At 53.1% G+C, this 557991-nt stretch overlaps 17 protein-coding genes across 29 annotated transcripts; 10 read left to right on the top strand and 7 right to left on the bottom strand.

Moving 5' to 3' along the window:
• Window positions 1-1336: 1336 nt before the first annotated feature.
• Window positions 1337-23251, bottom strand: SRL (sarcalumenin). 2 transcript variants are annotated; one of them, XM_058035688.1, is made up of 7 exons: window positions 23186-23251; window positions 13180-13278; window positions 12194-12289; window positions 8952-8987; window positions 3871-3987; window positions 2934-3167; window positions 1337-2351 (listed from the first exon to the last, which is right to left on the bottom strand). In XM_058035688.1, exons 1-7 carry the CDS (start codon window positions 23244-23246, stop codon window positions 1540-1542), a joined length of 1455 nt encoding a protein of 484 aa, XP_057891671.1. In that variant the 5' UTR covers window positions 23247-23251; the 3' UTR covers window positions 1337-1539. The 2 variants fall into 2 exon arrangements, with proteins under 2 accessions (XP_057891671.1, XP_057891672.1); XM_058035689.1 differs by lacking the exon at window positions 8952-8987.
• A 2388-nt stretch (window positions 23252-25639) lies between these two features.
• Window positions 25640-32505, bottom strand: TFAP4 (transcription factor AP-4). Its single transcript, XM_058035650.1, has 7 exons — window positions 32326-32505; window positions 28784-28949; window positions 28255-28353; window positions 27590-27760; window positions 27226-27363; window positions 26085-26243; window positions 25640-25991 (listed from the first exon to the last, which is right to left on the bottom strand). The coding sequence occupies exons 1-7, from the start codon at window positions 32412-32414 to the stop codon at window positions 25797-25799; spliced, it is 1017 nt and encodes a 338-aa protein (XP_057891633.1). The 5' UTR covers window positions 32415-32505; the 3' UTR covers window positions 25640-25796.
• Window positions 32506-36307: 3802 nt separating this feature from the next.
• On the top strand, window positions 36308-43588 carry GLIS2 (GLIS family zinc finger 2). Its single transcript, XM_058035544.1, has 6 exons — window positions 36308-36349; window positions 40015-40387; window positions 40791-40967; window positions 41428-41561; window positions 42105-42223; window positions 42335-43588. The coding sequence occupies exons 2-6, from the start codon at window positions 40031-40033 to the stop codon at window positions 43120-43122; spliced, it is 1575 nt and encodes a 524-aa protein (XP_057891527.1). The 5' UTR covers window positions 36308-36349; window positions 40015-40030; the 3' UTR covers window positions 43123-43588.
• Window positions 43589-44839: 1251 nt separating this feature from the next.
• Window positions 44840-83550, bottom strand: LOC131090354 (mitochondrial import inner membrane translocase subunit TIM16-like). 3 transcript variants are annotated; one of them, XM_058035664.1, is made up of 31 exons: window positions 83445-83550; window positions 80466-80562; window positions 80153-80227; window positions 78608-78678; window positions 78098-78281; window positions 77456-77532; window positions 76234-76284; window positions 68947-69033; window positions 68628-68710; window positions 53154-53208; window positions 52947-53004; window positions 52713-52858; window positions 52218-52313; window positions 51990-52142; window positions 51746-51878; window positions 51493-51668; window positions 50253-50361; window positions 50074-50160; window positions 49840-49982; window positions 49664-49768; window positions 49456-49541; window positions 49241-49382; window positions 49054-49143; window positions 48860-48976; window positions 48643-48778; window positions 48457-48548; window positions 48289-48375; window positions 46821-46905; window positions 46348-46487; window positions 45909-45974; window positions 44840-44998 (listed from the first exon to the last, which is right to left on the bottom strand). In XM_058035664.1, exons 1-31 carry the CDS (start codon window positions 83502-83504, stop codon window positions 44912-44914), a joined length of 3174 nt encoding a protein of 1057 aa, XP_057891647.1. In that variant the 5' UTR covers window positions 83505-83550; the 3' UTR covers window positions 44840-44911. The 3 variants fall into 3 exon arrangements, with proteins under 3 accessions (XP_057891647.1, XP_057891646.1, XP_057891645.1); XM_058035662.1 differs by lacking the exons at window positions 44840-44998; window positions 45909-45974; window positions 46348-46487; window positions 46821-46905 and adding an exon at window positions 48067-48210; XM_058035663.1 differs by lacking the exons at window positions 48289-48375; window positions 48457-48548; window positions 48643-48778; ... (22 more) ...; window positions 80466-80562; window positions 83445-83550 and adding an exon at window positions 47387-47538.
• Window positions 56122-63171, top strand: VASN (vasorin). The gene is made up of 2 exons (XM_058035665.1): window positions 56122-56234; window positions 60513-63171. Exons 1-2 carry the CDS (start codon window positions 56122-56124, stop codon window positions 62530-62532), a joined length of 2133 nt encoding a protein of 710 aa, XP_057891648.1. The 3' UTR covers window positions 62533-63171.
• A 1082-nt stretch (window positions 83551-84632) lies between the features above and the next one.
• DNAJA3 (DnaJ heat shock protein family (Hsp40) member A3) lies at window positions 84633-94465 on the top strand. Its single transcript, XM_058035837.1, has 12 exons — window positions 84633-84849; window positions 84979-85112; window positions 85488-85571; window positions 86111-86323; window positions 87061-87213; window positions 88023-88170; window positions 88745-88809; window positions 89628-89756; window positions 90165-90280; window positions 90564-90661; window positions 92591-92707; window positions 93399-94465. The coding sequence occupies exons 1-11, from the start codon at window positions 84633-84635 to the stop codon at window positions 92692-92694; spliced, it is 1461 nt and encodes a 486-aa protein (XP_057891820.1). The 3' UTR covers window positions 92695-92707; window positions 93399-94465.
• Window positions 94466-94553: 88 nt separating this feature from the next.
• NMRAL1 (NmrA like redox sensor 1) lies at window positions 94554-98726 on the bottom strand. 2 transcript variants are annotated; one of them, XM_058035569.1, is made up of 6 exons: window positions 98616-98726; window positions 98305-98370; window positions 97877-98115; window positions 96899-97148; window positions 96285-96475; window positions 94554-95475 (listed from the first exon to the last, which is right to left on the bottom strand). In XM_058035569.1, exons 2-6 carry the CDS (start codon window positions 98342-98344, stop codon window positions 95305-95307), a joined length of 891 nt encoding a protein of 296 aa, XP_057891552.1. In that variant the 5' UTR covers window positions 98345-98370; window positions 98616-98726; the 3' UTR covers window positions 94554-95304. The 2 variants fall into 2 exon arrangements, with proteins under 2 accessions (XP_057891552.1, XP_057891553.1); XM_058035570.1 differs by lacking the exon at window positions 96285-96475 and having other exon boundaries at window positions 95383-95475.
• An 8186-nt stretch (window positions 98727-106912) lies between these two features.
• On the top strand, window positions 106913-117849 carry NLRC3 (NLR family CARD domain containing 3). The gene is made up of 17 exons (XM_058035839.1): window positions 106913-106938; window positions 107817-109607; window positions 110161-110247; window positions 110927-111010; window positions 111216-111299; window positions 112131-112214; window positions 112319-112402; window positions 113218-113301; window positions 114025-114108; window positions 114515-114598; window positions 114702-114785; window positions 114996-115079; window positions 115695-115778; window positions 115885-115968; window positions 116367-116450; window positions 116608-116691; window positions 117434-117849. The coding sequence occupies exons 1-17, from the start codon at window positions 106913-106915 to the stop codon at window positions 117522-117524; spliced, it is 3087 nt and encodes a 1028-aa protein (XP_057891822.1). The 3' UTR covers window positions 117525-117849.
• Window positions 117850-119352: 1503 nt separating this feature from the next.
• Window positions 119353-182854, bottom strand: CLUAP1 (clusterin associated protein 1). 4 transcript variants are annotated; one of them, XM_058035597.1, is made up of 13 exons: window positions 182795-182854; window positions 182231-182342; window positions 180982-181066; window positions 175333-175512; window positions 173429-173524; window positions 161981-162064; window positions 160297-160430; window positions 158831-158972; window positions 140678-140750; window positions 130070-130174; window positions 121798-121853; window positions 120124-120165; window positions 119353-119857 (listed from the first exon to the last, which is right to left on the bottom strand). In XM_058035597.1, the coding sequence occupies exons 1-13, from the start codon at window positions 182814-182816 to the stop codon at window positions 119702-119704; spliced, it is 1287 nt and encodes a 428-aa protein (XP_057891580.1). In that variant the 5' UTR covers window positions 182817-182854; the 3' UTR covers window positions 119353-119701. The 4 variants fall into 4 exon arrangements, with proteins under 4 accessions (XP_057891580.1, XP_057891581.1, XP_057891577.1 ...); XM_058035598.1 differs by lacking the exon at window positions 120124-120165; XM_058035594.1 differs by lacking the exon at window positions 182795-182854 and having other exon boundaries at window positions 182231-182652.
• A 15823-nt stretch (window positions 182855-198677) lies between these two features.
• LOC131090239 (glucagon receptor-like) lies at window positions 198678-207538 on the top strand. The gene is made up of 14 exons (XM_058035489.1): window positions 198678-198838; window positions 199415-199561; window positions 200432-200528; window positions 200787-200894; window positions 201608-201729; window positions 201807-201913; window positions 201979-202135; window positions 203636-203795; window positions 203975-204035; window positions 205375-205444; window positions 205815-205903; window positions 206395-206533; window positions 206810-206851; window positions 206977-207538. Exons 2-14 carry the CDS (start codon window positions 199484-199486, stop codon window positions 207046-207048), a joined length of 1302 nt encoding a protein of 433 aa, XP_057891472.1. The 5' UTR covers window positions 198678-198838; window positions 199415-199483; the 3' UTR covers window positions 207049-207538.
• Window positions 207539-208955: 1417 nt separating this feature from the next.
• Window positions 208956-227758, bottom strand: ANKS3 (ankyrin repeat and sterile alpha motif domain containing 3). Its single transcript, XM_058035764.1, has 18 exons — window positions 227704-227758; window positions 223010-223110; window positions 222721-222896; window positions 221521-221719; window positions 221205-221326; window positions 220358-220439; window positions 219553-219688; window positions 219094-219252; window positions 217936-218061; window positions 217384-217502; window positions 216924-217091; window positions 216354-216478; window positions 215345-215486; window positions 214653-214825; window positions 213501-213583; window positions 212554-212637; window positions 212036-212131; window positions 208956-211368 (listed from the first exon to the last, which is right to left on the bottom strand). Exons 3-17 carry the CDS (start codon window positions 222888-222890, stop codon window positions 212049-212051), a joined length of 1971 nt encoding a protein of 656 aa, XP_057891747.1. The 5' UTR covers window positions 222891-222896; window positions 223010-223110; window positions 227704-227758; the 3' UTR covers window positions 208956-211368; window positions 212036-212048.
• Window positions 227759-227911: 153 nt separating this feature from the next.
• On the top strand, window positions 227912-338924 carry DNAAF8 (dynein axonemal assembly factor 8). Its single transcript, XM_058035841.1, has 33 exons — window positions 227912-228013; window positions 229748-229907; window positions 233795-233908; window positions 234568-235044; window positions 238078-238174; window positions 238514-238652; window positions 239529-239675; window positions 240046-240117; window positions 241624-242164; window positions 242373-242428; window positions 243796-243949; window positions 257336-257527; window positions 260736-260879; window positions 266738-266932; window positions 276785-276901; window positions 279243-279387; window positions 290430-290649; window positions 292502-292608; window positions 295508-295638; window positions 296907-297051; window positions 300131-300259; window positions 303427-303648; window positions 304820-305128; window positions 306763-306837; window positions 308752-308805; window positions 310683-310852; window positions 319446-319641; window positions 322890-322984; window positions 323846-323966; window positions 326960-327180; window positions 329162-329247; window positions 334775-334844; window positions 338796-338924. The coding sequence occupies exons 2-33, from the start codon at window positions 229761-229763 to the stop codon at window positions 338871-338873; spliced, it is 5166 nt and encodes a 1721-aa protein (XP_057891824.1). The 5' UTR covers window positions 227912-228013; window positions 229748-229760; the 3' UTR covers window positions 338874-338924.
• Window positions 338925-353227: 14303 nt separating this feature from the next.
• SBK1 (SH3 domain binding kinase 1) lies at window positions 353228-369886 on the bottom strand. 2 transcript variants are annotated; one of them, XM_058035281.1, is made up of 4 exons: window positions 369724-369886; window positions 355190-355392; window positions 354903-355105; window positions 353228-354093 (listed from the first exon to the last, which is right to left on the bottom strand). In XM_058035281.1, the coding sequence occupies exons 1-4, from the start codon at window positions 369783-369785 to the stop codon at window positions 353311-353313; spliced, it is 1251 nt and encodes a 416-aa protein (XP_057891264.1). In that variant the 5' UTR covers window positions 369786-369886; the 3' UTR covers window positions 353228-353310. The 2 variants fall into 2 exon arrangements, with proteins under 2 accessions (XP_057891264.1, XP_057891265.1); XM_058035282.1 differs by lacking the exon at window positions 369724-369886 and adding an exon at window positions 363432-363481.
• A 10565-nt stretch (window positions 369887-380451) lies between these two features.
• Window positions 380452-446236, top strand: XPO6 (exportin 6). 2 transcript variants are annotated; one of them, XM_058035264.1, is made up of 24 exons: window positions 380452-380550; window positions 396846-396936; window positions 398573-398685; window positions 401877-402074; window positions 404898-405057; window positions 406829-406906; window positions 413692-414145; window positions 417409-417535; window positions 418571-418680; window positions 421513-421621; window positions 423315-423407; window positions 425435-425504; window positions 427266-427425; window positions 429386-429478; window positions 430689-430833; window positions 431383-431529; window positions 434225-434414; window positions 435078-435233; window positions 436366-436480; window positions 436961-437132; window positions 438684-438845; window positions 441272-441370; window positions 443223-443453; window positions 445590-446236. In XM_058035264.1, exons 1-24 carry the CDS (start codon window positions 380548-380550, stop codon window positions 445689-445691), a joined length of 3378 nt encoding a protein of 1125 aa, XP_057891247.1. In that variant the 5' UTR covers window positions 380452-380547; the 3' UTR covers window positions 445692-446236. The 2 variants fall into 2 exon arrangements, with proteins under 2 accessions (XP_057891247.1, XP_057891248.1); XM_058035265.1 differs by having other exon boundaries at window positions 423318-423407.
• Window positions 446237-448656: 2420 nt separating this feature from the next.
• LOC131090147 (nucleoside diphosphate kinase, mitochondrial-like) lies at window positions 448657-450870 on the top strand. The gene is made up of 5 exons (XM_058035301.1): window positions 448657-448744; window positions 450193-450323; window positions 450400-450501; window positions 450581-450681; window positions 450744-450870. The coding sequence occupies exons 1-5, from the start codon at window positions 448657-448659 to the stop codon at window positions 450862-450864; spliced, it is 543 nt and encodes a 180-aa protein (XP_057891284.1). The 3' UTR covers window positions 450865-450870.
• A 2167-nt stretch (window positions 450871-453037) lies between these two features.
• Window positions 453038-461464, top strand: DECR2 (2,4-dienoyl-CoA reductase 2). 2 transcript variants are annotated; one of them, XM_058035295.1, is made up of 9 exons: window positions 453038-453144; window positions 453219-453287; window positions 453621-453672; window positions 454810-454945; window positions 456057-456181; window positions 456649-456742; window positions 457391-457495; window positions 458447-458664; window positions 460516-461464. In XM_058035295.1, exons 1-8 carry the CDS (start codon window positions 453047-453049, stop codon window positions 458662-458664), a joined length of 897 nt encoding a protein of 298 aa, XP_057891278.1. In that variant the 5' UTR covers window positions 453038-453046; the 3' UTR covers window positions 460516-461464. The 2 variants fall into 2 exon arrangements, with proteins under 2 accessions (XP_057891278.1, XP_057891277.1); XM_058035294.1 differs by having other exon boundaries at window positions 458447-458635.
• A 2542-nt stretch (window positions 461465-464006) lies between these two features.
• Window positions 464007-551905, top strand: RAB11FIP3 (RAB11 family interacting protein 3). 3 transcript variants are annotated; one of them, XM_058035272.1, is made up of 15 exons: window positions 464007-464656; window positions 488026-488119; window positions 509029-509120; window positions 521210-521397; window positions 527473-527646; window positions 533872-534006; window positions 537180-537215; window positions 540246-540339; window positions 541692-541795; window positions 543913-544053; window positions 544862-544943; window positions 547489-547626; window positions 548494-548649; window positions 549002-549142; window positions 549792-551905. In XM_058035272.1, exons 1-15 carry the CDS (start codon window positions 464036-464038, stop codon window positions 549903-549905), a joined length of 2310 nt encoding a protein of 769 aa, XP_057891255.1. In that variant the 5' UTR covers window positions 464007-464035; the 3' UTR covers window positions 549906-551905. The 3 variants fall into 3 exon arrangements, with proteins under 3 accessions (XP_057891255.1, XP_057891256.1, XP_057891257.1); XM_058035273.1 differs by lacking the exons at window positions 464007-464656; window positions 488026-488119 and adding an exon at window positions 495920-495993; XM_058035274.1 differs by lacking the exons at window positions 464007-464656; window positions 488026-488119 and adding an exon at window positions 508666-508911.
• The last annotated feature ends 6086 nt before the right edge of the window (window positions 551906-557991 follow it).

The following is a 557991-nucleotide window of genomic DNA, read 5'->3' on the forward strand; positions in this document are numbered from 1 at the left end:
GCCTTAGCTCACTTCCTGTTGCACATGTGGAGATGCCCTTCACACCCTCCCCATCACAACACAGCCTTCCATTCCCAGCTTTCTCTTTCCCTCTTTCATTCCTTTTGCCTTTTTCTTGCTTTAGCCAGCATCTCCATGTCCTCTTGCTTCTGTCCCTTTTCTCCAGAGGTTTCCTGGAGAGCAGTGCTTGCTGTGGGTGTTTGGCAGGAGGAAGGACTTTCAGCAGGTTCTTGGTGGGTTTGAAGGTGCCGGTTTTCCATCCAGGATGACATCTATCACCTGGTTGGTTTGGGCTCAGCTTGGCAGACAGCAATGCTGTCCATGAGGGCCAAGTTTCAAGGTCAGATGTCCATGGGGAACTTCACCCTGCTCGGGTGCTTCCAAAGCAATACTCCTTCAGGACTGAGCACCGATGCTCAGAGACGAGCCAACAAATGGCTAAAAAGGGAGGAGTTTGGAAAGCAATCCCCAGAAACCTGCCTGGACTGTCCTGGGGAGGACAGATCAGCAGGTAGGCAAAAGGGATGTGACCTTTTTAACTTCACAGCTAATGACCCCCCTTCCTGCCTCCCTCCACAGAGCACAAAACCACGGAGGGCTGACTGAGAAAAGAGCAACATGGACTTCAACAAGGCAAGCTGCCAAACCCTCACCCTTGGAGCCCTGCTGGTCTAAAGACAAGACTTGCTAGCATGGGTTTTGAGGTTAATGACACACATAAGCATGAAGTGCCTTCTTCTGTGCTGGTCCAGGGAAGGAAACCCTGCTCACATCTCCTTGTGGGACCGTCTGGTTTGGGGTGCTGGCCCTCCTCCTCCAGCACAGCTCAGCCAGTGATGGCTGCTTCTTTCCACTCCATTTCTTCCTTTGCCATGGACTTGCAAATCCCATCACAGCTGCCTGTCTGGAGCTACAAGTGTCCCTTCAAATGCTCCTTCTTAAGTCAAACACTCACATGAAGGCTGCAGAAAATCAACTGAGCTGTCAAGTGAAAACAGAACTCACCAGGTGACCTAGAGGTCTCGGAAATAAAAAAAAGATCAATATTTGCTGAGATTTGTAGCAGGTTTGTGCCTGAAAACAACAGCTGGGACATGGCTTCTCTTTCCTTGACCAGTGCTCCCGGTGATGCCTGGGTTAGTGTGTCACTGCTCTCCCCTGTGTTCTCAAGCTGTGTCCTTGTTCTCATTCCCTCATGGCTTCAGGGATGCAGAGGTTGAAATTCCTCTTCATGCACTCTTGGCACCAGTGGAAAAGCAGCTGCAGTCCTGCCCATGCATTGCTCATACTTACAGCTTAAACATTGCCTTCTACTCAAAAGAACAAAGATAAAATGTCAGGAATTCACAGTTTTTATTCTCTTCCTTATGCCCACCCATCTTCCCCTGCCATCGACGTCAATGACTCAAAAGTCCTCATCGTACGGTAGCCTTTGCCAGCGCGGCACTCAAAGGGTTAACAAACCACGGCTTCTTGGACAGATAAGACATAAGCTCATTCACCAGTAGGAACATGTGGACAGTTGGGTTATGGATCACCTTAGGGCTTCCTGTAGCGATTCTTTGGGGTTTCGCCACAGCCAGTGACGTCGCAGGAGAGGACATTGGGCTTCTTCCCCAAGCCGATGCTTCCCAAGAGATCAGGAAGCTCACGGGTGATGGCCTTCTCGATCTTCTCTAGGAAACACCCTCCCATGTAGGAACACTGCTGAGATAGCAGCTTAAAACTGGTGATGGGATTGATGCCAAAGAAGTCCTTGTAAGCCTCGCGGTTGGGGAGGTCAAATTTGCTGACATTGGTCTTTGCCAGAATGGATTTAAAGATATAGAACCTGTCAGGATCTTCCACAATGTCCCTGAATACCAGTTCTCCATCGCTAAAGAAGGTCATTTTGTCCTTGTAGGTCTGGAGATAGCGATCGACCAGCAGGGCGTGGATGCGCACCCGGATGGCGTGCTGGCGGATGAAGGCAATCTTGTTCTCCATCCTGTTCTCAATCACCTGGTTGAGATCTTCCAGGAGTGATATCTCTTCTTTGAGGAACAGGTCTCTGTGGGTTTCTGGATGGTAGTCATGGGGCCAGAAGGAGCTAACGTACACCCTGGGCGGCTCTGTGACATTGATGAGAGGAGCCAAGCTCCAGAACAAGGCACCATAGACTCTCATCAGCTCCTGGGTAGCGAGGCTGTCAGCTTTGTTCAGGATGATTCGGATCTGAGACTCGCGGCCCTTCAGCTGACGAAACAGCATCTCCAACTCCAAGCCCACATCCAGCTTCGTGGGGTCAAAGACAACAAAGATGAGATCAGCTCTGTCGATGAACCACTGGCACACGTCATTGAATGGGTAACCTTGAGGAGAGGAAACAGAGAAATCCAATGCAGGATGAGTCCCTTCATCAAGGGGATTGATAAACCTGCTGTGAGCCTGCTGTGCCTCACTCCCCATTTGGCTGCATGGGTTCTGAGGCACAGTGGTCTTCCCTTGTAGCCTAGAGCCTTTTTCTCACATGCTAAAAACACTTTGGAGCTTCTTGGCACAAAAAGCCATCCATGGGTGTCTGGGCCTGTGACTGCCTGTCTCTATCACCCTTATCTCCAGACCCTCCTCCTCCCTGCTCCTGACCACGGGTTCCTGATGTTCCTGTGAGCAGATACTGAATCACAGGATCAGAGAATCATTATGGTTGGGAAGGTGCTCTAAGATCATTGAGTCCAACCATTCCCTCAGCACTGCCATGGCCACCAGTAAACCGTGTCCCCAAGTGCCACATCCATACATCTTTTAAATCCCCCCAAGGGATGGTGACTCCACCACTGTCCTGAGCAGCCTGTGCTGTGTCAGGACTCCATTGTGCTTCAGCCACCTTTGTCACCTCAGATCATCATAGCATCTTTTCTGGGGTCCCTTAGATGAACCCAGTGAACCCCTACCTCTTTCTTGCTGCTTGCGGTTTTCAATGATGCCCGGCGTGTCCACGAAGGTGACTCGCTCCAGGAGTTTGTGGGGGACCTCAATGCCAATCAGCTTCTCCAAGAAGTTCTGCCCAAACTTCTCCAGGGGTGAGAAGGAGCGGGCGCTGTCAGCAGCCATCACAATGCCCTCGATGGTCTTCAGCTTGGGGCCGTGCATGATGACAGTGAACTCGGAGGTGGTGGGTTCTGCCCCTGTGCAGCAACGAGAGGAGCAGCAGACGCATGAAATCCATGCCAGGCTATGGACACAACAGGGCTGGCCTGAGACTGGGAGCATGGAGAGCATTGCATGCTTCTCAAGGTGCAGGGGCAAGGCAAATAGCATTAAATTCCTGCCCTGACTTCTTGGGAAGACATCACGGGGTCGTTTTCTGTGGGCACTGGTTTCTCTGGAAGTGGCCTGACTGCACAAGGTGTCGTGGAGAACCATCTCCTGGGAGCTCTCATTACCACAGCGCTGATCTGGCCATGGACATTTGCTCTTAGTTGTGAGATGACATCCGTGGGAGCAGGAAGGAACAAGGGGGAATGGCATTTCTCCTGGGAGGGCGAATTAGCTGGCTGCATGTGAGGAGGGATGGGGAGAAGAGAAAGCCCTTTTGAGCTGCCCTTTTGACATGACTGCTGCTCATGGGTTTGGTGTTGGGAGCTGTGAGCCCTGTGCTGCAGGATGAGGATGTTGTGGGAGACATGCTCTCCTCCACCCTTGCAAGGGTGGACAGGCTGTGATGGGGAATCTCGCCCTCCACATGGCACCACAGCCAGGTGTCATGGAGCAGATCCCAACCTCCCGGCTGTAAGGAGGGATTGAAGACACACGGCTGGGAATTGCTGACTGCAGGAATGTGGAAATGCAGGTGTCAGCACCCCCTTGGCAAAGCAGTGAGTGTGCTACCTGTGTAGAGCTGGTAGGGAGTGTTGTCCAGCCCCAGGAGGTAGTTTATCATGGAAGATTTGCCGACGCTCCACGGTCCCAGGAATAGCACCATAGGCTTGGAAGTGATCTCCCCATCTGCGGAGAGGGGAAATAACAAGAGGAAGTGAAGGAACAATAGCCGTCGCCGCCGTGCGATGAACTCGCGGCTGTAACGAGCATCCCATGTGAGCGGCGCGGTGCTGCTGCCGGGGGATCAGGGGGATCAGCCGCCCCGGGGCCGCCAGCAGCCATTCGCCAGCCAAGGCAGCGGGACGGGCCCGTGCTCTGCGGCAGAGCCCCCCTCGAGCTTTAGCCCTTCTTAGACTACGGAGGGTGTTTAAAGCCTTGTCTCGGTTTGTTTCAGGTTTAGCCTGGTGAGCGCGGGGCTGGGGGTGTTGTTTGAAGGCAGCCGCCGCAAAGCACGGGCCGTGCCGAGGAGGAGGGCCCCATGCCGGGCCCCGTGCGCAGGGAGCTGCCGTGGGCTCCGGAGCAGCGGCGCAGGGCTTGGGAAGCGCGGTGCGAGCCTCGAGCCAGCTGCCTGCAAGCCTTTCCACCATGCCCTCACTGGGATCTACCCCTGGGCTGTGCCTCCCGACCCTCCGGCCGAGCAGGGGGTCACTGCCTGGGTGTGAGCTGGGTGCGAGGCTCCAGCTGGGTGTGGGGAGGCCAAAACCCCGCTTTGGGCTTGGGGAAAGGCAAAAGGAGTGTGAGCTATAGCCCCCATCCTGTGTTTTTCAAGTCACACAGTTTTCTCCATGAGGATGGTGACCTGTCCCCGTGCCATGCCATCAGTCCAGGAGCACAGAGCTCCCTGGACACACGCAGCCAGCCCCCCCAGGAGCATTCCCTGCTCAAACAGGACTCATGCAATCAGCTTGTGACCACACTGCTCGACCCCCCCAGCCCCCAGGAGCCCAGGTAGGCAGCTGGTGGAGCCAGAGGAGCTCAGGGCCTGTGCCAGCCCTCAAGCTGTGCCCAGGACACACAGGAGCCTGTGAGTCTGAAGCAGGACAAGAATAAACAGGACAAGAATGGAAGTAAACTGGGTGAGTTCCCGTTGGTGAAAACCAACCCCATCCTATGCTCAGGGTCCATCCTGTTGTTGCTAGCAGGAGTTCAGCTAGGGGATGGATGACACCAGATGAACTGGGAGCTGCTGTCTCAGCTGAAGCAGGGCCTTTCCCCATGGCCCAAGGCAAGGAGATGCCCTGATCAAACTGTGCTGCCCTCAGCACCTTCTCTTCATCTCCATGCCTAAGGCAGAACTATTTTCCATGAGGCAGATGAGAGCCCTTGGTGCTCCATGGTTGCCACCATGCAGGAGCCAGCAGCATTCCAGCAAGCCAGGGATCCATTTCCAAGGTGGGGGAAACCACAAAGCCCCTCTGGTGCTGAGCTCCTGCCCCGAGGGTGCTGGAGGGCACTGTATGGCAGCTTCACACTGAACCCATCTGCCCATGGGAGCAGGATCTGGGGAGAACATTCCAACCTGCTCCTGCTGTACCTGCCCATCACAGGCTCGCTGTGTCACCTCTGGGGAAGGGAATGGGCTGGGACATCTCTCCACGGGGCACTGCTGCATCCATACAGCTCAGCCCTCCTTCACAAAGCAGCACCTCTGAAGCAGGGAATGCATGGCTCTTCCTGCACCCTACTCCCTGCCTGGCAGCTGCAGGAATCCAGCCTTGTCTTCTCACGTGGGACCAAAACAAGTGTTGAAACCTTGGCCTCTCATTATTAATCATTCCTCTGCCGCTCTGTCGCCGCTGCTCTGCTGTCTTGCCAGCTTTAATTAGGTTAGGATGGTTGTTATTATTACCATTATCCCTGTGATGTTGTGCCAGAGGTTTGGGGTGGGTCCCTGTGTGCTCTTTCATAACACAGCCCTGGCCAGGTGTGACTGTGTGAATGTGGGCACCTGTGAGCTCCAGCTTTGCTGCACGGAGCCGAGGTGGGCAGCGAGGTGGGCAGCCCCCCTGGCTGGTCACCCACAGCCCCTCGAGCAGCTCTGTGCCCGCCATGGGCTGTGTGGGCAGTGCCAGGCGCTGCAACTCTGCAGGCAGTGCAGGAGCTGTGAGGCCGGGCATGGATTCCCTGGGAGAGAGGGAGCATCTCCCAGCCGGGAGGGTGCTGGCCTGGCATCTGTCCCTGCTGTGTCCCCATGTCTGTCAGCAGCAGTTCGGGTCAGCCTGACGGCCCGGACAGCAGAAAGGAGCCGGGCTCGCTGCCGGCCGGGCGGGGATGGCGGCAGCTCCATCACAGCGGCTCTCTCCAGCCACCCTGTGGCTGCTCGCTCTCAGCTCAAGCACAGACGAGCCTCAAGCTCATCCCTCCGCAGAGCCTGGGTCTGCTTGGGCTCCTCAGCTCTGGGCATAGGAGCAGTTCGGCTGTCCAAGTAGATTTTTTTTCCTAGAGCAGTGACAGTGGCTTTCTGTGAGGTTTTGCCATGTGGCAGTGCCAGGCTGCCCTTGGTTGGAAGCACTGCTGCTCTGGGGTGGAGAAGAGACAGCTCTGAGGAGAACTTAGAGCCCCTTCCAGTGACTAAAGGAGATCCAAGAGAGCTGGAGAGAGACTTTGGATGAGGGTCTGGAGTGACAAGGCACAGGGAAATGGCCTCGCAGTGAGAAAGGGCAGGGTTCAATGGGATTTAGGAAGAAATTCTTCCCTGTGAGGGTGGGGAGGCCCTGGCTCAGGTTGCCCAGAGAAGCTGTGGAAATTCTTCCCTGGGAGGGTGGGGAGGCCCTGGCTCAGGTTGCCCAGAGAAGCTGTGGCTGCCCCTGGATCCATTGAAGTGTCCAAGGCCAGGTTGAATGGGTCTTGGTGCAGCCTGGGATTAGGGGAAGGTGTCCCTGTCCATGGCAGGGGGTGGAACTGGATGGGCTTTAAGGTCCTTTCCAACCCAAATCATTCCATAATTCTATGATTAATCCTGGGCAAGGCTTTGTCTCCTCTTGTCCTTAAGCCCAGCAGATGTGCCTGGTGTGGCCTCTCCCCCAAGCACAAGCCTGTCCTGAGGATGCCGAGCAAAGCAGAGGACCTAGCAAAACCTCCTTCCTATCCTGGTTCCTACTGAGCCACAGGCACCAAGCTCTTCTTTGTCCTCAAGCCTCCCAGGAAGGCTGGAACACGTGGGGACACTCCCAGCATCACCCACGCTTCTGTCCCACCCTGTGCCACAAACACCACCGGCCATGTGCCCATGGCACGGATCCAGCAACCCTTGGAGAGCACCCCTTGCTCCCAAAGCTTCCAAATCCACGAGTACCCTGGCAACACGTGTGCCCACAGCCAGAGGGCCCAGCCCACGTGGCTGAGGCAGCCTGTGCCTCCCCGTGTGCCCCCAGGCTGTGCCCACCCTGGCAGCACGTGTGCGAGCGCCTGAGCCCGAGATGAGATAAGGCAGCTATCGGAATATGCTATAAATAGCCCCAGCCCTCTGCACTGCTGCCACACTGGCACTGCAGGGAGCCAGGGGCTCTCCAGGCACTGGCAGGGCTCAGTGTGGCCGTGCCCAAAGGAGCCTGGCTTGGCTGAGTGTGGCAGCGTGGCCGTGGGCAGGACAGCAGGGACACGAGATGGGATTTCCCTGCGGGAACATTGTTCCCGTGGCTGAGCACCAGGCCCAGGGGAAGGGCTGGGTGTTGGCTGGCATTTCTTGGACTGTATCCCATCTCCTGATCCTCCTGGGGGACCTGGCAGCACACCCTGAGCAGGATAGGCAGGGAGAGGAGCCAGCTCGGGCTTCAGCTGGGCAGGGGCCAGCCCGTGTTACTGGGACAGCTGCTGTAGGATCTGGGGTGGACATTCAGGAAAGTTTCTCACGTAGGAGGGTGAAGGGTGGGAAGAGATCCCCTCTATAGGGGAGCTGTCATCTGGGCTCCTCCAGTTCATGCCGTGGGTGAGAGATCAACCTAAAGGTCCAACACATACAATCACGGAATACTTTAGGTTGGACAAACCTTCTAAGATGACCAATTCTAAATGTTCCTGCAGCACTGCCAAGGCCACCACTGTCTCATGTCCCCAAGTGTCATATCCAGAGGGCTTTTAAATCCCCCCAGGATTAGGGACCCCACCACTGCCCTGAGCAGCTGTGTCAGGGTCTGACAGCCCTTTCTCTGAAGAAATTTTCCCAATATTTCCAAGCTTCCTCAGGTGAAATTTGAGGCCATTTCTTCTTGTTATGTCCCTTGTTCCCTGGGAGTGGGCCCGGCCCCTACCTGGCTCCATCCTCCTGTCAGAGAGCTGAGAATGAGAAGGTCCCTCCTGAGCCTCCCTTTCTCCAGACTGAGAAAGGGAGACTCGTCTCCCTCTCACAGGGCTACCTGAAACACCTTTGAACCCTGGCCTGAGGAATATTCTCCCTCTCGGTTGTAAACCAAGAGGGAAAGGTGTCAGAGCCTGAGCGAGGTGAGGACTGGAGGGAAGGGCACTGTCAGGACACACTGTCAGGCTGGGACAAGTGCGGGCTCTGGAGGGGCTGGGGACACTGTCCCGGTGGGGATGGCGGGTACGGCCCTGCCCGATGCCTGGGCATTCATTCCCCAGGAGCCCAGGGAAGCTGGAGAGCAGAGGCAGAGCGGAGCAGTGCCCTGCTTGATGCCCGGGCATTCCCCAGGAGCCTGGGGAAGCCGGAGAATGGAGGCAGAGCAGAGCAGTGCCCTGCTCGATGCCCGGGCATTCATTCCCCAGGAGCCCAGGGAAGCCGGAGAGCGGAGACAGAGCGGAGCAGTGCCGTGCTTGGTGCCCGGGCATTCATTCCCCAGGAGCCCGGGGATGCTGCAGGGCAGCGCAGCGCAGAGCAGTGCCCTGCTCGATGCCCGGGCATTCCCCAGGAGCCTGGGGATGCCGCAGGGCAGAGCAGCACAGAGCGGAGCAGTGCCCTGCTTGGTGCCCGGGCATTCCCCAGGAGCCCGGGGAAGCTGGAGAGCGGAGGCAGAGCGGAGCAGTGCCCTGCTCGATGCCTGGGCATTCATTCCCCAGGAGCCCGGGGAAGCTGGAGAGCGGAGGCAGAGCGGAGCAGTGCCGGCAGCATGCAGGGAGCAGGCGGCGATACCAACCTGTGGCCGAGGAGCCCAGGGTGCGTCCGGGGTAAGCTGTTAGCGAGGGACACGGGGAGAGAGAAAAGGAACCGTGAGTCCGAGGAGGGATGCGACAGCCCGGGAATGCTCCAGGACAAGGAGGGAACCGATGGCCACATTCCCAGCAGGAGACGAGGAGTTACAGCCTGGGAGCAGCCTGCAGCTCCCAGGACAAGCACTGAACCCCTGTCTGCCCTGCAGGGTGGAGATGTGGCTTTGCATCCCCAGCTCCTGCTCTGCGGGGTTGTTGCCTTCCCTGGCATCACCCGCCGAGCACACGGAGCCCAACAAGCCAGGGTTAGACAGCCACCGACCCAGCAATGTCCTGACAACCCCAGTGAGAGGGTCACCCGGACCCAGCCCCTGTGGCTGGTGACGGCATCTGGGAGGTCGTTCTCTACACAGGGACACTTGCTAATTAGCATACATCAGTAATTAGGGTCACCAGCATGCACCAACACCCGGTGTGACCTCACAGCAAGCTTTCCATGGCTGGATTGGGAGAATCCCTCACCCTCAGCTAGGGATAGTCCCTCCAGGCACAGAGTTGGACCCAGGCAGAGCACGTCTGCATCCACGTGGGATGGCAGAGCAGGGAGGCGGGAGGGTGGCAGGCAGGGAGAAGGAAATGGCATCTGCCAGGCTGAAGCAGAGGGTGTGTGGGAGCTTTCTGAGATGCACCCTGACAAGTCAGAATTGATGGTGACAGCCACAGCTCCCACAGGACTCCATGGGAGTTCTCACATGTTGTGGGGAGCAGAGGAGCTCTTTGGATTACACTGCAGTGAGAGGAGCTGATGGGAAGGGAGACAAAATGGAAGGCTGCCACGTAATGGAGGGGCCAGGGTGCTTGCCACGGCACCCCTCTATATTGGTTTACACCTCCAAAGGTCACACATATTCCATGACAGGCCTGCCCCAAAGCTCCCCCAGCTGTCCTGCTCCTCCCAGCCAGCTGAGCCGGCAGCTCTGTGCCCTCCAGCCTCCCCCCACCACGGAGAGGGGGCACAGGGGGAGCTGGGAGCACCTCCAGCCTGCAGGGACAGCACTGATGGGATGAACCCGCTCAGGACACGGGCACTGTGCAGGGAAAGTGTTGAGAAGGCTCCCTGAGCTCCACCGTGTCCTCACCTGCCCTCCAAGGTCAAGAGAGTTCCCTGGGCCAACCCTGTAACTAATGTGCAGGTTTCTCTGATTACACTGCTAATGAGGGCTGGGGAAGGCTGGATCTGTGGGTATGAAAGGCAAACTGCTGAGCTGGAGGTTTCTAGAGAGGGCTGTGCGTGCCAGGGTATGGCTGGGCTGTCACAGATCATTCAAGAAGTTTGGTGTATGTACAAATTTTTTGGAGGGGAGCATGGCCAGGATGTCTCACAGCTGAGACAAGGACTGGAGGCAGTGCAGCATCCCTGTGCCCTTCCCTGGGGGCCAGGAGGGGACTGTGGGTCAACAGCTCCAGGGTCACAGGACACAGCTGTGTGCTGGGACCTGACCTGGGGACTGTCAGCCTGAGGGGTGGCTGCTCCTCACAGTGAGGTGGAACAGGCCATGGAGTGTTGAGGTGAGGCCAGGAGGAACACCAGGACCTGCTGTCCAAGGTGAGTCCTGCTCAGGAGCTGGATTTGAGAGAAGCTGGGAAAACAACAGGGTCAATGGTGAACCTCAGGAGCTGAGAATGCCAGCAGGAGCCTGGGGAACACTTAAACACTTGTTTCCTCACAAAAGGGGAGCAGGGAAGTGGCTGCTTGGGCATGGGAGGGATTAAGGGTAGGGTAGGACATCCTGAGGGCTGGAAATTGTGGCTGGGGGCTGCATCCTCTGGCTGTGAACAGCAAAGGGGGGTGAGAGCCCACCAGTTGCCCCTGTAACCCCAAACATCCTCCTGAACTGTGTCCCAGGCTGAACTGACAGCAAACATCAAACACCAGAGCAGCTTGGAGAAGAAGTTGGGGTGTTGGCAGGGGACAGGCCAGCAGACATGGGGTGACAATCAGGACATGTTGTGATGCTCAATCACCCCCTCAACAGGGTAACTTCCCTGTGCTCCACACTGGCTGTACACTGGAGATGGCCTGGCAGGGTAGGGAGATGTCCAAGCCTGCTTAGAGAATGTCTGACCCAGACTCAGGAGTTGCAGGAGGGATGCCTGGAAAGCCAGAGTTCTGCTCTACAGGGATGTGCCCCAGCTGAGTGTGGGCACCTGGTGTGACCTCACAGCACATGTGTGCTGGTTCAGCAAGGCCAGCTGTAGAGGAAAGATCTGTGGAGAGGGTGCATCCCAGGGTGTATCCCAGTTCTGCCTCAACAGAAGGGAAGGCATGGCTCCAGGAGGATGGGCCTGGACACTGGGGAGGCAGGCAGAGCTGCAGGATGAGGAGGACAACTTCAGGGCCTTGGCAGGAGGGTGACATGGGCATGAAGTCCTGGGACATTGACAGCAGGGATTCCAGCAGCCCCTGGATACTCAGGAGACATCTGGCCCTGGCTCCTGTGCTTGAATAGACACTCATAGGAGAATTATTGCAGTGAACAAGGAAGTCAGACTTGGGTTTGATCCATCTGTGCTTGGAAAATGAGGCTGCTGGTGTTTCTTGGGTCACAAGCACTTCCTGTATCTTGTAAGCATCTTGGGACAGGGCTGCACTTTCCTCTTGTGGAGGAACACGTGTGACCTGGCTCAGCCCACACCATGCCAGGGGCCACAGGGACCTGCTCACCCCATCCAACATGTCTGAGATTGCCAAGGGCTGGAAACTCCAACTCTCAGGATGAGTGAAGGCTGTGGAGCTTGAGGAACACCCTGCCCACATGTCTGTGTCCTGTACCCAGCAGGAAGGATGCCAGCTCCTGCCACCCCCAGGAAGCTCATCCCCAGCCTTGAGAGGTCCTGAGCTTCCTTGCCAAGCCTGTTTCATTGGGCCATGATCTCTGCTTGGCAGGGGTACAGGGCATTGATGCTGAGCAGGTGGGAGCCCCGAGGCAGGCAGGGCTCAGTGCTCAGCCCACACAGATGGCCCTGACAGCAGATGGGCTGAGGCAGAGGCAGGAATTCCTGCTGCTGGGTTCACTAGGGCATGGCCTCTAAGCCCAGCGTGTTCATGGACTCCCTGGGAAGCTGCAAAGGAGGACACACAATCCGAGGCTGCCATGATCTGCTATGTGCTGTTATCTGCATCCCAAGGACCTGCTGGTGCTGGAGACCCCCATGCCCGTGGCATTACCTGTGATCTCATGCTGCCTCAGCTCGTTGTATCTATAGGAGTGCTCCAGGGGCTTGATGGAGGAGTGGTAGATCTTCCTCAGGCGCTGCAATACTCCTGGGGGGCGAAGCAGGTGGGCAGGTGAGAGGCAAGCCCCACCAGGCTGGGCGAGACCCTCCTGGGGCCATGCAGGTCCCAAGGGTGGCCCAGTCATGGATCAAGGGACTTGGCTTACAGCTGAAATATTGGCCAAACTGATCCCAGCCACACATTTTGCCCAGAGCAGCTGTGGCTGCGCCTGAATCCCTGGAAGTGTCCAAGGCCAGGTTGGACAGGGCTTGGAGCAGCCTGGTCTGTGGAAAATGTCCTGCTCATGGCAGAGGAGTGGGATGAGATGTTCTTCACCATCTCTCCCAACCCAAACTGTTCTAGGATTTTGATGCCTCTCCCCTACTAATGTTTTCCACTGGGCACTGTCCCCATCTGCTCCCAGCAGCTGATGGAAGGAGCACCTTTCCTCAGTGCTGTTTAGCACACAACACCCACAGTCCCAAAAAGCCCTCCACTATGGTGCCAGGGGCCCCTGGCATGGCCCCAGAGCTGCTTGTTAGAAAAGAGGAGGAGCTTTCTCCACAGTATCTCTTATCACTGCCTTTCCAGCCCAAACTGCCAGTGGGGCCAGCAGGAGCAAACCTTAGAGCAGCAAAACCCAGTATATAGTTGGAACAAAAATCCCAACCCTTTGTCACAAGTTGCTCCAGGTTTCTTTGAGCAGGGATGTGCCTGATTCACTGTCTGCATCTTCCAGCCTCTATACCCTCCTAATTCTTGTATGCCCTCAGTGATGTCCTCAAAATACCTAAAATACATTAGCCCACGAGCAGCCAAAGGGCTGTTATTCAAAATCTGGCATTACTAGACCTGCAAGAAGCAAGGTTAAAATCAAAACACAAGAGAAGGAAAATCCTGTCCATGGCCTTAGTGCAGGACATGCACGGCCTCCTCACCTGAGACATCATCGGCAGGTTTCTCCTCATTGAGCTTCAGGGTGTTCTCCAAGTGGGACCGGTCGCGCTTGGTCGGCTCGCTGGCATCTTCAACCTCTTCTGGAGGAGAAAACAAGGAGACCTGTTACTGCTGGAGTGGGGAACCCACCCAGGAGCTCACACAAGCGACTGCCAGGGAGAGGGCACGGGGAGCACACACACCCCGAGCCTGCGGGCACGCCATGCCCACGGCAGCCACTGTCACCCTCGGCATGCCACGTGCTCTCCCTTCAGCACAGGCTCCTGGAGGCTGCCAGGGCTCTGCTTGCTGGGGGAAGCGTCACGGGCAACTGCTTGGCTCCGAGGAGGGGCTGGCTGCTCGTGGGGAATGCGAAGGATGTGCCTGGAAGGGGCTCCCGGGGCTGGGATGTAGCACGAGCACGCGGCAGCTGCTGCCCAGCGGGGCCCTGGTGCTTCCCCCGGCAGCTGCAGCTCCATGGGCTCGGCCTCGGCTGCAGGCTGGGTGCTGCCCACTCCCCCAGAAACCTGGAGACGTGGGGTCCCAGGCTGGGGCTGCCTCTGGCTCTTGGACAGGCCAGCCTGCCCTGCCTTTGCCAGTGGGGCTGTTCCCTCCCAGTTCTCCCACCCCACCTCTGTCCCCATGTTCCCCTGCCCTCTGCGCAGCGCCCTGTTCCTCATGGCTCCATGCCAGGCATGAGGAGCATGAGGCAGCTGCCTCCACTGGGGAAGGCACCCCACTGTCCCCAAAACAGGGAAACAATGGTGGCCTTGCCATGGAGGTGCTGGCACACCAGGAACTTCCAAGAGCTTTTTGGGGTTGGACTGTAGCAGGGGTTTGGGGACAGCAGGATCAAGCAGGGCGCCACTAAGCCCTGAGACTGTGTTGAGCATCTACTGAGTGTTGGGCTGAGGAAAACCTTTTGACCTGCCAAGTGAAGACACAGAGACCAAACTGGATTTGTCTTTTGGGTAAAATGGGAGGCTTTTTGAGCTGGGACATTACAGATGAAAACAACAAAAATACTAATCTGGGTCCAAAGGTCGCTGCCCAACCTGTGGGCCAAAGTCTACAAATAATTCTAGGAAATTGTGGTGGAGGGTGTCCCTTTCCCCTAGTTAGCCTTTCACTGACTGAGCAGGGCTGTGCCTCAGCAGCTCATTGGCCTGGATTAGTTCTTCACACCTTCCCTACGAGCCAAGAACTGGTGGAGATGAGCCCCACAATCCTGGGAGCCCCACCATCCATCCCAGGAGCATCCTGCCCCTGCCCAAGCCAAGAGCCCGGCTGGTGGATAAAGAGTCTATAAGAGATCTGCAAGTGCTGAAAGGGGCCTGGAGGTTAAACATTTTATCCATGTCCACATCCCTGAGGAGAAATCATGGACTTGGAGTGGCGAGAGGGGAGCATCAGTCAGAGCAGGCACCACTGCGATGAGTGCCCGTGTGTTGGGCATCCTGCTGCGGCCTCGCTGCCCACGCCGGGCGCTGTTAGGGCGGGCGGGGAAGCAGAAGCGTTAGGAGAGGGCCATGCACTAGGGCAGGTTTAATGTGCCAAGCTCAGCTCCGCCGGGTTGATGGGAGGTCACTCCTGCTGCCACAGCACACCCACAAGAAAAGACTCCAACCTATCTGGCTGTGCTGGGTCTCGGTGGTGCTGGGGACCTCTGTTCCTGCCAGCGGGGTCTTGTCTGCAGGGGGGTCTGCTGCTGCTGCTGGGGGGGTTTCTGCCACTGCAGGGGGGTCTGCTGCTGCTGGAGGGTCAGCCTCTGCTCTTGGTGGGTCTTCTGTTACTGGTGGGTCTTCTTTTGCTGGTGGATCTTCCACCATTGGTGGGTTTTCCACTGCTGCTGGCGGATCTTCTGCTGCTGGCGAGTCTTCCACTGCTGCTGGTGGGTCTTCTGCTGCATCCCCACAGGGTGGGTGATGGCAGCTGGCAGGGCCATCCCTGGCTTCTCCTGTGCCAGCAGCTGCTGGTTTGCTGTGGTTCTTTTTGTTGGAAGTGCCGGCTCCTTCCTTGTCATTCTCTCCAGATTCATTCTCTGGCCTGTCACCATCTTCATCAGACTCTTTCTCCTCCTCAGACTCTCCCTCTTCAGACTCTTCCTTGTCTCCATCTACCTCAGACTCCTCGTGTTCACCTTCCTCAGACTCTCCTTGCTTGTCATCTTCCTCTGAGCTCTGCTCATCCCTTTCCTCCTCTCCCTCAGGAGCAGATGCTGCTCTTGGCTCCTCTCTTTGCTCTTCCCCTGGCTGCCCTTCCTCCTCAGAGCCTCCTTTCTCTGCGCCAGGCTCCTCATCCTCCTGGGCATGGATGTCATCTTGTGTGCCAGGCCCATGGTTCCCTCCACGATGAGCTGCCAGAGATTCCTCCCCTGAGCTCTGTTCTTCCTGGCCCTGCTCCTTGCTGCTCTCCTCTGTCTGGCTGTCCCCTGGCCCCAGGCCCCTCCTCAGGCCGCCCGCCGGCTCTTCCTCCCCCTCTCCGTGTCCCTCCTCGGTGACACCAGGCACGGAGGCACTGGCAGTGCCGCTGTCTTGCTCCTCCTCAGGGCTGCCATCGTGTGCCTTGTCCTGCAGCGGGGGCTCCGTGCCGGGCGGGGGGCTCTGGGCAGCACCATCCCCATGGCCCGTGCCGGGGCTGCGTGGCTCTAAACGATGAGAACAGCTCAGTCAGTCCCACACCTGCCAGGGCCCTGAGCTGTGGCTGCTACCAAGAGGTTTCAACTCTTCCCTAAGCCTTCTCCAGCTCAATTTTCTGTCCCTGTCGCAAGAAGTTGGGTGCAAAGGTGTTTGTGGGGGCAAAGCGGAGCTGGCAGGGGCTCTATGGCTCCACCAGCCCTGGCTGCCTGGCACTGGGGCTGCCCACCCCAAAGCACTGCAGGAAGGTGGCAAAGCTGCCCTAAAGATGGGGAAAGGAGTAAAAATGGCAAATTTTGAGGGACTGTGGGCACTTGGCAGGTTAAAAGGGTCCTTCCCCAGCCCTGACTCCAGAGAACATCACACCAGCCAAGGTGGATGGTGAAGTGAGGGGGAGGAGGAGGAGGAAGGAGCTTCCTGGCATGAGGGGCTGCCCAGCATGGGAATCTGCCTAACCCTGGCCACGGGGCTGAGGAGCTATTTATTGTAAGTGTCCCTTCACTAGGAAAGCATGTGCCACGCCGTGCTGCTGCTGGGGACACAGTGAGTGTGCTGTGTGGCCCAGGAGAATCCATCCGTATTTTCCATAGGCTCCAACTGCAATTTAACATCAGTCAGCAGGTGCCAAAAATAAAAGATCACGGCTATACTGTCTCTGTTACAAACAGTTGCTGCTAGTCTAAATAATCCCCCCAAACGTCTCATGCCAGGGGAGCGTTTCAGAGGAAAATAATTCCTTTGTACTCCAGCTGGCAAGCAGGAGCCAAGCAGGGAAAAAGGCCACCTCTATCCAGGCTGCAGGAGGAGAGGGGCACGGCCAGTGCTGTGCTCTGGCTCCTGCTCCATGTCCATGCAGGAGCCACAGGACTGTGTCCAGCAGGATTTTGACAAAATTGGAGCTCACTGGGCTTGGCCACAGGGCCGAGCACAGGAGGAGCTGGGCTGGGGTCAGTGTGGGACCCCTCAGCCCAGTTTGCCCTGGGGATGCCAGGGGGTGGTTTTACCTCCGTGGCACTGGTGGGGCTGTGAGCTGGGATCAGGTCACACTGGGAGGCTCGTGCCATGCCAGCAGCGGGCACTGGCAAGGACAGGCTGCCCCAAGCCTGCCCTCGTTGCCGGTGGCTCTTGGTTCCCTGGCACAGCAGAGCTGCAGCCGCTGCCACAGCTCCTCACCCTGCCCAAACTGGATGCACAGGTCACCCTTGCTCTGGCCTCTGACCTCCCTGTCCTCTGCTGGCAGCAGCTCACAGGTGCCTCCAGGCACCCAGCCCAGCTCCCAGATGGAGGGAGATGGCTGTGGGCAACACCCACACCCCTCCCTTCCACCCTGCTCCTTCAGGTCATCTTCCTACAAGACCCCTGGGACCCTGCAGGAGCCTCTTGAAATGAAATATTTATATTTGACCTGCAAGCCCTGAGTGGCTGGGTCCAACATGGCCCTGCCTGGCTCTGGTGGTCTGGGAACCAGCCCGAGTCATTAGAGGGTCCCCTCAGCTGATGGGATATTCTCAGTTTGGCCCCAAAATAGCTGGTGACCTGGAGAGCTGGGAGAGGAGTGATGGTCAAAGCAGAGGAGGAGGGCAGGACTGGGCAGAGGAGACCCTGAGAGTCCTCAGGGCTTTATCTGGGCTCTGTGTGCCCCCTCTGACCCATCACTCACCATGGCCTGGCACAACAGCAACGCCAGTGCCCACCACGAGCCCTCCCTCGAGGAAAAAAGGGAAATATCCCCAGGGCTCCGATGGGGATGTCCCTGCCCCGTGCTGCTCACGGGCTTCATTTCCTGTGACCTTCAAGCTCTGACAGAAAGTCCCTGTCCCCTCTCCACCTCCTTCTCCCTGTTTCCCCTACATGGCCGCCCGATCCAGGGTGAATTGTGCTGACCTGCACATGGCGGCCCGATGAGTGCAAAATGGGCCGAAGGTTACGGGCTTAACACCCTGGGCAGGCTAAAAATACAGCACGGCAACTGTACGGGGCACCGGGGCACCGGGAGGAGCAGCCCCCGCCGCCAGCCCGGGGTGACGTCCCCACCTGGGGGCCCCCGTGGGTGTCGAGTGACACCGGGGCTCCCCGTGTTCGCACCTTGCATTGTGCCAAGCAGATGGGTGGCATCGCAGAGGAGACCTCGCCGTTTTCCCCTCGGGGACTTGGCCTCTCTGTGAGGCTTGAATTGCCGCTGCCGCCCCTTTCTCGTGCTGGGAGCGTTATGAGCTGCCAGGGGACACTTTTTTAGGGGGTGACAGCGGGGATGGAGCCCCAGGGCGCGGTGCTGGGTGGCACAGGGTGCCGTGGCGGGTTTGCACCCAGAACAGCCCGTGCGGGAAGGAGGGGATGGCTGGACATCGCGGGGTCCCCTCCATCCCTGCGCGGCATCGAACGGAACAGCAGCGATCTGACAGCAAAACGGGTCCTCCAGGAGGACGGGGAGAAGGGACAGATGGGCACAGGTGGCCCTGGAGGGACACTCTCCCCCTCCAGCAGAAACCGGAGCCGTGAGCGTGGGGCCGGCCATGGCAGGGCTGCGGGGATGGCTTTTCACACGCCCCCTTCCCCTGCCCGGCTCCCCATCCCTGCTTCCCTGCGGGTTTATCCACCGGCTCCTGCAAGTCCTGCGCTCCCCGTGTCCTCCCGGGGGGGTCTTGGCAGGACCTTGTATCCCAAATATCGAACACTGCCTTTATTCTGGCAAAACCCTTTAAAACCTCGGGGAAACTGATTGGACACAAAGAAGCCGTCAGGGAGTTCCTGGATTTTCCAGCAGGACCTGGTGCAGACCCCTCCTTTCCTGTGAGACCCCTTTTGGCAGTGATGTCCCTTCTCTCCAGGCTCTCCCCTCTTGCTCAGGGTCATCCCCCCAGAGCTCCTCCAGCCCAGGGGGAGCCCGGCCCCGGCTCCACTTGGAGCCAATACCTCCAAAGGGAAGTGTCCCACGAGGGTTCAAGCAGCCCAGAGGACACAAGCACAAGGATGAGGCTTGAGGATGGGGTTGGCTCTCCAGATCTTTGTGCACCCCAAAACCCAGGATGCCCAGGCACATCATCACGTGCCAGAAGCTTCATGATCCCAAAAAAACAGCATAAAGCAAATATATTCCGGGTTTCCAATGCAGAAGGAAGTGCAGGAAACCCTTTTGTCGAACTAACTTGACCTCATTTGTACAGAAAATTTTAAGTTTAGCTAAAAACGTTATGAAGTTATTTGATTTCTGTAAATGGTTGAATAGAACAAAATTATATTTTTATTAGTATATGGTAAAGAAACATCACCAGGAGCTACCAAATGGGTTAAAACCAGACTTGGAGCTTTCTGAATAGAGATTAAAATAGGGAATCACTGCTGCAGGGTGTTCTTTGCACTGTCTGCCCACCCTCAAGGTCTGTAAGGGACCCTGAACCCTGACTTGCAGAAGACACGAAGATGAGGAAGGTGGGAGATGAAGCACCTGCTGCTTCCTGCCTGAGGAGATCTGGGTCCATCAGTGAGCAGAGGGCCAGGACACGTCAGGTATTTTGGCACAGGCAGATGTCACTCTGTGCATCGAGGAACATCCACCTGCAGTGTCCCTTGCAGCTTGGAGCAGTGCTGGGGGACCCAAGGGACCTGCTGGGCATGGCTGGGGCTGGAAGGGCTCCTTCTTCCAGAGGAAGGGTGTCCAAGAGCTTTCACTGCTCCTGGCCTCCAGCCATGGGAGGCTTCACCAACCCACCCCAGGGCTGTCCCCTGAGGGACATCTGTCCATTCAAGGCCAGACCTCCTGGCTCCCCATCCCTCCTTGGGTCATCCCAAGCATTCCTTGGACTTGCCAGCCTGGATTCTAATGGCTGATGTCCCACAAGATCCCCAAACCCATGGGAATGTGGGGGCAGACCCTGCCTGGCCATGCTGAGTGAGGGGCTCAGCCCTGGGGGTGGCAGCACTGGGGACACCAGCCCATGGTGACACCAGCACATGGACAAGGCCACACAGCTCCGAGCCCTTTTCTGCAGTGTACCCAGAGCTGTGTGACCCAAGGGTGCCCAGCTGGCACCAGGGCCATGCTGCCACTGCCAGCACCCCATCCTAGCTCGGGGTGCCTGCCCAAGCCTCCCCTGCAGCCCCACCAGCACAGGAGCTCAGGGCTCTCTCCAGCAGGCACTGACAAGGGAAATGTCCCCATGAGCTGGAAATAGCTCTGTGGAGCCCTGCACAGCCCCAGGCTGCTGCTATTCCTGCAGAGCTCGGGGAACAGCAATTCCAGAAGCAAATTGGTCACCCTGACCCAGTGGCCAGGCTGGGATTTCACCAGCTTGGCAAGTGGGACACAGGAGAACATGGCAAGAGTGCTGTCCTTGGGCATGGCACGGCCCTCCCAGCCTGATGCCAGCCCACAGAGACCTGCTGCCATCTCTGTGCCACCAGGGCCATGCACAAGCGAGGCCTCCTGGCCTTCCTGCCCTGCTGGATGTCACCTACACACTGATAGGGAGGGTGCCACAGCAGAGCCAACCTGCCTGGCATCTGCCTTGCTTTGGTCAGCCAACAACTTGGGAGTAAGATGGGCACTCACAGGGCCCAGGGTCTCCTTGGGGCGAGGCACCAGGGGTGTGACAAGGATGAGGGTGGCACAAGCACCCAGCACACCCGAGGCACCACAAGCCCCTTGTCTCACACACACCCATTGCAGTGCTGCCCATGGCTGTGCTTGGGCTGGAGGGTGGAACAAGTCCAGAGAGGAGTCCCTGGGACACAGAGGTGCCCACCTCTGGGCAGGTTGGTTACTGTGGGGCCATTGGCCTGGGATGGTCAAGGTGAGGTGTCCCCATGGCTGCTGAGCCCACACAAGGTGTCACAGTCCTGCTCCCAAGATGTTCTGGCCTGGGAGGTGGAGCCCACCCTAAAGTGACACATTCCAAGGTGGTGGAGAACACCCCAGGATGCCACGAGAAGGTGGTGCTGGAGCTCACCCTGGGGTGACACCTTCCAGGATGAGGCAGGACAGGGACTCCCAGGAGCTGAGGCTGGCACAGACCCCTCTGCTGTCACCAGGAGGGGTCTGTGCCAGCCCTGCAGTGCCTTGCAGGAGGACACCACTGTGCCAGGGCTTTCCTCAAGTCCTCTCTCAGCTCAGAGGCGGTGATGGCACAGCCTGGAATTGCCCTCCCACTCAAACCCATGATGGCTGCAGAGCCAAGGGATGCCCGGGGCAAAGTGTCTGGGCACTGCCCTGTAGCCCATTGCTGGTGGCCACAGGGGCCACCAGCCTGGAAGGGATGGCTGGGCTCTGCCTGAGGGCAGGAGCAGATGGTGAATCGGGTGAGTGCCCTCACCATGAGCCCCTGCCCAGCCCCACAGTGGGTGCTGCTCCCTGCCAGGCTCCAGCAACCCGGGGAGCTCTGCCAGCCCCAGCCCTGTGTGCAATGAGCTGCCTCAGCTGGGGCTGTAAGGGCACAGGCACAGGGCAATTCCCACCCCCAGCCTCTGGGAATGGTGGCAGGGTCCTGGCAGCCCCAGGTGCCACTAAACCCAAGGAACCACACCTTGCCATGATGTTTCAATGAAACCCCTGGTTCTTCACTGGACTTTCACCCCTTCTCTTCCCACGAGCACCCTGTTGCAGCATGAGCAGCCAACAGGGCTGAATGGAAGACATGTCCCAAAAATGGAAAAAAACTCCCCTCCAAGCCACTTCCTGCACCCCAAAGGATCCGGGTCTGAGAGTTCAGCTTGGCACCAAAGGAAAAGCAGAACTTATCCTGCAAATCCCACTGCTCTCTGAGGAGCAGAAGCATGGGCAGGAGACATGCCAGTGCTTAGAGCTTTTTGGAAACCTACAGTATTGGGGTGAAATACGTGACCCTCAATGAACAGGTGACCCTCAATAAACAGGTGGCCCTCAATAAACCCCCAATAAACTTGGGGGACCCCTCAGAGCTGGTCCTGGGGCTGCCAGACCCTCATGTGCCTCCTGCCCCCAGAGCCTCCTCTGGGATAGGGGATCCCAGTGCTGTGCCATGCCAGCCTCAGCCAAACCAAGACTAGGCTGGTGGTCACCCACCATGGACACAAGCTCCTGATGTCCCACAAGGCCACCAACCCCGCTTGGAGTGGCATCAGCCACCATCCATGCCGGCAGAACACCTTCCCAACCCCCCTGCACACACTGCACCCACAGCCCCACGGAGGTCACCCCACCTCTGTCGGGGTGTGTCGCCGGCCCCCAAACCCATTCATTGCCGAGAAGGGCCCAAGATGCCCTTAAAAGGCCAAAACTCGGCGGGGCCGGGGGTGCCGGGCGCTGGCAGCGGCAGCTGCGGTGCCCGCGCGGGGCCGCGGCGGTGCCCGGGGGGGTGCCGGGCTCAGTGTCCCCTTACACGGCTGTTTCCATTCTTAGCAGCCCCGCTCCCGGCTGCGCGGCCGCCGGAGCGCGGCCAGGCACAGAACCAGCCCAAATTAACTCAAGGGCAAGCAAGGGTACCAGCGATGCCGCGCCGCCGCGGGGACACCCGGCCGGGCAGCGCCGTGAGGAGCGGGGATGGCACAGCCCGGGGAGGGGGATCCGGGGTCCTCAGAGACCCCCACCCCTCGTCACAGTCCTAAATCAACCACCACGGCAGCCGCAGGTGACACGGCCGCAAGGCATGGCAGCGGCAGCGCGGCCCCTGTGCTCAGCGTGGCTGTGTAACAGGGACCCCAATCTGCGCCTCCCGCCTTCCCCTCCTGCCCACAGCCCCCCAACATGTTTCCCTGCACATTTTGAGATGGTTCTGCAGCCATGGAAAAGCTGCTGGGGAGCCCGGCCCGCTGTGCCCCTGCCACCCTGCCCTGCTCCAGGTCGGGCTCGCTGGGTGCCCCAGAGCCTCTCTCAGTCCCACAGGCACCCACAATTCTGCCTGCAACCCTACAGGACCCCCACAGACTCCCACAGACCCACAGGTACTGCAGCCTACAGGCACCCAGAGTCCCAGAGGTGCTCACAGCCCCACGGGCAGCCCTGGCCCCACAGGCACCCCCTGTAGGTACCCACAGCCCCACAGGCATCCACGGCCCCATGGGCACCTGCAGCCCTACAGGGACCCCAGAGCCCCTTGGGGTTCCCACAGCCCTGCAGGACCCCACAGCCCCACAGGCACCCCCAGCCCCATGGGGACACCCAGCTCTATGGGGACCCCCAGCCCCATGGGGACCTGCCAGCCCTGAGGGGTTACCACAGCCCCAAGGGCACTCACAGCCCTGTGGGCACCCCATAAGCCCGGGCACGCAGAGGTGCCCACAGAGTCCCCACAGCCCCAAGGGTACCCCCAGCCCCACAGAGACCCCATAACCGTGCTAGCCCCGCAGCCCTGGGGCACCCCCAGCCCCCGGGGTGCCCCAGCCCGGCGTGTGGCCGTACCTGCGGTGCCGAGGAGCAGCAGCGAGGCCACGCAGCAGCAGAGCAGGTTGAGGCCCTTCATGGTGGCTGCCAGGAGCTCCCTGCCGCTCGCTGCCTCTATTTATACGGGCGGCGCGGGGCAGGGCCGGCAGCTGCCCGCACAGATGCTGCCGCTGCCGCCGCTCCTCCGCTGCCAGGGGCCCTGGCCGTGGGGACAGCGAGGGGACACAGCGCTGGGAATGGCTCCTGTCAGGGATGCCAGGGCACGGGGCACTTCCAGGCGTGGGGATGGCGCTGCTTGTTCGGGCCCCGTCCCAGTGAGAGGAGAAGCGGGTGCCGCTCCTCTTTATTTGAGTAAATTCCTGCAGGGCTCCTCTGGACTGTCCCCATGCAGAATCCTGCTCGTGTGGGGTAGCACGGCTCCTTGGGCTGCCTCAGCTCCTTCTGGGCTTTGTGGACAGGGAGAGATGAGCACCACCGCCCTGCAGTGTCCTCATCTGTCCCCAAAGGTGGCTGTCCCCAAGCACCGTGTCCTGGGCTGGTTTGGTGTCCCCTCCAGCCACCACAGGTCACCAACTCCAGGCAATGCCATAGACCCCAAAGGAAACAGGCTGTGTTCCTGCCACCCTGAGGGTGTCCCCACTATCACTGCACTGGCAGCGTGGCACAGGGCACAATGTCACCAGCACCTGGCACCCTTGCTCATACAGAGCAGCCTCCCAGTGCTGTCCCCAGAGCCTGGCCATGGCACAGGGACCCTTGGGCTCCCTCAGGGCAGGAGCCATTCTGGGGGGGCTGTGACCCAGCTTTTTTTCAGGGAAGGTGGCAAACAACAGTTCCCCAAGAGTGGGAGCAGGGGGAGCCCCTGAACCCGAGATGGGGGTGGTAAGGGGCAGTGGTGTGGAGCAGGGGGTGATAGCTCAGAGCAGGCAGGAGCCAGCCCTTGGCTGGACACCACGGATGGCCATGGAGTGGAGGGGCAGTGAGAGGGACCCACAGCCACGGGAGGATGCTGAGAGCTGGGTGCTCCATGGGAAAAGAGGGCTGCCTCCCCCCAAGAAAACATGGAGAGCAGTGAGTGCCCCTACCCCGAGTCATAGTCAGCTCCATGGAGAGATGGATACCCCATCCCTGGGCAAGGGGGACACAAAGCCTGACCCCAGCTCCCCTCAGCTGTGTGGCCTCATTAAAGGCAGCCCAGACGTCCCCACCTGCACCTCAGCACTGAACTGAGCCCCGATGTGCCCATCATGTGTGGGCAGCACTGGCAGGGCTGAGCCTTTAAACACAGCCTGAAAACCACAGCAGGGCCAGCACCAGGGCCAGCACCCTCTGCCTGTGCCTCCTGCCGTGATTCCCCGTGCAGGCAGCACCCCCTGCCCTCCCCACGAGCCCCAGAGGGACCAGTGTCCATCGGGCTGGGATCCATCCCTGTCCCCACAAACGTCAACGCCGGGACGGAGCTTCTAAAAAACCAAGTACAAACTTTATTTTGTTTCTTTACAAAGGCACGAGCCTCTTTTTTTTTTTTCAACTTTCTTAACAAAATAGAATAGCTTCTCAATCAACACAAAGACCTGAAAATTGTAAAAAAAATACAAAAAAAAAAACCAAAAGAAAAAAAAGAAACAAAAAAAAACCAACCAAAAAAAAAAAAAAACAAAAAACAAAAGGGGAAAGGAACCGAGAAACAGCTGCAGCTGGGGGGAACCTACTGAATACCACCGAGGCTCTACACACGACTGGCCTAAAACCCTACAGCCGGGTGGGGGGCAGTGGGGCGAGGGGGGATGCACAAAACAGGGACCCCCCACCCGCCACGACAGACCCAAGCGACACAATCACAAAATAGAAAAGCTCTTCGGAGCTGACAGACCCCAAAACCAGGTTAAGTGCTTAAAGGAGGGATGGGAACGGGCTGGGGGGGACAGGAATGGGCACAGGTGCAAGGACGGGGTGTAAAAATCAGCCCCCAACCTGCCATCCCTGTGCCAAGGAGGTGGGTGTTGGAAATGCCAGGGAGGGATGGCATATGCCAGCCCTCCCACCGTGCTCCAATGGCATCATCCCAGGATTATTTTACTCTCCAAGGGGGTTTTCCCTGCCCCATGTGGGGTGCAGGAGCCATGGTGGTACCCTGAAGTCAGGGATCCCTGTCCTGCCCTTGCTGCCATGTCACTTGGCATCTCCCCCCCTGCTTAAAAACAAACATTTAATTAAAAGAAAAAAAAAAACCACAAGAGAAGGAAAAAAGCAAATTAAGATCCCAACCAAAGGCCCTGTCCCAAGGGAACACCAACAGGAACAGTGGGGCTGCTGCCAGCTTGGCAGGATTCCCTGTGGGTTGGCAGGTGGGGGGTGACAAACCAGGGTGGGGGGCCGTGCCCCCCATCCCCAACGCCCCCCACCATGCCCCGAGCCCCCCATACCCCACTGTGGCCACCCCCAAGCCCCCGCCCCCCTGGGAGCTGAAGGGTGACCTTTGCCTGCCTCTAACGCTCTGCTTTACAGTATTGGAAAAAGGTCATAAAAGAGACCCAAATCACGTTGTATTTTTTAAAAATTTCAGCATATTCTCTGACGTTTCCCCCCCCTGCCCCGGCTCCCCTCCCCAGCTGCTGGCCGGGGGGTGTCAGGGCAGCTCCCCGTCCCCCGAGGGCTCCTCTTTGCTCTGGTCCATGGAGTCACTGTCGTTGCCCTCGGTGTCGGAGGCGGTGTCGGAGGCGGAGGGCTCGGGGCAGGCGCGCGCGGGCGTTACGATGACGGCGCGTCTCTGCTCCTCTTCCTGCAGCTGCTTCTCCTGCGTGCCCTCGATGTGCTGGATGGCCTGCCCGGGGCACACAGCGACTGTCAGGGCACCCCTGACCCACCCTGGGGTTAGGGACCCCCCGAGCCCCCCGCTGCCAAAGCCCCTGCTGACCTGAACGATGGTGTCCAGGTTTTGCCGGGACGTGGAGACCGTGTTGATGACCGAGGAGGGGCCCATGGTGACCACGGTGACATGATGGGAGGGAGGCGGCGCTGGAACGATCACGGTGGGGTGGTGGGTGGGCGCTGGGGGAGCGTGTGATGGCAGGAGCTGGGGACAGAAGGGAAACCCTCAGTGAGCAGGGCATGGCAGCGTGGGGAGAACATGGTGCTTCTCCACAGAGCCCAAGCTCCATAAAAGCTGAAGCAGCACTCTGCTGCTCCAGTTCTCCATCCCAGGGGATGCAGGAGGATGCCAGGCTGAAAGCTGCTGTCACCTCAGCTTTGCAGAGTGGAACATGAAGGATTCCCCATGCCCCAAAGGGCAATGATTTGGGCTTTGAAGCCGGGAGAGCCAAGTGCCAGCCCCTGCATGGCCAGGAATTCCCCACACCCCTCGGAGATCCTCGCTGGAGCAGCGGATGGGAAGATCCGCCCCAGCAGGAGGCTACGGAGAGTTCACCTAAAAATAGGCTGAACTTCCCCGGGAGGCGGCCACGGGGACCCTGCAGGGACACAGCTCTGCAGGAGCCCAAGGAGCAGGGAAGGAGCTGCTGCTCCTCCCTTTGAAGCTCCCAGAGTGGCATGGCCCCGGGCTGGGCTTGAGGGTGGCAGTGCACAGGGACCAGTGCTGGCACAGTGCTTGCCTCCTCTCTGCACCAGCAGGCCCGGGGGAAAGGCTGAAGGCTCCCATCCCCTCAGCCTGCCAGCTTGACACTCCCCTTTCCCAGCCTGCTGGGTGGCAGGGAGTGGTTTGGGCATCCCTGAAATTCAGTGGGAGCCATCCAGAGAAAGGTGAAGCCCCTGAGATGAAACTCTCTCTGGCAGAGAGTGACCTTCTCTGTACAAACCCCTCTGTGCCAGCGAACAGAGCCCTGGAAGCCACCACGGGTGCTCCAACCCACAGTCCCTCCCTGAATCTCAGGGTGCCCACAAGCACAGCCCCAAGCACTGTGGGCAGCTTTGGGCCACCCCTTTCCCAAATCACTACAGGCAAGAGCTTTGCTGGGACATCAGTGCCTGCAAGAAGTGCCAAGCCCATCACTGAACCCACCCCCTGTTCCAGTACCTGGGGGTGCCTGGGCTGCACTCACCTGGGTTCGGATCTGCTGCTCGCGCTCGAGCTTCTCCTGGTGCAGCAACCTCACCTGCTCCTGCTGCTGCTGGAGCTGCACCTGCTGAGCAATCACCTTCAGCTTCTCGGGGTACATGTGGGCCTCCAGGGAGCGAACCTGCGGGTCAGGGAACCCCAACATCAGTGGGGAGTCTGGCACGGCCCCACTGAACCCCGGCTGTCCCCTCAGGACGCCCTGGACAAGCATGGAGAAGCAGTGTCCAAAGCAGGTGTTTGGTGACCCCACAGCACTGCTGGTGTCCCTGGGGGTCCCTGGGGATGTGGCAGAGGCTGCAAGAGGGCACCTGGCCTCACCTGCTCCTCCAGCATCAACCTGGCCTCACCTGCTCCTCCAGCATCATGCGGACCGAGCGCTCCTTGTCCAGCTGCTGCCGGAGCTCGATCATCTCCCGGCGCAGATCCTCGGCCTTCTCATCCTCCCAGATGTCGGGAGAGCCGATCCCCTCGTCCTTGTCCTCTGCCCGTCGCCGTTTCGGGGAGGAGCCACTGAATTCCTGCCATGGGAATGTGGTGTCAGGGAAAGGGGGATGCTCTCTCTCTCTGCCATCCAGACTTGTGGGTGATGCCACTCCCCACCAGAGCTCCATGCTGGAAAGGGTCTCCCTGGGGCTGGGTTTGATGCTTGGGGACAGATGGGCTCCTGTGTGCCCCATCCTGGTCCTCATCCCCAAAGCCAACCTGATTCTCACACTGACACCCAGAGCAGTTCAACCAGGGCACTCCAGCACCAGAACTGCCACCAGGACCTCCCCAAGCCCCCAAATGGGTGGAAATAATGGAAAATGGGATGCCATCCCTTCTCCCCCTGACAGGTAAGAGATGCCGGGTTGAATGGGGCTCTCTGTCCTGCCAGGGGAATGGAAACACCTCCACTCTCTGGCTGAGCAGGGTAGAGGGCTCCACCCTGAGCCCAAGGAACTGCAATGACATCCCCCCCTGGCCAGCCAGGACTGTCCCACCCCCTGCTGTCTCATCCCCGGGGCAGTACCTGGATGAACCGCTTGAGCTGGGTGTTCTGCTGCAGTAGCCGAGTCTTCTCCTGCTCCAGGGAGAAGATGTACTCGGCTGTCTGCTGGAGGATGGCTGCCTGTGGAGGAGGAGGAGGGGCAGGCTGAGGCAGGGGACCCTGGTGTCCCCCAGGCCTCCTCCTGAAGAGCTCTGCAAGCAGCACTGCTCCTTGCCTGTCCCTGGTGCCTCCTCCTGGAGTCTGCTTCACCCCAGGTTCCCCTGGTGAAACCCTCCAATTCACCCACCTTGGGAATACAACAGCTCTCCCTCACCCCACTCCCCTCTGCATGGGTCCCCTCCTCACCCAGGAATGTGTCACCCTGCTCCTGGGGCACTGGGGGCTGTCACACACTCCCAGCCCACTGCAGGACACCGGGCTGGGCATGCACACCCACTCCTGCTGGGAAACCTCCCCAGGAGAGAGCTCCATCACCGAGTTAACACCCAAACGCCCCCAACTCCACTTTCAGCCCCTCCACGTGCAGGACCAACGTGTGCATGCTGCTCACCTTGCTGAGCTTCTCCCCATCCGTGTGTGGGATGAGGGTTTTCAGGGACTGGAAGCCAGCATTGATGCTCTGCATCCGCCGCCTCTCGTTGCTGTTGGCGATTTCCCTGCGTATCCGCCGCTCCTGGTCCCGCTGGGTCTCTGGAGTCAGTGGGATGTTGGCCAAGCTGTGAGAGAGACCCACGGTTAGGGAAGAGGGGCTGCACCCCTGCTGCCAGCTCACTGCATCTCCCCTTGCTTTGCAGTGATGTTCCAAGCCACCAAAGGGATGGGTGACACGGAGGGGACGATGGCTGCAGCGCTGGAATCACCAAAGCAGGTGGGTGGGTTTCTCCAGCCCTGTGTCCAAAGCTTTGGGGGATGCACTTGCCAAACAACAGCCCTGCTGCAGCCCCCTGGTTCCACTGGGCTCAGCCACACTGCCCAGTGCCCAGCCTGGGCCAGGGGACCCCCAGGTGGGCGAGGGAGGCTGCGGGCTGGCCGGCTGTGTCCCCGCGGGCCGGCCGGCGTGTGTGGCCCGGGGAAGGCGCTCCCTCCCTCCCTCCCTCCCGCCCCGCTGATGGCTTCCAGATGACAGCTCCCAGCAGAGAAGCCCCCGTCCCACCCCAAGCCGCAGCTCCTGCCTGCTTCCTGCCGCTGCCTCCTCGCCCCCCACGCCCTTGCCCTGCAGATGGGCCAGGAAATGCCAGCACAGAGGGCGAGGGCTCCGGGCAGCCAACACCCACGGGCGCAGAGCACCAGACCCGAGCGAGGCTCACTGCTGTGGGGTCCAGCTTCACCCACACCCCACCTCTTCCCCGAGGGAAGCAGGGCAGAGGGTTTGGATCGCACCATGCCAAGTCTCCCCAGCGTGCAGGCACCCGCTGGCGCCGGGGATGCTGCGAGGCACCAAAGACTAAACACAGCAGCCGGGCTGCCGGCACGGGCGAGATAAGCCGGGCTCCAGCCGCCCGTCCAGGTGCCCGACGGCTCCGGGATGGGGAGGTGGGAACATTCCACCCAGAGCCTTGCCAAAGCCACACTGGGAAGCAAAGCCTAGCATCCTGCCCTCACTGCTCCCCTGGTTTGGGAGCGCGGGGATCTAAGGGATATCAGCAGCACCACCGTGTGCCCAGGCAGTGACCAGAGACTCTCAGGCCACTCATCATTGCCTGCTGCAACTGGGGAATGCACCACAACTCATCCATGGTACACAGGGATGGGGAAAGAACCAGCTCATCCAGAGGGATGGCAAAGGATCCTCACTCAGCCTAAGAAAGGGACGGATTCCAGGTCTGTCCAAGAGCATGGGGAAGGATCCCAGCTGTGCCCAGCAAGACAGAGAAGAATCACAGCTCATCCCAAGCAGATAGGGAAGGATCCCAGATTACTCTAGAGGGATGGGGAAGGATCCCAGATTACTCTAGAGGGATGAAGAAGGATCCCAGTGCATCCAAGGGGATAAGGAAGGACCCCAGCGCAGCCCATGGGGGCCAGGAAGATATTTGTCCCCAACCTCTGGGGCAGTGTCCCAGCATAGGCTGATGCTGGGTGCCAAGCACACTGCACTGGCTCCCCCACATGGGGGTGTGGAACAGGGATGGGTGTTCAGGGGTCTGCCCCTCTCCCTGGGAGCTGCCTCTGCCACATGGACCAAGAGCTGCTTGCAGCAGGACTGTGGCACAGGGCTCCCATCTGGTGGTGGCTGTCACCCACCTCCCTGCTCCTGCTGAAACCAGCCCCAAACTTGTCCCCAGAACACACCAGACCCTGCAGGTCCTGGAGACATTGTCCCTCTTGGGGTAAGGAGGTGGCTGGAGCACTGCTCCAGGATGTGGGACCACCAGACACTCAGGGGGAATGGGATGGAGAGGCCCAGGACTGGGCAGCACGGAAGTGCTTTCTTAAATACTGGGAAAGGAGGAAGAGCCTGCTTCCTCACCGGGAGACCTCCCGCAACCTGCCCCAGCTGCTCTTCCTGGGAAGAGACCTGAGAAGTGACAGCGAAATACAGAAAGGGCAAAAACCCATGGATTCAGACACCCAGCATGGCCAGGGATGGGGCAGCACAGAGGCAGGGGGAGCAGGTGGCATCCACTGGACCCCTGGGGTGTCTCCAGCCTGGTGCTGGTGCTGTGGGGTTCATGCCAGGCAAGCAGAATTTGGTCCTTCCCACGCTAGGGAGGGCATTTCTCTGGCCTGGACCGCGAGGGAAACAAACCCATGTGGGTGCTGGAGCCAGGCACAAGGCAGATGCCCCCCTGTCCACTCATGTCCAACACTGATCACACCTTGTGCTGTGGGTTGTGCAGGAGGTCAAGGGAGGGATGGCCATGCGGGCAGGGTGTCCCCAGGCTCCTTGAGGTCACAGGCAGAGTGTTCCCCAACCTGCAGGCAGGGCATCCCCAAGTGCACAGGCAGGGTATCTCCATGCTTCCATGAAGGGCACTTCTAAGCTTACAGGGTCAGGGTACACCTGAGAGTACAAGCAGGATCCAGCCCCAGTTCACAGGCAGGCTGTCCCCCGGCACCCTGAGCTCACAGGCAGGGTGTCCCCGAGCTCCTGGAGGTCACAAGCAGGGCAGCCCCGGCACCCCGAGCTGCACGCAGCGTGTCACCGAGCGGCCTGAGCTCATGCAGGGTCTCCCGGAGCTGGGGGCAGTGGAATGGCTGCTCCCCGAGCTCTGCCCGTGCGGGGTCAGTGCGGGGCCGTGCAGCCCCCAGTGCCGGGCGGGACGGCCGCAGCCCCAGCCCATGCAGCCACCCCCGGCCCGCGGGCCCGCAGCGACCGCCGTGAGGGACCCCAGAGAAGCCGCCCCCCAGCCCCCCGCCCTGGATCGCGGCCCCTCCGGGGGGGCTCAGGTGCCGCCACTCCCCGGCATGGCCGGGACGAGCCCCGCAGGCCGTGGGGCAGCACCCGAGGGGCCGGGCCCCCAGCACGTGCCCCGGGGCCCGGGCCGCCCCTCAGTCCCTCAGCCCCGGCCGTGAGTGCGGCCCCGCGGCGGCCCCGGGCGCGGGGGGCTCAGCGCGCCCGGGGGCGGGAGCTGCAGGCCCGGGGAGCCCGGGGGGGCTCGGGGCCGCCCCGCGTGGCCCCGGGGCCCGCGCCCCCGCCCGTCCGCCGCCCCCCGCGGCCGCGGCCCCGGTCCCCGGGCGCCCCCCCGCCCGCCGGGGCTCCCCGCGTGTCCGCGGGCTTTGTGCCGCCGCTCCCGCACTACATGTCCCGGCAGCCCCGGCCGCGACCCGCCTCCTCCGGGCGGCTGCAGAGTCACGGCCAGGCCCGGCGGTAAACACACACCCCCGCGCCCCCCGGACCCCCGCGCCCCGCGCCCCCCGCCCCGAGCGCGCCCCGCCGCACCCGCAGGGCCCGGCCGGGACCGGGGGCGCGGCGCTCCCCGCCCGGGCCACGCGCGGCCGCCGGTCCCATGTGCGCGGCCGGGACCACGTGCGGGCGGTGGGGCCGCGGCCGCCGCGCCGCTCCCCCCGTTCTCCGCTCCCCCCTTCCCCGCCATCCCCCCCCGGTGCTCCCGAGACCCCCGAGCCCGGCATCTGCCGGCGCTCCCCCACCTGCAGAGCCCACCGATGACCTCCTTCTCGGATTTCCTGAAGTGCTGCAGGGCCGGCACCTTGGGGGCCGGCACCATGAAGTACTCCATAACGGGGGCGGGGGGCCCGGTTCAGCCCAGCCCGGCTCGTCCCGGCCCGGTTCAGCCCCTCCCGGCCCGGCTCCGGCCTCTGCCCGCGGCCCAAGGCGGGAAACAGCTGGAGCGAGCGCGGCTCCCGCCCGCCGCCGCCGCCGCTCCCCCGCCCGCCCCCGCCCGCCCGGCGCCGCCCCCGCCCCGCACCGGCCCCGCGTAAACAAAGGCGGCGGGAGGGGCCGCGGCGCGGCCGGAGCGGCACCGGGACACGGCGGCGGAACGCGGCGGGACACGGCGGGGCGGGGGGCGACTGGAGCGGCCGGGACGGTACCGAGCCGTGCTGGCACCGGCCCGTCACAGCGCCTCGCGTCCTGACCTGGCTCCATCCTATTCTGCTCTATGCTGTGCTACTCTACCCTGTCCCGCTCTGTCCCATCCTACCCTCATGCTGCCCTGTCCCCAACGCATCCCACCTCATACCATCCTGAGCTGTCCCCATGCCACTCCATACCCCTCCTATCATACCATACCAAACCCTACCCTATCCCACCCTGACCTGTCCCCCTCCCATGCCACCTCATTCTATCCTGCCCTAGCTCCATCCCATCCCACCCCATCTTATCCTGCCTTATCCTACCCCATCTTTACCTGTGTCCATTCCACCCCACATCATTCCATCCTGCCCTAGCTCCATCCCATCCTACCCTATCCTGTGGATCCCATCCCACCCTGGCCTGTTGTGTCCCTATCTCATCCTATCTCAAGGTGACCTGTCCCCATCCCCTCTTGCCATAGTTCTGTCCCATCCTGCTCTATCCTATCCCATCTTGACCTGTCTCCATCCCATCCATCCAGCCTTGTCCTTATCCTATCCTATCCTACCCTACCCTTTCCCATCCCATCCCATCCCATCCCATCCTGCCCTAGTCCTATGCCATCCTACCCTGACCTGACATGTCCCCATCCCATCCCCATCACACCCTGTCCTCACTCCATCCTAACTCATCCCATCCAATCCCATCCTAACCTATCCCATCCAATTCTATCTCAGCCCATTCTGACCTGCCTCATTTCCTTCCCATCCCATCCCATCCCATCCCATCCCATCCCATCCCATCCCATCCCATCCCATCCCATCCCATCCCATCCCATCCCATCCCATCCCATCCCATCCCATCCCATGGTATCCTGACCTGTCTTGTTCCAGTCCCATCTAATCCTTTTCCATCCTGTCCCGTTCCCATTCTATCCTGCCTTATCCCCATCCCACCTCATCTGCCCTATCCCATCCTACCCTATCCTACCTTATCCTGACTTGTCTTGTCCCTATTCCATTTTATCCTGTCCCCATCCAATCCTCTCCTACATCCAGCTTGTCCCACCCCCTTCTACCCCATCCCCATCCCAATCCCACCTAATCCCCTCCCCATCCTATCCTACCCAACCTGGCCTATCCTAGTCCTGTCCCGTCCTCTTTTATTCAATCTGATCCCATTCCTATCCCACCACATCCCATCCCATTCCTGTTTCCAGCAGGGTCTGCCTTTTGGGGGGCTCAGGGGGCTGCCAGTGCCTGGGGAGAGGGAAGGGGTCACAGCAGCCCTGGGGAGCTGGGGGTGACAGGGATCCCATGGCTGGCAAAGGGCTTTGGGGAGGAGGCTCTGGGGGCTGCCAGAGGCATCCTGAGAGCTCATGGGGGGTTCTGGGGGCTGGTGAGGAGCTTGGGGAATTGACTGGGGGGCTCTGGGAGCTGGCAGGGGGCTGTGGGGCCTAGCAGGGGCGTTGGGGGCTGGCAGGGGCATGGAGCTCACAGGAGGCATGGAGAGCTCCAGATGGGGTTTGGGGTTTGGGGATGATGGGTTCATGTGGGCAGGGGGCTTTTAGGGGGGCTGGCAGGGGGATGGGGAGACTTTGGGGGATGATAGAGGCTTTGGGGGGCTGTGGAGGTGGCAGGAAGGTGTAGAGGGTGGCAGGGGTCACAGGGCTGGCAGGAGCCATGGGGGGGCTGGCAGGGGCTGTGGGGGGGTCACAGAGCTGGGAGGGGAGTCTGGGGGACTGGTAGGGGAGCACAGGGCTGACAGGGGGCTGGCAGGAGCCGTGTGGTACCTGAGGGACCTACCTGTGGCAGGTGACCTCCCCCCAGAGCCCCCCCAGCAGCGCCTGCGTGCGTCCAGGGCCCCCGGAGCGGGAACGCTGGGGGTGCAGGGGTGGCTGTCAGCCCGGAGGAGCAGGAGCCGCTCGGCAGAGCAGGGTGGGCTCAGCCCTCCCCCAGCACGGCCCGGCCCCGCCGGGAGCTGCAGGACAGGTTCTGCCGGTGTCCCCTGGGCCCCCTGCCCGGCCCCCGCGGGGCCCCGCGGCTCGGGGAGCAGCGCGGCGCCCCTGGCTGGCACAGCGAGGGGGACACACCGCGGGGACACCGCAGGAACCCCTCGGGCACCCGCGTGGGAGGGACGGTGCTGCCCTCCCGTGTCTGCCCTGCTCGTGGCGGGAATGTTGGGGACGCGGCGGCTCCCACACAAAAACACCCAAACCGCGGGTGGGATGTGGCTCCGGCCGCCCGTGCGGGTCAGAACTGCCCCTCCCCTGTGTCCCCGCTCTGCTGCTGGGGACACAGCAGCTCTGTCCCCGCCAAAGAAAACCCCAAACCGCGGCTGGGATGTGGTTTCAGCTGCCCGCGGGAGAATTGTGCCCCTCACTCCGTCCCACCTTGCGTGGGGCTCTTGGGGACACGGCAGCTCCCTCTCCACCCAAAAGTCCGCATGGAACAGAGCGTTCTCCCCGTGTGTCCCTCCCTTTCGCAGGGAGGACACCGCATCTCCCCCTGCAAAAAAAAAAAAAAAAAAAGAAAAAAAAAGAAAAAAAGGAAAACAAAACAAAAAAAAAACCCAAACGGAAACAAAACAAGCACGGGTGTTTTGGTGGGGCGTGACTTCAGCCACCCGCCTGGGACAGTGCTGTCCCCCACGCGTGTGTCCTCCCTTTCACATGGCGCTCTTGGGGACACTGCAGCTTTCCCCGCAAAAAAAAAAAAAAAATAAATAAAACAACCCAACCAAACAAAAACCGCGTGGGGCAGGGTCGTGTCCCCCCTCCCTGTCCCCCGTGTCGGGGGGGCGTTGGGGACACCGCAGCTGCATTCCGCCCCCAATAAAATCACGGGTGGGGTGTGCCCAGCCACCCGCGTGGGCCCCGGGGGACGGAGGGAGGGAGGGATCCCCCCGGCGAGGCGCGGCTGCAGCATCCGGGCCGGCCCCGCCACATCCTGCCGCCGGAAGGAGCCGCGGCCCCGGGACAACCCCCCCGCCGGTGACGTCATGCGGGGGCCCCCGCCAGGCGTGACGCCAGCCCCGCTCTGTGACGTCACGCGGCGGGCGGGCGGCGCCGCTCCTGCGGGGAGGGGGATCCCCCCCAACCCCCATTTCCCCGGGGTGACCCCCTCGCCCCCCCCTCGCCGCCCCGGTACGGGGTGGGGGCTCCGGTGGGCGCCGCCCCCCGCCCCGCCACGTTCCCGGGGGGGGACAGGGACACGCGGAGGGGACACACGGACACGCGGGGGAGGGGGGGTCGGCTCTGCCGCAGCGCCGGGGTGACCTTGTGCGGGGGGGCGGCGGGTTCCCCCCCCGGGGCGGGGCTCGGTGCCCCCCGGTGCCCCCCGCGGGGGCGGGGAGGGGCCGCCCCCGCCCCCGCCCAGCGCCGCCCGCAGCCGGGGCCGGGCCGCTCGGTGCGGGGCGGCCATAAATCACGGCGGGCAGAGCCCCCGCCCCGCCGCCGCCCCCGGGACCGGGCAGGGGGGGCCCAGCCCCGCCGCCGCCACCCCCGCCCCCAGCCCCTGCGGATGTGGCGGAGCGGCCCGGCCGCCCCGCACCGGCCCCGGCACCGGCCCCGGGGGGCCCCGCTCCGCCGAGCCCCGCACCCCGCCCCGCTTCCCGCCCGGCGCTGAGCCCCCGCCGCAGGTACGGTCGCGCTCCGGGCACCGCGGAGGGGAGGAGGACGATGAGGAGGATGCTGCCACCGCCGGGGGGAGGGGGGACCCTCCGGGCAGCCCCTTCCCCGCTACCCTCGGGGTGCGGGGGGTCCCTTGGCACCTGCGGCCCCCCCGCCCAGGGAGCGGGTCGGGGGGGGACGTGGCCCCGCCGCACCCCCGGGGGAAATGAGGAGCGGGGGCTGCCCCGCTGCCCGGTGGGTGCCGGGGGGGGGGGTGGCCGTCACCCGCCGTCGCCCCGCACCCCGGGCGGGTGTCCTGACCTTGGCCGTGGGGCGGGGGCTGCGGCGGGGACGCGCTGGGTGGCTCTGCCCGGTTGCGGCCACCTCCGGGGACACAGCAGTGTCCCCATGGTGCGAGAGGGGAGAAAGGGTGGCAGTGGGTGGGGGTGCAGGGCGTCCCCATCCCGGTCTCGCTCCGGCGGTGCCACCGCCCGGCAGCCGCCCCGGTCCCCTTGGCGGGGGCCTCCCGCTCCCCATGGTGAGAGGTGACAGTCCCCACCACGGGGGTGACAATCCCACGGCCCCGTGGGGCTGAGGCGTGGGGCGGCCAAGCCCAGGCTGTGCCATTGTGGGGTGTTTTGGGGACTAGGACGGTGTGACCCCCTCCCTGAGGTGCCAGCAGCGGGGACCACAAATTGTCCCCGGTGTCCCCAGGCGCTGCTGCAGGCGCTCGCTCCCTGCCCAGCATGGAGAAACCCTGCAGCCGGTGGACACCTCCCCTTCCCCATGCCTTTGTCACCCTGCTGTCACCGCCTCCCCCAGCCCGGGTCCCCATGTGCCCCCATCCCCACGATGCTGCCGCACCCGGGGCGCTGCCCCGCTGGGTGCCGGGACCACCCCGCTGCTGTCCCCGCCTGCTCCAGCTGTGTCCCCGGGCAGGGCTGGCGGGGCCCTGGCGCTGTGGGGCTGCTGTCAGCCCTCTGCCAGGATCCCCACGGCTTCCACATGCCCGGGAAGGGGCAGCCACGGCACCGGCCTCAGCTCGGGGACTACAGCCGTGTACGCTCCCGGGGACACCTCTGGCAGCTGCCGCCAGCCCGGCTGGCGCGGGGTGCCGGGTGCTGGAGGGCCACAGTGACAAGATGGAGCTGCCAGCAGGATGTGACCCCCCCTCGCGTCCCCCAGACCCGTCAGGCACCGGTGGGCTCCCGTGAGGAGCGGCCGTGGCAGTGCCAGCACCATCTGCACCGGGACGAACAGCGATGGCCGGGTCCCACGGGCGCCCGCGTCCTGCCAGCAGCCGTGGGGACAATGACCCGCATCCTGCCAACCCACCCACGCCGCCCTGGCACGGGGGGCTCCGCGGAGTGCCCCCCGTGGCGGCGGTGCCAGCCTGCCGCTGCCAATTGCCACGGCGGCGGAGCTCGAGCCCTGCCTGCGGCGCTGGCACCGCTCCCGCTCCCCGAGCCCCGGGGTCACCGTCCCCCGGCCATGGCAGTGCCATCCCGCCATCCCCGAGCCCACCGCGCCGCGGAGCCGCTGCCCGCGCTCCCTCCGTGCTATTCCTGGCGGGTTTGGGGCTGGAGGGGGGACACACGACACCCCGCAATGCCGGCAGCCCGGAGAGCTGGCACCCCGCCGGCCGCTCCGGGGTCACCCCGGGTCCCCCGGACGTCCCAGGCAGTGCGGGGGGCCCCGGGGATGGGGGCGCTCCCCCCGCGCCCGGGCTCCATCCCAGCGGCCCCCACCCGCACCGGGAAGCCCCCGGGCCCAGCCCCGCGCCGGACTGGTCTGAACTGGTGTGGCGGGGGGGAAGCCGGGCTGGGGCCGGGCTGGCAGCGCCTGGCGCGGGCAGGAGAGGCCATGGGGGGAGAGCGGGCAGGGGCAGGCAGGAGCGGGCAGGGGCCTCGCGCGGGGGCCGCAGGTGCTGGGGCGTCCGGCCAAGCCACCGCAGGGCTTGTCCCCGTCCCCATCCCCGCGGGGCCCCCGCGGCGCCCCGTTTCCCGAGGCCGCGTGGTTTGGCAGCCTCCTGCTCGCCCGCCCGCGGCCGCGCTGGGAGCCCTGGCGTCAGCGGCTGGAGGCCCCTTTCCCACCCGGCCCGCCCGGGGATGGCTGCGGTCCCCACCCAGCGCCGCCCGCACCGGGACCCCCCAACCTCCCAGCCCCGAGGACGTGAGGACACGAGCGTCGTGGTGGGACCAGCAGTGACGCCTGGCCTGGCCCCGTGTGGGGGGATGCCAGCCCCTGTCCCGCTCCCTGGGCTGGGGTGCGGCTGTGCCACCCCAGCTGTGGGTCCTGCCCCTGTGTCTGTCTGTCCCCGAGCTGTGCCAGCAGGCTGTGGGGCACAGGGGGGTGCTGGAGCCCGACGAGCGTGGTGGGGCTCAGGGTGGGGACAGCCCACGGGCACAGCCCGCAGTGGGGCGCAGGGTGAGCCCCCCCAGAGGGGAAGGGCCCCAGTGCGGGCAGGCCGGGAGAGCTCAGCGAGAGTCGCTGTCCCGGGAGAGGGACGCTGAGCTGGGGCAGCCTCCGGAGCGGCGGGAGGAGGTGGATGCTCGGGCCAGGACCCCCCCGCTGAAGGGGAGGGCCCCGCCTATGGGGCTGACCCCCGGCCGCGGGAGGCGCAGGGGGATGCGATGCTGTGGGGCGGCTCCTCCCCCGCCGGGAGCCCGGGACAGGAGCCCCCCCTGGGGCCTCCCCTCGGCCAGCTCGGGGGTGCAGCGGGGGGTCCCCGCCCCGCCGCCCGGGCCCCATGCCCCCCGCGGCTCCTCCGCATTCCTCAGCGTCTGAGCCGGGCTGGACCCCCGCCAGCGCGGGGGCCCCTCCGGCGGGGCAGGGCGGGGGCCGGGCCCCCCGGGGCGGGGTGGGGATGATGGAGGGGCCCCCCCGCTGCCACGTGTGCTGGGTGCGCCGTGCCCCCCGACACGGCCCCTCGGCCGCCCCCAGCCCGCCCCGGCCGATGCGGGTGGCCGCGGGGGCACAGCCGGGGGGCGGCACCGGGCGCTCGCCGCTGCACCGAGCTGCCCGTTCTCAGCTGCCCGCCAGATGTGCGGCGGCCGAGCCGCGAGGGTGGCATTGTGCCGTGTGCCGTTCCGTGCCGTTCCGTGCCGCGCCGTGCGGCCGCAGCCCCTGCTCGGCCCCGGCAGCGGCGGCGTTGGCCGGCGGGGAAGGGGCCCCGGCGGGGGAGGAAGCTCCGCCGCCTCCGGGGCTGGGGCCAGCGGGCTCGGCCGCCCGGGTCACCGCCGGGCTGGTGGCCGTCACCGCCCTCCTCTGCCGCTGGGAAAGGCCTCGCTGGGGCAGGCCCGCGGGGACTGACGGACGGACGGACGGACGGACGGATGGATGAACGGATGGAGGGGGGGGGGGTGGAATGGGGACACCACGGCTGTAGCTCCGCGGGTGCCCGGGGGATTTGGCAATCCCCGGCAAGGTTTGGTCGCGGGCCAAGGGGCTGTGCCGGCGACACGGAGAGGACACACTGGGGACACCGCAGGGCCGGGGTGGGGGGGGGAGCGCGGTGCCATGCCCTGCCCTTTGCCCGCTGCGGGAGGGGGCCGCGGCAGGGCGGCTGGAAGGGACGGCGCGGTCTCCGTGCCAGCACCGCGTCCTGCGGCCCGGAGCAGGGCGGGCATCGCCATGGGGCCGCGCTGGGGCGATGCTCCGGGTGGCACCGGTGACCCCCGGGTGTCCCCCGCAGAGCCCACCCCGGCACCATGCATTCCCTGGAGGAGCCCCTGGACCTCAAGCTGAGCATCTCCAAGCTGCGAGCTGCCCGCGAGAAGCGGGGCCCGTCCGGCCCCCGAGCCCGCGCTGCCCAGCGCCCCGACACCCCGCCGGCCGGGGAGGGCCGAGGGGGCGCCCGGGGCGTCCGCAGGGCCGTGCCAGCCTCGCCGTCGCCCGCGCTCCTGGCACACTCCAGGCTGGTGGAGCCGCGGGACGGGCGCTTCCCGGTGCCCGTGGTGGATCTCAGCCTCTCGCCCCGCTCCGGGGGGGACTCTCCGGCGGGCAGCGCCTCGCTGTCCCCCGAGCGCCAGGGCAGCGGGGACCTGCCCGGCCCCCTCACCCCACACGTAAGTACGGCCGTGACCCCCCCCGAGGTGTCCCCAGCTGTGGGGACGGTGCCCGGACAGTGCTCCCGACCTCGGCAGCGTGCCCGGGGCTCCGCTGTACACACAGCCCGGGGCAATGTCCTGCCTGGCCCCCCGGCCCCAGAGGTATCCCCGGGGAGGCCCCTGGGAGGTCTCTTTGGGGCGTCTCTGGGGGTCTCTGTGGGGTTTTGGGGTCCCTGGGGGGGGGTGGCAGATCTAGGGGGTTTCTGGGGAGTGTGTGGGGATCTCTGGGGTGTCTGTGTGAGGTTTTGGGGTTCCTGAGGGGCTATAAGGAATCTCTTGAAGGGCTTGGGGGGCGTCTCTGAGGGTCTCCATCCAGCTTGGCCCTGTCCCCCACTGCTCCTCCATCCGGACTCTGCTCCAGGATTTCCAGTCCCTGCGCTACATCGATGGCCTCCCCAGCTCCTTCCAGTTCTTCCTGCCGCTGGGGGCCGGGGGGGCCCTGCACCTGCCCCCCGCCGCCTTCCTGCCCCCCAGCAAGGAGAAACGGCTCCCCCCCGAGCTGCCCCTGCCCAAGCAGCTCGTCTGCCGCTGGTCCAAGGTCAGCAGGGAGGGCTGGGGCTGTGGGGGCTGTGGTGGGGGTGTGTGGGAGCTCTCAGGGGGTGCAGGTGGTGATGAGGGGCTGGGAGACCACATGGGCATTGCAAGGATGGGGGGCACGCAGGGGAATTTTGGGGCTGGGGAGATGGCTTGGGGCTGGAAGGCCATGGCAGAGATCTTTGGGGCCATGGGTGAGTTTTGGGGCTGAGAGGCCAAGCAGGGACAGTAGGGCTGGGAAGGAGAAGTTTTAGGGCTGGGGAGGTGGGTGCTGTGCAGAGATGCTGGGGGGTGGTGCAGGGCTGGGGGTGATGCAAAAGGCCTTTTCCATCTTCCCAAATGCTGCTGCTGCACACAGGTGGGAGCTGGGATGGGGTGGGGGCAGGTGCTGGCTGTGATGGGGGGACTGGCCCCCCTGGTGCCCACCCTGCTGGGCACCCTCACCCCCAGCCTCCTGCCCACAGTGCAACCAGTTCTTCGACCTCCTGCAAGACCTGGTGGACCACGTCAACGACTTCCACGTGAAACCCGAGAAGGACGCGGGGTACTGCTGCCACTGGGAGGGCTGTGCCCGCCATGGCAGGGGCTTCAACGCCAGGTGGGCGTGGGGGGCTCTGGGGGGGCTCTGGGGGGCTGCTGCGGGGAGGAGGAGCCCAGCTCTGGGGATGTGCAGGGGAAGTTTCCCTCTGTCCCTCCCTCTCAGGCAGGGTGTGAGGTCCTGGGGGCGCTGGGTGACTGTGCTGGCCTGGATGTCCTGGTTCTCCCACCCCACAGTCAAGGCACGGGGACAGGGACTTGCCCTGTAAGGCCGGGCTGACTCCCTCCCTAGCATTCCCTCCCCAGTGCTTCCACAAGCAGATGGTGATAGGACAAGGATGAACAGCTTTAAACTAAAAGAGGAGAGACTTAGATGGAATTGGGAGGAAATTGTTCCCTGTGAGGGAGGGCAGGCCCTGGCACAGGGTGCCCAGAGCAGCTGTGGCTGCCCCTGGATCCCTGGCAGTGCCCAAGGCCAGGCTGGGCAGGGCTGGGACAGTGGAAAGTGTCCCTGCCCATGGCAGGGGGGGTTTGAATTATACAAGATTTAAGTCTTCCCAATCCAGCCCATTCCATGACTGTGTGATGGCCCCGACCCCGGCAGGTACAAGATGCTGATCCACATCCGGACGCACACCAACGAGAAGCCGCATCGCTGCCCCACCTGCAACAAGAGCTTCTCCCGCCTGGAGAACCTGAAAATCCACAACCGCTCGCACACAGGTCAGCAGAGCAGCCCCCTCATTGCACTGCTGGGGCTCGGGGGGCTCGGGGGGCTCGGGGGGACACGGCAGGGCTGGTGCCCCCGGCAGACCCGGTGCTGCTGTCCCGCAGGTGAGAAGCCCTACATCTGCCCCTACGAAGGCTGCAACAAGCGTTACTCCAACTCCAGCGACCGCTTCAAGCACACCCGCACGCACTACGTGGAGAAGCCCTACTCGTGCAAGATGCCGGGCTGCCACAAGCGCTACACCGACCCCAGCTCCCTCCGCAAGCACATCAAAGCCCACGGGCATTTTGTGTCCCCCGAGCACCCGGAGATGCTCAAGGTCCACCCGCCTCCCAAAACGCCCCTGGGCACGGCGGAGGTGCCCTACGTTAACGGGGCGCAGCTCGTCATCCCCAACCCCGCCGCCCTGTTCGCCCCGCCGGGGCTGCCGGCGCTGCCCATCCCGCTGGCACCGGCGCCGCTCGATCTCAGCGCCCTGGGCTGCGGGGCTGCGGCCGCGCTGCCCGCCCTGCCCGGCCCCGTCCTGCCCCTCAACGGCGGCCCCCTGAACTTGGCCAAGAGCCCGCTGCTGCCCTCGCCCTTCGCGGCGGGGCTGGGGCTGCCCGTCATGTCGCTGCTGGCCGGCGGGGCCAAGGCCGAGGGGGAGAAGGGCGGCGGGGCTGAGGGGCGGCCGCCCAAGGCGGGCAAGGGGCTGGAGAGCCGCAAGGAGAGGGGCGAAAGGACGGAGCCGGGGCGGCCGCGGGTGCCCCCCGAGAGCCTGGCGCTGCTGCCGGGGGCCGTGCTCGACCTCTCGGCCGGTGTCAGCTCGGGGGGCAGCCCCGAGGCGCTGCCCCCGGGCTGGGTGCTCATCCCCCCCGGCTCCCTGCTGCTCAAACCCGCCGCCGTCAACTGAGGGGCCCGACGATGCCCGGGGTCAGCCGCCGGCCCCGTGGGCAGATCCCGCTCCCGTGTGGGGACGGGGGGCACGGCCCGCTCCTCCCCCTGCGGCCCCGGCGGGGCCTCGCTCGTGCTTTTACCCGTCACGAAAGAAGAACGGACTCTTCTGAGAAAAGCAATAATCCCTCGGCGGCCGGAGCCGGCTGCGACCCCGCGCTGGGGGCAGGTGGGGCACAGGGGGGGTCCCCCTGCCCCCTCTCCTTTCCCCCCGGCCCTGGGCAGCCGGACACGCCGCTATTTATTTCTCGACCAGCCCCCCTGCTCCGACAGGGTCCCGCTGGGGCTCTCCTGCTTCCGCTGACTCGGCGTCGTCTCCCTGCCCGAGCCCTCGGTGCTGCTGTGGGGGGCCGCAGCCCCCGGGCTCTGCCGCACGGCCAGCGGGGTGACAGCTCCGCAGCCCCGAGCCGTGCCCGGCCGTGCCATCCCAGCCCCGGCAGCCCGTGCCGGGCCCAGCTGGCTGGGCACCCGCCGGCCCGGCGCCCGCCCGCCCCCTCCCCGCTCCGTCCCCGCCGCCTCCCCGGCCCTCCCGTGACAAGGCACACGGCCGGTGTGCCGCTCGTCGGGCACTGCCCCCTCTAGCTACGTTCATACCTAACCACGCACCGCGAGCGCATGCGGGCAGCGCGGGCACGGCCGGCAGCGGCTGCCGGGCACCGCTCCTGGGGCTGCGGCGGGCATGGAGGGATGGATGGATGGATGGATGCTCCCCGGCCGCGGGGCAGCGTGCCCAGCTCGGAGCCCCCCGGGAGCACACACACACCCGTCCCGCTCGCTCGGGAGCCGTGGGGGCTCCGCAGTCCCGCCCCGGGCCGGGGTGCCCGCAGGGAGCCGGTCTCCCTGCCCTCACCGCCCGGCGCTGCCCCAGCCCAGCATGGCTGCGGGCCCTCGACCAGGCCGCCCCGGCCGGTGAAACGTCTCCTCGCTCCTCATCGGTTTGTTGTTGCACATTCCAGGACATCAGTATTTTAACGGTCTCGAAGTGCCTTTCTATCGTAGTTTCTGGGTTGTTTTTATTTTCCTCCTGTTGGGCTCCATCGCTGTTAGCGTAGCGTGTAAGGACTGCACAAGTACGAGATAAGCTAACGACTGTAACACTATATTCGTCCAGGGGAGAGGAAGTTTATTAAGAAAACAATAAAGTGAAGTTGAAGTAAGTTCCTGTTTCAGTCCGTGGTGCCAACGGCAAGGACAGGGGGGTGCAGGGGGGGACGGGTGTGACCTTGGGGGCACGGCTGGCCCTGCCTGACCCCCAGCCGTGTCCCCACGCTCCTGCTCAGGCAGCCTTGGCACCAGTGACACCCTGCCAGCACCTGTGGGGTGAGCTGCAGGTGGGGACAGCCACAGGTGTCCCCTCACAGCCCCTCACCCCGAGCCAGCAGCCATCCATCCACGCTGGGAGGAGGCAACGGCACAGCACTGCCAGGGTATGGAGCCAGAGGTGCACTCCATCAAGAGCATCCAACCTCCCCACCAAAAATAGCTCCTGCAGCCTCCCCCAGTGCCATTTGAGCCCTGGCAGCCTCAATGCCCTGGGGACACCCCTTCTCCCCCAGCTGCCTCCTCCTCCTCCTCCCCCGGGCAAGCACAGCCCCTGCAGGGGCCGATCCCTGCAGGGCAGCGCTGGGCAGGCAGGGCGTGCTCCCTCCCCGGGCGTGCAGCAGCCAGGCCAGGTGCTGGAGGACACGGTGTTTATTGGCTAGCTATAAGTTAAGGGTGAGGGGCACGGGGGGCAGGGGTGGCAGCAGTCACGTCTCGGCTTTCCGCCCCTTCTCCGGGTCACCCTTGGCCTGGATGCGCAGCTCCTCGTCCAGCCGCTCCTTGGCTCGCACCACCTGTGGGACAGGGACACCCGGGTGGGGGACACCAGGGATATGGGGACAGCCAGGGACATGGGGACAGCCAGGGATGGGGAGATACTCAGGGACATGGGGACAGCCAGGGATGGGGGGGACAGCCAGGGATGCGGGACACTCAGGGATTGGGGACAGCCAGGGATGGGGGATACCCAGGGATAGGGGACATACCCAGGGATGAGGACACACCCAGGGACAGGGGACACCCAGGGACATGGGATACCCAGAGGTAGGGGACACTCAGGGATGGGGACACATCCAGGGATGGGGACACACCCAGGGATGAGGGGGACACTCAGGGATGGAGGACACTCAGGGATTGGGGACACCCAGGGATGGGGGGGGACGGGACACCCAGGGACATGGGGACACCCAGGGATGGGGAACACCCAGGGATGGGGGGGGGACAGCCAGGGATGGGGGACACTCAGGGACAGGGGACACCGAGGGACATGGGGACACCCAGGGATGGGAGGGACACCCAGGGACAAGGGGACACCCAGGGATGGGGGACACACCCAGGGATGGGGGGGACACTCAGGGATGGGGGGGACAGCCAGGGACATGGGGACACCCAGGGATGGGGGACACACCCAGGGATGGGGGACAGCCAGGGATGGGAGGGACACCCAGGGACAAGGGGACACTCAGGGATAGGGGACACCCAGGGATGAGGGGGACAGCCAGGGATGGAGGGACACCCAGGGATGGGGGACACCCAGGAATGGGGGGGACAGCCAGGGATGGGGGACACCCAGGAATGGGGGGGACAGCCAGGGATGGGGTGCCCCCTGCCCTCTCTGCCTCATCCATGGGTACACCCAGGATGTCCCAAGCCCAGGCAGGGTTAGCAAGGTGCAGCCCCTGCCCTGCTCCTCCCAGCACTCACCTTGGACTGCAGGTAGAAGGAGCCTCCCACTGATTTGTCGTTCACCTTGAACAGGTGGTCGTAGTTCTGCCGAGAGAAGCTCTGGGTCAGAGGCACCTCCAGCCCTGCCATTCCCACTCCCAAACCCTGGCACCTCCCACTCCCCAGAGCACTGAAGAGTGATCCTGGGCACACGGCTGGCTCTGCCTGACACCCCTTGGGAGCCCCCATGCTCCCAGCAGGGCACCTCCAGAGCTCCCACATCCCCTCCCTAGGCAGCCCTGCTGGGCAGATGCGGAGGCCAAGCCTGGAGGGCTGCTCCAGCTGGGGCAGGGAACCCTCAAAGTCCTCAAGCTGTGATTAACTGAGCCCAAGGCAGCACAGGGGAGCAGCTGCCACCCCCATGCACAGCAGCACCACTGGAGAGGCCAGGCCCTGCCAGCACCAAGGAAGCCTCTACCTTCTGGATCTCCTCAGGGTTCAGGCTGGAGACGTTGAGGATCTGCTGGGCTTCCTGGAGGCTGATGCCAATGATCCTGGAGGCAGCAGCAGACTGGGGCCTCTCGGCACGGCCCCGCGCATCGGCCGCGGCCTGGCTCGCTGGGGACACCGGCCTCAGTCCCCTGCCACCCCCTGCCACCCCCCGGCCCTCAGGCAGCACAGCCTGGGCACTTCCAGGTGCCCAGATCCCCCTCTGTCCCCACCCAGCCACCCCGGGGCCAGCTGGATGGTGTCCCAGTGCCAGGCAGGTGCAGGGAGCAGGCAGGGCAGGATCACACCCCAGGGACTGTCCCACTCTGCCCTTTGGGGGGCTGGGATCTCTGCGAGCCTGGCAGCAGTGCCAGGGCCAGGATGGCCCCTGTGACAGTGGCAGTGTCCCCTGCAGGGCAGCGTGGGCGCACGGAGCTCACGGGGCACCATCCCAGCTCGTACCTGCGAACTCCTGGCGCAGCGCCCGCATGAAGGCCCGTCCCACCACCTGGGCCCCCACCAGGATGATCTGTGCCAGGTACTTGGCCTGCGGGGACAGCCTGCTGTCACAGCCACCGCGGCTCCTTGGCCCTGTCACCTCTCCCCATGCCCCGGGGGTCTGCTCTGACCCCATCTGGTTCCTGACATGGCGTACGTGGCCCTGTTCCCCCTTCTGTGTCCCTGTCCCCCAGCCAGGCCCTGTGATTCCTTCCCCAGGCCCCCTCTCCTCTCCCCTGTCTCTGTCCCTTGTACCCATGCCTGGTCCCCTCTCCGTTGCTCCTGTCACCCCCTCCCTGTCCCTGCTCTCCTCTCCTCTGTCCCTGTCTCCCCTCCCCATGACTTCTTCCCCCCTCCCTGCCCCTGTGACCCCTTCCCCTGTCCCTGTCTCCTCTCCACTGGCCCAGGCTCTCCCGGAACCAGCTGCTTCCCACACTCCCGGTCCCGCTGCCCCAGCCCGGGCCCTGTCCGGCCCCAGCCCTGCCCCCCGGTCCCGCTGTGCCCCCGCCGCGTCCCCCGTCCCCTCTCACCATGTCCCCGCCGCCGCTTCCGCCCCGCCGGTCACGTGCCCGGGGCTGAGGGTCACGGCGGACACCGAGACGGCGGCGGCGCGGCCGGAGCGTCCTCTCTGCAGCCACAGCGCCCTCTGGCGGTAGCCCCGCGCCGGAGGCCCCGGGAGGGGCGCGACTTCCCCGGCCCTCCTCCCCGTGTGCCTCCGGTCCCCGTGTGCCTCCGGTCCCCGTGTGCCTCCGGTCCCCGTGTGCCCCCATCCCGGTCCCTGTGTCCCTCTGGTCCCCGTGTCCCCCCGGTCCCCGTGTGCCCCCATCCCCAGTCCCTGTGTTATCCCGGTGCCGGTCCCGGTGTCCCCCATAGTCCCCGTGTTCCCCCGCTCCCCGTGTTCCCTCCCGCCGCGGTCCCTGGCTCTCCCTCAGTCCCTGTGTTATCCCCGATTTCCGTGTCCCCCGGTGACGGTCCCTGTGTCCTTGTGTACTCCCCGCCCTGGTCCTCACGTCCCGCTCGGTTACCGTGTCCCCCCGCTGTCGGTCCCGGGGTCACTCCGATGCCCGTACCCCCCCAGAGCCGGTCCCTGTGTCACCCCGATCCCCCCGGAGTCGGTCCCTGTGTCGCCCCCGCTCCACATGCCCCTCGTTCCCTGTGTCTCCCCCATTCCCGGCCCCCCCCGGTCTTCCAGGATCACGGCAGGACACGGTGCTGGTGCAGCGGCTTTAATAGCGGGTCCTGCCCGCGGCGGGCCCTGCGCCTCCTCCATCTCTTCCTCCTCCTCCTCCTCCTCCTGGTGGTGGCCCCGCCGGGTGCGGGGTCCTGGCTGCTCTGTCCCGGGTCCGGCCTAGTCCTGTGGGAGGCCGGGGGTGAGGGCGCGGCGGGGCCGGGCGGACCCAGCCGGGTTCGGTGTGTCCCGTCCCGCACTCACCCACTCGTCCTCGTCCACGCCCTCGAAGGAGTCCTGCGGCAGCGGGTCGTCCCTGTTGCCCAGCCGGGCCACCATGGCGCTGAGGAGCTGTGGGGAGAGCCGGGCAGGGCCGTGGGGCGCGGGGCATCACCCCCGGGCCCGGCGCAGGGTGCTCAGCCCAGAACCCACCTCCTCCTTCTTCTGCTCATCAGTCTTCTCCTCCAGGTACACGGAGGCAGGGACGAACTTCCGAGCCGGAGCCTCTTTGGGGGCCTCACTCACTGCGAGAGCGGTGTCAGCGTGGGGCGGGAGGGCTCCACCCCATTGACCAAAGCCCCCTGAGGGCCGGGGGTCCATGCCCAGCCCCGTACCCACCTGGCACCATGTCTGCGGGGCGCAGGCTGGCACGGCGCTGCTGCCCGTCCTGCCCGCCCAGCCACGCACCCGCACCCAGCGCCGGCTCCCACCACACGCGGGTGGGCGGGTACAGATCGTCCTGGAAATACTCCTTCTGCGGGGACAAGGGACGCTCAGGGGGTGTTATCCCTCCTTTCCCCATCCCCGAACACGGCCAGCCCCCCCTGCCACCCACCTTGACGCGTGGCACATGGAAAGCCACGGGCTCCAGGCTGCTCTGCCCCAGGCGCAGCGCCCGCGCAAACTCCACGTCCCGCACCTCGCACGCCGTTTTGGGCAGGAAGACGAAGCCCTGGAGGGGTGCGGGTGTGAGTGGGGTCTGGCAGCACCGGTAGAGGGTCAGGGACAGGCAGCATATCCCCCCTTTACCTTGTGGGGTTCATTGGAGGTGAAGCTGTTGCACTCGAGGAAGTAGGGGGGCTCGGGGGTCACTTCATAGAGGAAGACTCTGGTGTCACCCTGGGGATGGAGCAAGACAGCAGCTGTCAGGGGACATGGACACTGTGGGGTGCTGTAGGCAGGGAGCCCCACAGTTTTTTAGAGGGCAAGCCCTCACCTTGCCGGTGAGGAAGACAATGCTGGTATCCTCATCATAAAAGGGCAGGAGGGTGGAAGGGGCCACGTCCAGACCAAGGACAGACAAGGGTCCTTCAGACAGGGCCTGTGCCCGGTACAGGAGGATCCTCCTCTCGCTGCGGCTGTGGGGAGGTGACAGTGAGAGCAAGCACTGTCCTCAGGGACCCCTGCCCTGCCCTGTGTCCCCCTCCTTACCTGTCAAAGCCGGACACCAGGATGTAGTCACCACCACACACCCAAACCAGGCGCGCTCCACGTCCCCCCTCGGGACCTGGGCCCTCCTGTGTGGGATGAAGGTCACCCTGCCTGCTCTGAGAGAGCTGGGGGCACAGTCATGTGCGCATGGGAGGGTTTCTTGCCCACACCCCAGCTCTCCAGCCCGTCCCCAGCACTGGGATTGCACCTGTTGAGGCTGAGAGCTGCGCCGTGGCTCGTAGAGCCGGATCCGTCCGTCTTTGCTCACCGTTGCCAGCTTCTTCCCATCCGGGCTCCAAGCCATGCTGAAAATCTGGAGAGACGGATGTTGTGCAAATGTCCCAAAGCTGCCTCTCGGGTGTCCCTGGATTTGTCATCCCTTACCTGATCCGTGTGTCCCTGCAGGCACAAGACTTCCTGCCCTGTGCTCAGCTCCCAGATCCGCACGGTCATGTCGTAGGAGGAGGAGACCAGGAGATCAGACGCCGTGGGGTGGAAGCGGATGGAGTAAATCTTCTCCGTGTGACCTGGTGAGGTTCAGCAGTGCGTGGCTGTCCCCAGCTGTGGGTGCCACTGGGCTGTTTGTCCCCAGTGTGGGGTGCTCAGTGGTCCCCTCACCTCGGAGAACAGCTTCAGGCTCCTGCAGGGTCTCCTGCAGCCCTCCCTCAGGGATGCGCCACAGCCGGATCTTGGCGTCCTCACCCGCTGTGCCAGGAGGGATGGGCAGCGTTTAATGGGGTGGGCTGGCATGCCTGGAGCCCTGGGGGACTCTCTGGGCAGGGCTGGCATGCACGTACCCACAGCGAGGCGCCGCGGGTCGAAGGGGTCCCAGGTGAGGTCGGCCACGGCCACGCCGTTCTGGATGGTGGGGACGGCCACGTCGGGGAGGCGTCCAGGCTTGGAGAGCTGCGGGCGAGAGCCGGGGTCAGTGGCATGGCACACAGGGCACACATGGCACACACAGGGCACACATGGCACACACAGGGCACACATGGCACACATGGTACACACAGGGCACACAGGGCACACATGGCACACACGGCACACATGGCACACACAGGGCACACATGGCACACACAGGGCACACACGGCACACAGAGCACACAGGGCACACAGGGCACACATGGCACACAGGGCACACAGGGCACACATGGCACACAGGGCACACAGGGCACACATGGTACACACAGGGCACACAGGGCACACACGGCACACACAGGGCACACAGGGCACACATGGCACACACAGGGCACACAGGGCACACATGGTACACACAGGGCACACAGGGCACACACGGCACACACAGCACACATGGCACACACAGGGCACACAGGGCACACACGGCACACATGGCACACACAGGGTACACAGGGCACACAGGGCACACACAACACACCGGGGACACAGGGCACACATGGCACACAGGGCACACACGGCACACATGGTACACACAGGGCACACACGGCACACATGGTACACACAGGGTACACAGGGCACACAGGGCACACACAACACACCGGGGACACAGGGCACACATGGCACACAGGGCACACACGGCACACATGGTACACACAGGGCACACATGGTACACACAGGGCACACACGGCACACATGGCACACACATGGCACACAGGGCACACAGGGCACACACGGCACACATGGCACACACAGGGCACACAGGGCACACACAGCACACATGGCACACACGGCACACATGGCACACACAGGGCACACAGGGCACACATGGCACACACAAGGCACACAGGGCACACAAGGCACACAGGGCACACACGGCACACATGGCACACACAGGGCACACAGGGCACACAGCACACACAGCACACAGGGCACACAGGGCACACAGGGCACACACAGCACACAGGGGACACAGGGCACACACAGCACACATGGCACACACAGCACACATGGCACATACGGCACCATGCCAGCCCCACACCTCCCCGGGTACCTTGAGCATGGCACACACAGCACACATGGCACACACGGCACCGTGCCGCCCCACACCTCCCTGTGTACCTCCAGCACGGCGATCTGGCCGCCGGCAGAGAGCAGGGGCAGTGCCACGCGCTGCAGGTTGGCACAGAATCCATCGCTCTCTCCCGGCGTGGTGAGGCTGAGCCCCCGCAGGTTGGTCAGGTGCAGGTCCCGGTGCAGCACCCGGCCCTGGGTGTGCCTGAAGCGGGAGCTGGGCCCTGCAGCGGGCACGGGCTGGGTGAGCGCCCCGAATCCCCCAAGAGGGGCACCCCGAGCCACCCCACTGCCCGCTCACCCAAAATGCTCTGCAGGGATTTCTGGCTGGGGCTGCTGGCAAAGCCGCTGGAGGGGCCGGTGCTGGCTGAGAGCGAGGTGGCTGCGCTGCCTGGGGAGGCCAGCGAGGATGGCGAGGAGTAGCCACTGGCTTCCTACGGGAGAGAGAGCCCAGGCAGGGAGTGCTGCTTTGTTTCGTGGGACGAGGGCAGCAGGGACCCCACCCCTTCAGCACTCAGTGCACTTTGGCAGCACCCCATACTCACACTGTGGTCAGCGTCGGTGTGGCCGGTGTCGGTGTCTGTGTGGCCGGTGTCGGTGTCCGTGTGTCCAGCGTTGGTGGGGACAGTGCCAGCAATGATGGGGGATGTGAAGGTCTCCGTGGGTCTCCGGGCTGGGTGCAGGCTCACTCTCCCCACCTGCACCGAGCACAATGGTGAGCATGGGGCAGTGGCAATGCTACCAGCAAGGACACCCCCCCAGATGACACTGACCTGCTGGCTGTCTCCTGCCCACCAGCCTTGGGCATCAGTGGCTGGCAGCATCCCTGTGCAGTCAGGGAACAGATCCTCATGGAACTCCTGAACAGACTGGGGGAGAGGGGATGGGGTGAGATGGATGTTCCTAAAATCCCACAGCCTCTGTCCTGCTGCAGCTGGGACACCCCTGGGCACCCCCAGACACTTCCAGCACCCAAACTTCAGCAGCTTGAAGTGCCCAGCACCCACTGCACGACAGCACCCAGCAGGTGGCACCCAGCTGTCAGCATCCACTCTCCAGCAGGCAGCACCCAGCTCCCCAAATCCAGCACCCAGACTCTGCAACCCACCACCAGCATCCAGGTTGGACCTCCTCTCCTGCTCTCCCCAGGCTGGAGACCGGGGTCTCACTGCAGCCGGGTCCTTTTTGTCACCCAGTGCTGGGCAGGTGTCACCCATGAGATGACACCAGGCACCTAGGAGACAGTGCCACCCCCAGGGCCCCCTCACCTTGCGTGGCACCACGTAGCTGACGGGGACGAGGGCGGTGTCGGTGAGCTGCAGGACACGGAGCACCTCGCAGGCCATGACATCCAGGGCCAGGCGTGGCACGGCCCCCAGGCCCCTTGTGCTGCCCTCTGTCCTGCACTGGGTCACTGTGGGACAGGAGGGTGGCACGGGCTGGGTGGCCGGGCAGCAGTGAGCCCCGTCTGGGGGAGATACGGGTGGAGGGGACCTGCTTACCCTGGGTGAGTGCTGGCTGTGCGGGGGCCGCCTCGAAGCAGTACAGGAGGTTTTCTCCCTGGAAGAGACATGGTGGGAACAGGGAATGAGCAGGGCTGTAGGAAGCACCCCACTGCACCCACATGCACCAAGCTGCACCTCACTACAGTCCCCCTGCATCCTCCTGTCCCCCAGTGCCTCCCTGCACCCCCAGCCATGGGAGCTCACCTTCCCTGCCAGCACCAGCAGCCCCGTGTCGGCGTCGTACAGAGGGATGGTCACCCTGCAAGGGAAGGGGGTGCTGAGCCAGGGCACACATGGGCACTGCACCCCATGGGCACAGCACCCCCGTGGCCACAGCACCCCCATGGGCACAGCCCCCCATGGGCACAGCAGCCCCGTGGGCACAGCACCCCCATGGCACAGCACCCCGTGGGCACAGCACCCCCGTGGGCACAGCCCCCCATGGGCACAGCGCCCTATGGGCACAGCACCCCGTGGGCACAGCACCCCCATGGGCACAGCCCCCCATGGGCACAGCAGCCCCGTGGCCACAGCACTCCCATGGCACAGCACCCCGTGGGCACAGCATCCCCATGGGCACAGCACCTCCATGGGCACAGCACCCCCGTGGGCACAGCACCCCCATGGCACAGCACCCCATGGGCACAGCACCCCCGTGGGCACAGCACCCCCGTGGGCACAGCACCCCCATGGCACAGCACCCCGTGGGCACAGCAACCCCATGGGCACAGCACCCCATGGCCACAGCACTCTATGGGCACAGCACCCCATGGGCACAGCATCCCCATGGGCACAGCACCCCCATGGGCACTGCACCCCAAGGCCACAGCACCTCCATGGGCACTGCATCCCCATGGCCACAGCACCCCATGGGCACAGCACCCCAAGGGTACACCATCCCCATGGCACAGCACCCCATGGGCACAGCATCCCCGTGGGCACAGCAGCCCATGGGCACAGCACCCCATGGATGTGGGGCTGGGTCCTGTTCCCCTACTGGTGCACACACACTCCAAACCCCATCCTGGGCAAGCGTGGGGCAGAATAAGGCTGTGCTGTGATGGGAGGGCAGCGCCGTGCCAGGGGGTACAACCCTCATTGCCCAGCTCGGCTGACAGCTTGGCAGCAGGATGTCACTGCCACCTGCTTGCAGCACAGCCGTGGGGCATCCTGCTGCCTGCCCTGCTCCCTGCCCTGCTCCCCGTGCCCAGCCGTGGCACCTGGGGAAGCCTCCGCTACCCGCGGGGTGGCCCCCAGGGCAGCCGGGCCGGCTGGGCCGGTTCGGGGCGGGCGTGTGGCACTCCCGGCTCACCCGCGGATCCAGCCAGCCCCGGGAGTGCCCTGCGGGCCGGCTGTGCCAGCTGGAGCGTGTCCCTGCTCCCTGTCCTGCCCCTGTCCCACACTGCAGCCGGGGGAATGCTCAGTGGCAGGGGGGAGCACAGGGAATGCCCGGTGGCAGGGGGGGCGCACAGGGAATGCCCGGTGGCAGGGGGGGAGCACAGGGAATGCCCGGTGGCAGGAGGGGACAGGGGTGACAGGAGCACAGAGGCACTCTGTGCCTTCCCTGGCAGGGGTGGAGGAGGGAGCGCCGCGGGCAGAGACCAAAGGGACAATCTATACAATCCATCACTTTCGGTTGAGGTTTCTGTGGCTGTGCCAAGGGGAGGGAGCTGCTCCATGCCATCCCGTGCCATGAAGGATATCTGGTATGGCATGGTCCTGTCCCAGGACTGTTGGCACAACAAACACTGCCAGGATGCCTGGCACAGGCACTGGGGTCCCCTGCCCTGCTGTCACCACCATCACCAGCACTGCCACCGCCACAGTGGTGCAGGTCTGGGACAAGGACACCCTGAGTGCCTGGTTGTCCCAGCCCAACCCATGCCAACCCTCACCATGCCAAACAGGGAGCATTGCTCTGCTGCCACAGGGGCATGGCACAGCCCTGCAAGGGCCACCCACTCTCCCCCTGTCCCTGGCACAGGGTGGCAGGAGCTCTCTGGGCACCAGGGGCATGGAGGGATTGGGACCCCAGGGCATTGGGGCTCACCGGTGCCAGAGTCCCTGGTTACCCTGGGACAATGGATGTGGGGGTCCCTGGGTGTGCCAAGGACACCCAACCCAGCCTTTGTTGTTACCAGGGTTGCCAGGGGTCCCATGGGTGCTGGGGATACGAGGGAGATCTCTGTCCCTGGATCTAGCCCTATACCTGTGTGTACACACACCAGGGGTGCTGGGGTCCCAGGGACCCCGGCCCCAGGGATGCTGAAGGTCCTGGGGGGCTCTGGAGGCTTTGGAAGGTCTGGGAGCTTCCAAAGGTCCTGGGGGTCCTTGTGAATCTGGGGAGCCCTGAGGTCACATGGAGCTCCCACGGGGTCCCAGAGGTCCTTGTGACTCTGGAGGCTCCTGAAATCTCAAGGTCCCTGTGGCTCTGGGAGGTCACGGGGTCTGGAGGTCCCTGTGGAGGCCTCTGGGATCCTTGTGACTCCCAGGTCCCAGAGGTCCTGGAGGTCCTGGGTGCCCCGATGGTCCCTGTGACTCTGAGGTCCCACATGTCCTGGGTATCCCAGGGGTCCCTGTGAATCAGAAATCCTGGATATCCCGAGGGTACTTGTGACTCTGGGGTCCCAACAATCTCTGTGACTCCAGGGTCCCGGAGGTGCTGGATGTCCCCACGATCCCCATGGCTGTAAAGTCCCAGAGGTGCTGGATGTCCCCGCGGCTCAGGGGGTCCCCGTGACTCCAGGGTCCCTGTGGTCCCGGATGTCCCGGGGGTCCCGGATGTCCCCGCGGTTCTGGGGGTCCCGGGGGTCCCTGTGACTCCAGGGTCCCTGTGATCCCGGATGTCCCCGCGGTTCTGGTTGTCCCGGGGGTCCTAGTGACTCCAGGGTCCCGGTGGTCCCGGATGTGCCGGGTGTCCCGGTGGTCCCGGATGTCCCCGCGGTTCTGGGGGTCCCGGGGGTCCCGGTGGTCCCGGATGTCCCGGGTGTCCCTGTGGTCCCGGATGTCCCCGCGGTTCTGGGGGTCCCGGGGGTCCCCGCGGTGCCGCCCCCGTCGGGCCCCAGGTGAGCGGGGGCGGAGCCTCCATGGAGGCCGTGCCCCGCCCCGCCCCCTCCGTGCTCTCAGCCAATGGGCGCCCTGCGGGAGGCCAGGCCCCGCCCCCTTGGTTTAAATGCCGCCCCCCGCGCCCGGCGCCGCCAGAGAGGGGAGCGCTCGCCCGGCCGCCGCTGCGCTGCCGCCATGGACTGACCGCCCGCCCCGCACGGCCCCGCACCGCCCGCCACGGTGAGTCCCGCGGCCGCCGCACCGCCCGACCCTCCACACGGCCACCGCGGCTCTGTGGGGCGGCAGCCCACGGGCGGGAGGGGGCTCTGCCGGGCATCCGCGGCTCAGGGGGCGGTGGGGCCCGGGGGGCCCTGGTGGGCCCGGGCCGGGCCGTGGGGCGTCCGGTGTGGCCTGGGCACCCAGAGTGACAGGGTGTCACTAGGGCTCGGCCGAGGGTCGGCATGCTCTGCTCCCTGCGAGGCCTCAGCTGAGCCAGGGGCATCCGGCTGGCCCCTGCCCCGGCTGATGGTAGGGCCTCGGCTGGGCTGGGGCGGTGGCACTGCAGAGGGCTGGGACAGGGGATCACGGAGGGATCTCGTTTCCCTGTCCCTGCCTGTGCCTGTTTTGCCATGGGATGTGCTGGGGTCTGGCTCTGGGATCCTGTTCTGGTGCTGCATCCATTGCAGGCAAGGGGAGGGATGTATTTGGGGCTGACATGGAGCACAGCTCCATCCGGCATGGCCGAGTGGCAGCGAAGCGCTCCAGACCCACACGGGACCAGCATGGTCTCGGGCCCATCCCATGCTTGCTCTGTCTCGGCAGATGTGACAGCTGGGCTCTCCTGCTGGGGTCAGGCAGAGGTGGGAGCTGCTGGCAGCAGTGTCCACCACCACCCTGCTCAGTGGAGGGCTTGGCTGCGGTGGGGTTTGGCTGCCCTCGTTCTGCTTGTCCTCAGGGGCCGCTGGCCTGGGTCACTGACCTGCTGCGGGTCCCCATGCAGTGCTGACAAGGGTTTTCCTCTGGCTGGCACAGAGGGATGGGTGCCAGCAGGGCCACGGCCAGCCTGGCACTGAGAGGCAGGGATACCCCAACGCTTCTCCTGCCTCCAGCTCCCCACACACTTCACTGTCACCCGGCATGAGTTTGGAGGGTGCTGGCGCCTGTCACCCTCTTTGGGTGTCACCTCTTTGTCTTCGGGTGTCACCTCTTTGGGCCACCGTGGTGTAAATGTCCCTTTCCACGCCTGGCTCCCTCCCAGCCTGACAACGGCCACAGGAGCCAACACATGCCAGCAGAGATGCTCCAGTTCTGAGGCTCAAACCCCCCACTACTGTCCCCCCATACACCTCCCCGTGCCAGCGTGCCCCACGCCCTCACCCCGCGGCGCTGGGGCGGCCGGACTGCGCTGACCCAGCTGTGCCGCTGCCCACACGGCCGGGGCAGTGCCGCCATCAGGGATGACACTAATTACTGTTTTCCCCCGCGCCACGCCGAGCCCGGCCGGGTGGCCCTGACGCAAGCGCCGCCGGCCCGGCTGGCTCTGCCGGCACGGGGAAGCGCTCGGGGACACCGCGGCCGCCCCAGTCACTGCGGAGGAATCTGCCCGTGCCGCCCGGGCCACGCGTGGCACCCTCGCCCGCCTCCTCCCACCCTCCGCCGGCGTTCCGGCTCCTCCCGAGGCGCTTTGGCTGCCGGCAAAGCGGCTCTGCTGGTTTTTCTCCTTGCCGGCACCTGAGATGGGGAGCGCGGCCGGGTCAAAGGGGCAGGAGCGGGATGGAGGGGCTGGCGAGCGCTCGGGGAATGCAATAACCAGGCTTGCATTCCTGCGGGGCTGCTGCGGAAACTTTAATTAAATAGGGAGGGGAGCGGGAGGAGGTGGGAGCTGCGGCGGCCGGCGCAGGGTGGGTTGAAGGGGAGGAGGATTAAGGGTTTAATCCTGCACATCCCCCCGGCTGGCTCGGGGAGGGGGCACATGCTGACATCGCCTTGTTTTGAGGGGTGTAAGGCAAGGGGAGCAGCGTCTGCATCCCGCCCGGCAGCGGCACCGTGTCAGCTCCCTGTCACCGCACACTGCAGGGCCCCCGTCCTTCCTGCCCTGGTGCCACCGGCCAAGGTGGCAGCCCACGGGCCGGCAACAACGCTGGCTTTGTTTGGCCGCGCTTGCCGGTGCGGGAAGGGACATCCCGGCTGTGATTGCTTCCCTGAGGTCCCCAAGCAGAGGAGAAAGCAGGGACTCTGCAGCTCCTCCAGCCTGTCCTGCACAGGTGTCACCCTGCAGCACAAGGACATGGCCTCGTCCTTAAAAACAGGAGGCGGGCGCAAAGCAGGGCATCCATCCCTGCCGAGTGCCAGGGGTGGCCCGGGCCCGGGGGGTGACACGGCACTCCCACCCCAGCAGGCTGGCAGGGAAAGGCTGAGCCGGGACTGGGGGAATCTGAGCCCAGATCCTCCCCGCAGCCGGAAAATATGAATAATTCGGCAAATATCTGCGGTGCAGGCGCGGGGGAGCCCAGCCAAGGCAGCAGCAGGCCGCTGGCAGGGCGGCCCCAACACCTCCGGCAGAAACGGGGCCCCCTCTCCGCCCTTGGGGACCCTGCCGGGACCTGGGGAAGCTGTCCCCCGTTCCTGGGGCTGTCCGGGGCTGCGGGAACCCCTCTGTGCCCCGCAGCAGCACCGTGCGGGAGGCGGGGCGCGGACGGGGTGTCGGCGTGTGCCGGCGGAGCGGGCGATGCCGGGGGCGGCGGCGGGGCCGTGCCCGGTGCTCGTGGCCAGGCGCGGATGCGCGGCCGTGGCCGGGCTGGCCGAACCTGCCCGGAGCGGGGAGCCTGGCAGACGGGGAGGAAATGCCAGCGTAATTAAAGGGACGAGAGAGACTTGGAGTCAGCAGCTGGTTGCAGCACGGGACACGTCAGCGAAACCCGACCCTGGCATTGCAAAACCAGCCCCGGCCTCGCCAGCATCCCGCGGGCCCGGCCCCGCTGCGGCGCTGCCCACCCGGGCGGGCTGGCACGGCCGTGGCACCGCTGGCATGCCAGCACCCTGAACCCAGGGCTATACCACCAGCCAGCACGCTCTGGTGCTGGAGCCACCTCGAGGGGTGCTGGGTCTGCCCCAAACAGCTCTTCACAGGGTCTCCATGTTGTGCTTTTAACTCTGCTGGCAGCTGACTGTGCTGTGGGGTGCAGGGGCATCCGACACTGCTGGGGGGGCCGAGCTGGCCTTGCTGGGGAGGGGCCGCAGTGATGGTGTGACCCCTGGGTGACAGTGACCTCTGGGATGTGGCACAGCTCCTCCCCAGTGTCAGGGCTGACGGCACAGGTCATGTCAGGGCAGGGCTGGCCAGGCCAAGTGACTCAGGCGCTTGTGGTGACCCTGCCCAGCCGTGGGCTCACCCCACCCTGGGGGGGGCGGCTCGGGAAGAGGCGAGCACAGAGCTGGCCGCGGTGTTAACCCTGTCCAACCCCCCGGCAGGGGACAAGGGGACCCAGCACGGCTCCAGGCCCTCCTGGCTCGGGATGTGTTGTCCCTGCACTGCTGCCGGGGCAGGCGGCACGTGCTGCTGAGTGACCTGCGGCCCCCCACACACAGCGGGGCCCCTGTGAGCCACGGGGGGGGCGTTTGCCTGGAGCTCCCACAGCTCTGAGCAGGGGAGAGGTGGCAACAGATGGGGCTGGGGAAGGGTTCGCCTCTTCCTTGCCCAGGGATCCCACTCTGCCACCTCCCCCCGACCCTGAGATGGAGCGGCAGGAGACTGTGAGTGTCTTGTCCGGCCTAGTGTCATTAAAGGGGCTGAAAGAAGAGCCCTGTGGGACACAGACAGTGTTTGTGACATTGGCCAAGGCATCCATGGGGAGCTGGGGTTGGGGTGTTACAGTCTTGGTCACCCCAGAGCCTCCTCCCTCCATCCCAGCCCTCAAGGGACAGGGACACAGCCCACGGTGCTGAGTCCCTGGAGTTCAACAGTGAGGGGAACAGCAAGGTGACCTGTGGGGACAGGGGCTGGGTGGGGGTGAATGAGCCCCTGGACTCTGTGGGGACACAAATGGCACCTCCAGCCCCACACTGTGTGCCCCTGTCCCCAAGAGGGGCTGCTCTTGCTGGTGATCCGGGCAGGAGCAGCCCCTGAGGGTGCAGCTGCTGCAATGGCAGCACAAGCAAAGGGTTAAGCTGAGCTCTATGCAGGGGAGGCCGGCCAGGCTCCCACCCCTTCCCGGTGCTCTGATTCTCCACATCCCCCGTGTTTGATTTGCACCCTGCTGAGCAGCTGGGGAGGTTGGGGCCCTTGTGAGTACTGGGAAAGGTCTCGGTGCTCCACAGAAGACAGCCCCAATACCAGTGGGAGGGCCTGGGGTGTGCAAAGGTACCGCATCCCCAAATCCTGGGGGTCTGGGAGGGGGGGAGCATGGAGCTGGGGTGGGCAGCCCTGGAGGCTGAGCGGGGTTCAGAGGTGCCCCCCAACCCTGGGTACCCCCCAGCAGGGCCCATCCCCTCACCCTGGCTGTGCTTGTGTCTCTGCAGAGCTGACACCATGAAGCAGCTGATCCTTTGCACCCTGCTCCTCTTGGCCCGTGGGGAGCTGGCCGGGGCATGTCCTGCAGGCTGCCAGTGCCATGACACCAAGACCATCCTGTGTGCAGCCAGGCGGGGCCAGACGGTACCCCAGGGGCTGCCCCCCAGCACCCTGTCCCTCTACGTCTTTGAGAACGGCATCACAACGCTCAGCGAGGACAGCTTTGCAGGGCTGCCTGCCCTCCAGCTCCTGGACCTCTCACAGAACAAGATCACCAGCATCCAGAGAAACATCTTCCAGCCCCTGACGGAGCTCGTCAACTTGGACCTGTCCTCCAACCAGCTGCAGGAGATCACCAATGAGACCTTCCATGGGCTGCGGCTGCTGGAACGGCTCTACCTGCAGACGAACAGGATCCAGCACATCCACGCTGCTGCCTTTGACACGCTGGAGAATCTGCTGGAGCTAAAGCTGCAGCACAACCAGCTCAGGGCTGTGCCCCCCCTCGACCTGCCCAACCTCCTGCTGCTGGACATCAGCTGGAACAAGATCCCTGCCATTGCACCAGGGGCTTTCCATGCCGTCAGCATTGAGTCCCTGAAGATCGCAGGGCTGGGCCTGACGAGCTTAAACGAGGAGCTCTTCCAGGTCCAAAACAACCTCCACGAGCTGGACATCTCTGACAACCTGCTGGAGCGCGTCCCGGCCGTGCTGCGGCGCCTGGGCAGCCTCACCAGGCTCAGCCTGGCCGGCAACGCCCGCATCTCCCAGCTGCCAGCTGAGGACTTCCAGAGCCTCCACAACCTCCAGGAGCTGGACATCAGCAACCTCAACATCAACACCATCCCTCGGGATTTCTCCGGCTTCTTCCCCAGGCTGCGGGCCGTGACGGCTGCCGGCAACCCCTTCAACTGTATCTGCCAGATGAGCTGGCTGGTGCAGTGGGTGAACACCAGCGGCGTGCTCCTGCGGCGCCCCGAGGAGACGCGCTGCCACTTCCCCCCAAAAAACTCGGGAAAGCTCCTCCACCACCTGCAGTACACCGACTTTGGCTGCCCCACCACCACCCCCACGCCCACCACGGCCCGCACCACCACGCTGCCGCCGCCCACGCCGCCGCCCAGCACCCACCGCCCGCCGCCGCCCCCCAGCACCGCCGCGCCCACCCCGAGGCCCGGAGAGCCCCAGGGCAGCTCCACGCTGGTGCCCTTCAGCGGCGCCCCGGCCCCCACCAGCCCCCCAGCGCCCATCTGTCCCCCCCGCACGTGTCTGAACGGCGGCACCTGCCACCTGGGCGCCCAGAACCTCCTGGAGTGCCTGTGCCCCACGGGCTTCGCTGGCGTGTACTGCGAGGTGGAGGCGAGGGGAACGACGGCGGCCCCGGGCACGCCGGCCCTGCCCCCTGCCCAGCGGGTCAGCATCGCCCAGGTGGGCAGCACCTCCCTCAAAGTGGACCTGCACAGCTACACCCAGTCCAAGGCGCAGCTGAAGGGAATCCGCCTGAGCTACCGGAACCTGTCGGGGCCGGACAAGCGGGCGGTGATGCTGCGCCTGCCGGCCTCGCTCTCCGAGTACACGGTGCGGGCGCTGAAACCCAACTGCACCTACCGCGTCTGCATCGGGGCGCTGGGCGAGGCGCCCAAGGAGGAGCACTGCGCCGAGGCACACACCCTGCCCCTCAGCCTGCAGCAGCACTCCCCTGTCACCCAGAGCCAGGACCCCAACCTCGCCCTGATCCTGGTCCCTGCGCTGGCTGCCATGCTGCTGCTGCTGGTGGTGGTGACGGCCGCCATGTACTACTGCCGGCACCGCCGCGCCAAGGCTCGTGCTGGTGCTGGGGCGGACACCGGCCCGCTGGAGCTGGAAGGGGTGAAAGCCTGCCTGGAAAACGGGGATTTGAGCAGCCACGGCTGCAAGGTGCCAGAGGCGGCCATGCTTTCTGGCGGCTCTGAGTGCGAGGTGCCGCTCATGCAGTCGCACTACCCCAGCAACAACAACACCCCGGGGCTCAAACCCTCCTACTTCTGAACCCACAGGGCTTCCAGAGCCCTGGACAGAGGAGGGCTGAGCTCCAGAGGCAGCACCTGGCCGTGTCCCTTTGGGATACGGATTGCCAAGGAGCTGACTGAACTGAGGCAGAACCCCCTCATCCCACAACGTGCAATTTCCCAGAGGCTGCCATGCTTCAGGAGGAGACACGAATTTTACTGCTCTGTGCCTTGATTTCTGTGACTCTACCTAGAAGGTGCGCAGCGGAAGAGAAGGGGGGGTTCATTTGGGGGTTGGGGGGCTTTTTATAGCTCCTGCTAAAGAGAAAGCTGCTGTGACCGGGCTGAGGGATGCCCACGTGCTGGTAACAAGGGTCCTTCAGTGGAGCACGGCCCGTGACTCGACTCCCTGGAAGCTGATGTGAGCAATACGGCCCGGCCGAGGTGCTGGGACCCTCGGGACCCCCCGGGCCAAAGGAAGTGCCCAGCAGGCAAACCGGGAATTGAAGCTTTAAGAACTCAGAGAGAATATTTATACATCGTTATTTCCCATTTCTTCTGGGAAAACTTTTTTTTAGTACAGGTTTGTGTACATCTCTTTTGTAAGCAGATCAGAAGAGGGTGTCTTTTTGTAAAAAAAAAAAAAAAAACCAAAATGATTAAAATAACAACAACAAAAAGTTCTGTGCAGCTCTGAGTACCTCGGCAGGCACTGCCCGTCACAGGCAGGGGTGTGGGCAGTGTGGCGTGTCCCCTGCAGAGGAGCGGGAAGGTCAGCCGTGTCCTCCCGTTGTTGTTGGCGAGCACCGGGATGAGTCAGGGCAAGGGAGGGGGGAAGTTTTCCCGACTCTGGGCGTTTTTACCCCTAGGGCGCTGCCCCCCACCTCGGGCGCTGAGGAGGTGTTCCCAAAACAGAGGCCACGGGGTTCAAATCAGCCCCTGCCCTGCGCATCATCCAGCCTGACTTCATCCCTCCCCGCCTGCCAGATGGCTGCGGGGCCAGCTGCGGGACAAACAGCCCAGCCCAGCCTCCTGCCGTCACCCGCGGCGGCACCGGGACCCCCAAATGGCCCGTGACAAGTGTCAGCCTGCGTGGCCCCCAGCCCGGGGGCGCCGCCAGAGCCCCCGCTGCCCGGCCCCACAACAGCCGGTTTTGTGCACGGGGTGGGCTGGGAGCCGACGCTCGGCAGGTTCCCGCTGCCAAGTGCTTTCTGCTCCAACCCTCTGGTTTTAATCGTTTTCCAATCCTTTATCTTTGGGCCTGGAATTTTCCAGGTTGGGGCCCTGCCCGCCGAGGTATGTTTGATTTGGAGAGAATGAGCGCAGCGCGGGGCTGCAGCCGGGGGTCAGCGCCGTGCGCTCCGGGCCCGCCGCTCCGCCGCAGGGCACGGCCCTGACCCGCGGCCCCTCGGTGCCGCTCGCCCGGGGCAGGGAGCGCCTCTGGATGCAATTAGGGGCGCGGGGCGTCGGCGGGGCCGTCTGGCGCAGCCCCCCGGCTCCCAGGTGGGCTTCCGGCAGGGCTGGCTCCCATTAGGGCCGGCGCAGCGGCAGCAGGGGCCCCTCGCCGGCGCGGGCGGCTCGCTGCGATGGCCACGCTCGCCCGCTCAAAGGGCCCATTGTGGTCCTCTCCCCACAGATTTTTCAAATTAACATCCCAAATTCCTCCCAAAATTGCTGCTGTGTAAATATTTTCACTGCGAGCTTTGTATATTTTCCAGCCTCGCGAGGAGGAGAGAAGAAAAGTCCCTGGCGGAGCCGCGGCCTCGCGCCGGGTGCCCCCGGCCGGCCGCCGCCACAGCCCCCCGGGCCCGGGCCAGCCCCCGGCGTGTCCCCGGCCCCAGGAGCCCTCCAGCCCCTCCTGGCCCCTCACTTCCCCCTTACTTTGCCTCCATGATGGGCCCTTCCCCTGTCGAAGCCGATTTCCCCACTTGCAAGTAGCCAAAAGTTTGCAGGGCACCCCCCGATGCCAAGCGTGTGCTGGGGACCCCTTGGCACCTCAGCTGATCCCATTGCTCTGGAGGAGCTTCCAGCAGCTCCAAAGTGAGGGAGCTTCAGTGGAGATGCCAGGAGGGCAGAAGCAAAGTTAGGGCTCAGCTTTGGCAGGTGCAGCACCTCTGAGTCACCCCGAGCCAAAGATTTTGGGGTGCCAGCTGCACAAGGGGGGCAGCAGGGCTCAGCCTTGGCACGGAGGTGATGGGGACGCTGCAGCCAGGACAGGGCTTGGCCCATACCCACATCTGCACCCGGGCAGCCCTGCGGGAGAGCAGCAGTGCCCAAAGTGGGGCTGTCCAGCTCCTGTGGCTTCCTGAATCCCAGCACAAAATTCTCCTGGCCACTGCCAGCCCCGTCGTGCGCCAAGAGCCGCTCCAAGAGCGGCACATCGTGCGGCGCTGCTAATTCCTGCGAGCTGAATCAGTGCCGACAAGGATTGCAAAACGCCCTGAAATGGACCCAAAAAACAATCTCCCTCTCTCTGTGCGATCCGGCGGGGCCGGTGAGCGACAGCCCCGGGCAGAGCCACCGGCAGGATGGGGGCTCGGCGGGGAGCCACAACGGGAGGAGCTTCACCGGGGCAGATCCTGCCTGCACCCTGACGTGGCAAGGCTGGAGGGCTCTGGTCTCCCAAAATCACCCCTGGTTGCAGGCATGGCCCCACAGAAACCAAAGACAGGTCCCCTGGGTCCCCCAGGTCTGCAGCAGAGCCCCGCGGGGTCATGGCTCAGTGCCGGGGATCTGAATGCCCAATCTCTGGGGGGAGGACAGGCGTGTGCCCATCACACAGAGCCCAGTGCTGCCAGGAAGAGCTTTGGAGCTCATCATCTTCCCGCAGAGCTGGGGAGGCCAGGAGCACCGTGTGGCCACTGAGGCTGTGGCTCATCTGGGAGTGATTTGGGCGCTGCCATCCCGCCCCAGCGCTGGGCTATTTTTACCCAGTGGAATTACGGGACAGGCCACACGGGCTGGGTGCCTGCCCCGCCTTAACCCCTTCATGTGGCTGCCCGTGGGGATGGGTCCCACTGGGGTGACACCTGATGGGGTGGGGTGGCCTCTCCCCTTCCTTGTGTCTGAGGGTGGCAGCTGAACTGGGGCAGGAAAAACCCCTTTCCTCTGATGGCAAGCACGTGTCAGCCCAGGCATCTCTGGGATCTGCAGGGGTATGGGGACAGCAGTGGCCCTGTCCTGCTCAGGGTTCTTCCTGCTGGGATGGGTTTTTTCAGAGAGCCCCAAATCACCTACCATGACCCAAAATGGCCCAAACAGCCCCAAATCCCTCCACAAACATCCTGCTGTGCCAACTCCCTGCTGCACACAGGTCCCGGCTGTGGCACCTCCCAGCTCTGTCAGACTTAGCACCGTGAAGGGTGGTGGGGATCCAGCTGTCCCCATCCCTCAGCCCCACCACCATCCTGCCCTGCAGGGACATGCCCACTGCTGGAACACCCCACGAGCACCTCTGCTGACCCCAGATCTCATCCCTGCTGATCCAGCCCTAGCCCTGAGCCGGCCGTGGCACCCCAGCCTCCCTGGGGACATTATCAGGACATTGATGCCAGGAAGGCGCTGTTCTCCTGTCACCACGGTGGTGACAGCACTGTCCCCAGGCAGTGCTGTGCTGCCTGCCAGGCGTGCAGCGGGGTCTGCTCGGTGACCCCAAGTCAGAGCCGGTAACCCAACCCCGCTGGTGCTGGTTACAATTTAGGGCAACAATAACCTATTGAGGCCCCTTCCTGGCTCCTGCCCTGCTGCTCCTTGATCTAATTAAAGGGGGCCAGGCGGGGACAAAACCCGAGCTGAAGGAACAGCAGGTACCCAGGGGTGGCACATTGAGGACCAGGATGCAGAGAGGGGCCATGGCCACCCACACCTCTCACCTCCTGTTTCCTCAGGGTCTGGGAATTGGTGGGGTCAGCTCTTAAGCATGGCCCTGACATGCTTTGAAAATGATATTTGTGTGGTCAGAAATATCTCACCTGCTCAGGATTTGGGAAAGAGAACCCCCAAAAGGCACAGGCTGATGTGGAGGTCCATGGGGCCGGTGCCTCCCACTCCCTGCCCTCTCTCAGGGATGCTGGATAGGCCACAACCAGCCTGATGGGTTTGGTGTTGCTGTGGGCACACTGGGGGTGTTGGGGGGAGCACACTAGGGTGTCCCCCACCTTGGGGCTCGCCGTGGCCCTGCTTTGGGGTGCCACGGGGACGCGCGGTGCCGGCTCGGCGGGCGCGGTGGGGATGCGGTGGGGATGCGGGCTCCCCTTCCTGCCGGCCTGGCGTCAGTAATGAATGGTATGAGTTTCCTGCCCGCCCACTGATTGCTTCCTCAAAGAGCTTCAACGAGCTGCTGCTGCTGCTGCTGCTGCTGCTGCGGCTCCCCACGCCCCGCTCCCGGCCCGGCACCGCTGCACTGCCCAGCAGCGTCCGTGCCCCGCACTGGGCACCACGGCCACAGATCCACAGTGTTATAAATGATCTAACATATATCACAACAGCCATCCCCGGGGCTCAGTGCCTGTCCCCCCGTTCCAACCCTGCCCCAAGCACATCTGGTGATCCGGTGACCCCAAGAGCATCCACCCCGTGCCCCTGCCGCGGCTCCGCAGTGTCGCGGCCGTGCTGGGGATGGCTCTGCCGGAGGGGGAGCTCGGCCCCCGCCCGGAGCCAGCCCAAATCCCCTCCGCCATTTGTCATCCCCGCCAGATTTACAGGCGGCAGCGCTCGGGGCTGGAAGCGCGGTGGCCTCAAAGCAGCACCTCCCCACACCGAGGGGGGCTCTCCGCTCGCCCCCGCCGCCCCCGGCCCCTCTCGGCGGGCCCCGCACGCAGCCGCGGGCCGGAGGGCCCCGGAGTGACGCGCAGGCAGCGCCCGCCAGCCGCATTCCTGAGCCGATAAACGCGGCAGCCAAAATAACTGCAGCCTGTGCTCAGGGGGCCGAGCACAGCAGCGCCTGCATCCCATTTACCCGGCTGGCTCGGGGTAATTCCCGCTGGATTCTCCGCCAAGGGCAATAATGGACCCCAAGGTGTCCCCCTGCAGCAGCCCCAGCCTCCCTGAGAGCGTTCACTGGACACTGGTGGTGGCTTTGCTCACTGAACTGAGCAGGAGAGCTGCAGGCTGCTCCCCAGCAGCTGGCAGGAGGCTCAGGGATGCTCAGGCAGCCTCTCCACACCAACCTCACCCCACCGTGCCCAGGCAGGTCCTCTCCTCTCCCCTCCTGTCTGTCCTGGCAGCCCCCAGCACTGTCCTGGAGCTGGCACTGGTGTGGGGCATGCAGGCAGGGGCTGTCACAGCACACTCAGCCCCTCACCCTGATCCCCCAGCCTGCCCCAGCATCCCAGACCATCACAGAGCCAGCTTGGCACACACAGAGGGTCCCAGGGCTTTGCCTGCAGCCCTGGCAAGAGCTGGTGGCCTCCAGTGCATCCCAACAACTGTGCCCCCAGCCCCATCACCCTGTGGGAGGAAGGCACAGCCTCCTCCTCCTCCTCCTCCCACTTTCTTGCCCACACGGTGACGCCAGGCCAGCTCTCTGGGCAGCGTGGGAGAGGCCAGGCCGGCTCTAGCTGGAGGGTTTCCAGCCCTGGCAGCGCCCCGCAGACGGACACGGCTCCATCGTGCCGTGACAGGGGGCGCTGACCCCTTACACAGCCAAGGCTCCTTCTCCGCTTCCCGGCGGTGCCCGGTGAGCGGGGCTGGCCACGGCTGGGCGGGCACGGCGGCACAGAGCACGGCGGGAGCGGCACAGAGCACGGCAGGAGCGGGAGGCCAGGGCTGAGCCGCTCCAGCAGCGCCAAAGGGATTCACTCGCCTGCAGCATCTTGTGATGCTGCCCCAGTGCACAAACCCCCACCCGGCCAGCAGCCACCTCAGACAGTGTCCCCAGCAGCGCCACCACCCACCACGGCATTACAGAGCACCTCCGTGCCCTCGCCAGCACTGCCTCTGCCTCTCACCTCCCCCAAATGGCGACGGGGATGCAGCTGCACGGTCTGCAGCTTTGTCCCCACCCTTGTGGCCGAGTGCTGCTGGTTCCAAGAGCTCTCCGCCAGCTCCTGCTCCACCACCACACCCCTGATGGATCCCTGACCACGACATTTCCACCGCTGTCCCTCCCAGCCCATGTTGAGTGCCCATCCCTACCCAGGTGAGGTGTCCAGAGCCATGGTGAGCGTTGCCCCGCTGAGCCTCCGCGTGTCCCACAGCTTCACCTCCCGCTCCCGCATCTGCGGGGACACAGACACAGCATCAGTGGGCACTGGGTGGCTCTACGGTGCCACCACCTTCACCAGTCACCTTCCAGCACCCCAGCAAGGGCCAGGGCACCTGGAGAGGGCACTTCCTGCTCTCATGGGGGACAGGCCACCCAAAAAGCACCTGGGGTGCTTTGGCACAGCGGCCACAGGGAGTAGGGCTGGAACATGCCAGAGGTGCCAGGGCCACCTCCTGGCAGGGACTGTACCTGGCTGAACCCCACGGAGATGAGGCAATCGCTGGAGCCCATCCAGAGCAGCCGGGAGTCCTTGTTGTTGTCGTGTCCCAGGACACTCTGCAAGGCACAGGAGACAGGGCTGTCAGAACTGCTGCCAGCCTTGCTGGACACGCTGAGGGGACGTGTGCTTCACCAGCCTGAGCACGTGGAGCGAGCGCTGGCCCTGCTGAGAGCTGCCCTGGGGACAGTGCAGTGGGGACAGCCCGCAAGCAGTGACAGCCCTGACTGCCCCCCTGCCAGCGTGGTTGCCTTGTGGAGCAGCTGGCCCAGCTCCCAGCAAGGAGTGGAGGGTGGGAGCAGGTAAGGTGAGTGTGACAATGGCTCCCGTGTCCCCAGGGCTCTCCCCACACCCGGGTGAGGGGGACAGAGTGCTGCAAGGAAGCTGCTCCGTGCCACACACACAAGAGGAGGCTCTGCCATGGCGATGATGACAGAGGCACTTACTTCCCTGGCTGCATGCCAGGCTCTTTATCCATGCTGAATCCTGGCTCCTGGAGCTGGGTGCCCCGTGTGTGCCCAGACGCTACTGAAACACGGCAAGATGAGCCTGGCCATGTTCACCAGAGTGCTCTAATCCCCTGCACCCTGCTTCACCTCTCCCCTGGCTCCCTGTGGGGTGGGACCCCCAGCCCACATCCTGTCCCCATCCTGGTCCTGCTGCAGACAGGAGGGGAAGAGCTTCCACGGGGCTGTCAGAGTGTGTTTCCCAGCTCCCATGTGGTGCCCAGATGGGCCCTGCGGTTCAGGCACCCCAGTGGGAGCTGCAGGCAGCCCTGGCCCGCGGCACAGGCAGCACTCACAGCCCCTCGCTCTCATTGAGCAGCGCCAAGAACTGGCTGCTAACGAGTTCGGAGCTGGCAGGGAAAGTGCAGGGCTCTGCCAGAGCCAAACCTGGCACGGCGCTTCCAGGACCTCTGTGCAGGGCAGGGGCACCAGGCCTGGGGGCATGAGCTGTGTCCCCCTTGGTGTGAGCACTGTGACCACCAGCGAGGCTCTGCCACCACAGCAGCCAGAGAGGGGCCATGGAGGGGTCACACCTCGCTGGAGAAGCTCTGCTGGAGCAGCCTCCACCCCACAGAGATGCCACTCTCTGGAGAGAGCCAGGGTGGGAGCAGGGGCGCGGTGCCAAGCCCGTCGTGCCCTGGCTCCGTCACGGCAGCTGCCCTGCCAGCACAAACACGGCTCCCTTGGAGAGGCAGCGCCGGCCCGGCCCAGCCCGGAGCTCCCAGCCGCAGGCCAGGATGTGGGGCAGGAGCTCCGGGCCCCCAGCGCCAGCACGCTGGCACGGACCCAGCAGGGAAAGGACCTGGAGAAGGGAACGTGTCCCAGGATCGCTGCCAAGAGGGATGGAAACTCCAGGAGCTGGGGCCAGCCCGCGTGTCAGCCAGGAGAGCACTTCTGCACCTGAGCCGCGTGGCCCAACATCTGCAGATCCCATAACCGAGTGACGGCCTCGGCTCCGCGGCCCTGGGTCCCGCGGGTGCCCCGGAGCCCCTGGCGGTGCTGGCAGTGCCCGGGGCAGCGGCAGTGCCCGGGAGCCCCTGGCGGCGGTGGCAGGGTTTGGGAGGGCAGGGTGATGCTGCCGTTCTCCCAGCCCCCGGCAGCCGGCTGCGGCTCAGGGCCATGTTTTCTGCATTAGTTCCATCCCGGCTGAGCTGTACGTATGGCAGCAAGTATGCGGGAGGCTGGGCTGCTCCGTGCTCAGCCTGTGCAGATGTTGCCAGAGGTGAGCGTGCGGACAGCAGCTCCCCTGGTGCAGAGGGTCCTGGCAGGGACGGGGCGGTGTGGGCTGGCACTGAGGGTGGACACTGGTGTGGCTCAGCCCTGGGGCACCCGTGGGGCTGCTGTGCACCCGCGGGGCTGGCAGAGCTGGGCAGAGACCCTGGCAGCTTTCCGGAGTGATGCTGGAACCCCTGGAGCAGGGAACCAGCCACAGCCCAAGGGACGGGTGTCCCTCCTGAGCCTTGTCCCCCTGGCAGCTGCAAGGAGCCCACCAGCCCTGGGCCAAGGGAGCTTCCCAGCTCCCTGACAGTGCCCAGCTCATTGCACGGATCCAGCCCTGCCGGTTTTGGGCAGCCCAGGCTGGGGGGAGCCTGAGCCCCCTCCTCAGAGCCAGATGGGCTGCATGGGGAGAGTTTCCAGCACCGCCCCTCTCCCAGTCCCAGCCGATCCCTCCTGGGCAGGCTGGGGTGAGGTGCTGGTTTCCGTGGGGGTCCCAGCCCCTCTCCCGGTGCAGCCCCGGGGCTGCGGGGGCCCAGGGCTCGGGCGCAGCTGTTGGCAGCGCTGCGCGGGCTCGGGAGCTGGGAACAGCTGCCCGCAGGGAGCGGCCGCTCCGGCTGCCTGCGAGAGCCCCACACAAAGCCAGGGCTGCTCCGGCTCCCAGGCGATCCCTGTTTCCCCGGAGCCGTCACCCTGAGCCGGATGCAGGGCAGGGAGAGCCGGAGGTGGGAGCCCGGGGCAGAGCCCTGGGGCTGGCAGGGCGGGAGGTGGCCGCGGGGGTCAAAGCTCTGCTCTTGGCAGAGCCCCCGTGGCTGGCAGGGCTGGCACAGCTCAGCCCTGCCCGTGGCTAACAGCCCACGGACATCTGATCCCCGTGGGAAGCAACCCCAGCAGCGGGATCTGGGATCTGCGTGGGCACAGGAGGCTCCAGTGCCAGGCTGAGCTGCCCCTTTGCCAGGCGGTGCCAGGGCAGGAGGGGTCTCTGGCCAGGGCACTGTGGGGGACTCTGGGGACAGACACCCACACCGGGTACGTGCACTTGGGGAAGCTGCTGCTCCTTGCACACCCACGAGGCCGTGGGCAGCAGAGGAACGGCTCCCCTGGAGCTGAAAGGGTTAACCACGCACCGAATCCTCCTCTCCGAACAGGAATGTGAGTGATGTCCTTCCCTTGCCAAATCCCAGCTACTCCAGAGGTAACCAGGAGAACAGAGCAGCCTCTCCCAGGCCAGCCCCACTCCTGGTCCCTGCCTGGAGCTCGAGGAGCCCAGGAGCTGCCACCTGCCCCAGGGGAGTGCAGGGACCCCACAGAGCTGGGGGGCTGCTCCAGCAGCCATCACACTGCCAGCACAGGCCCTGCCCTCTGCCAGGTGTGTGGTGTGTGTGTGTCACACGGGGCAGGGACCAGGACAGTCCCCTGCTGCCCACGCCACCTCCCCAGTCCCACTGGCCAGGGCAGCATTGCTGTGAGGCCCCTGTGCCCTGGGGAACTGGGCACCAGCAGGCTCTGCCTGTCCCCCCACCACCAGCACGGCCCCCCTGCTCCATCCAACCCCTCCTGCCCTTGGTGAGGCCAAGGCCATGCCCCAGAGGATGCTGTGGGCACAGTGAGGGCAGAAGATGGTGGGCTCCCAGTGGGCACAGACACCAGGAGGCTGGGGTGGGGCAGGAGAGGGGGATTTGCTGGCCAGGGGGGTGGGCAGGCTGCAGCAGCCAGCAGCCAGCCCTCCTCTGCTGCCTCTCTCCTCCTCCTGCAGCCACCAGCCCCACCAGCCCTGCTATGACGCCATCAAATCCCAAAACACCTTTGCCCACTGCAGAGCAGCCTGCCAGGAGTCCCAGGTCAGTCCCAGCTGGGGCTCCTGAAATACCACGAGGAGCCCCAGAAACGGAGATGCCAGCCTGCGTGGGCCTCAGCTGCTGAGGCCATTCCCAGTGGGAGGGACGGGCACCCAGGCAAGGACAATCCAGTGCCACCACACACACCCACACCCCTGAGATGCCTCTGGCTCGTTCCAGATCCTCCTCGACTTCCCCATGTCTGCCATTCCAAGCAGCATTCCTGGGAAGGACGGGCTGGGGGAAGCGGAGCAGAGGAAATGTAAACAGTCCCGTGCAGCTACGCTGGGGAACGGGAGCATGAGAGCGCCGAGCGTGCGCTGCTATAAATAGGCTGCCCAGAGTCAGGCCAACTTTTTCATAGCTTCCCACGGTCTCCTTGGGAATGTGGGATGCTGTGGGCCTTCCCCCAGCCCGGAGGAAGCTGCTGCCGAGGCTGGGAGTCAGGTACCCCCGGGGTGACCCCAGCGTGGGACGCCGTGGTGATGGGGCAGTGGGAGGAAGGCTGGAGTCTCTCTACGTCCTGATGATGACAAGGGGTCCCCAGCCAGCCCTGGGCTGACAGCTGGATCCTGGGCAGAGGTGACATGTCAGGGTTCTTGGAGTTCTGGTTGTGGGTCAGATCACCCCAAAACTGAATCTCCACCCTGCACAGCATCACCCTGCCACCACGGGACCCTCTCCATGGCGTGTCTCCCACTGGGGCACAGCTGATGGGATGGTGGCCGTGGTTTGGGGCAGGGGCTGGAGTTCCTCTTCCCCCCAGAACCTTGAGCAGGGCTGGGACAGCCCCGGCTGTGCTCAGACTGTGAGCCCCGGCTCTGCCCATCACTGAACTGCCCCGGCCCAGCCTGCGGGGACAAACCCCGGCGGGGACAGCCCCCAGGGACACTGTCACAGCTGTCCCCGGGCGCCCTCAGCCCCGGCCCCGCTCATTAGCGCGGCTCATCCCGAGGCGAGCGGGGCGGGCCTGGCCCGGTGCGGGGCCGTTCCCTCGCCCTCGGCCCTGCCCAAACGCCGGCGGAGGAAGTTTCTCGTGAGAACGGAGCCGGCTCCTCTCATCCCACTCAGCGGCTGCCCCCAGCTCCACACGGACGGCGCCTGTCCCAGGCCTGCCCCAGGTGCTGGCCAGATGCACACACAGAGGGCAGCAGGACGTGGCCCATGGGCTCTGTACCCAGGGCAGGGTGGCTGGAGCAGCGGGCAAGCAGAGATGCCACCCTGGTAGCCCAGGGCGTATCTGAATCAGTGCCCCACACTGCTGGTGACCCAGCTGAGGCATGAGCTGGGTAGGTATGGATATGGATATGGGTATGGAGCTTCCCTGCTCAGCCTTGTGTCCCCTGTCTCACCAAGGTGAGGGACCTTTGGTGGGGTTTGCACGGGGATTGCAGGAGGGTGAGGGCAGGACCAGCGACACAAGGGAGAGGCTGTGACTCGCGTCCAGGGGGAGGGTCAAGGCGAGGAGGGCGACCACAGCCCTGTGGGAGGGGAGGACAGGGCAGCATGGCCTTGGGAGGGGATAAGGCAGAGCACAGAACTCACAGAACTCTCTTCCCAGCCAGCAGCAGGAGCGTGGCCCCATGGGGTGGCAAGGCAGGACCCAGGGCAGCTCTGGCATCTCCGCTGCCAGTTTAGGGCACTGAGAGCAGCCCTAGGGTGTGAGCACAGCCCTGATGCTCACAAAGGGGCTGCAACAAAGGATGGGCATCCAGCAGGATGAGGCCACTGCTCTCCCAAGGGAAATGATGGCCCCGGGTACATACCAGGCACCCCACGGGGTCAGCCAGAGCCCGGCCACGCTGCGTCACACGCGTCTGCCCGCTGCTGGGATATGCTCAAAATAGCTGCTAAGGGCATAGCTGGGAATGGAGGGTCAGGACCTGGCGGGGATACGGCCCCAGGGTGTGGGCAGCCTGCCAGTCACCCTCCCTGTCACCCACCCTCGGTCCCCAACCCCATTGTGCCACATCCACGGTGCCTGAGAGAGCAGCAGGTATTAGGAGGAGCGACCATTCCTCCCTGAGCTTATTTTAGCTCCTTCTCAATTCTTTTCCCCTGCTCTAAACAAAGGAATGTTTAATGAGGCAGGCTTGGCAAATTAAGAAATCCAGCCGGAGGAGCAGCCTGGGGCTGGCTCTCAGCTCCACACAGGGCTCAGGGTGAGCCAGCAGCAGGACCCTGTGCTGGCTGTGAGGAAACCCAGCCCACGGCGCTGCAGGGGCCAGCACAGCTGGGAAACCCATCCTGCAGCTCACCTCTGCAAAAAAAACCCAGGCAACTTCAAAGCCAGGAGCCTGCGAGGTGCTGGCACGGCCCCGGCATCACCCGGGGGAGAAGGAGATTCTCCAACCAACCCAGCCCTCCAGCCATGGGGAAAAAAGAAAAGAACAAAACCCAGGAGCGTTATTCTTCTTGGCTAAGCAAGCCCTGCACAAAGTTCCAGAGGATTTATGGCATTTTAAAGTTTTCCCCTTCAGCAGAGCACTTCTCCAAGACTAAACATCTCCGTGCACTGCGAGGCGGCTGGGCAGGGCCGCGGCAGTGAAGGTGAATATTTCTCTTGGCAAACACAGAGTGCCGGCCCCGGGCTGGATCAGACAGCGGTGGAGGGAAGTGAACTGCCTGCTTTGAACAGCCACCATCATTCACACGTTATTTTTAATAGCTCAGTGAGACAGAGTCCACCCTCCCCAGGAGACTTGGCTCGAGCCCATCGCACTCACAGCTCCGCCATCAGACGAGCCGACAGGTCTGGCAGGGGGAGAAGGGGGGCCACGAGGGGAGGGGAGCACTGAGGCCAGCAGTGGATAAATTTTGGAGTAGAGAATGGGATCTTCCAGCCATGCTGAGGCAACTGGGGCGGGACAGGGTTGTGGCAGCGGCTGGAGCGCTGGCAGCACTTTGCCCCGGCTCGTCCGCACATGTCACCCCTGGGTCTGTGCTTATTTTTTGTGCTGGGGTGTTTATAAGGCTGCCTGAAGGGTCAGGGCATCATTTGTACTGCAGGAAGCACCCAGGGGCCTTTGGGGAGCTCGGCACCTGGGTTATGTGCAGGAGCAGGTGGAAAGTCCTGGTGCAGCCCTGGAGCTCTGGCTCCCTTCCATCACTGTGCCCGGGCACTGTCACCAGAGCCACTGGCTCCTGAGCCCACAGGCAGCAGGAGATCCACCATGAATGACAGAGCCCACTGCAGCCATCCCACCCTGCTCTCCACTGCATCCCTCCCTTCCCAAGGGCTTCCAGCCCCTTCTGCAGCCAGAGCCCCCAAGCCACAGGAAACCTCTAATAAGAGGCTGTTTGAACTTGACGTCAGGGCTTAAATTCTCTCCTTATTTCCTAATCACTGTTATTTGCTGAGTTGTGCAGATCCAGCTGCCCAGGCCTAGCCCTTGGTGGGTCCTCATGCCCAAGAGCCTTTGGTCCAGCTCCCACAGGGCAGGGCAGAGCCTGCAGAGCCCAGAGCCCTCACACACACAGGGCTTGCCTGCCATGTCCCACTGCACTGGGGGTGCTCCCTGGCCTGGTGGGAGGGCAGGGTCCCCCTGCTGAATGCCACCAGGGTTAAGGGGACAGCCCTATTCCCCCTGCCCTCAGCTCCTGGCATCTCCCAGCCAGGGCTGGCATGGTTTGGGGGACCAAAGCTCACCCCCCTGCAGCCTGGGCAGGGCTGCCTGCAGCACATCCAGAGGGGACATACCTGGGAGGCAGCTGGGCCTGCTCGGGGGTCAAAGATCCGCAGTTTCTTGTCCTGATGAGATAAAAGAAAACAGAGGAGGGTAAAGGACCTTGGGGCCAGTGGGATGTCATGATGCAAAAGGCAGAAGGCTGGAGTGAGCAGCCCTCCCCTTCCTGCCCATCACTCTCCTGCCTGCAGTGCCTATCCCTGTGGATGGCTTGCACTGTGTCCTCCCACATTGTGGGCAGGGGGCACCCCCAGAACCCCAACACACTCAAAACTGCTCCCAGAAAAGGAGGGAGCCTCCCAGGCAGGGCCAGGGCTGGAGCCTGACCCTCAGATGCCATCCTGACAGTGCTGTGGGAGAACGAGCCCCCTCCTGCCTGGCACCCCTCTGCCAAACGGGCAGGGCACAGAGGCAGGGCAGCGAGGGGGTGCACAGGTGCCAGGGCGCTGTTTGGGGAGCATGCATTGTGCCAGCCACAGCCACAGGGGCAGAACCACACCCCAGCCTGCACGGCTTGGGCTTGCACCCGCTGTGCCCAGCTCGCACACGGGCACGGGGCTCCATCCCTGCGCTGGCACTCCGGCTCATCCCTGCGGGCCGGGCCGGGCCGGGCTGCCCCCGGGGCTCCCCCCGCGAACGCTTTGCTGTCCCTCCCTCCCCAGCTCCGGGGCTGGGGCTGCGCGCTCAGAGCTGCCTGCCGAGCCTCTGCACGGCCTGGGGAGGCTTGCGGCTTGCACACTCCCCTCGCACACTCCCCTTGCACACTCCCCCTGCACACTCCCCTAGCACGCTCCCCCTGCACACTCTCCCTGCACACTCCCCCTGCACACTGCCCTCGCACACTCCTTGCACACTCCCCCTGCACACTGCCCTCGCACACTCCTTGCACGCCCGCCCCGCCGCCGTTCCCGGCCCGTCCCGCAGCGAGCGGCCGGCGCCATCTAGCGCTGCTCCCGTCCCTCCTCCCCGCGGGCTCGCTGACCCCGCTCCTGCCCCTCTCCACACCCAAACTTCCCGTCCCTCCACGCTCCCCGTGCCTGGGAGTGTTCCAGGCCAGACTGGGTGGAGCTCCGAGCACCCCGGGCTAAGGGAAGGTGTCCCTGAACGAGACGAGCTTTAAGGTCCCTTCCAACCCAAACCACCGTGGGATTCTGTGAAACGGGTGCCCCCCAGGTTCAGGGTACATCCAGCCCATCGCTGCCGTGCCACCCCGAGGCGCCCCCTGGCACTGCTCACCTTGCAGGAGGTGCCCAGGAGGTGCCCATCTCGCTTCCAGGTCAGGCTCTGCAGCTGGTCCCCGTGGGAATCCAGGACTGTGGGGATAAAGCACAGTCAGGGCCAGGATCAAGCAGGGTCCCTCCTGCAGGCGGGGCAGGAGCCATCACTCTCCCACCAGAATATTTCCCTGCTAAGTCTGTGCAGGGAGTGTTCGTTCCTGTGCTGCTGGCAGCTGTAAACAAAGAGCAGGAGCCCTGGGAAAGCCACAGAGCCATGCTGCCACCCATCTCCTCACCCCCTCAGGGTGGCTGAGGTCTGGGCAAGGCTGCTCAGCAAGCACCCACATCCACCCATGCCCTGGGCATGCAGAGAGAGGGGCCTGTCACCCAGGGGATCCCCAGCAGAGCTCCTGTGGACACCTTTGGCAGTACCGGAGTGTTTCACACCTCTGCATCATTGTGCAGGGGCACAAGGGGCTGTGGTGCCCTGCCTAAAAAGCCACCTGAGCTGCCTGTTTGGTGACACTGAGGTCAGGCCCTGAGCCCAGGCACTGGCACGGTGAGGACACATGGAACAGACACATGGGGAGGACACACGGGGAGAACACATGGAGGGACACACAGGAGGACACGTGTCATGGGCAGTCACAGCCCTGCCTACCTGTCAGGGGCTGCTGCTGGCCCAGGTCCCACACAGTGACTCTCTTCCCTGCACCACTGGCCAGGACAGCGTCTGCCGTGGGGTGGAACTGCAGAGTGTCCACTGGAGCCCCCCCGGGCCCCAGGGTCAGCCCTGCGCCACTGGGAATGTCCTGGCCACCCTCGGGCAGGCGCCACACCTTCACCTGCAGCCCCAGGAGAGAGGGGGTCAGTGCCAGGGCAGGTGAGCAGGACCCTGGCCCACCTGGGCTCGCTGCTTGCCCAGGGTTTGGTCCCTGAGGTCCCTGAGCATTCCCAGGTGATTGCAGTTTGGTGGGATGGGGTCCCAGATGGAAGAGGCTGATCCTTGACCATGTGCTCTGTCCCCCTCCCTGGGGATGTCCCACTCCTCTCTCCCAAAGCTGGCACCCTCCACCCCATGCTCCTCTTACATCACTCCAGCCCTGCTGTGACTCCCAGAGACACCCTGGGGGTCATGAGGCGTCTGTCCCCCCTGTCACTGAGCACTCACCGTCTCATCAGCAGAGCCTGTGGCCAGCAGGAGCTGATCAAAGGGGGAGAAGTCAAAGTCTGTGACCACATCTGGAAGGAGAAGGGCAGAGGTTTGTCCCCACCTTCCTCTGCAGACAGTGTGTCTGCCCCTCTGCTCTTTCCCAGCCTGATTCCTTCCCTACACACTCAGCAGTGGGGGGCAGCTTCAGCCCCTTCAAGGCGTTTTGGAGCAGCTCAGCTTTGCTGTGAGTGCCTGACCCCCTCCACTCTGTCCCTCAGGGCCTTGCACCCCTTTGGCAGGGGTAGGAACCCTGGAGGGGCATCCCCCTGTCTGATCCATGCACTGACACCCCCACAGGGCACAGGGCACAGCAGGGACAGCCCCAGGGTGTCTGTGCCATGACACCCCCACAGGGCACAGCAGGGACAGCCCCAGGGTGTCTGTGCCATGGCACCCCCACAGGGCACAGCAGGGACAGCCCCAGGGTGTCTGTGCCATGTCCTGCTGGAGCCACGCTGGTGACAAGGCTCCTTTGTCACCCCGGGCTGGCATGCCAGCGGCAGGGATGCTCCGGCCCGGCGGGAGGAGGGCTGGCACCAGCAGCAGCAGCAGCAGCAGCCCCTCGGATGCATTTGGCACGCTCAGAAAAGTAGGTCACTGTGTACTTTTCTGCTTCCAGGAGACAGGCCCCGGAGGCATGAAGAGCAGGCAGCTCGCTCGGCTGCATCCACCCGGGAGGAGAGAAAATCCATTCGTGCCCCGGGAGGAGGCGTTGCTCCGGCACAGCCGCTTCAAAGGGCTCCTGCTGATCCCATTAGGAAGCCGTGGGATGGCGCTGCCTCCCGTGCGCCCCTCTGGCCTCCCCAGGGAGCAGAAGAACTCACACTGCCTGCTCTTCCAGCCCGAGGGAGCTCCCGGTGCCAGGGGCTGAGGTGGCACGGGCTGGGCACCCTCCTGGTGGCAAGGCTCACACACAGGGAGGCAGTGCTGGAACCAGCCCCCATCTTGCTGCTCTGGTGTAATTCTGGGGAAATGGGTGCTCAGTGCCCCTCAGGCTGCCACTGCTGCTCCAGCACCTTGAGGTGGGCACCCTGAGGTGGCACCACCCGTCCCTGTGCCCACCAGAGTGTTTCACAGCCCTGCTCCTCTGCCACAGTGATGCTGCCACTGCCTCTTCTCTGCCACACTCACTGCCCACATCAGAGCTCTGGTCCAGCCTGTTCCTCCTGCCACTGGAGGCAGTGATGCCCCAGTGATGCCAGCTCCAGCCTGGCACTGGGTGTACTGGGAATTTCAGGGTGTGCTATGAGTAATGTGGAAAGGCTGTGCTGGATGGGTGAGAGGAAGAGCTACATGTTCAGGCCTCACTGCAGCCTGAGAGATGAATGAATATGGATTGATTCCAGCCTGGCAGAGCCCCTCCTGGTGTCACCCTGCCCTCAGGTGATGGTCCCTGGCAGGTCCCCATGTCCCTTGCCTGGCAGACAGCCCACCACAGCCTGCCAGGCTTGGACTCAGCCCCCGGGGCCAAGCACATCCTGTGGAGGTGGCACTGACACCCACCTGAGTGGCAGCAGAGCTGAGATATGGTCCTCTTGCCCCCATCCTGGCACTCCAGGGGCACAATGCCCAGCACACCTGCAGGAGAGGGCACAGGAGCAGGTCAGGAATCCCCCCAGCCTGGGACACACAAGGGGCACCCAGCTTTGCACTGCCAGCCACGAGGTGTGGGGCTGCCAGCACTTTGGGGGATCTCAGGGAAAGCCTCCTCCACTCACCCTGGTGTCCCTGGGGCTGGGGGGACTCACCCACCACCCAGACCCCTGGGACAAACCCATCCCACCCCCCAGGCAGTGCTGGGACCCCTGTGCCTCACCGGCAGCCTCGGCGCTGAAGGCGATCCAGCGGCAGCTGGCCTTGACATGGCTGCCACAGGAGGGGACAGAGCCCGCTCGGATACCACTGATCCACGCCTGGAATACAGAGGGAAAAACCTCATCAGGGGCTGTTTGTTATGGCAGGGCTGCAGGAGCATTGGCACAGCATGGGCAGAGTCCCCAGCCCCAGAGGAGCTGCCATGCTCATGGAGAGATGTGGGATTATCCTGACCCTCTGGGGTGTCCCAGGCCAATGTGGCTGCTCCTGCTCCTGCCACAGAGCCCAGCCCCTCACTGGGGCTGGAGAGTGGCACACAGGAGCACCCCAGCTCCCAGACTGTGCCATCTCTGGGCTGTCCCACTGTGGGAAGCAGTCAGAGGTCTTTGCAATAAATTGGTGCCAGAGAATCCAGATGGGATGAAAGCTCTTGTGCTGTGAAGCACCACAGGGTCAAGCTGTGGCTGACTGGGGCCAATAAACACCTCCAGCAGCACACTTCCCACACAGACACACAGCCAAGGAGCTGCATTACAGCCCCAAAACCAAACCCCCACTCTGCAGTGTGTCCCAGGGCTGAGCACTGCACTCGTGGGGCCCTGGGACAGCCAGCCCCACTCCAGGCGACACAGACACCCCACCTCAAGGGGCCATGAGCTCCCTGGCACTCCCAGGGCCAAGTCCAACCCTTGACAGTGGCAACGGCAGGTGGTTTATGGCTGGCACAGGCCTGTGTGCCCACAGCCACCCCTGGAGCTGCAGTGGGTGTCCAGAGCAGTGGATACCCCACAAACTGAGCAGATACCTGGGTAGGGAAGGGAAACCATGAGCCCCAGGTTTCCTCTGCTTGCACAACTTCCGTTTGAGGCCTGATGGGGAGCACTGGCTCCTGCAGCACTTCCTCCCTTGACAGCTGTGCAGACCTGTTAACCCTTCTCCTGCCAAAGGCCGCTTTCTGTCCCCACACCCAGCATGTGGGCAGGGGGTGCACTGGGAATGGGGAACAGGGCAGGAGCATGAGCAGGACCCTGGAATAAGGGCCTCACTATCTGCATCCCATCACCCTGCACTGGGTCCCCAGATGTGACACCAGCCACATGTGGCCTCCAGCAGCCAGGGGTGCCTGCAGGATCCCTGCAGTGAGGTTTCACAGAGCTGGTCCATGCTGGCCCCACAGTTTCCCCAGACACAGGCAGCAGCCCTCAAGGCAGTGATCCTCCCTGCAGCGTGGCAGCACGGCCAGGAGAGCACATGAAACCATCCTGGCTACATCCCTGGAACAAACTGTGAGCTCTCAAGGGCCATCTGGCAGCAGAGCCCTGCCGATGCTGCCTGAAGAGCAGCATCAGATGTGATCCCTGATGTTTACACTGCGCTTCCTGATCCAGCCAGGTCGGGTGTCTCTTGTGCCTCCATAAACAGCTGCTCAGCTGGGGACACAGCACAGCTTCCTGCTGTGACACCTGAGATGGGCTTGGTGACAAGAGTTCCTCCTCCACCTGCTGCCCTACGGGGAGTGCGTGGCCTCACTTCCAAGGATATGTTTCATGCCTGAATGGGAAAAGCTTTTGGAAAGGCCTTGCAGAGCAGATCCTGCACACAGTGAGGCCACGCTGCCCCTCAGAGCTCCTCCACCATGGAACCAGCACCAGGACAGCAATGATGGGATGTCCCTGCCTGCAGGATGCCATGTCCTGCACAGCCACACTCCCCACTGCCAGTGATGTATCTGAACTCTGGAATTCACAAACATTCATCCCACAGAGATTTCAGTGACCAGAGCCACACTGAGGCTGGCACGCCATGGGCATGGGGGCACCGTGTCCCCTCCCACATCTGAAGCTCAGAAGATGTTTTGGGTGCTTGCTGGATTTGCAGAGGCGTGTGAGCACAGGCCATGGGTGCGTGCAAGGACAGCTTGTCTGGGAAGTTACAGAGAGGGAGTGTGTGCACACCCAAGGGCTGGGAGCAGCAGCAGCCTCACTCACGGCCACGGTGCTGAGGGGGTGCTGGGTGCAGGGTACCCAGCTCGGGGAGCCCCCAAAAGGGCTGTGTGTGCTGGTAATGCCCCCCATGTGACTCACCCAGCCCTGCCCGTGCATCTCTGCCCCTGCCCTGCCAAATCTGTAGGGACAGGGACCTGAGAGATTGCCCTGGCCCAGCTCTGTGGTTTGGGGGACAGCAGGGCAGGACTACGCACTGCCAACACTGTGCCAGGATGGACTGTGACACTTGGCATGACTGGGGCTGGTTATTCATGGAGCAGAGGCCAGAGCTGGGCACCACACGGCTCTATGCTGCCCACAAGACTGCCAGAGCTGCCTGGCCCCAGCGGTGCCGAGCTCCACAGCTCATGGCCAGGGAGATGGGGCTCAGCAGCACCCGAGGGGCCCTGCCCTTCCTCCGTGCCTACGGAAGCGGGGTGGCACAGCAGCGGGGTGGCACAGCAGCGGGGTGGCACAGCAGGATGGCAGGAGCGAGGCCCAGCGTTTCACACTCGGTGTGTGGTTCCCCGGCTGGCACAGACCAGGAGGGCGAGATACCGAACGGCAGCGGGCAGCAAGAACCGGGGATGCACCGTGTGCCAGCCGTGCCCAGCGGCAGGAGGGCAGCAGGCACCGCAGGACGGGTAGCCCATGCCAGCCAGGGGGACTGCACCGGCCCAGGACAGGGCTGGGGTTCCCCTCCAGCCCCACCTGCGGAGCGCCCCGGGGCCGGGATCCTCCGCCGACACCGGCATGAGCAGCACCGGGTGCCAAGGAGGGGCCGCCCGGGCAGCGCACCCGCACCGCGGCCGGGAGCCCCGGGCACGGCCCCGCCGCACCGGGGATGCCGCGGGGCCCGGACCGCGCCCTGCCGGTGCCGCGGGGCGGGGCCGGCCCTGCCCCGTGCCCGTGGCAGTCCCTGTCCCTGCCCGCCCGTAGCCCCGGCCCCACCGCCCCCGCCATCCCCCGGTACCGGCGGGTCCCGCAGCGCTTACCTCCCTGCGGGGCAGCCGCGCCTCGGTGTGCCGGAACTTGGACGCCTTGAAGCGGTTCATGGTGCTCCGGCTGTACCGCTCCGAGCCGTGCCCAGCCCTGCCCGGCCCGGCCCGGCCCGGCCCCGCCACTCCGCCCGCCCCGAGCCCCGCCCCGGACCGAGCCCCGCCCCTGGCCCGGCCCCGCCGGACTCCCCACGTGTGTCCGTCTGTCCATGTGTCCTTCTGTCACCGTGAGCGGGGCACAGACCCCAGCCCCGGCTCCTCGGAACCCCGCCAGAGCCTCCAACCTCGGCGTCGCAGCCAGCCCTGGGGTGGCTGAGCCGCGGTCCGGGGATCCCGACCCCTTCCCCCGAGGCTCGGCTGGCACCCAGCTCTCCTCCCTCACAGGGGCAGCGGTTCCGTCGGGCTCTGGCCGGGGGGACGCGGCCAGCGGGCAGTCTGCAGTGCCGTGGGCCCGGCGTGATCGCCTTCTCCTCGGCCGGCAGCCGGCGGTGAACAGAGACCTTCGTGTGCTCACGGCTGCGGGCAGGGAGAAGGAGGAGGGAGCGCTGGATCTGAGCCCGCTGAGCCCTGTGGAGCCCGGGTGTGACCCACGCCGCTGGAGGCCAGGCCTCCTGCCCCGCTTTGACCCAGGCTGGGACAGCGGGGACAGGGCCCGTGTGGGCAGCGGGAGCGGCACGGCCCCGTCCCCGCTCAGCCCGGCGGGGCCTCCCCCGCGCCGCAGCCCCGAGCCTGTGCTGAGCAGCGCTCGGAGGCGCCAGCCCCGGTGCCGAGGGCGGGAGAGAGACGCGCCTGGCACGAATCGTGCTCCCCCTCTGCAGAGGAAAGCTGCTGTGCTGCCTGCCGTGGGTGCCGTGCCAGGCTGCTGTGCCGGGGGAGCGTGGGCGTGTGGCACTGCACCCGCTGCGCTTTCAAAGCCTTTATTCCATCCGGGGAGATATGTCACCCGCTAGGGGAGAGGAAGGGCGGCCCTGAAGGGCTGGGCAGAGGGCAGGGTTCGCACCCCCCGCACGAGGCTGTCACGGGGCAGTGCCCGCCTGTCCCGGCCGTGTCCCCGCGCGCTCCCTGCCCGGTGCTCCCGGGCCCCGCCACCGCTCCGCTCCCCCCCCGCCCGCCGCCATCCCCGCGGCCCCACCGAGGCCCGCGCATGCGTAACCATGGCGCAGCCACGGCCGCGGCCCCGTGCGCATGCGCGGCCCGTCCCCGCCGAAGGGTGCGCAGGCGCAGCGCCGCGCGCGGGCCAAGATGGCGGCCGGGAGCGCGTCGCGCTGGGTCGGGACGGCCGCGGGGCGCGGGGCGGGGAACGCGCGGCCGCCGCTGCTGCTGCTGCTCCGCGGGCTCCGCGCCCCGCCCGCCCGCGCCCCGCGCCGCCTCCTGCTGCTCCGTGCCGGGCTCTGCGCCGCCGGTGAGCGCGCCGGGGCCGGGAGGGCCGGGACGGGACGGTGGGGCGCGAGTCTTTTCCCCCGGCCGTGTCCCTTCCTCCAGCCGGCCCGGCCCTCCCCTCACGGCGGCTCCTCTCTCTCCTCTCCCGCAGGGACGAAACACGCTGCCGCCGTTGCCTCCGCCGCCTTCCACAGCAGCGCGGCCCGCTCCAAGGAGGATTATTACCAGGTGCTGGGGGTGCCCCGCACCGCCACGCAGAAGGAGATCAAGAAGGCCTATTACCAGGTGCGGCGGGGCCCCAGCGCTGCCCCTCCGCCGGGGCACGGAACAAATCCAGCCCCGTGCTCGGAACCGCTGCAGACAACGGGAGGAGGCACTGGGGAAGCTCAGCACATGGCCTTGGGGATCGCTTCCAAAGCATGGTCTGCCTGTGCTGTCATTGCTTGTCTCCTTCCAGAAGGATCTGGGATGGCTCAGGAGATCAGCAGCAGCTCCTGTAGTTCCTTATTTTGGGTTGATAAATGAAAATGAAGGGTTTTAGTTCCCGGGAATCCATCTAGTGAATGCCGGGCTCTGTCTGGTGTGTTTTATCCTGGCATGTGAGATATGCTTAAGTAAATAACTCCTGCCTGTCCCTAAGAGTTGGTTTTTGCTTTTTAGTTGGCAAAGAAATACCACCCTGACACAAACAAGGACGACCCCAAAGCGAAGGAGAAGTTCTCTCAGCTGGCAGAAGCCTACGAGGTAATAGCAGGATTTTATTGTGATGAGAAGGAGGAAAGACTAGAGCGTGGACGAGGGCAAACATTTCCTGTAAAACCATGGCTGGTTTTTGATGCACTTCAATCTGGGGCACCTCTGTCCCAAGAAATTCCTTGGTCCAAGTATGTGATTTAGCTGCTTTGTGCTTTTTCAGTTTTCCCCTTCCTTAGCAGTGACTGGCATGGATGTCACTTCCATGGAGTTATTGTCAGTTTAAATAATCAGAGAAAAAACCTGTCAGCAGGTTTTTGAGGGAGAGGGACTTTCACTGTGCTCCCTAAGCCCTGTTTTTTGAATCCAGCTGATATAACAATGATCAGCTGTTTCATAAAAATTACTTCTGCTTTTTATAAATTCGCAAGATCTTGTCATTTTTCGGCCGACGAGCCTGGAATCACCAGGGAAGCAGCAGCTTGTCCCTCACTCCCATGGTGCTGAGAGCGGGCTGAGACCTTGATGGAGGGTGTGAGCCCGGAGCCAGGGATTCTCCTGGCCCCTGCAGTGCCCGTTCTTGCCCGCAGGTGCTGAGTGACGAGGTGAAGAGGAAGCAGTACGATGCCTACGGCACCGCGAGCTTCGAGGCCGGCGCCGCCGGGGCCGGGGCCGGTGCGGGACGGCAGTACTGGAGCAGCGGCCCCTCCATCGACCCCGAGGAGCTCTTCAGGAAGATCTTTGGGGAATTCTCAGGATCCCCTTTCGGCGATTTTCAGAGTGTTTTTGACCAGCCACAGGAGGTAGGAGGTGCCTTTATTTAGGAATGAGAAACTCAAAGTAGTGTCTCTCTGCAGCTTCTGTCACAGAGCGCTCTGGGAGCTTCAGCAAGGAGTTACTTCTGGGGATGTCAGTGTGTGAGTGTCCCATGGCATGGGCAGAGTCTCATAGTTTTGCTCAGCTGTGCAGGAACACACCCCACAGCTCCAGACAGAATATTTTTTTCTGGGCTTTTTCAGAATATTTTTTTCAGACCTACTTCTCTGGTGTTTGCTGACACCACCCAGTACTGCCAAGCAGTTCCATTGCTGCAGAGGCACAGTGTCTGCTGCAGCTTATTTGCCTATGCCTGCTTTGATCTGTAATGCTAAAAACCCACAAAATACCTTGTAACTATAAACCAGGCCTTCCAGCAATATGTTTGGCTGCTTAATTGGCTTAATTTTGCAACTTAATTAGCTTCATGTTGCAGTGAGGCACACCATAAAATCTGTCTTGTTCTTGGTATTGCAGCTAAATGCTCCTTTAAGTGTTGATGGTTCATGTGTTGTCTTCAGAAATGTTTGGTGTTTGGTACTCCTGGTTTTACTAAAAATGACATTTTTCATATAAGGAGAATTTCTTCTTTTGATCAGTCATCTTTACTGAGAATTTATGTTTTAAGCATTTAATTGTTTGGTATTTAGCCTGAACTGTTCTCAGTCTCTTTAAGACTCTATCACACCTCAGTCACGGCGCTATATCCATGTTTCCTGTGCAGTACATCATGGATTTGACATTCACCCAAGCTGCAAAAGGTGTCAACAAGGAGATTGTGGTGAACATCCAGGACTCCTGTGTGCGCTGTGATGGCAAAGGACACGAACCTGGCACCAAAGCTCAGCGCTGTCACTACTGCAATGGCACGGGCATGGTAAGTGCTGAGCAGACACCAGCTCTGTGCTTTCCCTCCTTGGGGAGAGTCCCTTCATTCCATGGGGAAAAATTCTCACCACACTCATCAGCTTATCTCAGGCAAAGCTGAGTTCATGTCAGCTTGATGCTAATAGGCACTAGGAAGATTTTCTTTGTGTTAAAGTGCTGTGCCCAGCTGAAAGCATGAGCCTTCAGGCTGGAATTTCTGCTGCTGCACATCCCACAAACCATATGAATATAATGTAACTCTGAATGTAATGTATATGTATGAATATCATGTAGCTCTGAAATTCCTCAGGCAATAAATGGGTATCTTTTGATTTGAGGGGTGGAGGAAGGTGGTGAAAACCCAAGGGTAATCATAAAATAAGAAGATGCAGGTAATGATGGAGCTGCAGGCTTTGGTTACCACGCAGCTGATTCCTTGTGTGCTTCAGTGCTTCAGTCCAGGGCTTAGTCACCATGAGGTTTCCTTGGACACTGGCAGTAATCCATGTAAATGGATTGTCCTTGGATTCATCAGAACACAGACATTTGTAGCACTGTAAGGAGCTTTGTTCCTCCTTGTACATCAAAGCCTAGACTTTGAGGGTGTTTCTGTGTTTCCCTTGCTCTCACCACCTGACACTGGGAGTAGTGGTGCTGTTCAGTGGAAATCAGCATGTGATGGCGAGCGCATTTCAGAGCCAGTGCCTGAAGGGTATCTGTGTCCTGACAGGCTGTGTGTGTGATCAGAGCTCAGAGGTGCTGTGTGAGAAGCCCCATGTGAGCACTCCTCATTTCCCAAGGTGTGTTTGTGCTCCCCAGGAGACGATGAACACGGGCCCGTTCGTGATGCGCTCCACGTGCCGGCGCTGCGGCGGCCGCGGCTCCATCATCACCACGCCCTGCGTCGTGTGCCGGGGCACGGGGCAGACCAAGCAGAAGAAGACAGTGATGGTTCCTGTGCCAGCTGGTCAGTGGTGTACCTGTCTGCTGCTCTCTCTTAAAGAGCTCTAGTTATTTACTGCCACTGCTAGGTGCAAACTGGGGAGCAGTGTAAGACCTTTATTAAAGCAAAGCAAGTCGAGAGCTCAGCAATGAAATGGGCCAGTGATGAGATGGACCTTCTGGCCATGCTCTGCCCATCCTCAGCTTTGGTTCTTGCCTGGGTGATGCTAGGCAGGTTTTGAAGAATGAATCTCCAAAGGTTTTCTTGCCATGGATGTGCTGATTGCCTTCTTCACCAGAGGGGAGAATTCAGTGGTGGGACTAAGACTTGATTCTTTGAGACCACCCTTGGTGAGCAGCCTGTAATTTTCCTGCAGCTTGTGGAGGCTGCAGTGTTCCTTAATCCAATGCATTTCTATACAAAATTCTGTAGATACTGAAGTAACAAACGTGTTGGGGGCATGGGGATCACCTCAGAAGTATAAACATGTGCTGACCCCTCCTGCTTTGGGCTGTGGTGGCCAGCTCTTGGGATTGGCAAGAGTTGTAGGCATCCATGTCATAACCCAAGGTCACATTCCCTCCTGTTCTGATTGCAGGTGTTGAGGACGGGCAGACAGTTCGGATGCCTGTGGGGAAGAAAGAAATTTTCATTACGTTCAGGGTATGTATCCCAAGCTGGTTTATGATGTAAGTTGGTTGTTCCCTTCTCAACTGCCTGGGAAAGGCCTGCAGAATGGGCAGAGGAGGAAGAGCCAGTGATCCTTTGGAACAGCTGAGGTAACATGATCCCTGTGAACTTTGTGAGACAGCAGGAGATCTGCATTGTAGCAAGGAGGGTAACTTTGAATCTGTTCATGAAGAATCGCTGCTTGTTCCAGGATCAGGCCCTTAGGGTAGTGTGAATCAAAATGCAGAGTAGGCTTTTCATGCCTCCAATTTTTGACTTGGAAATGTGAGGAAGCTTCCTGCTGGCAGAGCTGAGGAGAGCTGTGGGAGGTGCTGCAGGAGGCTGCCTGGTGAAGTGTCCCTCTGCAGATCCACCTTCAGGGCTGCTGTGCACCTGTGCTGTTGCTGGGTGTCTTCTGCCACACACATCCCTGTTGAGGAGAAAATTTTTTTCATCACCTCTTTCATGGTGCAGGAGGGTTTAATTCTCTTCTAGATTGTGAGGCCACTGGAAAGGTGCCTAATTTCCTTCTCACTTTTGGCTTTCCCCTGTTCAGAGTGCTGACATAGTGACATAGATAAACTAACAGCAGGATTAGGGAGGGAGTTCCTGAGGCAGGAAGCAGGGATCCTTCCAATCCTTTGGCTAATTCAGTTATGTTGAGATCTGTGTTTTACTGGGACACCAACTATTAACTCACAGTTCTTAACCATGCAGTTTGGGATGGTGTCGTTTTTCCTGAGACCCTTGGGAGCAGTTTAGCAGGAGAACATGGTGTGCTCACTGCATTTTGGAACTGTGCTGCCCTGCAGGTTCAGAAGAGCTCTGTGTTCCGACGAAACGGAGCCGATATCCACTCGGATCTCCCCATCTCCATAGCCCAGGCTGTGCTGGGAGGCACTGCCCGGTGTCAGGGCTTGTATGAGACAATCAACATCACGGTGAGTGCCACTGCTCTGGGCATGGAGCACTGGGGCACAGCAAAGGTGGGCAAAATATCCCAAGTCTGCCAGTGTTCCCTTTCAGACTCCTTCAGGATTGAGCCTTGGGTAGTTTGTGACCTGCCTGGTCACCCTGGTCACAGCTTCTTTGCTGTGGAGGGACAGGGAAAGAAAGGGATTGCTGGACAAACCTCAAACTACAGGGCTACAAGCTGTGTGAGGTTCTTTACTGATTCCTACAAAAGCTTTTCCATCCTTACTGGCTTAGCTTTGGGATGTGTCCAATGCATATGAGAACTCTCCTATCCTACTTTAGAGCTTGTTGGAGAAGCAGATAATTTTTAGAGCTGTGTAATTATTATCTAATGTTTAATTAGAGTAATAAATGTGACACCTTTGTGTTTATAGATACCCCCTGGCATCCAGCCAGACCAGAGGATTCGAATGAGTGGGAAAGGCATTCCCAAGATCAACAGCTATGGCTATGGAGACCACTACATCCACATAAAGATAAAAGTTCCTCAGTAAGTAGAGCTAAAACAAGTTCTGTGAAACCTTAAGAACTTTTCACAAAAAAAATGTTGTGTAAAAGTTGTGTAAATTTCATGAGGTGAAATGCAGTGGGTCCTATGTCCCCTCTTCCACTGGAGATCATTCCTTACAGATGGCTTATTTAAAGAGCACATGGATTCCTGGTGTATTCATACACAATGTGCTCCAGTTCCTGCCCCCTGTGGGTGCTGCTGGGGGGGTTTGGGAGGCTGTGGGGGCCCAGGCCATCCCTGAGCCCGTGTCCTGGTGCCACAGGAGGCTGACGGATCGCCAGCGAGCCTTAATGATGAGCTACGCCGAGGACGAGGCCGACGTGGAGGGCACCGTGAACGGGGTCACCAACACAGCCTCAGGTGAGTGAGCAGGGACACTGCTGCTCCTTCCTGGGCAGCTGCTGTGGGAGTGCAGAGTGTTCCCTGGGCACCAGGGTGAACCAGGGGCACTTTCAGGTCTGTGGCAGCGCAGCCTGGTTAACAGAAGCAGTTCTGCTGTGATATTAACAGGCTGTAGCACTCAGCAGGGAGGCAGCCTCTTCCCAGGAAGCTCTGTTCCAGTACTTACTGGGCAAATGTGTGAACAGAGAGCAGGCACTGAGTACTCCAGGGTGCAGACAAGCTGTGCTGATGAATGCTTCCTGCTCCCTGCTTCCCCTGTGCCAGCACTTGCCTTGAGGCAGGAAAGCAAATGTGCTTCAGGCAAATTTCCTGTGTGATCCCAGTCCAGTGTGCTTGTGAGCACAGCAGGGCTGCTTCTGGAATGCTGACAGGGGTTTCTGTTGGGCTGAGCTCTGGGTGTGTGGGGAAACCTGGGCTGGGAGTGTCCACTGGTGGCAGTGGCTGCTCTGATCAGTGGACAGGGTCCAGCATGGTGGAGGGGTGAAAGCAGCTGGGAGCTTTGTGGAGCTGCTCTCCAGCTCCAGATGGAAAACTGGGATTCAGCAAGTGTGTTCTGAGTTTCAGGGATGAGGTACACATGGTAACATAGTAAAGAATGAGCTTTGGCTACTGGAAAGCAGTTTTTTCTTTGCTTAATTGAAACAATGAACTTCTTAAAGCCTGTTGGATTTTGGTTTTGGTTTGAAACCCAACAGGGCATTTATGACTAGGCAAAGGTGAGAGTCTTTTGGAGCTGCTGAATGATCCCAGGATCTGCTCTACTGTGAGGAGTATAGGCTTAAGTGCAGGATCTGCCAAATACTTCCCAGTGTTCTGTTTTATAGTAATTATACATACAGAAAATATGTCTTTCCTATATTACAGTCAGCCCTGGGGAAAGGGCAGAGAGCTCTGAGCACTAAATTTCCATTCCAGCTTTTTAAAGGCATTTGTGTGCCAAAGAGGAAAAATAAACCTCTTCAAACTAATTTTTTAAATAGCAAACCTGCCAGTTTTTACCATGATGAAGCAGCAAGGTGAGTTAAAACAACGCCAGTAGGTCGCAGTGTAGAGTCGGGCTGTGCTGAGGGAGGCGTGTCCTGCCTCGGGATTTCATCCCATTGCATCAGTCCGAGCCCGGGGAGGCTGGGGAGCACCAGGCTCCGAGTTCTCTGTGCACAAAGAAAGCTCAAGGGGGCGTTTGGGATCTTGTTGTTGATGGTTTTACTGTAGAAAAAAGCAGATTAGCAAACAGGTCTCCTTTGTTCTCATTTATAGCCACTTCAGAGGGACAAACAAATTCTCAGGACCTGTTCATACAGGACAATTTTAACATTCCTTATCTAGACAGTCTGAAATACTTGCAGTCTTTTTCGTTCCACATGAGTTAATTTTCTGCTTGATACTGTGTGAGCATTGCTTGCAGTGACTCAAATCAGGCTCCTGGGGTGGTTTTGCACTGCTTTGCAAGGACACAACCTTGAAACAGGCAGAACCTGTTTCAGGGACCACCAGCACAGATCTTTTAACCCTGGAAAGTCCTGGCTGGCTGTGATTGAGTTCACCATTTGTTTTTAGTGGCAGACTCTCAGTTCCAGTAATTGTTTCCAGAGCCTGTGGCGTGCCTGACTCAGTTGTGCAGCATGAGAATCCCCTTGCCAGTTGGAGGGCTGGGGAGAGGGGAAGGGAGCAGCTCAGCACCTGTTTCAAAGTTGTGTTGTTGGGATCCAGGCTCTGCAGTGCTTCCACTGCAAGGGCTCCAGTCCTGTGTCTCGCTGCCAGGTGCAGCCCTGGACAGGAGGGAGCAGCACAAGCAGCTGCTTTCTCCTGGCCATTCCCTGTCCAAAAGAGCCCCCTGGTCCTGCTGGGAGATGTGTCTGACTGCAGCCCTTTGCTGTTTGTGTCCAGGTGGCAGGGCCACGGCTAGCGCTGACGCAGGCGGGGATAGGCCTGAGGCTCAGGAGAACAAGGAGGGATTCCTTTCCAAACTTAAGAAAATGTTTACCTCCTGACACCCCATCCGAGGTACGAGGTCTCTTGTGTTTCACTGTTGTCTTTCCCCCACACTGAGCACTTCTTGGGAGGTGGAAGCACAATAGCACAGCGTTGCTTCTCACTTAGCCTCAGGCCTTCCAGCCCTAGCTGTCCCCTGGGACCTGGAGCAACAAGCCAGGGATTAAAGTGCATTGTTGCTGCAGCAAAGAGCAGCACAGATGCTGGGTGCATGCTTGGGGAGGTGGCTGGCCTCCCCTGCAGCTCTGCTGCTGCAGCTGTGCCCAGTGCCAAGCACTGAGCTTGTTCCCTTGAGCTGGTCCCACTGGGACCGGGTTCTGCCACACAGATCTGGGCTGCAGAGCTGGTGCTGGCACACTGGGGCTGGATTCACCCACCCCTGCCATGGGCTTACAGCACCAGGAGGAGCCAGCCTTTGTCACAGAGCACAGCAAAGCCCACCATGCATCACTGCAGTGCAGCTCAGGTGCTTCAGCTGGTGCTGACCTCTTATGAGGGAGCACCAAGGCTTGGAATCATCTATGGCAGAAACAGTCTGGGATTCCAGGGGCTCAGCTGTGCATCTTTGCAGGCTTCAAACTGGCTGTGCTGTAGGGGTGACAGTGTGACAGCAGGCCAGGAGGGGAGGTGCTCCCAGAGTGGGCTGTGTGCTGTGTGCTGATACAGCCAGGAAATTGTAACCTTCCTCTCACTTCCACTGCAGGAAAGCGTTCTACTGGGAACTAGGAGCCAGCAGCAGCAGGTCATCCGTGCAGTTGGGGGTGAATCTTTGTGGCAGCCAGGCTCTGGAGAACACAGGATGTCAGTCAGCAGCACAGCAAGAATCCCAGCTGGAGAGGCCATGGGCCACCGAGGCACCAACACAACAAACCCCACCCACTGTCCCAATAAATGGCAGTGAAGGAAAAAACCAGCTTAGCAGAAGTGTGGCTCTCTGGAGGCTGCTCCACAACCCTACTGCTGCTGGAAGCTTATTTGGTAAAAGTTAAAGTTGAAGTATTATTTAGAATCCAAACCAGAGGAAATGTGAAATAAATAGTCCAGCACAGAGCAGCAGTTTGCTGTATGGAGGCCAAGCCCACCAGCTGCTCACTCAGGTGCCCTTTGGAATGCCAGGTGTGCTTGGTGAACTCTCCAGGAGACTTGGTGGATCAGAAAGGTCTAACCTTGTCTTCATGACAGCCCTGCTGCCCTGCACAGCTCCAAGTGGAATCTCCCTGTGGCTGGGTGTTGTCTGAGCCCAGCTGGCCTGGCTCCCTCACAGCCCTGGGCTTTCTCTATCCTGCTGATTGCCTGCACAGAGCAGTGATGGAATCTGCACTTTGCCTCAAGTTTATCCCCCAAATAACAAAGTTACCACACAACTGCTGTTGCTTCTGGACTGGTACAAGTCGATCACTGAGCCCTTTGCCAGCTGGGGACAAAAATCTTTTATTACTTTAGTGCAACACCCGTAGCATAAAGGATTGGTCAAAGCATCGTTGTTTTACTTGTGTGAGAGTGCAAGTGAGGTGGATCACTCCTTCCACATGGAGCTGAGCTCTTGCAGTGAGTATTCCATGGTTACTGTAGCCTGCTGTGTTTGTGATACTGTGCAGGTACCATCAGCCACATACTAATCAGTTCAACACCAGTTCAGCAGGGACATGCTGTAGTCTTGCCCTTCTTAATTTGCTGAAATAAAGCACGCGTTGCCTCCTGATTAAACTTCTGTAAAGTGATTCTGTACCCATGTAAATAAGATGGACTTCATAAAGATATTTAACACGTGCTGTGCCTTGCTGCCTTGTCTGCTCTTCCACCTGCTCTGTCACCCCCTTTCCCTCCCCTCAACAGGAATGAAGGTCTCTGGGACAAGGAGGGGACAGGGTTGGATGGCTCAAGCAGTGCTAGGGGCTGGGATTGACTTTAAACACAAAGCTGCCCTATCTGAGCAGTACTTTAGGCACATGAGGGGGAAGGGGCTTTTCCACTGAACCTTGGACAGTCTAGAAGAAGCTGAGTTTTATCTCAGCTCCTTGGGACAATGACTGAAATCAGCTCCAGGAGCCCAAGGACCAGGGCCAGGGCTGTGTGATGAGGAATCAGGCTCAGCTTTTGTGTTACACTCACAGGAAGTCACTGCAGTCCCTCCTTCTGGGCTGACACTAAGCCTCCATCTCTCCAGTGGCTCACCTGCAGGGCCCAGACCAGATCCATGGAGAAATCCCTGTCTGCTGTTTGCTTAGGAGCCTGCAGCAAAGGCACTGCCTTTGGGTACACACCTTCAGCCTCCCACATGGTGCCAAATGCTCAGAGCTGCCTGGGAAAGGAGGTGACCCTGGAAAAACAAGCCCCCACCACCCTAAAACACCCACAACGACTAAAGCAACGCCTCCCTGAGCACAGACTGCAAAGGCAGCACTTCTGCCACCCCTCTGCCTGTGCTGTGCAGCCCTTCCTCTTGTTCTAGCTGCCTAAATAGCCCCAACCACACTGCAGGAGCACACAGTGGACAGCAATGGGCTGAGCTCTGCCAGCTGGGGCAGATCAGCCTCTCAGCACACCTCACCTCAGCCAGGTGCCCTAGCTGCTGCAGAAAGCAGGCAGGCAGAGGAGGGAGGGGAGGCTCAGAAGGCGTTCTTGTTGTCCCCCACCCACTGCTGGAAGGTTCGGGCCCTGGGGTTCAGCTTCATGGTCAGGGCCACGCTGCGGTCGGGCCTCAGGGCGTAGAAACGGAACATGGCAGCCAGCTCCTTGGCCCCAGGGAAGTCCCGCTTCTCGTACTCCTCAGGGGAGATCTGCCAACAGAATTGGGGGGAAAACCTGTCTCAGAGCCTGCTGGGCTTCCCCTCAGCCTGTGAGGGGATGTGATGAGGGTTCTGTTACAGCAGCCTGTCACAGCATTGCCCCTGGTGCGGAGGGCTCTGCAGGGCGCTTTGGGGTTGGGCAAAGGAACAGCCCAGCCAGCCTAGGGTCACCCCCAGCTCTGGCACAGCTGGCCAGGGGCTGGAGCAGCTATGAGGGAGCCCTTCCTCACACCAGAGCTGTGGCTGAGGGGTTCCAGAAACTGGGTGGTCCAGGAGGCAACTCAGGTTGGCACCTGGCACCCCAAAACATCCTGCCTGAATCAAAGGGTTTGGTTCACTGCACTTCTGAGAGGGCACAACCTGCAGAGAGCATCACAGGGGCTTTGTTTCTAATGAAATGCACTTTACCACACCCCTCATCCATTGTATTGGGTGCCCGAGGCACAACTGAACTGCAAACAAAGATTACAAATAAGTCACGAAGGGGCAGGGAGTGGTCAGGGTGTTGTTAACAGTGACACAGCAGAGGCCAGGTCTGTTGTAATGGTGACACAGCAAAGCCCTGGGGGAAGCCCTGCTGAAGGGAAGGGCACCCAGCAGAAACCTGTTGTGTAAGTGCCCATCCCTGGCTCCCCTGGAGACCTCCCAGCTCAGTTATCCCTCAGAGCCAGGCCCAGACGTGCCCAGGTACATCTGTGTGCTCAGTGACAATACCAACAGGGCAGTGGCACTGCTGGGCTGTACCAAAAGGAGCTGTGGGTCCCTCAGGAACATCACCTACACCAAGGGACACTTCCTACCTTGCTGGCTGTCACAGTCTTGCCCGTCTGCTGGGAGAGGATGGCAGCATACTCTGCCTCGGTGAGCTTGCCCGTGCTGAGTCCTATCACCTGGCCAATGTACTCCCCTGGGGACTTCAGCAGGGAAAGTACAATGGGCCCAAGGTCCTCCACAGCCATCCCATCCATGGGGGTGTCTCCCATGGGCAGCTCTGTGTGGAGAGATTGGTCCCAGCTGCAGTGCAGCCCAGCTCTGAGCAGGTACAGCAGTTTTCAGTCTCTGGATATGAGGTGAGGGAGGAATGAGAGCATGGCAAGGCAGGACAGCAGGGCTGAGCTAAGAGACCTCGACAGCAGAGCAGCACCATGAGTTGCACCACAACCTCCACCATCCCAAATGCAGGTACTTGGGGTGTGTGTTCAGAGCTGCTCTGGCATCTGCAGAACAACCCTCAGCACCACAAACAGGCCCAGCATCCTGGGGATTCCCTGCAGGCCGCCAAAGAGGTCTGAAGACCATCATGCAGCTTCCTGTGGCCAAGCTGGGAGAGGCCTCTTCACCCTAGCAGCCCAGAGCCCTGGCAGTCTGTCCCTGGCACAGTGGGACAGTCACAGCACAGTGACCCACAGCTTACCCAGCACAAGGGCGTCTCCCTGCGGGGCCTTCTGTGGCTTGAAGATGGAGAGGAAGTTCTCAAAGTAGAAGGGCAGGCGGATGATGGTGGTGGGAACCCCTATTTTCTGGAAGTGCTCCTCCACCACGCCTTTGCCATCGAAGTGCAGCACCTCCAGCTGGCCCCCTGTCAGCTGCTGCACGTTCTCCAGCCCGCTGAACACCACGTGCTGCAGGCCCTGGCGCTTGGACAGATCAGCCAGACGCCGTCCCTGGGCCAAGGGGAAACCAGCCATGAAGAGGGGAATGGGACACCCCCATCACCCCCCTTCCCTCTGGGGAGGATCCAACTCTCACCAGCCCTCAGCTGGGAGCACAGTGAGTTGTCCAGGTGGAGCTGAATTCTCTCCTTACCCCATCCTACTTCAGAAAGACCACACACTCTCCAGCTTTGGAGCTTGCTGCTCCACCAAACACGCAAGCACCAGCATAAAGAACCTGCCTGGCCAACATACCTGCCCTAAAATATCTTATCTTTTGTTTGTTGTTTGCTGCCATCCAGGCGTGGCCACTCTGCCACCTTGCAGTATCTGTACTGGCGTGAGCAACCCCCTTGGGATCTCTGATACTGCAGGGTTTTGGCCCCAAAGCTGCAAGCACAGAGAACTACAGGTCTGCAGGCAGTGACTGTCCCAGCTCTGCCCCTGAAGGCTCTGAGGAGCCAAGTGTTCTCACTCCTGCTAGTCCAGCTCCCGGGAAATGCTCTCCATAACAAATTTATCAGCTTCTGAAGGCACCAGACCCTGAAGCCATGCAACTGTGAGGGAACAGAGAACAAGTCCTGGCTTTGCAAGAACCTGTTGTTTGGGAGGCCTTGGGGTCTTCTGGACTGGCTACTCAAGTCATCAAAGCTGCCACGGATGCTCCAGGAGCTGTCCCCACTTTGTCCCCACTGCCAGATGATTCTGCACATGGTCCCAGTTAATGTCAGGACAGGTACCTGCTCGATTTCCTTCTCCTTGCTGCAGTGCTCCCAGAAGTTGGTGACAATAAAGGCTCCGTAGGCACCGGCCAAGGCCCGCTCCAGCGACGCCTCATCGTCCTGATCTGCCTTCACCAGCTCGGCTCCCCTGCGCCTCAGCTCCTCCGCCTCCTTCTTCCTGGGGCTCCGCGTCACGGCGCGCACCTTGAAGCTCCCATCGTCCAGCAGCGCCCGGGCCACGCCGCCGCCCTGGGCCCCTGCAGCCGGGAGCAGCCGCTCAGGGCGGGCCCCGGGGCTCCGGGATGCGCTGGGACGGAGCGGCCCGACCGCCGCAAGCGCCGAGCCCCGCTCGCTGCCCGCACCGCTCACCCTCCTCACCGCCCCCGGCACCTCCGGCCCTCCCCGACGGCCTCAGGGCACAGCCCGGGCCTCTCCCGCGCACTCACCGGTGGCCCCGAACACCACGATCAGCTTCTTCCCCGCCATGCAGCAGCGCGGGCGGTCCCGGGGCTCTGGCAGGGCGAGAAGCAGCGAGGTCGCACCGGTCCCGGGAGGGAGGGAGAGAGGGAGGAGGGCGGGAGCGGAGCGGCTGCGGGGCCATCGCCGGTCCCAAAGAGCAGGGAGCGGGGAGGGAGCGAGGCGGCTGAGGAGCCATCGCCGGTCCCAAAGAGCAGGGAGCGGGGAGGGAGCGAGGCGGCTGAGGAGCCATCGCCGGTCCCGGGGCACCAGACGCGTCTTCCCTCGCACGGCTCCTCACCTCGGCTCCAATCGGCAATGCCCGGCTCGGTTCGGGTCCAATCGGCTTCAATCGGCTATGCCCGGCTCGGTTCGGCTTCACTGGAGCGGCGTGCGTCCGTCTGTTCGGCGTGGCCCGATTGTGTTCGGCTTCACCCGACTGCGCTCGGCCACGCCCGTCCGGGCGGGGCACAGATGTCAATCACAGCTAGGCCACGCCCACCAGGGACAGACCACGCCCATCGTCGGCATGAGGCTCCGCCCCCATCCCCGATCCTTAATCACATCCCCATCCCCAATCCCACCCCATCCCTTGGCCCAGCCGCCTGCTCCTTGCTCAGGAAACCCGCTTAAAACCCAAAACCCACGGCGTCCCCCTCTGGGAGGTGACCGGGAGTTGTGTCCCTTCCTCCTCGGGTCCCCCCCGAGCATCCCAGACTAGTGAGGTTTCCTTGCTGTGGAGGCCGGGCTGTTCTCCAGGCTGGTCCTGCTGCTCCCTCTGGAGCTGGGACCGTTTATTGTCCCCAGGCAGGTGACTGTGGGCAGGTGTGAGCCGAGGAGCTGTCCCCGAGCACCGTGTGCCAAGCAACCGCTCGAATCAACAAACAGAGTCACCCCGGACCTTTCCTCTCCTCTCCTGCCAGCTCCGGAGGGGCTGCGGGCAAACCCACGCTGCCGGGAACTCTGTAGGTTGGGTTTAGTGAATAAATACATTGAGAAATTTGGGGTTGAGTCTGGTAAATGACCCAGAAAATCCGTGAAGCCTGTGTAACACAGAGTGGCAAAGAGATATTTCAGATGTGTAATTCAGATCAATGACGAATTGTGAAAGAAGGAGGAGGTCCAGCCCTGACCGGGGTTTCTGCGCAGTCATTTTGGATGTGAGGGATTTCAGCTACAGATTGGCTGTTGGGAATTACCAGGCGCCAGCTCCTCTTGAAACCCTCCTCCAGACGGGGAAATTACCAACAGACCAGAGAAAAGGTTTTAACCCTTTACAGGGCACAGCCCGGGCTGGGCACAGAGCGAGACTGGCCCGAAGTGGTGTGGAGGTCCCAATTCCTGCTTGCCCCCACCTCTCCTCCCGGTGAAAAACGCCAATCACTTGTTCTTAAAATTTAAAAAGTTTAATAGTAATAAAATGGTTATAAAAATAGCAATGCAATTAGAGTAATAATAATTTGGACAATTTGAATTAGGACAATATGAGAACAATTGAAACAAAGAGTTATGGATGTCTGGGTACCTTTCCTGGGCAGCATGAGCCTGAAAAAGGACCCACGTTAACAAAGGATTAACCCTTATAAACAACAGCCTGTTGCATATTCATACACCTCATACATGATGCATAAATTCCATTCAAACACAGGATTCTGTCTGGTCATCATCAGCTTCTTCCTCTGAATCCTGACAGCGCCTTTGAGGCAGGAAGAAGTTCATTTCTTCTGATAAGAGAGCAATAAATTCTTTTTCTCTGAAAGATTTTGAAGTCCCGTGGCTGCTATCTCGCTGCAAGTCCTTTCTTAAAAAAAAAAAAATCCTACATAGCACAGTTTCTATTTTAACATTTTTTATAACCGAAAACTATATTTAACACACTGCTTAAGAGAATTAACACAGCATTACTTTCTAAAACAACACATATAATATTCATTTTAATATTTGCGAAAAGCCAATCATAAAATATGCATTTTTCACACTCCCCAGACAAGCTCCGTGGCCACGAGGCCGCCATTGGTCTGAATGCCAAGGAAATTTTTTATAGGATTTAGAAATGGAGGGTTTTGTGGAATAATAACGGGAAATCATCACCGAGCCCACCTGGAGGGCAGGGAATGGAGAGTGGGGAAGGGAGATCCCGCTGGTGCTGCTGCTCTGGTAGCTCTGGCTCCTGGCTCGGATGGGATCCAGCTCTTCCCAGACAAACCCCACTCCAGGAAGCATATGGCAAGGGCAGGAGAACGGCTTTGGAGGAAAGGCAGGCTATTCCTACCCTTTTATCCCACTCTTTCAAAGCACAGCTTTCATTTCCTCCTGGGATTATTCCGAAGGGCAGAGCTGCTGCCATTCCAGCCTCTCCCCTGGGACATTCCCATCGCTCCTGGCCAGGGCTGGGGCTGTGCAGCAAAACCCTCGGCTCTCCGAGGCCGGGGCGAGCTCTCGGTTTCGCTCCAGGTGAATTCGCAGCGCTCTGGGTGTTATTTGGGGCGGGTTTGTGGCTTTTGGGACAAAGAGTGGGCAGCGGGGGAAGTGTCCCTGCACGGAGCATCCCATGGGGCAGCCCCAGCGTGGCTGCGGGGCTCGGGCGGGTTTCGGCCGATCCCTCAGCCCCATTTGCATAGCCGGCAGCCCCACACTGACAGGAAGGAAGATCTGCGAGACCCAGGGCAGGAAGGGGCGCGGAGAGAACGGAAAGAGACAGAAACCACCGGGCTGGAAGCGGCGGGGCAAGGCGGACCCACCTTGCCCAGGTGCTGCCCGAGCATCCCCCGGCCCCGGTGGCATCGGGGGACACCAGCGGGCAGGGTGGCTTCTGCCTCTTCTTCAGCATCGTCCAGGAGGAGAAAACGCTGGGGACCAGGAGCTGAGCGGGACACGGAGGGGCTGCATCCTCCCGGGCCGTGAGGATGCTCTCGCCACTGCCCTGCTGACACAGCGAGCCGGGCAAGGGGCCCGAGGCCAAGGTAGGGGCTTGGAGGGGTGTGGGGAGAGGGAGAATTGTCACTTGGCTCTCCCGAGTGGGGACAAGCTGCTGCAGAGCTCGTGCTGTGATGGCCATGTGAAAAAGAGTCACTGGGCCAAGGCAGCAGGGCAGGGAGTGATGGGCAGAAATCCCTGGCACGGCACCGCATGGCACAGCACGGTATGGCACGGCCACCAGGCTGGCAGGACGAGGTGGAGCCCAGAGTGATGGAGATGAGCGTGGCACCCCACAGGGAAGCTGGCACCTGTCACAGATGCTGTCCCCTTTGCCTGCTCTGCCTGCCAGGGCACAAAGGAGCCTCAGCCGGGCTCTCCTGCCTGCCCAGAGCCTTGGGGAGGCTTCCCCCCCTTAATGTCATCTGCTGAGCTAATTAACTTCAAAATAATCCAAAATAAACCCCAAGATGTACCACAAACAGAAAAGGAAGGTATTAGTGACACACTCACCTGTGGCACAACTGCACCAAAGAGGGGGGCAGGGCCCTGGGGGCGCCCCAGGAGCAATTTGGGGGGCTGGAGCTCAGCTCTGCACCCAGCTGGGCACCCTGGGCTGCCTCAGGGCATCAGACCCAACCCTGCTGTTATTTAGGCCCTTTTGGGCACTGTGTGGCCATAAAGGTGGGGACAGGCTGGCTGCTGTCACCCCTGGGGTGTCACCCTCACTCAGCGTTCGGCCACCACATGGAAGAGTTCCCCAAAGCCAGACAGGGGAGCCAAGGGGACACCTCCCACTCGGGTTGTTCATGTTGCACAGAAATTCCTTCCTGCAGAGCTTGCAGCTGCTCTGGGGCGCTCTGCAAGCCCAGGAAGGCTGGCTGGGTACCACATCTGTCAGCATCCCTGCATCCCTGGGCTGTGGGGGGCACAGGGACGGGCTGGCAGCAGTTTCCCTGCTGATATCCTGAGATCCCGTGGCTGGGAAGGGCAGGAGCTGTTTGCTGGGAGCATCTGCTGTTCAATCAGCTGCTTGCACTGCTGTGGTGAAGCATCCTCAGGGCACGGCCAGCTGAGGAAATGCATCAGCCTTCACTCTGCAGCTTGTGAGGTGCAGCACTGCCCTGCAAGGGACCTGCTCTCCAAAATTAGCTTCATTTTTAGGTGTTTGGAATCACTTATAGATTGATTTTTCCTTTTTTTCTGGTGAGATTTGGGATTGGCACTGCTGGCATTCATGTTCCCTCACCTTGTATTTAACCCTGCTGTGTCTGGGCCCTGTTATAGGGGTTGGGGCACAAGGAAACAAAAAGCCAAAACTCAGACCTGGAAGAGATTAAATTTGACATAAAATACATTTAATTTGCCAATCAATTTTCCTGGTATTAAACCCAGACCAAAAAATTTAAGTAGAAAATTTATTAAACTTTAAATCTAAGTTTAAAATTATTAAACATGTTAATTATTAAAATTATTTTAAAATTATTTTAAAATTTTAAAGTTTAAAATTATTAAACATATTAAACTTTAAATTTAAGTTTAAAATTTAATATGTAAATTAGATATCTGAGTTACTTGCCAGTCTGCAAGCCTCCTAATTGAGTAATAATGCAGAAGGTATTTTATTGCCTCCTTTAATTAGCAGAAATTAACGATGTGAAGTCTCTTCCATCCTGCCAAAAGGTGGCAGCCTGCATCCTGGCTTCGGGATTCGCTCAGCTCAGGGAACAGCTGGAGCTGCTGGCCTGGGAAATGTTTTCATTCCCATGGGGGCACAGGGATATGGAGATGGCCAGGCTGAGGTTTTGGTCTGTTTGGAGATGGAGTGAGCTGGGCTGGGCACTTCCCACCTGGGCATGACCATGCAAAGGTCATGTAAGGAGCTTTTAACCTGATCTAAATGCTGTAGCTCAGTCAATTTTCCATGTTTTCCATCTGTGGGTGCTGCGCCATGCCGGAGCTCTTGCCCAGCCCTTTGGTGCAACCCCAGCCCAGCCCCAGAGGCAGCAGGTCGGGTGCCCAGGGCTGTGCTGGGAGCTGGGAAATCCCCCTGGAGCTGCCAACCACCCCCTCTCCCCACACTGCTGAATCTGCAGGGGACAAACTCAGATTTCACTGCTGGCTGTCCCCTGGTGCAGCTCTGCTGCTGCTGGGACAGCTCCTGGCCTGGTCCCCAGCAGGTTCCTGAGGGTGGTGGGGCTGTCTGGGGCAGCAGGAAGGGCTGGAGGCAGTAAATGCTCCCTGCTGTGGCCACCTCAGGGCTGTCCCTCCATCCCAGATCCCTCTGGTGGTGTTGGACTGCCAGGGGTGACACTGCATGCACATAATTAGAGGCTGCACATAATTAGAGGCAGAGATGAGCAGGGGCTACATCTAGGCCTGTGTTCTCTGGGGTTGGTGTCAGGAATCTTGGGGCAGACACGATGAAAGCACAGCAGCTGTGTGGCAGAGGACTGGCTGTGACCATGGTGGGGACCTGCCAGCACAGCCCTTGTGGCTCCCAGCACTGCTGGGTTTTGGGCAGGGACAAAACCCAAAGGGCAGGGACAAAACCCATCCCTATGAACCAGGGATGGTGGTTCATAGGAATAGTGGGGTTGGAGCTGCTGGAAGAGCACATCAGTGTTGTCTGAACATCCTTACAGGAAAGGATTTTCTCCTAGGCTGGACCTTTGGATTGCACTAAGCAAAAACCAAAGCGTTAATGCCAAATTCTTGCCAAGAAAATCCCGAATTCTCTCCCTGGGGCTTGCAGGTGCCACTCATAGTTTGGCTGGGCAGCCTCCTGCCCTCCTGTCCCCTTATCCCATCTCCCTGGGGACACAGGCAGGGCAGGGCGGACACAAAGCTGCCTCCCTGCTCCTGTGGCTGCCCGGGGGACACTGTCCCTGCTGGGTCCTGGCTGGGCAAAGCTGGGATGTGCAGGATGGACCCCTCAGGCAGGGCTCTGGAATGAGCTGGTCCCACCCTGGACACACCTGGGAGCCTGCAGGGGTTATGGAGCTTGGCTTTGGCCAGCCCTTACCCTTCGGACAGCTCCTGTGGGAGCTGGGGGCTCCTCCAGCCCCAGGACAGCCTCCAGCAGCCCCTGTGCTCCCAGAGCTGCACCTGGAGCTCCTGGAACCAGAAAGAACTCACAGCCCTCCCTGCATTATCCCCACTGCTGCTTTATCCTCCTGGTGAGATGTCTCTGCTTTGTGAAGGAGCAGCAGAGGACACATCAAACCCTCTCTGGTGCTGGAGCAGGTTTCCCCCATCAAAAGGCCCCGTTTCAGAGGCAGGGCTGCAGGGAACACCTGCAGCAAAATCCCTTTATCCTTGCAGGGAACACCTGCAGCAAAATCCCTTTATCCTTGCAGGGAACACCTGCAGCAAAATCCCTTTATCCCTGCAGGGAACACCTGCAGCAAAACCCCTTCCACCCCTGCAGCAAGAGCCTCTTTCATCCATCCTGGCAGTGCAGCAAGGACCAGAGACAGACCCTGGGACTGCAAAGGCTTAATTGAGCCTTCCAGGCCTGTTAGAGACAAGAACACATCACAGGGTGAACATTTAGCTGTGAATTGCTCACTGAGCTCCTTTAATTGATGGTGTCTTCATTGACCAGGCCACTGCCTGGGGGGTGATGAGCTCTCAGTATGGAGAAAAAGGCTTTGCTGGGGATCACCATCACTGCCCAGGGCTCCTGGACCTCTGGCACCGCTGGCACCAGGGGCTCAGCCAGGTTCCATCCTGAAGGGAAGAGCAGTGAGCTCAGACCCTGCCCAGCAGCACCTCCCAGCCCTGCAAAGGCTCCTCAGGAACTGGGACATGCCCCTTGTCTCTATGGGAGACCCAGGTGTGTGAGGGACCCAGCCCTGTGACACAGCCAGGTCCCTCTTGTGCTTCTGGTGGGAGAAACAAACCCCACGTGGGCCCCTGGGAGGGAGCAGGAACAGAAGCTCCAAGCACCTTGGAGCTTTGCACCATGGACCAGAAGCTCTGCCAGGTTTGGCTGGTCCAGCTGCGTCTGTGCTTTGTCCCTAGAGGAGGTGTGACCAAGGAAAGGAGTGTTACCTTTGAGTGACCAAGGAAAGGAGTGTTACCTTTGTGTGACCAGGGAAAGGAGTGTTAATGTTGGTGTGACCAAGGAAAGGAGTGTTAATGTTGGTGTGACCAGGGAAAGGAGTGTTAATGTTGGTGTGACCAAGGAAAGGAGTGTTACCTTTGTGTGACCAAGGAAAGGAGTGTTACATTTGTGTGACCAAGGAAAGGAGTGTTAATGTTGGTGAGGCTGCACCAGAGCCCCCACAGTGCCCCTGTTCCCCTCAGGGGTGGGCTGGACAAAGGCAAGGCTGTCTGTGGGGAGAGACCCCATTGCAGAGCCTCTGACCAGCATGGAGGTGTTCACATGGATCCAGAACACCCTGCAGGGTGCGTGGAGGGGAGGAAAATGCCAGACACAGGCCTTGAGACACTGTGTGTGCATTGCTGCTGCGATCAGACATCCCCTGGGGCTCAGGAGTTCGTCTCCAGAGCCTGGAGAGGACTTTGGGGCTGGTGCAGAGGCCACAGCACAGTGTCTGTAGCACAGCTGGAGCTGGGAGCACCTTCAGCCACGGAGATTTCCCCTCTCTGCCTCTGCTTGAAGAGCAGCAGGGCTCTGAGCAGATACACCTCTCAAAAATAACCACCAAGCCCTGAGCGTGGTGTGGCAGCAGCGAGGGGGAGGGAGCAGGTGATGATTCAGAGCATCCTCAGAGCTCTGCACAGGATGTGGTGCTGGCCCCGCTCAGCAGGCCCTGACAGAGGCTCTGGATGGGGCCAAGGTGGGTTTGAAACCAAAGCAGGCCCTTCATCATCACTGCCTGCTGCCCCACAGCTTCCTTCACAGCACAGAGGACAAGGTGCAGCAGCTCCCAGCCCTGGTGGCAGTGGTGACACTCAGGTGACCCACAGAGGGCACTGGGGCACTGCCAGGGCAGGTCATGCCCCTCTGTGCATGAGGAAGGTGGTGCTGGTGGTGAAGGCACCACGTGTGACCGTGTTCACAGGGGTCTTTGGATGAGGGAAGAGATGAGGATCTGACTCCATGTTTCAGAAGGCTTGATTTATTATTTTATTATATATATTACATTGAAACTATACTAAAAGAATAGAAGAAAAGGTTTCATCTCAGAAGGCTGGCTAAGCTAAGAATAGAAAGGAAAAGAATGATAACAAAGGCAGCTGCCTCAGACTCTCTGTCTGAGCCAGCACTGCTGTGATTGGCCATTAATTAGAAACAACCACATAAGACCAATCACAGATGCACCTGTCGCATTCCACAGCAGCAGATAATCATTGTCCACAATTGTTTTTGAGGCCTCTCAGCTTCTCAAGAGAAAAAATCCTCAGGAAAGGATTTTCATAAAAAGATGTCTGTGATACCACATGTGTGCCACTGGAGGTCTGGGCCCAGCTGTGCCCCTGACACTGAAGGGGGCTCTGTGCCAGGCAAAGGCTGATGAGTGACCCCCTGGCTGACCCACAGCCAGCTCAGAGTGGGCTCCCTCCCACACCTCTCCTGATCTTCTCCTCTTCCTCCCCAGGGCCATGGACAGGGGCTGAGGAGCCCCGGGTGGGGCCGTGAGTGGCCAGGGTACACAGGGTAGCCCATGGGACACTGCTGCCACCACAGCACCCCTCACCCTGGCACCACCCATGCCACAGGAGGCCTCTGATGGAAGGTGAGTGGTGCTTGGGCAGATCTGCCACCCTGGGGGGGTGCTGGGGTCAGAAATGGGTGAGGGGGACACCAGGGTGTGAGCAGGTCCAAGGCCGCACTGGGGAATGGCTGCCTCTGGAGGGACACGATCCTGCTCAGGCTTTGTTCTCTGCATGGCTTTGGATCCCAGGAGGAAACAGCATTTCATGGTTGTGCTCTTCAGTCTCCTTGGCTCCAGTTTCAGTAGCTGCTGCCCTCAGCCAGCAGCTCCCAGGGCTTTGGGATGGCATCATCACAATGAGGGATTGGGCAGGGCATTCTGGGGGGCTCCAGCTGGGCCTGACCCTGACCTCTCGATCGATTCCCACCTTGGCTTCATCCCTGCCTCGCTGCCATGGACTCTCTGATGAACTGCACTCCTGGCTGAGCCTGGTGGCCACCGCTGGCCCTGTCCTGCTCCCCTGGCTCAGGTGTCACAGTGAAATTAAACCCCCAGTAAAGGCTGGACAACCAGGGGATGATGGTGTGAGAGATTCAGGGCTGAGGTTGGAGCCTTCCAGGCAGGAGGGAAAGCAGGGAAAGTCCAGGGGAGTCCATGGCAATGAGGCAGGGATGAAGCCAAGGTGGGAACTCAATTGAGAGGTCAGGATCAGGCCCAGCAAGGGCAACCAGGTTCAGACACATCCCAGAGGCCACCAGGCAAGGTCAGAACGATGAGGTCCAAGATCTAACTCCTACAACACAGCTTTAGCTGAGGCTGAAAGCCCAGGGCTGAGCTTAAATGGGCTCCTGGACTGACTGTGAGGCTGACCAGGGCCCTTTAGGCCTGTTGGTGCCCTCTGAGCCCTGCCACCCTTCCCACCACCATGTAAACATGGGCACAGCAGAAAAGTGAAGCAGGTTCTGTCATTTGCCTTTGTGCTTCCTCCTCTTCCTCCTCACCCCTGTCTCGTTCCTCTGTGCAGAACCCATGGTGCAGAAGCACGTGGAGAGCCTCCAGAGCTCCTGTGGGAATGGCCTGGAGACAGGAGCCCTGCAGCGCCTCACCAACCTGCTGCTGGTGGAAGGCCTGACCGACATCCAGCAGAAGGAGCACGACATCCTGCAGGTGGAGACCACCAAGGGCCTGCCCAGCACATCCAAGAGCATCCCCCTGGAGAAGCTGTTCCTGCCTCTCTCCAAGCTCAGCATCCCCCCTCGGATCTCCGTCACCGTCGGCGTGGCCGGCATCGGCAAGAGCACTCTGGTGAAGCTGTTTGTGTGCAGCTGGGCAAAGGGGGAGATCAGCAGGGACATCCTGTTCGTGCTGCCCCTCACCTTTAAGGAGCTCAACACGCACGAGAAGCTCTCTGCTGAGCGCCTCCTGAGCTCGGCCTGCCCCCACATCCCGGCCGGGGCCACCCACACCCTGCTCATCCTCGACGGCCTGGATGAGTTCAAGACGCCCTTGGATTTCTCCAACGCAGCGGTTTGCACCGATCCCAAGAAGGAGATCCAAGTGGACAACCTGATCACCAACATCATAAGGGGGAACCTGCTGCAGGAGGCCTCCGTGTGGGTGACGGCGCGGCCGGCGGCGGCCGGGCAGATCCCCAGCGGGCTGGTGGACCGCATGACGGAGATCCGGGGCTTTGGGGCTGCAGAGATGAAGGACTTCTTGGACCACATGTTCCTGGACAACAGAGATCTGTCCAGCCAAGTCCTGCAGCACATCAGGGCTAACAGGTCGCTCCATGTCCTGTGCACCATTCCTGGATTTTGCAGGATTGCTGGTTCCTCAATCGCTTATTTCCTCAAACACAGCAACGATCAATCCCAAGAAGCGCCCGTGGTCCCCAGGACCCTGTCAGAAATCTACTCCTATTACTTTAAAATGGCTCTGAGTGGTGACTGGCTGGAAAAGCCGAGAGAAGCCCTCAGGATCGAGCAGGCTGTGAACACCAGCAAGAAGCTGGTGGGCAGCCTGGGCAGGCTGGCCTTCTACGGGCTGCTGCGGAGGAAGCACGTGTTCTACGAGCAGGACATGAAGGCCCACGGCATCGACCTCTCCCTGCTGCACAGCTGCCTCTGCACCCGCCTCCTGCTCAAGGAGGACCTGCCGGCCTCCACAGCCTACTACTTCTCCCACTTGACCATCCAGGAGTTCCTGGCAGCTCTCTATTACTACACGGCGGCCAAGCGAGCCATCTTCGATCTCTTTGTGGAGAGCGGCGTGTCCTGGCCCAAGCTGGGCTTCCTCAGCCACTTCAGGAACGCGGCGCAGAGGGCGCTGCAGGCCCAGGACGGGCAGCTGGACGTCTTCATGCGCTTCCTCTCGGGGCTGCTGTCCCCGCCGGTGAACCGGCTGCTCTCGGGCTGGCTGCTGCTGCAGGACGAGCAGGAAGGGTGGCGCAGCCAGGCCGTGGATGCCCTGCAGGGCTGCCTGCAGGCCGAGCACGCCGTGTCCTGGCGCGCCGTCAACGCCATGCGCTGCCTGCAGGAGCTGCAGCACAGCGACACCGCCCAGGCCGTGGAGGAGGCCCTGAGGAGCGGCACCCTGGCCGGCATGCTCACCCCCATCAACTGCTCTGCCCTGGCTTACCTCCTGCAGGTGTCTGATGTGTGCCTGGAGGAGGTGAACCTGTCCAACTGCCTCACCTACAATGTGTGTAAGAGGCTGCTCTCCCAGCTCCTCTTCTGCCACAGCCTCAGGTGAGTCCTGCTGGAATTGCACCGGGAGGTGTGAGGAGAGGTGCCAGGCTGTGACTGTGGAATCCCAGACTGGTTTGAGGTGGAAGGGAACTTAAAACCCATCAGTTCCATGGGCAGGGACACCTTCCACTGTCCCAGGTGCTCCAAGCTCCATCCAACCTGGCCTTGGGCACTGCCAGGGATCCAGGGGCGGCCACAGCTGCTCTGGGCACCCTGTGCCAGGGCCTGCCCACCCTCACAGCGAACAATTTCATCCTAAATTCTAATCTAATTCTCTCCTCTTTTAGTTTAAACCTGTTCCCTGTTGTAAGTCCCCTCTAAGTACTGGAGGCTGCAATGAGTTCTCTCTCCCCTGTGACTCACAACCCCAGGTGTCAATGGAGACTTGGGTCCACCAAATGTTGTCCACCTGCAGAAGGGGTGGCACTGGTTCAGTTCTGCTTCTCTCCTTGAGTTTCTAAACCTGGGACAGGCAGATGTCATGGGAGGATGATCCTTTCCCCACTTTCTTCTCCAAACCCCTGCTCTTGCTCTTTCCTTGTGTGTCCTGCAGGCTGGACAATAACCAGTTTAAGGACGATGTGATGGAGCTGCTGGGCAGTGTGCTGAGTGGGAAGGACTGCCAGATCCAGAGGCTCAGGTAGGACCTGGCCCAAGGTGGGTGGGATGTCCTGGGGATGCAGTGTGGAGCTGGGGGCACTGCAAAATCAGGGTGAGGGTCCCCCAGGAATGTGTCTCCCCCTGGCTCCCCAGGGTGCCCAATGACAAGGACAGCCCCACACGATCCCCTGCACCCAGGCACAGTCACCTTACCCCAAAATTGTCTTGCCCAGTCTTCCTGGAACTGCTGCCTCCTCACTGTTCCTAAAAAATGTCAGTAAATCCATGGGTTATCCTAACAAACCACTTCCCAGGGTCACAGCAGATCCCTGGACACTCGAGGCCCTGCATGGAGCACCTGCTGCGGGGAGGGGACAGGCTCCTGACCCCCATGCAGGGAGGTGCCTCATCCCAGACAGATGGGCTCCCACTTTCCCCACCTCCTCCTCTTCCTCAAGGCTGCACAGAGTTCCCCATGCTGCCATCCGAGCTCCTTTATGGGACACAAACAAATTTTATGTCCAGAAATGGTGTCCTTGCAGTCCTTGCCTGGTGTGCCCCCCAGGAGAACATCCATCACTTTCCTTCTACCATGACCCAAATGCTCCCCATGGCTCTTCCCTGCTCACCCATCCCAGCTGCCTCCTGGGACGTGCCAGGCTCTGTGCCAGTCTCTTTCTCCTCTGGAAAAACACCCAATTTTCCTTTTTTTTGGGCAGCTTGGCAGAAAATCAGATCAGCAACAAGGGAGCCAAAGCTCTGGCCAGGTCTCTGCTGGTGAACAGGAGCCTGATGGTGCTGGAGTAAGTGTCCCCCTTGTCCAGCCCCATTCCCAGTGGGAACCATTCCCTGCCCGTGGCTGGGCTGGATCCCACCCCCTAAAGCCACCACCACGAGCTGCTGGCCTCATGTCCCACCCCAGCAGTGCCATGTGGAGACATCTGGCTTAAGCTGGGCCTGTGCCAGTCTGGCTTTGCTAACCTTGGCTTTTCTGCTGTCCCGCCCCAGCCTGCGCAGCAACTCCATCGGCCCCACCGGAGCCAAGGCCCTGGCTGATGCCCTGAAAAAAAACCAGATCCTGCAATCCCTGAAGTGAGTCTCAACCTCTGGAGCATCTCCTGAGCAGATCCCCAGGGCAGGCCCCCTTCCAGGCATCTTCTGTGCCCCTGGGGTTTTGCCAAGCTCCAAGGGCAGCACATGGGGACAGCCTGGGCACACACGAGTGCAGCTGGCACAGACCCAGAGAATGGGGCAGATCTGGGGCAGAAATTTGGGGTTCTCACTTCTTGGGGCAGTGAAGGGAGGGGCTGGGGCTGCAGTCCAGGTTGAGGTCCTCTCTGTGCATGGGAACTCCCAGGTGCTGTTTGGTGGAAGAAGGAAAATCCCATGGGAGAGGAGTGTGACAGTGTTCACAGAGGTCTCAGGTTGAGGGGAGAGACGAGGATCTGACTCCATGTTTCAGAAGGCTGATTTATTATTTTATGATATATATTACATTAAAACTATACTTAAAGAATAGAAGAAAGGATTCCATCAGAAGGCCAGCTAAGAATAGAAAAGGAATGATAACAAAGGTTTGTGGCTCAGTTCTGTGTCCAAGCCAGCTGACTGTGATTGGCCATTAATTACAAACATCCAACATGGGCCAATCCCAGATGCACCTGTTGCATTCCACAGCAGCAGATAATCAATGTTTACATTTTGTTCCTGAGGCCTCCCAGCTTCTCAGGAGGAAAAACCCTAAGGAAAGGATTTTTCATAAAAGATGCTTGCGACAGAGGAGGGAAGGAGACTCCTGGTCAGGGATGCTTGGGGGCCAGACCCCTTTGTCAAGCCAGGGCAAGCAAACCCCAGGGCAGGTGGCCACAGGCCCTGGCCCTGCTGTGGGAGCATCCCTGCCTGGCCTCACTCTGTGTCCCACAGCCTCCAGCACAACTCCATCAAGGAGGACGGCGCCGCCTTCCTGGCCGAGGCCCTGCTGACCAACCACCGGCTGCTGACCCTGCAGTGAGTGACCAGACGTGGTGTCCCCGCCATCCAGCCCCCAGCAGGGTGGGTGCCACCCGTGGGGACGTGGCTCTGCCATTCTCAGGTGCCTCCTGCCTTTGCAGCCTGCAGAAGAACGCCGTGGGAGCCCAGGGTGCCCGGAACATGGCCGAGGCGCTGAAGCAGAACCGCAGCCTGAGGGAGCTGATGTGAGCACGGTGTGAGGGCAGGGATGGCACTGCCAGGGCCACATCCCCTGCATCTGTGGGCAGAAAAGGGGCAGGGCTGTGTGCCAGGCAGCAGGGACAGTGCTGGCTCTGCCCAGCGGGGCTGGTGGGGATGGAGAGAGCAGAGCCTTGGGAGCAGCCCTGTGGGGATGCTGTCTGCACCTCCAGGCATGCAGGAGCCACGTGAAGGAAGGAGAAGCTGTTTCCCCTCTGGCAGAGGGAAGCAGCAGGGCTGCAGGCCCTGAGGAAACATTAAAAGCTATTCCAGCTCAAAGCAGCCCTGAGAAGAGAGGTGTGTGTAGGTGGGGAGTGAGGTGGCAGCGAGTTCATGCTCACTGCTGCAGCAGGAAGGGCCTGGGGGAGGTGAATCCATTGCTGGCAGCTCCAGGCTTCATTGTGACCGTGTTCACAGGGGTCTGAGGATGAGGGAAGAGACGAGGATCTGACTCCGTGTTTCAGAAGGCTGATTTATTATTTTATGATATATATTATATTAAAACTATACTAAATGAATAGAAGAAAGGATTTCATCAGAAGGCTGGCTAAGAATAGAAAAAGAAAGAATGATAACAAAGGCTTGTGGCTCGGACAGAGGGTCTGAGCCAGCTGACTGTGATTGGTCATTAATTAGAAACAACCACATGAGACCAATCACAGATGCACCTGTTGCATTCCACAGCAGCAGATAATCAGTGTTTACATTTTGTTCCTGAGGCCTCTCAGATTCTTAAGAGGAAAAATCCCAAAAAAAGGATTTGTCATAAAAGATGTCTGTGACCCTTCCTCTTCTGTTTCAGACTCTCAAGCAACTCAGTGGGAGACAGTGGCTCCATTGCCCTGGCTGAAGCTCTGAGGGTGAACCACAGCCTGCAATGCCTGGAGTAAGCTCCCCCTCCATGCCTGGACTCCTTGATAACAGAGCCCAGCCTCCTCCTGCCAGCAAAATCTGCCACCCCTCAGGCCCTCCCCATGTCTGTGTCACTGCACATTCCCTGGATGTGCAGGCTGGACACGATGTGGCAGCTCCAGCAGCAGCCAGGCTGGAGGGACTCTGGCAGAATCAATCCTAAAACCCAGCGGTGACTTTTTATTCTGGCTTGGAGGAAATCAGGAGCTTTGGGTGTTTTCTCTCTCAAAAGTGACGGGAATTGGCTGAGGAGGGAGGGAATGGCCGGGGCCTGGCAGAGTCAGCCTGGAATGGTGCCACCTTCACTCCCCATGGGAACAGCCCCTAGGCAGGAGGGCTGGTGGCTCCTGCTGGTGAGTGGCCGTGCCCTGGTGCTGTCCTGTGACCAGGATCCCAAACCCGTGGGAGCCACGTGCCCAGCTGAGCCAGCAGCCATGGTGACACAAGTGGGGACAAGGGTGCTGCAAGCCCTGTCCCCTGTGCTTGCTGGGGCTGGGGCTGCTGTGGCCAGCAGGAACGGCTAATCCCACCCTGGATGCTCCCAGGGCTGCTCCTTCTGCCTTGGTTTCCCTGCTCCCTGTGGCTGGGAGATGCCCTTTTCTTGGTGAAATGGGCACTGTCCACCCCAGCCATGGCCCTGCAGCCCAGCTGTGATGCCAGGACTGGCCCATCCTCACACCTCCCCTGTTTGTCTCAGTCTCCAGAGCAACTCCATCAGCAGTGCAGGGGTGACAGCGCTGACAGCAGCTCTCTGCTCCAACAGGGGACTCCTCAGCCTCAAGTGAGTGACAGCCCCTGCAGCCACCCTGGCCAAAGGCTGGGCTGGGACCTGGGAGCTTCTCAGAGCTTGTGCCTGGTTATTTCCATCTCTGAGATGCTTGAAAGCAGCTTTGGTTCCTCCTCCAGCTGTGAGGAACTTCTCTGTGTCTTTATCTTTCTTCCTTTGGGACAATATTCATTCAGCCCCATCTTGGAATGACAGGATGGCAGCAGGGATGGGAGGCTGGCAAAGAGCCCTGATGGGCCCACAGGGAATGGAGCTGCTGGAGCTGATGGGGGTGGTCTCAGACAAACTGCTCTGCTCAGTCCATGGCCTCAGCCCACAGCAGGAGGGGAAGGGGCTCAGGGGGAGCAGCTGACCCTGCCCTGCCCTGGCTGCCCCTCCCCAGCCCTGTGTCTGTCCCCAGCCTCAGGGAGAACTCCATCGGCGGGGAGGGGGGCCCGGCCATCGCCCGCGCCCTGCGCAGCAACAGCACCCTCAGGAAGCTGGAGTAAGTCCCATGGGGGCCCCAGGAGGGCACCCAGACCACCCCATGCTGTCCCTGGAGCTGTCCTCAGTTTCTCCTGTGTCACCTGAGCCCTGTGTCCCTGCAGCCTGGCGGCCAACCTGCTGTATGACGATGGGGGCCAGGCCATCGCCTCGGCCATCGGAGAGAACCGGGCTCTCACCTCCCTCCAGTGAGTGTCCCTGGGCCCTAAAACCCCGGCATGGACACGGGCAGGGACACTGCTCCTGGCCATGGCACCCTGGGAGCTGTGCTGTGACATCCTGGATGGGCCCACGGGGTCCTGCACATCCCTGGGTGGATGTGGATGGCTGTGGAGCCTGGCTGGATCAGGGCACGCTCACAGCCCAAGGCTTCACCTCTCATTTTCTCCTGCTTGCAGCTTGCAGTGGAACTTCATCCAGGCCAAAACAGCCATGGCCCTGGCACAAGCACTACAGTCCAACAGCAGCCTGGTCAGCCTCGAGTAAGTGGGGACACAGGTGGTCCTGGGTCCTACTGATAGCCCATCCAGTGCCACCTCTGCCATGGCAGGGACACCTCCCACTGTCCCAGGCTGCTCCCAGCCCTGCCCAGCCTGGCCTTGGGCACTGCCAGGGATCCAGGGGCAGCCACAGCTGCTCTGGGCACCCTGTGCCAGGGCCTCTCCACCTCATTCTTGCCAATATCCCATCTAACCCTGCCCTCTGGCAGTGGGAAGCCATTCTCACTTGTGCTACAAACCCTTGTCCTTGTGCCTGGTTTGTTTCCCCAAGTGCTCTGAGATGCTGAAAGCAGCTTTGGTCCCTCCTCCAGCTGTGAGGAACTTCTGTCTTTATCATTCTCCCTTTGGACCATATATTCATTCAGCCACATCTTGGAATGAATCTCTGCAGATCCTTGTCCCAAGTCCCTCTGCAGCTCTCCTGGAGTCCCTTTAGGCCCTGCAAATCTGCTGTGTCCCCTGGCTGGGGATGCTCTAAATGCTCCAGGAGCTGTCCCAAGCCATTTGGGGATGCTGGGAGAGCAGGGCCTGTGCTGGCCCTGTTCCTGTCCCTGCCCTGGTTCCAGACCATGGGCACACCCAGCCCTTCTGTCCCAGCCTGCAGGAGAACACCATCGGAGACGAGGGCATGGCTGCCCTCTCGGCTGCACTGAAGGTGAACACCACGCTGGCAGATCTGCAGTGAGTACCCAGGCTGCAGCTGTACCTGCTGTCACAGCCCAGTTACCCTCATTAACACACCATGGCCACTCAGGACAGTGCTGAAGGTCCCTGTGTTCCCTTGCAGCCTGCAGGCGGCTTCAGTTGGCACGGCCGGTGCCCAAGCCCTGGCAGAAGCCTTGATGGTCAACAAGAGCCTGCAGGTCCTGGAGTAAGTGGGGCCACCAAGCACCCAGGGCTGTGCCACGGGTCCCTGGGTGTCTGAGAGCCCTTGGCTCAGCTCTGCTCCTGCCCTCTGTGATCTCCCAGAGCTGTCCCTGGGTGTCACTTCTCCATCTCCTCTCATCTGTGCCCCCGGGGCTGTCAGGCTGTCCTTCCTCAGCGCTCCTGTTTGCATCCTGCGGGCTGTCCTCTGTCCTTCCTCACCTTTCCCTTGTTTGATCCTGCCGGCTGTCCTCTGTCCCTCCTCACCTTTCCCTTGTTTGATGCCTGCGGGCTGTCCCTCCTCACCGCTCCTGTGTTTGCAGCCTGCGGGCTGTCCCTCCTCACCTTTCCCTTGTTTGCAGCCTGCGGGCTGTCCTTCCTTCCTCACCCTTCCCCTGTTTGCAGCCTCCGGGGGAACTCCCTGGGCCCAGCCGGGGCCAAGGCCGTGGCCAACGCGCTCAAGGTGAACCGCAGCCTCTGCAGGCTCAAGTGAGTATCGCAGCCCCGGAACAGCCCGGGCAGGCCTTCCCTTGGGAACAGCGGGGATGGCCAAGCCAGGGCTCCCAGAAGGACAAACCCTGAGCAGGTGGCTCAGTGCATTCCCTCCACACGTGCTGGCGCTGTCTGACCCTCCTGCCTCCCGCAGCCTGCAGGAAAACGCCCTGGGCATGGACGGAGCCATCTGCATCGCCACGGCCCTCAGGGGCAACCACGGCCTCACCTATGTCAAGTAAGTGGCTGCTGCAGGAAAGGCAGGGATGGGGAGACCATGGAACCATGCAGGAACCTTCTCCCTGCCAGCCCTGCCCTCTCCTGGCTGCCCCACAGGGCAGGGGCATCCTGTGCTCCTCCCGGTGTGAAACCACCATCTCCACACAGCTCCGGAACCCTCAGCTCCCCTCCAGGGATGCCTCTGGGCCAAAGAACCACCTCAAAAGAGAAATCCTCTCCAAAGCCAGGGGAGAAGGGGCTCAGCCCCTCCAGCTGCCCCGGGCTGTGTCCAGCTCCTCCCTTGGCTGCCTCAGGGCTCTCAACCAGCAGGGTCCTCCTGCACAGGGTGGGGTGGGCACAGGTGATGCCAGACTGTCACCAGAGGACACGAAACAACACAACGTGCACGCACTGCTGTTCTCAAGATGAAAAAGGGAAGTTTCTTTTCTGACTCCAACATTTATAGATTCCCAAAAGTGCCAGTGGATTGGAGGATGACAGTCCCACCTCTCCAATGACACTGGACAAACCAACAATCCATCAAATTTCTCCTCCTCCATAAAAGAATGCAAACCAATAAGTTATTTACAGAAAATGTGTGAGAAACTTCATGACAAGAATGTCAACATCAGAAGGCTTAGAGAATCTTTACAAGACAAGGTGACGCCAGATGCTGGTGCAAAGCTGGGCACCATCTACTGTCCCCAAGGATCCTGCTGTGCCTCTTGCCCAGCCTGAGCTCTCTCTCTCTCTCCCCCCAGCCTGCAGGGGAACCTCATCGGGCACTCGGGAGCCAGGATGATCGCGGACACCATCCGGAGCAACGCGCCCGACTGCGTCGTGGACGTGTGAGGGACCCGGCTGCAGAGAGGGGACTGGGGTGCCCCTGCCCTGGGTGACTGCAGAGTGCCCATCTCAGGGATGAGAACTGGAGCAAGGACAGCTCCTGAGCTCCTGGAACAGCCCAGGAGGACCGAGGGTGTTGGATCAGGAGTGCAGGAGGGTCAAGACTCGCGTTGAAAGCTGAGGGATGTGTGTGCCCGTGTCTGTTCATCCAGGCCCTGGGGGAGCTTCAGGGAATGGGGGAAATGCAAATAGGAGTGAGGAGGGGCAGATGCCACAGCCAGACCTTGTTTTTGTGGGGGATTTATCTGCTGGTGGCAGCAACTCCTCCTGTGCCTTGTCACCCCTGGCTAAAACCAGCCCAGTCCAGCAGGGTACTCTGAAATCCCAGCTAGACACAAGAGATTTGCTGCTGCCTTGCTCAGATGGGAGTGATGCTGTGCACCTGGCACTCCAGCAGGTCCTGGCTGGTGCTGTGCCCTCACTAACAGGCTGGTGCTGGCCAGACACACCTGCAGTGTTTGGCAGAGCTGTTCTCTAACAAGAAGAGGTAACCCAAGGCATAGGAGTGGAACCATCTTGGAAAATAAAGAGTCCTCAGGAAAATGGAGGAGTAAGCAGGGGAATGTAAGAGGAACTGCACTGCCTGAGGGTGGGATGTCTCCAGTACACCTTGGTGCTACACCAGGACTGCCTCAGCTCAAACTGCTGCCTCTCAGCTTCAGGCTGGAGCTCTTGGAGCTCCTGCTGCTCTCACGGTGTTCTGTGACCTTGGGACACATCCTCCCGGTGTCCCAGCTGCAGGGTCTGTCCCTTGCAGGTCACCTTTTGACCAGGAGAGCAGAGGTGGTGCCTTTGTCTGTGTGGCAGGGACCCAGGGACTCCCAGAGGTGCCAGGTTTGCAGGTGACCCAGCAGCCAAACTGTGAACCCTCAGAGTCCCCTGAAGCCTCTGTCCCCTGTAAGGACACTGCCACACTCAGGGAAGCCAGTGGCTATGCAGGGACCTGGGGCTGATCCACAGACACTGGGCTGAGCTCTGGAGATGTAAATGCTTGGGAATAAATTCATTTCTGGATGAGAAGATGCCTTGTGCAGCCTTGCTCTTGCACTGCAGGACATTTGGGATGGGCTGTGCTCCTCTGCCCGGGCTGAGAGCTCAGTTCTCTGGCACAGGGGCTGCTGCCTGGCACCAGCAGGGCTCTGCCACCTGCCTGCTGGCTGTGCTGGAGGCTAGGTGGCACTGCTGCCTGGAGAGAGAGGCTCTGCCTCTGTGCACACCAGCTGTGGAGTCACTTTTTCATCTACACGAAATAGAAAACTGTGACTCAAACTGCAGCCCTGCTTTCAGGGGTCAGATGATCACAGAATGGTTGGGTTGGAAGAAATCTCAGAGCTCATTCATTCCCAGCCCTGCCATGGCAGGGACACCTCCCACTGTCCCAGGCTGCTCCCAGCCCTGCCCAGCCTGGCCTTGGGCACTGCCAGGGATCCAGGGGCAGCCACAGCTGCTCTGGGCACCCTGTGCCAGGGCCTGCCCACCCTCACAGGGAACAATTCTCAATTCCCAATATCCCATCCATCCCTGCCCTCTGGCAGTGGGAGCCATTCCCTGTGTCCTGTCCCTCCATCCCTTGTCCCCAGTCCCTCTCCAGCTCTCCTGGAGCCCCTTCAGGCCCTGCAAGGTCTCCCTGGAGATTTCTCCAGTTTTAACTCCACTCCTTCAGTCTCCCTGGTGCTGCTCTTTGTGCAGACAAGCCCTTGATTAAGTAAAGGATATGTTTAGGATAAATAGATTTAAGCCAGATTTAAAACTGATTGAGATGCATTCCCAGAGCAGCTTTTCATCCAGTTTTATTAAGCCAAAGAAATCTATTTGGACATAATAAAATGCAGGGAAATCAGGCACATGATGCTCACTGGAGTGAGGCTTCTGGCACTGGAGTGCACAAGAGCCAGTTTAGTGCAATTATGGAAATAAGTGCACATTACTGTGATTCTCATTATGGATAAACTGCTCATGCTTTGAGATTCACAAACCTGGCAATCCAAGTTTAATTTTCAGGTTTAATGAACATTATTTACCAACTCCTGAGTTCACACTGACACACACTTCTCAGACAGCAGGGTATTAGCTCCTGGCCTCTCCAAAATTGGTGCTTCAAGAGGCCTCCTGCTCCTGAAGGGTCAGAAGTCATTATCACTTTGCTCCAGTGGCTCTGGCTTCCTGGCTCGGAGACTGGATTTGCCTGGGGTGATTTCCATGCTGTCATCTTCCAGATCATCCTCCTCCTCCTCATCTTCATCTTCATCCAGGTCAATCTCACTATCCCCTGAGTCGTCCTGCAGGACAGGGAACAGGAATCCATGACCAGCTCAGCTCTGCCCTTTGCCAGCCCCACATGAGGGATGGCAGTGTTGTTGTTCCCCTGCACTCCCAATGGATTGCAAACCTCCTTCCCCACCCACGGGGCTCAGGAACACAAATTCCCTGACTTCTGCTGGCTCTGGGCTGTTTAACATTGAGGTGACAGCTGCTGTGAGCCCACAGAGTGGAGGGGAGTGGAAGAGAATGAATCCCAGGAGAGGAATCCAGGAGAGGAACCCACCTGAGCCTTGCGCCGGCCGGGCCGTGCCGGGGCTGGGGTCCCCTGGAGAGCCAGAGTGGAGGAACACCAGAGGCAGAGCAGGAAAAAAAAGTACAAGAACATAAAAGAGACCAGAAAGTACCCAGGCTGGAGCAGGGGAGAAGGCAGCAAAGGCAGGCACAGCTCAGGTATCACACCAGACAGGGGCTGGGCACACAGCACTGGCTCTTCCTCACTCCATGAGCTCCTGGAGGGGGCTCAAAGCAGCCTCAATCCCTGGGCTGGGACACACCAGCAGAGCCTGCAGAGATCCCTGAGCTCTGAGAAGCTGCAGGCAGAGGGCAGAGCAATGAGACAACTGCAGAGGCTGCAGCTGAGGGAAGTCACAGGCTGAAGGCCTTGGCTTTCCATCCCTGACGTGCTGGGGCTGTGCCAGCAGGGACAGAGCTGCCAGCAGGGAGTCTGAAGGGAACAGAAATCACAGAGGGTGACCATCCAAACCTGTCACTAACGTGGCCAAGGACAATCAGGCAGCACTGGGACTACAGTGACATCTTCACCCACAGCAGAGCACTCTGCCCTTCCCAGAAATGGGTCAGGATGTGCAGGAGGCAACAACCCATTCTGGCAGGAGCAGAGAGCAGAGCAAGGGCTGCAAGTTCTCTCCAAGACACAAGGTGAGGGTGCCCCAAAAGCTGTGGCTGCCCCACCCCTGAATTGTTTTAAGTCAGGCTGGATGGGGCTTGGAGCAACCTGGTCTAGTGGAATGGGTCTCTGGGTGGAACAAGATGGGTTTTAAGGTCCCTTCCACCTCAAACTGTTCTGGGATTCCCAGAAATGTCTGAACTCCTCTCCCTGAGGGGTGTCTGCTGGATTGAGACAGAAAGGTTCCACCCACACTGGGAATCAACAGCAGCACAGGCTCAAACACAATCCCATAGTGACCACAGCTGTACTAGTTCCTAGCCCTCTCCAAAACAATGTTCCATCATCACTGGAGAGAACAGCCCCACTGCCCCTGGCATGGCAGCAGCTTTTTGGGATGGTGGGGAGAGCTAACTGCAAATGCCAAGCACATCCCAGCAGCTGGCTCTGGTGCAGATGTGGCCACTCAGGTGTGCCCAGAGGCACAGACAGGCTGCCCATGGGTGCCAAAGGCTGGGCACAAACACAGAGCAAGTGCCTCCTGTGCCTTTTTAAAAGCTGTGTGAGCCCATTCACATGGAAACCAGAACCAAGGGCAAGGCCAGGAGCCCTGGGGCAGCAGGAATCCCAAGGGCACAGCTCACAGTCCTGCTCTCAGCCCTGCCCCATCCTCCAGGGCACTGATGCTGCCAGCACAGGGCTCCAAGGAGTGACTTTAGAGCAGTGAAAGGGAATTAGGTCCATATATTTAACTGCACTGGTCCCTCTTCCCAAAAATCTGCCCCACAGCTCACCAGAGCATTCCTGCAGCCTGTGTGCCACTAGTTCTGCACTGCAGGATGGGGTGAAAGCACATGGAGCACACAGACTCCAAGAACAAAGGAAAAATAAGGAAATATATGCCTATGCCAAGGAAAGGAGTCAGCCATTGGAAAGGAGGGGAAAAGCAGGCCTGGGGTGTGAGGATTCAGCAGGTAAAAAGGTGTCTCTCCAGCTGGCATGTAAAGCCCTGTCAGAGAAGCTCTGCAGACACATGAGCTGGTTACTCACATCCTCCTCTGTGTCTCCACCTTGCATTGATCCCACGATCCGTGTGCCAACTCTTCCTGCAGGAGCAGAGAGAATCCCATCAAACCTGGCTGGTGTCACAGGAGCAAAGACAATCCCATCAAACCTGGATCATGGTCACAGGAGCAATGAGAATCCCCCTCAAAACTGGCTGGTGGTACAGGAGCAAAGAGAATCCCCCTCAAACCTGGCTGGTGTCACAGGAGCAAAGAGAATCCCATCAAACCTGGCTGGTGGTACAGGAGCAATAAGAATCCCCATCACACCTGGCTGGTTGTTCCAGGAGCAAAGAGAATCCCCATCAAACCTGGATCATGGTCCCAGGAGCAATGAGAGCCCCCTCAAACCTGGCTGGTGTCACAGGAACAAAGAGAATCCCCATCAAACCTGGATCATGGTCCCAGGAGCAATGAGAGCCCCCTCAAACCTGGATCATGGCAACAGGAGCAAAGAGAATCCCATCAAACCTGGCTGGTGTCACAGGAACAAAGAGAATCCCCATCAAACCTGGCTGGTGGTACAGGAGCAATAAGAATCCCCATCACACCTGGCTGGTTGTTCCAGGAGCAAAGAGAATCCCCCTCAAACCTGGCTGGTTGTTCCAGGAGCAAAGAGAACCCCCCTCAAACCTGGCTGGTGTCACAAGAACAAAGAGAATCCCATCAAACCTGGCTGGTGTCCCAGGAGCAAAGAGAATCCCCCTCAAACCTGGCTGGTATCACAAGAACAAAGAGAATCCCATCAAACCTGGATCATGGTCCCAGGAGCAAGGAGAATCCCCCTCAAACCTGGCTGGTGTCACAAGAACAAAGAGAATCCCATCAAACCTGGCTGGTGTCACAAGAACAAAGAGAATCCCCATCAAACCAGCTCATGGTCACAGGGAGGGAGGAGGAAGGGCAAAGCTCAGGGTTCATCCCTCAGTGAGAAGATGAGATCCCAATCCATGCATCACCCTCCTTGTTAAGCCTCATTGCTCAGGAGAGGGTAGGAGGGGTAAGGCTGACAGTAATTAACATTGGACTCAATGATCTTGGAGTTTTTCTCCAGCATTACTGATTCTATCATTTTAGTTCCAGTCAGGGACTATTTCTGCTATTTCCAAAGCTACCTCATTCCAGCCTGATGGCTCTGGCAGAACAAGAGGCAATGGGCACATTAAGAAACAGGAAATTCTATCTAACCCACAAACCTTTTATTATGTGGGGGCAGCCAAACACTGGGACAAGGCTGCTAGGAGAAGTTTAGGAGTCTCCATCCATGGAGATACTCAAGCCCAAACTGGATGTGGTCCTGGACAAGCAGCTCAAACCTTCTGTTAGATCAGAGAGGCTGCTCTAGATCATCTTGAGAAGTCCTTCCAACCCAAAAAAATCCATGAACTGACACATTTCTTCCTCTGCTTTGGTACACAGAGAACAAAAGCTTGTTTTTTTCCATGTGGTGAATGAACCCTTTTTCCTTTAGAGAGCTCAGACCCTTTCTGATATTGCAGGATGGATTGAATCTCACAGGAAACCCAGGCAAACCTCAAGAATTTCCTGATGGGAGCACACAGCGTCCCTGCTTTTAGCTACCCTGAGGCCATGGGGAATGCTGGCAGGTGTCCCTTGCTGGGGAGGGAGTGCTGGGAATGGGGAGGGCAGAGCTGGGAGCAGGGAGAAGCTCCTGGGGGCTGCCTGGGTGACTCAGCCCTGCTGCTGCAGCCACAGAACCCACTCCACACTGGATCCTGTTTCCAGCCCTGCTGTGTCCATCCCATCACACCAATTGTTCATTTCCTGCCATCACCAGCTTCCTCCATGCCAAATATGGATTGTTCCAATCCAGAACAATCCAATCTGTGCTGTTTTTAGCATGGAAACAAGGCAGCTTTAAAATATACCCTGGCAAATCTCTGTTTTTTCTACTTCCCAAAGCACAAAAGATGACAGGTCCCCTTTGTCCCACGCAGTTTGAGCTGAGTTAGTGGTGGGAAAAAGCTCCTAACTCATCCACAGCTCACCAAAAAAAAACCCCCTGTTGTATCAAGGCAGATCACTAAAAGGATTTTATGTCTTTATATGAAAAGCAGAGGCCTCTATGCAGCAGTTGCTGGTAACACAGGAAGTGGAGATGGAATTAAAAGATTTCTGGATACATCTGTCTTCAGGCTTTGGAGACTTTTGCTCTAATTTGTGCAACACTAAATGATATAAATTTGGGGGTGATTACACCTGACATCCTTAGATGACAACAGAACCCCATTTTTGCCCAGCCTACAAATGACCCTTGAGTTTAACTGCAATTTTACTCTGTAGAAGGCTCAACATGAAGTGCAAAATTGGGAATTACTACCTCAAAAAAGAGAAAGCTGCAGGGAGCTGCTAAAAGAAGACAAAACTGAGAGAGACTCTGAATAGAAAAGAGAATCAAGATGTCAGATAAGGAAAGCTGATGGAATGGGACAGTTCAAAATGCCATGGAGAGAATGCTCCCAGGAGGAGTGCAGGGTGCTGCTCCCCCCTCAGTGGCAGCAGTGCACACATGCCATGGACACAAACCTGCTCACACCTGGGGGAACTCCAGCATCTGCTACTGCCTGCACTTGGATCCTGCATTGTCTCAGCCAGGAGCAGCTCTCTGAACCAGCAACTGGGTCAGGTCCTGCAGCAAACCCTGGGACTCTCCCAAGAGAGACCCCAGCATGGAGAAGGGCTGCAGCAAACCCTGGGACACTCCCAGGGCAGACCCCAGGATGGAGAGGAGCTGCAGCAAACCCTGAGGCTCTCCCAGTCATCAAGAGAGGCTGCAGCAAACCCTGAGACACTCCCAAGATGCAGAAGGGCTGGGACTTCACCTGAGCACTAAACTGTAAGGAGAAGATAAATCAGATTTTCCATGGAGCATTGTTGTCACCCCCAGCCCATAAATCCCACATTTGCCTGTGTGGGGATGGCCCTGGGGTGTTCCTGAGTGTGCTGGGGCAGGCAGCAAACAGAGGAGTGCCCTGCATGGCACAGGGACAGCTGGATGTTGTCATTTGGTTTCCTGGGCTCAGTTCAGCTGGGCTCACACAGCTGCCAGGAGGAGAGGGCCTGTGGTGCCTCCTTCCAACAAATGTGACTCCAGCTGGGACAGGCTGCACACAGCAGTGATCAGGAGGATGCTGGTAATGAACAGGCTGTGACTCACTGCACCTGTGGAGTCAAATCTCCCTCCCTGTGCATGGCCATGGTTTGTAGGCACCTCAGAGAGCAGAAGGCAACGTGCAGCCCTGATGTGGAGCTGTGAGCTGTTGCCATTTTCCCTCTGTGTGGTGCTCCCCATTTCCCCAAGCTGTGCAGCTGCCCAGGATGGAGGCACAGGGCAGGGATGATTCCCAGCTCCTCAGGCAGCAGTGGGTACAGGTTAACCCTCACAGCAAGGAGTGACACACAAGCTGAGAGCCTGGGAGGGGGGCAGGTGGGTTTGGGCACATTTTGCTCCCAGTCTGGAGATCTGCAGTCAGTCTCCAGTGCTTCATGTGAATTCAAAGCATGAACTTGCAGAGGACAACTCTCCTCCCTCTGCATCACATTCCCTTCCACACAGAAAAATGGGATGAATCTTCTGCCTGATCCTTCTGAACTGTGGCTCTGCGTGCACTGTGCTCTCAGTCACAGAGTGATGGAATTTCCTGAGTGGGGAGGGACCCCCAGGGATCACCCAGTCCCACCCCTGGTCCTGCACAGACCCCCCAACACCCCCACCCTGTGCCTGGGCACTGTCCAAGCTCTCCTGGAGCTGTGGCAGCCTCGGTGCTGTGCCCATTCCCTGGGGAGCCTGGGCAGTGCCAGCACCCTCTGGGGGAAGAACCTTTCCCAAAATCCAGCCTGGCCCTGCCCTGCCCAGCTCCAGCCATTCCCTGTCCCTGCCCCTGGGGAGGAGCTGCAGCCCCCCCTGAGCTCTGCCCTCAGTCTCCTCCTCCAGCTGAACAATCCAAGTGCCCTCAGCTGCTCCTCAGACCCTTCCCCATGCCCAGGTCCCTGCTCTGGACACTCCAACAGCATCAGATCCTTCTGATATTGTGGCACCCACACCTGTCCCAGAGCTGAGATGAGGGCAGAGCAGAGCAATCCCCTCCCTTAGAGCAGGACCCTGATCCCAGCAGCATCTTCCAGGCATTGCCAAAATCCTGGAAGCACAGGATGAAGCACAGCCCAGCTGCTGCATGGGGAGCACACTTTGGTTTATTTCTTACACCTCCATGAAAAGGAAATCTGCCAGGAGGTGAGGGAGCTGCTCCCACATTTCAGACCTACAGCCTCTCCTCCTTCTTCATTCTGATGTTGGGATGGGGCACACCTGGGGAGGCTGAGAGGGAAGGAAAACATTCTAGAAATCCCATAGCAGAAATCTGAACATGGCCACAAGCTGGAGAGAGAAATTCCACAAGCAGAGTGACAATTCCCAATGCCAACAGCACCTTCCTGGTAAGGAAGGATTGGAATCAGGACTGTGGAGGCTCACCTGAGAAGATTTGCACATCAAAACTCTCCTTTTCCCTACAGGACTGAAAAGAATGAGGGATAATCCAGGCTCTGCAGCCTTTCCCCAGCATGGAGGGTGCCACAGGCACTCAGCAGCAGTGCCCTCTGCCATCATCATTAACCCTGACCCTCTGGGCCAGCTCTGCCCAGGAAAGGGCTCCAGGAGAGCTGCTCTCACTGTGTGACTCTGGGCTGACTGTCTGCTAAAAAAACCAGGGTTTTATAAAGCTGTCTTCTCACAGTAAAGATCAAATGGGGCTGGAGTTGTTCCTGTCTCAGTACTGCAATGGTTTCTGAGGTCTGGCCAGGACAAAGCCAGCCCTTAACACCAATGTTATGAAAGGAAACGAGCTCCAGCACGGGGAGGAATGGTTCACAGGAACTGAAACACCCTGGCAGTGTGGAATAAAAGGTGATTTCCAGGCACAGCTCCAAAGGGAGGGACTGTTTCAGCTTCATTCAGCAGCACTGCCTTGTCACAGCACAATGTGTCCCAGGCTGCCACCTCTGGGAGGGGAAAGGTCCTCATGATGCCACAATGCATTTCAGAACTCTGATCCAACTGACTTGAAAAGATGGATCTGCACATGGAATCAGAACATCACCTCAAAATCTGTCACTTCTGATGGTGTGGGTGACTAAAGTCTATTTAGTTCAAGGAGAGACTGGACAGGTTCTTAGGAGAAAATCAGTGTCCTGAGGGTTAGCTTAAATCTGTGCCAGCCACAAGTGATGGGGCTGGAACAGCCTGAGAGCCCCAGGGAAGCTGAGAGAAGCTCCAGGTGCTTCCCCAGGCATTTTCTTCCAGCCAGGGCTGGGGACAGACCAGGCTGGATACTACAATGCATTTCAGGACCATTTTTGTTCATATCCACCCCAGCTGCACATGAAGCACCATCCTGCAAACAACTCATTCAGGCAAGAGGGTTCTCCACTCTGCAAATGGTTAAAGAATTTCTTTTCCTTTGGCACTCTGACAAAACAAGAATCTTACTGCAAGTGGCACCACAAATTCAGGGAAGTCCATTGTATTTGTCACAGCCTCACAGATCTATTGCCAGACAGAATAAAAATGGATGTGAAATTTTATTCATGTTGACAATGCTAAAACAAAAATGTAGAGATCAGAGTGCCTCCAGCTCTGGCATCCCCAGCAGAGGAAGGACCTGGAGCTGTTGGAGTGAGGCCAGAGGAGGCCACAGAGATGCCCCAAAGGTTGGAGCCAGGCTGGCAGAGCTGGGGGTGCTCACCTGGAGAGGAGAAGCTCCAGGGACACCTCAGAGCCCCTGCCAGGGCCTGAAGGGGCTCCAGGAGAGCTGCAGAGGGACTGGGGACAAGGGATGGAGGGACAGGACACAGGGAATGGCTCCCAGTGCCAGAGGGCAGGGCTGGGTGGGATATTGGGAATGAGGAATTGTTCCCTGTGAAGGTGGGCAGGCCCTGGCACAGGGTGCCCAGAGCAGCTGTGGCTGCCCCTGGATCCCTGGCAGTGCCCAAGGCCAGGCTGGGCAGGGCTGGGAGCAGCTGGGACAGTGGGAGGTGTCCCTGCCATGGCAGGGTGGGATGAGATGAACTTTAAGCTCCTTCCCACCCAAAGCAATGTGTGATCCTGTGATAAATCAGTGTAATCTCTAATCTACAAAATCAAATGATCAGTGACACATGGGTTTATTACAACACCCCCCTTAAGGAGGGGATTTTCCTGTCAGTGTGACACTGTGACAAATAAAGCAGCTGCAGCCTCCCCCAGCCAGGAGCTGTCCCCTCCCTGCTCCCTCCTGGACCAGAGCCCTTCCTGCTTCCCTAATCCAGGTTTTGCCAAGTTTGCTGTCCCAGCAGCACTGAGGTCACAGCTCCAGAGCCCATTTCCAGTTTCCCTCTTCAGCTGCTCCTGCCTGTTCCTCTCTGTGTGTGGGGAAGGGGTTGATTTTCTCTCTGCACCTGGGGAAGGGGTTGATTTTTCTCTCTGCACCCCACAAATCTCCCCCAGCTCCCTCTCTGCTGCTCCAGGGGAAACCAAATCCTATAATTCAAGTGTTTTAATTGGCTGAAAGAATAAATCCAGGAGCAATATTGTCAAACCTGCATTTAGTTTGAGTTTTGCTGCATGTAGACAGAGCTGATGAAAGGGCTCTTGATGGTGAGTGTGCTGATTTTTCTCAATTATCCCAAGTGGCCTAAAAAGAGGGATTATCTCTCCCTGAGAATCTTGCCTCTATAATGGCAACACACACTGGAGTATCTGCCCACCACAGAGAGAGGGAGGAAGCCTTATCTCCCAGCACTGATAACTTGGGAATTAGAGAGGTAAAAGATGGAAATTGGAATGTAAAACAGATATAAAAGTGCACCCCAGGAGGCACAGGGACTGAGCACAGTGGGCTCCTTCTCCTCAGCTTGAGAGCAAACGTGGCTCAGCAGCATCACCATGTAAGAAAACACAAAGCTTCAAAAGCAAGTGATTGAAATATCTTAAATTGAGTCAATTTAAAAAGCAATAATTAACAGAAATAATGTTCTTGTTATGCTGCCTTGATCATTAAGTGCATCTTAAATGCAAATTGCTGAATACCAGCAGATTTGTGGAGTGTTTAATAGCAAACATTCAACCCTGGTTTTCTAAAGAAGCTGCTACTGCTTCTGACATTTATCTCAGGTCTTAAAGTCTGATGAACTGAGTTTCCATTAAGGGTAATTAATGATAACAAAGGTCTTCCTAGAAAAAAAGAATCTACTGGCAGCAAAATCTATAACTTTTAGAGTAAAACTCCAAAACTGCTATTAAGAGCAGCAGGGACTCAGGTTATGGTGTTCTCTGAGATGAAGCATCACAGTCAGGTACAGGGTCACTTCCAAAGCTCTAAAACCTGTGTACAAACCTTTCCTTGAGAAATGCCAATGTAAAGTATTCCTTAGAGAATATCAGTGTTCCTAGAACTTAACAAGACTTCAATTTTCAAGAAAAAGAGAGGATAAAAATGCTTAAATTACATTGATTTGAGAATGTCAGCTTCTGTCCCTGGTGTCAGTCAGAGAGGGGAAAGCAGAATTGCACTCACAAGACCCCAGATGTCTGCAGTTTATCTAAGGAACAGCTTCCAGAGGAGTGGTGGCACAAGAAACCCCACACAGGCACCTCCTGCAGGGCCCAGAGAGGTTTGTGCTCACAGCTCACAATCCCTCACTGCTAACAAACAGAACTATTCTGATTTCCTGGCTGGGTTTTGCTCCACTCCAGACTGAGCAGAGCATTTCTTTTGCCACAGACCCTCACCCAGCAATTCCTGTGAGCAGAGGCTGCAGTTGCACTGCCCAGGAAGCAGGACAGAAGGACAGAATCCCTCCCTGGAGCAGCAGCTCAGGTATGCCACACCTGTGCCAAGGCAGTGCAGGTGGCTTTAGTGACTCACTGAAGGTCTCCCAGCTGAAACAGGTGCAAGAGCTACAGGGAAATAAATGTTTTACAAAGAGAAATGGGATTGCCTCCCTAAGGCTTTGCACAGAACTGCTTCAGGAATGTGGAGGGCAATACCAAGGCAGGATTTTCCCCACACAACCATTGTTTTTCCCAGTAAATAATCCTCAATTTGTTGTTCCCACAGGGCTTTAATCCTCCTGCAGCTCCTGAGAGCTGAGCAGTGCCAATACCCTGAAGGGTGACAGGGGCTTGTCACATTTGCAGCCACTCAGGTAAGTGCAGCCCATGCCTGTGGCTCAGGGCAGCTCAGGAGGGGTGAGGATACCTGGCAGCAGAGGTTCTGTGCTGACGTGGTGCCTCGTGATCTGCAAATCCCCCTCGCTGTCAGAGCCTTCATCCTCCTGGATTTCTATGTCAGAGTCATCATTACCTGGTGAAAAACAGAGGCAGCTGGTTAAAACCACCCACAGCAACCCCAGCCCAGGTGGATACAGGAGACAGCAGCAGTTCTACCTTTGCTCAAGCCCGAGAGGAATTGAGAATTCCTGCACAGGGAAATGGCCAATCTCCACATCCCCAGGAGAAATCCTTCAGCAAGGGGGAGCCAAGGCAGCACCCACAGGAAACAGGAGCCTTGGGACAATCCCAGGCTGTTTAAACATCCCCTCTGGGCATGAGGAGCTGCTGCTACTTCAGCAAATGATTCAAAGATAAAACTCTTTGAGAAGCAATTGGGAAATGTGTGTTTATTATCCAGGTTTTACCCTGACACCAGCAATGTCAAAACTCATCTCCTGGGAGCATCTGCCTTTCATTTAATTCTAGATAAGCACAGTTCCACATTTCCAGATACAGGAATGCAGCTCCAGCCAAACCCAAGATGCTGGAGAGACAGGGAAGCTTCCAAAGAACAGGAGCTTCTTCAGATATTTTCATCATCTGCCTTTGTTTCCTTCTCCCCATCCAAAGCATAGTTCCCAGTGCAGGGAACCCAACAGGACCCCATGGGAGGACCCAGCACAGCAACATTTGCTGCTGATTATTTAGAGAAAATAGGCAATTCTTTCCCAGGTACATTTAATTACACACATGTCCAAGCTGAAAATGGAAATAACTACTTTAATTAGGATTAGTAATGAGCTGACACATCTTTGCAGTATTTAATTATCAGACAATATACAAATATTTGACATTTCCCCATCTTCTTTTTCACTGCAATATTAAGTTAATGAGAAAATAATAATGGCAAGGGGAGTATCTGCCAGCCTGGTAAGATTACAAGGCTCCAGCAGAGTTAGCTACAATTTCTATTTGCACTTTCTTCTTTGGCAAGTGAGGGAATCACTCACTGCTGTGTGAGCTGGATGCTGCTTCTGTTTGCCTGGCATTTAGGAAACTCAGGTTTTGTTCAGCCCTGCATGGGCAAACTCCTTGGGAGGAGCCATGTGGAGATTCCAGAAAGAATTCAAGTTTGTGCTCAGTATATTAAAGAATGAATTTATCATATCTGTGATGGCTCTTACTGCTACTATAATGCCCTCATTCTTATTTTGTGGGGTTTTTTCCTTCCTTCTTGGTTATTTATTTTATTTTTAGCTGCAATTTCTCCCTTTCAGGCTGTGTCATTCCTGTTAGGCAGCAGCACTGGGACAAGCTGAGGATGCTGCAGGGATTTCTTGGCCAAAGCTTTCCCATTCCATATCCATTTGTGCTTCCTGCTCCTGTGTGGGATTTGCTGAGCATGAGGTTCCAGCTGAGCAGGGAGCTGCAGCTTCCCACTGCCAGAGAGCAGGGTGGGATGGACAGGAGGAACAAATCTTCCCTGGGCCTTTAAAAAGCCTGGATTGCCTTTCCAGCCAAATGAAAAGAGAAATTTATCACCTGAACCCCCAGCAAGTCATGGAATGGCCTGGCTTGGAAAAGACCTCAAAGCCCACCCAGTGCCACCCCTGCCATGGCAGGGACACCTCTCAGTGTCCCAGGCTGCTCCCAGCCCTGCCCAGCCTGGCCTTGGGCACTGCCAGGGATCCAGGGGCAGCCACAGCTGCTCTGGGCATCCTGTGCCAGGGCCTGCCCACCCTCACAGGGAACAATTCCCAACAACCACAGTACAGCACTTTTCCTGCTGAGTTGTGACTTTGAAATAAATCCTGTTATAGACCCATGGCAAGAGTTTGGCTTTTCCTTCACCAGCCTGGCTGCAATCCTGGAGCACAGAGCTCAGAGCATCACTGCCCTGAACTCCTGCCAGGGGCTCAGAGAAGTGACAGCTGCAAGTTCAGCAATATCCAAATTCCTGCCTCCAAACCTCCTGCTCCCTCTTGAAATGACATCAAGCACCTTTTCCACTCCCCAAAACCAAATCTACTGCTCCAGTCCAGCCCAAGGGCTGCTACCACCAAGCTCTGCCCATGTACAATCTGAATTATCAGCTGAGCTGAATTGTGCTGAGCCTAAATCCCAAGGACACAGAACCAGAGGACAGTGCTAAGAAATTATCCAAATATACAAGACAAAGAGAAGCTGAGTACAGGCTTTTTATCAGGATTAAATTAAACACTAAGAAAGTTTTCAAATATACAAGACAAAGAGAAGCTGAGTACAGGCTTTCTATCAGGATTAAATGAAACACCAGCCCAGTGTGACCTGTCCTAAGCAGTGCTCCATACCCACCCCTCACTCTACACCCAGTGTGCCCAGCTCTCACCAAAATATTCTTAAATTCTTAAAAAGTATTCATAAAAAGTGATAACTCAGAAAGTTTCATTTAACCCCGTGCAAAAAGACTTATTGCCCTAAAGAAGCCACAGTCTCATTTGTGTATCACTGCACAGACAACTACAATCAATTTTGAAGAGACAAGGAACATTCCTTATGAAAAAAAACAGATTTTTCTCAGGATCAGCATAAAGCAATGAAAATAATCAACCATAAATTGCCATGTGCTTGTACATGGAGTACAGAAGCTACTGAATGGAGCTGGCTTATGAGATTTATATGGGTTTACATGAGGATTATTAGAATTCTCACAACAGACTTATTTATTATTATTCAGCAATCCATGTGCCCCAATTGAGGCCAAGCTGGCAGCTTGCAGAAGCTCCAAACTGAGGTTTAAAGCAGCTCTTGTATTTTTATTATGAAAAGGTAATCAGCAGAACAAGTCTGTAAATTGTGCTGGGCCCATCTCCCCACTGCTGTGATTGCCTCTGCTGCACAGAAAACACTCCAAATATCAGCCTGAGAGAGGATATATTGGCATTTAAAACCCCACTTGCCTTTCATTTCAACATTTCTATTTCATAAACATGGGTTTCAGTCAACTAAATTAGTTTCCTTTAAAACTGTCCAGCCACAAAAAATACACCCTGGTTCCACTGATCTCCAAAGGTGGGATTTTTGTTCCTGCTCCCAGAAAAAAATCCAGAGCTGATACCTGGACAGATAATATTACACTAAAATGATTTAATTTCTGGTAATTTGCAATGCTTGAAGGAAAAGCAGCATGATTTAATAACTTAGCAGTGATTTCAGTGCAGATTTGGTAGTTTGCATCAATATTCAAGTAAAGGTATCCAGCTGTAAAATAAGAAGTTACTGTGGTGAGGATAATGAGCACAGTGGCCATTGTTTATTGATATGCTCTGGAATTAGCTGTAAGTGCTGTGCAGTGTGTCCAATTTCAGAAAATCACAGCCTTGCAAGCACAGGCACTGCTCCTCAGCAATTACTGCAGCCAGCAGGATGCTGCTTTGGGGGAGAAAACATCATGAGAACAATCAAATGGGCAACTGCCAGCCACTTGATCCCAAATGGAATAAATAGCATGAAACAAGGCAACAGCAAGAAGCAAAGGGGTGGGATTGGGGTTTTTTGGGTTTTTTTGATGTGCTTTGAAGGACAGTGATGCCCAGTGCCCACTGAAAGCCTCAGCTCTGCCAAACCCATCCTATTGTCACACCAAACCCACACTCCTAAACCCACAGCTCTCCAGGCTGAAGGGAAAGAAAGGCTTGGACAGAAAAGCTCAGATAGAAAATATATTTGGAGGGAAGGTCCTTTTGTCCTTAGCACAAAACTGAGATCTCTCACCCATCTCTGAGATGAATTCAGCCAGTGCTGAGATGTAACTCCTAGGAATTCCATGGAAAACTTGGATGTTCAGAGTTGTGCAGCCAAAAACTGGGCAGTAACAGCAACATAGAGAACAAGGTTGGAGAGGTAGCTCTAAGTGCATTTATTTACCTTGCATGGTCATTTTAAGGTCACAGAATTATGGAATAATTTGGATTGCAAGGGACTTTATTGACACCTCCCCTTAACCCAGGTTGCTCCAAGTCCATCCAGCCTGGTCCATCCACAGAATCCAAATTCCCAATTTATCAGTGAGGATGATTAACACTGCCTGAGAAACCAATAGGTGTCAGCCACTCAAAGTAATTAAAATGAACTCAGGATGACAAGCTCCACTCAAACTGGGATTTGGAGTTTTAGCAGCAGTGAGCAGTCAGGTTATTTTTGGGCCCATTTGATCAAGAGGTCATATTTGGTGACCAGAACTATTTCTAACAGGCTTACAAGCCAAAAATCCATCCAAGCATTATTAAATTAGCTCATGAATTTGCAATTACCCACCAAGCACCACACAAAGCTCCTGTGGAGCAGTTCCAAGTGTCTCTCACAAGAAGATGGATGGCCCAGGCACCAGCAATATCATCCAGGAATCATCCAGGAGTCACCCTCAGCTGCTCAATGGGGCTTTTTGTTGGTCTGCTGGCAGATTTTAAAGCATCAGATGTGGAGCAGAAGGGTGCAACCAGGAGCAGCAATTAAATCCTTATTGCTGAACAAGATTCCAGTAGTGCAGATTTACAAATGCTGGGGAAAATCAATGTTTATTCATCCCACAGACCAAGCAAGAGGATGCAGGGTGGGCTGATTGGAGGAGCACAACAGAAAGTGGCAGAGTCACTGAAAATTTCAGTTTTACAGCAAATACTTCCCCATATTTAAATTAATCCTGGGCACAGCAGTGGTCAAAAGAAATAAAGGAAATATCTTGAGAAATTCAAAGTGTTTCTGTTTTTATACTTTCAAAACAAAATATTTTACTTTAAAAAAAAATATAGTTCATTTATATTCCTACAAGAAAAGTGGAGAGAGACTTTGGACAAGGGATGGAGGGACAGGACACAGGGAATGGCTCCCAGTGCCAGAGGGCAGGGATGGATGGGATATTGGGAATTGGGAATTATTCCCTGTGAGGGTGGGCAGGCCCTGGCACAGGGTGCCCAGAGCAGCTGTGGCTGCCCCTGGATCCCTGGCAGTGCCCAAGGCCAGGCTGGGCAGGGCTGGGGGCAGCCTGGGATGGTGGGAGGTGTCCCTGCCATGGCAGGGGTGGCACTGGGTGAGTTTTAAGGTCCCTTCCAGCCCAAACCATTCTGGGATTCTGCATTGTCTTGTTTTAAATTGATAAAAAGCTCTTGAAGAATGTAAGAAAATGCATTAGAAAAAGTGTGAAAAAAGTAAAAAATATCTGTAAATGCAATAAGCTGAAGAGTCTGAAAAATTATTTCAGTCTAGAAACAATCAAGTTGCTCCTTTCTGTTCAACAAAGTTTTTGCAATTTTGGATAAACCTGAGGAAATAAAATGAATTTCTGCTGCAGTCAGTGACATTGCCTGGCCTCTCCTCTCACACAATCCAGCACCAGAGCATCCAATACCCACACCTGACAGCAGAGCCACCTCCAGCCTTCCCCAAGCAGGGTCTGATACACTGTTCCAGCTGTCACTTTGACATTAACAAGGAAACCAAGCCCTGAGTTTCAGGCAATTGGATTTGTGACATGGCAGCAGTCCTGATGTGGCACAGGGGCAGCAGATGGGTGAGACATCCCTGCCTGGATCAGCCTCTCCCAGAGCATCTCCTGCCAAGCAAAGATCAGAAAAATAACAACAACTTCCTCCCTGCTCAGCACAAAAGACATTTTTCATTTTTATACTGCTGCAAATACTTAATTATGTGTAATTTCATCAGGCAGATAATTCTCAGAGGCTGATCTGTAGCAAGAGTTCAAAATCTTTATGTTGTTTAAGAACAGTATTTCAGATAATTTAGTGGGTTTTTTTGTTTTTTGGGGTTTTTTTGGTGCAGTGGTTTTATGGAGCTGCTATGTAGGAGACAAAGGCTGATTTGACATGTGTGGAAGAAAAAAATCCAAACCAAAACAAGCAAACAAATCCCCCAAAACCCTGAAAAAACAAACAACAACAACAAAAACAAACAAACAAACCCCCAAACAACCCCCACAAAAAAACCCCCAAATCTTCCTCCCCCCAAGAAAAACCCACGAAAGAAAGAAAGAAACCAAAACAACCCACCAAAAAAAATCCCCATCAGACTTTTGATCAATAACCCTAAACAATTTTGCCAGTTTTATGTAGGTACCATATCCATGGATTTCTTTTACTCTTAACACAGACCTGCACAACTCAACCTCCATCCCACAGCTCCCCTTTACGAGAAACAGAATTTAGGCTTCTCAGCCAGAAACTCAACTGAGAGCTGTCCAAAATTCCTGCAGCTTCATTGCAGAGAGAATTGAGGTGTTAATTTGGAACCTTTCCCACCAAATTAGCAGGAGATAAGGTCAGGGGACCCAGACAATGCAGAGCTGATCGATGCTGTGGGTAGGTGAGAGTAACAGAGCTCACACGGCAGACAGGATTTATCACGGTTTTATCAATTAATGGCAACAAATTTACCACCACCCACAGCCCACACTGTTGGGAAAGGCTCATTAAGTGTTACCAGAGGGAGAGTGTTGGGAAGGATGAAAGTTTGACAAGGAAGTCTCACAGATATGTGTGTGCTTAACAGAAAGATTTTTAAATGTAGAGTCTGATGAAGGAATAGAGATGGAAGCAAGTTCTGATATAGAAGAAAAGAATTGCTGAGACAGTCCTACTAGATCACTAAGAAAGCAAAGGGTGTGTTATTTAGAAGGGGGTTTTATGACTTAGAGGATAAATCCACCTCAAACAAGATGTTTTTATCAAGCAGAAAGATAGCACAGGCAAACAAGGCAGCAAAGCTGCAAGTAGAAAAAAGTCTCAGAATTTTCCACTGTAAGAAAACTGAAAAACAACTCCTAGCTTAAACTGTAATGCACTAACTTTTAGTTATTAAAGAATAGTAACATAAATATGGTAATTATAGTAGTTATGATAGGCTACAGATAAAAGTTAAGGTATAGATTGGTTCTACTGTGTTAAGATGCTCAGCAAAGAAAAGGTGACCCTGCCATGGCAGGGGTGGGATGGGATGAGCTTTAAGCCCCCTTCCCACCAAACCACTCTGGGATTCTATGCAATATTTTTCCCTCCAAAAACTTGCTTCACAAAGATGTTTCTGCTGGTGAAGTCCCTCTCTACTCTTCCCTTCCTGGCTCCTCTCTCAGGAGCATGCAGCACCAAATCCTAGGAGCTGAAAGGCCGAAGTGCTCAGGTTGCAGCACCCCTCACCATTTCCTCGCTGATAAAATCAGTGCCAGATGCAGCTGCAGGTCCCTGGGAGTGCTCTTATCCCTCCGGTGATGCCTGTTGTGGTGTGAGCTGCAGGATGAATCCTGGGGAGGCTGGGCAAAGCTGCTGCCAGGAAATGCTGAGCCCATCCTGCTGCTCTGGCTTTGCTTCCTCTTGTGCCAAATGTGCATTTTCCCTGTGTGAGGATTAACACAGCTGCTCTGCAAACAAACTGTGCCACGGCAGACACCCACTCCTGCACTCCCACCACAGCAAATCTCGGGGGTTTGAATTGTTTAAAGGGCAGCTTTTAATTAATTACAGAGGAGGGGGTGTCTGCACTCAGGGGAGAGCCCAGGTTGTTAAGTGTGAGCAGACTGAGGTCCTGGGGAGCTTTAAACATTCATTAATTAACTGCTGTGCTCCTGACTGGAAAACAGCCCCAGAGAGGCAAATTTCCTGTCAGCTCCACCCCTGCAGAGTTTCACAGACACAACCAGGGTGGAGCTGACAGAGATGAGAGGATTTGCCAAGGTGATGGGACAGGCAATAAATGAGGCAGCTCTGGAAAGCAGGATCCTGGTGCTCCTCTCACTAAAATAAATGCTAATTATGACAATTTGGTACTTGAATTAAGATGTATTATGGTAATATTTGAGGTCATTAAAAGTAATAATCACATTCTTAGGTGGCAGCTAAATCAGTCCCTAAAAGGTAAAGTTCCTTTTATTTCAGAGATGGAAAGTGACAGTTTTCCAGCAGAAAACCCACAGACAAGGACAAAGCAGGGCAGCAGATTTTCATGTTATACCTCACTCTGCCAATTACTGGTGACTGATGTCCACCTCCTGTTGAACTTTTTTACCCCAAAAATTCTCAGACAGCAGGACTTGGACTTTTAATGCAAATAAATTCTTGAAATAATTCCATATTCTTGTAATTCACGTTACAAATCCTGTATTTCAGCTGAAACTTCTTCACTCTTTACCTCACTGATATGAGATCAAAGATGGGCAGAAATCAGTGAATTTCTTCTTTCACAACTTTGCTCTGAAAATCTCAGCCACCAAACAAAGTGTGAAGTGCAAGTTTTATGTCATTACTCAATTTCAGCTTTCATGAACTCTCCCTCCCTCTGATCCTGAGAATTAACTTTCCTCCTAGTTTCTCCAAGTATCAAATAAAAATGCTCAGCCTGCAATATTAAAATTCCCAGGGGTAGTTCATGATCAAGTTCTGGCTTGGTGCTTGGCTCAAAAAGAGCAGTATCTGGTTTGTGAGCTTTCTACAGTCTCAAGAGGTCATTAATGCCCTCCTGATGCTAATTAAGAAGTAGTTCAGAAAAAAAAAAAAAAAAGAAAAAAACCCCCAAATTTTAATTGCATTCCCCTTTTGCAGGTACATTAAATCAAAGAAATGCAGGGAGGAAAATGTGGATCCTGTTGATAAGATTGATCATAGTAGGGAGGATTTTAAGCTGGGAGTTTTCATCTGGGAAAGTTGTGATGTGTCAAAAAGAATCATTCTGGGCCAGAAAGGACCCTCTGGTTTGGCAGGACACCCCAGCAGGTGTGGGATGGGGCACAGCCAGCAGGACCCCTCACCTTCTGCAGCTGGCTGAGAAGGATCCTCTGCCCAAGCCTGCTCTCAGGGCAGCAGTGCCCTGTGCTGGGACAGGGTGTGTGCCCAGGGCAGGGAGCCCAGCAGGGCTGGGAGCAGGGAAATTAATCCCAAAGCTGCCCTGGGGTTGCTCAGCACTCAGTGGGTGACTGTGGCCATCCCTCAGCTCTGCAGGGGGAACCTTCCCCAGAGGAACTCTTCCCAGAAGAATATTCCCACAGGAAATTTCCCAGAGGAACACTCCAAAGAGGAACATTAGATAGAGGAACATTCCCCAGAGGAACATTCCACAGAACATTCTGATATGAACATTCCCAGAGGAATGTTCCATAGAGGAACATCTCACAGAAGAACATTGCCCAGAGGAACATTCCCCAGGGGAACATTTCCCCAAGAATAAAAGGAATTCTACAGAGGAGCATTCCACAGAGGAACATCCCACAGAACATTTCCCAGAGGAGCATTCCATAGAGGAACATCTCACAGAAGAACATTCCCCAGGGGAACATTCCGTAGGTCATTTCCCAGAGGAACTGGGAAATGATTCCCCACAGGAACATTCCACAGAGGAACATCCCACAGAGGAACATCTCCCAGAACACTTCCCAGAGGAACATTCCCAGAAGAATACTCACAATGTTCCCAGAGGAACATTCCATAGAGGAACATTCCCAGAAGAATACTCCCACAGGAACGTTCCCAGAGGAATATTCCATAGAGGAACATCCCACAGAGGAACATTCCCCAGAGAAGGACTTCACAAAGGAACATTCCCCACAACATTCCTATATGAACATTCCCAGAGGAACATTTCCCAGAAGAACATTCCACAGATCATTTCCCAGTGGAACATTCCCTACAGGAACATTTCACAGAGGAACATTTCCCCACAGGAACATTCCACAGAGGAACGTTCCCCAGAACATTTCCCACAGGAACATTCCCCAGAGGAACATCTCACAGAAGAACATTCCATGGAGGAACATCTCACAGAAGAACATTCCCCAGAGGAACATTCCATAGATCATTTCCCAGAGGAACTGGGAAATGATTCCTCACAGGAACATTCCACAGGGGAACATCCCACAGAGGAACATCCCACAGAGGAACATCCCACAGAGGAACATCTCCCAGAACACTTCCCAGAGGAACATTCCCATAAGAACATTCCACAGAGGAACATTCCCAGAAGAATACTCACAATGTTCCCAGAGGAACATTCCATAGAGGAACATTCCCAGAAGAATACTCCCACAGGAACGTTCCCAGAGGAATATTCCATAGAGGAACATCCCACAGAGGAACATTCCCCAGAGAAGGACTTCACAAAGGAACATTCCCCACAACATTCCTATATGAACATTCCCAGAGGAACATTTCCCAGTGGAACATTCCCTACAGGAACATTTCACAGAGGAACATTCCCCAGAGGAACATTCCACAGATCATTTCCCAGAGGAACATTCCCCACAGGAACATTCCCCACAGGAACGCTCCCCACAACATTTCCCACAGGAACATTCCCAGAAGAACATTTCCCCAAGAAACATGCCCCAGAGGAACATCTCACAGAGGAACATTCCATGGAGGAACATCTCACAGAGGAACATTCCCCAGAGGAATATTTCACTGCTGTCCTTAAAGTTGTCACAATTCCACTTGTTCTGCCCCTGCCTGCTGACTCTGTCATCCCCCCACATCCCCTTGGAAGAGGACACTTCCACCTGGAGCAGCCAGCACTCAGCAACTCCTCAGCCACCAGGAGAGCTGAAGGAAATGCCACTCACCTCCAGTCTTGAGCAGGTGCTGCTCCTCCTCCTTCAGCCTGTTCTGGATCAGACGTAGCATGTTGGCTGCTTCCTGCAAGAGGAGGAAAGAGCTGCCTTGGCAAAGCTGCCACAAGGACTAAAAAATGTCCTAAAATTTCATGTTTTATGGAAAACCAGGTCTGATTTGAAACACGGAGTTCCTGCTCACTTTGTGAGGGTCAGGAGATAAAGGCCAGGTCAAGCAGTGCACTGAAATTCAACCTTACACCCCCACTGGGTAAAACATCACTTATCCCATGGAAAATTGGTTGTGTGCATCCCTGCTGTTGCTTTGAAAAGCAGACTTGGGTGGTTGTTTTCAGCCAGCAGTCCATGAAACACCAGGATGATTTGTGAAATGACTGCACTTCCTGACACACATCCAAACCAGAAAGAATCCACACCTTGCCAAGCTCCACACCAAACTGGAGCAAACAACCCTACCAATGAGCTGGGAAAGTACAGCCATTATTTATTAAACCATTCTGGTGCAGAGTACCAACCAAATGAAGGTCAGTAACACTACAAAGTCACAGAATGGGACCTTCCTAGCACATTTTAATGACATTTAGCCTAAATTTGGAAAATGCTAATGGTGAAGAGCAAATTAAACATGATAGAGTAGGTAAGATATGAATGCACAGATTCAGGCACAGCCAGAACCCACAACAAGAACAGGTGGCAACAGCTGATAGAAGATTTAGCCACAAATTTTGCTAATTTTAGTCTCTTCAATTCCATCAGGCAGAGGAAAGTTAATTAATTGTAGACTGAAATAAGATTTTTCTGAGCCTTTGATTTTTCTATGCAAAATATGATTCTAATTAAAAGTTGCTCTGATGTGATCAGGCCTCCACAATTACAGGGAAGGAAACGTGGACTCAGCTGGAATATCCATGGGACAGAGGGAAGAAAACAAGAAGAGCATGAAATGGAGCACAAGTTCTTCACACTTTCATGTGGAAATATGTTTCCAAAAGTATGGAGGCTGAGAAAGGAACCTCCAAGGCCTGTCACTGTCATATTTTCTGAAAAATCCCTTGGCCAGGGTTTCTTCTCCTGGGAAGCTGGAAGCCTCAGGGAAAAATGAAAACAATAATTATCTGATTTGCTTCTCTTGTGTTTTGCTGCTTTGGAATGTGGTTTGGACATTGGTTACCAACTGGTCATTGCTTGATTGGTTTCATGTGAATTGTTTTAAATTAATGACCAATCACAGCCAGCTGTGTTGGGACTCTGAGAGGAGTCAGGTTTTTCATTAGTGTCTTGTTAAACCTTTTGTAAGTATCTTTTCTCTATTCTTTACTATAGTTTAGTACAGCATAATAATAAATATAATATAATATAATATAATATAATATAATATAATATAATATAATATAATATAATATAATATAATATAATATAATATAATATAATATAATATAATATAATATAATATAATATAATATAATACAATACAATACAATACAATACAATATAATATAATATAATATAATATAATATAATATAATATTCCTAAGAACATGGAGTAAGATTCCTCTTTCCTCCCTGTCAGAACCCAGGACATCCCTCTGGCTGCCCTGGAGGACTCGAGACAGACACCTTGGCACAGAGTCAAAACCACCAAAACCACCTGTGCCTTTGATTTTAGCCCATGGAAACAATTCCCAACTTTTCCTGAGGATTTACAAGCCACAAGAGTTTGAGTAGAATGATGGTTAATTTGTCACAGGGTGAAAAAGTAGAATTTTGGGGATTTAGAATGGGGTTCAAGAGGCAAGATGGAGGGATCTGGGTGTGTCCTGTCCTTCTTCTTCTTCTTCTTCTTGTCCTCCATCTTCTGCTGTGATGGTGACACTTCTGGATTGCTTTGGAGTAGAGACAGACTGTCTAACACAGGTGATAGGTATTGGAAAATGATTGTAAATAAAGTACAAGTAGTTTTTAGTATAAAAAGCCAACACCACCCCAAGGGCAGGGGCTGTGCCACAACCCAACCTGCAGGACAGATCTCAGCAGGTCAGAGAAAGAATGGAACAGATAAGAGAAAATAAACAAAATTCAAATGTGTGTGGGGCTGAGGCAAAATGTTCAGAGTTCCCTAGCCAACAGTGTTTCCTTTGGTCAGTGTTTGAGGGTCTCCCTCTGCATCAGAAAGTCCCAGTATTTCCTCACTGAGCCTCACAATTGCTGGTTTTGTTTTTTTTTTTTCTTTACCTCTTCCTCCCAGCCAGCCCTAAGGTTTAAATATGGTCAGAGATTTCAATAATCCCCTGCCCCCATTCCCAAGGCAGCCTCCCCCCTGCTCTGTCCCTGGGACAAATGGATACCTGAGGAATCATCCCCCTCCTGGATCCCAACCCCACTGGCTGCTGCAGCCCCCAGAAAGGAAAAAACAGCCTAAAAAGGACATTTCCCAAATGTCATGGGGACAAATTCATAAGCCAGGAAGCACATTTAGAATGTTCACAGAGCAGTGGAATAATCAGCACAGACATAATCACTGCCTGGCACTGCAATTCCAGGCACACACACGACAGCTGAAGCTGGCAATTCCAATTTAGACAAATGAAAGCTCCCCTGCCCTGCTCCTTCCCTTCTCCCACTCTCCAGCTCTGAGAAAAGCACTTGTGCAGTGACACAAAAGGAACCTGCTGCAAACCAACCCAGCAAAACAAAATTAAGGCAGGCAAATTCTCCAGTGCAGCTCAGAATGTGCCCACCCAAGGTCCTGACTGGAGGATGGGATGCTGCACCTGTGGGGGAAACAGCAGGGTGAAGAAAATGGGGTTTATGAACTTAAACTGTGAGAGAAATGAAGGCTAAAAGAATGTTTACCCATACAAATGAGCCACTTTCCCCTTCCTCCAGCCTTTCCTGCTGCCAGCAGCTCAGCTGATGTCATTGCAAGGCAGCCCAGACACTTAACTGGCAGGAAAAATGTTGTTTTTCTGCTGGTTTAGGTTTCTGAATAACTTAATGCACAGCTGGGCAAATGCCACTGTCAGCCCAAGGGACCTGCTGAGCCTGTGCATCCTCCCTTCCCCTGGCTCCATCCCTGCCCCATCCTGCAGGAGCTCATCAAAAACTGCAGCCACAGAAAATGTGTTCAAAGGGCAGCTCCAAAGCATCAGTGAGCTGCTGGTTACTGTCCTCAGCAAGTGACATCTTCAAAGAGGGGGCAGAAGGGATGGCAATTGAAAAATCTAGAGAGTAACCTGTCACCCTGGTTTTTTCAGATTTTCTAAGCCTTCTGATGTTGACATTCTTGTAGCGAACTTTCTCCCACACTTTCTGTAAATAACTCATTGTTTTGCATTCTTTTATGGAGGAGGAGAAAGTTAATGGATTGTTGGTTTGTCCAGTGTCATTGGAGAGGTGGCATTGTCACCCTCCAATCCACTGGCACTCTTGGAAAACTATAAATGTTAAAGTCAGGGAATAAACTTCCCTTTTTTCTTCACCTTGAGAAAAGCAGTGTGAACTTGTGTTCTTTCATGTCCTGCAGTGACATCAACCAGAATTCATCACTTGAGGTTTTAAAGGTTTTTGAGTGCCTGCCATCATCAAAGCTGCATTTTTGGGCCTGAGCAGCTCCCACCTCCCATGGTGACAGCACCTTAGCAGATGTGATTTTTGGCAGCTCAGCCATAAACCAGAGCTGTTTCTGTTTGAGCTGGGCACCTGTGAGTGACCCAGAGCTGTGGCAGGCACAGGAGCTGGGGTTGATGGTCTGGAACACTGCAGATGCTCCTGGAACACACAGGGTTGTGCCAGGGCTGCTCAAGTGTCACATCTCCCTGCAGGGACAGGGTGACAGCTCCATGAAAACTCAGATGTGTCCCTGTGCTCCTGCAGGGACAGCCTGAGTGCCCTGGCATGCTGGATGGGAAGTAGGCACTGTTTAACCCCCTGCTCAGTCTCTGCAGTAACCAAAGAGCAGCAGGCAAACCCTCTCTCTGGATCATCCTCTGCAGTGAATTTTATCAAATGAAGTGGCAGCTCCCACTGGGGAATCCCAGTGTCAGCTCAACACAATTTGAGTACCAATTAACACAAAATCCAAACAAACCTGCCCCTTCAGAGACTCCCAGGGCTTTCAGGGTACCAGGGATCACTGGGGCTGAAAATCCTGCTTTAGGGACAGACAGATGGAAATTCTCCTCCATACATTAAGCAGTTTCTCCTGGGTGTAAATCTGCCCAAAGGAGGAATTTTTGCCAATTTTTGCAGCAAGGCAAGGCTGACACTGAGACCTCCTGAATAACCCTGGCTCCAAGGGACCTTTTAAAGTCCCAGCCCAAGCAGGACCAGCAATGGGATCAGATCCCTCAGGGCTGGAGTTTATTGGCTCCTAAAGATCTCCAAGGGAGAGACTGATCAGCCTGCCTGGGCAACCTCTTCCACTGGCTGAGAGGCCAAAAGGTGCAGAAGTTTCCTCCCAGCAGCTCAGAATGGCTTTTCAGTGCTAATGACCTGTCCCTGCTGCCAGCACAAGGGTGTCCTTAGTCACCAGTGGTGTCCCCACCCTCCCTTGGTGACACAGAGCCCACACAGACAAGAGCAGCAGGAAATGCAGAGCTCTTCTGGTGACACACAAAGAATCTAAATCAAATAAGTTTCACTTGTGTTTACAATCAACTGGGCTTTTTTCATGCCCATTTTCTGCTGTTATGGAAATGTTACCTGCCCAGCACACAAAATAAATGTTTTTTGTAGATTGGAGCTGGAATGGGACAATTCAGACACTCTGCATCTTCTTCAACTGGCAAAGCAGATGATTTTCCACCTGACTGTGAAAGTCTTTGCAGTAAATTGTGTCAGAATGTTTAAATTTGCTCTGATCTATTGCCCTCTGCACAAGTAAAACAGTTTTGGGTTCCATTGTGCAGGCTCTGGGCTGGGAGGGGTGATTGGAGTAATTTTGCTTTTAAACAGAGGCCATGGAGAAAATCCCTCAGCAGGAGACCCACAGAAAACTTGCTTTGCCACTGCCTCAAGGGCAGTGAGGCAGGATTTAGAGAAGCCACATGACTGCCAGCCCCTCATCCCTGTCCTTTATGGTGCTCCTGATGTTCCTGAGTTTTGGGTTAAACCATAACATCAAGCTGGAATTCATGAGAAATCACGAGATTGAAGACAACTCTGCCCCTGCAGATGGCAAAGCAGCAAGTCTGACAGCTCAAAAGCAGGAAGAATAAAAATGATGCAGAATTTGACCATTTAAAACAGCTCAGCTTTCTCTTTTTCCTTTTTTTTTTTTTTTTTCTTTAGCTAACCTCAAAGTTTTGGTTGTTTTTTTAAAAAACATCAGCAGGATTTTTAATATAAAGAATTTGTGCCCTGCAGCCAGCTAGCAAACACAATTACCACTAAAGAGAGAGGAAAGGGAAAGGAGTGGGTGAAATAGGAAGGGAATAAGTACCAATGCACAGGACAACACCTGGAGCTCAGTGACTTTCTGCATTTGGATCAAGCATTTCAATTTCTGCCTTAGCTATTCCTTTTGTTCTCACTCTCCCAGTCCCAGAAATCTCTCAGTATCTAATGTTTTCATCTTAGCAAGGGAAAACAATGTTTCCTTCTGCTTTTTTCTGGAGTGATTTACATTGCTCTGGAGTACCCTTGGAGGAAGGAAACCAATTTGCTGCTGGATTGAAGGGCTCAGCTCACCCTAACTTCATCTGGGCAGCTGCTCCCTGCTTTGTGACTGAGCAAAGCACCTGAGATCAGCTCCTGCACACTGAGGCAGCTGCTTTTGGAAAGAGAGTGGCCCCTCTTCCAGCAGGAGGGAGATAAAGGATGAGGAGAAACCATGAGTGTCGCAGACATTTTTTCACAGAAATCCTTTCTTTCAGATTTCTGTGTCTTCTGGAAGGCAGAGGCCTCAGAAGAGAATATAAACAATTATTATCAGCTGCTGTGGAAAGCAACAGGGGCACCTTGATTGGCTCATGTTCCCATGTTTATAACTGGAGGCCAATCACAGGTGCAAGTTAGGGACTGAGTCCTTGGACACAACTTTGTTATAGATTCTTTCTTTCTATTCTTAGCCTAGCTAGCAGCAGCTCTGCAAATCTCTCTCTTTATTCTATTTAGTATAATTATAATGTATTATATATTATAGATCAATAAATCCAGCCTTCTAATGAAGAAACAAGATTCACTATCTCTCTCACCACCAGCAGCGACCCACTCAGGACGCTGTAATACATGAGGAGCCTGATGAGAATGTGGCAACACTCAGTGACAGGAAATCTGCCAAGACCAACAGGAAAGGGACTGAAGTTCCTGCAAACAGGAGGTACCAACCCACCTGAAGCTGAGATGATGTTTCCTGGATGTTGCACCACAATTAAATACCTCCCCCAAAATTCCTGCTCTGAATGGGATCATGGCTCTCCTCATGTTTGACCAGCTCTGGCTGCAGTGCTGCAGGGTTTGTTCCTTTTTATTCTGTTGAGGAATGGTGGGAGAGAGACAAGATCCACCTGAAACAGTGGGGCAGGAGAACCTTCACCATCAGGCTGGCTCAGCTGTGAGCAGGGCCTTGAACGAGGCAGGGAATGATGGTGGTGATGATGATGATGGTGATGCTGACAAGAAACAGGGCACTGTGAACAGGTTCTGGAATGTTCCTTGTGAAGGCAAAACAAATGGGATCCCACCTCATGTGCCTGAACACAGGTGCATCCATTGTAGGGAACACAAGGAGGAATCAGCTGTGATCCCACAGGGGTCTCCTAATAAATTGTGGCACACCAGCTCCAACACTCACATTTATCCAAATAATCAATTAGACCTGTTAGATCACTGCTGAAGGGCATTTTCATCAAGAGGAGTCATCAAAACACCTCAGAAGTTCCTTGAAAAGTTCCTTTTTTTTAAGGACAAATGTGTTAATTAATGGAGCATCTTTGATGCCATCAAGAAAATTAGGGGGAAAGCAGAAATGCTTTCTGATGTGAGGCCAATGTTTCATCAAGGAAAGCTAGCAGAGTGAAAAAAAAACCAGCATGGGTTTTCATAGAATCACAAAATCATTAAGGTTGGAAAATACTTCTGAAATCAAGGTGGATTTTTGTCAGCCATGAGCCAAGTGCCACATCCACTTGTTTTCTGAATGCTTCCAAGGATGGTGACCCCACCAGTGCATGTCCCCATGCCTTTTTGTGGTGAGATTTTCCCTGATATCCAACCTGAGCCTCCCCTGGCACAACCTGAGGCCATTTCCCTTTGTCCTATTACCAGCTATGATGACTTTGTTTTGGGGGAAAGTCTTTAGGAAGGAAAACTTCCATCAGGGATGTGTGGGAAAGGTGCCCAGCAGAGCCTTCACACGGGGTGACACTTGTAGCAGAAGGCAGGGCCAGGGAAAAATGGGATTTTTGACTGATTTACACCAATGCAGCTCTCAGAAACACCAGCTCAGGCTGCACAGAGCCAGGCAGTGAAACCAGCCCCCAGCAACTGTTCTAAAATCAATTAATCAGATTGGTTTAACATTTTTCACACACTTCTTCCTAAAGCTCCCAGAATTATTTGGCAAGTCCTGACTCCATCCAGCTCCAGCCCTGCAGTACCCATAGATGAAGTGGAGATGTCCAAAACCTGGACATCAACACCTTCCCACTGGGAACCCAACAGGAGATCACCCAGGGTGAGGAATGGCAGCTTCTCCTTGTTTGTTCTCACCTGTGGGATGTGTTTGTTGACCTGGATCAGCTCATGCTCTCACTCAAAGAGAGTGTGAACTCTCTTTGCCTCTCTCTAAGCTCTCCCCTTGTGTCCTCACACAGTAAATGAGTAATTTACTCATTCAATCCAGTCATTCTCCCCCTAGCACAATTCTGGAGTGACTTTTAATGCAAATATTAATAATATGAAACCTCTCTGCCCATTTTACTGTGCACAGTGCATGTTTTTTATTGGAATGATCAAACAGTGCACAGCTGGCCCCAGGAGACTGCACAGTCTGTCCCTGGAGGCTCTGGGGACTGGAGTGGATAAAATCTGATGCCACAGCTGACCTTGCTAGGGACAGAATGAATGTGTCACTCAGTGACTAAGAAAGCAGGTTTAAAAGTGATTTAGTTGACTGGTTTTCTATTGAAAAAGCCCCAAAAGACAACACACAAAGCCCAGCTCAAAACTTTCCACCTCAAATACTTCTCTGCACTGCTGTGCTGGTTTCAAGGCCAGGCTGGAGCACCCTGGGCTGGTGAAGGTGTCCTTGCCCAAGGCCCTGGGTGAGCTCTAAGGTCCCTCCTGTTGGGAAGGAAGAAAGTTTGACAAGGAAGTCTCACAGATATGTGTATGCTTAGCAGAAAGATTTTTCAGTGTAGGGTCTGATGGAATAGAGATGGAAGCAAGTTTTGATATAGAAGAAAAGAATTGTTGAGCTAGTCTCACTGGATAACCAAGGAGGCAAAGGGTGTGTTAGTTAGAAAGGGTTTTTATGACTTAGAGCAAAGGATAAACCCACCTCAAACAAGAAGATGTTTTTACCAAGCAGGAAGAGAGCACAGGCAAACAAGGCAGCAAAGCTGCAAGTAGAAAAAAGGTCTCAGAAAACTGAAAAACAACTTCTAGCTCAAACTGTAATGTACTAACTTTTAGTGATTGGAGAACAGTAACATGAATATGGTAATTATAGTAGTTATGATAGGCTATAGATAAAAGTTAAGGTATAGATTGGTTCTGCTGTATTAAGATGCTCAGCAAAGAAAAGTAAATAATGCAGTGTAACCAAAACCAAAGGGTCTCCAGGCCTGCCTGCAGCTGGAGCTGACAGCTGTGGGCACAGCTCTGTCACCCACCACCCTGGGCTGCTGTGACACCTTGGATACAATAAACTGCATTTTGGAGAGCTGCCTGGAGTCCCACATCCCTCATTTTGGCTCTTACACCCTCCCAACCCAAACCATTCTGTGGTGTCAGGAGTCCTCCTGGCCCATGCAGGAACCCCAGGTGAGAGCCAAGGGAGTCCAAGGGAACAGCACTGAGCTCCCTGCTGGGGATTTGTGTGAGTGCCCTTGGCAGGACAGACACAGGAGGCAGAAGGATTGGGAAGGCACTGGGAGAGGCTGCATGAGACCAGGGCAGGGCACAGGCCTTTCAATCATCTGCCAGCACTGAGAGAAATCTAAACAGAAGGAAAAAAGTTAAAAAATAAATCCAGACTAACATTTTCTGCCAAGAATTTTCTATTTAAAATCCTTTCACACAAGAAGTTTTAAGTCAGGAATAACACAGACAACTTCATTATTACCTGAAATAAAATGGCAGAAGCTGGACTTCATCTGTGTATCAGATGTGTTCTGTACCAGCATTACATGCAATGCAAATTTCCCCTAATGCCAACTCTCCATTTCTCCTATTTGCTTTTGTGGAAGGGATGAATTCTAATGGCTCAATAACAGCTCATTGAACATTCCCTTCATGGATTACATCTTCATTGTAGTGAGCTTACAAGTGATCTTGTTTGGATGTGTAATTTATTTGAATTAATGTACAATTCTGGGGTCACTTTGCAGTGCCTGAAGAAATCATCACCCAAATTAACACAGATTGGAAGTTGGGAGGCACAGCAGTGCCTTGTTCAGCAGCACAGAGCAGTCACTGCCTGCTCCCTGCCAGACTCCTGAATTATCCCTGCCTGTGGCACAAAGCTCAAGTGTTCAAGGGGGTCAGGATGGCTCTGGCTTTTCAAGGAGAGTGTTTACCACATTAAAGGGCAGCTGTTGGTGGTGGACTTGAGGGTTCCAGGAACTGATAATGGACTCTGCTGCCTTTTATCTAGAGATAATTATCTCAATGCAACCCCCATTTCCCACAGCAAGAGCATCTTCAAGAGGGGTACACTTCAGTTTATTCCTGATCTCCCACCCAAATGAAGTGGCAGCACCATCCAGCCTCTCTCAAACTCTTGTCAGAGAGGAATCACAGACCTGTTTTTTGTCATTTCTCCAGCTTGAAAACATTTGCACTCCCACTTCCTGCTCCCCAGGACAATGCTCTACCTACTCCTAAAATGACTGGAATAAAACTATTTCCAAACATGTCCTTGGGGTGGGCTGGAGAAGGAAGGGCAGGTGAGTAATGATGCAGACAAACCTTTTTAGCAAGGAGGTGACAAACACAGCTTCTAGGACTGCTCTTCCATCAGTTCTTTAACACAAAAGAGCAGGTAAATAATTTCTGAGCAATGGACAACACCAGCAGCTTTCACCTCCTGCTTCTCTGGTTTCCATGCTCTGCTCTCCTCCATGGAACAGCAGGGATACAGGAGAGCTCCACTCCAGGTTACTCCAGGGATTAGGAAAGTGGAGCTGTTGGTTTAAACACCCTGGTGCTGAGCAGGAACTGATGCAGGATGCACTCTCTGGAGTTTCCCAGCAGAAGGTGCCACCAGCAGGGATTGCCAGGAAATGTGGCACTGCCAGGGGCACTCAGACCCTGCTTTGAGGGCAGGTTCCTCCTCAGTCCTCTTACAGATGGAAAAAAAGCCTGAGGAGGAGACTCAGACTCACAGGTCAGCAAATTCAATAAAACCAGGGGAGTCTCACAATGGAGGTTTCCATTGATTTGGGAACTACATCCTGCTCAAGCAAAGTCCATTCCAAATGGGAATGGAAGTGGATTTCCAGCAGAATAAATGTGATCCCAGCCCCCCAGGCAGCAAGGGGTGCAGTTTGTCCTGGGATTTTTTACTTTCCTTGTCCTGATGTGTGACCCTGCTGCCATGCAGAGCTGGGCCCATGGGTTATCCCAACATCAGGATCCTCTCCAAAGAATCCCAGAGCTCTGGGAGGGGAGGCAGGGACTGCACAGGGCACTGCCAGCCCCTGCCAAGGCTGCTGCCAGCACATTTATCTCAGAGGGGCACCTTTCACAGCGTGCCACTTCCACAACTCACTGAACTCAGTGAGGAATTGCTCTCACACAGGCAGAAAACTGAGAATTATTTTCCTGTTCAAAGACTCAGACCTCACTGTTTTGCAGCTGATCAGATTATGCATGTTTATGCAAATCAAAATGCCACTCTCACAGCTCCTTTTCCCCACTAAATACCTGCAGCAGAGCATAAACCTCCTCAATTTCCTGTACATCATTTTAACACTACCCACTTATGTCATTTGGTGCAAAGCACCAAACATCAGTCCTAAATTGAGTTATTTCAGATTTTTTCTTTCAACCTGTTTAAATGTTTCTCAATTCTTTAAATGTTGATCTCTGGGGAAAAATATAAATTGATCTTCTTGATCAGTGTTGTTTCAAGTAATCTGATTGTCTCTATTCTGAGTGAATTTCAAGTGATTTTTGTTACATAATTCAGACATCTAAAGTCTTTGTGAATATTCAGCAGGATAATACAGGGAAGGCAGGAAGACCATAATATGAACCAGACACTTATTCATCTCCTTCCCAACTGAAGCTGGATAAAAAGAAGATTTAAAACCTACAAAGCAGCACTTTGGAATACACTGGAGACTGTTCTCATGCATTGCTGCTTCTCCTCAGGAGTCACTGCACAAGAAATTCAGTGAGACAAGGGAAGAACTGAATTTTTTAGAGATCAGAAAGTTCTGATTTCTCTTTGTGACAGTCATCCATGGATTTCCAAGCCATGCAGTCAGTGAGAGCTGTTACATCTCACCCTTCACACAAACAGCTGCTCTCATGACAAACTCACCCTGAAAACTCAGCCCATCCTCTCTGTTCCTTCCCCAAGTGCAGAGGATTTAATTTATAAAAGAATTAGCACAGATTTATAACAGCAGCAAGAAAGAACCAGACTGAGAAACCTTTACAGAGGGCTCATAGCCAACCACAGCACCAAGCCCTGAGGCACAAGGAACCTCTTTACCCTTCAAGGGCTCCTGGAGGCAAAATATGAATTTTTCCATTGCTCAGAAAAGCCTGTAAGTGATTTGGGATTCAATAATCTCTTGTTTCATCTCTAGCTCTGTGATAAAATAAGCTCTGGAGTGTGTCAGACATGAAGAGCTTGAAGCTGTGAGTCAAACAGCCCCAAATCTGGGATCCTAAGGCAAGTTTGTCACCCACTGGCACATCAGATATCCACATAATCCCTATGAAAACACAGATCTTTGAGCACTGAGTCGATCTGACTGAGATAATTGAACTGATCTCAATTGTTTGCACTTCCCAAAAAGTTCTCCCACAGCTTTAATGGGAGAGAGTAACAACAGAGCCCCAGGAGCAGGCAGGCATGACCTGCCTCAGGGCAGTTGCCATGGTATTGGCAGGGCACTGCAGAATTTTATTTCAGTGGAATAAATGCACACAGAACCTTTTCATCTTCCCTGATGCACTCTCCACACACCCTCCCACCTTCCATCTCCACTTCTCCTTTCTGTGATCATCATTTCTCAGGCAATAATTTCTTTTGTCCTTTTCTCCTACGCTCCACTGCCCCTTCTCCTTCTGTGCATTCCCTTCCCCCTGCTCTAATTTTTTCCACATTTCCTCAGTGGTTTCTGTGTCTCAGTGCACCAATACTGGCACCCTTGCACACTGAACTAAAGGCTAAAATAGAAGCAACCAGCAATTCAGCAGCCTGTGCTTATTTTACATCTGATGTTCCACACAGCCCAGCAGTGCTGCACCAGGAGTGCTCTCCTGGCACCTGTAAAATGTTTAAAGCAGTCATAATTCAAATGCACATTAGTTAGAAGATTAAAGACTGTAACCAGCTGCTTGTCATGTTAACCTTGTGCTGGCTATTGCAGCAAACAGCTGTCCCAGTGGGAATGGTGAATTTAGTTCAGTGCAAAAAGCAGAGAATCAGAGTGGAGCAGAACTGATGTCCCTATTTATTATGATGTGCATATTCAGAAGCTCTGCTAAAAAGAGTTTAATGAAAAGGGGATTTTATGTGGGGAGGGCAGGTTGCAAAGGGTAAGTCACAACACAGTTTGTTTATTTGGAATTGCATGATTAATCATGAAGGGCTGTTTACTGATAATTCATAGAATCAATCATGGAATGGGTTGGCTTGGAAGGGATCTCAAAGCTCATCCCATTCCATCCCCTGCCATGGCAGGGACAGCTCCCACTGTCCCAGGCTGCTCCCAGCCCTGCCCAGCCTGGCCTTGGGCACTGCCAGGGATCCAGGGGCAGCCACAGCTGCTCTGGGCACCCTGTGCCAGGGCCTGCCCACCCTCACAGGGAACAATTCCTGCCCAATTGTCACAGACATCTTCTATGAAAAATCCTTTCCTTAGGATTTTTCCTCCTGAGAAGCTGAGAGGCCTCAGGAACAAAATGCAAACATTGATTATCTGCTGCTGTGGAATGCAACAGGTGCATCTGGGATTGGTCTCATGTGGTTGTTTCTAATTAATGGCCAATCACAGTCAGCTGGCTTGGACTGTCTTGGTCAGTCACAAGCCTTTGTTATCATTCCTTTTCTATTCTTAGCCAGCCTTCTGATGAAATCCTTTCTTCTATTCTTTTAGTATAGTTTTAATGTGCTATGTATCACAAAATAATAAATCAGCCTTCTGAAACAGGGACTCAACATTCTCATCTCCTCCCTCATCCTGGGACCCCAGCAAACACCACCACACCCAATATCCCATCCAAACCTCTCCTTCTTCACTTTGAACCCATTCCCCTTTGTTCTATCTCTACATGCCCTTGGAAACTCCATAATGATGAAAAGAAAAGCAGTTTAAGCAATCCCAAAGCAAAGATAAAGGACTGAGTGGCTAAGAACATCCTCATCCCTGTGTCCAGCACTTCATGGCACTCCTCAGCTGAGATTACACACAAGCAGCACAAAAACAGTCTGAAAATACCTTAGGAGAAAGCAGCTGAAGAGGAAAGTACTTCTGGGGTGTCCTCTGAGAAGCACAAGAAAGAATAAGCACATTCTTTCCAGGGAAAAGGCAAATGCTGAGGGAAATTGCCAAGTTATTCTGGCATTACATAAGCTAATGCCAAAACCACCTTTTTGAACTGTATTAGCCTGTGTTGTCCTTTAAAAGAGAGGCATTCATTTATAATCCAGAGAGAATTCCAACCCCCAAATCTGAAAAACTCCTGAAAATTGGGTTTTTTAGAACAGCCAAAGTTCTAATAGCTTCTGTGTCTAAACAACTGAAACAATTCCATCTTAGAAACAAGGTAAAAGTGAATTAACTGTGCTGAATCTTTTTACAAAGCAGAAAAATATGACCCAATCTTTGAGAAGACACAGCTCATAAATCCACACCTTGGCACAGAACTGCAGGAAGATGGATTAATTCCATGAACAGCGCCAAGAAACAGAAGGAGAATCAAAGAGGTAAAGGAGGCAAAGGAAACTGCAAAGACAAAAGGCCCTTGTTTAAATTCCTTGGATCCAGGAGTAAGTTGTGCATGACAGCTGTCAATAAGTGTGAGAAACTCACTGGAAAGACAAATCATGTGTGGACTTCTGCCTTCTCCAGGTGATAATGACCAAATAATTGTGGTTTTTTATCCTATATTTCAGCAGGTGCCACATCAGACAGGCAGGTGCTCAGCAGGAGCTGCTTCATCACCAATGAACTGTTGGCTCAGCCTCCCCACCAGCCTGGCAGCTCTTTCAGCACAGATTTGTCAGTGCTGGCAGGAGCCTCCCACTGCTCACACCCCAACCACTGCTCCCTGGGCCAGGCAAAGCACCAGGAGGCTCAGGACAACACCAGGAGCCCCATGGGGATGGACAACTCAGCATGGACAAAACACCTTGAAAATGTACACAGCCAGCAGCTCTGGAGGGGCTGGCATGCCTCAACTGCTCAGTGGCACTTAATTAAAATCTTGAAATCACTTTGCTAATTAGGAGCTGCACTCTGGCCCAGGTTGGTGGCTGTGGATACCCAACCACTCTGAGTCCAACTGCAGCACAGAGCAGGCTCATTATTCAGCAACAGCATCAGGCTCTCAATCAGAACAAAAACTCCTGAAAATGTGGATTAAATCAAGGAGAGGGGCCCAAAACCAGAGCTCAGAACAGCACAGGGAGTGCTGGATTAATCTAATTACTCTGCTGATGCTTTTTGCTGGCAAGCTCTTTAGCAAATACACAGCAATGATAAAAGAATTGCCTCATGCTGCTACTGCAGAAGTTAATTAAGATTTGTTTGGTGGAACAAAAGACAAATCAGGGTTGGGGAAAAAAAAGCAACATAATTTGCAGTGTTTCTGACAGCTGGAGTGAGTGTGTTTTAAAATAGATTAAATGTAATTATCCTTGTTATTTTTTCCTCTGTTGATGCTGAAAATGACACAAGATTATAAACTGTAGGACAACAAGCAAAGCATTGCTTTGGAGCAAAATGTTCTATTTTTTTTAAGCATGTAATAACCCACAGTTCTTCACCATAAAGCAGCCAAATGCTGCTTTGACAAGCAGAATCTGAAAAGCAGATCCAGACTGAAAGAAGTGACAGACACATCCTTGTGCTCCAGGCTGGCCAGAGATTAACCCAAAATGGATTAAACAGTGCATCCCCTCACTGGTTTGGAAGTGCCCCAGCAAATCTCTTGGTTTAGCTGGGACCCAGATTAGAATCATGGAATGGTTTGGGTTGGAAGGGACCTTAAAGCCCATCCAGTGCCACCCCTGCCATGGCAGGGACACCTCCCACTGTCCCAGGCTGCTCCCAGCCCTGCCCAGCCTGGCCTTGGGCACTGCCAGGGATCCAGGGGCAGCCACAGCTGCTCTGGGCACCCTGTGCCAGGGCCTGCCCACCCTCACAGGGAACAATTCCCAATTCCCAATATCCCATCCAGCCCTGCCCTCTGGCAGTGGGAGCCATTCCCTGTGTCCTGTCCCTCCATCCCTTGTCCCCAGTCCCTCTCCAGCTCTCCTGGAGCCCCTTCAGGCACTGGAGGCTGTTCAAGTTTCCCCAGAGCTTTCTCTTCTCCAGATTAAATTCTTCAGCCTCTTTCAGTCCCCAAGTGCTGCAGTTTGATTTTGAGAACTGACATCTCATAATGACTTCAAATTCCAGTTTGGACTCCAGCACTTCTGAATATTTGGCTGGAAGAGAGAGAGACACACACACACAGACACACAGACATACACACCCCCCTCTTCTTCTGCAGCAAAGGCTGCCTGAGTCACTGCTCCTGCCCACAAAGAGATGGTCACAGTCTCATCCTTTATATGTTCCAAGTATTTTTAGGTACAACTGATAGAACTGTGCAAAGCAAATCAATGTTTTTTTGTCATCAGCTTTTATACTTTTTAATTCTGCACTAGACTGAAGCATTGTTCCCTGCTTATCCTAGGCAACCACAAGCTCAACCATATGGGTAGGGTCCCAGGAGTATCAGAGAAAGGAGAAAAAAGGGAAATAAAGTGTGCTCTCCATATTCTAATCACGGCACAGCCGTGAATGACAAAGGCTTTTTCTTTGTCTTATTATCTTTTAACAAAAATCCCCAAAGAGCTGAGCACCAACTCATTAACAAAGTTCTGCACTTGAATTCATAAACACTTTCAGGTAGCTCAGTTCAAAGCATTTCTCCTCTGGATGTGAAGTCTCAGTGGCATTTGAACAGAAGGGATAAATCAGATTTTAGGCTTCACTTCAAAATTATGATTTAATTGAAGGCTTTTTTTGAGTGGGGGGTAAGGATATGGTGAAGAACTGGAACAGAGAGCTAGAAGTGACTTCAGATAGGAGATGAAAAAACTTGTACAGAGCCAGTGCTTGTGAAGAGAGGCTTGATGGGAAACTGCTTCACAGGGATTAACAAGGTACCAAATGCCCACATCAGCTTTGAAAAGGTATTTTATCCCTCAAGCAAATAATGCAGCAAAATATTTGAGACTTCTCAACAGATGGTTTTCCCTGTGTCCAAAAGGTGGTGGTGGAATGAGGAAGCATTGATTAACAATGGGTTAATTGGCTGCACTGATGAGGCCACAGCCAAAGTGCCCCTGACAACAGAAAGGACATTGAGGGGCTGGAGTGGGACCAGGGCACTGGGGAAGGGTCTGCAGCACAAGGAGAAGGGTCTGGAGAATTCCTGAGGGAGCTGGGAAGGGGCTCAGCCTGGAGAAAAGGAGGCTCAGGGGGGACCTTGTGGCTCTGCACAGCTCCTGACAGGAGGGGACAGCCACGGGGGTGAGGCTCTGCCCCCAGGGAACAGGGACAGGACAAAATGGCCTCAAGCTGTGCTGGGGAGGTCCAGGTTGGACATCAGGAGGAATTTCCTCGTGGAAAAGGTTGTTAAACACTGGAAGGGGCTGCCCAGGGAGTGGCAGAGTCCCCATTCCTGGGGAAAGCCTGGATGTGGCACTCAGAGTTCTGGGCTGGTGACAAGGTGGGGATGGGTCCCAGGTAGGATTCAGTGGTCTCAGAGGTCTTTTCCAACCCCATGGATGCTGTGATTCTGTAATTTCAGGTTCAGCACACCCAGCAGCATTAGATCCCAGGGGAGAGGGTTCACTCAAATGTGTTTTCAATGAACAGAAGACAGAGTGGGTAATGACTGTGAGAAAGATGAAAATAAAACAAGAACCTGCTGGAAGCTGAAGGAAAGGCCAGCTGAAAGTATTACCCCAAAGAAAAGTCTGGAACAAAACAGGATACAGATGCAATTATCCACAAAGAGAATCACACTGACCTGACACAACTGAGCAAGTCAAGAGAAGGCAGAATTCTGCCAAACAAGAGTGAAGTCTGTGAGGGGGAAGATCCCAGCACATCTGATCTCCTCAGTGTTGCTCTTGGCTGTTTCTATTGATACTCTGAGGAGACTGAAGAGCCTTGTGCTGAGACACCCTTGTACATCAGCAGACAACAGGAGTAAACATCCATTGTATGCAGCAAAAGGAAGATCAGAAATTCTGAAAACATTCTTCATGAACAAAAGCCAGCAGCTGAAAATGAGTCAGGGGGCAGAGACTGGCAAGAGCCATCAGTGAACTGGTTTAACTGGTTTCACTTTAACTTTAGCAGCTGAGCTTGGCCAGGAGCAGCCACAGTCACTGGACTGTCCCTCACCTGCCAGTGACTCAATCAACTCCTGATGTGCTGCTTTGGAAAAGGAGATTAAAACATTTTCTGTTGCTCTGCAGGCTCTAAGTCCTGCTGAGCATTCCCAAAGTGTCCTTCCTACCTCAAACATCTCCTGCTCTGTCCGTCTGTGATCATCCAGGAGCTGCTCCATGTAGGTCAGATTCCTGAACTTCTCCAGGTAAGTGCTGTACTGCCTCTGCAGCTGCTCCTCAATCTTCTCATACTCATCCATGAAAGCAGGCCTGGGAGGGCAAGCACAGGGAACTCAGTGAAATCTGCCCAGAAAAGCTGAGCTGCCCCATCCCTGGGAGAGCTCTAGGCCAGGTTTTTTGGGGTTTGCAGCAACCTGGGACAGTTGGAGTTGTCCCATGGCAGGGACTTGGAATGAGATGAGCTTTAAGGTCTCCTCCAACCCCAGCCATTCTGTGATTCTAGAGCTCTATAAATATTGCTCTGAAATACAGAATTCTGAAATGCTATTTTAGCTTTGCAGCTGCCCTTCCATATCCACTAAACCAAAAAACCTCATTTTTTTAAGGTTTCACACTGCTTCAGAGGATAAAAGCTCAAGAAAAGCCCCTCACTAAACAATCCTGGGAATTACATGAAGCAAAGAGAAGGGTTTTGTGTACAACTCCCTTTTCCTTTCACACAGACACAAAGGCAGCATTTTGGCCTCCTCAGAAGGCAATGTTAGATTATTTATGCTGCTGTTCCATAACTGCACTAAGTGTGTAGACTTTGCTGGGGACTTCCTTGCTACAAAAGTGTCCTGGGTCACTACAGGTTTAATTAAACATTATGATGAAGTGATGGTGTCATTACACCTGAGAGCTGAGTGATGCACCCCAAAATCCACTGCTGCTGCTCAGAGCTTCACACCCACCCAATCCACATCCTGCAGAGTGGTGCTGATAAAACAGGGATGTGAATCCAGGTCATTCCTTCCACCACTCCCTTGCCTAATAGTTCCTCTTTTTATATTAGGGCAGATTGGAGATTGTATAAACCTGCAAGTTAATTAAGGGCCAGAAATCAACCCAAGCTGTGAACCTGAACACTCCAATGGGGATTGCAAGGAGGGAGAGGGACTCAGCATGAGGGGACTGCAGTTATAGGACAATGGGAATGGGCTCAGACTGAAGGAGGAGAGGTTTAGGGTGGATATTGGGAATGAGGAATTGTTCCCTGTGAGGGTGGGCAGGCCCTGGCACAGGGTGCCCAGAGCAGCTGTGGCTGCCCCTGGATCCCTGGCAGTGCCCAAGGCCAGGCTGGGCAGGGCTGGGAGTGACCTGGGACAGTGGGAGGTGTCCCTGCCATGGCAGGGGTGGCACTGGATGAGCTTTAAGGTCCCTTCCCACCCAAACCAGTCTGGGATTCTGTCATTCTATGAATCTTCTGGCAGACTGTAGCAGTGCCCAGAGGATCTGATCCTAACAAGGGCTGCAGAAGGAATTTTTCAAACTGGTGGTGAAGAGCAGAAGGCTGTGGGCACAGAGGGGCTGTTGGCACCAGTTCCACCCTTTCTGTTTCCTCCCTGCAGTAGGTAACAGTTCATGGTCTCACCGAACACTCTGCAGGGTCTGCAGCCTCTTCTGGCTCCTCTCCAGCTCCAGTTTTCGTTTTTCAATCTTGGCTTCCAAATTGGCTTCATCCAAAGCCACATTATTCAACATGTCTTTGGTCTTTTGGACTTCTTCCTGAAAGAGAAGGATGGTGAACCATGGCTGGCACTGGGATAATTACATTTATCTTTCAGATGCTGAACATTGTTCTGGATAATCTCATCTGTCTTTACTCAAGTAGGCAATGGAAATTCAAAAGTTCTTTGTGGCCAGGATAACGAACTAACTGGACATTTGCAAATGTAAAATACCTGATTTTCTTTTTGCCAACATTCTTAAAGAAGGAAAAGCCCCACAGCTGTAACTTTAGTTTTCCTTCTCACTGAGGAAGCAGTAGAAGGCAGGAAGAAGCCTCTCTTTTGGCATCATTAAGGTCTTTTTGGATTTTATCTTAATGGAATCATTCAGGTTGTTTCCAACCTTAATGATTCCATGATTCTCTCTGAATAAATAGATAATAAATGCATTTGTTTCTTGGTACTATTTTAGGGAATTTTAAGCTTCCATAGTTTGTTTCTTTTCTCTTCAAGATACAAATCAGTTTTATAAAGAACTTCCTATATCTGAATATCTTCATCCTTTCCAAAGTTTTGTTTTATCCATTTATTTTCAAAATCTGGGAAACATCTTGAACATTTCAACATGTGCTACAAGGACTAGGAGGGGAAGTGGGAATATTCCAATTGATTCAAATGTGCTGAGTACATCCAGTGTGCTCAGGCTCAAGAAAAAGAAACCATGAGCATCTTTTGAGGGGGAGGGAGGATTCCACTGCTGGAATTCCAGCTGTGAGTGCTGGTGCTGCTCAGCTCCAACAGGTCATTCCATGAAGTGGGCCAGGATTAATGAGCTGAGTGTGTGCCAGTGCTGTGTGCCAGGAATTCTCTCTCATGGAGAAGAGGAGTAAGAAATGTACATTAACAAATTTAGTATTCACACAGGTTGTGAGCAGGAGATTTCCTGGAATCTCTCTTGGTTATCCATTGGTTGTTTAAACCTGGAACTCCATTCTTGTAGTCAAACTCTTGGATTGGATACAGTTTGCAGTGAAATAATTGAGAGAGAGTTCATTAACTGGGAGTTAATGAACTCCCTCCTCACACAGAGCAGCTGAAGGCTCAGAAATTCAGGAAGGCAGGCACTGGAGCAAGGACAGAGCTGGAAAATTCAGGACAGACACAAAGCCCTTCCCAGCAAGCAGCTCAGGGTGCCCTGGCAGGATCTCAGTGGCACAGTGCAGCTCTCACCCACCCCTGGCCAGCTCAGCTGCTCCCACAGCCCAGGCACCTCTGAGGTCCCTCCCTGCAGCCCTGACTCTGCAGAGGTCACAGGACTCACACAAGGTACAGGGTGTAATTTCTGGGCTGATTTGGGCAATTTTTATCCCTCCTGTAGGGAAATAAAAACCCCTGCTTTGGAGTGAAGCCCATAACAGAGGCAGGGAATGTGACTACAGTGTGTTTTCCCTCACAAGAGGGGATAAAAGCAGCTCTTAGATGCATCAACTGCAGCTGCAGGTGATGGCTTTGGCACTCTTTACCCCAGGCTGTTGACAAAAAGAGCTAATTTCTTCTTGCAGCAGAAAAATGATAATTTTGCAATCAAATAAATGATATTTTGCTTACCAGAACGCTGTTAATGGCAATTTTCATCACCTTCTCAGCCTCATTTATCTCCAAAGGTCTGCCAAGAGATTCTGTCCTTGCTTCCTATGAAATAAAATGAACCAATATGTTTAAACACTACACAAAGGAATTAATTTATGCAGAACTGAGAGTGATCAAGCAACAATGATAGGATCATCTGCATAATAAATGGGGTAGGATTTAGTGTTTATTCACCAAGGCTGAGATGATTTAGAGACCAGGAGATGATGAAAAAGTGAGTTGAGATGAGCAGGAGGGAGCAATCAAGGCATCTTTCCCAAATGAGGTGAGTGCTGTGTCTGACTGCAGCTATTCTTGAAGGCAGATTTTTGGCAACTGCTGTGATTTTACATGTGGAGCACAGAAGATTCCATCACCTGTACAACCCATGAAAACACCAGTGCAGGTGGAGGAGCACATTGTCCCAAAAGTGTGGAGTTACAAGGACTACAAAGGCACCAAACTGTGCCAGGCAGGTGGATGTCACGACATCTTTTATGGAAAATCCTTTCCTTAGGATTTTTCCTCCTGAGAAGCTGAAGGCCTCAGGAACAAAATGTAAACAATGATTATCTGCTGCTGTGGAATGCAACAGGTGCATCTGTGATTGGTCTCATGTGGTTGTTTCTAATTAATGGCCAATCACAATGAGCTGGCTTGGACTCTGTCTGAGCCACAAACCTTTGTTATCATTCTTTCCTATTCTATTCTAAGCCAGCCTTCTGATGAAAACTTTTCTTCTATTCTTTTAGTATAGTTTTAATATAATATATATCATAAAATAATAAATCAGCCTTCTGAAACATGGAGGCAGATCCTCATCTCCTCCCCAGTCTGAAAACCCCTGTGAACACTGTCCCAGGTGGACTCTGAGCACTGACCCTGCCAGAGCTCCAGGAGCCTTTGGACAATTCTCCCAGGACACGATGGGATTATGGAGTGTCCTGTACTGAATAATCTCTGTGGGTCCTTCCCACCCAGGATATTCCATGATTCCATGTGCCTCCCATGCCCATGTGAAAATTGCACACTGCAGATGTTATGGGCATCTCTGCTTCTGACAACTGAGTGAGTCAGACTCCTCAAAAACCCCCCCAGTGATCCTTGTTTAGATCCCAAAGGATTTTAAAAATCCCTCTCAGCAGATTTGGGGACACATAAGCTTGGCTGTGCACTTGTCTAAATGATGCCTTAAACACTGACCTGGTCATTACATAAAAACTTCTGATTACTTGCTTGGCACTGGAAGGGAGGAGAGGGAATTTTGCAGATGTCCCTAAAACAATCTTACATTGGCAAAACACTTGGTAACAGGTGGATAAAGATGGAGAAAGCATCTCTCTAGAAAATACCTGATTAAGAACCTAAAAATGCTTTGTGCACTTTGCCACAAGCTGTACCCAGCCCACCACAGGAGGAATTTTGGAAGCAGATTGAATAACTTTGCTAAGATGCCGTGCCAGACTCTCCAGATTGCACAGCTCAGCTCCAGCAGAGCCTGATCCCTTCCCACCAACTCCAGGGAACTGCAGGGTGAACCCAACCTGGCAGCTCATCCAGCAAAACAATAAAAGCAGCTTTTTGTGCTGAGCTTATTCCTCTGCTGGATCAGGTGTCTGAGCAACCCCAGCACATGCTGCACAAAGGCTCATTTTCCTGGCATGGGAAAAGAAGGAGAACAAACATTCTGCTGGGGAGAGTGACAGCAGGTACATCTGTTGGTGGCAGTGACTGCTCACACTGCCTGAAGTGCTCGTGAAGAGCAGAGAAAAACCAACTCCAAAGCAGCAAGTTTATTTGGGCAGAAATAGGATACAAAACGTGCAATACAAATTCCCAAATAATTCCATATATAAATGTTTTTGGAGGAGGGTGGGGAAGAATAATGTAGCTCAGTTGTTTGGGAACATTTAGCATTTCAGAAGCTCAGTAAAATCCCTGTTTATTTGTAAGGCCCTTGCCAGGACCAGCAAAATCCCATTTATTTGTGAGGCCTTTGTCAGGACCAGCAAAATCCCTGTTTATTTGTGAGGCCTTTGTCAGGACCAGCAAAATCCCTGTTTATTTTTCAGGTCTTTGCCAGGACCAGCAAAATCCCTGTTTATTTGTGAGGCCTTTGCCAGGACCAGTAAAATCCCTGTTTATTTGTGAGGCCTTTGTCAAGACCAGTAAAATCCCTGTTTATTTGTGAGGCCTTTGCCAGGACCAGCAAAATCCCTGTTTATTTGTGAGGCCTTTGCCAGGACCAGCAAAATCCCTGTTTATTTGTGAGGCCTTTGTCAGGACCAGTGAAATCCCATTTATTTGTGAGGCCTTTGTCAGGACCAGCAAAATCCCTGTTTATTTGTGAGGCCTTTGCCAGGACCAGCAAAATCCCTGTTTATTTTTCAGGTCTTTGCCAGGACCAGAAAAATCCCTGTTTATTTGTGAGGCCTTTGTCAGGACCAGCAAAATCCCTGTTTATTTGTGAGGTCCTTGCCAGGACCAGCAAAATCCCATTTATTTGTGAGGCCTTTGTCAGGACCAGCAAAATCCCTGTTTATTTGTGAGGTCCTTGCCAGGCCCAGCCTGGTGCACACACATTGCCCTGCCAAGTGGGCTCAGAGGGTCTGGGCCACAGAGCCAACACATTTCAAACAAAACAGCAGAGAAATGGGAATTCTTGTCCTTTCCACTTGCAAAGAGGTCAAAGGAACAGCAAGGACTGCAGTGTGTAATCATAAACAACTCCCTGAGCAGCTCCTGGTGAAACACCCTAAAACATGAACAGGGCAGGGCAGGGAGCTGATGGGTTTGGAGAAATTTGAGGATCTGCCCTTTTAGCTGAAATAATTAATGCAAGTTTAATTTCTTTCCTTCTTCTGCCTTCCTTCTAAGAGCCCTGAAGTTCCATGCACACACCACAGCCTGGCACAGAAATCCACATAATTTTCTACAAGGTTCAGTCCCCCAGCCACACCTGCCTGCAAAAATGTGTCAGGGAAATGCAGAGCAGTGGAAAGCTGGAATTTGTATTTTCAGACTCCTGGAAAAGGAGAAGTTCAGGGCAATTAACCCCTCCCACCCCAAGAGATGGAGAGGAGAATCCTCTGTGCACACAGCTCATCCCTAAAACTCTGCCTTAGAATGGGCAGAATAACTTCAGTGTTACAACAGAGCCACTAACCTGACTTTGACTCTCTGGAGTAGCAAGTCTAAGTGGAAAAGATATTAAATATTATGGAAAAACAGTAATATCTAGTGGAAATATAATGGAAACATAAATATATGTTAAGTCTATCAAAACCACGGATATTTTTTGTGGATGTCTGTCACAGCTTCCCTGGGTAACAGTCACTGGGCCATTTCCTGTTACCCTGTGAACATTTTCAGAGAGCAAAGTTTTGTCTTTAATATCTCTTTGCAAATGCACCCACCACTTCCCTTACTGGGAATCCCTCCCCAGTTGTTAACTGAGCTTCATTCCCAGTTAACAATGAAGAGCCACTATTGCAAAGCCCATTCTGCAAATATGCCCAGGGAGGCATTTTCAACTGACAATGGATTTCCATTTTCATGGACCAGAAGCTGATAAAGCAGCTTCAGTGTGCCTGATGTATGGAAAAATGGATGCACTCTTCTTCTACACTGCAGGAAGCAACCAAGAGAAGTAATTAGGCATGACCAGCATGCAAGTCACTGATGATAAATGTGGTGCAATAACATGTTCTGATGTGCTCAAGGTCTAGCAGAGGTTTCTAAACACATTTTTTGTGGTAATGAACAGAAAATAAAGCTTTTTTTTCCTAGCAGACTGGTCTTGCTGTGCCTGCTCCATCCCTGGAAGTGCCAAGGCCAGGTTGGATGGGGCTTGGAGCCACCTGGGATAGTGGAAGATGACCCTGCCCATGGCAGGGGGTGGAACTGGGTGATCTTCAAGGTCCCTTCCAACCCAAACCATTCCATGATTCTTTTTCTGAGTTTTTCAGCTTAAATATTTCTTTGTTTTCCAGGAGTTCAGGTTAAATCTTTCTTTGCTTTCCAGGAGTTCTAAGTCTGATGCACACAGAAGTTTGTGCATTCCTCACTGCCACTTCAGCCTCAATCCAGGCAGCCCCACACCCCCTGCTCCCAGGGAATTCCAGGTGTCCCTGAAGGCCACAAAGCTCTCCTGTAGGAGTTTGTTACTCAGGGAGTTCACTCACCCATGCTGGGATCACATCTGGCCAATCCAGGGATGATTTGGCACTGTTATATCAGAACAGGGAGGCTCATGAGGGACATTCACCCCTCTGAAGGAATCTGACCCTTCCCAACAGCCCATCTGCCTCTTGAAGACATTAAAGTCATGGCAAATGAGAATTTTGCTGCTTCCAGACTATGCTGCTTGGTTTCATGCTCATCTCAGCAGCCAAAGGGTGTCCACAAAGATATTTCCCTGCTCAGCAATGCAGGGCCTCAATCAGTGCTTCAAACCCTCAGCCCTGCCAGCAGGTAAAACCCATGCCACAAGGAGAGAGGAGCAAGTGGAAAATGTAATTTTTCAATGGATAAGAAAGAATCAGAAGTAACTTGTATGTGGTTCTGCTGAGGCAGGAAAGGGAACTTAAAAGATTTCTGACAGGGATGAATTCACTGCTCCCTCCATCTTCTGGCTCTGGAGCTGATGCTCAGCTGACAAACCCCAGCATGTGCCTCCTGTGATCCTTCCACACCCTCAGAATCCTCACCTTTCATTTACTTTGTGCAAGGTTTGAGGGCAGACTGCACTGGCAGAGCTTGGATCAGCCCTCAGCACTACATGAGGTCACTTCATGGCCTGGGATGTCTCCTCCAGACTGTGGGAACGTGACAAGGAACTTCTTGTTCCAGAGCAGAAGCTAAGCCTGTGAGTGAAATTCCAAATACCAAATTCCAAAATTCCAAATTCCAAACAAATTCCAAATGCAATCAGCTAGACATGGCCTCATTTGGTTGGTTCACAAAGGAAAAAAGGGCAGGGTTGGAAGAGACTGAAAGTTCACCTGATTCCAACTCCCTGCCATGGGCAGGGACACCTTCCACTGGACATAACCATTCCCAAAATGCCCGGAGAAATGTGCCACCCCCTACTTTACAGCTGATGCCATTTCTTCAAGCTAAATACTCCTGGGAAGGCCAAACAAAATGATTTCTGACTTTAAATATACACACACAACTGCAGTTCTGGTTAAAGCTACATTGATTCAACACTGGATCACAGGTGCAAGGGTTAATTTTGGATTCCCAGTTTGCAATAAGCCCTCTTCCTCAGAGTGATGGGTTAGGCTTGGGTTAGAAGCAGGACTGTTCAAAAAAACTGAAGCAAACCAAGAAATTCTCCAGAGTTGTGGCAATTTCAAGTTACAAATTTCCACTCCAAGTTGTGTGTGTGGCAGCTCTGTAAGCAAAGCCCAGGAAATGAGAGAAATTCATTTATCAGCCTCCCTCAGGCAGTGTCTCATACCCAGAAGGAACATTTGGCAGGCAGGAAAATGCTTCCAACATTCCCAATAAAATGAATTTTTGCAATAAAGTTCCAAAGAGCTGGGAGTGATGCAGCCACCTCAGAAATCACAGCTCCCTCTGCCCCCAGCAGCTGGGCTGGGAGGGGGAAAGAAGGAGGGAAGGAAGGAGGGAAAAAAGGAAAGAAAAAGGGAAAGAAGAAGGGAAGGGGAAAGGGAGGAAAGGAGAGGAAAAAGGAAAGGAAAAAAAGGGAAAAGGAAAGGGAAAAAAAGGGGAAAGGGAAAAAAAGGGGAAAGGGGGAAAGGGGGAAAGGGGGAAAGGGGGAAAGGGGGAAAGGGGGAAAGGGGGAAAGGGGGAAAGGGAAAGGGAAAGGGAAAGGGAAAGGGAAAGGGAAAGGGAAAGGGAAAGGGAAAGGGAAAGGGAAAGGGAAAGGGAAAGGGAAAGGGAAAGGAAAGGAAAGGAAAGGAAAGGAAAGGAAAGGAAAGGAAAGGAAAGGAAAGGAAAGGAAAGGAAAGGAAAGGAAAGGAAAGGAAAGGAAAGGAAAGGAAAGGAAAGGAAAGGAAAGGAAAGGAAAGGAAAGGAAAGGAAAGGAAAGGAAAGGAAAGGAAAGGAAAGGAGGAAAGAGGGAAAAGGTAAGGAAAAAAGGGAAGAGAAAAGAAAAAGGAAAGGAAAAAGGGAAAAGGAAAGGAAAAAAAAAGGAAAAAGGAAAACAAAAAAAGGAAAAAGGAAAGGGAAAAAAAAGGAAAAGCTCTTTAATCCAAAAGGTGGGAATACAGAGATCCAAGTGAAATGTCCTCAGTGGCAAGGCTGGGGCTGAGCCAACAGTGCCTCAGTTCCCCAGCTGGCTCTAAATGCCTCAGGCTCTGTGAAGAGTTCAATTCCAGCCTTTCCCAGCTGAGCTGTAACAAGATTCTCAGGGCCTCCCATCAGTCTGGGAACAGGCTGGTGCTGTGGGCATCCATAACAATAACAGGGAGCAGTGCCCAGAATTTATCCCCCACAGAGTGGCAAATACTTCACGTGGCTGTTAAAAGCTTTAACCCACCAAATTCAGCAATTCCAGTATTTACAGGAGTGGATATAGGGAATAAACACTTTGTTCAAGGGCACAGATGGGAAAAGTGCCAAGAGGAGCATTAGAACACAAACCCACTGCCTTGTTCATCTTCAGCACAAGCTAAAAGCCTTAAAAGAAAATATTTTCATTTTTGTTCAGTTTTACAGGGCTTCCAGCTAATTAAGAGGTAAATAAAATGAAAACAAGCCAGAGAAGGTCAGAAATCTTTCTGCCTGCCAGCAGCACAGTGGCAGCTTTCTTTTGGAATATTTTTTGCTCCATTATCTTCCCATGTCCAATAATTCAGCAAGTGTGAGCAGGGCAGCTCCCTGACAGGCTCCTGCTAGTGTGGCCAGGACCTCTGGCAGAAGCAGAGTGGGAGGCACTCAGAGTTAAAAACAGCCAGGAATTTCCATTATAGGATAATTCAAGAGAACCCTTCCTCAGCTGGGGCCAACTGCCCTTGAAAGTCTCATTACTGCTTTATTTTGAGCTGAAGAATGATTTGCACCAGCTCATCACCCCTCCCTTCCCACAAAGGTTAATGTGGCCATTTCCCCCACCTTGCCATGTTTTTAGGGTACAGAGCACCACTGGCTTTTCCAGCATCTTTTTCCATGTGCAGAATGGCAGCTGTGTAAATCCTAGAGAAGGGAGTGCATAGGGAAGCAGTGCTGCATTTTGCCTGAGTGCTGACATTAATTCCCTTGCTACTTTTCTTGATTTGGGGTTTGACAGCCTTAATCACAGACTGGTATTTCCAACAGCTTCTTTTCTCCATTCATTTAGTACTGTGTAGGAAGATACTAAAAGAAATCCAAACAAAATCTCTCATCCCCATCTCAAATCCAAATCAACCCCATCTTCTCCATGCAAAATCTCACCATGCCTGGTTATTCTTGCAAAGGTAACTGTAAATATTCTGAAAATTAAAGTTAGACAGCAATGAAATGCAGAGAAAGTGCCCCTGGCAGGAAAGGAAACAATAAAGATGAAGATTTATTTTACCATGCATGGAATTTGCATGAATTGGCTTTTCATTTAGGGATCTCACTGTGTGGTACCAAACTCATTCATCAGCTCCACTAAACTCCACAAATCCCAGCTGCAATTCCTGTACTCCAGGATTGGACCAGCAAGACTGGAAGCTGCAAATTACCTTCCAAATGTAATGCTTAAATGTATTTTTAAATAAAAATTCTGTGTCTCTACACTGCCACAGGACACCAACAACCTGCACTGTGCTCCCCCACAGCTGGGCTAGAAACAACACAGCTCCCCCAGAACTCAAAATTATATTTGGGATTTTCATCTGACAATCCAGCTTTGGGGGCTGTTTGGGATTTTTTTCTCCCATGATCTGAATTCAGCACACCCTGTAGGTTTTGTTCCTCTGTTGTTAATGAAAGATTCTTTTTTAGCATTACAGATGAACTTGGGAAGCAGGTTGAATATATAGAACTGTATATTCAGTCAAGGAATAAGGTATTTGCAAAGGCACAGAACCACATTTCCAAGAAATCAGACCTCAACTCTTCCCCAAAAATATGTACATACATTTACAGCACTCTCTACCTCCAATAAATCTAACAGAACCATTCCCCTAAATTCTTCTCTAGCTGAAATTTGTTTTCATTCAGAAAGTAATTTATTTTAAAAAAGTGTTTCATGACTAGGAGCAATGTGAAATTTATCTAATGCATGAATTTCTTCTACACAGTTTCTATCCAAATTATGTACAAAAAGACTCCAACAAAGAAGGTAAAGGTTGTGGAGCAAATTAGAGTCAACATTTCCAAAGGAAATAATGAGTTTTACTTCACTTTTCCCCAATGATCTTTCCCCAAAAACTGCTCAGACTGTGAAAACAGATCAAGTCAACCCATTAGTGCCAAATGCTGGCATTTCCTTTATAGTTCCTGGAAAATGAAAATCTTCACTTAGGATAGAAATAAGATTTATCATCAGCCTGTTGAGGCTTAGGTAGGAAGAGCTTTTATTTAAATATTTGGAAATGAATGGATTGGAAAAAGAAAGAGAAAAGATGTTCAGGGAACATAAAACTCCCATGTTTTCAAATTCCTTTAAACACTATGACAGCTGTTGATAGATTCTGGCACATGCAACAGGTTTCAGTAGATAAAATGGAATAAAAAACTAAACCACTGCTCCCCTGCCCTCCAACAGCACAAACCCTCTGGAAGTGCTAATTAGTGTGAGCATTAATTAGCCAGGCACTGCCAGAAGAAAATAACCAATGGAAATTGGTTATTATTGGTTGTTATACATTCAAAAGCAATAAAAGTAATATTTATTTTAATGGCAACTAATTTGGTGTCTACCAGCAAAGCTCTACTCCCCACCCAAAGCCAGAAGGAGCTTCAATTCTTCCCCACCTGGAATGGGGTGGGAAGGGCAGGCAGAGGATGCCTTTGCTGAGCTCTCCTGATCCTCCTCATGAAGAATCCAGGGAGGATGAGGAAGATGAGGAAGGGCAATTCCTGACTGCCCTCAGCACTGACAAGAAGCCCAGACCCAACAGTGATGGAAAAACCCAGCAGTGTTTGGCTCCAAGCCTCTCCTGGCATGGGCAAATTTCATACTTCAGGTGAAAGGCAGAGCTGGGGGATGATAATTAAAAATTACAAATTCCACTGCCAAACTGCTTCCTGCAGCCTCCTGACTTTTAATCTGAAACCTGTTTGCTTTGCTACACACTCGAGTCTGTTGCATGTACTAAACTTGGCATTTAACACATCAGCCAAAAATGGGTCCTTTAGGTTTAACAAATCACTGAAAAACCTTGGAACCAGCCCCAAATCATAAGGAACAGAGCCCAAAAGCATCTTCTGCAGCTCTCTGGAGGCTCTCCCTGTGCTGTCACTGTCACCTGCTGCCTTTGGGCCATGCACTCAGAGCTAATGGCACAGAGGGTCATTTCCTAAAGATAACAAGTTCCATCTACCAAATCCTTTCTGCAAAACACAGCCTGTGCACCAGGGCAGGATCAGCTGGCCCCAGCTTGTGTGCTCAGCCACAAGGAACACGAGCTCCCTGCTCTCTCTAGGAAATCCAATCCTTTCAGAAATTAAGGCACCTCTGAGCAGGCTCCCACTCCAGAGCTCTTCATGGCCCCACTGACAAGTGCCTGCACTGAAGCACTTTCTCATCTCCTCATTTTTCAGCTCTTGCTCTCAGCACACTCCACTTGTGCCTGGCCCTTTTCCAGGGCCCAGTTCTAAACTCAGTGTCCTCAAAGCTTTGATTTCAAGTGACTAAACAACACCCAAAAATTCAAACCAATGCTTGAGAATTGAGGTCTCTAGCTGGTCAGAGTGACCCCAAAAAACATTAAAGTCTCTTTTCCAGGCCCAGTGCTCAAAGAAGGAGTCAGAGCTCTTCATTTCTTGGCCTCAAGGTTGTTTATTGTTTTTTATCTATAAAATTCTTTCTCCTGTCCAGCTGAGGTCCATCCAGCAAAACAGACAGAGGCACTCTGCCTGCCCCCTGTTATGTCTTTATACTAAAAACTATGTATATAATATTTATAATTACTTTCCAATACCTATCACCTATGTTAGACAGTGAGCTTCTACTCTAAACCAATCTGTGAGTGCCAACATCACAGCAGAAGATGGAGGCCAAGAAAGTAGAAGGAGAAAGGCTGGACATGCCCAGATCCCTCCATCTTGCCCCCTTGAATCCCCATTCTAAAAACCCCAAAATCTACTTTTTCACTTTGTGATAAATTCACTGTCATTGTACTTAATTTGTCATGGCTTGCAGATCTTCATCTAAGGTTGGTAACTTGCTCCACGGGTCATAATCAAACCCACAGGGGCACTTTGGGCTCTGTGCCAGGGTCTCTGAGACCCCTGGCAGGGGTCTGGGCTGCTCAGGACAGCCAGAGGGATGTCCTGGGTCCTGACACTTGAGTACTTTTAAAAATGCCTAAACTGATCTGTAATTGACTTTTAGCAGAGTTACAGGGATGCTGTACTCAGAGGACAAGGGTCCAATGCTCCACCAAAGCAAACATTAACACATCACACAGCAGCTGTGTGAAAATTCCTTCAAAGCCAAGAAATCAGGCAGAGTGCAAGAGGAGAAGTAACTGATTAACAGTTGTGTGACAGTGCTGCATGTTGAGTTGAACTGGATTATCACTTCTCCCTCTCTTTTGAAGTATGAGCACCCTGCACAGCACAGAGATGCATGGATCCAGCATGGATCCTCCATGGAGGAACTTCCCAGGCTTTGAAACACCTGTACTCCATCACACAAGGATCTGGGAGCATTAATTGTGGAGGCTCAGAGTTTACAGCTCTGAAGGGTGCACTCCCCCCAGCTCAGACATCTGAACACTTCCAACACCATGCAGGGTCTCCCTCCTTTCAAGTCCCTCTTCAGAAAATGAAGAACCTCCAGCACTGCAGATAAAGGCACTGAAGAAAATAATGGCAAGACTTCCTGGCAGTGTGCACTGACTTCACACACCAGCTTTTGATTTTGCTTCTTCTCCAGCTAAGCTGAAGAACATGAACCCTGCAGGCTGTGATGCCTCCAGCTCCTACCACAGAAATAATGAGCCTTGCAAAACTAACAGCACTCATAATTTATCTGTTAGAATATCCATCCCCAGCACCACAGCCTGTACATGTATTTCCAAACAGGGAATATTTCAGTTTTCTGCTGAAGAGGAAATGCCAGGCTGCTCTCTCAGGCTGCCTGCAGTGCAGCCATGAACAGGAGTAGGAAGGAAATGCAAACTGTCAGGCCCATTCCTTCAAACTCTTGGAATATTCATGTCAGATGCAGACATTAATAAGAACTGAGACTTTTCCCCCTTTTTCCTTTGAGGCACCCAGTGAACACAAGTTTTTCCACACTCTCCAGTGTGTACTTACCCTCAGCTCCACCTCTTTGCCAAGTAAGTCATACAGGACTGCTCCTTTGGAGGTGATTTCAGAAGCAAGCTGTCTGGCTGCCTTCAAATCAGCAATCTGGAAACACAGCAACAGCACTGAATGGCAGGAGAATCCCCAACATCACAAAGACTATCTATGGTATTTCTCATTCTGATATCAAAATTGCACTGGAGGTCTAAACTCTGCCAGAGGTTGTGCACCAGAATCAGAGTGGACAGAGTCTCCCTTGGCTTGAAACAGTCCAGGTGAGGCTCTGTCAGGTACAGGTTTCTGAGGGGAACCCCAAATACTTCAGGCCAAGGGAAAAAACCCCACAAATCTCCTCAGAACTGTGGCTCAGCCAGCTGTTGGTTCATGTGCTGCCCAGGACAAAGGGAAATATCTCCCTTTTCATGAGCAGAAGTAAAAACTTCATGTACCAAAAGGAATGGGACCAGCCTGCAGTGGATGTAATGAACTTTTGAGCATCTCCCAAGTGGCTTTTGTTATTTTTTCAGAGAGACACATCAAGACTTACAGAATCACTGCTGGGTCTGCCATTTCCTCAAGAATCACAGGAAAAGAGAATCATACAATGGTTTGTGTGGGAACAGACCCTAAAGCCCATCCAGTCCCACTCCTGCAATGGGCAGGGACATCTTCCACAGAAGTGGTAACAGAAAATCCTCTTATTTAGCAAAGTGTTGGGTTTGTTTTGGGTTTCGTTTTTTGGGGTTTTGTTTTGGTTTTTTGTTTTGTTTTGGGGTTTTCTGGAATTTTTGGGGTTTTTTTATATTTAGAGAAAGTGCTTTTAAAATATCAAGAGATGGCTTTTATTTTAAGAGCTTGAACAGCTTTGATGTCTGTTAGGGTCACAGGAAGATTTATCCTTCTTTCAATGCAAATGGGCTAAAAATCAACTTTCAGTCAGTGTTTTGCAAGCTCCTCCTGTTGCAAAAGTTTAGTAGGTAGAAAATAATCTTTATTCCAGCCTACTCCAATATTTCTATGGTGTCAACAGGATTTCAATACAAAGAGAACCAGTTTTGTGCCACTGTTCCCTTGTGTCCTTGTTTGCCAAGCAGTATGTATTCTGTTTACCATCTGTTAGAGATATGGCAGTTGTCTTCTGTTAATTGGGCAGTTTTCCTTATCTCCTCCACAACCACTCCTCCCTCAGAGGAGACACCTGCTGATAACAGCTATTGAATGTCACTGCATGGCTGATAAGAACTACAGCATCCCATTGGGAGATGTGAGCCCAGAGGGAGGAGCCAAGCATTGCTGCCTGGATATAATCTGGAGATCTTGGGACACTAGCACAGCATTTCCACTGCATTCCCAGAGGAACAGCAGCTGCCTCCTCTTCCACTGGATCTTCAGAGGAAGACTCCACCCTTCTACAGGATCCCTGCTCCAGCTGAACCACCCCAGACACTGCAGGAGGGCTGAGCCACAATTCCAATGGGACTGCTGCCAACACCCTGACCCACAGGGTGTCAGGTTGGGTTCTGACTCTGCCAGTTTTGTTTTGATTTACTGCACTGTTTATTTTATTTTTTTATTTTCCTCCCTAATAAAAAACCTGTTATTTCCTGCTCCCATATCTTTGCCTGAAAGCCCCTCTTAATTTCAAATTTATAGCAATTGGGAGGGAGGGGGGTTACAGTTTCCAGTGCAGGGGAGGCTCCTGCCTTGTTTAGTAGACACCTGTCTTTCCAAACCAAGACACTTTGTATTAGGCTTCTTGTTGAGAATTCAGAGATTAAAACAAATCACAGAGTGACATAACCCCATCTCCTGAAAGTCTGACTTAAAACCCTTGCTAGAGCACTCCACTTAAATCCCAGCTAGCAAAGAGATGAGTTTTCCCAAGTGAACACAAGAGTGGCACTTTTGCTTACTTTGGAGCCCAGATCAAACTTGAACTTGGTGCTGTCCTCCTCGGGGAGCTGAGCACACTCCCCTCCCTGTGTGTTCATGGCCCCGTAGAGCACCGAGGTGACTTTAAGCAGCTCCTTCACAGCGTGGCCATCAGCCTGGTACAGCTTCTTGGTGTTCAGCTTGATGTGAGCCTTGGTAGCCTGGGCAAGAAAGAAACAATTCAGCAGTCACAAAGAACAAAATCCTCAGTTATCTGCGCTCAAAGCTGTTTTTGGGGGCACCAATTATTCTGCTGTACAGAATAATTCCCATCGGCCCGGTAGAGCTTCTTGGAGTTCAGCTTGATGTGAGCCTTGGTAGCCTGGGCAAGAAAGAAACAATTTAGCAGTCACAAAGAACAAAATCTATGGGAATCCATAAAATCAGAGGGGTTTGGAGAAGCTGCAAAAGGCAGGCCTCAGAGACAGCAGAACTGTGATTGGAGCTAAGCAGCAGCCATGAGATTGGTCAGCAGAAAAATTATGTAAAAACTAGAAAAGTAAGGACAAATAGAACAATGGTCTGTGTATTAATGCTTGTCTAGAATAACTCCCCAAGCTACAGAAAAGTGTATCTAGTGAGATGTTAGGAAGTTTTAAGCTTAATAATGGAGTTCTGTGCATTGTGTTTTAAGGCTCATGAGCAGGTATTGTATCCAAAATAAGCAAGCAGTGTTTAACCAAAGGTTTGGGTGCTTATAGTGGTTGGATAGAACTGCTGTCAATGTGCTTTTGCTTTGTGTGATTGGTCAGAAAATTCTTAAAGTAAATTATAACATTGAGTTCTTGGTTTGCTGCCTGGGATGTGAGCTGCTGGCATCTTCCCACTGTCATAGCCATGGAATGAGAGTGATGGTGGAAAATCAAACAGCTCAAGGCACGTTCCCAGCAGTCCTGTCCTGTTTGTGATTTGTACAGAGCCCCCAGCCAGTGATAAAAATCCTCAGTTATCTGCACTCAAAGCTCTTTTTGGGGGCACCAATTATTCTGCTGTACAGAGTAACTCCTCCTGTTTGGACCCCTCATCATAATACTGGTATTTCTAGAAGAAATTTTTCTGAAAGCTGTGCTCCTTCTGCATGTCAGATCATTTGCAGAAAAACCCTCAAACAATCATCATTTCTTCCCTGAATAAAGATCAGCAAAACCCCTATGCATCATTTAAATTCAAATTAAGTTTAAGTGGAAAGTAAGTGTGCCCAGGTCTTGTGATGATGCTGCAGAGAGGTAAATTTCACCCTTAATGAGTTGCAAGAATGAGATCAGTTATCCTAATTTAACTGTCTTCTCTTCCAGCAGCACCTTCCAAATGTTTTATTGCTTCTCTCAGTTTTTTTCCCTGCTATGATATTAGTGATTTTATTCTCTTGCCTTCCATCTCTGAAAGCTACAGACAGAACAATAAGGAAAAAATACAAAAAATTCTAATATTATCTTTTTGTGCTTCAAAGTAATAAAGGGGGAAAATGACTATCTGTCAGAGAAAGGACACAAATGTTGTTCTTGAAATTCCTGGTAAGTTTATATTACAAATGAATAGCCTCAAGGAGCCAACCACAAATTTCAGATTAAACTTTGAGGGAGTCTTTGTGGTGGCATAACTAAACAAGAAAGCAAAACAAAAAAATTGATGACCATCTATGGTTCCAAAAATGAAGCTTAAAAATGACACACGAAGTACAAAAGTGACTTAACATCTGCTTTCAGTGTATTTTTAAGATGAAACTTCTGCTGAAATGCTTCTCCTTTGGGAATGCTGCAGCAGATAGAGCTTATCCATGAGTCATTGGTGGTATTACACAGCTTTGGTTTCTCAGTGCTCGTGGAAGGAATTCACATTTCCTCAGGCTCTGACAGAGCAGGATCTTCAAGCTGGGGGAAGAGACTCAGACAATATTTGGTACAATACCATTATAAGCTCTGCATTGAGCTTCACTGAATAATGGACTGAAGGAAAAAATCCTGTGAAACTAAAGAGAGGAAGCACCACACTTCAAACCATGGATTTGGCTCCAGCTTTGCCAAAGAAACAAAACAAATGGATGCTGGCCCATGCTTATTCAGGTGTATTCTGTCAAGACTTTGTGACTTTAAATCAGATTTTAATATCCAAGATATATTTTCCTCTTGCCTCAACCCAGCACAGGAAAATGACTCTTTGTGTCTGTGTGCAGAGACAGGGCCCAGGGAATGGCTGGAGCTGTGTTAGGAGAGGGTCAGGCTGGATCTCAGGAAAAGCTCCTTCCCCAGAGGGTGGTGGGGCACTGCCCAGGCTCCCCAGGGAATGGGCACAGCCCCAAGGCTGCCAGGGCTCAAGGTTCCAACTCAGGATCTTCTGTGGCTCCTGAAAATTGAAGCCCAGAGTTCCAGAACAGGCTCCTGGTGTTGTGCACCTGAGCCAGGAGAATAAGAGACCCACAGTACAAAAAATCCCAAAATGCTTTTGAAATGCTGCTCTCAGAATGACCTCAAATGAGCCAAGACAAAGTGAAAAGTCAGGTATGTTCATCTCCATTCCCTTGCAACTAAAAGCAATCTAAAAAAATAATTGCAGAAACAGCAAGTATTCCATTACAGGAGAAGTGGTCATTAAATTGACAGACTCTGTTAAACATCCCCTATCCAAAGGGGACTGATGCACTAAATTATAAAAGATGTTGTTAGAGACAGAAGTTCTAATTTCAGCTTCATTCACCCTCAAGAGAGTAAAATCAATGTCTAGTAAGAGGAAAAAAAATGTTTTTTATTCAAAGGCTACTTAAAAAGAGACAAGCATATATATTTTTCAGACTGGCACAATGGCACTGTGGAGTTAAGAAGACAATTTCATATTTGGCAAGTCACCTCCTTCACTTCATCTTTGAGTTGCCTATTTGATTTGCTGTTTTATTATATAACAGTTTTAGTTTTACAGAACTACTAAAAACCACAGCTGTTTATTCTGAAGATTAGATGGTTAAAATGCAACAAAAATATAAATATTCAGTAAGAATAGCAGCCACAGCCAGAAAATTTGCTTAACTTCACAATGTGCTTAATTAATATCATAAAGCCAAATTTTCTGTGATATCTGACTCTTGCAAAAGGTTTTATGCCCTTGGGTTGCTGAGTTTGTTTTCATGAATGAATTTCTATGAGATGAACTCATTGAAGGCTTTTTGTTGCACTCTACCTCAAATTTGGATCCAAGTGGGTTTAGGCAGATCCAGGTATTGAGCCCCACTTATCAGGGCAGCTCTAGGGGGGGAATTGATTAAAAACCCACCTAAAGCAACCTTGCAGGCACTTCAGAACTTTGGGGTCTGGGAACTTTTGGTAAGCTCTCAAACTGCCAGGAGCACAGAGCAGCAGTTAATTTGTGTGGAAAATTAACACCTCCTCACTCCTTGTTCAGTAAAGCAGAGCAGAGCTGCAGCTGCATTCCCTGTGATGGATCTGTCCTGCCATTCTCTTCTGAGACAATTCTGTCTCCACCACATCTCCCATCTGCCCACGGATGCATAAAGCCATTAACTCCTGGGGAAGATAATTGTGGATTGCATGGCCAGTGAATTATTAAGGAAATGTCTACAAGCTTCTCTCATCCTGAAAATGCTGAAAACCTACAATAATCCCCACACTAACCTGTAATATTAACTGAGACTAAGTACAGGATGACTAATTTCCATTCATTTCATTTTCTGAATCATATTATGTAATTCTCCAACACCCCTGGGATTTTTGACATGAAATCAGCTATTGAAAAGCATCACATTATTTCTGCTTCCAGACTTGTGCTTGCAGGGGGAAACCCTCCCAAACAAAACAGACCTGCTCACTCCATCTCAAGATGCTCCAAGGCTCAAAAGTACATTCTAATATGTACAGGAATGTACCCTGCTCTGAACATGGCAAAATTAAGAGAATTGAGGGTGCACACTATTCACAAATGACAAGGGAAATGTTGTTAAAATGACATTTTAATATGTTTAAGATTTTTTTTAAAGTACTGTAATTCATCTTTGGTATTAGCATAAAAACTTCCATTGCTTCCAGACCCAGCTGCAGCCCCAGAAAGTTCTTTTCATATAATGAAGAGTGTTAATCTAAGTGTGTGATAACACCAAAGGCTCCCACTGCTTCCAAATAACATTAATTTTCTGAAGGACGATGTTATTTTATTCCATAAGACTAAAAAATTTGATGGCCCAAGCCAAATATGCTCATGCATAAAAAAATTGATCTGAGAAAAAAACCACATGCCTTGATCTGTGGGAAATCTCATACAACCCATATATGATTCTGTATCATCATGAAAACACCACAAGTTTTGATAATTCAAGCACAGAAAAGGCATCCAAAGTTAGCAATAACCAAGGTGGGATCTCTTCTAAAACAATTTAAATGGTTTAAAAACAATTCCCATCTACAGCTGTATCTTCCACTGTTACCTTTTATAAATAAGGAGAGATAAGGATGAATATTGGTTTAGATCCCAATATCATATTTAGATTCCAGTGAATACTGGAATGAATACTGGTTTAGATCCCAATATTGTATTTAGATCTCAATATCATATTTAGATCCCAGTGAATATTGGAATGAATATTGGTTTCTATCCCAATTTAGATCCCAATATTGTATTTAGATCCCAATATTGTATTGAGATCCTAGTGAATATTGGAATGAATATTGGTTTAGATCCCAATTAGATCCCAATATTATATTTAGATCCCAATATTTTATTTAGATCCCAGTGAATATAGGAATGAACATTGGTTTAGATCCCAATATTGTATTTAGATCCCAATATTTTATTTAGATCCCAGTGAATACTGGAATGAATATTGGTTTAGATCCCAATTAGATCCTAATAGTGTATTTAGATCCCAGTGAATATGGGAATGAACATTGGTTTAGATCCCAATATTGTATTTAGATCTCAATATCATATTTAGATCTCAGTGAATATTGGAATGAATATTGGTTTAGATCCCAATATTGTATTTAGATCCCAATATTTTATTTAGATCTCAGTGAATATTGGAATGAACATTGGTTTAGATCCCAATTTAGATCCCAATATTGTATTTAGATCTCAATATCATATTTAGATCTCAGTGAATACTGGAATGAATATTGGTTTAGATCCCAATTTAGATCCCAATATTGTATTTAGATCCCAGTGAATACTGGAATGAATATTGGTTTAGATCCCAATATTGTATTTACATCCCAATACCATATTTAGATCCCAGCTCTGCAGAGAGAAGTACAGAATGTCACTAACAGCATGCCCTGGCCTCTTACAATTTCCAGCATCACAAGACACAGGATCACAGACTCACGGAATGGTTTGGGTTGGAAGGGACCTCAAAACTCATCCAGTGCCACCCCTGCCATGGGCAGGGACAGCTGTCACCACCCCAGGCTGCTCCCAGCCCTGCCCAGCCTGGCCTTGGACACTTGCAGGGATAAAGCAGCAGCAGAATGCAACACAAACTCAGCCACCCTTGCAGGGAAGCTCTGTGGGGTTAAGAGAAAGCTCTAAAGCTGCCATGGAAGCAGAATTTCAGATTTTCAGGGTTTCAGATTTTCAAGGTTTCAGATTTTCAGGGTTTCAGCCCAAGCACAGCTCCTGGGCAGACTCACCATGAACTGAGCCACGGCCTTAATGAAGAAAACTCTGTCCTGCTCTGTGTCCACGTCCCCAGGAATGTCACTCTGAGGTTCATACCTGTGCAAACAACAGCTGGAGATCAGAACAAGCTTCTGGCAACATCTGTGAGGCAAAAATCAAACTCCAAGCAAGCACAGGCTGGAGGATAAATGTGTAAATAAATTCCTGCTGCAGACCCAGGCATCCAGAGCTGGGTGCACACAGGGGGTTTGTACAAACTGCAGGAGCTGTAAAAGCTGACACACTGCACCAGTTCATAGCCAGACATCATTTCAAACATCCTCCTTTCACAAGTGAAGGAAATTTATGGAAAAGCAAACTGAAATCTGTAAAATGCTTTAAAAAAAAACCATCAGTGAGATGCAGAAACTTCTAGAAGTGGCCAGGCTGCAGGAACCAGGGAAGGATAAAAGGAAATTCAGTGATTTGGACCCTCAGAGTGACAGCAGCATTTGAAAGACTATTTAGGCAACTTAATCCAAGTAGTTCTGAATGGTTGTGAGTATATCCCTATTTCATTACAACTGCAAGAGCATTCAGCAAATTTCTAACAACTTAATGGATATTAATTATTAATCCAGGCCAAAAACCAGCAGTCAGGAAAACTGGTCAATGTTGGTTTCAATTATAATGTTCTACCTTATAATCTTAAAAAAAAAACCAAAAACCTTTAATTTTACATTTAATTAGGAGATAGAAGATAATGTATAATTCAAATAACTCTTCAGGATCCAGACATATTAAACCACAGTCTATCAATGGGTTAAGTGGGTGTAAAACTGCAACTGGACAGTAGTAGATTAGAACCAAACCATTTTATTTCTTTCAAATACGTTGTGGATGCAGGACAATATCAGGCTGAACAACAAGGCAAGAATTAGCTGGGTTTTGCTGAATTTCCCACAACAGATCACCCTGTTTGGATAGGATGGACAGGATGGCTGTGGAATTTGGAGAATATGTGAGATATAAGGCTACTTTTAAATGAGTGTGCCCACAGTCAGGGTGAAACCTCTGGCAATCACTAGGTTTGCTACTCCAGACTGTGTCATTAAGCTAAAATTCTGCAAACCACCACATTTCTGTCTGGCATTTAAAGAGCAGAACTCAAAGAATTAATAAATATCCCTGAGTTCCCTCATTTCTCAGCACACCATCAGTTCCCAAGCACACTCCCCACATCTCAGCATCAGCCCAACATTTGTTGGCCTCATCACCGACCTTTTCACCAGCCACAGCAGCACCTCTGACACGAGCATGAAGTTTGGGGTGTGGAAATTCTCCATGGATATCAGCCGAGGATACCCCAGCGCCCTCATCATCTCAGTAAAATCTGAAAAATGAGGAAGAGCAGGGATTTCTTCTTTTATAGCCAATAAGGGCTTTGCCAAGATTGCCATCTCCCACAGAGTGCTGCTTAGTTACCGTGCGATATAAGCACTGTTTAAAAAATTAAACCTCAATAATTAATATAAATCCTCTCATTTCAACAGACAACACTCCCAAGTGAAAACAGGCGTTTTTAAGGAGATTCCCTGAGCTGGAACAACGCAGACACAGCCTGTCCTGCACACACAGCATTTAACTTGTTCCCTACGGGCGGGGGAATCCCTCCCTGCAGGGCTGCGCCACCCCCGGCAGCGGGGACCCCTCCCCGGCAGGGACCGGCGGGCTCAGCCCCGCATCCCCGCAGCTCCGTGTGAGGCCCAGCAGGGTCCCCCGGGAGGCCCAGGCGGGGGTGCCGCGTCCCGCCCGGCCCTGCCCCGCCGCCCCGGCCGCGCTCACTGCGGAGATCGCGGAACGACATCGCCGGGAGCCGCGGCCGCCGCCGCTCTGAGGGAACGCGCTGCGGGCGCTACGGCGGCGCGGCGGGGACAAACCCCGCGGGAAGCGAAAGGCGCTGCCATCGGACACTGAATCACGGCATGGCGCGATAAACTGAGGGGAAGGGTGTGGAATACAAAGCTGTGTTTCGTGTCAGGTACATACAGGCAATGTGTGTGTGAAAAACGCCAGTCACTTGGTTTTAAAATTTTAAAAGTTTAATAGTAATAAAATGGTTATAAAAATAGTAATACAATTAGAGTAATAATAATTTTTACAATAATTTCACAGCGCCAGCCAGACCACAGCACTGAGTGCCATTTCCAGGCTTTCCTTAAACACCTCCCGCCACAGCGAATGCACCACACGCATAGGCAATGCATTCTAATATCACATCACCCTTTCAGGGAAGAAACTCTTCTTAATGTCCAATCTAAACCTCGCCTGGTGCACTTAAGACTGTGTCTTGTCCTGTCCCTTGTTCGCGGGTAGCAGAGCCAGCCCCCGCCGGCTGTGCCCTCCTGGCACGGAGGTGCTGAGAGGGAGAAGGTGTCTCTGTCCCCCCTCACGTCCTCCAGACTGAGCCCGCCAGGCTCCCTCAACCCCTCCGTGAAATAAATAGAGCAGAACATCTTTCTCCTTTTAATGCCTTTATTAGAAACCGACGGGTCGCGCTCACACCACCGCAGCTTCCAGAAGTGGCACAGAGGAGGAGAAAGTGCGGCTTTGTCCACTGGTCTGTGGGCAGAGCTGGGGGTTCCATCCTCACGAGAGCACCAGGAGATTCACAGTTTTTCGGTTTGACATTCGAGGTCCTCTGTCCAGCCGACATCTTTTTAGGTTAGGGTGAGGGGTAAAAAGGGTCTTAGCGGATACTGGATTTTGTTCCTCACGTCGAGACATCACTTCGATCCCTCAGTTCCGGAGGTTTTTGCTCGGTTTGGTGAGGGGCTTCTTCATTTACATGCCAACTCCGATGTCCCCTCCTCTCCACCGTCCGGGTGCCATCCTCCAGGAAGCAGCAGGGTGCTACTCGACAAAAAGGGGAATTCCCAACCATGAACAACAGGTAGTTAACGAAAAACTATTAACAACAGGTGATTACAACAACAAACAGTTAGAACTCTACCCTGGCACCAAGCGGCTCAACCTGTGAACTCTGCAAACTTTTAAAAAAATGGGCAGCTTTTCTACTCATAACAGTCGGCTCAGGACGTGCCGAGGCCGCCCGGGGCAGAGCCGCGGGGAGGGGGCGGCAGGAGCGGAGCGGGGCAGGGCGTGTGGGCTGTGGGAGGGCACAGCTCCTGTGCCGTGTCCCGCTGTGGGACCCTCAGTTGTGAGGGGACATTGAGGGGCTGGAGGGGAAGGGAAGGGAGCTGGGAAAGGGTGTGGAGCTCATGTCCTGTGCAGAGGGGCTGGGGGAGCTGGGGAAGGGACTCAGCCTGGAGAAAAGGAGGCTCAGAGGGGATGTCCTCACTCTCCTCAACTGCGTGACAGGACATGGAGCCGGAGGGGCCGGGCTCTGCTTCCAGGGAACGAGGGACAGCACAACAAAACAAAGTCTTAAATGTGCCAGGAGAGGTTTTAGTCATATTTAAGGAAGAATTTCTTCCCTGAAAGGGTGATATTAGAATGGGGTACTCATGCGTGTGGATGTGTGTGGTGGATTCGCTGTGGCAGGTGTTCAAGTGTCGCTCTGATTTTTTAAGATTTTCTAAGCCTTCTGATGTTGACATTCTTGTAGCGAACTTTCTCACACACTTTCTGTAAAAAACGGATTGTTTTGCATTCCTTTGTGGAGGAGGAGAAAGTTAATGGATTGTTGGTTTGTCCAGTGTCATTGGAGAGGTGGCACTGTCACCCTCCAAACCACTGTCACTCTTGGAAAACTATAAATGTTAGAGTCAGAAAATAAACTCCCCTTTTTTCTTCACCTTGAGAGCAGCAGTGTGAGCTTGTGTTCTTTCGTGTCCTATAGTGACATTCAAGCAAAGCCTGAGTGTGGCACTCAGGGCTCTGGTCTGGTTGCTGTGGTGGAGTTGGGTCCCACGTTGGACTCAGTGGTCTCAGAGGGTTCTTGTACCCCAATTAATTCCATGATCCTGTGACATTACAGCCTTTGGGGACAGCGTGGTGGCATCACCAAGCCCAGAGCCCAAGCAGAAGTGACACAGCCCACTGCAGTTTCCATGTTGATCCCCAAGGAGGAGCAGTGTGAGGGTTCCTGTGCTGACCCTGGTGATGTCCCATGGACCAAGGAACGGCAGCTGTGACCACAAATCTCTGCATTAACACTGGACGGAGCAGCCACAGCTCTCCCTCAGAGTCATCTGTGTCTCAGGATGGATTGAGCTGAAAATCACCTCCATGTCAGGTGTGACAGTGTTCACAGGGGTTCTTGGATGAGGTAAGAGACGAGGATCTGGCTCCATGTTTCAGAAGGCTTGATTTATTATTTTATGATATATATTACATTAAAAATATACTAAAAGAATAGAAGAAAAGGTTTCATCAGAAGGCTGGCTAAGAATAGAATAGCAAAGAATGATAACAAAGGTTTGTGGCTTGGCTCTCTGTGCTGACTGTGATTGGCCATTAATTAGAAACAACCACATGAGACCAATCCCAGATGCACCTGTTGCATTCCACAGCAGCAGATAATCAATGTTTGCATTTTGTTCCTGAGGTCTCTCAGCTTCTCAGGAGGAAAAATCCCAAGGAAAGGATTTTTCATAAAATATGTCTGCGACAGTCAGGCTCATCTGTGCATGTCTGAGGACATTTTGCAGAGCAATTCACAGTTTTTCACTTCAGACTGCCCAAGCTTAGAAGACACACAGATGTGGGCTCTCTAGTGAGCAACGCTCATGCACATGATTGAAAAAGCAATCAAAAGCAAGGGAAGAGCAATAAATCCTGAAAGAATAAGTAATGAAATTAAATAGTTACATTAGAAAATAGGAGATCTGTTTAGAGACTGGATTTCTTATGCCAGAAAGCCATGAGACAGCAAACCTTGAATAATTCACCAGTTCAAGAACGTGTCAGCAATCCCACTTCTGCAGGGGGATTAAAGAAGGAAGGAACCATTCCCCTGCTCTGCTCTGAGTTACATTCACTGATGATGAAATGTGTGAGGGAAAGCCAAAGCTGTAAAATCAGTAAAATAAATTCCACAGCTGAGGTAAACACCACACTGAAACTCTGAGTAAATATCATTAATATTTATATATTAATGTTAGGCAGCACAAAGGTGGGGTGGCTTTGAACTGAGCAGGGACCCAGAGAGGAGAGGAGCAGCCTCTCTGGTGGGAGCTCAGACATTTATCCACAAGGGATAAACTTTTCTCCCTGCCCACTCTCATTTCCAGCAACCCAAACCTGAAGGAAAATGCACCTGGAGTTATTCCCTGGGACATGAAACATCTCCCCATCCCACAGCCCACACTTGAGGAATTGGGTTTTTTCTCCTCTTCATCAGTACAAAAGTGGAAATTTTCTTGGAAAGGAAGGAAAAGTGGTGGCAATTTTGGTGCAGGTTTTGGTGGCAATGGGCAAGCCATCAGCTGGGGCTGCAGGCTTTGAGTACAGACCCTGTCAGGTTCCCAACATATAAATAATCAGCTCTACTCATCTTTCCCTCTCTTGGCCCTTTCAGCCATCAGCCATCTTGTTGCAGATGAAATCGTGGTTGGGGTTGTTGGTTTTTGGGGTATTTTTTAGTTGGTTGATTTTTTGGGAATTTTTTTTTCTGTTTTGTTTTGTTTTTTTAATTGTTTGGTTTGGGTTTTTGGTTGGTTGGTTTTATGCTGTTTATTTTTGGTTTTGGGGGTTTTTTGCAATACTTATATTTTCATTCTTCATGTTCTACTGTTCTTTCCCCTGAGGTTTCGTTAGCAGAGCTTGGCACTAAAGCTTCTATCACTTATTTTTAAGTCAAATCTTCACATCCTTGTATTATCCTACCTGGCAGATGGACCTGAATCACTTTTCCCCCCTCTGCTAAGAAGTAATTGGGCTTTGTGAGGAGTTTCTGCTTCATGAGATTCCCATGGGGATCAGGCTCACCTGGACCACACTCACCAAGGCTCAGGGTGTGATTTCACAGCTTTGGCTCACCCCAGAAAGTTTATATTTGTCATAAACACCAAATGGAGCCCCTCTGTCTGGGCTGGCCACAAATGGGCAGTTGAAAACATGATCAAGAGGAACACAAGTGGTTTTTAACTTCATTTCTCCAATGTTTTTTAAATTATGAATTAAAAAAAATTCAAATTAACATACATTCTTCAGAATATCTGACGTTCTTCAAGCACAAAAATCAGAAAATACTCATTTGTGCTTGCCCTGTTGGGGGGAAAGTGGGTAAAAAGTCCTCAGGCTTCTTTTGCATCCCAGGAAAATGCTCCTGTGTGCTGCTGTACACTTCAATATTCTCTAAGTCACCTTTCATGTACTGCAGGAAAAAAAATTAAATAAATGTGGTGATGGTGGTGAAAAACCAACCCATTTCTGCTGGGTTGTTTCCCAGCCCACCTGCCAGACAAGGTTTTAGGTTTACAAATTACTTGTAAGACTGGGAAGGGAATCTGCCAGGTTGTTTGCTCAGAGAAGGGCAAAAATAACCCCAAAATCAGGCAGGGTAGGAAGTGATGAGGTTTTCATTTGGCTGGCTCATGGAATTGTACAGACAATCCATGCTGAGCTTTTTTGCATCCACTTTTGCCTTTTATTTCCAAACTGGGCACTAATTTTTGCTCTTCCAACCAGAACCTCCCTTATTTCCCATCTGGGACATTAATTTTCACCTAAATTCTGTTTTCATGCCTGGGCTGCTGCCTTATCCACAGGATCTGAGGTTTCTGTCTGCTGCTGGGGGCTGGCTCAGACTTCTTGCAGACTTCTGGGCCTTTGAAGAGTTTCATGAGCAAACTCCTTCCTTCCCACTTCATTTAACATTAACTCATCCCTCCCTTTGCCAGGAGGAGGGAAAGTGGCCAGGGAATGGCTGGGGGAATGGAGCTGCTCTTTGTGATGAGGAGCCTGGGGAAATCTGCAGGTCTGGGGAAGGGAAATATGCAGGAATGTCACGTTTGCTGTAATTACAGTGCAGAGCTGCTCTCCCTGCTAATGGGCTGGCATTAGAGGAGAGCTGGGTGCCCAGGAGAAGCTGAAGTCCATGGATCAAACCCCAGGGCTAATAAATCAACAGCTGCCCTTTGGTGGCTCAGCTGATGAGCAGGAGAAGCTGTTTAGGATGGAGAAACACCCCTAAAAAAGGAGATTTCCAAATCCATCTCCATCTGTGTCTGACAGGTCAGGAGAGGAGATTGGCTTTTCGTTTCTATTCAGTGAAAAACAAAATTAAATGAAAACAAAATTACACACCCAGCCTCCATTAGCTGCCTCCAAAGCAAAGTGCCATTTGACCCACTCAAAGCCAGCATTAATTGCTAAAATTTCCCAAAGTGTTCCTGATTGCTGGGGTCCAGTTTCAGCTGGCTCAGCACAGCTTGGGTTAAACCAGCCCAGCCCTCCTGGGGAGCTGCAAGTGCAGCTCATCCCCACCACAAGGCACAGGGGACCCAAAAATCCTCATTTTCTCCTCAAATATCCCAACTTGGAAGAGCTCCACAATGATCACGAGATGCTTGGGTGTGTTTTTCACCAACATTTTGGCTTTTGGACTACCTGGAGGGAAAGGCACAGAGAGCAATCTGCCAAGGTGACAAGGACCAAGGTTTGGAAGGCCACTGTCACAGTCACCCAGTTTTACCCTTTTGGATAAGGATCACCTAGAAAAACACTGCCCATGGATGAGGAAACACAGCCCTGCTCAGCAAAAGGGGGAAATGAACCCTCCTGGGCCTCCTCTTCCTCAGGCTCCAAACTTGGCACAACCTCCTTATTTAACTCCGTGCAGCCACAGAATCATTAGGGCTGGAAAAACCCTCCAAGATCACTGAGTCCTGAGGTAATCACAAACCCTCTGAACAGAAACAGACATTGCTCTCTCCAGGATCTTCCTGGAAAGCTGTGAGAAAGCTCAGAGAAAGAATTAAAACAATTATTATCTCAATTTCTGCACCTGGCAGGCAATCTCTGTTTGTCAGAGATGTTTATGAGAAGGAGTTGTCCCTTCTTGACCAATAAGTGAGAGAAGATTCCTAAAGGCCAATCAGGTCTTAGGTCCCACCATTGTTTCTGTAAGAACTGTGAATTTCTAATAATAATGTGCCTTTTCATGCCTTCTGGTGATGGAATCTCTGTGTGTGTCACCTTTGGCTGTCCCCAGTACCCCTTTGGTGACAGTCCAACCATTCCTCAGTACTGCCAAGGCCACCACTAACCCATGTCCCCAAGGGCAACATCCATGACATTAAAATATCCAGGCTTAAGTACAAAATTCCAGAGGATTTTTCTCAAATGTTAAGTATTTTATATAATACTCATATGTAGAATAATAATAATAATAATAATAATAACAATAATAATAATAATTTAGTGTATAATATTATATCTTATATAATTTAGTGTAGCATTTGGGCACTGCCATCACAACTAGAGACACAAATGGGTGGAAATGAGAGCTCTTCCAGGATTATCCCAAATATTCCTTCCTTTTGGAGGTGCTGCCTTTGCCTGGTTTTCCCCCCTTTCTGAGGGGGCTCTCAGGGGCAATTGGAGTCTTGGATAAACAGACCTCAGGCTGGGCCAGTCTGGGAATTTTATGTTGCTGTGCTGGCAGAAACTTGTGATCTCAGCAGCAGAATTAAGTGTTGCTCAGTTCAAAGGTGAGGGGAGCTTGTGTTTGTGTTCAAAACTCCTGAAAATAGGATTGTGACAGGGAAAGGTTGGAAGTGGAAGTAATGGAGGGGGTTTGGGCAGGGGATGGTGAGTGAGAGAGAGAGTGGGAGATCACTGGGCTGCAGCTGGTGAAACCATGGCCTGGGCACTGACCCCAGGCAGGGGATGGCACTGCTGAGCCCTCCTGTGGAACCCCAGCTCCCAGCAGAGCCACAGGCATCCCTGAACCCACCTTTGGATCATCTCCTGTGGAACCCCAGCTCCCAGCAGAGGCACAGGCATCCCTGAACCCACCTTTGGATCATCTCCTGTGGAACCCCAGCTCCCAGCAGAGCCACAGGCATCCCTGAACCCACCTTCATCTCCTGTGGAACCCCAGCTCCCAGCAGAGCCACAGGCATCCCTGAACCCACCTTCATCTCCTGTGGAACCCCAGCTCCCAGCAGAGCCACAGGCATCCCTGAACCCACCTTCATCTCCTGTGGAACCCCAGCTCCCAGCAGAGCCACAGGCATCCCTGAACCCTCCTTCATCTCCTGTGGAACCCCAGCCAGAGCAGCCAGGCACAGTGACAGGAGAGGGAAGTGACACAGAGCCACTCCTGACCTGGAAATAACCCCCATCCCTAGAACCTCCTTTTCCTAGTGCCAAACTGCTCTCAGCTGTGGAATTGAGCCCTGGGGAAGCCATTCCTTCAGGATGAACCCAGCCCCACTCCTGCAGCTCCCTGTGCCTCAGCTTTGTCACCTGGGGGAGGGAGACCCTGCAGCCTCAATGCCAGCCCTGTGGTGTGACCATGTTCACAGGGGTCTGAGGATGAGGGGAGAGATGAGGATCTGACTCCATGTTTCAGAAGGCTTGATTCATTATTTTATTACATATATTATATTAAAACTATACTAAAAGAATAGAAGGAAGGATTTCATCAGAAGGCTGGCTAAGAATAGAAAAAGAAAGAATGATAACAAAGGCTTGTGTCTCAGACAGAGAGTTTGAGCCAGCTGACTGTGATTGGCCATTAATTAGAAACAACCACATGAGACCAATCACAGATGCACCTGTTGCATTCCACAGCAGCAGATAATCATTGTTCACATTTTGTTCCTGAGGCATCCCAGCTTCTCAGGAGGAAAAATCTTTAGAAAAGGATTTTTCATAAAATGTGTCTGTGACACTGTGACACTGCAGTTCTTATGGGATTGGAGGAATTATGACCCTCCCTCAGTTAGGAAATGAGGATCTCAGGCTCCCTGGGCAGGAGATGGATTTTCTCTGCAGGCTGGGTGCCTTCATCAGTTGTTAAACCATTGGAAAATGTGTGGTCACAGCAGAAAAACACCCCTGATGAGGATGTCTGGCATCTTTATGAGCAGGGCTGACATGTTCAGCCAGAAATCTCTCGTGACTTGACCTCCAGAGAATACATCACAGTGCTAGCAAACCCAGCCTGAGGTTTCATTCACTGAGAGAGAAGTGAATAATCCTCAAAAGCTCACCCAAAACCCCTTGGGGCTAGCCTCCAGGATGGGGAGGCTGCAGAGCAGGAGTTGGGGTGATGTCTGCTGCAGCTCATCACTAAATGTGTTTGATTACAGCCCATCCCTCATGGTCTGCAGCACCCTCTGAGCAAGTTGTGCCATGTTGTGGTCACCAATTGTTGAGGTGTTGTTGTCCCCAGGATGAGGTGAGAGATGAGAATCTGACTCCAAGTTCTTAGAAGGCTGATTTTTATTTACATTATATATATTATATTATATTATATTATATTATATTATATTATATTATATTATATTATATTATATTATATTATATTATATTATATTATATTATATTATATTATATTATATTATATTATATTATATTAATTTTACTAAAACTATACTAAAGAAAAGAGAAAGGATACATCAGAAGGCTAAATCAAGAATGATAATAAAAAGCTGTGACAGACTCAGAGAGTCCGACACAGCTGGCTGTGATTGGTCATTAATTAAAAACAATTCACATGCTGGGTAAACAATTCTGCGAATCGCATTCCAGAAGAGCAAAACATGGAGAAGTTTTCTTCTCCAGCTTCCCAGGAGAAGAAATCCTGGCAAATCCTGGATTTTTCATAAAATATCACAGTGACACCACATCCTGGAGCTGGTTATACCCAGCAGAAGGAGCCCAAAATGAGGCTAAACCCGTCTCAGTTCTGTGGGGAGGACAGAAGCTGCTGAGGCAGGAGGTGTGTGGTCCATCCTGCTGCTCCCAGAGCTTCCCTGCAGCAGCAGGAACAGGAGTGGGTGTGGAAGGAGCAATTACCAGAAACAACCCAGCTTTGAATTGATACTGATTAATGGGCCCTGAAAATCAGACACAACCAGCCCTGGCAGGCACGAAAATCCATCAGGTTTTTCAGCCCACCTCGTGGTGCTAATTGACACATTTAGATACAACCCAACCCACCACATTTTTGTGATGATTCTGTAAATATGCAGAAATTTGATGCCAAAAAGAGCCCAAGGTGGGCAGGCCCTGGCACAGGGTGCCCAGAGCAGCTGTGGCTGCCCCTGGATCCCTGGAAATGTCCAAGGACAGGGCTTGGAGCAGCCTGGGACAGTGGAAAGTGTCCCTCCCCAACCCCAGGGTGCTGCCCAGCCTCAGACCCCCCTGCTCCTGTAGGAACACACACAAGGGACTGCTAAGAATTGGGTGTGGAATTTGCAGGCAGCCCCAACAAGGGAAGAGATGAGAATCTGATTCCATGTTTCAGAAAGCCGATTTATTATTTTATGATGTACACTATATTAAAAGAAAATTAGAACTAAAATTATATTATTATATATAATTTAAAAATATTATAACTAAAATTATATACTAAAACTATACTAAAAGAATAGAAGACAGGATTTCATCAGAAGACTAGCAGAGAAAAATAATGGAATTATAATAAAATCTTGTGACTGACCAGAGAGTCTGAGCCAGCTGACTGTGATTGGCCATTAATTAGAAACAACCAACATGGGCCAATCACAGATGCACCTGTTGCATTCCACAGCAGCAGATAATCAATGTTTACATTTCGTTTCTGAGGCCTCTCAGCTTCTCAGGAGAAAAATCCCAGCAAAAGGGTTTTTCATAAAATATGTCTGAGACAATGGGGCAAGTTGCTTTTTTACTTCATTTTGCCCCAAGTGAGGGGAGGGAGCTTTCCCACCAGCACTGTGCCTGGGGGCTCTCAGTGATTCCCAAATCACTCAGAAAATGCTGAAGGAGACACATCCTGACATCTCCTGTGGTACCTGGGTTTCCATCTGTCCCCCCTGGAGCATCCCTCCTTGTGACAGCACAGAACCTCCATTCTCAGGGCTCCCCTTCCCATCTCTAAGGCAGGTTTTGTATCATGAGGCTCTGGCAAACCTGGGGGGAGTTTTTCTGGAGCCCTTTCAGACCTTTTGGCAAGAGGAACATGCAGAGCACAGCTCTCACCTGGCAGGTCTGAGTGACTTGAATGCTTTGCTGAGCACAACAGAGCAGCTCCAGCCCAGGCTGAAAATACATTTTCATCCATCACTGTCCCTGAAGGTGGCAAACATCCAACACTTGGGACAGCTGGAAGGCTGGGGAAGAACCAGAACTCAGAGCAACTTCTTAATCCCTTGGTTTTACAGAACAGGATATTAAAGGTGTGGAAAATATGTCTGTTCTGAGAGCAGCTGAGGGGCACCCCCATTTCTGGGGCATCTGTCTGGGTTTGGAAAGACAGGAGTCTGCTAGGGAAAGCAGGAGTTCCCCTGAAATGGAGAATGTAAACCCTCCCCACCCCTCTGAATTGCTATAAATTTTAAATTAAGGGGCTCTCAGGCAAAAAATATGGGAGCAGGAAAGAAAAGTTCTTTAATAGGGAAGAAAATAAAAGGATAAAATCAACAATGCAGAACACTAGAACAGCACTGACAGAGTCAGAACCCACCCTGACACCCTGTGGGTCAGGGTGTTGGCAGCAGTCCCATTGGAAATGTGGCTGCAGCCCTCCTGCAGTGTCAGGGGTGGTTCTGCTGGAGCAAGGGGGATCTGTAGAGAAGGATGTATTCTTCCTCTGAAGATCCAGTGGAAGGAGAGGCAGCTGCTGTTCCTCTGGGGAATCCAGTGGAGAAGCTGTGCTGGTGTCTCAAAAACCTCTGGATTTTATCTGGGCAGCAATGCTTGGCTCCTCCCCCTGGATTTTATCTGGGCAGCAATGCTTGGCTCCTCCCCCTGGATTATATCTGGGTAGCAATGCTTGGCTCCTCCCCCTGGATTTTATCTGGGTAGCAATGCTTGGCTCCTCCCCCTGGATTATATCTGGGTAGCAATGCTTGGCTCCTCCCCCTGGATTATATCTGGGTAGCAATGCTTGGCTTCTCCCTCTGGGCTCACATCTCCCAATGGGATGCTGTAGTTCTTATCAGCCATGCAGGGACATTCAATAGCTGTTATCAGCAATGTCCCCTCCTGAGGAAGGTGTGAATGTGATCACTCAGAGAGAGAGATAAGGCAAACTGCCCACTTGACAAAAGACAGCTGCCATACAGATGGCAATAGAAAACATCTTGCCTTGCAGTCTGAAACAGCGCCCCAGGCCCACAGGGGCTGCTCACCCTCTCTGCCCTGGGCTGGGAGGAGCGAGGGCTCAGCCCTCACACTGGGGACAGAGCCACTCATTCCTCAGGGTGACTGCAAATGTGCTCTGCAAACACCAAAGGAGATCCTCCAGCTTCCCCTGGGAATCTTGGGGACCATCCTGGGGACAAAGCAGCACTGCCACCCCCTGAGGAGCAGGGAAAAGCTGCTGGGAGGCTCTGATGTCCCTTAGTGACTGCACCTGGGGCTCACCCTGACCCTGCCCAGCTTAATGATGATTAAGCTAAATGACAATTAGCAGAGTTTTCACTTAGAGGGTCTTAGCAGGGACACCTCCCACTGTCCCAGGCTGCTCCCAGCCCTGCCCAGCCTGGCCTTGGGCACTGCCAGGGATCCAGGGGCAGCCACAGCTGCTCTGGGCACCCTGTGCTAGGGCCTGCCCACCCTCACAGGGAACAATTCCTCATTCCCAATATCCCATCCATCCCTGCCCTCTGGCACTGGGAGCCATTCCCTGTGTCCTGTCCCTCCATCCCTTGTCCCCAGTTCCTCTCCAGCTCTCCTGGAGCCCCTTCAGGCCCTGGCAGGGGCTCTGAGGTGTCCCTGGAGCTTCTCCTCTCCAGGTGAGCACCCCCAGCTCTGCCAGCCTGGCTCCAGAGGGGCTCCAGTCCCTGGGGTGTCTCCATGGGCTCCCCTGGACTCTCTCCAGCAGCTCCAGGTTTTCCTTGTGCTGCAGCCCCAGGGTTGGTAACAGCAAAAGCTGCACCAGGCTCCGAGCAGGCCGAGAGGAAATAAAAGATTCATTCCATTGTCTGCTCCGAATTCCCGGGGTCTGAACCCTTGGAATGTGGATGCTGCCCTACCTGCCAAGGCCCTGCGGCAGAGCAGGGCACAAAGAGCCCGGCCCCGGGACAGGATGTGAATAGCGATGAATTTCACAGAAGGTCTTGATCTCATGTTTAAACCTTCCGGCGTGAATGAACCGAGGAGAGCCGGTCAGCTTTGAATCCCGGTTTGCATCCCGGGGGCTACTGCAGCTGCAGAGGGCTCTGAGCGAGAGCCAAATCCAATGGAGCCTTTGTGAGCTGGGAACACTCATTTATCACTCATTTATCACTCATTTGTCACACATTTATCACACATTTATCACCGCTGGGAATGTGGTGAGTGCTGCAACACCGCTGGAGTGACCTTTGTGTGTGATGGAGTGGGGTCCCTGCCTGTCATCGCCATGGGGGATGGAAATGGGGTGGAAATAGTGTCGAAGTGGGATGGAAACAAGATGGAAATGGGGTTGGAATTGGGATTGGAAGTGGGATGAAAACAAGGTGGAAATGGGTTGGAAGTAGGATGGAAGTGGATGGAAATGGGGTGGAAGTGGGAGGAAATGGGATGGAAACAAGATGGAAATGAGATGGAAGTGGAGTGGAAATGGGGTTGAAATGAGATGGAAGTGGGGTGGTAGTGGGATGGAAATAGGATGGAAATGGGGTGGAAGTGGGATGAAAGTGGATGGAAATGGGGTTGGAAATGGGATTGGAAGTGGGATGAAAACAAGGTGGAAATGGGATGGAAGTGGGATGGAAATAGGGTGGAAATGGAGTGAAAATGGGATGAAAGTGGGATGGAAACAGATACTCCTGTTCTGCAAAGCTGACCAAAGCTCCAAGAGCTGCCCCAGGGGCAGCCCTGGAGATGGCTCAGCCTCAGGGTGCCATGTCCCTGCCCACTCTGCTCCCTGGGATTTCTCTCCCACAGCCTTTCCTGGGAAGTTTGCAGCATAACTGGGAGTCGGGATGTGTTGGTGAGTGCTTTGTTCTGTGGATTGCTTCTGGATGGGAGCAAAGCCCCTTGACTAGCAGATGCTGCAATAATGCACACGGATGGATTCCCCCATCAATAATGGATAGATAAAGTGAAATCTGCCTTCAGGAGGTGTTGCTGCTGGTAACAGTGATCAGGGGAAGGGATTTAGCCCTGGGGGTTCTCTGGCTGGGTGTTTATCCCTCACTGACCCTGGCTTTTATCACAGGAAACAGGGACAGGACCAGAGGAAACGGCCTCCAGCTGCACCAGAGGAGGTTTGGGTTGGATATTGGGAAAATTTCTTCAGCAACAGCTGTGGAGGCCCACCTGGATGCATCCATATGGAGAGGAACAGCTATGGAGGCCCACCTGGATGCATCCATATGGAGAGGAACAGCTATGGAGACCCACCTGGATGCATCCATATGGAGAGGAACAGCATGGAGACCCACCTGGGTGCATCCATATGGAGAGGAACAGCATGGAGACCCACCTGGATGCATCCATATGGAGAGGAACAGCTATGGAGACCCACGTGGATGCATCCATATGGAGAGGAACAGCATGGAGACCCACCTGGATGCATCCATATGGAGAGGAACAGCATGGAGACCCACCTGGATGCATCCATATGGAGAGGAACAGCTATGCAGACCCACCTGGATGCATCCATATGGAGAGGAACAGCCATGGAGACCCACCTGGATGCATCCATATGGAGAGGAACAGCATGGAGACCCACCTGGATGCATCCATATGGAGAGGAACAGCATGGAGACCCACCTGGATGCATCCATATGGAGAGGAACAGCATGGAGACGCACCTGGATGCATCCATATGGAGAGGAACAGCCATGGAGACCCACCTGGATGCATCCATATGGAGAGGAACAGCTCGTTCCTCACATCCCCATTCCAGGGACATGGCAGACAATCCCATCCAGATGGACCTCAGCAGGGCAATAACATCCAGAGTTTGGGATTCCTCTCTAGGGAATGGCATCCAGTGCTGCAGCTCTGAGCTCTCCCAAATCCAGCATCCTTGTGGGGTGAGCCCAGCCCTGCTCCTGCTGCCTTTGGATGGGTTCACACAGGGACACCTGTGGGGTGCAGGTGTGCAGTGTCAGTCTGGGAAGGGGGACCTGGCTGGAATCATCTCCCATGAGTGCCCCAGGGCTGTGGCATCATGGAATCCTGGAATGGTTCAGGCTGGAAGGGACCTCAAAGCCCATCCAGTGCCACCCCTGCCATGGCAGGGACACCTCCCACTGTCCCAGGCTGCTCCCAGCCCTGCCCAGCCTGGCCTTGGGCACTGCCAGGGATCCAGGGGCAGCCACAGCTGCTCTGGGCACCCTGTGCCAGGGCCTGCCCACCCTCACAGGGAACAATTCCCAATTCCCAATATCCCATCCATCCCTGCCCTCTGGCAGTGGGAGCCATGTGTCCTGTCCCTCCACCCCTTGCCAAAGTTCATCATCTGTCGATGAGCAGACACCCTGGTGTTGGCTCGTGCTGGGGGAGGCACCTGAGGGCTCATTTCCCCCCAAACATCAAATCCTTTCCCTGGGCTGCTCCCCAGGGCGTTGTTTGTCACTTGGAAAAGCAGGCACCTCTCGCATGGCTGCAGCCACAGCTGTGACTCCTCATCCCCCTGGCTCCTGTGGCTGCTCCACTGCAGCAGCTTTCAGACAAACATCTTATTTTGCAAAACAAATGTGATTTCTGGTGCATGCAGCCAGGCTGGGGGATGATGCCCCATGCTGCAGGGCAGGGTGGGCACCAGCATTGCAGCAGGAGGGAGCACAGCTGCACTGGAAGGGCTGCATTGGTGATTTGGGCACCTCAGGGGCATCTCCTGCTCCACTGGTGGCAAAGTCACCTTCCCCAGCACAGAGCCCTCCCTCCCACTGCCAGCACGGGCTGGGCAGGCAGCACGACCAGGGCACCAGGATTGTCCCACGGCTTGTCCTGCCCTTTGAGCTGCCCTGGATAGGTGACAGGGCGCATGGATGTCACAGGCTGTGCCCTCTGCCGGATCCACTCCTGTCCCCAGGATCTCCTGGTCCCAGGGGAGGGAGGCCCCCACACCGCCCCTGCCTGCACAGGGGACAGCCGCGGGGACACCGAGCCGGGCAGGGGACGGACTTTCCGCGGGGCTGTGTGATGGAGGGTCAGGGGCTCTGCAGACACTGAAGGGGGCTGGATCCTCGATCTGCTCCCTGTGCCCCCATCCCTGTCCCCGTGTGCTGCAGCTGGGGACCCTCAGTGGGGCTGCACCTGGACCTGTTCCCCCATGCCCGTGTGACTCATCAGGGACCCTGGACAGGGCTGTGCCCCCATCCGGGTGTGTTTCCCGGGGGGCTCCGTGCTGCAGCTCCGCGGCCGTGGGGGCGGCGGCACCGGGACCCCCCGATCCCCGCGGGGCCCCCGGAGCCCCGGGAGGCGGTGCCGCCCCCGAGCTCCCCCCGAGGCCCCCCCAGAGCCCCCTCCCGTCGGGGCACGGCGCTCGCAGGAGGCGGCTCCGCCGCAGACGCCGCTCGGTCACCGCCGCGTTCACCTCGCGGAGCCGGGGCTGCCCGTGACACCGGGAACAGCGGGAACAACGGGACACCGGGCATACCGGCAACAGCGAGAATACCGGGAACAACGGGAACAGCAGGACACCGAGAACACCGGGAACACGGGGGCTGCCAGAAACACCGGCGCTACCGAGGTTGCCGGGAACACCGGGAACCCCGGGACACCGGGAGCAGCGGGACACCGGGACTGCCGGTCCCGCGGAGCCGGGTAAGCGGGCGGAGGGAGCGGCGGAGCCCCGGGACCCCGCAGGCACCGAGGGCTGAGGACCCTCGTGGGGACGAACCGGGGGGGCCCGGCTGGGATCGGGCTGGGAGCGATGGAGCCTCGGAGGAGCGGGGGAGCCCCGGGGGTGGCGGAGCCGCTCCTGCCCCGAGCCCCGGCCGGGCTGCGAGGGGTCCGGGCCGGCGGGACCGGGCGGGCCGTGCTGGGGCACAGCGGAATGGGGGTCCCAGCCCGGCCGGGGTGCGGGCCCAGGGGACCCCAGAGAGGTCTCGCTGCCCCCCGTCCCTGCAGCCTCTTCCCGGCTCACCCAGGGGGGCACGGGGGTGCCACCGGGGCTGTCACGGTGCCGTCTGCTCCCCTCGGGGCTGGAAGCTGAGCAGGCTCATCCAGACGTGACATTCATTTACACCCTGGCTGCTCTGCCTGGTGCTGCCCGAGGTTTTGGCTCCCAGGACATGGCCAGGACCTTCTCCTCCGCCGGCTTGGGGAGCAAATCTGTGCCCCCACCGGGTGTGGGTGGCGGCAGAGCCGAGCCGCCCCCGCTCCTCCGCCTCTCCCCAGGATCGGGGTTCCCGGCCCGGTTTGAGACGCGCCCCGGCACTGGGAGCGCTGCTCAGGCTGGGAGCGGCCATGGGGGACACGCCTGGAGCCGGATCCCTGCGGAGCCTCGTCCAGCTCGCCTGGCTGTGCCTCTTCTCCTCCGTGCCGGTGAGCGCCGGGCTGGGGCCGGGGCAGCGGGGTTGGCACTGCCGGGCTCTGACCCCGGGGCGGCCCCATCGCGGCCCCATCCCTGCTCCATCCCTGCTCCATCCCGGCCCCATCCCGGCCTCATCCCGGCCCCATCCCTGCTCCATCCCGGCTCCATCCCGGCCCCTTCCCGGCTCCATCCCGGCTCCATCCCTGCTCCATCCCGGCCCCATCCCGGCTCCATCCCGGCCCCATCCCGGCTCCATCCCTGCTCCATCCCGGCCCCATCCCTGCTCCATCCCTGCTCCATCCCGACTCCATCCCGGCTCCATCCCGGCTCCATCCCTGCTCCATCCCGGCCCCATCCCGGCTCCTGCCCGGCCCCATCCCGGCCCCATCCCGGCCCCATCCCGGCTCCATCCCGGCCCCATCCCGGCTCCATCCCAGCTCCATCCCGGCTCCATCCCAGCTCCATCCCGGCTCCATCCCGGCTCCATCCCAGCTCCATCCCAGCTCCATCCCGGCTCCATCCCAGCTCCATCCCGGCTCCATCCCGGCTCCTGCCCGGCCCCATCCCGGCTCCATCCCTGCTCCATCCCGGCTCCATCCCGGCCCCATCCCGGCTCCTGCCAGCCCCATCCCGGCCCCATCCCAGCTCCATCCCGGCTCCATCCCGGCCCCATCCCGGCCCCATCCCGGCCCCATCCCGGCCCCATCCCGGCTCCATCCCGGCCCCATCCCGGCCCCATCCCGGCCCCATCCCGGCCCCATCCCGGACCCATCCCTGCTCCATCCCGGCTCCATCCCGGCTCCTGCCCAGCCCCGGCTGTGGCCGCGCTTCCCGGGGGCTCTCAGGGCTCTGCAGGCTCTGACCCAGCTCTGGGCTCGCAGCACGGCGGGGCCAAGGTGCTGGAGAAGACCTTCGAGGAGTGGCTGCGGTACCGTGACGAGTGCCTGAGGAGGATGGCGAGCGAGCCCTACCCGGCAGGTACACAGAGCCAGGGCTGGGGCTTGTCCCTCTCCAGTGTCCCCTGCCCCGGTCACCCACGGGACTGACAAGGATCTCCACGTGTCCGATGGGATACCCAGGGCTGGGTGTCCCGGGGGGCTGAGGCTGCTGTGGGGCACACGGGCCCATTTCAGGGTGGCATCAACCCCCTCAGAGGTGCTGGGACAGCAGGGCTCGGTGTGTCTGTGCCACCAATCCGAGCACTGGCTGTCCCTGTCCCTGTCCCGCCCTCGGAAGGGCTGTTCTGTAACAGGACATTTGACATGTACGCCTGCTGGCCCGACGGGAGCCCCGGCACCGCCGTCAACGTCTCCTGCCCCTTCTACCTGCCCTGGTTTGAGAAAGGTGAGGATGCTCTCCTGCCATCCCCGAACTGGAATCCAGGGCTGAGCCCTTCTGGGGCTGGAGAGGCTCTCTGGGCTCCTCTCCTTTCCCCTGACAGGGGCTCCGTGAGCAGACCCGGGGTGAGGGGACACCGGGGCTCAGAGCAGACCTGGGGTGAGGGGACACCGGGGCTCCCATGAGCAGACCCGGGGTGAGGGGACACCGGGGCTCCCATGAGCAGACCCGGGGTGAGGGGATACCGGGGCTTAGAGCAGAGCCAGCTCTGCCCGTGCCTGCCCTGGAGAGCTGAGCAGGGGCAGATCCCTCATCCCGGGACAGGGGCTTGGGGAGCCTGGGGCACTGTGCCTGTGCTTGGGGAGCCTGGGGCACTGTGCCGGTGCTTGGGGAGCCTGGGGCACTGTGCCGGTGCTTGGGGAGCCTGGGGCACTGTGCCTGTGCTTGGGGAGCCTGGGGCACTGTGCCGGTGCTTGGGGAGCCTGGGGGACTCTGCCTGTTCTTGGGGGAGCCTGGGGGACTGTGCCGGTACTTGGGGAGCCTGGGGCACGGTGCCTGTGCTTGGTGAGCCTGGGGGACTGTGCCGGTACTTGGGGAGCCTGGGGCACTGTGCCTGTGCTTGGGGAGCCTGGGGCACGGTGCCTGTGCTTGGGGAGCCTGGGGGACTGTGCCTGTACTTGGGGAGCCTGGGGCACGGTGCCTGTGCTTGGTGTCCGCAGTGAAACACGGGCTGGTGAGCCGCAGGTGCGGCACCGACGGCCAGTGGGTGACCGTGAACGGCAGCCAGCCCTGGAGGGACTATTCCCAGTGCGAGGATGAGCTGGAGGTCACCGCTGAGGAGGTGGGACACGGCTGGGATGGCCGGGGCAGCCTGGCCGCGGTGGACACGCACTCACCCGGGGCTCTGCTCCCCTGCAGGAAGGCGCCCGCCGGCTCATGGTGAGCTTCAAGGTGCTCTACACCGTGGGCTACTCGCTGTCGCTGCTCACCCTCATCTCCGCCCTGCTCATCCTCACCGCCTGCAGGTAGGAGCCGGCCCTGCCCCTGCTCCCTGCCCGCCTGGCGGCCCCGCCTGACGCCGCTCCCGCAGGAACCTGCGCTGCACCAGGAATTACATCCACGCCAACCTGTTCGCCTCCTTCGGCCTGCGCGCCACCTCGGTGATGGTGAAGGACGCGCTGCTGGAGCGGCGCTGGGGCGTGGAGCTGGTGCAGGTGGCGGACTGGGAGGCTCTGCTGAGCCACGAGGTGAGCGCTGGGCTGGGGACAGCGTGAGAGCCTCGCCCTGGGCAGGGCTGGGGGGGATTGGTGCTCATGCAGCCCCAGAGCCCCGCTGGGTGAGCTCTGGGGATGCCAGGGCTGCCCATGCACATGATGGTCTTGGGGTGCCTGTGTATGGTCCTGGGGTGCCCATGCACCTGATGGATGAGGTCTTGGAGTGCCTGTGGTGGTCCTGGGGTGCCCATGCACCTGATGGATGAGGTCTTGGGGTACCTGTGGTGGTCCTGGGGTGCCCATGCACCTGATGGATGAGGTCTTGGGGTGCCTGTGTATGGTCCTGGGGTGCCCATATCCCTGATGGATGAGGTCTTGGGGTGCCTGTGTATGGTCCTGGGGTGCCCATATCCCTGATGGATGAGGTCTTGGGGTGCCTGTGTATGGTCCTGGGGTGCCCATATCCCTGATGGATGAGGTCTTGGGGTACCTGTGTATGGTCCTGGGGTGCCCATATCCCTGATGGATGAGGTCTTGGAGTGCCTGTGGTGGTCCTGGGGTACCCATACACCTGATGGATGAGGTCTTGGGGTACTTATGTATGGTCCTGGGGTACCCATACACCTGATGGATGAGGTCTTGGGGTACCTGTGTATGGTCCTGGGGTACCCATACAGCTGATGGATGAGGTCTTGGGGTATCCATACACATGATGGATGAGGTCTTGGGGTGCTATTCATGGTCCTGGGATGCCCATCCACACATTGGACACACTTTTGGGGTGCCTGTGCTGCCCATGACCCAGCAGGTGAACTCTTGGGGTACCTGTGCACTCGCTGGGTGAGCTCTGGGGGTGCCAGTGCTGCCCATGTGTCACTACAGGACACGAAACAACACGAGCACACAGTGCTGCTCTCAAGGTGAAGAAAAGGGAAGTTTATTATCTGACTCTAACATTTATAGATTTCTAAAAGTGCCAGTGGATTGGAGGGTGACAGTGCCACCTCTCCAATGACACTGGACATACCAACAGTCCATCAAATTTCTCTTCTATGAAAGAATGCAAAACAATGAGTTATTTACAGAAAGTGTGTGAGAATGTAAACAGAAAGTTCGTTACAAGAATGTAACCATCAGAAGGCTTAGAAAATCTTAAAAAATCAGGGTGCACACCCATGCACCTGATGGATGAGGGCTTGGGGTGCCTGTGCATGGTGCTGGGGTGCCCATGGTGGGCACGCTTTTGGGGTGCCTGTGCTGCCCATGACCCAGTGGGTGAGCTCTTGGGGTACCTGTGCACCCACTGGGTGTGCTCTGGGCCTTTGTGGCACCTGAGGGATGAGCCCTTGGTGCCACCCGTGCCCCTGGTGGGTGAGCTCTGGGGGTGCCTGTGCAGCGTGGGGCAGCTCTCAGGGTACCTGTGGCTCCATGGGGTGGCTCTCAGGGTTCTTGGGGTGCCTGTGCAGCACCACCCCCCCGTGGATGAGCTCCTGGGGTGCCCACGGTGACCATGGGGTGGCTCTCCCGTGGCAGGCAGCGCTGGGGTGCCGTGCAGCACAGGTGCTGATGCAGTACTGCATCCTGGCCAACCACTACTGGTTCCTGGTGGAAGCTGTCTACCTCTACAAGCTGCTCATCGGGGCTGTGTTCTCCGAGAAGAATTACTACAGGCTCTACCTCTACCTGGGCTGGGGTAGGGGCCTCCTGGGCGTGCTGTGGGGAGGGGACAGTGCCCGGTGTCACCCGGGGGCACCACGGTCCCAGGAGGGTGCAGGGTGGGGGCTCTGCCACCCCGGGGTCCCCCCAGCACGGGGGTGGTTTCTCAGCTCAGGAGGGTGCTTGGTTTTACAGGGTTTGCTGTGTGACTTGCAGGGACCCCCGTGGTGTTCGTGGTGCCCTGGATGGCTGCCAAGTACCTGAAGGAGAACGCGGAGTGAGTGGGGATGGATGGACAGGGATGGATGGATGGATGGATGGATGGATGGATGGATGGATGGATGGATGGATGGATGGATGGGTGGACAGGGATGGATGATGGATGGATGGATGGATGGATGGATGGATGGATGGATGGATGGATGGATGGATGGATGGATGAGGGATGGATGGATGGATGGATGGATGGATGGATGGATGGATGGATGGATGGATGGATGGGTGGACAGGGATGGATGGATGGATGGATGGATGGATGGATGGATGGATGGATGGATGGATGGGGGATGGAGGGATGGACAGGGATGGATGGATGGATGGATGGATGGATGGATGGATGGATGGATGGATGGATGATGGATGGATGGATGGATGGATGGATGGATGGATGGATGGATGGGGGATGGATGGATGGATGGATGGATGGATGGATGGATGGATGGACGGATGGATGGATGGATGGATGGATGATGGATGGATGGGGGATGGATGGATGGATGGATGGATGATGATGGATGGATGGAAGGATGGATGGATGGATGGATGGATGATGGATGGATGGATGATGGATGGATGGGGGATGGATGGATGGATGGATGGATGGATGATGATGGATGGATGGAAGGATGGATGGATGGATGGATGGATGGATGGATGGATGGATGGATGGATGATGGATGGATGGATGATGGAGGGATGGATGGATGGAGGATGGATGGATGGGGGATGGATGGATGGATGGATGGATGGATGGATGGATGGGGGATGGATGGATGGAGGGATGGACAGGGATGGATGGATGGATGGATGATGGATGGATGGATGGATGGATGGATGGATGGATGGATGGGGGATGGAGGGAGGGATGGATGGATGATGGATGGATGGATGGATGGATGGATGGACAGGGATGGATGGAGGGATGGATGGATGGATGGATGGATGGATGGATGGATGGATGGGGGATGGATGGATGGATGGATGGATGGATGGATGGATGGATGCATGGATGGATGGATGGATGGATGGGGGATGGATGGATGGATGGATGGATGGATGGATGGATGCATGGATGGATGGATGGATGGATGGGGGATGGATGGATGGATGGATGGATGGATGGATGGATGGATGGATGGATGGGGGATGGATGGATGGATGGATGGATGGATGGATGAAAGAAGGGATGGATGAAAGAAGGGATGGATGGAAGGGGGTCTTACTGGGATGCTCAGAGGCTGCTGAGGGTCCCTGAGCCCCCTGGCTGGGTTGGAAAGCTCTTGGATGATGCTGCCCCAGCCCATGGTGATGGTGCTGTGTCTCCTCCCCTCTCTCAGGTGCTGGGCCCTGAATGAGAACATGGCTTACTGGTGGATCATCCGCATCCCCATCCTGCTCGCCTCCCTGGTAGGGAACAGCTGCCAGCCCTGGGTCTGTTTGGACAGCAGCAGCTCAGCCCCTGGCCCCTGGCCCTGGGAAGCTTCCAGCAGAGGCCAGGAGGCAGAGCTGGCCTGCAAGGACCAGCCAAATGCTCAAGGGGTTCAGCAGTTTGCTGACCCTGGTTCTGGGGGTTCATGAAGGAATCTGGGGTGCTGAACCCCAAGGAAAGGGGCTGGGGGTGGCTCTGCTGCTTTGTAGCAGGGGTTTTGGGATGGCAGGAGGGGAGGAAGGGCAGCAGCAGCCCCGGCAGCACAGGGGGTGCCATCTCCTGCTGGCTGTCACAGCCAGGGCGGGGGTGCTGGGCTCTGTGTGCCCCTGCCCTGTCTCCCCCTCCCAGATCAACCTGCTCATCTTCATGAGGATCCTCAAGGTGATCCTGGCCAAGCTCCGCGCCAACCAGAAGGGCTACGCCGACTACAAACTGAGGTGGGTCACACCCCTGCCCTGTGACAGTGCTCACAGGGTTCCAGGATGAGGGAGGAGATGAGGGTCTGACTCCCTGTTTCAGAAGGCTTGATTCATTATTTTATGATATAGATTACATTAAAACTATACTAAAAGAATAGAAGAAAGGATTTCATCAGAAGGCTGGCTAAGAATAGAATAGCAAAGAATGATAAGAAAGGCTTGTGGCTTGGCTCTCTGTGCAAGCCAGCTGGGCTGTGATTGGCTATTAATTACAAACATCCAACATGGGCCAATCACAGATGCACCTGTTGCATTCCACAGCAGCAGATAATCATTGTTTACATTCTGTTCCTGAGGCCTCCCTGCTTCTCAGGAGGAAAAATCCTAAGGAAAGGATTTTCCATAAAAGATGTCTGTGACACTGCCCCTCCCCGGGCCTCTCCTCCACCTCCTTCAACGACCACCCTGGGATTAACTGGGAGTTTTGCTGTCCCCTTGCTGTCCCCCAGGCTGGCCAAAGCCACCCTGACCCTCATTCCCCTCTTTGGGATCCACGAGGTCGTTTTCATCTTCGCCACAGACGAGCAAACCACGGGCATCCTGCGCTACATCAAGGTGTTCTTCACCCTCTTCCTCAACTCCTTCCAGGTGAGGGGGGAGTGAAACAAATCCTTGCTCTGGGCACACCATGGAGCAGAGATCAAGGGCTCCCTCTCTGGGCTTGTTCTGTGGTGCTTCCATGGGAAAGGCAGCACTGCCTCTGTCCTTGAGGGCGTGCTGCTGCCTCCTGTGCTCTCTGGGCAGCGCTGCCATGGGGACCCCGGCCCTAAAAACACCCAGGAGTGGCCTGGGGGGAGCCTAAGCCCATCCCAGCCCCAGGAGAGGGACAGCAGGGAGGGGACTCACTGCTGGCTCTCCCTGCAGGGCTTCCTGGTGGCTGTGCTGTACTGCTTTGCCAACAAGGAGGTAACATCCCTGGCCCTGTCCTTGTGTCTGTCCTGTCCTTGTTGGCACCTCCTGCCCACCCCACCCCGTGCCTGCAGGGAGGGCACAGCCATGGATAAGCCCCTTCTCCCTCCCCTCCATGGCAGGTGAAGTCTGAGATGAAGAAGAAGTGGCAGCTCTGGAAGCTCGACCACCCGGTGCTCTGCTGTGCCCAGTGAGGGGGTGACAGCCAGGGCAGAGGGGCTGCAGGGAGCTGTGCTGGGCAGTGCCCACCCGGGATGGCCAGGCTGGCACGGGTGTCTGGCTGTGCCACACGGGAGCTGCTGGAAGGGACATCCCTGCTGTGACCCGAGGGGAGGTGGCACCCCTGGCTCTTGCCTGGCATTGCTATGTGGGCAGCCCTGCTGCTTCTCCCCTGCCTGGCAGCCTCCCCAGGACACCTCCCACACACAGGGAGCCCCTGGACACCCACACCGCCCTGGGCACCTGTGGGACCACAGCGGGCAGGGGCAGCCTGGCCCTGCAGGGGCAATGGGAGATGCTGCCACACCCTGGGCCACAGCACAGCCTGTCCCTGTCCCCGTGTCCCAGCCCAGGACCATCTCAGCAGGCATCCCCAGCCACCCTGTGAAGCTCTGCACAGCGAGGGGCTGCTCCTGCTCCCACCCTCATCACTGACACAGAGCAGCAGCTCCCATCCCCTCCTCGCTGCCCTCCAGCTGCACAAACCCCTGGTGCCCCTGCCACGGGCAGAGCCAAGGATGGAGCCCCAGAACCACCTGGGAGTGAAGGATTTGAGAGCAGCAGCTCACTGGGGCAGAGCCCAACCTCCCCCGTGCCAGGTTCAGCACCCAGCCCAGCCTCCCCTGCTCTGTGGAGGGAAAGCTGGATTGCCAGCCTGGCAGGAGCTCAGGAACCAAAGGCTAAAATCCTGGCAGTTTGCTTTCCAGGGGGGGTGCCAAAGCATCCTCCCGCCCTGGCCTAGCAGGCTGTGGATCCCAGGAAGCCCAGGAGGAAGAGAAGCAGCCGAGGTGTTGTGGTTTGAGCAGGGCTGCTCCTGTCCTGGGGGAGCCCAGAGCAGCTGGAGACACCCCCAGCCCCAGCCCCTCACTCTGGCCCATGGGAGCAGCACAGACACTGCCAGAGCTCGTTCCCATCACGTCCCTTCCTTTGCCATGCACGAGTCCCCTCCAGGCAGGAGGAGGCACTGGGAGCTCCAGGAGGTGCCCATGGACACAGGATGTTCTCCTTGGACACAGGATGTTCTCCATGGACACAGGATGTTCTCCAGGCCCTGCTCCTTCCCCGAGGGGCTGGGGGAGCCGCTCCCAGTGCCTGAGGGAGGAGCTGCCCCGAGCACACAAAGCAAAGAGGCTGCACCAGCCTGGAGTCACGGTCCTGGATCGATGGAACCCCCACGAGACCAATTTACACATTAACTCTCTTTTCATATGTAAATAAATATTTATTTTTCAACAAGCAGAGCCTGCTGCTTCTGTCTGCTGCAGGGGAGGGAAGGGGCTGGTGGGCAGAGACAGCTGAATCTCAGAATGGAATTGGGGGGAAAGAATCTTAAACCCCATCCACTGCCCCAGGCTGCTCCCAGCCCTGCCCAGCCTGGCCTTGGGCACTGCCAGGGATGCAGGGGCAGCCACAGCTGCTCTGGGCACCCTGTGCCAGGGCCTGCCCACCCTCACAGGGAACAATTCCCAATTCCCAATATCCCATCCATCCCTGCCCTCTGGCACTGGGAGCCATTCCCTGTGTCCTGTCCCTCCATCCCTTGTCCCCAGTCCCTCTCCAGCTCTCCTGGAGCCCCTTCAGGCCCTGGCAGGGGCTCTGAGGTGTCCCTGGAGCTTCTCCTCTCCAGGTGAGCAGAGGGGGCAGCTCCCTGAGCTTGGAGTATCTCAGTGGCTTCTCTGGACACCCTTGAGCAGCTCCCACTGGATTCCCCCATGCAGGCAGTGCTGGGCTCTCAGGGCTCAGTCCCATCCCCTGAGCCTGCAGCCTCCTGGCAGAGACAGCTGCAAACCCCTGTGTGCATTCCTGATTGCCCTGCACTAACAAATCAGGGAACTTATTCAGGATTCCCCAGCTCCCTCCAGAGATACCCACACACCACACACAGGCTTCTCAGCTTTTATTCATTTATCCAAATCAGCAAATGCTGTTTTTTCCATGGACAGCTCACCTTAGGGTAGCACCAGACTGCTGCTGCCTGCACAGCCACCCTAGCTGCAAGGAATGCTGCTTGACATCCTGCAGTTAAGGAACTGCCTCCTCAGGGATACTGTGCTGTCAAAGATCCCCTCCCTGCTGGGCCCTGGGGTGCTCTCACAGCCCTTGTTGAAGCCTTTGCCCCTGTTTGGGGCCTTTTTCCTTCACACACACACTGCCACATCTCACCCCTTTTCCCATGCATTCTGATCAATTGGATCAATCCTGTTAATCCCCCAAACCTCAACTCCAGCCTCAGACTTGGCAAAGCAAGCCTCAAATTCCTGTAGTCACCTTCCAGCCACTGTTCTGCAGAGCCCCCCATTCTGAGGGCACTGCTGAGACAGGGCTTTCCCCTTAGGAGTATTTTGGGGGAGTTTGCTTTAAATTCAAGGGAAGCAGCACTAACTCCCCCATATTACTGCAGCCAGAGGCAGCACCAAGGCTAGGGAGAGACCTTGGAGCTCCCCAGTGACAGGGAATGAGAGACAAAGCCTGAACACTGCTCCCAGCACAGCCTCAGCCCTCTGAGGAGCTCCCAGGGGTGCTGCAGGAGGACAATTCCCTCCCCCTCATCCCAACTCTGCAGGGTGAAGCTCCTGCAGCCTCACCCTGCAGCTGGCACTGGGTGCCCGTGTGCTCCATGGTGTTTGCTCAAGATGAAAAACAGTGCCCAGTGCTGAGGGTGGGAGGTCAGCACGGGCAGGAAGCAGCACCCAGAGCAGGGGACACTGCCACTGTGACACACGGGGGCACAGCTGAGGGCCAGGAAGCACAGGCACTGCAGGCAGGCCAGTTGTCACCCCTGCCTGAAGGGATTCAGGCAGCTCATCAGAAGATGGAGTTGGATGGGTTTTTATATGGGGATCCATGTCCAAATAGCAGAAGGAACACACAGTTCCATCCTCTTCCCAAAGGGACTTAGCATGATTCACCAAGGTCATCACTCATAGACTTCAGTTTTTGATTGTTGTGTTTTTCCCCCTTAGAGGATTCAGGAATAAATGGGAACAGTCATTGGAAACCACTCTACACCAAGGTCCCTGGCACCCTCACCCACTCCCAGGGACAGCCCTGTCCTTGGCAATGCCCACCCACAAATGCTCTGGCAGAACTCTTTCCCAGCACTAAAGCCTGCACATCAAAGGCAGGCAGTGCTGAGGGGCAAAGCCTGGCACCACAGCTCTGTCTGGGCTGTGGTTCCTTTGCCCATTCCCATGGGCACAGAGCTATCCCCGTTCCTGCTCTGCTGCCTTGGCACTCCCCTGCTTGCCAGAGGCAGGGGAAGCTCAGCAGTCCCAGCTCCTCCTTCTCTCTCTCCTGTCTTTCCAGGGGATCCCTGCCTTGCTGGCATCCTGGCACAGCAGGCCAATGACCTCTGCCATACAGCACTGACTACAAAGCCAAGCTCTTGGGGATGAAGTAACAGTGATGTCCTGGGTCTGGCCAGGACAGGGTTCATTCCTGCTGGACCAGGACCTCTCCTGTACCCTTTTGTTATTACTGTTACTGTTCCTTATCTCATTGCTGTTTCCAGTAAAATGCTTTTATTTCTACCAGTGATCTTCACCTTTTGTGCCTCCAGTTCTCTTCTCCATCCCACCTCAGGGGAGAGGAGGTGAGGAGGGGGAGTGGGTGAGTTGGGAGTGTTTCAGTGAATGCCATTCCTAAACCACCAATGTGATCACACCCAGCCCTGAGGACAGCAAGAACCCAAAGTGAACCAGAGTGGGCTGGCTGGAGGAACAGGCTTTGAAACCCAGATCTGGGGTGGCAGCAGAGCAGACATTCCAACTAGGAACAGGGCTGCAGTTTGAGCTCCACTGCAGCTCAAAGAGCCAAACATCACAAAGTCCACTCCCTTCACCCCTCCACAACAAACTGCCTCTTTTATGGCCTCAGATCCATTCTCTGGGCCAATCCCCATGGCACAGGAGGAGCCAGGGACACATTTCAGAGGCCCTGGGGAGCTTGGGATACTGAAAAGGATAATAAATTGATTGCTGTGTGCAACTGTCACCTTTCTACCACCACCCAGACCTGAACAAGGGCTGCAGGAAGCTTAAGGCAGACAGAACTTCTAGGCTTGGAGCTTCTCCTCCAAATCTAAACCTTTCAAACAAAGATCCTGGGAGCCTTGAGTCAGGCCCCAAGAGCAGCTGGCTGTTGTCCTCTGCTGTCCCTCGTCCTCCCAGCTGCGTTCTCAGGTGGCCACGGCCTCCTGGGTGCCCTGCAGGCTGTGGTGGCCCTCGGCAGAGCCCCTGCTCCCTCTCCAGGCACACTCAGCTTCCGGGTGGAACGGTCACCCGACGTCAGAATCCCTGCAGCCACCAGAGAAAGGGACAGTCACCCTCTGCTGGACACAGGGACAAGGAGGGTACAGATTTTCTAAAGGGAGATCCTACCAGAGGGCACACCAGGATGAGAGCCCAGCCCTGAGTGGGCTCCGAGTGAGCTCTTGGTGTGTGGAAATGAGGGATGGTGTCCCCTCAGTGTCACAGCCTGGGACTGGCTGTGAGGGATGGTGTCCCCTCAGTGCCACAGCCTGGGACTGGCTGTGAGGGATGGTGTCCCCTCAGTGCCATGGCCTGGGACTGGCTGTGAGGGATGGTGTCCCCTCAGTGCCATGGCCTGGGACTGGCAGTGAGGGACGGTGTCCCCTCAGTGCCACAGCCTGGGACTGGCAGTGAGGGATGGTGTCCCCTCAGTGTCACAGCCTGGGATGGTGTCCCCTCAGTGCCATGGCCTGGGACTGGCTGTGAGGGATGGTGCCCCCTCAGTGCCACGGCCTGGGACTGGCAGGGAGGGACGGTGTCCCCCCAGCGACACAGCCTGGGACTGGCAGGGAGGGATGGATGGATGATGTCCCCTCAGTGCCATGGCCTGGGACTGGCTGTGAGGGATGGTGTCCCCGCAGTGCCACAGCCTGGGATGGTGTCCCCTCAGTGCCACAGCCTGGGACAGGGCAGGGCAGTTGTTCCCACTCACCCTCCTGGCTCGGTTATGCCTTGGGCCAGCTCTGCCCACTCTGCCCCAGGGCTTGGAGCCTTTGGAGGTTTTGAGTCACAGTCTGCAGAGCTTTTCCTGAGGAGAAACCAAAGGGAAAAAGGAGCATTAGGATGGGGGCAGGAAGCAGGAAAGAACAGGCTGCTCTCAGCCATTGCTCTGAGAACAGGGGTGTCTCTATTGCCTGCAAGCTGCTGGGATGATTTCCTGTCACCAGGAGAACAGGACACAGGATTAGGGAACCCTTTCCCCAGCAGCTCTCACCATTGAGCAGGACATGCAGGGACCACCCCTCACCTCCCAGCCTGGACCTGTCACCAGGGGATGATGCAGAACCCAAGATCTGCAGCAAGAACAGCACCAACTCCAGAGCCTGGAGACTTCCCTGAAGGAACAGGGATTCTCCCAACAACAACTCCAAACCACCAAACCCCACCCAGCCATGCCTCCCACAGCACAACAACAATCCCTCCACAAGCCCAGAGTCCTTCCCAGCTTACCCATCTCTCCCACACACTCCTCCAGCACAGCTGACAGCTCAGGCAAGCTCAGGGACTTCAGGGAGGGCGGCCACCCTTCCAGCACTGCAAGGACAGGGACACAGTTCATCCATCTGCAGCTCTCTGGGACAGCACACAATGGGTTGGTGTTGCTGGGAAGCTTCCCCAGCCAAAGGGATTCCAGTTAAGGCTTCTAAATCACACAGGAAGAGAGCTGGAGCTGCCTGTGCCAAACTGAGGGGTTTTCTGGCAATTCTACCACTTAGGAATTTATGTCTTTAGACTGGCTGGGTTGTTTAATTAAGAGAATCTCAAAGGGATTAAGTGTAATGGACAGAAATCAATGGACAGCATCTCTGCTTGTCTCACTTCTAAGACAGGAGCAAAGAACAGGTCACTAGGAACATGTCACAGGCAGCAAGATAAGAGAGTCTCAGAATCATGGAATGATTTAGGTTGGAAGGGACCATAAAGCCCATCCCATTCCACCCCCTGCCATGGATAGGGACATCTTTCACTAGACCAGATTGCTCCAAGTTCCCTTCAGCCTGGCCTCGAGCACTTCCAGGGATCCTTTACCAGCTCCTAGGGATAAGGAGCTGCTGGGTCAGGCCTGCCCAGCCACAGAGGTTGTCCCATGGATCCAACGGCAAAATCCCCAAACCGGGTTAGGGAACCAACCACCCCTTCTGGTTCAGACCCTGCTGCAGTGCACAGGGTGGTAACAAACCCGAGGTGCAGCCACAGGTCCCTGAAGCAGGGCTGTGCTACAGCTCTGCATTTTCAGCCACAAACGCTTGTCAGACCCCAAAACTTGCTGAGAAACTCTGCAAGTGCCACTCCAAATACCCTGAGAGCGAGAATTCAACTCACTCTAAGAGTCTGGCTGCTCATCCATTCCCACATTCCAGCAAGGAAAGGCAGGCAGGGCTTTGCCCTGGGCTCACCTGGGCGCTCCCTGGGCCGCTGCTCCCGCTGCTGCTCCCGCGTGTCCGGGGCCAGCCGGGCCGACAGCTCTGCCTGGCAGCTCCTGCAAAGCACAGCCCGGCCATCAGCGGGACAGGGACAGGCTGGCAGTGCCACTGCCCTTCCTACAGCCTGCAGTACCTGCGCGGGGTGCCCGGGCAGCGCCTCCAAGGCTGCTCCTTGCTGCTTCCCAGGAGGAGGAAGTGGTGCCCAGCCCAGCTCCCAGTCACTGCTCAGCTCCCAGCCACTGCTCCCCATCTGCAGCCACAGCCAGCTCTGCACAGAGGAGCTGTGTTGGTCTGTGGGAGAATCAGGCCCAATCCAAGGTTTCTAATGGGCAAAGGAAATGGCCTCAGGAGAGGCATGAGGGCACCCAGGTTCTCAGGCTGTCATCACCATGCCACCAATTTAAGTAGTTTATGTTCAGAGCATGGCAGGGCCCTTCTACAGCAGCCTCAGCTCCTCAGCCAGGGGGACAAGCCAGGCTCTGCCCCTTGCAGAGGGAATATTGCTCTGCTGAGCTTCTGGATCCAACTTCAGCTCACCCTGGCTTGGCAGCCAGCAGACCCCACTCCCTTGGGCTAGGATCCATAAGCAGCAGGATTTGTGCCACTTTCAGGGATGTCTCTGTTGTATCACTGGACAGGATAAGGCCCATGAGAGGAGTCCAACTGGGGCACAGAGAAAAGCACCACAAAGGCAGTAAAAGGAGTGTCAGGAGGTTATTTAGATTATTCTGCCAGCTGTCACAGAGCTGCAAGAAAAATATTCTTCACTTGCAAGTTACTGCACATCCTTTGGCAGGGTATGGGTTAAAAACTCCTTTTTGTATTCAAAAAGGTCCTGATCACCAAGTTTTACCCTGGGTGCCTTTGATTGCTTCTAGTTGAAACTGGACCACCCAGCACACCGAAAATCCCACTTCCAGCTCGAGCATCATTTTGAAGCACAAAACTTCACATGTGCTCCCATGGCTGTGGCTTTTCACTGGGGGAAGTCAGGCAGGATCCAAATGTGTTCAGGCGCCAGGTGAGCTCTCCTGCCTTACCCTGAGCATCACCTGTAAGGCTGCCAATACAACCCCAAATCCCATTTCCCAGCAGTCTCAGTGTTACTTCCTGGGAATGACTTACTTGATCTGATCCAGCAGGACTCCAGCATCTGTGGTGATGGCCTGAGCCTCTCTGAGCTGGCACTGGATGGCATTCCAGGTCTCATCCCGCTCCATCAAGCAGCTCTCAGCCACTGCCCGCAGCTTCTGCTCCTGGCACACCTGGCCCTTCATCACCTGCACCTCTTCACACCTCTGCAGCAGAGCACACTGGGGATCAGGCTGAGAGCACTGAGCATCTCTCAAGTCCCTGCTATGTTAATGCCTCAGGCAGCCAGATTGTTCCTTTCCAGGGGGAAAGGAAGCTGGATGAAGCTTGTACACTGAGTATAGGTTTGATCCACATTCAGCCTAGCCCCACAGGTACAATTCCCCCTTCCTCTCTGTTTACAAAGTTACTTATGAGTTCAAATTTCCCAAAACAGCACAAGTCTGTTCACTGATGACTCCACCATAAAAATGACCCTGCTGGCAAACAGTAGGAATTTGATTCCTGCCCTGGCTCCTATAGTTCTCAGCTGGATGGGAAACAGACACAAAGGAGCACCAAGGATGAAGAGTGGGTACGTTGTACTTGTGGTGTTTGTACATCAAGTGTGCCCACTATAAGCTGTGGCTTGAGGTGAAGGAAAAACCATCAGAGGCACAACAAAACCACAGCACTGATCGCTTCCTGCAGGGTGTAGGGTCCTGAGGAGTTGGCAGCAGCCTCACCTTGTGCAGCTGGATGGCCAATTCCTGCATCTCTGCCTCCAGTCGATCAGCGTAGGCCAACTCCAGCGCGTCGCTGGGCGGGCGGGCGCTGCTGTGCCAGCGCGCGATGGCCGACGTCATCTTCCTCTTGGGGCCAAACAGCCTGGGGATGGAACCAACACGGGTCAGGCCCTGCACCACCTGTCCCTGGGTGTTGTGGTGTGCTGTAATGTCCCATTTTGGCCTTCCAGGTCATCCCCCCAGGTGTGCCTATACCTCTCTCCCTTCTCCCTCGCCCCCATGCTGAGTGAGTCCTGTCAATCAGGCTGAACATTCCAGCAAGGCGTCGTGTGGTTGGTCAAGTTCAAAGGATGCCCCTGTGCCCAGGGGTCATTGGCCTGTCTGGGTGTCATCTTCCCCTGAGACCCTGCCCCTCTCACCTGGTTGGTGGCTCACCTGTACCTCCCCTCCCCCTGTCCCTGAGCTTAAAAAGGTGATCAGACCATGCGGCCGAGGTTCTGTTGGAGCAGCTCCTCACGTTCAGACCTCTGTAACCATGGAATAAACCTCTGGACATTAAACCCTCCAGCAGAATCCTCTCCTTTTTCTCTTCACCATCGCCTGAAGCTATTCCTCCTGAGCTAAACGGGGTTCCTAACAAGCCTGGACTTGTTCAGTGCCCAGCTGCAACCACCAGCAAGCCAAGGTATCTCTGGGGTGATACACTGCAGTTGCTGCCTTTGGCCCAGCAGCGAGGGTCAGACTGGCCCAGGCACAATCTAACTGGTAATATTGGGAGCCTTTTTCCAATACCTGGGCACAACAGGACACCTTGAGCACCTCTGCAGTGCCCCGGTCTCTCCAAGGTACCTCCAGAAGCATGAGTGTGTTACAGCCGAGGACACGGGGATGTCAAATTGTGTGGGAGGCAGCCAGAAGGGAGCAGCACTCCCCAGTTAAACATTCCTGACCAGGCTAGACAAGGTTTGTAGGGGGAAGCTGGGACAGACAGGACAGGACAGACACTCACGTGATGCCAATTTCCTTCAGGTCACTCTCTGTGAGGGTCAGGAAGATCCGGAGGTCCACGTCCTGCTCCTCAAACACCTGCAGGTACTTCAGGCACCCAATCTCCTCAAGGAATGTTGCCAGGTCCTGCAGCCCAGACAAAAGAAACTTAGTTACATTCTCTCAACAAAAGCATCACCATTCCTCCTAATCATAAATATTTGTTCATGCTCTTGTAGTAACACCTTTCTGGGTTCCAGCAGCAACCACAACTTCCTGTGGTTCCCTGCCCTTCTCCACAGTCACACACCAGGACTGGTCTCTGCTACAGCCACACCTCTTCTAACAAGTACAGAGCAGAATGACCCAGAATCAGCCACCCCAGCCCACCCCACTGCCAGGTTTGACAGCCCACCCACAGGCCTGAAGGGTCAAGGAAACCCCTTCCAGCAACATCTCAGCAAACAGCTCCTCTACAAGAAACTGCTGTTTCACAAGTGTTTAAGTTTGGCATATCAGGTGTTTTGGTAACCCTGGAAAAGCCTCCCACACCTGGCACAGTGACAGAGCCTGCAGGACAGTCTGTGCTTACCTGGGGCCCTGTGTAGGCTGGGGGCTCAGGAAGGACCAGGTGCTGGCAGCAGCCCCCAGCCTTCCCCAGGCAGTGGCTCCCCTGGCTGTCACTGTTGCTGTAGCGGGCCTTGCCCTTAAAGCTCTTGGCTTGTTTCCGACTCGGGGGGCTGTTGGTGTGGTCAGAGTCCTGGAAAACACAAAACCACCCACAGGATGGAAAGGATGATTGTGCAGAGATGGCAGGATCAGAGGGGCTGACTAGTGCAGGTTCCTCCAAGACCTAAAGGTCCTTTTGTACCCCAGAGCTGCCTTGACCCATGTGAGCTGTGAGTGACCTCCAACCTCTTCCCCTTCCTTGGTTTTCCTGTCCATGGAAGAGCCTTTCCTCACCCAGCCTGGTCCTACAGGCTCCCATGGCAGTAGAATCTCCCAAGGGTGAAAGCACTGCCCAAGCTGAAGGCAAAGAAAAGAAAATCCACCTCATTGCTTTCCAAAGAGCCTTCACTGCTGACTCCTGGGATTCTGATTAAGCATTCACTGCTGCTGCTGCTGCTGCTCCTGACGGTTCCCAAGCTGTTGCTGGACAAAGCACTATCCTCTGGAAAGGAACAGGAAAAAACCAGTGAAGTACAACTTTGTTACATTCTGGTTTTGTTTTATTACCAGCAAAACATCCCAGAGATGTAAAGGAAGGTGAGATACAGAGCAAGGCTTCATGTGCAGCACTCAGGACATAAGATGACACCCTGAGGCAGAGATTTCACTTCTGATCCCCAGCACTCTTCTTTCCCCAGGTCTGTTTGCCACCAGAGACACTTCTGGAAACAGCCATGCTCTGTCTTCTTCCCACCCTCCTTCAGACTATTTGTACAAACTGATGAAATTACCACACTGAGCTTCATCTTCTGTAGCTAAACCATCCCAGCTTTCCCTCAGGAGAGACATTCCAATCTCAGCACCTCAGTGGGACAGGAAGGCAAGGCCTGGACTCACCCCCAGGTGTGCACTGCATTTCTGAGACAGTGACTTACCCCTGCTGCTGCTGCTGTCCACGTCCAGCTCATTGATGGGGGAGGTGACGTCCCTGTGCCGGATGACACCTGGCACACAGCTGCCATCATTGCTGAAGGTGACATAGCCCTGAGGGGGCACCTGCTCTGTGTGCAACAGGAAGGGAGAACAGAGATTAGGATGCAAGTTAGTCAGGGAGGCTCCTGCAGAAAATGTAACTTCTTCTGGATCTGAAAATAACCAAAATGAGACTGCGCTCAAAACTGACAAGCTTCATTCTAAAAAGCACAGAGAGCACCTGAGGAATGCAGGGTCCCTGCAGTTCCCTCACATGACCCTACAGCACATGAACTTCATTTACACTGAAAGAAAGTCAGAGAAAACACCTTATAGTAGAGATGTACCTTAAACAGCAGCTTCCAGCACTCCCTCTCCTCATTATACTCAAATTAAGAAAGGGGAGAAAGAGCTGCTTAGGAGAACAGCCCTGCACAACCAACATCCCTGCAGCTGTGCTGAAACACCAGGAGAATCCCACTGGCATTTAAGCTGATAGTATCATTCCAATACAGCCTGAGGGATAACACAGACTTGTGTTTAAGAGAATGAACTGAGCTTTGAACATGCTTCCAAGTCCATAACCTTGGTTAGTCCAGGCAACTAGTCTGAGAAATACCTATGACAGACAGCAAAACAAACTCCTAGCACTGAATCCAGGATGTCTAACTGGCATCATCTTTCTCTTGGTCTACTGCAAAGGTTTTGCAATTTCATTTTTAGAAGCATTTCAAACATCAGGGAAGGCACAACTCACAAGTTCACTCTTATGATCAGTGATGTTTTTGGTCGCTGTGAGCACCTCCCTGTCATCAGCTTCAAAAGGGGTCTCAAACTTTTGAGCCTGCCTAAAAAGGGAAACTGAACTGTTCTCAAGAGTCAGGGGAACAGCAGTTGAGGTGAGAGCAGAAAAGCACTCATCAATATCCAGTCCTGACAACAGAGTTTAGGGGGTTTTCTTTCTAACCCAGACAGTGGACAGTGAACACCTCCATACAAAGCTATCTTTGTCCTGTATGAACCCCACACGAATCCCAACAAATCAAAAACAGACAGCAGGAACAGCTGCAGTGCATTTGAGGTCTCAGGGGACTGATCCTCAGGCTCCCAACTCTCCTCACCATAGCAAGACTGCTTCCTTCCCCCAAGGCCAATTGCTGTGATCTTGGCCAAGGCCTGGGGCCCTTCATGGATGCTGGGACCCTTGGTCCTACGAGCAGGTCTCTGTCTCTGGGGAGCAGGACATGATTCATCTGAAGAACTCAGCTCCTCATAGTTGCCTGTAGTTCAAACACAGGTTGTTAACAGCACAGGAAGTAATTTGCCTGTTTTACTTGCTACTGGTCCTGTAAGTGCAGTGGAAAGAAAAAGAGAAATGTTAAAGATGGAAGGTGGAACAGCTAACCTAGGTCAGAAAGGGGCCAGCAGACAAGAGTTGTTGGATTCATGCCTCTTTCATCCACAGAAATGCTGGAATTCCCAGGATAGACCAGGTAGCACCACCCCATCTACACAGTATAACATACTTTCAACCTCACTTCAGGTTCATCTTGAAATGAACAGGGTCAAACATCTGTTACCTGGACCTCTGCAGAAGACCTTGGGCACTGGGGCTGCATGCAGATCTATCAGCCCCACAATCTTTGTGTGGCCATACTTCATGGCCAAGGTCCGTGCTGTGGCTCCAGTGTTATCTCTGACATCTGCCTTCACTCCCTGCAGAAAAAGCACCTGGTTAAGTGCACATGGCAGAGGGCAGTGTAAAAAATATATATGCATTTCAAAAAAGCCACCAAAATTGTCTTAACTCCTCCATCAGCAATACAGGCTCACCTTTGACAGACAGTTCAAGTTGCACTAATACCCTGAATACCTTTCTAGTTATCTCCAATTCCTGAATGCCAAATAGCCCAGGGCTCCTGTGCATTGCCACTGGGAACAGGTTTGTTTGATTTGAAGTGTTTTGCATTGCTGCCTCCTTCTGGCAGTAAGCTGGACCAGTCAGAAGGGATTTAAACCAAACTGTAAGAGCCCTGCATGCTCATGAGCTTTTGGATGCAGACGTCCAGTAGCCTGAGCATGCAAGCCTGTGAACACAATAGAAAAATTACAGCTTCAGTTGTTTTCTAATTCAGTCATTATTCAGTTATATCTGGACAGTCAGATCTCACTCCTATTCCTGCAAGGCCAGTATAAAATCAGGGTACCAGCCTGCAGAAAGCAGATACTGTGAAAACAGTCCTGAAAGTCCAGGACTTCAGAGGTGACTGTCATCAAGAAGCAAACATAACACTGTCAAAAAAAGCACAGTGTGAAAATTGTGGTAGTTCCTCTGAGGGCTGGAACCAGACTTTCAGCTCCCCAGAGAACTGTCAGGACACTCACATGATTGAGAAGGTACTGAACAATGATCTCATGGCCAGAAGCAGCTGCTTCCATCAGAGGTGTGTACCCATACACTGGCTCCCTGGGGAGAGAACACACACATGGACAGGTAGAACCACAGCTGAAGTTTTGCCATTCCCTAACAGAGCATTTCCACCCCTCAACTTTTGCTGATCACAGACTCTATGATGTACTGGCTGTCCTGTTGTAGAATTGATTCCCTGTAGAGATTCAGTGTTCCTAAACTTGCTGCACAGCAACTGATTACTCTTCCAGCTGCAGATCTGCCTTGAAGAGCCCAAATCACTTCTGCAGGAGCTAATAAAGTAAGAACCTCTTGTTGCCCTCAGACAATTCCATGTGCATAAATGTGGGCTGGTCCCCAAGGCATGAGAATGCAGGGCACACTTCAAAAATCAACCTGAACTCTGAGTATATTAAAAATCAATAAAAAGACTTATGAAGTGCACTTGAGCTCAGAAGGTGACAGTGTTTAGCTGATAATTAATCAAGCAATAAATCTAATCTCCCTTGATCTTAGTTTAATAAACAGTGACAGCATGAGCAGACTTCAATTCAGTTTGCAGGTCACCTGTCCCTGTATTAGCTGTGCCACATCCTGAGGTACAGGGGGAAGACAAAAGCAGGTGTCTGCTGGAGTGTGTTCATCTGCCACCTGTTGCCTTCATACTGAACGATAAATGACAATGAAATTATTGCCAACCAGGGCTCTATGTACATGGAACTCTAATCATAGTCCTGTTATTTCTGAGGCCTGCTTTTTACAGCTTTCCCAAAACCTTCAGATTTTAAGGATTCCCACACGAAATGACAGATTCCTCCTTACTTGCAGTTGGCATTTGCTCCATTCTCCAGTAAGAACTTGACCATCTGCTGGTGCCCAGCACTGGTGCAGTGGAACAAGGCAGTCCAGCCATGGATGTCCTTCATCTCCAGCTCTGCCCCTTGCTGCATGAGAACAGACAATACTTACTGCATCTGTAAGCCACTGCCCTTTTATGCTGGGACACCAGGAGTTTAAATTAAATCCCACCACAAAGCAGACCTCACAACAGAACACAAAGTGGCAGCTTGTGGATAATCCCACCCTGAGCATTTACAGCACGTGCTGTGGCTTTACCTGTGTTTTATGGGAGACACACCTGGAGGAGGAAGTAAGCCACACTCTCATTGCCACAGCTGGAGGCCAGCATGAGGGGAGTCTGCCCTTCTGGGGTGGGGATGTTCACGTTCACTCCTGCTTCCAGCAGCAGGTGCACGATGTTGTCGTGGCCGATGTAGGAAGCGTACATGAGTGGGGTCCAGCCCCCACAGTTCCTCTGGTTCAAATCCAGGTCTCCACTAAGGAACAGAGGAAAGAAATCACATCAACTATTGTGCTGGAGCTGTGGAGCACAGCTGGCTTCTGCATACTGTTGTTATCATCTAGCACTGAAGCCTGCATGGGAATTTCCACCTGGCCCAGCACAACCTCCCCCAGATCGCAGAATCACAGAATGCTTTAGGGAACTTAAAGAGCACCTCATTCCAGCCCCTACTAAAACACCAAGGAGGTCAATTTTATCAGCAGATTGGCCCCTGGAAACTTTGTGCCAAGAACCCTTTGGGAGCCCCAGTGACATGTCCCTGTTGCCCCGATCAGTGTGGCACTGGTGACAAGCACACCTGCAGCAGGTGGCACCAGTGACAAGCACACCTGCAGCAGGTGGCACCAGCCATTGCTACTGTTGACAAGCACCCCTGCAGCAGGTGGCACCAGCTGTGCCACCAGTGACATGCACACCTGCAGCAAGTGGCACCAGTGACAAGCACACCTGCAGCAGGTGGCACCAGCCATGGCACTGGTGACAAGCACACCTGCAGCAGGTGGCACCAGCCATGGCACTGGTGACAAGCATACCTGCAGAATGTGGCACCAGTGACAAGTACACCTGCAGCAGGTGGCACCAGCCATTGCCACTGTTGACAAGCACCCCTGCAGCAGGTGGCACCAGTCATGCCACCGGTGACAAGCACACCTGCAGCAGGTGATGCCAGCCGTGGCACCAGTGACAAGCACACCTGCAGCAAGTGGCACCAGTGACAAGCACACCTGCAGCAAGTGGCACCAGCCATGGCACTGGTGACGAGCACACCTGCAGCAGGTGGCACCAGCCGTGCCATTGGTGACAAGTACACCTGCAGCAGGTGGCACCAGCCATGCCACTGGTGACAAGCACACCTGCAGCAGGTGACACCGGCCGTGACAAGCACCCCTGCAGCAGGTGGCACCAGCCATGGCACCGGTGACAAGCACCCCTGCAGCAGGTGGCACCCCCTGTGCCCTGCCCAGCCCCTCTCACCGCTGGATGCACTCCTGCACCACGTGGTACTGGCCGACAGACGAGGCCGTGTGCAGGTCCAGGGGCACGTCGAGCTCCTCGCGGCACAGCGCGGGCCCCAGCCCGTGCCACATGGACAGGCTGCGGCTCAGCAGCTCCGACTCGCTGGCCTCGTCGCTCAGCTCCGACATCCTGCCCTGAGGAGACAAAGCACAGCACAGCTCTCAGCTGCTCGTCCCTGTTTGCCACGCAGTTACAGCTCCACGCTGCCACAGGCCTGGAAGGTGAGGTGGGGGCTTCAAATTCTTACCTCAACTTTGATTGACTCCTCAACCCAAACCAATAACTGCTGCTGAGAAGATTTTGCTGGAAGTTTTCTCTTGCTGTAGAAAACTCTGGGATTCCAATACACTGCAAAAATAAAAGGCAATAATGCTAAAGCCCACGTTTTTCAAATCTCATTTTAAGACTGCAGGAGCGGTGGCTTTATTTCCTGCCTGCCTAATTCAAACAAGCCTAAGGCAGCTTTGAATAACCTCAGCAAGAGAAGACTAAACATCTATTTAAGACCTGAAGGTAGGCTTAGTGTTTTACAAAAGGATGTAATTCTTGCTCTGCATGTTTTATAATGCAGGGAGAGAATTAAGAATTCATGTCTCAGACATTCCTGGTCTTGTCCATCTGTCTTGCATTACAGGATGGTCCTGATTAAATTAAGACTCAATCATTAATAATGACAACTGCCCACTGCTCCCAAAACCACTCTGTCACGTGAAGAGGGTGCACCCTCCACTGTCACCAAGTTGTAAGCAGATTGTTTCTACCATTTATTGTTTCAGCCCTTCAGAGGCAGCCCAGCCCCATCTCAGTAAACCCTGGAAATGCTGAAACACTGGGAGCAGCAGCAGCACACCCACCCATTCATCATCCCAGCACACCCCCCTTCCTGCAGACACAACTTAATTACAGCTCCTCCAGCTCCAGGACTGCCTGGAAGGTTTATCCCAGGCCCAGCCTTAGGGAGCAAGTGCAGACAAATCATTTGAACCTCTCACAGGAGAGAGCTCTTGTCTGGCACTCCATGAAGAGCTGCTCAGCACAGCTGCAGCTCCAGGACACAGAACCCCAGAGTGGTTCTGGCTGCAAGGGGACCACTGGGTGTCATCTCACTCAACCTCCCTGCTCAAGCAGGGTCCCCTGACCACAGGGCTGTGTCCAGGTGGGCTCTGAATTTCTCCAGGGAAGGAGATCCACAGCCTCTCTGGGCAGTTTGTTCCAGGCAATCCCATGGGAATTTTCCCTCCCTGCCCACCATACAGCACTGCTGGGGCTTGCCTGGTCCCTTACATAAGCTAAGCCAACATAAAGTCCTTCTTCTTCCTGGTAAATCCTCACCAATTTAACTCCTTGGATTCATTCTGGGGTCAGGCAAATGCCAAAAGAGGAATAAAAGAGAGCAGGAACAGGTTTTTCAGCAGTAGCTGCCCCTCAGATTCCCTCAGCTGTAACATTTCAAGACCACACTCCTGTTTTCTGAGCAACTGGGAGTCTTTCCCTTGCAAGCACCAGTCCCTTTTCCTACAAGAAAACTCCTTTCATTCCTACCTCTTCAGTCCCCACCTGGATCCTTTCTCTCCCACCCTCCTTTTCTTCCCCTCCTTCATTCTCAGCTTGTTAAGACTACAAAAGCACCATCTATTCTATTCCATCAGCTGGGAAGAAATTATTTCCCTTTAAAAATATCTGCAAAAGGACCTACTTAGCCTGACAGCAGCAATTTGTAGTGCACTGGGCAACCCAGAGGCCTCAGACAGGAATAAGGAAAGGGCCTGGACAGCTCACAATCAAACCACAAGGAGAGCAAAGTGGATTGAAGTGGATCACATGGGGGAGAGTAAGAGTTTCTCACTAAAACAGGTTAAAGCTGCCCCAGGGAGGCCAAAAGGCAGTGAAAGGAGGTAGAATCCAGGGCAGTTTGTAGAAGCACATTTAGGTGCAAGTGAAGCTCATTGTTCTCCACCCTCCTTGTTAATTGGGTACATTAATTATAAACCACTCAGGTGTTTGGTCTTTGTCAGAATCAGCCACTCTCAGGTCCAAGTTACCAATGCAGCCTTGGTGAGGTGATCCACAGTCACAGGACACAACATCCAGCACCTTCAGCCTCCTCCACCTCCCCTGTGCTCTGCCTACACATTTGCTTTTTATTGTTTAAAGCTCGGAGGTTTCCCCTCACACTGAACTTCAGCAGGCTGTCAGCTCTGTGAGCACCTGAGGACAGCTGCTCACAATCTCCAGGACAGCAAGAGTGACCAGAACCCTCAGGACTGAAATGAAAAGAGGGGAATGAAACAAAAGTGGGGTTGTCTGGTGCAGAGAGGAGCCTGGAGGGGACATGTGACACGAGCATCCAATACACAATAATCCATCATATCATGGAAGACCAGGATGGTTTGGGTTGAAGGGACCTCAAGGCCCATCCTGTCCCACCCCCTGCCATGGCAGGGACACTTTCCACCATCCCAGGTTGCTCCAAGCCCTGCCCAACCTGGCCTTGGACACTGCCAAGGACCCAGGGGCAACCACAGCAGAACCTAAGAAGCTCAAGTCATTGCACAGAAGATTCAAGACAAAGCCCACAAAAATCCCTGTAAAAGTAAACATGGGAGTACTGAGGGACACTGGGTTACTAAGAACAAGTTTGCCAAAACCTCCTGAACATTGACAGTCTGTTCCCCTGCTTTGGGACAGAGTGACAAGCTCACATTTGCCAGAGGCCTCCGTCAGCTCTGCTGTCCTGCTCTCAGCTGGCATTGAGTTCATTCTCTTGCCAGCAGCTGGCACAGGCAGCTTTTGGGTTCAGGCTGAGAAGAATGCTGATAACACACTGAAGCTTTGGCTGCTGCTATCCATGCTTACCCTAAACCAAGGACTTTGAGCTTGCCATGCTCTGCTAGCAAGGAGGTGCCCAAGAAGCTTGGAGGGCTGACCCAAACTGGGCACTGGGATATTCCATTTCACAGGGCATGGAGTTCATGTAATCCCAGTATGAGAACTGGGGAGTGTGGCTGGGAGGGGCCAGTGATGGGAATCAGCAGGTACTGAGTTCCTTTTGAGCTTCTTTTGGGTTTATTTTCTCATTGTAATTATTATTATCATTACATTTTACTTTGCTTCAATAGTTAAATTGTTCTTACCTCAAGCCATGAGGTTTTTTACTTTCTTTTCTGATTCTCCTCCCCATCCCACTGGGATGGAGCAGGGAAAAGCAGCAGCCTGGTCCCTGGTAACCAGCTGGGCTCAAGCCATGACACCTGTGAGGCTGCTGTTGTTATTATTATTAAAGTTCATCCATCAGCACTCAGCTATTTATCAGGGTCAGAGCTCTACAGTGCTGGGGCAGCAAACCCCACACTGCCCTGGATTTGGAGTTTGCTGTTTGAGCAAATCAGAGAGCAGAGAAAAAATAAACTTAGTAGGAAAACAGACATAAAAAGCACCTTAGAGCCACACTAAATGGGAGGTGATTTGAGAAGCAACCAGCCCCCACCACAGACAAATGCAGCACTGCCTGTTAATCACCCTCAGCAGGCACTGCTCAATTCACTCTCTCACATCCCCTCCCACAAGCACAGGTGATATCCACACGTGTCCTTCTGGCCCAAAATAGAGACACCCAAGGCAGCACAAGTGTGGAGGCTGCTGGAGAAGACAAGAGAAAGTCACGGAATATCCTGAGTGGGAAGAGACCCCCAGGGACCAGTCCAAGCCCTGGCACAGACCCCCCCACAATCCCACATGGGCATCCCTGGACATCCCTGCCCAAGCTCTCCTGGAGCTGTGGCAGCCTCGGGGCTGTGCCCATTCCCTGGGGAGCCTGGGCTGTGCCAGCACCTCTGGGGATGAACCTTTCCCAAAATCCAGCCTGGCCCTGCCCAGCTCCAGCCATTCCCTGTCCCTGTCTCAGGGATCAGAGCTGCCCCTGGGGAGGAGCTGCAGCCCCCCCTGAGCTCTGCCCTCAGTCTCCTCCTCCAGCTGAACAATCCAAGTGCCCTCAGCTGCTCCTTAGAGCCTTCCCCATGCCCAGGTCCCTCCTCTGGCCACTCTGCGACAACTTTAGACCTTCTGATATTGTGTTTGCCCCCAGGACTTGAGGTGAGGCCACACCAGGGCAGAGCAGAGCAGAGCAGGAACACACTCCCCTTCTGCTTTATTTCCACTAAACCAGCAACAACTTATCAGAGGGAGTAAAAAAAGCCTCGTTGCATTTCTTTTTAAGTGCAATTGTTACCAGCTCAGGCACAACAGGAACCAGAACATCTCATTTTTGCAGTGTATCCCCTGACTGACCGGGTTAGCACAAATCAGCTGCAGGAGCCACACCAGGTTCCTGAGGTGGGCGAGAGAAAACATTCCTGCAGCCACAACACCCGAGTTCAATCCTACCCACATCTGTTGAAAATACACAAAATACACCAAGCTCTTCATCTTTTAATGCTTGGACTCAATCACCTAAAGGTCCTTTCCAAGCTCAGTGATGTCACTCTCAGGCACATTAAACCACATGAAACAACCTCAGAAACACGAGGTAAGAGGCACAAAAGCACTCGAGCAGCCACATTAGGGAGCACAGTGCCCTGCCAGGGGCTGTGCCCGCCACGGCAGCCGGACACGGCACCCGCAGGGCTCGGCCCGGGCTCGCTCCGCTCACACACAACGCACCTGAGGCGAACGCAGCGGCCGGAGCCGCCACAGCGGCCGCCCCGCGGCTGTTACCGAACATCGCCCCGCGGAACGGCTCCGGGGCCGTTACCCGCACCTGCCTCCCGCGCGGCCCTGCTAGCAGCGCGGCCTCAGCATCGCACACTCCAGCGAGCGCGGAGGAACCGCTGCGGCCACGGGCACAACCAGTACGGGGAGTGCCCGAGGCCAGCCCCAGAGGTGAGTGCCGCCCCTGGTGATGCTCCCGGCCGCTGTCCCGTCCCAGCCCCGTCGCTCCCTCACCTGCGCCCCGGTGAGCGCCGCCGCCGGAACTAGTCCGCGCAAGGCATGCCGGGAGCGCCCCCGCCCTCACGGGCCGCGGACTACAACACCCAAGAGCCCCCGCGGTACCGGGCCAATGGGAGGAGCCCGTGCGAGGGGCGGGGCGAAGGGCAGCCAATGCGGTTGGGGCTGGCCGCGGGCGGTTGTACCGAGCAGCCCCCGAGGACGCGGCCCCGCTGCGCTGTCCCTGGCCCTGCGCTCGTCCCGGTGCCGCCGGTTCGCTGTGCCCGCCGTCCGGCCCGGCCCGGCGCTCAGCGGGGCGGTGGGCGCCGTGAGTGAGGGCAGGGGGGCGGGGCGGGGCCGGGAGCGGCGTTGCCATGGGGACGGTGCGCGTGCGCCCGCGGCCGCCATTGCGGGTCTGTGAGCGGGGCCCCTCAGGCAGCCCCGGCCCTGGCCCGGCGCTCCCACCGGGGCTGCCAAGCTCTGCCTGTCACCATTGCGGTGTCCTCACCGCCTCTCCTTCCCAGCAAACGCCAGTTCTGGTGACAAGGAGAAGCTCAGGGTTTCAAGTCTCAGAGTCATGGAGTCGTTAAGGCTAGAAAAGCCCTCCACGATCATCAAGTCCAGCCTTCGACCTCCGTGCCCAAGCTCTCCAGAAAGTGTTACTGCTAACAAATGTTTGTTTTGGAGACAGAGCACTGTTTGCTCCCACAGAGGATGCTGCATTAGCTGACTGACAAGTCAGATCCAGTGTCCGTCCATAACCTTTATTTATCTCAGCTATTTATCTCGGATTTGGCACAGGGAGCCATCCTAAGCAGTTTGTTTTATCCCCATGGGGCTCCTCTGACCCTTGGCAAGCTCTGCTCAGTGTCAGAGCACAGTGCTCCAGCCATGAGGATTTCCCTCTTTCTTATCTCAGTGAAATTTGTCCCACACCAACAAAACCACCATAGATGAGGTCTATAAAGTATCTACAGAGGCAATTTGCAAGTTATAAACTTCCCAGGGAGATAGCTGAGTTTAACTTCACGTTTTGAGGAGTGTTCCTGGCCAATGCAGATAATAGTGTCAGCGTGATCCCTTGAACAGTGATTTCAGTCCTGAACACAAAATAATAAAAATGTGATAAAATAATCACATTGTTCCTTCAGTGGTGAACATAAATCCATGGAATCACAGAATGGTTTGGTTGGAATATTGAGCACGTGTAAGAACACACAGTCACCAACCTCCCATGGTCCTTGTGGGTCTCTTCCAGCCCTGGGTATTCTGTGAAACCTCTGAAGCAGAAATCATTTCCTCTCATGTTTGACTGCCCAGAAAACCATGTGATTTTAGCATAAAATGTGAAGGTTTTCTGTGTTATCTGACCTCTTAGCTCAGCTGCAGTTCCTACTGTGCTGTCTCAACTTCTCGAGGACATCAAGGAACAGGAGGAAAGAATCCACTTTACAAACACTTTGAGAGATCAAAATCCATGAATGTGCCTATTCTTAATTATTTTTTAAAATAAAAATCCAGTGAAAACAAAAGTAACCATGAACCACATGGAAGGTTCTCTGCCCATGGCAGGTGGGTAGAACAAGAGAGCCTTTAAGCTCCATTCCAACCCAAACCATTATGAGATTCTATGACTTTGTGATCATTTTATCTGTCCTTTGGGTAGGGAGGAGGGAATGTGAGGGAATTGGGGAAGAGGAGTCAATCCAGCTGAGAGCAGAGGTGCCAGCTTTGCTGCCTTTGCTCTGTTCCTGTCCCATCCCTGCAGGCAGAACATGGGAAAGTGCTTGGAGAGGACACAGTCACAGCACTGTGGCTAAGAATCCCAAAAAATTCTTCATAAATGAGGGGCTAAACTGCCCTGGGGTGTGTGTGGTGAGTAGGGCACAAAGCTCTCAGCCCTTTCTGAGCTCAGGTGCAAGGGAATAGCTCCAAAAATGCAGATTTTAACATTTCCTGCTGGGAGTGCTGGGAATTCCTCACACACTTTGTCCTGGTTTTGGACGGATGTTATCTCATGTTTAGAGAGGTGTCCTCAAGCTCATCTTTCCTTTGCTTGAAGGGAAGCTGTGCCAATGGCCTCAGAAGCACCAAATGAGGATGCAGAACCTGCAGCTGAGCCTCCTGCAGCTCCTGTGCAGGGGAACAGGACATTCCAGTGGGGATCCATCCTTGCTGCAGTGAAGGACCAGCTCCCATCCCTGGACTCTGACTCCTCCACTGTAAGCTCTGAAATTCTGCCTTTCTTCCCTCTTAAACATGGAAAAAAGCTCTCAAAAGCAAGAGCAGTGACCTTATCAGGCATTTTGGGGTTGCTGGTGTGGTCTCCTGGGTGGGCTGCCTGTCCTGAGTATAGAACAGTGTGTGTTAATCCACACCCTTCTGGATTATCCCTAATTATCAGAGTGTAATTAAAAATCAGACTTCCTCTCCTTGTATTCTTTGAATTCTGCCCCACCTGCAGAGCTGCCTCCAGCCCTGGAGCTGCTGGAGCAAGTCCAGAGGAGGCTCCAGGATGATCAGAGGGATGGAGCAGCTCTGCTGGGAGCCAGGCTGAGACAACTGGGATTGTTCAGCCTGGAGAGGAGAAGCTTTGGGGTGACCTCATTGTGGCCTTGCAGGGCCTGAAGGGGCTCCAGGAGAGCTGCAGAGGGACTGGGGACAAGGGATGGAGGGACAGGACCCAGGGAATGGCTCCCACTGCCAGAGGGCAGGGATGGATGGGATATTGGGAATTGGGAATTGTTCCCTGTGAGGGTGGGCAGGCCCTGGCACAGGGTGCCCAGAGCAGCTGTGGCTGCCCCTGGATCCCTGGCAGTGCCCAAGGCCAGGCTGGGCAGGGCTGGGAGCAGCCTGGGACAGTGGGAGGGGTCCCTGCCATGGCAGGGGTGGGATGAGATGAGCTTTAAATTCCCTTCCCAACCCAAACCATCATGATATTCCATGATATTATGGATTATTATGTACTTGAGGCTGGTTCTCCACAAGACATGTTGATTTTTTTGTGCTTTTTACCTGCCAAAGAAGCATAATTGCAGAAACCTTTTCATAAGAGGTGTGAGACTGAGAGGTGTTGTGCAGTGTTCTTCACTGGTGCAGGTTTTTCCCTTGCTGGGTCTGGGCCAGGCTGTTCTTGGCTGCTGAAATCTCTGCTCACAGGACAGCATTGCTCTGCTGCTCCTCTCCAGTCCAAGATGCTCTGGCACCGACTTTTCTGAGGGGATAATTTGTCTCAAGATTTGATTATTAGTGGCATTTTGTCCAAATCAGAACATTGTGTTAATTTTCAAGCATGTATAAACTTGAAAAACATTTTGAACACAGAAAGGATATATTTTATCCCAACTTATTGTAGCCATTAATGGTACAGGGGGAGATTGTGAGATGTGAAAGAGCCAGAAATGCCTCCAGTGGGTATTTAGTTATTATTTATTACTTATTACTTATTACTTATTACTTAATTTTATTTATTTATTTAATAATAAATCAATATTTATTTATTTAATAATATAATAATTTACTTATTATAATTGTTTATTTATATATTTATTATAATTATATATATTTTTATATAAATATCTATAATATATTTATAGATATAATATATATAAATATATATTTATATATATAAATATATGTTTATATATATAAATATATAATATATATAATATATAAAAATATATATAATTATAATAAATATATATAATTATATATTTTTATTATATTTATAATTATTTATTTAATAATAAATAATTATTTATTATTTATTTTTAATTTTTTAATTAATTATTAATCAATTATCCAAAGCAGTGTCATCTGCTGGATAAAATGTTTATGGGGATTCCATGACTTGGATTCTGCACCTGGATCTGTCACTGTCATGCTGGACAAGCCACATTCCCTCACTGTTCTCAGTTCCCTCTACCTACACTTTTTAATTTTTTAGTTTTAAGTTTTAATTATTTAGAACAACTCTTTCCTGTTAACATGTGTCTCTGCAGTACAGATGAAGGCCCAACACTGAAATTATTTGTAGGTTTTCTGGTTGAGTAAATTACAACCAGGCTAAGCCAGAGGAGCATCTCCAGATTTTGATGCCAAACACCAATGAAGAACCCCAAATCATGCTGAACAATTTTTTCACTCTTTACAATCTCCAAATTCTCTGTTTCTATCCCACATGGAGAAGATTTCCTGCAGAAGGAACTGAGGCAATCTGTCTGGCACTTCATTTGCATTCAGAAGATCTGGTTGTGGAATCCCTGTCCTGCTGAGGCTGCAGTTCCAGGGCTGCACCTTTATCTGAGGAATTTCCACATGGGAAAGATCCATTTGTGCATCCCAGAGCTCTCACCTGAATGTGCCCTGCTCCCACTTCCAAAAATGGCACTCACAAATGTGGTTTATGCCCTGAAGCCCTTCCATTACCCTGAAATGCAATTTATTAAGAGGAAAGATGTTCTGTTGCAGTTGGGTTTGTGTTAATGACACCAGAGAGGATTCTCTGCAGTGAGAATTCCCAAAAATGCACACTTGCAAACCAAAGGGACAGCAGGAAAGCTGTGTCCTGACTGCTGAGGAGGTGCTTAATCTCCTTTTGGTGTCCATGCATAAGGATTCATCTCCAATGCAGATCTGATGTTTAAAAAAGGGATTTTCAGAGCTATCGAAATGCTGCCCGACCAAACCCAGATGCTGTTTGCATTCTGAACAGGAATCAGGGCCATGAAAAGCCTTCATGGCCCTGCCTGGCCTCACCTGGGGCTCCAGCACCTCTTATTTATTTAAGCTGTCCTGTCTAGGAGTAGTATCATTAGTTGTTTTGTGACTAGGTTGATAAACCACAGCTGGAGGGTTGAGAGTTGGTTAGTAATTCATTGATTGTCTAGGGAGGGTAGTAGCCACCTACACTTCTTCTTAATGGTTTGGAAGAAGAGATGATTTAACAAAGAACCCAAACCATGAGCCAAACAAGAAGCCCAAACAATGTAATTTAGAAGACCTAACCCAACACCAGTGAAAGGCAGGGACAAGGAGATGCTTGAGGAGCTCTCTGTGGCACTGACACAACTTCAGCTGTTCCATCAGTGTAAATCTGCAGTGATGGAGAGCAGAGCTTGGATTTTGATTCACCTTAATGTTACTAAAGAACATGCACAAATGTAATGCCTGGCAAATGCTGCTCAGTTCTGGTTGTGTCTGCTGCTCAGTTCTGAGCTCTGGCCCCTCACTCCCTCTCTCTATGTTAGGGGAGTTTTGGTTTCTAGTTATGGTCCTGCCTGAGCCAGATTTTCACCTGTGAATTGAAAGTTTTCATTCTTGATCTCTGCCCAGCCTCATCACTCAAATATGGCCCGAAGATCTGGAGCTGTGCCTCAGCCTGGTTGCTCCCTCTGCTCTGTCCTGCTTGTCCCTCTTGGGTTCTGTGGGACTGGGCTTTGCCTGGTGAGGCCTTGCCTTTCCAGTCCCTGAGAATCCCAGAATGATTTGGCCTGGAGGGATCTTAAAACTCATTGAATTCTGTCCCCTGCCATGGCAGGGACACCTCCCACTGTCCCAGGCTGCTCCCAGCCCTGCCCAGCCTGGCCTTGGGCACTGCCAGGGATCCAGGGGCAGCCACAGCTGCTCTGGGCACCCTGTGCCAGGGCCTGCCCACCCTCACAGGGAACAATTCCCAATTCCCAATATCCCATCCATCCCTGCCCTCTGGCAGTGGGGATCCATTCCCCCTTGTCCTGGACCTCCAGGCCTTGTAAATATTGAGCAGCTCTGCTCCAGCCTCTCTGATGGTGAATGAGGTACTGCAGAGAATCACTTGGGAGATAGAGAACTTCCCACACTTTCCATTGCTTTTCTCAGCAGGATGTTTGTTATCAGCCTCCATGGGAATTTGATGTTTTACATGTTTTTTACATTTGGAGCTTGCTGAAATGTGGGGTTGGTGACTCTTGGGCTACCAGACTGTCTAGCAAAGGTGTGACTGCAAGGAAACTTCTTGTCTCTGCACTTCAAGAGGTGCCAACATGGGAGCTGTCACTGCAAACCAGATATTCCAATATCAGTGAGTATTGCAGTCTCCTGTTGAATTTCTCTGTTTTTCTGTTTGCAGTCTGATTGTGAGAGTGATGAGGAGCTTTTCATCTTCCAGAGGGACCTGCCCAACTTAATTCCAGACCTGTCAGAGGAACTGATGATGTTTGCCCTGGAAGACTCCCAGGAGCAGGTTGGGACTGTTGTGTGTGTCCTGTCCTGTCACCCCTCTCTTCTGGCTGTCCCCAGTGTGAGCAGCTGCTCATGTCTGACCTGTTTGTCTGAATAGGAAAAGTTTTGTCCCCAGTATTTTCTCTCATTAGAAAATATAACTTTTTTTTTTCTCTTTTTGCAGTGGCCCTTTAAAGTTTTCTCTGTTCTTGAGATTTTGGAGCTTTTTTGTCCCATCTCTTGGTAGTTTTTATTGTCCCTTTACTGTTTTTCTTTCCTGTGCAATCATTTTATGTGTCCAGAAAATGAATTAGGACAGTGCAGGAAAGGGGAAAAGTATGAAGTTTACTCTTTGAACAGCTTTTCTGGGATAAAATAATCACATTGTTCCTTCAGTGAAGATAAATCCATGAAATCACAGTATGGTTTGGGTTGGAATAATGAGCACATGTAAGAAAAAGTAATTTAAAGGATGTTTAGCAGTTCCTGAAATTAAAGTTTTTGGAAAGTAAACAGTCTCAGTGTTTTCCATGAGGGATGTGGTGTGGGTTGTTTCCATATGGTGTCTGAGTTGGAGCTGTTGCCTTCCAATCACTCTGTTTTGGTTTTTTATCCACTTCCAAAGCTCAGGGAGATTGACTTTCTCTGTGTTTGTTCTTTCTCTACCTGTAGCAAATCCAGGAGACAGAAAGACTTCCATGGGAGATCTGGAACGAAGACCTGGAAAGTTTTGACTTTCAGGAAAAAACAGATGGTGCCCAAATCATTGCAAAAGAAGATGTACAAATGATTAAAGATGAGGCTGCTGAACCTGCCAGCCAGACTGAAGAAATGCCAAGCCAAAAGAGAGCTGTTCTTGAAGAGTTTCCCTCAGATTCCACAGATGACCTTGAGGAGAAAGAAATGGGCAGGACTCAGGCTAAGGAAAGAGCAAACTCCTGGCCTATCACAGCAGTGCCTGTGCAAGAGCTGTACACTAAAGAGGAGAGAAAAAAGCTGATAGAGACAAAGATACTGTCCAAGATCCTTGTGGAGCCATCCCCAAAGCAGGATGTCAAACCTCCCTCCCATGGCATCAACAACAGCCTGGGAAGATTTGCAAAGGCAGAAACCTTCTCAGATGAGCATCTTGGAGAAGTGATCCATTTGTCACTGCAGGCAAGTGGCAATAAAATGAAGCTCTGGGAATGCTGCAGGTGGGCTGGGGAACAGTGCAGGGCCTGCATAACCCCACTGCAGGGAGCAGCTGAGGTCCCAGTCTGACACTTCACAGGGCTGGGTGTTACACAGGTACCAAAAGCTGTCCCAGAGCAAGTCCAAACCATGGCAAAAGCTGCTGCAGATAACCAACTGATAACCAACATATGAAAAATTACTGCTAGAAGCAAACAGTACCAGGAAATTAAGTTAGTAGTCAAGGCCACAACTAATCTGAAAGGACTTAACCTAAGCACAAAGCTGCTATTTTAAATTTTATTTTATTATTTAATTATTTTAGTTTTTTTATTTTTGTGAAATAATGCCCAAACTTATCTTGTAACATACTCCCCAAATACTCTAGAGCACTGGATTTCCCAGGGTTTCCCAATTCAAGGAGTTCAGTTTAATACCATTTTTACTGGTGTCCAAGGGAGATGCACATTCAATCTGCTAGAACTTCCATGTCCCTTAATGTAATAGAGGAACACAGGAGAGACTCAAGAATGACCAAGGAGATCCAGCTGGTCATGACCCATAAGGTTTAGGTCAGAAGATACAGATTATTTGGGCTACTTTGTTAGATTCAAGTAATTGACAAGAAAAATCACAGCTAATTTAGGTGATGCTTGTCTGCTAAACATCAGAAATTCAGGAGAGTGTAACAATACAACTTTACTACCAAAGATTCCACAAAGAAATTGCAAAATACAGCTTAGCTCTGAGTGTGCTCAGAGCACAAAAAAGCCTTTCATTAGGAACTATGGAAGTGATGGTCAAATTTTGGCTATTTTCCAAAAGAGCTCACACACACACACAAACCCCCATGGAAATGGATCTGCAGCAAGGTCCATGAACTGTTAGGGAAGCCAACCATAGCATCTGTCCCTGGGAAGGCAAGGAATTTTTTCAGGTCCCAGGCAGAATTGCATTAAAGCAGGGAGTTTTCTGGCCTTCCAGTGGGGTGCTGGAGGTGAGGAGATGTTTAGGGTTGTTCCTGAAGTCCTAAATCTCACCCAGCTAAGGCAGGTGGGATGAGCAGCTCAGTGTTAGCTGGAATGTGGCTCAGAGTCAGGGGTGGTTTTCTTCAGCACTGAGTTACAGATCTGCCTGTATTGATTTTTAAGTTCGTTAGAACTTAATCAGCACAGAACAGGTCCTGATCTTTTTGTTCAAAACCTTCCACAAGTCAGAGTACAGATGTTTCCCTTCCCCTTTCATGTATTCACAGAAATGAACTTTTTGATGTTAGAGCTGTTCCAGTCCAGGCAAATCATGCAGCTGCAGGCCTGTGAGTTCAATTGTGCTGCATCATTGAAGGACATCTTTTTCAAGTGGGTCTTGGTGTAATTCCCAGCTCACCTCATAGAATTCTGTTAATTCAGGAAGCACTTCTTGCCTTTCAGAGCCTGTTTGATGTCAGGGACTTCAGTGAGCTGAAGTCTGGTGCTTTGGGGTGAGTTCTGAGAGGCTCAGTGTGTTCTCACTTTCATTTGGAAGGGGTTGTTGCTCCCCAGCTCAGCCAGGCACCTCAGTTTCTGTCAAGTGGCTAAACCTAATATACAGTTTCTTCTTGATTCCTATCAGTTTATTTGATTTTTTTTTTCTTAAGTTCCTTTCTGTATTAGAAATGGAATTGTGCAAACCTTCACTTCTATTTCTTCTGGACCTTCTGGAACTTAAACTCAAAACTTAAAAGTGTGCAGTGTTAGAATAGATCTAATCAAGGTTCAGATATATGTGAAGATTTATTGCTCAGGAAGGAGGGAGAACCTTCTCTCCAACAAGAGGGGCAGATGCAGGAGGTTTTACAAGGTGAAATGCTGGGTTTGGAGGCTGCTTCTGCTTTTTTAAAGGCCATGAGGGGTTGTGTTAAATTCATGTTTGTGGCAGTGGTGTCATTGTCTTGTCACAACTCACAGCCCCCTTCCTTTCAATAAAACTCGTAAGCACTTTGAATTTCTGGTGATATTTCACATGGGTATGGAATCTTTTCATTAAAACTTCAATTTATATATATTATTATAAATAATATTCAGAGGGGAAAGCAATGAGTAGTTTAAATGCATGTGGACTTTGATGGCCGCCTCTTGTAGCTGAGTCAGGTGAGTGTGCCCTCAGCCAGGGATTCAGAGCAAGGAAATGGAGGATCCTCTCTTCAGGGTGGGTATTTATTGCTCAGGAAGGAGGGAGAACCTTCTCTCCAACAAGAGGGGCAGATGTAGGAGGTTTTACAAGGTGAAATGCTGGGTTTGGAGGCTGCTTCTGCTTTTTTAAAGGCCATGAGTGGTTGTGTTAAATGTACGTTTGTGGCAGTGGTGTCTTGTCACAACTCACAGCCCCCTTCCTTTCAATAGAACTCATAAGCACTTTGAATTTCTGGTGCCATTTCACATGAGTGTGGATGTTTCATTAAAACTTCAATTTCAAATAATATTCAGAGGGGAAAGCAATGAGTGGTTTAAATGCATATGGATTTTGATGGCAGCCTCTTGCACCTGAGTCAGGTGAGTGTGTCCTCAGCTAGGGATTCAGAGCAAGGAAATGGAGGAGCTGTGAGATATCATCTGATACTGACTGTACCCACAGCAGTGGGAATTTACCCTGCTCAGAAACTGGAGGTGGAGGAAAGGGCTGATCTCAAAGAGCTGAAGAGCCACAAGTCCTTCTCCCGTGGGTGGCAGTGGGAAGTTCTCACATTATTCAGGATCAGAATGCACATGCTTGGCCTTGTATGAGGCCACTTTTTAATCTGTTCCACTGTCTCCAGTGATCTTTTGAAGTCTTATCAAAAGGGTTCATGATTCTCAGAGAAAGAGCCTCAGCAGAAGCAGCTGAAGCAGCTGGAGGGATGCAGTGTCTGAAGGGATGTAATAAATGCATTTCTTTCCCTACAGCACTTCCTCTGGAATTGCTGAAAGCAAGCTGGCACTGAAATTAGGGGTGGTCTTTTGGGAGTCAACTTTCCATCATGTTTCTCTTGTCTTCTTTCAGGCTATTGAAAAGTGGAATGTAGACAAGAATCTTGAGGAGCTGGAGCAGCAGGGAGATAAAACTCGTGCACAAGTTGCTTTCTTCCCAGCAGATTATGGTAATGTCACTAGTTGAAAGTGCATAAAAATAAATAAAACTCAGGTTCCTGTATTTAAGTTATTCCCTGCAGCGTAATTTTGAATGCAGAAATCACAGTGGGTTTTTTAAATGCTTCTAAAACATGTTTAATTATCTTCCCTCAAGATTTCATCTAGGTTTCTTAGCCTGAAGCCAGTGCTTCACAGCCTGCCATAGGCCAGACAAGCCATTACAATATTATCTTTATCCTCCCCCTGCTGCCAGGCTGTAGGAACAGGAACAATGTGAACATGGGGAATATTGGGTGATTTCATGGCAGAAGACCACAACTGATGATTATTTTGTTGCTCTTCCACAGAGTCCTTCAGGAGGAAGTGTGAAGAGGAGCTCATGGAAAGGCTGGGAGAGCTGTGTGCCAGGCAGTCCAGGGCAGTGTCCCCTCCCTGTGAGAGGCCATCAGCCAAGCTCTGCTCCTTCCAGGGACAGCAGGACAAGAAGTGAGTCCTTTTTGTCACATATCCCAGCTCATCCTGGCTGCCAGAAGGGATACTGGGCAACTCCTGGTCTTCCACAGGGGTTTTTCTCTGTAGCCTTGCAGGAAGCTGATACTGGAGTTGGAATCCTCAGTCCTTCATTTCCCTTTGATGACAAACACCTTGGCATTCTCCATCAACCTTTGTCTAAACCTTACCAGGCACTTGGGATAAATGGGAAAGCAGGAAAATGAGGCTAAGCCAATTATCCTGTCCAGCCTTTTTTGTCATCTAGGGTACAAATTTCTCTTACTGGTGCCTCAGTTGAGCAAAAATACACAGAATGGTTTTCTGTGGGTGTCAGTGGAGATGTCAGGGCTTCTTGGAGGTTTCTGTGTGAAGGAAAAGCATTTTGAGGCTGTTCAGAGGGAGCAACATCAATGGTGGCAGCACAGAGGAAATAATGAGTGAAAGAGTGGAGGGGAAGGTGGGAAATACCCTCATTGCCAGAGCAGGGAGAGCCACTAGGATGATTTGCAGTTTTATGCCTGGGAAGATGAAATGGAATTGCCAGAAGAGGCAGAGAGGAAAGGGGAACTCGTTCTTACACTGAGATGTTAAAAGTTGTGATCTCTCTGGTGCCTGCCTTTGTTCTCCAGAACAATTTGGTGGTGTCACATTTTGAGAACTGAATATCCCTCTTCATCCTGCCTGTGATCTGTGCTCCTGGGGGAAGCTGAATCCTTGAATTCTGATTGCAGGCAGAAGCAGAGTTGGAATCTGTGTGGTAGCCAAGCACAGAGCTCCTTTCTCAGTCCAGTTTTGATCCTGAGGCTCTCCCTGCAGGATTCCTTGGGGGATAAGGCAGAGGATGTGCTGAGCTGTGTTTTCTGTGTGTAGGGATGTTGCCTTGCTGTCATCCCCACCAAGTTCTCTGAGGATGGGCAGGATGAGTTTCCAGGACCTGCCAAAACGTGCAACTGTGTACATAGATTTGAGAGATGCTGAGCCACCAAAGCCAGTGACAGTCCCCGAAGAGAAACAAAGGTAAATCCTGGCTTTATTGGGAGTGAGAAATAAGTAATAAAAAGTGAGAAACTGAAACCTTTCTGAATCTCATGCTTGTGAAATGTAACTTTAAAAATGTTCTTTCACACCTCTGTCATAAGGACAAACCTTGTAGTTAATAAACAGCTACTAGGTAATAAACAGGTAAACATTTTGTTCTAGTTGCTTGAATATTTGAATTTTCTTTTTGCTAGAGTAATAGTGTGAAGGACTCTCCATAACACCCAGAGATCTTCCCTGGAAGTATCTCTCCCTTTTTCCTCATTTTCTAAATTTGCATCCTAGAAATGACCAAGAGCCAACACTAAGCTAGAACAGGGTTAATTAATGTGTACTGATTGTTTCACAGTGCAAGTGACAGCTCCTCCTCCTCTGAAGAAGAAGAGACTGTGACAATTCAGAATGAAGCAGAAAGGAGAATGTAAGTTTCCTTATCAGGACTGTTTTCCAAGTGTTATAATGTTCATTTTTTCTGAAACTAATTGCCCTAACAATGATCAGAGTGAAAGTTTGTGTACTTAAATATTGCCATTCCTGGTCTTCACAGCAGAAAAACAAAAAAAAAACAACCACCAAAAAAAAAGCCCAGTAATGGAAGTGCTCCAGTGTGGCCCCAGGAGGTCACTCTTTCCCTGTTGCATGGTAAAACTACCAAAGGTAGAGAGTTGTTGATCCTTGAGGCAATATTTGCACCTGTCCAGCTGCTTGGGACAGCTCAAAACACAGCCAGAGGTGCCCTGGGGGCTGGAAGATGTGAGTTTTTCTCCAGCCCTGTGTGAGTGACACCAGAACTGTGTTAGACAAGCCTCAGAACCAAACTTTGGAAATGTTGTAGGGAGCTGAGTCAGATAAACCTTTACTTTTATAAATAATAAAATAGGCTAGAATTGATAGAGATTTAAAGAAAATATTGACTACATTGTATGGACAGGGACCCTCTTAATGGGAGGGGACAGGGGAGAGAAATGCTCTTGGTCTCAGCAGGGCAGGATTCTGATCTCATTCATGAGGGGACTATCCAGTTTCATTTTGATCTGGACCAAATGATTAAACAGGAATTATTATTCTGTCCATGTAGATTATGTCAGGACAGGACATTCCACTACCACAGTAATGTGCTTGCTGACAGCAGTCTCATTGAGGAAATTAAGCCAAGCATTCAAAAACTGTAATAGTTATTAGAAAAACTTTTAATCTCTGTGTATTTGAACCCCAACCCCTGTATCCAAAAGGGCCAAAAATCTATAGGCTCTGAATTCCATGCCAACCATACATTTGTTCAGGGCTGTTCTGGCAGGTGTTTGTGTTGTGCCTGAATGCAGAAGAGGTAAATAATTTGCCAGGAAGATCAATTTTGTGTTCTGGCTCTGCTTGTGTCACCTGAGTGCTGATGCTATGTGGTATTTTTGGGGTCCCCTGTGGCAGGAAGGAAATGATGAATCTGACTCCATGTTCTTAGAAGGCTAATTTATTATTTTATGATATTGTATTAAAGAATGCTATACTAAACTGTACTAAAGAATGGAGAAAGGATACAGACAGAAGGCTTAACAAGATACTAATTAAAACCTTGTGACACTCTCCTCAGAGTCCAACACAGCCTGACTGTGATTGGTCATCAAGTTAAAACAATTCACATGTTGGATAAACAATCTCCAAACCACATTCCAAAGCAGCAAAACAAAGGAGAAGCAAATGAGATAATATTGTTTTCCTTTTTCTCTGAGGCTTCCCAGGAGGATAAATCCTGATGAAGGGACTTTTCCAGAAAATATGACAGTGACATTGCTACTGTCACCCCCAGTTATTTTCCTGTAGATGCCCAGTCCTTGTTTTGAGCTCTCATCATATGTGAAGTTCCTCAGAGATTGAGTTTATTCCTATAATGCTTTATCTTGATGAAATCAGGTTTTTATTTCCTTTGCAGGAGGAATTGCTCAGGGAAGAGCCTGTTACTGCAACAACTCCGAGCAGCCCGGAAGGAGGCCTTGGAGCTTCTTCACAAAACATCTCTTCCAGCTGAGAAACTGCAGCCAGAAAGGCTGGAAGACACAGCTTCCTCTAATAAAAGTCAAAACCAATCTTGTAAAGTGAGGCAAGAGACAAATGAGGTAGTTCCCAGGAAACTGATGAGATTGGAACCAGGCAAGCAAAGTCTCCCCTTTTCAAGCTGTGGGGGTGACAGAGCTGACACAGAGAAAGAGAACAAAATGGAAGCTGAGAAGATTCCAAATGCAGGAAATGCTCCAGATTGTCCTCTAATTACAGCAGAATTGCCAAGGTATCCCACAGGAAAAGTAATCAGAGGGTTTGGATGTGGCTTCTCTAATTGTCCTGGATTAAAGAAAATTGCTTACCTGGGCTGTGAGCTGGAGCAAGAGGGTGTCTGGATTTGTTACCTGGCAAGAACAACAGTCCTGGCAGCTGCTGCTGGAAGGTTTAGAGGCAGCCTCAGTGGGGCCTGGCATTAGATGAGATGTGGCACTCCTGACATTGGAAATTCAGCCTTTTTCTATAGCTTTTATTTTGCAGAAGAAGAGGATAACACAGTATTGATCTCCTTTAGGAACAACAGCACTGAGGTTTCCTAAGCACAGCTTCCTAGAAAATAGGTCTGGAAGGGTCAGTCTCCCTGTGCCAATAAAGAGTGAGGTGAAATCTAATATCTCCTGGCAGATCTTTATAGAACTTGGTCTTGAAATCCTCAATGGTGAGGATTCCTTGACTCCCAGGTAGTACACTTTGCTGTTTAATTATCCCTAGAGTTGGAAAGCTTTTCATTAAGTCTAATTTAAATTATTCCCTCTCCAATTTAAGCTTATTTTTGTTGTGTTCCCAGAAGGAATGGAAAATGGTTTATTCTGTGTCTCAGTTTAAAACACCTTTTACAAACTGGAAGATGTATCAGTCTCCCCTTGTATTTTTTTTTCTTCCAAACAAAGGAATTCTGACTCTTTGCCAACAAGAAAAGTGCAAAATCTTGGAGTTACAAAGTACACCCGTGAGGAATGCCACCGGCACATCTTGGAAAGCTTTAAAAAAATAGAAATAAGAGTGATATAATTGAGAAAATTGCAGAGTTATTTGGGCCTCTGCCTCCCTGGGCTTAGTTAAATGTAGTGTGTTCTGCAGAAGGTCTAATTTCAAAGTGAAATCAGGTGGTTGCCTTGTGCACCTGCCCAACTGTTTGGGAGAGCTCCATTATGCTGCCTTTTCAAAGGTTATATCCTGCTATTTTCAGAGTGAAATTTAACATTCTGACTTTGACATATGAGCCCTGGAAAGAATCAGGATCTGCCTGCTCTGGAGACTATTACTGTGTCAGAGTTAAACACTTGCCTGCCCTGCCACTTAGACACCTCAGCTCCTGTGTACCTGCTTGAAATGGCAGGTGGTTGGTTGCAGGGTTTTTTCCCTCTGGAATTCCTGACATTAAGCTCATTGCTTCCATCAGGAATACTAAACTGCATTTTGATTACCTGTTAGCCCATGGCCAGGCAAGAATGTGGATTTTTTACTGTCTCTGAATGATAATTCACTGATTTTTACTGATTTCAGTTTTCTCTATTGCTGTTCTAATTATTGCTGGGGCACCTGGGGCTGGAAGAATTCAGAAAAAATTGAACTTTTTGTTTGCCGTGGAAATGGCAGATGAAATCTTTCTGTGGGCATCCAGATGTAGAAAGATGGGAGGTCTTGGGTCAGGGGAACTTTATCTCTGTCATATCCTATAGCAAATAGGAAAGGAAATGGGTCTAGACTGGGAATCTTGGTGTGGAGATGGGGAGGGACACATCACAAACACATCTCTGCTTAAATGAATTTGTATCCCCACATAGATCATCACCACTTATCAGAAGTTTGATCTCTGCTCTTTTTCTTTGAGGTGTTTTTCTTCTTAGAGAGATGATTTCATCTACTGACAAGTTCTTGTGTCCCCTCACAAACATCAGAATTACTCTCTAAATCTATTTTAGCCTTTCATGTCATGATTCCCCCTCCAGTGTGTGGTGTAAATATGAGAAAAAAAAGAAGTGCAACCAGATCAATGAGTGGCTTTTTCCCCCCAAGTGTAAAGCTTAATCTGTGTATTTTCCAGGAGAGAAGGAAGTGAGCTATCCCAAAAGGAAGAGGAGATGGTGGAGAGGCAGAGGAGATGCAGATTGCAGGAGCAGCTGGAGCAGTGGCAGCCTCAGCGCTCGGTGTGGGGGAAGCAGCCCATGGCAGAGAACACCCCGCTGCTGTTCCACAGGGTCAGTGCCTCAGGGTGGGCTGGGCCTGGCAGGGTCCTGGTTTGAGCAGCCAGGTGTCTGCTGAGGAAGGCAGGAGCCTCCCCTGAAATGGAAAATGTAAACCCCCTCCTTCTAAATTATTGTAATTTTGAAATTAAGGGGCTCTCAGCACAGATATGGGAATAGGAATAACAGCTCTTTACTAGGAAAACTAAACATGAATACAAGTGCAATAATACAAAAAGAAAAACTACTGCCAGAGTCATCCCATGCCCTGCCCCCTGTGTGTCAGGGGGTGTCCCAGCCCCATCCCATGGGGGCTCAGCCCTCCTGCAGTGCCAGCTGTGGCTCTGCTGCAGCAGGGATCCTGCACAAGGGGGGAGTTTTCTTCTGCAGCTCCAGGGCTGCTGCAGATGGGCCTGGGCTCCCTCTGGCCATGCAGGGCAGCAGAAAGCTGCTCCTCTGGCAATGCAGGGGGCAAAGGCTGCTGTGCTGTGCCAGGCTCAGATTGGATCCAGGCAGGAATGCTTGGCTCCATCTCCCCATGGGATGCTGGGATTGGATCAGCCCTGCAGGGACACTCAGTGGCCATGGACAGCAGAGATCTCCTGGAGGGAGGGTTGGCTGGGGGAGAGATAAAGAAAAAACTGCCCCAAGGACAGAGATAACTGCCCCAGCTCTGACAGATGGGAACAGAACACACAGCCCCAGCCTAAGACACAGGGGCTCCCTGCCAGGGGCAGCTGGGAGCAAAATGTCATTTTATTGCATTGTTTCAAATCTGTTAGTTATGGAGCACCATTACCTGAGGAGAGGAGCAGCCCTACAGCTCTTCTCTCACACTAAGGGAGAAGAATTCCCCACCTTCCTGTTCAGGGAGAGCTCCCCAAGCAGCTCCCTCCAGTTCTGACCTCTCAGGGCCTGCTGGAATCAGTGGCTCAGTGTCATCTACTTCACAGCAGCCACAGTCTCCCACATGATTTTTCATAACTTGTCCTAAAAAAGTGAAATGTTTTTACTGTCTCTGCTGAGTCCTGTTATCTGCTCCCAGCAGCTTTATAGTTCACTTTTGTGGGTTGGTTTTGAGGATTGTGGGTTTAATAACAGGTTTTAGTCCTGATTAAGGGGGTGTGAAATGATCCTGATTTTAGCCAAAGCCTAACTATGGCTTGGAGGACAAGGCTGTTGTTACTTCTCAGAAGATTTTTCTCTGCCCTTGCCCTCAGCAGAGGGTTTGGAATGAGATGAGCTGTAGGATCACTCCCAACCCATACCATGATTTTATGACAAGCAGCTCTGCTTCATCCATGCACTGATTCTGCTGAGCACAAGGTGAGAAGGTGAGAGGAGGTGAGAAACTGCAGAACCACCATGAATCCACCATAATGATTTCTCTGGGCTAATGCCAATAACAAAACTTTTTTGTCGGTACAAAAGTTGAAAGACTTCACAGCCCTAGATTTGGGGCTGGACCATTTAGGTTTGTTTTGTAAACTGATTGCTGTGGTTGTGGAGATTTGAAAGCTCATTTTATTTAGCACTGGATTAGTCAGTGAGGAGGAGTAAAGGACTAAAAAGCTCCCAGCTGAGTTTCCCTCTGCCAGCCTGCTTTGACAAGGAGAGCAGAGCACCCATAGCTCTGCTTTGGAGTGTAAAAGTTGGATTTGCTCCTCCCTGGCTGTGGGCAGGTACCACTCACTTCCAGTTAGCCTTGATTAAGATGCAGACACTCTCTTGCTCCTCAGAAATCCACGTGGGCCTTGCTCTCTCCTTCCTGACAGTGCACCAGACAATGCAGAATCACCCTGTGTTTGGTCATTTCCCATATCTGCTGTGCTGATGCCAATAAAATGAGGATGGGCTTGGTGATGAGCTGTGTCTGGAGCAGAGCTCAGGGTTGATCTGTGCTGGAACTGGAGCTGTAAATGTTCCCCTGAGGGATGGGATGCTGTTCCACTTGTGGCAGCAGGGACAGGGGCATTTCCCACCAGCTGCAGTGCCCAGAAAGAGGGACAGGGACTGGTCACAGACAAGAGAGGACACAGGGCAGGGTTAAGGTGGGATTTTGGGAACTAATTCTTCCCTGTGAGGGTGGGGAGGCCCCTGGATCCCTGGCAGTGCCCAAGGCCAGGCTGGAGCAGTCTGGGATGGTGGAAGGTGTCCCTGCCCATGGCAGGGGGGTGGGATGAGAGAATCTTTAGGGTCCTTCCCATCCAACCCATTCCAGTGCCAGCCTGCTCCAAGGGACCTGCCTGACCTCCCAAGGCACCAATGATAACAGGAAATCAGCACAACCCATAATAACCAGGTTGTCCTGGCAACTCTGCTCTTAGTTCTTATTCAGACATATTCATTATTAAAATTAAATTCATTATTAAAAAATGTATCAACATCATCTATCAAATACAACAGTCCTTTATAAGATTACTTGAAATCTGCTTTGATAGCAGCACTTTTTCCCTTTGAATTTGAATAGGGTTTTATTTTCTTTCTTTTTTTATGAACACAGAAAATTTTGACTGTTTTGACATTTAAAACTAAGAGCCCCTGTAATTTGGCAGCTATGTCTCAGTGAAAGTATCTAATATCTATATATAAACACATATATTCAAAGAAAAAGCCCCAGTGTTTGACAGAGTAGCACACTTGCAAATTTGTTTTGTAAGTCCTTTGTTTTGGCAGTGATAGATGTTCAGATCTGGAACACTTGTCACAGTTTCCAGAATTCTTCTGACCATTTATAATGTACATAAATAATTGAATTGAATAATAATCAGAGGGAAAGTTTAGAAATTCTGCCATTACTGTAGCTGAGGTGCTGGGAAAGACTGGCAAAGGAAATTTTAAAAGCTGCATTAGGGTTACATTAGAGTTCTTGTCTAAAATGTAAAAGCAGATTTAATGTGCTGTCTCCTTTTTCTTAACCCAGTTCAGTCAAACTCTGTCCTCAGCTTCACTCTGAGAGTCAGAGCTGGGGAGAGGGAACTTGAGAGACTGAGAATTCACTTCCAGGGGCACTTCAGGGGCTGAGATCCAGTGGATTTTCAAGACATGCAGGTGCCAATTCCCTGGGAAATCAGTGGGTTCTTTCTAAGAGTTCTTCCTGTCAGGTCCATGTCTGGAGGTGTTTGAATACTTGGGCAATCTGGCTTACCTCTTGGTTTTAAAAATAATGCAGGGAAGAACCTGCATTTTAATGCTGTATTTTGGGTTCATATGTTTGTTTGTGGGGTTTTTTTGGTTTGTTTTTTTTTTTTTGGTTTTTTGTGTGTTTTTTTTTTTTTTTTTTTTTTTTCCCTTCTCTGCCCCACCCAAACTTTTTGTGAAATTTAAGACTGGCATGAGTTGATCTCTTCTGAAATTGGGCCCAAATCACATTTTAGCCTTTGAATCTGATTCAGAACTGATGCAAGCACCTGGAGTGCTGTGAGGGCCAGCAGAGTGGTGGTGAGATCCTCACTGTAGGGTCAGGCTGAATTAGGAGTTTAGAGGAACAGCACAGGTTTGTTTCATGATGTGAGCAGTGTTATTGATGAGGGAGACAGAAGGAATGCTCCCAGGATGTAAAGCAGTTAAATGGAGGATGCAAAATGAAATGGGTTTGATCTGTCACTTCATTCACCTTGCTTGGTATGATCAGTAACTTGGTGCTGGTGTTGTTTTCTGTCACATTCCCATTAGGTGGCATCCAAATAATAGTGAGAAATTTTGCCACACTCAGAGCTGAGTTTTGTGTCAGGAGCAGCACAAGCAGGTTATTCTAAGGATATCACAGGATCCCAGACTGGCATGGGTGGGAAGGGACCTTAAATCCCATCCTATTCCACCCCTGCCATGAGCAGAAACATCTTCCACTATCCCAGCCTGGCCTTGAACACTGCAACCAAACCCCTGCAGGGCCCATCCAGCCCTGGCATTCACTTCACACAGAACAACTAGAATTTAGCTTGTACTCATCTCCTTTATTATTGGAAAAAAGTAGTATTTCCAGCAGGGCTTCAGTTTGATTCTGCATTTATTGCTTTATCATGATATGGCAGAACAGGATAATGTTGTTGGAGAGCTATTAGGAGCCACCTTGTAAGCAGCCCCTCATAAACAGAGTTTTATCTCCCTTACACAGCCAGGGTGGTTGGGAAATGAATGTGTTGACTCACACTGAGGCATCTCATTTTTCTTGGCATTCACAATCACTTGGGCTAACCTTGTATTAGTAATTATATTACCATGATCCTCGTCTCATTGCAGCTTAGCCTTACAGCTGCCTTACACAACAAAAACATCCAGGCACAACAGAGTCATTCTACCTTAACAAATAGATGATGTGGGTACTTTCCTTTCCATCTTGTAAACACAGGCTCCATCACCTTTTTGTCAAAATCAGCAGGTTCTTTATGTTAACACCCCGTTGACTCAGCTCACTGGTGTCAGGGAGAATTCTCAGCCACAAGATGTTCCACTTGTGTTGCAACAAAATCAATTCTTTATAGAACTTGGTCTTGAAATCTTCAATGGTGAGGATTCTTTGACTTCTAGGTAGTCCATGTTGCTGTTTAATTACCCTTAGAGTTGTAAAGCTTTTCATTAAGTCTAATTTAAATTATTCCCTTTCCAATTTAAGCTTATTTTTGTTGTGTTCCCAGAAGGAATGGAAAATGGTTTATTCTGTGTATCAGTGTTTTAAAATCTCAGTGTTTTTACAAACTGGAAGATAAAATTACTGGAAGATAAAATTACCAATATATCATGGTCAAATCCTTCCTTGCCCTTTGATGGCCTTGTTCTCTCTTTGATCCTATATTTCTTCAGGGGAAAATCCCTGACAAAATTCATATTTATCATCTAGAGTGGTGCTGAAGTGCTGGACATTCTGCTACTGGGAGAGTTACCCTGCATCAGCACGATCTGCCTGAAAGTAGGGATTGATTTCCAAAACTTATAAAGTATTTTTAGTTCAGTTACTGGCCCCAAAAGCTATTTTTAAGTAGGAGGTGCCTTGATCTCAATTTGTCAGTGAAATGCTTTTGATTCTTTACCTGTCTTCCTTAAATAGGTGTCTGTGATTGCCATTGCTGTTCCATGGGTGTTTTGATCTTTTTGAGGCAGTGGTGCTGACATCAGCATTGGAAATTGCCCTTTTCTTCCCTCCCTGGGTTGTTCAAGGACGTTGTGGATGGTGGGATCCCAACCCAGCTCTTCACCTGCTGGGCCAGGGCACTTGGGCACCTCCCCAGCTCCTCTGGAGCTGCCCACATGACTGCACTGAGATGATGGCCTCAGCACTATTTAAAAATACACCACTTTTATTGCTGGGTGGAAAGTGGATAAAGGAAAAGGACTGTAAGAAAGTCAAATTAATGTCTCCACTTAAAGAATGGACAAAGGCCTGATCAACCACTCATGAAGGAATAGGTTTTGTGCCACTTCCTTACAGAAATGCCAATTTATCCCCCAAATTGTGGTGCAGTACATATATTTGGAGAAGCTGAGGAAACCTATAAAATCTTTTTATGATTATAACGATTTTGTTACACAGTAGTTGAGTTTTCCTATATCTGCATTACTCCAAAGGTGATCCTGGTAATACAAATCACCTGTGATCAAATGTTTTCATTGACCCTGGGCCAAAGCAACTGCATCTGTGTGAATGTAATTACAACAGCATTTAGCCCTGTTATTTTAATATAGCTTTTAAAAACCCCATTAATTATAAAAATCACCAAATGTTTCCTACAGTAATGTTTTTTGGACACCAGAGCTGAGTTTGGGGTTTGCCTGGCTCCAGGTGCTTTCCCTGTTGGGCTCATGCCAAGGCTGTGGCCAGCAGTGCTGTGCCCAACAGCCACCAGATGGCCCCTGAATTCCTCCTTTTTTTTTTCCTGCCAGGCATTTAATGAGTTCCTGAAACAAGATTAAAATCTCTTGTACTTAATGAACCCTCTGCCTCGACTCAAGAAAGGCTTAAAAATAAACTAAGGCAATTAGAGATGGAGTTAAACATAGCACACAGAGACAGGAGGCCAAGATTCCTGTTTGTGCCACCAGCCCAGCACACAGCATTTGGAATGGATGGAAGATCCCAAGGAAATGTTTTTCTAGCATGGGTGGCTGGCACAGAGCCTGTGTTTCTGGCCTCCTCTTCATCTTCCCACATGGTGCCAGGGAAAGCAAACGGGGGGATCGCTGGCACAGCACTTTGCTGGAGTAGCTGCTTCCTGCTGTCCCTGGCTGTGGGCACAGATCCCAGAAGCTGAAGCTCAGATCTGACCTGAGGATCTGCCTGAAGAGGCAAACAGAGGGTCCAGGCCTTGCCTGTCTGTGTTACAAACACCTCCCTTCACACAGGAGGAGTCTGATCTCTGTGGATGTGTTTACAAAAAGAATGGATGGTTTATTTGATGGTTTAATGGAGGGGTTAGGGCATGGCTTGGACTCAGTGATCTTTAAGTCTCTTCCAACCTGGTCATTCTGTGAATTCATTCTGTAAATTCTGTGTTCCCAGAGTCAGGAATGTTATGGAAGTGCCCAGGCACTCTTAGGACGGGTTATACTTCCCATCCTCTGTGGAGGGATAGAAGGTAAGAAAATAAAGATAGTGCAGAAGGGAGTCACACCTGAAGAGTTGCACCAAAGATTAGGAACAGGCCTGCCCTTAACAGGCCACAGCTGTGTCTAATAAGAAGAGTGCTACAAAAGAGTGGGGTAGCTGGGTGAGGAGAGAGTTGGAGTTTGTTGGCTGTGCTATGAAGAAGGAGTCAGTGCTACAAGGAGGTGTCCATGAGAAATCACCAAGAAAGTGTGGAGCTTTTGCAGTAAGATGACAACAATCCTTGTGGCTCCTCTCCCCAGTTGAGCTCACACCACCACAGCAAGTCCAAGAGCCACACAGTAAAGCTGCTTTCATAACCTTTGGCTGCTTTAAGAAGTTTTTCCAGCCAAATTGCTGTAGAAATGCTCAGAACCAGGAAATTCACCTGTGCTGAGAGCAACAGGGTCACCAAAAAGCCGTGGAGACCCTTCCATGTGAACCTGGAGAGGCACTCTGATGGTTCCCAGAAGCTCCCAGGTTTGTGCTTTTTCCAGCTGTGGGAGGAACTGAAGAGCCAGAGATTCACAAAGCAATGAGATCTTGCAGTGCTGTTTCTCTGGCTGCAGTTTGGAAAGGCCCCAGGATAATGTGAGATATTTAATCCTTTATAGTCCTCGGCATATCTTGGAAGTGATTAAAATGAGTTTAGGCTTATTCCTCAATACACTCCTGCCTGAGTTTGACAGATGGGAACATTGGTTGCTGTTGCTTAAGGGAAAGGTTAATACAAGGAAAAGGAGCAGAGTTTCCAGGATTCCATCATGAGCTTGCTGCCAGTAGAGGTCCTGAATACTCCTCCATTCACGATAACAGGATGTTCACATTAAACTTGGAGACAATAATGTAAAATGTCCATGAGCCAAATTCTATTTCTTATCCCAGAGAGGGCAGGAGGACACAAAACCATATCTGGGCTTTTTGTCTCCTCAGGTCCTGCAGTGTGCCAGGCTGCCCTGGGTTTGCAGTGGCTCTGAACAAGTGCCAGTCACGTTTAATTACACAGAGAAACAAATACTTTCTGCTGTGATTCTCTCTTGGAATCAAAATAGAATCCCCAACTCCTGGCCTTACCTCAGGGCTGTGATCACTGATGCTATTTGTAGATGAAAGGAGGCTGAACCTGCCCCTCTGTTGTTCCAAGGGGATGTACAGGCTTGTCTGTTAAAGGAACTGCAGGATTTAACCTACACTCCTGGTTTCCCTCATGCCTTCTTCTTCAGCATTGACTTGGGCTGGGCTCATGTTCCAAATCTCAGCACACAGGGGGATAAACTTGGTCACAACTTGTAAACACATTATTCCACAAATACTCATTATGGGGCATTATTCTCAGTGGCAGGGAATGGAATTCAGGGCTTTATCTGAGATTATGGAGTGGAAGAATCGTGCAGTTATTTTTGTTTGGCAAACACAGAGCTCTGCCCAGCTCTGTGCCAAGCACCTGGAGTTCCCACCAGCTTCAGGGAGCACTGTGAGCACTCAGCAGTTCTCAGGATCACACAGCCCCAAACTCACAGGTCTGAAGGGTTGTCTGGAGGGTGTTTCATAGCTGCAGGGAAGAGCACAGAGCTTGTGACAAACTAGATACAATCCATTTTAATTGGAAGCTGACAGTCTGTAGAACAAGCCACTTTAGCTCTGCTAAAACTTCCTGATAAAGCAGCTGAGCAGAGTTTCCTCCCCCAGATCCTTTATTTTCCTTTATTTCTTTGGGGATTTCCATAGAGTATCAGGGGAAATGATAAATAAAAAAGATAAATAGATGGGAGATAAAAACGAGGCTTTCCCCAAGGTGATAAATATGTGGTGAATCATAGAACCAATCCCAAATGGTTTGGGTTGGAAGGGACCTTAAAGATTCTCTTGTTCCACCCCCCTGGGAATCTCCTGGAGAATCCAAGCAGAGCCATTCCCATAGGAATCAAACCCAGCTTGGAGCATGTGCCAAATGCCAGCCTAGATTTCAGATGGCTGAGGACCAATTCCATGCTCTGTCCCAGCATTTCCAGATGAGCAGGTGCAATTCCCTTCCCTGGGAGGGTCTGGAAGCGCTGGCACATCTCATGTGTGAGGCAGGCTGGAATCCTTTGAAGAACAAGTGGAAGATGCAGATAAGATCACACTGAGGGGGCTGAAAGGCCACAACACTTTGAGGATTAGGAAAGGGAACAGAGGTTAATTTTGAAAGTTTGTTGATTATCTTACACTCTTCCTCTTCAGAGCACTTTACAGAGTCTTGATAATGAATCCAGCTAGACAGGGACCAAGATAAGGAAATATTATCCTCACTTTACAGTTCCACAGAGAAATACTTCATTCCAGAGCCAGGACTGAGGCACAAGTTCCCCATTCCCAGTCTTGTTCTCACATGAAATGTGTAAGTAATTAAAACTTCCTTTACTCATTTCAGCTGCTTCTCATTAACCAGGAGTATAAACTCATTAGAGGAGGAACTTTTTGTTACATGTGCTCAGAACACCAGCACAATGAGGCTGGGAATCCTTCTGAGCCTCTCCAAGTGTTAGTGGAGTGTAAACACCAATCATGGAAAAGGCACTTCTCATTTTTAATGATTATGGCTTGGAAAGCAAACAAACTCAAATAAGACTCAGTGTTGCTTTGGTTTAAATTTTAATGCATTTCTCAGGTCAGTGTTTACCTGAGCTGAGCCTTCTTAAGAAAATTTTCCCACTTCTAAAAAAATAAAGAAATTATATATTTAAAAAAAAAAATGTTTGTTACAGGTTATTTGAATGGACTTTTAATTTGTTGAATTTGGACCAAAAATATTTTGATCCTGTGTGATCCACAGCATCTCTCTGCTAACAAATGCTGTGGACCAGATTTATCCACATCCTTGATAGATGAGCCATTAACTCCAGTGAAGCAACTGAGAATTCCCTTAGTGCAGTTAAGAGGTTTTATTCTTCATACCCAAGACTGAGAATAATTGTCCAGAGCAAGAAAACTGTCAGCAAAGACATTTTGTTTATTATTATAGTTTTAACTTCAATTCTCATGATCTGGAGTGCCCTAAGTGAATTGAAAACTATGGAGATCAGAGCAAATAATGCTCCATTACACAGCTCCCTGAATCCCTGCAGCCTCCCTTGGCAGAGTTATCTGCTTTGGAGTACCATAATTCCTCCATTTGAGCAATCTGAGCCTCATCCACATCAGAAATTTCAATGCCATCTTGCCCCCATCGTGTTTTTCAGGTCCATAACCTCAGCATGATGCTCAGAAAGGCACTGGTGCCACAGAGTGACTCTGCTACAGAAATGCATTTACAAAAAGACCATTCAGACCATTAAACATCAGTTGTGCTCTCCTTTTTGTGAGGAAAAGTCAACTTCCTAATTCCAGAGTGTTCTGCCAGTTGCATGCAGGAACTGCAGATCCTCTCCTCATTCTCACCCCTTGCTCCCACTTTGCAGTGATAAAGCAGTTTTTTGAATGGTTTCAGGGTTTATTCCACACTTTAATGTGGAGTTTCAAATCATCTAACAGATGGCATTGTCATCATTTTTCCTTCCCCACAGAATGAAAATGAACAAACACTTGACATTTCCAATATGTCTTCATCTAATGCAAGAATTTTTAGAAGCCATGGAATAGTGATAATCTGCTTTGCTTTAGATGGCCAGAATTGTTAAATGTGTCCTAAAAATCCTGCATTTCCCACGTGACTGTGTGGGAAATGGGGATATAACCACACAATGATCATGGTTATGTCCTGTACCAGGAGCTCTGAGCAGGGCAGAGCAGAACATGGAATGCCAGAGCAGCTGTGCAATGAGAGGGGAAGGTTCATTAGAGAAATGAGCTGAGCTGCTCCAGCACTTAGAAATCAGCTCACATTTACAAACCCACAGCAGATGCATCCTTTGGCAAAAGAGTTCTGCAGTCAGTAATTTGCCATTCATCAGGGATTGCCTCTTAAATCTGGGATCCGAGCTAGGGTGCAGATGACATAGGGGGATAAATTTAGACAGGGCTGGAAACAATTATTTTGATTAAACCTCCAGCCAATGAGAGCGACAGCCTTGCTGTTCCTCCCCTTGCCCCTCACTCACCCCTCTGTGGTGAAGGAGGAGATTTTGTGAGTTTAACTTCTCTTCTTTTCCAAGCAGGGGATGGTTGGATGGAGCTTTTGCTGCTGCAGGGTCTGTCCAGTGGAGTAGGGATGGTATTTGGGTGGAACATGCTGCCTTGCTTCCATGTTAGTGTTGGAAAAGGTGCTGGGAGGGAAATATTGAAGTTTTATTTACCTCAAAGGGAGAGATTGTGCATATTAAAGTAAAAAATTGGTTTTTCCTTAGCCTATCCTGCCACTAGGGCAATTCCTTGGGTTGATGGGTTGATTCTGCTGGGAAATCTTTGTGAAGTTCTCCTGAACTTGGCCATTCCAGCCTCTCACAGCTTTGGCATGAATGTTTCCCAGTCTTTGAAACTCTTTGTCCAATCTAACATGGATGTGTAGGAAGAGTAATGCTAACTACTCTTTTAAAAAACATCAGCAAAGCATCATTGAACCACTCTGAGCTGTTTTATTAGAAATAAAATTATCTTAATCTTGGCTGGCAATCTTGTGCTCACCAGGCCTTGGCTTGCTGTTATCATAAACAGCTCTGGTTTAAAATAATAATAATATGAAGGTAAATTTCCACTTTTTAAAATGAATTTTTAATTAATATTATCTTCCTTTGGGATTATCATGGATATTTCACTGTGGTTGCTGCTCCTCCTTGCACTGGTGTTATGTGAGAGTTAAAAAGGCCAGAGCTGGGGATGGAGGGAGGTTGGGAAACTGAGCTGAAGGGCTGGAACTTGTAATGACATAAACTACAATTGCAAAATAAAATAACAAGAACTTGGGAATAGGAAATTTTATCTTATTTACTCTTTGGTAATTGTTGGCACTTGCCTGCAATCAGCTGCAAGCCTATCTCTGAGTGACAGCACAATTCCAGCCAGAGCAACCAAAAATAGCCCAGCATTTCAGTAATTTTGGGCTTTTTATAACCTAATACTTCACAAATAAAAGCCAGTGTAAGGTGGGCAGATTGAACTCTCCTCTGCAGACTGGGCTAAACTGGGCAGTGCTGTGGGAAGCCATACCCTGAAAGCACCAGTTTTATCCTTCTTCAGCTGTTCTTGCCCAGAATTAAACTGGATTAGCTCGTTTTTTGTTCATTAGTCTTAATATTTCAGAATTTATTCAAGCTCTACACTTAGATTCTTGTTGGGGTGAGGAGGCTGCCAGAGGCAGGAGAGGGAAGGTCCAACCTTCACCAGAACTTCAGTCAGGAAGGACCTTAATCAGTAAATTTATCTGGTTTTGGTCAGAAAACCACTGGGCCAAGGAAGTTTGGAATAGTTGGAGATTTCCTGCTGAAACATTGCTTACAGATCCTGTTTATGTCATCAGCTCTTCCACTAATCCCCACACCCTTGCTGAGGGAGGAGGGAAGGATCTTTTCTCCAGCACAGGGTATAGGGGAAAGTCACTTTTCCCTCATGGTCCCAGAGTTTATCCCAAAGTCTCTTCCTCAGGGGATTTCAGTGGAGGGGTCAAAACCCTGAAGAATTCTGTTGGCACCCCAGGACATGAATTAATACAAATCTGCAGCATCACACACATTTGCATGGCTGTTTTGCCTTTATTACTAATTTACAGTTTTATTTGGTACCAAAACATTGGGTGACACAGTAGAGCTGCTTTAGTTTGAGTCCTTATTAAACCATTTTAAGGAGTTGTCTGTTCTGAGGACCAGCACAAAAGTCAAGCTACATTAACTTGTCAAGTGGATTAGTTGTGAAACACACTTTTGGACATTTTAATTCAGAATTAAAGTGACTGTAATTGGATTTAGCTTACTTTGCTTTCAGAGTAAATTCAGGTAAATCAAATTAAGGTTCATTCAGTGTAGAGGTGTGGGCAGAAACCCTCATTATGGGCTACATGGAGCAACTGAAAATGTGAGCCAGGTTGGATGGGGCTTGGAGCAGCCTGGTCCAGTGGAAGTTGTCCCTGCCTGTGGGAGAGGGTGGAAGAAAATGAGTTTTAAGGCCCCTTCCAAGGCAAGCCCTTCCATGATTTTGTGATGGGAACTATTGAGGAGCAGTACTGGAGAATTTTGGGGATTTTTGGGACTTTATGATTAATTTTCCAAAGAAATGTCATGGGCAGCAAGTTGAATATAGATGGGAAGAAGAAGACAGCCAATAATTACAGCTGCAGCATCTGTGGAAGGACAAAAAACTGCAAATCCACAGTTCAAGCCTGAAGTTGTGTTTTGAACAGTTCTCTTAAAGGAGAGGGAATTTGCATTCTAAATAACCACCTATCAATGCTGAGGTAAAGAAAGGAGGTGAGTTCTCTTAACTGTGACCTCATCTCTGAAATTAGGGATGTTAGGTGAAGCAGAAAATAATGAGTTTTCACACTATCAGGTTTGTTTGAGGGCTTTTCAGTGATTAAAAAAAAAGCCCCAAACACTGAGTCTTGAATACAGAATAAATTCAATCACACTTTTCCAGCTGTGACTGTGTAACCCTCCATTCACCAGGCTGTGTGTGACTAAATGAGGACCCAGGTGACAGCTGTCCAAGAAAACCTGCAGTGCTCAGGCAGGTGTCACTGATGGAACAACCTGGCTTTTCTGGCTCATTCTCCCTCTTTGATAAATGCTCTCTGGGTGTTAAATGCCCCTCCTGTGATGGCAATGAATGTAATTAATTCCTGATGATGAATACATTTCCAGTAATCCAAATGACTTGCATTTTCATGCTATCTTTTTTTTTTTTTTGGGCAGGAAGCCTCTTTTTTGCCAGCTATTGCCACGTTGCCTGGATCCTGCAGTGTGAGAAAGGAGCTGCTGCTGCTGACCATTTGGCTGGCAAGCTGTGGCCAGGTGGCCACGGATCAGTGTGAGGGGCAGGTGCCTGACAAGGTGCTGGGAGCTGCCAACATCTACCAGGCCCTGGTGGCGTGGCTGCTGTCCCTGGTGAGTGCAGTTGTTGCAGACATCTTTTATGAAAAAATCCTTTCTTGGGATTTTTCCTTCTGAGAAGCTGCAGTTTCAGCAACAAAATGTAAACAATGATTATCTGATGCTGTGGAATGCAACAGGTGCATCTGTGATTAGCTCCTCTTAGATGTTTATAATTAATGGCCAATCAAGACAGAGCTATCTCGGACAGAGTCTGAGAGAGCTGCCTTTTGTTTTCATTCTTTTCTTTTCTATTCTTAGCTTAGCTAGCTTCTGAGGAAACCTTTTCCTTTCTTTTAAGTATAGTTGTAATGTAATATATATATATAAAATAAAATAATAAATCAAGCCTTCTGATCATGGAGTCAACATTCTCATCTCTTGCCTCATCCAAGAACCCCTGTGAACATGGTCATATGCAGTGACCTGCCACTAAAGGCTCTGGATGATGGGGGCTGTGTTTGGGCCTCCACTGAATACAAAATCACTCCTGAAATCTCCTTTTTCCACCCAACAGCTACAAAGCAGTGGCTGAACAAAGTGGAAATTATGTTTTAATTCACCTCGGAGTCTGTAAATAAAAGTGTGGCTGGAGTTGGTGGAGCTGGGTTGTGTGTGGAGTTTCTGAAGCAGTGAAAGATTGTTGAGCAGGATTTTCAGTGGTTCAAAGTGACTGCTGGCTCTTGGGCTTTGTCCTTGGCAGTGGACACAGGTTCCTGGTTTTCACCACTTGTTCTAGATAAGAACAGACCCTTCCTGATAGTCAAGAGTGCTGTGAACAAATGAGGGGCTGCCTTAATTGTCCTTTGTTTTCCTCCTCTGAAGAAACCACCCCATCCTCTCTCCTTCCCATCCATTTCACCCTTTATTCCCTAGGGAAAACAGTGTATTTTCCCTCCCCAATGTATATTTTTCCTTCCCACCCTTCTCAGTGGCCTTATTCTTTTCCCTGGGGAAAACTCTGGGATACCAATACTGATCCACACAGTCAAGGTAGATTTCACCCTGAGCAGCCAGGCTTTTAAATCACTTAAACCCCACTTAAACACAATTAATTGTTAATGATGTTCGTGCTTGCATTAAAACATTGCTAACATTCTTCAGTGTTAGTTCAGTGCTAATGAAAATTGCCACTGGAACAGCCCTGCATCCTGAATTTTCCTTTCAGACTCCTTAGCTTGTGACCAGCTGCACTGTGAGCTCTCTTCCCTTGTGTTATTGCCATTTAAAAAGCCACAACTGAGCTCTGATTTATAGCAATGCTCTCTGAGCCTGAAAGGGTTCCTCAGCTTCCAGGGCTGTGTCACTCTGCTGGGTGCAGGCTCACCTGTTCAGATGGATTTTGTGCCCAAGAAAAACTGGAGTAAATCCCTCAGTTTATTCTACACAGGCTCTGAAATGGCTGTTGGATAACAGTGAAGAAGTTTGCATTTCTTTCACTGATAGAATTGGATGTGATGGTGTTTGCAGGAGTCCCAGGATGAGGGAAGAGATGAGGATTTGACTCCATGTTTCAGAAGGCTTGATTTATTTTTTTATTATATATATATTATTAAAACTATACTAAAAGAATAGAAGAAAGGATTTCCTCAGAAAGCTAGCAAGCAAAGGAAGAAAAAAGGAATGATAACAAAATCCTGTGACTGACTGAGACAGTCTGAGCCAGCTGACTGTGATTGGCCATTAATTAGAAACAACCACATGAGACCAATCCCAGATGCAGCTGTTGCTGCAATTCCACAGCAGCAGGTAATCAATGCTTACATTTTGTTTCTGAGGCCTCCCAGCTTCTCAGGAGGAAAAATCCTAAGGAAAGGATTTTTCATAAAAGATGTCTGTGACAATTGGAAATGTTGAGGCATTTTTAGACCAAATTCTCATCTGGTAATCCATGCAATTCCATGGACTGGCTTGTGCAAATCAGCATTTCCTTGCTGATTCCATGGGAGATGTGCTGGATGCTGCCAGCTGGGAGCTGTGGTCCCCTGGATGGTGCAGAATTCCCCATGGGAATCCAGTGGAGGATTTGGTGCTGGTGTTTTGAGTGATCCAGCTCAGCTGTGCAGCAGTTTGAAAATCCAGCTTGGCCCTGTGCTGAAAACATATTTTTAAAGGCCTTTATCTCCCTGTAAATGCAGTAAATGCTGATAATGCACTAGAGACTGGTGATGGTATAAACCAGGAGAACAAGACTTAGAGTTTCTGTATCCACCAGAGCCCTATGAGGGAATTACAGTTCTATAGCTCAGATTTGCCTTGCTCTCCATCCAGAGCATGTTCTGGATCAGGCACCTCTGCTTTTCCTTTCTCCTGGCTTTGCTGATTCCCTGTGTCTGGCTTTCCCAGTGTTCTGCCCCTTTTCACCAGCTGCCCTGGACAGTTTGCAGCATCCCAGTGCCTTTCCAGGCTGTTTCAGGTGTCTCTCCTCTCTCTTTTCTAACTCATGATCAAGATTTTCATGTATTCTGCATGTTAAAGTGTATCATGTTTTATTTGACTTTGAGCAACCTAAAGAGCCAGGGCATAGTCTGTCCCCCTGGACCTTCTCCCTGGATCTAAACTGATATTCACAACAATAATTTATGCCTTGAGGTTGCAGAAGTCACTTTTTACCCTTTTTGCTTTAAATCAGATCTATAAACTGGAAAATAGAATGTTTGCCTCCCACACACGTGCACAAAAAATTCATGAAAAAGAAATCACCTCAGCCCAACTAAAAGGGCATTCACAGGATGGGGATTGCTGGGGTTTGGGGTGTCAGTTTGGGTTTCAGGGGAGCCTGCAGCAGCCCCTGGGCATGGCATCATCCCTTTGCATTGATTTGGAGCTGGGATTGGATTGATCTCAGTGTTACTGAGGAAGGCACACACAGTGCTGCTGTGACAGGAACATTCTGGGCAGCCTTGGCAGGGGCTCTGTGCTCACCCCTGCTGGCCCAGGGAAATAATGTGAATTCCTGCTTCCACACAGTGAAACTGGTGGAAGTCAGAGCCTGCAAGTCCTCATTGTGAAAATAAATCCCATGGCTTATCAAAAGCAATGTGTTATTCCTATTTAATTTGGTCTTTATTGATTTTTCTACTGGCTAAACCACAGCTAATCTACTAATCAAAGCACAGTTCTCCCTGGCTTGTTGTGGGGCTCTACTCAAAAGCAACAGAGCAAGTTAAAGGGTTTTTTTTCACTCCATCTAAAATGGAATTGTGTTCCAATGGATTTCCAGGTGCCTCCTGTGAAGAGGAAGGATGGTCCCACAGCTCCATTTGAGGTGGTGGGGCTGCAGCAGGCCTGGACAGAGGAAGGCTTGGCCCTCTATGCCTGCCTGGTGGCACCAGAGGAACCTTCAGCCCAGAGGCACGAGGCAGCAGTGAGTAGCAGCTTTTACACCTGGTAATTGTGCAGGCACTGCTGTGCACTGAGCACCAGGCTGGATGTGCCAGTTCAGGCTGAAATCCCAGTCTGGGCAGGATGGAACAGTGGAAAAGCTGCCCAGACTGGGATGGGGAACAGCCCAGTGAGGAATTGCTGTTACAGCTGATTGCCAACCCAAGCTGTCCTCACTTGTGCTGCAGTCAGGTCATGGCATCTAATTGTGATGGAGTGAATTTTACATCTGCATTGTCTCACCCTTCACATGAGACATGAGAAAATAGAATAAAAGTTTCTTAAATGCCTCTCAGTTGCCCCATCTCTGAGTCAGAAAAGGGCATAATCCAGCAATGCTGCTTTTAGGTTATGTGCAGGCCAGAAACCAGCTCTCTGTGGCATCATTTCTTGTGAATTGCTCATTAGCTGTAACCTCACACTGCAGAAACTGAGCTGCGTTTGGAGGAGACACATCTTTTGGCACCTATTCTGGTTTTTCCTCCTTTATTTTACCCATGTGAAGAGTGTGGCACGGGAGGAGGGATTATTTTTATTTGACTGCTAGGAACTGAGGCCTGGAAGCAGGACATGAACCTGTGCCCTCAATTTTGGTGGGCCCCAGAGCCTGAGCTGTGCAATAAAACTGGCAGGTCCTGCACACAGGCTGGGATTGGCACATGTGATGTAAAACATGAGGTGAACTGTGGGCAGATGTGATGTAAAACATGAGATGAACTGTGAGCACGTGTGATGTAAAACATGAGGTGAACTGTGAGCACATGGGATGTAAAACATGAGGTGAACTGTGAGCACATGTGATGTAAAACATGAGGTGAACTGTGGGCACGTGTGATGTAAAACATGAGGTGAACTGTGAGCACAGGGGATGTAAAACATGAGGTGAACTGTGAGCACATGTGATGTAAAACATGAGGTGAACTGTGGGCACGTGTGATGTAAAACATGAGATGAACTGTGGGCACGTGTGATGTAAAACATGAGATGAACTGTGAGCACATGTGATGTAAAACATGAGGTGAACTGTGGGCACATGTGATGTAAAACATGAGGTGAACTGTGAGCACATGTGATGTAAAACATGAGGTGAACTGTGGGCACGTGTGATGTAAAACATGAGGTGAACTGTGGGCACGTGTGATGTAAAACATGAGATGAACTGTGAGCACATGTGATGTAAAACATGAGGTGAACTGTGGGCACGTGTGATGTAAAACATGAGATGAACTGTGGGCACGTGTGATGTAAAACACGAGATGAACTGTGGGCACGTGATGTAAAACATGAGATGAACTGTGAGCACATGTGATGTAAAACATGAGGTGAACTGTGGGCACGTGTGATGTAAAACATGAGGTGAACTGTGGGCACGTGTGATGTAAAACATGAGATGAACTGTGGGCACGTGTGATGTAAAACACGAGATGAACTGTGGGCACGTGTGATGTAAAACACGAGGTGAACTGTGAGCACATGTGATGTAAAACATGAGATGAACTGTGGGCACGTGTGATGTAAAACAATAGGTGAACTGTGAGCACATGTGATGTAAAACATGAGATGAACTGTGCGAACATGGGATGTAAAACACGAGATGAACTGTCCTGAACACAGAGCTGTGAAATTGCAGCTCTGGGCTCTGCTGTGTTGGTTCTTTCACAGAGCTGGTTTGATACAGGCTCAAGCATCTTGTACCTAATTTATTTTTTTTTGGAGACAGCTTTTTTTTTTTAGTATTGCCACTCTTGCCTGGTCTAAATATCTGAGCAGTGTGGCCAGGTGGGTGTGGGGAGCAGCAATCCCTGTGTCCCCCAAATCTGAGAGCCACTTGCTTGAATATCTGTCCTGTGGCTGAGGAACCCTGGAGGTGCTGCCCTGTGCTCTGCTGAGTTCCTCTCAGGTGCCTCAAAGTAACTTCTGTGGCTTCAGTGGATTTTCTACCCTGGTTTTGTCTGTTTCATCCCCAGATCTCTGTGTTATACCTGCTGGCCACACCATGGGGAGCCTAAATGGATCAGGATGTGTGAACATGGTTTTAAAACACACTTCAGCATCCCCTTCACTTGCAGCTGCTGCCTGGGAGCAGCAAAAATTGAATTTCCCATGTTGTATCACAAAACCTAGAGTTTCACAGCTGTGGCTCCAGTGATCCTGACAATAAATAATGGATGTTGGCACCAAATGTCATGATTAAAACACTACCAAAAAAAGCCCAGCCTAAACAATGAGCAGCTTTTCCACTGGAGATTGAGCAGAGGCTGAAGAGTTCAGGCTCTGCTGGACTGGACAAGGACTTGGTGTTGGCAATTGAATTCAACCAGAATGTGATAAATAATGAAAGATACACAGATGACAGTGAAGTGGCCAGTAATTAAGAAATTGATGGCTCAGAGTCCCCTTTTGGGGCTGGAAATGGACTCTGGGCTCTACACATTAGTATTAAAACATAATTTGTCATCATGGTTAACATTTACAGATACTTGATATTTTTTGTGTAATCCAAAGGTCTTAAAGTCTCTCTAAATTCTTATAAATTCTCAAATCCTTATAAGGTGTTTCCTCTGTGGAGCAAAGAGAATGGAGGGACAGAGCCTGACCTGCTCTCTGCTGATTCCAGCTGAGGGCTTGGCCAAAGCACCAAAATTATTGAGCACTGATTATGCTCAAAATATTTCCCCAGGGTTACAGAACAGAATGAACTTCTGAAGCTGTGGGCTCAGGCTGTCCTGAGTGTTTGGTTGGAGCTGGGAAGGGTTAAATCACATCCTGGTGGAACAAACTGTGCAGTTTCTCCAGTCCTTCTCATGGAATCACAGAATGGTTTGGATTGGAAGGGGCCATTCAAGGCCATCCACTCCCAATCCCTGCAAGAAGCTGGGACACCTAATGTGAGAAATAAATGAATTTGTAGAGAATTCTTAAAGCATATTTTATCTAAAGGACATTAGGTACTGGGCTAAAACTCTTAACAGGCATTCCTTAGTATACAACTTGCTTATTTATATTCATTGGTAATGCTACAGCAATAGCCATTGTTGGTTTTGGTTGAATTGCCATTGGAGCATTGTAAGTAAGAGCTGAAATCATCAGCTCTTAATTACAATTTGGTGAGATGATAGTTGGGAAAATTGAAAGTCTAAGAATTCTATTACTGTCCTTGTCTATACTTAGAAATTCTTGTCTTTGTTGTAAAGTGTTAGTAACTCTTGTGGGAATGCATTCATGGTAAAAGTGTATTAATTTGGAAGTTGCCAGTTCACATTGTGAACAGCAACCTTTCATTATCCCAGGTTGCTCCAAGCCCTGTCCAGCCTGGCCTTGGGCACTGCCAGGGATCCAGGGGCAGCCACAGCTGCTCTGGGCACCCTGTGCCAGGGCCTGCCCACCCTGATCATGACAAACTTCTGAGGTCAGCTCTGTTGCACAGCAGTGACATTTCAGGTGTTGGGGCAGCTCTTCCAAGCAGGACTTGGGTTTCCTGTCCCTCATTAGAGGCTCTTTGTGCTAGCACTGACTTGTGTCAATCTTTCTTTCCTGAGGCATTTGTAGAGCTGCTGCTTTCCCCAGCAGAGATCAGAGCTGGGAGGAACAACACGAGTTGGGATGTCAGCGCCAGCAGAGACAAGGAAAATGACAGCAAGGCTCTCTGTTCCTGCCCTTGGGCAGCTTCAGCTGCTGGGGAGAGAAATGTGGACTTTATTCTTCACACTGCAGCCTCAGCCTCTCACTGTCCTGTCAATGTGCAAGTGTCAGTGGCTGAATTGAAAAACAACATCCTGTTGGGGCACTTACTGGTTCTTGTTCCAGTTGTCTCCTGTGGGCACAAAATGACACTTTTCAGGCCTTAACTTTAAAATATGATTGGGTTTCCAGGTACTTTGTTGCATCTGTTTGCTATAAGAATTTAGGGAGACCTTAAGCTACTTTTTTTTGGATTATGCAAAAATGACCAAGTATCTGTAAATGTTAACCATGATGACAAATTATGTTTTAATACTAATGTATAGAGCCCAGAGTCCATTTCCAGCCCCAAAAGGGGCCTCTGAACCATCAATTTCTTAGTTACTGGCCACTTCACTGTCATGTGTGTATCTTTTATTATTTATTACATTCTGGTTCTCTGCCCCAAGGTCTAATAGTTATAAATAGAATTATAATGGTGGCTTCTCCAGGAAAAAGCTCCCGTTCTTTGCACATCAAGAAGTCTTTTGACTTATTCAACTGGGATGGCATCTATTCCTATATCCAGTGGTTCTGCTATTTTTCCTCTCATTTTTATCAGCTTTTTTGGGGGTGATTTTATTTCTGTCCTCCTCCAAACAGCTAATAGAAGTGAGGCAGATTTCAACATCCCTGCCTGGTCTTGGCTTCTTGTTGTCAGAAGAAATGTCAAAACACTCACCTCCTGTAATTCCTGTGTGCTGATGGACAGGCTGCAGTTCCATGTCTGATGGGAATGAGATTTGTGCAGCCTGTGCTCTCTGCCAGGCATTCCCAGTTATCCCACTGGCAGAGCTGTGGGCAGCTCTGGGGCTCCTCTCTGCCCCTCCATCCCTTCATTCTCTGCAGGCTCAGAGGAGCTCCCAATCTCCTTGTCTTTTGATTTGGGGTTTTCCTCCTTGAGCTTCACTTTTTAGGTACAGTAATCACAGAGTGATGGAATTTCCTGAGTGGGGAGGGACCCCCAGGGATCATCCAGCCCAGCCCCCAGCCCTGCACAGACCCCCCAGCACTCCCACCCTGTGCCTGGGCACTGTCCAATCTCTCCTGGAGCTGTGGCAGCCCCGGGGCTGTGCCCATTCCCTGGGGAGCCTGGGCAGTGCCAGCACCTCTGGGGGAAGAACCTTTCCCAAAATCCAGCCTGACCCTGCCCTGCCCAGCTCCAGCCATTCCCTGTCCCTGTCCCAGGGATCAGAGCTGCCCCTGGGGAGGAGCTGCAGCCCCCCCTGAGCTCTGCCCTCAGTCTCCTCCTCCAGCTGAACAATCCAAGTGCCCTCAGCTGCTCCTCAGACCTCAGACATGTTCCTGCTCTGGACACTCCAACAGCTTCAGATCCTTCTGATATTGTGGCACCCACACCTGCCCCAGAGCTGAGATGAGGCTGCAGCAGTTCCTTCTCTTCCCTCTGAGTTACTGGTGGAGAGATGTTCTGCACAGTTGCTGAGTCTGTTAATTTCTAATTAGGTCTCCTTGAGGTCACTGGTTTTATTCTCTGAAAGTCTTGCTAATTAAGAATCAACCTGAAGAACAATGAGCCTTAGAGGGGAGGTTAAATGATGGAAAACTGTAGTTTAGCAGTGCAGTATTCAATATTAATGTAACAGTATTAATTAAGCCTCAATCTTTAAAACAAAACAAAACAAAACAAAACAGAATAGTCTGGGTTGGAAGAGACCTTAAAGCTCATCTAATTCCAACCCTCTGCCATGGGCAGGGACAGCTTGCCCTGGACCAGATTGCTCAGTGCTCTCTGCACCCTGGCACTGAACACTCCAGGGATGGGGCACCAACACCTGTTTTCATTTATATCCCTAAGAAAGTCTTTGGAAGTTAATGTTTCATTGTGTTGGGCTGGTTCATGGCCCTGTTTATGGGATTTTCTCCCCCTCTGAGGGTGGTGGAATCTGCTTTGGAGCAGGGTTTGAGAGCTGATGGATGGGATGAGATGGGATGAAGGGTACAGGGTGTCACACCAGGGGTTGGTTTGGAGCATCTGAGGGCAGCTGGGTGGAACTGGGGTCTGGGGTGGCTCTGGGCAGAGGAGGAGCTGCTGCAGCTGCAAGGTGCAGACAGAGTTTCTGAAACCATCACCAAAGCTTTTTAACCACTGGCTCTTTGCAGACTGCAGAACATCTCCAGGGATCACCCAGCTTTTACCAGAAGATTTCTGCATTTCTGACTTCTACATGGCTTCCAGATGTTATCTGGTGGAGAGATGAACTGGCCAGTCACTTCCAAAAGAAGCTGTGCCCACTTGTTCCTGCAATTCCCTCTGTCCTGCTCAGTAATATCATTGCTGTTAATCCTGACCCTCAGGTACTGTACACAAGTGCTTGGACTTCTGGTATTTTTTGATCAGGTCCAGTAAAAGTTGTTTTTCCAGTATTCTCATTTGCTTTAGCAAAGGATTTAAACAGAGTTTGAAAGCAAATGCTTCTAATATTAGAATATTCTGTGATTTTAATATCTGTGGATTTCCAGGGAAGTGTGTGAGCTCCAAGGACACAGCACCTCTCCAAACCAAGTGCTTCCAATCTCTTGCCGGCCTGGAAATGTCTGCAGGAGCACTCACTGCTGTCCAGAAGCTGAATAATAATTAACCTTTCACTTCTGTCAGATTAGCAAGTGCTCCATAACAAATATTCCACCAATGAATTATTACAAGTATTCCTTATACTAATTGGGGGAATTTATTCCTTATGGGCACCCAATGTTGCTTTTAGGCCTTTACACCCTTTCCTACCTTGGTGTAAATATTTAGAGTGGGTTTTCAAAGCAGCACTGAATATGACCTGATTTCTGTATCTTTTGTTTTGTTTATTTCTTTCCCACAGCAGCACCAGCCTTTGGACAATTGTGCTCTTTTCCCAATATTTGTAAATGAACAAAACCCTTGAGACACAATTCCAGGGAATGGCAAAGCCTGCAAATTCTTGTTCACAATGAAGTTTTAATTTTGAAAATGATGTAGCATGAGAACTCTTCTGCCATTTCAACCAGATTTGGGGATTACCATGACTCTGTGAGAATCAATGCCATGAAAGCTTAGGGGTTTAGCAGTGCACTTAGCAATTTGCCTAAAGGTTTATCCCACTTGTGTGCAGGAAAAGGAGGCTTAGTGTTGTTGATTTGCAGTCACTGTGGCTTTCAAGCAGAAGCAAGAGCCATAAAGAGTCTGACTACTGGTAAAAGATAAATCTGCTCCATGCTTTTTAGGCATAAAATAAGGCAGCATTTAAAACAGCCAGGGCTTTTATGCAAATCCCTTATTAGAGGAATTATAAATCATTAGGAATTGAACAGCAAGATAGCAGGCACTTTCAGTGGGTGGATCTTTGCCTTGATGCCATGGAAAACATGATGTCAGTTTAAAAACCACATTCTCTTCCCATCAAATGCTCTGTGCCCCCCAGGCCTGAGTGAGGCTGAGACCACTGTGTGCTGTGGCTTCTTCACAGAGTTATGGAATCACAGCATGGTTTGGGTTGGAGGGACCTTAAAGCCCATCCTGTTCCACCCCTGCCATGGCAGGGACACCTCCCACTGTCCCAGGCTGCTCCAAACCCTGTCCAGCCTGGCCTTGGACACTGCCAGGGTGGAACAGCCACATTTTCATAGCTGGTTAGGCAGCAGGGCTGATTTCCAAAGCTGGGCTCAATGAGCCACTCTCTCAGCAGGCAGCAGCTCACCCTGATGTCTGCCCTGGAGCTTTGCAAAGTGCTACCAACTGAGAATGTTCCCAAGTGTCATTAAAATACAACCAAAAAGTGCTGCATAGAGAACTCAGTATCATCTTCTTTTAACTTCTTTGGTCTGAAGGTTTGGTACAAGGCCAGTGATCCATGCTTTGCTTTTTGTACATTTGTGTTTGTTTTGAGGTAGTGTGTACAAAACTAAGCAGCTCAAAGAAGCTGTGCCCACGTGGAGGAGGAGCATGCAGTGAATCCCTGCTTTTGCTCCAGGTAGATCAGAGTCTGAGAGAGAAATCTTGGCAGGATGGTGGAAAAAAAATGGGCAGAAATGGAGACAGAGGGAAGCTGTTGTGTACGAGCAGCTCTGTGTGTGATCTGGGGAGCAATTGCCAGCAGTAATTGTAATAACCTTTATGCTTTTTGTTTGTTAGTGCATGAGCCAATGTCTTGTTTTCAGTCAATTTGTCTGCTGGATTTTCTGCCTGTTCTGGACCTCAAACAGATTGCTTTGCCTGTGCTGGTTTTTGGAGGCATTTTTATGAGTACTGTGCAATGAGCCCATTAACCTGCAGCAATTCACTGCTGATAGGAGCAGCAGCTCACAATGCAGGCATTAAAGCCCAGCTTGGGCTGGGAGTGACACCAGCCCTGTGGAAGCTGCTAACTGTAAGGTCCCCTGTCAGCAGAAAGAGGATTTCTTCATTTTAGCATAAAATAAAAGTATTCTGCTGCTAAGCCTCAGGATGCAAACTCTCACCTTAGGGATACAGACAGCACACATAGAGAAAGTGTTGGTGCTGCATTTCCCCAGCCTGTTTGCTCCATGCTGGAGTTCTTTTCCTCTCCCTCAGCTCTTCTGGACATTGGGACATTTGCCCAAAAGGTTCAACTTTTGATGGTCATTTTCCAGAGCATCTCCTTGAACTCCCAGCCTGTGCAGGTGCCTGCCAGGACAGAGTCAGGGCACAGCAGCATTTCCAGGGAGCTTTTAAGGAAGAAGGGGAACCTCCAACCCTCCTTCTCTGTCCACAGACATCCCTAAGTCAAGGTGAAGGAGATTTCTTACTTTAAGTCCCAGAAAACTGATTTTGTTGCACCTCCTGATGATCAGTTCCCCTTGTGCTGTTCCTTTATTTGCTTCCCTGCTCTGACACAAAGTTTGTGTAGGTTTTTCAAATAGCAATGATTAAGGGCAGGTCTATACAAAGTTTCCTCCTTACTTTTTGCTTAAGCAAAGCTCAATTTTTTAATTTTTATTTTTTTTCTGGTTAATTATAGATAAGAATCCCAGAACTGGGTCCAGGGAGCTGAATTTGCCCCAGTATTGTGACCCAGGCCTGCTGAAAATGCCCAGCAGCACAAGACTCACCTAACAGCGAGGCTGATGTGTGGCAGGGGGCTGGCAGAAAGTAGAGCAGTTCTTTCATGTGGAATTTCAGATTTCTGGGCTTTCCCTGCTGGAGTTGATGTTAACTGTGTTGCCATAGGAGCTCTCACACACAGAAGCTTTGAAAGTTGCATATTTTATTTCACATTCTGAAATAACCATGTTGGATACACGAAGAGCTGGCCATTGCTGCTGGAATTTGAAATCCCTGTGGAAAGCAGCCCCAGATGCAGCACTTGTTGCTCTGTGCACTTGAGGCACAGATTCAGAGCTGAGATTCCCAGGCTGTGTGTGCAGCCTCTGAAGGGGCAGTGGGAGGCACTTGCAGAGGCTCTTTCAGCTCTGTGAGTCTGTGTTTGAGATGAGCTCAGTGAGAACACTGAGCTCCCTGGGCTTTGAGTGCTGTGACATTATTTCATTGACAAGTACCATGGCCTTGGCCCTGCTGAGTTGCCTTCAGCATCTTCCACTGTCTTTTGCTGTGACAGCTTTTAATTTCAGTGCTGAGGGAGGCATGCTCAGGGAGCTGCTGCTCATCACCACAGCTTTTTATCAGCTTTTCACCCAACCCTGCAGTGGCTGTGTGGGCACTGCCTTTCACACATCCCCAGCTGCAGCCACTGGGCTTTGCTGTGGGTCAGTGCCTGTGCTGGGGCAGTTATGGTTTGATTTGGGGTTTTCTCCATGTGTTCTCTCTCATTTCATGCTGTGTGAGCAGCACCCAAGCTGGGCCATGTTTTGGGATGGAAATGCTGCCTGAGCTCCCTGGAGAATTTGCTAAGCTCCCAGATTTAGTTCCCCACATTGCTGTGAGCTCCCAGCTTCGGTTCACGGCCCAGGGCTGTGCTTTCCTCCTCCAAAGCTTGAAAGATCTGATTGTTGTGCAGCTGAACTGGGCATTAGGGAGGGATAAAACACCCAGGACAGCTCCTCCACATGGGCTCATGTAGGAGCATTGCGGGTAGCACGGTCGGGACAGAGACAGAGATCTCTGTAGCCAGGTCAGGAACTTGGGGTTTATTGCAAAGGGCCTGGGGGCAGGGCCCTGCTGGGAGCTGCCAAACACAGCTCAGAGCAGGCTGAGAGAAGAGAGGGGGAGAGAGGATGAGAGGGTGAGAGAGCAAGAGGGTAAGAGAGCAAGGTTCCCATTGCAATACAATAAATCTTCTTCTGTGTTGAATATTCTAATTCTCACTAACCAATCAAGTACAAGATACAAATCCTATAGCATTTCCATACAGCCTATAAGAATCATTACATCACCATACTGTGTTACATTTTAAACCCTATAAACTCCTCTTTGGGCCCCTTCTGCCAAGCTGGCAGGGTCTGCTCTGACCCTTGGGCCTGCCTGCAAGCAGAGGGTGTTGTTCCATCAAAAGGGGATTACCTTCAGCCAGCCACACCATTGTTTTCCAGTTGTTCAGTAACTGAGGTATCTCAAAGCTTGCTTGCATTTGAATCTCACTTATAGTTTCCATAGTCTCAAAATCTTTTGCCAGGCAATCATATCTATAAGGCTTTCCTGTTTCATCTTCCCCACCAGGCTCACCCAAAGCAGAGGTGGCAGGATGAGTCCTGCAGCATTGGCAGTGCCAGCCATGGAGCCAGCACTCAGCTCTGGGACTTCCAGGCTGAAGCTGTAAAGCAAGAGCTTCAAAAGGACAGGTTCATCCTGCCCTCTGCTTTCAGGCCTTGCCTGTGGCTTCTCTTTATCTGAGGCAGTGGAAAGGCTCAGGTCTTGCCTGGCTGGCAGCCTGAGTGTGCAATGCAGCCAGCTCACCTTGTACCAGCAGCTTGGGTGAGAGCACATCTGGCTGGAGATCCCATATGGATAAGGCTTGTCTGGGGGAGAAATGTTTGTCCTGGCATTCATCTATTTACATTTATAGAAAATAATCCACAGCTGCAGCCCAGAATGGCTGTACCTTCAGGAGGCAGAAGGTGACATCCTGGCCCTGGCTGAATCCTGCTGGAGTCTGGCATTTATTTTCATAGAGCCAGGAGTTCAGGCAGCCCCTGGCATTTGTAAATAAAACCCCCTAACCTTTAGAAGGAGGAAGGACTACACTGATGTCTACCAGAGCTGGCACAAAGATGAAAGCACAGCTTGGAGAGGAATAAAATATTAGAGGTTTTCATTCTTCCTAAAATTTGTCAGCTTACATTTAGATTGTGTCCATCACTCATTATTCCTGAAAAGAGCAGCTTTAAAGAATTCTCAAGCTGCAGTGCTTTGCCATTGGTGCTGCTGGGCACAAAGCTGGGAGCTGCTCTCTCATTCTGTCTTCTGTGGTTTAAGATCTCCCCTTCTCAGTCCAGAAGGGGAGCAAAAGGAAGTGAGATCCATTTCAAACTGTCTGAAATCCACTCACCACAACTGGAAGGAAAACAAGGAAGAAAGGAAGGAAGACAAGTTAAGGAAGACTGCATGTCTCCCTTGCTGAGCCCTCTCCATCTCAGACTTTTTGCTGCCTGTGGTTTTTATAAGCTACAAGAATGTAGAGTTTGGTGGGTGATTGGTTGATGATTTATCATCATGGTTTGTATTTTTGGTTGGTTTCTTTGGGCTGGTTAGTTCTGGGGTTAGTTCTGTGTTTGTTTGGAGGTGGTTGTGGAGTGATGATGACAGTTGGTTATTGGTTTTGATACTAGGAAATATAGAGGAAGGTTAATTGAAAGTGTATTGATGACAAATGATTTGGATAATGTAGGGATACATGGTTTAATTATTTGACAAAAAAAAAGTCAAGATAAAAAAAATTGCATAAAATGGAATTTAAATACTAGTTCCTAGTAAATGATAAAATAATTAATATGTCTGGCAACCTGTACTAAATTCTGCAGCCATCTGAAGGGAACATGTACACTGGGGAGGGAGGATGTGCAGAGAACACACTCAGCATTGTGTTCATCTGGGTTCTACCAGGAAAATTGTGCTCCTGCACAGGCAGCAGGGAGAGGAGAGAGTTTGAGAGTGATGTGCCTCATTCAGGGGCAGGATGTGGTGAATCCCATCAGACATGAGCCTTGCTGAGTGACAGAGAGAGAGGGAAATGCTTTCTCAGCTGGGCCTGATGTGCTCAGCAGGGCTGGCAGGGAGAGGTGACCTGAGCCCAGAACTCCCCCCTGGCTCTGCAGGCTCTGCCAGTGCAGCATCCTGCTCTGAGGGGTCTGGTGTTGTCTCACAGAGATAATGGCTGAGCAGAACTTTGCCTTGTGTGTGAGATGAGATTGTGGAGTACATGGGGATGCTTCCTGCAGTTTCTGTTTTCCTGCTGGGACTGGGAACAGCCTGGAAGAGTCCTTGCAACTCAGGAGACTCTCTCAGATCACCTGACAGCAAAAGCTCTTCCTTTGTTGTCAGAGATGGGAACAGAAAACACTGGAAGCACAAAGAGGGGATCACAGGCTTGGTCATATTTCTGTGTGACAGTTGAATATTCATGGCTTTGCTGCAGCTCCAGTCTCCTCTGAAATGTGCTTATTCTTCTTTCTGCTGAGGATTTTACAGCATGTTTTTGTTCTCCTGTGAGTTTCCTTCCCAGAACTGTCTGCCTTCATCTGGGTAATATTATCTGAACCAAAGCAGGAGCTTGGGGTTTCTTTTAAATGCTTTTGGAAAAACTGGTGTGCTCAATCCTAGCTGTGGCACAAAGTGGTCTTTTCCAGGGTCTTAAGGTGACAGAAGCTGGAATTTGTCACCCAAACCAAATAAGGATAAATTGGCACAAAGGAATAACTAAAACCAGGAGTTTATGGATGTGCCCTCCCTCCCTGCTCACCCTGATCAGGGCAGTGTGGATGGAGAGGATGTCAGTGCTGTAAGAAGCCCTGGAGACACACATGGGGATGGTTATGGTTCATGAGTCTGGGCTTTGAAACCTGTCACAGCAGAAGTCAGAGCATCCCTGGGGCTGTGCAGCTGCTGCTGCCTGAGTGCAGGAGCCTTCCTCCCTGGGAGGAGGCTTTTCCAGGAGATGGGAGGTTGGTACAGGGCTCAGAGCCTCACTGTGTTTCCAGGTAGGGATCTGTGACCGTGTTCACAGGGGTCTGAGGATGAGGGAAGAGATGAGGATCTGACTCCATGTTTCAGAAGGCTTGATTTATTATTTTATGATATATATTACATTAAAACTATACTAAAAGAATAGTTTTAAGAAGAAGGATTTCATCAGAAGGCCGGCTAAGAATAGAAAAGGAAAGAATGATAACAAATGTTGTGTTTCAGACAGACAGTTTGAGCCAGCTGACTGTGATTGGCCATTAGTCAGAAACAACCACATGAGACCAATCCCAGATGCACCTGTTGCATTCCACAGCAGCAGATAATCAGTGTTTACATTTTGTTCTTGAAGCCTCTCAGCTTCTCAGGAGGAAAAATCCTAAGGAAAGGATTTTCCATAAAAGATGTCTGTGACAGTGATCAAAGGCTGGGCTGCTTCTTCACCACTCTGAGGGTTTGGAGAGTCTCCTCTCCTCTCCTCCCACCAGGGACAGGTCAGCACTCAGAGCTGATGCTTCCACAGGCTTGGGAAAGGATTTACAGCGGCTGTGATGTTGGAGGAGTGACAGGAACCAGCCCTGAGGTGAAATTCTCACACCCACCCTCTTGTGGAACATTAAAAGTAGCACTAAAGTAACATAAACAGTGTCCAAGTTCTTTCAGTCACAGAAGGTTCCTGCAGAGGATCCCCCTCTCTTTTTGTGCCCAAAAGGGCTCAGCTCAGTATTAAACAACTGGCTCCATGCAATTCTCTCCTCCCTCACAGGGAAAGTGACTTTCTGCCTCTTCTTTCCTGTTGATGGCACAGGAAGGCTGTGTCAGGAGCTTTCCACTGGACATTACAGCCAGGCTGGACAAAGCAGGGCGCTCATCCTACAGCCACCTCTGCTTTCTAATCCACGAGGAGAAGGATTTTCTGGGAGAAATAAGACTTTTCAACCTCTGTTCTCTGTTGGTTTGTGAACTCCCATTCAGGTTGGCTGTTGGAAAACAGATGTGACAGATGACAGGAACAATTCCCACAGGCCTTGCTTCCCAGATGTGGCCTTGGAGCAGCATTCTGGGATCCCCGTGGATCCACACCTTACACCAGGATATGTATTTGCCTGATTTCAAGCAAATATCTCATGAATCCCCTTGGATTTTTCAGCCTGGGTTTCCACCTGGAATCCCCTTGGATTTTCCACCTTGGATTTTCCAGCCTGGATTTCCATCTGTAATCCCCTTGGATTTTCTCCTTGGATTTTCCTTGGATTTTGCAGCCTGGATTTTCCAGCCTGGATTTCCACCTGGATTTTCCTTGGATTTCCCAGTCTGGATTTCCATCCTGGAATCCCCTTGGATTTTCCCCCTTGGATTTTCCTCCCTGTGCCCTGGAGCTGGATGATTATCCTGCAGGTTTCTATGGAAATAGAGGCTGGTGCTGGTTTGAGCACATTTGTCTCTTCTTTTCCTTCTGGAGTATTCACAGACAGGAGTTTTGTTCAAGGAACAGCTGGAATAAATAGGAAATTGGGATTTTGCTGCATTCCCACTCTGTAGGGTTTGTCTGGGCTCACTGCACTGTGCCACTGCTGCAGACAGGAGCTGGCATCATGCACTGGCAATGGGGAAGATCCCTTTCCTAAAATCTCCTTTTCCTCTGATGATATTTTCCACAGCAACCAAGTGTAATGTCAGCAGTGGAGGCTGGGGATTGATGGATTGCAGGACAGAATGCACAGATCCGCTGGGAGATGCCAAAGCCCTTGGTTTGGTGCAGTTGATTTGACTGAAACAGAGAGAAAAGTGAAATCCCCAGTTCTGATTTCAGGCAACTATCTCATGAAGCACAGGAAACAGAGGAAGGAGACAACACAAAAGGTTGCTGAAGTGGAAAGGCAGTTGTCAGAGGGGCTTTAATATTCAAATGAATTTCATTTTCTGGTTGTTACTTTGAAACATTTGTGGAATGCTCTGAAGTGCCTGTCATTTGCCAAGCAGCACACCCAAAATCTCTCAGGTGATGACACAATTAAAGAGCATTATATGGAGCTCATAATGCAGAGTGGATGCTTCTCCATGCAGGGTTAGCCCTTTTCTCTCCATCATAAAAGTCCTGATGAAACCACGTTGAAAATTAATTTCTTTTTCTGTTTTTCAAAGGGTCAGTCCACATAAGCTGAGGACAAATTAACACCTGCAGTAAATCAAAGTAGAGCCTTTAAAAGTAGTGAAGCTTCTTTGAGTTACACCTGAGCCTGTGTTTTAAATGTGACTATTTTATTTTTTGATACCTGGAATGATTCCTGCCCACTGTGAACTCTGCCTAAATGCATCTGCATTTCTGGAATGTTCTAATCAGAAGCTGACAAATGTGACTTTCAAGGGTTGCCTTTGTCCCTGGACTGTGGCCTTGCTTACAGAGCGTGCAGTCACAGCACATTCTCCTCTCCTGAGTGACACATCCTTACCCTTGCACTTGTACAAGTTGCTTGCTTGGCTGCCCAGAAAATGGATGAAAAACAAAATAAGGTGCTGAGCCTGGGAAATGCTGTGCTTGTGTGGAGCTGTGACCCAAATGCCAGATTTTTGCCTATCCATGAGGATGTGGCACGATGAGGCTAACAGATATGTGTCACTTGTGGTGACATGAGCACAGGAGAAATGTGCTATTTTGGCTACAGGCATGTAGAAATTCATGCAATCCCTTCCCTACCCTTCCATTTGGTTGGTTAATTAGAGCATTGCTTTCACAAAGGCCTTTTCTGCTGAGTGCTCAGCACAGTCGTGGAGAATTGAGGTCTCAGCTGATGGATGCAGCTCCTGGTGATGGCTGGGGGTGCTCTGTGTGTTGGGTTGGACCCTGGGAATGCTCAGGCTCTTGGGAAGCAGTTGCAGATTCATATTTGTGGGATATCACTTAAATGAAGCTACTAGAATAGCTGGAAGAAAGCAAATTACATAAATTAACAACACTGGGCTGAGTTTAATCCACCAGCTGCATCCTCGTGTGCTCTGTGGCCACAAGATCCTGATTTTCCTGCTTTATTTTAAGGGACCAAGGCAACATGGAAGTGAGAGCTGTCCTTTGTGCATTTCAGGCAGTGGAGAAGGCGTTTGCAGTGCCAAAGGGATTTTACTGGCAGACAGTTGAGAGTGATGACAAACACTTCCCTGACAGCAGTGCCATGGAGGCTTGCAGAGAGACAGACATCGAGGTAAAGAACAACAAACAACCCCCTCCTTCCTCCCCTGGGGCTCAGGGGGGACACTGGGAGACAATGAAGTGCCCTGGAATATTTCAATCTAGAGCTTTGATACAAATACCGAGCTTGAAGTATTTTTCCCTCAGACCTAAATATATCAGCTGAGTATTTTATGTCATAAGTATTGATGTGCTGATTGCTCTGAGCCACAGAAGATTAAACTTTGAAATGTGTAGGTTGGAGAAATTGCTACCAACCAGGTGCAAATTTGTAAGAGTAGACAAAATTTTGATAACCTGAAACCACTTGACTGTAAGTCAGTAAACAGCACAACTTGGATTAAACTCAGAAACATTCCAAGAAATTTCTGAAGGTTCTGGCACTGCCTGACCTTGAGTAACTGTGTGTGTGGTAAGAACAAGTAGGGAGCATTTGTACTGACTCTACCCCAGGAGAAGAGAAGGTTAAAGTGATTTCAATTAGCTCTTGGTGAGGAGTGCAGCACAGAATGTTCAGGACCTCACCCCTGTGAAATGCATTCCTATTGAGAAGAGCAGGGCGGGGCCAGCAGCAGGAACAGGGATCAGCCCAGGGTCACAAAGCCATTGATTGCTTTGGGTTGGAGAGGCAGCAGCTCACCCTGATGTCTGCCCTGGAGCTTTGCAAAGTGCAGGGACACCTCCCACCATCCCAGGTGACTCCCAGCCCTGCCCAGCCTGGCCTTGGGCACTGCCAGGGATCCAGGGGCAGCCACAGCTGCTCTGGGCACCCTGTGCCAGGGCCTGCCCACCCTCACAGGGAACAATTCCCAATTCCCAATATCCCATCCATCCCTGCCCTCTGGCAGTGGGAGCCATTCCCTGTGTCCTGTCCCTCCATCCCTTGTCCCCAGTCCCTCTGCAGCTCTCCTGGAGCCCCTTCAGGCCCTGGCAGGGGCTCTGAGGTGTCCCTGGAGCTTCTCCTCTCCAGGTGAGCACCCCCAGCTCTGCCAGCCTGGCTCCAGCCCTGGAGCATCTCCATGGGCTCTCTGGACTTTCTCCAACAGGCCAACATCTCTCTTGTGTTGGTGGCCCCAGAACTGGGCACAGCCCTGCAGTGGGAGCCCCCAGTGACCAGGCCAAGGCAGGAAGCCCAGGGTGATCTCTGGTGATCTCTGAGATCTCTGGGTGAACTGGTGATCTCTGAGATCACTCAGGCTGGGCACAACTGAACCAATCTGCAATGGAGAGCAAGGCCAAGTGCCAGGCTCCTGGGGAAAGGGGGCACTGGCACTTCCAGAGGCTTCCCTGTGCTAGATGGCTCTGTTATCACAGCTGGCCCCAAGCCCAGGCAGCCCCAGGGACTCAGAGCAGCCACAGGAAAATTCTTCCTTGCTGGCTGCTGTGAGTGCTGGGTTAATAGCAGGAGAGCTTCAGCTAGGCAAACATAAAGAAATGGAGCTTTTATGCCTAATTAGACCACTTTTATATGATTTGAGTAAATTTCTATCTTCATTTATCATGATGGTAAAGGCTCATAATGTCTTTATGGGGCAGTAGCATTTCATTTCAAGTGTCCAGTAGTGATGGATTCATTTGGTGTTTGCTGCAGCCATAAACCTTGAGCTGGGGAAATCCTTGAGCTGCTCAATGTCCAGGAGAACCATGCTCAAATTTGGGGCCAGAAAATCACCTTGTCTGATCCCCAGCTAGACAATTTATTATCCACAGAACCACACAGCTCCCTGTTGTAAAGCCCTTGCTTTTTAAAACAATTTGTTTCTCTGTAGGGGAAAATAATAATAATAATTTGTTTCCCTTTTGGGTATAAACATTCAGAATGTGTTGGTGTGAGTCTTCCTACATGCCAGGATGGGCTGAAATGGATTAGGCTGGTACAGAAGACTCTGAAATGTAAATCTGGGACAGCACCAGTGGTGTGTTTGCCTTTTGATGTTTTTTTAGTGTTGACTTTGGCGCTGTTAAAGGTATAGAGACACAACCAGTTGGTCTATTATTATTTAATCACCCAAAGATGGGCAAGTGGTGCTGCACAAAGTGAACAGCAGAAGGGATGCACTGTGGGCTCTGCCCCAGAGGCCTTGCAGTTTTTCACTAGTAGGTTTATGTGACAAAAGGCAAAGTTATATCAGCAGAAATAAATTATAATTATTGGTAGCTGTGATTTAGCCCAAAGCCAAGAGCCTTGTGTGTGAGCTGCACATAAACACAAACCAAACCCAAACCTCTCTGTAGCTCTGGCAGTGCAGATCCATCCTGGGAACTACAGGTGAGCAGCAGGACTGCACCTCTGAGCTTCTGCTGGCCTTGGGAGCATTTCCCTGCTTTTTCCACGTTTTTCTCTGGCTGTCCAGGTTGCCATGGTGCTGCTGTTTGAGGCTCTCTTCCAAAACCCCCTGGAGACCCATCACACTCTGAGGCTGCTGCTGGGCTCTGGGCTGGATGTCTGCGGCCTCCGCCTGCTCTACCCCAGCCAGGAGCTGCTGCTCTCCAGCTCAGGTGGGCTCTGCCTCTCCTCCAGAGCTTCCCAGATCTGTAAATACACTGAGGTGAAGGGTGATCAGAGTCAGATTTGCATGAGGGTTGCTTGATCAGTTCCTCTATCTTTCCCAAAAGAAATGATAGAATAGCTTTGATCCTTCCCTTCCCTTCCCTTCCCTTCCCTTCCCTTCCCTTCCCTTCCCTTCCCTTCCCTTCCCTTCCCTTCCCTTCCCTTCCCTTCCCTTCCCTTCCCTTCCCTTCCCTTCCCTTCCCTTCCCTTCCCTTCCCTTCCCTTCCCTTCCCTTCCCTTCCCTTCCCTTCCCTTCCCTTCCCTTCCCTTCCCTTCCCTTCCCTTCCCTTCCCTTCCCTTCCCTTCCCTTCCCTTCCCTCCCAATTTTTAACTCTTCATGCATTTTTGGGTCTCAAACTTTAGCTGCTGTTCCTTTTGCAGTGAGCTGTCCAACATTTCAGTGTCCTGAGCTCCAGGGTCAGGTGTGGAGAGCATTATTAATAATTGGTTAGCTGAGAAAGGCCACACTGATATAATGCCACTGGTTAAACTGAAGGAGAAAAGTCAGCAGTCAGCAAGCTGAAAGGAAGAGTCAGCAGCGACCTTGCTGCAACATGAGGATAGGGAGTTGAGATTAGCCCTGAATACATCCTAAGAATATGTAGAAAGTATCAAAAGTAGAACCATAGGAATGTAGAAGTAGGCGTAGATGCTGATATGCAAGCTGACCAATCCTGAGCTCAACTTTTGCAATATGCATGAAGCTCATTACCAACTGTATTTAACCCGCCGTACTGATCAATAAAATCGAGCCTGTGATGATCAAAATGATGTCCTGGTTCCCTTCCGTCGACAAATGGTGGAGAATGCGGGCATAACCGAATCTCTGCCCTTTTTCTCGGATTAAAAGAAAAAGGGATTACGCCACGGTCCGGAAGTTGGGTTTGGGTCCCAGCAGCCGGGACGGTGCCGGAATTTGAAGCACCCTTAAGGTTCACAACCGTGACTTAAGCCAATACGTGTCGCAGGAGCCTGGAGAGCTGCAACAGCGCGCGCTGATTAATAGGTATGGATAGGCAAGCGGCATATGATTTATTTACCGCCTATTTAGAGCGGCGTGGGATAAAAGGGATAGATTTAAAAAAGGAGTTACCAGGGTTATTAGCTTATGGCCATTCTAAGGGTATCTTTTCTAATCCTCATACAGTTCATGAGTTATCAGAGTGGAGAAAGTTTGGGGAAATATTGTGGGATACAGTGCTAGACGATGATAAGTCAGCAAAGAAATTTGGGAAGTTATGGCGGGTGGTGTATAACACGTTACTTCAGCAGGTCTCTGAGAGAAAGGCAGCAGAAAGGGCAACAGAAGCTCATAAGAGGAATATAGGGTATGGTCGTGAAGATGATCCCCTGGCACCCTCTGTAACTAAGGTACTTATGCCTAAGAGTCCCCAGCAAAGTGGTGTGGAGGATTTCTGTATAGGCGCAGTGGAACCGTCTGCACCTTTCCTGTCAGAGGGGGAGGGCGAGTCGGATGGTGGGGGTAGGAGCAAGCCAGCTTTGCCTCCGCCACCAGCTTCAGGCGGGTCGGATGGTGGGGGTAGGGGCAAGCCAGCTTCGCCTCCGCCGCCAGCCTTGCCTCCGCCGCTACCCCTCAGCGAGCCGGCTCCGGTTACGGCTTCGGTGGGGGGGTCACCTCCCTCGCCCGAGCCGGCTCCGGCGGGGGGGCTGGTTCCCCCCCGCAGGCTGGCTCTGCTTGAGCCGGCTCCGGTTTCACTGTCAGCTCCAGCGGGGCTTCCCCCGCGCGAGCCAGCCTCTGCTTCACTGCCCCCCCCGCGCGAAACCTCGGTGTCTGCACCGAAGCGCCAGCAGCATAGCACCCTGAAAGGGCCAGATCCCATCCCAGGGGCACACCGTGATCCATGGGGGGAGATGGTTAAACAGAGGAGGGAAGCTTGGGCTGCTTTGGCGAAAGAAGTAATGCAAATGGGGGATGGTGAGGCGGTGGAAATAGCTTCTAGTCTTGCATGTCCAGTTACATACACACCACAGTATGATGCACAGGGGAACCTTACGCATAATATAGCAGAATATACTCCCTTAGATTGGAAGCTGTTAACTCAGCTACGTTCTACGGTTAGTCAGTTTGGAGTAAAAAGTGAACCTGTTAAGCAAATGTTAGATTATCTTTTTAATACTCAGGTTTTATGTCCTAATGATTTAAGAGGAATAGTTCGGTTGATATTTACTCAGCATCAGCAGTTATTGTTTAATGCACATGACCCATTACATGGAGTAACAGTAAAGGAGCTGATGGGCTTAGAGGCATTTTTACGTACAGAGGCACAGATGATATCGGGAGCAGATAAACTTAGAGAGTCTATGTGGTTAGTGCGTGCTGCAATAGACATGGTTAAAGAGCCAGGAGGGTTACCGGCTTATATGGGTATTAAGCAAGGAGGGAAGAATCATTTGGAAATTTTATCGATAGAACAGCTACTGCTATAGATCGGGCTGGTGTTGCAGGGCACTATTGAAGCAGGTGTGCCTTGCAAAATAGCAATCCAGCAACCCAGAGAGTGTTAGCTACTTTAGGGGCAAACTGGACTATTGAGGAAGCATTAGAGCGAATGGCATTAATGCCAACAGCTTCACAGGCATTTATAGCAGAAGCCTTAAAGGAATTAGGATTAGGGTTGCAAAAGCATAGTCTACTCAAAATCAGGTGTTAGCTGCTCTTGCTCCTCTCCAAAGCGGCTCACTGGCAGTCACGTAAAGAGGCTGGAGACCATTCATCAAGTGTTACCGATGCGGCAACGAGGGACAGACACAAGTTACTGCCGTGACATCGGAGACACCAGCTGCTGCCGTGACATCGCTGCTACCTCCTGTCTGCAACCCGCAACACCACGGAGCCTCGGCTTGGACTTATCAGCAGCAGTAGACGTCACACTAATGACGAACCAGCCTGAGAGGATACCCACTGGAGTAAAGGGTCCTCTTATACTAAATGGACAAACATGTGGAGCATTATTGCTGGGACGTTCCTCTATAACTATGTTGGGATTATTTGTTTTGCCTGGTGTTATCAATGCGGACTTTACAGGGGAAATACAAATTATGGCTTACACCCTTTATCCTCCGATTAAAATTACAAAAGGACAACGCATTGCACAATTGGTACCACTGTCACAAATGACATCAGGAATACAATCATTTACTGGGCAAGCACGGGATGAAAAAGGTTTTGGCTCTACTGGTGTTACACTTTTAACTGTGGATTTACAAAATAGACCAAAACAAAAAGTTGAAATTACCTATGGGCATCAAAGCATAACCCTTTATGGATTATTGGACACAGGAGCAGATACTAGCATCATTTCTCCAGAAGCCTGGCCACAACATTGGCCTCTATTTCCTTCATCAAACATGCTCACAGGAGTGGGAGGATTTACATTGGCAAGCAGGTCGCCGTCTTTGTCTGTGTGCATTGAGAATCAACAAATATCTGCTGTGTTTTCAATTGTTCAACTGCCTCCTACAGTTTCCTGCTTAATTGGAAGGGACATTTTAACACAACTGGGAGTGGTGTTAACTAATCAGCACCCTTTGGGGTAATTGCCATTGCTTGGACTTTCCCCATTCCACTCACCTGGAAAACGGATACACCAGTGATGGTTAAGCAATGGCCATTAAAAGGGGAGAGTCTTATGCATGCCCATGAATTGGTACAGGAACAATATACAAAGGGACACCTGCGACTGTCCACAAGCCCTTGGAATACACCTATTTTTGTAATCAAAAAGAAATCAGGGAAATATCGTTTAATACATGATTTGAGGGCTGTAAATGACCAAATGGAACCAATGGGGGCCTTACAGCCTGGTCTTCCAAATCCAGCTATGATTCCAGAACACTGGCCACTTTTAATTATTGACCTAAAGGATTGTTTTTTCACTATTGGCCTGCATCCTGATGACATGAAGAGATTTGCTTTTACTTTACCAGCAATAAATCGTGGGGAACCAGATAAAAGATTTGAATGGACATCTCTTCCGCAGGGCATGCGCAACTCCCCCACTTTATGTCAGCTTTATGTTGATGCTGCATTACAGCCACTACGTCGTAAATGGCCAGCAACTATAATATATCATTATATGGACGATATTTTGTTTGCACAGCAACAGCCATTCTCCTCTTTACAGATTAACACCATTAAAAATACTCTTGCTGCATATTCACTTGTTATTGCTGCAGAGAAAATTCAGACTACAAAGCCCTGGAAATATTTGGGATGGACTTTGACGGATCAAATAGTGATACCACAAAAACTGGAATTACAATTGGACATTAAAACTCTACATGATGCACAGAAGTTGCTGGGAGACTTACAGTGGCTGAAGCCTATTGTGGGAATACCAAATCACTTATTAGAAGCCCTACGGCCCTTGTTAAAAGGTGTGGACCCTACTACTCCTGTACACCTGACAAAGGAGCATCATCTTGCCTTGCAGCAAATTAGTAACTGTGTACAGCAAGGGTATGTGTCTCGTCGACAACTCGACCACCCCATTGACCTTACTATTTGGAATAGCCCTTGCCACTTGCTTGGTGCTCTCTCTCAGTTGCAAAAGAAAACGGGGGAGATACGGGTGTTGGAATGGTTATCACCACCACTACAGCATAAGAAAACAATATCTTCAAAAATTGAACAATTGGCTGCATTAATCAAAAAGGGGCGTCTCAGAATTCTTGAAGTGGATGGTAGAGAACCTGCTACTATTAGATTACCTATGGAAAAAGAAACCTTGGACTGGTACTTGATACATTCAAAGAATTTACAAGAAGCATTATTGATGTCACCTGCTAAAGTAGAGACTAGTAAATTAGTGCCTAGAGTTTTGCAATGGATGACAGAATGGAACTGGATCACTCGACCTTTAAGAGAAGAAAACCCCATAGAAGGAGCTATTACAGTTTTTACAGATGCAGGAAAGAAATCAAGGCGTGCTGCTGTTACCTGGCAAGAAAAAGGACAATGGAAGCATCAACTCCTCACAGCAGACCCTGCAGATAGCTTACAAACTTTGGAATTGTTAGCAGTAGTATGGGCGGTGTCCAACTTACAGGAGCCTTTAAATGTGGTCACAGACTCTATGTATGTTGAAGGAGTAGTCAAACGAATAAAGGAAGCAGCAATTAAGGAAGTGAATAATAAACGATTGTATGAGTTACTGATACAGTTAAGGAAAGCTTTACGGGAAAGAGCAAACGGTACCCTTAAGCAGTATATTGAAAAACATCAAGATTTGACAGATCCACAAGCATGTTTGGCTAAGGTTTTGTATGTGATTAATCATTTATGCATTTTTGGGGAAGATGATACCCCCCCTGCAATGAAACATCATCCAAGGTCAGGTCAGGAAAATACTAAGGAAACAGAGGTCTGGGTTAAGTATAAGAACCCGAGTACAGGATTATGGGAAAAACCTGCAAAAGTATTATATTGGGGTCGGGGGTATCTTTGTGTTTCCTCACCTACAGGGCCTTTGTGGGTGCCTGCTAAGTGGACTAAACCTGTTTTTGATGCAGCCTCTGGTGGATCGCCTTACGGAGGAGGACAAGGAGCGACTGGGAAAGAAACTGCTTCTAGTCCTACAACCACAACTGTTACAATTGAAGGGGTACTCGGAAGCAGTGGACAGAGCACTGACACGTCACTATCGGACAGCCCAGGAGTTGATTGGTTTTATTGACTCATTATCAACTTTTCATTTAACAGATCCAGCGAAACTACATTGCCTTGACTGTCACAATCCACATTGTGCTGCCTGGATAGCTCTACGTTGTGGGGGTTGTAAAAGAACTTTTTGGATAGAACAATCATTATTACGGGATTTGTGGTGTCATACTTGTGAACACGAGCACATGTGGGGAAAAAGCTGGCAAGATGAATTAAGGAGACAAACGGGGCAAAACGCATATATAGCTTTAAATCTTTATGAGTCTCCTGAACAGAAGGTTCTTGCTTATTATTGATGGGAAATACAATGTATTGTAAATAGAATTAAGGTTCAAAGTAAATCACGTATAGTTTCCATAAGGTGTAGGAAATTAGTGCCTTTAACACAGCATTCAGTTGTAGGACCCTTCCAAGGGGATCCTGATAGAGCATTAGATTGCTGCATTGATAAGTTGAAAAAATTAAGTTTGAAAGTGGCAGGACCAGTGAAATTAGGAGCAGCAAGATTGAAGACAGATAAGAAAAAGAAGGCAAAAAAGGGAACTCATTTGAATAGGGGTACCAGTGATTGCTAATTAATTTTCTATGATTAGAACAATTTTACTGTTGTGGGACCCTCGGGAGGATATAGTTGTTGAGGAGGATAACGAACAAGAACTACGATTACGAAATAAGATACGCCTGGTGTTAAAGAAAGACCTTGAGCTGTTAGCCTCATATAGTAAAAAGGCTGAAGAGGCTTTGCGATCACCACCATTGAATTGGTTGCTTTGGGCTGAAGATACACAATTTTATACTGGTCCTTACTTACATTCGCTTCCTTGTTATGTTTGCAAAAAGGATAAAGATAAATGCTATGCATGGGTAGCTTTGCATTGTGCAGATTGTAATCAGGTTTATTGGTATTCACAGAAGTCATTGGGATATTTATGGTGTACATCTTGTTTTGGAAAGTGGATTCGAAATCATATCTGGGTTAGAGCTCTTGAACAAAGTACTGGCCTGCCAGGACGGACAGGATTACAGCTCTTTGAGAGTGCAGAACAAGTGGTTATAGCATATCTTAGGTGGAAGTTACAGGAAAACCTTAGAATATTTGAAATTACTAGAGCCTCACGTATCATAGCAGCTCGCTGCAAAGCTGATTTGCCTTCAAACTTACCTCGTGCTATACTTGTGAGCAAGGATGCTGATTTAGAATTAGATCAGTATATTCAAGAATTGACTCAGCCTTACAATAGACAATCTAGCAAACCAGGGAAAAGACAGCGAAGAAAGAAAAAACAACGCAAGCAGAAAGAAAAATGAGGTTTGTTTTTGTAATACTGCTCAATGCTGTAGCAAGTGAAGCAGTAGGAGTAACACACTTTAGTCAACCAAGGGAAAATTTATGGGTAACACTTGCTAATCAAACTAACCAATCATCACTTTGTCTTAGTCTTGGAGGAGTCACTAACCCATTTCGAACATGCTTGGTGGGACTTTCGGTGTGGTCTCTTGGAGAATTTTGCAGTTTGATAAACAATCAAACCTTATGTATGTCTAACATGTCAAACATCACATTGCCGGTGCAACAAGGGTATACTGCAGGTCAGAGTGATGGCTATCGTCAATGCTTACTAATCCAATCACTTAACACCTCTTTGCACTCTCCTCCTGAGGAATTGGATCTTTTTGGAAGTACAAATGCCAGCATATCTAACACTACAGCTGGTGGATGGTTTAGCTTCAAACTTTCGGGTGCTCAGAATTTAAACCAACCTAAAGAAACATGGGCCACCCTAGATTCATCCCTGAATGTGAGTGAATTCTCTCCACAGCATTACAGTCAATGTAACGGCACAAATATCACAGCACCAATGAAATTACCCACAGGAATATTTTTGATTTGTGGAGACAGGGCATGGAATGGTATACCAGCTAAACCACAGGGTGGACCCTGTTTTTTGGGAAAATTGTCACTGTTTCATCCTAATGTGTCCTTGCTAATGCAGCTGAGTCAAAATTCAAACAGGAGAAAACGTAGCATACATGACTTAGACTGCAGCAAGATAGGAGATCCACGATTTTGGGGCACGTTCAAACAGGTGGTGGTTTCAACTATCTTACCAGGAGGATCTGCCAATAAAGCCATGAATTTAGCAAAACAATTAGGATGCTGGGCAAAGAATGAGCTGAACAAGACATCACAAATTCTAGACATGTTAACTGCAGATGTGCAAAGTGTTAACCATGCTGTTTTGCAAAATAGAGCTGCTGTAGATTTTTTGCTCTTAGCACAAGGGCATGGATGTGAAGAGTTCGAGGGAATGTGTTGCATGAATCTGTCTGATCATTCAGTGTCCATTCACACTAAGATAAAAGAGTTACAACAGGGACTTCACAAACTTAAGGAAGAAGACGGTTTAGGAATTGACGAATGGCTTAAAGGCCTGGGACTCGGACCGTGGCTGAGGAACCTTGTGATCTATGCTATAGGATTGCTGGGTGTAATTTTACTGTTTTTGCTTATTTTGCCTTGTATCTTTAACTGTATCCAAAACATGGTCAGCCGTACAATAGCAAAAACATGGCAAACTAATCTCCTTGCACAAGAAGAAAACGGGGGAAATGTGGAGAGCATTATTAATAATTGGTTAGCTGAGAAAGGCCACACTGATATAATGCCACTGGTTAAACTGAAGGAGAAAAGTCAGCAGTCAGCAAGCTGAAAGGAAGAGTCAGCAGCGACCTTGCTGCAACATGAGGATAGGGAGTTGAGATTAGCCCTGAATACATCCTAAGAATATGTAGAAAGTATCAAAAGTAGAACCATAGGAATGTAGAAGTAGGCGTAGATGCTGATATGCAAGCTGACCAATCCTGAGCTCAACTTTTGCAATATGCATGAAGCTCATTACCAACTGTATTTAACCCGCCGTACTGATCAATAAAATCGAGCCTGTGATGATCAAAATGATGTCCTGGTTCCCTTCCGTCGACAGTCAGGCTCATATGAATTAAATAAAATCACTTAGTTCCCCACTGATACTCCTGAAGGTTTTAGCTGCAGAAATTCCAGCCTTCCTTTTCCACAAGTCCCCCATCTCATTGCCTATGGGACTTCAGGAGTACTGATTTATCTGGCCTGTAATTGCATTAGCTGATAAACCATCACCAAAATGCCACATTATTTAATAGAATCCCATCTGAGGTGGGAAACCAGCAGGAGAAGGTAAATAAACAATCTGGGGCTCTGAACTCAAATCACAAAGTGTTGAACATCACACACCAATGTATCAAATACTGGCATGTACCACTCAAATCTTTATTTTCTCTTATTTGAGAAACATAGATGATGAAGCTTGCCTGAAAGCATCATGGAACATTATTGGTTGCTGCTGCAACCAATGCACAATAAAATTTAGATATTCCAGAGCAACAGGTGTGCCCTTAGCTGCAGAGTTTAGAGATTGCTTGTGGCTTGTGCTTCTTTTTAAGCCAGGAAGTTCTTCTGGAAGGTTCAGACATGTCACAGACAATCCATGTTTCCTGGAAAAGGCACAGGCAGGCTGAGAGGGAGAGAAATGGGCTTCCTTCTCCTCTGGCAGAAGGGGAATGAAGACCAGCTTAAGCAGAGAAAATTCTCCAGTCTCCTCTCTCCCTTTTTGCATTTGAAAGCAGCAGGAGCAGGCTGCCCTAGGAATGGGATTGCAGTTGCAGCTGTCTGGGTGCTGTGCACAGAACACATTCCTGGTGAGAGCTGGAGAAATGGAGGAGGGCTCCAGAGATGAATAAGAAAACCATAAAACCTGCAGTCATTAGGAGCTGACAGGCAGCAGATCTGCTTCAATGCTCTGTACCATGCACCATTATTTAAGGACATTTCATATGAAGAGACAATTCATTTGAGCTGAGAATTACTGTGCAAGTTTGTAAATTAGATTTTTAGCCTTAGCTTGATAACTCTAAAATTATTATTTTAAATATTTACAGCCAGTTGCTCCATTATCTACCTGCTCTGGAGATTTGTTTTCTGCCTTCTGATTCTCATGCAAGAAATGGTACATTTGTATATGCTTTTAAACCTAAGGGAAGAAAATCACACACCTTGCTGCATTTTCTGACATCTGCAGTAAGAATTGGAAAGGAGGCAAATTTAATTTGCTTTTTCTGGGTTACTTCCTTGGCCCCAATTGTGCTGGAGAAAGGTTTGCCAGAGTCATAGGGAAGAGCTGTGGAGAGAAATAAGGGAAGTCAGGGTTCAAATCTTGGCAGAAAATTAAAGGTGGCAAATCAAATATTTGCCTGGACCTCAGAGCATTGTACAAAATCTGTATTTAATCCAGAAGGAAATAATGTTAAAAAGAAGTCCCCAGATTTCCATTTTGTGATGCCCTTCAAAACCATCCCTTTCCTCAGGCCCTTGTTCTTGTCCTGCACTTCAATCCCCCAGCCTTCCTTGTGGTGATGAACAAGAGGAACTTGAAATGCTGGCTTAGAGTCAGTTTGGCTGAAAAAACCCTGAAGACCACCAAGTTCCAACTCCTGCCACACTTCCAGTGCATCACCTGCTCTGGAATAACTTCTCACAGCAAACATGAGGCAAACAATTCCTCTCTTCAAGAGATTGCCTTGAATAACCTCAGGTTTGCTATTGGGTAAACACATACAGGTGCTGTCAGCATCTCTCCCCCAGGGCAGGTAACCAGGAGATGGATTCCCAGGGCAGATAACCAAGTGATTGATTTCCAGGGCAGGTAACCAGGTGATGGATTCCCAGGGATGTGGTGGTTTGCAGGGGTCCCAGGATGAGGAAAGAGATAAGGATCTGACTCCATGTTTCAGATGGCTTGATTTATTATTTTATGATATATATTATATTAAAACTATACTAAAATAATAGAAGAAAGGATTTCATCAGAAGGCTTGAAAGGAAAGAAGTGGAATGATAACAAAAGCTCCTGACTCTCAGAGAGTCTGAGCCAGCTGACTGTGATTGGCCATTAATCAGAAACAACCACATGAGACCAATCCCAGATGCACCTGTTGCATTCCACAGCAGCAGGTAATCATTGTTTACATTTTGTTCCTGAGGCCTCCCAGCTTCTCAGGAGGAAAAATCCTAAGGAAAGGATTTTTCATAAAACGTGTCTGTGACACAGGGCAGGTAACCAGGAGATGGATCCCAGGGCAGGTAACCAGATGGTTCCTTTGTTGAAGTCTGCCTCTGACAGATCTGGAAAGAGCCCTTAAGTGGAGTGAAGAGTGAATGACTTTGGGGTGGGTTATTCCATGTTTTACTCACACAAGTGTTTGTTTCCACAGAAAAGCTGCCTTCCTCCTACACCTCAGAACCTGGCAAGGTGCCCCCAGTGCTGGCATTAGGTGTGAGAGGCCCCAGAGCCCACGGAATCCTGCAGGACATCACCCGAGGCTGTGGCAGGGCGGAGCCTGTCGTGTCCCTGCCCCTGGCCAGCCGGGTGCACCGGGAGCTGTGCCTGTGGTTCGGAGGGAGAGCTGCTGGAGTGCTGCCCCCGCCGTCCAGGTGATGGCCCAGGACGGTTTGGAGGTGTTGTTGCACAGGCAGTGAGCCCTGCAGGCAGGCAGGCACTCAGAGATCTGTGTGTCCTGGGTCCTGCAGCACGGGGGTGCAGGGGGAGCAATCCCTCTACTTGTGCATTTCCAAGCCAGTTGTGCAGTCTGCAGAAATCCTTCTCTCTTCTGCAGCAGATCATAGAGCCATGGGGTATCCTGAGTGGGAAGGGTCCCACAGGGATCATCCAGGGCAACTCCTGGCCCTGCACAGACCCCCCAACGATCCCACCCTGGGCATCCCTGGGATCATTGTCCAAGCTCTCCTGGAGCTCTGGCAGCCCCGGGGCTGTGCCCATTCCCTGGGCAGCCTGGGCAGTGCCAGCACCCTCTGGGGATGAACCTTTCCTGATCTCCAACCTAAACCTGCCCTGGCACAGCTCCAGCTCCTGTTCTTTCAGCTCCTACATGTGTCAGGTGTGGGACAGTTGCAGTTGCTTCCTATTCCCTGCTCCCTGGTATCCAGGCCCCTAATTCACACTCTTGCTGCAAGATTTGGACACCTGGTGCTGGAGAAGAGCTGCAAGGTTGTGTGCCAGTAGTGACCCTCTCCTAGGAAACCTCTGGCTTTGCCCTATTTATCAACTGATAAAGGGATTCAGTAGGAACAGGTTCTTTGGAGGATGATGAGACAAGAGTGTGAAAATGAGGGGTGGCTAATAAACCTTGAAGTGCATGAGAAACTCTGCTGCAGAAGGCTCAGACCTGCAGCTTCTGAAGAGGTTTTTAGGGATGCTGTCTGTTCTGGGGGCAGGGTGGCACAGTCAGAGGCAGCAGGCCGGAGGTGAGATGCTCTGCACTGCTGTCAGTGCTTTCTGTGAGTGGCAAAGCTGGGCCATGTGGAATTAACCTGTGGATTGCTGTGCAGGATTATGTGTCAGAGTTCAGCTCTGCTCCCACCTACAACCAGAAACTCTCACCATTTTATGTTTAAGATGTCAAAAAAAAATCAATTTGGTCGAATTTCATTGTCTTTATTTGTTTATTTTCCACAGGGATGCATTTTCCTCTTACAAAGATGATAAATTCTGCTCCTCTGGTATAACTCAGTCCGGAGCAGTGTTACCTCCTAAATAATGCACTTGTCTTTCTCCTAATGCTGGTAATTTGGTCTGTTGGGAGACAGGAATACAAACTGCAGCTCAGATTGCCCTTTTCAGATTAGACTTGCAAATGCTCCAGGCTCCTGGGAGTGAGCAAGCAGGATGTGTTCCAGCCAGCTCCGTGCTGGTGGCAGGGGATGAGGCAGGTTTGCCTGAGCAGCCTGAGCTCACAGTCCCAGCCAAAACTGTTCCCAGACAGTCCCTGGCTTTCAAGCACACCTTCTGTTCACCCTGCCCTGATTGGGTCCTTTTGGATGTGCAGGAATGTTGTGGAAGTTTCTCTGGCAGGAACATCCCTGCCAGACTGGATCATGCTTGTTGCCTAACACGAACCCTTCAAACTGGTTAAACTCAGCCTAAAGAACCCAAAGTGAATAGCAACTAGGATGTGTCTGTGGGTGGGAAAAGCTCTGCTAGTGCAGCCTGACATATTTCTTGATTCCCAGATTTCTTTGCCAAGCTGACTACTTTGCATTAGCTACTTTTAATTGAACACAGGGAGCCTCAGGGGGAGTAATATGAAAAGATGTTCAGTCAGAGAGACCTTGATGCAGCTCATGTCATGGACAAGGGATTGAAATGGCTTTTCCAGTAAAGCAGTTTTACCAGAGAAGCTTCTGTGGCCTTGGATTTGTCACAGAAAGTAGGTTTGAGTCAGAACCTTTTAATATTTTTCATTTAATATTTATCATTTTTCTGCAGCTCTCAGAGACCTTCCCCAGCTGGGGCAGGAGCAGATGAAGAAAAAGTTGACCTCCAGGCCTTGATGCTGCCTCGACCTCCAGCCATGCTTGTCTCAACTACCAAAGGTCAGTGCTAGGAAATGAAATTTGAGGGTTTACAGTTCTCCTTCACTGATAACATCACTTTACTCCAGCCCAGCTAAGGCAATTATGCCTCTGCATTGCTCAGGGCTGTGACCTGGCCAGTTCTGGAGGCAGGAATGAATTTCTAGTGGGATGCTGTTGCCTGAAATGAAGCACAGAAGTGGCACCACCTCATCTTCCTCATGGGAGCAGCTGCTGGAGTCCTGGGGGCTGCTTGGATGTCACTGAAGGGGGAAAAAAGAAACAAAAAACACTTCACAGGAAATCTCTGCACAAAGAAACAGTCACATGAAGAGCTAACAGAGTCCTTAAACTGCTGGTTCATTGATCAGAGATCATCTGAATTTTATAATCAGGGGAATTAAAAGGTTAAGGCTTTGTTTAGGGCAGGACTGACCACAGTCAGAAAGGAGAAGGAGAGCAATTTGTGGGACTAATATCAATGGGTTATCACCTCACATCCCCATTTTCCCTTTGTAGGAGCAGTGTTCAGCCCCTGAATGTGTACCTAAGCAGCAGCAAACCTAACCAGCAATATCCAGGGGACACCTGCCAAGGCTAAAATGTGTTGGGCTCCTGCTGGAAAGTTCAACATCCCCTGGAGAGGGCCTGGCCCAGCCCATCTGGGGGGCAGGGGGCTTTTGGCCAATGCTCCTGGCTGGTTCCTGCTGGCCCAGTTGAAGTGGGAATTTCATTCACAGGAATGAAATGAAGGGAGAGCAGAGGGGAGCAGAAGTTCAGCAGCTCTCAGGGAGGAGATGGAAGAAGGAAAGCAGGATTGGAGTGACAGGGAAAGAAGGCATGGGGAATTAATTGCCAAAGAAAAGAATCCATGAGAAAAGGATGGAAGCATAAGGCAAAAAGATGAAAAAGGAGTAGAAGAGAAGGAAAATAGAGAAGGGAGAAAGGAAAAAACCAATTTTGAGCCAGTTTTTCATCTTTTGGCTCATGTTAACTCAGGTAGTTTGGCAGGCAGCCCTTGGCTCTGTTATTTGGGATTGGGATTGATGGCAGCTGGTGGCTACTGATGGAATGAGTCACATTTGCTGCCTCCCCTTCCTTTTATGGCCCTTAATGATTCACATTTGCTGTGGGCTGCTGAGTTCCACCACACCACGTTCCATCTGCATGGAGCCTCAGAAGTCACTGTCAAGCTCTGCTCCTCAGATAACTTTGCTCTGGCAAGAGGAGCTGAAGCTCTGCTCTGGGAGCAAACACCCTTGGGGTTTTCAGGAAAAGAAACATTCAGTGACTCCTTCCCTGTGGTCTCCAGCAGCTCCTCTTGGAGACAGGAATAATTATCCATGCAGATAATTATCCATGCAGAGCAGAGGTATTGCAGCTAGGCAGACCTGCCCCTTCTCAGTAATCAGAGTTTTGGTGACCCAAGCAGATATTCTTGATTATTTGGGACATGTGTGTGCAAAAAAAATGGTTTTTAAAGTGTTATCAACTGGAGTAGAACCAAAATCTTCCCACCAACAATCTTAGGTTTTGACAGCTCCCATATCATGAATATGGTTAAAATCCAGTGTTAAAGCCATAAAGCCAAACAGAGATTTTAGGCAAAGAACCATCCTGCCTGTCCCATCCTTAGTGATAAATACAAGGTTTTGGTGCTGTTGCTTTGAACAACCAGGCTGAGCCTTGGCAGGACAGATATCCATATCACAATGTCTAGAATAAAAAGAAATATTTACTGTCCTACCCTCAGAATCAACTGGGACACAATGAAAAATGCTCCAATCTCATTAAATCTATTAGTTAAAGCTACAAGAAATTACTGAGGCAGCACAGAGGAAACCCATGTAGAAGTGGGCTCAGAGCTCACTCTTGGCAGTTTATGGAGATCTGAATATACATTGTGAGGGATAAAAAGCTGTGTTAGAACTGAGAAAGTGTAGTAATGGAGGTCATGGTAAAAACAGAGAGCTCAGGCAGATCAGAGGCTTCAGGGAAAAGTTTTGAGCTTGTCTCACACTGTTTAAAATGTGGGGGGCTGCTCAGGAGGCCTTGGAGGCTCCTCCTGAGCTTGCTCAAGATTGGCAGGGAGTCTGGGATTCAGCTTGGAGAACAGGAGTCTAAAAACCCAAAGTTCTAACCCAAGGGGAATTCCAGTTGTGTCTACATTCATTTGTACTGGGATGAGGGACTCAGGGAGAGCTCGAGCAGCCAGAGCTGCTGAAAGAGGATCAGGTGGGACAGGGCAGGCTGGTACCACTGCCATGGTGTCCAAGGAACCTGAGAGGCCCCAGAGGGTACCAAACCAAAGGTGAGATCACAGGTGGTCCAGAGCTTCAGGAACTTGTGTCTGGGATGAAGATTAAAGGCAGGCACAAAGGAAGGACAACAGGAAGCAGAAGAGGGTGCTGAGCAGGATTGTTGGGACCACCAGTAACAGCAGAGAGCAATGAGAGCAGAGAGGAGTGGCCAGAGCTGCTTCATGCTCTTTGGAGTGAACAAATTGAGCAAGAACAAGTAGTTCTTGTTGCCCTTTTTGGTCAGTCAGAGCGTGGTCAGGCCTGCAAGGCTCAGTCCTGCCCTTAGTGCTGGGGGCTGCCTGGGGACAGCTCCCACAGCCCAGCCAGCACCAGCACCAACACACTGCCTGTGAGCAGCTCCCAGACCTGGGGAGACAGCCTGGCTCGTCTCGTGATGATTCACAAAGATATTACTGATGATGCCATAAGCTTTCCCACTCTGGGCTGGCCTTGGATTGCAGTCATGATGAGCTGGATGCAGCAAACAAACCATAAAACACTGCTCAGGATGCAGCTGTTTGCTTCAAGGTGGAGGCAGCTGCTCTGAGAGCTGCCTTGCACTGACACCACAGCTCCTGTGACAATAATATGCTGTTTTTCTTGCCCTTTCTTTGATCTAGGGGACATCATTCTGCTGGTGTCACCTGTGGTGCCTCCGTGTGCCTTTGGGGCCGTGCTTTCCGCCTGTGCCCGCCGGGGCTTTGTGCTGCAAGGACTGCGGCAGCTGCAGCTCTCAGCACAGCAGGGCCTCATGCTGGGCATGGCAGCAGGGCAGGTACTGTGCCCTCTGTGCCCTGCCTCACCCCTTGCCCTGCAGCTGATGGTGCCAGCACTCCTCCTGTGAGTGCTGCAGGACACCCATTCCCTCTTTCCCAGCTCTCTGTGTTCCTGTGAGTGAGCTCTGGCTGCTTTCAGTGCTGGCTTTTTCCCTAGCAGGAAAACCCTACAAAGCCTTGGCCTCTCATGGAGAACAGGAGTGTAAATTCATCATCCTGCTCCTACTAAAACAAATGTGAATTTTGCCATTGATGTCAGAATAATCAGGAGCTGGCAGTAGCCCCATGATCCAAATATTGATGTGCAAAGGTAGTTTAGGAGAAGAGTCTTCACTATCAGATTCATATTTGGTGATGTGCTTCACAGTCCCTCTGGGCCTTACAGCATGAAGTCCCCTACTTCAGTGCTCAAAAAGAGCTTTCAAAAATAACTTTTTTTTTCTTTGAAGCTCTGACTAACATGGTGATAGGTTTGATGGAAAGTGCACTTGGCATCTTGACAAGTCAGCCTCGGGAAACAGCAGTAATCACAAGTACAAGGTTGCAGTCAAACTTAACATATGCAAGAAGTCCAGTGCTGCCCTTGTTATACTATAAATCCCACAGGAATTATATGACACCTTCTCTCACAAAGGAATGGACCCCACACTTCAAGTCATCATTCTGAGGGTTCTTTGCTATGTCAGTCAGGAAATGCATAAGTTTGCAAATCAAACTCTACAAATTCCCTCTTTTCTGCTTGTTCTGTGATCAAGCCTAAGGAATAACAATGTCTCTGCCCATAATATTTTGTAGAATGAATGAAACCTATTTATGGAATACTACAGCCCAAATAGCCAGATATTTGGAGCATGTTGCTAAGTGACCATTAAGGAGTTAACAGCAGCAACCACTGCTCCAATGTGAATATCATCCCTTCATTTGAGACTCCAGATAATCTTAGAGTGACTTATGGTGCATCCACTTATGGTGGATGGTACCACCTATCAGCTGAGTTACAACTGCTCTGGTTTTAGCCCAGCCCAGCTGCAGGGCAGGATGATTTTGTGTTAAGCCTCTTCCCTGAGTTTAAATTAAGTTTCTCTGTCTCAGGAAAAGATGACGCAGAGCACCCAGCTATTGGAGTTCCTATGGCTCAGTAGTGAGCTGGATCTTGTTATGCCATTGTAATTTATCTATTTGCTTGAGCCCTATAGTAATTACATGTGGATTTAGCAGTCTAATCTGCCCTTCATTATTTCAGATTGCTGTCTTCTGCCCTGGCAAGAGCTCAGGCTCACCTGCTGGTGCTGCAGGAGGAGAGGTCCCTGGCGAGCCCCGCAGGCACTGCCTGGTGCTGCTGCTGAGGAGGGAGAATGCCACTCATCACATCCCTGCCCTGCTGACAGGTAATGCCCTGCCCAGCAGCCTGCCAGGGAGGGTTTGCATTGCAGGGGGTTCCACATCAGCAGTGCAACCACAGCTGTGCAGTGCAGGGAATATTTATGGGGAATGTCAAGGCCTGCTCATGTTGCTGTAGGAATCTCCAGACCAAGGTGTGAATCAGTCACTGCTGCACATCCAACAGAGCTGCCTGGCCTTTGCCAGCTGTTTGATCTTTAGCTCTGGAGTCCTCTTGAACTTAAAATCACCAAGTAGTTCCTGGTTGAAGGGGCCTCAGAAGGTCTCTCATCCCACATCCTGCTCAGCAGAGCATCAGCAATGAATTCCCTCAGGATGCTCAGGGCTTTTTTTCTGTCAGGTCTTGAAAATCTGCAAGGGCAGAGATTCTCTGTGACAGTGTTCACAGGGGTCCAAGGATGAGGGAAGAGACAAGGATCTGACTCCATGTTTCAGAAGGCTTGATTTATTATTTTATGATATATATTATGTTAAAATGATACTAAAATAATAGAAGAAAGGATTTCATCAGAAGGCTGGCGAAGAATAGAAAAAGAAGAATGATAACAAAGGCTTGTGTCTCAGACAGAGTCTGAGCCAGCTGACTGTGATTGGCCATTAATCAGAAACAACCACATGAGACCAATCCCAGATGCACCTGTTGCATTCCACAGCAGCAGATAATCAATGTTTACATTTTGTTCCTGAGGCCTCCCAGCTTCTCAGAAGGAAAAAATCTTAAGGAAAGGATTTTTCATAAAAGATGTCCGTGACAATTCTCCTGCATCCCCAGACCTTTGTTCCATCATTATGGGAGATGTTTTCCCTTTATGTGAGGTTGTAACCTCCTGTTTGGATTTGTGAGCCTTGTCCCTGGACACTTCAAAGCTGGGCCTGACTTTGGCATCTCACACCCAGTGCATGGAGGTGTTGTTGGGGCTGTCCTGCCCAGGGCCAGCAGTTGGATTTCAAGGATCCTTGTGGGTCCCTCCCAGCTCTTGCTGGGATTTTATGGCCTCAGTCCCCTCTCAGAAACTCTTTTTGCCCAGAGAGATAGGGTGGCCAAAATCCAGCTGTGCCACTGAACCTGAGGGCAGCATCTGATCCTATCAACCTCAGCTCTGAGACCTGCATCCTTGTGACTTCCAGGCACCCCAAAGTATCTCATTTTCTGTGGAGGGACTGCCAAAACCCAGCCAAGTTGCTGCCTTAAATCTTCTTACTTGAGTTTCTGTTTTCTTAAGGATCAGTTGACATTGACCTCAAGTGGGGAAGATCAGAGGCAACAGCAGTGGTCAGGAGGGAACAGAAATCGTGCCCTGGCTCTTCCCAGGAGGGATCACTGTGGGTGACCCTTCCATTAGCACCATCCCACACAGCCCATGATGGAGACATTCATCCCCAGCCCATTTGCTTCCTTTAATTTATCCACAATAGGAAAGAACATTTAGAGGTTTGGAAGGGGGGGAAACAATGACAATTCAAATAGTCCTGGGCTTTTTCTCCTGAGACTATCACAGAATGTTCTGAAAACATGTGCAGACACAGAGGATTAATCATGGCACAGTAATTACAGCCCCGTGTCACCTGCTGCCTCTGCACCCAGGGAAAGTTGCTCATTAAAAAGTGCAGTTTCTGCAGCTTCCCTCAGTGCCACAGATGATGTTTTGTGTTCATGTTTTGCACGGGGAAATTTCCACTAGAAATATATAAAATATTATCCCTCATGCTAGAGAACTCAGGGTTTTTCCCTTTGTTTGTGACAGATTTTGCACATGTCTCTTTCCATGTGTTCTGTGCTATTTTCATCAGTCCTGTACTGCAGAAAGACACCTTAGTCCATATTCCAGAGCCCTGGAGAGGGGAAGCTGATATTCTTTCCCCACAAGCTTTGGATTGGCATCTGGGAAGTGCAGAATAGCACTGAGATTGGAGTAGGGTAAATACCTCACTAAGAAATTCTGCATTTGTAATTAATATGAAAAGCAGTTTCCCCTTCAGGGCCTTGAATGCTGTTCAATTCTCAAAGCAAGTTAAAACTTGACAAATACTCCTGAAACAGAGCAGATAAATTGGTGGGATCTGTGCCCTGAGGTCCAAACACCACACATTTTTGTCCAAGCTTTACTTTCTGCCATGCCCTGAGTTTGAATAAACAACAGGCAATACTGCTGGGACAGTGGTGACCCATTTTTGGTGCCTCATGCCTTTTGAATTTTGAGGAGCAGGTGATTGTCAGTGGTACATTTGACATCCAAGCTTTGCCATCAGCCTGTAACACCAATAATCCATTTCCCATGCTCCACTACAGTGAATTTTTGACAGGCTTGTATGGTAGGAAGCAATCAAATGTGTACAAAGTAATTTAAAAAATAACAAGCCTTTAAAACTGTGGCCTGAAACATTATTACAGAAGGCTGAACTAATTGTTGTGGAAATGTACTGTATGCAACACCTTAATGCACTGCCTGTGCACAGCCCAGCTCTTTAGAGGGAGAATGGGAGCTGAGAGATTGTGGCTTTAAGCACTTAGTGTCTGTAAAAGTGGCGTGGAATGGGATGTTTTCCAGACTGGAAATCACAGGAGCAGAACATGATGTCTCTGTTCAGGTCTGTCACCCCAGCAATTCCTCCCGGGCCCTGTGGGGTGCAGGACTTTGGCCTCATTCCTGGAAGTGTGAGACACCTTGAGGGCCTCCACGTGAGCACTGGGCTCAGATCTGGGACTCTTCCTAGTGGACACCACCTTATTTAAGATATTTATTCAAGTTCAGGAGCTCTGTGGCAGCATCTGTGCACTTGTTCCACGTTTCAGTTCCCAGCAGAGTTAGAAGGGGATAGAAACAACTGGGTGTGCTGAAAAAGCCAGAGAAAGCTGTGGGCCAGCCTCAGTTCTCAAGAGCTCCTTGCCCCTTTTTAAGTGGCCCATGTGATTTTGGGAAGAGGGGATGGTTCAGCTGAGTTTGGTGTCTCAGGTAAGCTCAGTCTGTAGCGGAACTGTGACCAGTGACTGAAACAGCAGAGTGTTTTCATGTCAGGCTGAGCAGAGCTCAGCATTGCTCACGTTTGCTGCTGTTCTGAGCACAGGGCTGATGGAGGAGCTGGCAGAGGCAGGCCCTGGCATTGGGCACAGCCTCCCCCCTGCAGCTGCTGGACAGGAGCCATCGCTGTGCTTCCACGGGGCTCCGTACGCCGCGGCCGCGCTGCTCAGCCTGGGTACGTCAGGGGCTCCAGGGGCACACACCTGGGATGCTCTGGGCTGGGAGGGACCTCAAACCTCATCTGCTTGCTGGCCAAGAAGGCCAATGGCATCCTGGCCTGCGTTAGTGTCTCGGTTTGGAAAGACAGGTATCTGCTAGGGAAAGCAGGAGCCTTCCCTGAAATGGAGAGTGTGAACCCTCCCCACCCCTCTGAATTACTATAAATTTTAAATTAAGGGGCTCTCAGGGCAAAAAATATGGGAGGAGGAAATAACAGTTCTTTAGTAGGGAAGAAAATAAGAAGATAAAATAAACACTGCAGTAAATTAAAACAACACTGACAGAGTCAGAACCCAACCTGACACCCTGTGGGTCAGGGTGTTGGTGGCAGTCCCATTGGAAATGTGGCTGCAGTCCTCCTGCAGTGTCAGGGGTGGTTCTGTTGTAGCAGGATCTTGTAGAAAAGGGTGTAGTCTTCCTGTGAAGATCCAGTGGAAGAAGAGGCAGCTGCTGCTCCTCTGGGGAATCCAGTGGAGAGCCATGCAGTTATTCCAGGATCTCCAGATTATATCTGGGTAGCAATGCTTGGCTCCTCCCTCTGGGCTCACATCTCCCAATGGGATGCTGTAGTTCTTATCAGCCATGCAGTGACATTCAATATCAGCAGATGTCCCCTCCCGAGGGAGGAGTGATTGTGATCACTCAGAGAGAGATAAGGCAAACTGCCCACTTGACAAAGATAATCTGCCATACAGATGGTGATAGAATACATCTTGCCTTGCAACCTGGAACAATTAGGAATGGTGTGGCCAGCAGGAGCAGGGAGGTCATTCTGCCCCTGTACTCAGCACTGGTGAGGGCACACCTTGAGTGCTGTGTCCAGTTCTGGCCCCTCAGTTTGGGAAGGATGTTGAGATGCTTGAGTGCATCCAGAGAAGGGGCTGGTGAGGGGCTGGGAACACAAACCCTGTGAGGAACGACTGAGGGAGCTGGGGCTGTTCAGCCTGGAGAAGAGGAGGCTCAGGGTGACCTCATTGCTCTCTGCACCTTCCTGAAGGGAGGCTGCACACAGGTGGGGTTGGTCTCTGACAGAACCAGAGGACACAGTCTCCAGCTACCTCAGGGAAGGGACAGGTTGGATATTAGGAAGAAATTTTTCACCAAAATAATAATAAAGCACTGGAATGCTCTTCCCAGGGAGGTGGTAGAATCACCATCTCTGGATGTGTTTAAAAAAAGACTGGACGTGGCACTTGGTGCTATAGTCTAGCTGAGGTGTGAGGGCACAGGTTGGACTTGATGATCTTAGAGGTCTCTTCCAACCTCATCATTCTGTGATTCTGTGATTCTGTGATTTCATTCCACAGGCAGGGACACCCGCCACTATCCCAGGTTGCTGCAAGCCCTGTCCAACCTGGCCTTGGACAGTTGCAGGGATGGAGCAGCCACAGTAACAGGGGATTTTCCTGGATAAAACCATTAGGAACATGCTGTTTTCTGTAGGATCTCATTTGTTGTTCTGTGTGATGGTGTTTGAGGGTCCCCAAGATGAGGGAAGAGATGAGAATCTTGACTCCATATTTCAGAAGGCTGATTTATTATTTTATTATATATATTATGTTTAAAATGCTATACTAAAACTATACTAAAGAAAGAGAGAGGACATCAGAAGGCTAGAAAAGAATGATAATAAAATCTTGTGACTGCTCACAGCCTCAACACAGCTGGACCTGAGATTGGTCATTGAGTAAAAACAATTCGCATGAGACCAATCAAAGATGCACCTGTTGTTAAACCATCTCCAGACCACATTCCACAACCATCAGATAATTATTGTTTACATTTCCTTTCTGAGGCCTCTCAACTTCTCAGGAGAAAAATCCTAGCAAAAGGATTTTCATAAAATGTCAGTGACAGTTCTGCTGCCAGTCAATCACAGTAACTCTCATGAAAGAATCAATGGAAATCAAAGTGAAAATGCCTTTATAAAGTAAGTTAAAAGATACATGCAAAAAGAAATTATTGAAGCATGACACAGTAACATCCAATTAAGCCTTAATTAAGATAATTAGAAGGTTAATAGCCAATCAATACGTATTTATTGCCATAGTTTCAAGAGAAGTCAAAATATTAAAATGAGATAAATTGTTGGTTGTGTGTAGAACTGGAATGTGCTGAAGTGATAAATGCTGGCAGCTATAGTTCTGTAGGTGCAGAAAAGGCACTTTGCAATTTCATTTTACTCAGATATTCTAAATTCCAGTTTGTACAGTTGTATTCACTTTGGTAACCCATTCATTCAAAGCTGGGAGATTGATAGGATTTCAAACAGCAAGGAAATGGGTTTTCTGTTCTTAATCTATGACTCACATGGGTGAGTCTTAAACCTCCTAGTTCTGTACACTTGGAGTAAAAAAGATTCCCATGTTTATTTCACTAACTACATGTTGGGGTTTTTTATGTGTTCAGCAAGTTAACTTGGTTTAATTTAATTTAATTATTTGAAAATTTGAATGCCAGGACTTTTAATTAAAACATATTGCTCTCCAAAACCAAAGTGACTCTAAATCCTAAGGAAAAATGAAAATTAAATGCATGTCATTCACAATTCTCTAGCATTGTGAAATGTTATGATGTGGGAATAAGTAAGTAAATAAATGTTTATTGCTTACATAATCATGTAGTGAATCAGTATGGAACAACCAGGGTTTTCTGATGGGCCAGGGATTCTCCAGGCTGTGCTGTTCCCAACAGGACTGTGGATAGAAGCATAGAGTTACAGCAGTCCCCAAATTAGCTCCCACTTGTGTGCCCTGCAATGTCCTAGAAAGCAAAATGAAGCATTGATTTAATGTGAAGTCAGTCATTAGTTATCAACCCAAAACTGGTGCCTTAAATAATTTTAGTATAGATCTATCAGCTCTGCCTAATGGTGTGAATAAGGATATCAAAATTACAAGGAATGTATTTGCTTTACACAGCAAAATGTAATTCCAGGGAAGGACTGGGACTAATTAGAGGGGCTTTGCTGTGTTAATATTCCTCCTTCAGGAGGATTTTCCTGAGCTGCAGTGTGAGGAGGCAGTGAAATGCTGGTTGGGATTTATACAGTTCCTTCACAGCAGAAAGCCTGAGCTGTGTTTTCATGGGGTAACAGTTTTGTTCTGATGCTCTCCTGGGCAGGAGGAAACCTCAGTGTGGTGCCAGAGCCCCATCCCATCCCTCTGGATTTCCTGAGCCACCGAGCTTTCGCTGCTGAGCCCGGCATGGAGCAGGTGGTGATGCTGACACTGGTGGGGATGAAGGCTCTGAAGAGTGCTGGGGAGCTCCTGCAGCAGATCCTGCTGCCCCCCATCAGGGATCAGCCTCAGAGTGCAGGTAACCCAGCTCTGGAGACCTTGGGCTATCCTGAGTAGCTCCTTTTAGCATGGAAGGATCATCATAGAAGATGTGGTGAAGGGGCCTCAGAAAGAATGGGTTTCTTTGTTACCCCCCTAAAAAGCTGAAGAATTTCTCTCGGTTTGTTATGGGCAATCACAAACAGCTCAGGTGGGCATAATTTGCTTCAGAGAGCATCAAATGAGTTCCAAGTAGTGCTTGGGCTTGCAGAGTTTTTATGTAACACAGAGCACTGTGTCCCTCCCTGAGCAGGGGGAGGTAAGGCTGGGCTGGAAGTGGGGCAGGAATTTGGCAGTGCCAGCTCTGTTCTGTGACTGCAGTGACAGCCCTGGCGAGCAGAACCAAGGCCCCTCACGCTCTGGTTCCCCCAAGGGAGGAGCAGGGAGGCTGTCCCCACACTGCTGCTCACATGTGCATGAAAAGGGCTGTCAGGCCCTAGGCAGGACAGGGATTTATGTGATTTCATGTGCAGGTTGCACTGAAGTGTGATAACACAGGAGCTGTAGGCACAAAGGGCTCAAGTCTGCCTGTCTTACACTGTGCTGTATCTGACTCTCCCAAAACTGTGTTGAAAGACTGCTTGAAATCCTGTGAAGTTCTGTATCTGAGATCTGAGCCAACAGAAACTTCCAGCACTCATGGATTGAGCCCTAAATACCTTCCTACATAGTCAGAAGACAACTTTACAACCCCAACAACATTGAAACCACTTTAGAGACAAGTCAGCATTCTGCTCTAGTTTGTTATTCTGCTAAACATTGCTTAAAGTGTTATGAGAGGTGCTAAAGGATCCATAATTATGGATTATGCTGTGCCAAGCCACATTGTTATCAGTGTACTCTCAGTGATTCCCTTTCCACTCTCCTCCATTAGCTGTGCTCTCTAATCAAATCATGGCACTTGCTCCCTGTGGCTCCCTGTTGATTTCCCAGATAGCCATTTTTTTGTTCTCCACTGTAATGGCATTTCTTAGAATTAGCATCTCATGGGTTTTCCCAGTATATTCCTGTTTTTTCATTACAGTCCATTCTGGATGAAACAGAAGTCAGAACAGCATTGGAACTTGTGCAGGGAAAAAATCCACGTGAAATAAAATGTTTGTGTCCAAAAGAAAGCACAACTTCTACAAAACACAAGCTGCTGCCTGGTGCTAAAACCATTTTTCTTGATTCAGGACTCGAGCTGCTGGGCCTGAAGTGGCTGCCCTGCCTGAGTGGGTGCCAGGCCAGGGAGGTGACCCCTTTTGAGGCTGGGGACACTCACTGGCAGAGCAGCCTGGGCACGCTGACGTCCAGCCCTGTCCTGGTGTGCGCGCTCCGCGGCACCGACGCCTTCCTGGCCCTGGGAGCTGCCCTGCAGGGATGGACACAGAGCAGGGACAGGCTCTGCACAGGGGACAGCCTCCCACAGGCACTCATGGCCCTGACACCAGAGGTGACCTTCAGACAAGCCATCCTCTTCTTCACAGAGGCAGATTTGGTCACTGGTAAGGCACGGTTTTAGTGTGTGTGTGTTCTCCTCAGCTGTAGGGGGTATGGGAGTTGATTCACCTTAGACAAAGGAATCCAATGCTGGGGGTTTTCTCAGGCACAGGAGAATGTAATAATGTGGGGGTAAATTCTGTGCTTGGTTGAATTAAGATGAGGCAATGAACCCAGCAGGAGCCAGCTGAAGTCACCTGCAAGGTGGCTTTTTAAATTAATGTGGCTGTGCTTGGCCTGGTGCCCTTTCTGATGATCTTGAGGTACTCCATAAGTACTAATTACATATGAGAGCAATTGGCAGGATCAGTAAATAATACCGTGCATTTTAAACCCTTTCTGTAAGAGAAGCTGAAGAACAGAGCCCAAGAGCTCTCACACCTAAATGTGGGCCCCTAATTGTGGTTCCAGACTTGCAGCTTGATGCCTCAGCCTTGCCCTGTGCTCAAGGAGATTGAAGGTGTGACCAGTCTGTAAGAAAACAGATTTCTTGAGAATTTCTTTTTATCCTGGAGGAGAATGGAGACCTTTGCTGTCAAAAGCTTCTCAGGGTTCAGTGATGTGTGCCAGCATCGATCTTTCAGCACAGTAAATTTGATAGTTTCCTCCTGTAGCAGGAAATGCATAGCCATGCCTCTTAAAACTAAATCACTGTGCAGACTGTGGGGTTATTGATACTGGATGGTTTAGAGCAGCAGAATACAAGCTCCCACTGTTTTCTTTTAATGTGAAATATTCAGAGAAGAATTGGGGCTGCCTGACTCCTCTCACCCAGAGAGAAACAGTTCTGAGCCCTGACAGTTTCTGGCAGGGAGCTGGAACAAGATGGTCCCTTCCAACCCAAGCCATTGTGGGATTTTATGATTACTCAGAGGCAGAGAGAAATCAAAGATTGTGGTAACACCATGTGTCAGCTGAAGGGGAGTGATGCAGTCCCATAAGTGCATTCGTGCTTTGAATTTACAGCCCTTCCTTTATCTTTCCTTGGGGAAGAAAAGTCCTTTGTCATCAACACAAACTTAGCCACTTGTGTCAAACCCACTGTGCCTGTGTAGTGTGCAATAACAAATTTGCTTTGCTGAATACTATGAAGAAAGATTTGTCTGGGAAAAGATCCTGGGTTTAGGCTCTCACAGCAAGTTTGATTTGTCAGTGAACTATGGGGGTGTTCTCTGTGAGACTGGGGAGCAAGTAGAGGAGCCTTCAGGAGAGAAGGCATCAGACATCCCCAGCTGGTGCCTTAAACTCTAAAGAGTTCAAGCACTGCAGCCCTTAATTAAAGTTATCTTGAGATGGAAAGGCAGGATAAGAGGAAAGCAGAGCTGTGAGCTCAGTTTATTGAGGGAGGTTGTAATGGTAGTGCCAGCCTTTTGCACCAAAGCCACTGTGAGGAACAAAAGAACACAGCTGAGGCCAAACTTCAGCATCCTGCACTGTCTCTTTAATAAGGTAATTCCATTTTTCCCTTGTGTTTTTATTGTTGTGAGAGAAATGGAGAGACCTCCCTGCTCAAGAACAATATTTTGTAGCAGGTTGAACATCTGCCCTGCTAAATAAAATTACTTTTGTCACCCTCCTGCCCCAGACATTGAAGTTTCCCATCTTGAATCCATAAAAATACCTGTCCTTCCTTCTCCAGATGCAGAACACCGCCCTGCTGGGAAATTCCTGCCACCACCTGGCAGGAGCTCCAGGACTGAAGGGAAGACCACAGGTAAGCACCAGCTGCCTCTTGAAAAAAAACCAAGTTATTTTAGACTCTTAAATAGATTGAAGAAAACTGTATGTCCTCTGTCAGAGCCATTGAAATGGGATTAGTAAACCTTTGGTTAGACATCCTCATCCCAGGAAGCTGGGGAGGAAAGGCCAGCTGGGTCCCCCTGGTGCTGTCCCCCCCCACAGTCCTGAGAACCACCTGCTGAGGGATGGTGTGCAAAGTCAGCTGGAAAAGTAATTATTGTCAGCTCTTTAGTAGCTTGTTTCAGGTGTAGAGCCCAGAAATGATGACTTTCATGATGTTTTAGAGAGGTGAAGTCAGAGCAGAAGGTGCATTTCCTATGTCTCTTGTCATTTACATCCCAGTGGTGCCCAGGTCACCATGGGATTCACAGATCCTGAAAGTCCTTTCAGGTTACCCCAGCACTAAGGAAAAAAGCTGGTGCTGGGAGGATGAGCTAAAAAGTTATGAGACAAGGCAAGGACCTCAGGGCTGGTTCCACCTGTTATTTGTGCTCTTGTTATTGCAACAAACATGTGGAAAGAGAAAGAGAGCTCATTAGAAAAAAACCCAAATACTCTTTGGCTAAATACCTTCCAGATACATAACTATGGAAAGTAGATAGACATGGATTTTGGACAGTAATACCGAAAAAAATAAGTAATTCTGTTTTGACAAACAGATTTTAGTTTTTTCTTATCTACCTTGCATGTTACAGTAGCTAAACTTGCCAGTCATTGGAAAATGAAGTCTTTTATCAGTCTGATGCAGGATTCCCCTCACTGTGCCCTAGATCTTGATAACTTCTCAATTCTCATATGCCTGAAGTGCCTTGATTGTGCTCATCTCCAGGTCACTGCAGGTTTTACATTAGACTGAAGGCAACATTTCTCTGTTGGCTTTTGTCCTAAGTTCTGATTCCCCAGGCTCCTTTCATCCTGCTCTGCTCTCCTGGAGAAGCACTGGAGCAGCCACTCCTGGCTGCCTGGGAAAGGGCCAGGCAGGTTTTATCAGCAGCACTCAGGATCCACAGCACCCCTTTGTTTCTGAGAGAACATCAAACAAAACTCCAGAAACAGGGCAGCATCTGAGCTGACTGTGGAATATTAGAAGCACAGATAGGTTTAAAACCACTGTTAAACACTCCCTGAAATCCCAGAAAAGGTAACCAAGATCCAACATGATTTAGTGTCACTGTCATATTTGCTGAAAAATCCCTTTGCCAGGAAGGGAAGCTGAGAAGCCTCAGAGAAAAATGAAAACAATAATTATCTGATTGCTTCTCCTGTGTTTGCTGCTTTGGAATGTGGTTTGGCCATTGTTTACCCACTGGTCATTGTTTGATTGGTTTCATGTGAATTGTTTCTACTTAATAACCAATCACCATCAGCTGTGTCAGACTGAGGAGTCAGTCATGAGTTTTTCATTGTCATTCTTGTTAAGCCTCCTGTCTGTATCCTTTCTCTATTCTTTAGCATAATATAATATAATATAATATAATATAATATAATATAATATAATATAATATAATATAATATAATATAATATAATATAATATAATATAATATAATATAATATAATATAATATAATATAATATAATAATAAATCAGCCTTCTGGGAACATGGAGTCAGATTCCTCATCTCTCACCTCATCCTGGGGACCCCTGCAAACTCAGCAATTTAGGACCTGCAGCCCTGCTCAGCCTGTGCTCCTGGGGTTACCAGAGAAGGGGGAAATGTGACCCTTCCCAGGGTGTCCCAGGACATCTGAAATCAATCCATCCATGTCCCTGTGTAACACCCTAAAATATCAGTGTGTAATATTGACTGCTTTATATAGAGATGATAGCACAATTCTCAGATTGTCTCAGAACTCACCAAACTCACTCAAATCTGCTTCTCTCCTGCAGTGGGTGAGAGCTGGAGGTGCCGAGCAGAATCTCTGTTCTCCTTCCTGCAAGCAGGTGAGAGAAGAGCAAATGGCAAAATGTCTTTTGACAAGGACTTGGTGGAGCTAAATCATCTGAATGTACCAACCCAAAATAAGCAAAAAAAGGATTAAACCAACATTTTCCTTAGGCTGGAATCCAGCCTGATGCACTCTGAGCATGCCAGATGTGGTATCTGCTTGTCTTGAGTTCCCACTTATTTGAAGTCACACCTATCTGAACTATTATCTATAAATAGCATATAAACTAAACTCTATTTTTACAGTTAGGCTATGAAATCAAAACCTCTGTAATAATTTTTTGGGGGAGGCAAAAAGGAAAGGATTGTGAAGAATGGATCTAAAAATATTACAAAGTAGAGAAACGTAATAAAGACCAGAAAAGGCTCTGAGCTGCCAGAACTGGAAATCAGGCAGGTTTGAACATTGCCAAACAGGTCCCTCTGCTCATTCATGATCAGCAAAGATTGTTCCATTGGTAATTAGTGGTATTTTCTCTAGTTCTTGTTTCTTGTAATTGCTGAGGAGAGAAAGCCAGCTCTGGGTGACAAGGTGTCTGACCAAACCAGGCTGGCAATCCTCCTGAATTGTCTAAAGTCCCTAAATATGCAGCAGGTAGTGACTCACACAGCAGAAGAATGAGAATATCTGCTCAAAAACATAGCAGATGGTGAGGAAAACATCTGGAGGCCACTGAGTGCTTACATAACACACAGGGGTGAGGTTGCTGAGGTGGAGCCCAGCAGCTCCCTGCACTTCCAGGCTGTTGCTATGGAACCTTTCTGCTCAGGAATGATGTGAGGAAACAGCACATCTGTAACAGGAGGGCTCCCTGCAGCACAAGGGTTAAGTTTCCATGTCAAGTGGGGAGGAAATAATCTTGAATTTTATTTTTGATCCTGTGTTTCTGTGCCATGTCCTGCTTACCACCTGGAAATAACAGCATTAAATTCGAGGTAGCCTTGTTGATGCTTTGCTGCATTGACATCTGTGTAATTAGTACTGGGGTGTACAGAAACAGAAAATGACATGTTTTGTACCCAAACAGATCAGTCTCAGCAGCCTGGAGGATGTTCCCCTGTGCTCCTGCTGATTGATGTGGTTCAGCACCAGCAGTTCCTGGGCCTCACAGACTGGTTCTGACACTGCACTTGCCAATAAATCTCCAGAAAGATGTTATAAGGATAAAATATTAACTATACTCTTGGTAGCAAGTACTTTAGCAAGACTAAAAATTTGAAAATGCTGTCATTTAAAAACGGAATTTATGTATTTTCTGCCTTTAAATCCATTTTCATCAGACAGCAAAGCTTCCTTGGTCTGGTTTGTTTTCTGCTCCTCATAGTGCTGCACCTTCCTGGCAGCTCTGCTGGGAGAGCTGTGTCAGAAGCAGAAGGTTTTTTACTGGAATGTCAATTTTTGGTAAAGACAATTCAATTAATTATTGGTTTATGACATTAATTGGGACCTGTCAGCGTTATCAGTGCCTCTCTGAAACAGAGCTCTAAGACACACAGAACACCAGAGTAAGAATGTAAGAGCTGCTCAAGGCTCACATCACATAATCACCACGGTTCACATGAAAAATGCAAAAGGGAATATTTTATCTCTCTTAAAACATTAATCTCTAATATAAAGGTTTGAAAGTTATCCGACAGAGCTGCCACAAGAACTTTTAGGACCTGGAGCAGATTTCCTTGACGGAGAAACCTCCAAGCTTGGACTGTTTCAGATACATTTTTAATCTGAAAACCCAACAAAGCAAACCCAAATCAATAAATGATCCTCTATGCCCAGGCTTTTTATGGACTCATTTTTTGGTATTTTTATGCACTTCCTGCCGGGTTTCCCCATGCCCAGGGCAGCAAACAAACCCCTCTGTGTTTGTTGCAGGGGCACAGCTTCTCTGCACGGTGCTGCTGATCAAACCCGGGGTGTGGAGCCAGGGGCTGCCCAGGATCCTCCGGGATCTGCACCTGGAGAAGTTCTGCGTGGTCGGGATGAAGCACCTGGAGCTGGGAGCGGCTGCTGCTGCCTCTCTGCTGCCCTGGGAGCTGCAGCAGGTCAGTGAAGGGAATGGCACCTCTGTGTGGGGAGGAAAGGGATGAGCTGGGGATAGTCCATTCCTCAAAAGCCCAGCAGTTCCCACCCAGGATTTCAGAGCTGTATGGAATGTTATAAATGAGAAGCTTGACTAGGCCGATATTCAAGCAGCAATCAATTTATTAATTAATGTGGTAAAGCATGAACAATACAGTGCTGGGTGCAGTGGGGGAAGTTTTCCCTCCAGCTGCACACCGATAGTTGAGGCTCACAGGTATTTATAGGGGTACTCATCAGCTTTCTCAGCAGTTTCTATTCCAAATTTTTCTCATCAGCACTTTCTAGTCCCAATTTTTACATCACATTTCTATACACTATTGTGATTTAGTTTTTCTCAGGATGTATCCCAAAAGGAGTATCCCCAGGTGGTGGTGGTCCAGTTTCTAAAAGAAGGAGGAAGTCTCCCATCTGGTGGGGTCCAGCTCCCCAGATGTGTATCCACCTTTTAATTACAAGGACTATAAATCTCATAACAGTGATGTCCAGCTTCCCTTGGTCAAAACTATAAATCCTTGAGTTGATGTTCATCTTCCTTTCTCAAGCTGCTTTTCACTGTTTTGTTAAGGCTTGAGAAAAGCATGTTTCCTTTTTATATATTCTAAAGTTATAGTTTCAAAGATCCTTACTACAAGCAATATTCTAAAATTATACTTCAAAAGGTTATTATTGAAAAACTCTTTAAGGCTTAACTACAAGCAGAAAGTTCCTGTCAAAAAGCAACATCCTTAACACTAATTCAAATGCTCCTAAATCAATTTAAGACTTATAAAGGTTAATTATGAACAAAAGATAGGTTCAAAGGTCTTCTTCCATGCTTTACTTTCTTTAGTAATTATTAGAATTCATCTTTATAACTGTCCCATGCTTGGTTTCCACACACATCACAATCACAAATACACACATTGCCTGTATGTACCTGACACCAAACACAGCTGTGTATTTCACATGAAACAATCAGATCAGCACCTCACCAGCACAGAGAGAGCTGAGGGCTTTTATCAAAGCCATAAAGACAGCCCTGGTTTCTCCCAAACGAAACTTTGGGGAGGATGTGGGCAGTACAGAGCTCTCAGGAGTCTGTTCAGCCCTGCCAAACAGGTGTCCTGAATGAGGGATGTGGGACTCCAGGCAGCTCTTCCAAATGCAGTTTGTTGTATCCAAGGTGTTCCAGCAGTCCAGGGTCGTGGGTGACAGAGCTGTGCCTAAAGGTGTCAGCTCCAGCTGCAGGCAGGCCTGGAGACCCTTTGGTTTTGGTTACAATGCATTATTTACTTTTCTTTTGGTTGCATTGCATTATATACTTTTCTTTGCTGAGTATCTTCATACAGTAGAACCAATCTATACCTTAACTTTTATCTATAGCCCATCATAACTACTATAATTACCATATTCATGTAACTATTCTCCAATTATTAGTACATTACACTCTCCAATTGATAGTACATTACAGTTTAAGCTAGAAGATGTTTTTCAGTTTTCTCGCAGTGGAAAATTCTGAGACCTTTTTTCTACTTGCAACTTTGCTGCCTTGTTTGCCTGTGCTCTCCTTCTGCTTGGTAAAAACATCTTCTTGTTTGAGGTGGGTTTATCCTGTGCTCTAAGCCATGAAAACCCTTTCTAACTAACACACCCTTTGCCTCCTTGGTTATCCAGTGAGACTGGCTCAGCAATTCTTTTCTTCTATATCAAAACTTGCTTCCATCTCTATTCCTTCTTCAGATTTCATATTCAAAAATCTTTCTGCTAAGCACACACATATCTGTGAGACTTTCTTGTCCAACTTTCATCCTTCCCAACAGTCTGTTCCTTGCCCCAGGTCATTCCAGGTAGGGCACATCCAGGGAACACGTGTGCCTGGCTTTATTCCATGTGGTTAAAGCTGGGACAGCCTCCTGCCTGTGCCAGGGAATGCACATCTCTGGGGTGCTGTTACCTGAGATTGCATTGCAGGCACAGCTGAGCCCTGGGAGCCAGGCTGTAAAAATCCCCTGCAAGGAGAGGAAATTGTCCTTGCTCATGTCTAACAGGCAATAAAGAGGGTTATTAAATCTTAGGGCATTGTGGGGTTGATTAGCTAGAAATAGATGTTTGTTTCTGCTCTTTCATGGCATTAAAAACCTTTTCTTTCCTCAACCTGACGTACCCTGAGTGTAAGGATACTGTGACAGCCAAGAAACTGAACTCTGGGCATTTGAGAGGAGTTGGATTATTATTTTTTTTACTTCCCTTAGGGAAAAACAATCTGTGTTATTTGATTGCTTTCCTGAAGACCTTTAACTGCTTGGCTTTATAAAAACAAACATTTATAATTGATATTGCACTTGGGTTAAGTTTGGAAAGTTTATAAAATTGTCTCATAGAAATTCTTGGTAGATGCTTCCAGAAGAAAACAGGCACGTGCCAAGGCAGTGCTTTGGAACAATTAATACCTTCTGCATGGTAGCAGTGAGCACAGGCATCTGAATTTGAAATATTTACACTGACAAGAGAGATATAATGGCCATTAGGGTTGATGGGCATGTGCTTCACAATGTTACTTAATCACACAGCTAAAGACAAAATGCCTTTTTGATCATCTGAAACAGAAAACATCTTAAAAACCTCAAATATCCTCAGGAAGCAATGCAGATGCCTGAGGGGTAAATGTGAGGAGAGGTTGTTTCCTGAAAATTTCCTTGTTTTTGGATTTCTCCAACACACCAGAGCAGCTGTTGAGCATTGATTCAGTTGCCTTGAAAAGCTGGTGACTAATGAGGATAAAAATTACAGACTGTTCATGAGGAAAAAAGCAGGGTTTGAAAGTGAGGAAGCAGAGAGAGAACAGTCTGCCTCTGCTGAAGGGGAGCAGAGAGTGGGAAATGCTTTCTGCTGTCCAGGGGCCCCTGCTCCTTTTCAGAGCAGCAGGAATGGCCCACCCTGGGGAGGGCTGGGAAAGGCCCAGCTCCCAGGATAAGTAGGGAGATTTGGGAAAAGCCTCAGCAGGCTCCAGAGACTGGGTTATTTGCAAAATCCAGCGGGTAGGTGGCTCAATGGCAGCCATGGGGGCAGGGCTGTTTGTTCCAGCTAAATTCCTTGTGCAGCTTTTGGATGGGAGGAATGTTCATGATGGATCTGCTCCTCAGCCTGTGGCACAAAGGGGTGCAACGGTGGGCCTCAAATGAAGCTCCTGAAATGGGGGCAAACTGCTGACATTTAGCAGGTCACAGAATCCCAGATGGGATAATCCTGGGTTTGGGAGTGAGCTCTGGAGATCACCCAGTCCCACCAGGGCAGGATCCCTTTATCCACAGGGATATATCCACTGGTTTGGGATGTTTCCAGAGGGGGAGACTCCAAGCCCTCCTTGGGTGACTGTTCCACAGCTCTGCCACCCCCCATGGAAGGAAGTTCTGTCGGGGTCTCTCGCTGCTCAGAGTGACCCCAAGAAGAGTTAAAAAGTCTCTTTTCCCAGCCTGGTGCTCAAAGAAGGAGTCAGAGCTCTTCATTTCTTGGTCTCAAGGTTGTTTATTGTATTTTATCTGCAAAATTCTTTCTCCTGTCCAGCTGAGACATCCAGCAGGACAGTTCCAGACACTCTGTCTGCCCCTGGGGTGGTGTTATATCTTTAAACTAAAAACTATGTATACCATGTTTACAATTACTTTCCAATACCTATCACCTGTGTTAGACAGTGAGCTTCTACTCTGAACCAATCTAAAAGTGCCAACATCACAGCAGGAGATGGAGGCCAAGAAGAAGAAGGAGAAAGGCTGGACATGCCCAGTTCCCTCCATCTTGCCCCCCTGAATCCCCATACCAGAAACCCCAAAATCTACTTTTTCACCCCGTGATAAGTTCACTATTATTCTACCTAAACTGTTGTTGCTTGCTGGTCTTCATGTAAGGTTGGTAATTTTCTCCATGGGTCATAATCAAACCCACAGGGGCATTTTGGGCTCTGTGCCAGGGTCTCTGAGCCCCCTGGCAGGGTCCTGGCCATCCTGGACAGACAGAGGGATGTTCTGGGTCCTGACAAAGTTCATCCTCAGGTGGAGGTGGAATTTCTTCTGTTTTAATTTCTGGCCATTACTGCTGGTCCTGTCACTGGGCACTGCTGGAGAGAGCCTGGCACTGTCCCCTGGCACCCTTGGAGATATTTCTATGGACTGATGAGATGATGAAATATCCTGCTGAAGAAGATGGAGCCAGTGTGTCTGTCCCTGCTAGAAGTTGTGTCCAGGGCTTGTTCTCACTTCACCTGGAGATGCTCCAAAATCCATCTCTAGAGAACCCCAAGTGCTGGTTTGTTGTGTTTTGAGAGCAAATCTGGGTTTATTCACTGCAAGCAAGACAACCTCACATCTCCTTTTCCTTTCTAATGTATTATTTACATACACTTGACAAATAACCTTGGCAGCACCAGCTCAGCTCTGTGATTGCTTTTCCAGCTGAAATAGTCCCCCTGAGCTCAGAGAGGCATGTGGCCTTTGGAGCATGAGAAAAAACACCTGCTCTGCTCTTTGCTGAGGTTATCAAGTCACAGGAGCCACAACAAGATGTTTTATCTGCACTTTAGTAATGATTATAGAAAATAAAGGTCATGTAAATAGAGCTGACATTGTCTCCCCAGCTTCCAGCCTGCCCTGGTGGTGCTCAGGCAGCAAGGAGAGCCTGTCCCAGGGGGTTCTGCTGGATCTGCCTCCCTTCAGGGCCCATCCCGTGATCCCAGGGGGTTCTGCTGCATCTGCCTCCCTTCAGGGCTCATCCCGTGATCCCAGGGGGTTCTGCTGGATCTGCCTCTCTTCAGGGCCCATCCAGTGATCCCAGGGGGTTCTGCTGCATCTCCCTCCCTTCAGGGCCCATCCAGTGATTCCAGGGGGTTCTACTGGATCTGCCTCCCTTCAGGGCCCATCCAGTGATCCCAGGGGGTTCTGCTGGATCTGCCTCCCTTCAGGGCCCATCCAGTGATCCCAGGGGGTTCTGCTGCATCTGCCTCCCTTCAGGGCTCATCCAACCTCTGCAGATTGGAAGTTTAGGCTTTATTTTTCCACTGGGGCCTGATCTTGCTGTGGGGGATTGTTGCTGTTGTATTGAGGACAGGTGAATAAAGCAATATACAGACTCCAAGGTCTCAGAAGGCAAATGTCCAGTTTATTGCACACCACATTATTTTTTTTTAGACATTTAGGATACAGCTGGACCTGACTGGTCCTCATCAACACCTCTCACACCACTGGCAAATTAGCAACAGCACCTTCTTGTAAACATCTTACAAGAAACAACACGTTCAAAACACCAGCTGCAAAGATTAAGGATTATTTTAATTCTTTCTCTGAGCTTTCTCAAGCTCCCCCAGGACAAGGCTTGGGAAAGTTTATCTGACTTTCTCTCTCTGACCAGACCTCAGCAACCACAGGGGATTCCCTGCAGCAGCAGGGACTGGGCTCAGGAACTCCAGGGTTCCCTCCAGACCCATCCTGCTCCTCCAGAGCACAACTCAGGAACTCCAGGTGCCCTCCAGCCCCATCCTGTGCTTCCAGCAGTAAATGCAGCTGCGTAATTCCTCTGCTCTTTGATCCCCTCAGTCCTCCTGGGCCAGGGCACAGCTGGAATTTCCTCCTCTCAAGGAAACTGCTCCTTGAATTGCAGGCAGCTGCTCGGGGATGTGGAGCAGGATGGGGATGGAGAAAGGGCAGCACCGTGTTTTGAGAGCAATTTGGCAGAATCTGGAGTGGTGTGAGCAGTGAGAGGAGCTGCCAGAAGCTCCCTGGCACCATCAGTGACCATTAGAAACAACATCATCTTCAACCACAAGCCTGTGGATTTCCTGGGGAGCAACCAAAAGACAAAAGAGTTTTGTTATTTAGATCTAAAATCACTGGTTAGAAGCTCTGGAACAAAATAGTTTCATTTATTCTGGTCTGTTTGACAGAAACCGAATGTTTTCTTTGCAGCTGTTTCCAACCTGGATGAATATTGATATGTTTTATCAGTCCTTTTGAAAGCTGTCATGAAAAATACCACTGGCTTTTCATTGCCCAAAGAGAAAACCCATAGAAAAGTGGATTAAATCCATTTTTTTTAACTAACAAAAATTTTCAAGCAGGAAGGGATTATTTTGTATTATACAGAACTGAATGAATGTCACCATTTCTCAGTGACAAGCTGAAATTTTTCATCCTCATACAAGCAGAGCTGCTGTCACCAAAAACCCCTGAGTGACAGCTGTGACCCTGTGCCCAGGGGGCAGAGCACTGACAAACACCACACCCAGCCCTAAATACATCACCAATTTAAGCACAGAGGGATTTGCTCATGAAATATTTTGCAGATGGAGGGGGGAATATCAGGCTTGAGCCCGTGGTTGTCAATTCATAACCTACTTCTCAGAGCTGCAATTTAGGAGCAGAGAGTGAGAGAAGATTTGGGTCAAAGGCACTGAATGGTTTCACGTGATAGAAAAGCAGAGAGGCCTTGAAGTGTTTTATCTCCATATTTTTAAATGAAGTGATAGGATTTGCTTTTGGAAATGTTTTATCTAGAGAATTGCTATCCTCTGCTGCTTTTAGAAGATTAAAAAATAGAGGAATTAAAACCTCTGGGAATGACGTGATTCAGCTGAATCAAATGGTAGTTTTTTCCCCTCCTCTTGTTTTTATTTCCTCAAAAACCGGGGAAAAAATAAAATAAACAGCCACGGGTTGATTCTGGCAGGGAGCTGGAAATGCCCTTGTTTTCTAAACTGGAGAGAACATCCAGCCCTGGCTGCTGCTCTGTGGGGTGCAGGGAGGCACAGCTGGGTGTTCCTGCCACCTTGTTTGGATGGAGGGGCAGGAGGAGGCACAGCTGGGTGGTCCTGCCACATTATTCAGCTGGAAGGGCAGGAAGGGGCAGAACTGGATGCTCCTGCCCTGTTATTCAGCTGGAGCAGCAGGAGGAGGCACAGCTGTGGGCACCCTGACCTTGTGCCCAGCCCAGCCATCTGCAGCCTCCCAAGGTTCTCCTTGATTAAAGCAAGCAGCAAGGCCAGAGAGCTCTGCCACCCAGCTGGCCCAGCTCTGCTGCCTGTCCCAGGGTCCCAGAGCTGTCAGTCTGTCTGTCCCCAGCCCTCAGAGCAGCCTCTCCTCACCTGTGCTGTGGTTATTTCTTGTCATTTCCTCTCATCCTTCCCCAGTGCACGATCCCAGGGTGTTCTGACCCCACAGCTCTGCTCAGGGTGGGCATGAGCTGAACTGGCTGTGCTTGGGAAAGAAGCAAAAGTGGAGAATCTGCTGTGGAGCAAAGGGTGTCAGACAAGGCCAGGAGAACAAACTGATTTCCTGCAGCCCCTGGTCTGACCCTCCTGCTTTTATGTTCTGCAGTCCTGATCCTAACCAGTGTCTGGAGTTCAGGAGAAGCAGGGGGGGTGTGTGTGTGGGGTTCCTGCCATTTGTGAGTTCAAAAAGCAAAGCTCTGGCATTTGTGATCCATCACTTTACATCAGCTGAAGAATTAAAACGTGGCTCCTCATCCCAGGGTATTTATGACCCTGCTGTTCTTGCTTGTGCCTGTGCTTCCTCCTGATCCAGATGTCCCCCTGAAGGAACAGCCCTCCTGTGACCTGCTGGATGTCACAGGAGGAGTTGCTGGTTAGTAAAATAAATGTACCTAGTAGCAATAATGGAGGTCCCAAATACACTGGTAACTCTGACTGACCAAGGAAATCAGAATTAGCATGAGGCACTGCTGATGGAAGAACATTTTTCTGTTCATCTCTGGTCAAGAAAGGTAAACTGAGCCTGGAACAGTCAGAGGAATGACATGAGGATGGCTGGGGAAATGGAGAATCCTCTCAAGAGTTAAACCAGACCATGGCTCCTTTGACCCAAAGCTGAGAAACAAATCTGATTTCTGATAAACACTTCAGGGTAGGAAAGGTCAGAGGTGTAAAAAGAGTTACTTAAAATAAAGTTCAGATAATGCCACAGGAACAATTGGGCACAAAGTGGGCACAAAATGGGCACTGCTTGGTGTCTGAGCTCTAGATTTTGGAATCTTTAGTACACCAGCAGTGTGACGGTGTTCACAGGGGCCTGAGGATGAGGGAAGAGATGAGGCTGTTTTCAGAAGGCTTGATTATTTATTATTTTATGATATATATTATATTAAAACTATACTAAAAGAATAGAAGAAAGGATTTCCTCAGAAGGCTGGCTAAGAATAGAAAAAGAAAGAATGATAACAAAGGTTTGTGGCTCGGACAGAGAGTCCAAGCCAGCTGACTGTGATTGGCCATTAATTAGAAACAACCACATGAGACCAATCACAGATGCACCTGTTGCATTCCACAGCAGCAGATAATCATTGTTGACATTTTGTTCCTGAGGCCTCACAGCTTCTCAGGAGGAAAAATCCTAAGGAAAGGATTTTTCATAAAAGATATCTGCGACACCAGCAGTGTATGAAAGACGAGGGGAGACAAGGAGCAGCAGCAGATTTGCTTACTCACAACTTTCCCTCCCAGCCCAAGGAAAGCTGGGGTGTTCCCAGTGCTCACCAGCTCCTCATGCTCTGTTCATTTCTGATTTTTCTCAGGACCCAGCTGCTGTAGAAGCTCACTGTGCCTACCTGACCTCAGGCACTGCCCTGGTGCTGTGCCTGCAGAGGCCCAATGCTGTGAAGAAGCTGCTGGATCTCCTGGGACCAGAGGATCCTCAGCTGGCCCAGGCACTGGATCCACGCCTCTGGAGGGCTCAGTATGGCACCAGCACAGTCCAGAATGGATTTTATGGTAGGTTTTTGTAAAAGAAAACTCCAAAGGCTCAGATATACAAAAAGCCAATGTGTTATGTTGTGTTTGTTCCCTCCTGTCACTGGATCTGTCACTACAGATCCAGCCTTAGCAGGCACTGCAGGACATTATTCCCCAAGAAACTCTCCCTGTGTTCTTGGTGGCTGAGCTGAGTGTGTCTCAAGCAATGAAATATTCTCCCAGAAGATAAATTCCAAAAGGCTTCCTCCCGGAGCAGCCCCAGCTCTGCCTTTATCAGAACACATTTCCTTTGATCTCTCTTTGCTTGGTCATTTTGTACTTTTAGCTTGGTTATTTTGGAATTATTCCCAAGAACCCATCTGTCTTCCCTGCCTGTGTGTCCCTTCCTGATGTCTCCATTACCCATTGGCCAGCTCCAAGATTTCCCAAAGACTCCAGGACATGCTGTAACATCTCCCAGTGCTGGGGGCTGGCAGGACAGAGGTGACCCAAACCTGCTGAGGCAAGCAGGGAAACTCAGCAGCATCTGGAAAGGCTCTTTGCAGCTGGCACATGGGCAGAGGCACAGGGCAAAGGCAGCATCCTTGGAATTCTGCCCCATCCCAGCTCCACTGCCAGCAGGGAGGCACTGGGATGTGTGTGGGGGGTGGGAAAGGATGGGAAAATGGGAAATATCCCTGGAGAGAGCAGTCTGTAGAGAGCCCAACATCACTGCCACAAGGAGGGGAGGGTGTCATTCCAAAATTCACATGGAATTAAGGATGGTTAGCTCCCTGCCTGTGTGTCTCCTCAGGAATATGAAAGGAATACAGAAAAATAAAGCAATAATTTCTGTAAATTCAGGTGAGCTGGCAGGCACTGTGTGCCCAGAGTCCCAGAGGAACTTTCCTGACAAGATCCATTGGATTGTTTGGCTTTTCCCATTGTGCCTGGGCTGTGAAGTCACTCCTTATTTCCATCCACGTCAGGTGGGCTGCTGAGAACTGGCAGGGAGGGAAGGAGCCACAGCTTGGGAGAGAGAACCAGGCCCTTGCTGCAGAACCTCAGGACTTGGGATCTCAGGAGAGATCCCACAGGATTTGTGGGAGTGACTGAAGAGCAGGATCTGCTTGTACAAAAAAAAAAAAAAAAAAGCAATCAGGGCTCTCCAGCCAATACTTTTCCATTTCCAGCCCCTGCTTCTCTGGCTCTTGAGATGAATGGCTGGATTGTGTATCCAGATTGCTCTGAAACTCCTCAGGCATGGCTAAGAATGGGTAATAAACATCCCAAATTTCATGTGTTTACTACAGCTGGAGCATCCCCAGCATAGCTCAGTGAAAATGAGCAAGGGGAGCTGAGTCTCATCCCATTTCTGTTGGGAGTTACAGGGAGATCCTTGGATGTTCTGACCCCCTTCAGCCCCCCGGGCTGGGATCTGAGGCTGCTCTGTGCAGGAACAGGGATGAGCTGGAGCTAACTCTGATGGACCTGCCCATCTGCTCTGCCCTGGAGCCATCTATCCATGAGCAAAGGAGGGTTCCCAACCCCCTGCACCTCCCACAGCTTTTCCTCCAACACAGTTAAGCTGGAAGAACCTTCAGTGAGTAACTGGGGGACTGTGCAAGCCCATCCTCCTTTCCTAGCAGGGAATACCAGGCTTTCCTAGCTTTGCTCCAGCTGAGGAAGAACTTCAGTTAATGCCTGAAGCAGAACAAACACCTGCTATTTCCTCCCAAAGGGACAAAGGAAATGCAATTGAGATGAAGATGGGGTTCCAGGGAGACTGGTGAACCAAGAAATGCAGCTTTAAACCTGTAGGGCTGAGCTACAGAGGTGAACCTGCAGCCTCCCATCTCATCTGGGCTTGGGAAGTCATTGGACTGTGCTTTTTGTGCTTTTCCTTGCATCCAAAGAGCTCTTACATGTGCACCCTACACTGTCTTGTACCTTGAGCAAAGTGAGAGTAAAAGGCTCATTTGGGAGCGTTTGTGTTCTCTGTAATGGCACCAATGATGGAAGGTTTGGTGTGGAGCTATGGAAAGGATCCAGCCCAGCTCATACACTTTAACACAGCCTCAGGATTGTAAACTGCTGCCTTAAGGGCTCTGGCTATACAAACCCTGGAATTATGGTGCTCCAGCAGGGCTGAGTGCTCTCAGGTGGAATCCTGTGAATGGGCAGCCTCCAAGGTGGGAATATTTCAGAGGATATTTGCACCCAGGAGCATGGATCTGTGCCAGCACATTGACAATCTAGCTAAACTCCAATAGAAATAGCTTTTCCCTCTCTAATATTTTCCATCCACAAATCTCCAAACATTCTGAGTAATGCTTTATAACACTGTTGCTTTATAGGGAAATATTCAGCTGCTGAGCCTGGAGGGACCTCTCGAGTCACTGGGTTCAGTTAATTCCCTCACAGACAGCCCCATCACGTTTGCCCTTCCATGAGCACCCACCCCAACTGGAAGGATGTCACAGAGCCTAGAGAGCTAAAAATCTTCTTATATTTTCAAACTTAAATATAGCCACATACACTCTGTGCCCATTTGTTCCTGTTCCATTATCTGGACTTTATTTTAAGTAGCTCTTTTACACCTCTGACCTTTCCTACCCTGAAGTGTTTATCAAAAATCAGATTTGTTTCTCAGCTTTGAGTCGTGTTGGGTCAAAGAAGCCAAGGTCTGGTTTAACTCTTGAGAGGATTCTCCATTTCCCCAGCCATCCTCATGTCATTTCTCTGACTATTCCAGGCTCAGTTTATCTTTCTTGACCAGAGGTGAACAGAAAAATGTTCTTCCATCAGCAGTGCCTTGTGCTAATTCTGATTTCCTTGGTCAGTCAGAGTTACCAGTGTATTTGGGACCTCCATTATTGCTACTAAGTACATTTGTTTTACTGACCAGCAGCTCTTCCCCTTCAGTAAGGACAGCCTGGTGTGATCCAGAAGCAAGGGAACAACAGGATTTAGAGCTGGAATTGAAAGGTTTCACAGCCTCCTGAACATGATTCCCTCAGCTCCACTGTTAGGAAATAGAAGGGGTCTTGTTTACAAGAGGAAGCTGCTGAGTGATAGTAGGACAAAATCAAAATACCAAGGAAGCAATGGAACTATTCTAAATATAATGGTTTAAAATGTTTGCTATTACTGTACAGAACAGCTGGCCTTTAAAGCAATTACTGCAGTGAGTTGCACATCATCAATCTCTCCAAAAGATGAGTGTGAGTCTAGAGAATGTTTAATTCATGGCCTGAGAGAATCTTCTCATTGTGTTTCTCTCTCAGGCTCCAGATCCTATGCACTGGCAGTCCAGGATGTGAAGCTGTTTTTCCCAGAAGGGCTGTGCTGTGCCCAGGCTCAGCCAGTGCAGGAGCAGGAGGTAGGAATGAGCCCCTTGCTGAGCTGACCCTTGCTGTTTTGCTGTAGATAATGCAGCTCTGGCTGTGTTTCCTGAGCTGCCAGGCTCTCCTGGTGCTGGGCATGTTCCTCCCCCTGCACTGAGCCCAGCAGCCTCGGTGGGGAGGAGCTGCTGCAGATGTGTTTGTTCAGCAAGCTCTGCTGTGAGTTTGGGAGGGCTCAGATCAGCATTGCTTTGGAGCAGGGACAGCAGCCTCACCCTGGCTGCTGAGCACTTGGCACCCAGGAGCTGGTTTTTACCAGCTTTGGATCATTCAGGGATGGGATGGCTGATGATGGGAAAATGATTGGGATGTGCTCAGCCAAGGGATGGAAATGTTTGAGTTTGCTGTGGCTCAGAGGTGATCCAGCTGAGATGCCCTCCCAGGAGATGAGCTCTGGAAATAACCACATCTGTAACAGGCTTTATTTATGTGGGTGTGCAGCTCAGTGCAGGGCACCCTGCCTGTCCCAGTTCATCGAGGGACACAGGGAGCTGCTGCACCCCAGTGTGGCACTGGGGAAAGCTGTCAGACCCTCCCAGGCTCTGTTTGAGCTCCTGGCCTTGAAAACCTGGGAGTGGAGACTTTAAAATGATGGCTGGATATGGGACCTTGAAAAGGATGATGAGATGCTGTGCTGAATTAAACCTCAATTAAAAAGAAGAATGCTTGCAAAATGTTCTTGTCTCTCCAGACAAGCAGGTGTTTTCTAGGCTGGCAATTACAGAAGTACACCACAACAACAAAAGCTTCACAGCTTGTCTGAATCAATACTTGAGGAGTGTTATCCCTCCTCATTAGGTAATGTGTTCACATGACTTGCTTCTCCCTCCCTCCTGCAGATCCATAACCTGAAACACGACCCCATCCTCAGCCTGGGAATCAGGAAACAGCACAAGATCCTCACCCATGAGCCAGGAAAACACCCCAGTGTCCTGGGCTCTGAGCAGCCAGGCAGTCCTGGTAAGGAAATGTAACTCCTCTTATAGATTGGGGCTGCTATTGATTAATTGGACAGCAAGACAAACCATCTGGTGGCAGCAAGATTGGGTATTGATGTGCTTTCAGAAGGGAGAGACAGCTCTGAGCTGCAGAGAACAGCTCCAGGGGAGTCCAGCCTTTAACTGTTCACCTGCCAGCCCTTCAGGGCTTTACAGACAGAGCCGTCCATGAAGTCTGACCTTAACAGCAGCAGCAGAACAAGCACTGACAGCACAGCTGCAGTCAGAGCAGCACTTGTTCCTCTCTGAGCCCTCCCAGGTGTCTCAGCACAGCCCTGGTGGGTTGTGTCCATCCAGAGCCTGCCCTGGAGAGGCTGCAGGGCTGGGCAGGGTGAGCTGTGCTGTGCTGTGAGTACATAAACATCAGCTGGTGCAGGGAGTGCTGCTGGCAGCGTGGCCAGAGGCCTCTCCTGAGCTGAGCTGAGCTCTCATTCAGCTCCCAGTGCTGCTGAGCAGCTGCCAGCTCCAGATGACTCCCAGCCATGGCCAGGCTGGCTTTGATTGGGAGCTGGAGCCTCAGCCAGGCTGACACTTTCTGAGTGCAGCAGCTCCTCAAGGCTTTTCCTGCTGATTTGGCTTGATGGACATGTGTAAACACAGCTGTGCTGCAGGGCAGGAGATGGCTCTGCACGAGGGGATGCTCCCACCTTGGGATGCTGTGGATTGATCCCAAGCCTTTATAAACAAGCAAGGACCAGGTGAAAGCAACCCTGTGGTGGTCCCTGGGGAACAGAATTGTTTAGAACAATTATTCCCATTCCTGTAGCTTCAGGACTGATGTGGGCAGCTCAGAGAATGTTGCTGTGCTACACCTGATCACTGCAGTCCTTAATCCCAGCAGTGGAACCTCAGGATTGCTGTGGGTGGGAGAGGAGCAGGGTAAAAATGACAGAATCACAGCCCAGCCCTGCCTGACACAGGATTTTGGGGGCATTGGTCACTTACCAGCAGGTGCAGAAGTGCAAGGGGGGGTGGTAAATCAAGTCCTCTGCTCCTGGGGTGAACACCAAGTCACTTTTGTGCAAGGAGTCTCTAAAGGAAGATTTGTCCCAAGGTATTTGAGGAGGGTGTTTTCCCCATCATCTTAGTGCAGGTTTGCTGTGATCAAATCACTTGATTTGTAGAAGAGATTACATAAAACAAAATAAAATAATAAACCAGCTTGTTGTGGAGAGAGCACAGGTACTCTGCAGGCTTTGCACAGCTCAGTGTCAGGAGCTAATCTCAAAATACATGCCCCTAATTTCCTGCTACACGAGGATATCTCAGCTTTGAAGATGCCTAAGCAGAGCAAAAGGGAAAGCTGTGTACAGCTCTGATGTGTTTGTGTCTCAGAAAATGTATTTCAAAGAGTTACTGTCCTGGAAAAGCAAATCCACGTGATCTCTGAACTGTCAGGCACGATCTCATGAGTGCCTCCAGCAAAGCAGACACATCACTCACGTTCTGGGCTCTTCTTGGACACTAGAGGAAGCTCTTGCACACAAGGAAAGCTCCTTCCAGCAAATAATTATCACCAAGCTGCTGTCTAATGGACAGACAGATTTATCAGGAGGAAAATATGAAATACATTAAGCCTCACGTATGCTGAGCAGAATTACATTTGGGATTATAAAAGCAGCTGGATTAGCAGCTCTCTGTGCTTGGCAAAAATGGAAATGGGAGAGGAGCTCCTGTAGCAAACCAGCAGTTGTCCTTGTCTGACTCCTGAAATGGGGTCACTCCTGCTGTCTTGTGATCTCCAGACAGGCACAGAAAGGCGTGCAGCAGCTCGGGGTGGGCACCTCCCAGGGCACATCCCCAGGCTCATCCCCGGGCACCTCCCAGGGCACATTCCAGGGCACATCCCTGGGCAGCTCCCTGGGCACATCCCCAGGCTCATCCCCAGGCACCTCCCAGGGCACATCCCCAGGCTCATCCCTGGGGAGCTCCCTGGGCTCATCCCCAGGCACATTCCAGAGCTCATCCCAGTGCTCATCCCAGGGCACATCCCCAGACACATCCCTGGGCATGTCCCAGGGCACCTCCCAAGCACATCCCAGGGCACCTCCCAAGCACATCCCAGGGCACTTCCCAGGACTTCCCCAGGGCACATCCCCAGGCACATCCCAGGGCATCCCTGGGTATATCCCTAGGGCTTATCCCCAGGCATCTCCCTGGGCACAACTCAGGGCACATCCCAGGATATCCCTGGGCTTATCCCAGTGCTCATCCCAGAGCACATCCCCGGGCACCTCCCAGGACATCCCAGGGCTTATCCCCGGGCACCTCCCCAGGCACATCTCAGGATATCACAGGGCACCTCCCTGGGCTCATCCCAGGGCACATCCCTGGGCACCTCCCCAGGCACATCCCAGGATATCCCCGGGCACCTCCCAGGGCACCTCCCTGGGCTTATCCCAGGATATCCAGGGCACATCACTGGGCTCATCCCCAGGCTCATCCCAGGATATCCAGGGCACCTCTCTGGGCACCTCCCCAGGCACATCCCAGAATATCACAGGGCACCTCCCAGGGCACCTCCCTGGGCTCATCCCAGGATATCCAGGGCACATCGCTGGGCACATCCCTGGGCACCTCCCCTGGCACATCCCTGGGCAGCTCCCTGGGCTTAGCCCCAGGCACATCCCCAGGCACCTCCCAGATTGCATCCCAGGGCACATCCCCAGATTTGTCCCAAGGCATCTCTCAGGATATCCCTGGGCACCTCCAGGGGCACATCCCAGGCTCATCCCAGGGTACATGCCAGGACTTCCCCAGGCACATCCCAGGGCACCTCCCAGAATATCCCAGGGCTCATCCCCGGGCACATCCCTGGGCACATCCCCAGACACCTCCCAGGCCATCCCAACACCGCGGTGCCCCCGACTGCCACGGGCCCATCTGTGCCAGGGCACTGAGAGGGCTCAGAGGTGCTGGGGGCAGAGACCCAGCAATGTTGTGCTCCTTTCCCAGCAGGTGAGGCCGTGCTGGAGCAGCTGTGGCCCAGCACGTGCCTGCTGCTGCCCGGGCTGATCCTGCGGGGCCCGGAGCTGCCCCCGTACGTGGCACTGCTGGAGGAGCTCCTGGGCAGAGGCTGCCTGCTGACTGCAGCTCGGCTGGCTGTGCTGGACTCAGCCCAGGCTCTCTGCATCTCCCAGATGCTCAGCAGGGCCAAGGGCAGCGTTGCAGCAAAGGTATGGAACAGCTGGGGCTGGGCTTTGCTTCCTTGGCACCAAAGAGGAGCCTTGTAATGATGCCTCGCTGGGATGGTGCTGCCCCGAGGCTGTGGTGGCACTATTGCAGCATTGCCTCTGAGCCCTGGCACCTCTGGTGAGGAATGTGGGCACTGGGGCTGCTTCCTGATGGTCCTGCATCCCTGGGAGCCCTCATGGGAATGGCCCATCCACCCCTCATTTATTGAATGTTCCATTCCAGTCAGCCATCACCCTGTTCTGTGTGCTCTGCTGCTGTCTCCTCTCTGGTTTCTCCATGGAAATACAGTTTCTATTTCCCTCTCTGTAATCACACCCCATTTTTTTACAGGGGTGATTACAGGATTACCCCTGTAATCCCCTTCTACAATGCTAAAAATCCCTTTTTCTTCTTGGACTGTGCCCTGGAGCCTGAGGTTTTCCCATCTGGAGTGTTGCCTCCAGCTCTGGGGTTCCCAGCACAGAAAGGAGCTGGAGTGCTGGGGCCAGTGCAGAGGGGGCACCAGGATGATCAGAGGGATGGAGCAGCTCTGCTGGGAGGAAAGGCTGAGGGAATTGGGATTGTTCACCTGGAGAAGAAAAGGCTTTGGGGTAAACTCAGTGTGGCCTTCCAGTGTGTGAAGGAGCTACAAGAAAGATGGAGAGAGACAATTTACAAGGGCCTGGAGGGACAGGACACAGGGAATGGCTCCCAGTGCCAGAGGGCAGGGATGGATGGGATAATGGGAATTGGGAATTGTTCCCTGGCACAGGGTGCCCAGAGCAGCTGTGGCTGCCCCTGGATCCCTGGCAGTGCCCAGGGCCAGGCTGGATGGAGAACCTGGGACAGTGGGAGGTGTCCCTGCCCATGGCAGGGGTGGGACAAGATGGGCTTTGAGGTCCCTTCCAGCCCAGGCCATTCTGTGGCTGTCAGCAGGTGCAGCCCTGGAGTTTGGCACAGGATGTGCTGCTGGGCTGAGCTGACATTGCTCCACACAACAGACAACCAGGCCCAGGCTCTTTTCCTCTTGGTGTAGGAGAAGCCCACCCTGTCAGGAACCTTGCCTGGGCAGAGCTGGGAGGTGGAATGTGCAGGAAAGTGCTGTCAGCAGCACAGAGTAAGCAAGGGGGGACAGGAATGACAGTGGCAATCACCCAAGGGCTCTCAGACCACAGCAGCCCCTTCACAAAACACAAACATTTGGGCTTCCAGCTCTCAGGTCTAAGTCTTGGGTGTTATCTGTAATAGGAGCATGTAAGATCTATTCAGGTTGTGCTTTTAAAAACTGACACATCCCTTTGAAGTACATCTGTGTGGAACAGCAATTACATCTAGCAGGCAATTATTGTAAGCACTGCTTGCCTGTGCCCTGAGTCCCCTGAGGATCCATCCCCTGCACAGGGAATAATGTGCACAGCTCTCTAGGAAGGACACTGGGGGAGCAGAGCCATCCCTCCCTCCTCCTGTCAGAGATAAATGGCCCTGGGGTGTTTCCAGAAGGATCTGGCACAGCTGAGCCAAAGGTGAACGTCACAGCCTTTGCTCTCCCTTTCTAGGAGGGACATGGGCTGCTTCAAGTAATCAGTGTTTCTGCTAAAATATCTCAATATTTACCTGTCTTGGTGTTCCTGCTTCCAGCAGAGGTAGGGAGTGAATAACACACCCGGGCACTGCTGGTTTTCACTCAGAGAGGGCAGCAGGAATACTGGAGGGGGTCACAGACAGCTCAGACATGGCACTGCCTCTGCCTGGGGGGGTCACAGACACCTCAGACATGGCACTGCCTCTGCCTGGGGAGGTCACAGACACCTCAGACATGGCACTGCCTCTGCCTGGGGGGGTCACAAACACCTCAGACATGGCACTGCCTCTGCCTGGGGGGATCTGCTGCTCTGTGGCTCCTGTTCCTCACCCATCAGCCACACTCAGAGACTTGTTCAGGTGCAGAGCAGCACCAAAGCTCTGTTCCTCCCTCTCTTGCAGTGCTCCCTGCTGAAGGATGGGCTGTGCCTGGTGCTGGCAGCACAGTGGGACAGCTCTGTCACCTCCCTGGGCTCCCTGCTGGACAGGTAAGGAGGGCACCTCTCTTCTGTGCCTCTCACTCAAGGGCAGCCTGTTCTGGGTCAGTCACTGGTCATGGAATTGTTCGGGTTGGGAAAGATCAAGTTCACCGTTAATCCAGGCCCTCAAGTGCCACCTCCACACATTTTAACTCTTCCAGGGATGGTGACCCCACCACTGCCCTGGCAGCTGTGCCAGTGCCTGACCACCCTTCCCATGAAGGAATTTTCCCAATATCCATCCTAAACCTCCCCTGGCACAGCCTGAGGCCATTTCCCCTTGTCCTTTCCCTGGAGCACAGCCTGACCCCCCCCTCCCCAGCTGTCCCCTCCTGTCAGGAGCTGTGCAGAGCCACAAGGTCCCCCCTGAGCCTCCTTTGCTCCAGGCTGAGCCCCTTCCCAGCTCCCTCAGCCCCTCCTGGTGCTCCAGCCCCTTCCCTGGACATGCCCCCAGTGTATCTTGTCATGAATGGCCCCATACCTGAGAGTGTCCCCCAGTTTCCAAGCCATGTGTCCTCTACTCAGGACCTTTAAAACCCAAGTTGTGTCCTTTGTTAAGGACCTGCAGTGTCCATAAGGTTCCATGAATGCAGGGAATTCTCTGAAATTAGGACTCACATTGGGAATAGACCTGCTGAAGCAATAAAATTCCTAGGAGAAATATCTTAGCAGATTTTATGTTTGCTGAGAAGGAAAAGAAAAAAAAAAAAAAACAAACAGAAAACCAAACCTTAAAATAAACACCAGAAAGCAAAATCAAAAATTAGCCTCTTAAATAAATCACCAGAAAAGCTGGGTAGAGGATGTATAAGCCTGGAAAAACAAACAGAACCCCTCTGCAGGGACTGATTAGTGAAACAGAGTGATTAGCAGGGCAATTAACCCTGTGTTCCCCAGAGGGGAGGGCTCCCTGCACGGGGCTGCTGTTTGGCACTGGCACGAGCAGCTCTCACACATGGCTCCTCTGGCACAGGAACCAGAGTCAGGGCTGTGCCACATCCCTGCCAAAACCCCATCCTGGCTTGGGCTGTGCCCTCTGGAGCACTTCCAGAAAGTGCTGCCAGTGTGTTCAGGAATGCTGGGGTTTCAGGGATCCAAGCTGAACATCCACGTGGCTGCACCTCAGAGTTCTCACTCTGCAGAAATGTTCCCAGGGCCACACCTGGGAGGGATGGCTGGAACAAATTCCATTGGTAACTTTTCAAAAATGTTTTTATTCTATTGACAAGATTTTGACTTCCATTCATTTAAAATCACACCCTTGGGAGCCACATCCCAAACCTTCCTCTCTGCAAGGGGGGACAAACAGCCACCTAGCCAAGGCCTTTGTGGTGAGATTTCTCCCAGCTTTCTCTGGCTTACAATGGAAAAAAAGTGAACTTTTGGGAACCTGGAGGTCACTACTGGAAGTAGTTCTGGGAAAGTCACTCCAGATCCCAATATCTCTATTTTCCCCAGCAACACAGTCGTGGGTGCAGCTTAAAGCCCAGCACTCCCCTGTCCTCCAGGCTGGGATTCCAGGGGCCAGTCCCAAGGCAGTCCCTCCACAGACACCTCCTGGGGCTCCTCCTGGGCCCCCAGGGGCTGAGCAGGAATTGTGCCAATGTCTGCACCTTCACCCCCCTCCTGCTCTGTGCAAAGGATGAAATTCTGTGCTGAGCTCCAAAATATCCATGTGTGACTTATGGGGGTCAGGAGGCACTTCCAAAGGGCAGGATCTGCCCCAAAGAGCAGGATCCACTCTCAAATGAATGGATCCAGTCCCAAAGAGCAGGATCCACTCTCAAATGAATGGATCTACCCACAAATAGCAGGGTCCAGGCCCAAAGAGAAGGATCCAGCCCCAAACAGCAGGATCCAGCCCCAAAGAGAAGGATTCACTCTGAAATGAACAGATCCAGCCCCAAATAGCAGGGTCCACTGTCAAAAGAATGGATCTAGCCCCAAAGAGAAGGATCCAGCCCCAAAGAGAAGGATCCACTCTCAAATTAATGGATCCAGGCCCAAATAGCAGGATCTACCCCCAAAGAGAAGGAACCACTCTGAAATTAATATACCCAGCCCCAAATAGCAGGATCTACCCCCATACAGCAGGATCCAGCCCCAAAGAGGAGGATCTAGCCCCAAACAGCAGGATCCACTCTGCTTCTCCCCACAGTGCCAGAACCAGTGATCACAGAGCCTTTTCAAACCAGCTCTACAAAAAAACACCAAACCAAAAACCCCAAAAAAAAACCCCAAAAAACCCCAAAAACAAAGAAAAAAATCCCAACGTTTTTGCCTTCATGATGGAAAATGCCTGTGGAAGGGAGAGGCAGCAAAGGTGTGCCCGGGGGTGGGAGGAGGGAGGGAGGGCTCTGATCCCCAGGGAGATCAGGAGCTCACACCCTTTCTGTCTGTCAAGCTGTGGAACTTTTTCAAATGAGCCTGACTTCACTGGTGCCTCCCAAGGACGCTTCATGCCAAGACATCTTCAATTTAAATAACACCAGAGGTTAATTACTCTCACAGCTCCATCAGCCCTTTGTGTCCCGGATAAATCACTGGATATTCATCTCCTGTCTCTGCCAGGACCCAGCATTGCAATACCTGCCCTGCTGGAGCCTCACCGTGCTGAAGGGATTATTTTCCAGATTTTCCAGCCCTTGAGTCCCAGCTGAGCCACATTTCTCTGGCTTTGTGCCACGGGGAGGGAGGGAGGGAGGGAGGGACGTTCCCATCGGTGATGTCAGAGATGGGCTGGGATAAAGAGGAATCAGGTGTTGAGAGGAACAATGTGGGCTCTGCCAGTGAAGCTGCTCCTGGTCCTGAGCAGCTCTGTCATGGGCAGGCATTCAGATCTGGGAGTTTGGAGGCACCCCAAACCCTCCTTGTTGTGTGTGCTCAGCAGCAGGGCCCACTCTGGCTGCTCCCTGGGCATCCAGGGCATCATTTCTGCACCAAAACCCCCTTGGCACACAAAAAGGGACAGAACAACACAGCTCTGGGCACAAAATCAGCCTGGCACTTTGGCTGGGGTGTGCCAAGGGCAGCTCACAGGGCACAGGGCGTGTGTGGACAGGTGAGGGAGCAGTGGGGACCCCAGAGAGGGAACTGACCCCATCCTACCCACAGCCAAGGGAAAAGCATGTGGGACTCACCTCCCTTGTTCTGGCAGCATCTGGCTGCCTGCATGGCTCAGGATAAAGCATCTGAATTTTCCCTGTCATAACTTGTTTTCACAGCCACATTTCCTGGCTGCAGGGTGGCAGAGGCAAGAATTTACAGCAATAGATTCAAAGCAACTCCTGGAAGGAAGGCATGCTCTGCTTTTTATGCATGACAAACCAGATTTAGCTGCCTTAAGAGGTGATGCTGGTTCCACAGTGATTACTCCTCTATGGTTTAAGCATTTAAAAAGCACTTTAAGGTTGTCAGGAGCTGTGTTGTGCACAGATTTAGCAGCTCACCTGGTTAATTCAGCTCAATAGGTGAGGTTTGGCTGTAAAGCACCCCTAAAACTGAGCTGCAGCAGGAAAAAATTAGAGTTTAGGCCAGGCTTTGTGCCTTCCAGCCTGGAAACGAGGGACTGCAATCAGAGCAGAAGCCAGGAGCTGAGGAACTTAGCTGGATGTTTTTCTCTCTGATGAAACATTCTTACCAAGCGCTAATTGCTGCTAGCAGGGAGCGATGTTATCCCTATAGGAAACTCATCCCGGGGAGCTTGGGAGGGGAAGGAGGTGTAGAAATTTAAAAAAAAAAAAGAAAAAAAATTGAGCACATGGGGTGTAAAATCTCGGAGCTGTTGAAAAGCAGGGAAGGGAAAACTGTTGCCAAGCACAATACCTGGCTGTGGGAGAGGGAGCAGGGAGGGGTTTCCAAAGCCTCGGGGGAATTTTCAAGCCTGAGGCTCCGAGTGTGCACAGAGTCCCTTTAAAATGCACTTCTGAGCTTGGTGCCTTGCCTTTCCATCTCTCTGGAATATGTTTTGGGGTCAGGTTGTGTGTGGCTTGAGGAGGGTGTTTTGGTTTGGAAAGACAGGAGTCTGCTAAGGAAGGCAGGAGCCTCCCCTGAAATGGAGAATGTAAACCCTCCCCACCCCTCTGAATTGCTATAAATTTTAAATTAAGGGGCTCTCAGGCAACAAAAATTATGGAAGCAGGAAATAACAGTTCTTTAATAGGGAAAAGAAAAAAAATAAAGGATAAAATAAACAATGCAGAACACTAGAACAACACTGCCAGAGTCAGAACCCAACCTGACACCCTGTGGGGTGTTGGTGGCAGTCCAATTGGAATGTGGCTGCAGTGTCAGGGGTGGTTCTGCTGGAGCAGGGATCCTGTAGAAAGGTGCAGTCCTCCTCCAAAGATCCAGTGGAAGAAGAGGCAGCTGCTGTTCCTCTGGGGAATCCAGTGGAGAAGCCGTGCTGGTGTTCCACAATCTCCAGATTATATCCGGGCAGCAATGCTTGGCTCCTCCCCCTGGATTTTATCTGGGCAGCAATGCTTGGCTCCTCCCCCTGGATTATATCTGGGCAGCAATGCTTGGCTCCTCCCTCTGGGCTCACATCTCCCAATGGGATGCTGTAGTTCTTATCAGCCATGCAGGGACATTCAATAGCTGTTATCAGCAGATGTCCCCTCCCAAGGGAGGAGTGATTGTGGTCACTCAGAGAGAGATAAGGCAAACTCCCCGCTTGACAAAAGATAATCTGCCATACAGATGGTAATGGAAAACAACTTGCATTGCAGTCTTCAACCGAGGGTCAGAGCAAAACCAGGACTGGTGAGGCAATGCCTGCTCCCCCTGTCACTGGAAGAAAACACCCAGGAAACACTTAAAAAATGAACAAACAACCTTAAAATGCTTTTTTTTATGCACTAAAAAAAGTCTTTGGCTATCTGAGGAAAATGCTGTCTAAAAAGGATGCAGAAACTGGAGCAAAGGTGTAACTCCTGAAACATAGAAGTGTTGTTACCATGTTTGTATTTTGAAAGCATAGAGATAGAAATAGAAAACATTGATAATTGTTTCTTCACCTGGGGAGTGAACATAATGAGAAACAGGACTTAGGTATTTTTTCTACTTTTGCAATATTGTGAATAAAGAAACTGTAGTGTGTGAGCAATGAGGGAAATACCAAGTAGGAACAGGTATTAAAGTACAGTTTAAGTTCTAGCCAGTACCTTATGGTTCACTACAAATTGTTTTCTAACTCTGTCACATAATCAGTGCAGGCTGCCTGTGTTAGTGCAGGAAAAGCCCCTTGCCCAGGGCTTTTATGTGATTTATGTGATTTATGTGCATTTCCCACTGCCCCAGAACCACCCTGATGCAACTGGACGTGGCTTGTCCAGTTTGTATTTAAAGTTTGTTTGAAGGTTTGTATTTAAATAGTGCAAAGCCATTTACACAAAGCTTTGTAAAAGCCAGGATTTAACTGTGTAAAGAGGAGCAGCAGCAGATGCCTGTGGCTGGAGCTGCAGGCACAGAGCTCAGAGCTCCCTCCCAGCTGACATGGCAAACTAACCCTGCTGCCCTTTCTCTTTGCCCCCAGTGCCTGCTGGCAGAACCAGTCAGTCCTGGACACTGCAGAGCATCTCCTTTATCCCCAGAATGAGAATCAGGCAAGTAGAGAAGTTTGTGCTATGGATATGTGTTTTTGTGCTCCTCTGATGTAGGAAACTTGTTAATACTGGTTGAAATTTCAAAGAAAATGATAACTTTTGTGAGTCAGAGGTGGTGACAGCCCCAAGCCTTGGCTTAGGCTGAGAGCCCAGAACATGGGGAAGGTGGCATCAAAATCCTGTCAAACTGTCTCCCACATTACAGTGGTGACACAGCTTTGAATCAAAACATTTGGAGATATTGATAAAGGTTCTATATTTTCCATAGAAATTCTGTTACTTTTTGTGAGAAATCAACACGGAGGAAAATATCACAGAATTGTGGAATGGTTTGGGTTAGAAAGGACCTTAAACCCATCCAGTGCCACCTTCCACTGTCCCAGGCTGCTCCCAGCCCTGCCCAGCCTGGCCTTGGGCACTGCCAGGGATCCAGGGGCAGCCACAGCTGCTCTGGGCACCCTGTGCCAGGGCCTGCCCACCCTGCCAGGGCAGAACTTCGAGTGTCTGTGATATTTGTCAAAAATAGTGACAAGAAATGTTCATTCAGCCAAGCTAGCACAAGTCCTGTGTTCTGGAAGTTGCATTTCAGAAGCCCAAATCCAAGTGGAAGAGGAGGAGTGAAGCCATTAGCCATTCCAGGGATGGTCTAGCTGAATATTTTCTCAGTAATTCAGCCCAAGAAAGGAAACACTGAGCTCCAGACATGTGGGCAGCTAATGGGAATAAACTGCATAAATGCATTCAAAATTCGGGCTGTAATCATCAAAATTTAGCTCAAAATAAATGAGAGGTTTGGAGAGAGGAGGCAGAGCCTGAGGAATGGGATCAGGAGATGGGAAGTCCTGGTGGAGCTGTCCCTGCCCATGCCAGGGGAGTGGATGTGAGCTTTAAGGTCCTTTCCAGCCCAAACCATTCTGTGGTTCTGTGATAAAAGACTTGTGGGGAGTGAGAACTGATAGCAGGTGGACAAACCTCTCCTCTGGATCCCTTTTCTTCCCCAATAAAAGCCCAGCAGGAGAGTGAGATGTGTTTGTAACCTCATCTAACACATCAGAGCTGCTGCCTTCAAGCACCAGTGCTCTAAGGACTGAGCCTTGAAAGACACCGAGCCCTCTTTGAAGTGTGCATTGCTGCTTTTAACAGCGTGCATTCCTGCTTTTAATGCCACAGAACCACCCTGAGTGCCCCAGAGAGGCTGAGCTGGGCTTCCAGCCCTTTCCTGAGGGCACAGCGGGTCCCTGAGCTGGGTTCCTTTTCCTGAGGGCACAGAGCATCCCTGAGTTCCCAGCCCTTTCCTGAGCAGATTCCCTGTCCCGAGGGCACAGAGGATCCCTGAGCTGGGTTCCCTTTCATGAGGGTGCAGATGATCCCTGAGCTGGGTTTCCAGCCCTTTCCTGAGCAGATCCCTGAGCTGAGTTCCCTTTCCCGAGGGCACAGAGGATCCCTGAGCTGGGTTTCCAGCCATTTCCCAAAGGTGCACATGAATCCTGAGCTGGGTTTCCAGCCCTTTCCCGAGCAGATCCCTGAGTTCCCAGCCCTTTCCCAAGCTGGGCTCCCTCTCCTGAGGGCACAGAGGATCCCTGAACCAAGTTCCCAGCCTTGTTCCAAGGGCACAGCAGGTCCCTGAGCTGATCTCCCTTTCCCAAGGGTGCAGATGAATCCTGAGCTGGGTTTCCAGCCCTTTCCCGAGCAGATTCCTGAGTTCCCAACCCTTTTCTGAGGGCCAGTGGATCCCTGAGCTGATCTCCTTTTCCCGAGGGTGCAGATGATCCCTGAGTTTCCAGCCCTTTCCTGAGCAGATCCCTGAGCTGATCTCCCTTTCCTGAGGGTGCAGATGGTCCCTGAGCTGGGTTCCTTTTCCTGAAGGCACAGAGGATCCCTGAGCTTCCTTTCCTGAGGGTGTAAAGGATCCTTGAGTTCTCAGCCTTTTCCTGAGAGCACAGAGGATCCCTGATCTGAGCTCCCAGCCCTTTCCCAAGCACATCCCTGAGCTCCCAGCCCTTTCCCAAGCAGATCCCTGAGCTCCCAGCCCTTTCCCAGAGGATCCCTGAGCTCCCAGCCCTTTCCCAAGCACACCCCTGAGCTCCCAGCCCTTTCCCAAGCACATCCCTGAGCTCCCAGCCCTTTCCCAGAGGATCCCTGAGCTCCCAGCTCTTTCCCAAGCAGATCCCTGAGCTCTCCCAGCCCTTTCCCAAGCACATCCCTGAGCTCCCAGCCCTTTCCCAAGCAGATCCCAGTGCTGCAGTGCCCGGGGCACGGCTCTGCAGGGCTCTGCCAGCCCAGCCCTGGCTGCTGCCAGGGTGCCAGGCTGTTGCCAAGGAATGTGACAGGCCAGCAGTGCAGGCTGTCTCCTGATTTGCTTTGAAAGGACATCACATCTCCGTGCCTGACACAAAATCCCTTCTGCCTGGGGAACGAGCCTATCAGGGACAGGCTTAGAGGGCGGGAGGAGAAAAAGCAAATATGCTCAGCCCTTCTCCCTGCTCCTGGCAGCCTGGGGTGTGCAGGCTGATCCCTCTGGAAGCAGGGAGTTCCCAGCAGGAATGCAGTCCTGGGGCACAACCAGCACAGCAGCAGCTCCAATGGGCCTTTGTCTCCCAAATTCAGGAATCACAGCGAGATGTGAGGAGCAAATCCACCGGGAATCTGTTCCTCAAAGGATGGCCCCAGGAATGGTGTTGGAGGCTCTGATCTCCTGCTAATGAGTTTGTGAAATGTCAGCCAGGCTTTGCAGGGCAAAGCTAATGAGCAACTACGCGGTATCAGGCAGAGTTCAGGAGGGTTAAACGAACATGGGTTTCAAATCCTCATGGTCTGAGCAGAGCTGCAGCCTTTGCTGGTGGAGTCAAGCCACGGAAGTGAAATGGAATATCATCCTCGCTCCCAGTGTGATTTGGGATTAGGCGGATGAGAAATCAGCTTTAAACGTGGCCTGGTGCAGTGCTGACATCTGTGCCTGCTCCTGCTGCACTCCTGGAGCTCCTCCAGCTGCCCTGGGTGAAACACCTGCCTGAGGAGCAGCCAAATGCAGCCTTTGGGAGTCCCTTGTTCCCCCAGTGACCCTGCCAGGCACACTCAGCACAGCTCCCATTTGGGAGTGACAGAGCCACCATCAGGGGCTGTGACCTTCCTCAGGGGTGTCCCTGCAGCTGGTCCATGCCCAAACTGGGATGTCTCCAGTGATGAGGGGGTGGTCAGGGCGTGCTGTGCTCAGCCTGGGCACTGGGATGTCCTGGGGCTGGGCACTGCCCTCACCTGCAGCAGTGACTGTGCCTGTGTGGGGCTGTGGGGACAGAGTGGCTGTTCCTTGGTGACAGCACTGACCGGCCACCATCAGAGCAATGGGGTGACACAGTCTCTGTCCCTCAGTGACAGCCCAGCCTCCGCTGGCAGCAGCAATCCCTCCACTCTGCCTGGAGCCACCCTCCCTGCAGACAGCTGAAACACAGGGGAAACCTCCCAGCCCTCCTGGTGTGACCCTGTCCCCTGAGCAGCAGCAGCAGAGGGGCTGCAGTCCCCTGACAGAGACTCAGAAGCTGTGAGGGGAAGCAGGGGGACCCAAGGGCTGTGTGGGGTCACAGCATCCCCAGTGCTTTGGGGCCCATTGGCACAGCCAGGGTTGCAGGCTGGGCTCAGCCCCTGGCACCCTTTGGCCTCTCCAGCTCACCAACAGCTGTGCCAGGCTTGGGAAGGGCAGGCAGAGCAGCCAGGGAGGGAGGAGATTTCCCACTTAGCACCTTGCTTGTTGCTGCTCTTCTTCATTTCCTTGCAAACACAAGTCTGAGCCTCACAAGGAGCAGTGTCCCCTGTGGGACACTCACAGCCCCTCTGTGCTGGGATCAATCCAGCCAGAAACAGCCTCTGCACATAAACCTGCCTCTGGAAAAAAGCTTCTTTGCCACTCACAGAACTCAGAGCTCTCCTCCAACCCTTTCCTTGGTTTCTCCCCAGGCCCAGGAGCTGCTCTGCTGCTTTTTTGACCCCCTGACATCAGAGAGCATCCACCGAATTGAGGCCCAGCACTGCTAGCAGAGAGGGGCAAGGCAGCCTTGGATGCCCCAGTGGACATGGACACACGGACTCCAGCAGCTCTAAGAGCACTGTTTGTTTGGAATTAAACACATCTGAGGTGGTAGCATGGCTCAGAGAAATGAGAGGGGTGGAGGAAGGCTCAGTGCCCCAAAACAAACCCCTGTGGAATCCATCCAGAGACAATCTGCCTGTGAGCCTGGAGCAAGGCTGGGGGAAGCTCAGGAGGCAAACCCAGGGCCAGGTGCTCACTCTGTGTCTCTCAGGTGCCTTCTGAGGACTCAGGGACTGCCTGGAGAGATGGAGAGACTCTGCTGCTGCTGCTGCTGCTGCTGCTGCTGCTGCTCTGAGCCAAAGACAAACCCATGGAATGGAATGGAATGGAATGGAATGGAATGGAATGGAATGGAATGGAATGGAATGGAATGGAATGGAAACAGAGGGGAAGCTGCATCCCTGGAGGGTCAGAGCACCAGGCTGAGCTGTTCAATAAGGTGAAGGTTGGACAGCTCAATGCTCACCTGCCTGTGCTCCAGCAGCCCTGTCCTGGGCTGTGCCACCCCTGCTCCCTGCCATGGGCACACAGCCCTGCCTCCTCTTCCTCCTCCTGCAGCAGCTGCTGGTGCTACAATTCTTTTTAGGAGCCCAGAGGAAAGGAAGCTGCTGTTGATACAAACCCACAGCCTTCCTGGGGCACTCTGGGCTCCTTTTCCTTTGGGAAAGGCTCTGCTCAGCCCAGGAAGCTCCTGTTGCCACTGCCCTGCTCCAGACTCTGCCCTGGGGTGGCCCCACCTCGGGTCTGGGGCAGGTGTGGGTGCCACAATATCAGAAGGATCCAAAGCTGTTGGAGTGTCCAGAGCAGGGACCTGGGCATGGGGAAGGGTCTGAGGAGCAGCTGAGGGCACTTGGATTGTTCAGCTGCAGGAGGAGACTGAGGGCAGAGCTCAGGGGGGGCTGCAGGGGCAGCTCTGATCTCTGATCCCTGGGACAGGGAATGGCTGGAGCTGGGCAGGGCAGGGCCAGGCTGGATTTTGGGAAAGGTTCATCCCCAGAGGGTGCTGGCACTGCCCAGGCTCCCCAGGGAATGGGCACAGCCCCGAGGCTGCCAGAGCTCCAGGAGAGCTTGGACAGTGCCCAGGCACAGGGTGGGAGTGCTGGGGGGTCTGTGGATCCATGATCCTTGTGGTGCCTTCCAGCTCAGGACATTCTGTCATTCCCTGCATGCCTCTGGTTCCAGCCATGGCAGAGGTGGCAGGGACAGGGACAGGGGACAGAGACAGTCCCTGTGAGCGTCCCAGGGCTGAGGGCAGAGCAGTGGGGCCAGCCCAGCTCTGGCTGCTGTGGGTGAGCCTGGGCTGAGCCCTCCTCCCTGCCAGCTGTGACAAGGTGACCCCTCTGACACCTGTCCCTTTGCAGAGGAGACAGAAGTGCCCAGTGATCCCAGAGCTGTCAGGGGTGGGGCCCTGCCAGCTCTGCCTCCTCAGCAGGGTCCAGTCCTAGCACAGCCCTGCCCTTCCCTAATCCTGGAACAGCAACAGGGATTGTCACAGCCCACAGGGATTGTCACAGCCCACAGGGATTGTCACAGGCAGCCAGGTGTGAGGGGGACACGGTGACCTGGCCTGACCTCACACAGCATTTCAGTGTCACAATCACACAAACCCAGCCTGGTTTGTGTTGGAAGAAACCTTAAAGCTCATCCCATCCCACCCCTGCTGTGGGCAGGGACACCTTCCACTATCCCAGGCTGCTCCCAAGCCCTGTCCAACCCTGGAAATTTCTCCCACCCTCTGCTCCCCAGCCCTGCTCTGCCTGGATGGGCTCTCTGGGCTCTGTGGTGGGACCAAACATCTCCACAGAGGGGTGGAGAGGGGAGAGGCAGCTGCCCTGGCCCTGGGGAGGCTGAGGTCCTTGGAGTCATCCTGCTGGAGGAGCCTGCTCTGCTCCTGCAGCTAAGTAGGCCATTTCCTGCACTCCAGGCACATTTCTGTCATGCTTGTGAGCCCTGCACGGCTTTGAAACAAATGGAAATTAAAAGGATCCACCCCCAGCACTGGGGGAATTTATCTGGAAAAGGAATGGAATAAAGAGAGCAGCTGAGGGAGCAGCCCTGAGGAGCTGCACGTGAGGAGGGGCAGCAGCAGCCCTGACCCTGCCAGCCTGGTGCCACAGGGGCCACAGAGCCCTGTCCCTGTGCCCTCAGAGCTGTGGGACTGCAGCTGGACACGGTGAGGGGTCAGCAGTGAGCCTGGGGAGGTGACATCCCCCTGGGTGACATCCCACTGGGTGACATCCCCCTGGGACACCCCCAGCCCACCTGGGCTTGGCAGCAGCACTCCCAGGAGCTGAGACACATTAATTCATTAATTAATTCATTGAATTAATTAATAAAATCAGAGAATTCTGAATGGCTTGGGTGTGAAGGGACCTTAAAGCCCATCCCATCCTCCACCAGCCATGGCAGGGACACCTTCCATGTGATGGTGTTCACAGGGGTTCTCAGACTGGGGAAGAGATGAGGATCTGACTCCATGTGTCAGAAGGCTGATTTATTATTTTATGATATATATTACATTAAAACTATACTAGGAGAATAGAAGAAAGGATTTCATCAGAAGGCTGGCTAAGAATAGAATAAGAAAGAATGATAACAAAGGTTTGTGGCTCGGGCTGTCTGTCTGAGGCAGCTGACTGTGATTGGCCATTAATTAGAAACAACCACATGAGACCAATCCCAGATGCACCTGTTGCATTCCACAGCAGCAGATAATCAATGTTTACATTTTGTTCCTGAGGCCTCCCAGCTTCTCAGGAGGAAAAATCCTAAATAAAGGATTTTTCATAAAAGATGTGTGTGACATTTCCACTGTCCCAGGCTGCTCCAACCCAGCCTTGGGCTCTGCCAGGGATCCACCCTGTGCCAGGCCCTCAGCACCCTCTGAGTGGAGATCAATTCACTGTGTAACAAACCAGGGCCTGGCACAAAACATTTCCCATTTCCCATCCCCTTCCAGGCATCCCTGCTGAGGCTCCATCCACCACCTGTGCCTCGGTTTCCCCCCTAGGAAATGCAGGTGGCAGCTCTGCCACATGCCCCAGGCACAGCAGCACCATCCCAAAAATGGGGCAGCACCCAGATATCCCTGAGCAAGGAGCTGCTGCAGTGCTTTGGGTTCCTATTTTAAAGCCCAGCTAATTAATCTCAGCGTACCAAACTCGCACAGAGCGGGGGGAAGAATCATCCTCTGGTATTTCCAAAATGCCAGCATGCCAGAAATAACCCTGCCAGCCTTTTCTCCTAGAGAATACCCCACTTGTCTCTGGGGAAGTGACAACCAGGAGCACCACCAGGAACCCATCCCTCCATCCATGGGAGCTGCAGCTCTTGCACTGTTTTTTTCCCTGGAAACTGCCACAAGGCAGCCAGGATTAGCTAATCAGAGCTGAGGAGCAAATTAATGATTGAAAGAACTAGGAGAAAGGCAGATTTGATCCGAGATTGCCAGCTTTGCAGCTGGCTCCTACTTGCAAACAATTCATTTAGATTATGAAAGCAAGAAATTGAGTACAAAACCCCCTAGATTGTTTGCTTCCTGGAGAAAGAAAAGAAAAGAAATGGAATTTAGATTAAAAATTATGCAGAATAGTATTAAATCCCCACCCTCTTGTGCCTCCCCTCTTGCTGGAAAACCAGAGCTGTTCAGAATTTTGCATTGTTCTGCTGCCAGTGTCAGAGCTGCCTCAATGGAGGAGAGATAAAATACAGGAGGTGGCATTTGCTGTTAACCCCTTAGGGTCCTGCTGTGGCAGGAATGGGAACACAGAGCCTGGTGCTGAAATCCCATTCTCCCAGCTCCTTTTAGGGGTGAGTGTTGGGGGCACAGCAGCTAATCCTGGCTGCCTTGTGGCAGTTTCCAGGGAAAAAACAGTGCAAGGGCTGCAGCTCCCATGGATGGAGGGATGGGTTCCTGGTGGTGCTCCTGGTTGTCACTTCCCCAGAGACAAGTGGGGTGTTCTCTAGGAGAAAAGGCTGGCAGGGTTATTTCTGGCATGCTGGCATTTTGGAAATACCAGAGGATGATGCTGCTTCCCCTGTGGCTGCAGAGGGTCCCCCAGCAGTGCCTGGTGCTGGCCCTGGGTCACAGCCAGCACCCCCAGCCTGGCCAAACTGACTCTTTCACCCCAAAAAAGAGTGGGGTTCTGCTTCAGCCCCGTGCATGATCCTGCTGAGCCCTGGCAATGTCCCAGAGCCACCAGCCTGGGGGTGACAGCACAGCCAGCAGGATTTGCTGCCCGCCCAGCAAACTCAAAATTGGGCACTTGGGTTTCACCTCCTGAGGTCCATGGAGCAGGAGGAGCTGATGGACCTGCTGCAGCTGTCCTTGCATCATCCACACCCACCAAACTTGATAACCCTGAGCCAGGCACCTCCCATGCCCACGAATATCTGCCTTGCTCTGGCTGACAGAGCCAAAAGCATTTGGCTCTCTTGGCCAAGAGCCACTGCTGATCCCCAGGGACACCTCAGAGCCCCTGCCAGGGCCTGAAGGGGCTCCAGGAGAGCTGGAGAGGGACTGGGGACAAGGGATGGAGGGACAGGACACAGGGAATGGCTCCCACTGCCAGAGGGCAGGGATGGATGGGATATTGGGAATTGGGAATTGTTCCCTGTGAGGGTGGGCAGGCCCTGGCACAGGGTGCCCAGAGCAGCTGTGGCTGCCCCTGGATCCCTGGCAGTGCCCAAGGCCAGGCTGGATGGAGTTTGGAGCGACCTGGGACAGGGGCAGGTGTCCCTGCCATGGGAGGGGTTTGGGGGATCTTTAAGGTCCCTTCCAGCCCAGCTCTCCTTCCATGGCTGAGATATCACAGGGGGTGGCTGGTCCTTGCCTCTCTCCCTGGGGTGGGACCAGGACTGGGCTCCAGTCCCAGTTCTGTCCCACAGGGCAGGCATGGGGGCAGTGCCCCTTCCCCAATCCCTGATCTCCCCCTTCCCAGGGCACCCCTGCAGGCCTGTGGCAGCAGGAGCTGGTGATTAATTGGTCCCTGGCACTCCCCCTGGCAGGGCTGGAGGAGCACAAAGGGCTCTTTGTGTGATCAAGGGGCTGGGATGAGTCACCCACAGGGAATGAGCCCAGGGAATGGGGATGTTGAGCCAGAACAGGCCCAGGAGCTCCTGAAGGCTCTCACTGGGGCACACGGGGGACCAGGGCTGGCAGTGCCTTGTCTGGGCCCTCCTGGCATGGCCATGGCCCAGCAGCAACAGCACTGCCTGTCCCCAAAAGTGACCAGTTTGATCCAGTAAACCAAGGCAGAAATTCTGCCAGGACATTTCACACAGTGTGGGGTCAACTGGGGCTGCTGGGCCTACAAAAACTCCTGGGGAGCTCAGCTGAGGGGCTGGAGGGTCTGTCTACAATCATCCGTCCATCCATCCATCCATCCATCCATCCATCCATCCATCCAATCCATGTCCATCCATGTCCATCCATCCATCCCCCATCCGTCTGTCCATCCATCCATCCATCCATCCATCCATCCATCCATCCATCCATCCCTCCATCATCCATCCATCCATCCATCATCCATCCATTCACCCATCCATCCATCCATCCATCCATGTCCATCCATCCATCCATGTCCATCCATCCATCATCCATCCATCCATCCATCCATCCATCCATCCATCCATCCACCCATCCATCCATCCATCCATCCATCCATCCATCCATCCATCCATCCATCCATCCCTGTCCATCCATCCATCCATCCATCCATCCATCCATCCATCCATCCATCCATCCATCCACCCACCCATCCATCCATCCATCCATCCATCCATCCATCCATCCATCCATCCATCCATCCATCCATCCCTGTGGATGTTTAGGCCTCACCTGGGGCTTTGCTGGGCCATGTCCTGAGGTTGTCCTTGGCTGCTCTGCCAGGTGACCCAATGGCTCTGACCCCTGGAGTCTCCTCCTTGCCCACCTGTGGGATCTTGGCCATTTCCTGGCCATCAGGAGCCTCCTGACACCTTTGTGAGCTTTCAGAGATGATTCTGAAGATGAAAACGTGTCCAGCAAGATCACCAGGACGCTGCAGGTGCTCAGGACCCCCAGGTGGCTCCAATGGGGCTGTTTGTGACTGGTTTGCCCAAGACAGTGGTGAGGGCCTGGAGCATCTCCTGGTGAGGAAAGGCTGAGGTGCTCAGCCTGGAGAGGAGCCCCAGCTGAGAGGAGCCTCAGTCCTGGGCGTCCCTGGGTGTCCCTGGGTGCAGGGAGAGGCAGGGCCCAGCCATGGGCAGGAACTGATCCCAGGAGTTCTATTTGAACATGAAATCATCAGGGATGGAAAAGACCTCCAAGATCAGTGAGGCCAAGCTCTGACCACTCCCATGGACCATCAACACGAGGAGGAATTTCCAGTGGCCAAGCACTGCCCAGAGGGGCTCTCGAGGCTCCTTCCCTGGAGGGATTCCAGAGCCACCTGCCCACAATCCTGACCAACACGCTCTGGGGACCCTGCTGCAGCAGGGTGGGACCAGGTGAGCTCCAATGATCTCTTCCAAGAGGAATTGTTCTGCAATTCTGTGATCTGGATGCTGTGATGTACCAGCTGTCCCACCTGGCACTGACACCTGGGAGGCTTCAAGTGACAGAGGGGAGGAGGGAGGAGAGTGGGGTAGGATGTCCCTGCTGCTCTGCCTGGGCTGGCCATTGTCCCTCAGCTGGCCATTGTCCCTCAGCTGGCCTTTGTCCCTTGTCCCTCAGCTGGCCATTGTCCTCAGCTGGCCAGTGTCCCTCAGCTGGCCTTTGCCCCTCAGCTGGCCTTTGTCCCTTGTCCCTCAGCTGGCCATTGTCCTCAGCTGGCCTTTGTCCCTCAGCTGGCCATTGCCCCTCAGCTGGCCATTGTCCTCAGCTGGCCAGTGCCCCTCAGCTGGCCATTGTCCTCAGCTGGCCATTGCCCCTCAGCTGGCCTTTGTCCCTCAGCTGGCCATTGTCCTCAGCTGGCCAGTGCCCCTCAGCTGGCAGCCCCTGCCTGGAGACTGGAGAGTGCTTTTGGCTCACAGGAGCTCACAGAGCTCGCAGGAGCTCGTGGGGCTCCAGATCCCACCCCACCCACAGCTGCAGTCCCGGCTCTGAGGGTGACTCTGCCTGTGGGGCTCCTCCTCTCCTGAGCTCTGGCAGAAGATGCTGAGCTGTGGTGGCTGATTCCCCCTCACAGCAGCGTGCCCAGTGAATGCTCCCCTGGGGCTGTGGAGCAGCAGCTCCCAGGAATGGATGGTGGGACACTGGGCAATGCCTGGGAGCCCTGATCCTGCAGGGAGGTCCCTGTGACATAAATGGGATTGGTGCTGGTCCCCAGGGCTGTCCCTCCCCAGGATCCAGCCTCCTTGGGAAGCCTGGATGGTGCTCAGCTCCTGATAGAGCATCCTGGGCTGCTCCAACCCTGCTGCCAGCCCTGGGGTCCTGCAGAGCTGCTCCTCTGCCCACAGGGGCTGTCCAAACACATGGAAGGGATTGGGGTGCTCTGGAGCGAACTGAACACCCCCGAGCAGCTCCTGACCAGTAAACCACCACAGTCCATCCATCCTGAGCTGCTGAGCTCCCACCCAGCCACAGCCAGAGCCCAAATCCGGCCCAGAGCCACGGCCAGCACAGCTGGCAGCCCCCAAACATTGCAGCACCCTTGGCCTGAAGGCAGGGCAGCTGCGTGGGCAGGCTGGGGCAGGCACACACCCGTTATCCTGGCCAGCCTGGTGGGCACACTGACCCAGGAGCTCACGGGGTCCAGGGGGACTTTGGACCTCGGTCCTTGGAAATGGCTCCTGGCTCTGCTGCTCAAGGCAGGCCTGGCCCCCGAGTGGCTGCAGAGGTGCCACAAACTGCAGTGAGGCCAGCAGAGGCTGAGGGAGCTGAAACCCCTGTCCGGGACTGCCAGAGCTGGGAGCAGCCTCAGGCGGGAGGTGCCGATGGGATCCTGCCCAGGAGGGTGGGGCAGCCCCAGCAGAGGGACCCCAGGGCAGCTGCGGGGTTGCCCCCTCCAAACGGTCCCGTTATCAGCCCCTGTTTCGTGCCAGGGAGCAGCTGCACTGCAGGGCACATCTGGGCCTTCCCTTGAGAACTGGCCTGGCTTCACTGCGGCCCCAGCCCCGGGGGCACCCAGGTGTCCCAAATTCCTTCGTGCCGAGGCTGGGCTGGGGGAAACTCTTGTAAATAAATCTTGTAAATAAATCCCCGTGTCCTGAAGCGGTGCGAGGGGTGAGGTCGTGCCCCAGGCTCACCTGCAGCCTTCCCCCTAAGATTTCCTTCCCTGCGGCGTCTTCAGGTCTGCAAGGTGATTACAATCCCCTTCTGGGGTGATTAACATCCCCCTTCAGCTCTTCCAGCCACGTTCTGGATGCCTTTAAGCCCCCGGGGTGTTACACATGGCTTACAAGTCGGGCTCCATTAGCGCTCGATTCGCTGTTTATTAAAACCTCGATTAATCTTGTATTAATGCTCTTCAAATGCGACTTTTGTGGAGGTGCAGCAGCCTCTGAGAGGAGCTAAGCTTCTCCCCAGCCCTGTGCCGCTGCTGTCAGCGAGGAATTAGCTCTGGATCTCTCAGGGCTCGGAGCTGAGGGGTTGGGAGGCTGCAGAGAGCAATGATGAGGATGCCCGTGAGGATGCTCTGATTAATGGGGTAACACCAGCCCAGAGACACCAAATTTGGGGCAACGGGGGAGCAGGGTCCAGAGCAGACAGGAGGGTGTGGGGGCAGCCTGGGGATGGATGCTCTGCTTGCCAGGACCTCACAAATCAGAGCAGGTGGAAGGGTTCAGAATGGGAAGATCCACATCAGAAAAGCAGAAATTTCTCCTGCCCCTGCCCTGCAGCCGTGCGGCTCTGGGAGGGCTGTGCAGCAAGGAGGAGCCAGCAGGAATTGCACCTCGTGCTCCTCCGTGGGTTTGGGATGCTGCCTGTGCCAGATCCAGGGCACGGCCGGCGAGGCGCCGAGGGATGGAGGAGATTTCCCATTGCTGCCAAGCCGGGATGCTGCAGTTGCCACGGCAACGAGGGAGGCCTGCGAGCTGGAGCCCACAGCCCAAACCTCTGGGGCTGCTCAGGGCTGGGGGTGCTCTGAGCCCTGGCAGCCCCCGCACCCAAAGCTGCCCTCAGCACCCTGCTGCCAAAGCTGGCACCCCCAGCCACGCCTCAGCCGAGAGAGCCCGCTGGAAACCCTGCCTGTTCCGTGGGGAAAACAGGGAAAACACCCTTGAAAACCCTGCCTGTTCCAGGGGGAAAACGGGGAAAACACCTTCTGAAAACCCTGCCTGTTCCGTGGGGAAAACAGGGAAAACACCCTTGAAAACCCTGCCTGTTCCAGGGGGAAAACCCTGCCTGTTCCATGGGGAAAACAGGGAAGACACCCGCTGAAAACCCTGCCTGTTCCATGGGGAAAAGCATCCACTGAAAACCCTGCCTGTTCCATGGGGAAAACCCTGCCTGTTCCATGGGGAAAACAGGGAAAACACCCTCTGAAAACCCTGCCTGTTCCATGGGGAAAACACCCTCTGAAAACCCTGCTTGTTCCATCGGGGAAACGGGGAAAACACCCTTGAAAACCCTGCCTGTTCCACGGGGAAAACAGGGAAAACACCTTCTGAAAACCCTGCCTGTTCCATGGGGAAAACACCCGCTGAAAACCCCGCCTGTTCCAGGGGGAAAACACCCTTGAAGACCCTGCTTGTTCCATCGGGAAAACGGGGAAAACACCCTTGAAAACCCTGCCTGTTCCGTGGGGAAAACAGGTAAAACACCCGCTGAAAACCCTGCCTGTTCCAGGGGGAAAACAGGGAAAACACCCGCTGAAAACCCTGCCTGTTCCAGGGGGAAAACCCTGCCTGTTCCATGGGGAAAACAGGGAAAACACCCGCTGAAAACCCCACCTGTTCCAGGGGGAAAACACCCTCTGAAAACCCTGCTTGTTCCATCGGGAAAACGGGGAAAACACCCTCTGAAAACCCTGCTTGTTCCATGGGGGAAACAGGGAAAACACCTTCTGAAAACCCTGCCTGTTCCATGGGGAAAACACCCTTGAAAACCCTGCCTGTTCCATGGGGTAAGCAGGGAAAATACCCGCTGCAAACCCTGCCTGTTCCTCGGGGAAACACCCTCTGAAAACCCTGCTTGTTCCATGGAGAAAACGGGGACAACACCCTTGAAAACCCTGCCTGTTCCACGGGGAAAACACTCGTTGCAAACCCCGCCTGTTCCAGGGGGAAAACGCTGCCTGTTCCTTGGGGAAACACCCTCTGAAAACGCTGCGTGTTCTATGGGGAAACACCCGCTGCAAACCCTGCCTGTTCCATGGGGAGAACAAACCCCTTTGTGTGGGGAAGGCGCCCAGAGCCGCTGTGGGGAGGCAGCACCGGCCCAGAGAAGCCAGCAGAGATTCCCGGGTCATTTTCCTGCTGTCCCCGGCCCCGAGCCGAGACCGCGGGGGCCGAGGCTGGAGCAAGGGCAGGGAGCCCCGGCAGGGCCCGGAGAGCGGCTGTTCCCGAGGGATGCTCCGGGGCCCTTCCGGCAGGCAGGGCTGTGCTGGGAGCCGGGCTGGGACAGCCAGCTCTGCTCTGCTCTGCTCTGCTCTGCTCTGCTCTCCCAAAGGTGGCTGGCTCGTCACACAAGGTCACCTCTCCCTCCCAGCCTGCTGACCTTGCCAGGCAGCACAGGCTGCGTTTTTCCCCACCTCGGGACAGTTTTTGCTGTCTGTCTCCGGCAGCTCATTCCCGCTTGGGGCCCTCGGCCGCTGCCAGGCCTTGACTGACATCTGTCCATCATCCCTGGCAGCTGGAACCGCGGAGAGCAGCGGGTCCCCGCGGGAAGGACGGGCAGGGACGAGCCCGAGCTGCGTCCCCTCCGTGGGCAGTCAGCTGTCACCAGAGAGAGCATCGGGCTGCCCCCGTGCCCGCTCCCCTCTGCCGCATTCCCGCATTCCCGCATTCCTGCCCGGTTCCGCCGGGGCACCGGGTGCCACATGAGTCACACTTCCTCCCCACGCCCGTTCCAGCGCGGTGCCACCGCTATTTTTGGAAGTTTTGGAAAGCGGATCAGCCCGCTGAAGGGTGCTCGTGGATGCTCCCCACGCGGGGCCGGCGTCCCCCGTGTCCCCGAGCGGCGCTGGGGAAGCCCCGGCAGCCCGGACCCTGCGCTCCGCTCCCCGCTCGGCTGCGTGGGAACTCCCTCCTCGTCCCACGGCCCCTCCTGAGTCAGCAGCGAGCTGCAGCACCATCCTAGTGGCAAAATATTACCTTTTAAAGGGCTTGTTTGCGATTGGGGTGGGACTTCGTGCGATGCCAGCTTGGCGTTGATCGCTGCGCTCCCAACGAGCGAGCGGATCATCCCCGGTTATTTTTATTCCCAACCCCCAATGTTTTAGCTGGGGCTGCAGTGCCTCACAAAGTGTCTGTGAGGAAAACCGGGCACAATCCAGCTCCGGAATCGAGGGGTGGATGAAATCCGAGGCGGGATCAGCAGCTGAGTGTCACAGCCGGGCCTTCCTGGCCTGCCCAGCTCGGAAGGATCTGCTTTTACGGGATGCTGCACCCACACCCACACCATTGCACACCTGCCACCCCATCCCCTTCCCTCCGCTCCTCCACGACCTGCCCAAATCGAGGATTATTTTCCTTTCAGGGCAGTGATTGTGCTGCTCATCCTTCCCTCGGGATCTGCCCAAGGTCAGCGGCCGTGCCCAGGGAACAAACCCGTAGGGACACGGGGACGTTGTGGCCCTGCCATGCAGGGGACGCCTCTGCCGTGCAGGCGCTGCCCCAGCAAACTTCAGCTCCGTTTTTTGTGCCTGGAGCTTTTGCCTGGAGCCAAGCAGCAGCTCCTGCCCCGCGGGCACTGCCGGGCTCGCAGCATCCCGACCTTGCCGGGATAAAATTAGCCCCGCTTCCCTTTGGATTAAAGGCAGCTCCGCTTCGGCTCCGAGACGTCAAATGGCAGCGATCCCTTTTTTGTCTGGATAGGGGAGGGGACAGTCCTGCCAGCCAGCCTGGTGACAATGACATTGATTTCCTAGACCTCTCGGCGTGGCCAAATCTGTATTTTTAGCCGGGGAAGGGAAAAATACGAATCACGTGTCAGAGCAACGCGTTCCGTGCCCTGGTGGGAGGGAAGGAGCCGGGAGCCGCCGCTGCCGGAGCGGGGGACGGGCAGGACTCGCTGCCCGGTGCCCGGAGCGGGGCTGGGGATGCACCGAGCATCCATCCCCGGCACTGCCCCGCCGTGCCCGGCACGGCTCTGCCCTCCTGCAGCGGGGTCCCCGCTCCCCGAGGATCCCGCCCGTCCCCTCCGCATCCCCCGTGGCCCTTTATCTTCCGGGGCAGGCGCTGCCTTCATCTCTGCTTCCCTGCCACCGCCCCCTCCTCCTCCTCGCTCTCCCCCACCCTGCTCTCATTTCCCCAAGAAGACTTTAATGAAATCTGCCCTTAATTAAATCCACATTCATTTGCATAATTACCAGGAAATTGAAATTAGCCTGCGGACGTGGCTGGAATGCATTTGGCATCCGGCAGCCCGGGCTGTTCGGAGGGGGCTGCACCGAGGGCCGCTGGGTGCCCCCCACCCGTGGGTGCCCCCCACCCTTAGGTGCCTACGGTGCTGTGCCCACATCCCTGCCCTCCCTTCCCGGTGGTGACAGCGTGGAAGTGGAGGGACACTGCCACTGCCACTGCCCTGCCCTCCGCCCCCACACCAGCAGCATCACCACGTTTCCTTTAGTTAGTAAAAAATAAAAATAAAAGTCTTCACCGCCATTGAGAAATTTTTTGTTGCTTTTATAACTATGTATTTTGTCTTTTTTTTTTTTTATGGTTTCAGTTGTGGTTTTTTGAAATCCTTTTCGACAGTGACAAACTGAGGTAACGTCTGTGACACTACAGCCTCTCCTACGGGAAGAAGGTCCGAAACCCGACAGCTGAGGGAACTGGAAATAAAAACCTGACAACCTACGGACACAGCGACCTCGACGGGGACAGAAATCACACCGGGCACCCCCTGGGGCACAGCCGGGCGGTGCCACCGAGCCCTCCCGGGGCGGCCGGGATCCCTTATCTACATTATTGCACGAAAGATCGAGGACATCGAGGGACCTAAGGCAAAGAGGAGTAAAACCGGTGCCTAGCTCTCTACGTGGGGCAATGCTACGTCTAACGCCGGGCCCGGGGGTGCCGGGGACGGGGCACGGCGGGGGCGGCCCCTGCTCTGTAAACTGCGGCTGCTGCTGCTGCTGGAAAGCGTTATAGCCCTTTGTGGGGAATTGGGGCACCGGGGCCGCCCCACGGCGCCCACCCCGTGCGAGGGAAGCCCGAACCACAGCAGGGTGCTCTTGCCTTGGGGTGCCCCCACAGCGGCGCTGGGGGAGCTCCCCGCTCTGCTGGGTGCCCGAATCCGGGAGGGAAGGTGTGACCTCCACGCAGAGCCCAGGATATTGTCACTGCGGGGCCACCGGTGGCTGCAGCCAGCCCCGGCAGGGCCTGTCCCGCTGTCCCCGCCAGCCCCAGGGGAGGTGACAGGGTGGGGAAGGGGTGACAGCGAGGAGAGGTGATGGGGACAGCACGGAGAAGCAGGCGGGCCCGCGGAGGCCGCTCGGAGCTCCCTGCCCCGCTCCCGGGCCGTGCAGCCTGGAGGCACCGCTGCCACCTGCCCCCTCCCCGGGTACGAAGGGGCTGCACAGGGGACAGCGGGGACAGCGGCACGGCAGAGCCCGCCCGGCCCGAGCATCCGCCCTGCGGCAGGGCCGGCACCGGCCCGGGGCAGGGGCTGGGACACACAACGACACAGACAGGGACACTTGCTACATCAATGGCTGCCAGCACCTCCCACGGCAGGGAGGCAGCCGGGGCCGCCGGGGCTCGGGGGCTGCTGGCGACCCCCGGCTCCCCGTCACCCGCCTCCCCGCGCCCTCCCGGTCCCACAGCGCGGCAGGGACCGGCGGAAGAGGGCGAATCACCACCCACCCGAACCCCCAAAGGCCTCCTCCACCGAGCAGGGTCATCGGCCTTCCCGCTCCGGGCGGGGCGAGCAGGGCTGGGGCAGAGCCCGTGCATCGCCCGCTGCCCCCGACTCTTCCTCCCCGCCCTGGGAGACCCCTCCCCGTGCCCCGGGGAGCCTCGCAGGGGCAGCACAGCCGTGCCAGGGCCGTGGGTGCCCCCGGCCTCCCCATCAGCGAGCGGTGCCCAGGCGGGGCGGGGGGATCGGCATCCTCGGCGCTACGGAGCGCAACCAGTTCTGTCCTTTTCCTCTTCCATCGTGTTTCTTTTCCTTTTTTTTTTTTTTTTGTTTTTTTCCTTTGGGAAACCCAGAGCCCGGTCCCGGCTCGTGCCGCCACCACGGCGTGCTGCCCCATCGCTGTCCCCGGGGCGGGGGACGGGCGGGTGGCGCCGCCGTCACACGCAGATCTCTATTGCTGTGGCCAGGACCATCTGCCCCTTGCCCTTGTCCTGCCGTCCGTCTGTCCTGCTGGCCGGGCCCGGGGCGGCTGCGCCGGGCTCGGGGCGGGCCGCTCCGCTCCCCTCGGTCAGGACGGTCCTCTTGAGCGGGGCGGGGGTGCAGGAGCCGCCGGCCTCGTGGCAGTGCGGCCCGGCCGGGAGCTTGTCCCTGGCGTGCTTGCGGGAGCGGTACGAGGGCCGGCACCGCACCTCGGCCATGAGGTCGCACTTGATGAAGTAGAAAACCTCCTTGACGGGGCAGCGCTTCTCGGGGTCGAGGGCCAGCAGGCGCTGGAACATGCGCAGGGCGCTGTCCGTGAAGCGGCGCCACTGCGAGGGCAGCCCCGCCAGCCGCCCCTTCTGCCACCGCACGAACTCCTCGAAGAAGGCGTCGGACGCCACGGCCGCCTCCCAGGGGAAGTTGCCGGTGAGAACGCAGAAGATGAGCACCCCGAAAGCCCAGACGTCGATGCTGGTGTCCACGGCGAAGCCCTCGGCGCGGCCGGCCTGGCACACCTCGGGCGCCGTGTAGGGGATGGTGCCGCTGATGCGCTTGACCCGGCAGCCCACCTTGCGCGTCATGCCGAAATCCGCCAGCTTGACGCGGCGGCAGTCGCGGTCGAAGAGCAGCACGTTCTCCGGTTTGATGTCCCGGTGCACCAGGCTCTTGCTGTGCATGTAGTCGAGGGCCAGGCCCAGCTGCTGCACGCAGCGCTTCACCAGCTCCTCGGGGAGCCCCACCTGCGGGGGGACACGGCGTCAGCCACCCCAGCCAGCCCCGGGGGCACCCACACCTCCATGGGCTCATGGTCCTGGGTGCTCTGGGGCAGGGGATGGTGGTGGGCCATGGGCCACCCAAGAGATGGGTGGTGGGTCTCAGGCTCCCCCATAGGGCGGTTTGGGTTGGAAGGGACCTTAAAGATCGTCCAGTTCCACCTCCTGCCCTAGGAAGGAACACTTTCCACTATCCAAGGCTGCTCCAACCCTCATCCAACCTGGCCCTGGACACTTCCAGGGATGGGGCAGCCACAGCTTCCCCAGGAGAAGGGTGATGGGTCTCAGGCCATCCTAGGGATGGGTGATGGATCTTAGGGCACCCAGAGGAAGGGTGATGGGTCTCAGGCCATCCTAGGGATGGGTGATGGATCTTAGGGCACCCAGAGGAAGGGTGATGGGTCTCAGGCCATCCTAGGGATGAGTGATGGATCTTAGGGCACCCAGAGGAAGGGTGATGGGTCTCAGGCCATCCTAGGGATGGGTGATGGATCTTAGGGCACCCAGAGAAAGGGTGATGGGTCTCAGGCCATCCTAGGGATGGGTGATGGATCTTAGGCCACCCAGAGGAAGGGTGATGGGTCTCAGGCCACCCAGAGGATGGGTGATAGGCTCCACATTTATTTGTAGGTGCTTGTGGTCAAGCCCAGCCCAGATGGGGGTGCCCAGTCCCTGCAGCCCCTCCCACACTGGCCCAAAGCCCAGGGGCAGCTTTGCTCAGCCCCCCCTGAGCCCCCACATCCCACAGAGGCTCCCTGGGAGGTGCTGGCTCCCACCTGAGGCGGGATGATGTCGAAGAGGTCCCCGCCGGGGGCGTACTCCTGAGCGAACACGTAGCAGTCCTCGGTCTCGAAGACCACGTCGAAGACCTTGATGATGAAGGGGCTGGAGGAGAGCGTGTTGGTGATGCTGAATTCCCGCAGGAAGTTCTTCAGCTTCGTCTTGCTCTTGTTGACGAACTTGAGGGCCATCTTGGTGCCTGTGGAGGGCAGGGCACAGGAGTGAGCCCTCGGCTGGGACAGACCCAGCGCCCCGCTCCCAGCCCACACCCTGCTCTCCTCACCTGTGCTTTTGTGGGACACCAGGTCCACCTTGCCGTAGGTGCCCTTGCCGAGCTCGCGGATGAGGTCGTAGTGCTTGGTGATGTCGGTGCCCGAGAGGGTGCGGATGGCCAGGGACTGCATGTCCTCGGTGATCAGGGGCACCCCGCAGCAGCCCAGCTTGCGCGACGGCTCCTGCTCAATCGAGCCCGCGCTCATGGTTGCGCTGCAAGGCACAGGGGGCACTGCTTCCATGAGGCTGCAGGGCCGTGGTGTCCCATCCTGTCCCATCCCATCTCATCCCATCCCATCCCATCCCATCCCATCCCATCCCATCCCATCCCATCCCATCCCATCTCATCCCATCCATCCCATCCCATCCCATCCCATCCCATCTCACCCCATCCCACCCCACCCCATCCCATCCCGTCCCTTCCCCAGGGCTCCAGCCATGGCAAAGGGGGATTGGGCTGAGCAGCCCCCACTGGGTGCCACCCCTCTGTCCCCAAGGGTCACCAACCCAGTGGTTCTGGAGGGGATGCTCCAGCCTCTACAGGGGCTGCAGCCGTGTGGGTGTTTGGGGGCAAAGGGAGGGGTCCAGGCATGGCAGAGACAGGGACAAGGACACACATGGATACAAACAGGGACACACACATGGACACGTTTTCTCAGGCCTGGTGTGTTCCCAGCCACGCTGCAGGACAGGAGCTGAGGCCCTTTGGGGGTCCCCTCTCTGCTGTGTCCCCAGTGAGCCAGCCCTGGGTGCTCCATACTGAGCCCCTCTGGAGCTGAGCCTCACCCAGCCAGGGGAGCTCCAGAGGGGAACCAGGGCCCTGCCCTGGCACCAAGGGCACACAATGGCTCTGCAGCAAATCCCTCCCTCACATCTCTCTGACCATCCACCAGCACCAGCTCCTGGCCTTCACCAGCCAGGGTGCCAGAGTGTCCGGTGTGGAGAATCCCAGAATCCCAGATTGATTTGGGGTTTGATGGGATCTTAAAGCCAGTCTTGTTCCATGGCAGGGACACCTCCCACTGTCCCAGGCTGCTCCCAGCCCTGCCCAGCCTGGCCTTGGGCACTGCCAGGGATCCAGGGGCAGCCACAGCTGCTCTGGGCACCCTGTGCCAGGGCCTGCCCACCCTCACAGGGAACAATTCCCAATTCCCAATATCCCATCCATCCCTGCCCTCTGGCAGTGGGAGCCATTCCCTGTGTCTTCTCATTCCAGGCCTTTGTCCCAAGTTCCTCTGCAGCTCTCCTGATGCCTCTCGAGGCACTGAAATGGGCTTTAAGGTCTTCCCAGATTCTTCTCTTTTTCAGGCTGAACAATCCAAATTCTCTCAGCTTTTCCTCATAGCGGAGGTGTTCCATCCCAATAATCATAACTGTAGCTCCTCTGGACTTGCTCCAACATATCCATGTCTTTCCTGTGCTGGGGATCCAAAGGTGGATGCACATTCCTGGTGGGTTCTCACCAAAGCCAAGCAGAGGCCGGCCCAGCCAGCAGCACATGGGCAACAGCACCAACATTCCTCACTCCCAGCAAACAGGGATGGTTTTCTCCACACTCAGAGTCACCCACCAGAGCAGTGAAACCATCCCAGCATCTCCTCTGATGGCTTCAAGGCGCTCCATCACTGCACAAGCACAAACCCTGGGCAGGCAGGGACGTGGGGAGGGCACTCGGTGCCTGCAGGGGGGTGAGGATGGGCACAGAGAGCCCAGGTGGTGCCCACGGGCTCAGCCCCACGCAGGGGCTGTGGCAGCCACCCCAAATGGTGCCAGACACCCCACAAAGCACCTGCAGCACCCCACAGCCGGGCTCACACACAAGGACCCTCCCAGCCCTTCCCAATAAGGCTGAGTCGGATCTCCAACTCCTTCCTTCCTTCCTTCCTTCCTTCCTTCCTTCCTTCCTTCCTTCCTTCCTTCCTTCCTTCCTTCCTTCCTTCCTTCCTTCCTTCCTTCCTTCCTTCCTTCCTTCCTTCCTTCCTTCCTTCCTTCCTTCCTTCCTTCCTTCCTTCCTTCCTTCCTTCCTTCCTTCCTTCCTTCCTTCCTTCCTTCCTTCCTTCCTTCCTTCCTTCCTTCCTTCCTTCCTTCCTTCCTTCCTTCCTTCCTTCCTTCCTTCCTTCCTTCCTTCCTTCCTTCCTTCCTTCCTTCCTTCCTTCCTTCCTTCCTTCCTTCCTTCCTTCCTTCCTTCCTTCCTTCCTTCCTTCCTTCCTTCCTTCCTTCCTTCCTTCCTTCCTTCCTTCCTTCCTTCCTTCCTTCCTTCCTTCCTTCCTTCCTTCCTTCCTTCCTTCCTTCCTTCCTTCCTTCCTTCCTTCCTTCCTTCCTTCCTTCCTTCCTTCCTTCCTTCCTTCCTTCCTTCCTTCCTTCCTTCCTTCCTTCCTTCCTTCCTTCCTTCCTTCCTTCCTTCCTTCCTTCCTTCCTTCCTTCCTTCCTTCCTTCCTTCCTTCCTTCCTTCCTTCCTTCCTTCCTTCCTTCCTTCCTTCCTTCCTTCCTTCCTTCCTTCCTTCCTTCCTTCCTTCCTTCCTTCCCCTCACTGTCATCCCAAACCAAAGCTCAGCTTCTTCACTTATTATAGTTATATTTTTTTTCCCTGGGAAGTTGGGGAAAAAATAGAAAAGGAACTTCAACATCATGATGTTCCAAAAATGTACCAGTTTGACTCATAAGATCTCCGAAGCAGCTCATCTCCATAGTGTTTCATTGGCCCCCTGGCAGAGGAGCACCATCTCAGCGTCTGGGTGCTGGAGGTGGAGGTGGATCAGCAGCAGCTCGCTGGAGGCAGGACTGAGAACAGCCCTCAGCATCCTGCACGAAGAATTCCGGCTACGCTTGCATTTACGGCTGCGCTCATCAATGTCCCTTAATTAACCGCCATTGAAATGCAATTATTCAAGTCGGGAAGGTTGGCTTTGGGGAAAAACCCTGCTGGTTGGATGGGAGTGAGGAGAGGGAGGGCTGGCAGCTCGTGGAAGTGCTCTCCAAGTCAAGGGCTGTTTGTTTTTCCCCTTGGCTCAGCCTGTTGGCGTTTCCAGGTGTCTCCTTCCCAGGCAGGAACCGAGGGGCACCCACGGGCAGCGGGGATCCCGCCGGGTCCGGAACCGTGCTGCGGCCGGGCTGGCACGGCTGGCACCGGGATGTGCTGCCCGGGATGGGCACGGGCCGGGATCCTGCTCCGAACAGCAACCACGCCTGACCGGGGATAACGGGGCACCACGGGGCCAGCGCCGACCCCAGGAGGAGCCAAACAGCGACGGTGGCCAAAACACCAACACGCCGAGGCCATGGTGGCCAAAACACCAACACACCGAGGCCATGGTGGCCAAAACCCCGACACGCCGAGGCCACGGTGGCCAAAACACCAACACGCCGAGGCCACGGTGGCCAAAACACCGACACGCTGAGGCCACGGTGGCCAAAGCCCCAACACGCCGAGGCCACGGTGGCCAAAACCCCAACACACCGAGGCCACGGTGACAGAAACCCCGACACGCCGAGGCCACGGTGACCAAAACACCGACATGCTGAGCCCACGGTGGCCAAAACCCCGACACGCCGAGGCCACGGTGACCAAAACACCGACATGCTGAGCCCACGGTGGCCAAAACCCCGACACGCCGAGGCCACGGAAAGCACAAACACAGAAGTTGTCATTAAAAATGGAAAGCTTTTGGAAGCATGTTGGGTTTGATGCGGGGCAGCAGCGGGAGGCAGCGAGGGCTCGGTGCCAGCGCCGTGCGCTCCCAGGGACAGCGGGAATAACGGGAATAGCGGGGCACACAGGGGTGGCAGTGCCAGTGCGGCAGGAGATGCCGCCAGCTTGGCCTGGCCGGGTTGAGGTCCCACATCCCTCTGCAGCCAGGCCAGTCCCAGCAAGGAGCACCTGTGTGGCCCCACGCCGGATCAGGTCACTCCAGAGCCACAGCGGGGCCTTTCCCGGCACCCCAGCTCCTCTCCCGCCCCAAACCCTGGAAGGGAGGCAGCACCACGACCCAAGGAGGACAAACACACCTTCTCCAGCTCAGTTCCAGGTGCTCCTGAAGGAGCTTTCCCAAGCAGGGAGGAGGGATGAGCATCCCGGCCGAGCCCCCACGGCGCAGGGTCCCACAGTGACAGAGGCAGCGCGGCCGCTGCCGCGTGGCCCCGGGACCTGCCGCGCACCACAGGCGGTTCCTGCCGTCATCTCCGCATCCTGAGCCATTTCTCCTACTATTCAGACTAAAATTGTTCTGTGTTTAAGCTTCAGAACCGTTTATCTCATTGAGTGAGGAGGATAATCCACCCACCTCTTCCTTGCTCCCTGGCAGGTATTTATAGGCAGCCACTCGTCTCCCGTCGGCAGCTGCCGCTCCTCTTCCCCGAGCTCCCGGCTCCATCCCCGGCCCCGCGGAGCACATCCCGCTAGGACATCATCCCCACCATCCCCATTATCCCATAGCCACAGCCCAGCATCCTGCCGGGAGCCCACAGTGCTGCCCAGCGCTGTTCCCTGCCGGGGATGCTCTGCCCTGCTCTGGGTCCTGCTCCAGCCCTGGGCACAGCGGCTCTGCCGATAACTAATTGCAAACTCATTAGGAGCTCATTGAGAGGAGCAGAGGCCGCCCGGGAGAGCTGCCCCAGGCTCCCGCAGAGAAGGCGGCTGGAGCAGCGGCTGCTTGGAAACTAAGAGGGAAAGCGGGAAAAAAATCCCTCTGGCCACATCAGAGACTGACAGAAAAACAACCCAGTTATTGAGGGAGGCTACAGGAAAAGGGTTTGGGCTGAGCCTGATGCACGGTTGAGCGCTGGGGGCTGGGACTCGATTAAAGGAAAATCTGTGCAGGGCAGGGGCTCTGCAAAACCCGGATTCCTCTTTAAAGAGGGGAGAAATGTGAAATGCAGCAGTGGGATGGGCACAGGCCCACGCTGCTCTGTCCCTGCACTTGGCAGAGATTTATTTCCCTGTTTCCCATGTTCAAACCCTCAGTTATGAGCTCATAACACCAACTCCCGTCCAAGCCCAGCAGGCTGGAGGCCAGGGCATCCCTCAGGAGGGATCTCCCTCTCTCCACACCCAACCAGCTTCCAAACCTGCCTTGTTTCCCCTGAACAACACACTGAACCAGCAAACTCATGCCCTGGGCCCTGCCAGAGCCATCCCCTCTCCCAGTTTTCCAGGTGCCAGCACACCCTGGTGTCACTGGAACCAGGGGCCAGCGGTGCTTTGGCCGTGCCCCACACTGAGCTGCTGCCTCCCAGTGCCCCACTGCATTTCCAGCCCTGCCACCTGCATTCCTGCCTGACCCCGTTCCAGGGACATCCTGTCCTCTCCTCCGTGCCCCTGGGACCTGCAGAGCAGATTGGAGCTGTGCATCCCGGGGCTGTGGCACACAAAGGCACCTTGGCCTAACGGGGACAGCGTGGCTGTGGGGGCAGGACAGGAATCCCACCGGGGCTTGGGGCCACCAGCACCTCCATGGCCAGGCAGCCTCCAGCCAGGCCGGCCACCACCTCCCACCTCACCCAGAGCAGCCAAACAGGCACAGGGAAAGGATTCCTGCATGCCAGGGCCATGCAAAGCCTCTCAGGGCAAGCCGAGTGTGTCCAGGAGGTCACACATGGCACGGGGACATTGGCTGCTGGCAGTGGTTTGGGGACAGGCCCTCTGCCACCATCCTGCAGCCCAGGGGGAGCAGAGGCCGTGGGTGGGGCAGGTCCCCATGGGCAGCTGGCTCCAGAGCAGCGGGAAAGGCTGGAGCACCACGGGCACACCGGAACCAGCACCGAAGCTCCAGCGAGGCACCCGCAGCCACTGGCACTGCCCAGTGCCCCCGTGCAGGGCTGGACTGGCACTGCCCAGTGTCCCCGTGCAGGGCTGGACTGGCACTGCCCAGTGCCCTCAGTGCAGGGCTGGACTGGCACTGCCCAGTGCCCCCGTGCAGGGCTGGACTGGCACTGCCCAGTGCCCTCAGTGCAGGGCTGGACTGGCACTGCCCAGTGCCCCCGTGCAGGGCTGGACTGGCACTGCCCAGTGCCCTCAGTGCAGGGCTGGACTGGCACTGCCCAGTGCCCCCGTGCAGGGCTCGACTGGCACTGCCCAGTGTCCCCGTGCAGGGCTGGGCTGGCACTGCCCAGTGTCCCCATGCAGGGCTGGACTGGCACTGCCCAGTGCCCCCCATGCAGGGCTGGGCTGGCACTGCCCAATGCCCCCCGTGCAGGGCTGGACTGGCACTGCCCAGTGCCCCCACGCTGGGCTGGGCTGGCACTGAGCTCCAGGGTATCAGCAATTCTCATACCAGCTCCTTGCCCAGGGCACAGCAGCTTGCCTGGCAGCAGGATTCTCTTTGGCACAGCCAGTAACGCCCAGCCAGGCACTGCTCTCCCAGTGCAGATGTTCCAGATGCAGGGCAGGGTCAGGCCCTGTCACCCCATCCGCGGTGTCCCTCGCTGCAGGAGCCATCTCCCGTCCTGGCCAGCATTCTGTGACAAGCTTCCTCAGCCTCTGGTCCCAGGATTCAGGTTTCACACAGCGATTCGGGAAGAGCAAACAAAGCAGTGCCGGGACTCTCCTCCGCCGCTCCTCCTTCCAGCCACCGTCCCTGTGCCCTCCGAGCTGCCAGCAGGATTTTCCCTGCCCTCCCGCACACGGAGCTGTCTCTGTCCATCGGCCCCGATGACAGGACCTTGGCCGCCTTGCAGAGCTCCTGGCCTCCCGGGGTTTTGCTGCCGAGCAGGATTGGCTTCCTTAGGACCTCAGCTCCTCCAGCCCGCAGCTCCTCCCGCCTTCGCCGCCAGCACCGGGGACTTGTGATTACTTCATTGTTTGATTGGTTTCATCAGCCTGTCATCATCTCCCTCCCAAAAACTCTTCCGCCAGCGCCGGCGGCCCCGCACGGTTGGGATCTGCAAAGACAAACGCCCCGAGCGAGCGGCACCTGCCCGACCCGCGGCACGGCCAGCCGGCCCCCTCGCTCCTGGCGACAACAGGGACACGTCCCTGTGCCACAAAGCCAGCCCTGAGTGCGCTGCAAGGCTTTGTGTGCCCCCAGCTCAGCCTGCCGCCGCCTGGGGGGCTCCCGTGAAGGAGATGCTCCCGTGAAGGAGATGCTCCCACCTCTGGGGCTCTGCTCCCGCAGCAGGGCACGGTGACACGCACGGTGACACGCACGGTGACACGCACGGTGACACCGGGCGGGTCGGGGGCTCGCACACGGACAGCCAGCCCCGAGGGTCCCGGACAGAGCCGTGCCGAGGCCGGGCCGCCCTGTCCCCGGTCCCCGAGCCGTGCTGGGGCTCCCGGTGGCGCCGCCCGCCCGCGGCCACGGCGGCTGCGAGGCCGGACCGGAGGAAAGTGGGTCACGCTCCCCCTTCCCGCTGCGGCCCGGGAGCGCCGGGCTGGGATGGAGACCGGCCCCGAGGCCCGGGGACAGCGGGGACAGCGGGGGAGGTGAAAGGGGAGCTGGGGCAGCAGGGGAGGGGACACAAGGAGACAGCAGGGGACGTGGTGAAGGGATGCGAGGGGAGACAAGGAGAGATGACGAGAGGAGATGACACCGGGAGATGGTGAGGGGACAAGGGAGGACACAATGAGGAGAGACAATGAGGGGAAACGAGGGGAGATGGTGGACGGGGCATGAGGGGAGATGGCAGGAGGACATGAGGGGACATGAGGGGAGGTAATAGGGAAGACAGGAAGCTGGTGAGGGAGGACAAGGGGAGGTGAGGGAACATGAGGGGAAACAAGGGGAGATGAGATGGGGAGGTGGTGAGGGGACACAAGGGAACACAATGAGGGGACATGAGGGGACACGGCCTGAGCTGCCCCCGAGGCCGCCTCTCCCTGCTCTCCCCTTCCCCTGTTCCCAGCTGCCCTCCAGCCCAGTGCACCCTTCCTGACACCCCCAGACCCGCCGGCAGCCCCGGGGAGCAGCCCCGCGGCCCCGGCACCACTCGGTGTCACTGACGCCCCTCCGTCCTCCCCCTCGGCCCCCCGCCGCACCGGGGCCGCCCGGGGCGCAGGTGCCACCGGCCGCAGGAGGGACCCGGGCCGGGGGGGGGCAGCGCCCGCACCGCGCGGTGCCCACCCCGCTCCATTCACCGGGAGCGCCGCTCGTACCGGGATGGGGTTTTGTCCCCTCCCCGCGCCGTGCGGGCAAACAAAGGGCGGCCTCGGTACCGGGCGGGCGGCGCCCCCCGCACCGCGATCCTCGCAGCCCCATGCCCGTATCCTCATCCCCGCAGCCCCGTGCCCGCGCCTCATCCCCGCGCCGCCGCCTTACCGGAGGGGCGAGCCGCCGCCGCGCCCCGTCCCCGGCGGGAGAGGAGCCGCCGCCGCCGCCGCCGCCGCGCTCCGCCCGCCCCGCCGGGCTCCTCATGCCGCGGCCCCGCCGCCGCCGGAGGAGCGGAGCGGAGCCGAGGGAGCGGAGGGAGCGGAGGGAGCGGAGCGCGGCGCCCCCCGCAAGCCCCGGCAGCGCCCGCCCCGCGCCGCGCTCCGCCCGCACCGGCACCGGCGCCGCCCCGGGGAGGGAGCGCGGAGCGGGAGGAGCGGGGGGAGCGGGAGGAGCGGGGGGAGCGGGGGGGCTCCGCCGCCGGCCCCGCGGGGATGGGGGATGCGGAATGAGCGATGCGCGATGCGGGGCGCTGCTCGTCCCCGCCCCCCGGTGTGGCCGGGGGGAGTCGGTGCGGGAGCAGCCCGGGAAGGGGGGTCGGGGCTGAGCCGCCCCCTCCCCGCGGGCGCGGAGCTCCGGTACGGCGGGCTCGGCTCGGAGCGGAGCTCGGCGTGGGGACAATGGGGATGGGAGCGGCGCAACGCAGGGGCGGCTTCACACCCGACATCCCCCGAGGCCGATGCGGGGGTCCCAGCACAGCACCGTGTCCTGCTGCTTCCCCGGGCCCCGCTGTCCCTGAGCCCTCCCAGGCTCTGTTCCCTCTCCTGTGGCACAGGCGATGCCCCCGTGGGTGGGTGACGCCCACCCTGGGTCAGGGAATGGTTTGGGTTCGAAGGGACCCTCAGGATCGTCCCGTTCCAACCCCTGCTGTGGGACACCCTCCAGGCTGCTCCAAGCCCCATCCAACACGGCCTTGGACAGCTCCAGGGATGGGGTGGCCACAGCTTCTCTCTCACCATGGCACAGGTGATGCCCACCATGGCACAGACAGCCCCCCAAAATGCTGCTCCTCAATGAGTGCAGGACACGTGGCTTCCCCTGTGGCTCATGAATGGTGGGAGCGTTCAGGCCAAGGAATGCCAGATGAGGCAAACACATCACGGGGGCTTCCCTTCAGGTGCCTTAAATTTGGCAGCACTTTCAGCAAGTGGTGCCAGAGCTGGGCACCAGGAGCTCCAGGCACCCCCAGCCTAGGGGACAGTGACAGCTCTCCGGGAGGAAGATGAGGGGTTGGCACTGTGCTCCCTCTTGGAGCATCCCTGGACACACCTCGTCTTCCCGGCTTTCCTCCTGTGCCCACCAAGGCCAAGCAGGGATGTTTAACACTGGCCAGGATTCGCTTTGGCATTTCCTTGTCCCTCAGCTGGGTGCCAGGTCCCTCGGCTCCCGTCGTGCCACTTTGAAGGGACCCACAGGGCTGCCCCCCCTCCGAGGGGCACAAGGGGCTGTTCCCACAGCCCAGCCGTGCTGGTCCGAGCCGTGCCGGTGCCCCCGAGCCCCCGGAGAGCGGGGAGGGCCGGGAGCCACCGGCTGTGAGTCACGGATAGCGCTGAGCATGCGGAGCAATTAAAGCTTTTCATGAATGACTTTAAGGCAAGAGGCTGAATCACACTCCGACACTGCTTTAATGTGTGCCGGCTGTGCCACTGTCACCCTCTGGCCGCCCGGCAGCTGGCACGGGGCAGGGGCGCTGCCAGCCGCGGGCAGGGCAGCGGTGCCTCCATCCCGCTCCGCTCGGGCCCTGCCAAAGGGACGCTCCAAGGGAGCTGATTCCCGGCGGGATGGAGGCATCGGGATGGCGCTGGGAGGAGAAATGCTGGAGATCCCGGGCTGGGCTGGGGCTGGCGCTGCTCGGAGCGGCCGCTGCGGGGCTGGCACGGCGCTGGCACGGCGCTGGCACGGGGCAGGAGCAGCGGAGGTGCGCGAAAGAGGAACACGGGGGAGCTGGGCAGAGCTGGGCTGCGCTCGGTGTCACCGCAGCAGCGCACCCCTCCATGGGAGGCGTCACCCACCCACGGGGGCATCACCGGTGCCACAGGAGAGGGAGCAGAGTCTGGGAGGGCTCAGCGGCAGCAGGGCCCGGGGAAGCAGCAGGGCACGGTGCTGGGCTGGGGCGCTCCGGCTGCACAACGCTGGGGACCCCCGGATCGGCCTGGGGGGGCCGGGTGTGAAGCCAGGGGGGCAGCACAGCCACCCCCATGGGGCGGCTCCAGGCTCGGCCCTTCCCGAGGCCCCTGTCCCCCGTGTCCCCTGCCTGTCCTTGCGGTGCCGCCCTGGCTCCCGCAGCCTCCCGCTCGCGGCTCCTCCGAGCTCTCTGTCAGCTCTCTCCCTATTTATAGCTCGGGGCTGTTTCTAGGTCAGGCGGGAGCTGCCGGTGCCCGGGGAGCCAGCCCGGGAATCGTGGGGGGCTGCAGGGACACTGCCACACTGCCACACTGTCACAGTGTCACAGTGTCACCATCCTGGTGCTGTGCCCTGGGTACACAGGGGCTGAGCTGGCACCGGGGCCAGCTGGGCCTGGCAGGACATTCCATGGGATTCTGTGGGGCTTGGCAGGGCTTTGTGGGGCTCTGTGGGACCCCACGGCCTCAAGCAGGTCCTCACAGGACTTTGTGGGGCTCAGCAGAGCTCTTTGGGACACCATGGGACTCTTTTGGATTCCATGGGGCTCTGTGGAGCTCTGTGGGCTCCGTGGGGCTCAGCGGGGCTCTGTGTGGCCCAGCAGGGCTCCAGATGACTCCAGGAGGTTCCACGGGGCTCTGTGGGGTCCCTCTGGGGTGTCCCTGTCCCTCGGTGGCACGTGGGTGACAATCACACCGAGCCATAGTAACACCAGTTGTACCGGGGAGCGCCCGCACTGAGCTCGTGGTCTTCAAAGCACTCCCGGAATATTAATAACTAATTAAGATTAACGAGATGAAAGGAGCCAGATCAAACATGTTTATCACCTCGTGCAATCCCAAACCGTGCAAGCCCCCGCCTCCCCGGGGGACCACGAGCGCTGCTGGGATTTGTGCTCGGGAAGGGAATATCCGGCTGGTGCACATCGTGGGATGGCGCTTGGACAGGGTGGGCAGCGGGAAATGACCTGGAAAACCCAAAATATTCCCAGCGTGCCGAATCCCCTCGGAATTCAGCGAGAATTGTCGCCTGTCCCTTCGCCATGGCTCGGCAAGAGCGGGAGCCAAGGCTGAGCCCAGCCGGCCGCGGTCCCACGGCCACCCGCGCCCGTGGCGCTCCGGTGCCAGGAGCCGGAGCCGCCGGGGATGCTGCGGGGATGCTGGGAAGGAGCGGCGGAGGGAAGGAGGGAGGGAAGGCGGGAGCGGAGCACGCCGGGAGCCGCAGCCCGGGCGGGGGGACCCGCTCAGCCTGGGGGTTCCGGTGCGTCCCACCCCGCCACAGCCAGTCCGTGGGGGGACACCACCCGTGTCCCCTCGGTGTCCCCTCGGTCCCTGGGACACAGCCCACCCTCGGGGATCCCCAGGAAAGGAGCGGTGGGGCTGATTCCCGCAGCTCGGAGCCCCCAGCTCGGTGTCCCCCGGGCCGGAGCTGCCACCCCGGCCGGGGACAGCCGGGGGGGTCCCGGGGCTGCTCTCGGGAGCAGGGACAGGCCGTGGGACGGCCCCGCCGGTGACGGGCACACACCGAGCCCCTGCCAGGGGTCCGACCCTGGGGGGCTGCCCCGAGCTCCTCCCGTGCTCCCGGGGCTGCGGGGACCGAGCAGGGCAGGGCGGACACAGCGCCCAGGGATGGATCCCGGGATGGATCCCGGGCCGGGCACAGTGCTCCAGGGATGGATCCCGGGCACAGCGCCCAGGGATGGATCCCGGGATGGATCCCGGGCACAGCGCCCAGGGATGGATCCCGCGATGGATCCCGGGCACAGCGCCCAGGGATGGATCCCGGGATGGATCCCGGACCGGGCACAGCACCCCAGGGATGGATCCCGGACCGGGCACAGCGCCCAGGGATGGATCCCGGACCGGGCACAGTGCCCAGGGATGGATCCCGGGATGGATCCCGGACCGGGCACAGCCCCCAGGGATGGATCCCGGGATGGATCCCGGACCGGGCACAGCGCTCCAGGGATGGGTCCCGGGCAGAGTGCCCAAGGGATGGATCCCGGGCTGCGGGGCACAGCACCCCAAGGATGGATCCCGGGCACAGTGCCCAGGGATGGATCCCGGCTTGGATCCCGGACCGGGCACAGCCCCCAGGGATGGATCCCGGGCCGGGCACAGCACCCCAGGGATGGATCCCGGGCAGAGTGCCCAAGGGATGGATCCCGGGCCGGGCACAGCACCCCAGGGATGGGTCCCGGGCAGAGTGCCCAAGGGATGGATCCCGGACCGGGCACAGCCCCCAGGGATGGATCCCGGGATGGATCCCGGGCAGGGCACAGCGCCCCGGGGATGGATCCGGTGCACAGTGACGGCTGCTCAGCCACCGGCATTGAACGGGACCAGAGGGGCTCTTTGGGATGGGCTGCCCGGGGAAAGAAGCAGAACGCGTTTCTTCAAGGGGAAGGAGGGGCTGAGCTGGGGGCACAGGGAGAGCCACGGGGCTCGTCCTGGCAGCCCGGTGGTGCCCCGGTACCCCGGTACCCCCACAGCAGCCGGCACCGCCCGGCCGCCGCCTCCGCTCGCTGCCCGTTCTCCTGGCACCACCTAGAGGCTGCGGGAACGGGCACGGGGGGACGGACACACGGGGGGACAGCGACAGGGAACAGACACGGACTGACATAGGTGAAAAGACATGAGCGCAGACACGAGGGGACACGCAGAGGGGACAAACACGGGGGGACAAACATGACGGGGCAAACACGTGGGGACAGACATGGGGGACAGACACATTGCCACAGCACCCACGCGTGGGGCCCACGCACTGCCCCTGGCACAGGGGGGGACAGGGTCAGGGGTGGTGACAGGGTGGGTAGCACCTCTGGCAGCACCTCCTGTCACCCCAGGACCCGCCCTGGTGGGGCTGTGCAGGAGGTGACAGGCGATGGCAGCTGTGTCCCCACGGGATGGAGACAGACTCAGGGACAAGCTGGCGACAGCCAGGGGGTGTTCAGCGACCGGACACACCCCCACCCCCCATTGCAGCCACCTTGAAGCAGGGTAGGACAGGGAGAAGCCTCTGTGCACAAACCATGGGTGTCCATCCCTCGCTGTCCCCGAGCAGGGAGGGGCAGCCCCTGCAGCCACCCCGGGGACCCTGGGCCACCACACTGCCACCCCGGGTGCTCCAGGCCCATGCCACCTATGGTGTGGCACAGGCTGGGTGCCCCTGGTGTCCCCGGCTGTGGGACAGGAGCCGTGGGAGCTCTGTGCCCCCACAGCCAGGCCCTCCCAGCCCCTGGTATCCCTGCTCCCCACCTGGGCACTGACTCACAGGAACTGAGCTCCAAAACCTCATGGTTTACACCAAAACAAACCCTACAGCTCTGTGCCACCTGTGAGGAAGGCCAGACTGCCTGGATGGATCCAGCTGGTGGCCCTGAGCCCCCCCAGACCCCACTGGGGACAGCCAGTGCCGGGAGGGAGCAGAGAGGGGCTGTGCTCGGCGCTGGCAGCGTGGCACAGGAGCCGGCAGTGGCTCGGTGCCACCAGGAGCAGTTGGGCACAGCGTGTGCCAGCACTGGCACCTCGCATCCTGCCCGGCTCGTTCCGGCCCCGCTCATCCTCCTTGGCTGGGGCTCAGCAACACCATGGAGAGGAGATTTCGGGAAAGGGGGAGGTGAGCACCGGGGCTGCTGCCCAAAGGGACGGGGCACGGGGAGCCTGTGGCTCTTCTTGTGGAACCCCCAAGTGCCCAGGGAGGAGCAGACACTGCCCAGGGACCCTGGTCAGGTGAGCTGGGATGGCTGGGATGGCTCCAGGATGGATTGGGGATGGTTCTGGGATGGCTGGGACGGCTCCAGGATGGATTGGGGATGGTTCTGGGATGGCTGGGACGGCTCCAGGATGGATTGGGGATGGTTCTGGGATGGCTGGGACGGCTCCAGGATGGATCGGGGATGGTTCTGGGATGGCTGGGACAGCTCGAGGATGGATTGGGGATGGTTCTGGGATGGCTGGGACAGCTCCAGGATGGACTGGGGACGGTTCTGGGATGGCTCCGGGAGGCCGTGGGTGCACACGCTGCTGCCCACAGCCCTACTGCTCCCATGGACACCACTGAGCTGGCAGGCACGGTACGGGATGCCCAGCGGTTCCCTGCTGCCAGGGAGGCACATCCCGGGCGGACACACGTGCACCCAGCACCGGCTCCGGGCTCCCCTTTGGGAGGGGATGCTCCCGCTCCCAAGCAAACTTTGGCACTGCCCCCGGGCCGGCTCGATGCCCACTCCGTGCCCTCCCTGCGCTCACAGTGTCCCCGCCGGGCTGTGCCGGGCACTCACCTGTGCAGGTGCAGAGGCTGAAGCTCCTCTTTCTGGAAGCAGACGAAGCAGAAAGAATCCATGGCTCGGCTGCGGCGGCCCCCGCGCCCGGCCGAGGGTGACCGCAGTGCCGGGGGGCTGCTGGCATCGTCCCCGCGCTGCCGGCGGTGCCCGGAGGCTCAGGCGGGCCCTGCCGGGGCCATGGTGCCGGGAGCCCTCACACGGCCCGGCTGGACACCGGGAGCCCTCACACGGCCGGGCCGAGCACCGGGAGCCCTCACACGGCCGGGCCGGGCACCGGGAGCCCTCACACGGCCGGGCCGAGCACCGGGAGCCCTCACACGGCCGCGCTGGGCGCCGGCAGCCGTCGCTCCCCGGGCACGGAGGCGGCTCCGGGCCGGGCCCCGTCCCGCGTTGCCGTCCGGCCAGGCCCGGTTATGCCAGGCCCAGCCATGGCCCTGCCCGGCCCTCAGGGGGCACCGGGGCTCGGGCAGGGCGGGCCCAGGCTCCGGCCGAGCCCTGCGGGGCTCAGGGGCTGCCCCGGGCAGCGGGGACGGGCAGGGTCCCTGCAGCAGGTGGGGTCCGGCGGGCTCTGACGGGATCCAGCGCGCCCTGGAAGGGTCTGCAGGGACACGGGCAGCCGGACACACGGACGGAGGGGAAAGTTGTGCCGTCGTGGAGCGGCGGCTCCGCGGGGCTCGTCTCACCGGCAGAGCCGCCGCTCGCTCTGACAGCCCAAGCAGCGTGCGAGTATTAATAGCTCCCGACTCCCGCGGCGAGGATGGGAATTAACTCCTCGAATGCCGCCTGCCCGGGCTCCAGCCGCCCCCTCCCGGTGCCCGCTGCTGCCTCCGGGCTGGGCAGCACGGGATGAGACCGGGCACACCCGGCCCGGGGCACCGAGGAGCCCGCGCTGTGACCCCCCGGCACCCCCGGGCTCTGGGCAGCCCTGGCACAGGGGACGGGCCACAGTCGGGGGGAAATGTCTTGGCCCGGGTGCTCGTGGTGGGCTGTGCCTGCTGGTGGTGGCAGAGGTGCCATCCCTGGGTGTCCCCCTGCACGGGCATGGTGGGACAGGGCACAGCAGGGAGCCCCGGTGTGCCGGCTGAGGGTGTCCCTGCCACACTGCAGTGTCCCTTTGCCCCTAGATGGATGGCCCTGTCCCACAGCAGTGTCCCTTTGCCCCCTGATGAGTGTCCCTGTGCCCCTAGATGACTGTCCCTGCCCCATTGCAATGTCCCTTTGCCCCTAGATGAGTGTCCCTGTCCCACAGCAGTGTCCCTTTGCCCCCTGATGAGTGTCCCTTTGCCCCCTTATGACTGTCCCTGCCCCCCAGCAGTGTCCCTTTGCCCCCTTGATGAGTGTCCCTGTGCCCCTAGATGAGTGTCCCTGCCCCATTGCAGTGTCCCTGTGCCTCTAGCTGAGTGTCCCTGCCCCACAGCAGTGTCCCTTTGCCCCTAGATGAGTGTCCCTTTGCCCCCTGATGAGTGTCCCTGTGCCTGTAGCTGAGTGTCCCTGCCCCACAGCAGTGTCCTTTTGCCCCCTTGATGAGTGTCCCTGCCCCACAGCAGTGTCTCTTTGCCCCCTGATGAGTGTCCCTGTCCCAGAATGGACATTGCTGCAGGCAGTGTCCAGCTGTTCCATGGGGATACACCAGGCCAGGCTGGGTCAGGACGCCCAGAGTCACACAGCCCTGATGTGTAACTGTTCCCCATCCTTTGGGCCTGGCTCAGGGACCAACACAGGTCCCCCAGGTCTGTGGAATCAAATCCTGGTCCCACCCAGTGTCCTGGGTCAGGAGCAAGAGCCACGTCCTTGGGAAGGTGACAGGAGAACAGGGAGAGGTTCCCCAGCCTGGCCTTGGGCTTCATCATCGCTCCTGAATAATTCAGTGAGTGGCTCTGCCTGCTCCGGCCACACCCCCGCTAATGGCAGAAATCGATGCCTTCTTAATTCCTCATGGCCAGACAGCTCCTGCCTGTGCTGCTCTGGGCCCTGTCCCCCTGGGAGATGCTGATGATCCCAATTTTGTCTCACAGACTCTTGGAATCTCAGAATGGTTTGGGTTGGAAGAAACTTTAAAGCTCATCCCATCCCATCCCTGCCATGGCAGGGACACCTCCCACTGTCCCAGGCTGCTCCCAGCCCTGCCCAGCCTGGCCTTGGGCACTGCCAGGGATCCAGGGGCAGCCACAGCTGCTCTGGGCACCCTGTGCCAGGGCCTGCCCACCCTCACAGGGAACAATTCCCAATTCCCAATATCCCATCCATCCCTGCCCTCTGGCAGTGGGAGCCATTCCCTGTGTCCTGTCCCTCCATCCCTTGTTCCCAGTCCCTCTCCAGCTCTCCTGGAGCCCCTTCAGTCCCTGGCAGGGGCTCTGAGGTGTCCCTGGAGCTTCTCCTCTCCAGGTGAGCACCCCCAGCTCTCACAGCCTGGCTCACTGGGGCTGTGCAGGTGTTTGCAAGGATCCTCTTTCCATGTGGTCCTTGGGTGCTGGAGGAAGCAGCACCAGCATCCTCAGGATTGCACTGGGGCAGTTCCATGGGATCAGGTCCCCCAGGCCCCTTGGCCCCCTGGTGCCAGGGCCTGGCATCCACCCAGGCACCCACTCACCAGAAGCACAGCTGCAGGAGCAACAAAAATGTTAAAATTTAATGCCTTGGCTAATGGGCTGAGCAGAGTGGAGCAGAAACCTGGAGAAAAAGGGAAGAGGATGAGAGTGCCCAGTGTCTCATGGCTTCCCCCTGCACCCTCTGCTTCCTGGAAAAAGAGGACACGAGACCCTCCTGCCTCACTAAATAAATCCCACCACAGTGTTGGACCAAGGAGCCAGTCACAAATCCATGTGGCTCCTGGTGGGCCCCCACAGGAGCTCCCAGTGAGGGACAGAGCCCTGAGGATGAGACCTTGCCCATGGGAACCCAGGTTCCACCATCCTCTCCAGCACCACCTGCAGCTCTGCTGGTGTGTCCTGAGCTGTGAGATGTGGCTGGGACTGTGTGTTCTGTTCCCATCTGTCAGAGCTGGGGCAGTTATCCTCTGTTCATGGGCAGTTTTTTCTTTCTCTCTCCCCCAGCCAACCCTCCCTCCAGGAGATCTCTGCTGTCCATGGCCACTGAGTGTCCCTGCAGGGCTGATCCAATCCCAGCATCCCATGGGGAGATGGAGCCAAGCATTCCTGCCTGGATCCAATCTGAGCCTGGCACAGCACAGCAGCCTTTGCCCCCTGCATTGCCAGAGGAGCAGCTTTCTGCTGCCCTGCATGGCCAGAGGGAGCCCAGGCCCATCTGCAGCAGCCCTGGAGCTGCAGAGGAAAACTCCCCCCTTGTGCAGGATCCCTGCTGCAGCAGAGCCACAGCTGGCACTGCAGGAGGGCTGAGCCCCCATGGCATGGGGCTGGGACACCGCCCTGGCACACAGCGGGCAGGGCATGGGCTGACTCTGGCAGTGTTGTTTTGTATTACTGCATTTTTATTTCATCTTTATTTTTTTCCCTAGTAAAGAACTGTTATTCTTACTCCCATATCTTTGCCTGAGAGCCCCTTAATTTCAAAATTACAATAATTCAGAGGGAGGGGGTTTACATTTCCCACTTCAAGGGAGGCTCCTGCCTTCCTCAGCAGACACCTGGCTGTTCAGAGACACGGTGTCCCCCAGAACAGTGGGATGCTGAGAGCAGGGAGAGGCACAGAAGGGCAGCTCAGGACATCCTGCTGGGCTGTCTGGCTGGATTTGAGCTCTGGGAAGAAGGCTGGGACAGACTGAACTTGGTGTGGGTTCAAAAGAAGCCACAGCCTGAACGAGTCCTCTCTCCCCACCTGCAAGAGAGCAGAGGGAGAGCAGTGCCCTGATTCCTGCTGCTCCTCTGCCTTGGAGCTGCTGGGATAGCTGGCTGGGATGCTGACATGAATTTCCAGGGCTCCATTCCAAATATTCTCAAGCCATCAGATGTAGCCATGATATTTTATGAAAAATCCTTTCCTTAGGATTTTTTCTCCTGAGAAGCTGAAAGGCCTCAGGAACAAAATGTAAACATTGATTATCTGCTGCTGTGGAATGCAACAGGTGCATCTGTGATTGGTCTCATGTGATTGTTTCTAATTAATGGCCAATCACAGTCAGCTGGCTTGGACTCTCTGAGACAGAACCTTTTGTTATCATTCTTTCCTATTATATTCTTAGCTAGCATTCTGATGAAATTCTTCTATTCTTTTAGTATAGTTTTAATAGAATATATATCATAAAATAATAAATCAAGCCTTCTGAAACATGGATTCAGATCCTCATCTCTTCCCTCATCCTCAGACCCCTGTGGACACCTCCACAATCAGACCCACCAAGCCTGGCTGGAGCTGGGTTTGCTGTGCTGCCCTCACGAGTCCTTTGGGACCTGCCCAGTCCCCATGGGCTGGGGGCAGCCGCCCTTGAGAGGGAATTCTGAAACCATTCCCAGGGGAATGAGCAGTGCCAGAACCCCAGAATAACCCCAAATAAATATTCCCAGAGCAGGAATGGAGGCAGGAACACCTGGCCAGGAACCAGCAGTGGCCACAAAGCCACAAATGTCCCTCACTCTGAGCAGTGTGCCCAGCTGAGCACCAAGGCAGGACCCAGCCCTAGCCCTGTCCCCAGGCTCTGCTGGGTTTAGATCATTAATTATCCACTTTTGTACTTTCCTCAGGAATTTGGACTCAGGAATTTTTACCTGCTGGGTTTTTACAGCTTGCTAAATAAGCATATTCCTTGCCAAGGAACTTGGGAGCCGTGGGGAGCCGTGGGGCTTTGTGGACAAAACTTTTCCAAGCTGCTTTATTGGACTTATAAAACACAGTTTAACCCTTTTCATCGCGTTGCTTTGCATGAGGTGGCAGGGCAGTAAAATGCTCATTTCTCCATGGCATTCCCAATGAGCTGCAGCTCAGTTTGTGGCAGGAACAATAAAGGAGATGGAGCAGAGGGGAGGGATGTGAGGAGAAGCACAGGCAGCTGCGTGAGGCTCAGACTCACCCTGAGGGCAAAACGCTGCAAAACAGGAATAAAGCAATTAAATGAGATGAATATTTGAATGTGGGATTGAAGGGGCCGGAATCAAGGCTGGAGCAGTGCAGGAGGCTTGGAGAACAGGCATTTCAGTGCCTGTTTGTAATAAAAATTGAGAGATAAACCATGTGGTAACAAATTATTTTCACAAATCCTGTTCCCTTCATCTCCTCAAACAGCTGTTCAGCTCCATGGCATTTCCATTCCTTCTGTGTTTTTAAAACACAAAGTTACCAAATAAATTCAGAAAAAGGTGGGTGGCTTCTCCAGCCTGGGGGCTGCTCCAGGCCCAGTCCAGGCCCTGCTGCTTCCTCCCAGGGTTGGAGGAACCCAGATTGAAATGAGGGCTGGCACAGACACTGGTTTGGGGGTTTTTAAAGCCTTTGCATTAAAATCCTGCTGATTTTCTTTGAGAAATGGCATTTCCAACAATGGGAAAAGCAGGCCTGGGGCCTGGCATGGCCACATTCCCAGGACAGGCTTATCCTCGTGCTCCAGTGATGCTGGAGGCTGATGGGAAATTCCCACTTTGTTTTTTCATGGATCAGCAACAACAGGAGGTCCCTCATGGGGCCATGTCAGACCTGGGGTTTCCTGTGTGAGGCACAAGGACACTGGGGACACCTGGATGTGTCTAAGGGGGCCTGGAAGGAAGATGGGCACAGACCTTTTGTAAGGGCCTGGAGAGCCAGGACACAGGGAATGGCTCCCACTGCCAGAGGGCAGGGATGGATGGGATATTGGGAATTGGGAATTGTTCCCTGTGAGGGTGGGCAGGCCCTGGCACAGGGTGCCCAGAGCAGCTGTGGCTGCCCCTGGATCCCTGGCAGTGCCCAAGGCCAGGCTGGGCAGGGCTGGGAGCAGCCTGGGACAGTGGGAGGTGTCCCTGCCATGGCAGGGGTGGGATGAAATGACCTTTAATGTCCCTTGAACAAAAACCTTTCCATGCTTTATGATTCCTTCACCTTGGGACAGATGTTTCTAAAGCAAAGTCTTGCAAAACTGAGCCTCACATCCCTGAGAGGTGTTCCACATCCTTGGCCTTTGCAGGGACAAGTGGGATAGAGGAGAAATATCCCTGTAGGGATCCAGGAGGTTGGCAGGAGGTTCCTTCTTCAAGTTCCCTTCAGCTGCTCCATCCCTCCCTCCCTCCAGACACTTGGGGCTGTTTTCTATCAGAGACCCCCAAAAATCCCCTCCTCACCCCACAGTGGCTGGGGAGGCTCAGGAGATCCCTGTCCCTGCTGTCCCCAGCTCCTCAGAGCACGTGTCTGCACCCAGCCCTGCCGGGATGACAAAGGCTGATAATGGGATTATCCTTTTAATGATCCCCATAGAAACGAGCCCTGCACATCCCAGGGGAGCCCTGCAAGGACCCAGCTCCAGCCTGGAGCCACACAGACACCTCGGCTCTGCTGGGGGGTGGAGAGAGCTTGTAGGGGGTTTGGAGCAGTCAGAGGAGCTCTGGAGGTGTTGGGGAGATTTGGGAGGTGTTTTAGTGGTTTTGGAGGTATTGGAGAGCTTTTGGAGGTGTTGTAGTGGTTTTGGAAGTGTTGGAGAGGTTTTGGAGATGTTATGGAGATTTTGGAGGTGTTGTAATGGTTTTGGAGGTGTTGTAGTGGTTTTGGAAGTGTTGGAGAGCTTTTGGAGGTGTTATGGAGATTTTGGAGGTGTTGTAATGGTTCTGGAGGTATTAGAGAGCTTTTGGAGGTGCTGTAACAGTTTGGGAGGTTTTGGAGGTGTTGTTATGGTTTTGGAGGTGTTGGAGAGGTTTTGCTGGTGCTGGGAATATTGGGGAAGTTTTGGAGGGGATTTGGAAGGGTCAGAAGAGTTTTGGAGAAGTCAGAGGAGTTCTGGAGGTGTTATGGAGATTTAGGAGGTGTTTTAATGGTTTTGGAAGTGTTGGGGAGATTTTGGAGATGTTGGAGAGGTTTTGGAAGTGTTGGAGAGGTTTTGGAGGTGTTGTAATGATTTTGGAAGTGTGGGAGAGGTTTAGGTGGCGCTGGGAATATTGAGGAAGTTTCAGAGGGAGTTTGGAGGTGTCAAAAGAGTTTTGGAGAAGTCAGAGGAGTTCTGGAGGTGTTGGAGAGGATTTAGAGATGTGGGAGAGATTTTGGAAGTGTGGTGATGGTTTTGGAAATTTTGGAGAGGTTTTGGAGATGTTATGGAGATTTTGGAAGTGTGGTGATGGTTTCGGAAGTGTTGTAGAACTTTTGAGAACACTGGAGGCTTTTGGTGGTGTTGTGGAGGGGTTGGAGGGGGTTTGAAACTGTTGGAGACATTTTGGAGAGGTTGGAGAGATTTTGGAGAGGTTGCAGTGGGTTTGGAGAGGTTCTGGAGGTAATGGAGAGGTTCTGGAAGTGTTGGAGGGGTTGAGGAGGTATTGAAGAAGTTTTGGAGGTGATGGGGAGGTTTTGGAGGAGTTGGAGAGGTTTTGGGGGTGATTGAGAGGTTTTGGAGGTGATGGAGAGGTTTGGGAGGGGTTAGAGAAGCTTGGCAGAGGTTGAAGGGGTTGTGGAGGTCATGGAGAGGTTTTGAAGGAATTGGAGAAGTTTTGGAGGGGTAGGAAGGGTTATGGAGGGGTTGGGGAGGTTTTGTAAGTGATGGAGATGTTTCAAAGGGGTTGGAGAGGTTTTGGACATGATGGAGAGGCTCTGGAGGGGTTGGAGAGGTTCTGGAGAGGTTGGAGAGGTTTTGGACATGATGGAGAGGTTCTGGAGGGGTTGGAGGAGTTGTGGAGGGGTTGGAGAGGTTTTGGTGGTAATGGAGAAGTTTTGGTGGTGATGGAGAGGTTCTGGAGGAGGAGGAGAGGTTCTGGAGGGGTAGGAGGGGTTGTGGAGGGTTTGGAGGTATTGTAGGGCATTTTGGAGGTCTCGGGGAGGTTTGGAGGTGATGCAGAGGCAAAGTTTGGAGCCTGGGAGTGCCCACAATGATCCATGGGCACCTCCAGGCCGTGTCTCCTCAGCTGCTCCTCCCTGGGCAGTTCCCCCCACAGCCAGGCCCAGGAGCAGCATTTCCTTGCAGGATGCGCAGGACTGGGGCTGGTGGGCTCAGTGCTGTGCTGAGAGAGTGAAAATAAAATCCTCCATGATGGAAAATCCTCGTGGAGCCCCATGGGAACGCTGAGCCCTAACCTCCTTGTGGAGCTGGGGACAGCCCCAGCCCCACAGATGGCTCATTCTCCTCCTGCTGGTGTTTAATCCTCTGAAGGAAGTGCCAGCCTTTGCAATGTCCCCACGGGGCTGCTGTCCCCTCTAAAGCCTGTTAAGCCACCAGGCTGAGCTGCCCTTTGTCCCTGCAGGTGCCACAGGGATTTGGGAGCCGTGAGGAGCACTTGGATCCGCATCAGCCTCACAGGTTTGGGGTTCCAGTGTGTGGGAAGGTGCTCTTTGTGGATGAAGTAACGAAATTATCTTTTGTTTCTTTATAAAAGTAAAAAGCTTAAAAGTTTTTTTTTTTTTTTCATTAAATAAAAAGACACTTCATAAGACTTTACTTTAAAAATAGCTAATTAAATAGAAGTTTAAAAAATTGTTTAAGTAATTATTAGAAAAATAAGAGAACAAAGAAACGAATGGCTTTTTGAAGTGTTTTACTAAGAGTAAGAACTTCTTACCTTAGTTTACTTTTTTTTCTGTAAAAATCTTTTATTATTTTGCCTTTTATTAAAACTTTTCTCTTTCCAGCATTACCACAAAAGCCATCCTGCTAATTTTATGCCATCTAAAGTAGCTAAGCTATCTCAAGTGTAACATAGATCTCCAAGAGATTTATATTACTGTCATAAGACCTAACTCAAAGAGACCCTTCTATCTATCACCAGTGGTTCCCAGCTCCTTGACTTTGGGAGGCAGCAGCTGGGACCTGGATCTCAGTTTTCCTACCATTAATGCCCTGGATGAATGGATCTGTTGATGTCTTTGCTCCTGGCCAGCTCAGGCAATGGAAGGGTGATGGCCACAAGGAGCTCCAGGCTGAGGCAGTCCTGGGACATGGGAGCAGCCAGAGGATCCCTGCCATGGAGCTTTGTTGTCCTTGCTGGGAGGGTCGGGGGTTTGTCTCACCCTGGTTTGTTTAATTACTTAATTAGTTACACAGGCACAAAGCCAGGAGCCACATCCGGAGCCCTGGGAGCTCCTCGTGGGGCAGGAGCTGGGGGGCAGCACTGGGGGCAAGGCCCAGGACTGGATCCAGGGACAGCTCCGGCTGCAGGCTCAGGTACAGGCCCTGGCCCAGGGCTGGGTCTATCCCCCTCCCTATTTCTAACCCCATCCCATCCCATATCCATCCCCAATCCCATCCCCAATCCCATCCCATTCCATCTCCAATCCCAATCCCATCTCCAATCCCATCCCCAATCCCATCCCATCCCCAATCTCATCCTATCCTATCCTATCCTATCCTATCCTATCCTATCCTATCCTATCCTATCCTATCCTATCCTATCCTATCCTATCCCAAATCCAATCCCATCTCCAATCCCATATCCATCCCCGATCCCATCTCCAATCCCATCCCATTCCATTCCATGTCCAATCCAATCCAACCCCATCCCATCTCCAATCCCATCCCATCCCATCCCATCCCATCCCATCCCATCCCATCCCATCCCATCCCATCCCATCCATCTCCAATCCCAATCCCATCTCCAATCCCATATCCATCCCCAATCCCATCTCCAATCCCATCCCATCCCATCCCATCCCATTCCATTCCATCTCCAATCTCATCTCCAATCCCATCCCATCCCATCCCATCCCATTCCATTCCATCTCCAATCTCATCCAATCCCATTCCATCCCATGTCCAATCCCATCCCATATCCATCTCCAATCCCAATCCTATATCCAATCCCATCCCATCCCATATCCATCTCCAATCCCATTTTCAATCCCATCCCATTCCATCTCCAATCTCTATCCCATCTGCAATTCCATCTCCAATCCCATCCCATCCCATTCCACCTCCAGTCCCAATCCCCAATCCCATCCCATTCCATCTCCAATCCAATCCAACCCAACCCCATCCCATCTCCAATCCCAATCCAATCCAATCCAACCCCATCCCATCTCCAATCCAATCCAATCCAATCCAATCCAATCCAATCCAATCCAATCCAATCCAATCCAATCCAATCCAATCCAATCCAATCCAATCCAATCCAATCCAATCCCATCCCATCCCATCCCATCCCATCCCGTCCCATCTCAATCCCACCCAAGCCCCGCCCACACCGGGCGTGCCCGTACGTAGCCCCGCCCACCCACGCACAGCCCAATCACCTCCCATTTCCTGCCGCGCGGGAAAACGCCCTCGGCGCATGCGCAGTACGGAAGGGGCGGGCCAAGCGCAGCTCCGGCCGTGCCCTTCCCTCAGCGCTCCGCACAGCGCCGCGCCCTTCTCCAATATGGCGGGGCACAGTGCTCCGCGCCGAGTTGCGCATGCGCAATACCGCTGCCCTGCCCTGATTGGCTGCGGGCGCCGGTGAGCGCTTCCGGTGGGAGGGCGGGGCGGGCCCGGGATGCGCCTGGCGTAGCCCCGGCACCGACACCGGCCCCGCACCGCGCCGCCGCCGCTCCCGCCCGCCCGCGCTCCCGCCGCCCTGCCCGGCGCCCCGGGGCTCCCCGTCCCGCCGCTTGGGGAGGCCCGGGGGCTGGGTGCCGGCAGCTCTCCGGTGCCCGTGGCTGCGCGGCCGGCGGGGGCTCGCCGGTGCATGGGCGGGGGGGCCCCGCCGGGCCACCGCCGGCCATGAGATGAGCGGAGCGCGGCGCCCTGCCTAGAGCCGCCCCGGGGCCGCCGCGGCCATGGTGAGCTGGGGCAGCGGGGACGGGAGCGTGGAGGGAACGGGGGATGGTCCCGCGGGGCCCGGACACCGGAGCGTGAGGGGCCGAGGGGCGGCGGCACCCCCGGGACAGGATGTGAAGGGCCAGGAAGGCACGGATCCCTCCTGGTGCCCGGGCTGCTGGGAATTCCGGGTTTGTGCCGTTAAAGCCGAGGGGTGCCCTGGCAGCTGTGGCTGCCCCGGTCCTTGGCAGTGCCCAGGCCCGGCCGGGAGCAGCTGGCACAGCCGAGCCCGGCACGGCCCAGCCTGGCACAGCCGAGCCCGGCACGGCCCAGCTTGGCACAGCCGAGCCCGGCACGGCCCAGCTTGGCACAGCCGAGCCCGGCACGGCCCAGCCTGGCACAGCCGAGCCCGGCACGGCCCAGCCTGGCACAGCCGAGCCCGGCACGGCCCAGCCTGGCACAGCCGAGCCCGGCACGGCCCAGCCCGGCACGGCCCAGCCCGGCACGGCCCAGCCCGGCACGGCCCAGCCCGGCACGGCCCAGCCCGGCACGGCCCAGCCCGGCACGGCCCAGCCCGGCACGGCCCAGCCCGGCACGGCCCAGCCTGGCACAGCCGAGCCCGGCACGGCCCAGCCTGGCACAGCCGAGCCCGGCACGGCCCAGCCTGGCACAGCTGAGCCCGGCACAGCCCCAGCCTGGCCCTGGACGTGGCACGGGATGAGTCTCAAGGTCCCTTCACACCCAAACCATTGGGTGATTAAATTCTCCGGTGCCAGCTGTGGGCTTGCCCTCACGGCCTCCTTGGGTAAGCCGAGGAGTGACCTGGATTCTGTTCCGTGCTGGGGACAGCGGCCTTGGCTGTGCCCACAGGGACAGCGACAGAGCCAGCCCGCTGGGATGTGCACAGGGCTGTCCTCCCCTCGGTACCATCCCCAGGAAAGGTCTCAGGAGCGTCTCTGACCGTGTGGGTGCCCACAGAGCCAGGCTGGCAGCGCTGGCAGGCGGGCATTGCCCCCAGGGCATCGGGTGCTGCTCACTGCCACCACCCCAGAACTGCTGATGTTGTGTTCCCCTTGCTCTACCCACAGGGGTGTCTTCTATCCCAATACTGGTGTCCCACCTTGTACCCCAGTTTTCCTTGGGGTGACCAAAGGAGCCCTTGGCAGGTGGGCAGCAGTGGGGAGATGCTTTCAGCAGCCCTGGATCTGCTCTGGGAGCCTGCCCTGGCTCACCCAGAGACCCCACTGAGCTCAGGCTGCAGTTCCTGGCCTGGTGCTCACCCCACTCCACCTTAACCTGCCTTTGGTGGTGTAGGATCAGGCTTTGCACCCCTTTTATTCCAGAATTTGGGATCCTGGTTGTGAATTCCTTCACCCAAGAGCTGAGGTAATCACATTGCTCACTGTGTGATGTGCTCCTGGTACATGAGTGGTGTTTTATTGAAACTTTGGTCTCTGTAGCCACTTTGGTGAGCTCCACTAGGCCCTTGCCCAGGCTTTGCTGCTTCATGTGGGACACAGTCTTCTCAGTAAAATATATATAAATATATTATTATATATATAAATACTGGCAGTGTTTTATAGCAGTAGCCTGAGGGTGCTCAGGGTGGGCTCCTCATGTGTGTCCCAGCTCCTTGTGGCTTTAGTTTCAGGCAAAGGGGGATTTTTGAGGTGGATTCTTAGTGACCAGCCCATGTTCAAGAAGGTGAATAAATGGTTTGCAGGGTTTGCCAGGCCAGGCTGTGCACTTCACAGTGCAGCTGGCAAAAATTAGTTCTCCCCTCACCTCCCTGTGGACACACACATTTCTCCTCCTGAATTACACCTTGTTTGCTTCTTTTTTTTCACTTCACCATCCACTGTTTGGCTGCCCGTGGAAGTTGAGCAGCAGCCCCTGGGCTCTGCTGCAGGATTTACTGTTGTAACTCATCATGTGACTCCTGGGCAAGATTTTCCTTCTGTTCCCATTTCCCTGGAGCCTACAGATGGGCATGTTCTGCTGCTAGAGCACCCTCCTTCCTGGAAACAGTTGGGAGAGTGTGAAGAGGAGCTGCTGGAAGGCACACAGGGAACAAATAAAAGAGAATTAAACTCTGCTCCTGGAGAGCAGGCTGCTGGGAGCAGGTTTTCCTCAGTGGGGCTGAGCTGAGTTCATGGGGAGGGATGAATTGGAGCTTGATTAACTGGGCAGGGATGTTGGGAAGGCAGGAGGGAATGCAGGGATGCACAGTGAGCTCAGGCACTGCAGATGCTGGGAACAAACCTCTCTTTGCTGGGCTGAGTTGCCACTCATGGCTCAGAAATCTTCATGCCACTCAGAGGTTGGGTTTGGAGGAAGCTTTAGTGTTTCCGTGCTTTGCAGAGAGCTCTGTGAGGGGGTTTTGGGGCTGTTCCTGCCTGCTCTGTGTCTCAGTAGTGTTTGTGCACTGTTTGGGGCCCCAAACTCCAGTTTGGGGCTTCCTGAGGGAAAGGAAAGGTGGTGATGCTGTGGTGTGTGTGCAGGGAAAACAGGATTCTGCAAAATCCAGCTGGATTCTCTGGAGTTCATCTCTGAGCACCCAGAGCACATCCAGCCTCAAGCTTTGCTTTCACACACCACAAATTATTGCATTGCTTCCTCCTCACCTTTTAAAGAATTTTATGAACAGGTTCAGAGTAAATATTGTTGATGGAGCTGTCCTTGGAGGGATTTATTTTCTGTCCAAATTAGCCATGGCTTTGTCTCATCACTCTTTCCTTCACCTTTGTTCCTTCCACTGGTGAAGATGAACCATCTTTGAAGCCCTGGGAGCCCAGCTGGGATCTCCTGAGCAATCCCCCCACCTGGGAATTGCATTTGCACCTCCCTCACGAGGCTGGGATTTCAGTGCTTGCCTCTGGGAAACACATCCTTCCCTCTGTGGGATTTGCATCCTGCCAGCAAGCAAAGCAGCTCGGGAGCAGGGACTTCCAGGAGATGCTGCAGTGTGAGGTTTGGGATGCTGGAGAGCTGCAGCCCAGACAAATCCCACTCCCCCAGGCTGTGCCTGGCCTGCAGAGCAGACCCTGGAGGTTCCCAGCCCCAGGGAGTGTGGTGGCCCTGTGCTGAGGGAGGCTCTGCAGTGGAGCAGGCAGTGGGCGGCTGCAGCTCCCGAGTTCCCCCCAGCAGCATCTGCCTTTCATTCCACAGCCTCTCTTCCCACCTGCCTGGATTTTAGCACTGAGTGCTGTTGTTTTCTCGTGTCTGCAGCTGCCTGTGATGGTTGCAGCCTTCCTTCCATTCAGGAAGGAGTGGATGGTGTGTGGATTGCAGCTTGTCCTGCCAGGTGAGGCTGCTGAGCCCTTGGCTTATCCTGCTGCTCGTGGTTGCCAAGGAGCTGCTGCTGCTCCATTGCCAGAGCAGCTCCTGTTTGTTCTGTGTCAGCCCTGCTGAGCTGGTGGCCCTGAGGCTGGCTCAGGCTGTGCCTGGCAGCCACAGCTGCTCTGGGGACCCTCCTGTTCTTTGCAGGACATTGGGACAGGAGGGAGCAGCAGCTTCGTGCTCCTGCAGAGCCCCTTGGCCTGGCTGTGCCATCACCCTGGGGACACCTGGGCCCTGTGTGGGCTGTGCTGCTGTTCCTGGCCCAGGTGGGCTCAGGGATCCTGTTCCACACAGCCCTGCTCAGCCTGGGGTCCTGCTGAGTCCTTAGGTGATATTTAAATTAAACATTCCGATTCCTGAAGTGCAGCCAGGCTCCTGAAGGGGGGAGTTGTCCAGGCAGGAGGGCTTTGAGCAGCCCTGGAGCTGCCCTGAGCTTTGGGACCTCAGGGACAGGGACAGGAGCGTGGTGCCTTTGCCCCTCTGCCATTTGCCCTGAGGTACGGCAGCAGTCTGTGACTTTTATCCCACCATTGAAGCAGAAAATCTACTATACTGAGATTGCAGAGTCTCCATGTTGTCTCAGAGGTGCTGTGCTCCCTTTTCCTGTCCCAGGTGAGCTCAGGGATGCTGCTGTCCCTGTCCCAGGTGAGCTCAGGGATGCTGTGCTCCCTTTTCCTGTCCCAGCTGAGCTCAGGGATGCTGTGCTCCCTGTCCCAGGTGAGCTCAGGGATGCTGTGCTCCCTGTCCCAGGTGAGCTCAGGGATGCTGTGCTCCCTTTTCCTGTCCCAGGTGAGCTCAGGGATGCTGTGCTCCCTTTTCCTGTCCCAGCTGAGCTCAGGGATGCTGTGCTCCCTTTTCCTGTCCCAGGTGAGCTCAGGGGTGCTGTGCTCCCTTTTCCTGTCCCAGCTGAGCTCAGGGGTGCTGTGCTCCCTGTCCCAGGTGAGCTCAGGGATGCTGTGCTCCCTTTTCCTGTCCCAGGTGAGCTCAGGGATGCTGTGCTCCCTTTTCCTGTCCCAGCTGAGCTCAGGGATGCTGTGCTCCCTTTTCCTGTCCCAGGTGAGCTCAGGGATGCTGCTGTCCCTGTCCCAGGTGAGCTCAGGGATGCTGTGCTCCCTTTTCCTGTCCCAGGTGAGCTCAGGGATGCTGCTGTCCCTGTCCCAGGTGAGCTCAGGGATGCTCTGCTCTGAGGAGATGGGATGCTGCTGCTGCTGCTGCTGCTGCCCAGGCAGAAGTGCTGGCACATTGCAGGTGGGCCCAGTTTCTCAGCAGGGCTCTGTGATGAAGAGGGAGCTGAGGGTGCTGTCCCCTCCCTCTGTCCCCCAGCTGAGGTGCAGCATCACAACCCCAGCCCTGAGGTTCTGTCTGCTCTCAGTGCTCCCCTCCATGAGCAGCTCAATACAAGCAAACCCTCTCTGGAACCCTTCTGACTCAAAGCAGGGTAGGAACTTGGAAGTTCCGGCCTCAGCTCCAACATCTGGCTTCCTTTTTTGGCCAGCAAGTCACAGTGTGACTCTGTGTGCCCCCAGTTATCTCCCCTCTATTAAACCATCAAACTGGGGGTGCTGATGAATGCTGATGACCTTTCCCAACTCTGCAGCAAGGCCTGGGGAGCTCTGGAGATGAACCAGGAGTGGAGCTGGAGCAGGAGAGCTGATCTCTGCTCAGATGCTTCCTCCAGCAGCAGAGCTTTTTCTCAGAACAAAACAGCTCATTTAGCAGAATGGTTGCACATAATCCCTTTCAGGACCTATAATAATTCCAACACATCCATATTTCAAAGACCTGGGTAGCTAAATGCAGGCTGCAGGAGGACTAAAAGCTATCAAGGCAAAATTGTTGAGCCTCCAGGTTCACTAAATGAGCTTGAAAAGCTCATTTCCACTGGCTGTTGCTGATGGATGGGTGCTGGTGGCTGTAATTATTTCAGCAGAAAAGCATTAAAATCTGGCAGGTACCACAAAGCTCCTGCCATGGGCTCCAGTGCTGTGCAGAGATGCATGGATACCCAAAAACTCCAAGAACTTTGGGTTCAGTTGGGTGAATTAATTGCACATTGTTAGCTGGTGTCATTTAGGAGCCAGGTAGCTGCGTTAATGTTGGATTTATACATCAGTGTGTGCAAAGTAGAAGGAAATGTGGCTTTGAGGTGGATAGGCTGATACCTGCCTGTAGAATGTGCCCTAAAATCCTTCCCAATCATTATCCTCTGTCCCACAGCAGATATTTCCTCTTAGGAACTATATTTGGGTCACTGCTGCCTTGGCTCTCTCTGCATCCCAAGTGTCAACAAGACAACCTTCTTCTTTGAGAGAGAGAGAAGAGGTGTCTGCTGCTTTGTTTTATCAAAATAAAATGTTTAGACTCCCATTTATATAGAATAATTTTTGGAATCCCATTTCCAGCATTTATTACATGTGCAGCATGTGCTGTTCTCCCTTGTAGGCCTCCTTGTTCCAAGCAAAATGTAAATATTGATATTTTGGTAGGGGAAAAGCAATTTTGGTAGGGGAAAAGCTTTTCCCCTACTGATTCTGGTGGTCAGGGACTTTCCTACTGGTCCAGGCACCCCTGGGGTTTATTTGTGGGTTCTCTCCTCTGGAATTTTGGGGTGATGCAGCTTCTCCTGGGCTGAGAAGCTCCTACAGCTTATGGTGAAGCAGCTCTTTCCAATCTTACCTTCCCTCCACACACATTTGATTCCTTTCTTTATCCACGTTTCTCTTTTCTGTTTACACTCAGGATACTTTCATTCCACCAGAGCTATTCCAGGCTCTTCTAGCAACACCACAAATTCCTTATTTTTTTTTTCTCTCCCCCTGATCTTCCCTGACCCTTCTCCTATGTGGATCATGCCCAGAATTCCATTTCTTTTCCCATTTCCAGCCCTTTGCATTCACACTCCAAATTCTCTTTTATTTGTTCCAGCATCTCCAAGCCCGTGGCTGGATCTCTGTGTGTATTTTTAGCATTTTGACTTAATATTTTATTAGGGCTTTAATTGCAGCGTGGAGTTCTTCCCAAGAGGGATTGTCCTGGTTCCTTTTTGTCCCCTCTTTGGAGAAAGGAGTGTGCTCATCTGTTTTGTTACTGCCTTGTCAGGATGCCAAAGCCAGCATTGGATGCAGCTTTCCTGAGGGGAATGAGGGTTTTTTTTTTCCCCTTTGGAGAGATGTTTTGCCTGAAAAATCTGTGTTGTGCTCAGCTGGTTCCCTGCTGCTTCATTGAGTAAGAGCAGAGCAGGTTCCTTCTGCATGGCAATTCCACCTTTTCTCTGGGATGAGGAGCAGTTTCATCCATGGGAGTTTGGCTCAGTTTTGGTGTCTCTGGTGTTCAAAATCAGGATGTGGAGAGGGTAGAGCAAAACCAGCTCCTGGGCATGGCTGCTGTTGTTGTTCCTCATCCCATTCCCTAACCCTTGGGTTATGGGGGATAAACCTGTATTTCCTACAGTTCCTTGGCTTTCTTTTTGCAAGGGTGAAGGAAACCAAGAGGAGGACCAAGTGCTCCAAGATGTGGAAGTGTGAGGTCAGTGCTCAGGAGGCAATTCCTGCTCCCAGCCCCTCCTCTGATGCTGGGTTTGGGACTGGGGAAAGCTGCAACTTTGGCTTTCAAAGCTGCTTTTCCCTGTGTTCTGCTGGTGTTTGAAGGAGCTGGTTGGGTCATGGTGACCCTTTGGGTCCCCCAGGACAAATATTGGCCCAGCAGAGCCCCCTGATGTGGGCAGGGGGCCTGGAACCCCCCCAGAGCTGCAGGGGTGAGCAGCAAGGGGCACTTGTGAAATCCCCCAAAGTGCAGCAGCCCTGCAGATGTCAACATCTTGTTTTTCTTTAATTGGACTGGATGTCCTCGCTGTGTGAGCTGGCCTTTGAAAACATTTTAATTAACAAAAATCTTAGTTATTCCCATGGTGTTTCCCATGGTGGTTTCATTATACACTCTTAAATGGCCAGTACAAGTTTTAATTCTTTTGCCAGGAATGAAATTTTTGGAGTTTCAATTTCTGAAATTTTTGGAGTTTCATGGAATTTCAATTTAGAGTTTCACAATCTTTTTTCCTTTTCTCTGACAGGGAGTGAGGGTCTGAAAATTTCATATTTTCGTGTAGTATAACCACACGTCCTTGGAAATCAGGTCTGGCTGCTGTAATGTATTGGATCAGGTATAATCCTGCCCTGAGTTTGCCCTAAACCTTGCACCTTGTGTAGCCACGTGTTGGGACAGCTTTTCCCCATGGTAATGGGCTTAGTCCTGCCAGGCAGAAGTGGATGGAGAAAAATCAGCAGGATTTGCTTGCTGGAGTAGAGGTACCTCTTTAAGAAATCTGCTGAATAATTGCTTTTTTCTTACATTCACTTTCTTTTTTTGCTTGCCCTGGTGCTTCCCATTTCCAGCTCTGCATATGTGCATAATTCCAGAGCCTCCTTCACTTGAGGCTACAAACAACTGTGATTCAGAGCCTTCCCTGGGTATTATTGGGACTTGTCTGGAGGCTGAGATAAATAAGGGTTTATTTGTGGCTCTGCTGACAGTGAGGGATTTGAGAAGTGTTTTTAAAAAATCTCTCCATGCATCTTGGACTCCTCAGAGCTGCTGCACAACCACGCCAGGTTCTTCACTCCTGGCATTTGGGCATCTCTCTGATCAAAGGAGCTCCTGTGTTTGTAAAAGTGGAGAGGAGCAAGGGTTTGCATTTTTAAGTGTCAGATTTTCACCTGTAAGAGCATGAAGAGTGTTCTCTGTAGGAAGAGTCATTACAACCACAGGAAGGATGTGGAGCTCTTGGAAAGAGTCCAGGGCAGCCCATGGAGATCCCCAAGGATGGAGCCAGGCTGGCAGAGCTGGGGGTGCTCACCTGGAGAGGAGAAGCTCCAGGGACACCTCAGAGCCCCTGCCAGGGCCTGAAGGGGCTCCAGGAGAGCTGCAGAGGGACTGGGGACAAGGGATGGAGGGACAGGACACAGGGAATGGCTCCCAGTGCCAGAGGGCAGGGCTGGATGGGATATTGGGAATTGGGAATTGTTCCCTGTGAGGGTGGGCAGGCCCTGGCACAGGGTGCCCAGAGCAGCTGTGGCTGCCCCTGGATCCCTGGCAGTGCCCAAGGCCAGGCTGGGCAGGGCTGGGAGCAGCCTGGGACAGTGGGAGGTGTCCCTGCCATGGCAGGGGTGGCACTGGCTGGGCTTTAAGGTTCTTTCCAACCCAAACCTTTCCCTGATCCTGTGATAGGTGTGGGGTACTGGGCACAGTCTGAGCTCATTTGCCACTGCTGCTCCTCTCTTGGTCTCTGCACCATTGCAATGAGATGATGATTGCATTTTTCTCAACACCTTTTACAAATTCTTTTTATAAAGATTTTTTATTCCCTTCACAAATCCTTTCCTCACCAACCTACTTATTTCCAAAGGACTCCTTGGGATCTTTTTTTCCACCTGCCTGGTTAGAAGTTGGGTCACTTCCCCATAACCTCTGGAGGAAGTGTTGTCTCAAAGTGAGTGAAGCTGCATTTGGGGCAGCCCTGTGGTCCTGCCTGCTTTGTTTATGTAGAGAAAAGGGAAGAGATTTGTTCCTTGTGCCTGGGCTCCTGCACAGGCCCCTCAGGGAAGGATGGGATCTCCCTGCAGGGGCTCAGAGCCTGCCTTGGGGTGTGGGGCATCCTGGGGAGCCCAGCAGAGGGACAGTGTGAAGTGGAAGGAACAAAGCAGTTTCAGAGGTGTGAGTTTCTAGACTTCACTGGGGGAATTTAGGTGATTTCTGAACTGAGACAAGCAGAGTCACCTTGCAGTGTTTTCACTTCTGGAAGCAGCTCCTGCCCAGCCCAGCACCCTTGGCAGATGCTCAGCTGTGTCTGAAGAGCAGATTTTGTTTGGCTGGTGTTGCTGGTAACCCACAAAATGAGAAGTTCTAATCATTGATGGCTTCAAAAGTGGTGCCCAACTGACTGAGAACTGACTGAGCCCAGTGCCTGCTGAGGGAGGGATGTGGCTGGATTCTCAGGTTTAAGTTGCAAGTCCAAAAAGTGACTCCAGAGCCACCTCTGCCTGCTGTGCTTTGGTGATGTGCAGGGTATTGATCTTGAGGATTCTGCTTTGGGTCCTTCTGCACTTCTCAGCTGGGTATTATTTCAGCAACTGCTTGTTTGGGAAAATACTGTGTTGCTGAGCCCTTTCCAGCAGCTAAACCACAAGAAATCAATTAGGAAGTCAGCAGCACGTGACCAGCTGCCTTTCCTGGGTGTCAGGGACTCAGAAATTGCTCTTGGGCTTGTCTTCAGCAAGCATGGCTTGAAACAGCACTGTTCCCAAACCACCCTTTGCCTTTTCCAGCCTGCTGGGATTGTTTTACTCCTTTGCTGGGTTTCTAAGAGAGTTCCTGGGAACTGCTGGGTGGAGGACACGCTGGGCTGGGTTATGTGGGTTAAGAGTTACTGGGTTAGAAAGAATCAGACTCAGACACTTGAGCCTGTTAATCAAAGTTCAACCTTCAAACCTGATGCCTGGTTAAGTGAATCTGCCTGTCCAAGAGGGTTTAAGAAATCAGATCCCTTGGGCATTGAAAAAGGTGCTGATTACTCGTGGAGCAGGCAGTGTTCCAGGTAAGATGATCTCTGGTGCAGAAATCAGGGTGGCACTGCTGGCTCTCCATGGCCTGTTCCACACAGCCCTGAGTCCTTAGGTGATATTTAGATGAAACATTCTGATTCCTGAAGTGCAGCCAGGCTCCTGAGGGGGGGAGTTGCCCAGGCAGGAGGGCTTTGAGCAGCCCTGGAGCTCAGGGGACGCAGAGAGGAGCGTGGTGCCTTTGCTCCTCTGCCATTTGCCTTGAGGTACAGCAGCAATCTGTGACTTTTATCCCACCATCGAAGCAGAAAATCTACTATACTGAGATTGCAGAATGTCCATGTTGTTGGTGATGTGCTGAGGTGGTCTCTGAGGTGAGAGAGGAGAGCTGCCTTGCCCTGGCCCCAGGAGCTGAGCTGTGCTGGCAGCACTGAGGGGGCCCAGTCTGCTTTCGGTTCTGGAAACCACAAAAACATCTCTTGAGGTGCAACAAGGAAACTGAGAATGAAGGCTGAGCCCTGGCCTGATAGCATCAGCACAGCACTGCTGGGGAGCACGTACACTGTGGGCTCCTGGTGCCAGAGCTCTGGGGAGAGACCCTGGAATGAGGGTGAACCCCCAAATTCTGCATTTTTAGTGAAATTTATGAAATCTAATGGGTAACACTGGTTTTGAGCTCCCAGCTCTGCCTCCCTGCAGGAGGATGCCTGCCTCCTTTTCTGGAGGATGTGTTGGGTGTCCTATAACTTTTCTGAAACACTTCATAATTCTGCTTTTCTTGCTAAAAATAAGTGTACTTCTTCCATGAATTTTACTGCCCTGAGTGACCCTGGGCTGTCCCAGGGGTTCTCCAGGGTTTTGTGAGCAGGCTTGAAGTGACCCACAAGCTTTCTGAGGGTGTGATTTCTAATTTACATGTTCATTATTACCATGTTGTGTTAGAGCTAGGGCAGGGAGGGGCTCTGAAAGACACCCTGGTAATCCTTCAATGAGTAAATTACTACCTCAGTACCTGAAGATGTTAGTGTTGTTAATACTCACCATACATATGTGCATCATTAAGTTAGGCTTGACCATAAATAATAGAGAAAGAAGAAAACTCAGCAGCTGGAGTGTGGTTGTTTGTATTTTTAGATGTGTGACTGTGCTGTTAATTAACTGCAAACACTGGGAGCAGAAGGCTCTGAGGTGGAAGAGGATGGGACATTGCAATTAGCAACGACAGGGTGATGATGAGTTATTTTGTACAGGTGCTGTGGATGAAATTATGAAATTTCATGTTTCTTGTCTGTTTATTTAACCCTATGCACGTGCCTGTTGATGGCAAAATAGCAATTCCAGCTGGGGATTATTCCATCAACCAGGATTCTCCTTGTGTGCTCCCCTGCAGTCCCTCCTCTCCTGGAAGCTGGTAGACATAGCTGATAGTGATGTTAACAGCTAAATGTGATAAAAGCTGAATCTGATAGCTGGGAGGAGGCTGGGCTGTGTGTCTTGCAGGGGAAATGGCAGGAGAGGGGGGATTGGGATTGGGATGGGGATTGGGATTGGGATGGAGAGGCAGGCTCCAGAAGGTGAGGAAGCTGCAGAGGGATCTGTGCAGGGTTTGGTGGGCTGGGGATGTTCAACAGCAGGAGCAGGGATGGACAGGGTGGGAATCAGAACCCAAACCAGGATGGGTTCAGGGGGTGGGAACAGCTCCCAGCACAACTCCCAGCTGTAAATAAAAAGTAGAGATGGCAGAAGGGGAGTTTGATGTGCCTGGGCTTTTCCTCCCTGCCACTGGAGGAGGCCTTGGGTGCTTGTGTGGTGGAAAATCCATCCTTCCACATCAGGAAGGTGCTGCCTGAAGGATGAAGTCACCTCTGTAACATTGCAGCTGCAATTAACATCTTACTAAAAAAAGCTCTGGAGAGGGAATGCCTTAAATTTGGCTTGGAGTGGTATCCATTTGCAAACACATTAGGGAAAAAGTGAACAGCCCTAACCCTTCTCTGAGTTGTCATTAGCCCCAGTTGCTGTATTTAGAGCATCGTTTGTGTGATGGATGCTCTAATGGCAAACATTACAAGGTTAACAGCTTGTGTTTTTATGGGCAAAGCAGTAGAGAAAATCTTTGCCCTCAACAAAAAAAATCCCTTCAGAGAGCATAAAATGAAATTAAAAAAAAAAAAAAAAAAAAAAGAGGAAGTGAACTCTAAATGAAAGCACTCATGGAGAAAATGGCTTTAGAAAGCACTTCCATGTCTTGCAGAATGAGCAGGTGCTTCTTTAAGGGCTGTGGTTGTGTTGGGTGATAGGCAAACTAAAATTAGCATTGTATCTGCTCTTCAAGTGCATGTGCAGTGTCTAAAGTGCAGCCCAAGGATGGCTGCTGTGATGTTTGCTGGAGCTGCATGAGTAACTGGTTCTGCCCCAGTGCTTTAGTCATAGTCTGCATCTGAGCTTGGGATGGAGTCAGCAGCAGGGTACAAAGATTCTGCTTCTCCAGAGCCTCACTGAGGTGCAGCTGCAATATTGAACAGCCTCAAATGCAGGAGCTTGGCAGCTTTTTTTCCCCTTAATCAGCAGAAATCAGTTAATGACTCATGGAGCTGAAAATGTGACTGCAGGAGAGCCCTGAAATCAGCTGGTGGGGTGGGTCCTTCGTGGGGTGCTGTGGTGGATGGAGAATGATGTGGGATGTGCAGGTTCTTGGTAGCAAATCTTGTGTTTTCTGTCAGGAAAAGCTGCTGGATGGAGCTCATTTTCCTGCTTGGAGGAGGGCACAGAGGGTTGGAGTCCAGAGGTGACTGGAGTGAGTAATCAGCTCCACCCCTCATCTGATAGTGCTGTGAACACCTTTAGCAAACTAATGAGGGCAAGGGATGGGGAGGACAGACTGACAGTGGCTGTCCCACCCTGATGCACCCTGTCCTGCTCTGGTCACAGGGAGGGCAGAGCTGCTGCTGGCCCTATCTCTGTGTGTGTGGAGCCAGCTCAGCATTTAGAGGCACCAATCCTGGGGACAGTCACCTGTGACACCTCCCAGAGATGCTGTTTGGACCCAAATTCCAGGTCAAAGAGTGGATGTGCAGCTGTGGCTGTGCTGGGTTTAGCCCTGCTTGCATTTAGTATTTCTTTCACCTCTCTCTGCCCTGTTCCCCAAGGGAGCTGTGACAAGGACATCACCTTTGGCCCCAGGATCTGCTGAATTTGGCAGCCAGGACCCTCCCTGTGGGTCAGAGCTCAGCCATGGTGTTGAGCAGGGGTGGATGAGATGTGGCACATCTGATCTCCCTGCTTTTTGTGGGCTGCAGAGTTTTCTCTGCATGGAGAAAAGCTCACATTCCCTGCTCTGCAAGCAGCACTTGGAGAACTGAATAGATTTTCCTCTCATGGTTGGCAGAAATGAGAAATGGCATTTTTTGATGTTTGATCCAGCCCTGGGAGGCTCTAGGGGTGAGAGGGGTCAGGTTTGACTTCTGAAAGAGTGGGAAGTATTTCTGTTTCAGTGGTTGCATATTTAGTAATGCCTCATGGAGGTGAGGCAAACTGCCTCTGACACAGAAAACTGGGGTAGATTCTGTTTCTGATGGTCCACTTTTCCTGTAAAACCTTGGAAAATTAAATCTGTGCAGGACCCAGAATTTCAGACCAGAACATGAGCTCAGCACTGCTGGTTCTGCCCGTCCTTCTCCTCAAGGCAGAGCAAACAGGAAGCCCTAAAAGAAAGCAAACTGCTTGTTAATGTGGGAATGATGCTGGGAAATGTCCCAGGTACAGCTCAGGTGCTCCAAACAGCTGCAATTTCATTGGAGTCTCACTGCTCAGCTCCCCAGGTGTCTGGATCCAGGTACGGCCACCTTCCCCTGCAGCTCTGCACAGCTGTGTGACCTCCTTATCTCAGTGGCCTCCTTATCAGAGCCTTGCTGGACAGCTGGGGATGACCAGGTGCCTCCAGGAGCTGGGGAACTTCAGGAATCCCCAAAAGCTTCAGCAAATGGAGGCCCTTGGTAAGCCCAGCCTGGAGTTGGGAGGGGATCCTGAGCTGGGCTTTGGTTACCTCAGACAGTTTTTCCTCCTCCCAAAGAGCCCCAAGAAGTCAAACACGAGCACAGAACCATCCTGGAGGGTCCCACTGTGTCTTTGTGCCCAAGGTGGCCTTGGGTGTTCTCCAGCCTGGGCTTTTCTGCCTGAAATCCTCCTGTTCTGCTCTCTGGTTTATTTTTTTCCCCTGCTTTTGACATGTTGAACATTGTGATTATGTTGTTCTGCTTTGGAAGATTGACTGTGTTCCTAAGGAATGGGATCTTCCACATCTCAGTGCTGGAGGCAGTGGAGGACAAGTCAGTTGCTCAAGATTTATAAGAACTCCATAATTTATTTCCAAAAGCAGGATATAAATCTTGAATTTTGAAAAAAAATGCACTTATGTCAACTGCTCTTGCTGAGGAAGAGTTGCTGAATTAAATATCCAAAAACATCTGAGCCCTTTCACCCTGTGAAGAGCTGAGAGTTTTCCATGGATTGAGGTGATCTTGGTATTGGATGGTAGAAGGTGGAGTGGGCAGAGCAGTGCTGCTCTTGAAGAATTTGCATCAAATTAAGATTGGAAACTCATCTTTGGGGGTTTGGCACCAGAAACTGCTGGTGAGACTCACTCTGTGTTAGCAGCAGAGAAGGAAAGTGCAGGGATTTAGGAAAATACTGGATTTGTGTGTGTGGATCTGCTTGGGAGGAGCTTAGGACAGCTTCGCTCCCACAAATGGCAGTGTGGCCATATCCTAAGTCTTGAAGGATGCCACTTAGTCAGATACTTGTTCTTAAAGTGGGGCTCTTCCCCACAGAGATGCTGTTACCTGGCAGTGGTGACTGGCAGGAGGCTGATCTGTGGCTGAAGGGAAGTTTGCAGCCCAAGCAGAAATGGATTAAAGCTGCAAACATTGGATTGGAAACATTGGACTGCTCTGCTTGGGTTGTTGGTTGTTTAAAGCCAATTTCCCACTACCAGCATCTCTTGCTATAATAGTCCTTGATTTCTAGAGCAGGGCTTTAAAAAGCAAGAAAAAAAGGAACAAGCAAGGCAGGAAGAGGAAAGATAGGATGGAATTCAGCATTCCTTTGTAAATGGAAATGCTCAGTGTCCTGCAGAGCATCCACTTCCAGCTGCTCTGGAGTTGTTGGTGCTCCTGGGGGTTAATCCAGTGAGGAGAGGCTCCTGCTTGGCCCTTGGGAAAACTGCTGTGCATGGAAATGGGAATTAGCAGAAGCCTGGAGTGTTTCTGCTGGATGTCTCACATGCTCTTCTCTGCAGGAGACTGCCAGGCATGGCTTTTGTTTCTGGTTTGGGGTTTTTTTCTGAGGCAGAAATTTCAGTTTTATTAAATGTTTACTCTGTTCCTGTTCTTGAAGGTCTGGGCTTGAATCTTGATGCATTTGTTGTTGATACCATGGGTTGAAAATGTTGGGGACACAGCCATGGCATGGTCTGTGCTGTAGCAGGACTGTTCCTGAGGCTGTTACCTTGCCAGAATAAAATCATCCCAACTCCAGAGCACTCCAAAACTACAGCTGGATGCTAGTCTTGATCATTTCTTTAGGATTTCAAACTGTAACTAATGATTTCCAGGAATAAAACCTAAATTGGGGGGGAGGTGCTGTTCTTGAATCCAATTGCTGAATACTGGTATGTTGGTATGTACTGGTATATTGGTATGTACTGGTATATTGCTTTTTACAGTGCTGGAAATCCCTTAATTTTTGGAGCTTCCTAGTCAGCAGAATGGCACCAAGGCAAAGACAGGAAGAGGTGTCAGGGGTCACAGGATCATGGAATGATTGAGGTTGGAAAAGACCTCCAGGATCATCCTGTCCAACCTGTGACCCATCCCCACCTTGTCCCCAGCCCAGAGCACTGAGTGCCACCTCCAGGATTGGGGACTCTGCCACCCACCCAAGCAGCCCATTCCAAAATCTGATCACCCTTCCTGGGAAGAAATTCTTCCTGATGTCCAAGAGAAATCCTCTCAAAGTTCATGCTTCCCATGTTAGGATATTTACAATTGCTAAACATCTGAAAACATCTTGACCCGACCTTGCTGTCTTTGTGAGAATTATTTATTGCCTTAAAATTCCTGAATGCCACCAAAATAAAGGAATTCTGTTGTGTTCTTGTCCTTATTGATGGAGCTGAGCAAATGGTCCTTTATGTCAAAGCTTTCAGTGCAGTGGACAAATCCTGCTGCTCCTTGCCCCCAGTGAGCAGTTTGAATTTCCAGTTATTTGCCCCATACTGGTCCTGCTCATGTTGGATTTTGGTGCATCCTGCTCATGTTGGATTTTGGTGCATCCTGCTCATGTTGGATTTTTGTGCTGTTCTAATGCCACCCTCCTGTGTCAGAGTGGCAGTGAGTTTTATTTCTTTCCTTCCATGTCCTTCCCAGGCATCAGAGGAGGCCTCCCTGCGGGCTCTGGAGAGTCTGATGACGGAGTTTTTCCACAATTGCACAACAAATGAGAGGAAACGTGAGATAGGTGAGTCCTGCCCCTCCAGGGCTGCTCCTGGTGCTGCTCCTGCCCAGCACAGGGGACTGGGGTGTTCCACACAGCTGTGCCTGCACCCAGCTGGCATCTTCCCCCTCCTGCCTAGGTGGGACAGCTTTCCATGGCTGGGCTTCCAGGGGTTCTCTGTAGATGATGAACCAGTGAGGTTCCTCTGTCCATTGTCCTGGGAATGCTCTGCCTGGAGATGGAGCACAGCCCTCAGCAAATCAGGAATGCAAAGCAAAGCTGTCCCAGTTCTTGTGGAATGACAAGCAGGAAAAACAGCAATTCCCTATGGGTGGGGTTATTAAATATGTCCTGAAAGGCAGCAGATCCTGCCAGGTGCTCTGGGGGAGCTGCTGGGGATTAAAAAATGGCAGATTCCTTTTATTCCCAAATAGCCACAGGGATGCTCCAAGGGCTGGAACCCCTCAGAGCTGGGGGTGCTCCCCTGGAGAGGAGAAGCTCCAGGGACACCTCAGAGCCCCTGCCAGGGCCTGAAGGGGCTCCAGGAGAGCTGGAGAGGGACTGGGGACAAGGGATGGAGGGACAGGACACAGGGAATGGCTCCCAGTGCCAGAGGGCAGGGATGGATGGGATATTGGGAATTAGGAATTGTTCCCTGTGAGGGTGGGCAGGCCCTGGCACAGGGTGCCCAGAGCAGCTGTGGCTGCCCCTGGATCCCTGGCAGTGCCCAAGGCCAGGCTGGGCAGGGCTGGGAGTGACCTGGGACAGTGGGAGCTGTCCCTGCCATGGCAGGGCTGGGGTGGGATGAACTTTAGGGTCCTTCCAACCCAAACCATTCTGGGGTTGTTCTGTTTCTGCCATCTCTGGCCAGAAGTGTGGTAGCATGAAAGACTTGTCCCTGAAATCCTGTAAAATAAACAGCACAAGGTTTTTGTTGTGGTTTTCTGACAATGATCTCCTGCTGTGGAAGAGGTATCCCTCATTTTCCTGCTTAAATTGCAGGAAAGAAAACAATTAATTAAACCTAAAACTTGCTCAGCCTGTAAGGCAGCCCTTGTGGCTTTTCTCTTTGTCACATTGTCACCTCATGAGAGATGACCAAATCCTTCCTGAGTGTTCAGAGAAGTTTCTGACCCTCTGAACTTCACCAAGTCAGCAGCTCTTGGAGTTGCATTAAAAGAAGGTGGGTTTAGAACACTGATCTGAAGTGCTCCTGCTCTCACAATGACCTGAAATCCCAGCATTTGGCTTTTACAGATAAAATAACAGAGCTCATAATACAATTGCTGTGTGATTTGTTTTAATGTTCACCTCTTATCTGCTGCAGTTATTTATGTCAAAACTGATTCGAAAATGACACATCAGTTTTGTTTTCATTAAAGCCTGTGGTTACATTGCTTTAAACACTGTAGAATGTGATTTTATTATATTTTTTGCCCTCCTCCAGGTTGAGTCATTCCCTGAACACAGGGTCTCTTCCCTGCTCACTTGCTGTGCTATCACTATACATTGTTATGGCTTTGTTTACAGCTACAGAACTTTAATGGAATATTTTACATCAAAGTCAAATTAAAACTGAAGTACATTTTCAAGTAATTTATGTACTTTTATGGTGTTTGTTTTTTTGTTTTTTTGTTTTTTTTTTTTTTTTTTTTTGCAGAAGAGCTTTTAAATAACTTTGCCCAGCAGATAGGAGCCTGGAGATTCTGCCTGTACTTCCTGTCCAGCACAAGGAATGATTATGTGATGATGTACAGCCTGACAGTGTTTGAGGTGAGGCCTCAGCTCCTCCACTGCTCTGCCTGGTGCAGTTTGAGCTGGCAATCGATTTTTTGGGGGGAGATGTTTGTCTGAAATGGCATCCCTGGTAAGTACAGTGATGAAGGATGCTTTTATTGCTCTCTGCCAGAGAGGTTGCTTAATGGCAGGCTTAGAGTGGGAGAATGTGAATCTTTGTACACAAATTGAAGAATTCATTTCCTGGCATCTCAAAGCACAAATTACCTCCAGTTTCAGAGGCTGCTTGAGTTTCTGCACGATGCTTTTAAGGGTGTTATTGCTTTTATGTTGTTTTTATGATCAGAAATATGGGGGTGATTACCTGCTCCTGGCTCCTGCAGGCTCTGAGTGCTGAGAGGGAAGGCAAACCTGCTTTTATTTTTCTGACATTTTGTAGTTGTGGTTGCTGCTCTTGAACTGCATCCTGCAAGCTTGTGCTGGCTGGAGAGGTGAGGTCTCTCTTAGCCAGCCACATCCCACTCTTCATCTAGTGATAAAAGAGGAAAAATTGGGTTAAAAGGTTTGATATTGATCTCTGTGTCCTCTGGAATAAGCAAAAGTGTTCTGTGGACAGCAGTGGTGTGTCACTGATTTCTCAGTGACCAGTGCAGATGTCCTGGGGTTTGGTCAGTGTCACTCCTCAGTCGGGGACATTTTCCAAGGTTTTTATTTCACACCCTTTCTCTTTTCCCTTCCCACCCCTCCCACAGCAAAAAAATAAAATCCCAAACAACCCAAAAAAACCCCAAAATCGACGCTAAAAATGAGTTTTACAAACACCAAGTCAGCTCTTCCTGGCTGACCCTGTAGGAAAAAAAAATACCCCTAAAACCCCCAAAATCCAGGAATTCCACACCAGCAGTTCACACTCTGAGCTGTGCCCCCAAATCAGAGAGATTTACAGCTTTGCACTGGGCCACTTTTCAGATAAAATACACGTTTAGATAAAAACCCTGCTCTTAAAGCTGTGTTGTTTTTACAAATTATCCACATCATTGTTGATTTCTTCTCCTAAATTTTCATTTTACTTGGTAAGGATTGCAGAAGGAGTCTGGACCCCATCTGCAAATTGAATCTGCTTTACCTTCCACTCAAAAAGGGCTGATGGGAATTATTCCTGCTCAGGGAATGTTGTCCCATTGATTTTCCTGACTAGCAAAACAAGTGCAGGGCCATGAGATGGATTCAGTGATCCTTGGGATCATCCCACCAGCTCAGGACATTTTATGGATTTTGGTTACTGAGCCTCTCCTTCCCTGGAGGGGGAAAAAGTAGCATTGAAAAACCTAATTGTGCCCAGAATAAAGAAATCCCTGTGCAAGTGCAGAGGGAGGGACCAGCTGGGAGGTGAGGATCTCTCCATGGAGGAGCTTGAATTCCCAAAATGAACTGCTACAGAGCCATGGTCTGTCCCAGTGTGCTGCTTCCCCTGCTGTCCTTGGCTGCTGGATCAGTCAGAGGGATGTGAACACAAAGATCATTCCCAAAATTTCCCAAGGACATGGACTTCCCAAAGTGCTTAGGAAGGTAGCAGTGGGTTTGGAATAAAACTCCTCCTGACATTGTTTTCACCTCCTGCTTTTTGGAAATGAAGCTAAAACATCTTCCAGGTTTATTGGGATTCTGGACTTGCATCAAGGAACCCTCAGCTGCTTGGGCCATTGTTTTGAAGCAGTACTTGTGGATTTTCTCTGCTAGGAAACACCAAAACCAACTTCTTTGAAGAATTTCTGTGTAAATATCACACAAGGATCATTCCCAAAACTGCCCAAGGACATGGACTTCCCAAAGTGCTTAGGAAGGTAGCAGTGGGTTTGGAATAAAACTCCTCCTGACCCCCTTCCAGATGAATGGTTTTCACCTTCTGCTTTTTGGAAATGAAAACATCTTCCCAAAAGCATTTCTAGGGAGAAGGCTGCTGCTGGCAGGTGGAGGAGCAGGACAGAACACAGCAGGCATGAAAGGATGGGTGTTAAAGCTGAAACATCTTCCAGTTTTATTGGGATTCTGGACTTGCATCAAGGAACCCTCAGCTGCTTGGGCCATTGTTTTCAAGCAGTACTTGTGGATTTTCTCTGCTAGGAAACACCAAAAACAACTTCTTTGAAGAATTTCTGTATAAATATCCCTGCACTGGGAGCTGGTGTCTGTGTGCAGTGCATCCTGCTGAGGATTGCATCTCCTTTGACCATACATCTTCCAGTTTTGGATATTTGAGGTTTCTTCCAGGCTGTCATTGTGATCTCCATTGTCTTTCTGCAGGCTGAGTGCTGCAGATGGACACAGACCTTCAGCCTCCTCTCTGGGTTGTCCCAAGAGATTCAGCTCCTGCTGCTCCAGAGCCCTAAATGGGATCAGGGCAGGGAAGCAATTTGTGACTCTGCTTTCCTTTGGATTTTCTCTGGCTTTAAGTGGGCTGAAGGCTTTCTGTGCAGTGGTGCCTTGTCACTGCCTGGGCCTGCTCCAGTGACCTCCCAGCTCAGCTTCAGGAGACCTGGCTGCCATCAGAGGCCTGGAAAGCCAAACCTCCTTCTCTGATTTTCTTTTCCTGCTTCATCCAAGGCTGTGCTTCCCCCTTTAGAGGGGAAACCCTTGGTGCCCAGGGTAGAAGAAATGGTTCTGTGCCTGCCACTATAGCTCTGCTTAACCCAAAACCAGTTAAACCAGTAACTTCAGCTCCATTGTGGCACTGCCAGTCCTGGGCCATGAGTGCAGCAGCTCTGCCAGATGCTCTGTCCCTGCTTTATGATCACCCTGGAGAAGAGAAGGCTCTGAGGAGACCTCAGAGCCCCTTGCAGGGCCTAAAGGGGCTCCAGAAGAGCTGCAGAGGGACTGGGGACAAGGGATGGAGGGACAGGACACAGGGAATGGCTCCCACTGCCAGAGGGCAGGGATGGATGGGATATTGGGAATTGGGAATTGTTCCCTGTGAGGGTGGGCAGGCCCTGGCACAGGGTGCCCAGAGCAGCTGTGGCTGCCCCTGGATCCCTGGCAGTGCCCAAGGCCAGGCTGGGCAGGGCTGGGAGCAGCCTGGGACAGTGGGAGGTGTCCCTGCCATGGCAGGGCTGGGAACAGGATGATTTTTAAGGTCCCTTCCAACCCAAACCAGTCTGAGATTCAAGATTCTCTCAGTGTTTCCCTCATGTCCAAGATGGGCTCATTTGGGGTGTCCATTCCTTTTGCAGAACCTGATCAATAAGATGTGGCTGGGGGTGCCATCCCAGGACAAGATGGAGATCAGGAGCTGCCTGCCCAAGCTGCTGCTGGCCCACCACAAAACTCTGCCTTACTTCATCAGGAACAAGCTCTGCAAGGTCATCGTGGACATCGGCCGCCAGGACTGGCCCATGTTCTACCACGACTTCTTCACCAACATCCTGCAGGTGAGAGCCCTGCCATGCATGGAGCCAGCTTTTCCCTCAAAAACATCCTTTTGTTTCCTTGAGTAGGGCTGAAGAAACCCCTGATTGATGAAGATCAAATGGTAGATGTTGCTTTGTAAAATCTTTTTAAATTTTGTTGGAACTCTCAACTTTTTCCGTGTTACGTTAAAAGTGTTTTTTGGAGAAGGAACAACACTGTGCCACAAGTATTCCCTTTGAATTTTAAATATTATGGGCTAAGTCTTGAAAATACAAGGAGTATGGGTTGTTCTTTTAACAAAACAGAAGGCAGTAAAGTTATGGATGTGTCATTGATTCTGAAAGGGCAGTTTCTCATTGGGGCTAGTGCAGATTTTTCATCCAACAACCAAAGACACCCCAAAATCTCTGGTACTTCGTCAATAAGGTCATGGGGTGATGGGATCCCATCCTAATGGGATGTTGTTGGGGTGAACTGGGGATCCTCACTGAAGCCATGTCATTAGCTGGAATGTTGGATAAACTCAGTATCCTTACAGGGAATCCTGAGCCAGGCTGCTGCTGGAGCATCACCAGGCTGGTGCAAACCTCTTTTTGTTTGGATTATTTTGTCTCCAGTTCCCTTAAAATTGTTCCTAATTGGCTTAAAGAGGCTGAGTGTAAACTGAAGTGCTGCACAGGCTTTTTCTGCTGACATAATTACATGATTTGAATGCAGCAAAGCCCACGGCCAAGCCACAAGGCAGTTACTGAAATCCAAGTCCTTGAGTGGCAGGGGTTTATTTGTTAAGGCAAACGGATCTAGTATTAATTGCAAAATTTAAAAAATACCTGTCTTGGCTGGAGAGCTCATCCCTGGCTGGTGTAATCTCTTTTCTGACTGTTCTGGAGTGGGACATGCTGCAGTTTTGGCCTCAGTTGTCAGTTTGACAAGAAATACTTGGGGATAACTGTGTCCATGTGGAGTTTTGCCTCTCATTTCACCTGGATGTGAACTGAAAGGCAGCCTGAGCTCTCCTGGCCTCTCTGGCACTCTGGGGTTATCTTAAGGCATTGCAGAGCTCACTTGAGGAATCTCCTTTCCTTTAAGCCTCTCCTTGTGAGCTCAGCAGTGGAGGGAAATGTTTCCATAAATTAATTTGTGTGGCAGACACATTCCTAAAATGTTCAGAGAAAGTGGAGGAAAACCAGTAATGCTGAATTCCAGGGCCTTGACAGAAGGCAGAGTAGTACAGGAGCAGAATGATTTGCTGTTAGAATTGCAGATGAGCCCTGTCTCAGGACTTTTTCTGAGATCATTTGCAGCATGTTCTTTGTTCTTCAGCATTAAATTGTATCCCAGTACTCTGAGTAGTCTCTAAACCTTTTACTGAGCCTCTGGAGGGGTGGAGAAGAAAGGTAAATTGGGATATTGTATTGTCATTGTGAAGAGCCAGTAATTCTACATAAAGTACTACTTCCTCAGAGGTTTAAAATTTGTTTAGCCTGACTGAGGTACCAGTGCCTGGTATTGCTAAAACTCCCTGGCTTTGTCAGAAAATATCCAGAGAGATGATTTTCAGTCCCTTCACAATTTACCAGCAGGTTGGATGTTTCACTGAGTTCTTTGCCATCTACTCCTGTGTCTGGGACTTCCTTTTCAAAAGCCAAGATGAAGAGCTCTTAGATGGGCTATTTTCTCCCCAAATATTTCACCAAACTGTTTTCAGCACTGTTAACTCAGCCTGGCTCTCCTTTGGAGGGTCAGGAGCAAAGTCAGCCTGTATTGCAGAGCCTGTATTATGGCTTCAAGGGTTACTTGTAGCAATTGGGATTGGCTTTGGACTTTTCTCTCCCAGAGGGAGCAGTGCATAAATCACTTTGGATGTGTCTGGGCATCTGTGGAGAGCAGAGCTGTCCTTCAGGAAACAAAACTTTGTCCCACTTGAAGAAGTCTTTAATAACCCCATGGCTGATGAAGGCACAAGTCAGCTTTTTGTCCAGTCCTGTTCCAGCATGGAGCAGAAATTACTGTCTTAGGGGGATATTGTAACAAGGTGCAGGAATGATGCATCTGACTCCATGTTCTCAGATGGTTAACTTATTATTTTATTGTACTATTTTATAGTAAAGAATACTATAGTAAAAAATACAGAAAGGATACTTACAGAATGCTAAAAAGATAATGATGAAAACTTGTGACTCGTTCCAGAGCCCTGACACAGCTTGGCCCTGATTGGCCAAAGAGTGAAAACAACTCACAGTCAGAGTACCATCAGGCAGTCACCTTTGGGTAAACAACCTCCAAACACATTCTAGATGAGCAAAACACAGGAGAAGCAAATGAGATAAGAATTGTTTCCCTTTTCTCCGAGGCCTCTCTCACTGCCTTTCAGCTTCCCAGGAGAAAAACCCTGGGCAAAGGAATATTTTCAGAGAATGTGAATGCCACAGGGAGAAATGCAATTTCCAGTTTGAGATCCAGTGCAGGTGCAAGGGGAGCTCAGATCCCTCAGGTGCCATCTGCTCCTGGCTGCAGCCTTTGGGCCATGTGGGAAGGGGACATTTTTGGGGACCCTGCTGCGCTGAGGTGGTGCTGGGCAGGGGATGCAGCAAGCAGAAGGGACAGGCTGTTCTGTGACCCTGCTGGGACACAGAATGTGTGCAATGACATTATGAAAGCTCTCCTGAAACCCCAGGGATTCCCACGGGGCTCGAGCTGTTGCGACATCAGAGATTCAGTCTGGGGAAGTCGAACTGGAGAGCCCTGAGTGGTGAAACTGTTGTAAACTGGGAGTAGTGTTGCTAATCCCTGTCTGTCAGTGCATGTTGTCATCACACTGCTCTCATCCCTGTGCTCCTCAGCTGATCCAGTCTCCTGTGACCACTCCCCTGGGGCTGATCATGCTGAAAACCACGTCGGAGGAGCTGGCGTGTCCCCGCGAGGACCTGAGCGTGGCCCGCAAGGAGGAGCTGCGCAAGCTGCTCCTGGAGCAGGTGCAGACTGTGCTGGGGCTCCTCACAGGTACATGGCTCTGGTTTGTCCTGCTTCAGGGCACGTTTTGGACAGAACTTTTAAAGGGGAAAGCAGATTTAATTGGTTTCTTTTTTCAACCGGTTCGGGAGAGAGTACTTTCTTGGAGAAAAGTGGAAAAACTTGTTTATTAAACAATGAAACTTCAACAGTATTAAACAATAAAATTCTTTGCTGCTCTAAAAGAGGTGACAGACTCAGAAAGTCCCTTCCCTGGGTTGCAGCTTGGATAATTCAGTTTCTTATCAATCTTTCTGGTGCTGGAAATGTTGCTGCCTGGTGGGCCACAGGTGCGAGCTGCTGGTGCTCTTTTGAGTGCTCAGTTCAGAGTAAGTTTAAACAGGTTTAAATAAAAGGGAAAAAAGACCTTACAGTCTAGGGAACTTCTTTGCTTTAGTTAGTTAAAACTGACTAAAACAAAGGAGAGCTCTCTTATCAGTCCCTCCAGTGCTGGAAATGCCAGACCCAGCTATGGGCACAGATGTGAGCTGCTGGTGCTCTTCTGGTGTTCAGTTCAGAGTAGGGTTAAACAGGTTTAAAGAAAAGGGAAAAAAAATTTAGTTTAGTTAGTTAAAACTAACTAAAACAAAGGAGAGCTCTGTCCTGCTGTCTGTCCATCTGCAGACAGCACAGTCCAGGAGCAGAAATGTGAAGGAGTGAGTGCAGTGTCTGAAAACAAACTGCTCCTTCTTCTTTTTCTTCACTTTCTGGAACAAGTCCTAAAGGTGTAAAACTTATTATTCAGCATAAATAGAACAGGATGACTGGGGATAAAAGCATCATATAGTCAACTCAGACATTGTCACACCTTGTGGCACTGAGCTGGCTGTCCCCTCAGCACCCACAGCTGGGCTGCCACTCCTGGGGTGACAAGGGCTTTGGTGTTGAGATGACTTGGAGGTGTTAGAAAGTCTCTTTTTTCAGTTTTGAGACTGAAGAAGAAGACAGAATTTTTTGGTTCTTGTTTTTAGGATTGTTTATTTGCTCTTATTTAATACATTGTCTTTTTTTGACTTGTTGAGATCTGTTTAGCACATTGGTTCATGGTACTGACCACCCTCAGGGTGGTGTTGTCTTTTTATACTAAAAACTACCTGTACATTATTTACAATAATTTTCTAATATTTATCACTTATGTTAGTTTGTTTTTACTCTAAACTAATTTTAAAGTGTTACTATTACAGCAGAAGATGGAGGCTAAGAAGAAGGAGAAAGACAGAACACTTTTACATTTTTTTATCTTGTTTTTTGAACTCTCATTCTAAAACCTCTAAAATCCTACATTTTCACTTTGTGATAAATTCACTAACATTGTACTCCAACTCTTGTGGCTTGTAACTTTTCATACAAAGTTGGTAATTATTTTTATGGGTTAAAATCAAAGGCACAGGTGTTTTTGACTCTGTGCCAAGGTCTCAAATCCTCACAGGAGTTTCCTGGGTTCTGACACTGGGGGTGTGTGGAGCACAATGGGGATGATGCAGTGGCTGCTGCTGCACTGTGAGCACTCAGCTCTGCCCTGCAGCACTTGGGCCAATTTAATATGAACCAATTCATGCAGCACAGCAGCTGCTGAGCTCCCTCCATGGAGAGGATGGGGGTTTTCTGCTCTTAGTGAGCCCAAAGCTGTTGTGGAGTGGTTCTGTCCCTCCCAAAGCACTTGAGCTGTGTTCTGCCAGAGTTCTCCTGCAGTCTGTGCTGTGTTTGTTGGATCAGTGTGGATCTTTGAGAAGGCATTTCTGAAAGTTCTCTCTTTGGCCAGGTATTTTGGAGAGCATCTGGGATAAGCACAGTGCTACTGCTGCCACTCCACCACCGTCCCCGACCTCAGGAGAAAGTGGTAAGGAAAAGCTACAAGATGGGATTTCCATGTACTTAAACCTGCAGTGTCAGGCACAGATTGCTTCCTTTACTGTATAACCTCTTCTAATAACCTTCTCCCAGAGCTTTTCACCAACAAATTCCTGGTTGGAAAGAAAAACTCTACACAAAGAGACAAATTGCACTGTGGGGACACCCCACTGCAAATGTCATTAAAATGTGCCCACAGAGCTGCTTGTTGTGCTCAGATGGCAGAAACCTCCCTGAAGTTTCAGTGCAAAATGCTCTAATGACAGTGAGTTAAAATCATGGAATTATTAAGGTTGGAAGAGCCCTCTAAGGTAATCAAGTCCAGCTCTTATTCCAGCACTGCCAAGGCCACCACTAACCCATGTCCCCAGCTGCCACATATGCAAGGCTTTTAAATCCTATCAGGGATTGTGACCCCCCACTCCCTGGGCAGCTGTGCCACGTCCTGACCACCCTTCTATGAAGAGATTTTCCCAATATCCGACCTAAACCTCCTCTGGCACAATTTGAGGCCATTTCCCCTTGTCCTGTCCCTGTTCCCTGGGAGCAGAGCCCAACCCCCCCGGCTGTCCCCTCCTGTCAGGAGCTGTGCAGAGCCACAAGGTCCCCCCTGAGCCTCCTTTTCTCCAGGCTGAGCCCCTTCCCAGCTCCCTCAGCCCCTCCTGGTGCTCCAGACCCTTCCCAGCTCTGTTCCCTTCTCTGGACACACTCCAGCCCCTCAGTGTTGGGAGTAGCCCAGATCTGGACACAGGACAGGAGGTGCCTCAGCACAGGGGACAGTCCCTGAGTCCCTGCCCTGGTCCTGCTGCCACCCCAGTGCTGGTCCAGGCCAGGTGCCTTTGCCCTCTTGCCCACCTGGGCACACTTTTCCTGTGAAAAACTTTGCAGCCCCTCTGCCCCAAGGCTGTGGCCTTGCATGGGGTTGGCATTGTCCCCTGAATTCCTGCTGGTGGCATTCCCTGAATTCCAGCTGCTGGCACATCAAAGCCAGTGGAACAAAACTGAGTCCTACCTGGGGAAAAGGAAGATAAAGGTAGCCAAGTCTCTGTGAAATGGAACAGGGTGCCCAGAGAAGCTGTGGCTGTCCTGGACCCCTGAAGGGTCCAAGGCCAGGCTTGGGGCAGCCTGGGACAGTGGAAGGTGTCCCTGCCATGGCAGGGGTGGCACTGGATGGGTTTTAATGTCCCTTCCAACCCAAACCATTCTGTGATTATGAAAGTTTTCTATCTATTCCTGTCAGACCTTTGTGTGAGTGCTTATCCAATGTTAACCCATTGACATCTCTACTCGTTAGTTACCTCTGAAATGGAGAACACATTTTTGTGTCCTTGTCCTTGGCACACATTTCCTTGTCCCTGGGACCTTGAGCAGTTCCCTGGGAGCTGCAGATCACTTCCTTGTGGCCAGATTGCAGCAGGCAGCTCCAGCCTGCTGCCTCTGATAAGCCTTTGGCAGTGTTTTGCTTAGTGCTAAAGCTTTCACATTGAAGTTTGAGCAGCATTTTGAGTGCTCCTTTCCTGTAGAGGAGCTTAAGATATTTCTATATTTATATACAAACCACAAACTTTAATGGGGAGAAATATTCCTTTGGGTTGGCAGGGGGAAAGTGGATTTTGCTGTAGCTGGGAAGAGTTTGGACAGGAAATATTTACAGAAAAGATCAAAGCTTCTGGTGTCAATTGTTAAGAATGGTGCTGGGGGAGGGAATTGGTGGGACAGATTCTGGGCTGGCTGTCATGGAAGCCTGTTGGAGATGTCCCTCAGTCCCCTGGGGATTGCTGAGGCAGCTTTCATCCACCTGTGTGCTCCCCTCGTGACTGGGGATCACATTTCCCAAACTGGAAGTTGGCTGCATTTCTGTGCTGGCCTTTTCCTTTCTCCCCTCTCAGGGAAAACAAACAAACTTTTCACACAATGTTTTCTCAGGATAATTGCTAAGAACCAGGACCACACAAGCTGTGCCTTTAGAAGTTTCATTTTGCCTGTGCAAACTTGTTTGTGTGAAACTCTCTGTTTTATTTTGCTGTGCTGTCTTTGCTGTGTCCATGTTAAAATTGGTTGTGCTTCCACTTCTTGAAGTCACAGAATCACTAAGGCTGGAAAAGACTCTGAGACTGAGTCCAGCCATTAACCAGCACGGCCAGAGCCACCACTAAACCATGTCCTCAAGTGCCACATCCCCATGGCTTTTGGACATTTTCAGAGATGATGATTCCACCACTTCCAAAGGGAACACCAGGTGCTTCCCTCTGATCCATTCTTGCCCATTTTGTGTTCCCTGAGACTCAATTCTGGTGACTCCTGAATGTTTTCTTTGCTTAAGTGAGGCCACCACTTTACTCTTTCCATTCAGGTGAGATTAAAGGTGTTCCAAGAGGCAGAACGAGCTCCTGAGTCCCCATAAATGTTTAATATCTTCCATCAGAGCCCAGCTCTCTTTAGGAACTTGGAAAACCTCTGCTTCCTATTTTTCATTTGCACAGGGAAGTGGAGTGAAATGGTTACTTGCAAGTCTTGCATGAGTTTTAAATAGCACTTGAAGACAACATTAAATTCATTTCTTATATCACTTAAGCAAAGCAACTCTGATAATGTCCCAAGCAGGACAACATTTGAGTTATTGCCATGGTGTAGGATTTACTCAGAAATTCTCAGCCTGCAAATGTTGTCTTTGCATGATTTATAGCACATTTCCTGATGAATCCCTTCCTCAGGAATATTCCCTCACCTGTGGCAAACAAATGAGCAGCAGGAGCATTTGTGGCAGAGGCAGTCACTGGGAGTTTCCTGCTTTGGCATGAATGCAGCTGATGCTGTGAATTTGTCACCTGTTTGCAAAGCCACTGAAAATCCCTGAACCCCAGAGCTTCAGTGATTTAACTGTGTGCAGAGCACTTGAACCAGCTGCTGTGAGTTACAGGAGTGTAATTGAGACTTTCTGCTGTGGATGGATTAAAATATGAGAATCTTTAATTCTCATTGATTTTTGTGGAGTTGGCTGAACTGAATCTTTAAAAGAATAACAATAGTTGGGGTTGGAAGGGACCTTAAAGATCATCCCTGCCATGGCAGGGACACCTCCCACTGTCCCAGGCTGCTCCCAGCCCTGCCCAGCCTGGCCTTGGGCACTGCCAGGGATGCAGGGGCAGCCACAGCTGCTCTGGGCACCCTGTGCCAGGGCCTGCCCACCCTCACAGGGAACAATTCCCAATTCCCAATATCCCATCCATCCCTGCCCTCTGGCACTGGGAGCCATTCCCTGTGTCCTGTCCCTCCATCCCTTGTCCCCAGTCCCTCTCCAGCTCTCCTGGAGCCCCTTCAGGGGCTCTGAGGTGTCCCTGGAGCTTCTCCTCTCCAGGTGAGCATCCCCAGCTCTGCCAGCCTGGCTCCAGAGGGGCTCCAGCCCTTGGGGCATCTCCATGGCCTCCTCTGGACTCTCTCCAGCAGCTCCAGGTCCTGCTGCTCTTTTGGGGTCTCACCTGAGGGGGCAGAATCCCCCCCTCCTGCTGCCCATAGCAGGGCTCAGCCCAGCCCAGGGCGTTCTCTGGGTGCTCCCAGCCAGGGCAGGTCCAGCTGTCACCCCCCAACACCCCAAATCCTTCCCCAGGGCTGCTCTTAGTCTGTTCCCTGCCCAGCCTGGGTTTGTGTTTGGGATTGCCCCAGCCCTGGTGCACTTGGCCTGGTTGAGCTTCAGGGGGGTCTGTAAAAGCACGGTATGAGCTGTACAGATGTGTCCAGTTGTGGATGTCTCCCCTCAGGGGGTTCTGTGCTCAGATTGAAGGGCAGGATTGTCTTGCTCAGCCAGAGCCACGTGATGCCTTCAGTTTCTGGAGCACAGGAGAAAGAAGCAATGATAAGGCTTGGCAGGGAATTATGAATTCAGTGATGTAAGACATCAATCTTTGTGAAAAATGAGGACTAAGGAGGGATGTGTTCATCACTCAGGCTCTTGTGTACATTGGAAGTAGCTCAGTAAATCATAGCTGTTATTTTGGCACTGCTGGTGTCAGGATGTTTCACTTCCATAAAAAATCACTCAGATTCTCCAAGAACTTCAGATTCTGTAGCACAGCAAGTGCCAGATTTTTAAAGATGAAGTACTCAAGGAAGAGAAGTGTGTTGAACAACTTGGGGAAGGTGAAGAGTTTTGCAGCAGGTGGAAGCCTGGAGATTGTGGGCAGCATCTGGCTGGGGCTGGCCCTTGGGTCCCAGAAACTTTTGAGGAAGCAAAGGCCACCAGGGATTAAGGAGTGTCTGGGTTGTTGGTGGCTTTGTTAGAGGTGGCACATGAAAGGTGAGGGGGGGAGTTCAGCCTGGGCTAGGCAGGATTAACTTCAGAGCTTCTCCACATCATTCTGCAGAGTATTCACAGCAGCAGGAGTAATTCCCTGCTGTGCTGCTCTGTGGAGCTGATGCCTGAAGCAGCTGGAAGAGGCTAAACAGAGTTAAGAGGAATAAAGAGGATATTTATTAAAGAGCCTTCAAAGGCCACACCCTGGCAGTACCAGAGCCACAGCTGTGGCTGTGACTGGATGGCTCCAAGATTGAAGCAAAAGAGGGCTTGGCCCCAAGATCTCACATTTTTGTAAATTTTGATCCATTTGCATATTTGACCTAAATGTCCAATTAGCCCCAGCTCATGCAGTCCCATCCTTCTTGGTTTTCTCTCTTCAGTCCACATTGTTGGTGCTCTTGGGCCTGAGATTTGCCTCATTTGTCCTTGGTCCCCAGCTGGAGAAGGAATTGTTGTGCCTCCCTACCTTGTAAAGAGAGATCGCCATTCCCTTATATTAAACCCTGGCCCACACACCAAAGCAGCACAAAATCAAGAAAAAATCAAAAGCTAAACCTGAGGTATCAGAACTAAGGCCCATCTGCACCCTGAGTGGCGGCTGCAGTTCTGCTCTTTCAGTATCAGTAGGTGCAGAGGAGCAGTGAAGGCTCTATTTAAGGGCACTAAAGATGATGGAGGGGTTTGAGTGGCTTCCCTGTAAGTGACAACAGAAGCAAAACCTTCTTTCTGTCAAGGAAGCTGGGCAGGAGCTGTGTTAGAAGCCTACTGACACAGAGAAAGTGAAAGCAGGGATTATTTCTGTTTCCTGTTTGGGTGGAAAGTGAAACTAGCAGCTGGCATACCCCAAACAAAGCATCTTCACCGTGAAACTGTGGAACTCTGTCACAAGATACTGCAAATATTAACTTCTGTGGCTTCAGTTGGAGGCTGGAGGAAGTCGTGGGAGATAAATCCTGAGGCTGTGTCAGATTTTTCAGACTCCACCTTTCTTGGGCAGCCTTTGTCATGTGGTTGGGAGGCTGAGGGCTGTGATCTGTGCCTGCCATGGCATTTGGTCCCTGGGAAGAGGTTCTGGCCTGAGTGAACTTTTTGGGGACATCACCACAAGTGTCACAGGCCAGGAGAAGCCTCTGTGATATTCAGTGGAACAGAGATGTGCCAAGCTTACATCAAGGATGCTCAGCCTTGTGAGGGGATAGAATTTTATAATAAATTCCTGAAATACAGCCCATGGCCTTGCGTTTCCTGAAATACCATGAGAGCCCTGCCTGGGGAGGCCAGAGGGGCTGTGTGAGGCTAATTCCCAAACAGAAATCACCAGTTCCTCTCAGCCAAATAACCCACTGAATCACAGGGTGTGCTGAGGTGGAAGGGATCCACAAGGATGCCTGGGCTGGGCAGCTGGGGGTTCATGCTGACACCCCTCTGTGGTATTCACAGGCTCTCTGAACAGAGAGAAGCTGTGAGAGAAGCAGAGAAAAGAATGATCAAAACAATTCTCTCATTTGCTGCTCCTGTGTTTTTAAACATGTGGAATATATTGGAAGATTATTTACCTGAAGGTATTGCTTGGTAGGATTCTGGTGATGCTGTTTTGATTCATTGACCAATTAGATTTACATGTGTGTGTTGGGACTGTCAGCAGACAGCCACGAGTTTTTCAGTAGTTAGAAGTAAGTATGATGTAGTGTAGTTATAATATAATATAATATCACAGAATCACAGAATGATGAGGTTGGAAGAGACCTCTAAGGTCATTGAGTCCAACCTATGCCCTAACACCTCAACTACAGCACCAAGTGCCATGTCCAGTCTTTTTTAAAGACATCAAGAGATGGTGATTCTACCACCTCCCTGGGAAGGGCATTCCAGCACTTTATTATTCTCTCTGTGAAAAAATTTTTCCTATCCAACCTGTCCCTTCCCTGATGTAGCTGGAGACTGTGTCCTCTGGTTCTGTCAGAGACCAACCCCACCTGTGTGCAGCCTCCCTTCAGGAAGGTGCAGAGAGCAATGAGGTCACCCTGAGCCTCCTCTTTTCCAGGCTGAACAGCCCCAGCTCCTTCAAACATTCCTCACAGGGTTTGTGTTCCCAGCCCCTCACTAGCCTCGTTGCCTCCTCTGGATGTGCTCAAGCATCTCAATGATGTTCTAAATTGAGGGGCCCAGAGCTGGACACAGTATTGAAGATGGGGTGTCACCAGTGTTGAGTACAGGGGCAGAATGGACCTCCCTGCTCCTGCTGGCCACACCATTCCTCATGCAGGCCAGGAGCCATTGGCCTTCTTGGCCACCAAGGCACATTGCTGGCTCATATTCAACTGGCTGTCAACCAGCACCCCCAGCACCCCCTTTCTGCCTGAACACTGTCCAGCCACACTGTCCCCAGCTTGTAGAGCATGCAGCATTCCAAAGCCTCAGATCTCAATAATTTCCTACCTCAGGACTCACCTACTTTTACTGCACCCCTCTCTCCGCAGGTGACCTCTTGAGTAGCCTCTTGCAGAGCCCCAGCGCGGCCAAACTGCTGAACCAGCCCATCCCCATCCTGGACACAGACAGTGAATACATCTGCTCTCTGGCTCTGGAGTGCCTGGCTCACCTCTTCAGCTGGATCCCCCTGTCCACGAGCATCACCCCGTCCCTGCTGACCACCATCTTCCACTTTGCGCGCTTCGGCTGCGACACGCGCGCGCGCAAGATGTCCTCGGTGAACGGCAGCAGCCCCGGCGCGCTGCTGGGCCAGGAGCGGGGCCGCCTGGGTGTGCTGGCCATGGCCTGCATCAACGAGCTCATGTCCAAGAACTGTGTGCCCATGGAGTTTGAGGAGTACCTGCTGCGCATGTTCCAGCAGACCTTCTACCTCCTGCAGAAGATCACCCGGGAGAACAACGCGCACACGGTGAAGAGCCGCCTGGAGGAGCTGGATGAGAGGTAGGAGCAGCCTTGTGCTGCCTCTGAAGGGCTGGGGGGTTGGTTTGGGGTGCTGCATGCTGTGTCTGATGGCTTTTCTTTCAGAGCACTGAGCCAGGGCAGCCAGGCAAGAGAGGTGGGTGTGCCCAGGTAAGGGCTGGGTGCCGAGGGAGCTGCTGGCCCAGGTTTGTGTCCCCTGCTGTCCCTTCCCTCCCCTGTCCCCGTTCGTTGCTGTTTGACTGCAGGTCTGAGGTGGCACCAGAGCTGAAGCTGTTGTCACAGAGCACAGAAGAGGCTCAGTGAGGTAAAGGCACTGCAGTGTCCCCTGTGTCCCCTCTGGTCAGTGTCTGCCACTCTGCCCAAAGTGGGGACACATCCTGTGAGTCATGACCTGGGAGAAGGCAGCAGAAGCTTCCTACCCTTCCCAGAGCCATGGCCATTTCTGATTCTTTTTTATTTTTAAATTTATTTTTAAATAGCACCAAACACAGCTTGGGGAGCTCTGTTCCGTAGTGAATGGCTCCACCATCCCCTTATATGAAACCCTGACCCACACACCAAAGCAGCACAAAATAAAAAAAAAAAAAAAAAAAAAAAAAAAAAAAGAAAGAAAAAGCTAAAACCCAAGGTTTAGAACTACGAACTAGAACTACAACTTTGAACTAAGGCTTATCTGCATCCTGAGTGGTGGCTGCAGTTCTGCTCTCCACAGCCTCAGCTGGAGGCAGCAGGGAAGCAGCAGCACCTTGGGAAGCTGTGTATTCTTTTTCCAGGGTGTTGCTGCCACCTTTTGTTCCCTGGGACAGCTCCACTCTCTTATGTCAGATATTCCTTCTTGTAGGGACAAAGTGAGACTCCTCCTGCTGTTGTGTTGAGTGGCTGAGCCTGGGTGTTGGCAGGGTGGTGCCTTGGTGCTGCCTCTTGTCACAGGGCTGCTGGCAGTGGCAGAGAGGTTGTAACTGTGTGAAAGTGATGAGTGTCTTACTATGGGTACACAAGGGTGGGAATAAATTTCCACTCAGAAGAAAAAAAAAAACATTTTGGAAAAAAGCTGTGGGTTTATTTGTAGAGAGGACTTGCACATTTCTGCTGCAGAATTCTCTTTTTTCATGTCCTTAGATAAAGGCATAACTTTGGGGTGGTAAATCCAGACTCACAGGGAATTCTGCTGCTCGTTTTCTGCTAGCTCTGACTTGTGTCACTCTCTGCCTAGAAATGAGACATGTGGGGATGGGACACCTTTGCCTGCAAGGTACAGAGCCAGGAGTTCCCTTCTGGATTTGAGAAAAGCTCTCCTGGACACCCACAATCCCCTCTTTAACTGTTCTTTCTTTTATGGACACCACAAGCAGCCTTTGGGGTCAGCCTTCAGTGAGGGTGTGGGGCTGTGCTGGCCTGGGTAGAGGTGGTGCTGCCATTCCTCAGACCTGTTACCCACAGGGACTGCTGGGCTCTGGGGCTGGGAGAATCCTTTATTCATTGCTGAGGTCTGAAATGGGGATGGAACCAAGAGGTTCTGGAGACTGGAAAAGTCCAGCTGGCTTCAGGGGGACTGGAGCTTTCTTTTCTCCTTGAATTCTATGTGGAAAAGGCCATGAGGATTTTCCTGTTGTCACTTAAGGGCACAGCTGTACTTTTTGTGTCCAAAATTGAAGGACTCAGTGCATGGAAGTGTCATCCTGGCTTGGACTAACAAAATCCTGAAGGAAAGGGGCACTGAAGAAACCCCCTTCAGTAGAGGGGTGTGCTCAGAACCTGCAGGCTCTGGAGTCCTTCCTTGCCTTCCTCTTGTGCTGCTGGTTATTTTTGTTCTGTTAAAAATCAGTCTGAACACTTTGGACACTCCAGGAAAGAGTAAGTTCAGGTTGCCTTTTGCTTCATTTGTGTTTGGCTTTGAAGATCCCAAAAGATGGGAAGTGGCTGGTAAGGATCCAGGCAATGGCTCAGTGGTTAGAGAAGGGGGCTGGGGGCCAAGGAAGAATTTCACTGGTCTCAGGTCAGAGCCTGTTTAGAAAATAAAAATTAAAAGGATGGAGATGTTTGAGTTTCTTTTTTTAAATTCTTTTTTCCCCCCGGCTTTGATTTTTGAAGTGTTTGATCTGTGCTCAGGTGTGCTCAGTGATCTCCTGTGATGTAGGCAGTGCCAAATAAAGAAGGAACTTCATCTTTTTTGCATGTTCAAAGCAGTGTGTGCTTTTGAAGGCTCACAACAGCCCCCAGTGCTGCAGCTCTGTCATCTGGCAGTGCTGCTGGTCATGAGGGAGTTCTTGTTAGATTGAGTGGGGATTCCCAAAAAAAACCCAAATCCCCAGAGTTTGCAGCAGTGCAGAGCAGGCAGTAGAGTAAAACCAGGCTGCTCATGCCTGTCTGAAACTGTGCTGAGCCCAACTTTTTATTTAAAATACAAACTTGAAATAGTTTCATGCATTTCAGAGCTCTGGGCACGAGGGAGGGCTGGCACTGCCTGTGTGTGGTGCTGCCATCCCTCCTGGGGCTGTGGAGTGTTTAACCCTTGCTGCACAGATGGATCTGGAGCTGAAGTTCCTGCTGTGCAGGGTGTGTTTGTTCCACAATAAAAGCTCACCCCACTGAGGGCTTTGCTGGTTTTCTCCCAAGAACTCTCCCTGCTGCACTGAGGTGGTGCCCTTGCTGCAGTCCCTGAAGATTTGATGGCAGATTCCTTTTGGGAACTACACTTTGCACATTCCCTGAGGAGCCCCATGCTTTACAGGAAGATTTCTCTTCCATTTCCCAGTTCAGGCCCAGCTCAGAAACTCTTGGATGGCTGATCTCCACTGCAGGAGGAATTTTCCTTTCCAGCTTTCACCTTCCTGGCTCTCCCACCCCCTCCTGTAAATGTAACCCCTGTGTTGCTGATTCCTGCATTAACTTCCTGCTTCCAGCTGAATTCCTCAGGGCTGCAGTTCATTTCACTAATCCTGTCTCCATCACTACAATGACCTTTGCTAGCAAATTATTTCTGCAGGGTGGAGGGGGTTGTGTTCATTGGCAGGCCTGGTTGAACTCAATATTTATCTGAATATTAAAGTTGCTTTTGACTAGATTGTCTTTTCTGCTGTTTCAGGTGTTAATGGAGTGAAGGGTTGCCCATCCTGTAGGTAATTGTTGCAGGGCTTTATATTTAATTGTTCTACTGATGGTTAATTGTAACTTTGCTTTGAATGAGAAGATTTTGAGTGGCTTTTACTACTATTTCAATGCAGTTGCTTTCCCTTGGGGCACCTTGGCTCTTTTTTCTCAGTGTTTTCTCCTTTCCCTTGCAGCTACATTGAGAAGTTCACAGATTTCCTCCGGCTCTTTGTGAGCGTCCACCTGCGAAGGATTGAGTCCTACTCCCAGTTCCCTGTGGTTGAATTCCTGGCCCTGCTGTTCAAATACACTTTTCATCAGGTACAGCCCCACATCCTCATTTTTCCCAATCTGTTCTGTTATCCAGGGCCAGCTTTTTTGTCCCAGTAAACCCAAAAAAAAGAGAATTTAACTGGTCTTACTGGCACTCCCCAGTGGTGCTGGGGATTTGGAGATGGCTTCATGTGCTCTTGGATTTAGAGGTCACAGGTTGCAACAATTGTCTGATGTTTAACTTTGCTTCTGCTTTAATTTTTTTCTAGTCTTTGCAATGGACAATGTGTGGAAAAGTCTTTCAGACTTGCTTGGTTTGTGTTTGGGGATTTTGTTCTTTGTCCTCAATCTGTGGCTTTCTTGTAGCTTTTAGTTTTTGTATTAAAGCCCCCAGGCCTTGTGGCTTTAGGTTGGTTTTACCTTGCTGTAGAAGCTGTCAGTGCAGCTCAGCCCCATTTACACAGGAACAATGACAAGGAAACAGCTTCATAATATCACAGAATCATGGAATTATTTGAGTTGGAAAGGACATTAAAACCCATCCAGTGCCACCCCTGCCATGGCAGGGACACCTCCCACTGTCCCAGGCTGCTCCCAGCCCTGCCCAGCCTGGCCTTGGGCACTGCCAGGGATCCAGGGGCAGCCACAGCTGCTCTGGGCACCCTGTGCCAGAGCCTCCCCACCCTCACAGGGAACAATTCCTCATTCCCAATATCCCATCCATCCCTGCCCTCTGGCAGTGGGAGCCATTCCCTGTGTCCTGTCCCTCCATCCCTTGTCCCCAGTCCCTCTCCAGCTCTCCTGGAGCCCCTTCAGGCCCTGGAAAGCTGGAAACTGGTGTAGCCAGCCATGAGATGGGTCAGCACTGAGACCAGCCTTGTAATTCCTGGTTCCAGCCCTTGTACAAAAGCTCTTGTTCATCTTTGGACAGCTCTGAATCTCTCCAGTGACATCCTAGAGCTGTTCCAGTAAGGCAAGAAGCTCTTCCCATGGGTTGAAGTGCATGTTAACTCCTGTTTTCACTGTGTGAAATCCATCTTGCCATAGCTTGTGGTACTCATTGGGAATTTTGGTGCCTTTCAGCCTACACATGAAGGTTACTTTTCTTGCTTGGACATCTGGACACTCTTCTTGGACTATCTGACCAGCAAAATCAAAAGTCGCCTGGCAGACAAGGAAGCAGTGCTCAACAGGTGAGGGCTGGGGGCTGCCAGGGTGGCACAGCTGGAATCATGGCATGGGCTGGGGTGAGGAACCTTAAAACTCATCCCATTGCACCCCTGCCATGGCAGGGACACCTTCCATTGCTCCAAACCCCATCCAGCCTGGCCTCAGGCACTGCCAGGGATCCAGGGGCTTCTCTGGGCACCCTGTGCCAGGGCCTGCCCACCCTCCCAGGGTGGAAGGATTTTTTCCTTCAGCAGCAAAGAGACTTTGTGGTCACCATGGAAGAGCTGTGAGAAATAAGCTACTGCTTAGAGCAGCCTCCTGTGTGGTTGAGTCCTTTCTTTTTCTAAAAGAAAAATCTAAAAGAAAATCATGTAGTATAAAAAGCATTATCCTCAATGTTTCACACTCATTCACAAGAACTCAGGCTGAGCAGGTTTGGGTAGACAAACTGGCACTTACATATGTTGTGTGTGAACCTTGCAGGCAGAGGAAGGAAGCTTTGTAGTCTAAAATAGAACTGGAGCAAATTTTAGCACAAATTAGAGGAGGAAACTACAACACAAGTTGCTTACTTAGTGTTCACTCAGCTCATACAACTAATTAATGAATTAGGAAACAAATTTTATTTAATTAGGATTTAAAACTTCCTGTTTAAATAGGGGATGTGTTTCTGAGAAATACAGATGAGACTGGAAGTCAAAAGTTGCACTTGCTTACCACTGTGTGTATTAGCTGCAACAGTGGTTGGCAGCTCTTCCTTGGCAGATGCTGACCCTGGAATGGGTGGGTTTTGTTTGAGAAGAGTCTCTTTGCTGCCACTTTAAAAATCTGGTGAATAACCTGGGGAGTTGTTTGGGTTTTGAGGTCCATGGTTTGTGCCATGTTTAGTTCTGCTGAGTGCAGAAGGAATATTCTTTCCCTTGAGCACCCTGAATAGCAGCAGTTGTTTTTTTAAAGCCAGCCTGGCATCATAACCACAAGGAAAAGTGGAACTACTGTAGAGTAGAGCTCCTCCTTTCAACATGGGAACTGTGGGGTTTGAATTTCTCAAGAAGTAGATTCTGGGTTGGAACTTCATGATTTGCTCCTAACATGCATGCCGTGCGTGTTGTCTTGGTGTCACCCAGCTTGTCATGGAGCAAATTGTAACAGAAAGCTGTCCCTGGGTCTGTCAGCCTACAAAACCCTAAATAAAGCTTGGGAGTGCTTGGGGCTGTGCTGTTTGTCCCCAGTGGCAGCTCTGACATCTCCACGTCCCTGCACACCCTGAGCCATGGGAACCCTGAGCTGGGCAGCCTGGGAGTGGTGACACCACAGGGCCACTGAGGACATTTCCTGTTCTGTGCTGCAGAAACTCTGCATTTTGTACACAGTGCCACTTTCACCACTGCAGAAGTTGCCCAATGCAAGGTTACACCACCTTGCCCAGAGCTTGCAGCTGCCTGGCTGGTGGCACAGCTGACTGTCACATCTGACACTTGGCTTGCGTCATGCTCTGCGTCTGTTACTCCTTTTTAATGCCTGTTTTTCCAACCTGATTTTCCCTAGAAAAAAAAACAGGATTTTTTTAATGAGACCCCAGCTGTTTTGTGAAGGAGATTTTTCAAGGAAAAAGCAGACTAACCCTGCTTGAAATCCCTGAAGTTTTGGTGTTGTGGTTGGGTGCTCTGCTGGGTTTGCAGCTTGGCATTATTTCTGTTGGCTCTCTGGTGTGCTCTGTCCCAGCCCCTTGACTCCCAAAGGTGCAGGGACATTTCAGTGACATGTTACAGTGCAAGCAGAAGAGGGGCTGCCTTTGTTTCAGGGGAGAAGGGCCTGAATTTCAGTGTGGGGGAGGAGACAGCAGCACAGACATCTCAGGGGTCTCTGAGGTCAGGATGACCCCGAGATGTGTTAGAAAATCTCTTTTTCCTAGCCTGGCAACCGAAGAAGGAGTCAGGATTGTTCTGTTCTGGTTCTCAAGGTTGTTTATTCTCTGTTATCTATAACATTCTTTTCTCTCCCACTGAGATCTGTACAGCAGGTCAGTCGGTGGCACACTGATCACCCTCAGGGCAATGTTATCTTTTTATACTAAAAACTACCTGTACATTATTTACAATCATTTTCCAATACCTATCACCTATGTTAGACAGTGTGTTTCTACTCTAAACCAATCCAAAAGTGCCACCATCACCCAGAAGATGGAGGCTAAGAAGAAGGAGAAAGGACAAAGCACACCCAAATCCCTCCATCTTGGGACCCCAAGCTCCCATTCTAAAAACTCCAAAATTCTGCTTTTCACCCTGTGACAAACTTACTATCATTCTGCTTAAACTTTTGTGGCTCGTAAATCCTCATATAAGGTTGGTAATTGGGTTGAAATCCAAGGCACAGGAGTCTTGGGCTCTGTGCCAAGGTCTCTGAGCCCCCTGGCAGGGGTTTGAGCCATCCAGGGCAGTCAGAGGGATGTCCTGGTGTCTGACACAGACGGGCTCAAGGCAGCAATAACTGCCCTGGTTCCCCTGTTCCTCATTCAGTGCCCAGAGCAGAGCAGCAGAGGCTGCTGAGGACAGCCCAGGCTGCAAGAGGCTCTTGGTGCCTCCTGTTTGTGGACACCTGGTGTTGTTCCTGGCAAACTGCTCCTGCTTTTCCTGTTTTGAACTCTGGGGCTGTTTCTGTTGCTGACAATCCTCCCTTTCCCCTCCAGAGGGATATTGGGTATTGCCAAGGCTGTTTCCTTACAGCTACCTTGTGACCTGAAATGAGCTGATACCTTGAATCCCGGGCTCTGCTTGCTGTAACTGCTCTGTTTTAGATTTCCCTTGCTGGAAGGGTTTTACCCAGCCCTGTGTGTCTCTCCCTGGTGGCTGCAGGTACGAAGATGCCTTGGTTCTGTTGCTGACAGAGGTGCTGAACCGGATCCAGTTCAGGTATAACCAGGCACAGCTGGAGGAGCTGGATGACGAGACCCTGGATGATGATGTAAGCTGGACAGGACAGGGCCACCTGCACTGCTGCCACCTGCAGTGGCTTTTCCAGAGTTTGCACTCTGGAGTATGGGCTAAACAGCTCCTTCTCCCCTCCCTTCTGTGTGGGGTGTGACAGCATTCACAGGGGTCTGAGGATGAGGGGAGAGACGAGGATCTGACTCCATGTTTCAGAAGGCTGATTTATGATTTTATGATATATGTTATATTAAAACTATACTGAAAGAATAGAAGAAAGGATTTCATCAGAAGGCTAGCTAAGAATAGAAAAAGAAATAATGAATAACAGAGTCTGAGCCAGCTGACTGTGATTGGCCATTAATCAGAAACAACCACATGAGACCAATGAAAGATCCACCTGTTGCATTCCACAGCAGCAGATAACCATGGTTTATATTTTGTTCCTGAGGTCTCTCAGCTTCTCAGGAGAAAAAAATCTAAGGAAAGGATTTGTCATAAAAGATGTCTGTGACAGTGGGGTTTGAGCTGTAAAACAGCTTTAGTTGCTTTTCACCAAAAGTCACAGTGGAGATGCAACCTTTGGCTTTAACTTGGTTCTTACTGGGGGAAAAATTTAGATCCTTGTGTTCTGATGGTCAGAGGTGTTAGATGTCCATGTCTAGACACCTTTGGAATTTAAAGTGTTTAATTAGTTTGGAATTAATTTGCTGGTCACCTGGGAATTTAAATGCTAAAATATCACTGAAGCAAAAGCTTGAAGCTGTGTCTTGTTAGCGCTTATGTTTAAGTTGATACTGATATTTCTCCTAAGTTGATACTGATAAAAATCACCTTGAAGCTGATAAATGTCAAAGTGGAGTGGTGGCCAAAGTTGGGGGGGCAGAGCCCTGGAAGAGCAGGTCAGCTGTCACATGAGGATAGGTGAAGCAGCAGAGAGAATTTTATCACAAATGGCATCAGACAGATTTTTAAATTCTGGGGTGTTGAGGGCTGGTCACATCACAGCCTCTGAGCTTGATAACAGCTCCATTTCATAAGCAAAATTAATTATTTTCTGGATTAATTTGACACTTTTGTCATCTGGATAATTAGCTGCCATACTCCTGTAAAGACCATGTTGATGTTTGGATGCCTTTCCATGGTGATAATAATGTCACAAATAAAGGTATAAATTATCTTGAGCAGTCCTGGTGAAGTTGTCCTTATACTTCTAAAACAGGGTGGCAAATAATGATACTTGCAAAACTTCAAAATTTTTGGTATAAAACTTGAAAAGCATTTTAGTTCATTATTTAAGGACAAAATGAAGTCAGGACAGAGTGCTGTTCATTCTGTTGTTTATGTTGCTGTGTGTGTTTGTTGTTTCATTTTTACCTTCTCATATTAATAGCAGGTTTGGGCTATGATGGTAACAGGGAGCTTCTTTCTCAGTCACCTGTGTAGTTGAGCATGGAAAGAGTGTTTTACTGTTAAAATTATTGCTTAATTCACCTTTAAAGTTCTTACCACTCTTTCCCCTCCCTCCTCCTGCACTGTCCCCCCGATTTTATCAATTCTGCATGAAAACAGAACAAATTCTACATGAAAATAAGTTCCAGTGGAGTATGCAAGTTACATTTCTCTATTATCCTGTTTGAGGGGAGGGGGGTTTCTCCCTTCCCAGGGGAACACAGAGCTTTGGGGACCCAGGGAAGGGCAGTGCTCACCCCATGTCCTTCTGTTTGCAGCAGCAAACGGAGTGGCAGCGGTACTTGCGCCAGAGCTTGGAGGTGGTGGCCAAAGTCATGGAGCTCCTGCCAACTCACGCCTTCTCCACACTCGTAAGTCCTGCCCCAGGCCAAAGTGCCACGTGGAATCAGCACCAACTGCTGGAGATTTTTTTTTTTTTGACAGATGTCTCAGTGCCAAAAAAAAAAAAAAAAAAAAAATTGGAAATTTGGGGTTGGATGCAAAACTTGCATCCAAAACTTGGCAAACTTTGCAATGAGAGATTAGAAATTGAAGAGAAAGAATTGTTTCTTTGGCTTTGTTGAATTTCCTGGTGTGTTTTGAAGAGAGTGGTTCAGTGCTAAGTCCAGCTTGGAGGACATAGAAATTCCCACCTCTCGAAGTGGCAGCAACCACTCTGGGCTGTTTATCTTGGCCTTTATCTCGCAGGCAGGGCTGTGAATTGGGCAGATAAGTGTCATTGTTAGGGCTTTAAAGAGAGTGGAATCTTTATTTTAATTAAAGGCTAGATAAAAATTCTGGAGAGAGGCCTTGGACTATTGGGAAGCAGATCTGATCTGGGTAAGTGCTTTTCTTTAGCTGCTGTCACTACCTTTGATGGTGTATAAGTTGTCTAGGCTTGTAGCATCTTATTAACAATTTTGAGGAGGAGATCTTGAGGACAGAAGTGTGGCCCAGAATTCAGAGCAGTCCAGGTGGGGTTTTGCTGGGTGAGGAGAAAGGGAAATAACAGCAGTGAGATCTCAGCAAGTGCATTAACCCTGCTGGGAACACTGCACAGCTCGACCTCAGAACTGTATTCCCAAGGAGCAGAGAAAACTGGGCTGCTGCAGAGGCAGGAGATGCCTGACCTGAAGTGCCTTTGCAGTTGCTGTTTTTCTTGAGGCAGGGAAGCAAAGCCTGTCACTAGCAGGAGGGAACAAAGAGAGGCTGCTGTGCAGCCCTGCCGTGAGTCACTGAGGAGCAGAGCAGTGTTCAGGGAGCAGATGGATCAGATGGAGCACAGCATGTGGCTTCCTTGGAGTAGCACATCCACATGAGGAAGGCTCTGTGGTTTTTTAAACTCCCCTCAGGCAGTTATGCAGAGACACTGCATTGGTAATTAGGCACAGCATGTTGGTAGGGAGTGCTTTCCTGAGCCCTGCATTGTTCCTGCTGGGGGATTGGGGGATGTGGGAGCCTCTCCAGCAGTTCCCAGTGCTTTTCCCAGTGGCTGCAGGGCTGGTGGGTGCAGTGGTTAGTTTAGGAGGTTTAGCAGTGGCAAATAATTAAAGCAGTGGAGAGCAGCTGCCATGACTCCATCCCATGCTGGGCAAGGAAAGGCTGCAGCTCCTTCTGCTGATGGACAAGAGAATTCCATCAAACCAACCACCAATTTCAGCCATTTTCCCCAGCAGAAATTAAATAGAGCTGTGCCAGGCTGGAAGGGTTGAGAAAGATGTTTTAGCTGAAGTATGAGCAGGACCTGGCATGTTTGCTGTCACTGCTGAGTGATGGAGCTGGGCTGACACTCTGCTCCCACACTGGGGTGCATGAGGACTGTGGTGTTTATTCCTTCGGCTGTTTTCCCCATGGAATATCACTGCTGCAGCCTGCAGCTTGCTGGCAGAGTGCTGCATGCTTCCCTTCTGTACCCTGGTAGAGGCACTGAACTCAACTTTCTGGTTGCATAATATTTTGGGAGATTTTTAAGTCTCACCTTTTGAGAAGGTGACACTTGCTGGTGAGGTGGGTGAGCACAGACCTCCTGCACCTCAGACTCTGCCACTCCTCTGCTCCTTGGGCTGGGTTATGCCTCCAGCTGTGTATTCCTGCTGTGTGCCCTCACTTGCACTGTCAGACCATTATCTTGTCAGGCTGATTGCTGGGGTTAGAGGCAAAGGAGAGCTGCCACAGGGAAGTGCCTTCAGGGGAGTGATCTTTGTTTTCCTGACAGCTGTCAGGACCTGGGAAGCTGTGGGATGCAGGATCAACCCAGAGCCCATCCTGCCCTTCTTCCAAATGTCTGTGTGAAGGCACTGGGGAGAAATGAGAGCGCTCTGCTCTGGCAGAGCAGTCAGTCATTGGCTGTTACTGTCTGCCAAGCCCCAGGATCACAATCAGTTCTTCTCTCTTTCAGTTTCCCGTTCTGCAGGATAACCTGGAAGTGTATCTGGGGCTCCAGCAGTTCGTGGTCACTTCAGGAACAGGTAATAACCACCTCTAACACTGTGCTCCTCCCTATTTCATCACTGCAAAACCACTCCAGACCCGCTTTGGTGTTGTTTTTTCTGTATTCACTTGATCCAAACCTGTGTGGTGCCTCATGGCTCAGTGTTAAACTCCAGCAGCAGACGGAAATCTCATAATATGATTTATTCTTATTGGCTTGGTTCTTCCCTTGTTCTGGTATTTGAAGTGAAGATACCAGAGGTGTTAGAAGCAGGTGTGCAGCACCAAATGCTACAGCTCCTTCCTGAGAAACAAGGGAAGTAGCAGTGGTGAGATCTACCTGAGGGCAGGCTGTAGTTTAAGGAAATACTGAAATTCCCTGGTGTGACCAGGAAAGGAATCTGTCACATCTTCAATACTGCTGGACAGGGCAAAATGGTGACTTGTATAGCCAGTTCTAGTAAAAAATATTCCCAGTTTTAGGATCCTTTCAGCCCTAGGATAAGCAATGTGTGGGGGTTCAGTGCTGTGTTAGAAGCTGTCCTGGGGGCTGGAGCAGCAGCAGCTCGGTGCAGTTCTGGATTGAGCCCTGGGTGGTGGCACAGAATCCCAGAATGGGTCTGGAAGGGACAACAACTTCCCTGCTCATCCCAGAGCATGTGGCGCAGGCTTGTGTGTTTGTATTGATGGCACAACATGGAGAGGTTGGTGCTTAAAGCTTGTTTTGAGATTAGATACAGTCAGTGGAAAGAAAATCTGATTTTCTTCAAAAGGTGGTGTTGGAGAACATATTTGCTTTTTTAGTAGAAGCTCTGGAATGTTTGAGCCCAGGTGTCCACACCTGAGCAGCAGCAGGAGGATTGTGTGGGGCTCGAAAACCTCATTAGCAGATTGTTTCGTGTACCTGAGAAACATGGAAGTGCACAACACACCTCACACCAGAAGTGAAGCCACAAATTCTCTGGCCCAAATCTGCTGCTGGATCACTGGAACTGCAGCCAGCAGAGGGAGTGTGGAAAACACCTTCTCCATGTGGAAAACCACCTTCTCCATGAGAAAACCACCTTCTCCATGTGGAAAACCACCTTCTCCATGTGGAAAACCACCTTCTCCATGTGGAAAACCACCTTCTTCATGTGGAAAACCACCTTCTCCATGAGAAAACCACCTTCTTCATGTGGAAAACCACCTTCTCCATGTGGAAAACCACCTTCTCCATGTGGAAAACCACATTCTCCATGTGGAAAACTACCTTCTCCATGAGAAAACCACCTTCTCCATGAGAAAACCACCTTCTCCCATGTGGAAAACCACCTTCTTCCATATGGAAAACCAACTTGCCACCTGGAAAAGTATCTTCTCCACCTGGAAAACCATCTTCTCCAGAGCAGGGAATGCTCTTGATGGTAGCAGAAAACAGCAAGGCTCCTGTTTATGGAGGAATTCACTCCATACAGAAGGAAATAAAGGTGTAAAGGGCTGAAATAGTAATTTATATCTTTATCAGCCCTTGAGGTGTTGTCAGAAGAGCTGAGCTTCCTTTCCAGAGTTCTGCAGTGCCTGGGCCAGTGCCGCCATCTGCCCTGTGGCCCAGAGCTAGTTTCACAATAGAATTGGAACAAACTTGGCACTTTCTGTCACTTTGTCACCAGGTTTCCCATCCCCAGGAGCAGCAGGGATCAATCCCAGAGCCGTGGCGCTCTCCCCTTGCGCGAGCAGCGATTTCCAGCTCTGGGGGCAGCCCTTAGAGAAACTCAGCTTTGTGGCTGTGTGGCTGATGGGCTGTGGTGTCCCTGCAGGTCACAGGCTGAACATCACAGCAGAGAACGACTGCAGGAGGCTGCACTGCTCGCTGAGGGACCTGAGCTCGCTGCTGCAGGCCGTGGGCCGCCTGGCCGAGTACTTCACCGGGGACGTGTTCGCCGCCAGGTTCAACGACGCGCTCACCGTGGTGGAGAGGTGGGTGCAGCTGTGCCTGCAAGGGAGGGCACCAGGAGCAGGCTGAGAAGGGTTTATTGCTTAGAGAACAGCATCTCAAAGCTATGAGGTTTATAAGGCAGCAAGCACTTGGCCGTAGTCTAAGATGGTCCCAAGTTCTTTGTGATAAACTCTAGAAAGTTTATGAATTTCTAATTCAATGGACAGTCACCTGTCTTGGTTTGGAAAGACAGGTGTCTGCTAAGGAAGGCAGGAGCCTCCCCTGAAATGGAAAATGTAAACCCTCCCCACCCCTCTGAATTGCAATAAATTTTAAATTAAGGGGCTCTCAGGTAAAAAATATGGGAGCAGGAAATAACAGTTCTTTACTAGGGAAGAAAATCAAAGGATAAAATAAACAATGCAGTACGCTAGAACTGAGTCAGAACCCAACCTGACACCCTGTGGGTCAGGGTGTTGGCAGCAGTCCCATTGGAATTGTGGCTCAGCCCTCCTGCAGTGTCAGGGGTGGTTCTGTTGGAGCAAGGGGGATCTGTAGAGAAGGATGTATTCTTCCTCTGCAGATCCAGTGGAAGAAGAGGCAGCTGCTGTTCCTCCGGGGAATCCCGTGGAGAAGCCGTGCTGGTGTCTCAAAACCTCTGGGTTATATCTGGGTAGCAATGCTTGGCTCCTCCCCCTGGATTATATCTGGGTAGCAATGCTTGGCTCCTCCCTCTGGGCTCACATCTCCCAATGGGATGCTGTAGTTCTTATCAGCCATGCAGTGACATTCAATAGCTGTTATCAGCAGGTGCCTCCTCTGAGGGAGGAGTGGTTGTGGAAGAGATCAGGAAAAACTGTTCACTTGGCAAAAGACAACTGCCATACAGATGGTAATAGAATACATCTTGCCTTACAACCTGGAACATCATCACAGAGTGTATTTGGCTTTTCTGATCTGTCACCTTTACTTCTTTCTACTGCAGTGTATCCACATTATCAATGTGGATACTTTTGCCCAATAAGGTCTGAATACATGTACACACATGTGTTCTGGGTCCCAGAACGAGGTGAGAGATGAGAATTTGACTCTGTGTTCTCAGAAGGCTGATTTATTACTTTATGATATTATATTATATATAATATTCTCTTTTAATATAATATTATTTTACATTATATATTATGTTTTATTAAAAGAGAATGATATACTAAAACTATATGAAAGAAAGAGAAAGGATGCATCAGAAGGCTAAAACAAGAATGATAATAAAAACCTGTGACAGACTCAGCAAGTCCAACACAGCTGGCTGTGATTGGTCATTAAATTACCAATTCACATGCTGAGTAAACAATTCTCCAAATCACATTCCAAAGCAACAAAACAAGGAGAAGCTGAAGCTTCCCAGGAGAAGAAATCCTGGTGAAGGGATTTTTCATAAAATATCACGGTGACAATGAGTTTTATAAGGCAGCAAGCAGTTGGCCATAGTCCAAGATGGCCCCAAGTTCTTTGTTGCAAGATAGTTTGTAACTTTCTAATCCAATAGACAGTGACCACAGAGTGTGTTTGGCTTTTCTGACCTGTCACCTTTTGATGCAGTTCGTTTGAGGGGGCTCCCCAGGTTGAACTTTGTGATCTTCAAGGCCTTTTCCAACCTCAGTGTTTCCATGATTCTTCTCTTCAATGAAAAGACCTGTGAAAGCTGAAGGGGCAGATGTTTTCTTATCCTCTCCTAGATACTTAATTAGCACATAGTTACAAATGGGAGAATTTCAGGCTTTTACACAGGTTTTGTGTTTTCATTTCTGTGCAGGAGCATCTCACTTGTCCCATGTTACCCCAAACAGCGCAGTAGGCTCTGAATGATTTTAAGCTAAATGATCAAAATCTCATTTGTGTATTAGCTAAATATCCACCCAGACTGGGGAAGAGCTGCACTAGCTCAGATGCTGGAGCAGATCTGTACAATCCCTTTGCTGCCATGTGTGTTTGCACCTGCAGGTTGGTGAAGGTGACGTTGTATGGATCCCAAATCAAACTGTACAACATCGAAACCGCCGTTCCCTCCGTGCTGAAACCTGACCTCATCGATGTGTGAGTGGGGCTGCACCCAACTGGGCACTCACAGGGTGGGCAAGGCTTGGAGCTGCTGCTCAGACCCCTCCTTGGCAGATCCTCTGGGAAACAGCCTCCCCAGCCCTTGGCAGCTCCCCAGGAAAGCACCTTTTTCAGCTGAGGAAAGTCAGCTGCCAGCATTTTGGACCAGTCTTTGCTCTAATGGAAGTACCCAGGTTGTTTAAGGGAAAACATGTTTGTGCTGAGAAGGAAAAGTGCCCCTTAAATCAGCTCTGAGAGCAAACTGGGATTGTGCCCTGTGCTGGTGGCTGTAAAAGCAGGGTAATTAATGAGGAAATAAGTGTTACAACAGTGGTATTTTAAAGAAATGGATCCACTGTGTAATGTGTAGTTTATTTATAAATCCAGTTGATGGATTTTTTGCTACCAAAGTCAGATCTGGGGCTCAGGTAAAAGAGCTTTTTCCCAGCTGAGGGTTTCAGATCTTTTTCTTCCAAAACAAACATAACCCTTGCAGCTGTGCAAGCCATTTCTGGGACAAACAGCTGCCATCCAGGCACTGCCATTCAGTGTGAAATCTTGGTGCTGCTGGTCACAGGTCACCTCCCTCTGTGACAGACTTGTAGGGACCCTCCCTTGCTGAGGCTGTGCACACAAACCTGTTCCTTGCCAGCTGGAGCTCTGTGAGCAGAATTTAAGGTTTGAACACTTGTTCTGGTTTGTAATTGCACCTTCAGCAGCTCCTTGTAGACCTCCTCTAGATTTCACCATATCACTGTAGAACTAATGGGATTTCTCCTACTAATCCCAAGTTAATGGCACTGAAATTGGTGCAGGTGATCTTGTTGTAAAGGTTTTTCTGGTTTACAATAATTGGGGAGGTGTTTTCTGTCAGCAAGGGTTCACCCTTCTCCCTGTCCCTGAAGAAACCTGTGATCCATTTTTTAATGCTTGCCTGAGAAAGCAGCACTGTCCCACATTTGGGGGCCACCTCTGTGAAATTGAGGGACATCCTGACTCAACCCTCACCTGACAGGAGTGTGATTATCAGCTGTGTTTACAGTCAGGTACCAGTTGATGATAACTTGGCTTTATCAGTTCCCACCTTTGCCTTGGTGAGTCCAGAACTAAAACTAAAGGAGAGTAAGGATTTTTTACAAACCCTGCTGCCTGAAACACCTCTCCTGTGTCCTGTTGCACTGCTCACTGTGTCCCCTGGTGTCCCCAGGCACGCCCAGTCCCTGGCAGCCCTGCAGGCCTACGCTCACTGGCTGGCCCAGTTCTACAGCGAGGTGCACCGGCAGAACCCCGAGCAGTTCATCTCCCTGGTGTCCACAGCACTGGAGGCCATCACCCCCCTCATCAGCTCCAAGGTACTGCCCCCCTATGGCTGGGGGCTGCACTCTGCTCAGCTGGGGTGGGCTGGGAGCTGGGCTGTGGCCCAGAGCCATGGGAAGTGTCCTGACAACACTGCAGGTCAGGCTAATGCAAGCATAAGCAACTTAAAGGCTTTTAAACTCAGTCTAATGATTTTATGGCTTGAAAGCAGGAAATTCTCTCTCTCCTAGTATTAAGGGAATTAAACTATGCTCTGGTTGACTAATAAATCATAGAATTGTTTAGGAAAAGCTCTCTAAGATCAAGTCTAAACCATTTCTCCAGTACTGCTAAGGCCACCACTAAAAATGCCACATCCACAGAGCTGTTAAATCCCTCCAGGGATGGGGACTCCACACTGCCTTGAGCACCCTTTCCATGAAGAACTTTTCCCAAAATCCAATCTAAAGCTTCCCTGGCATATTTCCTCTCATCCTGTCTCTGTTCCCTGGAATCAGAGCCTGCACCCCTCCAGGTCCTGGGGGCTCAGTGAGCTGATCCTGGCTGTGTGTGCTGGTGGGACTGACCACCCCTGTGTGTCTCAGGTGCAAGAGAAGCTGCTGCTGTCTGCGTGCCACCTGCTGGTGTCCCTGGCCACCACGGTGCGCCCGGTGTTCCTGATCAGCATCCCAGCAGTGCAGAAGGTGTTCAACAGGATCACTGACACCTCTGCCCAGCGCCTCCCCGACAAGGTCAGTTCACCCACAGCTGTCCCACATGCCAATGAAGGTTCTGTCCTTGGGAAGATGTGCCTCAGGTGCTGAGGGATTGTCTTGGTTTGGAGACAGGTGTGTGCTAAGGAAGGCAGGAGCCTCCCCCAAAATGGAAAATGTAAACCCCCTTCCTCCAAATTGCTCTAAATTTCAAATTAAGGGGCTTTCAGGCAACAAAAATTATGGGAGCAGGAAATAACAGTTCTTTAATAGGGAAGAAAATAAAAGAATAAACAATGCAGTAAACTAAAACAGCACTGAGTCAGAACCCAACCTGACACCCTGTGGGTCAGGGTGTTGGCAGCAGTCCCATTGGAATTGTGGCTCAGTCCTCCTGCAGTGTCAGGGGTGGTTCTGTTGGAGCAGGGATCCTGTAGAAAGGTGTATTCTTCCTCTGAAGATCCAGTGGGAGAGGCAGCTCCTGTTCCTCTGGGGAATCCAGTGGAGAAGCCATGCTGGTGCTCCAGAACCTCCAGAGTATGTCCAGTTGGGAATGCTTGGCTCTTCCCTCTGGGCTCACATCTCCCAGTGGGATGCTGTAGTTCTTATCAGCCATGCACTGACATTCAATAGCTGTTATCAGCTGATATCTCCCCAGTTGTGGAAGAGATAAGGAAAACTTCCCACTTAACAGAAGACAACAGCGTTACAGATGGTAAATAGAATACAATTTGCTTGACAATCCAGGACAGGGATAACATCAAAAATCAGCAACCTTCTCTATATTGTGTATATCCACAAATTACAGTGATATTGCATGTAATTAATGACCTATTTTGAGGAACAGCACAAGGAAAAAACACAATTGCACCTCTTAGATCTAATTATTTTCTCTTTTGTTGACACCATCCCCATTTATGCATCATCTTCACAGTACAGGCACGCTGATTCTGACCTACACAAAGAGGTTTTTGTGAAACTGGAGTATTTATATTGCAGAAGCAATGTAAATAATATAAATGTATTGTATTTATGACACTGAAAAGCCACAGTGCTGGGATATGGTTGTGTTGTGCTGGCAGGGAAGCACCAAGTGCTGCACAAGTGCAGAAGCTCAGCATGTAAACCAGACAAGGAATAATGAAAGTAAAATCATCTTTGTTTTTATAAGCAGCAGAGATTTACTGCTGCAGGGAAGGCTGACAGAACTGGGAGCTGCTTCCAGGCCTTAAATCCTGGAGCTTTGCTTCTCTCTGTCTTTGCAGGGCTGGTTGTTTTCATTTAGGCTCGAGTTCTGCTGTTGAATAGTGAGCACTGCTGTTGTCTTGGAGAGCCATAAAATATCACCTCACTCCAGGCTTGTGCTCTAGCAAAAATTACCTTGGGAAAAAAGTTAAAACTTTGTCTCTTTGATTAATGTTGCCCAGAGAAGTTGTGGCTGCCCCATCTCTAGAAGTGTTCAAGGACAGGCTGGACTTGGAGCAGCCTGGTCTGGTGGCAGGTGTCCCTGCCTGGGACAGGGGGTTGGAAGTTTGTGACCTTTAAGGTCCCTTCAACCCAAACCATTCCATTATTCAATGGTTTTGCTGTTAGTCCAACCTTGGTGCTGTCTGGGCTCTTGTAGGTGGTTTCTGCTCCCACCTCTCATTGTGGGTACAGGAGCTCAGGGTTGATACTCACCTGTGTGGGTGTTTTGGGAGCTGCAATCCATCCTCAGTGTCCAAGCAGCTCTGCAGAGCCTCACCCCACACACCAGAGGTGCACAAAGCAGGGGTGGAACACCATGAGCTTTGCCCTCGCTTCCCACCCAAGCCATTCCACCAGTTGTCTTGGTTTGGAAAGACAGGAGTCTGCTAAGGGAGGCAGGAGCCTCCCCTGAAATGGAGACTGTGAACCCTCCCCACCCCTCTGAATTGCAATAAATTTTAAATTAAGGAGCTCTCAGGCAAAAATATGGGAGCAGGAACTAACAGTTCTTTAATAGGGAAGAAAATAAAAATATGAACAATGTAGTAAATTAAAACAACACTGACAGAGTTCACAACCTGACACCCTGTGGGTCAGGGTGTTGGCAGCAGTCCCATTGGAAATGTGGCTGCAGCCCTCCTGCAGTGTCAGGGGTGGTTCTGTTGGAGCAAAGGGGGATCCTGTAGAGAAGGATGTATTCTTCCTCTGAAGATCCAGTGGAAGAAGAGGCAGCTGCTGCTCCTCCGGGGAATCCCATGGAGAAGCCGTGCTGGTGTCTCAAAACCTCTGGATTTTATCTGGGTAGCAATGCTTGGCTCCTCCCCCTGGATTTTATCTGGGTAGCAATGCTTGGCTCCTCCCCCTGGATTATATCTGGGTAGCAATGCTTGGCTCCTCCCCCTGGATTTTATCTGGGTAGCAATGCTTGGCTCCTCCCCCTGGATTATATCTGGGTAGCAATGCTTGGCTCCTCCCTCTGGGTTTTATCTGGGTAGCAATGCTTGGCTCCTCCCTCTGGGCTCACATCTCCCAATGGGATGCTGTAGTTCTTATCAGCCATGCAGTGACATTCAATAGCTGTTATCAGCAATGTCCCCTCCCAAGGGAGAAGTGATTGTGGCCACTCAGAGGCTGATAAGGCAAACTGCCCACTTGACCAAAGATAATCTGCCATACAGATGGTAACAGAATACATCTTGCCTTGCAATCTGGAGCACCACTCCTCCCACCCCAGGCATTCAGTGGCTGTGCTTGCTGTCCCTGCCAGGCCCAGGTGCTGGTGTGCAGGGCTCTGTCCAACGTGCTGCTGCTGCCCTGGCCCAACCTGCCCGAGAGCGAGCAGCAGTGGGCCGTGCGCTCCACCAACCACGCCAGCCTCGTGTCCGCCCTCACCCGCGACTACCGGCAGCTCAAGGCCACGGCCAGCCTGCCCCAGAGGAAGGTGCAGCTGGAGGACAGTAAGTACCAGAGCCCTGCTCACTCCTGCTGCTCTGGGGAGTGTCATTAAGCTGATTTCACAGTGGTTATTTTGGCTGAGAAATTGTTTCGCATACGGGGAGGGTGGCGAAGGAGCAGGTTGGGTTTTATTTCTGTTTTTAGAGGTTTTTTCTGCTCTGTACAGGGCACTCTCATCTCAGGTCACCTGTAAATTCTTCCATTAGAGTGCTGTCTTCCTGGGATCATGGTTGGGATAAAAGTTTAAATAGTAAGGATTGCATTGGGAATACTGAACAGCCTCTTGTGTAGTATTGGAAAACTGGCTGGAAGCAGCGTTAACAAAGATCGTGGTTGTAAAAAGTGAAGGGGGAAAATAAGAATTTCTTCCTTGGAAAGTACTGGAGAGGGTTTATTTAAATAGGAGGAATTTAAATAGGAGGACAAGGGTGCAGGGAAACTGCTGAATATATATATATATATATATAAATGTAACTGCTGCTTTGGGCCTGGTTTGCCATGATTTGGGGTTTTTTTATTGAGGATCACTTTAAAAATCATTCTGAAATCTGCAGTGTCGCACATCATTTGTTTTAATTGCTCTGTGTGTGAGCTTAATTTCTCTTCCTCTTACCTGTGAGCAGTTTTGGCACATGCAAGAAGCATCACTCCTCTTGTTTTTGCAGCCAAAGTGATCATCCACCAGACACTGAGCGTTCTGGAAGACATTGTGGAAAGTGTCTCTGGAGAATCCACCAAGTCCCGGCAGATCTGTTATCAGTCGCTGCAAGAATCCGTGCAGGTCTCACTAGCCCTCTTCCCAGCTTTCATTCATCAGTCAGGTATAACCTCAGGCCAGGGGTCATGCTGTGAGTAGCTTTCTGAGCTCCTGGTGACACCCAGAGCAGCAGCAGAGCTGTGGTGTGGCTGTGGAGTGTGTGGGGTTGCTGTGCCTGGGTGTGCTGGGAGAGCTGGGCTGAAGGGACATCCCTGCCAGCCAGGATCCAGGCAGGGTTGTCACAGTTTCAAAGAGGAGCTGGTCCTGAGCACAAAAAAACCAAAAAAAAAGAGCTTTAAAATACCCTCTCTGGCTGTATTTACCATTAAGAGGAATAGTTATCATCAGACTGGGTCAAATGATGTGGGATTTGGGGGTTTCTTTCACTGAGATGGAGCCAGGACTGTCACTTCACAGCCTGCTGGCCACCAGTTTGCATTTTGTGTCACATCAGATGCTTCCTCCTGTTCCCCTTGGAGCTGGGTGGGATTTTATCAGTGGTGGGGGTTGAGGGGAGACAAAAGCAGTGAAATGCAGAGGATCCAAGGCAGCAGCAAAGGTGCTGTGACTCCAGGGAGCTGTTGTCTTCAGAACAGCCTCATCAATTGCTATTTATTGCCTTATCAAAGGCTGTGTGATGAGAGAGGAGTTGAGCAGCTCCAGCTTGGTCATCCAGTGTTTATTGGGATGGGTGAAGGATCAGCTGGGTGCTGATCAGCTCCCTGCAGCACCACGTGCTCACTTCTGAGGATAGAAGGGTCTTCTCAGTTCCTGCCAAAAAAACAAGCTGGACTCTGTCTCCTCCACCCCGAGCTCTGTGGGTGTTTTGGATTTCCTGGTGTTTCCTGTTAACCCTGAATGAGCAGTGAGCACTGGAGTTGGGCCTGGAGCTGCCCCTGGGCTTTGTCCCAGCACTCTGAGCACACTGAGGCCTTGCTGGCAGGATTTTGGTTGTTCTGAGGGGCTGGGTGCTGCCTGTGCTGGTCATCCCTGGCAGGTTTTGAAAAGGGATAAACACTGCTGAAGCCCTGTAGGAACCAGCTGATGGTTTCAGTTTCTCAGACAACCCTGTTGGTAAATTCCCAAGAGTAAATGGGGTTCCCTGAATAGGAGAAGCAAACTTCAGACTTAAACATAAAAGACTTTTTGATGCACTTGGATGTTAACATGTTCTTGTTGCTTTTCTCCTCTCTTAGATGTGACAGATGAGATGCTGAGCTTTTTCCTCACCCTGTTCCAAGGCCTGAGGGTGCAGATGGGAGTGCCTTTCACTGAGCAGATCATACAGACCTTCCTGAACATGTTCACCAGGTACTGCCCAGCCCTGGTCACTTCTTTCTTACCCTCAGGAAGGTTTATCTGAGGAGCTGCTCAGCCAGCTGGTCCCTGTCCCTAAAGGGGGCTGTTTGCAGCCTTTGTGACTTTTGTCACATCCCAGGGCCGAATCTGAGGAAAACACTTCCAAGTGTGGAGAGACCCAGTGCATGTCCATCAGTCACAGCTGCCATTGTGCAATCCCAACTCTCCCACAGACTTCCTGGCTGTGTGGGGTGCTGAACTGGACTCTCACATCCCCTCTTAGCTCCTGCCCAAGGTCTCAGAGTGTCCCCTCACTCATCTTTTCCTGGGGAGGGGGGGGTCTGTCAACCCTCAGTCAAACCTCCCTCCCTTCTGTGCCTCCATGTACTTGGCCAGTATTAAAGGAGCCTTTAGAGGCATCACCAATTTTCCTGTGAAGCAGGTGAGCCTTTGGATCCCTGGGGATGTCCCTAATGGCTGTTTGTGTCCCAGGGAGCAGCTGGCAGAGAGCATCCTGCACGAGGGCAGCACGGGCTGCCGCGTGGTGGAGAAGTTCCTGAAGATCCTGCAGGTGGTGGTGCAGGAGCCAGGCCAGGTGTTCAAACCCTTCCTGCCCAGTGTGATCTCCCTGTGCATGGAGCAGGTCTATCCCATCATTGCAGAGGTATTCAGCTCCCAGGGCAGGGCAGGGCAGGGGAGGCATTGCTGGGGAGGTGTGATGGTGTTCACAGGGGTCCCAGGATGAGGGAGGAGACAAGAGAGATAAGAATGTTGACTCCATGTTTCAGAAGGCTAGATTTATTATTTTGTGATATATATTATATTAAAACTATACTAAACTAATAGAAGAAAGGATTTCATCAGAAAGCTGGCTAAGAATAGAATAGGAAAGAATGATAACAAAGGTTTGTGTCTCAGACAGACAGTCCGAGCCAGCTGACTGTGATTGGCCATTAATGAGAAACAACCACATGAGACCAATCACAGATGCACCTGTTGCATTCCACAGCAGCAGATAATCATTGTTTACATTTTGTTCCTGAGGCCTTTCAGCTTCTCAGGAGGAAAAATCCTAGGGAAAGGATTTTTTAGAAAATATCATGGCTACAGGGGAGTGGTGATGCCTTATGGAGCTGGAACAGAGGCTAGATGGAATTAAGAGGAATGAAGTGGATTTTTATTGAAGTGTCTTCCAAGGCCACACCCTGGCAGTAGCAGAGCTCAGGTCCTGTGTGGGCATGGGAAGAGGTGGGAGCTGTCCTGGGACTGCTTTTAAACTACCTGGAAATCCAGGTCAGGATTTGGGGGTTTGTGCCACAGCCTTTGTGTGGTTGGAATGGAGTTACCACCCCCCTGATACTGGGAAATGGGAATGGGAGGGATCCCAGCTCCAGTCAGACAAAGGCTGGATGTGTTCCCTGCTCTGACAGGGAGGGAGAGCAGAGAACACCCAGTGACAGTGAGGGGTGTGTGGGGGAGCAGTGACAGTCAGGTGTGTCTGGGGGAGCAGCAGTTGGGACCCTCAGTGGCACTGGGAGTCTCCATCTCTCTTTGGACCCATCCTCCACAGTCATGGCTCTGCCTGAGGGGCTCCAAGATGGAAACAAAAGAGTTTGGTCTCAAAATCTCACATTTTTATAAGTTTTAGTCCATTTGCATACAGGAGCCAACTGTCCAATTAACGGTTTCAAATTATGAAGTTTCATCCTCCTTGCTTGCCCACCCTCTTCTTTTCACATTGTTCATGCTTTGGGCCTGAAGTTTGAAGAGACTGTCCTTGAGTCTCCAGCTAGAACAGGATTGTGTTGTCTTCACCACCCTGTGAAAAGATCCCAGTAACACTTAATATAAAGCTAAAAGCTGCACAGAAAAACAAAACAGAAGAACTTAAACCCCAAGGTATTAGTGGCAGCAGTGAAGCTTTGAATTTCCACGAGCTGCAAGTGTGGAGGGAAAACACCCTGGGGGGGAGCAGCCAGTGGGATTGGAAACAGAGTGGGTGGAGGATTTTGTCAGGGATTTCAAGAGAAGCTAAAATTAGGGAGGAGGTCAAAGCAGGAGGTAGAGCTCAGAGTCAGGGATGTGTTTCCAGTATGATCCTACAGCTGCTGGGGCTGCTGCTCCCTTAGAAGTGCTGTGATGGGTGGGTGGGACCCAGGGGAGGGTGGGATCCCAGGAAGGAGCCTGCCCTGAGCTCTGTCCCCTCTCCTGGCAGCGCTCATCCCCTGATGTGAAGGCAGAGCTGTTTGAGCTGCTCTTCCGGGTGCTGCACCACAACTGGAGGTACTTCTTCAAATCCAGCGTGCTGGCCAGCGTGCAGAGGGGAGTGGCAGAGGAGCAGATGGAGAATGAAGCCCAGTTCAGTGCCATCATGCAGGTAACTCACCTTTCCCAGCACTGCCCAGAGCCTGTCCTGCAGGGCAGCACTAAACAGGGAATCACAGAATCATTAAGGATGGAAAAGCCCTCTGAGATTGAGTCCACTCAGTCCCCCAGCACTGCCAAGGCCACCACTAAACATGTCCCCAAGTGCCACATCCACATGGCATTTAAATCCCTGCAGGGATGGTGACCCCACCACTGCTCTGGGCAGCTGTGCCAGTGCCTGACCACCCTTTCCATGAAGGAATTTCCCAATATCCAACCTAAACCTCCCCTGGCACTTGAGGCCATTCCCTCTCCTCCTGTCCGTGTTCCCTGGGACTCCCCCGGCTGTCCCCTCCTGTCAGGAGCTGTGCAGAGCCACAAGGGCCCCCCTGAGCCTCCTTTTCCCCAGGCTGAGCCCCTTCCCAGCTCCCTCAGCCCCTCCTGGTGCTCCAGCCCCTCCTCAGCTCTGTTCCCTTCCCTGGACACGCTCCAGCCCCTCAGTGTCTGTTCTTGTGAGGGTCCCACCTGGGCACATGTGGGTGATGGGTTTAGATGAGCCTGAGGGAGGTTTTGCCTCCTCAGACTGCTGAAAATGAAAGTTGCTGAGGAGTGACCCAGCTGCTGAGCTCACAAGGCACAGAGCCATGCAGGCATGAGGAAGGAATGTTAATTTTTTTGCAAGCCTCATCCTGCAATAAAAATATATTATTGCCACTGAGCCATTTAGTTCTGAGTGTTGTGATTGGCCCTGGGGAGAGCTGCCAGTGCTGGGAAGTTTTCCTGAGTGTCTTTTGTTTTCCATGGACTTAGTGAGTGCTGTACAGCAAGCCTTGATGTGGGTCAGGGGTTAACACCTGACAGGCTTTACCCTGGGGAATAGAGAATCATGGACTGGTTTGGGTTGAAGAAACCTGAAAGCTCATCCCATTCCACCCCTGCCATGGCAGGGACACCTCCCACTGTCCCAGGCTGCTCCCAGCCCTGCCCAGCCTGGCCTTGGGCACTGCCAGGGATCCAGGGGCAGCCCCAGCTGCTCTGGGCACCCTGTGCCAGGGCCTGCCCACCCTCACAGGGAACAATTCCCAATTCCCAATATCCCATCCATCCCAGCTCTCCTGGAGCCCCTTGAGAGAGTGTGTGCACAGAGCCAGCTCCAACCTTCTCAGGTTGGTATATTAGAATTTTTAAGAATAACAGGCTGTGTTCCATGTGTTCAGTCAGAGCTGGCCAGATGAGTTCCCTTGCAATTCCTGGATCACTTTGGACTGCAGGTGGGAGAACTTTAAGAGAGTTTCCACCTGGTGGAATGCCTGGAGAAACTGAGTCCCCTGTGGTGCACATGGGGAGAGGGAGCTCTTGCAATGACATAACCTGGGCCATGTTTCTGTCTGACCTTTCCCTTCTCCTGCCACCTTTTGCTGTCACTGCAGCCAGGCTGGCTCCTGTGCAGGGCTGTCCAAGCATCTCTTTCACCTGTAGCTGTGTAACCCTTCCAAACTCTCTTGAATGCCTCATTCTGGAAGATATTTATATAATAATCTCTGTTCAGACTGAGGGTGACAACACTGCACTGCTTGTTTTGCTCCTTGGCTCTTGATGCTCTAATACAAAACTCCTATTTCATGCTCTTTAAGTGTTCCCACAGCCAGGGCTTTGTGTGGGGGATATTAATAGTTTGGATGCTGATTTCCACCTGAGATCTGAGGCCAGAACTGGTTCAGTCTTGATGGGATCTGGGTCATTTTTGTCCATTTGACAATAAATGGGTCATGTGGGAGAATAAACTCTTCTGCTCACAATGCCTTGAAGAGGAGCTGTTAAAATCCTGCTGCCTGTCTCTGTACAGAGCTGACCTCACCCACCTTCATCCCCTGTCCAGTGCTTTGGAGCTGTTCAGGGTGGAAAAGATGTTTGATCACACACTGTGCAGCCCTCAGCTCAGACTCCAGTAGGTTTTGTTCTGGGCTCTTCCCTGCACAGGCTGCCAGGGCCTAAATCCTAAATCATCTCCAAATCCTAAATCAGGGCAGTGACACTGCTTGGGCTCCTGGCTGAGACTGAGAGCCCCCCCTGGGCTGTGTCCTGGTCTGTTCCCTGTGCTGTGGTGCCTCAGGTGACATCCCTGAGGAGCAGCCCTGCCCTTCCTGAGCAGCCTGGAAGGCTCAGCATCCCTGGCCCTCTCCAGTGCCAGCTTGGCCTGCCTGCTCCCAGTGGAGCCAGCTCTGCAGGGATATGCCCATGTTGCCACCAAAATGTCATAGACCTGGAGCTGCTGGCAGCACAGCTGATCTGAACTGCCTGTCTCTTGTGATCTTGCTGCACTGAGGCTGCCAGGGGTTCCTCCTGGGCTCAGGGTGAAAATGCTGTTGTTTTTGCTGGCAGCTCTGATGTTTGTGGTGCTCTCCATGCCCTTCCTCCCTCTGTGCTTTGTTCCAGGCGTTTGGCCAGTCCTTCCTGCAGCCTGACATTCACCTGTTCAAACAGAACCTCTTCTACCTGGAGACACTGAACACCAAGCAGAAGCTGTACCACAAGGTGGGTCCTGCCTGGCCTCTGCTCTCTGGGCATGGAAGAGGTGGGAGCTGTCCTGGGACTGCTTTTAAACTACTTGGAAGTCCAGGTCAGGATTTGGGGGTTCAGTGCCATAACCTTTGTGTGGTTGGAATGGAGTTACCACCCCCCTGATACTGGGAACTGGGGATGGGAGGGATCCCAGCTCCAGTCAGACAAAAGCTGGATGTGTTCCCTGCTCTGGCAGTGAGGGAGAGCAGAGAGCACCTGTAGGAGCATCGGGGGGTAGGATGGTCAGGACAGAGACAGAGATCTCTGCACCAGGTCAGGAACTTGGGGTTTATTGCAAAGGGCCTGGGGGCAGGGCCCTGCTGGGAGCTGCCAAACACAGCTCAGAGCAGGCTGAGAGAAGAGAGGGGCAGAGAGGATGAGAGGGTGAGAGAGCAAGAGGGTAAGAGAGCAAGGTTCCCATTACAATACAATAAATCTTCTTCTGTGTTGAATATTCTAATTCTCACTAACCAATCTAGTACAATATACAAATCCTGTAGCATTTCCATACAGCCTATAGGAATCATTACATTTCCATACTGTGTTACATTTTAAGCCCTATAAACTCCTCTTTGGGCCCCTTCTGCCAAGCTGGCAGGGTCTGCTCTGACCCTTGGGCCTGCCTGCAAGCAGAGGGTGTTGTTCCATCAAAAGGGGATCACCTTCAGCTGGCCACACCATTGTTTTCCTGTTGTTCAGTAACTGAGGTATCTCAAAGCTTGCTTTTATTTCAATCTTGCTTATAGTTTCTGTATTCTCAAAATCTTTTGCCAGGCAATCATATTCATAAGGCTTTCCTGCTTCATCTTCCCCAACAAGCACCCAGTGCCAGTGATCTCTGTCTGGGGGAGCAGTGACAGTGAGCTGTGTCTGGGGGAGCAGCAGTTGGGACCGTCAGTGGCACAGGGAGTGCCTGCAGCATTCCCAGCTGGGCAGCTGCAGGTGTCTGCTGTTCCCAGCTCACTGCCACTGAGAGTCTCCATCTCCATGGACCCAGGTCCTGTAACCTCCCCTTAGCTGCTGCCATGGGGGATTAAATCTGGAATCCAGGGAATCTGGTCAGCCTGGGAAAGCAGAGCTTACAGTTTCCTGTCTGTGGTCACACCTGAAGGGCAGCCCTTTGTGTTCACAGGTGCCTGGGGCAGATTTCAGGCCCTTGGCCACATTCCCTGGCTCCCAAGAGTGCAGGGAAATCCTGGCTGGAATTGCAGTGGGACTTGATGCTGGTGGCTTTGCCAATGCTTAAAACTTGGGTCAGAGCATGGAATTGTGGAATGGTTTGTGCTGGGTGGGACTGTAAAGATGATTTATATTTAACCCCCTGCTATGGGCAGGGACACCTCCCACTGTCCCAGGCTGCTTCCAGCCCTGCCCAGCCTGGCCTTGGGCACTGCCAGGGATCCGGGGCAGCCCCAGCTGCTCTGGGCACCCTGTGCCAGGGCCTGCCCACCCTCACAGGGAACAATTCCCAATATCCCATCCATCCCTGCCCTCTGGCAGTGGGAGCCATTCCCTGTGTCCTGTCCCTCCATCCCTTGTCCCCAGTCCCTCTGCAGCTCTCCTGGAGCCCCTTTAGGCCCTGGCAGGGGCTCTGAGCTCTCCCTGAAGCCCCAAACCATGAGGTAAGTGTGGCCAAATTCAACATTAACTCTCAATCTGACACTACTTGATCTAATTTAGGCCATTTTTGATCTGGCTTGGCTTAGACAATCGTCTCAGTGCTCACCAGAGTGTGCAGCTGCCTCTGAGGCCGTGGCCCCTCTGTCCTTGCTGGATTTGTCCCTCCTGTGAAGTCCCCTGACCCTGTGCCCCTCTCCCTGTGCAGAAGATCTTCAGGACCACGATGCTGTTCCAGTTTGTGAACGTGCTGCTGCAGGTGCTGGTGCACAAGAGCCACGACCTGCTGCAGGAGGAGATCGGCATCGCCACCTACAACATGGCCTCGGTGGACTTTGATGGCTTCTACTCCGCCTTCCTGCCCGAGTTCCTGGCCAGCTGTGACGGCGTGGACTCCAACCAGAAGAACGTGCTGGGGAGGAACTTCAAAATGGACAGGGTGAGGAGGGGCCTGCAGCATTGTGCTGTTGCCAGGATGCATTGGAGGCCATCTTCCGGGGAAAGAGAAGTGTCTTGGTTTGGAAAGACAGGAGTCTGCTAAGGACGGCAGGAGCCTCCTCTGAAATGGAGAAAATTAACTCCTCCATTTCAAACTGCTATAAATTTTAAATTAAGGGGCTCTCAGACAACAAAAATTATGGGAGCAGGAAATAACAGTTCTTTAATAGGGAAGAAAATAAAAAGATAAAATAAACAATGCAGAACACTAGAACAACACTGACAGAGTCAGAACCCAACCTGACACCCTGTGGGTCAGGGTGTTGGTGGCAGTCCCATTGGAATTGTGGCTCAGCCCTCCTGCAGTGTCAGGGGTGGTTCTGTTGGAGCAAGGGGGATCTGTAGAGAAGGATGTATTCTTCCTCTGAAGATCCAGTGGAAGAAGAGGCAGCTGCTGCTCCTCCGGGGAATCCCATGGAGAAGCCGTGCTGGTGTCTCAAAACCTCTGGATTTTATCTGGGTAGCAATGCTTGGCTCCTCCCCCTGGATTATATCTGGGTAGCAATGCTTGGCTCCTCCCCCTGGATTTTATCTGGGTAGCAATGCTTGGCTCCTCCCTCTGGATTATATCTGGGCAGCAATGCTTGGCTCCTCCCTCTGGGCTCACATCTCCCAATGGGATGCTGTAGTTCTTATCAGCCATGCAGTGACATTCAATAGCTGTTATCAGCAGGTGTCCCCTCCCAAGGGAGGAGTGATTGTAGTCACTCAGAGATAAGGCAAACTGCCCACTTGACAAAGATAATCTGCCATACAGATGGTAATGGAAAACATCTTGCCTTGCAACCTGGAACAAGAAGTCCTTCCCCAGGGTCTGGGTATCAGCTCAGAGGTGGCATTTGTGGCTCTAAGGACTTGCAGGGTCCTGGTTGCTGGCAGCCAGAACGCACTGGCAGTGTCTCCAGGCAGTGCCTTTTGTTCCCAGCAGTTCCATGCTCAGCAATCCTCAGCCAGGGGGTCCCAGTGGAGGTGACAGAGCTGCCATCACCCCTCAGGCTGCAGGGTGCTGTGGGAGTCAGGGAAGGTGATTCCTGGAGGAAGGTTTCACTGGAATAGGCTGATGCATTCACAGGTGGGACGCTTAGGTCCTTGCCTAAATCTCGCTCCAGCTGCTGGCCAGATGTTTGAGGGTTACAGCAAGGAGAGTACCTGCACAGGCTCACAATCCCTGCAAACCCTTCATGTGTGGGGAGGGAATGTGTGGAATACCATGGCAGAGCAGGGAAGGAAATGTGTGGAATATCATGGCAGAGTAGCAAGTTCTGGCTTCCATTACTGAGGGTTGTCCATTGAGTGCTCCCTGTCCTGAGGGAATTTGAGACTGAGGATGAGGGTGGGAATGGAGCCATGGGGGAATTGCTTGGCTCTGGAAGGTGACTGTTCAACAGGAATATGAGCCCTTGTTAGAGAGTGTGTGACACCCAGGAGCCTTGGCAGGTGGGCAGCAAGGAATTAGTGCTGAATCTGGCCATGGAGAGGCTGGGAGAGCTGGGGGAGAAATGGATCCAGGGATACCTCAGAGCCCCTGCCAGGGCCTAAAGGGGCTCCAGGAGAGCTGCAGAGGGACTGGGGACAAGGGATGGAGGGACAGGACACAGGGAATGGCTCCCAGTGCCAGAGGGCAGGGATGGATGGGATATTGGGAATTGGGAATTGTTCCCTGTCAGGGTGGGCAGGCCCTGGCACAGGGTGCCCAGAGCAGCTGTGGCTGCCCCTGGATCCCTGGCAGTGCCCAAGGCCAAGCTGGGCAGGGCTGGGAGCAGCCTGGGACAGTGGGAGGTGTCCCTGCCATGGCAGGGGTGGCACTGGGTGGGCTTTAGGGCCCTTCCCAACCCAGACCATTCCAGGATTCCACGCCCATTCCTCTGGGGCCTGGCTGCACAAGCTGAGATGGGAGCAGAGCTGGATCCCTGCAGTCAGCTCTGAAACCATCTCTGCCCCAGAGCCTGGAGTTCCCTGGGCTCAGACTGAGTCAGGGTGGATCTGCTCAGGTGTGAACACCCACTGGCTGCCTGCCCCTCTCGGTACCCCTCTGCTGTGAGTCCGTTCCCAGCAGTTTTTGTGGTCTCCCTTGCAGGACCTGCCCTCGTTCACACAGAACGTGCACAGGCTGGTGAACGACCTGCGCTATTACAGACTGTGCAACGACAGCCTGCCCCCGGGCACTGTGAAGTTATAGTGACTGCCCTGGAGTGAGTGCCGCCCCCGGCCCCGCTCTGCCCCGGCCGGCGCTGCCTTCACCGCTCCACCGCTTCCTTTGAGTTCTCCTGCCCAGCCCGAGGCCGCAGCTGGAGCCGCAGGATGTGTCTTAATGCCCACCCCGGGGCATCCCGGCTGCCGGGAAATCGCTCTCCCTCCCGGGGCGTTCCCTCTGCTCCCGTAGCACTTTGTTGCATCTGGAGGTGTCTGGAGAGATCATGTCCGTATGAAACGCGAGGCAGAAGCGCCAAAGACCACTTCAGACATTCGTACCTTCGTGTCATTCCACCTTCCTGCCCCGCCCAGCTCTCGGAGGAGGAGTCTCCTGACGTTGGGACTGGTTTGGCACTTCTGTCACTCCCTTTGTTTTTAAATTGCCTTGAAAACCTCCCCGATGTTGGCGGGGATTTAGAGACTTTTTTTGGGTTTTTTTTTTTAAACGTAAACGTTTTCTCATCATTCCATTGTGATACTAAAACAACATGCTTAATGGGAATAAAGTGCTTACTTTGTTGTTTTAAATAACTTGGGACTGGGTTCGTTTTCCTGTAGGTCATTTAATATAAATGAACAGGCAGTGATCCACAGCTTTTCCCAGGATTGGGAATGAGGAGCAGCCAGCAAGAATCCCAAGTCCAGGAGCTGCTGGAAGGTGCAGATCAGTGGAGGCCTCTTCTGCTGTCTCCTCATTGTTCTCCTCCTGTGTTGTGGTGATCCATTCATTCCCTCCAGCACAAGTGTCTGAATTGATCATGAAGTGTCTGCAGGAAGAAAAGGAAGAAATCCCCCATTCCCAGGGAGCCTGGAGCTGAACTTCACCCTCTGCCCAGTGACATCCCAGACACCAGCCAGGCAGGAGCAGCTTGTGGGGCTTGTGGATCTCTGATCATGCAGCTGGGAATTATTTATTTTCCCTGAGCTCTCTGGTTGGGAAGCAGTATTAGATCAGTCCTAATTTTTATGTTTAATAGATTAAATTGGAGAGGCATGGAGTGACAGGACAAGGGGAAATGGCCTTAGGCTGAATGAGGGCTGGGTTAGATGGGATACTAGGGAGGCCCTGGCACAGGGTGCCCAGAGCAGCTGTGGCTGCCCCTGGATCCCTGGCAGTGCCCAAGGCCAGGCTGGGCAGGGCTTGGAGGACACTGGGACAGTGGGAGGTGTCCCTGCCATGGCAGGGGTGGCACTGGGTGAGCTTTGGGGTCCCTTCCAACCCAAACCATTCCATGATTCTGTGGAATAATTCTTAATTCCTTGTGGTTAAGTGGGCAGCTGCAGGGACAGGAGAAGCCTCAGGCTCTGCGAAGGGAACACTCCTGGATGTTCTCCTGGGAGAGTTTGGAGATGTGGCAGTGCTGTGGCTGCACCTGCACAGCTGGGAGGTGCCAGGGGTGAGCTGGGAGGTGCCAGGGGTGAGCTGCAGTGTGGCAGCACTTCCTCCATGGTTCCCGTGATTCAGTTTTGTGGACAAGCCCCTTTCCCTGTGCCCGTTTGTCATGGGGGATGGTGGATGCTTCTTGGATGATCTGTGCCATCCCTGCATCCAGGCTCCGAGCTGGCACGAGCTGGATCTCTGTGCTCCCTGCCCTGGAGCAGAGTCCAGGTGCCCAGGATGGGCCTCACCTGCTCCAGGCCTTGCCAAGTGAGGGCTGAGCTGCCTCCAGAGGGAGGAAGGGGGGAGGAAGGGGGTGATGGTCTGTGCCATCCTGACTCCCTGCCAGCCACACCTGGAGCAGTGCCCCTGTCTCCACTTGGGGTCCTCGTTGTTCCTGCTGGTGACGCTGCAGCCGCCCCCAGTGCAGGGTCCAGCCCTGGCCCTGCCCCTGAGCTCCTCCTGGGCACCCCCAGCAGCTCTGCCCTGCCCTGGGGGGCACGGGGGGGCATGGAGAGCTGGCAGCCTCCTCCTCCAGCACTTCCCTTTGGGGCTGAAGGGATTCCATCCCAGCACACCTCTCCAGGCTCAAGCTGCTTCTCCTTTTTGCCTTCACACAGGGTGAAAGTAGATTTTCCCTTGGTCAGTGCCAGCAGCTGCCAGGGGACCGAAGCCCAGCCTCCAATCTGCCACCCCTTGTCCTAAAACCTCTTTCCCCTTTGCCACCCTTCTGTCCTGTTCCCCCTGGCCTGGCAGAGGGGCCTTTCCCACCTCCAGCCCCTTGTTTGGGGCTCTTTTCCACAGCCTGTTGAATCCATTTGCCCATGGGAAGGCACTGGGGTGTTTTTGTCACAGTGCTGAGCACAGCAGGTCCCCAGAGCCCCCCAGGCTGTGGCAGGGGCTCTGTCCCCCCATCCCTGTGCCTTGGGAAGGCAGGGTGGGAACAGGGACACTGGGATCGAGCCCAACCCTCACTTGTTTCTTCAGGACACTCCTGAGTCCTTCAGATGAGCACAGATTTGGGAAGCAGGCTCCAAGCTGCCAGGCTGCTCTCCCATGAGGTGTCAGAGTGCAGGGAAGCCCAGCAGAGAGTGATTTCCCAAACTGGGTCTGGAATGGGCTTTGGAGAAGTGATCACAGGGGTCCCACCTGGCAGGGCCTTGCAGCCCTTCCCCAGCACCCCCTGTGCCCAGGGCAGGAGTGTGCCCGCTGGGGGACACTGCCCCAGCTGCCCTTGTGCCCCAGCTCAGCCTGGCATGGGCTGACCCGGCCTCTCCCTGCTGCTGAATCGAGGGCAAAGCATGATCCAGGTTTGGGTCCTGGCAGGGTCTGGCTCCCCTCGGGGTGGCCGTGGGCTGTGCTCCCACCCTGGCAGGATTTGGGCTTCCAAGCCGGGATGTTCCGTGCCAGGATGCTCCGTGCTGGAATGCTCTGCATGGGGAGGATGCTCCGGCCCGGGATGTCCCGAGCAGGCGCGGCGGCCTTTAAGGGGAGGGACGGAATCCTGACCCGTCCCCGGCCCTTAAAGCCTCCGCAGAGCGACCGAGCGCGGCCGGGACCCGCGGGGGCCGCCATGGGCTCCCTGGGGCGCTGCCTGGCCCGGAGCCTCCCGCGGGGACAGCCCGGCCTGAGCCCCGCCGCGCCCCGCTGCTACGGCTCCGGTGAGACACGGCCCGTCCCTGTCCTGCCCCTGGGGACCTTGTGCCCACCCTTGTACTGCCCGGGGGACCTTGTCCCTAACCTCATCCTACCCCTGGGGACCCTGTCCCCACCTTCATCCTACCCTTGGGGACCCTGTGCCCACCCTTGTACTGCCCCTGGGGACCCTGTCCCCACCCTCATCCTACCCCTGGGGACCTGTCCCCACCCCTGCTCCAGTGTCCCCGGTCCCCATCCCTGGGGGCCTTCAGCCCCTTCCCTGCCCTGCTCCTGGGGACCTTGTCCTCATCCCCATCCTGTTCCCGGTCCCCTGCTTGTGCCGCCCCTCAGAGCTCCCGTTCCCACGCTGTCCCCTCGGTGCCCCGTCCCCTCGCAGTGTCCCCGGTCCCTCCAGGGTGGCGGCTCACGGGCTCCTGCCACCCCTTCGTGGGACAAGTCAGTGCCAGGCCCTGCTGTCCCCAGCCCCGTGTCCCAGGGTGGGACAGAGCCCGGAGCTGGTCCCAAGGGGTTCAGTGTCCCCAGGGCGGTGCTGGGGGGACCTCGATGCGGGGGACAGGGACAGGGCAGTGCCCTGGCAGAGCCGAGCCGTGCCCAGCAGTGCCCGGGGGAGCTCACGGGCTCGGTTTGTCCGGCTCCTGTCCCCGCCAGCACCGGGGCCACCCCCAGCCCGGGACGGGACCCCGAAGAGATTGGGAAAGAAATGTCCCCTCCCTTCCTCCTCTCTCCCTTCCCCTCCTTCCTGTCCCCTCTGTCCCTCCAGCGGACGGGATGCGCTGTCCCCTGGGGCTGCTGTCCCCTCCTGCGGCGCAGCCGCGGCAGGGCCAGCGGCGGTGTGGGACCGTGCTGTCCCTCGGGTGACAGCGGGACCGGACCGTGCTGTCCCTCGGGTGACACGGGGACCGGACCGTGCTGTCCCGCGGGTGACAGCGGGACCGGACCGTGCTGTCCCTCGGGTGACAGCGGGACCGGACCGTGCTGTCCCTCGGGTGACACCGGGACCGGACCGTGCTGTCCCTCGGGTGACACCGGGACCGGACCCTGCCGTCCCTCGGTCGCCGATTTTCCCCTCCAGCAGCGAAGCGCTGTGACGGGGCGGGGGGAAGGCCCGGGGCCAGGCAGGGGACAGTGCCCAGCACGGGGACACGGGGACAAGGCACAGACATGGCTGGCTTAAAGGCTGTTTTCTGGCCACGGACATGTCCCCAGCACCCGTCAGGGCTTTGTGACGCGTCTCCATCAGCCTGAGAGGCACAGCTTGGCCAGGGGACACGCCCCGGGATGGGGACAGCGATGGGGACAGCCATGGGGGCGGGTTCCCATCGGCACCTCGGGGCCGGGTACAGCCCGTAGTGCGGCGGGGCGAGCTCGGGGCCCTGCTGCCGCCGTGCCGGTGTCGGGTGTGTCCGGTGTCCCGCGCTGGTGACAGTGGCGGTGACAGTGACCCGCGCAGCCCCCGCGGCGCTGCAGGAGCGGACTCTGCTGCTGGCCAAGCCGGACGCGGTGCAGCGGCGCCTGCTCGGGGACATCATCCAGCGCTTCGAGCGCCGCGGCTTCAAGCTGGTGGCCATGAAGCTGCTCCAGGTAGCCGGGGACACCGCTCCGGGAGCGGGGCTGGCGGGGACACCGCCCGGGTGTCACTGTCACCGCCCTGCCGCAGGCGGACCGGAGGCTCGTGGAGCAGCACTACGAGCAGCTGCGGCTGAAGCCCTTCTACCCCGCGCTCGTCGCCTACATGACCTCGGGGCCGGTGGTGGCCATGGTGAGGGGACAGCCCGGGGGTCCTGGGGGGCGCGGGGGACTCAGCTGTCCCTGTCCTTGTCCCTGTGCCTGTCCCGCAGGTGTGGGAGGGCTACAACGTGGTGCGGTGCACGCGGGCCATGGTCGGGGACAGCAGCGCCGTGGGGACAATCCGCGGGGACCTCAGCGTGCACATCACCAGGTAGGGCCGCGGGGGCGGGACCCCGGGGCCGTGGCACTGTCCCCATCCCTGTCCCCTCGCAGGAACGTGGTCCACGCCAGCGACTCCACCGAGACGGCCCAGAGGGAGATCGGCTTCTGGTTCCGGCGGGACGAGCTGGTGGCCTGGGACAGCAGCGACAGGGACAACATCTACGGGCTCTAGGGCCCCGGCCGGGGCACCCCAAACCCCAATAAACCCCCGTGCCCCCAGCTCTGGCTCCGGTCTCCTCCCTCGGATGGCACCGGGAAGCTCTGGAGTCACTGGGATGTCCCCAGAGGGCACTGGGGCTGTTCTGGGAGGCACTGGGATGTCCCCAGAGGGCACTGGGAAGCTCTGGGATGTCCCTGCAGAGGCACTGAGAAGCTTTGGGAGGCACTGGGATGTCACTGGGAAGCTGGGGTGGCACTGGGAAGCTCTGGGGATGTACTGAGGTAACACCAGAGGGCACTGGGGGTGTCCCAGGAAGGCTCTGGGAGGCACTGGGTGATCATGGGGGGCACTGGGAGGTCCCCAGAGGGCACTGGGGTGGTACTGGGAAACTCTGGGATGTCACTAGTACATGCGTGGGAGGTACTGGTTGGTACTGGAAGCTCTAGGAGGAACTGGGATGTCCCCAGAGGGCCCTGGGGCTGTACTGGGAAGCTCTGGGAGGCACTGGTACATCCATGGAAGGTACTGGTTGGTACTGGAAGCTTTGGGAGGCACTGGGATGTCCCTGGGAGACTCTGAGAAGCTCGGGGTGTCCATGGACTGTTCCTGGGGGGCACTGGATCGGTACTGGGGAGCTCTGTGGGAAACTGGGATAGTGCTGGGAAGTTTTGGGATGGACTGGGATGGCTCCGGGAGCACTCAGGCTGTACTGGGAGGCCCTGTGAAGAACTGGGCTGTGCAAGTGACGGGAAGAGACCGGGTTGGGGTCTGAGCTGTAAAACTGGGGGCGCCCTGCGACGCTGGGAGCCACTGGGAGCCACTGGGACACCGCTAGGTGGCACTGGGACACAACTGGGTACCACTAGGACACCTCTGGGTGGCACTGGGACACCGCTGAGAGGTGCTGGGATGCCGCTGTGAAGCACTGAGACACCGCTGGGTGGCACCGGGGGCCACTGGGACACTTGGGAAAGCACTGGGACGGCACTGGGAGCACTGGGACAGCACTGGCACGGTGGATATCACTGGGAGCACTGGGACAGCTCCAGGACAGCGCTGGGAGCACTGGGACAGCACTGGCAAGGTGGATATCACTGGGAGCACTGGGACAGCTCCAGGACAGCGCTGGGAGCACTGGGACAGCACTGGCAAGGTGGATATCACTGGGAGCACAGGGATCAGAGGGCCAGCTCTGGGATATGTCTGTAATATCTCTGGAAGCACTAGGATATCTCTGGGATCTCTCGCTGGGATCTCTCGCTGGGATATCTCTCTGGGATATCTCACTGGGATATCTCACTGGGATATCTCACTGGGATATCTCACTGGGATGTCTCACTGGGATATGTCACTGGGATCTCACTGGGATATTTCACTGGGATATTTCACTGGGATATCTCTGGGACATCTCACTGGAATATCTCTGGGATATCTCACTGGGATATCCCACTGGGATATCTCACTGGGATATCTCACTGGGATATCCCACTGGGATATCTCACTGGGATATCTCACTGGGATCTCTTCGGGATATCTCCCTGGAATCTCTCACTGGGGCATCTCACTGGGACATCTCTGGGATATCTCACTGGGATATCTCACTGAGATATCTCTGGGATCTCTCATGGGGATATCTCACTGGAATATCTCTGTGTTATCTCTGGAATATCTCACTGGGATCTCACCGGGATATCTCACTGGGATATCTCTGGGATATCTCACTGGGATCTCTCACTGGGATCTCTCTCTGGGATCTCTCACTGGAATATCTCACTGGGATATCTCATTGGGATATCTCATGGGGATATCTCACTGGGATATCTCACTGGGATATCTCACTGGGATATCTCACTGGGATGTCTCTGGGACATCTCACTGGGATATCTCTGGAATATCTCTGGGTTATCTCTGTGATATCTCACCGGGATCTCACTGGGATATCTCACTGGGATATCTCTGGGTTATCTCTGGGTTATCTCACCGGGATATCTCACTGGGATATCTCACTGGAATATCTCTGCGTTATCTCTGTGATATCTCACCGGGATCTCACCGGAGCCCTGGACGGCCCCGCTCTCCCCGCGCTGCAGTTCCCGCCGTGGCCGCTCGGTGTCGCTGTGTCCCGGAGCGCTCCCCGTTGCCAGGCGACGGCGGCGGCGCCCGCGCAGGCGCAGTGAGCAGCAGCACCCCCGCCATGGCCGAGGCCGCCATGGCCGCGCTGGTGCCCCCGGACGAGGACGGGGACGAGTGTCTGCCGCAGTACCGGCACCTGCTCAGCCCCGACCTGCTCCAGTGAGTGCCAGCGCCCCGGGGGCCGCGGGGCCGCCTCCCCGGGGCCCGGCTCTCACCGTGCCTCTGTCCCACAGGGGCCAGGTGGCCTTCATCACCGGCGGTGGCTCCGGCATCGGCTTCCGCATCGCCGAGATCTTCATGAGGTGCGGGAGCCCCTGCCCTGGCACCGGCCCCTCCTTCTCTCCTTCTCTCCCCTTCTTCTCTTCCCCACTTTTCCCTTCTTTCCCCTCACTTTCCTTCTCTTCTCTTCTGTTCTCTTTTCTCTTTTCTCTTCTCTTCTCTCTCCCCCGTCCCATCCCTTTCCCCGGGATGTGCAGCCGAGGCCGGCAGAGCCCTCAGGGAGGCTCCGGGCACCGGGCCCTGCCTCTCCCCGTCCCGCGGGCCTGGAGCGGCAGCGATTCCTGCAGGGAGCCCCCGAGCTGATGCCGGGGTGCCGCTGGGGAGCCCGGCCCGTCTCACCTGCCCCTTCCCCGCAGGCACGGCTGCCGCACCGTCATTGCCAGCAGGAACCTGCAGCGGGTGGCCGAGGTGAGTGCGGGCTCACCTGCGAGCCCCCGACATCCTTCTGCTCTCTGCCTGTGGAGCCGGAGCCCTGGCAATAGTGCAGTAGGAGGAATGGCTTCCCAGTGCCTCCCATTGCCTCCCAGTGCTTCCCAGTGCCTCCCAGTGCTTCCCAGTGCTTCCCATTGCCTCCCAGTGCTTCCCATTGCCTCCCAGTGCTTCCCAGTGCTTCCCATTGCCTCCTATTGCTTCCCAGCCTGCAAGCCCCGGACGCTCCAGCAGTGTGGGTGTGGGTTTGGGGCTGCACCCACCCCGTCTCCAGCACAGCTCTTTTAACCTGGAACCTGCTTTGTGAGGACTACTCCATGATCATGATGTCTTTTTGTAGGGGAGAGAGGCAGAAATGAGCTGTGGGGGAGGTTTTGTCAGCAGGGCAGAGCCCAGGGTTGGACTGAAAGCTCAGTGTGGAGTAGGAGCAGATGCCAGGGGCTGTGTGGTTTGTGGGTTGCACAGGTGTCCTGTGTTTTGGGGCAGAGGGGACAGTGCAGGTGTGATTGGCTGTTATTTCCCACCCCCTCATGCTCATGTGCCAGAAGAAGCTGGCTCAGCAGGTTTTTAATCCTCAGGGGCCAGAGTCTTCTGAGGCCACAGAATCTGCAGTCCAGGACTCCAGCTGCTTGTGCAACTGTGTGTTGTTGGGGTTCAGGACCTCTCACAGAGCCCAAAACAGAGGCTGGAGCAGCTCTGGGTGTTGTGTGGAGTTGCTGCTGAGCTTGTGTTTCCCCTGTGCTTAATTTGCTGGGGAAAATCTTACTCTTAATGAGCCATAGGGGTGGCACGTGACAAACCCTGAGCTGCCGAGCTGCTCTGTTTCACAGCCTGACACCTGGCTGCTCTGTCCTTGCCCTTTTGCCCACTGACTCTTCGGATTTAAAGGGCAATTATGCCTGGGCTCATGCCAAAAAAAGCCTTGCTGGGGTCCAACCTTTGTCCTTGCCCTGCAGAGATGTTGCCTGGGCTGTGCTGATCCATGGCAGCCCACGCAGGTACCTGGGCTCAGCCTGCCCAGCGTGCTGGGTTGCACCATGCAGGAGCTTTCCCTGGCTGCCCCAGGGCTAGCAGGCTGCAGCCAGGCTCTCTCAGGTGTTTTTTTTGTCTTTTCAGGCCTCGAAGAAGCTGGTGGCAGCCACAGGGCAGCAGTGCCTGCCCCTGTGCATGGACGTGCGGCAGCCACAGACCGTCGCGGCCGCGGTGGATGAGGCACTGCAGGAGTTCCAGAGGATTGACATCCTCATCAATGGTGAGGCTGCACAGGACACTGCTTTGGCAGCAGTTTGGGCTCTCTGATGCCATGATGGAGTGTGCTCCCCCAAAACTCAGCCCTGCCTAAGGGGTTGGTTCTTGGAGTCCATCAGCAGAGTGCTGGTGCAGCCCCAGAGGATGGGAAAGATCTGGAGCTCTTGGACTAAGTGCAGAGGCCATGGAGATGCTCTGGAGCCGCTCTGCACTATCCCTCCTGCTGCACTATTGCCAGGGCTCCCAGCTGTCTGGGCTCACTGCTGGGCAGGGTGTTTTCCTCCCAATATTCCCAGTTAGATTGTGCCTGGGCCAGTCTGACCCTCGCTGCTGGGCCAAAGGCAGCAACTGCGGTGTGTCACCCCAGAGATACCTTGGCTTGCTGGTGGTTGCAGCTGGGCACTGAACAAGTCCAGGCTTGTTAGGAACCCCGTTTACCTCAGGAGGAATGGCTTCAGGCGATGGTGAAGAGAAAAGGAGAGGATTCTGCTGGAGGGTTTAATGTCCAGAGGTTTATTCCATGGTTACAGAGGTCTGAACGTGAGCAGCTGCTCCAACAGAACCTCGGCCACATGGTCTGATCACCTTTAAAGCTCAGGGACAGGGGGAGGGGAGGTACAGGTGAGCCACCAACCAGGTGAGAGGGGCAGGGTCTCAGGGGAAGGTGACACCCAGACAGGCCAATGACCCCTGGGCATAGGGGCATGCTTTGAACTTGACCAACCACACGACGCCTTGCTGGAATGTTCAGCCTGATTGACAGGACTCACTCAGCATGGGGGCAAGGGGGAAGGGAGAGAGGCATAGGCACACCTGGGGGGATGACCTGGAAGGCCAAAATGGGACATTACAGCACACCACAACATCGCACACCACAACACTGGGGGCTCAGAGGAAGCAGAGATCTGTGTGTGCTGCCTGGCCATCCCTGTTTGTCTGGGTGTGGATCATCCCTGCTCCCCTCGTGCTGGCTGTGCTGCTGGGATATCACCAGAGCCCCAGTTTATCCCTCAGCAGGGCTGTCTCCGAGCATGCAGACATTGTCCCTCACCCTCCCTGTCCCAGAAGGGCCCTGACACCTGTCCCAGCCCTGACTGTCTGTCCCTGTGCTTCAGGTGCTGCAGGGAATTTCCTGTGCCCAGCCAGTGCCCTGTCCTTCAACGCCTTCAAGACAGTGATCGACATCGACACCCTGGGCACCTTCAACACCTCCAAGGTGCTCTTTGAGAAATATTTCCGGGTAAGTGGCACAGGGGGCTCTGAGGAGAGGCTCTGCTAGGCAGGGGTAGTGTCAAACCCCACTGTGCTCCTGGGGAAATCAGGGAAGTGCAAGGACCCGGGGCCTCCCTGTACAGATCCACTCTGTTCCCTTCCAGGGATCCCAGCCCTGAACTGGGGCTCCTCCTGTCCCTTGCCCTGGGGCTTTGTGCTGTTGCAGCACCTTTCCATGCTCTGCCACCTGGAGGAGCTGATCTCCTGCTCCCTTTCCAGCTCTGCCACTTTCCCTTGGCCTTTCCTTCTACCCTGCATGTCCCACCTCTCCTGCTGGCTGCCCCACCCCTGAGATTTATCAGAGCTGCCCCAGTGATGGCTTGGCAGTGCCTGTGGGTGACTGTCCCTCCAAGCCCAGCTCTCCTGTCCCTCAGAGCCCTCTGTGAGTCTTTGTGCTGCTCCCTGCCTCACTCCACATCTCCTCTCCTTCCCCAGGACCACGGCGGGGTCATCGTTAACATCACGGCCACCCTGAGCTACCGAGGGCAGGCCCTGCAGGTGCACGCTGGGGCTGCCAAGGCTGCCATAGGTACCTGCACACACCCTGCTGGGGCTCTGGGCCACAAAAAAAGCCAGTCCTTCCTAAATACTGGCATGGAGGATGCTGTGATGGTGCTCACAGGGGTCTGAGGATGAGGGGAGAGATGAGGGTCTGACTCCATGTTTCAGAAGGCTGATTTATTATTTTATGATATATATTATATTAAAACTATACTAAATGAATAGAAGAAAGGATTTCCTCAGAAGGCTGGCTAAGAATAGAAAAGGAATGATAACAAAGGCTTGTGGCTCGGACAGAGAGCCCGAGCCAGCTGACTGTGATTGGCCATTAATTACAAACATCCAACATGGGCCAATCACAGATGCACCTGTTGCATTCCACAGCAGCAGATAATCATTGTTTACATTTTGTTCCTGAGGCCTCCCAGCTTCTCAGAAGGAAAAATCCTAAGGGAAGGATTTTCCATAAAAGATGTCTGTGACAAGATACCTTGGGGAGGGGCAGTGGGGGTGAATAGGTGTGAGTGCTGCATGCCTGGGTTTGGGATGAGGCTCTTCTCCCCTCCAGGGCTCTTTGCTCTCAGCCACACTGTTCTGTGGCATTTTCCCCCCCCTCCCAAGAAGTTTCTGGCGTGGCTTGGCTCTGTTTCTCAGTGCTGTTGCAATCCCTCCCCAGATGCCATGACCCGTCACCTTGCCGTGGAGTGGGGGCCCAACAACATCCGTGTGAACAGCCTGGCCCCCGGCCCCATCACGGGCACCGAGGGCTTCCGACGCCTGGGTGAGGCACCTGGGCTCCCAGCCCTGCCCTGGCACTGCCCTGCTGGGAGGGGACTGGGGTGGGACTGGGAGGGACCCCCAGTGCCACACAGCTCATGGGGATTGCTGCTGGGCTGTGCCTTGGCTGGCACAGCTCTGTGGGAAGAGCCCTTCCCACATCCCTGGTACCTCCCAGGGCACTGCTTTGGCAGCAGTTTGGGCTCCCTGATGCCATGATGGAATGTGCTCCCCCAAAACTCTGCCCTGCCTCTTGTAGTCCATCAGCAGAGTGCTGGTGCAGCCCCAGAGGGTGGGAAAGACCTGGAGCTCTTAGAGTGGGTCCAGAGGCCATGGAGATGCTCCAAGGGTTAGAGGTGCTCTGCTCTGGGGCCATGGAGACCTCAGAATCTCTTCCAGAGCCTAAAGGGGCTTCAGGAGAGCTGCAGAGGGACTGGGGACAAGGGATGGAGGGACAGGACACAGGGAATGGCTCCCACTGCCAGAGGGCAGGGCTGGATGGGATATTGGGAATTGGGAATTGTTCCCTGTGAGGGTGGGCAGGCCCTGGCACAGGGTGCCCAGAGCAGCTGTGGCTGCCCCTGGATCCCTGGCAGTGCCCAAGGCCAGGCTGGGCAGGGCTGGGAGCAGCCTGGGACAGTGGGAGGTGTCCCTGCCATGGCAGGGCAGGAGGAGAAGGAGAGATCCCTCCCAGCCCAACCATTCCTTGGTTCTAAAGCTTTCTGAGGTCCTTGAGCTCTCTGGGTCAGTACAAATCCCTGCTGGGCTTGGTGATTTATTTAAACCTTCCTCATTTAAAGCTTCCCGGGTTTTTATCCCAGGGCAGTGCCAGGATCTCACCCCAGTTCCCTGGAGCACTCAGCCATCCCCACGGGCAGTGCTGCAGTGCCTGGCCAGCCATGGTGGTGGACAATCCTCCCATGGGTCCAAACTGACTTTTTCCTGCTCCTTTTAGGTGGGAAATTTGCAGAGAAGTCCAACCAGTTTTCGGCGATCCCGCTGCAGCGCGCGGGGAACAAGACGGAGATCGCGCACAGCGCGCTGTACCTGGCCAGCCCCCTCTCGTCCTACGTCACCGGCACCACCCTGGTCGTGGACGGGGGCAGCTGGCTCACCTCCCCCAACAGCTTCTCTGCCTTGCTGGGTATTGCCTCCTCCTCTGCTAAACTCTAGGTGACTGCATTTCCCCCTCGTGGGATTGGAGCAGGGCTCCTCAGGGAATCGCTGCTGTTCCCTGGGGCACGGGGGCTGTGAGGGGAGAGGCTGAGGGAGCTGGGAAGGGGCTCAGCCTGGAGAAAAGGAGGCTCAGGAGGGACCTTGTGGCTCTGCACAGCTCCTGACAGGAGGGGACAGCTAGAGTGGTTTGGACTCTGATCCCAGGGAACAGGGACAGGACAAGGGGAAACAGCCTCAAGCTGTGCCAGGGGAGGTGTAGGTTGGGTATTAAGAGAAAATTTCTTCATGGAAGGGGTGGACAGGTGATGTAATGGTCTCCTTGAGCCAGGTCTTATAAGCTCTTGGAGATCTATTGGAAAAACAGCTCCCAATATTACCAGTTAGATTGTGCCTGGGCCAGTCTGACCCTCGCTGCCAGGCCAAAGGCAGCAACTGCGGTGTGTCACCCCAGAGATACCTTGGCTTGCTGGTGGTTGCAGCTGGGCACTGAACAAGTCCAGGCTTGTTAGGAACCCCGTTTACCTCAGGAGGAATGGCTTCAGGCGATGGTGAAGAGAAAAAGGAGAGGATTCTGCTGGAGGGTTTAATGTCCAGAGGTTTATTCCATGGTTACAGAGGTCTGAACGTGAGGAGCTGCTCCAACAGAACCTCGGCCGCATGGTCTGATCACCTTTTAAGCTCAGGGACAGGGGGAGGGGAGGTACAGGTGAGCACCAACCAGGTGAGAGGGGCAGGGTCTCAGGGGAAGATGACACCCAGACAGGCCAATGACTCCTGGGCATAGGGGCATCCTTTGAACTTGACCAACCACACGACGCCTTGCTGGAATGTTCAGCCTGATTGACAGGACTCACTCAGCATGGGGGCAAGGGGGAAGGGATAGAGGTATAGGCACACCTGGGGGAATGACCTGGAAGGCCAAAATGGGACATTACAGCACACCACAACAGAGATCTATACCTCAGGTGGCATAAAATCAGCAGGATGGCTTCTGTGGTAGTGTCAGAAACTAAAAAGTTTTAAGAAAAGGCAAAATAACAAAACTCTTTACAGAGAAAAACCCAGCCAGGTGCAAGAGGTTCTTGCTCCTGGTAACACACCTCACAAAAGCCATTAGTTCCTTTGTTGTCTCATTTTTCTAGTAAATTGCTCAGGGGGTACTTTTTCTATCCAATTGGCTGTCCTTCAGTTTGAGGTGAAGTCCCCAAGTCCTATGAGGTGTCCTTTTACCAGATCCAGGAGAGAAACTTTTGGCCTTTTTTCCTTTCTAAGGACACAAAGGATAATTTTGTCACTTGGTCAACAGGGGGCACATTCCTACAGTCAGGCACTGGCACAGCTGCCCAGTGGAGGAATCCCCATCCCTGCAGGGATTTACAAACCGTGTGGATGTGGCACTTGGGGACATGTTTTAGTGGTGGCCTTGGCAGTGCTGGGGGAACAGTTGGATTTAATGGTCTTAGAGGGCTTTTCCAACTTAAATGATGATTCTTAACCACGATTCTCCTGGGGCACGGCTGCTGGACCAGTGGGTACAGTGTCCTCATGGCCAGTTCTAGGGATGACTTGGGATGAGCAGAACCTGCTGGATTTTCCCTTTGAGCCTGGCTTGTGATGTGGTGTCTTGTGGACACTTGTCCGGACACACCTGAGATTCCCCTAGAGAAACCTGATGCCAATTTTCTGTGCCCCAGCAGCAGGATTGAGCACCAAGAGTCCCCAGAGCCTCTTCCTTCCATGGATTCCTGCAGCCTGGCAGGGAAGGGGTGTCCTGCCTTCCTCCTGGGAGCCTCCCTGAGCTGGCAGGCCCCAGCAGGGCTCTGTCCCCACCTCCACCCTCTCTTGCAGATGTCTGGGCTGCAGGAGCAAACCAACCCCACTGATGGACAGCCTGGGACTGACTGCCAGAGAGACAGACGTGACCTGGGACACCGTGTGGGGACATCTCCCAGAGCCAGTGCTGACAGCCACAGCCTCTGGTGACACTGCCAGCCCTGTGTCTGCCTGGGGGACACAGCTCTGGGGTGCTGGGTGGGGACCAAGCCCACCCTGTGCCATTGCTGCCCTCTGAGCTGCTGTGGCTGTGACACAGAGACAGCTTGGAGGGCTCAGATGGTCACTGGCCCTTTGTGGTTCCCTCCAAGCTGCTCCTGTGGCCTTTGCCAAGCCCCAGGCAGTGCCACCCGTGGGTACCCATCCTCTTCCTCCCCTATCTTAGCCTGAGCACTGCACAGGAGCCCCAGCAGCAGCAGCAGCAGCTCCTTTTTGGGAGGGGGATCGCTCAGCCTGCCTGGGGTCACCCAGTGTGGGGGGCTCAGTTCTGCCTTGGCAACTCTTGGGAGGGGAAACCCTGGCAGGGGGAGGTGGCTGTGTCCCCTGAGGGGTCCTGGCTGGGACAGTGCTCCTGGGATGCAGCTGGGCCCCTCTCCTGGGAGCAGAGGTGGTGTGAGGGTAGATGCCCCAGGCCCAGCTGTGCACTGTGTGTCCAGTGGTCTGTCCACAGCCATCTGTCTGTCACACTGTGTCCTGCAGACACTCAGGCAAAGGGCTAGAGCTGGAGTGCAATCCTTTCCTCCTGCTGGGCTGCAGGATGGCACTGCTGGAGCCAGCCCTGTCCCTGCTGCCCTGGGGGCACACACTGCTCGTGTGCACCCTTCTGCTGCTGCTGGTAGTTTTTAGGCTCACCCTGGATTCAATGAAGCTTGTTCTCCCACTTAATTGTATTTCCTACTTGATTGTAGACTTGCCAGGTTTTACTCCTGCCTCCAGGCCACAAATAAAGAACTTGCCACCTGGAGCAGTGATGCCTCTCTGTGCTGCACGAGCACCAGTGCCTTGCCCAGCTCACTGCTCCAAACTGGGCACTGAGGGAGGGGAAGAGCCACTGCTCCCACTGCCAGGGCCTTGTGTGGCTCCGGTCCTGGGCTCTGTGGTGCCCAAGGCTCCAGGCCAGGGGCTTGGGGACCTGCCAGCTGCTCAGCCCCTGCTCTGGGAAGGTGCTTCCAGCAGCAGAGGTGCTGAGGGCTTTGGTGAGAAGCTCAGCCCTTCAGGGGGATGGGGATGCAGTGCTTGGGCTGGGATCTGGCATCTGGCTGCATCCTTTGCCTGGGCTCTGGGGATTTGGCTGCAGTATTGCTCTTGCTGGATCCCAGGATGTGTTTTCTCCTGGAGAAGGTGCATGTGTGGTGTGTGCTGGCCCTCCTGCCCAGCTGCAGCCTCATCTGTGACCTGCAGCCCTGCTCTGGGAGGCTCCGTGGATTTCACTGTTCCACCATCACCAGGTGACTTGGGCACTGTCAGGGCTGTCCTGGCTCCGTGGCCACCCCAGGAGGAGGGAGCTGGGGTGGCCACGTGTCCCCAGCACCAGGGCAAGGACAGAGCTCTGGGCCCAGCCTGGAGCTGCAGGAGCCCGTGCAGGGCTGCAGAGCTGCCTCAAAGCATTGGGCTGTCACCTCCATCCCTGTTCTGGGACCTCACTCCCTGCCAGCCCCGTGCAGGGCTGTCACCTCCTGCCCTGCAGGCACCTCCAGCCCCATCCATGCAGGAACCCACAGCCTGAGCTGTCTGGGAAGGGGGAATTGTGTTGCCCAGGGGATTTTGCAGGGGATGCCTGAGGCTTCCTCCCGTGGGACAGAGCCAGGAGCCCCCTCCTGCCCTGCTCACCTGTAGGAATGGCTGTGCTGAGGAAGAGGATTTGGAGTGGGGGCTCCCGTCCTTCCAGCACTGGGCTGAAGGACAGGGGTGACATCCTCCCTGGGGATGCTGCTGAGCTCTGGCTCTCGGGGCTGAGCGTGCTCAGGGACACACGGTGGCCCAACCAGGCTGCTCCTGAGATGTCACACACAGCCGTGGCCTGGGCAGGGTCACTGGGGCCAGGGATGCTCTTGCTCATCAAGTTTGCTGCTAATTATACCCAGGGGCTGTAATTCCACCTGCTGGGGCAGCTCAGGGCTGTGTTAGCAGGGCCATCCCGGTGCTCCAGCAACTGCCCGGAGCCTGCAGGCTGTGAGCCCTGAGCACGGGCATTAATTAATGAATTAACCCATTGAGGGTCCCAGGGGTGTCCCGGTGCTCGGTTCCCCCCTGGAGCAGCTCAGGCATCCCGGGGCATACAGTGCTGCCCCACTGGGGTTGGGGGTCCTGGAGCACGGCTCATCTCCCCGGGGGGATTTGGGGCTCACACCTGGAGCAGCTGGGCAGTCCTGTTGCACAGATCCTCTCACAGGGCTTTGAGGTCCCAGAGCATGGTTTGGTTTAGGGTCCCAGAGCATGGTTTGGGTTTGAGTTTGGGGTCCTGGAGGGCGGTTTGGGGTCCTGGAGCACAGTTTGGGTTTGGGGTCCCAGGGCACGGTTTGGGTTTGGGGTCTTGGAGCACAGTTTGGGTTTGGGGTCCCAGGGCACGGTTTGGGTTTGGGGTCTTGGAGTGCAGTTTGGGTTTTGGGTCCCGTAGCATGGTTTGTGTTTGGGGTTGGGGTCACGGAGTGTGGTTTGGTTTAGGGTCCTGGAGCACAGTTTGGGGTTGGGGTTCCGGAGCGTGGTTTGGGGTCCCAGAGCACAGTTTGGGTTTGGGGTCCTGGACTGCGGTTTGGGTTTGTGTTTGGGGTCCCAAAGCACAGTTTGAGGTCCTGGAGTGCAGTTTGGGTTTTGGGCCCCGGAGCACGGTTTGGGGTCCCGGAGGACGGTTTGAGTTTGAGGTTTGGGGTCCCAGAGCATGGTTTGGGGTTCGGGGTCCCAGAGTGCGGTTTGAGTTTGAGGTTTGGGGTCCCGGAGCACGGTTTGAGTTTGAGGTTTGGGGTCCCGGGCACGGTTTCCCAGCCGGGCAATTTGGGGTCCCCATTCACGGTGCCCCCCCCCGGTCCCACGTGCTCGCGCTCCCCTGGCCCCGCCCCTCTCCGCCGGCCCCGCCCCCGTCGCGCGCGAGCCGGGCAGGGGGCGTGGTCTCGGCACGGGCTCGCGCCGCGGAGGGGCGGGGCCAACCGGACGGGCAGGCGAGTGACGTCACCGCCCCGGCTACTGCGGCGGCGGCCGGGCTGGAGCTGCCGCTTGTCCGCGGGCGGCCCCGGAGCGGCGGCACGGGCGGGCGGGCGGGCGGGCCGCGGGGCTGTTCCTCGGTGGCGCCGCCGCCTCCCCTAATCCCCGGTCCCGGGCAGGACCCGCGGCCCCGGCGCTCGGAGCCGCCGCTCCCCGAGCAGGGCGGGACCGGCGGGGCCGCCCCCGGTGTCGGCGGGCGGGGCCGGCGTTCCTCGCACAAAGCCGTGAGTGCCGCGGAGACCGCACCGGTACCGGCACCGCCCCGATGTGAGCGGGGCATGGCCGCGGGGCATGGCCCGGGGCGGGCGGCGGCGGGCGCGGAGCGCCGGCGGTGAAGATGGAGCCGCGTCCGCCTGGGACCGAGCCCCCGCTGCCCCGGGGGCCGGGACCGGGGCCCGAGCCAGAGCTGGAACCGGAGCCGGAGCTGGAACCAGAACCGGAGTTGGAACCAGGACCGGAGCTGGACCTGGAACCGGAGCTGGAACCAGAACCGGTTCCAGTGCTGGACCTAGAACCCGAGCTGGACCTGGAACCGGAGCCGGACCTGGACTTGCAACGGGAACCGGAGCCGGAGCTGGGACCAGAACCGGAGCCAGAGCTGGACCTGTACCCGGAGCCGGAGCTGGAACCAGAACCGGACCCGGAGCTGGAACAGGAGGCAGATCTGAGCCCGGAGCCCGAGCTGGACCTGGAGCCGGAGCTGGAACAGGAGGCAGAGCTGGGCCCGGAGCTGGATCTGGACCTCTGGGCCCTTGATGCCGCCGCTGCCGGCGCGGGGCCGCCGCCCTGGTGCCCGGGGCAGGCCGGGGACAGCCCGGGCCCGGAGGGCTCCGCCGAGCCCCCGCCCGAGGAGGAGCCGCGCCTCCGGCCGGTCTTCGACGCCCTGGACCGCGACGGCGATGGCTTCGTGCGTGTGGAGGAGTTCGTGCAGTTCGCCACGGCCTACGGCGCCGAGCAGGTGAGCACCGGGCACCTGTGCACCGTGGGCACCGGGGGCGGCACCGCTTGGTGCCCGGTGGCCCCGCCGCCCCAGGGTGATGGTGGCTTCTGTCCGGGCTGCGGCCCTTGCAGAGCTCAGTGTCCCCAAGGACAGCGCTGGCATCGCCCGGGTGAAGGGCACGCCGGCCCGTGCGGCCCCCGCTGCGCCCGGGAGGAGCCGGAGCCGCCGGCAGCCCGCGGCTCTTTGTTCTCCATCGCTGCCGCCCCGGGGCTCGCCTGGGCACGGGCACATCCCGGGGCTGCCCCGTGCCGCCCTTGCTGACCGTGCTCACCCCACAACGGGAGCATCCCTGCCCTGGCAGCGCCTTGGAGCGAGGGGATCCTTCAGGGCCTCTCCAGCCCAGGCCATTCCCTGGCTCCCTGCTCGCTTGCCGGGCTCTGACAGCCTCAATGTGCATTTTCCCTTTTCTGCTGCCCTGTGCCCTGGCCAGCCGCTGTTCCCCTGCCGCAGATGACAGCGATGTAATCTGAAGCTGCCTGGGCTGACCCAAAATGGAGCAAGCTCCGGCAGCGCTCACCGGGGCACGGAGATGGATCTGTTGGTGTTTCGTGCATTGGCCTGGGCTGGCATCGCTACCAGGAAAAGAAGATTTTGTTTTTTTTTAAGGAACGCAGGTATTGCTGTGAAGTTTCCCTGTGCCTGCCCAGGTCCGCTCTCGTTCTCCATCCCTGGCTGCTGCGCGGGTATTTAAGTGCCATGACAAAGCAAATCATGTGTGAAGGAGGCTTTCGGTGGAGGAGGGCTTTTTATCCCTGTCCTCCTGCTAGAAACACCTCTCAAAGATAAAACAAAGGCGTTTATTTCAGAAAAACAGCCCTGCAGAGTGGAGGCAGGGAACTTCTTTGTGTTGCTGAGGGGGCACTCTGTGTGCAGGGGGTCTGAAGGTGTGAGCTCAGGTACCTCTACCTGTGCCAGCAGAGAGGTTTTATTCCTAAATCCTCTCTTCTGCCCTGTCCTGTGTGGGCCAGGCTCCCTGTGCCACCGTGCCAGGCTCCCTGTGCCACCACCATGTCCCACTGCTGTCCCCAGCAGAGGAGGCAGCAGCAGACACTCCATGGAGGCTCCTGCACACGGTGCCACCTCCCCGGGGACTGTGTCCCTTCGTGTCCCTTGGCAGGAGCAGCCCAAGGACGTGGGAAATGGGGACAGGAGGTGGCAGAGACGTGGCAGGTGGCTCTGGGGGTGCAGCTCAGCCCAGCAGTGCCCGGTGCCAGCGTGGGGATGGGGCCAGAGCTCCAGAGGGGTCTCACGGAGCCTGTAAAACACCTCAGGGCATGGCTGAGGAGGGGCTGTGGGCTGCTAAGGTCACCCCAAAGCTCAGGGGGTGTCCCCAGAGGGTTTGTGCCATTGGATGGTGTCCATCCACATGGATCTGGGTGGGAAGGGGCTCTCTGCAGCTCCCTGTTCCCTTCTCCTGAGCACAGCCTGTGCTGCCCTAAATGATGCTTTGCAAAGCCATTTCTCTTCAGCAGGAGGCTGGCACGGGCAGCTCCTGGCACAGCTGGGCCTGGGCACCTTGGGGACGTTGTTGTGGCAGTGTCTGGGCACTGCAGGGGACTGGCACAGGAGGAAAGGGGGTGCCTGTGTGTGCAGGAGGTCACACTTGGTGTGAGTCTGCAGCTTGGAAAGGCCCAGGGCACGCTGAGGGAGGAGGAGAAGGGGTTGGTCATTGTGTCTGTAAGCTCCCAGCAGATCAAATCTGTCCCTCTGTGATTACCCAGGCAGCCATCACACCCTGACCCCTCTCTCACAGCACCCCAGGCATGGTTGTGGCACAACCTTTATTTACACCTTGAGGGTCCCTTTTAGTCCCACAAGAATCACTGAGTCCAGCTCCTGGCCCTGCACAGAGCTCCAACAATCCCACCCTGGGCATCGCTGTCCAAGCTCTCCTGGAGCTCTGGCAGCCCCGGGGCTGTGCCCATTCCCTGGGCAGCCTGGGCAGTGCCAGCACCCTCTGGGGATGAACCTTGCCTGAGATCCACCCTGAGCCCCCTGATGTGTGGAGTAATAAAGGGAGGAGCTCTGGAGGAGTTCCTTGACCTATTTTTTGTGAAGCAGCTGAACTTGGGCCCAGAGTGGGGCTTGTGGTAAATGGAGGTCCAGCTCAGGTGGGAGTTAAAGGGCAGGAACATCCCGAGTGGGTAAAACAGTGGCCAGGGGATTAAATGGGACCCTGAAGGTGTAAATAAAGCTTGTGCCACAACCATGGCTTGAGAGGGGTCGGGGTGTGGTGGCTGCCTGGGTAATCACAGAGGGCAGCTCATGAGGAGCAAATTCCAGCCCCTTGCTGGAGGTGCCTCCTTTCCTTTCTCCTGCCCTCCTGCCTGCTGCCCACAGGGCTGGAACAAATGGCTAAACTGGAGCAGGACCAGCAGCTGATCCCCGAGGCTGGGCAGGGCTGCAGGAGAGGCTCTGTGTGTGTGTGCCCTCATGGGTGAGGAGCTGGAGAGCAGCAAGTGTTGTCTTTAGCGCTCAGTCAAACACCAGAGGCATTCACGGGCTGCTGAGTGAGCGCTGTCAGCTCGTTTGGCTGCAACAATTATTAGCTAAATGTCAAAGGGAAGGCACCAGCTGGCGTTTATTCCATAAGCACCGTGGGATTGGGGGTTTCTGCTCGGGTGAATTGGGTGGTTTTCTCTCCACGGCGATCAAAAATGGGATTGGGACGGGGTTTTGCTTAAGCAGCTTGTGGTGTTGGAGGGGCTCTGTGGGAGAGCTCTGTGGCCGTGCTGCTGGCATGGGGAAGAGATCAGGGCAGAGATAAAGGCAGTTTGTTTTGATCTGCAGAGATAACAGCTGATAGGGATTGAGATCTTGGCAGTACCTTCATCTCCCAAGGGTGATGGGAGGGTGGTGTGGGGGTGACACCTGAGCCAAGGGAAGGGACAGCCTGGGGATGGTCCAGAGCCCGCCTTGAGCAGGGAAGGGACAGCCTTGGGGATGGTCCAGAGCCCACCTTGAGCAGGGAAGGGACAGCATGGGGATGGTCCAGAGCCCACCTTGGGCAGGGAAGGGACAACCTTGGGGATGGTCCAGAGCCCGCCTTGAGCAGAGAAGGGACAGCCTTGGGATGTGCAGAGCCCACCTTGAGCAGGGAAGGGACAACCTTGGGGATGGTCCAGAGCCCACCTTGGGCAGGGGAGGGACAGCCTTGGGATGGTCCAGAGGCCACCTTGAGCAGGGGAGGGACAGCCTTGGGATGGTCCAGAGGCCACCTTGAGCAGGGAAGGGACAGCCTTGGGATGGTCCAGAGCCCACCTTGAGCAGGGAAGGGACAGCCTTGGGATGGTCCAGAGGCCACCTTGAGCAGGGGAGGGACAGCCTTGGGATGGTCCAGAGCCCACCTTGAGCAGGGAAGGGACAGCCTTGGGATGGTCCAGAGCCCACCTTGAGCAGGGAAGGGACAGCCTTGGGATGTGCAGAGCCCACCTTGGGCAGGGAAGGGACAGCCTTGGGATGTGCAGAGCCCACCTTGAGCAGGGGAGGGACAGCCTTGGGGATGGTCCCCCCACAGCCTCTCCCATGAGGGTGTGTGTCCAACACAGATTTGCTCCCATGGACTTCTGATATGCTCCGTGGATTTACAAACAAGAAAGGTCTTGAGGACAACTTAACTTTCCTTGAGAACCGCTTGATTTTTCATCCAAACCCCCTGGACTGCTCCCAACCCACCTGGGAGGCAGCTGCCAGGGGTGCTGTGTTGTTATTGTCTCCTTCCTCCCCCTTTTCCCTGCGTTTCTCTGAGATCTGCTGCTCCCTGGAGCCCCTGGCTGGGACAGAAGGATGGAGGAAGGTTGGCTTAAACAGCGAGCAGGGAGCTGGGGACACACTTGATGTCACTTTTGTGTCACCTTGTAAAGCAGGAGGGGTCGTGTCCTGCAATTCTGGGGGTTGCACAGAACCTAAAGCCATTGTGCCACCACTTTTGGTTTAAGTTTTTATTCCAAAATTAAATTTTCCTGTAGCCTTGCATTGTGTTTGGCTGGCTGGGGTGACAGAGCCCAAGGCTCTTCTGCCTGGATTCATTTCCAGCAGGCTCAGAGGAGAATGGATTGTTTGTGAGGCTGAGGACAAGCGTCCTGCTGGCACCTTGGGTTGTTTTTCCTTTTCTGTTTTGATCTAACAGACAATTGGAGAAGGAAAAGCCTCTTGCACCACATGATCTCACTGCCTTGGCTCAATTAAGAGAAATCCCAGAGTTTGTCTCACTCACTTCCAGAGGCTCCTGTTCCAAGGGATCTTCAGCCTTTTTTTTCTCTGGTGGATGATCGGTTTGAGCTTCATTCCAGTGTCATTTATTCTGCTTTCTTTAACATTTCCATCCCTCAACACCTGCCCTGCCACCACATCAGCTCATCCTCAGCTGAGCTCTCCATATTCAGCTATTAACTTTCCCTCTGGGGATGGTTCCTGAGGGCTTTTATCAGGTTTTTTTGTACTTTTCTCAGCCTTTTGGAATGGGGTGCCCAGTCTGAGCTGAGAGCTGCAGAACAAATCCCATTTTGGGGCTGGCAGGGATGACTCCAGCCAGCAGCTGCGAAGAATCCTGCGCTTGGTTTTTATTTTTTGAATAAAACAATCTGAAAAGCTGGCAGTTATTTCCTGTAATGAGGTCTGGACAATGTCAAACTGCATTGCAAACCCTTTTAGAGGTTCCCCCTGTGGTGATGCCAGGCTGCTGTTCCTGCTCCCCTCTGATGGATCCCTTGGGAATTGGGTGCTGCATCCAGGGTTTCCTCCTTCCATCTCCCTGCCCTTGCTGGCCTGGCAGCTGATTTGGGATCTCCTCCCTCATCCCCTTGGTTTTGTCCCACTTCCCTGTGAAATATAATGATCTGTCACGAGGAAACCCCTTTTTTGTTTTTTATTTTTCCATTTTCTCGTGGTTCTTACCCAGTTTGAGCAGAGGAAATGCTGCTTTTATGAAGAGATTTCTAAAATTACCTCTCATGCTTTCACAGGCCAGTGAGGCTTTAATTGCCTCCAACTGTGCTGCTGCTGCTGCTGCACCTTCCAGAGGCTTTAATTGCTGTTTAACTCCATGGAATACCCTGGCCTGGAAGGAGCAGCATTCCAGCTCCTGGGATGGCACTGGGGGATGTGGACACCCCTGTGTGCTTTGGAACAGCAACAAATCTGCAATATTTTGCTTGCTTTGACCAAGGGCCCAGTTTTTTCCCCTCCCCAAAGAAAATCATGGCAGGGAATTTGTGGGTTTGGGGAGATTGGGTGGGAGCCTTTTCCTCTCCTCCTCCCTCCTCTCCTCCCTCTTCAAAGGGCTTTTACCACCACCAATAAATAGCAGGTCTGTGTGCTCCAGGAGCTGCAAGACAGGAGTTTTTCTTTCTCCCTCAGAGAGGAAAAGGCTTCCAAGCCAACATATTTTGTGTAATTTTGGGCGAGGTGGTGGCTGCTTTGCAAATTCCATTTTCAGCTCGCTTGATTCACTTATAAATATCCCCAAAGCCTCCAAGGAGGAGATGATTCCTGTGCTGCTCCTGGGTTTTTTTAGCTGCTCCTGCCTGGGTTTGGCTTTAAGCTGCTGGGAGTGGTGGGGAGGGCTGGGTGCAGATCAGAGCTGGGCAGAGCTCTGGTGCTGTGTTTGTGGCTGGGATCAGATGGAGGGATGCTTATCCTGGAGGGATGGAGCCTGCAGGGCTGTGAATGCTCAAAGGCTGGGTTTGTCTCTGTGGGCTGGCAGGAGGGTGCTGCTGGTAATTTTATCCCAGCTCCCAGTTTATTAAATCAACCTTTTCATTCTGCCTGGCTCCTGCAGGTTGAGAGTGCAGTGAATGTGGATTTTTGGGAGAGGGACTGGGGACAAGGGATGGAGGGACAGGGCACAGGGAATGGCTCCCACTGCCAGAGGGCAGGGATGGATGGGATATTGGGAATTGGGAATTGTTCCCTGCCCACCCTCATAGGGCAGAATCTCCCTGCAATATCCAATGTAAATCTCTCATTTCCAACCCATTCCCCCTTGTCCTGTCACTGTCTGCCTGTGTGAAATTCCTTCTCCCTCTTCTTTATAACCCCCTGTAAATACTGAGAGAGGAGAGGAGGATTCACAAGAAGGTTCCTCCCAGGAGCAGAGTATTTCCTGAGGCTGTGATTGATTAAAATTGGATTGGGGTCACCATAATTAACTGGGATATGATAGTGCACCACAAGACAGGGCTCATTTGGAGCTGCTCTTGCCCACAGAGCCCTCTCCCAAAGCATTCCCAGGCTGCTGATAGCATTATGTAACTCAGCCCAGACAATAATTGGTAATCATTACCATTGCCCACAGAATTCCTCTGCACTTTATTCCTGTTTGACTTTCGTTTGCTGCTCATTGTCAGAGGAATGATCTGCTTGGAACCCAGGGGCCTTTTTTTTTTTTTTTTTTTTTTTTTTTTTCCCCTAATTCCTGGCTTTGGAATTTTACAAAACAAATGAATTCCCTTTAACCTCTGCTGCTGGGCCACCCTCAGCATCCCCTCTGCCATGGCACCAATGTTTTTCCTAGGAGTGGAGCCTGAACAGCAATGAACCAACATTGTTCCAGCTCTGGGAGTCTGCTGGCAGTGAGGCATGGCTTGCTTCTCCCTGTTCCTCATGCCTGGCTCCATCTCTCCATCATTCCTGTGTGGGTTCCTGGCCCTGTGAGCCCTGGGGGAGCAGTGGGAGCCCTTCCCTCTGTGTGGTTCTGTGAGTTCAGGCACCTGTGGAGAATGGAGGTACAAAGCTGCCAGACTGGTTCTGCTGGGCTGGCACTCAGGGAGGCTCTGGGGAGCTCTGGGATCCATCTCTGCTCCATCACTGCCAGGGCCACCCCTGAAAGGCGTCCCCAGTGCCACAGCCACATCTTTGTGAGCTCTTCAGGGATGGGGACCCTCCACTGCTCTGGGCAAATGTGCCAGGGCCTGACCACGAAGGAATTTTCCCAATATCCAACCTGGCCCAGCCTGAGGCTGTTTCCCCTTGTCCTGTCCCTGTTCCCTGGGACTCCCCCCGGCTGTCCCCTCCTGTCAGGAGCTGTGCAGAGCCACAAGGTCCCCCCTGAGCCTCCTTTTCTCCAGGCTGAGCCCCTTCCCAGCTCCCTCAGCCCCTCCTGGTGCTCCAGCCCCTCCCCTCGACACCCTCCAACCCCTCAATGTCCTTGTCCTTGTGAGGGTCCCACCTGGGTGATGGGTTTAGATGAGCCTGAGGGAGGTTTTGCCTCCCCAAACTGCTGAAAATGAGAGTTTGCTGAGGATTGGGAGCCCTGTTCCCTCTCCTGGACCCCTCCAGGTGCGTTTGGTCAGGAGGGCCCAGAGCTGCCCTGGGGCTGATCCCAGGCCTTGTCCCCATGTGCGGGTGCCTGTGGACACACAGAGGGACTCTGCCCTTGGGGATTTGTGCATTTTGTACCTGCAGTGCCTCCCCCACATGCCAGAAGCATTCCCAGCTGCTCCCAGAGTGCAGTCCCTGCTCTGGGTGTGCTCTGGGCTGCCCTCCTGATAAGGTTTTTGGGACATCTGTAGTGCAGCCGGTGCTGAGCCAGCCCAGTGTGCAGGACTTGGTGCTTCCCTCACTGTCCCACATCAGTTAAAGCTCCTCTCAGCTTTCCTTTTCCACTTTCAGACCTTTGCATCTTTCAGTCCCCTTCCACATGTGGGATGGTGCTGGGGCTGATGCTTTAGGTCCAGGCCTGAGGCCTCCAGCAAAGGCAGGACTGCAGCCACAGGGGGAGGAACAGCAGGGATCTCCTCAGGCTGCTCAGAATCACTGGTTGTTCATATCCTCATGTGTTTGTGCTTTGGATCTTCCAGTATTGTGTGAGAAGGGACCTTAAAGCCCACCCAGTGCCACCCCTGTCATGGCAGGGACACCTCCCACTGTCCCAGCTGCTCCCAGCCCTGCCCATCCTGGCCTTGGGCACTGCCAGGGATGCAGGGGCAGCCACAGCTGCTCTGGGCACCCTGTGCCAGGGCCTGCCCACCCTCACAGGGAACAATTCCTCATTCCCAATATCCCATCCATCCCTGCCCTCTGGCAGTGGGAGCCATTCCCTGTGTCCTGTCCCTCCATCCCTTGTCCCCAGTCCCTCTCCAGCTCTCCTGGAGCCCCTTCAGGCCCTGGCAGGGGCTCTGAGGTGTCCCTGGAGCTTCTCCTCTCCAGGTGAGCACCCCCAGCTCTGCCAGCCTGGCTCCAGAGCAGAGGGGCTCCAGCCCTGGAGCAGCTCCATGGGCTCTGGAATGACTGCAGCTCCATGTCCTTATGCTGGAGGCCTTGGATGTGCTGGTGTCACATCAGAGACAGCTCCAGGCTGAAAGAGAGCTCTGTATCCACAGGGGTGTCCCAGATCACATCAGTGGTGCCTGGCAGGAACCTTGTTCTGGGATCCCAAAATTCCAAGGCCAAGGAGCAGCCCTGAGGATGCCATGGAGCCATGGCAGGGCCAGCCTGGGCTCCCTGCACGTCTCACAGCTCCAGGAATGGTCTCCTCTCCCAGATCTTGGGTTCTGATGAGGCTCCCGTTCCCTGCAGAGCTTTTGCTGGAGCTGGTGTGGGGCAGAGTAAATTATTAATGGTGCTGTGGGTTGTGGGGGAGGGAGGAGGAGGGGCCATGGCCAAGGAGAGCCATGGGGACAATTCCTGCCAAAGGGCCACTGGTGCTGAGCTGGATGCTTGGTGCTGGCTCCATGGGGAGAGCAGCTGGGAGAGCCCAAATCCCTGAGAGTGGTGGTGGATCCTGCCCTGGCACACAGCTCTGCTGCTGCTGGGGCTGGGCTGGGCTTTTCCTCCAGGGAACTGAGGATGGGACAGCCTGTCCTGGTTTGGAAAGGCTAAGGAAGGCAGGAGCCTCCCCTGAAATGGAAAATGCAAACCCTCTCCCTCTGAATTATTGTAATTTTGAAATTAAGGGGCTCTCAGCAAAGATATGGGAATAGGAATAACAGCTCTTTATTAGAGAAGAAAATAAAAATAAAATAAAGATGCAATGATACAAAACAACACTGCCAGAGTCAGAATAGGAGCTGACACTCTCTTGGTCAGGGTGCTGGTAGCAGTCTCATTCCATGGCCCTCCTGCAGTGCCAGCTGTGGCTCTGCTGCAGCAGGGATCCTGCACAAGGGGGGAGTTTTCCTCTGCAGCTCCAGGGCTGCTGCAGATGGGCCTGGGCTCCCTCTGGCCATGCAGGGCAGCAGAAAGCTGCTCCTCTGGCAATGCAGGGGGCAAAGGCTGCTGTGCTGTGCCAGGCTCAGATTGGATCCAGGCAGGAATGCTTGGCTCCATCTCCCCATGGGATGCTGGGATTGGATCAGCCCTGCAGGGACACTCAGTGGCCATGGACAGCAGAGATCTCCTGCAGGGAGGGTTGGCTGGGGGAGAGATAAAGAAAAAACTGCCCCAGGAACAGCAGAGAACTGCCCCAGCTCTGACAGATTAAACAGAATAAACAGCCCCAGCTGCATCTTCCAGCCTGAGACAGCCCCAGTGGGTCAGGGATGAGGCTCCTCGTGGCTGTGGCCTTGGCCCAGGCACTTTATTCCTGATTTTGGTCAGGATTTTTCCCTCTCTAGGGAGAAAACTGCTCTTAAAGCAGGGAATTATGGAGGCTGCTGGGAGACTTCTCCCATCCAGCTCCTTGGAGTGCCACAGCAAATTCCCACATTCTGTGATTCTGTTGAAGCTGAAGCACTGAGGGACAGTGGTGTTTGCTGGGAATTTGTGTGCTGGGCACACAAACATGAATTCCTGAGTTCCTTTTTTTGTCCTGGTGTGTCCCAGCTCCGTGTGGCATGGGCTGGTGACAGCTCTGGGGGTGTCCTGTCAGGGAATGGCTCCCACTGGCAGAGGGCAGGGATGGATGGGATATTGGGAATGAGGAATTGTTCCCTGTGAGGGTGGGCAGACCCTGGCACAGGGTGCCCAGAGCAGCTGTGGCTGCCCCTGCATCCCTGGCAGTGCCCAATGGGGGTTACATCTTTGTTTCCAGGCTGTTTCCCTGTTTGGCAGTGTGGTGAGCAGCCTCAGACCACCCCAATTTATTTATTTTAATATTATTTTTAATAACACATTGTAGTTTTCCATAAGAAAGATCTCCTCTTCCCCCTGTGCAGTGTCCTGTGGCGAAATGCCAGGGCTGTTGTGTTGTGTTTGAGTCACTGCTGCTGCTGGAAGGGCTCCTCAGCCTGTTCTGCTTCCTCCTGTCCCCTGAGGAGGAGGAGGAGAGGCAGAGGGAGAGGAGCTGCGTCATCTGGCAGGGCCTGGCTGTGGGAAATGCATCTGCCAGAGTGCAGGGGAAGCTGGGCTCCAGCAGCATGTGAGCAAGGAGCCCAGAGCTTGTAGAGAGAGCAAAGGGTGAGGCTGCTGTGGGCACAGGGGCTGCTCTGCCATCCCACATCCCATATCTCATATCCCATATCTCATATCCCATATCCCACATCCCATATCCACATCCACAAAGGGTGAGGCTGCTGTGGGGACAGGGGCTGCTCTGCCATCCCATATCCCACATCCATATCCCATATCCCATATCCCACATCCCACATCCCACATCCCACATCCCACATCCCATATCCCATATCCCATATCCCACATCCCATATCCCACATCCCATATCCCACATCCCACATCCCACATCCCACATCCCACATCCCACATCCCATATCCCATATCCCACATCCCACATCCCACATCCCACATCCCACATCCCACATCCCATATCCCATATCCCACATCCCATATCCCACATCCCATATCCCACATCCCACATCCCACATCCCACATCCCATATCCCACATCCCATATCCCTTATCCCATATCCCATATCCACATCCCATATCCCATATCCCACATCCCATATCCCATATCCCACATCCACAAAGGGTGAGGCTGCTGTGGGCACAGGGGCTGCTCTGCCATCCCACATCCCAAACAAACACAGCACAAAATCCCCAGCAAACACAGAAACCAGGGGCTCTGCTTGGAGAAGGTTTTTCTGCCCTGATGGGGGAATGGGGGGATGACACCCAGCCCCAGGCTGGGTGTGGAGGCTGCTGGGGATGTCCTGTGTCCTGTCAGTGTCCCTTGGCTGGGCAGGGATGAGGAGGCAGCTGTTGGCTCCCTTTTGCCTGGCCACGTTCCCTGTTTTTTCCAAGGGAGTGGCTGCTCTTCGCCCTGCTCACTGTGGGTGTGTTTGTGAGGAGTTTACAGCTGAGGGATAACCCAAAATTTGGATATCCTTGTGGAATTATTTTTCTGTGTTTGCTACATGGATGCAGCAAGGAGCTATTACTCTCTGGCTGCTTGGAGCTCTGGGACTGCTGTCCTGGCAGGGAGGGTGCACAGTGTCACAGAATCACAGAATCACAGAATTTTCAAGACTGGAAGAGACCTATAAGATCATCAAGTCCAGCCGATGTTCTAACTGTTCAACTAGATCATGGCAGCAAGTGCCACATCCAGTCTTTTTTTGAATTCTTCAAGGGATGATGCCTCCACCACCTCACTGGGTAAATGATTCCAGTTTCTGACCACTCTTTCTGTGAAATATTTCCTTCTTAATTCTAACTTACATCTCGCTTGACGCAGCTTGAGACTGTGTCCTCTTGTTCTGTCTGTTGTCGCCCGGAGAAAGAGGCCGACCCCAGCTCAGCACAGGCACCCTTCAGGAAGTTGTAGAGAGCCATGAGGTCACCCCTGAGTCTCCTTTTCTCCAGGCTGAACAACCCCAGCTCCCTCAGTCGCTCTTCATATGGCTTGTGTTCCAAGCCCTTTATCAGTTTCGTTGCTCTCCTCTGGACACGCTCAAGTAACTCGATGTCCCTCCTAAAGTGAGGGGCCCAGAACTGGATACAATACTCCAAGTGAGGCCTCACTTGACATCTTTTATGAAAAATCCTTTCCTTAAGAGTTTTTCCTCCTGAGGAGCTGAGAGGCCTCAGAAACAAAATGTAAACACTGATTATCTGCTGCTGTGGAATGCAACAGGTGCATCTGTAATTGGTCTCATGTGGTTGTTTGTAATTAATGGCCAATCACAGTCAGCTGGCTCAGACAGAGAGCCAAGCCACAAACCTTTATAATCATTCTTTCTGATTCTATTCTTAATTAGCTAGCCTTCTGGTGAAACCTTGTCTTCTATTCTTTTAGTATATGTTGCATAGTCATACACTTCATACATGATGCATAAATTCCATTCAAACACAGGATTCTGTCTGGTCATCCTCAACTTCTTCCTCTGAATCCTGACAGCACCTTCCAGGCAGGAAGAAGTTCATTTCTTCTGATAATGGAGCAATAAATTCTTTTTCTCTGAAAGATTCAGGTGTCCTGGGGCTTCTATCTCACTGCAAGTCCTTTCTTTTAAACAAAGCATCTTACATAGCATAGTTTCTATTTTAACAATTTTTATAACCTAAATCTATATTTACCACAGTACTTAAGAGAATCAATCCAGCATTACTTTCTAACACAACACATATAATATTCATTTGAATATTTGCAAAAAGCCAGTCATAAAATACATGCATTTTTTCACAGTACACTTTTAATGTAATATATATCATAAAATAATAAATCAGCCTTCTGAAACATGGAGTCAACATTCTCATCTCTTCCCTCATCCTCAGACCCCTGTGAACACTGTCACAGCACAGAGCAGAGCAGGGTTTGTGGAACCTTCCCTGAAGGGTCCATGGGGAATTTTGGGAGCTTTGGTTTTGAACAGGAGCGTGCTGGGTGTGCAATGGGAGCATTCTGGAGACCCTGGTTTGGAGCAGGAGGGCTCTTTGTGTGCAGCAGGGAATTCTCTGGTGCTCTGAGCTGCTCCTCCAGGCTGTGTGGGCACCCATCCCATGGTGGCACAGAGGTGGCTCTTGCCTGCCAGCCTGGCACACCCCTGCAGAGCCGTGGGGCAGATCCAGGCTGTTGCTGTGCTTTGGGAGGTGCCATGGGCTGTTTCTTGCTGTGCTGATGCCTTCATGCCCAGAGCTTCCAGTCCCTCAGGTGCTGGGCTTCCCAAACTATGCATGGCATCTCAGCCTCTTCTGCCTTGCTCCAGGAATCTACCTCTGAGCCTCTGATCCCTTCTGGGCTCCTTTTCCCTCTCTGGCAGTGTGCTGTGTGTCCTTCACACAAACAGCCCTTTCTGGAGCTGCCTGAGGAGGTGCCAAAGGGAGGGGAATAACCTGAAGCAGCTCTGAAAAAGAAATGAGTCTTTATGCTTTGCTGGGCTCTGGTTCAGGCTTGTTTGTGGCACAATAAGCTCAGTTTTGCCAGGGTGGCAGGCACAGCAGGGCTGGGCCAGGCAGGTTCCTTCTCTCCTGCTCAGCTGCTGCTGTTTGCAGCTCCAGATCACTGCCCCAGAGGTTCCCTGTGTCCCCCAGAATCCCAACATTTACAGCTGGGAGGAGCAGCTCCCTGCCCTGCACAGCTGGAGAGAGCCCAGGGGAGCCCAAGGATGGAGCCAGGCTGGCAGAGCTGGGGGTGCTCACACACTCTGCTGTGGTTCAAGATAAGGCTCCAAGGACTTTGTTTTCCAAACTCCTTCCAGCCTATTTCCTACTGGGCAAACACTTCAAATGGGATCTTTTCTGACCAGCAGAGAAATTTTTCACCATAGCCCTGCACTTGGGTCCTGCCTTCAGGGACATCCCTGTCCCCTTTACACTCCCACCCTTCCCTCTACACAATAAATTTATTTCCTTGGTATTTTCAGGCTTCAAGATATCAAATTATCACCATGGACTGATTTGGGAGAGCTGGAGCCAGGCTGGCAGAGCTGGGGGTGCTCCCCTGGAGAGGAGAAGCTCCAGGGACACCTCAGAGCCCCTGCCAGGGCCTGAAGGGGCTCCAGGAGAGCTGCAGAGGGGACAAGGGATGGAGGGACAGGACACAGGGAATGGCTCCCACTGCCAGAGGGCAGGGATGGATGGGATATTGGGAATTGGGAATTGTTCCCTGTGAGGGTGGGCAGGCCCTGGCACAGGGTGCCCAGAGCAGCTGTGGCTGCCCCTGGATCCCTGGCAGTGCCCAAGGCCAGGCTGGGCAGGGCTGGGAGCAGCCTGGGACAGTGGGAGGTGTCCCTGCCATGGCAGGGGTGGCACTGGGTGGGATTTCAGGTCCCTTCCCACGCAGATAATTCAGTGATTCTCTGACTGTAAGCCATGGATGAGTTCCAGCCTGTACAGTGTGCTTGGGGAGGGTGAGTGTGCCAGGCCATGGAGGATTCACTCTGGGATGTGCCCATGGGTGTTTTGTGCTGCTTTCCATCCTGGAGGGGAGCACAGGGAAGCAAACCCCGAAAATCCTGGATTTACACACTTAAAAATTCTGGATTTCTGAGCCTGGGCAGCCTCTGGAACCAAACAGCCCCATCACAGGAGCACCTGGGTTTGCTGCAGGGAGCTTTGCCACAGCAGGCAAAAAAACCATTCAGCATCTTAAAATGCCTCATCCTCAGTGTGTGACCTCCTGGAGTGTTTGATTGGGTTGGGTTTGTGGGGTTTTGTTTTTTTGGGGTTTTTGGGGTTTTTTGTTTGTTTGTTTGTTTTTTGGTTTGGTTTGGTTTGGGTTTTTTTGGTTGGTTGGGGGTTTTTTGGTTTTTTTTTTTGTTGTTTGTTTGTTTTTGGGGTTTTTTTTGGTTGGTTGGTTGGTTGGTTGGTTGGTTGGTTGGGGTTTGTTTTTTTGGGGGGGGGGGTTTTTTGGTTGTTTGTTTGTTTGGTTTGGGTTTTTTTTCTTTTTTCTTTTTTTTTTTTTTTATTTTTGTTCAGATCAGCTCCAAACCCTGGGAAGCTCCTGTCCCTCTTCTGCAGGACAGCAAGGGTGGCTCTGGGTGGCACTGGGCTCTGTCCCCAGGGTGGTTCCACCCAGGTGTGTGTGTTTTACCTGAGCAGCAGCCAGGCTCTAAACCTTTCCTTCTTTCTTGATTTAACCCAGCCTCCTGCCCCTGAGCTGTGTTTGGAAGGGTGAGAACAGGTTTCCCTTGTCATCAGAGGAACAGAAGCTACAAACAAAGGCTTGGAGGGTGGAGGAAGAGCCCTCTTGAAGTTCATTAAACAAATAAATGTTTAGAGCAGAGCATGGTGGCTGCTGAAGCCTTTGAGCACTTAGGGAGCGACAGGAAATGTGGAACACTTGAGACAAACAATTAAATTTGGATTAAAACCATCTCAGCGTAACTTATATTCCTGCTAATGTTTCCAAACCATCCTTGAAGTTGTTTGTTTAAATACATTTTTATGCTTCAGCGGCAACAATTGAGGGATAATTTGGAAATGTCACATTTGGCATTTGAGAACACACTTAAATAGCACAAACTGAGGCTCCTGCTGAGCAGGGAGGTGTTCCTGCCTCCAGATATCCATGGAGCTGCTGGGGTCAGGCCAGAAAGGTCCTGTACAGACCAGAGGAATTTCTGCCAGCAGGGAAAATCTCAGGTTTCTGTGGTTGAGATGACCCCAAGGTATTCAAGAATCTTTTTTCCCAGCCCTGCTACCAACGAAGAAGTTGAGATTGCTCAGTTCTGCTTTCCAAGATTGTTTATTTTCTCTTATCTGTTGTTCCATTCTCTCTCTGACCTGCTGAGATCTGTCCTGCAGGTCAGGTTGTGGCACAGCCCCTGCCCTTGGGGTGGTGTTGGCTTTTTATACTAAAAACTACTTGTACTTTATTTACAATAATTTTCCAATACCTATCACCTGTGTTAGACAGTCTGTCTCTAAACCAATCCAGAAGTGTCACCATCACAGCAGAAGATGGAGGACAAGAAGAAGAAGAAGACAAAGATGAAGAAGATGAAGAAGAAGAATGAAACAAGAAGAAGGAAACAAGAAGAAGGAAACAAGAAGAAGAAAACAAGAAGAAGAAGAAAAGAAGAAGACGAAGAACAAGAAGAAGAAAAAGAAGAAGGACAGGACGTGCCCAGATTCCTCCATTTTGCCTCTTGAACTCCCATTCTAAAACCCCAAAATTCTACTTTTTCACCCTGTGACAAATTCACTATCGTTCTACTCAAACTCTTGTGGCTTGTAAATCCTCACACAAAGTTGGGAGTTGTTTCCATGGGCTAAAATCAAAGCCAAAGGTGTTTTTGGTATTTGTGACTCCATGCCAGGGTCTTGACTCATCCAGGGCAGCCTGAGGAATGTCCTGGGATCCCACAGGAAAATACCCCAAAATTCCAGCTGTGAGTGCTGCAGGTGGAGGAGATCTCCACAGTTCACTCCAGGCCTGGCTGGGTCTGTTTGTCCTGGTTTCTCATGGCTGTGGGCAGGAAGGATGTGGTCCTCAGGCTTCTTTGGCTGCCAGCTCTTTGAAACACATTCTGCCTTTTTTTCCTGCTTCCCTGGTGAATTTGGAGTGTTTGAGGGAAAGTCTTCTCCTCTGCAGGCTCCTGATGAGTGGGGGGGATCTGGTCCTCAGCATCAGCTTTGGGCTGGTGCTGGCTCACAGCTGGCTTGGAGATCTCTTCCTCCCCCTTCCAAAAGGGGAAAAGAGGAGTTTGGTGGGGAGGGAATTCTCTGCTGCCCATTCTGTATTTGCATTTTCCACTCTGGTATTTCCTGCAGAAGGAGCCTGGGAGAGGCTTTGGGGCAAGACTGGGGGAGAAACTGCCCCAGGGAGGTGATGAACAGCAAAAGCTGTGGCAGGCTGAGAGCTTTTCTCTTGGATTCCTGGGAAAAGGAGGATTTGTTAGGCAAGAGGGTTTGTAAGCCAAGGATCTCTTCCTGGGAAGAGGATCTGTCTTCCCTTTGGTAATTTGCTCGCTTTGCTCCTTCTCTGTCTTGGTTTGTGGGTGGTTTCTTTCCCATTCCTCTGCTTTTTAATACTTGCAGGTTTATCCTTACCATAATTTATTATGGTTTTATTTATTATTTATTTGTTATTTTAAAATTTATTATTTATTTAATACTTGCAGGTTTATCCTTACCATAATTATTCCCCTGCTGAACACAGGGGAATATAAAATATAAGTCTTCTAACTTAAATAGGAGCTCTGATTATTTCTTCTGTGGCAGGAAAAGATGAGAACAAACCAGGCTGGGGTTTCCTTTGTCTCCTGCTCAGGAAGGTGTCTGGATGTTGCAGTGCTGGAGCCTGGGGATGAAGGGATGGAAGGGATGAAGGGATGGGAGGGCTGAGCTGATCTCTGGGCCAGATTAGGGAGAGATGTTGCAGAAAGCTTCTTCACCAGGCTTGCTTGTGGTGGACCTTTAAATAGAGACTGAGCAGGCTGGATCTGCCTGCTGAGCTCCTCCTGGAGCTTTGGGAAAGGCTGGGAGAGCAAAATCCTGGCAGCAGCCCTGGGTCAGCACTGCCATTTGTGAAATAAATAATGCAGCTCTTGCACTGCTCACTCACAATTGGCCAGGGCTGCTCCCTGCAATGAGATCCTCCCCTCGGGGGTGTTTTAAAGGTTACTTAATTAGGTGTAATTGCAGCAGAATAGAGACCTGCTTTGAGGTTCTGAGTGCTCTGTGGAGTGCCAGCTCCTTCAGAAGTTTGGGAGGCAGATGCTGAGAGCAGGGCTGGGGCCAGGGCTCTCAGCCTCCCCTGGGCCTGGCTGTTTATGGTGATGAACCACAGCAGTGGAGGGCTGGGAGGCTGTTCTGGCTTGGGGAATGCTGCAGCTGTGCTTCCCATCCCTGCAGCAGTGTGGGGAGCTGTGCTCACCCCGTCAGCAGCCAGCACAGGGCAGGGGTGTGCTCTGAGCCCACAGAAATGCTGCATCAGCAGGGATCAGGCATTTCAGCTGATCCCACTGCAGCCCATGGGCTCAGGGAGTGGGGGAATCTGTCCTCTGTGGGACAGCTGTGTCTTTGGCACAGCCCCTTTGGTTTGGCTGCAGCAGTTCCAGCCTGTTTCCCAAAGGTGAAAAAAAGGATACTCTGCCTTCTGTCATCAGCATTTAAAAATATTACACATTTTCCTTTGGTTTAGCCCTGAGAGGCAAGGTGGGCTTTCAGGGAGCTTTGGCCCATCCCTGGTGTTAAACACAGAGGGTGGAGGTGCTGCATCCACCTTTGTGTAACCATGAGAGGTTTTACACAGGGTGTTCCCACTCAGGTGGATTCCTGTGGGCCTGAGCAGAGAGGACAGCAGCTGCTGTGAGCCCTCCCTCCTTTGCAGTGCTAAAAATGCCTCACTTTGGCACTTCTGCTCGTCCTTCCCTCTGCCTGAGTTCAGGGATTGTCTCACAGTACAGAGATACAGGATGTTCTGAGCAGATCTGGGCTTCTGGCAGGCAGGGGAGAGTAATGAAAGTTACATGAGAAGTGCTTGGATTTTCATGTCCTGCCACAGCCAAGCAGGACACCAGGACCTTTTTCCTTTTTTCCTCTGTTTTCTTTTTCCCCATTTTTCTCCTTTTTCCCCCTTTCCCCCCCCTTTTTTCCCTTTTCCCCCTTCTTTCCCCCTTCTTTTCCCCTTCATTTCCCCTTCATTTCCCCTGCTTTTCGCACCTTTCCCCCCCCTTTTCTCCCCCTTCCCCCCCCCTCCTTCTTTCCCCCTTTTTTCCCCTTTTTTTTCCTTTTTTCCTTTACTCCTTTTCCCTTTTTTCCTTTTCTCCTTTTCCCTCCCCATTTGCTTGGGTATTTTGAGATCTTTATCAGGAATATATCAGTACTCTTTCCTCCTCTTTCCCCCCTTTGGATTTGCCCCCAGACTCTGTAGATTAGAGCATCCCTGGGGGTTGATTTTATTCCCAGGGCAGGACATGGAATCACCATCCCTGTGGGACCCCACATGATTTGATGCTCTGAGCTCCACCAGCTCTTCTTAGGGGTGCTGTGGCCACTAGAAATCTCCCACCCCCCTTTCCCCTCCAAATAATGTCTTTTTGAGATCTGTTTCAGCCCTGACCTGTGCCAGAATATGGGGGAAAGCTGCAGGCAGGCTCAGGGCTTGCAGGGGGTGTTGGCTGCCCAGAATTCCCTCAGGGATCCCACCTCAAACAAGCCCAGTGGATATTCTGTCCTGCTAAATCCATCTGGGGTGTGCTGCAGGCACAGAGCATCCCTGAGGATGGAGAGGAGAGGCCCAAAGCTTCCTTTTCCTTTTCTAAACAGGGAATTCACAGCTGGGGAATCCTTCACCTCCCTGGGAAACTTCCCCTGCCAAAGCTTTGTGTGTGAGCTGGAGTGTGGAGCTGTCACTGCTGGAGCTCAGGGTCATTTGCTGAGCTGAGCTCAGTGCACCAAAGCAAGGAAACTCTTTTTGTGCAGTGAGGGCCCCATGGCATGGCAGAGTGGGCTCTGAGCCCCTGGGGTGTGCCCAGGATGCAGGGCTGTGGCGTGGGGATGCTGCAGGGAGTCCCTGTGGCACTGCTGAGGTGCCAGGGGACCTCCCCTCATTGTCCCCTCCTGCCCCATGTCCTTTTCCAGGAGGAATCCCCTGGTCTGGTCATGTCCCTGGCACAGGAGTGACCAGAGCCCCCTTGGCAGGTGCCACCCCCTGTCACAGACACATTTTATGAAAAATCCTTTTGCCAGGATTTCTTCTCCTGAGAAGCTGAGAGGCCTCAGAAATGAAATATAAACAATAATTATTTGCTGCCGTGGGATGTGGCAGGTGAATCTTTGATTGATCTCATGTGAATTGTTTCTACTTGATGACCAATCCCAGCCCAGCTGTGTCAGGACTCTGGTCAGTCACAAGATTTTATCATAATTCTTTTCCTTTCAAGCCTTCTGATAAAATCCTTTTTTTATATTCTTTAGTATAGTTTTTTATATAATATATAATATATAATATATAATATATAATATATAATATATAATGTTATATGTTATATATAATATAATATAATATAATATAATATAATATAATATAATATAATATAATATAATATAATATATATTATAGATTATAGATTATATAGATTATATTATAATATATTATGAAAACTATTAATATATAATATATATTATATTAATAGTTTTAATATAATATATAATATATAATATATAATATATAATATATAATATATAATATATTATATATTATATATTATATATTATATATTATATATTATATATTATATATTATAATATACATAATAATGTATAATACATTATTGGTTTTAATATATAAATCTATAATCTATAATATATTAAAAATCTATAATATATAATTAATATATAAAACAAATATATAATTATAAAATAATTATAAAAGAAATAGATATATATATATTATTTATAATTATATATATTATAAATTATATATATTATTTATATTTATATATTTATATAAAATAATGATTATAAAATAAATATTTTTATATAAATATATATGTATAGATATATAAAATAAATATATAATATATACTAAAATAATAATAATTAGTCTTCTGAAATATGGAGTCAAGATTCTCATCTCTTCTCTCATCCTGGGGACCCTCAAACACCCCCACAACCCCAGCTCTGCTCCTGCTGCTGTGTCTGTGCTCAGCTCCAGGCAGCCTGGCTGCCTTCAAGCAGTTTAAAGCTCTCACTTTCCAGCAGGATTTAAGTCAGCTACTTAACCCACCTCATCCTCTTTCACTCTTTAATGCTCTGTGTTTCAGCTGCTCGGGCTCCAAGCAGGGTTTGTGAGCAGCCACAGACACACACAGGAAGCAAACCCTTTATTTGAAGTATTTTTGCTGGCCAGAAGCAGGACTGTGGCTTCTGTCTCGTGGGTTGAGATCAGTGTTCAGCTTGGTGGAGTGTTCCTGTTTGGTGCTGTGCCATAGGAGAGTGCTGGGAGCTGCTGTGCTCAGGATTCAGCTGAAACCTCAAATCTGGGAGCTCAGAGCTGCTCACATTTACTGCAGGCACCTAAAGCAGTTTGAGCCTCAGTGCTGTGGTTTTCCCTGCTGCCCTGATGAGGTGCTGGGTTTAGCCCAGTCATCAAAATGAACAAATGAAGAAAACAATCCCAGGCTGCTCCCAGCCCTGCCCAGCCTGGCCTTGGGCACTGCCAGGGATCCAGGGGCAGCCACAGCTGCTCTGGGCACCCTGTGCCAGGGCCTGCCCACCCTCACAGGGAACAATTCCTCATTCCCAATATCCCATCCATCCCTGCCCTCTGGCAGTGGGAGCCATTCCCTGTGTCCTGTCCCTCCATCCCTTGTCCAAAGTCTCTCTGCAGCTCTCCTGGAGCCCCTTCAGGCCCTGGCAGGGGCTCTGAGGTGTCCCTGGAGCTTCTCCTCTCCAGGGGAGCACCCCCAGCTCTCCCAGCCTGGCTCCAGAGCAGAGGGGCTCCAGCTCCATTGCTGGGTGATGCTTGGTGAGGGGAGCAGTCCAGGCACAGCAAATATTCTTGTTTTCTGTCTGTGAGTTCTTTGGAGTGTCAGCAGCCACTCACCTCAGCCTGGGGTGGTTTCTCAACTGGTAACGGTGATTTTAAGCCTGGCCAGCAAATCCAGGCAGGTTTGGATCAGCACATACTGATCCAGCCTCTTCACTGTGTGCCTTTTGTTGTTTGCATCCATGATGTCGGGGTTGGGGAGGTTTCAGAACCATTTCCTCTCGTTTCCCCCTGCCCACAGCCCAATTTAAATTCCTTTTTATTGTTTCTCTTTTGCATAGAGCAGACACCTCCCTGTGTGTCCTGCTGAGCTCTGGGTGGGTGAGGTGCCCTCCTGTGCCATTGGCACCAGGGTTTGAAGCCCTCTGTGGTCCTGAGGAGCTGAAAACCACAGAAACTGTAATTTAGAGTGTGTCATGCTAATCCCTTATAGGCTAATCAAGTCTGATTAAATGTCACTTGCCCTTCTGTTATCTCTGTACACAGATAACAAATTAAGTGACAGCTTCATCCAGGCAGCTGCCAGATGCATTAACTGGAGCTGACACATTCCTACGAGTTGTTTTTATTAGTCTCAAATACCTTTGTTTAACATACAAGAAACCTGACTCAGCCAAGATGATGAGTGCCATGTGAGTTTAGGAGGTCTGTCTGCCAAAAAAGAGTGCTCTAGAAAACTGGAGAAGGTGTTTGTGTTGTCTTCTCCTGTTCACTGATTCTCAGGTGAGCTTGGAAAGAGCTCTGAGATCATTGAGCCCTGAGGCTGCCAGAGCTCCAGGAGAGCTTGGACAATGATCTCAGGGATGCCCAGGGTGGGATTGTTGGGGGTCTGTGCAGGGCTTGGACTGAATGATCCCTGTGGAACCCTTCCCACTCAGGATATTCTGATTCCATGTTTTATGGTCTCAGCCCTGTGGGTTCCTCCATGCCAGCAGAATTTTAGCTGTTCCTGTGGGAATGTGGGATGACCAAAGCACGTGGAGCCGTGGGTGAGCAGCTCTGAGTGTGCTCTAGATGTGATTTTCCTATAGAAACACATAGCTGGCTTTCAGAAAACCTAAAAGAGCTCAAACCACTCCCCAGTGGTGCTGCAGGGTGAGCAGGGCAGCTCTGAGCTCCATGGGCTGAGTCTCTGTGAGACCTGTGTGAAAGGAGAGCTTTGGTGATTCACCAGCTCCTTCCCCAGGAACAAACTGAAACCCCAAACTGAAACTGCACAGGTACAACCCTGGAGACTCCCTCCTGTGCATGAGGAAGAGGAGAAGGAGGAAGATGTGTGTGGCAGGTCAGGGCAGGTCTGCAGTATGGAGCTCACCTCTCTCACCTCACCAGCTCCCTCCTGGGATTGTTCCTCAGCTGCAAAAATAGACCTCAAAAGCTCTTAAAATGATGGATAAATGTCTGGTTGAGCTTGAGAAGCATCTGGTGTAAAGGATTTTCTGCTCATGGCAGAAGGAAGGAACCAAATGCACCTTTTGGAGACTCTTTGGGCCCTGTGGTGCTGCCCTGTTCCCATTCTCTTTGAACAGCCCAGAGCATCCTCAGAGTGCCCCTTGCTGCAGCACCCCCATCCCAACCCTGGCTTGATGTGATTCCCCTCCCCCCCAGGCATTGTCTAATTGGGAAAATGTTTCAATTATACGGCCTAAATTTGTAACATGGAGCAGTTCATTATCACCAAATCCCCTTAATTGGGCCCTCCTACCAGGCAGCCTATTACAGAGTTTCCCAATTAAGACAGGACCTCTTTAAAACCCATAAAAATAAACAAATCCCTGGCAAAGCAGGTCCATGTTACAGGAGACACTGCCTGAAATGCAGCTTCAAGGCTAAACAATACTTTCAACACCAACCAAGTCCTAATTAACCCCTTTGTTCTGATTACTTATGTTCCCTTCCAGGAGAACAGACAGTTTGGGGACAGCTCAAGAAATTCACTGTTATTTTCTCAAATCTTTCTGATAAAGAGAAAAAAGTTGGTTGCAGGGTGTTTCTGTGCTGGAAGCTGCTGTGTCCTGCAAGGATTCCATAGGTAACTCTGCTTTTTTTGGTTGTAGGTAAAGGACCTAACAAAATACCTGGATCCCAGTGGGTTGGGAGTTATCAGCTTTGAAGATTTCCATCGGGGCATCAGAGCCATCAGAAATGGAGGTGAGTTTCCTGCTGTGCTCTGAGTGAGGATGGGAACTGGCCAAATTTAACACCATGGATGAGCTGAGAAGATTGTTCAAAGAGAGGGAGAAGCTTGGGGAAAACCATCTGGGTTTGGTTTTCTGAGTTCCTGCTCTGTGCTGGGTGGAGGGGAAGGTGGAGAGGTTGGGGGCATTTAATAGGGGTTGAAAAAGGTGGTCCAGCAGTTGTGGTGGTGGTTCCGTGTTTTGTTGTTAATCAGGAAAGTTCCTTCCTACAAAGAAACATCACTGGGAAATAATTTCCTTCTGGTTTGGTGTCTCTCACCTGTGTTTTTGGGGGTTCTTGCTGTGGTGGAGTGGCTGCCAATGCTGCTGGCTGTGGCATCTTCCAACACTGGCACTGAGCATGGAATGGTTTGGGTTGGAAGGGCCTTAACACTCAACTCACACCATCCATGGGCAGGGCACCTTCCACTGGAATGGGAATTACCATGCATTTACCAATTTATTGATGAATTTACCAATGCATTTATGACCTTCACTCCAACATGCTCAGATGGTTTTTAGCAAGCAGCACATGAAACCAGATCTTTGAACTCCCTGGCTGGGGTCAGGATGATCTTCCAACAGGCCAGTGCCAATCCACACCTGGCTCCTGAGGGATTCCTGGTGGTGCATCCAGAGCAGCAGCTTGGTGAAGTGTGAACTATCTTTCTGGCTGGTTGCCATTTGAACCCCTTTGCTGCAGAAAAGGTTTTGTTTTTTTTTTTTTTTTCAGTTGTTTTTTCAGTTTGGGATTTCTCTCAGAGTGTCAGAGGGTCATTTTGGGCCAGGCAGGGTGTGAGAAATCTGGGCATCTCCTTTCTGAGCAGCTGGAGTTCTGAATGTGCAAATGTGAATTATCATCCTTGCACAGTAGTCAGCTCTGCTCAGAGATGCTTATCTGGGATTCCAGCCCTGCCCATGGAGTGTGCTGCAAGGGTGGCAAAGAACCATCCTTCCCATACAAACTGTGCTGTTCTAGGAGTAAAAACCCCTCAAAGCAAAGGTTTCTCCTGTTCTTCTGTCAGTTTTCCATCATTCCTCCTTCTCCCCAGTTCCACTCTCACTTTATTTATTAATTTATTTACTGCAAGAGTGGGCAGGCCCTGGCACAGGGTGCCCAGAGCATGATTTGGGTTGGATGTGCCTGGATCCCTGGCAGTGCCCAAGGCCAGGTTGGACAGGGATTGGAGCAGCCAGGGGCAGTGGAAGGTGTTGGAGTTGGAATGGGATTCAAAAATTACCCAAAATGGAGTAAGGGGTGCCCAAATGCTGCAAAAATGCAGCTGCAGAAAAGGTGATTGTGGGATTTGGACTCTCCAGACTCTGGGCTCTCTTACTTATAACCCTGGAAGCACAGAATATCCTGAGCTGGGAAGGACTGAGGGGAGCACCCAGTCCCACTCCTGCCCTGCTCAGAGCCCCCAACAATCCCACCCTGTGCATCCCTGGCAGTGCTGTCCAAACCCTTGGAGCTTTGAGCTCCCTTCCCACCCAAACCCCTCCAGGATGATTTGAGCTCAGGGCTGCAGTGTTTTATGGCAGCTCCCAAGTTTCCTGAGCAATTCCCAGCTGCCAGGAAGCAGGAGGAGCTGCAGCACACTATTAATTTGTAATAAATTGCCATTGGAGTAGAGCATTTGTGAAAGGCCAGGCTCGTGTTTCTCCTCAATAATTCATCACTTTGGTGTTGTGTTCTATTAATTGAATGGGAAAAGCAGATCCAGGCAAAGCTTTTAGGGGCTCTATTTATTAAATTTGAAAGAGATTGATATGTGTTTATTACAGTGGTTAGGAAGGGCTGAGCTCTCTAACAACACATGGCATTAAATGGTTATAAAAGAAGCCCAGGGCAGGGAACAGAGCAGGTTCTTTTTTTCACAACTGAGCATTGCTCACATTGAAGGCACCTGAAGGATTTGCTGCTGTTTTTTAGACAGTCAATATTGATCATCCCTTTGTAACCAAAGCAGAGGTCATGCTGCTGCTGGGTGTGCCTTTTAACAAGGTTTGTTAATTAGCTGGGCCTATTTTTGGTCAGGGACTGCTCTGCTGGATTTCTTGGTGCTCTGAAATTCTTGGGTCAGTTATAGAAGAGAGAGCTGGTGTCAGCTTGGACCTTTTGGTGAAGTCCTCATCTTTTGGTGTCTGTGTTAATGCAGGGTTTATTTTTGAGGATGTCGCACTCTTCTCTGCCTCTCTTCTGTCTGGGAGGAGATTTCCTGGGATTTGCTTGGAGTCTGACAAACTGAAGGTGCAGTTACAAACCCAGCCAAATTTCCTCTGTCAGCTGCATTTCTCACAACTGCTTCATGTCCACTTGGCCTTTCCATGCAGGATGCTGAGCTGTCTGTCTGTCCCTGTGCCAGGGCATGTCCCACTGCCCTCCAGCCTGGAGCAGGAGCCACTGAAGCCCTCACACAAAGCCCCAGGGCCACCTCTGCACTGCCCTGGGCCAGCTCTGTGTCTGTCTGGCCAGGTGATGCTGACTGAGAGGGACAGAGCAGAGGAATTGGGATTTGAGGCTTTAAGGAGAGGTTTTAGCCACTCCTGGCTGCCTTCTGCCCTCCCACAGTGAGGGCTGGATGAGAAAGCCTGGTTCACATGGATGTGGATTTTTGTAGGTTCTCATGGATGTAAGTTTTTGTAGGTTCTCATGAGTGTAGATTTTTTGTAGATTCTCATGGATGTAGGTTCTCATGGACGTAGATTTTTTAGGTTCTCATGGGTGTAGTTTTTTGTAGGTTTTTATGGATGTAGTTTTTTGTAGGTTCTCGTGGGTGTAGTTTTTTTGTAGGTTCTCTTGAGTGTAGATTTTGTAGGTTCTCATGGATGTAGTTTTTTGTAGGTGTTCATGGATGTAGATTTTGTAGGTTCTCATGGGTGTAGTTTTTTGTAGGTTTTTATGGATGTAGTTTTTTGTAGGTTCTCGTGGGTGTAGTTTTTGCAGGTTCTCATGGATGTCATTTTTTGTAGGTTCTCATGGATGTAGTTTTTTGTAGGTTCTCTTGAGTGTAGATTTTGTAGGTTCTCATAGATGTAGTTTTTTTGTCGGTGTTCATGGATGTAGATTTTGTAGGTTCTCATGGATGTAGTTTTGTTGTAGGTGTTAATGGATGTAGATTTTGTAGGTTCTCATGGATGTAGTTTTTTGTAGGTTCTCTTGGTAGGTTCTCATGGATGTCATTTTTCTGTAGGTTCTCATGGATGTAGTTTTTGGTAGGTGTTCATGGATGTAGATTTTGTAGGTTCTCATGAGTGTAGATTTTGTAGGTTCTCATGGATGTAGGGTTTTTATGCCTGCAGTGTGGATGGCCAGGGAGTGCTTCCAGAGTAATTTACTAGTAAATTTCCCAGTAAATTTGTGTAAATCACCCAAATAGCAGTAAATCCAGAGGCTCTCCCTGCTCTGGGAGGTGCTGAGCTCTGTTCTCAGCCCTGGGGCTGTGGGGCAGGCTCAGCTCCCCATGGTCTCTGTTCCTGCTCGTGGCTGCTGGGTCCCCTTGTCCTTCCCTGCTGATTATTTATGTTCCCTTCAAGGAGAACAGACAGTTTGGGGGCAGCTCAAGAAATTCCCTGTTATTTTTTCAATAAAGAGGAAAAAGTTGGTTGCAAGGTGTTTCTGTGCTGGAAGCTGCTGTTTCCTGCAAGGATTCCATAGGTAACTCTGCTTTTTTTTGGTTGCAGGGAAAGGACTTAGATAGCCTTACAAAAACGACTAAGCCATATAATAGGCCAAGAAACACAGTGTATTGTAATTAAGAAATAGTTGGCTTCTGATTGTGATGGTGTGAATTATAACATCTGTGTTGTCTCAGCCTTCTCATGAGACTAAAAATGGAATAAAAGTTTTAAAATGCCTCTCAGAATTTTAATTTTTTAAACTAAAATTTTAAAAATTAAAATTTTTAAAATTTAAAAAATAAAATTTAAAAAACAAAATTTATTTTTTAATTAAAATGTTTTAACATTTTTTAAAAAACGGAATAAAAATTTTTAAAATGCCTCTCAGAATTTTTAAAATTTTTAAAATGCCCCGTCTCTGGGTCAGGGGAAGGCTTAATGTGACTGAGTCCCCTTGTCCTTCCCTGCTACTCAGGGAGTGGCTTCCCTGCTTTTCCAATCTATGCTATTATAAGCAGAAGAAAATTTTTTCTTAATTACAATACATTGTAAGCATTTCTTGGTTCTTGGGTTTGGCTTGGTACACTATACTGTAAATGTCTTAAAGCTAATCATTTAAAATTGCTTACTACAATGTATCTTTTATAGTTCTGTTTCTCTAAAGTATCTAGTTTTATTTGTAAGGTTATTTTTTGAAACTTGTTTCTAGTTCTATTTCTCTCTTAATAATGTCTGTCTTATTCTATGGCATTTCTAGGATAGTATTTTTTATTTCAGGGTTTGTATGCAGATGTATGCTATGTGAGCTTTCTGTCAGGCTTTGAGAATTCTCTGCAAATTAATTTCCCTCATTTCCTTTTTTTCCTTGAATGGAAAAAAAATATTTCCCACAACCATCAGTGAGATGGAAGGGAAAAGAAACAGAGGGAGCCAGAGTGAGTCCCTGCATCATCAGAGTGAGGAGGTCCAGCTCCTGGAGGATCTCCTCAGGGAGAAACAGGAACCAGGGATCACATCCCAGCCATTTGGAAAGCTCAGCCTAGCAGGAAGGAGCCTGTTTGTGGGCAAGGAGCAGCCCTGGGATGGGGCAGTGACATTCCAGGGGCTGGAATCACAAATTGAGGTATCTGGAGCAAGGAGCAGCTCTGGGATGGGGCAGTGACATCCCAGGGGGCTGGAATCACAAATTGAGGTGCCTGGAGCAAGGAGCAGCCCTGGGATGGGGCAGTGAGGTTCCAGGGGCTGGAATCACAAACTGAGGTGCCTGGAGCAAGGAGCAGCTCTGGGATGGGGCAGTGAGGTTCCAGGGGCTGGAATCACAAATTGAGGTGCCTGGAACAAGGAGCAGCCGTGGGATTGGGACAGTGACATTCCAGGGGGCTGGAATCCCAAATTGAGGTATCTGGAGCAAGGAGCAGCTCTGGGATGGGACAGTGAGCTCCCAGGGGCTGGAATCACAAACTGAGGTACCTGGAGCAAGGAGCAGCTCTGGGATGGGGCAGTGAAGTTCCAGGGGCTGGAATCACAAGCTGAGGAGCTGCCCTGGGATGGGCAGTGAGGTTCCAGGGGCTGGAATCACAAATTGAGGTTCCTGGAGCAAGGAGCAGCCCTGGGATGGGGCAGTGAGGTTCCAGGGGCTGGAATCACAAACTGAGGTGCCTGGAGCAAGGAGCAGCTCTGCCCCTCTGGTCCTGGCTGCAGGAGCAGCTGGAGGAGGAGTTGTGGTGGCAAACAGGATCAGGCTTAGCTGGGCCAGGCACACAGCCAGGCCTGTGCTCACCCACAGAGCCCTTCCCTTGTCCAGGTATTGAAACCCTCAAAGCTTCAGACACCTGGTGTTTCTGCAGGGGCCTCTCTGAACATCTCTGTGCTCACAGGGCAGCTCACAAGGGTGAGGAGCAAATTGTGTCATGCACACGCATCCTAGGAGCTAAAACATCTGGAACATCTGCCTTGCAGGGAAGGGGCTGTGGGAGGTGCACACAGGGCACTGCTGGAGGTGGCACCTTTAGGGACCCCTGTGCCAGGCAGGGAAAGGGGCACTCCTGGAGCTGCCAGCCTCACCCAGCCCTTGTGCCTTGGCTTCTGATCCCTGAACAAAGGGGCCCCTGTGCACTGAGAACAGACAGGGCATCCACGGAGGGATGGATGTGTCCAGGAGCTCAGGGAGGGCCCCAGGATGGAAATAATCACAGCTCTTTTTAAAATTATTGTTTATTTTCTAAATGCTTCAACTAAAAGCCCGTTGGATTTGGGGAGATGGAAAATCCAGCTCAAGAGCCAACACCCAAACCTGGAAACTCTAAGAGAGTTCCTGTTTGCAAGGAGAGAGACCTGGGAGACGCCTGGCAGTGCCAGCTTTGGAGGAGCTGGGTCACAAATCCGCTGTGCCAAGGGAAAGATACTCCAGGGGCTGAGTAAGAGGAGCAGGAGGAGCACCTTCAGCTCCCCAGAGGCACTTCCAGAGGCTGGCTGGAGGGAAAAGCCTGGGGCTGGGAAGCTGGAGCAGGCATGGCAGGATGCTGAGGAGCAAATCCAGGGCTGGGGGTCAGGCTGTGGCTCTGCCTGGGTGGGAGCACCACACTGTTCCTAACTGGAACTGCAGAGCCTTTGTGGGGCTGCAGCTCTTCAGTCCCCATCCCAGGAGCATCCCTGGGAAGATCTCAGGGGCATTCCCAGAGTTTCTGCTCTCCAATCTTGGAGCATCCCTGGGAGGATCTCAGGGGGTGTTCCCAGAGTTTCTGCTCTGCGATCTTGGAGCATCCCTGGGAAGATCTCAGGGGCATTCCCAGAGTTTCTGCTCTGTGATCTTGGAGCATCCCTGGGAAGATCTCAGGGGCATTCCCAGAGTTTCTGCTCTGTGATCCTGGAGCATCCCTGGGAGGATCTCAGGGGGTGTTCCCAGGGTTTCTGCTCTGTGATCTTGGAGCATCCCTGGGAAGATCTCAGGAGGTGTTCCCAGGGTTTCTGCTCTGTGATCCTGGAGCTTCCCTGGGCGGATCTCGGGGGCATTTCCAGGGTTTCTGCTCTCCAATCTTAGAGCATCCATGGGAGGATCTCAGGGGGCATTTCCAGGGTTTCTGCTCTCTGATCCTGGAGCATCCCTGGGAGGATCTGGGGGTGTTCCCTGCTCCCCAAACCTTGGGAGGATCCCTGGGAGGATCTCAGGGGGCATTCCCAGGGTTTCTGCAGCCCTGTCCAGAAAGGTTGGTGAGCTCCTGGCAGCTGAGTGTCAGCTGGGAATTTCCTGAGAGGAAAGGCCACATGCAGCCCTTCTCTGAATAAAGGATGTGAGTGTTGTACCTTGTGGGAAAAACAGTAAAGGTAAGAAGAGGCAGAACCCAATCCATCAATTTTTAGGCATTTTTCAAATAACACACAGATGAAACTGAAAGGAAATCCCCCTGTTTTAATTAGAAGCCCTGAGCTTCTCACCTTTACTATTGTTCCCACAATACCTTAAAGGCTTAGAGCCAGGAGGGAGCTGCACATCAGCTCCCAAACCCAGATCCACAGAGCTTTCCCACGTGCATGCTGTGTGCCACATTCCCTGCTCCCACTGCCCTGGCTGTGCCTCGGGCTGTGACAGTGCTCAGATGTCACCTCAGAGCCCAGTGTGCCCAGAAGCCTCTCAGAGGCACTGCAGGCAGCACGTGGTGGCACAGGCTGGCTGCCCTGGTGACCTGGATCCTGCTGGCTCCTGGGAGCATTCCAGGGTGTGGGATACCCAGTAAGGGAACCCCTGTTTGCTTTGTGTGGAGGTTTTTTCCCCCCTCTGTAGGATCTGCATTGCAGATGGGTTTTGCTACGCAAAAGGAAAGCTTTCCTTGCCCAGGGATAATTGCAGAAGCCCAAGCTTGCATTCCCCTCCACTCCCCATCCTGCAGTTATTTCTGTCTGTGGCCATCCTCAGCACCCTCTGCCCCTCCTGGCTGCTGCAGGTGCAGTGGGTTTGCAACAGGGGGTGCCCAGGCCCAGGTGAATATTGCAGCTTTTGCCTTTGGGGAGGAAAGCCTTGCCCAGGGCTCAGCAGATGGAAGCAGAGCCCGTGTGCCCGTTTGACTAAACTCAGGGAGTAGCTGGCACCGCTCTGAGCACTTCCTACGTTCCCCTGGGATCTGCTGATCCCTGGATTCGTGCAGCACTGCTGCAGTGAAGACCTCCCTGCTGCTCCTAACCCTGGCTGAAGCAGCATCCACAGGGACACAGCTCCTTGGATGGCTGAAGGTAGGACAGATGCCTCTTTGTGTACAGCTGGCGTGCAGGGAACGGGGGGTGCTGTGAATGGGAAATCAAGATTGATTCATGAGCGAGAATAAAACCCAAATTGCTCTCATTATGTCTTCTGCTGTTTTATTTTTGCCTTTGCATCTTGCTGTGCTCTGGCAGATCCATATGGATGTGCTATACATACTGCTGGTGGGGATAAGGGCTTTAGGAAGATGAGTGTTAATTCTGTCCCTGAAAGGAGTGGAGATTTAAATGGCTCTTTAAAATTTATATGGGTACTTGAAAAAAATATAATCCCTGTGCTGTTCTTGGGAGCTGGGGATTGTGCTCATCTCTGTGGTGCAGGAGGAGGATTGTAGCACCAGGATTGTGCTGGTCAGGTTTGGGGTCCATGTGCTTGTCTGTGCCCCCTTCTGCCAGGGACAGGAGCAGCCAAGGCTTTCTTGAAATTAATTTGGATTTTTTTTTTCCCTTGAAATAGTGGTGCTTTTAGAGGGTTATATTGGAAACCACTGGGCCTGCCCATAAAAATGTGTGAGGGCTTCACTGGGGTTCTTTAGCCTGGAGAAAAGGAGGCTCAGGGGGATCTTCTGGCTCTGCACAGCTCCTGACAGGAGGGTGGACACGGGTGGGGGTCAGGCTCTGCTCCCTGAACAGGAACAGGAGGAGAGGGAACAGCCTCAAACTGTGCCAGGGGAGGGTCAGGCTGGACATCAGGAGGAATTTCTTCATGGAAAGGGTGGCCAGGCCTTGGCAGGGGCTGCCCAGGTTGGGGTTGTAGTCCCCATCCCTGGAGGTGTCCAGGGAAAGCCTGGATGTGGCACTCAGTGCTCTGGGCTGGTGACAAGCTGGGCACTGGGCACAGATTGGACCTGATGGTCTCAGAGGTCTTTCCAGACTCAGTGATTCTGGGGTTCGGTTGAGTCTGTAACTGTGTGCTTGCAGAGAATGGGGAATTAGGTGTGTGAGGGGTGGAACTGAGCTGCTTTGGGGGTGCTCTTGGTCACAAGGACCTGGGTCTGTCTCCATCCCTCTCCTGACAGGAGGGTTGGGTGTGACCAGGGCACAGAGACCCCTATGGAGGGGCTGATGCTCTATGGAGATGCAAACAGCAGGAGCACCAAGCAGAGATGGACCCAGCCCAGCTGGAGGCTGTTCCAGGGAAGAGCAGGACACAGGTACAGCCCCAGGGCAGGGACACAGAGCTGGGTGCTCCTTTCCTCCAGCCCCAGTGTCCCTGGAGAAGAAAAGTCCCTCTTCTGCTCCCAGGGGCCCCAAAATGCTCCTGTGTGTGTGAGGAACTTTGTCTCCAGCTGTGCAGCCCCCAGGATCAGCAGATCCTGGCTGCAGGCCTCCTCCCCATGGCAGGGTGAGCAGGGAGGCTTGGATGAGCAGGGGGCATTTTCTGTTCCCCCTGGAAGCTGGAGCAATTGCTGGGAGAGGAACCACAATCACACTGTTCTCAAACTCTTTTGAAGTCCCTCTTTCTGCTCTAATACAGACATAAAATCCTTTAAGTTGGAAAACTCCTTCAGAATGATTGAATCCAACCATTAATGGATTCGATCTAATAACAATAAACCAGAGCAAGGACTTGGCTGCTGATGTGGGGGGGGGGCACTTCTGGCTCAGCAGAGCAGTTTCTGCACTTGCATTTCTCTTTTGATTTCCATAAACACTTGTTTGTAGTGAATTCATCGGGGTGGCAGCTGGGTGAAGGGTGACAGGGGGGAGGCTGCTGGGTGCTCCATGGCTCAGAGGGAGCTGTACTTCCCCAAAGCAGCCTGGCACATGACATACTGCATTGACCTACTTTTGGGAGAGGAGCACAAGTGTTGGGAGAGCTGTGTCTGTAGGCAGTTCTGGGATGAGAGCAGCAAGGAATGGCTCAAACACGCTGCTGCAAAATGCTGTGAAGGGTCTGGGGGCCAGGAATGGGAGATTGGCATGGGAATGTCTTGGTTTGAAAAGCCAGGTGTCTGCTGAGGAAGGCAGGAGCCTCCCTTGAAGTGGAAAAGGTAAATCTCCTCCCGGTAAAATTATTGTAATTTTGAAATAAAGAGACTCTCAGGGAAAGATATGGGAATAGGAATACCAGTTCTTTATTAGGGAAGGAAATAAAAATAAAATAAAGATGTAATAATACAAAACAACACTGCCAGAGTCAGACTATGCCCTGCCCCAGCCCCATCCCATGGGGGCTCAGCCCTCCTGCAGTGCCAGCTGTGGCTCTGCTGCAGCAGGGATCCTGCACAAGGGGGGAGTTTTCCTCTGCAGCTCCAGGACTGCTGCAGATGGGCCTGGGCTCCCTCTGGCCATGCAGGGCAGCAGAAAGCTGCTCCTCTGGCAATGCAGGGGGCAAAGGCTGCTGTGCTGTGCCAGGCTCAGATTGGATCCAGGCAGGAATGCTTGGCTCCATCTCCCCATGGGATGCTGGAATTGGATCAGCCCTGCAGGGACACTCAGTGGCCATGGACAGCAGAGATCTCCTGGAGGGAGGGTTGGCTGGGGGAGAGATAAAGAAAAAACTGCCCCGGGAACAGCAGAGAACTGCCCCAGCTCTGACAGATTAAACAGAATAAACAGCCCCAGCTGCATCTTCCATCCTAAGACAGAATCTCTGCACCTCTGAGAATTCCTTCTTTAGCAATCTCTTCCCTTTCATGAATTCCTGCTTTGGAGCATATGCCTGAGAAATCTGGCTGTGTCCAGTCACCATTGTGGACTGTAACAGGTCTAAAATACACCCCGAGTCCAAGGGAGTTCTGGTTCTAAGCTGGGATTAAACCTGGGATCAAATCCCCAAAGAATCACTGTTGGTTCAGCATTCCTTGGCAGGGAAAAGCATTGCTGTGTAGCCAGATCCCCTGGAAATCAAAGCTAATTCCAGAGTGGAGAGACTTCCATGTATCCTGAAGTGAAGGAAACCTGTGGTGGCCTTTTGACCCACAGACCATAACTCAACCTGATAAAGACAAATCTGATGCCCAAAAGAAAGCAAATTTTACTGGGAAAGGAGGATAAAACCCACTGCAGGGACTACCTGCTTTCCCAGGATGATGAAAATAGGGAGCAATGCTTTATTGGAGCTTTGGAGCAGATCTTAGTGTGAAAAACACATTCACTCTCCTGTGAAAATGTAAAAAGTTTAATGAAGGACAATAGGAGACCAAGACTGTGTAGCAAAGGTTATTATGGCATTCAGCCAAGAGCACCCTGTTATCTTTGGGAATACCCTTTTTAATTAAAATACATTTTAATTACATCAGCTCTTTGCATATTCATAGACCCTTATGCATAGTAAACTTTCCCCCAAACTAGTTTACACATTCCAAGAGCTGTTTAGCACATCTCCTCCTTGGTTCCACCTTTTTAGAGCATGGGTATTCCTTGGCTGTGGTTTAACTCCTTTTTTATCAGCTCCAGTTTTTGGGACTTGGTGCACACTCTATTCAGACAGTGAGTGCTGATGGTTGGCAGATCTGTACAGGTGTCCTCATCCTGTGTGCATTGGGTGTTATCCCACCCAAACAGGCATTTTAACACAAGCACACTTCTATCAGCTATTTCACTAAGCTTAATTAACAACAGAAATACAAACTGTATCTTTATAACAAAGTTACTTAGACATTACAAATATCAAATCCATTTTAATATTTGCAAAAAGCCATATTATAATATGTATTTACAACATTAGCATAGTCTTCTCTGGAGATGATGACTAAAGAGAAAAGAGAGGCAGTTTCTGTTAAATAACATTTCTCCTCTTCCCTCTCCTGCCTGTGTTTCTCCAGTGCAGGATTCCCTTTCTGGGCTCTGCTGTTTTCCTCCACATCTGGAGCTGGGAATGCTTTTGGGAGCCGGGCTCGGCTGCGGTTTGGGGAGTGCGTGGGAGGAGGCTGGGCTGGGATGGGACGGGATAGGATGGGATGGGCTGGGCTTAGCTGAACTGGGATGGGCAGGGCAGGGCTGGGCAGGGCTGGTGGCTCCACGTGGGTGTGAGAGGTGGTTTCTGTCCTGCCTGTTCTGCTGTCCCAGGTTTGGATGTTAGGCCAGAGTGAGGGATTGTCAGTGCTTGGATCAGCCCTGGAAGGTGGGGAATGTGTCCTTCCTCCTGAGCAGGAGCACCAAGTGAGACCTGACTGACAAATACTAATGCCTGCACGTTGATGGAAGTGCTGTAGGTGTTGAAAGTGTTCCCTTTAATCCTTGTGGGTCTGGAGGGATTGTCAGTGGGGAATGTGTCCTTCCTCCTGAGCAGGAGCACCTGGACAGGGTTCAGGACATCCTTAGAGTTAGGAAAGCAGCCCTGCAGAGCTCTCAGCTGTTTCTCCTGAGGAATCCAGTCAATCCAGAATTATTAACAAAGGGATAATTACTCACCCAGCACTTCTGCTCCTCCCTGCCCGGCTCTGTCACAGCCTGGGGGCTGGGACTGCACTGGGTGACCTGGCACCCCTGTTGTGAAAAACGCCATTGTTTTTAAAATTTTAAAAATTTATTAGTAATAAAATGGTTATAAAAGTAGTAATATAATCAGAGTAATAAAAATTTGGACAATTAGGATTTAGGACAATATGAGACAATAAAAACAAAGAGTTACTGACAGTCCAGGTACCTTTTCTGGGCAGAATAAGCCTGAAAAAGGACCCACATGAAATGGGCACAGAGGGCAAGTTTGAGATCAGAGGCTTTATAAATAATTTTATAAATAATTTTCATTGGTGATTTTGCAGCTCAGTTGCTGAGGTTGGAGCCTAGGCTGGGGCAGGGGGTGACTGTAGTGCCTGCCCAGGCTCACAGCTCTCCTGTCCATCACATCTTTTCCAGAGGCACCTGGGTGGTTCTGGTGCAAACCCCTCCCCAGGGCTCAGTGACAGCTTTGGAGAGGTTTGCCATTAATTGTGTTCAGTTTTTGGTGTGGCTAGTGGAGGGCAGAAATGGTAAATGAGACCTGACTGACAAATACTAATGCCTGCAGATTGATGGAAGTGCTGTAGGTATTGAAAGTGTTCCCTTTGATCCTTGTGGGTCCTGGACCACTCAGGCATTGCTCTGAAAATGAAATTCAGCCATGCTTGGAGGTAAGAACATTGTGAGCATTTCCTGGGCCCAGGGTTGGAAGCTCTGAGCTGGGGAGGATTGAACTGGGTTTAATTCTTATCCTCATTTCTCCATGTGGGAGCTTTGAGCTGGGAGGCTGAAGCCTTCAGGATGGAATGGGAGTGTCGAGTCAGTCCCAGCCTGTGGAACTGCCTAGTTTGTGCCTGTTTTATTTGGGGTGTCACCTCCTTGGGTCCATTTGAGCTGCTGAGTCAGGGTTCTCTTTAATTTTATTTTGTTTGTGGAACAATCTTATATAAAGATAAAATATAAAGATAAAAAGATAAAGATAAAATATATAAAAGACTATATAAAATATAAAATATATTTATTATATATAAATATGTGTAATAATTATATATATAGTGTATATATATATAATTACTATTAAAATATTAAAGAAAATATATAGAGATAAATATAAAAGGTAAAGATAAGATTGTCTTCTGTGAGCTCCTGGGTGTGGAGCATCTCAAGGAGTTTCTGCTTCAGTGTTCTCAAACTTTGGAGCTTTTCCAACCTTCATGATTCTGTGATCTCTGTCTAAAAATCCAGTTTAGTTTGCAGAAGTGTGGAGATTTGGAAGTAGAAGGAGTGAAGGAGCTGGAGGTCTTCTCACCAGCAGCAAGTGCTATTTTGGAGGCTCAGTCTCTCCATCAGAAAGTGGCTCTAAGCCACTGCTGGCCCTAGCCAGCATCTCATTTTCCAGCATCTCACACCTCCAGCAGTGAGACTTTGTTCCTGCACAAGCCTGCAGGAATATGAGCTGGGCTTTGTGACTGGACACTCTGAAAAGGCCACTCAGATTGCTGGGAATCAAAAATGAGACCCTGTGTTTTAAACTCAGCACAAATTCCAGGTGTTAAACTCAGCACCCAGTTCCAGGTGTTAAACTCAGCACAGATTCCAGGTGTTAAACTGAACTCAGCACAAATTCCAGGTGTTAAACTCAGCACCCAATTCCAGGTGTTAAACTCAACTCAGCACAAATTCCAGGTGTTAAACTCAGCACCCAATTCCAGGTGTTAAACTCAACTCAGCACAAATTCCAGGTGTTAAACTCAGCACAGATTCCAGGTGTTAAACTGAACTCAGCACAAATTCCAGGTGTTAAACTCAGCACAGTTTCCAGGTGTTAAACTCAGCACCCAATTCCAGGTGTTAAACTGAACTCAGCACAGTTTCCAGGTGTTAAACTCAGCACAGTTTCCAGGTGCTGGGGGTGGCCTCCTGCTCTGTCTCTGGGGCAGATCCTCACCAGGCCTGTGGGATGAAGAGAGGGCAGCTGGATTTGTGCCTCCTGTGTCACATTCACATTTTCTGTAAAATTCCTTCGCCCAGGATTTTACTCCTGGGAAGCTGAGAAGCCTCAGAGAAAAAAGAAAACAATTTATTATATCATTTGTTTCTCCTGTGTTTTGTGGAATATGTTTGGAGATTGTCTACCCACAGGTGATTGTTTTATTGGTTTCTGCTGTGAGCTGTTTTCACTCTTTGGTCAATCAGGGCCAAGCTGTGTCAAGACTCTGGAAAAAAGTCACAAATTTTCATTATTATCTTTTTAGCATTCTGTAAATATCCTTTCTGTATTCTTTAGTATAGTTTAGTATAGCATTCTTTAATATAATATAGTATCATAAAATAATAAATTAGCCTTCTGAGAACATGGAGTCAGGACATGAGGGGCTGCTGAAGAGCTTTAGCCAGGCTTGTGTAAGCAATCTTCATTGTGCCACTGCCTCCCTGGGAGCCTGGGCTGCCTTTGCTCCTCCCCTGGGGCATTTTTGGGAAATGATAGTTTGCAGTAAGTGCTGCTGCTCCTTGGCCCATCTCTGGGGGAAGCTGAGCTGCAGGAAATCATGGGGCAGAAAGCTGCTCTTTTCTGGGAGCATCAGGTTATAAATGTGCTCCTGGGCCACTCTGGGGAAGGAAAAGGGGGGTGGGTGGGATTGGTGTGGCTTTATCCCACAGGGATCACTCCACTTGGCTGCTGGAGCACGAGACCCTGAGCTGCCTTTGGAAATGCTGGATAGTGGCTTACCCTGTGCAGGATCCTCCTGAATTCCTGCAATCTCAAATCCTTGGCTCTGTGTCTCTTGTTTTCCAGCACCATTCCCAGTTAGGGAGCTGGATTTATATAATTTGTTCTCCCTTAAGCCAACCAAAACTTCATCCTGCTCCTTTCTGGGGTCTGTTTTGTTCTGTGCCACTCAGGCAGGTTCCAAGCCTTATTCCCACACTGATCAGTGCAGGTCTGTGAGCTCACAAAATCCATCCTGTGGGAATCCCTCGGGGCTGGAGGCTCTGTGGCTTGCAGCAGTGTGTTCAGTGTGTTGGTAGATGACTTAAATGCTCCTGAAAGGCTCTTTTCTAGGTCACTCCTATATGGAGCTGATAAAACTGGCTCTGTGTGACCCATGCTGTACCTACAGCCCTTCACTCAAGGTGCCTTTCCACTGCCATCCTGCCTTCTGGAAGCAGTTTTTAGAATCTATTTCAGGAGCTTTATCCCAGAACGGCTGGATAAAGATAACCCCTGAAGGTTCCTGGGAGAGCCCAGGTGATTCTGGCACACCTGAGAGCTCTGAAGCTCTGCAAGACATGAGAAGAGGTCTCACCACCCCCATGGAGAGCCATGGAATGATTCAGGTTGGGAAAGCCCTCTGAGATCACTGAGACCAACCATTCCCCCAGCACTGCCAAGGCCACCTCTAACCCATGTCCCCAAGTGTCACATCCACATGGCTTTTCATTGGTGGCTTCCAGTGACAGGACAAGAGGAAACAGCCCCAAGCTGTGCCAGGGGAGGCTTAGGTTGGATATTGGGAATATTCCTTCATGGAAGGGGTGGATTCACCATCCCTGGAGGGATTTAAAAGCCATGTGGATGTGGCACTTGGGGACATAGATTAATGGTGGCCTTGGCAGTGCTGGGAGAGCAGTTGGACTTGATCACCTGAGAGGGCTTTTCCAGCCTGAGTGATTCCATGATTCTGTGGTGGTTTAGCAGTAAAGCTGCCTGGAAGGTCTCTCAGAGCCTGATTTTACCCTTCAGGTTTTTGGATGTTTATGGATGTGACTTGGCCTGGCAGTGGGAGTGATGGATAGAGCTGGAAGTGCAGGAGAAGGTGGTCATGGGCACTCAGAGGACAAAAGGCAGTCCCTGATGCCACCCCCAGCCCTGGGCACAAGATGGGTTTGAGCAGAGTAGGGCTGAGGTGACCCCAAGTGTTGTGACCACATCAGGAAGGATAAAGAGAAATCAGGGATGGGTGTAAGCAAGGAAAGGCTGCTTTGTGTGTGAGGGGCAGGGAGAAGGGCATGTGAAGCAGAGCAGGGGTCAGCTGGGACTTGACTTTGATGTCCAGAGTGGAGAGCAGAGGGAACATGAGGGTCTGAGCTCAGCCTGTGCCACAGACTGGGGCTGTTCAGTGCTGCTGCTGGTGGGCCACAGCCCCCCTGGCTCTGTGCCTGGTGTGGGGGAGCAAACCCCTCCAGCTATCACCACCTGGCCCCCTCTGCACCTGGGGACAGTGCTCTCCACATGGGGAGTGCCACTCCACACCAAAGGTCTCCGATTTTTTTGGCTCCTGGGGTTTTTTGGCTCTTTTGGGCAGGAATTTGTGAGCCTAATGCAGCCTGTTGTGCTGGCAGACTTGCAGGCTCTCCATGGCAACTCTCCCTATACACAAAGCACCATATGGCTTTTTTTGGAGGGGGAGGGAATGAATCCAGCAGAAAATCAACCTTTGTTTGTGGTGCTGTTTGTCTTTGCTCTCTGTGACTCATGGGGATGTGGAAACATGGAATGCTGGCTCCTGGGCATGGCTTGTGCTGGCCATGCCACCACCAGGGTGCAGGTGACCTCTCAGATGGCCTTTCCTAGATTTTTACACTGGAATTTGCTCTGAAAATAAACACATGGTACACAGAGACCCCCTCTTTGGGCTGGGCTCTCTGCACACAGATGGAGCAACAAGGATCCTGTTCATGCCCAGCATGTTCATTCCCTGAAGGGCTGGGAAGTATCCAGAGCTCCTGGTTTGGGCAGGAGCTGGGCAGGAGGCAGGTGATGGATGGCAGGAGCTGCCTGTGCCTGTGCTCTGCCCACGCTTCATACCCCTGATTCCAAAAGGAAGCTTTCACTTGCCTGCAAATCCTCCCTTTTCAAGCCCCTCTGGAAGAAACGAGGAGAATAAATATCTTTATATGTGTCTGTAGAAGAGTAGGAAGTGTTTGTGTGTCTACTTAGAGGGGGAGGAAGAGAAATGAAGAGGGGAAAAAGGAGAGGGGAGCAGCCTGTGCCTTTGGGATGTGGTTCCAGGGCTGCTGTGGGGTGCAGCAGGATCTCTAGACATGGCCTGGAGCTGACCACTGCCTGTGGTGGGCAGGAGAGGTGGCCTGTCCCCTCTGGGTGGTGTGACACAAGTTGCCTTCCAGGAGCACTGATTGGTTTTGGTTTTGCTCTCAGATGTGGGCAAAGGCTTCTCTTGGTGGCATCCACTGAGGTGAGCAGGTCACTGTCCCCATCTCCTTCCTGCTGTCAGCCACCAGGCTCCAATCCCAGGATAGCACCAGAGATGATTAATGGGAAAACTCCTCCAGATAGTAGGCTCAGGCTCACAGGTGGGCAGAGGGACATCTGGGGAGAGGGACAATGCCATCTTCAGATTATAGAAACATTAAGGTTGGAAAAGACCTCCAAGGTCATCAAGTCCAAGATGCATCCATGCTACCCCAACAGTCAGAGCAGGAGTGGCCTTGCCCTGAGCAGGGTGCAGGCAGCATCAGCATTTCCAGCTGTATCCAGGGCCCTGCTGTGGTTTTGCAGCTGGGGGAGAGCTCAGAGCAGCACCACTGCTGCTGCCATGGTGGGACAGCAGTGGGATATTGGAGTGACCAAGAGCACCTTTCCCCTGCTTCAGCCCTGACCCTGTGGGGCACATTGTTGGGTCTGGCACTGGAAAAGCAATTTGGGTCATTCTGGAGTGGATTCACAGCCTGGGAGTCAGGCCCTGGTGAGGGGAGGGATCGTTTCTTGGTGCCACATGTTCAGCTTCTCCACCCCAGGGAACCCCTCAGGTTGGTGGCTGCAGTATCTCCTGATGGCTCCAGTATCTCCTGGCAGTCTCAGTATCTCCTGGTGGCTCCAATATCTCCTGGGTGCTAACCTGTGTGTGCATTTAATGGTTACCTGAGAGGCCCTGGGGATGGTGTTTAGGTGGGAGGTGTTGCTGCAGGCCTGTGCCCTAATCAGAGATTCTCAGAATGCTTTGGGTTGGAAGAGACTGTAAAATTCATCTCATTCCATAGGCAGGGGCACCTTCCACTGTCCCAGGCTGCTCCAAGCCCTGCCCAGCCTGGCCTTAGGCACTGCCAGGGATCCAGGGGCAGCCACAGCTGCTCTGGGCACCCTGTGCCAGGGCCTGCCCACCCTCACAGGGAACAATTCCTAATTCCCAATATCCCATCCATCCCTGCCCTCTGGCAGTGGAAGCCATTATCCGTGTCCTGTCACACCAGCCTCTTGTCCCAGGTCCCTCTCCAGCTCTCCTGGAGCCCTTTGGGCCCTGGAATGTGTCCCTGGATCCTTCTCCTCTCCAGGTTGAGCACTCCCAGTGCCTTGACCAACCCCCAATCCCTTGACCTTTTACCAGATGTATGAAATGACCACAGTGTGACTCCTTAATGAAAAATGGCCTTTCTTGACACCTGGAGAGGGGCCCAGAGCAGGAGCTCTGCCTGTGCCTCTGGATGAGTCTGGCACTGTCCCATCGGGGCAACCTGTGTGTCCCTTTGAGGGGCCAAGGAGGGGGCTCTGAAGGGCACAGAAAGATGACCACTGTTCCTTCCCAAATCCTTGTGCATTCCCTGGGAGCACGGCCAGGTGCCTCCTCCTCCTCTCTGGGCCCGTTTCCTCGGCAGCCACGGCAGCTCCGAGGCGTGTGGGCTGTTTATTTTGGGACTGCAGCACTGCTCCCGATCCGGTGCCTCCCGCCCGGGATCTAGGCCGTGTGCCGGATCGGCCATTAGCTGCTGCCTGAGGGAGCACGGGGAATTCTCGCTCCTTTCCTCGCTGCAAGGGCCGGGAGCAGCGCTGATGAGGGGGCTGTGGGCTGGGAGGGGGAATTCATGGGGAGGCTGCAAAGCTCCTGGTTTTGTGTGGAGGCTCCTGGTGTGTGTGGCCACAGGAGGCGCAGAATTCATGTGGAGGCTGACTTCACAGGAGTTCATGTGGAGGCTGCAAAGCTCCTGGTTTTGTGTGGAGGCTCCTGGTGTGTGTGGCCACAGGAGGAGCAGAATTCATGTGGCGGCTCAGAATTCACGTGGAGGCTCTCTCACTGCAAAGCTCCTGTTTTTGTGCTCCTGGTGTGTGTGGCCACAGGAGGAGCAGAATTCGTGTGGAGGCTCTCTCTCTGCAAAACTCCTGGTTTTGTGAGGAGGCTCTCTCCACAGGAATTCAAGTGGAGGCTGCAAAGCTCCTGGTTTTGTGTGGATGCTCCTGATGCATGTGGCCACGGGAGGAGCAGAATTCGTGTGGAGGCTTTCTTGCTGCAAAGCTCCTGGTTTTGTGCTCCTGATGTGTGTGGCCACAGGAGGCGCAGAATTCATGTGGAGGCTGTCTTCCCAGGAGTTCATGTGGAGGCTGCAAAGCTCCTGGTTTTGTGTGGAGGCTCCTGATGCATGTGGCCACAGGAGGAGCAGAATTCATGTGGAGGCTTTCTTGCTGCAAAGCTCCTGGTTTTGTGTGGGGGCTCTCTCCACAGGAATTCATGTGGAGGCTGCAAAACTCCTGCTTTTGTGTGGATGCTCCTGATGCGTGTGGCCACAGGAGGAGCAGAATTCATGTGGAGGCTCTCTCGCTGTAAAGCTCCAGGTTTTGTGTGGAGGCTCCTGATGCATGTGGCCACGGGAAGAGCTGAATTCATGTGGAGGCTCTCTTCACAGGAATTCATGTGGAGGCTGCAAAGCTCCTGGCTGGGAGCAATGCTGCAGACGGGGCTGTGGGCTGGGAGGAGGAATTCATGGGGAGGCTCTCTCGCTGCAAAGCTCCTATTTTTGTATGGAGGCTCTCACTGCAAAGCTCCTGGTTTTGTGTGGATGCTCCTGATGCGTGTGGCCACGGGAGGAGCAGAATTCGTGTGGAGGCTCAGAATTCACGTGGAGGCTCTCTCACTGCAAAGCTCCTATTTTTGTGCTCCCGATGCCTGTGGCCACGGGAGGAACAGAATTCGTGTGGAGGCTCTCCTGCTGTAAAGCTCCTGTGTTTGTGTGGACGCTCCTGATGCATGTGGCCACAGGAGGAGCAGAATTCACGTGGAGGCTCTCTCGCTGAAATCTCCCGTGTTTGTGTGGAGTCTCTCTCTCTGCAAAGCTCCTGTGTTTGTGTGGAGGCTCCTGCTGCGTGTGGCCACGGGAGGAGCAGAATTCATGTGGAGGCTCTCTCGCTGAAATCTCCTGTTTTGTGCGGTCGCACCTGCTGCGGGCGGCCGCGGGAGGAGCAGGCGCCGCGCCGCGGAGCTGCAGCCTGCCTTCCCCGCCGTTCCCATGGCACTTGGCTGTCACACACACACATCCCAGGCATTCCCTGCCCACAGCGGGATTAAAGCCTTCTGGGAGAGGAATGAGAGGATGCAGGGAACGGAGATAGGGAAAGGAATGGAAGGGTAGGGATGAAGCCAGGAGCCGGCCCCACTGGAGCAGCAAGGGCCGTGTAGGATCTGAGTCAGGGAGAAGTGCAGCCATTGCCCTCAGCCCTGTGCAGGTGGCATGCCTGGGAGCACAGGCCCTTCCTGAGGGCTGGAGCCGCCGGTCCGTGCACACAGAAGCTCCTGTCCCACCGCTGTCACACCTCCCAAACCCACCCTGGGCGTGAGGGCGCGGATTTCCCTCTGGGTCATTGCAGCTGTGTGTTTTTTCCCCCTGCAGACCCTGACAGCCAGCTGTATGATATGGGATATACCCCCGAGGAGGAAGCCCCGGCCTGCCCCGATGAGTTTGATGATTTCGTCACGTTTGAGGCAAGTATGAGCTCTGTTTGTTCCCATAAGTGTTGGCTGCACGTGGAGTGGGATTTGGGCATGGAGGCTGTGCCTGGGGAGAGGGGAGTGTGCTGTGACAGGGCTCAGGGATGCTGAACATGTGAACACAAATTCAGTCTCTGGGTGATGGGCCCAGAGAAGCTGCACCAAGCATTTGGTGCTGTTTAAGTTAAAATCGGTGTTGATAAAACTGAAAGAGCAGAGCACAGTGCTCTGGGTGGAAAGGGAGACCCTTTCTGTGGTGAAACACTGGTGACACTGGAAGGGGTCCTGCTGCTCTTGGGTTTTCCTGCTGGAGTTCCTGAGGTTCTAAAACCTGAGCTTGGCTTTGAGATGTACCAGCCAGGAGCCTGCCTGAGAGGCACAGCAGAGCAGTGGGATGCTGACATTTGGTGCTGTTTGGTCGGTAAAAGGCAGAGCCAAGGACAAAAATCTACATTTTCTCTATTCTTGGGCTTGATGAAGGCTGTTTCTCTGATTTGGGTTGTTTTCCTCTAGTTAAAGCCTCCATGCCTTGGTTCCCTCCTGCATTCCTTACCACAGGAGCACATGCAGCAGTGATTCTGCTGTTCCCAGCTGGAAAGGACAGACCTCTTGTCTGTGCCTGGGTGTTTTGGGCTTGGCTTGGAAGGCTTCACCCATTTCTGCTCTGTGCCTTCCAGCCTGGAGCAGGAGGTGCTGCAGGAGCCTTGGGAGCAAAGGGATGGCTGGGTCCCTGTCCCACGTGGGGACTGAATCACTCCCCTCTGCTTTTTCTTTTCCAAACTTGCCTCTTCAGGGGTGTGACACCTGTGTCATGATACCCTGGATGTTTTTGGGGTTGTCCTGTGCAGGACCAGGAGCTGGGCTATGATCCTTGTTGACCCCTTTCCACTCAGGATATTTTATGATTCTTTGTGATTTTTATCACACTGTTGCTGGTAATGAGACTCCTGACCTACTTTGTATTTGCATGCAAATATATTTATTTATATTTGTATTTTTGCTTGGTGTGGTCTGTAGTACATAATTTTGGACTTGTGATTTCTGATAGCTTGGGTGTTGGGCAGCTGGTCCTAAAATCATGGAATGATTTGGGTGGAAGGGACCTTAAAGATCATCCAGTGCCACCCCCTGCTATGGGCAGGGACACTTTACACTGTCCCAGGCTGCTCCAAGCCCTGTCCAGCCTGGCCTTGGGCACTTCCAGGGATCCAGGGGCAGCCACAGCTTCTCCAGGCAAGGCTGAATACTGGTTTATTTTTCTTTTTTGAAAGGTAGTTCCAAGCCCCAGGAACAGCTGGGGAGAGAAGTGGGACAGGAGGGCAGGCAGGGAGATGGATTTCCATGGTTTTTAGATGGTGCAGGGTCACAAATGTGCATTTTAGTGCTGGACTGAGCAGTGTGGAGGCTGTGACAGGAAAAGGCTTTCACTTTTTGCTCCTCAGACCTGTGTCAAGGGACCATCTTGCCTGAGATTCCGAGCAGGGATGTTTTCCAAGGGCTGATTTCACATAGATGAGCTCTGTCAGCACTGGGAGCTATTCTGGGCAGCAATACCAACAGGCAGGTGTGTGCCCCACTGGCATGAAATACTTCTGCTGCTGGGCCAGCCTTTCCTTGTAAAGACAAGGTGACCCAAAGGAAAAAGGTGATGAGTCCTGAAATCTCCTTTTCCAAAAGATCTGAGTGGATTTTTCTACTGAATTCACATCTAAGGGACAGCTCTACGTTTAACATGCCGGGGAAGAATTATCCTTGTTGTCTTGGATACATGATTTGAAATCATTTCCAGCCTGCCAGGATTTCGTAGAGGTTCAGCAAATGAGAACATGCTCAAGAAATACCACTCAGCCTGGGGAGTGTAAAAATAAACTGGAGTCTTGGGGAGAGGGGGTTTTGTTCTCTTCTGCCTGCGCTGTGAGCTCCCAACGTGCCTTTTATCCCACATGTCCTGCAGTGCTGTGCTTGGAAAGCTGGAGCTGGCCCAGGGAGGGAGAAGCTGTGGCACAAAGCATCCTGCTGGGAGCAGCAAAGGTGTGTTCCTCGTGGGAGCACTGGGAAAAGAGCTGGAGAGGGCTCCAGCATTCCCTTCTTCCTTAGGTGCAGCAGGGAATCAGCCAGGCAGAGAACAGAATAAAGAGCTGTTCCCAATACTGTAGTCCCTCTTGCTTGGAGTCTCCAGAAGAGGTGAGGGGGAAAAAAAATCACCTTTCTTAGTGAAACCATCACCTTTCTCAGAGTAAACTTCTCACTGCAGCAAGCAGGAGTTTGGGCTCTGTGGTATCCCTGTGTCAGCCCTGGGAAGGTGCTGCACTGGGACACTCAGTTAAACACACCCCAAAACACACCTGGGACACCTCAGGCACTGCCTGAGCCCCTCTGGCTGTGGCAGGGCCATGGGGGGAAGTGGCACAGCTGGGATTTCTCCTCCCCTGTCACATCAGAGCTGAAGGAATTGCTGCATTTGCAGAAGTGCTGGGAGCATTTGTGGTTCTTGAGTGGAGCACTGTCTGTGGTCCCTCTGAAACAGCCCAAAATCCCAGTGGCTGGAGTGCTCAGCTCTTCCAAGGGCTGGGGTCTGACAGGAGCTTTTCTCCTCAGTGTTTGTTCAAACAAGTGTAAACAAGTGCTTTAAGCAGTCTCCAGGAAAATGTCTTCTCTTTGTTAATGAGGTTGCTCTGCTTGATGAGTCATGTCCTCTTCTGGTGACTGTCACCAGGAGAGCTCAGCATCCATGGAGAGCCCTGAGAGCCCAGAGCTGGGGACTTTGACCCAGTGTTTGTTCTCCAGAGAGAGCCACCACCACCTGCTTCCTCCAGGAGAAGGCTTTGCAAGGGGACAAGGTGGGAACTCAGGAATTTGTAATGTTGGATACTGCCCCAGTTCAGCCACTGGTGTGGCTCTGGATGTGCCATGGATCCTCTGCCTCCTCTTGCACCATTCCAGGAGTGGCTCTGGATGTGCCATGGATCTCCTGGCTCCTGTGGCACCATTGCAGGAGTGGCTCTGGATGTGCCATGGATCTCCTGGCTCCTCTTGCACCATTCCAGGAGTGGCTCTGGATGTGCCATGGATCTCCTGGCTCCTGTGGCACCATTCCAGGAGTGTCCAGCAGACACTGATGTGGCTCTGTATGTGCCAGGGATCTCCTGGCTCCTCTTGCACCATTCCAGGAGTGTCCAGCAGACAGGGCTGTCTGTTAAGGTGCTTCCAGAGAGGATTTCTGCTCCCATGGCTCCACTGAGAAGCAGCTCCTGCAGCCACATGGGTTCTTGTGCCTCCAGCTGGGCTTTCAGGGGGCTCATCCCAATCCCTGCAGCTCTTCTGTGACACATTCAAGAGGAACCTCATGCCTGGGCACCCAGCTGGAGCAGGGAGAGCATCCCCTGCCTGGGATCACCTCCCAGTGTGTTCCTCCTGCCTCAGGTGGAAGCGTGGTGGTTGCTGGGTGAGAAACCACCAAAAACTAATGACAGCCTTCCTGCTTTGTCAAAGTCACATGTAAGGGAGCTTGGAGCTTTTCCATCTGGACACCTGAGCCCTGTTTTCCCTCAGGCTGGGCTGGCACAGCTTGGCTGCTGACTGCCTGGAAGGTGGGAGTTCTCCTTGCCTCTCCCTTGAGAGCTCCTGTGGTGTTCATGACTCAGTGCTGAGGCACAGGACTCGTTTGGAATGCTCTGGGGGGACATGGAGGGCAATTTGGAGTTCGTTTTCTTGGGATCATGGAATCATTTAGGCTGGAAAGGAACTCCAAGCTCAAGCACCACAGGGTATCACTGTGCCTTGCCCTAGGGTGAGGGCTCTGCCCCTCTGCTCTGCTCCTGGGGCAGTGCAGAGTGGGAAGGATGACTCCAGAAAAAGGAAAACGAGGCATGAAAATGCTGGGATTGGGCTAGGCTGGGCATGGAGCTGTATAACCTCAGGTGGGCTGGAGGAGAGGCACAGCCAGTGCTCTGTAAAGGCTGCCTGGGAACACCATAGATACCCCAAACAGGGATTTTTTAGCCCTGGCACTCGTGTTTTGGGCCAGCAGGGTCAGAGGAAGGCTCTGGCTGAGCTCTGCAGGAGGGGCAGTGTCACTCGTGCGGCTGCAGTGCCTTGTGCAGGACTGTTGCCATCTGCTGGGCAGCTGCCGTGGCTCCTGCTGGAAGCAGCCAGGAAAACACGTTCTGCACGGCCACCAGGGGAGAATTTGGCTTTCCCTGGAAGCTGCACCGGCCCAGGCACGTCCCCTCTGGCTGTTTGTGCAGCAGGGAGTTGTACAGCAGGGAAGGAGCGGATCTGGGGAGGAAAATGGGACTTGGGCACGTCCCAAGTTTTGTGTATTTTGGGAGTAGGAGCTACTCCTGGCTCTCCCAGCCTGCCTTCCTGCCTACAGGTGCAGCTGGGAGAACTCCAGAATATTCTGTGACATTCTGTGCTACACTGAGCAGCAGCTTTAGGGCCAACACTTCACCTCTGTGAAACTTTAACTCCCTTAAAGCCAGGATTGTTTTCCATGTTGAGCAATTGAACTTAAGGTTTCTTTGAGGGCAAAAATCCACATTGCTGTGTTTCTCCAGCTGCTCAGAGCTTCTGCACAGTGGACCAGGGACTTGCAGGGCCCCAGCTGTGTGTTGGAACACAGAAACTGTGGTGGGAGCACATGGGGACCTGCTCCCAGAGGCATCACTGTCATTCCTGGTGCCTTGTGTGTGGTGCCTTGTGTCATTCCTTGTGCCCCTGGAGTCCATGTGGGGTGGCTGTAGGATGTCACAGTTGAGATGGTCACAATACAAAGCCACACTCCATTTTCAGAAGGCTTCAAACCTGTTTTTATTTTAGCATGCATGCTTTTTATACATTCTTACAAAATTCCTAAGTTTACTCATTGGTCAGGAAAGACAAACAAAGTGCTCATTGGAATAGACAGTTACAGATTTCTCTTATTTATCCTTCTTTCTTTCTTGGTTTATGTCAAAAACCTTGGTAGAAAATTCTTCCAGGGGCAAACATGGATCCTCTTATCAAACTTCTCTCTGGTTCACAGGAGTCACTGTGAAACCTCTTCCACAGGAGGAGGCTGCTGCAGGCTCCTTGTGTCCCCTCCTAGGAGGCCTGTGGACCTTCTGAGCCCTCCTTTCTTTCCTAGTGCAGAATTCCCAGGAAGATACTTTCCTTCCTGGTGAGCACAGAGCCTTTGGGAGGGCCCTGCTTTGCAATCTGTAGTGTTTTAGGTGAGGTTTTTTCCTCCTCTTCCCCTCCACACCACTGTTGGCACAGGGTGCATGTCTGGCAGGGTCCAGCCGGGCTGAAAAGATGGGGTTGAGCTTTGGGAGCCCCTCTGAGCTGTGCAAGGGGCTCAAAGCACCAGGACAGGCCTGGGTTCAGCTGTTCCCTGGCTGTCCTAACCCAGGAGTGAAGGGCTCCTGGTTGGAATGGGGACATGGAGCTGAGAGCTCAGGTTTTCTGCACCAGAGCCATTCCCACCTTCTGGAATGGCCTCATAGGCCTCTGCTCAGAGGGCTGACCCAAACCCACCATGAATGAAATGGTCACAAACCCCTGTCCAGGGGCTGGCTGCTGGAATTGGTGAGCATTTTGTCCTGAGCAGCTGATGGGCTTGAAATCTTGCAGGAGGTTGGAACTGCAGGGCTGTGGAATGTGAGAGATGCAGTTCAGTGCCTGTTCACCTGGAGCCTTGAGCAGTGTCCCCATTGTCCCCAAAGCCTTTCTGCAGTGAGAGACAATGGGCCATGAGCCCTATGGACAGCAAGTGAACAGTCCCATATTATCCTTGTATTCACTGAATCCTGGAATGCTTTGTGTTGGAAAGAACCTTAAAGCCCACCCAGTGCCACCCCTGCCATGGCAGGGTCACCTCACACTGTCCCAGGCTGCTCCCAGCCCTGCCCAGCCTGGCCTTGGGCACTGCCAGGGATCCAGGGGCAGCCACAGCTGCTCTGGGCACCCTGTGCCAGGGCCTGCCCACCCTCACAGGGAACAATTCCCAATTCCCAATATCCCATCCATCCCTGCCCTCTGGCAGTGGGAGCCATTCCCTGTGTCCTGTCCCTCCATCCCTTGTCCCCAGTCCCTCTGCAGCTCTCCTGGAGCCCCTTCAGGCCCTGGCAGGGGCTCTGAGGTGTCCCTGGAGCCTTCTCTTCTCCAGGTGAGCACCCCCAGCTCTGCCAGCCTGGCTCCAGCTCTCCCAAATCAGTCCATGGTGATAATTTGATATCTTGAAGCCTGAAAATACCAAGGAAATAAATTTATTGTGTAGAGGGAAGGGTGGGAGTGTAAATGGGACAGGGATGTCCCTGAAGGCAGGACCCAAGTGCAGGGCTATGGTGAAAAATTTCTCTGCTGGTCAGAAAAGATCCCATTTGAAGTGTTTGCCCAGTAGGAAATAGGCTGGAAGGAGTTTGGAAAACAAAGTCCTTGGAGCCTTATCTTGAACCACAGCAGAGTGTGTGAGATTGGGAACGTGGGAACTGGGCTGTGGGACACGGGAGGGCTGGGAGCTGAGGGGGCAGCAGTGCAAGCAGAAGTGTCTCAATAAGAGTTTGACAAGTAAAACAGGCAGGGATTGGGGTTTCCTAATTCATTTCAGTGTCTGATTTTGGGCTCTGCTGGGAGTTCAGATGTTCTCTGAGGTCGTGAGGCACAAGCAGAGGAGCACAGGGGCTGTGCCCGGCTGTGTGAGGAGCAGGCAGGGGCAGAGCTCGGGTTAAAGCATAACTCCTTGCTGCCGTGCTGGGAGCAGCAGTCCGGGCTGGCCTGGGGCAGCTCGGCTCCTGTCAGGGTCCGGACACTGCGGGCAGCGCTGCTCAGCACTGCCCTCTGCTCCGAGCTCGGGAGGGATCACCCCGCAGCACAGCGAGGATAACCCAGAGAAAAGGGCAAAACCTGCTTTGGGAAGGTAATGGCAGTTAAATCTGGGGGTTTGTGCTGGGTTAGCAGCGCTGATGTGCGTGTGGTTTCTGCAGAGAGGAAACAGAAAACCTGAGGAAACCCTCAGAACTTGTAGGTGCGAGCGGTGCCGAGGCCTCTCTGTGCCATGGAGAGAGGAAAATCCCATGGCTCAGCTCTCCCACAGGGCTGGCTCCTGTTTGCAGAGCAGGCTGGCATTGGGGTGGTTATAACCTTCTTTGGGGTCAGCACTGTCACCGCCTGCCACAGACCATCCTCTGAGTCACCAACGCGCTTCTGACCTGCCCCTGATGAGCAATCCAAGCTTTATACATCCCTCTATTCGTGGCTATAAGGAAGGAATTTGCTACTTAACGCTTAATTATTCACCAGAAACACCAGGAAGGCCGAGATAAACCTCGACAGGTCGCTTTCAGATTCAACCTTTTTCTCTGGGGATGGATTCCTGGGAAGTGTGAGCACCGGGAGTGCTCCCAAAACGAGCTTTTATTTTGGAATCCAGGGGAGCGGGAGGAGGCTGCGCTCACCGGCAGGGAAGTGAGCCGGAGCTCTGCTCCTTATCGGCAGCTCGGGAACAAAAGGCGCTCTGTTGGGACTCCAGCTCGCTCCTTAAGCCTCCCGGCTCCCCTGGACTTTGCTTCCCTGCTGCCTCGCAGAAGCAGCTCCCGGAGCTGGCTCTGCCTCCGGACAGGATGTCTCCACAGGTGGGTTTTTGCGAGCTGACACAAAGTGAGGAGGGCTTGGATTTCTAGAGGGATCGGGTTCAGCCCTGGAGGTGCAAGGAATGCACCTGACTTGTTACATGGGCACATCCACCTGATTTTTTTTTCATGGGAATGGTTTAGATTAAAAGAGGAGAGATTTAGATGGGATATTGGGAAGGAATTGTTCCCTGTGAGGGTGGGCAGGCCCTGGCACAGGGTGCCCAGAGCAGCTGTGGCTGCCCCTGGATCCCTGGAAGTGTCAAAAGCCAGGCTTGGAGCAGCCTGGGATAGTGGAAGGTGTCTCTGTCCATGGCAGAGGTGGGACTGGGCAAAACTTTAATGTCCATTCTAACCCAAACCATTCCACAATTCTGTGACTCCATAGACTGTGGTGTAACTTCTCACTCCTCTCTGCCTGTTCTCCCTGAGGAGCTGGACCAGCAGGGATGGTGCCTGCTGGTTTTTGGGGTGCTGGGGACATCCTGCCAGCTGTGGTGTTTTGTGAGTTGGTTTGGGGTTTGGTTTTGGGCTGAGTGAGTTTTCAATCTGTCCAAACAGATGCAGCACATTTCTCTTGCCCAGCCTTGATGGAGTGTAACATCCCCACCTCCAGGGGCTGAGCTGTGCAAGCTGCCTTCAGCCAGGGCTGAGCAGAGGCTCCCTGAAAAGCTGGCATTGCCCTGGTGTGTGGGAAGAGGGCAGAACTGAGACCCAAAGTGGCATCCCAGAGGCTGAGCTGCCCTGGGGCCAGCTGCATTCATGTGGGACTATAAACACAACAGTATCCCTTCTCCCTGGCTCCCAGCCTGGCACTGTCACTGCTGTCAGGGCCACAGGGTGTCCTTGGAGGGGGATTTTTGTAGCTGATCTATCTCCTCTGCATCCTGTGCACAATCAGGGCTGGATTCTTCAAGAACAGGCTCACACTGCTGGCAAAACAGAGTTGTTTTTCCTTTTCCTTGTCATTCACTTCCCCTCCCAACCTTCAGAGTGTGTTCAAGGACAGCAGAGCTTTGGGATGCCAGGACAGCTCCAGGGACAGCCCTGCCTGGAAGGAACCTCCCTGGGAGCCAGACTTTGCCCTCCTTTCCAAGGCAACGCCTTGGCTGAGCTTGTGCTGAACCTTCTGTCCCTGCCTGGACCTTGCAGGTGATTCCCAAGAATTCCTCTCCTCACACTGCAGCAGCTTTTTTAAAAATCCAGGTGGTTTTATGGCACTCTACAACATCTAATTGAGTAATCTTTACTCCCAGATGTCATCAGATGCCTGGGATGGATGAGCTGCTGCTGGAGAAGGCTCCTAAAGGCCCCTCACGTGTTTCATCAGGGCATGTTACATCATCCCAGTGCTGACTTCACCATTTATTTGCTTTTAGAAGCAGGAGTGCTCACCTGGGCTCTCAGATCCCTGGAGTTTCCCTGAGCAGGCAGAGATGCCTCTGGGTGGCCCCTGTCTTGTCAGCCAGGTGTGGCTCTGGGGAAATACCTGTTGGATTTGGGATTGGTACCTCCATCAGACCCTGATCCTGTTCCAGCTCAGAACTCTGCGTGTGCCTGAGTCCCAGTTTTAAGGTCTGAATTTGCCTGAAGCACCTCAGGGTGTGTTTTATTGGATAAAAAATCAAAATGCACTGATATTGGTGACACCAGCCCCGCTCTGAACGTGGCACTGATGTTCCTGGCAAGTCCCCTGGGGTGGGTGTAGCCCAGCCTGGCTGTCCTGAGCCCATGGATGTTTTTTAAGTGTGCATTTGGCTTTTTTTAAGCTGGAAAAAATATTTACTTTCTGCTCACAGGAAGGCAAAGCTGGCTGAAGGAGAGCTGTGGCAGGGGGGTTTGAAGGGTCACTGCACAAACCAGCTGCTCATGAGGCCAGAAATAAGAACTTTCTGTACCTTCACACTTGGCCAGGGACAGAGATTTGGCTCTGTCAGGCATTTGGCAATACCTGAACCCCCTTGGTTTGCCTATCTCCTCCTGACATCTCTTCCTGAGGTTTAGTTACTGATTCTGTGGTGAAATGTGCAGCAAAGTTCTCCACGCTCGTGCTCAGGGGAAGGACTTTGTTTACAGTTTCAGCTGCTTCTTAACTCATTGTCCACACAGGTTTAATTTTAATAGGGTTCTCTTGCTTTTGAAACCTCATCTAGGCTGGTATCAGGAAAAATTCAATTTTTAGGTAATAAATTGATGCGTATCTTTGGTGTGGCTGAAGGACAGTGGTTGATGTCTTGTGCTTCTCCTACTCCAAAAGGGTTGCTCCCAAATCCATCCTGTCCATGTGTGCATTTCCCACCAATAATGTGTTTTGGAACAATTTGACAGAGAAATCATAGAATCATGGAATAGTTTGGGTTGGAAGGGACCTTAAAGGTCCTCTTGTTCCAACATTTGACTGAGGGCACTGTTCAGCTCCTGCTTTGCTTCATGTTGAGAGGGTCAGCAGCAACCACAGCAGGGTTTCTAATCAAATTACTTGTGAATTGGAGTTTTTTGGCTTCTTTCAGTAGTTGTCTTTACTCTGTGCTTATTGTGATACTTCCATTTGCTCATTATAATACTTCAACCTGTGTTTAAATGTAAGCTTTTCCAGTGAGAAGGAGGGGGGCGGGGTTGGTATTTAAAGAGCAGCCTTTATTTTGTAGTGTGCAAGCAAAATTCTTTCCAGTTTGGCATGAAATCCTTTTCAAACAGGCAGAAGGGAGGGGAATGTGCAGCTGGGGGTGGCTGCTGTCATCTCTTGGGCTCTCTCTGTCTGTGACCAAGCCAAGGCAGGTCAAGCCTCTCCTTCCCTTCATCCCTCCTGCTGGAGCATTAATGGTGTTTCTAGAAAATGCAGCATAAATCCAGTAAAGCACTTAAGCAAGTCCCAGCTTTAGGTGTGTAAGTGGTTTTGGTGGATTGATGCATTTTTAAGTGGGTGGGGGTTTTAGAGGCTTTTGTTTCTTCTCTGCAAGACATGCACAGGCTCTGCCCTGGTGGAGTTCCCTGGAGCAAACCCTGACTTCAGCTCTGGGCAGGTTTGTGTTGTGTTTAACTTCAGGGAGGTGTCCTGGAGGTGCTGGTGTCCACAAACCAGGTGGGAGCTGAGCCAGGCTTCCAAGAGCAGCTCCTGGCTGTGTCCATCCTGCTGAGTGTGGTGGGCACAGGGCTGGGAGAGCAAAGCAGGGCTGGGCTGAGGCAGTGGCCACATGGAGTGGGAATTGCTGGTATCAGCTCTTTCTCTCCGTCCCTTCAGGGTTTTCTATCCCTTTTTGCCCCTGGAAGTGTCCAGGGTCAGGCTGGGTGGGGCTTGGAGCCACCTGGGGTAGTGGAATAGGCAGGGAGTGGAATGAGATGGGCTTTAAAGTCCCTTCCAATTCAAACCACTCCATGATTTTATGAATACAGTGCTTTGAGAAACGTGATTTTCTCTAAAACCCTTGGAAAAAGCCCTGAAAACTGTTCTGAGTGCCCTGGCAGGGGTAAAGGGTTTTGCTTCAGTCATGCCTGCATTCAAACTGCTGCTGTTTGCTCTGCTGCTGTGCTGGAGGAGCAGCTGAGCACGTGGGATCCCACCAGGTGAACTTCAGGAGGAGCAGACGGCTTCTCATGGGCAGCTCTTCACCTGGAAGTCTGGCAGGAGGGCTCCCACCCCTCTGCCCAGTGACAGGGAATCAGCTGGAGCTCAGCACCAGCACTGGCAATCCCAAAATCCCTTCATTTGCTCCAAGGCATGCTGGGGAAATCCCCAAATCTTAGGAGAGGGGCTGGCACTGTGAGGGGGAACAAGAACTTTGCCTTTTGGGGGGGTTCTGCTGCTGCTGCCATGGCTCTCCAGAGATCAGCATCAGAAGGGATTGTCCCTGCCTGTGTGTGGGAGCTGAAACTGAAGCTGAACCTGCCTGGGGTGCAGAACTGGAAAACTCAGTTTCCTCTGCACTATAAATCTTAAAACACAAACCCAAATGGATTTGAGATGCTGCTCCAGCTGAAGTGTGGGGATTTGAGTCCCTGCAAATCAGAAGATGTATTGGAGACTTAGAAACAAGTTGAGGGATGGATGGTTTTACCAGACAGGACAAAAAAAAAGGTGCTCCAAGGGCTAATTGGGAGTTTTGAATGGTGGTTTTTGCAGGGAATTCAGATTAATAATAGCATGTCCTCTTGGAATGGGGTGGGAGAAAGCAGCAGTGATGGGAACTGCTGAGTCAGCAGTGGGTAATCCCTCCTGCCCTGGCCAAATCCATCCTGGCTCACAACAAAACCTCCCTCCAACTCTTATTTAGTCCCTATTTCTGTGATCTGCTTCCCAAGCCCTGCAAAGGCTGAGGTGCACCCTGTGGTGCCCACAGAGCAGCACCTGGGCCTGGGGTGATTCCAGAAGTTGGATTCCTGTGCTCAGAAATGCAACACAGCCGAAATTCTGCCACGAACCCACTCAGCTGTAGAATCTTATCGTTTTGCTTCTTGTGTATTTGTTTTAAGCAGGCAAATGAGGTGACTGACAGTGCCTACATGGGCTCAGAGAGCACCTACAGTGAGTGTGAGACCTTCACAGATGAGGACACCAGCACCCTGGTGCAGCACGAGATGCACGACGAGGTGGAGACCGACAGCGCCATCGACTCCGCCGTGCACTCGGAGTTCACCGACGCCATCGAGGAGCCGGAGCATGGGTGAGGAGAAACCCCACACAGGGCATGGGGGAGACACAGCCCCAGGGCTTCACACCCAGTTTGTCTTGCTGGAAATTGGGCTGTTCTTCTGATGCCTTGTGAAGGCTGCCCTAGAACAGAGATTTGATGGAGGTAAAGAATAAAGTAGGGATTTGTTAGGAGGGTTCGATGGATCCACCTTGGGCAGCACAAGAGCCCAGCCAGGGCTGCACCCAAGATGAACCAAAATGGTCACAAAATGAACAACCAGTCACGTTTATAAGTTCTGCTCCATTTGCATATTGGACTTAATTCATCAATTATACCCCCAGCCCATGAAGTCCTATCCTCCTTGTTTTTCTCTCTTCAGTCCATGTTGTTCATGCTCTTGGGTCTGAGATTTGGATCCTTTGTCCTTGCTCCCCAGCTAGAGAAGGAATTGTTTTGTCTCCCTGCTCTGTGCAGAGAGCTCACCATCCCCTAATACAAATCCCAGACCCACACACTAAAGCTGTACAGATTATGAAAAATATAAAAGCTGAAACCTGAGGCATCATTTTGTGTTTGTAACAACGTGCAAGACCAAAATAGCTCTTCTGGAGGAATAAGGAGAATAATTAGGCTGGTTTGTGTAGGCTGGTTTGGAGCCCAGCCTGGCAATCTCTTTGAGTTAATCGTTGCTTGCCTTGGGAGATCTTCTGTACCCTCATTAGCATCTTTAACCTCTAAAATAACTTCTCAGGTGATCCAAACACCTGAAAGACTTGCAGTTTTTAATCTATCACTTAAGCCAGAAACACAACATATAATTTTCCAGTCAGGAGGGGAACTCGTTCTATTTTTGTTTTCCCTAAAAACATGTGTGCCTTTGATGTGCAACCACCTCCTGTAATAACTGGTTTGAAACCTCTGCCTGGAGCACAGAAATGTGAGCCAAGATCTCCTTCCCTGGGTCTGAACTGCTGCTGGCAAAACTGCTCCTGGGCCCACCCCATTTTTGGAGGAAAACTGGGGTTTGGGGTGAAACTGGGATGCTGGCAGGCAGGAGGGCAGGGAAGAAGTCCTTTAGGATCAGAATCACAGAATGGTTTGGGTTGACAGGGACCTTAAAGCTCATCTCATTCCACCTTCTGCCATGGGTAGGGACACCTTCCACTAGACCAGGTTTGTCCAAGCCCCATCCTGGACATGTCAGTCCATCTGCCAGTGCCAGATTAGTGCCCCAAGAACACCAATGTACACCAAAACCTCTGGAATCCCCTTTGCTTAAGGTCTGTAACACACAGGAAGAGGTTTGTCCCAAAACACAAGGCCCAGAGTTGGTGCTCCAGGGAGTGCTTGCAGCTCTGCTTTTTGGGAGCTCCAAGCTTCCCTCCCACCCCAAAATCCCATCTGGGGGCATCACAGAGGCAACAAGCAGCACTAGGCCCGGGGCTGAAAGGGTGCTGTGGATTAGAGCAGAAATGGGATTATCCAGCTGGGCTCTTCTCACTGCAGCAGGCCAGCTCAGTGACAGTTAAATTGGGAGATAATCAGCTGAGAGCTCCCTGCCAGCAGCACGGGGTCCCTGCAGGGCCATGGCAGCCTGCGTGCACTCCCACCCGCTGGGGAAGGCAGCCTGCCTGGGATTCACCTGCCTGTAGGTACAGAACTGCCTGGGGAAAGGGGGAGAGGATTCACCTGCCTGTAGGTACAGAACTGCCTGGGGAATTGGGGGACAGGATTCACCTGCCTGTAGGTACAGAACTGCCTGGGATTCACCTGCCTGTAGGTACAGAACTGCCTGGGGAAAAGGGGAGAGGATTCACCTGCCTGTAGGTACAGAACTGCCTGGGGAAAGGGGGGACAGGATTCACCTGCCTGTAGGTACAGAACTGCCTGGGGAAAGGGGGGAGAGCAGGTGGTCCCCATGCTTGTCAAGGCTGGGGTCAGCAGGACAGGAGGGACAGGATTGTTGGAGAGAGTCCAGAGGAAGCCACAGGGATGCTTCAGAGCCCCTCTGCTCTGGAGCCAGGATTGCAGAGCTGGGGGTGCTCACCTGGAGAGGAGAAGCTCCAGGGACACCTCAGAGCCCCTGCCAGGGCCTGAAGGGGCTCCAGGAGAGCTGGAGAGGGACTGGGGACAAGGGATGGAGGGACAGGACACAGGGAATGGCTCCCAGTGCCAGAGGGCAGGGCTGGATGGGATATTGGGAATTGGGAATTGTTCCCTGTGAGGGTGGGCAGGCCCTGGCACAGGGTGCCCAGAGCAGCTGTGGCTGCCCCTGGATCCCTGGCAGTGCCCAAGGCCAGGCTGGGCAGGGCTGGGAGCAGCCTGGGACAGTGGGAGGTGTCCCTGCCATGGCAGGGGTGGCACTGGGTGGGCCTTAAGGTCCTTCCAACCCAAACTATTCTGTTATTCCCTGTTACCCCAGCTGTGGGCTTGGGAAGGTCAGATGTCCTTTGTGCACCCTGTCCAGGCCTTTTCCCAGATTGTTCAATGTGTGCAAATTCCAGGCACCCAAGAACTTGGTTTGATTTCTAGATTTGAACGGTTTGAAATGGGAACCTGTGGGAGTGCTGAGGGCTGGTTTTGGTGCCATCAGACCTCACAGGAGGAAACCTCTGGTACTCAGAGTACAGTCCCCCAGTGCTGCTGCTGGGCTGAATCAGCTTCAGCATCACTTCTCAGGAGCTCTCAGAGCTCAACATACCTGAAATGGTTTGAGCTTAAAGCTTTTTTAGGCTGTGTGTACTGAAGATTAGTTGGACTCTGGATCCTGAAGCTGCCTGAGCCTCAAGATGGGAATAGGAAATATAATTTACTGCCTAGGTTGAGGGTTTCCAGGTGCCTGATCAGATCTGCTTCTGTGCAGTGCTTATCAAACCACAACCCCAAATTTAGAGTTCTGGGCTTGGGTTTTGCTTCTGAATTATCAATTCCACCCCCTGGCTTCTATTCCTGGAGTGATTTCCACTTCTTTTGGTGAAGGTCTGACTCACCACAGGGATGGATGGGTTCCAGTGGATTCCCACTGTGGAATATTGGTGCTTCCAAGGGCAGGAGGAGTATGTGCAGATGCCCACAAGCTGGGCTGGATTTATTTGTGGTTAAATAGAGATCTGGAGGGTTGACATGTTTATATTAGCAGGATAAGAGAAAATCCTTCAGATAGAGCAGGTTTTTTGTCATAAATGGCTTATCTGTAATCTTTTTTTCTTTCTGGTTTAGTCCAGCAATCTGCTCATATCCCATTTCCCTCTGCTAGCAAGTGCAAGGAGATAAGGGCATAGCCAATACCAATTTCTGTAATAAACCAATATTATTATGATTTTTAGCCTAGAATTTTGGAGAGCAGAGCATTGTTAAACCCCCCCAAAACACAGAGCTGTGGCCCTGTGGCTGCTTTCACAGCCCGTTTGTTGCAAATCCCTCCTGCCTTTTCTCCAGCTTAATTTGGAAACTTCCATAGTCCTGGGCAGGAAAGGGGGCTTGGCTTGGTGGGCAGGCCCTGGCACAGGGTGCCCAGAGCAGCTGTGGCTGCCCCTGGATCCCTGGCAGTGCTGGATGGGGTTTGGGGCAGCCTGGGACAGTGGAAGGCGTCCCTGCCATGGCAGGGGATGGAATGGGCTGAGCTTTAAGATCCTTCCAGCCCAAACCATTCCAGGGTTCTGTGTCTCCATGCAATGGAAATGCTCTTCCAGAGCTTTTCTGTGCTCAGCTGTGTCCCCTCAGGAGCAAGGGACATCCCAGGAGCTGTGCTGGGTGTGTTCAGGGTTTGCACTGAGCTTTAACACGCTGCAGCCCCCTGGCTCTGGTGTTAAAAACACGTGGAGCAGCATTCCCCACTGCAGCATTGTCCCACACAGTGTGTTCCCAGCAGGAGCAGGGAAAGGGCTCCTTTGTCTTGCAGGGGGTCTGTCCCAGCTGCCTGAGCCCTCCCCTCCCCAGCACCAATCCCCCAGGGTTATGGGGTTAAAGCCTTGAGAGGATTAGGCAGCAACGAGCAAGTGTGAGCCTGGCACGAGCTGCTGTGGAACTCGCAGCATTTGGGATGGGGCTGGGATATGCCCAGCTCTTTCTCTGCCATGCCAATCACAGAAATTGGTGTTTTAGTCAAGCAAGGGCTTGTCACCAACCCTGGCCACTGTCCTGCAAGTCTGAGTGTCCCCAGTTGCAGCTGTCAGTGGAAAAACTTGGTTTATTGGGGTAAAAAATCACCATGAACTTCCTAGTGGTGCCTGGGCTGTTTCTGTCCCTGTCCTACTCTGCCAAAATGGGCACATCACTCACTTGGACATCACTCCCTTGGTGGGGTGGGTTGACCCTGGCTGGACACCAGGAACCCACCAAAGCTGCTCCATCCCTGCCCTCCAGAGATGGACAGGAAAAGAAAATATAACAAGGGGTTCATGAGCTGAGATAAGGACAGGGAGAAATCACTCATCAAATACCATCATGTGTAAAACAGACTCAAATTTGGGATATTAATTGAATTTATTACTGAACAAATCAGAGCAGGATAAGGAGAAGTAAAATCAGACCTTAAAAAATCATTCACCCCCCATCATCCCTCCTTCCCCAAGGCACAGGGAGATGGGAGGGGGGGTTGTGGTCAGTTCATCACAAATTGTTCCAGCCACTGCTCAGGGAGAGCAGTCAGAGTTCCCTTCCCTGCCCCAGTGTGGGTCCATGCACAGGAGACACAGGAGACAGCTCTCCCTGAGCCTCTCCAGCCTGAGTCCATCCCATGGGTTCTGTGGAACTGCTGCCCTGTGTGTCACTGCTGTGGGGTCACTCCTTCAGGCACAGCCTGGCTCCCTCACAGGGTCACAGATCCAACCAGGACCCTGCTCCAGCATGGGCTCCATGGATCTGCAGGTCCCTGCAGGATCCTGTCCCAGCACAGCTTCCCACGGGCTCACAGCCCCTCTCAGGCACCCCCTGCTCCAGGCCTGGGCTGCTGCAGGGGCTGCAGGTGCATCTCTGCACCTCCCTGCCTTCCATGGGCTGCTGGGACACAGCTGCCTCCCCATGGGCACAGAATCTCAGGGTCATCCCAGGAATCTCAGGGGAATCTCAGTTCTGGTGCCTGGAGCAGCTCTTGGCCCTGCAGAGCTGTTCCTCTCCAGTGTCCTCACCTCACTCTTCTCTGCACTCAGTTCACTGCCCCATCCCTTTTTTGTGTTTTCCCTCTCAAATCTGGTATCCCAGAGGTGCCATTCCTGGTGGGGTCAACCTCAGCCAGCAGCAAGTCCATCTTGGAGCCACCAGGGATGGGCTCTGCTGGAATGGGGGAAACTTCCAGGGATGGGCTCTGCTAAACATGGGGGAAACTTCCAGAGATGGGCTCTGCTGGAATGGGGGAAACTTCCAGGGATGGGCTCTGCTGGAATGGGGGAAACTTCCAGGGATGGGCTCTGCTAAACATGAGGGAAACTTCCAGGGATGGGCTCTGCTGGAATGGGGGATGCTTCTAGGGGTGGGCTCTGCTGGACATGGGAGAGGATTCCAGGGATGGGCTCTGCTGGATATGGGGGAAACTTCCAGAGATGGGCTCTGCTGGATATGGGGGAAACTTCCAGGGATGGGCTCTGCTGGAATGGGGGAAACTTCCAGAGATGGGCTCTGCTGGACATGGGGGAAACTTCCAGGGATGGGCTCTGCTGGACATGGGGGAAACTTCCAGGGATGGGCTCTGCTGGACATGGGAGAAGCTTCCAGGGATGGGCTCTGCTGGAATGAGGGAAACTTCCAGGGATGGGCTCTGCTGGATATGGGGGAAACTTCCAGGGATGGGCTCTGCTAAACATGGGGGAAACTTCCAGGGATGGGCTCTGCTAAACATGGGGGAAACTTCCAGGGATGGGCTCTGCTAAACATGAGGGAAACTTCCAGGGATGGGCTCTGCTGGACATGGGGGAAACTTCCAGGGATGGGCTCTGCTGGACATGGGGGAGGATTCCAGGGATGGGCTCTGCTGCACATGGGGGAAACTTCCATCAGCTTCTCACACTCCCCTGCCAAGTGCAAACCCCATACTCAGAAGGAGGATGTCCTGGATGCAATGCCAAGGCTGCTGTGGCCCCTCTAACCTCTGTCTGTCTGTTCCCCCAGGTCCCACCCCCACGAGCTGGCCCTGGGCTCCGAGCTCAGCCCCTCCATTGTCACCGTCATCAGCGGGGAGGAGCATTTCGAGGATTACGGGGAGGGCAACGAGGCCGACCTGTTCCCAGAGCCTTTGTGTAATGGGGAAAGCAGCTTTGGCAGCTCCTCCTTCCTCTCTCCCAGGTAATGCCCAGCCCTGGTGCTGCTTCACTCTGCTCTGTGGGACTGGGGTTTCCTTGGGATTTGCCAGCCTGGCAGACTCTGGATCCGAGGGGATAATGGGCTTGGAAGTGGAGGAGGAATTCCCCCCCTCATGGTTCCTTTCCCTGGTCAGTGCCTGTCCTGTGGCACCCAGCAGGAGGTGGAAGAGCTGTCTGCATTTCCAGTGTCACACTCTCCCTCACTGAACCTTCCAGGAGAGAAAATCACCTGCAGCTTTACCCCTGATCCTGCAGGATGACTCTAATGGTTTTTCCCTCTTTTATTATTTTGGGCTTTGATGCAATGTTTGGTTGGATTTGCATGAGCTGCAGCAGCATTCCTTCTCTAGGGATGTGCAGAGCAGGAAGCAGGCTGTAGCATTTCCTCTTTGCTTTAGGGTCTGAAACCAGGAAAAAGTCCATTTTCCAGTCTGAGCAGGATGGGCTGAGGAGCTGGTGGGGTGGTACACACCCTATCAATACTTACTGTCTAAAGAAAATTAGTAAAAGCTGGAATATCATCAGTGCTGCAGCCCACAAAGTGTCTGGGATGACAGGTAACACTGGGAATGTGTTCCTGCATTGGAGGCACAACTCTGCCAGCAGGAGTGTTCCCTGCCAGCCACACACCTGTGCTAAAGACAAAAATATACTTCTTTCTCTTTGGAATGACCCATCTGTGCCTTTCTACAGCCATATAAACTTCCCAAAACTTCTTTTTTTTTCCCATCTTCCTGTTTTTCCCAGCTTCCCAAACCCTTCACGGAGTTTGGACAATTCTGGGTGCACAGGGCTGGCAGGGAAGAGCAGGTCAGGGCTCATCTCTCTTTGGCTGGTGCAGCAGCAATGTTGGAGGTGTTAATGGCAAATAGGAGAGTTGCTGTAAAGAATCCCCAACCTTTCCCTTTAGGAAAGCAGTGCTCCAGCACTGGGATACCCTGCACAGTCTCTGATCCCTGCTTGTCCTTGGCTTGCTCCATACAGGAATGTGGGGCTGGCTGTGCTGGTGCTGTGGCACAGGAAGAACTCTGATTAAAACCCAGCCTTGGTGTTCATTTTTCCTGCCAGCCTCATCCAGAAGGCTCCTGGCAAGAAAATACCCAGCTAAAGGAGCTTTTCAATCTCTTGAACTTTTTCTTTACCATCAGGCCAGAGCTCCCAGTTTCCCCACGCTGCCAGTGTTCCAATCTTGCTCTGCCAGGGCAGCATCTCTGCTCTGCTCTGTCTCTGGATCTGATCCACACCTTATCCCATCTTCCCTGTGCTGGGAGGGGCTCCCTGGGCACGTGGCCACACAGGTTGTGGTGGTTTGTGCTGGAGCCTCTCTGCTGGGGCTTGCTGGGGAGGGAGGCTGCAGATAAACCCTGCAAAGCCTCTGGAGTCAGGAAAGTGGGGCTCTTGGAGCTGAAGGATTTCCTCATGCCTCTCAGGCCTAGCCTCCCCTTGGATTATTGTTGTGTGTGTGAAATCCTGCCCTAAACATTCCCTGAGTCTGTGTAGCTCTTCTGACTTTGGGTAGGAAGGGACACAGGGAATGGCTCCCACTGCCAGAGGGCAGGGCTGGATGGGATATTGGGAATTGGGAATTGTTCCCTGGCAGGGTGGGCAGGCCCTGGCACAGGGTGCCCAGAGCAGCTGTGGCTGCCCCTGGATCCCTGGCAGTGCCCAAGGCCAGGCTGGGCAGGGCTTGGAGCAGCCTGGGATAGTGGAAAGTGTCCCTGCCATGGCAGGAGTGGAGTGGGATGGGCTCTAATGCCCTTTCCCACCCAAACCATTCCATGCCTGAGCAGCCCCAGGGTGTTTAAACACACCTGAGGGGACACAGGCTGTCCCTGGTTCAGGCTGAATGGTTTTTTTGGATGTATTTTGAATACAAAGCACAGCATCACTTCTAAAGGGCCACATCACCACAGCCTCTTTCCATTCCAGGAATCTCTAAATGGGAATAATTTCTAGAAATTCTCCTGCCACAACTCCAGAAGATGAAGACAAACCCCAAGAGCCTTCAGGGAACATTGGGGTGCAGTGCTTTCCTGCTCAGTCCTTGTATTCTTCTTTGTGATCCCTCCTCTTGAGCCTTCCCTTGCATATCCATCCAGTGGAAAAGCCTCTTTGCAGCTCTCAGTGGGACATAAAAGGAAAAAAAAAGCTCCTTGAGCCCATCCCAGCCACCAGGAGGGACCTGGGGAAGACAAATGTTGCTCCAGGAGATGGAGGGAGGCCCAGGGAGGCTCTGTGTTGTACAACCACAGAATGTGCTGAGCTGGAGGGGACCCATCAGCATCCTGGAGTGGGTGGGGACAGCCCAGGGCTGAGCTCTCACCCACTCCAGGGGCAGGGAGCCAGGGCAGCCCGAGGCCAGCAGGATCTGCACACACCCCAGGAGCTGCCAGCCTGGCCTGGGGCTTCTCCTCCACACTTCTCTTCTCATGTAGATTAATGCTGGTTAAATTTGGGTTCCCACCTGGCCCAGGCTGCACCACCTGGGAAGGGAATGCACCCAAGAGCACCCAGAAAAGGGACATCCCTTCCCCCAGGTGCCACACAGCTGCTGTCACCTCTTCCCTGCACAAACCCTGAGCCACAGAGCTGTCTGCTGCTGGGAGAAGGTTATCCCAGGGCCACACCTGCCCTGAGGGGCAGAGGGAATGGTTTGCAATTGATTTTTTTTTTCCAGGAATAGAAAGAGATTATAATTTGGCATTTGCTGGTGTCCAGCCTGTCTGAGGGGGCTGGGGAATACTGTACAGACAGCACAGCCTCCAGGCCTGACCCTGGGCTGGGGGCTGGGCCAGGGCACCCTCAGGATGCTCCAGGCCAGGAGTTTCTGGTGTGTTTGTATATCCCAGGATTCACTGCCCCTCCCTGATGCCTGTTGGGTTTATCTTGCTTGTGTTTGCTCACACCTTTACCTGTCTCTCTTATGGAACTGCTTGGGTTTTTCACTATTTAACCTTTCTTTGTTTCACATCCGTGGCTTCCAGAAGCACAGGAGGGGTTTGTGGAGTCTGGCCCCAAATGAACACAAACCATTTGCAGCTGAGAATCCTCTCTGTCCTGCCCAAATCATGAGGAAATATCTCCCAGCTTCCCAAGCTGTGAAAGTCCTACAGACCCCCATGGCCCTTCCCCAATGGCATTCCCTGCAGGAGCACAGCACTGCTGCTGGGCTGTGCTTTGGAGGAGTGAGGTGTTAAACTGCACCTATCCATTTCATCTTGGCTTAAAAGTGAAAAATCTGATTTTGTGAAAAAGTGAAAAAGTGAAAATCTGATTTTGTACTTTACTAAGGCAGGTCTGCAGCAGCACAGCTGCTCTACTTTTAAAGCATCCCATTGAAAAGTGGGACACTGACCAAAGGATCATGGAATCCCACAATATCCTGAGTGGGAATAGACCCACCAGGATCATCCAGGGCAGCTCCTGGCCCTGCTCAGACACCCCAACAATCCCACCCTGGGCATCCCTGGGATCATTGTCCAAACACTCCTGGAGCTCTGGCAGCCCCGGGGCTGTGCCCATTCCCTGGGGAGCCTGGGCAGTGCCAGCACCCTCTGGGGGAAGAACCTTTTCCCAAAATCCATTAAAATCCCCCTTAGATTCAGCCCTGGCCCACTGCACCCAGTCCTGCAGTGTGCAAGTTCATTCTGCACTTACTGAGGCAAACCAGGAGCCTCCTGAGACAGATTGCCTGGAAAATCCTGTTGGAAAATAAACTTTGCAGTGGTGTAGGTTTGTGGGAAGCACTTACCTCACCTGCCCTGGGCTCCTGGGGATTGAGATTGGCTCAGGGGTTTGGAAATGTGGGCCAAGCTCAGAGATGCTGGGAGTCTCTGGAAGGAGAGTGATGGAAATGTTGCTAATTATCAACTATATAAATTCTGTTGAGCAATTACAAATTATCAATTAGCAGTATATTGTTAAAAACTAGTCTAAATTAGAAATTTTCTATATATTATTATCAGCATCCCCACATTGGCTGATAATAATATATAGAACATTTAATTTGGCTTTGAAAACTATGGTGGGAGGCGACCCAACCTGCCCTGAGATTTTAATTCAAATTTCATAGCTCCCACCAAATCCTCCCCTACCTTGAGGTACCCTCAGTATATATAAATTCTATTGAGCAGTTACAAATTATATATTAGCAGCATATTGTTATAAACTAGTCTAAATTAGAAATTTTCTATATATTATTATCAGCATCCCCACATTTGCTTTAATTTGGCTTTGAAAACCATGGTGGGAGGTGACCCAACCTGCCCTGAGATTTTAATTCAAATTTCATAGCTCCCACCAAAACCTCCCCTACCTTGAGGTACCCTCAGTATATATAAATTCTATTGAGCAATTACAAATTATCAATTAGCAGCATATTGTTATAAACTAGTCTAAATTAGAAAATTTCTATATATTATTATCAGCATCCCCTCATTGGTTTTAATTTGGCTTTGAAAACCACGGTGGGGGGCGACCCAACCTGCCCTGAGATTTTAATTCAAATTTCATACCTCCCACCAAAACCTCCCCTAACTTGAGGTACCCTCAGTATATATAAATTCTATTGAGCAATTACAAATTATCAATTAGCAGCATATTGTTAAAAACGAGTCTAAATTAGAAATTTCTATATATTATTATCAGCATCCCCACATTGGCTGATAATAATATATAGAACATTTAATTTGGCTTTGAAAACTATGGTGGGAGGCGACCCAACCTGCCCTGAGATTTTAATTCAAATTTCATACCTCCTACCAAAACCTCCCCTACCTTGAGGTATCCTCAGTATATATAAATTCTATTGAGCAATTACAAATTATCAATTAGCAGTATATTTTTAAAAACTAGTCTAAATTAGAAATGTTCTCTATATTATTGTCAGCATCCCCACATTGGCTTTAATTTGGCTTTGAAAACCACGGTGGGAGGCGACCCAACCTGCCCTGAGATTTTAATTCAAATTTTATGCTTCCCACCAAAATGAGGTACCCTCAGTATATATAAATTCTATTGAGCAATTACAAATTATCAATTAGCAGTATATTGTTAAAAACTAGTCTAAATTAGAAATTTTCTATATATTATTATCAGCATCCCCACATTGGTTTTAATTTGGCTTCGAAAACCATGGTGGGGGGCGACCCAACCTGCCCTGAGATTTTTAATTCAAATTTCATACCTCCTACCAATACCTCCCCTACCTTGAGGTACCCTCAGTATATATAAATTCTATTGAGCAATTACAAATTATTAATTAGCAGCATATTGTTAAAAACTAGTCTAAATTAGAAATTTTCTATATATTATTATCAGCATCTCCACGTTGGCTGATGATAATATATAGAACATTTAATTTGGCTTTGAAAACTATGGTGGGAGGCGACCCAACCTGCCCTGAGATTTTATTCAAATTTTATGCTTCCCACCAAAATGAGGTACCCTCAGTATATATAAATTCTATTGAGCAATTACAAATTATCAATTAGCAGTATATTGTTATAAGCTAGTCTAAATTAGAAATTTTCTATATATTATTATCAGCATCCCCTCATTGGTTTTAATTTGGCTTTGAAAACCACGGTGAGGGGCGACCCCACCTGCCCTGAGATTTTAATTCAAATTTCATAGCTCCCACCAAAACCTCCCCTAACTTGAGGTACCCTCAGTATATATAAATTCTATTGAGCAGTTACAAATTATCAATTAGTAGCATATTGTTATAAACTACTCTAAATTAGAAATGTTCTCTATATTATTATCAGCATCCCCACATTGGCTGATAATAATATATAAAACATTTAATTTGGCTTTGAAAACTGTGGTGGGAGGCGACCCAACCTGCCCTGAGTTTTTTAATTCAAATTTCATAGCTCCCACCAACAATTCCCCTACCTTGAGGTACCCTCAGTATATATAAATTCTATTGAGCAATTACAAATTATCAATTAGCTACATATTATTATAAACTAGTTTAAATTAGAAATTTTCTAGATATTATCATCAACATCCCCACATTGGTTTTAATTTGGCTTTGAAAACCATGGTGGGGGGTGACCCAACCTGCCCTGAGATTTTTATTCAAATTTCATAGCTCCCACCAACAATTCCCCTACCTTGAGGTACCCCCAGCTTGTGGAAGCCACGGCTGCAGCTGCTCCCTGTGCCTTCTGTGCTGTTGACATGACCCTTGTGATCTCTCTAGCACCAATCCCCTCGCTGCCAAACTGCACAGCATTCTCGCAGATGAAGCTTTTGAGTTTTACTGTAGCCAGTGCCACAAACAAATCAACCGCCTCGAGGATCTCTCTGCTCGCCTCAATGATCTTGAGATGAATAGGTAACTGGATGTGCATGGCCATCCCAGCCTGGGAAGGATGTTCTGCCTGGGGAGGCTCTCCTTGTCTGGCACAGCTGTTCCCTCTGTGTGCTGGTGGGGAGGGGATGAGTTTCACCCAGCCACAGGAGGCTCTGGAGGTGTTTGAGGTGGTGGGGAGCTCATGGAGGGTGAGCAGGAGGAGCCTTTGATGCAGACAAGGAGAGCATTCCCTGCCCTTTGCATGCCTGTGCATGGTGGGTTCCATGGGAGCAGTGAGCTGCCCATGTGTCACTACAGGACACAAAACGACACAACGTGCACACACTGCTGTTCTCAAGGTGAGAAAAGGGGAGTTTATTTTCTGACTCTAACATTTATAGATTTCTAAAAAAGTGCCAGTGGATTGGAGGGTGACAGTGCCACCTCTCCAATGACACTGGACAAACTAACAGTCTATCAGATTTTTCTTCTTTCATAAAAGAATGCAAGCCAATAAGTTATTTACAGAAAGTGGGTGAGAAAGTTCATTACAAGAATGTAAACATCAGAAGGCTTAGAAAATCTTAAAAAATCAGGGTGACAGCCATGCACAGTATTTGTCACCAAGGAAAGACTGGGAGTGGTGTGCAAGGGCAGGAACAGCCCATCCTCCTGCTGCAGGAACAACCTGAAGGCATCAGCCTGCTCCACAAGGAGCAGTAAAGTCTCATCTCACCCAGCTTCACCCACAGCCTGCCCACCCCGGTGTCACCATGGGCTGGGGAGATGTGACAGACACCAGGAACATCAGGAGATTTGGATAGAGTTTTGGAGGTCTCCCAGGCAGCAGCTGGATGTGGTGTCTGACTAGTGGAGAGGGATTTCTGCCTGTTGATTTGTTCATTCAGAGCTGGTTGCAGCCCTCTGGGTGGAAGGATGGTGGCATTGGTGATAAATCTTTCTTCTCTTGGCTGTTGTGGCTATTCAGACCTGGTTTCTGTCATGTTCTTGGTCTCTGTCTGTCCTTTGCAGGGACAGTGTGATCTGGGAGCTCTCCTGGTCTATGGGAAGAGAACTGCAAAACAAATAAGAGCTTGAATTTCATTCTTTTTAATGAGAAAAAAGGTCTCTCCCTTTGTTTTTCTTGGCTAAATAGTTGGTTTTGCTGTTGGAGGCCTTGAGGGTCAGTGATGGGTCTCAGGTTATGCAGGTATTAAGGAGAACACTGGTTTTCCCTGGAAGCCCCACTCCATTTCAGGTTTTCTCCCCCACATCTACCTAACACCTCAGAGCCTCCTGTGATGGGTGGGATTTCCTGTGGAGCTTCTCTGTCCCATCATGGCGGGAATTCCACAGGCTTTGGTTTGCCCTGTGAGTAGGTGCAATTCCTCCATCTGTGTTCAGGGCTCACCAAGTGCACATTTACTGGGAATACATTCCAAGGGCCTGTGTGGAAGGGGCAGTGCCCCCTGTTTGTGTGCTGTGGATGGGAGGTGTCCTGTGCAGTGTGTGGGACATGCAGGACCTGCTGCTCCTCCCTGCATCACCACTGACGTGAGGCCCTCAGAGAGGGGACAAGTCCTGGAGCAGCAGGAACTGGACCAAAATCTGGGACAAGCCTGAAGACACCTCCTCCAGGGGATTCTGGCAGCTGGGATGAAGCCCAAAGCACCCCAGAACAGCCTCACTCATAAGAATTGTGGACACACAGACAGTGTTTTATCCTTGGAACAAACTGGGGAGCTTGCTCCCAGCATTGGGGTGCAGCCTGGGAAAGCAGGGAAGACTCCTCCAGGAGCTTGGCATGAAGTGCTTTGTGCCTCTGTTTTGTTCCAGTGCCCTTGCTGGTGTCTCAGCCTTTGGACACTGCAGGTGCCATCGCTTCCCCAGGAGATTTTTCCAGAGGAAAATATTTTCCCCCCAGTGCTGGGGCCATTCCTTACAATTCCTGGCAAACACCAGGCCCTGACCTCCTCTCCTTGGGCGCCGAGCTGCCTTGAAGCCCAGCCAGCAGCAGCTCTTGTGCTCCCTGGAAGTCTGGGATTTGAGGATGCACTTTGACCCAGGGCTGGTCACCCTGACAACAGCCCCCAGTCAGGTTTGGGGGTTACTTTACAAAGCAAATTGTCCTAAGCTATTTTTAATCCCTCCTTCGAAGAACTCGTGTTGCAGCTCCAGGCAGGAGTGGACTTCCAGAGGATTTTATTTGTTATTTTTTCCTAAAACTGAGCTAAGCACCAGGGAATGCAGCTGCTGCTTCTTGGATTGGAGCTGAGTGAGGATTTGGTGTGGCCCGGTGGCATCTTGTGACACCAGCGTGGGTGGAAGATGAGGAGTGAGATCCAAGCCCTGTCCACTTCCCCAGCACCAGTCAGGAGCAGAAGACTGGAAAGAGCATCTCAGCAAGGAGCTGCTTGTGGAAAAGGCTGGTTCTTCTCAGCAGGAAGAGCCTGCAGCCTGTCCCCTGCAGGTGGGACACGGTGACACAGCCCTTGGCTGCTCATCCTGTGGTGACACTGATCCCTGACCGCTGTGGCATGGTGGCAGCTGGCTCAGACATGGATCCAAGGAGTGATTCCTGTCGGTTATCCCTGAAAAGGAGAGAAAGCTCATCCCCCTCCCCAGCCACTGCAACAGTGCCATGCTCAAAATCCAGACAGGGACACCACCAACAGCTCCTAAAGCCTCTGGGCCAGGAGCAGGCAGCATTTCCTGGTGACCCAGAGCCCAGCAGTGGCCTGGTGGCTGTGGAAGGGCAGGAGGATGGATTGATCAGTGGGATGATGGCAGAAGGATGGATGTGCTGGTGTTGCCCAGTGCAGGGGAGCTCTGGGGGTGGCAGGGTGGCCTGGGGAGCCCTGGGTGCAGGACATGTGGCTCAGTGTGCCCTCAGCACTGGGCTGCAGCCCCCCCAGGCTCCCTGCTATTCTTAGCTCTTTCCTTGGGGATCGGTTTTCAGGCAGGGATCAGCAGGAGAGCAGAGCGTGGCAGGGGGCAGCGAGCTCTCCTCCAGCATTATTCCATGTGCTTTGTTATTCCTTGTTCTTCAGCACAGGAGTGGCCCCTCTCCTGCCCTTCCCAGGGGTTTGGGGGTGCATGCCAAGGGCTCCCTGCCAGAGCAGAGGATGTGCCCCGGATTCCATGCAGTTTCCTGTTTCCCTGGCTCTCCACTGTCAGCTTTTCTAACTCTTTCCTGTTTTTTCTTCATTTTGCAGCCCCAATAAAAGACTTTCCAGCAAGAAGGTGGCAAGGTAAGCTCATACTCCTGTTGTTGTTTGCTTGATCCGTGTGAGCTGCCGGCTCCATGGAAGGAAAACTCAAAATAAGCTTGGAGGGTTGTATTTCTGGATATATTCCATAGTGCTGGGGAAAAATGGGTTTAATTCTGAGATCTTTTTTCTGGAATGGGGGATTCTCACTTGTACACACAGCTGGAGGCTGCTGGCAACCTGATTCCTTCCAGGAAAAATGGGGGGGCTTTTCCTCATGGTCTGTCCTGCCAGTGCCATAGCAGGGGGCACATGGAGCAGGGAAGGAGTCTCTAGAAGGACATACCCCTCTGGGATATGTCCCAGTCTGGGATCCCTCCCAGTATCACCATGTCTGTAGAGTTCTGCAGGACCAGACCAGTCAGTACCCCCACCTGGAGGGATTCTACAGCACCCCAAAAATTCCAGCTGCCTCAGACAGCTCTTGGTCCTGTTTCACTTCATTCCATGTCCTCTCAGCACTTGGTTTTGTGGGAGCAGCTCCCCCTGCTCAGTCAGGGGCTCTGGGACACCTGGGTGGGCTGCAGATGGCTCTGATTGAATTTTAACCCTGGTTTAAACCTAGGTTTAATGCTGTGCTGCTTCTGTCCTGCACAACCACCTTGTGTGATGTCAGTCACCTTTTCTGTGTGAGCATATCCCCAGGGATATTGGATGTATTGGATATATCTAGGCAGATCTCTGGAGCACAGGGTCCTTCCCTCCCCTCTCAGTGTCACCTGGTGCTCACCTTTCCTCTCCCAGCTCCCCCATCCCTCCTATCCCATGCCATCCTGATTTTAAGGATAAACTGACTCTTACCTCACTGTTCTGCCTCTGCCACACTCAGGAGGGAGATTTCCCTCTGCACTTGTTGGATTTCTCCTTGCTGGTTTCCCAGCAGCACAGGGGCACTGTGGAGGAGCAGGCAGCTCAGTTGGGGAACGTTGCTGTTCCTGACACTCTCTCTGCTCCCTGTGCTGACCAAGCAGCTTCCCTGCACCTCTTCCTCCCACTGTGCTCTCACACCTTTCCCTTCTCCATTTTTCCTGCACTCAGCAATCTCCCCTGGCACAATTCCCCTCCTGGAAAGGAAGCAGATCCTTGATATTACATTTCCTACTTCCACTCATCTTACTTTCTAGAGCTTTGTTAAAAACACTGGCAGGAAGGAGGGCTGAGGGGAGCAGCCTGTCCCAGGTTTCCTGTTTTAGGACTTGTTTTTGTCCCGTGCCTAGCACAGATAATTTTGGGAGGATTTGAGTTAAACTTTTGGGAACAGAGATACCCTATCTTATGGGGCATTGAGCCCTCCTGGCCCTTTGCTTTTCTGAGGCAGCAATGTGTGGGCTTGTGTAAATATTAGTTAATTCAAGAGCAGTCAGGTTTGGTTTGTGATAAGGAGGGAGATAACAGGGTTTTGCCCAGCCAGATCCTTAAGCTCAGCCCAAAGCAAATCCTTTGTTGCAGATACTGTAATTAGTGAATAATCCCAAAACATTTGCTTTTGGAAAATTGATTTTATTTTGGTAAGAGCTCTTTCCTCATTTTTCTTATCCGGGTTCTGCTCGTGCCAAGAAATCTCAGCTGCTTAAGCCCTGTTGTGCTTGGCACCATTTAAATGACAAATGTGCCTGAGACTTTAAAATCTAAATATAAACTGAGGGTGAGGATGTAAAATCAGGCTGTGGTCTCTTGGTAAATGCCAGTTGTGCTTAGTTAGTCCTGGCATGAACACACTGTGGAGTGGGAGGATTTCAAGAGCCAATGGTAAAATTCCTGGGAGCAACAGAACTTTAAAGAGACCTCTGGGGTTTTGTCATCCATCCTCTGCTCAGAGCAGGAGAGCAGAGTGTTCTTCTCCTGCCTGGGGTGCCAGGGCTGGAACACACCCCCTTTGCAGGGCAGATCCACAGCCATGCTGAGGGAGCAGCCCCTCTCCAGGGTGTCCTTTGGTTTGTCACAAAGCTGGGGACACTGAGCAGCCTCTCCAGGGTGTCCTTTAGTTTGTCACAAAGCTGGGGACACCAAGCAGCCCCTCTCCAGGGTGTCCTTTAGTTTGTCACAAAGCTGGGACACCAAGCAGCCCCTCCTCAGGATGTCCTTTAGCTTGTCACAAAACTGGAAACACCAAGCAACCCCTCCTCAGGGTGTCCTTTAGATTGTCACAAAGCTGGGGACACCGAGCAGCCCCTCCTCAGGGTGTCCCTGGCTTTGTGACAAGCTAAAGGGCACTCTGGGAAGGGGTTGCTTGGTTCCCCCTCCTTGTCACAAAGCTGGGGACACCGAGCAGCCCCTTCTCAGGGTGTCCTTTAGTTTGTCACAAAGCTGGGACACCGAGCAGCCTCTCCAGGGTGTCCTTTAGTTTGTCACAAAGCTGGGACACCGAGCAGCCTCTCCAGGGTGTCCTTTAGTTTGTCACAAAGCTGGGACACCGAGCAGCCTCTCCAGGGTGTCCTTTAGTTTGTCACAAAGCTGGGACACCGAGCAGCCAGGATCTCCTTTAGATTGTCACAAAGCTGGGACACCGAGCAGCCAGGATCTCCTTTAGTTTGTCACAAAGCTGGGACACCGCTGTCACGAGGCCTCGTTAATGATTAGCTCATTAACTGGGCTGGGGGGGTCACAGCAGCCTCAGGGGGGTTTGCCCCCCTCCCTCCCCTTGCACCCCACTTCTTCCCAGTCTTATCAGCCCTGGCAGTACTCTGGCCTTTGCTGGATAATGCACGGCCTTGGGGCTGGGCTAAAGAAGGAAAGTGGGAAGCGGCAGCTCTTATCTCTCCCCATTCCAAAGAGCAATCAATGATCGCGGTGTGAAGTCCCGGCCCCGTGTCCACGTTGGAGCGCTGGATTTCCCGGGACAGCTCCGCGGTGAGGGGACAGGCAGCGCTCGGAGAGCAGATCCTCTGGAGAGGCTGAGGAGGGCGGGAGGTGGCGGCGGGGCCGGCCGCTGTCACCTGGTGTCGCCATGGTGCCGGTGCTGGGGCTGATGCCGCTGCTGCTGTGGGTCGGGGTGGTTTGTCTCTGTTTCAGGCAGCTGCACCAGACGAGCTCGCTGGCCGTGGGGGTGATGGAGGAATCCTACCGGGAGAGCCTGGAGTGCACCGACGAGGACATCACCGACAAGGTGGGGCCTCCTCCCCGTGCTGGTGCCCTGAGCTTTGCTGAAATGTTGGGAGGAAAGGGGTTCTAGGGTAAAGTCTGTGGGACCCTGCAGTGTTCCCAGGCAGGATCAGGGTGAAGCTCCTCCCTTCAGATGAGCCCTCCCCATATGGAGGGGATGGAGGAGCAGAGCGGCGCTCCAGGCGCTCTGCAGGGTCAGGAGGTGACACTGCATCTTCTCCAGGGGCTGTGGCTTCTTCCCCCAGAGTGCTGGGAGGAGGAATGGGCTCTTCACAGGCAGCATTTTCACTTCTCCTTCACACAAGAAGATGTTCTGCTTTTCTGAGGCAGCCCACCCAATGTGAAAGAGAAACTTCCTCCCCTTGGCACACTCTGCTCGTGCTGTCACACTCTGCTCGTGCTGTCAGGGTAGGGCTGGTTTTGTGCTGATGCTGATGGATTTTCCTGGGGTATTACAAGAAAAGAGTTGTAGGATAAGATGGGAGCACAGGAAAGATTATGTCTGAGTATTCCTAGTTAAAAAACAGGGAAAAGAAGCTAAGATTGTGTAGATGTCTACTGAAGTCCTGAAATTCCTTGGGAATGGCCTTTCAGCTATGGAATATGAATGTCCTGAGGAGCTTGGTGTGGAAGAGAAACGTGTATGTGTGTAGCTGCACTCAGAAATAATTATAATGCAGGGAAAACCTTTGAAAAATAAATAAATAACAACATTTTTTCCAAGGGGAAGTTGAATTAAAATAGTTGAGTTCTTTAAGGCTTGGGAAACTTCTGATGGGAAGGCCTTGTGTGTCTGCATGGCCTCTTTAATTCTCCCATGTCTCCTGCCCTTCTCCCAGAGCCAGGATTTGGCTTTTCCAGGCATGCTCCTCATTTCTTCTCCCCCAGGATTGTTTTATATGGAATTTGAATGAATTAAATGCAAATACAGCTGGAATAAACCCTGTAGAGGTACAGGGAGAAAATCCTCACCTCTGTTCCTTCCCCACCAGCTGTCATTGATCCCTCCATCTGTAAATTCAGGGTTTCCATCCTGTTCCAGGCAGTGGGGAGTTATCCAGCCTCAGTGCTGCACATGGAGCTCTGGGGATCCACCAGGATCTTTCCCTCTAGATTGCTTTTAGGATGCTATCAGGAAGGGGTTGAAGAAAGGAAAGAGTGAAGTGTTTGACCCCAAACTGGTTCACAGGAGCCATCAGAACCTGGGAAAACAGATGGAAAAGGATGTTTTAAAGGGATGCTGATACACAAGGCATGACTGCTCAGTTCCAGTGGGAGCCCTGCTTGTTTGGGGATGCTGTGGGGGCTGCTCTGGGTTTGGGGTTCCCCAGGGGCTGATCCCTGTCCCTGCTGCAGGTGGTGTTCCTGGAGAAGCGGGTGACGGAGCTGGAGAAGGACACGGCTGCCAACGGGGAGCAGCACAGCCGCCTGCGGCAGGAGAACCTGCAGCTGGTGCACAGGTGAGAGCCTCACCTGGGGGCCTTTCCCCTCCTCCTGCTGCAGTCCCTTCCCAAATCCAAACCACAGCCCTTTCCTGGGAGACTGACTCCATCCCAGCTGGGAACAGGGCACAGCGACATGGAGATTTTCTGTTTTATGGGCTTAAGTTCTCTGGAGCTCCAGGACTTGGCTTTTGGTGGTTTTTACATGTGGCTTTTAATTGCTGGAGCTATATCAGGGAGGGTCAGGGTAGAGATCAGGAAAGGTTCTTCCCCCAGAGGGTGCTGGCACTGCCCAGGGGAATGGGCACAGCCCTGAGGCTGCCAGAGCTCCAGGAGTGTTGGGACAATGCTCTCAGGGTGGGATTGTTGGGGTGTCTGTGCAGGGCTGGGAGTTGAAATCCATGATCCTTGTGGTTCCCTTCCTACTCAGGATGAGGTTTTGTTGTTATTCTCGTTTGTCTTTTGATTTGTTTTTTTTCTAATTGCTTCCCTGCTCCATGTGTCCCTCCCAAAAAGTCTCTGGAACTCTGGGTCTTGATTTTTTAAAAAACATTTATAGTTAGTTATAGTTATAGTTATAGTTATAGTTATAGTTATATAGTTATATCATGGTTATATTTAGATCATGGCTATATTTATATCATATCATATTTATGTTTAATATATTTTCCTGCCCCAAATGGTCCCTGGAGCTCCAAGGCTTGCCTCCTGCTGGATCCAGGCCAGGGTGCAGCCCTTTGGATCCCACATGATGTAATCCCTGTGTGTGCTAATCTGCCAGGCTCCTCTCTCCCAGCATAGCTGTACCCTGGGCAGATAAAGCCAGCAGAGTTTATCTATAGGGCTGTAATTCTGTTAAGTAACAGTCCTGTCAGGGAACTGAGCCACTCAAACAAAGGTTTCCCTAAGCCCTGATAAACTTGAGAGTGAGGGAGATGTTTTCACTTCAGCAGCTTGGCCTGGAAGTGTCAGCTGGCTCTGGGTGAGCTGTGTGCTGGGGAGAGTGGGATCAGCTGGGAAAATCCTTCTCCTGGGAAAAGCCACTGCAGAAATTCCAGCTCCAGCCCCATCCCTGCAAGTGCTCATGGCCAGGTTGGACAGGGCTTGGAGCCAGGCTGGCAGAGCTGGGGGTGCTCACCTGGAGAGGAGAAGCTCCAGGGACACCTCAGAGCCCCTGCCAGGGCCTGAAGGGGCTCCAGGAGAGCTGGAGAGGGACTGGGGACAAGGGATGGAGGGACAGGACACAGGGAATGGCTCCCACTGCCAGAGGGCAGGGATGGATGGGATATTGGGAATGAGGAATTGTTCCCTGTGAGGGTGGGCAGGCCCTGGCACAGGGTGCCCAGAGCAGCTGTGGCTGCCCCTGGATCCCTGGCAGTGCCCAAGGCCAGGCTGGGCAGGGCTGGGAGCAGCCTGGGACAGTGGGAGGTGTCCCTGCCATGGCAGGGGTGGCACTGGGTGGGCTTTAAGGTCCCTCCTAGCCCAAACTATTCTGGGATTCTGTGATCTGCAGTTCTGCTGGCACACAGGGAAGGGTGACCTGCAGATCCCCTGGTTTTTGTTGGCATCACAAGAGAGTGAAAAGAAGAAGGATTGAGGCTGTTGCCTTTTCTCTGTGCAATGACACCACTTCCTGCTGGAAACAGCTGAAGGAGGATTTCTCTGCCATGACTGCTGCAGGTGGAACCACAAACCCTGGGATTTGTGTTTGGCTTAGAACCTCTTAAAGGTCTTTTGCAACCTCAGTGACTCTGAGATTCCCATGAAGAGATGTCTATGTGTGTGGCTGCACTTGGAAATAATTCTAATGCATAGAAGACATTTAAAAATAATTAAAAATAGACTTCTTTCCCAGGCTGGAAATTGAATAGCATACTTGTGTTCCTTAAGGATCCTGACTTGGGAAACCTGTGATGGAAGAGGTGCTGCTTCTCCTGCTGCATGTGCTGGGATGCAGTGAAGCTGTTTGAGATGGTCATTGCTGTGTTTTCCCTGGAAGCTTGTTCTGTTTTACCATCTGCTTCTCCCAGCTCACCTGAGGGCGGGGAGAAGGGCTGGGAGGGGAGTCTGGTCCCTGCCTTGGGATGGCAGCTGCTCCTCAGGGCAGTTTAATCCCCTCTTTGTCCTCTCTGCAGAGCAAATGCACTCGAGGAGCAGCTGAAGGAGCAGGAGCTGAGGGCTGACCAGACCCTGCTGGAGGAGATCAAGAAGCAGAGGGAGCTGCTCAGCAAAATGGAGAGGGAGAAGAGCATTGAGATTGAGAACCTGCAGGCCAGGTGGGGCTGGGGGGGCAGCACTCCTGGAGCCAGCCCAGAGTCTGTGCCCAGGCAGCCTTGGGGGCAGGCAGGGAGGCAGGCAGGGAGTTTAATGGGTGCAAGGTGATTAAAATCACCACAAACCCTGAGTTTTGGTAATTTCCACCTTTGGCCCACAGACCTAATCTTGGGTTCTTTATTTGAGCTGCTCTGATGCATTTTAAGTTGAGCTCCCACCCTTTATCCACATGCCTGTCCTGCAGTGAGGGGATGAAGAGGGGATTTGTTAATGCTGCTTCCTATAAATGACCCCTTGGGGTACTTTTGATGCCCAGATGTTTTTCACCTTGATGGAAACAGGCAAACAGCTGGGAAAGAGGCAGAGTGTGCCAGCCAGGGTGCTCTGTGCTGCCTGGTGGATTCCAAAGGCAGAAGTGGGGTGGGAGAGGTGTCAGGTATTTGGCAGGGCTTTTCCATCTTCCCCAAAGTGTTTTGCTGTTGTTCATCCCTTGCAATCCATGGGAGGTGAAGACAGTGGGGTTCTACCTGGGAATGCAAACCCAAAGCCCTCTCTGACCCCCTGCTCTGTTGTCTCTGCTGCTGAGGCTTGTCCAGGACCAGAAAAACCCTTGGAACAAAGAATAGCACTGGAGCTGATGGATATCAGGGTTGTGTAGATGCCCCTCTCTTTCCCCTGGCAGCAGAAATATCTCAGGGTTTGCCTTGAACACATGAATCCCTGATGGCTTCCCTTGGGTTTCATGTTCCTGGGGAGGTTTTCTCCCTGTGTGGGATGCTGGGATGAGTGTCACACCCGTTCCCTCTGCAGGCTGCAGCAGCTGGATGATGAGAACAGCGAGCTGAGGTCCTGTGTCCCCTGCCTGAGAGCCAACATCGAGAGGCTTGAGGAGGTGAGGCCAGAGGGTGCCTGGTTTGGGGATGAAATGCTGGTTTTGGGGTGAAATTCTGGCTTTGGGATGAATTTTCATGAACACAAGATCCATTTAATGTAACAAACCATCTCCTTCCATTTTCCAGTCTCTGCAGACTCCACTTTGGACAGCACTATCCCACACAGTTATCCTTGCAGTCTCCCACTGTTCAGCCTGGAAGCTGGGAATAAACCCCTGATAAATCCCTGTGGCAGTGCCTGCTCAGGAGGGGACTCGTGCCCTCTTGTGGAAGCTTGTCCCCATCCCTGTCCCCGTCCCTGTGGCCAGTCCAGTGCAGGGGAGGAGGAGGAGCAGGGATGCTCCATCTCTATGTCCTATGGGATTTGTCAGTTGAGTTTCCAAAGATCTGTGTCACCTCCCAGCCCCTCTCATGTCACCCTGCCCAGGATCCAAGGCCCTGCAGGGCTGGGGCTTCCCCAGGCTCCTTGGGATGGGCAGGAGCCTCACCTTCAGGGATGGGGTGGGTTACAGGTGGGACACCTGGAGCAGGGGCTGCATTTTGTCTCTGCCAAGCTTGGGGGCAGAATTAAAGTTAAAACTGAACTGAGATCAAACCCTCTCTCCTAGCTGAAGGACCTTTTATCCATGCTTAATCCCATGGGAGAGGGCTCCATCCTCCTGATGTGCTCTTCATCTGCCAGGGCCTTGTGAGCACAGCTGAGGCTGGGGGCAGGAAAGCCCCAGTGGCTCTGAGGGTGAATTCCCAGCCATGGGGAGTTGGTTGTGATCATGCAGAGCCATTCTCCTTTCCTCCACAGTGAATAGGTGAAGGAGGAGCAGGAGCTGCCCTCACTGCCCTCCCTGCCCAGGACAAGCCTGGCTGATGAGCTGCTCTCCTGACCAGTGCCCAAAAATCAGGATTTTGTTGTCACTGTTGCCTTTCCTGCTTGGTGCTGCTCCATGGAGCAGGACACCCCTGAGCTGTGGAGTCTTTGCTCCTTTTCTGCCCGGGCCAGGATTAAATCACAAGAAGGTATTTCTTGTTGGGGCTCAGATCTTTATTAGTTCTTATCTCTGTTACAGTCTCACAAACTGTGAGTTCTGCAGCACTTCACTTTAACAAACTAAAAATGGAGCCCCATCTCTCTCTCTCTTTTTCTCCAAGGCCTTTTAAGGATAAACTGTCCAATTAAGAAATGACACCTAAATTATTTTTACTTTTAACCCAATAACCAACCACCCCTGATCTGCAATGTGGAGTTTTTATCCAATTACACAAAACCACCCAAACCCATGCAGAAGAAATTGAAGAAGAAGGAGCAGCCTCTGCCCTAAAACCTCGATCTTGCTTTATTTGTATTACTGTATTCTAAACCCTTAAACTGTGAGTTTTCCACCCTGGGTTATTACACAGCTCTGTTCAAACTCCACACCCACAATCCCAGTTCTGCCATTCCATTCTGGAAGCTTCTCCACAGCCTCAGGTCAGTGCAGTGTTCTCCTGGGGGTCAGTGCCTGGCAGCACAGAAAGTCTGAAATTCTCAGTGACCAGGGTTCCAGCACAGAGGCAGCATCTGGAGCTCCCCCATGAGCTGCTCCTCAGCCCTGTGTGCCAGGGGCCATCCATCACCAGCACTGCAGGGCTCCTGTGGCATTTGTGGAGTTCTGAAAGCCAAAACCTTTCCCATGGGACAGGGCAACAATGGTAAAACTTGTGGGTTGAGGGAAAAGACAGTTTATTAAGTAAAGTAAAAGCAAAGCAAAATAAGGAGTTAATCAGTGCTTCCCAAGGCAGACAGGTGTTCAGGCATCTCCTGGAAAGCAGAGCTCCAGCATCAGTCAGGGAGCCCAACAGTGACTTGGGAAGACAAATGCCATCACTGCAAACACCTCCTTTTCTCATTCTTCCCCCAGTTTGTATTGATGAACATGTTGTCATTTAGTGTTAAATATCCATTTTGAGTTTAGGGATCAGCTGTCCCAGCTGTGTCCCCTCCCAGCTCCTTGTGCACCCCCAGAATCCATGATGGTGGGGTGGAGTGAGAAGCAGGAAAGCTGGGCACAGGCAGAGGTGCTGCTCTAGGGGCTGTTGGCATCTTCACCTGCATCCCAAACATTCAGCCAAGGCTTTGGGAAGCAGAAGGGAACAGAGCTGGCCTGTGTGTTTTACATCCCAGCTTGGACTGCTCTGTTCCTTCTTGGATCATCCCTCAATTCAAACCTTTCATGTCTGAAACCAAGAGGGAGGTAAAGATCTCAGATGCAGGAGTTTTCTGAAATCCAGACATAAGGAGCTTTATGATTTAATGTCTCTCCTTGGCCTGGAGCCCCGTGCTGGCTCCAGCCCATCCCACACCAGCATGGTGCTTCCCAGAAAGCAGCACAAGGGTGGATATTCATGTGGATTCACTCTGGAGCCATCCCTGAGTGCTCCCTCAGTGCTGCCAAGCTCTGAGCAGATGAATCCCAGCAGGCAGAGCCTCCTGGTGCCTCAGGAGAGGAGCATTCCCTGCAGAGCCAGCACCCAGCTGGGCCTCTCACTGGGCTGCTTGTGTCCTTGCAGGAGAAGCAGAAGCTGCTGGATGAGATTGAGGACCTCACTGTGCAGCTCACAGAGGAGCAGGAGAAAAAGAGGAAGATGGGGGACAAGCTGAGTCAGGAGAGGCACCAGTTCCAGAAGGAGAAGGAGTCGACGCAGGAGGTGAGTGGGGTCTGGGCCTGCCACAGCCCTGTCCCCAAAGTGTGGGAATGTGGCCTTGGCAGCCTCTCCAATGGGTGCCTGGAGCAGGGAGTGCTGCCTGGGCAGTGGGGAGGGCTGCAGGAGCTGAGCTGCAGCACCTCAGTCCCTTGTGCTGCTCTGCAATTCACCCAGCCTTGTCCCTGCAGGGGCTGTGCCACCCTGGCCCCTTCCCCTCCTGCAGAGGGGTTAGAGCTGAGTGCTTGGGGCTGCATCACACCCTCCCAGTGCTCCATCACCTGTGCCTGCTGATTCTGAGCTGGGGGCCCAGGCAGGGCTGGCTGTGGTGGCAGGAAAGGAGCTCTGGCCCAAAGTGGAATGAGTTGTCACCGTGGTGTCACTGAGGGGACCCAGCCCTGCAGCAGAGGGAGCTGGCTGGGGGGGACCCACATTGCTGGGGGGTCTTTGCTGCTGCAGACCCAAACCCAGCACCTTTGGCTCTCCAACAAGGTCCTTGCAGGGCTGTGTTCATGTGTTTCAGTAGCTCTCCTCTCCATCTCCTGCTTGCTGGGGGTGTGAGGGAGCAAGGGGAAACCAAGATCCCCCCAGAAAGGAATTCAATCATGGAATGGTTTGGGTTGAGAAGGATCTCAAAGCTCATCTTGTTCCACCCCCTGCTATGGGCAGGGACAGCTCCCACTGTCCCAGATTGCCCCAAACTCCATCCAGCCTGACCTGGGGCACTGCCAGGGATCCAGGGGCAGCCCCTGCTGTGGCCAACAATCCCGCTGCAGCAATCCATGAGCTGCTGCCACAGCAGCCACACCCAGAGGCTGCTGCTGGATCTGGCAGGCCTGTGGCACTCAGCTGTCCCCTTGCCTTGCCCTGCAGCTCATTGAGGACCTCAGGAAGCAGCTGGAGCACCTGCAGCTCTTCAAGCTGGAGGCAGAGCAGCGCCGGGGCCGCAGCAGCAGCATGGGGCTGCAGGAGTACAACAGCAGGACACGGGAGACTGAGCTGGAGCAGGAGATCAAGCAGCTCAAGCAGGTAAGGAGGGCTGGGCTGGCAGGGAAAGCATTCCCTGATGCCAAGGGAGGGCCCAGGGGCTCTCTCCCAGGGGTGGAGGGGATCCAGGAGCCCAGTGCTGAGAGAGGGAGGTTGGTGCTTTCTCAGGGACAGCAAGAGCCCTTCTCTCTCTGCTGTGCCCCCTGGATCTTCCCAGTGTTCCCATGCTTCCAGAGGTTCTCCAGGCTCTGCTGAGGTGGAGGCAGCAGCCCATGTGCTGTTCCCAGCCCTGTGTGAGCTGTTTTAGGGTGAAAGCCCCTGTCTGCCTTTGCTGGTCTGGATCAGCTCTGAGCACCAGCTGCTCCAGCAGTGTGTGGTTTGTGTGTGTGAACAGGATAACAGGAACCTGAAGGAGCAGAACGATGAGCTCAATGGGCAGATCATCAACCTGAGCATCCAGGGAGCCAAGAACCTGTTCTCAGCCTCCTTCTCTGAGTCCCTGGCAGCCGAGATCAGCTCTGTCTCCAGAGATGAGGTATGTGCCATGAGGAGCTCACACTGCTCCTTCCTGGGTGCCTGCACCTGGCATGGCCTGGGAGGAGGGGATGTGCCCTGTTTGGCCCAGCCCATGCTCAAAATCCCCCTGAAAGCTGGCAAGAGCAGAGAAATCCCCACACAATTATCTGCAGAGCTCTCAGGACTGACCCTGCCTGCCAGCCCTCCCTGCTGGGAACAGGGGAGCTGCTCCCTGCCCGTTGCTGATTCTGGCAGCTCTGCTTTGCCTGCCCTGGGACAGCACCACGGGCTGTGTCCATCAGTCTGGAGCTGGCTGTAAACCCCTGGGAGCCAGGACATTCCCTCTGGAGATCCCAGCTCCTCCAGCACATTTTCTCCCTGAGCACCAACCAGGGGTGGCTGTGCCTGCACAAACACTGGAATTAGATCTTTAACACCTCAGGAAGTGGGGAAACACACCTGGATATTTTGGGGAATCCAATGGAGATGTGATGCTCTCTGCAGGGCAGCTCTCTCCATCAGGCTGAGAGCTCACAGGAGTGAGCAGAACCAGTTTTCCCCTGGCCATTTAATCAAGGTCAGGAATGTCCCAGGCAGGGATGCACAGAGCTCTGGGCAGTGCCAGGCAGTGAGCTCACCCTCCTCTCCCTCCTCTCCCTGTGCTGCAGCTCATGGAAGCAATCCAGAAGCAGGAGGAGATCAACTTCCGCCTGCAGGATTACATCGACAGGATCATCGTGGCCATCATGGAGACCAACCCCTCCATCCTGGAGGTCAAGTAGTGCAGCCGGGAGGATTTGGTGCTCTGAGAGGATGAAGAGGGACTCCAAACGTCTTTGCACTTGATGAAGGCACAAGGAAGCCTCAGGTCGGGGAGTGACTGAGCCACGGACCAGGGAAAAGGAAAAGCAGCAGGCAGGCTTTGTTGTCTGACTGCGTTATTTCGAAGCCCTCCTGGCTGTGGAGGGGTGAAAGGGAACCTGGAGAAGGAGCTCAGGAAAGGGACACTGCAGGAAGTGCCTGTGGCGCTGGGGACTGTCCCGACAGGCACCGCCCCTCCGAGGGACACGGCGATGGAAGCGCCAGCGCTGACTTTGCCCCGCTGTGCCAAAGTGTCCCTGACACACCCACCGGGCAGAGCCAGGGCAGCGCCTCCCGGACTCGCACAGGGTTGGGGTTTGCTTTTGGTTTGGGGTTTTGGTTTATTTTTTAATTAACTTAATGCAAATGGCCTCATCCAGCTGGCTCAGCCCGTCCTCGCCCCGTGCTCGGGCTGCGTGCAGAGCCCGCGGGGGCAGCCCGGGGCTCTCGGGGACAGGGCTGAGCACACTCGGTCACCTGCCTCCTTATTTATTGTTGCTGTCCGTGGCTCGGTACTGTCGGCACGTCTCGGCATCCCGGCTCTGCTCCCTCCTCCTCCTCCTGCTCCTGCTGCTGCCGGGCTCTGCCGCTGAGGTGGCTCCGGGAGGAGCTGTCCCTCGTCCCCAGCTGGGGACAGGCTCTGTGCGGCACCGGGGCAAGGCTGCAGCGCCTCCGGCCGCCTCTCCTCGTCCTGGCTGGGACACGCAGCGCTTTGGAGCTGCAGTGGAGCCCCGAGGTGGCCGGCTCCCCTCCCGAAGCCTGGGGACAGTGGCCTGTGCCATTGCCAGCCGGAGCAGGGCTCTGCTGGTGATAGCTGCAGCCCTGGAGGGAGAGCCTGCTCCGGCTCCTTCCCCCGATCCTGGGCTGGAGGAGCCCCCTCGTTCCTCATCCCTGGCACCGGCCGGGGCTGGAATCTCTGTGCCGACGGGGACGGGAGCTGGAGAACACCAGCAGCTCCCTGGAAACAAAAGCCATGTTTACATCAGACAGCTCTGTGCACGGCCGTGGCGCAGCGTGGCCCGGCAGTGGCCGCTGTCCCCTCCCAGCCAGCGCCATCCCCGGCACCGGCTTCAGCCCGCCGCTCCTCTTCCTCCCGCTCCTCAGGTTTGGGAGTGCCAGGACGGCCTGGAAGCAGAAGCCACAGCAGTCCCGGGGGTGCCTGCTCCCCCCAAAGCCCTCCAGCCCTGGGGGTGACCCGGTGCAGGGGGACACTGTCACCACTCATGCAGGGGACAGCGGCCGAGCCACTCTGGGGCTGATCCCTGCGGGGCAGCGGGCTCAGGGTGAGCCCCAAACCCCGGGGCAGCCCCTGCACCACCCCGGCCCTCCCTCCCTGCTCCCCTCCCTGCCCCGAGGCCGCGGGAAGAAGCCACGTAATGTACATTTCCAGAGAAGCTTTGGGTGTAAATCAGTGTATACTTGGAGAGGGAAAATTTTTCTATCTTGTAGAGTAGGTATTTTTATAGAATGAAGGTTGATCCATTTTTTTAATACTTTAAAAGAAGAGAGAAATGTATCTGTGTATACACAAAAGCATATATATATATATATATATGTATAAATATATAAATATTGGAGATCTGCCTTTCTCGACTTGGGATCCTGGATCCCCAGGTCTCAAACAATCGTTTGTTTTTTCCTGTCGCTCTCACAGAGGTACTGTAACTGTAAATAAGCACCGGGGGGAAAAAAAAAAAGTTTTAAGCAAACAAAAAGCACTGACTTGCACATTCACCATGCTTTAAAGTCCCTATGGAGAGAGAAAAACAAAAACAAAAACAAGACAAAAACTGTACATCCTGAAAATGTTCCTCTTTCCCGACCGCTATGTGAAGGAAGTCCCCCCAAAAAAGAGGCAAAAATGGTATTGTCTTAACTGATGTATCAATTCTTGTCGGATTAAAAGCTGTTACTATTCCTGCCCAGAGCCTGTTCTTGCACAGAGCACCCTGAGGATCCCAGTGCTGCATTGGAGCATCCCAGATATCCAAGTGCTGGATCTCCAGGGGGGCTGGACTGAGTGGAAATGCTCCTGCACCAAGGAGTGCCCTGGTTTGGGGAGGAGGAGGATGGGGATGAACGAGAAAGGATGAGGATGAGGATGAGGATGAGGATGAGGATGAGGATGAGGATGAGGATGAGGATGAGGATGAGGGAGGCTGGAGCTGGCTGGGATGCCCGGATTTTGGGAGGATGAGGAGGAGGAGGATGAGAATAAGAATAAGAGTAAGAATAAGAATAAGAATAAGAGTAAGAATGAGGATGAGGAAAGCTAGAGCTGGCTGGACCTGATTTTGGGAGGATGAGGATGAAGGTGAGGATGAGGGAGGCTGGAGCTGGCTGGAATGCCCTGATTTTGGGCGGATGAGGATGAGGGTGAGGGAGGCTGGACTTGGCTGGAATGCCCGGATTTTGGGAGGATGAGGAGGAGGATGGGGATGAATGAGAAAGAATGAGAATGAGAATGAGAATGAGAATGAGAATGAGAATGAGAATGAGAATGAGAATGAGAATGAGAAAAGCTAGAGCTGGCTGGAATCTCCTGATTTTGGGAGGATGAGGATGAGGAGGAGGAGGTGGAGGCTGGAGCTGGCTGGAATGCCCTTATTTGGGGAGCATGAGGATGAAGATGAGGGTGAGGGAGGCTGGAGCTGGCTGGAATGCCCTGATTTGGGGAGCATGAGGATGAAGATGAGGATGAGTGAGGCTGGAGCTGGCTGGAATGCCCGGATTTTGGGAGCATGAGAAGGAGGAGGATGAGGATGGAGGATGAGAATGAGGATTGAGGGAGACTGGACTTGGCTGGAATGCCCTCATTTTGGGAGGATGAGGATGAGGATGAGGAAGGCAGGACCCCGCTGATTCCAGAGGGATCAAGGTCGGAGGGAGCCAGAATCCCGCCAAGCTGTGTAGGTGGCAATGGGGGAATTCCCTGTTCACCCTCCCGGAGGATCCAGGCAGGACCCTGGGCGCTGGTCCTGCTGCCCAGGGCTGGGACGGGGCTCTGGCTCCCTCCCCTCCAGCAGAACTCGGAGCTTTCCCTTCCCTCCACCCCGGCAGAGCCCCCTCGGAGCCCTCGGCTGTTCTGGACGGCTCCAAAATCCCTTAAACGCCCTCAGCTCCCTGCTAAGCTGCTCCCCACCCCTCTAAGCCTCCTCCACCCCTCCCCACCCCTTTAAGCCGCCCCAAAGGGCCTGAACGTGCAGAATCCCCTCCCAGCTCCCGCCGTGCCTCCGGATGGCTCCAGACTGTTCCTCTGAACTGCTCGGGGCAGCAGCAAAGAGCTGGGAAAGGCTCTGACACACCCTGGGAGCTCTGAAACCCCCCAGATCGCTTCAGACTGCTCAGGGCAGCACCGAGGCTCCAAAACACCCCCAGAGCTCCTCCAAAATATCCCTGATATGCTCTAAAATATCCCTGAGCTGCATAAAACGTCCCAGAGCTGCTCAAAAACGTCCCAGAGCTCCTCCAAAACACCCCCAGAGCTGCGCCAAAACATCCCAGAGCTGTCCCAAAACATCCCTGACATGATCCAAAATGTCCCTGAGCTGCTCTAAAATGTCCCTGAGCTGCATAAAACATCCCTGAGCTGCTCAAAAACATCCCAGAGCTCCTCCAAAATATCCCTGAGCTGCCCAAAACCATCCCAGAGCTGCATAAAACATCCCTGAGCTGCTCAAAACCATCCCAGAGCTCCTCCAAAACATCCCTGCCATGCTCCAAAGTGTCCCTGAACCATCCCTGAACTGTCCTAAGCATCCCTGAGCTGCTAAAAACCATCCCAGAGCTGTTCTAAACCATCTCTGGGCTGCCCAAAACCATCCTAGAGCTCCTCCAAAACATCCCTGCCATGTTCCAGTGTCCCTGAACTGTTCTAAACCATCCCTGAGCTGCCCTGAACCATCTCTGAGCACGTCCAAAGCATCCCTGAGCATCTGTAAATCACCTCTGTTGCATTCCCAACTGCTCTGCACCCTCCAAGCAGCTCTGGAGTGCACCAAAGATTTCCCTGAACACCTCTGAAACTTCCTTTTGAAAACTCCTCTGAAATCTCAACCTCTCAGTCCCGAAGCTGCTCTAGAAATGGGGTAGGTAAACAGCTCTGGGGGTGTTTCTGTGCTGCTGGGTGGCTTCAAGGGGCTGTAAATCTCCTTTTTGAGCAGCTCAGGCTCTGGAAGGATGGAGCCGTGGCCATTACTGAACCACTTGAGCTGCTCAAACAGCTCTCGTGCCCCTCCAACCAGCCCTGCAAGGCACCAAGATGCCAAAACCGCCTCGAAGTAACACTTGAAGCTCTCCAAACTCTTCTAAAACTCCTCGACATAGCTCAAAATGGATCATAGAAAAGGTCTCCTGGCAGCTCTGAAGCTCTCCAAGCCTCCTCTGTGCAGCTGTGAAACTCCTCAAGTGCCCCAACAGCCTCCAAAAGGCCCTTGAAACTCCTCTGGACCTTCCTCATGGGCCTCTCAAAAGGGTTAAAATTTTTAATAATATCTCTAAACTCAGTTTGCAACTACCCCAAACCCCCTCTGAATGACATCAGAGGGGCACAGGCAACCCTAAAACAACCCAAAAACTCATAAAAAATAATCAGAGCTGCTCCAAAGCACTCCAGCTCTTCTGCACTTCCTCTGAAAAGGGCTCTGAATGGCTTAAAACCTCTCCAGCCTTTTCAAAGCTGCTCCAGAAAAGTCCCAAAGCTCTGAAGGTCTCTGCATTCTTCAGAACAGCTCCAGAGCTGCTCCCAGCCCAGCTCCAGCCCTTCCACCCAGCTGGGGGGGCTGAGCATGGTGACAAAGCTCCAGGGCTGGGGACAGGTCTGGGCCACTCATGGCCAGAGGGACCTGGAGGGGCTGGAGGGGATCCAGAGAAGGGAACAGAGCTGGGAAGGGTCAGGAGCACCAGGAGGGGCTGAGGGGGCTGGGAAGGGGCTCAGCCTGGAGCAAAGGAGGCTCAGGGGGGACCTTGTGGCTCTGCACAGCTCCTGACAGGAGGGGACAGCCAGGGGAACAGGGACAGGACAAGGGGGAACAGCCCCAAGCTGTGCCAGGGGAGGTTCAGGTTGGATATTGGGAATATTCTTTCATGGGAAGGGTGATCAGGCACTGGCACAGCTGCCCAGGGCAGTGGTGGGGTCACCACCTGAAGACATTGATGTGGCACTTGGGGACATGGGTGTGCAGTGCTGAGGGATGCTTGGACTTGATGATCTCAGGACTTTCCCAACCACAACATTCCTGTGGTTCCATGGGCCAGTGACACTTCTGAACATCCCCAAAGCCTGGCCATGACCAAGGCCACCACCCTCATGTCCCACAGGTCCCTGTCCTGTGTCTCCACATCAGGGCTGGGCCCAGCAGGGCTCTGTGGCCGTGTCCCTGTGTCCCATCTGGGGCAGGAAGGGATTGCTGTGGGTGCTGCAGGGATTGCTGTGGGTGCAGGGATTGCTGTGGGTGCTGCAGGGATTGCTGTGGGTGCAGGGATTGCTCTGGGTTCAGAATGGATTGCTCTGGGTGCAGGGATTGCTGTGGGTGCTGCAGGGATTGCTGTGGGTGCAGGGATTGCTGTGGGTGCTGCAGGGATTGCTGTGGGTGCTGCAGGGATTGCTGTGGGTGCAGGGATTGCTGTGGGTGCTGCAGGGATTGCTGTGGGTGCAGGGATTGCTGTGGGTGCTGCAGGGATTGCTGTGGGTGCTGCAGGAATTGCTCTGGGTGCTGCAGGGATTGCTGTGGGTGCAGGGATTGCTGTGGGTGCTGCAGGGATTGCTGTGGGTGCTGCAGGGATTGCTGTGGGTGCTGCAGGGATTGCTGTGGGTGCAGGGATTGCTCTGGGTGCTGCAGGGATTGCTGTGGGTGCAGGGATTGCTGTGGGTGCTGCAGGGATTGCTGTGGGTGCTGCAGGGATTGCTCTGGGTGCAGGGATTGCTGTGGGTGCTGCAGGGATTGCTGTGGGTGCAGGGATTGCTGTGGGTGCTGCAGGGATTGCTGCGGGTGCTGCAGGGATTGCTGTGGGTGCAGGGATTGCTGTGGGTGCAGGGATTGCTGTGGGTGCAGGGATTGCTGTAGGTCCTGCAGGGATTGCTGTGGGTGCAGGGATTGCTGTGGGTGCAGGGATTGCTGTAGGTCCTGCAGGGATTGCTCTGGGTGCAGAGATTGCTGTGGGTGCTGCAGGGATTGCTGTGGGTGCAGGAGGCATTTCCAGCTCCTTCCCCTTCCCCATTTGCAGCCGGCCGCGGGCCTGGGCTGGGATGGGGTTAACCCTTGGCAGCCGGGCTAGGGGGAGCAGAGCCCCAGCCCTGGTTTGGGGGCAGCCCCAGCGCAGCCCCAGGGATGCTCCAGGCGCTCCAGCAGGGGACAAGCCGCGGGCAGGGTCACACCGGAGGGGGGGACACTCCAGCAAGGACCCCACACCCAGCGACAGCAGCCCTGCCTGTTGCAGAGCGTTTTCCTCCTCTTGCTCCAAGCTGGGGATTCCTGGTGATGCAGAACTGGGCAGGACAGGCTGCTGGAAGCCCCCTGGCCCTGAGCCTGCCCCCAGCCTGGCCAGGGTCCCTCCCCGCCTCTCCGGCACCTCCATCGCGCCCGGTATCCTCCAGCCCCCCCAGCCTTGCTGGGATCGCTCCGGCCTGGCCAGGAGCCCCCCGGCTCTCCGGGCCCCCCATTCGGGGCTGCTGCACCCCCATCCCCATCCCCATCCCCATCCCCATCCCGGCACGGGGCGGGCCCGGGGCAGCGGGGGGGTCCCGGGCCGGGGCGGGGGCGCAGGCGGGACCTCCCCCTCCCCTCCCTTTCCCCTCCCCTCCCCCGGCCCGTCCCCTCCTCCTTCCCCTCCCGCCGAGGGCAGCGGCGCCGGCCCGTCCCGTGCCGGGCTCGGTGGGCTCGGCCGCGCTGCCCCCTCCGCGTGCGGGGGTCGCGGGTGGGCGGCAGCCCCGGCCCCCCCCGGCCCGCCATGGCCCGGCTCTCGGTCAAGGAGCACCTGGACGGGATCCTCTCCGACTTCGAAGGTGCGGGACCCCCCCTCGGGGCTGGGAGGAACGGGGGTTCCCTGGGGGTGTCCCTGGGGTGTCCCCAAGGTGGGGGGGGCTCTGCTGCCCTGGGGTCTCGGGGCCGGGGGTGCCCCCCAAGGGCTGAGCATGGTGGGGGCTGCACTCCCCCCGCCCGGAGGCTGATTGTGGGGGCGATGCTGCTGGCTGAGCTTTTGGGGGGCCTGGGTGTCCCCAAGGGGGAGCGGGGGGCACTGGGGATCGGTCCGGGGGTTCGGCTGCTGCTGGGCTGGGGACCCTGGGTGGGCTGAGCGTGGTGGGGGCTGCGATTTGGGGGATGCTGAGCTGGAGCCTGGGGGGCTCCCCGAGCTCTCGGCGCCGCAGGGGCTGCGCTCCCCTCCGGGGGTGGGCACTGGGTTGGGGGATGGCGCCCCCGGGGGCTGCACATGGCGGGGACACGGGTGACCCCAGGAATGGGCACCGTGGGGGCTGCTCTGCCCCCGGCCCGGGGGGTGCGGGGCTGCTCTGGGGGGCGGCCGAGGCTGCGGGGAAGGTGCGGGACCCCCCAGCCCGCGGTGTCCCCGTGCGCGCTCCCGCGTGTGCGCGCTCTGCCCGCGGGCCGGGGGCTGGGGGGGGGAGGCGAAACCCGACCCGGGGGCTGCTGCTGCCCTCGCCGGGGAGGAATGTGTGCACCTACCCCGGGCACCTTAACCCCGCCGCTGCCGGGGACACCCCCAGCCCCCTCCGAACCCCCACAGCCCCCCTGAACCTCCTGGCGCCCCTCCTTCACCTCCCAGCACCCCCGAGCACCCTGCCACCCCTCTAAACCCCCTGGCACCCCATCTCAACATCTCCACCTCCTGACACCCCACCTGCACCCCCTGCCATTGCCCCGAGCCCCCATCCGTCCCAAACCTCCTGCCGCCCCCCCTTCTCCCTCTGCCACCCCCACCTTGCCCCGCATCCCCTCGTTGCTGCCGCTGCCCATCACACCTGGATGAGGCCGGCTCAGGAGCCAGAGGCAG

The sequence above is a fragment of the Melospiza georgiana genome, chromosome 16 (genome assembly GCF_028018845.1).
Source record: "Melospiza georgiana isolate bMelGeo1 chromosome 16, bMelGeo1.pri, whole genome shotgun sequence".
NCBI lineage: Eukaryota > Metazoa > Chordata > Aves > Passeriformes > Passerellidae > Melospiza > Melospiza georgiana.

Coding starts and splice junctions, on each gene's coding strand:
- DNAAF8 (XM_058035841.1), top strand. CDS start 229,761: ATGGCCTCAGAAGCACCAAATGAGGATGCAGAACCTGCAGCTGAGCCT. Junction 260,880..266,737: donor CCCAGAGGCACGAGGCAGCA/GTGAGTAGCAGC, acceptor GGCTCTTTGCAG/ACTGCAGAACATCTCCAGGG. Junction 334,845..338,795: donor ATCCCCAGAATGAGAATCAG/GCAAGTAGAGAA, acceptor GTTTCTCCCCAG/GCCCAGGAGCTGCTCTGCTG.
- ANKS3 (XM_058035764.1), bottom strand. CDS start 222,890: ATGTCGGAGCTGAGCGACGAGGCCAGCGAGTCGGAGCTGCTGAGCCGC. Junction 221,720..222,720: donor GTGCAGGAGTGCATCCAGCG/GTGAGAGGGGCT, acceptor TCTGTTCCTTAG/TGGAGACCTGGATTTGAACC. Junction 219,689..220,357: donor TTCAGTACCTTCTCAATCAT/GTGAGTGTCCTG, acceptor CTTTTTCTGCAG/GGAGTGAAGGCAGATGTCAG.
- SBK1 (XM_058035281.1), bottom strand. CDS start 369,785: ATGGATTCTTTCTGCTTCGTCTGCTTCCAGAAAGAGGAGCTTCAGCCT. Junction 355,393..369,723: donor CAGCCTCTGCACCTGCACAG/GTGAGTGCCCGG, acceptor TGTGCCTTGCAG/CGCAACCATGAGCGCGGGCT. Junction 354,094..354,902: donor TCGACATCATCCCGCCTCAG/GTGGGAGCCAGC, acceptor GTCCCCCCGCAG/GTGGGGCTCCCCGAGGAGCT.
- LOC131090354 (XM_058035664.1), bottom strand. CDS start 83,504: ATGAACCGCTTCAAGGCGTCCAAGTTCCGGCACACCGAGGCGCGGCTG. Junction 53,209..68,627: donor GCTCTGGACACCTCACCTGG/GTAGGGATGGGC, acceptor CTTCCCTTGCAG/GGTGACCATCCCTCTGTACG. Junction 51,669..51,745: donor ATCCCTGCAGAGCATTTTGG/GTGAGCGGGCAG, acceptor TGCCCGCTGCAG/GGCCCAGCTCCCGCTTCAGG.
- GLIS2 (XM_058035544.1), top strand. CDS start 40,031: ATGCATTCCCTGGAGGAGCCCCTGGACCTCAAGCTGAGCATCTCCAAG. Junction 40,968..41,427: donor TCGTCTGCCGCTGGTCCAAG/GTCAGCAGGGAG, acceptor TCCTGCCCACAG/TGCAACCAGTTCTTCGACCT. Junction 41,562..42,104: donor GGCAGGGGCTTCAACGCCAG/GTGGGCGTGGGG, acceptor CGACCCCGGCAG/GTACAAGATGCTGATCCACA.
- TFAP4 (XM_058035650.1), bottom strand. CDS start 32,414: ATGGAGTACTTCATGGTGCCGGCCCCCAAGGTGCCGGCCCTGCAGCAC. Junction 27,761..28,254: donor AGCTCAAGCGGTTCATCCAG/GTACTGCCCCGG, acceptor TTCCCATGGCAG/GAATTCAGTGGCTCCTCCCC. Junction 26,244..27,225: donor AGCAGCAGATCCGAACCCAG/GTGAGTGCAGCC, acceptor TTCTGTCCCCAG/CTCCTGCCATCACACGCTCC.
- NLRC3 (XM_058035839.1), top strand. CDS start 106,913: ATGCCACAGGAGGCCTCTGATGGAAG. Junction 113,302..114,024: donor CACAGCCTGCAATGCCTGGA/GTAAGCTCCCCC, acceptor TGTTTGTCTCAG/TCTCCAGAGCAACTCCATCA. Junction 114,599..114,701: donor AGCACCCTCAGGAAGCTGGA/GTAAGTCCCATG, acceptor GTGTCCCTGCAG/CCTGGCGGCCAACCTGCTGT.
- XPO6 (XM_058035264.1), top strand. Junction 406,907..413,691: donor CCCGACCTCAGGAGAAAGTG/GTAAGGAAAAGC, acceptor CTCTCTCCGCAG/GTGACCTCTTGAGTAGCCTC. Junction 417,536..418,570: donor TCAAATACACTTTTCATCAG/GTACAGCCCCAC, acceptor GGTGCCTTTCAG/CCTACACATGAAGGTTACTT.
- VASN (XM_058035665.1), top strand. CDS start 56,122: ATGCCGCCCCCCGCGCCCGGCGCCGCCAGAGAGGGGAGCGCTCGCCCG. Junction 56,235..60,512: donor GCCCCGCACCGCCCGCCACG/GTGAGTCCCGCG, acceptor GTGTCTCTGCAG/AGCTGACACCATGAAGCAGC.
- RAB11FIP3 (XM_058035272.1), top strand. CDS start 464,036: ATGGAGCCGCGTCCGCCTGGGACCGAGCCCCCGCTGCCCCGGGGGCCG. Junction 544,944..547,488: donor ACATCGAGAGGCTTGAGGAG/GTGAGGCCAGAG, acceptor GTGTCCTTGCAG/GAGAAGCAGAAGCTGCTGGA. Junction 547,627..548,493: donor AGAAGGAGTCGACGCAGGAG/GTGAGTGGGGTC, acceptor CTTGCCCTGCAG/CTCATTGAGGACCTCAGGAA.
- DECR2 (XM_058035294.1), top strand. CDS start 453,047: ATGGCCGAGGCCGCCATGGCCGCGCTGGTGCCCCCGGACGAGGACGGG. Junction 454,946..456,056: donor GATTGACATCCTCATCAATG/GTGAGGCTGCAC, acceptor CCTGTGCTTCAG/GTGCTGCAGGGAATTTCCTG. Junction 457,496..458,446: donor CGAGGGCTTCCGACGCCTGG/GTGAGGCACCTG, acceptor TGCTCCTTTTAG/GTGGGAAATTTGCAGAGAAG.
- NMRAL1 (XM_058035569.1), bottom strand. CDS start 98,344: ATGGCGGGGAAGAAGCTGATCGTGGTGTTCGGGGCCACCG. Junction 96,476..96,898: donor GGGAGACGCCCTTGTGCTGG/GTAAGCTGTGGG, acceptor CTCTCCACACAG/AGCTGCCCATGGGAGACACC. Junction 95,476..96,284: donor AGACTGTGACAGCCAGCAAG/GTAGGAAGTGTC, acceptor TTCTGTTGGCAG/ATCTCCCCTGAGGAGTACGA.
- CLUAP1 (XM_058035594.1), bottom strand. CDS start 182,409: ATGGCAATCTTGGCAAAGCCCTTATTGGCTATAAAAGAAGAAATCCCT. Junction 140,751..158,830: donor CAGAGCAGGAGATGTTTGAG/GTAGGAAGGACA, acceptor CTCCTCTTGCAG/GAAGCAGCCAACATGCTACG. Junction 130,175..140,677: donor GCACCTGCTCAAGACTGGAG/GTGAGTGGCATT, acceptor GTTTTTCACCAG/GTAATGATGACTCTGACATA.
- SRL (XM_058035688.1), bottom strand. CDS start 23,246: ATGAAGGGCCTCAACCTGCTCTGCTGCTGCGTGGCCTCGCTGCTGCTC. Junction 12,290..13,179: donor ACCTGCCGATGATGTCTCAG/GTGAGGAGGCCG, acceptor TTCGCCCCCCAG/GAGTATTGCAGCGCCTGAGG. Junction 2,352..2,933: donor CCGCAAGCAGCAAGAAAGAG/GTAGGGGTTCAC, acceptor CCTCTCCTCAAG/GTTACCCATTCAATGACGTG.
- LOC131090239 (XM_058035489.1), top strand. CDS start 199,484: ATGGGGGACACGCCTGGAGCCGGATCCCTGCGGAGCCTCGTCCAGCTC. Junction 202,136..203,635: donor AGGCTCTGCTGAGCCACGAG/GTGAGCGCTGGG, acceptor CTCCCGTGGCAG/GCAGCGCTGGGGTGCCGTGC. Junction 206,534..206,809: donor TCTTCCTCAACTCCTTCCAG/GTGAGGGGGGAG, acceptor CTCTCCCTGCAG/GGCTTCCTGGTGGCTGTGCT.
- DNAJA3 (XM_058035837.1), top strand. CDS start 84,633: ATGCGCGGCCCGTCCCCGCCGAAGGGTGCGCAGGCGCAGCGCCGCGCG. Junction 84,850..84,978: donor TGCCGGGCTCTGCGCCGCCG/GTGAGCGCGCCG, acceptor CCTCTCCCGCAG/GGACGAAACACGCTGCCGCC. Junction 88,171..88,744: donor GATGGTTCCTGTGCCAGCTG/GTCAGTGGTGTA, acceptor TTCTGATTGCAG/GTGTTGAGGACGGGCAGACA.
- LOC131090147 (XM_058035301.1), top strand. CDS start 448,657: ATGGGCTCCCTGGGGCGCTGCCTGGCCCGGAGCCTCCCGCGGGGACAG. Junction 450,324..450,399: donor TGGCCATGAAGCTGCTCCAG/GTAGCCGGGGAC, acceptor GCCCTGCCGCAG/GCGGACCGGAGGCTCGTGGA. Junction 450,682..450,743: donor CTCAGCGTGCACATCACCAG/GTAGGGCCGCGG, acceptor GTCCCCTCGCAG/GAACGTGGTCCACGCCAGCG.